The following is a 576,716-nucleotide window of genomic DNA, read 5'->3' on the forward strand; positions in this document are numbered from 1 at the left end:
AATCAAGTGCTGCTGTAGTACATAGTGCTATCAGTCTAGCAATGGCAGCTTGCTGACAGATGCTAAAATAACACCATGATGAACTTAATAAAGTCTCATTAACCAATGAATATGCATTTGATCTAAGCAGCCAATTATTGTAAGAGTCCAACAAAGAAAAAAGCATCTCTGGACCGAGCAGGCTTCCAGAAAAGAAAAACATGTACCAGCAGAAGGAGCACCAGACCAAACAATAAATGAGTCCTAATTGATTTATTGATTTGCATTAAAGACAGCCAACTCATTTTGGGGGCCAGAAAGCACTCGCCCTTCATCAGGGCTACAATAAAGCAAAATTTAATGTATATGTAGATGCAATTAGTATAATTATAACTCTGACACCATTAAAAATCATGTTTTTTATACACATGTACATACTGTAAATACAAATAAAGAAAATGACATCCACGCAGATACTTCTGGCTAGTATCTGTCCTGATCCAGCAATCAACTACCGTACATAGGTAAAAATTCTCTTTTTAATATAGCATATAATCAAATGGTTGGTTGTTGGGTAGACTATAGTCACATGGTGAGATATCAAATCATCTCTTTTTAACCACTTTACCACCGGAGGATTTTGCTGTCTTACGTCCAGGCCACTTTTTGCGATTCGGCACTGTGCGACTTTAACTGACAATTGCGCGGTCGTGCGACACTGTACCCAAACGAAATGTATGTCCTTTTTTCCCCACAAACAGAGCTTTCTTTTGGTGGTATTTGATCACCTGTGCGATTTTTACTTTTTGCGCTATAAACAAAAAAAGAGCATAAATTTTGAAAAAATAACAATATTTTTCAAGTTTTTTTATAAGAAAATCCCCCCAAAAAAATGTAAAAATCAAAATTTTTTTAAATTTTTGGCCAATTTGTTTTCTGCTACATATTTTGGTAAAAAAAAATGCAATAAGTGTATTTTGATTGGTTTGCGCAAAAGTTATTGCGTTTACTAACTAAGGGAAAGATTTCTGTCATTTTTGGTGTTTTTTTTTAACGAGTAATGGCGGCGATCTGCGATTTTTTTTGCGGGACTTGCGACATTGCGGCGGACAGATCGGACCCTTGACTGACATTTTTGACACTTTTGGGGGTACCAGTGACATTACTACAGTAATCAGTGCTATAAATATGCACTGTTACTGTAAAAATGACACTGGCAGGGAAGGGGTTAATTTTATTGGAGAGGGAGGGGTTAATGTATGCCTGGTGCTTACTGACATGTGTGGGGGGAGGTGACTGAGTGACACAGGGACAGATCGCATGTTCAGCTATGCTGAACCCTGCAATCTGTTACTGCCTGTCACTTAGGAGATCCGCCCGCTTTGTTTAAACAAGCGGGCGGATCTCCACACTCGATTCCCAGATGATTGGGGAAGAGCAGCGGCGATCGGCGCTGCTCCTCCCCTGGCCCGACTCCTGCTGTGACTGAACACAGCGGGAGCGGGCCTCCGGCGGCATGCGCGCGCCGCCCACAAGGGGAGGAGTCCAGCTGGTAGGTCTACGTAGGTCTACGTCGCTGGACGATAACGAGCCACATTGCTGCAGTAGCAGCAATGTGAGCAGACGTAAAGTGGTTAATATACTTAAGCTAGGTACACAGGGGCCGAAAAAATCAGTTCAGCAGAAACCAGCTAATTATTAGCCCATGTGTGCAGCTCCTCATCCAACAGAAGCTGGTTTCTTAACCAACTTCTTTTGATCAAGCATGCTGGAAAACCAGCATCCGATCAGCACTGTCAGCCAATGGCTGCGAGTGCTAATCACTGTGTTCTGGCATCGGATGTGTTAGTATGGCAATCTTTAAGTTTTTTCGTTCAGCCCACTGGGTTGAACAAAAAGTTGATTTTTACTGTGTGTACCCAGCTTTCGGGCTTGATGTTCTAAAACTGGAGAGTGCAAAATCTGGTGCAGCTCTGCATGGTAGCAAATCAGCTTCCAACTTCAGGTTGTTCAATTAAGCTTTGACAAAAAAAACCTGGAAGCTGATTGGTTTCTATGCAAAGCTACACCAGATTTGCACTCTCCAGTTTTAGTACACCTATCCCCTAATCTTGCACTCCTTTGGGTCTCGGCAGAGCTCCATGGAACATACATGCACACATTTCCTATGCATGCATGAAGACGAAGCTAGAAGGGAAGCTTTTTCTGTGCATGAGTGAAAACCCCTGGCGTATGTGAGAATGTTAAGGGAACTTTCTATTTTTGAGAAGCCTATTATCGGGACATATTTGCAATTTTTGTAAAATTATATCCAGGGACACTGTACTGGTAACTTCCATAGTTTATAAGTATATTTTTTTGTAATGCTGAAAAGTTGTGGCATAGTGTATTGCAGAAAAGGGGTGCTTAATGTGTTTAAAGAATAACAGAAACATCAAAAATATAAGTATAAATCTCCAGATTCCAGGATTAATCCTAGATATCAGGAGCAATGATCGGCTATGTCAGTATTCCCCCAGTACCCAATTTCATCCAGTGAGGACTCTGGTCTGTGTAGTTGGTATAGCTGGCACAGATTGATACAATAGCATCCTGTCCATTCAGAGCTGCACATCTGGACTGTAAATGGCTGGCTCAATATGTTGGCTGCTCGGCATTCTGTTTACTTGGAACTACATCCTGTGCTATTATCAGAGAGCTATTCCTTTCTGTGAAATTAGTGGGAGGCACAGAAGTGTGCACCACACGTGCTGAGCAGAGTAAATCCCTATTAAGATGTAAAGTGTGTGAGGACTAGTAATTGTGTCTGCATGTGCCTCAGGCTTTGTTCTTGGCCCTACGGCATCAGGACTGTGTGGGCTTCTAACAGCTACATAGGCCAGCCCATAAAAGGGGAATATGCTCTAAAAGCTTTTATTGGGGGTTGTAGTATAGTTAATCTCCTTTATTCAAAACCTCTCTGTATTTGGGATTGCGGTGTCTTTTTACATAGAGACAGCAGTTTATTTCGGCAATTGTGTTTGTTAAGCACAATGTAGTTGGCTTTAGTTCTCTACCTTTATAGGAAAACAATGGGACACAAAAGAAGTAAAACCAAATTCAACAATGAATACATGTGGCAATGTGTATGATATGAGCAATGCCATCAAACCTATGTTGGCCTCAAAGATCCAGCTTTGTATTTGATGGAAGTAGCAGATCACCATAAAGAGCATTTATGTTCAAAAGATAAGGTATATGGTATTCTGAAATTATATTGGAGTTATGTTAAATTATTCATTTAAATGGAAATAATAATTAGTAGGGTTCTTAGCAGGATATATGTAAGAAAATGTTAAAAATACAAAACATTGTTATGTCTTTAAAAAAAATTTAATAAATAAACTCTTCAGAACAACTTAATGTAGACAAAGTAATAAATGGACATATAGTTGCATCTCTGATAAAAACTAAGGGGAGGTCTGTGGGCAGGGGGCTTATTGTAATCTGGAATCCCCCTATAACAATGGGCCCGAAGATCCCGGTGGTTCAGGAGGGGGGTCTTACTCATCCCCTCTCTTTCCTGACCTGTCGGGCTGCATGCTTAGATAAGGGCCTGGTACAAATTTTCAGGGGGAACCCACGCCATTTAAAAAAAAAAATTTGGCCTGGGATTCCCCTCACAATCCATACCAGACCCGATTTTGGTCATTTTTTTTTTTTTTTTTTATTGCTGGCAATTCTTGTTTTTACATTCAAATGCCAGTGGGGAACAGCTCTCCTGTCTGCTCTCCTCTGTCCTCCTCCCCCCACCCCTCTCTACTTGTCAGCTAGAGACAGTGCCCACCCCTCCACTCCTGCTGCTGAAATAACATCTACATTTGTATACTATCCTCTCTGTCTCCTAATACTGTGTGCCCCTGTGTGAGTGATTTATAAAAAAAATACCATCTATACCTGCTTTCAGAGCGCCACTCGGCGCTCACTTGGCGCTCACGTGATTAGCTGCCTCTCTCCTCCTCTCCCCCCAGGTGACTTCAGTGGGGGATTCTCAGCCTGTGCTGCTTTTAGACGGAGAGAGGCAGCCGGTCACATGAGAGTGGCGCTCTGAAAGCAGCAGGTATAGACGGTATTTTGTTTTATAAATCACTCACACAGGGGCACACAGTATTAGGAGACAGAGAGGATAGTATACAAATGTAGATGTTACTTCAGCAGCAGGAGTGGAGCTGCGGGCACTGTCACTAGCTGATAGTATATAGAGGTCAGAGTGGCTTAACAATCACTTTAAATAGAAACTTCCCCTTGGGTGAAGCCTCACTTTAACCACTTAAGCCCCGGAAGATTTTACCCCCTTCCTGACCAGGGCCTATTTTGCGATTCGGCACTGCGTGACTTTAACGGACAATCGCACGGTCGTGCGACCCTGTACCCAAACGAAATTGACGTCCTTTTTTTCCCACAAATAGAGCTTTCTTTTGGCGGTATTTTATCACCTGTGCGATTTTTTGATCCTGCGCTATAAACAAAAAAAGAGCTTCAATTTTGCAAAAATAACAATATTTTTCACATTTTTTATATGAAATTCCCCCCAAAAAATGTAAAAATCAAAAATTTTTAACATTTTCGGCCAATTTGTTTTATGCTACATATGTTTGGTAAAAAAAAATCGCAAAAAGCGTATTTTGATTGGTTTGCGCAAAAGTTATCGCGTTTACTAACAAAGGGAAAGATTTTTGTCATTTTTGTTGTTTATTTAATTTAACAGAAATAAACACACATCAGTTAGAGAAAACAGCGAGTAAAGCCTCTGGCGAACAGAATTTGTTAGTAACCTGGAAGGTGCTGCTATTGGCCTGGTTTGATTGTAGTCATACAGGGAAGCTGTTGGATACTCCATCCTCCTTAAAGTGGAACTTTAGTCAGAAAATTAGGTCCTGCTAGATCATTGCAGGCTGGCCCCTTTTGCAGACATAGCTATGTAAAACATTAAACATAAGTATCTCTACTGTTTAAAATCCAGTGTACACTGTCTCGCCCTGCTCTACACATGCTAAGCTGCTCTCTTTTTTTAGGTATTTTTAGGCACTGCTGAGTTTGTAGAGGCCGATCTACTGACAGCCTTAAAGTGTAATTCAACCCTACTATACTTTAGAGCCAAAGAAGCTACTTCTGTTTGATCTGCAAATACCATGGTGCTGCACATGTGATCAATTATGACGGCTTGGTTGAGGACACAAGCAAATGTGACAGTAAGCAATCCCAGCATTCCAGGAATGTAATTGTTCTTTGAAACTGTTAAATTGATGGGTTTATTTCCACTTTGTGATTTTCTGCTTTTCAGGGGCTCTCGGCTTCAGCAAAATGGCAGCCTCCAGCAGGAAAAAACAGGAGTAAAGCTAGAAGCTATTTACAACAGGAACTAATTTTGGTAGCATAATTATTAATGTGGAATGTATGTTTCTTGCTAAAGAACATTTTTTTTTTTATCAAATTGTTATGAGTAAAGTCCCAAATCCTCGGATGTAGCTCAATCTCTTTTGGCTTTTTATGCTGTCTGTGTTCCTGTAGGTTACATTTTACCCTCACTTCTTGCCTGCAAGACACAGTTGTGAAAAATGCCCAAACGTAGGGGAAATTTGAGAGATACCGTACCTATTTCTGTTCCAGAAACAGTATGATTTTGGATTCTCACAAATATTGAGGTTGGTTCTCCCAAATGGTAACATAAACAGCGAGGGGTTCTATTCCTCCCTCACTTTTATCGACAGCTAGAAACAAAGAGTAGCTATGTCATTCATGGGGGGGGCAGCAACAGGGAAATTACTTTCCACTGATTTCCAAAGACTGATACATTCTTTAGCCTGCTGGAACTATTTGTTCCTGATCAGTTAAGCATCCATAAATGGTTTTACATGGCATGCAAGTCACCTGATAGTGTATATGGCCTTATTTCTGCTAGTTTTTTTTTCAGCTAAGTACACTTTAAGTATTTTTGAATTAGCTGACTTGGGCTTTGCTAAAGGCCTGTACACACTTGACGGAAATCGGACGAAATATCCTCCGATTTTTCTCTCTTTTGCTCAGCGTTCATATCCGTTTTTAGTTGACAGTGCATTATGTTCATGAAATTTCTCATACGATTTTTTGTTTTTTAGGACATTTGTTCCTAGACTTCCGGGTTGTCAGCAACTTCAGATCATGCGCTGTCTTTCGTATCTGATTTTTCACGGACGTACTGCATACACATTAAACGAAAATTGGTCGTCTGGGGACGGACGATAAAAATTTTGGTGTTACAAAACTGAAGAGAGAAAGGGGATTAAAAAAGGTGTGTGTGTGGAAACCAACCGGCCCTTAGTTTGCTATACTCACCCACCAGTCTGCTGACAAACCAAATAAACCCTGTCTAACATAATAGGTTAAAAACAGGGGTTTAGTTAACACACATTTGCAAACGCATGTATAAGCTGCAGGCCACTCCACGGCACCCTGTGTATCCTGCAGTCCTAACACTTCCTAATACTACTCAAACTGAGTGTCTCAAACATGGAAGTACATGAATGCTACTGGATGGATGGGAAACAGGTGAGCTTGGAGATGCAAATGACAGGTTTATTTGGTTTGTCAGCAGACTGGTGGGTAAGTATAGCAAACTAAAGGCCGGTTGGTTTCCACACACACACACCTTTTTTAATCCCCTTTTTCTCCTCAGTTTTGTTATACACAGGGATGGAGACGCTTAGCAGTGCTCGCCGGTGTCTCATCTAAAGTCCCAAAACTGCCCAAATTTTCTATGTTATCAGGGATGGAGACGCTTGCTTTACAGGCTGGTGTCACATATAAAGTCCCAATTTGCCTTTACCATCTACACTATTGGGATGGGGGTGTGTGTTTCCCAGCTGGTCATTTTTTAGTTTGCACCCTATGGCTATTACATAGCCATTAGTTTTTCAATACCAGTTATGGATGGGAGCAGGTTGGGGGAGGATTGGGCTATCTCCTAGCTCACCTGTTTCCCATCCATCCATTACCATTCATGTACTTCCATGTTTGAGACACTCAGGTTGAGTAGTGTTAGGAAGTGTTAGGACTGCAGGATACACAGGGTGCCGTGGAGTGGCCTGCATCTTATACATGCGTTTGCAAATGTGTGTTAACTAAACTCCTGTTTTTAACCTATTATGTTAGACAGGTTTATTTGGTTTGTCAGCAGACTGGTGGAATAGTATAGCAAACTAAGGGCCGGTTGGTTTCCACACATACACACCTTTTTAATCCCCTGTTTCTCTTCAGTTTTGTTATATACAGGGATGGAGACGCTGAGCAGTGCTCGCCGGTGTCTCATCTTAAGTCCCAAAACTGCCCAAATTTTCAAAATTTTGGTGTTTGTTCCTCCGTTTTCGTTGAAAATGTCGGCATCGGCTGCTGAAAGTTGTGTACACACTAGCCAAAAATCGTACGATTTTACCTCAGACGGGAATTTTCGGCAGATTTTCTACTAGTGTGTACCCCACTTTAGACTGGTGGCTGGGGGCATTAAAACTGTGCGTTTGAACAGTTTTTTTATGCCCCCTAACCACCCCCCTTAAGTTGAAGTAGCACCAAACGAGGTGCCATGGTCACAATGCTTCACACCCACAGCGTAAATTATCCAACATATCGCTATTCACTAGCTCCTACCAGGGCGACGCGCACCCTTCTCACTCTTTTATTATTTTACGCCAGAAAGTTGATCATATTATCCTGGAAAAAAACAGCTGCGCCCAAGGTAGATGCATCTAAGGTATTGGTAAATAGGGTTCCTCCTTTGTATAAAGCAACCTATCTAAATATAGGAATGCCCATGAAATTTGATAAGGTATGGGGAGGATGGGTTGATTCTATGTATACTGTTTTTGATTGATTGATGAAATTATATTGGGTGTATCTAAGAATAGTTAATATATCTGCTATATTGTTGGATATTTAGGCTGTAGGATGTCGGTAGGGGGTGGACTGGGTGCTCTGGGGGAAAGGGGGAGGAAATTGGGTTTTTTTTTTTCTTGCTTTGTTGTATTTGTTGTTGGTTTTGTGTCTTTATGTAATTGTTTAAAATCAATGAAGAGAAACTAAAAAAAAACAAAAATAAAAAACATATCGCTATTGGCATTCAGCAAGCACACTGAACATGATCCATTCAAGCTAATAAAGAAGTGCTACAAATGCTGTGCAACAGCAAGCAATGCACACATTTGCGGCACATTTGATTGGCAATAATGGGGCTAGACAGGCAGTGAGGAAAAATTACATTACCGCAGAGAAGCAGTGGTTTTAGTGCAAATCTTAACCTAGCTTCGAAACAAGTATGCAGCCAGGTAAGTCAGTACTGATCTGTATATATGAGTATTAAAACAATTGGGTAGCTAGCATTTTCAGATGAAAGCCGACATATATATATTACCACATTTCTTTTAGCAATTTAAAAAAAAAAAAGGTACAGAAAAAATATAAAATAAATATATTATATTAATGGAGACCAAACAAGATGGAGGGAGTGGACCAAACAAACCAGAGCATATGAGCACCAAAATGTTTGCTTTGCTGTTGGAGGAATGATTCTTGGCATACCGGACAGGCTTCAACACTGCAGCACCCGTTCTTGTCAATGACTCCCCCAAGGGAACAATGATGTCACAGCTGGCGCCCATAGTCTGCTAGGCACACGCAGCACTGGTCAGCTTCTCATGACTGCTCACTGTCCTTTCCATAGAAGCAAATTGCAATTTAATTACATCATTGTTGTAACACTCCTGAGTACACAAAGGTCATTAGCCCAATTTTCCTCATATATTACAACACTGATCACAGCAATCAACCAGCTAATAAGCCACCCTGGGCATTGTTTGTGTTTGAGTTATTTGTTGGTGTTTGATAAAATTAGACATGTGGCCCTTATCCTTGTGTTATTAAAGCAAGGTGTGACAAACATGTCAGTTACTCCTGCCAAAACTGGTCACCGACAGCTTTTAATAAGGGAACTTTCCCTTTGGTGGCTGCACATGGATATTTCCAACCACTTAAATTAGCACATACTGTAGTTGATGTGTCACAACACATTTTTCAAGAACTAGGTGAAACATATATCTATTACATCATTTCTCTGGGGTCTTCACAATGATTTCTCAGTAGAGGTTGCGCAAAAAGTTGAAATCTATGTATGTCATAATTGACTTGGAAGATGGCCCCCTATAAAATCTATTGGGATCGGGTGCCCATGAACGGCTAGTGGAAACAGGAATTTGATTCCTGCAAGGAAGGGGGTACTTTAGGTGTGGAGGTAGGCAGAAAGGTGCACATGTCCCATCCATGTGAAAAAAATACCCCTGAGCACACCCTTATTATTTTTAAATCAATGTTGACTATACGTTGTATCAAATGTGCTGCTGCGCTGCTCTGTAAGTGCGTCACACACTTCAACATCCAAACATATAAATAAAAGTGATTAAGCACAGCACTATAGCCAATTTATGTTCGTGAAAAAAGATTATATAGAAAATAAAAAATCACCAAAACCAATAAAAAATATATCTTTAAAGTCCACGTGTGTGTTAGATTACAGTCTCTATTCTTCCATATTTCATATCCTTTATGGAATACAAAAACACCTCATGCTGAATATAATGGTGAACAATTTCCACCCTATTCCTGTGTATTAACCACCTATTACTCAACTCTATATACTATAGGAAGCAGCTAGCACAACTATGCATCCAACCACCTGTACAAAATGCAATAAATATATATAGTCAGAAAAAAGTGCTGCGCTCTCCTTCAATAAAGTCCATTCAAATTATAGTTCATAAATAAATATCTGAAAACAGTGTAAAAATCATCTAGGTATAATAAATTAATAACGTGAGTCCATCTTTTCTTTTAAATATGCTGTATATGGCATCACCATCCCATTAGCACTAGCCGCTCACCTCACTTTTTGACCTGTGTACAGCAGGTCATACATACATGTCCCCTTGAGGCATATATTAAATATGCCAAAACGATTGGAAACAACTCCACTCCATATTATTCAATTAGGAGCACATTCCGTGAAATGTCTTAATACCCAGAAATCAAAGCATAAAGGGATCATAGTGCATTCTATAAAATGTGGTTTATTCATTAATTAGAAGGATGGGCAATACACTCATATTAAAAAGTGCATTATCACTAGTGTACTACAGATAAGTAGCATATATCAACCTTTAGACCACCACTGGGGGCAGCATACATGAAGGCTGCATCTTGTGGAGCAATTGCCACGTATCAATGTACAGTATTGGTTAACATTGTCCCCTTAAGTGCTGGGCTCGCTTACTCTGATCATCAGCATTCTCTTCTGCCTTAGTCTCTAGAGACGACGTCCGACGTCACCAGCTCAGCCCCTTATGCGTTACGCCACTGGGCATGGCTTCATCTAAGTTTTCACGAACATATATTAAATATAGTGCAGCACTGAATCACTTTTTTCTATAGCCATTTCTTTCTAAGAAGTGGTCTGGAATAAGGACATTCAAAGTCAGACAAAGATAAGCACCCATGTCTGTGGTTTGTATATGCTAATAATTGTTTAATTACACAAAGATTGATGAGTTGCTTTACCTGTTTATACTTGAAAATGTAATAAAATATTTGAAATTGAAAGTTGGAGAAAAGTCAGACATTCTTATACTAATTTTGGGTCAGTGGCTCTATGTTTCTAGGATTCTAGGTGGCGGATGGAACTAAGGTTTTGACATGCTCTAATAATTTGGTTAGGATCCTGAAGGGCCGTACACACTTGATGAAAATCAGACTAAATATCCTCCGATTTTTCTCATTCTTCTCAGCGTTCATTACCATTTTTAGTCGACAGTGCGTAAATGTTCACGAAATTTCTCGTCCGATTTTTCTTTTTTTTTGGCACATTTGTTCCTAGACTTCCGGGTTGTCAGCAACTTCAGATCATGCGCGGTCTTTCGTATCCGATTTTTCACGGACGTACTGCATACACATTAAACGAAAATCGTTCGTCTGGGGACGGACGAAAAAAATTTTGGTGTTTGTCCCTTTTGGTGTTTTTTTTCGTTGAAAATGTCGGCATTCGGCTGCTGAAAGTTGTGTACACACTAGGCGAAAATCGGACGATTTCACATCGGGTGGGAATTTTCGGCAGATTTTCTACTAGTCTGATTTTCATACCCTGCTTGAGTGATTCAGCGATGAGTATACAGGGTATATCTGGCAGGTACAAGGTGAATAAGTTGCTGGAGATAGCTCTATGATCTAATGAACACACAACAGTATAATCCATCTGCTAGTGTAAATTGAGCAGGGCCCAGAGAAAGAGCATTTCAGCACCTCACTTCTTTACATGGCATTTGTGGAGATTTCGTTTCATCCAACTGTCTCTTCCCGTCTGGATCCAGCACAGGTGGAAGAAATGGCAGATGTGCTTGTAACACAGCCTTTCCTTCGCTAACGCGTGCTTTGAGTTTAACCCATTTGTTGTCAGATCGGGTTAATCAAACCCACCCCCAGACAGAAAGGTCAGAAACGGCTTTGTCTTCTCTGCTTGTTGTTAGTAAAGAAAGGAAAAATAGTCCTTTGTGGAAACTCCTCTATTGTTATAAGGTCAACTCTTACTGCCGGGTTAAACCTTTTAAACAACTATCTACAGTTTTGCTCAATCCTCTCAACTGGCTTTCTTCATCTATAATAGGAGTTTGAGTGGGGCTCTCTGCAGAGATTTTAGGCAGTAAACTAATTCTTTAGGTACCATATCATTCCTCTGTTTCCCATAATGTTTTCCTTTGTCTCAAATAGATAAATATTCCTAAGAAATTGTGCAGATGAGCTTTCTAACATCAAACAGTCTTCATCCATGGACAACATGACTCACATAGTATGATATTTCTTGCATCCCGAAGGATTTACCTAATCCTAAAAAGGACCAGAGCTGGACCACAGAGGAAGACTCAGGAGGCAGTGCTGTGGAGTACGGAGGAGGGGTAAGTATTCTTTTTTTTTTTGATACTTGCAAAACAGGAATGCAGATTTAAAGTGAACTTTTTCTTTAGGAATGCAGACAAAAATTAAAGATTAAAGCCCAACCTTAGGAATAAAAAAAAAAAAAAAAAAGAAAAGAAAAGAAAACTCAACTCTGAATTAGGTCCCCGCTGTACTGCAATGGATAAAGTATATAAAAGTATATACCCTTACCTTGTAATAAAACCCATTCTGTTTAAAATGAAAATGAAAGACATTTGTGTGTATAAATATATATATATATATATACACACACATATATATATATATATATTCAGGTCCATAATTATTGGGACATCGACACAATTCTTATCTTTTTGGCTCTATATACCACCACAATGGAGTTGAAATGAAACAAACAAGATGTGCTTTAACTGCAGACTTTCAGCTAAATTCAGCTAAATACTTTGAGGGTATTTACATCCAAATCAGGTGAAATGTGTAGGAATTACAACAGTTTGTATATGTGCCTCCCACTTTTTAAGGGACCAAAAGTAATGGGACAATTGGCTGCTCAGCTGTTCCATGGCCAGGTGTGTGTGTTATTTGGGATCTGTTGCTGTCAACTCTCAATATGAGACCCAAAGAGCTGTCACTATCAGTGAAGCAAGCCATCATTAAACAAAACAAAACAAACCCATCAGAGAGATAGCAAAATCATTAGGTGTGGTCAAATCAACTGTTTGGAACATCCTTAAAAAGAAAGAACGCACCGGTGAGCTCAGCAACACCAAAAGACCCGGAAGACCACGGAAAACAACTGTGGTGGATGACCGAAGAATTCTTTCCCTGGTGAAGAAAACACCCTTCACAACAGTTGGCCAGATCAAGAACACTCTCCAGGAGGTAGGTGTATGTGTGTCAAAGTCAACAATCAAGAGAAGACTTCACTAGAGTGAATACAGAGGGTTCACCACAAGATGTAAACCATTGGTGAGCCTCAAAAACAGGAAGGCCAGATTAGAGTTTGCCAAACAGCATCTGAAAAAGCCTTCACAGTTCTGGAACAACATCCTATGGACAGATGAGACCAAGATAAACTTATACCAGAGTGATGGGAAGAGAAGAGTATGGAGAAGGAAAGGAACTGCTCATGATCCAAAGCATACCACCTCATCAGTGAAGCATGGTGGTGGTAGTGTCATGGCGTGGGCATGTATGGCTGCCAATGGAACTGGTTCTCTTGTATTTATTGATGATGTGACTGCTGGCAAAAGCAGCAGGATGAAATCTGAAGTGTTTCGGGCAATATTATCTGCTCATATTCAGCCATATGCTTCAGAACTCATTGGACGGCGCTTCACAGTGCAGATGGACAATGACCCGAAGCATACTGCAAAAGCAACAAAAGAGTTTTTTAAGGGAAAGAAGTGGAATGTTATGCAATGGCCAAGTCAATCACCTGACCTGAATCTGATTGAGCATGCATTTCACTTGCTGAAGACAAAACTGAAGGGAAAATGCCCCAAGAACAAGCAGGAACTGAAGACAGTTGTAGTAGAGGCCTGGCAGAGCATCACCAGGGATGAAACCCAGCGTCTGGTGATGTCTATGCATTCCAGACTTAAGGCTGTAATTGACTGCAAAGGATTTGCAACCAAGTATTAAAAAGTGAAAGTTTGATTTATGATTGTTAATCTGTCCCATTACTTTTGGTCCCTTAAAAAGTGGGAGGCACATATGCAAACTATTGTAATTCCTACACCATTCACCTGATTTGGATGTAAATACCCTCAAATTAAAGCTGAAAGTCTGCAGATAAATCACATCTTGTTTCATTTCAAATCCATTGTGGAGGTGTATAGAGCCAAAAAGATTAGAATTGTGTCGATGTCCCAATATTTATGGACCTGACTGTATATTTATTCTCACGGAGAAGTCTCTGCACTTCACTTTTGAAGCTTTTTGCGATGAAATGGTGTTCAGAAGAGGGGGATCACAGTCATGCTAGTCAGGGAAGGTCAGAATGTTAATAAGTAAAATTAGTCAGGGTCAGACAGGCCAGGTCACAACCAGTCAGGCACTTAAATGCAAACAAATAGGCACAGCCAGGGAGCAGGCAGTGAGAAGTGCTAGCCAGCTAATCAATCTCCTAGCGAGCACCAAAGCTCTGTTACCCTCTATTGGAGTCCTGCTATGATCTGGTGTACATAGGTGAAATATACACAAGTTAAAAAATCTTGGCATTTAGTTTAACATTCACTGGCTAGGTGAAAGAAGAATTTCTCGTAAGGGAAAATTAATTGGCATATTTTCTGGAATGAAACAAACCACAATCTATGTGCAATTTGTTGTCTGTATATAACCAATGCCACGCCATCAACTGCTTACCTGCAGCAGATAGAGGACATACACAAACACAGCAGGTCATAGAATGAATCATGTCACCTTTCATCAAATGAGTTTCCCAACTGCTTCATTGGGTGAGTTGTGGTCGCTTTAGTAGCAAAAAAAAGAAGCAGGAGATATTTAAAGCAAGCACATACAGGTTTGTTGAGTGCCAAAACACCCCTAAAACTGAGGTTCTATGTCATGCAGCAAAAGGCTGGTCATAACCTTGGAACTGTCTTCCATGCTTCATCATTGAATCTCCACTGGCCAACTGTGAGATATGGCATAGGCAAGGTCTTGACAGCTGGAGATTTCCATAATAGAACACTTTGAGGACTCCTGGGTTGTTCTATTACATATGTACCTATGTTTAATATCTTCTGCCTGTTTGGCCCTTGTACAGTGACTCCTGTTATGTACAAGGATGTGTCCAGAGATTCAGTAAATAAAAATAAAACATCTAATTTGTTTTAAAAAAGAAAAACAGTTAACATAAAGTCTTTACATTTTGTTTCTCTGGCAGTGTTATTTGGATCTCTATGGGTCCATTCTTACCACCTGCTTTGCTGTAATGAGAGCTTTAACCACTTAAGCCCCGGAAGATTTTACCCCCTTCCTGACCAGGGCCTATTTTGCGATTCGGCACTGCGTGACTTTAACTGACAATTGCGCGGTCATGCGACACTGTACCTAAACTAATTTGATGTCCTTTTTTTCCCACAAACAGAGCTTTCTTTTGGTGGTATTTGATCACCTGTGTGATTTTTTAATCATGCGCTATAAACAAAAAAAGCATAAATTTTGCAAAAATAACAATATTTTTCACATTTTTTTATATGAAATTCCCCAAAAAAAATTTAAAAATCTAATTTTTTTAACATTTAGGCCAATTTGTTTTATGCTACATATGTTTGGTAAAAAAAAATTGCAAAAAGCGTATTTTGATTGGTTTGCGCAAAAGTTATTGCGTTTACTAAGGGAAATATTTTTGTCATTTTTGTTGTTTTTTTTTTTTAACGAGTAATGGTGGCGATCTGCGATTTTTTTTGTGGGACTGCGACATTGCGGCGGACAGATCGGACCGTTGACTGACATTTTTGACACTTTTGGGGTTACCAGTGACATTACTGCAGTAATCAGTGCTATACATATGCACTGTTACTGTAAAAATGACACTGGCAGTGAAGGAGTTAACTGTATTGGAGAGGGAGGGGTTAAGTGTGTCCCTAGGGGCGTGCTTCTAACTGTGATGTGGCTTGAGGTGTAAGAACAGAGATCAACGGTCCTACATAGCAGAACCGTATGATCTCAAGTCTTACAAAGGGGAGAATGACAGGCGGCTGTGTTTACATTAGCCGCCTGCCTTTCTCCCGCTGTAACGGACAATCGCGAGTGCCCGGCGGACATTGGGTCCGCCGGGCACATGCGCGGGGGGGTCCATGAGCGAGCGGGAGTAGTACTACGTCGCTTTGCCTGTGAGGGGCTGACTGCCAACGTAGATAGACGTTAGGCAGTCGGCAAGTGGTTAAGTGTTAACACATTACATGCTCTGGTGTGCTGCAGTGTCATTCATTGTGAAGGATACCCCAACGCACTTTCAAAACTCCTGTGTGCTGCAACGCGTTGCAGAAGAGCAGAACACACACTTGTGCAGCCCAGCGTGTCAATGCATGACAACACCTACATTACAGCTCATGTTCTGATGTGACTGAGCCCTAAATATAATTTTTTGGAAATAAGGAATACTTATGTACAGTTTAGCTGTTCCTGCCTGTAGTAGTTCAAGTTTGTTGGAGTTGGTGAAGCTATGATTTGGATGTCCACCATCACTACATTTGACTGACACATAACGGACAGGGAAAAAATTTCCATTTGGCTTATGGCAGTAAGCAATTTTCTAGAGAAATGGCCACACCCAGATACAGGTTTCTTAAATTTTTACATGTTTATGACTGTTAGGGCCATGGGAAGTGTAAACAGTAAGGTATGCTATCAGAGAAAAGGTTACACATTTTTTGAAACTGCAGTGCAATGACGTTATGTGGTCATTTTGGATGCAATAGGGATTCATTTTAACATCTCAATGTAATTTCAAAAGTAATTTTCCATGCTTTAAAGCTGCAGCTTTGTTTAAAATAATACCAGTGTTCCGGCCATGAAGGCCTTTATTCTGGCACTTTCTGTTATTGGGTGACAACAGTCTATGCCTGTTTCAAAATTACAGAGTAAGATGCCATGCAGGCATCGCTGGTGTGCATGCACCCAACTAGCAAATGGCTACAGGAGATCAGAAGAACTGAGGTGCACAACTAATGAAGAAAAGATGAGAAAACATGAAATAGCAGTTGTTTGCGATATGCAATGCTTTAGCAAACTGAATCTCATTCAGTTATTGTTTACATCTACGTGTTGTACTCCAAAAGATTCACCCCTCTTTGTGACCAGGCCATTTTATGAGTTACGTTAACTAGTAATTGCGCGGTCATGGGATGCTGTACCCAAAATAATCTATATCTAATATTCGCAAAGTTATAGACAGCTACGACAGAACATGAAATACACAATAAATACATTGATCAACCAAGATTTGCATTACAAAATATGCATTTATGGGATACTAATTATGTCAACGCATACTGTAACTATGGGATTGTACACATCTTTTCTTAGTAATTCATGTTTCATGAGTTTGCAGTACTAATCTTTTGGTTCTTTAGTCTTCTTTCAGTCACAGTCATCCTAGTTTCATCCACCTGTTAAATGCATCTTTATTATTACATCTATACATTAAACATCCCCATCCCTTGGAAACCTCACATCCTTTCCCTCAGCCCTAACACTACAGAATGGAGCTACTTAGACTTATATATTCCATAAATGAGGAAAAAAGAGGAAAAAAAGGCAGCTTTCTAAAACCTAAATTGTTGTAATTCCCTCAAGTGATGTTCAACAATTAAGACCCCAGAGCTTCAATCTGTTCCCATGCTTCCATCAGAAACATACTTAAATGATAAGAGCCCTGTAATAACAATTGTTACAAAGCTGGGAAAAAAAGTTTTGTCCATTACCGGTATTTGCAAACCATGAAAACCAACACCCTTTCTGAGGCAATTAACTCATTTTCCCTTAGTTTTCCTCCCATAGGAATACATGTAATAGGAGCAGGCATTCCTTCAGATTTCGCTCTCTGGTCATACATTGAATCAGCATGAAAGCCAGCAATTTTATAAGCGAGATTGGCAGTAGCAGTCTACAGATTTCACTTGGTAAGGTTTATTATAAACACTTGTATGTGTTGAGTCATTCAGCTCCATGGGTTTTTTGGATCTAGCCTCTAGGAAGAAGCGGGACTTGGCTCAAAAAAGGGGGTGCCTCATCTGGAATTAATCTGTCCAACCTATAAAACTCTACAAAAAGCACCTGATACAGACATGTTGTTAACTTGTGTTTTATATCCTGAACCTTTGAGAAAGCCCATTGGGCGCTACGCTTGAGGTGGGTGGTGATGTAATTACACTGGGACTAGGTGCAGGTGTATATGCAAAGGATTGTATTGTGAAATGCCGTTTTTTTACTTCTGAAATGTGAGTGGATTTTTATATGAAATAAATACTTTTTATAAGCGATTTCCACTATGATTTTTTCCTCTTGCCTCCTTTATGATCGACACCACGCTGAGAGCTGCTGAGAGCCATAGATTTGGAGTGTACTGCCAGTGGGAGCAGTGCCACTTATAACACTGCATAAGACATATAGACCTCCTTTAATTAGTGAAGGCCATTCAAGCGGGTGAGAAGACACCCATAGGTGGGGTGAAGGGCACTGTGGTGGTAAGAGGCAATTACTGAAAAATTTCTGGTGTATGGGACTGCACTTTGTTTATAAGAACTTTGAATCATTTATTGATGGACTGTAGATACAAAAGAAAAGATGGACTCACGTAAATGTATTATATATAGATGATTTTTAAACTGTTTTCATTAAAGTAGAGCGCTGCACTTTTTTGTGACTATATTTATTTTTTGCATTTTGTACAGGTAGTTGGATGTATAGTGGTGCTAGCTGCTTTCTATATTATATAGAGTTGAGTAATAGGGGGTTTATACACAGGGATAGCACGGAAAGTTTTTTTGTTTTACATTTATATATCCTGTTGTATATCGTTTAAATTATTACAGTTATTTATATAGCACTTTCAGTTTAAAAGATAAGTTCACTTTTTGGTAAAAAATAATAAATGCACATTATTTTGCATGTAAAGCATTGCACTGGTGATCAGCAGATCACTAGTGCCATGCAAGTCTTCAGCAGATCTGCCACTGTATCTGCTTGCCCGTACAACCTGTACGGGTAAGCAGATACAATATGACAGAAAGCATAAATGAACTATCACAATGCTGGTAGTTCATTGAAAACTACAAGCCAACAGCCGCAAACACTGCCGAACCTTGTAATTTTCCATGACCTGTCAATCAGTGACGTAGCCGGGCGGGTGGCCACATTTTTAAAAAATGAGGGAGAAGAACCCCGCTCGCGGAGGTGCAGGGGCCGGAGCTTTCATAACATGTTACACATGTTACACCATGACTATGGGTGTAACTCTTTACAAAAAGTGAACTCCTTTAAGCAGTGCTTTTACATACCATTCATTCACATCAGTCCCCACATTCAAGGAGCTTGCAACCTACGATACTTAGCTCACATACATACACATGCACCAGAGCCAATTTAAAGAGGAGCCAGTTGACCTACTAGCAAAGCGAAAACATCTAAACTGCATGTGAACCCCAGTGATGCATGGCAGAAACTCTAAGAACTGAGAATGATATTATTTGAAGGACAGTGAGGTGCACATTTTAGGATAAGAGGACAACTGGTTTACAAGAGGCGACAGGTAGGCCATCTAAGTCAACCTGGAACAACCTTCAGAGCCTACTAACACTTTGATCTCAGTTTCTAAAACTAAAAGGGCTGCTAATCTGTAAATGATCTCACCTTAGCCTTAAAGCACACCTGTCTGTTTTATAATAATATCATAAAAAGGATTGCCACGCTGTGAAAAACAAAGCAGTGAAAAACATTTTACATATCAAATTAAATCATATGGAAAGACCCATAAATAATTACAGTCTAACAACAAAGCCGCTAGTGAAAGTTGAAAGTGGTGAAGAATCCCAAAGATTTCTGTGCCTAAATATAAATCCAACTTACGTTGTGAGTGTGGATATAAATCTCAGATCAACAAGTGAAATACCACTGGGCTCCTCCACCATGTACAAAAAAAGTCATAAGAGTGTCAATCCAAATCCTGCTGGAGATGCCAAGGGGCAAAGGGAGATATACTCCACATATTCTGGTCATGCTCTGTCAAGCACTCCTTCTGGACACAAATCTTCTGGATATTGGAAGACATCACTAAAAGCAGCATCCCCCAATCCCCCGCACTAGCCCTCTTAAATATCTCGATTGGTAGTATTCCTCCTCCATTTAGAAATGTTACAACACTTATCCTTCTAGCAGCCAAGCTAAACTTAACTAAATTGTGTAAATTACTTCAGGCCCCTAGCATCAAAGACACCTTAGAACTAGTGAACACGCACTTCACATACAAAACACTGTTGGCCTCCAGTAGAGGCAATCATGCCAAGATAATTCAAATCTGTAAAGAAAAGCGCACACAACCTCGGGCAATAACGCTTTAATAAAGGACAATAAAACAGTACATTGGAATTGCACTCACACTTTTCCTTTAAGACAATCGCTTTACAGCATTCCAACAGGAGCTACTCACTCCTCCCGTCCCTCCAGATGGTGACTCTGCGGTCTCCTCATCCGCGGCTGCCACCGCTGTATCCCCGCTCTCCTTCACTTCCTGTGTTGCCTGGTCACCGGATGCCGGTTCTAGTGCGCCTGCACACTATACCGACGTGATCTACGGCGCCTCAGGAGAGCCTCAGCCAAAGCCGGAGCCACAAGTTGTACGGAGCTGCGAGGTGGGGGATTCTGCGCTGGTATTGTACTGTTTTAAATTGTATTTTAAATTGTATCTTAAACTGTATTTTTAATATATGTTTTTTAATATATGTTTTTTAAAAGTGGATAGCCCCTTGCTTCTCCCGTCCCAGCCAAGGTGGATAAGGATTATCGGTAACTGGCCCCTTTAAGAATACACAACTAAATAATTAGGGCCGATGGTATCCCGGGTATATAGGGAGGGGCGTTAGCAGGAAGCAAGGTGGGACCTGAGGAAGGAGGCTCAGCCTCCGAAACGCGTTGTCCGTAGTAACAGCAGAGGCAGTGCACCCGTGCCTTGAATCCCCCACCTCGCAGCTCTGTACAACTTGTGGCTCCGGCTTTGGCTGAGGCTCTCCTGAGGTGCCGTAGATCACGTCGGTATAGTGTGCAGGCGCACTAGAACCGGCATCCGGTGACCAGGCAACACAGGAAGTGAAGGAGAGCGGGGATACAGCGGTGGCAGCCGCGGATGAGGAGACCGCAGAGTCACCATCTGGAGGGACGGGAGGAGTGAGTAGCTCCTGTTGGAATGCTGTAAAGCGATTGTCTTAAAGGAAAAGTGTGAGTGCAATTCCAATGTACTGTTTTATTGTCCTTTATTAAAGCGTTATTGCCCGAGGTTGCGTGCGCTTTTCTTTACAGATTTGAATTGTTTTGATCCGCCCCCCCCCCAGTGGAGTGAGAGAGGAGCAGCAGCAACCAGGACATTTCAGCTAAAAAACATACAAACAAAGGAGGTGAACACATGGACAGCGCCATGGGCTGGTGAAGTACTCCTCTTTGTACTTGTTGTATATCAGCATGTGCAGGATCTGTCCTTTTTGATTGTCATGCCAAGATAATAACTCTTTGGCAATCATGGTTGAATTGGACTAGGACAGCAAAGTTAAACCTTTCCCTATACATTTAGTGATGTAATGTATGCATTTGAAAGTCATGACGTACCCTTCATGTTAGGGTCTATAGCTAGCTGATATTAGGATCCTGGGTAACTACTTACACTACAACTCACCTATGTATAGCAAGTGTTCCACTTAATGGAAAGTGCACTGTTAACACTGCAATGATTACAAAAATGTTCATCTTCATACTGTTTTAGACTTCTTATCACAACCTACCAAAATGATGAGGTGGTGGATATGTCTCCCCCTAGGGCACAGTTTGTTCCCATGTGGGGTTTCCAGGGGAGAGAACAATATACACCACCTTGCTTACTGCACTTGGAAACTACTCCACTGTGTACTGTTTTTCTATGACTGTTCTATTTTCTTTTTTGTACGCGTTGTCATATTAACTTACTAGTTGATCTCTGTTAATATATTCTATTGTCCGTTACATAGTTACATAGTAGGTGAGATTGAATAAAGACAATAGTCCATCCAGTTCAACCTGTGTAGGTGTGTGTGGCTGTAATCATCTCACATAGCCCTGAATGTTCTGATCCTTGAGATGTACTCCTAAGAGTCTTTTGAAAGCCACCATACTACCCGCAGAAACCACCTCTTGTGGTAGAGAGTTCCACAATCTTGTAGCCCTAACAGTAAAGAACCCCCCACGTTGTCTGAGGTTAAAACGCTTCTCCTCTAATCGCATTGTATGCCCTCGAGTCCTCATGCAATCCCTTCGACTGAACAGCTTTTTTTCTAAGCTGAGATCCCCATTGAGATATTTAAAAATTGCTATCATGTCCCCCCTCAGGCATCTCTTCTCCAGGGAGAATAAATCAAGCGATTGCAAATGCTCTTCATAATTAAGGTCCTCCAATCCCCTAATCAGTTTAGTTGCCCTTCTCTGGACTCTCACCAAATCCAACACATCCCTCCTGAGGACTGGCGACCAGAACTGGACAGAATACTCCAGATGCGGTTGGACCAGAGTTTTATAAAGTGGAAGAATTATCTCTGGAATACATCCCTTTCTTTATGCAAGCTAATATTCTGCTGGCTTTGGCAGCAGCCGCTTGACATTGCATGCTATTGCCTAGTCTGTCATCAACCAAGACTCCCAGATCTTTCTTCATTTTTGATTCCCCCAGAGGTTCCCCCCCTAACGTGTATTGTGCTTTTATGTTTCTAGTTCAAAACCTTGCACTTCTCTACATTAAACCTCATTTGGCAAGTCGCTGCCCACTCCGTTATTTTGTCCAGGTCATTCTGTAGGATATCTGCTTCATGCTGTGCAGTTATTGCCCTGCCCAGTTTTGTGTCATCTGCAAAAACTGATATCGAACTACTGATCCCATCCTCAATGCTGTTTATGAATAAATTGAACAAGGTTGGTCCCAGGACTGAGCCCTGGGGGACCCCGCTTACTACTTCAGACCAGTCTGAGTGTGCGCTGTTTATTACCACCCTTTGGACACGTCCTTTTAGCCAGTTCTGTATCCAAGAGCAAACCCTGCTGTCGATACCTGCAGACCTTATTTTATAAATTAAGCGCTTGTGGGGAACTGTATCAAACGCCTTAGCGAAATCCAAGTACACCACATCCACTGGTCTGCCCCTATCTAGCTCACAGCTCACCTCCTCGTAGAATGTTAAGAGATTGGTTTGACAAGAACGCCCATTTGTAAACCCGTGCTGATTACAGCTGTTTGTTCTTCCTGATAAACTTCAATAAAATGTTATTGAGAGAAAAAAGAGTTACAAGCGCAATATGAAAAGACATCAAAGTGAAGTTTGTCTCCCTTTGGATGGAAAACCCTCTCATATGGAATGGTGGACAGTTAATCCAGCATAACATGGGTAAAGAATAGAAACATTCCCATAGCGTAATACTGTATATAAAATGTTATTTTTATTTCAGATAAAAGACTTAAACTACTCACAATAAGATAGTTAAAACAAGCATATATGAAGTAAGCATATATGCACTAAGTATCGATCCCGGCAATCGAGTCAACAGTCTTGTGGGGTCGGTGGGCATGTTGAAGTCACAAGCATAAACTCCACCCTATGCGTTTCATCAGAATTGACTTAATCGGGGGCATGAGACTGTCGGCTCAATTCCCTGATTGATACTTACTGCATATATGTTTGTTTCGACTATCTTAATGTGAGTATTTGGAGTCTTTTTTCTTCAATTAATGTTATTTACAGTATTACACTTTGGCAATGTTTCTATTTCTTTCCCATGTACCCATGAGTTCTTTACCCATGTTTAGTCCACTCTCTAGGGTAAGCAGCCATTTTTAGTACATGGTGGAGGAACACTGCGGTGATCCACTTGATGATCTGGGATTTATATCCACATTCACAATGCAAGTTAGGCTTTGTTATTGGACTGTGATTATTTATGGGTCTTTCCATATGTTTTAATTTGATAGGTAAAAATGTTTTCACTGTTTTTTTTTTTCCAGTGCAGCAATTCTTTTCATTATGTCTGTTATTTACAACTATACTTGATTGTTTTTTGCCAGCAACTATCTTTAGGTCTACCAGTGCGATAACATTTGGATTTGTATTGTGTTTTGTAATGATAATATACTAGCCTTAGGAAACAAATCTGACAAATTACAGGCTCTGCACATACTTCTAATGCTCTTCTTGTAGACCCCAAAATCCCAGAATGCCAGTATGGCAGTGTTTGCCTCCTGCACGTTCTATTAAACCAAGACCATAATAGGTGGTCGTAGTGGTCTACAGAATAGTGTGGACCAGCAATTCAACACTGTTAATAAATGATAAAATGTGCTTATTATTGCACTGTGATTAGAAGTATTTAACCCCTTGCAGACCACCGCATGACTGTTTACTGCGGCAGTCAGCCTCCTACAGGCAAAACGACATAGGGCCCCGCTCGTTCACTAACATCCCCGTGCGAGTGACCGGCGGCTCCGATGTCCGCCGGTCACTCGCGATCTCCCACTGGAGAGGGAGAAAGGCAGGCGGCTAATGTAAACAAAGCCACCTGTCATTCTCCCTGGTGTAACTGCAGAGATCACATGATCCTGCTATGTAGGATCGTATGTCTCTGTGGTTACATCACAAGCCACGCCCCCACAGTTAGAATCACGCCCCTAGGGATACATTTAACCCACTGATCACCAATAAAGTTAACCCCTTCCCTGCCAGTGTCATTTTTACAGCAACAGTGCATATTTATAGCACTGATTACTGTAGTAATGTCACTGGTACCCCCAAAAGTGTCAAAAATGTCAGTCAAGGGTCCAATCTGTCCGCAGTCCCGCAAAAAAAATCACAGATCGCCACCATTACTAGTAAAAAAAAAAAACAATAAAAATGAAATAAATCTTTCCCGTCCGTAGTTAGTAGACGCAATAACTTTTGCGCAAACCAATCAAAATACGCTTATTGTGATTTTTTTTACCAAACATATGTAGCAGAAAAAAATTGGCCTAAAATGTTAAAAAATTTTGATTCTTTTGATATTAAAAAAATTTGAAAAATTGTTTATAGCGCAAAAAGTGAAAATCGCACAGGTGATCAAATACTACCAAAAGAAAGCTCTGTTTGTGGGGAAAAAAAAGACATCAATTTCATTTGGGTACAGTGCGGCACGACTGCGCAATTGTCTGTTAAAATCACGCAGTGCCGAATCGCAAAATAGGCCCTGGTCTTTGAGCAGCCAAATCCTCCAGGGCTTAAGTGGTTAAGAATACTTCAACAGTACCTCTAGAAACCATTAACCTCTAGCCAGTTGCCAGTTTAGTACTATTTTAGTACTAATATAAAAAGAATAATACCGTGCTAATGAAAAAATGTGATGAAAACTGAAAAGCTGCTAGCACCACAATCTACTAAAAATTGTATACGCACATAAAATATAAAAAGTTAAGCGCTGAAAAAAAAAAAAAAAATAAAATATATATATATTTATATATAGTGATCATATCTAGAGAATGGAGAATCAAAAACAATACAGTTCATGTTAAAAAGTCCACATAATCACAACAAAAAAGTACAAATAAGATCCACATTCCAAAAGGGTGCTTAAGTGAAAGTTCTTTAAAACTTGTATGGAGACAGAGATGTCCAGATGCCAGTGGTCATCAATGTGACAAGCCCACCACCATGGATAAAGTTATTGCGCTTACCAGAAGCTGTGGACCCAGGTACCATACAGTAAATGGGTCATACATGCAGGGATAATTAGCAGCGGCTTTAAGACCCCATTCGTTCAGGAATCCTCAATATGGATATCCACAATGTATCCCCACAGTTCTGATGGGAATGGACCTTGCCTTAGATGAACCTCATCTTCAGGTTTAGGCTGATCGCTTTATCTGTATCCCATCTGTGCAGTGTTTGTGCACAGGAAGAAAAAGTCCTGGGCAAAGAACTTGTGTCTTTTCTTATCTCAAATAGACAAAACTCACAAAGCATTGTAGTACTGACAGATGTGCTTTGTTAGTCAACCTAAAGGAGCAAGTCACAATTAAATCTAACAATAACTGAAATACCAAGCAAGCCTGTATAAACTGTGTATTTTTTATTAATAGAAAAAGTCAATATACATAAACACTATACAATATACGAAACTAAATAGTTCTCTGCATTTTCTCAGCTCCCCTGCCTATCATAATATGAAATTTCACATTACATTACCCCCCCACAACCCCTCTCTCCGCCCTCATCTCCCACCCACACATTTTTTCCTTCATGCTTTTTTCCTAGCCTTCCTTTGCTCTCCTTACTTCCTTACTACTACCCCCAACCCACCTTAACCTTCCATCCTTCACATTATCTCTTCTCCCTCATCACACCTCTTTGCTTTTGGGGTCACTTCCTCACAGACTATGGTCTGGCCATTTATACCTCCAGTTAGGGGTTAAAATCCTGCAGCAGAGTGTCAATTTACTCACCATATGCAGATGTAGGCCCAGGCCCCTTTGACTCTATTTTCGACAACTCTCTGGGTTCCCAGACACACCCAGGGCTCCCCAAGTGATCTGCAGCCAGGTGAGAGGCCTTCCTCTGTCAAAACTAACATGTGGGCAGCTGGGCAGGAGACTAATATCAAGCAGCTTCTCTCGAAAACCCAGCTACTTTGGAGAGCCCCTCCCTAATTGCTGCCATAGCACTGCAGTTACGGGGGGGTCGTCCATTGTTCTTGAGCCTTGGATCCCTTCAGCTGTTGACCTGTGTTACCAGAGTCACCCTGAACTTCACTGTGAGGGACACTGTCTATGAGCATAGTCACTAGTACCTGTGTTCTGAACTGTTTTACTGAAGTAGTGATTCTCAACTTGACTTTCTGTTGTTATTGAGACTTATAGAGACTATGCAATTCAGCCACATTTTATCCTAACTGAGCCACAGAGATATTGCTGTGAAGAGTCCATGTTTGTGCAGCTTTTGTTTTCAGACTCTGCAAATATGCATGTTTTTGCCATCATCAACCTGTTTTTCATGTTTCTGCTTTTGCCAGCTAGTTTTGCATTTTTGCTTCTAATCTTGAACTAGTTTAGGCCCCTTTCACACAGGCGGACCGTTCAGATCCGCCTGTCCCTTTTTTTGGCGGATCTGAACGGTCCCCCCATGCATTCCTATGGGGCATCGGATGTCAGCGGAGACATGTCCGCTGACATCCGACCCGATCCGATCCGTCAAATCCTATTTTCCATCCGTCCAGCGGATCGGATCGGATGGGATCGGGTGAGAGCGGACTGACGGTCCGTTGACATCCGATTTCCCCCATAGAGATGCATGGGGAACTGTCAGCTGTGTCTCCGCACACAGCGCGGAGACACAGCTGTCCTCCTGCTGCTCAGCGGGGGATCGGCGGCTCGATCCCCCGCTGAGAAAAACGGACTCCATCCAACGGACGGAGTGTGTGAAAGAGCCCTTAGTAAACTGCAATGAATTTCTCCCTGCTAGATCATTCAGGGTTTACCTATCTTGTTAAACTCCCAATAAGAAAAATGGTCAAAAATCTTCCTCAAGTTGGACTCCTAAACTCTCCAATGTAAACATTGCACCTACAATTTTGTTATGGTGACCTTTAACGTACAGTTTACACCTTGCATTATACCTATAATGTAATCAGTTGAGTAATGTACACTTTTATATAAATATATTTATTGCTGTTCTCTGTTATACCTATAAACGAATAAAGATACATTTTGAAAATTAGTAAAGAAATATTACATGGTAACTAATGGGGAGGTTCTACAGCTATATAATGAGAGCATCATTAGTGAAGTATTACCTCCATTAATGGTTTCATATTTAAGATACAGTAAATGTTAGTGGGTTTCTCACTGAATCTTTTAAACCATTTCTTAGCTTTTTTACATGATTCTTAACAACATACATCATTACAACAGCCTGCTTTAAAAGGAGGAAATAATTAACCACACTTCCGTTTTTTACCATTTTCTCAAGAAATTAGATATAATGACCCTTAATGTGAAATTAGTTGAAGTACTGGTTTCCAGGAGTTTACAAAAGATAAAGATGCCTAGGTAAGTCAACATTTTTATTTTCTCCACTTAAATAAATACATTCACATTGCCTCGACAGTGCCTACATGAGGGATGATGCTAATGTCACCACTGTCACATTTTCCTGAGCACAGGGAGATAATTCTTTTAACAGATGTCAATTGGTTAAATAAACAACTAATTTTATACATTTTGAAGATACCAACAGCAAGATCTCATCATACATAGTTCTCAATTCTCCCACCTTCTACAGCCAGGTTAGGGAATTTGTCTTCAGTTTCATTATCAGCAATGCAAGATGATTTGGAAGCAAATAATGGCCGTATTTGGTGAGGTACCTTGGCTGTCATATTTTCCCAGATCAAGAAACAAATTTATCTTTTATAATTTACTGTAGGTCAAGAAATCAGCCTCCTGTCTCTTAATAGTTAGGTAAATCAGTGGTACAGTCACTTAGGAGACAGGAATATTCTTCTTGGCCTTTCTTTATATGTTGGGATCCATTTATTCTCGGTTACTGTCCATTCATCCTTCGCAAAAGAACTTGAAACAGAAAAAATATACATTTTAGAATAATATTTTTAATTTGTTGGTCCAAAGCGTAATATATAATAGAAGCTAATTCTTCCTAATTGGTAAGTTGCTATATATATGTAAGGACCAATGGGTCTCAAGTATCAAAACTAAATTCCACCTGTTTATTTTCCAAGGTTAGCAAAATGACAGAAGAATCTTATTATTAATCAAGACTAAAATACTTTCTTTGCAGATACTTATGATTATGGTGGTGTCTTTTTTATAGTAAGAGCATATTTTCTGCACACCAATATCAGATATTATTATTTCATTATGCACAAGAGCTACTACATGAAGAATATGATGAACATTAAGTCTGTGGCATACCTTTTTCAAATTATTATAATAGTCAGTGCCTGTTTTTTATTTTTCTGTGTAGCCAGTCCACACTGTTTAATAAATGAATAACTAATCATAGCAATGATGGTCTGCAAAACGCATTAACCCATAAGGACCAATTGGATTTCACCTTCTTGAAATAAATCAGTTAAGTTGATGCTATGGGTTACTATACTTTGTACATCTGGCTTGCTCTCTGCATTGTGTCAGTTATTAAGCCCTTTAGACTATAGCTCCTTAACCCACAATCCCCCACGCTGCTATCCTACAAGAACAGCACAAATAACAAGAAGGAGCGACCTTCTTCCTCTTCTTCTAACCACTGTTGCTGTATTCCATTCTCTCCCTTTAATTATCTTTTTCATGGCCAGAGAGTTCTGATGACTTGATTAAACTGTGCGCTGCAGTTCCAGTCCCTACTCTTCGGATTAATTAGTCCAAACCTTATTAACTTCCCAACTGAGATCAATGGTGCACTGATGCTGAAAACCATGCAAGGACAGTGCTGCTACATCATTTCTAACCAGCAAATGACTGCGCCGTTATCTCATTTTTTAAGGCACTGAAGGCCTTTCTCAAAAGTTTTTTCCTCTCAAGGTACAGTGAATTTTTCCTTAATTATATCATAACTAAATAACTAATGAAGTGTGTTCGTCATTGGAATGGTGATATATAGTGTCATTACATGTCATTACATATGATGAGGGATACTGCTGGTTGGTTGCCAGCAATGATAAAGAGAACTTAAGTTTGGTGAACTTTCATTGCCCTTTTACTTTTTTTCAGCAAGTTGTCTGACCTTCAGTCACATACCTGTGTAGGCAAGAATAAGAACATGTAGTCTATATGTGATACATTTTTTAGGGTATGCTTATTTAAAAAGGGTGACATTTTACAAGCTTGCTCTCGTTTATATTTGTCATTGTATGGAAGTGATTGTAAACTATCACTTTGTAAAAAAATCCATTAGGTTTCAAATAGAAATGAAAAGCAAAACAGTTCTATAGGTATAAAATATATATATATATATATATATATATATATATATATATATATATATATATATATATATATATATATATATACAGTATATATATATATATATATATATATATATATATACACCTTTTTTCCCCTTTTTTATAAGAAGTGATCCCATTCTCTCTGTTCTCAGCTGCATAAGACCTTGGGCAGGGAAGAAACAGCTTTACGCTGATCTTCCCAGTGAAAGACTATGCAGGGGGGGGGGGGTGTCAGGACAAGCCTGATCATTGGAGGAGAGCTGCCTGAATTCCCAACACAGCTATAGAACTGACCACACTGTGTTCTCCTGCTTAGTGTGGTCAATTTTTATTAGGAAAGCAGAGGGACTGGCGGAAACACCTGGGATTTCACACAAAGGAAGCAATACAAAGCAAATAGGATACTTTTTCATACAAGTACATGGTACAGCAGGCACATATCAGGAATAAGAAATGTTGGGGTAACAAACACTCTAAATTTATTTGTAGCTTAGCAACTAAAGAGAGATCTTAGCGGCTTATGCAACCATCAGGAAGTGCATTGCCAGCAAAGAGTCAGCAGACGCAGGGGTTGATTTACTAAAAGTAAATAGGCTACTTACTTAGCAAAGGGAAGTTGCACTTTGCAAGGGAACTTTTGCCAGAGTTTATTGAATGTAGTGAAGTTTCACTTTACAAAAAATAACTAATCAAGTGCAAGGAAAAAAAAAAAAAACAGAGCAGGTTTGTGTGCACATGATTGGATGATGGTAGTCAGCAGTGCTTCACCTCATTCACTAAGCTCTGGGGCAACTTCCCTTGCAAAGTAAACAGTCTATTTGCCTTTAGGAGATCAACTCCATCAACTTACTTTGTGAAAAGGAGCAGTAAAATAAAACCAATGTGTAGTACTCTAAACATAAAGCACAGGTGGTGTGCTGGAGCTCCCAACCCCCCCCCCCAATTACTTAAAGTTGGCACAACTTGCATGAAATGCATATAGCAAAGGAATGAGGCAGCAGACAGATGTCACACTATGTCCTCTCAGAGGCGGAGTGCATTTGATATCATGAGGATGGAGCCGACTTGGAACTATACAGGAAGCATCGGCTCCGTTCTGACAGCTGAGCTAATAGCCCAGAGCCGAGATATCCGCAGGACAGCCCGCATGCAGAAGGCTCCCGGACTGGTACTAAGGGCAAGGCTTTTATATTAACCACTTAAGCCCCGGAGGATTTGGCTGCTCAAAGGCCAGGGCCTATTTTGCAATTCGGCACTGCGGGAATTTAACGGACAATTGCGTGGTCAAGCGACGCTGTACCCAAATGAAATTGACGTCCTTTTTTTCCCACAAACAGGGCTTTCTTTTGGTGGTATTTGATTACCTGTACGATTTTTATTTTTTGCGCTATAAACAAAAAAATGCGTCAATTTTGAAAAAATAACAATATTTTTCAAATTTTTTATATGAAATTCCCCCAAAAAATGTAAAAATCTAAATTTTTTAACATTTTAGGCCAATTTGTTTTCTGCTACATAATTTTGGTAAAAAAAATCACTAAGCGTATTTTAATTGGTTTGCGCAAAAGTTTTTGCGTTTACTAACTAAGGCAAAGATTTATGTAATTTTTATTGTTTTTGTTTAACCAGTAATGGCGGCGATCTGCGTTTTTTTTTGCGGGGTTGCGACATTGGGGCGGACAGATCGGACCCCTGACTAACATTTTTTACCCTTTTGGGGTACCAGTGACATTACTACAGTAATCAGTGCTATACATATGCACTGTTACTGTAAAAATTACACTGGCAGGGAAGGGGTTAACTTTATTAGTGATCAAGGGGTTAAGTGTGTCCCTAGGGGCATGATTCTAACTGTCAAGGGGCGTGGCTTGTGATGTAACCACAGAGACATACGATCCTACATAGCAGGATCGTACAGTCTCTGCAGTTACACCAGGGAGAATGACAGGCGGCTTTGTTTACATTAGCCGCCTGCCTTTCTCCCTCTCTAGCGGGAGATCTCAAATGGCTGGCGGACATCGGAGCCACCGGTCACACGCGCGGGAACGAGCGGGGGCGCGCCTTCGGTGGCGCATGCTCGCCCCCTACAGGCTCCTGGACGAGCGACGTAGTACTACTTCGGTTTGCCCAGGAGAGGCTGACTGCCACAGTAAATGTACTGTGGTCGGTCGACAAGTGGTTAAATACAAAAAAAGGAGAGCAAATTTTGTAAAAGGGCACTTTGGGCATCAAGGGGCAAAGGGGCAGGTGCTTAAGCACCCTGTGCCCCCCCCCCCTTTGCACGTGCCTGGTGGGGCGGGATTAAAATGGCAAGCGAGAACTTTGCCTGAAGGAAGCCAACGCTGGACTTCATGAACTACTAAATTTGCTTTTTTATTTTTATACAGGGATAATAACTATGAATTTTAATTTTAGCTAGGTAGGGAAAAATTATTATTTTAGGACTATAATCAAAAGGGGTCCTATGTATAAAAGGAGAACTGTCTGTATTGCCAACAGCCAGTTCGCTTCTTTTTCCAGTGTTGTCATTGGTGGTTATAAAATTAAATAGTAAAACTTATAGCCTGTCGTGAACAACACAGACAGCACTTCTTACATACAGTTTCATGAATGTCACCCAATTATATTTGTCCCAGATTCTTCCACTAAGCAAGACAAGAGTTAAACAGAAAACAAAGCAACCTGTATATGTATTAAGAACCATTAGCTTGCAAAGTAGTGAAAGGGCCAACAGACATCTCCTCTTAGCTGTAGTTCTTTCTGGTAAAAGCTAAAGTAGAAACATGCTTATGTAGTGATAGATGTCAGCAATATATAAGAGCTTGGAATAAGCTACCATATAATATACAACATCATTAACTTCCTGCACTTAGGCATATGCACATGTTTCTCTGTCTTTATTGATTATATGCAGACATAGTTGTCCTGTTCATATTGGACCATCAATGCTGAAGGTATCACCTGGAAATGTAATCAAAATCATTACCAACATATCATTACTGAATGAAACTGACACATCTTCAGATGGTATGGATTTTTTATTTTATTTGCTTGCTCTGCAGTTATTAGCAATACAATAAAAGTAAAGCTAAACTCCAGCTTTGGTCTTGCACAATTGTGCAGGCACCCCTTCTGTACTGAAATTGCTTAAATTGATTTCATTGCACACTTTGAGCTTCTTCTGTAAATAAGTCATTAAAACAGCCTGCCCCTATTTCTAGCTGGAGAACATTCAACATCAGCTAGTCATTTTCGTCTGTTTGTGGTCCGGATTCATTTACTGGATTTCAGTTCTTTAAATCATGGAGAATTAACGCCGCTTGTGGACATGTTTGGAAGTGGCCTTGCAGGTCTGGTGGGCTTCCATGTGCACTAACAACCACTCTTTTTAACATCGGACATCTGTTGGTCCACATCGACTCACCAGATACTAACTACAATGGAGGGGGGCAAAGTGGGACTTTAACGGTGCAAAATGATGGAGAAAAATCTGAATTCTCAAAAATTGTACATTTTATTACACATAGGAGGTGAGGACAAGACAGTACATCAATATAAAATGATAAAATCAAGAAAATGCACTCGAAAATATCAACTCTACATGTTTCGCCATCTTCATAATAGCTTCTTCAGGAGTTTTCATAGACATTTCTCGAGAGTGAACATTTCTAGGTAACAAAAGGAAAGAACATAAAAGACATAGCATGTGTATATACATAGGGCTTATCTCAATGGTCCTAAAGTTGAGTGCCCAATTGATTTACATATTAGAAAGACAATGATACCAATAAAAGTACCTTAAGGTGACCTGAACCCTTTCTTATGCCGAAGGTGGAGGCAATAAAGGTGACGCCACACAAGCGAGCACAGAGGGGGAGGGGAACCGAGACATCCAACCTCTTAAAGTTGACCCATAGAGAGGGTGACAGCCAAGCTAGGAATGATGGGTAGAAATAATGAGACCAGAGCATGGAAATACACTTCAACCCAAGATTGCTATATCTCCAGTTGTATAGGACTAAATATCAGGTTGAAAATTGCTAAAATATTCACCTGATTATAATGAATGTGCAGTTGATTCACTAGGTACACCAATGTAAAAAAGCAGGGAGGGAAAACAAAGTTTCCTTAGTATCCCCAAATGGGAGGTATCCCTTAAAGAGAAAAATGAAGATCTTGATGACGCACTTCCTCTTCGGTCTCCATTGGACCACTGGGCGTACCTTGCTCTCACTCCCTCGGTGACGTCAGACGCCGAGGGAGTGGAGAGGGTGTATAAATGCCGGCGCAATACGGTCAGTATTACACTAGACCACTGGGGAACGACATATGAGCTTCGAGACCATTTGCGGTAAATTAAATCTTCTAAACCCTGCTTCTCTCCTTACATCTTTTGTATATTAGATGCTGACTATGTCCTTCCATGCCTCTCTCTTCTTTCTCCTCCCGTGCAGTCTCTTTCATTTTGAGCGTACTATTGGAAAATTTGTTCAATTACAATGGAGGTGAACTTTTGAATACTGCATGATAATCCATGTGCCCAATTTTGTCAATTTTGGGTAAGTATGCATACCCTCAAAACTTGACAGACCCGCATTGCGTTTGTCATTGTCATTAATAAACTCCATTTTTCTCTTTAAGGGATACCTCCCATTTGGGGATACTAAGGAAACTTTGTTTTCCCTCCCTGCTTTTTTACATTGGGGTACCTAGTGAATCAACTGCACATTCATTATAATCAGGTGAAAATTTTTTAGCAATTTTTCAACCTGATATTTAGTCCTATACAACTGGAGATATAGCAATCTTGGGTTGAAGTGTATTTCCATGCTCTGGTCTCATTATTTCTACCCATCATTCCTAGCTTGGCTGTCACCCTCTCTATGGGTCAACTTTAAGAGGTTGGATGTCTCGGTTCCCCTCCCCCTCTGTGCTCGCTTGTGTGGCGTCACCTTTATTGCCTCCACCTTCGGCATAAGAAAGGGTTCAGGTCACCTTAAGGTACTTTTATTGGTATCATTGTCTTTCTAATATGTAAATCAATTGGGCACTCAACTTTAGGACCATTGAGATAAGCCCTATGTATATACACATGCTATGTCTTTTATGTTCTTTCCTTTTGTTACCGAGAAATGTTCACTCTCGAGAAATGTCTATGAAAACTCCTGAAGAAGCTATTATGAAGATGGCGAAACATGTAGAGTTGATATTTTCGAGTGCATTTTCTTGATTTTATCATTTTATATTGATGTACTGTCTTGTCCTCACCTCCTGTAATAAAATGTACAATTTTTGAGAATTCAGATTTTTCTCCATCATTTTGCACCGTTAAAGTCCCACTTTGCCCCCCTCCATTGTAGCTACTTTAAACAAAGGGATGTGGTGCTTTCTACTTCATCTCTAGCAATATTTCTTTAAAATTCACCAGATACTAAGATCGCCGAATTCCTCCATGGGTTCACCCATAAGGTTGAACAATACAAACGTACACCTGGGAGGTCCCCAGCTTGCTCCAGTTAGTTTCCAGGAGACATCGTCATTATGAGTTTAGAAGAAGGTAGAGTACAAAAAAATGTAAGCCTTTTTCAAGAAGTGCTGAAATGTAGTTATTTGCATTTTTTCAACAAGTTGAAAGGTAATTACATATTCGCATCCTTACTGTCATCACTTTGTTGACACAATCCTGCATCTCATGCAAAGGGGATGTATGTAGTCCTGATAGTTCCCCATCTTTCCTTCCATGCTCCTCCTCAAGAAAAAGCTCCCAGAAATTAAAGCCCCAATAAATACAACTTTGCCACGGCTTGATCCTTCCCATGAATCCTATTTATACTAAGGCCTCCTTTCCTAGATGCCCCACACTGGCAGGGGCAAGTGTGACACTACCTCACTTTCTATGGTCACACCCGCTCACTACTCTAGGAGGGCCTTTAATGGCTACCTAGACAACTACGCTGCCTACTCTCTGGCCCTAACTATCTTGGCACCAAGTAGCTAATTTGGGGAATTACACCGGGAACCTATGTGTCCTAACTCTACAAGTGTTACCAGATTGCATGTAAATGCAGCCTGCTAGGGAATGCCCACTCCCCCAGGCTGACATCTACCTATCAAGCCATTTGATATTTTCATAACTTCTCTTAAGAGCTAGCCCAATGTTTGCATCAGGGATCCTGTTGGACTGGAGTATTAAGACAGGGTGCTGTGGTGTTTCTGGAAGCTATGGACAGCACCCTGTTGGCTCATCTCATCAGCCATGATCTGCCTACATTGCATAAAGAGAAGCACAAGAACCCTGTTATGATGTCACTGGGTCTAAAATAAGACAATCAATGAAAATGGAAAGGTTTTATTTCAAATGTATTTAGCATGTTGATGACGGAGTAAAAGTGATAGCAGGGAAGGCAGAATTTATGATAAGTAAATATCAGATCAAATTACCAAAAAAAGAAAAATGTTATACCAAGAATATGTATGCAATAGGAAAAGTGTATCAGTTCTGTGTGGAATATATTTTCTCTTGGAACACAATATTGCTACTGTGCATTACTATGTGACTATGGCAGACCAAATCTCCTGTCATTTTCACAGTGAGACCACCTGTCTGTATGTCAGAATCCACAAACTTTTACTGGATGAGCATATCCTATACCCACATCTGTTAGTCGAAATGTCCCACCACCTACTCATGTGCCATATGATTCTGTTCAAGAGGATTGCCAGACTAGATGGTGGGAGGTGATCCTGTGTGATTGGCAAATGTCTTCCATTCATCCATGAAGATTGCTGTACAGGCTCAAAAAAGTAGATTTTGGGAGGGGTGTGGATAATGAATGTCACCAATCTAAGGGGAATGGGACTTGGGAGGTCATGACATTAGAGGGTGAAGGGTTTTGCGCATGTCATGAGTCATTAGCATTGATGTGAGGTGTGGGTCATTGCCGTCAACTAAAGACACTATGGTGCTAAATGGATGTTCACAATAGTTGAAGATCAGTTCCACATTCTAAGGGACAATTATTGGCAGGTTGTGTAGAATGTTGTTGTAATTCCCAGTTATTACTCCAGAGAAACAGGCTTTGGCTCTGCTTGCTTATTAAAGTTTGGACTTGTGGGGGTGTCATATAGCCTCTACCAGGAAAAATGGAGGTGCAGGTCATAGGATATCAGCCTGAATCCTAATTTCTCAAGTGTTGAGACTAGTGAGCCATTGGAAATCCATACAAAAATGTCTGTGCCGTGTTTGTATAGAACAGCATGGTGCTGCTGGAGAAGTACCAGTGCTGAAACTGAGAGCACGTTGTTGAATTGCTGGTAGGTAGGTATACGGCTGTTATAATTTACATTATAACAATGACAGAGTCCTGAGATACAAAAAAGCTACAATAAGACATGTTAAAGATGCTGTGTGAGCACAGCCCAGGGAATTCAGGGGGGTTTGGGGGTATGATGGAGATTTTAAATGACAACTCAAGTGTTAAAGTCCAGAAATGGTTATTTTGTCCGAGTTACAGTTTGGCCTGAGTAGGTTTTTGGGTACTGACATCTAAAGCATGTATTAAGCAGGGCCAGATCTAGCCTTTCTGGTGTGGGGGTACAGTAAAAATGTCAGGGGAGCAAAGATTGGGAGGTCAGCAGGCAGTATACAGGGAGTCTGCAGAGAAGAGAATATGGTCAGAAGTTTGTAGGGCAGTGTACAGGGGCTATTAGTTTGTAGGACAGTGTACAGGAGGGCAGAGGACAGGAGTTGGCAGGACAAAGGATGGGAGGTCAGCAGGGGAGTGTAGAGAAATTCGTAAGGCAGTGTACTGGGGATCAAAAGGGCAGAGGACAGGGGTCAGCAGAGCCAAGGATAAGAGTCAGCAGTAGAGTGTACAGGAGTCAGCAGGGACAAAGATAGGGGGTCAACTGAGCCAAGGACAGGAGAAATTAAGGCAAAGCAGAGGACAGAGGTCACACAGGCAGCAATATCTCCTCCACCTCACAGCACACCCTGTAGCTGAAATCAGATTCCCTTACACACAGCCAGGATCTGCACAGTGTATAGCTCCATAGGAAGATATTTTGCTGCCAGTGCTCAGGCTGTGTACTGTGCAGGGATGGTAGACAGCCGGCACAGTGTCAAGTGCCTAGATCTGACCATGGCAATAGGTCCATGTAGAATTCTAATGCCTTCATTGTACACAACTACTTTGGATGGCTTTGGCTAATCAATTCAAATTTATGTGAAAGCATGAATGGGAAAAACTGCTTCTGAAAGTAAATGTTTGTTTGATTTGTGGCATTTTTCTATGGAGTGCACGATTATTTCAAAGTGGATGTAGATGAGAAAGAAAGTATACATAAGGGATAATGTAATAATATACTGTATCAAAACAGAACCCATCAATTTAAAGGTTTGAAAAAAAAAAAAACAGCTACATTTCTGGCATGCCGGGAATGGTAACTGTTACATTAGCTTGTGCTTTCAACCAAACTGTCAAATCATCAAATGGCTGAAGTCATAACTGATCACATGCGCAGCACTATGGCAGTTGCAGAGCAAACAGAGGCTGACATGGCAGCCTCCTTGGCTGAAAAGAATAGGAGGGTTTAGTTTCATTTTATTCCAGCCCCCCCCCCCCCCCCCCACCACTTCTTTTTAAATGTTTTTTTTTTTTTTTTGCTTCTAGTAGAAACTACTGGAAGTGCAATGCAACATTTACAACAATGTAAATGTATGTCTGACTGCTGTCACTGATAAGCATAGGACCAGTGTAACAGGTATAATATCCCATTATTTGATTTCTGTCCTAACCGCCTGCCTGGAAACTATTAAACTACATTTTAATCTGTCATTTTCAACCACTAAAGTTCATAATTATAATTACAGGTATACCTAAATGCTGCAGGCCCTTAGAGAGCAAATTCTGAACAGGGGGTGCCAATATCCTCAGTCCTCAGTCTTTGAGCTAATTTGTATATGGGAAACAGATTTAACTTCTTTAGAAAGCCTACTTGAACATCAGTCCTTTCTCCCCTTCTAGATATGCCCTGCGTATCATGAACTTTAGCCAGTATATCCAATATCATGACCCTTGGCTTGACACCTGTAATTATGCCAATTACACTACAAAGCAGTGCCACGAGAAGGACATGTATACCACCTACCTATGCTGTATACTTGCTAACGCTGTTGCTTCAATTCCAACTCTGGTTTCGATCCCTTCCATACAAGGCCACTGACCTAGTCCTCTAGTATCTAATCTAGATGCAGCTCTTTCCATATTGGTCACTGGAGCCCACTGACAGATATTACCAGTGCCATGTATGCAATAAAAACCTTTCAACAACTTAGATACCACATTTTGTGACAGCAATTGTCTCTTTCAAAGATAATGCACAGTCATGTGATTTTCCCAAAGGAGATGATGATATCATAAAGCTGCAGAAATCTTTGTGACCTACTTACCTATCATATTAATAATGCATCAGGTGGATGTTATCCTTAAAACAGAGTAGGATAATTAGTTGTATGCATAATACCTTTCCAAAAATAAAGCAAGTGACTTTAACAATCCATCACCTCTAGCTTGCAGGTTTTCCAACAAATGGATGCTGGTGCCTAGAGGATAGTAAAACCCCTTTATCTAGCGTCCCTCTGGGAGATGGACTGTACCGTAGCACATATCGTAGAACATTAATGGATGCTTCCTAATAGAGGCCTGGTTTATCAAACCAATGACAAGTCGAGGTCACACTCTTTAAAGTAAGACATATTCAATATAATGACTAAGAGTCATGTGTGCCATTCCCAGGCTTTGTTGATTGTCAGTCACTTAAGGTGCATTTTCACGTCATCAATACAGTGGGGGAACATTTATGCTAAAAGGCATTAAAAAAATCAAGAAATCAATTTGAAGTGGGAAGAAACAAACATGATAAGATAAACGATCACAAGACATATTTTGCTTACATATGATTTTGGAAATGGCAAAAAAAAAATAATTGTATATTGACAGGAAGAATCCATTGGCAGCAAAAAGAAATGTAAACACAGTAAGAAAAAGCTTTGTCCACTCTTGGGACCGTTCCAGAGCTCTGAGTCTGTGGAGAACAGCGTACTCACTGTATTTCAGGGAGAAATTAGTAGATTAAGAAGAAGATAAAACAGAATTGTAATCACTTGAAAAATGTATTAAAAACAGTATTGTGCTACAAAATGATGGGTAGAATACAGTGAACAGTTTTTTTTTCTCATTTACTAAAGTCACTAAACATTTACTGTGCAAACTGAAAAATCAATATTCCTATAGCAGACCAACACAGACGTCCTTCCATTTTTGGAGCCATCTCTTAAAAAAACATGTAGTGAGCACTGCATATATCTATATATATATATATATATATATATACACTGTAAATACACAGTATATATATATATATATATATATATATATATATATATATACATCTTATATACTGTATATATATATATATATATATATATATATATATATATATATATATCATTAAAATATATATATATATATATTATTTATTTATTATTTATTCTTTACTATATATATATATATATATATATATATATATATATATATATACAACATTTGTTTACTCATTTATTATATTTATTTTTACATGTATTTTACAGAGACCTTGTAAATCAGTAAGTTAAAGTAGATTCAATCTTCTTGTAATTTACAATGAAATTTGGAGCACAAGGTCACACACTGGTGTCTTAACCACACAGCCTCTATTGCTCCCTTTACTGGAGGACAAGTGCTTGAAATGTGCTATTTAAACTTAGATGCATCCCCTAGCACATTAGTCCAAACACAAGAGAGATTAGTGCACATTATACAGGAAATGAGAAATGAGATCCAATAAAATGTCATTAATGTTTAAACATTAATTTTGCCATTTCTTCCCTTTTGTCATCTTATCAGTGTCAATACATTGAACCGACTAAGGTATCAGCACATTTCAGACCAGTTTACTAAAATTTCTATATGCAATCTCTAATCGAAATATTGGATACTAATAAGAATACGTTTATTTTTATTTGTTCATTCACTTATTTACATTTTTTTAGTAGCTGGTCTGATTAAACTAATAATTTATATTTCTATTAAATTAAACATTTTATTTTCTGAATTTTATTCTAAACAATCCACATTTTAAAGCCCCACTCTAGACATAATTTTCCTGTGTCTGTTGTTCTTACTTCCTGTCTTACATCTTAAGGCTAGAGTTTCACTTTTAAGGATAACTTGAAAGAGCTTGGTGTATAAAAGTCCATATAAAATAGAAAAAAAACATGTGGGATGATCATGTGCTTTTTGTCATTTTTTTAACAGATACAAGATTCAAACAGCCTATCCATTGGCTTTCATGAATGTTTCCTATACAGTTTTTGATCATATGATGATTTTAAAGCTGTGATAAATTTGTGAAGAAGTGAAGCATTTTTCTGAATAACAATCCCCTCCCTTAATGATATCCATGACAGGTGCACAGGTGAATGAGGGAATTAGAGTATTTGACTGAGCTGGTAATTATTCCACTTGTGCTTATACAGGAAAATCCTTCAAAATGGTCATTAATTAATGGTCATTTGAGGATACCTGCGGGGATGATTGGGAAATTATGTTATAAAACAAAGTGCAAGAAGTACTTCGAGAGGCAGTAATGACTAGGATTGCAGGGCCCTGAAATAGTAACTGTTTACTGATTGCAGGCTAAATCTCTGTCACACTGTTCCCCTAGCTATTTGTATCTGTTTGCATAATATTAATTTGGCAGTATTTTTGGGAACATTGGTAATGGGTGATTGATAACTTGGAAACTGAAACTTGAAATCTGACTTAATATAGATGGCAAGTACAGATGGAAAATCCACTCTTAGATCTGCTGCTCACTGAAATGATGACGCAATGATTCTATATTGATGAAATGATTCTATAACTAATCGTAATAGTGTAAAACCCATTGGTTCTGGCTTCCAGCACTGATCACTTGTAAAATGTTCAGTAAGAAACTTCTGTTATGCAACAAAGCCTGAGAGAATAACCATCTACATTAAAAAGGGTGGCAGGGGTTTTCTATCTACGCCAAACTGCTAATAGTGGAGACACCAGGGGGGCACTTGGGTGTGCTATAACCCCCATAAAAAGTATACTAGCACCCATATAGCACCTTCATCAACAGTCACCATTGCAGAGTTTGAATTTGATATTTCTAAAAAAAAGTCTAGGACAGTTTTAGAAGAGAACCAGCCATCTCATTGGGGAGGAATTTCCTGCACAGAGATCTGGCAGCTCCCTGCAGCACTTTAGTGTAGAGTTCTGGCAATACCATGTAGGCAGGCATAAGTTAGGGTATTCCTATTTTTAGTGAACACTCCCCCAGAAGTGGGCTTTAGGGATTTGCCCTGCCCTCTCCCTTTACCTTGGGAGGAGGAGACTTGCTAGCTCTAGGGGAATAAAGATGTCCTCTTGAGCAAGGAGAGCTCCCACTGGAGCTCGGGATTGGAGGACGCCTAGGGCTGAGCAGATCGAGCAGCACAATGTAATATAAGTAAGTAGCACCACAGCACCACTCCTGAATAATAGTGGTACAGATATTAGGACAGGTACCACGATAGATTATGCTGGACTGTTCTATGTAACATCACACTGAATAATTATCAATGTATGGACTGCTATGTTCATCTTAATCTATTAAGTAAAGTTTAAATAGCAATTCATTGCCTCTTTAATGTCTCAGCTTGGGATAAGTAGGCTGGGAAGTGGTGATTAAACTTGCATTACCATACCTCCCAACTTTCTGAGATGAGAAAGAGGGACACCTATTAGCAAAAGTATGTAGGCATTGGACACACCCCCTGCCATGCCCCCCTTTAAAGGAGAATTGCACAAAACAAATGATTGATTACATCCACAAGTGCTTTTTTACCATTACTTTTCCTTTATATTGGTTTTTGGAATTTACAAATGCAGCAATTTAGAAATTGGATGAAAGGTTTAGCACTGGGAACCACTTTTTGAAAGATAAGTAGTGCATTTTATATATAACTAGATAAATGAGGGACAAATTAAGAAGAAAGAGGGACAGAGGGACTTTGTCCTTAATGAGGGACATTCCCTCAAAATCAGGGAAAGTTGGGAGCTATGCATTACTGCACAGGTGTCAAACACAAGGCACGCGGGCCAAATGAGGTCCCCCAGGCCATTTCATGTGGCCCTCGCACCTCTCCTGTAGCTGCGGCACCCCCCTTATCTCTGCCCCCACCTTGTCTCAGTAGTTGGCAGCAGAGAGGACAGAACTCCTTTGCCAGATCCTGCACTCCTCTGTGCAGCTGCAGAAAGGCTTGTCTTGCCCCCCCTCTTCTCAGCAGTCCGCAGCAGAGAGGAGGGCAGAACTCCTACAACAGATCTTGCACCTCTCTGTGCAGCCGCAACACCACCTTGCCTCTGCCTCCCCTGGTCTCAGCATTCAGCAGACTCTGGAAGCTGACTCCAGCCCTCCTCTGGTTCTCCTCCAGACCCTGCACTTCCCAGATCCATCTTCTTCCTGGCAGCAGCACAAGGTAAGGGGGTGCATTGTGACGCAAGGAACGGTGGATGACTCTTGACTTCTAATGGTGGGGGGAGGGGGTTATTGACATCTCATGTGTAAGGGGGCATGGGGTGCTCTGGACATCTAATCTTATAGATCTAACCGGCCCTTTGAGGGCAACCATAATGCTGATGCAGCCCACGATGAAATTGAGTTTGACACCCCTGCTACTGTGTGAAGAAGTATTTAAGTGTGGTGTAACTGCAAACCTGTTTGGCCACAGAGCAGGTGGTGGCTAAAGGAATGTAGTCACCTTCCTGGTTGTGAGAGAAGACCTCCTCAAGTAACACCAGCCAAGTGCACAGTGTTAAACATCAGGAGCTCTAACCTGAACATAAACATAGGCCTGTGAGAGACTGGGACCAGGAGGATGAGGCAATGTGGCTTCAGGCCTGCTTCTGTGCACGTGTACAAGAGGTGGGTATGGCACCTGAACCAGAGAGGTGATCACAAGACTCTGCATGCAGGAGAGACCCAGACATGCGCTGGTCATGCATATGGAAAAAGGGGTTCCCTGCCTACAATCAGGTTGCCGGGGCTCAGGGCTGTCCTAACCTCAGCAGATTGATATGCACCAGAAGAAGAGTGGTTGGTACTGGGTTCTGGCTCAGAGGGATGAGCTTGTGGCAAATAACAGCATAGCTCTGTGTGGAGTCAGATGGATCCACTGTAAGTGTGCAAGCTAGTGCCCATTAACACCTATGACTGTGCTGCTGATGATGACTAATGTTTGTATGTGAGTGACCAGTATTGAGGGCCCCCAATAATTTGAAAGGCTGGTGATTAAAGTTTTTCAGTGAGTGTCACAAATGTAAGATAGGGATTGTCTTCAATTTATGATGCCTTTCCCTTGCTTATTCCTACCTGGTTCATTTCCAGCCCAGCTATACTTCAGTGACACCAATGTAAGCTGCATACTACTTCCACTGAAACCAATGTACAATTTAGGTAATTATTACATTGTGAATACTTTAAGATTAAGAATCCCTCCCCTTCTTTACCCCCAGCACCAACAATAATTATTGCCTAGAGCCACCTTTATTGCTACACTACATTTCAGTTAAGTTTTCCAGCCAGCTGATATCGGAGACACTTTAATATACACATATACTGTAAATAGTAGAGTAGATCTTTATTTGTATTGGACAAAAGATTTTGTGTTTGATTATGATTAGTTGGCAAAATGAATAACAGAACATTAAAAGGTTTATAAAAATACCAAAGGATTTATATATCATGCTTCTTTCTGGATAAATACCAATGTCTCCTAATAAAGAGCTTATTCCATCTATGCCATATAGAGGTACATAATGTGACCCTGCCACAAAGTAGGAATTTGCATGTCATTACCAGATAACAGTAAAGCCATAGCTGCGTATTTTATTTTTATAGGACAGCTAGTTTAAAATAAAACAAGTAAAAAAAAACGATTGATCAATGCAGATTTTTCAGCAACGTAAGAAAACAATAACACAAAATAAAAATCTTCTAATATTTGGTTGAAGCGTTGTACCATGTAAGTCACCGATAATATTAGAAAAGTAAATATGTAGGCCTTTTGCGTGATTAACTGAACATATTTTTAGGTACAAGCTTTTGAAATTACTTTGGGATCCATTAATTAAGCAGGGGTATGGCCTACCGTGGATATACTGATGTTATAAAAAAAAACCCTACCACACATTTAGGCAGTGTTGTATTTAGGTTTTGTGCTGCCCTAGGCCTGACCAAACTCGTACACCCCCTAATTTAAATTTGACCCTCCCCTTCCTGTCAAGGTCATGCCCCTTCCCATTTAAGACCTGCCCTGCCATCTGTAAACCACACCCCTTCATCTTTAGGCTCCACCTTTTTGTAATATGCATGGTGAGCCTTAAGCTGACCATATTCTATACAATCTGTTTGTACAATCTCCTTTTGAGCTACCATCAAATGTGTAGTACAAGGGCCTGCCTGATTTGATACAGAGTGAATGTATGTTTAGCTATGTCCTTATATTACATGGTTTTGGTAAATATAAAGGAGAATGTCCAATCTGATTTTTTTTTTTAGTGTTGGGTCAGCTTTATGGAGATTGTTGGAGCAAGAGAACAAGGGATCGATGGATAGAGGGATTAATGGATGGATGGATGGAAGTAGGGGTGAATGAATGGAAGGATTGACAGATTTATGCATGGAGGAATGAATGGAAGGACGGATGGATGGATAAATTGAAGGAGGGAAGGGTGGATGGGGGGACAGATGTATGGAGGGATGTATGGAGTGTAAGTAGCTGTCCCGCACTGACCTGGTTTTCTCTGGACCGGCTTCTTCCCCCGAGTGCAGTAGTGGACTTTAGTGAACACCCTCAGACATGTCTCTCGCACAGGGATTGGTCGTTCTTGCTGGGGGCTGCTGCGTCTCTTGGAGGTACATGACCGGTCACTGTTGGACTCCCTTGCCTATCTCTTCTGGCGGATGAGAAAGCTGGCTATAGCTGCAGGTATAGTCGATGTGGGGAAGGCTGCAGGTGTGCTGAGTCCTCCCTATATTCTTCACCAGGATGATGGAGGGGAGAGGGATCAGGACTTTCCCATCACTCCCAGTCCTGGAAGATCCCAGCAGGTCACCACAGGCTAAAAGACATCCTGGAAGATCCAGGAGAAAGGGGTCGGTCACAGGGTATTATTCCTGGTAGGCAGAGGAGAGCCCATGTAAAGTGGCAGCACATCCTTGAGTCAGGCATCCTAAATTTCTCTCCTATGGGGGGACACATCCTGGCTCACCCAGATAGGAATCCCCTGAGATCCATGTCAGCGGTGTCAATGTCAGATGAGGAGGACTGATGGAACGGGTCCCAGGTAGGGAGCAGTGAGGATCGTCCACTGTGTACACAGCACAGCCCTCCCCTCCTCTGCCGTCCTTGGATCTCAGCATGACATTAAAGCGTAAGTTCACTGGACAGCTTCCCCTTTCGCCTAGTCCCCCTGTTCCAATGTCCTGCGATCCCCCACTGTCTGGAGGACACTTCACAAGTCCGCAACATTACCTACATCTGTAACTCTCAGCAGAAGAGGCAATCTGATTGTTCAGCAGCATCACACGGACGGCGCTGGTCAATCAGATTCTGTCTAGCCCATCCTGTTAACATGCGGATGGCCCCCTCAGCGCTGGTGGCACACACCACAACTAGTGGTTAGGACATGCAGCCCAGTGGACGGGTGTCACCCCTCTGGTCGGTGTCATCCGGGTGCAGTCTGCACCCCCCACACCCCCATAGTGACGCCACTGCTGGCGTTACACTAAAAGTGTAGAGCAAGCCGGCAGGGACTATTTTCGTTAGGGAGCAGGCTGGGGTTTTTTCGTGCGGGGAGCTTTTTTGCCGCCCCCCCTGCAAAGTGCCACCCTACGCCTAGGCCAAGATATAGCGTTTGCATTTAAGGCCCTTGCACACAGGCAGCTGAGCCCCTTCAAAATAAATGCCAGCATCTTTCCCCTGCCAGGCAGCCCAGGTGCAGCATACAGCCTCCCACACACTTGAATGGCTGTGCACCACTATACTCAGGTATATGACAGTGCTATCGTAATACAGCGTACCGGCGTATTCAAAAACAGGACCCTTTAAAACAAAGTGATAGGCTTTACAAATGAGCATTGTGCTCTGTTGGCTTCAAGACTCCTAAGCCTCGGAGCACAAAAAATGTATTAAGAGGAACAACAAGATTAAAATTCGAGTCATGTGACCTGTCAAAGTTATGTGACAACACTCCTCCAATCACTCAGTTCTCTCTGCTACATTAAACATAAAGAACCCTGTTGGACAATACATGTTCCTCATTGCAGATGGAATTTAATGAATGAGCCGCAAATTGCAATTTGCAGTATGGACTAACCTAGTGGTTATGGCCGGATTAACATCTCAGGCAGAGGATAGGCAGAGGATTCAGAAGTGCCCCACCCCCCATAAAATAGACAGTAACACAGGCTTTTTTTTTTTTTCTTGATAAAATATTTTTCCTCAGAATAAAAATAAAAAAAGTATTACAAGTTTCAAATAAATGAGGTATGAGAACCATCGAGAAAAGTGCAAATTTGTGCAGAATCCTAATATCCTCATCCTCATCCCTTTCCAGAATCATTCTCATCCCTCTCCACAATGTAATTCCATTGTCCTCATCCCTTTCCAGAATCACCTTTATCCATCTCTACAATGTAACTCCATCATCCTCGTCCCTCGCCAGAGTGATATCAGCCTCATCCCCCTCCAGAATCATCCTCATCCCTCTCCACAATGTAACTCCATCATCCTCATCTCTCTCCAGAATCATCCTCATCCTTCTCCACAATGTAACTCCATCATCCTCATCTCTCTCAAAAATGATATGCATCCCTCTCTACAATGTAACTCCATCATCCACATCTCTCTCCAGAATCATCCTCATCCCTCTCCACAATGTAACTCCATCATCCTCATCTCTCTCCAGAATCATCCTCATCCCTCTCCACAATGTAACTCCATCATCCTCATCTCTCTCCAGAATCATCCTCATCCTTCTCCACAATGTAACTCCATCATCCTCATCTCTCTCCAAAATGATATGCATCCCTCTCTACAATGTAACTCCATCATCCACATCTCTCTCCAGAATCATCCTCATCCCTCTCCACAATGTAACTCCATCATCCTCATCTCTCTCCAGAATCATCCTCATCCCTCTCCACAATGTAACTCCATCATCCTCATTTCTCTCCAGAATCGTCCGCATCCCTCTCCACAATGTAACTCCATCATCCTCATCTCTCTCCAGAATCATCCGCATCCCTCTCCACAATGTAACTCCATCATCCTCATCTCTCTCCAGAATTATATGCATCCCTCTCTACAATGTAACTTCATCATCTCTCTCCAGAATCATCCTCATCCCTCTCCACAATGTAACTCCATCATCCTCATGTCTCTCCAGAATCATCCTCATCCCTCTCCACAATGTAACTCCATCATCCTCATCCTTGGATTCTTATTACACATCTATCCTGATCTCCAATAACCTCACCATAATCATCCCCATCCTTTTTTAGAATCATCCTCATCCCTCTCTGTTTTGTAACATCATCCTTATCCTTGTATTCTCTATGTGCTCTATTATCACCACATCATCCATCTTTATCCCTCTCTCCATCATCATCATCATTCCTCCAGCAGCCTCTATCTCTAATCACTCATCATCCTTATCCCCACCATCCTTTTTACTATCATCTTCTTCATCCTTGACCCTGTATCTCCCCTCATTCCTTATGACAGTAGGGACTCTCCTGATGTCGGGGTGTATGACCTGTAGTGTAATGTGGTTTGACGTCCAGGAACTGGAGATAAGTACAGTCAGTTAGAGTCTACAGGCTACACAGCACACCTCCCTTGTGTTTCTCTCTGGGTGTCTTCAATTCTGAGGCGGGCCACAATGCCTCCCGGAGTGTTGGCCAATCAAAATGCAAGCCTAGCAGCAGGCTTCACCTCTGGGATGGCCTGAATAGGAGTGAGTGCCTGATCAGCTGCTGGGGGTGAAAGTAGGGGAGTAATCACTACCCCTGGCTTGTGTTCCTCTCTCACTGCCAGTCTGTTCTTTTTGGGTGGATGGCCCATCTTGGCATCCTAACAGCTGCCAAAGCTGCCTTAAGCCCCGTACACATGCGTCGAAAATCGGCAGGGAATTTTCGCCCGACGACCGATCTGCCTATTTTAAGCTTGTTAGTATGATGCTTCCGACAACCGACTCCGACTTTTCGGCCGAAAAAAATCTGGTGTGCAGGCTATAAAATTTTTGTCTGCCGTCAAAACACGTCAGATTTTCGTGCAGTCAGTACAGATTTCGACAGGGAAAAATCTAATGAGCAAGACTGGGCATGCTCAGAGAAGAAAGAACACAAAGAAAGCAAACCAACACATGACATCACTTCTGAAGTAGAATTTTGTCGGGCGAGAAAATTAGTGTGCAGCCTAGAGCACATTCCAACCAACAAAACACCACTCTGGACAAAAGACGGACGATCGGTCTGCCGATAATCGTTGCGTGTGTACTAGGCTTTATGCTGCTGGCGTCGGCCCTGGGCCCTGGACCCTGGGCAACGATTTAAGAAAAAATAAAACAAAAACAGACAGGCGCCCCTCTAGGAAGGGCACCTGTGGGCACATACCTAAAGTGCCTATCGGGATATCCGGCCCTGCTAGTGGTTTATATAGAAGAATGCTTTCCATTTTAAATGAGCCCTTTATTTTCCTTCTTCAAGCCTCAGAGCTTCCACCTCAAAATATATTCAGCTATCCATACGAAAGGTATTGGCTACAGTTTTAGCATGCATTCTATCAACCTAGTATATGGAGACCATCTTCTGTCAAACCGAAATGATCTTCAACAGAGTTTTAATCATGTCAGCTAAACTGGTTAAGGTCAAAGGTGGCTGACCTTCACAGCCACAAATGCATATAAAGCATTTTAACAAGGCAGCAGTAGGCTGGCACAAGAATACTGAGTGTCTCTTCCCCGGCATAAGCTGTATCTAAAGAGCTGCCTATTATCACAGTCATTGTCATGATTAACCTTAAATCTACTCCCTCACATTCCAGGCATCTATCAGAGAAAGACCTCAGGCCTGATTAGAGCCGGCAAGGTGCCAAGAAGAGGAGGAGGGAGAGCAGAGGAGGCCAGCCTCCGATAAATTAACCCTGCGTCTGGCAGAATTTCCATCAGCTTTGTTAATTCTGAATGACATTTATTGATAAGACAGGTTTTACCACCCTTTCTCATCAATCAGTGGGACAACATCTATTCACAGGTCTTTCTGTCTCTGGCAGTGGTTTGCGCTATACAAGCTCTTATCATATTATTGGTCATGAGGGATTTCATTATTAGCCCGGAGCCTCTGAAGAAGGCCAGTACTGCTAACCGGGCTAATGTCTCATTGTGTATCACCTAATCCTTGTAAATCCACTGAGCAGCTCTCGCTCATCAGCGGGCGGTGAAGTCCCTGGCCGGTGTCCCTCCATCCGCCGCTTGCTTTACATACAGTATTTACTAATAAAAACAATTATTTATATTTTTCTTAGTGTAAAAAAATAAAAAATTAAAAAAAAAATGAAATTACTGAACCCCACAATACTTTTTCATATTTAAAGGATAAAATACTTGGAAGTTGTCTCAGTTTAATTTGCTCATATGCAAAAATAAATTCCTGGTATTTTCAGCATTTTTTATATAAAACAGTTAAACATATGATTTAAATAAAAGAACCAGGGACTACTAGATATTATTCTTCACTGTTGTTTTTTTTTTTTTTTTTTTTATTGGACCTAATTTGTTTTATTACATTTAAAGGGATTGTCAACTTTTATTCTAAAAATTCTAACATTTTTATTCTTGTGGTCATAAACACGAACACTAAAAAATAATATTGTAGATGTTAACTTTTGCAGGCCGGCTCATCTGTCAATCAACTTCAATGGAAAAATCTCAAAGGTCTCAATGAGGCCAGCTGTGCTGCATAGAGTGGAGGCTGCTTTCCAGCTAATTCAAGAATTAAGCCCCGTACACACGATCAGATTATCAAGCGATCTGTCGTCCGTTTTTGTGGCATGCTAGTCTGATGTGGAAAGTGAAGAGGTTATTTTCATACGAATTTTCCCATACGACAGAATTCTACTTCAGAAGTGATGTCATGTGCTGGATTGCTTTGTATGTGTTCTTTCGTCTCTGAGCTTTCCTAGTCTTGCTCTTAAGATTTTTTTCCGTCTAAATCTGTACTAATGAGATGAAAATCGGATGTTGTTTTGACGGACGACAAAAATGATATAGCCTGCACATCAGGATTTTGTCGGCCGTCGGCTGTCGAAAGCACCATACTAACAATCCGAAAATCGGCAGATCGGACGAATTTTCCCTACAGATTTTCTTATCGTGTGTACGGGCCTTTAGAAAGGCCAAACACCAGTAGAATTTAATTTTAAAAATGTTTGTTTTCGGAACGTTTGTTTGGTATTTTAATAGTTAGTGGGCTCAAAAACATTTGTTTTCAACCGTAGTGACAAGGGAATCCGAAAGAGACAGAATAGAAAATTTTTAGAACTAGCTAATTTCTCACTGAGAATTTGGATTTCAGTTGGGAAAGATGTACATATTTCCAGAGGCGTAACTAGAACCTTCAGGGCCCCGGTGCAAGAAACCATGAAGGGCCCCTTGGACCCCTGGCGCCCTTTACTCTAGTTGCGGGGCCCTTTATTACGGTCCCACAGCGGGACCCTTTCACAAGTTCTGCAGTGGGCCCCCTTCCTGCCATCTTGGGGCCTACTCACGGTGGTGGAATGCCAGGGCCCTGTCGCAAGTGTGACCTTTGCGATCCTGGAAGTTCACCCACTGGTGTCAGTAGTTTTTTTTTTTTTTGGTATTTTAATTGTATTATTTTTATCATTTTATTAAATTTTTTTACAATGTCACTGACTATGACTCTGTCCATTCAGAAAAGGAAGGAGCTTGTAAATTACATATTTACCGACCCCTTCCTGGTTCTCTATTGTGAAGGGAGCATTCTGAAGGGGGGGGCAGCACAGAAGGGGGGGACCAGGGAGCACACAGGGGCCCAGAGACAGCAGAACAAAAGTGAACTGGATAGGAGAAGTGGCGGAGGGCAGCATACAGAGGAACCAATCTCCTCCATTTTCCTCCTGCAGCTACAGAAGGAAAAAAGGAGGACAGTGATTTCTCTACATGCTGCCCCTGCCGCCCCTCCTATTCAGGTGTACAGGGGAGCACATGGGCCCCCTTGAGCATGGGGCCCGGTTGCGATTGCAACCCCTGCAACCCCTGTAGTTACGCCCCTGCATATTTCAATGGAACCTGCATATGAGATTGCATTCAAATAGCTGGTCTGGACGAAGTTTCAGCCCTGGTTCACACTGATGTGATGCGGGAAATGTACAAGATTTGCTGCGTTTCCCCGCATCACACTGCATAGCAGCCACACGGTGTTCATGCGATCCACTGTGGGTGTCAATTTTAGATTAATGACACCCCAAAACAGATCACTGAACATGGTGCAATTGCCAGAATCGCATTGCATGGTTGTGAATACCCGTGCGATTAAGGTGCAAGGAAAAAAAGGGTCCTGCACCATTTTGGTGCAATTTGAGCCATACAAAATGTTTGCACAGGAATCGCACTGCATTCCTGGGCACATCACATGCAATGTCTGTGCAGTGCAATTCCTGTGCGAATCACACGCAATGTTCTGCACGCACTAGTGTGAACCCAGGCTTAAGGACTTTCAAGCTAAATTTGTTGACTTAATCATAGCAAAAAAGAATGTTCTGACAACTGATTTTTCTTCAAACTTTTGAAAAAAAAATCTAATCATGTAATCAATTACCAGCTCAACACCTAACTGCCTGTGATTAAAGTGGACTGTCTGACTCCTTTAGTTTCTGTGTTCGGCTGCAATTTTATTCACATTGAACGCAGCTTTGAAATCCGGCAAATTCATCTGAACTTGCATGATTTCAAAGCCGCAATTCAGTCAGATTTTGGGAGCTACTTGAAAGACATCTGTGTGGGTTCATGCACCTATGTCTATTGAAGTCACCCCCAAAAACGCCAAAAGTAGTGCAGGAACTAATTTTGGAAATCAGTGCGGCGTCACACCGATTGGGACGGTTCCATTGCCTGCAATAGGCTGCGATTTGAGATGCGATTTTACTTTCCAAATCTCATGTCAAATCGTGCCGATGGGAATGGGGGCTTTAAGTGGTAGTAAAGATAGAGGTTTTTTTAAACCTGATGCATTTTCTGCATTAGGGTAATAAACCTTCTCTAATCAGAATCCTCCCCAGCCCCTCTAAGTACTTACCTAAACCCAATCTTGATCCAACAATGTGCCCAAGAGCAGCAACTCTCTTCACTCCCTGTCTGCTCCCAGGTTATGGAGGCAGCAGCGGACTCTGGATCTAGCCCACACGAGTGCAGCTATAGCAAGTGGCTTACTATGGGGGTACTCAGCAGGGGAAAGGAGCCAGGAGGGGGGCATGAAGGAAAGGGACCCCAGAAGAGTAGATTTAGGGCTGCTCTGTTTAAAACCATTAGAGAGAGCAGGTAAGTATGACATCTTTGTTATTTCGAAAAAAAAAAAAATGACGCTTACAAATGCTTTAATATCCCAAACCTGGCTTTACAAGGCACAGATTTGGAACAAGCATGTAGGCAAAGAAGTCCAAAAAAATCTCTATTCCCTTCCCTTCCCTTCCCTTATTGAACCATTATTTATAAAAACAAGCAATGGTATCTCCCATATTTTTATTCATACGGGTTACCTTTACTAGTTTTCTTTGGGTGTCAACAGAAGCAGCATCATGGAGGGGACTAACACTGGGCTTCAATGTGAAAAAGCTGTAAAAAGCTATCATATAGCCAAAGCATGGGGGGTGGGAGGGGGGGGGGGGGCTGCACTCAATGAAACAGATATAATAAGGTCAAGACTTTATGAGTAATGGTACCAAAAACTATCGTTTATGCCGTCACAGCTAATATTCCGTATCTTTTAACCACTTGCCGGCCAGTCACGCTGACTGTACTGCGGCAAAGTGGCTCGTTCCCGTCCAGCGACGTAGACCTACGTCGCTGGACTCCTCCCCTTGTGGGCGGCGCACACGCGCCGCCGGAGGCTCGCTCCCACTGTATTCAGTCACAGCGGGAGTCGGGCCAGGGAAGGAGCGGAGACGATCGCCGCTGCTCTTCCCCGGTCGTCGGGGAATCGAGTCTGGAGATCCGCCCGCTTGTGTAAAGATTGCAGGGTTCAGCATAGCTGAGTTAGTAAACGCAATAACTTTTGCGCAAACCAATCAAAATACGCTTATTATGATTTTTTTACCAAACATAGGTAGCAGAAAACAAATTGGCCAAAAATTTTAAAAAATTTTGATTTTTACATTTTTTTGGGGGGGAATTTCATATAAAAAAATGTGAAAAATATTGTTATTTTTTTTAAATTTATTCTCTTTTTTTGTTTATAGCGCAAAAAGTAAAAATCGCACAGGTGATCAAAAAAAGGACATAAATTTAGTTTGTGTACGGCATCGCACGACCGCGCAATTGTCAGTTAAATTTGCACAGTGCCAAATCGCAAAAAGTGGCCTGGACGTAAGACAGCAAAATCCTCCGGTGGTAAAGTGGTTAAATTTAGATCTGAGACAAGACTCTCAGGTCATCTCATGGGCAAAGTACTACTATGTTTTGGAAGATCAGGATTACTTTCATATAACCAGAGGTATAAGCCTTCCAAAATCTGGATCTTAATGAATCAAGCCAAGTCCTTAAAACTGAACTCTATGCAGATATAAAGATCCACATAAAGATTGCTCTCCTTCAATTACATTTATTTGTAAAGGCAAGCTGTAAAATGCCTGGATTTGACTTGGTATCAGCTTCTTACAATCCCTGTACAGCAAAAGTCAGACTTAAATAAGAAGGGGCAGCACAAGGAGCCAGTTAGGGAAATGCTGGAGTACTCATACGCTAACAAGTGACATGCTTGTAGGCAGGTAGCCTACTGTATATTTAGTTATCACATCACTAGGACAGATGTTCTTTCAGCAAGACAAGGAGGAAGAAGTAGTTGCCATGAGTAATTGCAAGGAAGAACAGCAACCAGTCTTTGGTGTGGTACCTGGTTAGGTGACAGGTTCTCTGGTAGTGAGGGGGATTGGTGCTTTGACTTTTTCCCTAGTTCTCAGTCTCCATCAGTCACCAGGAGTGGGTTAGCATTATGGAGATCTATGGCCTGGTCACTAGGTACAGGAAGAGAAGAGTTCGGTGAGAGAACGAATGAGGTCTGCGCTATGTGCTTGGCGGGACCCTATTCTGTTTCTGGGAGTGAGGTAATAAAGGTACACTGACTGGTGGATTGGGTACAATAATGGACACAAAAGTGAAAGTGTTGCTCATTGTGGCCAATCATAATTTTTCTTTCCATATTAAAAAGTAAGGTCAAACATGACTGGTTGCTCTTGGCAAATTCTCCATATTTGTGCAAATTTACTTTTCTCCAGTATTACTAAATCATATCCTCATCTTATCAATACCATACTGCACTTATGTTGTCTTGTTTGGGTCCTGATTGTGTTCCTTTGCACTTTATTAGCACAAACCATCACAAAAAGGCAAAGCAATACCATTACAATTACATGTACTGCAGAATGCCATTATATGTTTGTACGGTGCAGGGTTATAATGTGCAGTGACAATGGGGTAGATTAGAATTCATAAAGGAAGCATTATCATACTTGTTAGAGCAGCTTTGGCCACAAATTCCAGATAACAATCATTGTTAAAGACAAAAACAACCAAAAACTTAGCTGCAGGGCATGATAAATGACCTATACAATAGTCTGATATTACAACTAGTAAGTCAGCCTACACACTTGTAGTTGTTTTGCTCCCATATATATGTTAAGTGACCCTAAGAAGTGTGTTTGCATAATGGCAGTGTTCATTTATTTTATATTTAAATGAAGCCATTGATAATGCTTAAGCAGTGCATTCTCTCTCCCGATAGGATGCTTGTGCAGAGCACACTTCCAGTTTTTTTCAGCTAGATGACCTTTGGCTCAGCTTTTGGCAGAAGTTAATAAGGCATTTCAAGAGATCAACTGATTGTCATTATTACAGTAAATAGTCAGAATAAGGTAAAATTACACTGTTAACAAAGTCTCTGGGAAAAGCACAGTCTATTGACATTACTCTACAAAATGACAAAGCTAATTACTGGGCTGAAGTACTGTCCAGCTCTTGCTTTTCTATGCTATACATGTTCCCACACACACTTCAGTACAATTAAAGATATGTCACATTGTTTCTTTATTATGTGTGCAGCTGAAAAGGGGGCTTTGGGGACAATTCACTAAGAGTTAAATAATGGCAAACAAATGCAGTAAAATAGCACATGCGGTAAATCAGCTGTGAACGTTCAATTCACTAAGAATTTAGCATTAAATAACTAATGCGATATTTTTTCGATTGTTCGGGAACTACCTCATTTTCTCATGTAGTAATTTATCGCACGTGTTGGTGGTGAGGGTTGTTTAACTTCATTTCCTTATAACATTATAACATGTTTGTTATTTTTCTTTTCCAAAAAGCAATTTTTTATTCTAATATTCACAGTAATCTATATTTGGAGGCATTCACATTTGAACTACATGCTCAAATTTATATCTCCTAATGCTTGGTAATCCAAGCTGTGTGCTTTCCATGTGGAACTTGCCTGAAAATAGCTGTTAAGCTGTGTTGCGCTCCTTTACTAAATCCATCATGCCATACATTCATAAAAATGTGTGCTTTTGTGAATGTATGGCCTACTGGAGCTGTTGAAAGTGATGGTTACTAGATTATTTTATTATTTTAGGCCCAGTTCTGTTCTGCTGCCTAAGTTTATATTGTGGAAACTAAAAAAAACTTGAATATATTTTTTTAAAAATGTTTTAACCTTTTCGATCCCCCGCTAAGATAAACAAAGTTCACCGACGGAAAGCCAGGTGTGAAAGGGGCCTTACAGTGGCCACTTCAAGAGGTCTCTTCTAACTGGAGCAATTGTCATGGTTGACATACTCCATTGTTGCACTTTTGTAAACAACGTTTACTTTAAAAATAATGTATCTATTTTTTTTTTTTTAAGTTCTTGATGTTAAATTTCAGCCGATGTTTGCATTCACGTCAATCCTTTTTGACTTAATAAAAAAAATATAAAATACTTGTGTACTCGTGATGTATAATGCTACATTTTTGTGTGTCCACTGCTGGTGGAATAGTGTCAACTTTCTGTGGGTCCTCTGCAGGTAGAATTAGACCCCTCTCTGGGGGAGGTATTGCACCCCTTTCTATGGGTGGAATAGTACCACTTCCTGTGGATGGAATTAGGCCCCTTTCTGTGGGTGGAATAGTACCACTTCCTGTGGGTGTTCTGTGGGTGGAATTAGGCCCCTTTCTGTGGGTCTTCTGTTGGTTGAATAAGGCTATCGGTGGGTGGAATGCCCCTTTCTGAGGGTTTAAATATGTCCCTCTTTCTGGTACCGCACTGGTTACCACCACCAAAAGGATGGTGTTAAATATTGCACCTTTTTTTAGTCCGTTTCCTTTGTGAATTGGATTTGACAGATTACTGTATGATTTTTTGCGATATTTATGACAATTTTTTTTTTTATGTTGTTGTTTATTGCAAAATCTTTTTTTTCATTAATTGGACTTTATATACAGCAGGTGATGATTTATGCAAATGAGTAACATGATACCCTTACCGTATGCAGGAAATCTTTCTAAATTGACCCCATTGTTTTCTGTTTTGGCCCCAAACTCTTTCAAGATTAGTGCAAGGCAATTGCACTCTAATATGAATGGGGTCACAGAACAGAACCTTTATCTCAGATATATACATTTTTATTATATCAGTAAATGTTCGCACAGATATCCCTCCCCAATATTATCAGTACAATTATGTAATTGAAAATGCTTTTCAGGTATACTAGTCCATTGAAGTTGAACTACAGGAAAATTTGACAATGTTGCCATTAAATCCATATATGTGTTAAAACCATTGTTTGTTTATTTTTAACCACTTCACATTTCTGGCCTAATTGGCTTCTACTGCTCTCAATCACAGCTAGTGAGCCAATGAGGAGATAAAGCAGGGGAGCCGAGGCCTCTGTGTGTCTTATGGACACATAGAGCAGGGCTCAGGAGTGAGCATGCACCAGTGCCCCCATAGTAAGCAGCTTGCTATTGAGGGCACTGGTCAAGGGGGAGGAGCCAGGAGTGCCAATGAGAGACCCAAGAAGAAGAGGTTCATACAAAACCACTGCACAGAGCAGGTAAGAATGACATACAGTTGTGCTCATAAGTTTACATACTCTGGCAGAATTTATGATTTCTTGGCCATTTTTCCAAGAATATGAATGATAACACAAAAACTTTTCATTCACCCATGGTTAGTGTTTGGCTGAAGCCATTTATTATCAATCAACTGTGTTTACTATTTTTAAATCATAATGACAACGGAAACTACCCAAATGACCCTGATCAAAAGTTTACATACCCCAGTTCTTAATACCGTGTATTGCCCCCTTTAACATCAATGACAGCTTAAAGTCTTTTGTGGCATTTGTGGATGAGGCTATTTATCTTCTCAGATGGTAAAACTGCCCATCGTTCCTAGCCTCCAGTTCCTGTAAATTCTTGTGCTGTCTTGCATGAACTGCACGTTTGAGATCTCCCCAGAGTGGCTCAATGATATTGAGGTCAGAAGACTCCACTCCAGAACCTTCACTTTATTCTGATGTAGCCAATGACAGGTCGACTTGGCCTTGTGTTTAGGATCATTGTCATGTTGGAATGTCCAAGTACGTCCCATGCGCAGCTTTCGGGCTGATGAATGCAAATTTTGCTTCAGTATTTTTTTGATAACATACTACATTCAACTTGCCATCAATTCTGACCAAATTTCCTTCATATTCATTCATATTCTTGGAAAAATGGCCAAAAAATTACAAATTCTGCCAGAGTATGTAAACTTATGAGCACAACTGTATTTGTTATGTTTTTTTTTTTAAAGCCAAACCTTTAATACCACTTTAAATTTTACTATAGGCCTGTTAAATTTGCCATTTCAGCCATTCCTTAGGAATGAATTTGGTTACAGCACTCATGCAGCCACTGCATCTATGGCCTTGTCAACTGCAATATATTATATTTTTGTGCTTTAAATAGTACTATCTGAACATAAAGATCTTGGAAAGTAAGCTAGCATTTTTATTGCTGATTAGAAAGTGCTGGGCATCAAAGACTGTTTGTAATAGACAAATTTTAAGATGAAACTGCTGAGTGTCAAGAAAGGGGTGTTTGTCGTATTTAACCTAATCTTCTAAGTGCTTCCCTATGTATGGTAAAAAAAGAAAACATTTGTGTAAGGATTGCATTTGTCATTGTACGTGAGGCATATGTTTTCATTCTTTCTAGCATGACCTGGAAATCAGGCTTGTTTGCTAAACTGCTTAATCCTTCATGTCAGCCAATAATTGTTTATGGCCAAACCAAATCTGCAGCCTGGTGCTTGTTACTATTTGTGAGCCATGCATATATAGCAAGGATTTCACATCAACATACTTATCCCCAAAAATATTCTGTTCTACTGTGCTGCTTTTAGTAACCTTATAAAGGGGCGCACTCATAAATAAAGAGCAGATACCGCTCATTGCTGGACACTGTAATGTTTACTCCACATGAGTCATTCATTTAATGTAGGAGTTTAGCCTCTCCATAGTTTAGATCCACCTAGGGGTGTGTCAAGGCGGTGGGTCTCCTTGTTGTCCATATAACGTCTTCTTGGGATGGAGCTTCAAAGACATGTGGGAAGTCTCAGTCAATGGCCATGTAGCATGAAGAAAAATTGAAGGGGGCCACTCCGGGGCAGGCCTGGAGAAACTTCTGTAAGAAGGGACCTGAAGTTGGAATCAAAGATAAAGAAATATGGTATTCGGGAAAGACTTTTTGTTAAGTTTTGGGGTTCTTGAAAAAATTTTTAACGCTCATTTGGCTGTACTTCTCCTGTGGATCCCAGGAATGCAGTTTGTTGTGCACTCCTGTGACCCATTTTCAGCAGACAGCGGGTGGAAGCCCACTGTTGGCTGACATCGCAGAGCCGGTCCAGGCTCGGGAAAGATTGCGACCATATGGTTGGGATCTGCCCACATGCCTGGACCTGCACCCAGCTTAGCCTCTCAGCGAGCTTCTGAGAGTGACTGCGCGACTTATTATTATAATATTCTACAGGGTGTGGTCACACTAGAAGTTGCTGCTGTTTCACTGTACTTTTCCTTTAGCGCGGTTAACATCTTTACATTACTATTCTGAGAGTCTGAGCCGGCCACTCCTGCCACCTCCACAACCCAACGCTCCAATGAGTGCGGGGGCGGTAGAGCAGAAAGCCTGTGACTGACAGTGATCAGCCCTAAGCTCGGTTCTCAGGGAGCTCTGAGAACCGAACGATCAGCATTGTTAGATCATAGGGTGAAGAAAAATTGAGGGGGGCCACTCCGGGGCAGGCCTGGGGAAACTTCTGTAAGAAGGGACCTGAAGTTGGAATCAAAGATAAAGAAATATGGTATTCGGGAAAGACTGTGTAAAGTTCTGGGGTTCTTGAAAATTGAGAAGGTTTGGCAATGTGCTGTGAGTTGGAACCTTTTGTTATAGCTCAAGAAAAATATTAGAAAAACAGCTGGTGTGGACAATCCTTTATTTCTAGCTTTCTTCAGGCATGTGGACAAGGGTGCCTTGGTTTTAAGAGTGGCCAAGATGGCAGAATGACTTCCTTAATTAAGTATGTGCCCGCCCTTCTCAGTTCCTTCAGTTGGAACTGATTCAGTAAATCCAGGTCCCCTACACAGGTTGTAGAGTGAAACCTGTGCTGTCATACAGTGTATTGTCTGCATACCAGTGCTGAATTCTATTTTCTTTAAACACAGCTAAATTGACTGCATATAAACAAAGGAAAATGCTCAGTGTTCATGGCACCATTAGAAAATCATTAAATGCATTTAAAAGTAATAACCTCTAAATGCATGAGACCTTAAATTAAAGAGGTCTTAAGGCGGCTTTAGATGGTTTGAATCTCGATGGGTTCAGCATGGACCGGCCAATATTCAATCCTTGTATGGACAGGATGATTGTATCCAAGTTGATCCATCGATCGGCTTGAGTACAACCAGCATGTTGGATTACTAGCATGCAATTATTGCCAGCAGCTATAGCAATACAGCTACAGTTGTATTTGTAAGGAGCCATCTCTGCCAGGAGAACACAATAACTCTGCGGGAGGGATTCCACTGACAACGCTGGCTGTGTTAATGGGGGAATTGAACAATTTTCTTTTCTGCATCCCTGGTTGGTACTATGGGTTTTCTTTATTTTATGATTCTACCATACTTTAGAATAACACATTTCATTAAAAGGGTTGTAAAACAATTGAATGCTGCTTTATAATATATCCTGTAGAGTTGTGGCATCACACAACCAGGTGACGTAAAAAATTTTACCAAATTCCTTTCTTCATAAACTTTTAAATCAATGCAGCACTCAGGATAAATGAACAGTAAAGCTGGCCAATCAACAATGGCATTAAAACCTTTATGAATTAAACAAGAGGCTTTCCCTGCAATATCAGGAGATTTTTTAACTGTATGGGTGGGTGATCCACTATTACATTAATCATATACACACAGTATAGACCTCTATAGATGCATTTCATGGTGGTCGACCAGGCTAATTACAAAGAAGCTTAGAAAATGTTTAGCTTTCTTATGGAGCAGAAGTGAATAAGAAGCCGGTGAGATTGACTCCACTGGGACAAGCATCAAGGCAGAATTTAATCAAGAGGAGGAGAAGAAGAAGAGAGCAACATCTGCCAGTACAAGGAAGTCATCTGCTCAGGATCCCCTCAACTGGCACGTGCAGAGACCAACACTAGACAGCACTGATTAAAACAAAGGCTCCTTTCTGTTTTACAAAAGAATAACTGCTTATACCGGAGACAATGATGCAAATTCCTCATCAGCACTGTTTTTACCAAAGAGAAAATTGGAATAAGCAGGCAATAAGCAGTGAAAAGATAACGGTGGCGTGCAAAGTGCAGTAACCCGTAGCAACAAGTTAGAAATCCACCCAAAAGTAAATATATTTGTATTAGGTCAGCCCCAAGTTTCTTATATGTCTTGAATATTCCTATACTGAGATCATCATGCTATGTAGTTCCTGTATTTCTGTCCACCTGAAAGCTTTTGGTGTTCCCATCCACCTTAACATTTTCCAGCACCTCCTATTATGCTCTCCATAATTTGACACAAATAAAAAATCCAACAGGGAGAGTGGGGCCCCTTCTAATGGCCACAGCCAATGTGTAAACCCAGGAACACAAGTACAGAGCTCTCAACAATAGAATCCCAGAGTGATATCACAAATTGCCAGGTGGTTAATTCTACTAACGCACTTAAACATAGAAACAAGGAGTAACAGCAGAAAAAAGACCAATTGATCCATCAGGTCTTCCCCATTTTTTTAAAGCTTGTTTGGCTGTACTTCTCCTGTGGATCCCAGGAATGCAGTTTGTTGTGCACTCCTGTGACCCATTTTCAGCAGACAGCGGTTGGAAACCCACTGTTGGCTGACATCACAGAGCCGGTCCAGGCTCAGGAACGATCGCGACCATATGGTTGGGATCTGCCCACATGCCTGGACAGGCACCCAGCTCAGCCTCTCAGCGAGCTGCTGAGAGGCTGAGCCAGCCACTCCTGCCACCTCCACAACCCAACGCTCCAATGAGTGCGGGGTTGGTAGAGCAGAAAGCCTGACAGTGGTCAGCCCTAAGCTCAATTCTCAGGGAGCTCTGAGAACTGAACGATCAGCGTTGTTAGATCGCTCGGTTCTTAGTCTTAGAGCCGGCGAGGGACTAATCCATTTAGGTAAGTATGATTTAAAAAAAAAAACATTCTCATACTTCTCTTTTAACTTTTGTTAACTAGTATATATCTTTTTTTCTCCCAAGCATTGAAATACTACCCTCCCGAACCTTCCTTACCCCCTTAATGTATTTTAATGTTTCAGTCACCTCTCCTCTTCCCTTCTTTCCTCCAGACTGTACATATTAGGCCCCTTTCACACAGGCGGACCGTTCAGATCCGCCTGTCCGTTTTTCAGGCGGATCTGAATGGATGCCCCATGCATCAAAAGGGGGCATCGGATGTCAGCGGAGACATGTCCGCTGACATCCGATATGATCTGATCCATTGAATCTGGACGGATGGAATCTTCCATTCGTCCAGCGGATCGGATGAGAATGGACAGACGGTCCGCTCTCATCCGATTCCCCCATAGAGAACAGCGGAGACCTGACAGCTGTGTCTCCGCACACAGCGCGGAGACAGAGCTGCCATCCGCCTTCTCAGCGGGGATCGGCGGATCAATCCCCCGCTGACAAAAAGGAGTCCGCCGGCGGAGTCCCTGTGTGAAAGGGGCCTTAGGTTTCCGAGGTCTCTTCTGATACTTTTTCGTTTCACAATTGATACTTTTTTTCCCTCAGACCCTTCACTATTTTTTATTACTAGTCTCTGGACTCATTCTATATCATCAATAAATTTTTGTAAGTTAGGTCTCCAGGACTGGACGCAGTGTTCTAAATGTGGTCTGACTAAAGATCTAATGCCCGGTACACACTATTTTTGTTTTTTTTTATTCAACCCAACGGGTTAAAATGGGAAAAAAGGGATTTAGAATGTTTTTTATTTCTATACACAAATGTTTTGCCTTCCATTTTAAACTGATTGGGTTGTTTTACAAGGCGATCATTTACAAGGCTTACAAGAATCACTCCATTTAAACCACATTCAACTACATTGTGCAAGCGCCTCTGCAATCAGCTATAAATTGAATCAATTGTTTCATTTTTCTCTTTTATTACATGGTTTTGGTAAATTTAGAAGACATTGCGGTTGATTTACTAAAACTGGGAAGTGCAAATTCTTGTGCAGCTCTGCACAGAAACCAATCAGTTGCCAGGTTTTTTTGTCAAAGCTTAATTAAACAAGCTTAAGTTAGAAGCTGATTGGCTACCATGTACAACTGCCCCAGATTTTGCAATCTCCGATTTTAGTACATCAACCCCTCTGTACAACTATACTGTAATGTGTATGGGGAAGTTTACACTTTTTAAGTTACAGCAACTGTTGAAAAACAAGGTTTAAAGCTGAAAAGGTATGGTCTTTATTGCATACTGTACTTACATTGGTCCAGCTTGGCACAATGTAAATATGCATATCTTACAGAGATGCTTCTGGGAAAGCTGCCAAACACTGTAGCAATTGTCAGCAGTACTACAGTGATTGCAGCGATATTCCAGGTCCCATGCCATTCACTTGGCATGGCTGCCATTCACAGAACACATTGTAATTTTTTCAATGAGTACGAGGTATTCACTGATTAGGCAACGTGGAGAGGAAGGGCAGTGATGTCACGATGATCAACAGATCATAGGGGTCCCTCCGTGGCTCCTCAGGTATAAGATATAAGTATGTACATTGGTTTCCTAGTAAGTGTTTCCTAAAAGTAGGTTTTCTATGTGCACCAACTTATCAAGAGCAATCTAAGCAAGCAGGATGCATGACTTTCTGTAGACCAGACACATCTGTATACACTGACATCATTTTCAAATGGCAAAAAGGTGAGGTTTTCTGCACTCATCAGATTAGCCAAGTTCATAAAGCAATTTACTCCTATGTACTGCTGAATATTAAATATACAGTCAGGTCCATAAATATTGGGACATCGACACAATTCTAATCTTTTTGGCTCTATACACCACCGCATTGGATTTTAAATGAAACAAACAAGGTGTGCGTTAACTGCAGACTTTCAGCTTTAATTTGAAGGTATTTACATCCAAATCAGGTGAACGGTGTAGGAATTACAACAGTTTGTATATGTGCCTCCTACTTTTTAATGGGACCAAAAGTAATGGGACAATTGGCTGTTCAGCTGTTCCATAGCCAGGTGTGTGTTATTCCTTCATTATCCCATTTACAAGGAGCAGATAAAAGGTCCAGAGTTCATTTCAAGTGTGCTATTTGCATATGGAATCTGTTGCTGTCAACTCTCAATATGAGATCCAAAGAGCTGTCACTATCAGTGAAGCAAGCCATCATTAGGCTGAAAAAAAAACAAAACAAACCCATCAGAGAGATAGCAAAAACATTAGGTGTGGCCAAATCAACTGTTTGGAACATCCTTAAAAAGAAAGAACGCACTGGTGAGCTCAGCAACACCAAAAGACCCGGAAGATCACGGAAAACAACTGTGGTGGATGACCGAAGAATTCTTTCCCTGGTGAAGAAAACACCCTTCACAACAGTTGGCCAGATCAAGAACACTCTCCAGGAGGTAGGTGTATGTGTGTCAAAGTCAACAATCAAGAGAAGACTTCACCAGAGTGAATACAGAGGGCTCACCACAAGACGTAAACCATTGGTGAGCCTCAAAAACAGGAAGGCCAGATTAGAGTTTGCCAAACAACATCTAAAAAAGCCTTCACAGTTCTGGGACAACATCCTATGGACAGATGAGACCAAGATAAACTTGTACCAGAGTGATGGGAAGAGAAGAGTATGGAGAAGGAAAGGAATTGCTCATGATCCAAAGCATACCACCTCATCAGTGAAGCATGGTGGTGGTAGTGTCATGGCGTGGGCATGTATGGCTGCCAATGGAACTGGTTCTCTTGTATTTATTGATGATGTTACTGCTGACAAAAGCAGCAGGATGAATTCTGAAGTGTTTCGGGCAATATTATCTGCTCATATTCAGCCAAATGCTTCAGAACTCATTGGACGGTGCTTCACAGTGCAGATGGACAATGACCAGAAGCATACTGCGAAAGCAACCAAAGAGTTTTTTAAGGGAAAGAAGTGGAATATTATGCAATTGCCAAGTCAATCACCTGACCTGAATCCGATTGAGCATGCATTTTACTTGCTGAAGACAAAACTGAAGGGAAAATGCCCCAAGAACAAGCAGGAACCGAAGACAGTTGCAGTAGAGGCCTGGCAGAGCATCACCAGGGATGAAACCAAGCGTCTGGTGATGTCTATGCATTCCAGACTTCAGGCTGTGATTGACTGCAAAGGATTTTCAACCAAGTATTAAAAAGTGAAAATTTGATTTATGATTGTTAATCTGTCCCATTACTTTTGGTCCCTTAAAAAGTGGGAGGCACATATACAAACTGTTGTAATTCCTACACCGTTCACCTGATTTAGATGTTAATACCCTCAAATTAAAGCTGAAAGTCTGCAGTTAAAGCATCTTGTTTGTTTCATTTCAAATCCATTGTGGTGGTGTATAGAGCCAAAAATATTAGAATTGTGTTGATGTCCCAATATTTATGGACCTGACTGTATATTTTCACTAATATAGAATAGTACTTTTGTTTTACAATTATATGGTCCTATTAGTTATGACTTGTGTTGACTAAATAAGCCAAATCAGCAATTTAAACTTTTTAAGTTATGAAGTATTTTTTTAGACTTTAATAGCTGTCTGACGGTGTGTCTATTACATTTATTAGCACTTGCCGACTGTATAACTTACATATATGGCAGCAAGGTGGCACTGATGTGCCAGGTCACATACCTAGTGCCTAGTTGCAGGTAGGGGGCTTGTGATTTTACACAGCGGGAGCTGATCTGCGGGTTCCACGGACTCAATGTCTGCCGGCACCGATTGTTAGGCAGAGAGCCAGAATGGCGAACTGCCTATGTAAACAAAGCACATCGCCATCTTGTCAGTTGGGAAGGCAGGGATCCTGTGTTCCTGCAAAGCAGGGAATGGATGCATGCCTTCCCTTAGTAAAAGCACCTCCTAAAGTATTCAAAAACACAGGCTAGGAACGCAGTTAACCCTTTGTTCGCTCCTGATGTAAACCCCTTCTCATCCAGTGTCATTAGTACAGTGACAGTGCAAATTTTTTGCACTAATCACTGTATAAGTGTCACTGGTCCCGAAAAAGTGTCAGTTAGCATCCAACTGTCCACCACAATAACACATTCTCGCAATTTATTTATTTAGATTTTTGATAGGGTGTAAAAGGATTAGAACACCTGTCATGTTTTTGTTGCTCTCTGCGTTCCTATTACAGAGATTCATTCCATTTGTCGTGTTTACTGTACTCATAAGTAGAAGTGAAATCTCAAACTTTGGGTTGTCACTAGAAGAGTAGTAGAGGGGAAATCTTCAAATGGGGACACTAGTTCTGGTGACATTAGGGGATTCCCTCACTTGGAGATTTCTTCTCACTTCCTGTTTTGGCTACGGGGCAGGAAGTGAAGGAAAATTCTACTCAATGGGACATAGATTGCAAAAAAAAACTCACAGGGGTTATTACTCTCCCTTACTCTATCCAAAATAAAAAAAAATAAAAAGATTTTCCTGTTTTCCTTTAACCACTTGCCGTCTGCTCACTCGAGCACTACTGCGGCAAAGTGGTTTGTTATCGTCTGGCGACGTAGACCTACGTCGCCAGACACTCCCCTTTCGCAGTGGCGCGCGCGCGCGCAGCCGGAGGCTCGCTCCCGCTGTATTCAGTCACAGCGGGAGTCGGGCCAGGGGAGGAGCAGTGGCGATCGCCGCTGCTCTTCCCCGATCGTCGGGGAATCGAGTGTGGAGGTCCGCCTGCTTGTGTAAACACAAGCGGGCGGATCTCCTAAGTGACAGGCAGTGTCAGATTGCAGGGTTCAGCATAGCTGAACCTGCGATCTGTCCTTGTGTCACTCAGTCACCTCCCCCCACACACGTCAGTAAGCACCAGGCATACATTAACCCCTCCCTCTCCAATAAAATTAACCCCTTCCCTGCCAGTGTCATTTTTACAGTAACAGTGCATATATATAGCACTGACTACTGTAGTAATGTCACTGGTACCCCCAAAAGTGTCAAAAATGTCAGTCAAGGGTCTGATCTGTTCGCCACAATGTCGCAGTCCCGCAAAAAAAATCGAAGATCGCCGCCATTACTCGTTAAAAAAAAAAACACCAAAAAATGACAGAAATCTTTCCCTTAGTTAGTAAACGCAATAACTTTTGCGCAAACCAATCAAAATACGCTTATTGTGATTTTTTTTACCAAACATAGGTAGCAGAAAACAAATTGGCCAAAAATTAAAAAAAATTTTGATTTTTACATTTTTTTGGGGGGGAATTTCATATAAAAAAATGTGAAAAATATTGTTATTTTTTCAAAATTTACGCTCTTTTTTTGTTTATAGCGCAAGAAGTAAAAATCGTACAGGTGATCAAATACCACCAAAAGAAAGCTCTGTTTGTGGGAAAAAAAGGAGGTAAATTTCGTTTAGGTATGGTGTCACACGACCACGCAATTGTCAGTTAAAGTCGCACAGTGCCGAATCGCAAAAAGTGGCCCAGACGTAAGACAGCAAAATCCTCTAGTGGTTAATGCCTTGTGTTTGGTGTTTCTCTTAGGCCAGCCATACATGGTGCAAATTTATTGTGTGCAACCACAGGAAGGGTTGTACCCAAGTTGATAGAACGATCAATTTAGTACATTCAGCCTGCCCACTAACGGTTTGAATCTCGGCCAGTCTGAGCCAGCCAAGATTCGAACCGTGTATGGCCGGCCTTACTTGAAGTCTGCGTTTAACACTATTTTTTCAACATAACTAATGGATCATTTAAAAGATGTGTGATATTTTTATGAAGCAGGTGAAATGGGAAAAAATAAGATCCATTAAGGATCTTAGTCATATTAATAGAAGAAAACCAATAGTCATTTTAAAACCAAAGGTGAAAAAAAACAAACAAAGCATTATTACTAAGATGCGCTTCACAGAGGCATAAAAATAATTGGATGCTACACTAAGGATTTTATGGCGACTACACAGATAAACACGTTTGCTAGAAGGGTTGAGGATGTTGGCCCACTTACTTTAGAGATGGATGCTATTGAACAGAGAGCTTTTTAATGGCGTGTTTATGATCCTAGTCAGCTAAGATGTTGGAGCTCGTATTAGTAGAGTCCTTTCCACCTTGGCAGCTGTTAGATAATCAATGCAGGTAAAAGGTCAGGGAATGCAGTGGTCAGCACTATGAAAAGCAATGCAAGGTAGGACTTCATGGCTGAAATACTGTCAGGTAAGCTCTGTCCAGGCCCCTCCAGAAGATTGAACATCCATGTTAATGCATTGGTGCCGATGGAAATGATAAAACAACAACCCCATATATATGCACCATAAAAAGCCGTGATCATAGATCATAGATCTTCTACTACTCACAACAACCATGAATGAAAATGAAAAGCCCCAGGGCTCTGCGGAACTGGCAGAATTTTTAAAGAAGGACTCCGCCATGTGCTTTTTCATGCAACACTGTACCCAAATGAAAATTTTCTAATTTTTTCACACAAATAGAGCTTTCTTTTGGTGGTATTTAATCACCACTGGGGATTTTTATTTTTTTGCTAAATAAACAATAAAAGACACAAAATTTTGAAAAATGTTACACATAAATAATCTTTCTTTATAAATTTAGGCCAAATAACCCAAATCAGTGTACAAAATTTAGTCTGTAGGAAGGTTATAGAGTTCACAAACTATGGTATACATCTGAAAATTGATTAATCCCGATGTACTGACTGCTTGTCTCATTTCTTAAACCTGAAAATGCCAGCACAGTACAGTTGTAATTTTTTGGAAAATGTATTTTTTATTATTTTTTTACATGTAGTACAGCATTATCTTGTAACTGGTGTGGTGGTGATCAGGGAGACTGACTGGTGATACTGGTGACAGTATGTAAAAAAAAAAAAAAAGGTCCATAAAGACATGGATGAGCGAGTTTGGGGTGGAGGAACTTGACTGTCCTACACAGAATCCTGACCTCAACCCGAAAGAACACCTTTAGGATGAATTAGAGCAGAGACTGTAAGCCAGGCCTTCTCTCCAACATCAGAACATCAGTGCCTGACCTCACAAATGTGCTTCTGGGGAAATGGTCAAACATTCCCATAGACACACACCTAAACCTTGTGGACAGCCTTCCCAGAAGAGTTGAATTTGCTATAGCTGCAAAGGGTGGGCCAACTCAATATTGGGATGCCATTAAAGTTCATGTGAGTGTAAAGGCAGGCATCCCAACACTTTTAATAATATATATGTGTATATATATATATATATATATATATATATATATATATATATACAGTATCTCACGAAAGTGAGTACACCCCTCACATTTTTGTAAATATTTTATTATATCTTTTCATGTGACAACACTAAAGAAATTACACTTTGCTACAATGTAAAGTAGTGAGTGTATAGCTTATGTAACAGTGTAAATTTGCTGTCCCCTCAAAATAACTCAACACACAGCCATTAATGTCTAAACCTCTGGCAACAAAAGTGAATACACCCCTAAGTGGAAATGTCCAAATTGGGCCCAAAATGTCAATATTTTGTGTGGCCACCACTATTTTCCAGCACTCTTAGGTATGGAGTTCACCAGAGCTTCACAGGTTGCCAATTGAGCCCTCTTCCACTCCTCCATGATGACATCATGCCGCTGGTGGATGTTAGAGACCTTGTGCAACTCCACCTTCCGTTTGAGGATGCCCCGCAGATGCTCAATAGGGTTTAGGCCTGAAGACATGCTTGGCCAGCCAATCACCTTCACCCTCAGCTTCTTTAGCAAGGCAGTGGTCGTCTTGGAGGTGTGTTTGGGGTCGTTATCATGTTGGAATATTGCCCTGCGGCCCAGTCTCTGAAGGGAGGGGATCATGTTCTGCTTCAGTATGTCACAGTACATGTTGGCATTTATGGTTCCCTCATTGAACTGTAGCTCCTCAGTGTCGGCAGCACTCATGCCACCCCAGACCATGACGCTCCCACCACCATGCTTGACTGTAGGCAAGATACACTTGTCTTTGTACTCCTCACCTGGTTGCTGCCACACATGCTTGACACCCTCTGAACCAATTAAGTTTATCTTGGTCTCATGAGACCACAGGACATGGTTCCGGGAATCCATGTCCTTAGTCTGCTTGTCTTCAGCAAACTGTTTGCGGGCTTTCTTGTGCATCATCTTTAGAAGAGGCTTCCTTCTGGGAGGACAGCCATGCAGACCAATTTGATGCAGTGTGTAGCGTATTGTCTGAGTACTGACAATCTGACCCCCCCCCACCCCTTCAACCTCTACAGCAATGCTGGCAGCACTCATATGTCTATTTTCCAAAGACAACCTCTGGATATGACGCTGAGTACGTGCACTCAACTTCTTTGGTCGACCCCAGCGAGGCCTGTTTTGAGTGGAACCTGTCCTGTTAAACCGCTGAATGGTCTTGGCCACTGTGCTGCAGCTCAGTTTCAGGGTCTTCACAATCTTTTTATAGCCTAGACAATCTTTATGTAGAGCAACAATTCTTTTTTTCAGATCCTCTGAGAGTTTTTTGCCATGAGGTGCCACGTTAAACTTCCAGTGACCAGTATTGATTTTTACAAAAATGTGAGGGTGTACTCACTTTTGTGAGACACTGTGTATATATATATATATATATATATATATATATATATATATATATATATATTTGCTTTTTTTTTTATTTATATTAAAGAAAATTTCTTTTTTTTATGATTTTGCTGGGGAGATCAGGATTTCTTTTTTACACACTATGATTGCTTATAACAGTGATGATCACTGTTATAAGCAATCATTTTTTATGAATGACATCCATTTGTCTAGTGTGTATTATTGTGATTAGCTGTAAATGATTGACCACAGCTAATCACATGGTACAAATGGGCTGTGATTGGCCCTGTCTGTACCATGTAATCATTTACCAATCACAGAAATCAACACAATAGTACACAATGAATGGCTATGAATGGCCATTAATTGTGTATAATTTCCATGGGATCTGTTGTGATAGATCGCAGCGATCACATGGTTCTGGCAGTGGCTCGGTACACTGTTTTGTTATCAGGTTGCAGCTCGTGCGGCACGAGGCACAATCCTGGGAGAGAATCATATGACGCCCATCCAGGATAACAGTGCTCCCGTTCAGCCGTTATTTGACTATAGGCTGGGTGGAAGGAGGTTAATCAATAATATATAATTAAATGTTTTTTTTTTTTTTTTAAATGAAAGCAGTGTAAATACCTAAACTTAACCTGTTTTTAGCCTCTTACAGCCCCTGTACAGCAGTGCTGAATTGTTAAAGAAAGAAACAGTACAAGAAGACAATCAGTTCATGTGCTGACAATAAGCATGCTGATAGGAGAAGACACCACTGTGCTGCCTCTCCATTCATTGTCTATCATATGCTGGAATGGATTTTGTGCAACCTGGGCTTAGAAATGGGTTGAAATATGCTGGCCATCAGACTAATGACATTTTGCGGCTTAAAAAAGTACTGTGGGGGGAAATCTTTGGATTAAAATTGATTATCGCTGCAAAAGTTGGTTTTGTTATTTTATCTTTTAACAGGCTATTTATTTTCTTCTTGTTGTTTTTCTTTGAATTTCTACTTTAAAGCTGATCTCCAGACAGAAAAAGGGCAACCAATTCAATGCAACTTGGTATTTATGAATCCTTTCTTAAGGTGTTCATAAACCCATAACAGTAAAATCAGTGTATATATGCAGTAAAGCATGCTTATTATACTTACTGTGGAACCTAAGCGGTTAATCCTTTGCATTGTATAAAAAAGGCTGTTTGATCCTGTCTTCTCTGATCCTCCCCTTCTTCCACTGCCCCATTCCATCTCCTGATAAGATACAGTTTTTGGAGTCGCCCTGCAAATGCTCAGTTTGGTGTGTACTGCTAGAGAGATTTTTTCAGGGGGAGGGTGCATGTGATCAGCACTGCCGAGACAGAGGGTCAGGGGTCATGCAGCCTCACAGGACAATCAAAGTAGAATAAAAACTCCTCCTACAAGCTTTAACCAGTGCTCAGCCGGACACTAATAGAAGTCACAAGACTGCTATATACTGCTGATGAGAAAAGGTATTTAGCAGTTTATATTTACTAGAATAATTGCATTTCCATGTTCTGTGTACTGTGGGAGACCAGATATAGTGAATGCAGGGTCCTGGGTTTAGTAACACTTATAGGATTTTTTTTAATTACCCATTTGTCGACTGCGCTATAGCTGAATGAGGGCTACAGCGTGGCTGGCTAGTTCTGAGAGGATGTCATATGATGGTCTCCCGTGCTCACACTTCTTGTGCCCCCCCCCGGCACACAGTCAGAATTGTCTGTGATGGCTGGGTCTTGGGGACCCAGTGCATCTCAGATGGGACCAATCACAGCATCCAATGACGGAGCAATCACTTGTCCTCTCCACACACGCTGTATTGGTGGAGAGGAGAGAGAAACACTGCAGCAACAGCTGGTAGGATTCTGTGTGCTCTACAGTGCTCCTGTAGTTCCACCATAGTGCTATCAATGCTCCTACAGTGCCGTCACAGTGCTATCAGTGCTCCTACAGTGCCACTACAGTTCCATCAGTGCCCCTACAGTGCCATCAGTGCCCCTACAGTGCCATCAGTGCCACTACAGTGCCAATCAGTGCCACTACAGTGCCATCAGTGCCATTACTATTATCCAAAAACTTGTGGAAAAAATGAAATTTTCAAAAGACTCATTATGCCTCATAGAATATTAGTTGGTGTGTTTGCTTTCCAAAATGTGGTCATTTTGTGGTTGATTCCTTTTTTCTGGTGCTCCAGGGCCTTCAAAAGTGGTTAGGCTGTTAAAAAGTCTCATACATGTGGTAATGCCATACTCAGGATAAGTTGCAGAATGTGTTTTGGGTGCAAGTTGCAAGTATGCATATGCCATGTGACAGAAAAAAACTGTTAATATGACAAAATTGTGAAAAGAAAATCTTACAACTTAAAAAACTCACAATGCCTCTTACTAAATACCTTGGACTGTCAGCTTTCCAAAAGGGGTAATTTTGGGGGGTATTTGTACTGTCCTGGCTTGTTAGTGTTTTAAGAAATGAGATAGGTCATCAGCACATCAGGTGTGATCACACTCTATAACCTTCGCAAAGACCAAATAATGTACACTGATTTTGTTCATTTTTACCAAAGAAATGTAGCAGTATAAATTTTGGTTACAATTTATGAAGAAATTTAACAATTTGCAAAATGCATTTTTTTAGAAAAAATATTGTTTTTTTTTATTTATAACTCAAAAAAATAAAAAATCCAGTGGTGATTATATACCACCAAAAGAAAGCTCTATTTGTGTGAAAAAAAAACAACAGAAATGTCATATGGGTACAGCATTGCATGGCTGAGTAATTGTCATTCAAAGTGTGAGAGCGCTGAAAGCTGAAATCTGGCCTGGTAAGTGCCCAGTGGGCAAGTTGTTAAAGCAGTGTAGGTACCTCAATTTATCTTTGTAAAGCAGATTTCAGACTGGGAGGGGGAGAATGCAAGAAACGTGTTGATAGCAGTAGAGATTAAAATGACAGAGTAATGAGCTAATCTGCCTGCTGCTTGTCTTTTCAATGTCTAGTCATAGGGTGGGGAAGGGAGGGAGAACTTTCATTGTTACTGAACTGTAGTAGAGTTAAAGTGTTACTAAACCCACAACAGTAAAATTAATCTGTATATGCTGTAAAACATGCTTGTTATACTCACTGTGGAACCTACGGGGTCAATCCTCTGCATTGTTTAAAATAGCTGTTTGATTCTGTCATTTCTGATCCTCCCCTTCTTCCACTGTCCCCATAACATGTCCGGATAAGACAGAGTTACTGGAGTCAGGTTGCACATTTTTTCCTGGGAAAGTGCATGTGATCAGCACAGGGCCAATCAGCACTGTCCGGACAGAGGGTCAGGGGCCCTGCATCCTAATAGGACAATCAGTGCAGTATGAGAGCTCCTCCTACAAGCTTTACCCACACACTGATAGAAGTCACAAGACTATTATTGTATATACTGCTGATGAGAAAAGGTATTTAGCAGTTTATATTTACTAAAATGATTGCATTTCTATGTTCTGTGTACTTTGGGAGACCAGATATAGTGAATGCAGGTTCTGGGTTTAGTAACATTTTAAGTTAGATCTCCTGATTTGTCAAACAGAGCAGACACAGCTCCCACACTGTATATGTACTCCATCCATATATTTAGCTGTTTGCCTGGTGTTGTCTGTTTTAGTCCCTCTTCTACTGGTGCGGCTTTAAAATCCCACTACTAATTCCAAAGTCACACAGCAGTGCGATTTGCACTGCCCATTTCAGAAGTCTATGCTAATCGCAGTGAAATCAGCAAAAAGTAGTGCAGGAACCTTTTTCAAAGTTGCTGCGACATGATTCACAGCTATTTGAACAGTTCTATTGCCAACAATGAGGTGCAACTTGTCATTCGATTTGGAACTGTCAAATCGCATGAAGAATAGCACCGGTTTGATCAGGGGCTTAAAGTCAAATCAAAACCATATCACAAAACCATGCTATGTAAAATGATGCTTGTGTGAAAATAAATGTATTTATGTGTCTCTGTCTCCTTGATCAGGGTCTCCAAATAACAGCTCGTGGACCGAATCTGGCCTGCTGCAAGATTTTATTTGGCCAACTGATGTAAGGGGGAACTCTGATGGGGAATCTGAGATAAGGGAGACTCTGATGGGGACGCTAATATAAGGAAGGAATCTGATGGGAGACTCTGAAGGCCACCCTGATGTAAGAGGGACTCTGATGTAAGGGCAAACTTAGATAAAGCTTCTGATGTGCGAGGGAACTCTGATGGCCGCCCTGATGTAAGAGGGACTCTGATGTAAGGGCAGACTTAGATGGAGACTCTGATGGTGACCCTGATGTGAGGGATGGCTCTGATGGGCTCAAGTTTTCTTTACATGATTTTATTACAAAACAATTTCTGTTGTTTTAAATCATATCATGCTGATTAAAATAAAATACATTAAAAGTAAAACAATAATTCATTTAAATTTGATTTGTTAACTTATAAAACTGATTTTTTTTTTTTTTCGATCTGTAAATATCTGTAAAATATTCAATGTGGCCCTCCCAATGAAAAGTTTAGAGACTCCTGTACTAGATACATGGTTGAACCTTTACTCGTTTGTAGAGAAGTGGGCACAAACACAATGATTTGGGGATTTCAAACTGAACTGCATATCAGCTTTGTTTCCAAGAATTATAAATCTGGTGAAAGTATTATTTTGCTTTATTTATTTATTTTTTTGTTATGTTGTAACATACTATTTGTTCCTTTAGCCTGAGTTTTTCACTAATGTAGTCATTGCTGTCAGGGGTGTGATATGAAAACACATTTGGCACTGTTCTGTAGACACCAAGAACTGAGTAAGAGAAGCCACATTACACAGTAATCAAATCCTTGCAGAGGATAAAAAACTTTGGAAGTGATGCCACAAATGAGAACATTTGGTAAGATGACAGAAATCAATCAAAGAGTAGCAGATGTCACTAAGACAGCCTTTGTTTTAGGACTTGTCAGTGTAGGACTTAGGTCCATCTCATTATTTCATCCCATTGTCATTAATGGTGTGTCTTTACAGGTTCTCCTCCCTAGATCTTGCAACCTGATCAGTCCCCAAACTGCTCCATCTAGGCACGGATGGAGGTCTAACCCACAGAATGTCTATGTAGATTTCTACTGTAAAACACACAGCTAGAGGTGGTTAAATATTATATAGTACACCAAGTCCCACAGATGGGACACTGACTGATGGGAGTATTGATGGCAAATGTCCTAAATGTTTAGAACTGTTGCCTTGTTGCACTGGAGCCCTGGTTGATTTGTTTCATCAAGGTGCTCTGGTTAACTTTCACAAAGCAAAAACATACTTGTGCATTCATTAACTTCTTGAAAAACTATTCTTCTTGGGCCTAGTGAATGTGAATGACTGCTATAAGGACTTTATATTTTATACTTCTTGTATATGGTGTTATGTTCTCTATAAATACTGGGAAAATGTATCAATGCTATCAGTGCTATAAGATCGATAGATAGATAGATAGATAGATAGATAGATAGATAGATAGATAGATAGATAGATAGATAGATAGATAGATAGATAGATAGATAGATAGATAGATAGATAGATAGATAGATAGATAGATAGATAGATAGATAGATAGATAGATAGATAGATAGATAGATAGATAGATAGATAGATAGATAGATAGATAGATAGATAGATTAGATAGATAGATAGATAGATAGATAGATAGATAGATAGATAGATAGATAGATAGATAGATAGATAGATAGATAGATAGATAGATAGATAGATAGATAGATAAATAGATAGATAGATAGATAGATAGATACTGCATGTTTAACGCAGTATACATCCCTGCATTACTGCACGTTTAACGCAGTATATTTAAGTGCATTGCAGTACATTTAACAGAGTATGTATCTGTGCGTTACTCCACGTTTAACACAGTATATATCAGTGTGTCTATGTACGTTTACCATTGTATACAACAGTGCAACACTGCACATTTAACGCAGTATAAATCCGTGCATTACTAGACGTTTAACGCAGTATATATCAGTGCGTTACTGCACATTTAACTCAGTATATATGTGTGCATTATTGGACATTTAACACAGTATATATCTGTGCGTTACTGCACGTTTAACACAATTTATATTTCTGTGCGTTACTGCACGTTTAACGCAGTATATATCCGTGCATTACTGCACATCTAAAGCAGTATATATCCTTGTGTCACTGTATGTTTAACGCTGTATATACAAACCCAAATCCAAAAAAGTTGGGACACTGTACAAATTGTGAGTAAAAAAAGGAATTAACTAATTTACAAATCTCATAATCTTGTAGTATAATATAGATAATATAATATAGATAACATATCAAATGTTGAAAGTGAGACATATTGAAATGTAATGCCAAATATTGGCTCATTTTGGATTTCATGAGAGCTACACATTCCAAAAAGTTGGGACAGGTAGTAATAAGGGGTCGAAAAAGTTAAATGTACATATAAGGAACAGCTGGAGGACCATTTTGAAACTTATTAGGTCAATTGGCAACATGATTGGGTATAAAAAGAGCCTCTCAGAGTGGCAGTGTCTCTCAGAAGTCAAGATGGGCAGAGGATCACCAATTCCCCCAATGCTGTGGCGAAAAATAGTGGAGCAATATCAGAAAGGAGTTTCTCAGAGAAAAATTTGAAAGAGTTTGGAGTTATCATCATCTACAGTACATAATATCATCCAAAGTTTCAGAGAATCTGGAACAATCTCTGTGCGTAAGGGTCAGGGCCGGAAAACCATACTGGATGCCCGTGATCTTCGGGCCCTTAGACGGCACTGCATCACAAACAGGAATGCTACTGTAATGGAAATCACAACATGGGCTCAGGAATACTTCCAGAAAACATTGTCGGTAAACACAATCCACCGTGCCATTCGCCGTTGCCGTCTAAAACTCGATAGGCCAAAAAAGAAGCCAAATCTAAACATGATCCAGAAGCGCAGGCGTTTTCTCTGGGCCAAGGCTCATTTAAAATGGACTGTGGCAAAGTGGAAAACTGTTCTGTGGGGCAGACGAATCAAAATTTGAAGTTCTTTGTGGAAAACTGGGACGCCATGTCATCCGGACTAAAGAGGACAAGGACAACCCAAGTTGTTCTCAGCGCTCAGTTCAGAAGATGGTATGGGGTTGCATGAGTGCGTGTGGCATGGGCAGCTTACACATCTGGAAAGGCACCATCAATGCTGAAAGGTATATCCAAGTTCTAGAACAACATATGCTCCCATCCAGATGTTGTCTCTTTCAGGGAACACCTTGCATTTTCCAACATGACAATGCCAGACCACATACTGCATCAATTACAACATCATGGCTGCATAGAAGAAGGATCCGGGTACTGAAATGGCCAGTCTGCAGTCCAGATCTTTCACCCATGGAAAACATTTGGCGCATCATAAAGAAGAAGATGCGACAAAGAAGACCTAAGACATTTGGGAATGCCTGTATTAGACAAGAATAGGACAAAATTCCTGTTCCTAAACTTCAGCAACTTGTCTCCTCAGTCCCCAGACGTTTGCAGACTGTTATAAAAAGAAGAGGGGATGCCACACAGTGATAAACATGGCCGTGTCCCAACTTTTTTGAGATGTGTTGATGCCGTGAAATTTAAAATCAATTTATTTTTCACTTAAAATTATACATTTTCTCAGTTTAAACATTTGATATGTCATCTATGTTGTATTCTGAATAAAATATTGAAATTTGAACCTTCCACATCATTGCATTCTGTTTTTATTCACAATTTGTACAGTGTCCCAACTTTTTTGGAATCGGGTTTGTATATCTGTGCGTCATTGCATGTTTAACGTAGTATGTTTGAATGTGTTACTGTATGTTTAAATCAGTATATATCTTTGAGTTACTGCACTTTAAGGCAGTATATATCAGTGCGTTACTGAACATTTACCACAGTATATATCAGTGCGTTACTTGATGTTTAACGCAGTAAATATCCGTTACTGCATGTTTAACGCAGTGTATATCAGCGCATTACTGTATTTTTACCGCAGTATATACCTGTACATTACTGGATGTTTAACGCAGTATATATCAGTGCGTTACTGCATGTTTAACGTAGTATAAAGCAGTGCGTTACTGTACGTTTAACACAGTATATATACGCACGTTACTGCACATTTACCGCAGTATATATAAGTGCATTACTGCATCTTTAACGTATTATATATCACTGCATTACTGTATGTTAAACGCAGTATATTTGAGTACATTACTGCATGTTTAACAAAGTATATTTGAGTGTGTGTTACTGTATGTTTAACGGTGTATGTATGAGTGCATTACTGCAAGTTTAACGCAGTATATTTCAGTGCGTTAGTGCAATTTTACTGCAGTATATTGCAGTGTGTCAGTGGAGTGTGTCTGTGTAGTGAGTACACATTTCCAGATCTTCATTACATTTAGGTAATAAGCACCCCCCCCCCCTCCATCATGTCTGGGAGGCCAACAAGGAGAGGCAGATGGCACTGTAAGGGGGCCAGCAGCGTATGTGTCCACAGGAAAAGGGGGCAGGGCATAAATTCCTCTGTTTAGTGATGTTACTGGTACCATCTAGCCACAGCATGCAGAGGAGGTGGTGGACTGGCTTGCTAAACCATCATCATCCTCCATCACCCAAGCAGAGATTCGTGCGCAGTCCACTGCAGCTGCCAGAGTAACTTATTCTGCCTCCTTGTACACAGATACTCCTGCCATAGCCCCAGCATCATGCATGAAGGAGTCAGCTGAGTTTGAACACAGCGTCAGCCACTTGCTCCTTGATGATGCACAACCATTACTTGATTCAGATCTTGGTTCTGAGGTTGAGGAAGGTAGGAACATGAGTCTACAGAGAGGGGAGAACACTGGTAAACAACAAATTGGCAGTCATGTTCCCCCAGCTGCAGCATACTGCCAAGTTTTCTACAGTGATAGTGTGGATGGAGGGGATAATGATGATGATGAGGTCACTGACGCAACGTGGGTGTGCGAGGAGCAGAGGAGGAAAGTGAGGATGAGGGACAACCCCAAAGAGGCAGCCATCATGGAAGAGTAGAGAGCAGCCACCCTATTCCACCAGTTTGTGGAGCTTTTATCTCCTGAGCCCACTTTCCACAGCTCAGCTGTTTGGGAATTTTTTAGCACATGTACAGCTGATCGCACTTTTGCAATTTGCAAACTTTGCCTTAAGCACATCAAGCATGGCAAAAACCCCAGACATTTGGTTACCACATGCTTGACAAGGCATTTAAACCTCCACTACTCAGCCTGTTGGCAAGAGTACCTGAAAGCCACACAAAAGGGATGGAATTCTCCTCCTCCTCACTCCTCACTTTTCCTGTCTACCCCCGCTATACCTCATGACCTCTCAGCAGCCTGCACTGACAGGGATGATGGTATAGTGCAGGGAGTGCCAGGTCCTTGCAGCACGTCTGCCAGTAGCACACCTCCAGCTGTAGGCTACAGCAGGCAAATATCTCTGCCCCATCTGCTGCAGTGAACAAATAAAAAAACAGTCACTGTCACCCACATGCCCAGTGTCTAAATTCAAGTTTGTCAAAGCTGCTGGCTTTCCAACTCCTGCCTTTCTGTCTGGTGGAAGCTGCTCCCTTCTGTGAATTTACAGAATGTGCTGTACCACAATGGCAGATTCCCAGTCACTATTTCTTTTTATGTAAGGCTTTTCCAGCTCTCTGCCATCACATGGAAGGCAATGTTGTGGCATTGTTGGGCAAGGAAGTCAGCCGCAAGGTCCACTTTACTGCTGACACGTGGTCCAGCAAGCATGGTCAGAGACAATATATTTAGTTCACAGCACACTGGGTAACTCTGCTTGCAACTCGGAAGGATGCAGGACAGGGCTCAGTGCTGCAGCTTGTTGGGCCACCACGTCTCCATGCAGCTAGTTGTGATGATGCAGGATTTGTCAGCTCCACCCCCTCCTCCTTCTCCTCCTTCTACATGCCCTCCTCTGCCGAATTGTCCCATGAACTACAAGTACCCCCTAAGCATTCAAGGGGCTATTTAATGAGTCAGGCTGAAGTGTGCCATGCAGTGCTTCAGCTGGTCTGTCTAGGAGACAGCAGCCATACCAGAGCAGAGATTCTGGCAGCTCTGCAGTGGCAGGCTCAGAGGTAGTTCACGCCAGCTGGAGCCAGGAATGGTAGTGTGCGATAATAGCACAAACCTCCGGTCCGCCTTTGACAGGGAAAGTTGGCACATGTGCCATGCCTGGCACATGTACTTTGAATTGGTGGTACAGAATTTTTAAAAAGGTACCCAGGGTTGGAAGATCTGCTGAAGCAGGCCAGAAGAGTCTGTAGCCATTTCAGGCGATCATACACAGCCAGTGCTCGTTCAGCATAAATTCAGTGGGAATTCCACCTGCCCATAAACCGAGAATACGTGGCATCAAGTACAAGGATCACTATTGGTTGGAACCCCCCTTGACCACCGTTACAAGGGGAAAGTCTCAGAACTCATCCTGTCCCCACAGAGGAGCAGAAGATGAAATATCTTGAGGACACCTTAAAGAGGAGTTTATGTAATGACTTTATGTAATGACTTTCCCAACTCTAGTAGGTTTCAGTCTAGTGGAAGACGTCACTTTAAGGCTTCTGTTGGTCAAGAGAGGAGCAGTTGAGAAGATAACCACTTCAGTGATGCCTTTCAAAATTTTTTAGTCCTTGGTGCCCAGGGCTGTCAGCTTTCACATCCCATCGGCAGCATTTTCATCATATAGTGGGAGATTACCTGGGGGCAAAAACAGATATGGAGAGATTTCCAGGTTACGATCCACTGGGTTACTGAGTTATGAGAACAGACCACTGGCCAGAACTTGCCCAGTATACAATAGAGCTGCTGGGCTGCCCTGCATCCAGCATGCTTTCCAAATGGGCATTTAGTGCTTCCAGAGGTTTTGTGACAAATATGAGAGCCCGTCCATCCACAGACTTCGTGGACCAGCTGACATATCAAAATCCTGGATTAGCAGAAACTATCAAGTGCCTGATGCCGATGTCGCTGATTAAGTGCTTTCTGGATCTGGAATCTCTGAAAGACTGTCCAGGCTGCTTAGCTTTGTGGGTGTTGTTTTCATCGTGGAAGAAATTCTTTTGGTGTAGGTTTCATAGACACAATTCTTTACAGGATGTCTCCAACTTACAAGCAGACCTCAATGCACTGTTTCATTGGGCAACTATGTGGCAAATGAGGTTTAATGTTGATAAATGTAAAGTTATGCACTTGGGGGCTAAGAATATGCATGCAGCATACATACTAGGGGGAGTAGAACTGGGGGAATCCATAGCGGAGAAAGGATCTGGGTGTTCTAATAGATCCTAAGCTTAATAATAGCATGCAATGCCAAGCTGTGGTTTCCAAAGCAAGCAAAGTCCTTTCTTGCATTAACAGAGACATGGACTCCAAAGAGAGAGATATAATTTTGCCCCTGTACAAATCATTAGTAAGACTTCATCTGGAATATGCAGTTCAGTTTTGGGCACCAATTCTTAAAAAGGATATCGGGGAACTGGAGAAAGTGCAGAGAAGGGCAACCAAACTGATAAGAGACATGGAGGAGCTCAGCTATGAGAAAAGATTACAGGAACTGAATGTATTCTCTCTTGAGAAGAGGAGATTAAGGGGGGATAGACTCCCTTCAGACGTGGTTCTGGCTAGCTCACTAGATTGTTTTTAAAAAAGTCCTGGATTCTTTTCTGGGTGTACATAATATAAATGGGTACTAATATTTATAGGTAAAGTTTATCTAGGGAATATCTGATTGCCTTTCGGGGGATCAGGAAATAATTTTTTTCCCCTGCTGTAGCAAATTGGATCATGCTTTGCTGGGGTTTTTGCCTTCATCTGGATCAACTGCGGGTTTAGGATTGTGTATATGGGATTGTATGTTTGGTTTTCTTTACTGTTTTTTTTTATTGGTTGATCCAGATGGACTTGTGTTTTTTTTCAACCGGACTAACTATGTAACTAGTATGTAATTAACACCCAAGAACCAATTTTTGCACACCTGTTTGACAGGTGCATATCATTGCAATTTTTGACAGCAAGGCCAAGTCTTACTTTCATCAAGAGTACCTGTATAGGGTTAAGGTGTGAAGGCACCACCGACACCAAAAGACCAATTTTTCCACAACTGTTTGACCGGCGCATATTATTGCAATTTTTTGAAGCAAGGCTAAATCTTGCTTTTATCAAGAATGCTTGTATAGGGTTATGGTGTGAAGGTACCACTGACACCCAAAGACCAATCTTTCCACATTCGTTTGACAGGTGCATATCATTGCAATTTTTGACAGCAAGGCCAATGCTTATTTTCATCAAGAGTACCTGTATAGGATTACTGTGTGAAGGCACCATCAATTTTTTTTCATCAATTTAGGCCAATATGTATTCTGCTACATATTTTTGGTAAAAAAAATCCCAACAGGTGTGTTTTGATTGGTTTGGGCAAAAGTTATAGCGTCTACAAATGATGCAATATTTTTATAGCATTCTTATTTATTTTATATTTTTACTAGTAATGGTGGCTCTCAGCGATTTTTAGCGGGACTCTGACATTGCGGCGGACTAATCAGACATCTAACTCACACTTTTGACACTTTTTGGGGACTAGTGACATTATTACAGTGATCAGGTCAGGAACACAAGATCTCTGTCTTCCTCCATGTCGAAAAGGCGATTTGCCTTGTTTACATGTTTTGCCTCTCCCGGGGATGATCGCGGGTGTCCAGCAGACATTGGGCCTGCCAAACCCGCTGATTGACATCGCCGCCACCCAATCACGGCAGGATCGTAGCCCCAGCAGCGCAATCGTGCCATCTAGTGGCTTTTGAACTGCGTATATACACGGTGGGCGATCGGTAAGTGGAATTTTTCATTTTTATTGTTTTTTTCTCATCTGGTGGTTTCTCTTTAACCACTTTACCACTAGAGCATTTTGCTGTCTTACGTCTGGGCCACTTTTTGCGATTCGGCACTGTGTGACTTTAACTGACAATTGCGCGGTCGTGCGACGCCGTACCCAAACGAAATTTACGTCCTTTTTTTCCCACAAACAGAGCTTTCTTTTGGTGGTATTTGATCACCTGTGAGATTTTTACTTTTTGCGCTATAAACAAAAAAATAGCCTTTATTTTGAGAAAATAACAATATTTTTCACATTTTTTTTATATGAAATTCCCCCCAGAAAAGATGTAAAAACCAATTTTTTTTTAAATTTTTGGCCAATTTGTTTTCTGCTACCTATGTTTGGTAAAAAAAATCGCAATAAGCGTATTTTGATTGGTTTGCGCAAAAGTTATTGCGTTTACTAACAAAGGGAAAGGTTTTTGTCATTTTTGGTGTTTTTTTTTTTAACGCGTAATGGTGGCGATCTGCGATTTTTTTTGCGGGACTGCGACATTGCGGCGGACAGATCGGACCCTTGACTGACATTTTTGACACTTTTGGGGGTACCAGTGACATTACTGCAGTAATCAGTGCTATACATATGCACTGTTACTGTAAAAATGACACTGGCAGGGAAGGGGTTAACTTTATTGGAGAGGGAGGGGTTAATGTATGCCTGGTGCTTACTGACGTGTGGGGGGGGAGGTGACTTTGTGAGACAGGGACAGATCGGATGTCCAGCTATGCTGAACAGTCCGATCTGTCACTCCCTGTCACTGAGGAGATCCGCCCGCTTGTGTTTACACAGGCGGGCGGATCTCCACACTAGATCCCCGACGATCGGGGCAGAGCAGCGGCGATCGCCGCTGCTCCTCCCCTGGCCCGACTCCCGCTGTGAATGAAAACAGCGGGAGCGCGCCTCCGGCGGCGCGCGAGCGCCGCCTACAGGGGAGGAGTCTGACGACGTAGGTCTACGTCGTCAGACGGGAACGAGCCACTTTGCCGCAGTACTATTACAGTACTTAGCGGTAAAGTGGTTAAGAATAAGTGAATCACTGCTCATTTAAAAATTATGTTTTTTTACAAACTTTTTTTACATTGGTATATGTCCCCTGGGGCAGTACCTGGACCCCCATACCGTTTGTATGCCCAATTACTTGTGTATAAGCCTTCACAATGGGCACTTTTGATTTTTCCAGTTCAGGTACCATAGATTTCAATGGGGTTTGTTATTCCGTTCCGAACTTTTGTGATGTTGTAAAGTTCTGCCGCAAACCGAATCGCCTGTACAGAACTTTATGGAACAAAGGTAGCAGCAATGAAATTCAGTACAGAGTTCGTTCAATAGCATTAGCAGGAAAACTGATGTGGCTGAAGGTAGACAGACTCTACAAAATGTATTTCAAATTGTCAGGTCAGCTTACTCAAGATCATAGGTAAAGGATACTCTGGTACAGCTCTTTGAGTACCATGACCTAACTTTGCAGATCCACTTATCTTATTGGAGCAAAGCTTATGGATGGCCAACACCATCACAATCTACCTGGAAGACTCCAAGGAATCAATTCCGTGTCAGCTGTACATCAAGTTTATGAAGCCTTAGAAAGATGTCTGCCAAAAAACGATGATTTTACAGATGGACAGTACATTACATAAACAATTCAACCCCCCAAACTGTTGCCGGGAGGCAGCTGAGCAAAGCTTGTTAGTTAAAGATGGACCAACAGCTGGGCAAAATCCCCTCAGGAGCAGAGCAATCAATATTTTACAGTAATGTACATGAATATTCCACCTCTATTGAGAAAAGCTAGCCTCTGCCTTAATGTAGGTGACCGTACAAATTTACAGGAAACCTTCTGGGAGTGTGCCAGATTAAAGTTCTAAGAATCCTCACTGCTGTCCAAAACAGACCAAATCCTATTGACTGACAACGCAAACAGGTTTGTTTCCTCTATTCAATAGCCCAGAAGGCTGTAAGATCAGATGAAGAGTGAAGAAAGAATATCTAACAATAGGTAACTGTGGAAAGGGCAGTGATATGCATACTGCACTCTATATCTGTAAATAAAAATGGCACTTGGATACTCAGAAAAATGCTACTAAGACTAATTTAAAGTATCTTAACCCAACCATAAACATGTTTTATATATTGCAGCTTACCAGTTCTCAGATGTGGTGGCTGTTTTCTTTTTTCAGTTTTTTTTCCATTGTTTGCACCGCTGATCCCAACAGTAACAGGGGGACAACACTCACTCATTAGACTATATCTATGGTGAAACAGCATTGTAACCCTTGGCTGTTCTCCTGATTTAGACCACAAATCCCTAACCCTCTCCTCATTTTCATTTTATAGAGGAGAGGTATTTTGTAGTCTACGAAATACGGCTGGGAAGGCAGACAAAATTCAGGGTGATTTAATAAAGCAGTTGCAGCACTTTCCTGGTGTTATGGCCGTATTAGAAAGTCCTGCACCAAAGAAATTAAAAGCTGTGGGGTTAATTTACTGAAACTGGAGAGTGCAAAATCTGATGCATCTGTGCATGGTTATCAATCCGCTTCTAACTTCAGCTTGTTCACTTAAGCTTTGATAATAAAACTTAGAAGCTGATTGGTTACTTTGCAGAGCTGCGCCAGATTTTGCAATCTCCAGTTTTAGTAAATAACATTTACTGTGACATTTACATCAGACACTGATACAGCCATATTAGTGACTGCAAAAATGGAGGTAAATAAGACCTCTTGTATGATGAAGTAAATTAAACCATTTGTGTGAGTATTATGTTGCACACAAAATTCTGTCTGGGCCAATTCTGTTACAGATTTATAGTTAAATACTTTTTTAAATTATTATAAAGAAGAAAGCATTTTCCAAATAAGGGGATGCTTATATTTTTTATATATTGGTGGATAGTGTATCTGGGGGTGTCTGTTTTTTAGTTCTTGTATTCATAGGATGTGGTATTCCCCTCTTTTCCCTCGGGTATTGGCAGTGAGTCCCGTATATTCCTAGAACAGTTACATAAATCTTTTCACCATTTGTTGGACAGATGAGAAACAGATTTCTATTGGGTGTCTACGATGCTCTTTTTTTAATTCCAAGGACTTTTAAAGCGGAGCTCCACCCAAAAGGGGAAGTCCGCTTGTTTGCCTCACATTTGGCTCCTTTTGGGGGGGAGTGGGGAGCAGGTACCTGGTTTTGAGAGGTACCCGATCTCACTTCTGGCTGACTTCCCTGCGGAAAACTTAGTCGGAAGTTTGTCCCCCCTCCTCCTTCCCCAGCTGCCGGGCTATTCACAAAGCGCAGCGCATGCACAGTAGGGAGCTGGCTGTGAAGCAGCAAGGCTTCACTGCCGATATACCCTTAGATGAGGCATCTTAGAGTCAATTGAAAAACCGTCTCGGGTGAAGACACCTTTGGATTCATGAACAGGTAAGTATCCTAATATTAACCACTTGCCTACTGTGCACTTAAACACCCTTCCCATCCAGGCAAATTTTCAGCTTTCAGCGCTGTCACACTTTGACTGACAATTGCGCGGTCATGCTACACTGTACCCGTATGAAATTTTTATCATTTTTTTCACACAAATAGAGCTTTCTTTTGGTGGTATGTAATCACCTCTGGGTTTTTTATTTTTTACAAAAAAAAAAAGAATAAACACAGAAAATTTTGAAAAAAAAAAAAGTTTTTCTTATTTTCTGCGAGTAAATTTTGAAAATAAATTTTTCTCCTTCACTGGTGTGCGCTGATGAGGCGGCACTGATGGGCACTGATAGGCTGCACTGATGGGCACTGATGAGGTGGCACTTATGGGCACTAATGAGGTGGCACTTATGGGCACTGATGAGGAGGTACTAATATGCCGCACTGATGAGCATTGATAGGCGGCATTGATAGGCGGTACTGATAGGCGGCACTGAGAGGCGGCACTGATGAGCACTGATAGGCGGCACTGATGAGCACTGATAGGCGGCACTGCTGGGCACTGAGAGGCGGCACTGAGAGGCGGCACTGACTGGCGGCACTGATGGGCACTGATAGGCGGCACTGATGGGCACTGGCGGATGGCACTGGACACTGATGGGTGGCACTGATGGGTGGCACTGATGGGCAGCACCATCAGTGCCCACACTCAGTGCCCATAGTGCTGCCAGTCAGTGCTCATCAGTGCCTAGATGAGCAGGCACTAAAGGGCACTGACTAGCAGCACTATGGGCACTGATTGTAGGCATTGATGGGGGGCACTGATGGCGGGCACTGATGGGGGGGCACTGTGTGTGTGTTTTTACCTTCAGTAATCAGGGCACTGGTGATCGGTGCCCTGATTACATTCTCCTGTGTGTCCCCGGCGCTGTGAGGCTCCCCCTCCTTCCTCACACTGCAGGCTCCGTGTGAGGAAGGAGCGCCGGCGATAAGAGATGATCTCATATGTTTACATATGACATCATTGGACGGCCCGATCACGTGGTGAATGGCCGCTGTGATTGGCCATTCACCACGATCTGTGATCGGCCGTGTCCAAGGGACACGGCCGACACAGATTTTCCCCGCAGCGCGCTCGCGGGAGCGCGCTGGGGGCGTGTCACTGGGAGGCCGTTTAAAAACGGCCTCCCGAAAATTCGAGTCCGCGCTGCAGCCGTATATAGGCTGTAGCGCGGATGGGAAGAAGTTAAAAGTCAGCAGCTACAGTATTTGTAGCTGCGGACTTTTAATTTTTCCTGAAGGAGCCTGGAGCTCCTCTTTAAGGTATCAGTTTAGTGCAGAGGAGGTTACTAGGGCACTGGATTTCAGGGCAGGATCAACAGGAATTTTTCTGTACTTAGAGAAAATGTAAAGATTGATAAGCTCATATATATTCCACTTTTGATCTTGGGTTTAGACATACTAGGGTAACTATTGGATCGATATTGGGCTACCTGTGATTTAAAATATAATAAATCAGGTATAATAGATCATATTTTTAAGTATGACGAATTAACACAGTTCCCTTTCACACTTAATTTAAAGCACAGTATCTAACGTTCTGAAAATGGAAGTCTCTATACCCACCCACTCCACTACACCACGCTATTCCTTTTAAAACAATAGGAAAAGCTCATTGGCATCATTGTACCTTAATTTTTTGCCTGGTTCAGGCCTGCTCAGCTATGGCTGAAGAAGATGAAGGACACAGGACCAGACACAGATTCTAACATTCTAATCCGTTCACATACACCTGACCGTTTATAACCTATGAGCTCATGAGTCCAAAGATGATGCAAGGTTTGGCCCACATTTGCTAGCAACAAAAAACACAGGCTAGGGCTTTCGTTTTTGAATTAAAATACTGCGGAGGATAAAGCAGTCTAAAATTGGTCAGAAGCAAAACCATTTAATCAAGGATAAAAGGCCTAACAGGTGTATACCTAATTTGTATTTTATCTATGGGGATACGGGGGGAAGAAGTGAATTGAGTGTTACAATGTGGTGTGGTTTAGGGGCAGCCAACAAAACGGATGGCTAGGAAACAAAGGAATGCTGTGCTTTGAGCACCCCAACCCCAAAAAGCCCTATCAACTTGAAAATAAAATCCAGTATATCCCAAAAATAAATGAAACCTCCAAAATACCAGCCCGGAAACTAAGGCCTATTCTTGTTTAAAACCTTGCCACGGAAAAAAATTGCTGTTGACTGGACATGTAGCTAAAAGGGACCACTGATCTCAAATCAACCACACAATAAAATTAAAGGCTTTAAAAGGGATTGATTGTCCAAAGAGTTAACAAGCAAAATTAATCTAAAGGAAAGCCAAAAAAAAAAATTGAGAAAGCACGATCCAATCTCCTCCAGTAGGGAAAAAATATTCTTCCTGATCCCCCAAGAGGCAATCAGATATTCCCTGGATCAACTACCCCTATCTTTTTTGCTTCTAAATATTGTTATCCAGTTATATTTTGTGCATTTAGGAATGCATCCAGCTGGACAGAGACAGTTTTTGAGGGAGTCTATTCCACGTTTTTTCAGCTCTTACTGTAAAGAAGCCTTTCCTTATGTGAAGGTTAAATCACTTTTCCTCAAGACATAAAGAGTGCCCATTTGTCCTCTGTAATTACCTGAAAGTGAATAACTCACCACCAAGTTCACTATATAGACCACTTATGTATTTATCATATTCCCCTTTAATCTCCTTTTCTCAAGAGATAATAAATTCAGTTCGGCTAATTTTTCCTCATAAATCTCCCACTAATACAATGCTCAAACCTTAAATGAAACAATGTTGCAAAACATAAAACAAAGTTGCAAAATAAAGTGCTAAAAAATAAACAATGTTGTCACTTGTGCTTCACCACAAATGTTCATAGATCAATTAACTTTAAAATTCCAATCTACAATATTGTGATTAAAACAGTCAAAATATGGTGAAAAAAAGCCCTGAAATTTCAATAAACTCCAAAAGTAGTTATAGTTAAATCTAAAGCCTAGTACACAAAATCAGAAAATGGGACAAAAAATACAGTTTTGGAATAGATAATATGATAATCTGATCGTTAGTGCACATTTATCGAGAGCCAATCATGACAGTTCATCTGAAATTATCCGGAAGACGAAAATTCTTCTCGTACAATACCAGAACATATGATTTTAGTTTAATTTCGGAAATTAAATTTACACCATTATGTTCACACAAAGAGAGATTTCTTTTGGTGGTAGTTGATCACCACTGGGTTTTTTTTTGTTTTCTTATATAAATTAAAAAAGACCAAAAATGTGGGAAAAGAACAACATTTTCTTCTTTCTGTTATAAAAGCATATCCAATGAAAAGATAAAAATAAATTTCATAAAATTAGGCCAAAATGAATTCTGCTACATGTCTTTGGTATACAAAAATCCCAATAAATATATATTAATTGGTTTGTGTGAAAACTATAGCCTCCACAATCTATGATATATATATATATATACTGGAATTGATGTAGCTTTAGACACTATACTGGTAATGGTGGTGATCAGCAACTTATAGTGGGACTGTGATAGTGCGGCGGGCAATGTGGCGCTATCAGACACTGGCTGGGAGGGACACTAAATGACTGACACTGGCATTGCTAATGTGTAACGCTCCTGCGTTTTACGTATGATGTGGATTTTCAGCTGCAGAAATATTCCACTTCAGTAGTCATGTAGAGAAACGCTGAGACACCATTCCCAACTCTCAATGACTCATCATGTGTGGATGATCTCAATTCAGCAAGTAAATACACACACTCAATAAGATGTTTCCTAGAGTGACTTATGTATATAGTAACACAGTGATGATAGGCTGAAGAGACAGGTTGGGTAGAGATGGTAGATGACAGACACTTGAAAGGAAATGTTCTTGAAAGTAAGATAGTAGCAGATGGGATGCAGATAGGTTTAGCAATCATGTATGGTAGTAGATGACAGAGTAGCAGGTGGACATACAAGAGAGATCAACCCAGTGCAAGAACAGGTGGTAGTAGGCTCAAGAGCTAGCAATCTTAGATAATGCAGATGTAGTAATAGTCCTTAGTATGCAGAGCTAGATAGTGTAAGCTTTAGTATAAAGGTTATAGAGGTTTCCCCTGTGGGGTACTTATCACTAATAGCAATGTAGCAGAGGAGAGGTTCAGCAAGAGCGGATGATCCGGTCTGTGGGATACAGGGATCAGCGCAGCGTGGTTCCGACAGCGAGGTATGCTTGCAAGCATGTGAGCTTCAAGACAGGTTAGCATCAAGGCACAAAGCAGTTTGAACGAACACATGTGAGTGAGAGCCGGCGATCTAAATAGCCATCCAGTCCGGCGCTCAGTGATGACAGCATCAGTCTTAAAGGTGTATGCGCACCTTACCAAAAGAGAAAGGTGGGGCGCATACACTTATGAAAGAGTAATTAGGGTACCCAAAGGTACCAGAACATTACATAATGACACTAATGCAGTGAACTATACAATTTTCTAATGGCACTGGCTGGGAAGGGGTGTCAGGAAGAGCATTCCAGTAGACAAGATGGCTCCCCTGTGTGGATTTCTGTGAATCATCGCTGGTTTTTCTATATTTCTTTTTGTGCGCATACCCATGGACATTGGCGTGCTCGTGTACACTCATGGCAGATGATGGAGCCAAATGGAGAATTTAAACAGAGTAAGTACTCAGTGCTGTTTTGTCTTCAGCATTCTGTGTGTCCTGAGACCCTGTGATCCTGCTTCCTGATTCCAGTTGCTGACCTGGCTTGTCCCGACTACTCCTTGAACTCTGCCTATACTGACCTCAGCTTGTCTTCTGACCACCACTTCTGCCTGATCCTCCTGCTACTGGTCCTCTGATTGGCTCCTGACCCACCTCGTACCTTGATCGCACTCTTACCTTCGCATCTGTACCTTATCGGTCTGCTGGAGTATGACCTGGCTAGTCCGACTCTGCTATTATTCCTGCTGTTGCTAACACCAGCCTACCATCCAGCTGAGCCTGCTTATCTACTGCCTGCTACCAGCATATACCTTGTCTGCCTGCTGTCTCCAATACCAGTCTGCTTCTGTCTGCTGCTCACCAGCTGCCATCCAGCCTGCCTGCTTCACTAAAGACCACTGATGACTACCCCTCCCTGGCCTAGACACCCACTCTGTTGCTAGCAAGACGTACAGGCATTAATGCCACTCTGTACTCCTGCGCCTTCGATTCATGCTACCATAGTCAGAGGTGTAAGAGAGGCCTTCCTCATCATATCAGGCTCTTCTACCAAGTACATGATAAGGGGTTACCATCAAGGGGAAATCAAGGGGTTAACTATGTGCCTAACAAGTGTAATGTGTGCTGCATTTCCTCACAAATCTGGCTGATTTTGAGCCCTGCTTTTCTTGGAGAAGAAATAGACAGAGACTGTTCTGTGTACCCAGAGTTCTGTGTGTTTGTTAACACAGGACTCTGTGCTGTGATTAGACACAGCCGATGCATAGGTTTCAGCCTAAATCATTGGCTGAAACCTGCTGACAAACTCATGCTGTGTCCAATCACAGCACGGGTTAGCAGGGGGCACGCGCATGCAGTATATTTACTGTGAGTGGGTTGGCAAGTGGTTAACCGTTGAACATTTGTGGTGAAGCACAAATGACAACACTGCCTTTAGCATTTAATTTTGAAACTTTGTTTGACATGTTTTACAACATTGTTTCATTGAAGGTGGAACACTGTATTTGTGTATTTGTATTTGTATGTGTATTTGCCTCTTATTAGTTTGGTTGCACTTTCTCCATTTCCCTGATATCCTTTTTGTAAATTGGTGCCCAAAATTAAACTGCATATTGCAGATGAGATCTTATCAATGATTTGTACAGGGTCAAAATGATGCCTTTTTCTCTCTCTCTCTCTCTGGAGACTATACCTCTTTTAATACAAGAAAGTGCCATTGCATGCTATTATTAAGTCTATGATCTACCGGAACACCCAGATCTTTCTCCACCATTGACTCCCCCATACCTAGTATGTATGATGCGTTGAATGTTTTTTTTAGCTCCCAAGTGCTTAACTTCACATTTATCAACATGTGCTGGGTGTTCAGTGTGAACCTGCGCCTTTAAGGAAGGGTGGGCTCCCTCCAGTCACCTGTCCTCCATCTATCTCATCAGAATGCTTGTGGAGACTCTTTAAAGGTAGAGTTAGGGACTGCAGATATCAGGGTGCCTTGCCGTGGCCTGCAGCTTTCGCATTTATTTGTAAATGTGTGCAACTAAACCCCTGCTTTTAACACATACTGTTAGACAGGTTAATTTGGTTGGTCGCTGGCTGGTTGGTAAGTAGTGACTGGAAATCCCCTTGCTTTTTTGATCTGCGTTTGCCCTTCCAGTGCTCCTTACTGTTAAAACCAGTTATAGGTGGAGGAGGTGACCACTTTTTGCAATTAACTTTACATTTATCAATATTAAACCTCATTTGCCACATAGGTAATTGCCCAATTAAATATTGCATTGAGGTTGGCTTGAAAATTGGAGATATCCTCTAAGGACGGAATTCCATTGCATAGCTTGGTGTCATCTGCAAAGACTGAAATGGTAATCCCAGACCCTATATCATTTATAAATATATTAAAAAGTAAGGGTCTCAACACTGAATCTTGGAGTACACCACTAATAACCCTACACCATCCAGAGGTATCAATATTCATTAGTCTCTGAATACAGTCTTTTAGCCAGTTTTCTATCCATTTTCAAACTGAGTTTTCCAAGCCTGTAGAGTGTAGACTTTACTTTACAAATTAGCCTTGTGTGGGGAACTGCGTCAAATGTTTTGGCAAAATCCAAATGCACTTCATCCACAGCCACTCCTTTGTCTAAGCTTTTGCTTACTTCCTCATAAAATGAAATCAGATCTGTCTGACAACTTCGGTCTTTCATGAATCCATGCTGACTATTGCTTATGTTTTCTAACCAAAACTCTTCTATATGGTAATTTATTAACCTTCTTAGCGGTATTCCCGAACGTGGCTCGGGGTTAAATTTCAGAGCCAAAAGCGGTAACCCCGAGCCACGCTCGGGGTACCGCCAGAAGCATCGCTGGATCCTGTAAAAGAGGTTACTTACTTTGTCACCGGGATCCAGCGATGTATGCGAGCGGTATGCGGCGGCGGATCTTCCTCCCGATCCTCTCCGTGCCCCGCCTTCCGTCTCCTGCGACGTGACATTTGCAGGGGGGCGGAACCGGCGGCAAATTCAAATGTAATATACTCCAAACACACTGATACCATTCAAAAAAAAATTAATTCACATTACATTGCCCCCCAGTGCCCTTTCCTGCAGTTTTACTGTACTTTTTATGTATATATATATATATATATATATATACACACATGTATATATACACACATGTATATATACATATATATACGTATATATATATATATATATATATATATATATATATATATATTTATATATATATATACGTATATATATATATATATATATATATATATATATATATATATATATATATATATATATATATATATATATATATATATATACATACTTTAACTCATTTATAGTTTTTTATTATATTATAATTTATAAATTTTGTGTTTCAAACTTTATCATACCCAAGATGTTATAAAGAAGAACGCACAGTAAAAAAAAAAAAAATATGTAAATAGTTGGTTTGGGCTGCTCATTCTCAAGAATTACATGCAAAATAATGGTACCGCTTTCAGCACCTAAAATCCGAAAGAATCATACCGCCAGGGAGGTTAAACTCTCAAGTGTCTTCCTAACTATAGAAATTAAACTAACAGGTCTATAGTTACTTGGTAAAAACGTTGATTCCTTTTTAAACATAGGCACCACATTGGCCTTACGTTAGTCCAGTGGTACTTTGAGTCACAAAAAATTTGAAACAATGGCTTAGATATAACAGAGCTCAGTTCCTTCATGACCCTTGGGTGTAAGCCATCTGGTCCAGGTGCTTTATTCACCTTTATTTTGTATAAATGTTTCTGGACCATGTCAATTTTGAGCCATGCTGGGCTATGTAACATTTTTGCTGCTTGCCAGCATCCTATCCTAGGTATATTACTTTTTTCTGTTCTCAGTGGTTCTGCCTGTGAATGCTTAAAGTAAAACATTTATTTTTCATTTTGAAAGGAATAAGGGAGGGTTATAACCCCTGAAAGATTGTTTTTCATCATTTGTGTCCCATTGTGGAGATTTCCCTTCACTTCCTGCTCCATAGCCAAACAAAAAGTGAGAGGAAATCCATGACAATTAACCACTTAAGCCCCGGAAGATTTTACCCCCTTCCTGACCAGGGGGTATTTTGCGATTCGGCACTGCGTGACTTTAACGGACAATTGCGCGGTCGTGCGACGCTGTACCTAAACGAATTTGACGTCCTTTTTTTCCCACAAACAGAGCTTTCTTTTGGTGGTATTTGATCACCTGTGCGATTTTTTGATCACGCGCTATAAACAAAAAAAGAGCATCAATTTTGCAAAAATAACAATATTTTTCACATTTTTTTATATGAAATTCCCCCCAAAAGTAAAAATCAAAATTTTTTAAAATTTTCGGCCAATTTGTTTTATGCTACATATGTTTGGTAAAAAAAATCGCAAAAAGCGTATTTTGATTGGTTTGCGCAAAAGTTATCGCGTTTACTAACAAAGGGAATTGGCTGTGGGTTGAGCTGTAAGGACACTGATCAACGGATCTACATACTAGATCCGTTTTATCAGTGTCTTTACAGCGAGGAGAATAACAACAATGAGGAGAATAACATTCTCCCTCTCCCCCGCCGATCGCCGAGTGACCGGCGGACATCGGGTCCGCTGGTCACACGCGCGGGGGGGTCCTTGACCACGCGGGAGCGGGAGCGCGCCTCCGGGGCGCGCGCTCGCTCCCTAGACCCTCACAAGCTAGTGACGTAGCCCTACGTCACTTTGCCTGTGAGGGGCTGACTGCCGACGTAGATCGGCGTTAGGCAGTCGGCAAGTGGTTAAGGGAATTCCAGGCTACCAGAATTTGTTTTCCCACTGAAAAATGTCTGTTCTGGGGACAACCCAAGATTTTCTTTACTTTCAGTTTCAATGATAATGGTAAACAGGACAAATAAGGTTAATCTCCTTAACGGGGGGGGGCACAAACAGCAATAAAAACCTGACAGGGGTTCTAATCCCTCTGCACTCTATCCAAAATTTAAAAAAATATTTTGCTTTTAGTTATACTTTAACTAGAGGTGAACTGAGACAACACAGGCTTCACCAGCTCACTAAGCACGCATACACACACATTAATGTAAACCCAGCTTGAAAACAAGTGCAGGCACTTCTACATGTTTGTTTTCATGTTTCCTGATGATTAAGGCTCGGTTCACATATATGCGATGCGGGAAGGCTGCGAATTCGCAGCCTTTTCCCGCATCGCACACGCACCCCCGGCAGTTCACACTGCCATATGCGATACGCTGGGGGTGTCAATGTAATCTTAACGACACCCCCAGTTTGATCGCATATCGCAGTGCGATCGTGCAGTTCGCACAGGATCGGATCGCACAAGTGTGAACCGCTGTGCGATCCGATCCTGATGCGGCAGCAAAAATGCCTCCTGTGCGTGTTTGCTGCGGGTGCGATGCGAATTTAGCCATACAAACTGTATGGCTAAACTCGCACCGCACAGCTGATCGCATGTAATGTCGGAGCAGTGCGCTCCGACATTACATGCGAACCCCGCACACGCAGAAGTGTGAACCGGGGCTTACATGTTTAACCCAAACTGCTTTCTTCAAATAGTCTGCTGCAGATAACCAAATCCTTTTATTGCACTGTTCTTATATTAAACCCTAAACCAAAAATATATTGCAGCAATGAAAATTGGGTAGAGAGTAATTATCAGCAAAGTAACAGCACAATCACCTAAAAATTAAATGCAAAAAATAAACCAAGTCTAACAGGGAAAACCCTATAGGTGAGGAAAGTGGGGATTTTAGTGTTCCCAAAAACATCAAGTGAAAGACAAATTATAAAAAATGATATAAATTTTATTAAAGGCGTGATAGTAAAAACCTCTCATGAAAGTACAACATCCAAAAGGTGTATCATATAATGCAACACATCCTAAAGTGCGATGGATCAACGCGTTTCACCCACAGTTTGGGTTCCCTCAGGATCCGGATAATATATTGCAGCACCAATCATTAGATGTGGTGGTTGCATCCATTTTCTTTTCCTATAGTTTTCCCCTGGTGATCAGACCATTAATACACTTCCTGTAATAGAGCCCCCCCCCCCCCACTCTGGATGAATGAGCATAGGGGGCACTTTTGAACAGCAGCATTATCAGTCTGGGGGGGAGGGAAGTTTTGGATAAACAAGCAGATTTAAATAAATTAAGTCCCTATTTACATCTACATTTAAATTTGGGATCGCAGGCAGAATTCTGCCTGCAATTCCAAATATCACTGCAATGCTGGCAAAATGCACCAAGCATGTTTGTGTGCCATTTATTTTTAATGGCGCCTAAAACGCAGTGCGGCTTTGCAACGATTGACATGAGATTTAACATGCGCCAATCACAACAAACCACATTGTGCAAAGCTTGTCACCCAAAAAGGAGCAGGAGCGTTTTAGGTGGTTAAAATTTAATGGCACACAAACACACATGCAGAATGTTGGCAGCATTGCAATGCGATTTAGAATCATGAGCAGAATTGCTGCAATTGGGGCCGCCATCCCGGATAGCTAGATATGAATAGGGCTTAACAAATTTAAAGCGTAACTCCACTTTTGTTGAGAAAAAAAACATTCCCCTCTGGATGATCTCTGTACATTGCAGGGATTATAACAAACTTTGTTGCAGATTCCTATCTTTTGTTATTCTGAAGAAATCAATGTTTGTTCCTCTGTGCCTCTGTGCTAAGTTTGTCTAATGGGAGTAGTTTCATAATTATCTATCAGCTGTGGCAGCTGCAGGGCACTCATGAGGAAAGCTGCTGGGCCTGCATCCCTTTAGACGTGTTCCTAATGGGAGTATCTCACTAAAAATGACATTTTTGTTGCAGGGGATGCCTGACTTGTATCTTGCAGACTTCTGGGAAAATTGGTGAGCCAATCACACAAGCAGGAAATGATGTTTCTGGGGTGTGGTCAGTACACATTCTGTGTACAGAACCCCCCAGGTAGCCATATTGCATTGCATTTTCAGAAAATAACAACAGCTCCAGATTGAAAAGGAAAGTTAATTTTTTAATAACATTCAATTACAATATGATTTGTGTCACACTTGTATATGCTATATTGTTTTTTCTTCATTTGCTGATTTTTTCCCCACTAAAGTGGAGTTACCCTTTAAGCCAAACTCCAACTAATAATAAGTAGTTACAGCAAACAGTTTTTGTTCCTTTTTGGACAAAAGGTTACATAAATAAATGAAAGCTGATTATTGTAAGCAACTCTACTAGTGTTAAATGGTTTGTCTCATCTCTGCTGGGAAGCTTGTTCTTTTGAGAAAAAACGGATTTATTGGCTGGATCACCAGATGAAAACAGAAAAAAAAAAAAAACCAGAAAGCCTAAAAAAGAAAACTAAACCGCAGCCATCACATCTAAGAAATGGTAAGCTGCAATATATAAAAATGTTTGCTTTTCAGTTTGATACCACTTCAATTCCTAAACCATACAACTCCGCATAAAGCATGCAAGTGGAACTCAAAATGTAAATAAGTACAGCTTTCAATTTTTATTGCAATGAAAAAAATAAGACGCAGTCCAGACGTTTGGTTAAACTTCAAAGCATTATATTTAATGACAAGTCATACTCTCTGCATCTTTGCATTTACAAACAATATCCAGGCTTTTTATTACATTAAAATAAAAGGCAGCGATATCCAATATTGCATCGCAAGACAGAAGATCAATGATCATCAAAGTGCTGAAGCTTATACAAAATGACAAGACATATACAGTAAGTACAATATCTCAGAACGTGGAAACAAGGTCTAGAAGGCATTTACAATGAATTTACATGTTACTGAAAGGTGCTAACAGGACACATGAGCCAAAAAAGGGAAAAACCCGAACCTCTCAGCAAATAATCTACGTGTGAGGCTCCACCATTGTTTAGGCCTCATGCACACTGGGCGTTTTTACAGAGCTGTTTTTGGCGTCAGACATTTTTTTCTGCAGCCAGTAAACTCCCCAGCATGTTATCCTATTTGTCCATGCACACATAGGCTGTTTTCAGCAGTTTTTGGCAGGGGCGTTTTCTGGATGGAAAAAACCCCAGAACTAGTGAGTTTTAAGAGGAGTTTTTCAGCTGTAAAATCGCTCTAACTCAGAAAAAAACGTTTATGAATGCTTTTGAGTCATAAGCTTTTGTGGAAGTTTACTTTTACTAAAAAAAAAAAGCTGAAAAATGCTAGTGCAAAAACGCTACAAAATGCTAAAAAAAAAAAAACTTGCATTTTTTTAGCAGCATTCTACAGATAATGTTACTGGCGTTTTTAGAATGTCCAGTGTGCATGAGGCCTTAAAGTCAGCAGGTACCTTCTCAGCTTTAGGAGATTCAGATTATAAGAGTTGCTTTAGGGAGTATTGGTGGCCCTCAAGTAGCTGCTTTATTGAATGATCTAGATCACAGATGTCAAACACAAGGCCCGCGGGCCGAATCCGGCCCTCCAGGCCATTTCATGTGGCCCTCACACCTCTCCTGCAGCTGCAGGAGAGTTCCAGCCCTCCTTTGGCCCTCCTCTAGACCCTGCACTCTCTGCTTCCCCCGCAATGCCCCAGCTTCTTCCCAGCAGCAGCACCAGGTAAGTGGGGGTGTACTGTGCTGTAAGGGAGGGTGGGGAACTCTTGACTTCTGATGGTGGGGGGCTCTTGACATCGAGGGGGTGGGGTGCTCTGGACAACTAGTCTTATGGATTTAACTGGCCCTTTGAAGGCAATCATAATGCTGATGCGGCCCAAGAAGAATTTCAGTTTGACACCCCTGATCTAGATATTCAGTATTAGTACCCACACTAAACATCCATATTTGTCAGGTTTTGTCATCACTATTAGTTCCTAACTGGTCTGCCTGCAGCCAAGAAGGAAGAGTATTTGGTGTCCCCGTTCTATCTGCACACTAGCTGGTCCTCCAAGTTTCCTCCAAGCAGAAACAGATAAATGGCCATCTTTGATTACAGAAAATGACTCCCTGTTCTTGAGTAGATTGATCATTGCTGTTAGATGTCACAAACTTCTTTTCCAGTGACTTTGAACATTCAAGCATGAATAATGAAAGCTTTAATACCTTTTTTCCACAAGTTACCATAACCAATGTTCCCCAGAAGTGCTTTTATTGGGCCATGTATGGTTAGTTTTAATAAACCAAGAGCTATCCAACTTCCACAGGTTTCTACTTTTGTGAGATGACTGTAAAGCCAATAGAAAGTCACTCTACAGTCACATTTAACAGAATGAAAAGGGGGCACAATTTAGGGCCCACACACATGGGATAGTGGATGCCAAGTGTTATAAAAGAGATTTAGAATAAAATTCATTCATTTAATTTGTTGGTTAATTTAAGGCTGTGGCCCCTTTAAGAGCGCAGCTCACATTTATGGCGGGAAGATTAGATGCGCGCGCATCTTTCCAGAAGCTTCCAGGCTACCTTATATAAAGGGCTGTCCAGTCAGAGTCTGCTCACACCTGACTGGAACATTGACGAGCTCCCCTCCCCCCCCAACCCGTCGCAGGCACTCTTATGTGGTTTGTCACCCTTGATGCAAGGGGGGACTTTTGTTCATAATTGCTTTGATTCGATTTGGCTTGAGTCCTTTGACTAAGCTGTGTTTTGGTATTAATTGATTTATTTATTTAATTATTTGATGTTTAATGGATTTAATAAACTTCTTTTCATTCTAAACCAATAAAGTGCCAATTTTCTTGGCCAATTAATAATTTGTCTGAGTCTTATTTATGTCGTAGTAAATATGTTTATTTTAATCTACTGAGAAATGCATCCTGCTATCCCATGCCCTAATAAGCTAACATTTTAGCAGAGTTAAAGCCTCGTACACACGCATCGATAATTGGCCGTGAATTTTCGGGCCAACGTCCGATCGGTCGATTTTCGGCTTGTTAGTATGATGCTTCCGACAACCGACTCCGACTTTTCGGCCAAAAAAAATCTGGTGTGCAGGCTATAAAATTTTTGTTGGCCGTCAACACAACGGCCGATTTTCCGTCAGTCAGTACAGATTTCGGCAGACAAAAATCTGATGAGCAAGACTGGGCATGCTCAGAGAAGAAAAAACACACGGAAAGTAAACCAGCACATGACATCACTTCTGAAGTTGATTTTTGTTGGCCGAGAAAATTCGTGTGCAGTCTAGGCACACTCCAACCAACAAAACACCACTCTGGACAAAAGTCGGACGATCGGTCGGCCGATAATCGTTGCGTGTGTACGAGGCATTATTTTGGCCTTGGTTGTTTCTGTGCCATAAATTCCAGATTACTGGACATCTCAATATTTGTGTGGCTTCTGTATATTATATAACCATCGTTATTCTCACCAGATCTGAGAAGACTAACCATATCACTGTAGATTGCCTGATAGCTATGGCCAGGGGAGGACTGGGCCAGGGGGCAGGGGACAATTGCCCCCTGGGCTGCTCTGATGCCCCATAATAAGGCTGCACTGCTTCTCCCAAAGACATACCTAAAGGATTCCTGGTGAAGAGAAGTAAAAAGTCTCTGCTGCTGACATACTGAGTGCGAGTTGAAGACAAGGACAGAGCGCAGGCAGAGGCCGGCCACAGGGAGAGTGGAGGGGGGGGGGTTGAGTTGCTGCACCATGGGCCTCTGGTTTATACTTGCGCCCTGGGTCGAAAGTTGCCAGTCAATCCCTGGCTATGGCCAAGCAAAGGTTGAATGTGTCTTTGGTATGAGGTATTCCTAAAGCTTTGCACAACTCGTGAACCGTTATTTTACAAAATCAACTGGGCAGCACAGTGGCTAAGCGGTTAGCGCTTCCGCCTAGCAGCTCTAGAATCATCGGTTTCAAATCCCAACCATGAGACCACCTGCCTGTTTGCATGTTCTGCCTGTGTGGGTTTCCTCCCACACTCCAAAGACATGCTGGTGGGTTAACTGGATTCTGTACAACTTGGCCCTACTATGTGTATGTATGTATGAATGTGAGTTAGGGACCTTAGATCGTAAGCTCCAGGGGGCAGGGACTGATGTGATTGTACAATGTATAGGTAAAGCGCTGCCTAAATTGAAGGTGCTATATAAGTACCTGTAATAAATAAATGTTAACTCCAAAGACTGTCAAGAAGGCCCAGGGCTTTTTTCAGGGGAATGCAGTTTCGGCATCTCCACCACAGAATGTATTTAATACCAAGGGGTGCTGGAGGATCTATTGATGTTGGCTGCTATGGGAATCTGTTGTTGCTCAGGCAGATTTTATGTTGCTGAGGTCGTCTGTTTTTGATGGGAGAGATCTACCCTTGAGGGAAGAGTCTATTGATGATGGTTGCTGGGAGATCTATTGTTGCTGGTGGGAGTATTTTCTGGTGGGGGTCTATTGTTGCTGGGAGGGGTCTTTAGTTTCCGGGAGGGATCTATTGTTGCTGGGGGAATCTATTGTTGCTGGGGAGGTCGTTTTTTGCCGGGGGGGGGGGATATTTTTGTTGGCATGGATCTACAGTATTGATGCTGAAGGTTCTTTCTTGTGAGGGGGGGCTATTGCTGCTGGGAGGGATCTATTATTTCTGAGAGGGATCTATTGTTGCTGGGTGAGATCTATTGTTGCTGAAAGAGATGTATTGTTGCTGGGAGGGGTCTATTGTTGCTGGGTAGGATCTATTGTTGCTGGGAGGGATCTATTGTTGCCATGGGGTCTATTTTTGTTGGCATGGATCTACAGTATTGTTACTGAAGGTTTTTTCTTGAGGGGGGTCTATTGCTGCTGGGAGGGATCTATTATTGCTGGGAGGGATCTACTGTTGCTGGAAGAGATCTATTGTTGCTGGGTGAGATCTGTGGTTGCTGGGAGGAATCTATTGTTGCCAGGGGGGTCTATTTTTGTTGGCATAGATCTACAGTGTTGTTGCTGAAGGTATTTTCTTGTGGGGGGGGGGTTCTATTATTGCTGGGGATGAGTCTATTGTTGATGGGAGGGGTCTATTGTTGCTGGGAGGATCTATTGTTCCTGGGTGATCTTTTATTGTTCGGAGGTCTATTGTTTCTGGCTGCAAGGGACCTATTTTACTGCTTTTCATTAGAAAATTCCATACAAACTACATAGAGAATACAGAGCCAATTGTTATTTTTTCTGTACTAAAAGGGGCGGAGACAAGGGGTGACTTGGTGGGGGAGAGTTCATGCACCTATTATCTGAGAAAAAAGCCCTGAGAAGGCCCATAGCCCAAGCTTCATCTTTTCATGTTCCATGAACAAAGGATTTCATTACCCCGAAGACCCAATATTTTGGAAAGCCCCTCCCACATGAAGTTCAGATACTGGTGTGATCAGATTCACAGAAGATGTCAACAAACATTTTATAGGTTCAGATCCAAAAATCTGGATTCAAAATTTTAAAGGGGTTGTAAAGGTTCTGATTTTTTTTAAATAAAAATAACAAACATTTTATACTTACCTGCTCTGTGCAAGGGCTCCTCTGCGCAGAGCAGCCCCGATTCTCCTCTTCTCGGGTGCCCCGGCGGCGCTCCTGACTCCCCCTTTTATTCAGGTGCCCCCACGGAAAGTCGCTTTCCTGGGGGCACCCGTGCGGGCGCACTCCCGAGTCCTGCTGCTGTGTCCATTCCACTGGGCTCATGCACAGCATTGGAACAAATGGGCTCAGGTAAGAAAAGGGAGGGGTCTGAGAGAGAGAGAGGGGGGGGGGGGAGGCGCTGCAGTAAAGAAGGTTTTTCACTTTAGGCATAGACTGTATTAAAGTGAAAAACTTTGAGGGTTTACAAATCCCTTTAGGTTAGCTGATTTTCACAATTGGTCAAGTTTTCCAGACATATACAAGTGCAAATGTACTATGTGACTTTTTATGGACAGTTCACCTAATTCAGATTTGCAACTAATGGCATCCATAGCTCAAATAGATAGATAGATAGATAGATAGATAGATAGATAGATAGATAGATAGATAGATAGATAGATAGATAGATAGATAGATAGATAGATAGATAGATAGATAGATAGATAGACAGACAGACAGACAGACAGACAGACAGACAGACAGACAGACAGACAGACAGGCAGACAGACAGACAGACAGACAGACAGATAGACAGATAGACAGATAGACAGATAGATAGATAGATAGATAGATAGATAGATAGATAGATAGATAGATAGATAGATAGATAGATAGATAGATAGATAGAATTACTAAAAGGACAATTCCTTTGACTGACATTCTTTAACAGCTTCCGGACCCCCCGACGCACATTTACTGCCGCAGGCTGGCCCTCCTGCGAGAGCGGACGTAGCCCTATGTTGGTCGCACTTGGTGCTGGTGGACTAGCGAGCTCCCTCCCCCACTAGGCAGCAGGGATGGTGATAAACAGAACCGGCAGCCGCAATAGCCGCTGGGCACCCACGATCGATGAGAGAGAAGAACGGTCAGCTGTTCATAGGGATGCATGGAGGATCCGATCAGGTCCGCCTAAAAGACTGACAGGCAGATCTGATCGGATTGTTCGTGTGAAAGGACCCATAGGGGGTCTGATCTGTCCGCCACAATGTCTCAGTCCCACTAAGAATTGCAGATCGCCGCCATTACTAGTAAAAAAATAAATAAATAAAAATGACATAAATCTTTCCCCTAGTTTGTAGACGCGATAACTGTAGCAGAATACAAATTGGCCTAAAAGGATCAAAAATGTAGATTTTTTTAATTTTTATTTTTTTTTGCGAATGTTATATAGAGCAGAATGTGAAAAATATTGTTTTTTTTTTTTTTTTTTTAGAACTGTCGCTCTTTTTTTGTTTATAGCGCAAAAAATAAAAAGAAATCGCACAGGTAATCAAATACCCCCAAAAGAAAGCTCGATTTGCGGGAAAAAAAAGGACATCAATTTTATTATGGTACAGTGTCGCACGACCGCGCAATTTTCCGTTAAAGTAACGCAGTGCCGAATCACAAAAAATGGCCTGGTCATTAAGAGGGCAAATCCTTCCGGTCCAGAAGTGGTTAAAGAAAGCCTGTCACAAGAGAAAGAGAAATATGTAGGACAGCACTGCAGACTTCTTTCCTCTGAATATGCTACTGGCCTGGCTGTGTGATGCAGCCAGGCCCCAAATATTCACAGTGACTGCTCCATGAACATGCAGGCTTCCACTGCCTGAGCATCAATGGATGAACCGTATAAATCCAAACCATTGCCTGAGCATCAATGGATGAACCGTATAAATCCAAACCACTGCCTGAGCATCAATGGATGAACCATATAAATCCAAACCACTGCCTGAGCATCAATGGATGAACCATATAAATCCAAACCATTGCCTGAGCATCAATGGATGAACAATATAAATCCAAACCACTGCCTGAGCATCAATGGATGAACCACATAAATCCAAACCACTGCCTGATCATCAATGGATGAACCATATAAATCCAAACCACTGCCTGAGCATCAATGGATGAACCACATAAATCCAAACCACTGCCTGATCATCAATGGATGAACCATATAAATCCAAACCACTACCTGATCATCAATGGATGAACCATATAAATCCAAACCACTGCCTGATCATCAATGGATGAACCATATAAATCCAAACCACTGCCTGAGCATCAATGGATGAACCATATAAATCCAAACCACTGCCTGATCATCAATGGATGAACCATATAAATCCAAACCACTGCCTGATCATCAATGGATGAACCATATAAATCCAAACCACTGCCTGATCATCAATGGATGAACCATATAAATCCAAACCACTGCCTGATCATCAATGGATGAACCATATAAATCCAAACCACTGCCTGATCATCAATGGATGAACCATATAAATCCAAACCACTGCCTGATCATCAATGGATGAACCACATAAATCCAAACCACTGCCTGATCATCAATGGATGAACCACATAAATCCAAACCAATAAGTCAATCACCTACCAATATTTATAGGCTTTCATACTCATGACATAGGAGGCAATAAACTTCTCACTGCTATAAGTACCTTTACAGTCATCACATTTTAGTCTCTAAAATAATTATCATTCCTACAAATGGAATAAACATTAAAAAAATCAGTATCTGTATATTTACAGCATCTTACACATAAAAGTTTTTCATTTCAATATTCAAATGACTGAGCTTACTAAAGGAATGTCATATTTTCTGCCCTCTTTCTACTTAAAGCATAGAGTTGGAAACTTTGTAAATTCTGCATATATTTATAACATATGTACAAGACATTGTCAATGAATAAATTAAATCATTAATAAAATAATGGTTTCAATAAATTAAATAAATTATTGGCAATGAAATAATATAAGCATAAATAATAATTAGAATAAATGAAATAGTTGGCACAGTGCTAAGAAGACAGACAGACAGACGGGTAGCAGCAATAGGCGGAAGGGTTGGTTAGAGAGCAGAGTGGATCTGCATGTGATATCGGAATTCCTCCAGTTCCAAGAAGTTCTGTCCACACAATGAGCAGCTGTATCCCTTATCTTTCACGTGAGTGCGGCGCACATGGCTGTCGTGGGCTGCGTGAGAGGCAAAGGCTTTGCCGCAATGTTTGCACTTAAAAGGCTTCTCGCCCGAATGTTGCCGGATATGAGTGCGAAGGATGCTGGATGCTGTAAATGCCTAAAAAGAAGAAGAAAACATGAACATTACAGCTAAATGGAAAAGGTGAATGGAAAGAAAAAGCTGATACAGAAATTGCTGACTTTTTATTTAAAGAATATCTCCTGATGGAATGATTAAAGCATATTTAAAGCCAAAACTTTTTCTTCTAATTTTGGATAAAGTAATTAAATACCAAGTTTTTTGTTTTTTTGCTGCCTATGTCTCACTGGGGAGATTCACCTTCACTTCCTGTCTTGGAGACACAACAGAAAGTAAGAGGAAATCTCTCCAAAATAAAGAAACCCCTGCTTAGATAGGAGTCCCAGAAGTCGTAGGATTCCCCTCTATTCCTGTACAGGTGGCAGATCAATATTTTGGATTTCCTATCACTTTCTGTCCCAGTGACAGTGGCCATCAGAACAAATAAAGGGGTGAACCTCCCCAGTGGTAACACAGGCAACAATAAAAATGGAAAGCCTACACACCACACAGGTAAGTTTTCATTTTTAAGTGCATAGATGTAAAGTGCAAACTAAAAGTGCCGAAAAATAGCAGAAAGTATAAAAAATATATTTATCCACTATTTCCGGGGCCTCACCTTGGGAAAGGAGACTGTCACCATGAAAAAGTTGTCCGCTGAGGCCCCAATATGTCAGTGGATAGATCTTTTTTTGCACTCTTTTTGCACTCTCTGGTATGTTTTTACACTTTTAGTTTGCACTTTACAATTACGCACTTTAAAACGAACCTTTGCGTTGTGCTGGATTTTCATGTGAAAAGGCCTAAGAGGCGAGTAGGGTATGGTGCTGAAAGGGTTAGACTGACTTAGCAATAAAAACCTGATACACTCCAAAACAAAAACCACAAGCGCGAGGGGATCCAGTTTAGATACACTAACAAACTGAAGCCAAACTCCAGATAATACTTTATAAGCAGTTACAGAAACAGTTATTTTTTCCTTCTGGGATAAAGATTTTACATAAATGAATAAAAGCTGATCATTGTAAGCACCCCTGTTGGTGTTAAATGATTTGTCTCGTCCCTCTAACAGCTTGTTCTGTTAAAAAACAACTGATTTACTGGCCAGGCCACCAGTGGAATGAAAGGAAAGCCTAAAAAAGAAAAAAACTTATGCAGCCTTGACACCTAAGAACTGATAAGCTGCCATATAATAAAAGGTTTGCTTGTGGGTTTAGGATATACTTTAAAATGTGTTTTAATTGGAGGGTAAGGCCTCTTTCACATGGGCGGTGCGCCCGACGAAGTCCGTTCTGCTCAACGGGGATCGATCCGCTGATCCCCACTGAGCAGGCGGGTGACAGCTGTGTGCGGAGACGGAGCTGTCAGATCCCCTCTGTCCTCTATGGGGAGATCGGATGAGAACGGACTGTCTGTCCATTCTCATCCGATTCGATCCTCCAGACGGATGGAAAATCGGGTTTCCATCTGTCCAGATTTCACGGACAGGATCGGATCGGAGAGCAGCGTGTGTCAGCGGACATGTCTCTGCTGACATCCGCTGCCCCATAGGGATGCATGGAGCATCCGATCCGGTCTTCTTGAAAAACTGACAGGCGGATCGGATTGGATCGGATTGCCCATGTGAAAGGGGCCTAATGTGGGTCAACTGCACTTAAAAACTATAAAACTATATCTAGGAACATAGGCGTGCGCACAGGGTGTGCCGGGTGTGCCTGGGCACACCCTAATCACCCTGTGTCTCTTAGTGTAGGGCGGCTGTCTCCCGAGATCTCCATCTTTGGCGCTGAGGGTAGTGAAATACTTGGTGGAGAGGCGGCTGTGCTGTTGGCTCCAGCAGACAGTGAGGCTTGCCAGAGCCGCTCAGTGTGTGTGACATTGTCAGTGTCAGGTAATGTTACTGCTTGCACGGGGAAAGACCAGCTGTCAAAACTCAGGGGTGATGTCGGGGGTGGGCGGGACCGAACAGCTATCAAACACCAGCCAATGGGATGGGGTCTGGGCGGCCACTTCATGTATGTGGCTCCGCCCCTTTCTTAAGCAGCCCAATCATTGGCTGGTATTTGACAGCTGCTCGATCCCGCCCACCCCCGACATCACCGTTGAGTTTTGACAGCTGTTTTTTCTCCCTGAAAGCAGCTACATACATGACAGTGTCACACACACAGTGGGGTACCAATGGGGGGGGGGCCAAGCACTGGGGGGTGTCAGCCGGCGTGCTCTGAGATCCCGCATCGGAGTGTGAAGGCAGCTGCAGTGGCAGCTCCTTCAGTCGTGCTGCTAGCGGGAGGTGGAGCCGCAGCGGGAAGAAGGGGCGGAGCATTGGCGGGAAGAAGGGGGCGGAGCCTCATCGGGAAGAATGGGTGGAGCCTCGGTGGGACGAAGGGGGCGGAGCTTCGGCAGGAAGAAGGTGAGTGCGTGCCCATTGCCCAAGTGTGTGTGCTGGATAGGAGGGGGATGGGGAAGCTGCATATAGAGGGATTCATCTTTCCCTATTTTTTCTGCAGCTGCTGAATAACTGATTCTCCTCCTCTCCCTCCTGCAGGAAGAATAAGGAAAGATCAATTCCTCTATATGCAGCTGCCCCATCCTCCTCCTACACAACTTCTTTTGCTGGCTCCCCAGTACTCCTAATCCCCCCCCCATGCTCTTCAACTCCCCACAGTGCTTTTCATCTCCATCCCCCCTATGCTCCCTGTCCCCCCCCCCAGTGCTCTCCACCCCCCTGGTTTTCCTTGCCCGCCCCCCAAGTGCTCCCTGTCCCCCCCAGTGCTCCCCACCCCCCTGGTTTTCCCTGATCGCCCCCCCCCCCAGTGCTCTCCACCCCCTGCGCCTTTCAACCCCCCTACAATGCTTTCCAAACCCCCTCTTAATTCTCTCCAGCCCCCCCCCCCCAACCGTGCCCTTCAGCTCCTCCAGTGCTCTCTGCTTCCCCTGTGCTCTCCGGCCCTCCTAATGCTCTTCTATCTCCTATCATGTCCTCAGTCTCTGACCATCTCCTGTATCATGTCTGCAGTCTCTACTGTATCATTTCTGCAGTCTCTGACCATCTCCTGTATCACGTCTGCAGTCTCTGAATATCTCCTTTAGCAAGTCACCAATCTCTTACTCAAACACATTGCTAATAATATTAGCTATCTATTTATGCTGAAGGTAGGACTGTGCAGGGGAGGCAGAGAGTGCAAAAAGGGGAACTGTGATTAGAGAGACGGAGGGCAGACTGCAAGGGGCACTGTGATGGGGGGCTGTGAATTTTGTGCAGTAAATATTCTTGAAAACATTATAAATTTTTGTGGGTGTTTTTACATTTTAAAGTTGGGGGGGGGGGGAGCCAGATATAGGATCCGCCCCGGGTGCCAAATGCTCTAGGTACGCCACTGCACACACACACTGAGCGACTCTTGCAAGTCTCACTGTCTGCTGAATGTGAAACTCCCCCTCTCCCCTGTTAGTGTCCATAAGTGGTGCCCAGTAGTGCCACCTATCAGTGCCCAGTAGTGCCACCTCATCAGTGCCACCTCATCAGTGACATCTAACAGTGCCTATCAGTGCTTCCTATCGGTGCCACCAATCAGTGCCCACCAATGCCGCCTATCAGTAGCCATCAGTGATGCCTATTAGTGCCCAGCAGTGCTGCCTATCAGTGCCACCTATCAGTACCCATCAGTGCTGCCAATAAGTGCCACCTCTCAGTGCTGCCAATCAGTGCCCATCAGTGCAGCCTCATCAGTGTCAGTCAGTGCTGAGAACAAGTGCCTATTAGTGCTGCCTATCAGTCCATATCAGTGCCTCACATGTAATTTCACCTGTAATACACAACAAAAGGAAAATAAGGCATACATCTTTTTCAAAACTAAGCAGTGATGGTGGAACCCTTCTACAGATATTTGCCATAGAATTTAACTTAAGTGCAAAAACTTTTTAGTTGGAAGGTTCACACCAGTGGAGCACTTTGGAATTTTTATTTTTTAGATTGTTACACTTAATTTTATATGTTTTAGTTACTATTATAATGTAAATTATTGCACTTGAAGTTAATTTTCCACCACCCATGCTAAGTCCATGTCTTTATGGACCTTGCTTTGTGCACTGGTGTGCAGTCATGTTGGAACAGGAAGGGGCCATCCCACAAATTTGGGAGCATGAAATTGTCCAAAATGTCTTAGTATGCTGACGCCCTAAGAGTCTAAGGGGCCAAGCCCAACCCCTGAAAAACACCCCACACTATAATCCCCCCTCAATCAAATGATTTGGACCAATGCACAAAGCAAGGACCATAAAGACATGGATGAGCGAGTTTGAGGTGGAGGAACCTGACTGGCCTGCACAGAGTCCTGACCTCAACCCGATAGAACCACTTTGGGATGAATTAGAGCAAAGACTATGAGCCAGGCCTTCTCGTCCAACATCTGTGCCTGACGTCACTAATTCATTTCTGGAAGAATGGTCAAACGTTCCCATAAACACACTCCTAAACCTTGTGGACAGACTTCCCAGAAGAGTTGATGCTGGCATAGCTGCAAAGGGTGGGCCAACTCAATATTGAACCCTATGGACTAAGACTGGGAAGCCATTAAAGTTTATGCGTGTGTAAAGGCAGGCATCCCAATACTTTTGACAAGTAAGTGTGTACATATATATATATATATATATATATATATATATATATAGTGTGTGTGTACGTGTACAAAGTGTATATATATATATATATATATACACATACACATACACGCATGCGTGTTTGAGCTTTGGGGTGCACACCCTAATGCAATAGGCTGCGCACGCCTATGTCTAGGAACAACTGCTGTTTAGATTTAGGCCTGAATTTTTCTTGCTCTAGCAATATATTTCTGCGATATGTAATGAAGGAAATAAAGGAAATTCTTTTAGTAGGCCATCAGATGAGGATCATGGATGTGTTGGGTAATTAGCATAGAAGAGTGTGGAAGCATGCTGCATTGTGTGCGGGCGGGGAATTGCTGATTAGCAGACACAGTTTGGTCAAAGCCATGGAGTGGTAAACAGTATGGTGTGCTAGGTGTATAATAGGTCATTTCAGGATCATTTAATGACAATAGCCTGGGGCTGGACAAACTCTGGATCCACCTTGGAGCGTATGCATTTTAATGGTATAGCTTCCAGCCATCATTAGCATTTTCTAGAAAAGACTTGTATAACTGAAGCTTGCCGTAGGTACAGGATCACCTGTTGTGCCATCTTTTTCCAAAGATTTCATAATGATTTAGAACTGGAACATGAGAACATTGTCCAGCATGCAGTGAGGTTGAAGGAAGAGACCATGTTCATTTTGTAGAGTGTTCACTTAGCTTAGTAAAAGAGGTAAGGATGTGTTCACTTCAATCATTCAATCACATTTAAGCAAAAATCCTGTTTCTTTTTTGTTTTTCTTGCACATGATTTGGGTATTTGAGTGCCGGTTCACATACGAATATACAGCGTGTTCCCGCATCGCATCCGCACCCCTGGCAGTTCACACTGCCATATGCGATACGCTGGGGGTGTCAATTAAAAGTTAACGACACCCCCAGATCAGATCGCATATCGCAGTGCAATCTGAAAGTTCGCACAGAATCGGATCACACTAGTGTGAACCACCATGCAATCCGATTCTGACCAAAAAAAGGGTCCTGTGTGTGTTAGGTGCGATTGCGGTGCGAATTCAGCCATACAAACTGTATGGCTGAATTTGCACCACACAGAGATCGCATGTCATTTTAGGAGCAGTGCGCTCCGAATTACATGCGATCTATGTGATCACACAAATGTGAACTGGCACTAAAGAAAACGTACCTGAACCTTATTTACAAAGCTATGTAAATAGAATCTACTCCTTTAGTAAATCAACCACATTTAGTGCAGGGTCTAACTGTATGCCATTGCTCATATTCCCATGTATTTTGGCAGATTTAGGTTTTCCTGGAAGATAAAACAGCTTGCTGGTAATAGTTGTTCTTGAACTCAAGACTGTAGTGGTATTTCTTACAACAGATCTTCTCAGATCTGTAGAGACCTCCCACTTCTGTATATGCAGTGACACACTGGGGTTAATTTAATAAAACTGGAGAGTGAAAAATCCGGTGCAGCTGTGCATGGTAGCCAATCAGCTTCTTAATTCAGGTTGCCCATTTAAAAACTTTGACGAAGAATCCTGGAAACCGATTGGTTTCTATGCAGAGCTGCAGGACTGGGACAAGGGGTGGGCAGGAGGGACAGCTGCCCTGGGCGCATTGGTTTATTGCAGGGATGGGGCACCCTGACTGTAACCTAATGGGAAGGCAGAGTGCAGCTTGGCATCTTTGCCCTGGGCGCTGTATGACTTTGTCCCGGCACTGCAGAGCTGCACCAGATTTTGTACTCTCCAGTTTCAGTAAATCAACCCCACATTTTGTACCTATCTAACGGTATTGCATTTATGCCCATTTATGTGTGTTTTATATACGTATGCACTTACTGGTACATTGAATAAACTTTTGTTCTTCATTATACAAAGTAAAGAAGACACATTCAGAATTTCAGTTTGAGCTTTTGCCATTAATATCAGTGGCCCTGCACATAAAACACACAAATATAGCATAATAATATTTAAAGCAGATCTAAACTGTATCTGTGTACCAAAAACTGAAACCACCATTAATTCATTCTTAATATTCAAAGAAAACTCACCCATCTATCCAGGTCTCCATGCTTTATTTTGTTGAGAAATCACTTTGAAAAACACCCAGTTTGTTGGCCGCAGCCGCAGCCATTTTGAGTAAGAGCAGATGATTCATGTAGCTTTTATTTTCTGGAATCAATCTGCCCTTAGCTCAGGCATGCGGGCAGGAGGACATGCTTAAACTGAGAAAGCCTCTCCTCCAGATGAAAGAAAAAATGCCTTCGAGGACTCCTGGGATGTATGACATCATTGTGGCCTAGGCCAGAAACCAGAGGCAAGAAATGTAAAAAATAAGTTTAAAAGAAGTTATTATATTATACCTACCTATCTATGTACTAATGCCAGCAGCATAAGGATTCAAACTAGTTCATGTACTGTAGATTGAGGCTGGGTTCACACTTGTGCAATCACAGACATCGCATGCGATTCACACCTCATTGCTGTGCAGAACACATGTGATGTCTGTGGATGCAAATTCAGCCATACAAACTGTATGGCTAAAATCGCATCGCATTCACACCAAAATGGTGCAGGACCCTTTTTTTTGGTCCACACTGGAATTGGATTATATGGGTAATAGCACCTATGCGATCCAATTCCTGCACCATTTGACAGATGGTATTGCGATCTGCAAACCGTTCTGGGGGTGTCATTACCTTTAAATTGACACCCACAGCGGTTGGCATAAGGCAGTGTGACCTGCCTGCAAGAGATATGCAATGTGGGAATCCGCACAGGCATCGTGCTGATTTTCGCATCGCATATGTGTGAACCCAGCCTGAAAGAGTTTAGTTACGCTTCAAGAATGCTCTAAGCTGCATCTCATATTGGAAAGAATGGAATTTCTACTTGAAGTCAGGGCAGCCATCAGAAATTTTGGGGCCCCTTACACAGCTTTAGGCCTGGGTCCCTCCTGGCCTCACAACCAATATTCCCCAGGGCCCGTCCTCTGGCTGTCCCACCGGGTCCTTCAGTGCACACACTTTTATTTTAACACTCTTACAACTTAGAATATGAAAATGAATACAAACCAGCAAAGATACAACCCCAAATATTCAGCAAAGAGACATCCCAATCCAGTAAAGAGACATCCCTTCGGCTGCATCGGCTTACTCTGTGGCCTCCATGCTTTAGCAATTGATAGTTACTACAACAGCAACAACTCAATCTTGTTGGTTGGGGCCTGGCCGGCCGGGCCCCTCAGAGTCCCCGGGCCCCCTACATGTGTATGGGCTGTCCCCCCCCCCCCCCCCCCCCTGATGGCAGCCCTGCTTGAAGTATATGCACTGAATGTACTGAACAAGTGTGAACACACCTTTTCTCTAAAAGCTCCAAATGTTGGAAAGGTTGGCCTCCAATTTCATTAAACAATCTCTGGCAATCTCTTCTGGATTTATCAATAAATCAATTACCATGTAGCAAGAACCTTCCTAAACAATCCATTACATTTTGATAGAATTAGGTAAGAGATACATAGTTGTTGATACATCTAACAAACTCTGTAAAATCAGAATGTAGAACATGTGGCCAGCTTTACCCTTGGCTCCAGAGCTCACAGACCTATGGCTCCCAACACCTCCTAATTGTGGTTGTCCAGAATGCAGACTTTTAAACCCTTCCTTAGCATGTTGTATAGAATTGTTATCCTCTATGGGCTTGATTTACTAAAACTCTGGTGCAGCTCTGCATAGAAACCAATCAGCTTCCATTTTTTTTTTTTGTCAAAGCTTTATTGAACAAGCGGAAGTTAGAAGCTGATTGGCTACCATGCAGAGCTGCACCAAATTTTGCACTCTCTAGTGTGAGTAAATCAACCCCAGTATGTACACGATAGGCATAGAAAGATCTAGAATAAACCATGTCTTATAGCATGGTTTCCATTGCTGAATATCTATAGTACACAATACTACCAATCCTTAATAAAAATAGTTTGTAGTTGTCCTCTGACAGATAGAAGGAATGGAGAACAATGGCAATGAGGGAGGTGGCCAGTAACTGTACCTTGTTGCAGTAGACACATTTATAAGGTCTCTCCCCGGAATGGACTCTCATGTGTTTGTTCAGGCTGGAGGACTGAGAGAAACTTTTCCCACACACTGTGCACTGAAATCAGATCAAACAGACAAGAAACTGACCAATATTGAACATGACCCAGATGTCATCATGATTACCACTTTAGGATCTTACAAGCATTATATACCAGGGCTGTGTTACCATATGGAGACGCTTGTGGCTACAGCAACATTGATTGAGGATGATTGTTTTTCAATAGCTGTGTTTATTGTCTCCATTTGAATTTGTTTTGACATTGCATATTATAGAGAATGAATGCTGGCTAGAAGAATTTCTAAGACTAAGGGCCGATTTACAGAAGGAGTAAAATAATGTGCAAACAAAATTATTTTTTAAAATTAAACTATACTTTATAATTGAACATTCTAAACTGCATGGTATGAACAATTTGTGATATTTTACAATCTATTAGAATAGGCCTGCTTAATGCAAGTAATATGCAACATGTTCTATCAATTAAATGAGCAAGTGGACGAGTTACATGGGAATAAACAGATTTCTACCTGAAAATGTGAATGGGCACTGACTCCAATGTTCAGTATCAATAGGTGGGGTAATATTTAAGTATAGAAATCTACCTGTTACAGATTTTAGAACATACACACCATCTACATACAGTACATGATAAAACTCACAGAAGTGGCATAGTGAAAATGGAGATGGTCACTAATATTACAGTAAACCCCCGCTCCATCGCGGTTCCGTTTTTGCGGTCCTGGTATATTGCGTTTTTTTTTTGTAATGTTATTTTACTATATAAATCATTAAAAATGAAATATTTTTGTGTTTTCCATAGCTCTTGCTATGTCTCTCAGTATCTTTTATGTGTTTAAATGAGTTTCTATTGTTTTAAAAGTGTGTTTAAAGACCTTAAAATGCTTTTACACGTACAGTGACAGTAAAAAATGCATGCCTACAATGCATTTTAATAAGGTTTTTCTATTTCGCAGATTTTGACTTTTCGCGGCTGGGTCCGGAACGTAACCCCCGCAATGGAGGGGGGTTTACTGTACACATAAGGATTTCAACATTGTCCAGCACAGGATACCAAATAAATGAAATGGAAAGAAGTCAGTGTTGGGGTTTGTGTTGCCTGCCTGGTGATGGAATGGGTTCCCAGGTACCAGTAGTATTCTCGATGGCTTAGTGCAGCCTTTCTCAACTTTTTCAATACAGAGGAACTCTTGAAATACATTTCTGGTCTCAGGGAACCCCTGCTAAAAATACTATATCTACAGCGCATGATACGTTAGTGTGATGACCAGTTCTAAGAATGTTCCTAAAGTGGGGTACACACTAGTAGAAAATCTGCCGAAAATTCCCGACCGAGGTAAAATCGTCCGATTTTCACCTAGTGTGTACACAACTTTCAGCAGCCGATGCCGACATTTTCAACGAAAAAAAACGGAGGGACAAACACAAATTTTTTTTCGTCTGTCCCCAGACGACTGATTTTCGTTTAATGTGTATGCAGTACGTCCGTGAAAAATCGGATACGAAAGACCGCGCATGATCTGAAGTTGCTGACAACCCGGAAGTCTAGGAACAAATGTGCCAAAAAAAAAAAAAAATCGGACGAGAAATTTCGTGAACATTTATGCACTGTCAATTAAAAACGGTAATGAACGCTGAGAAGACAGAGAAAAATCGTAGGATATTTCGTCCGATTTTCGTCAAGTGTGTACGGCCCTTTACACTTGTGGTCATTGGGAAGAATTACCCTCATACAGATAGCTAAAAAGATCAACGGTGTCAGTGGGAACTTATCTGACGGACAGAAATTGCTTATTATTTAAAGAACCTCTGAAGGAACCCTAGGGTTGCATGGAACCCTGGTTGAGAAACCTTGGCTTAGTGTATGACAATGAAGAGAAACGTGTATTGATCCTAGACACATCTCTAATATTACACACAATGCATTAGCCCCAAATATGTGTAGAACACTCAAGAAAATCTTCTCAGCCAACTGAACTGTTAAATAATGTAAGCTGGCCCGTGAAATGAAAGTGTGTCTCATTGAGCCAGACCTGGATCTATTTCAGTTTACAAGCCTTTCAGGTCTAAATATGGGGCCTGCAGCCAAACCCTGCTGAGATAATGGCAGCCACCCGTGACTTGGCTTAACTCTTTCACCACAGTCATCACAATACCCTGCACACCAAAGACAGGGGTCCAGGCAAATTACTTGCTAATAACTCATTTTTAAAGCTGAATCAAGAGTCATATACAACCTAATTACTAAAAATATATTCAAGAGTGGAAAATGTCCACAGAGGTAAGATGATGATTATCTCCAAGTGGTGAAGGACCATATTCTGAAATCTCATGTTCAGTAATATATCTTAATCTGCCCATAAACCAATATTTTTTTTCAGCTTAATTGCTGAAAGTAGCAAACCACCTAAACTAGATGCTGGATTGTGAAGGATCTGACCTGGTGGCAGAGGTTCTAAATTATGACCGTTTCCTGGAAAAGACAGAATGGAATGTAGAGTGTGTGGGTAACCTCATTCCAGCCAGCTCTCTTGCTTCTACTTTTGTCTATGTGTTATGACAGATCCTGTCATTTATGCCCTCATTGTTGCTTTTAAAACACTTGCTACATTAGTATCGTTGAGCAAATCACTCTCTGTGACATCACCAATGCCACTTACCACTCTAGTGTAGACCCTAATGTGTAATCTATGGAGGATATTCTTTTGAGTGCCATAGTCCATTGGACAACAATGGAGGGTTCGGACACAGACCCACCCGTAATCCACTGACATGAACACCTAGAGCCAGGTTGCCATCAGAGGAGCCCATAGGAACTCTAGCTTTGGCACCCAAAGAAACACCCTTCTGATAGGATCGCCTCTTTTACAAAGTGTTCTCTTATTTTATTGGTCCTAACCTGGTTTAGCATAGTGTAACAGTGTGTTAATAATCTTTAATGAGATACCGCCTTTATTATTTATGGAAGAAAAAAATTCAGCCAATGACTATTCAAGGTAAAGCCATCCCTTTTCCTTTGCTGTTTTATAGTTCAGGCCTACTGAGCCTAGTCATAAATCCAACCCTTTTACCACCCCTTGAGCCCTCTATATCAGAATAGGTTGTGCTAGGCAGCTTGTGGATTTATTAACTAAATATCAGCTGCATCTCTATGTGTATAGTAAATAGGCAATAATTAGTACATACAGACGAAAATATATTAGAAGATTGAACTTACCTTGTGAGGTCTGTGCTTCTCATGAACATGTAAAATGTGAATCCTCAGTCTGTCCCTCTTCTCAAATGACCTCTGACACAGATGGCAAGGAAACTTTCTATCCCCCTGGTCCACACAGCGGGTGTATTTCAGGTGCTTGTCACGGTAATACCTATAGGCAAACACTTTGCCGCACCGCTCACACTTGTATCCCTCTCCAGATTCTGCAAGACACAATCAGAATAAAGTTTATTCAGACTCAGAGCAACATTATAATGTAACCCCAACACCCTCCTCTGTGTCCAATGGGGTACTGCTGGGGAGATTATTACTAGCAATCATTTTGACAGCTGTGGCATATGTAAGAGTCCCCTATTCCTCTAGGGCCCCACTGACACATGCACGTTTTTATTTCACACTTTTTATGCAGGTTTGCCAAGTGACAGCATAGGGCATCTCATTCACTTGTTCCCTAGCATAAGTTTTCAGAGAAAGGGAATACAATAAGACACGTGGCCACTCACTAAAACTAGAGGAAAAAGGGTTTAACCTTAAAATACATAAGGGGTTCTTTACTGTCAGAGCAGTAAGGATGTGGAATTCTCTTCCACAAGCAGTGGTATCAGCAGGGAGCATTGATAGCTTCAAAAAACTATTCGATGGGCACCTAAAGACCACAACATAAAGGGGTATACAATGTACGGTTAACATCAAACACACACATCATAGGTTGAACTGGATGGACTGGTGTCTTTTTTCAACCTCACAAACTATGTAACTATGTAACTATGTTTAAGCTGCCCTATGTGCGCCAAAGTGGATCTTGCACTGTTTTTTTGCACATTTTTGTAATGTGAAGCTTTTTTCAGGCGTTTTGTTGTGCGACAAAATGCATATCTGGTAGCCATGTTTGATGTGTCATTAAGAAATAATCGCACTGCAAGCACAATGCACGCTTTGGCACATTTTCGGAAAGATGAGCAGAAACGCGTTTTCTGTGCATCACCAGAACGCAAAAGCCTAAAAGGCAGCTAAAAATTTTCTGTAAACTCAACACATTACAATAGAAAGCGTAGTGCAGTATAAAACTGAGAAAATAGTAATAACATTATGCATTTTATTACATCGCGCATAAAACACAGGACTGGGAAAGCATCAGATACTGGGAAAACATGTGCCAGTGAATCATTTATGCATTTATATATACAGGACCATTTGTAAATAGCAAATATATAGGCTAAACATTGTATCCAACTAGCATGCAATTGTTTCAAACTTATTAGCACTTATCAGTGCAAGGCATAGTTCCTGCAATGTATAAAACCTGAACTTGTACATTTAAAAAAAGAGAGAGAGAGAGTTGTACATGGTGGGAAAAGGTAATCACCATTGCAAAAAAAAGTGTTCTGTATATCTTAGATTTGTGATTATTATCCTTGCTCAAGGCTGGACATGCACTATACAATCAAAATTGTACAATCACTTTGGTTCCATTTGAAGCTAACAAAACAATTTTATATAAGGCACACTTAAGCAATCAATATTTTTAGTACCAAATCAGATAAGCTCCTGCCCTACAGAGATCTAAAGGGGATTGTACAATCAAATTGCCTAGTGTATGGTCAGCCTTAGGCAGTGAATGGCTTCATTTTTTCTCATGTTTTCTTTAGTGTGGCTAATTTATATAGGTATTTATTCTGGTAAGCGCTCAGAAAGGACAAAGCACGCCCCACAGGTAAATCCATAAATTGAAGGATAACAGTGGCTTGTATATTCCGATAACTATTAGCTTAAATCATTGCAAGATAATTACTTAGCAGATAATCCTGATCTGATTCTGCTCTTGTCAATAACAATTACACGGGCTTGTTTGGATGGACTTTACTGAGCAGCTAACCGTTATATTTTCCTTCTGCAGATTAAAGCTACAGAGGTTTAAATAAAGACTTCTGAACTCCTGATCAATAGCAGAACGCTGCAGCTTCTGCATGCGCCATTTCCCTGGAAGAGGGAGCTTACCTTCTGTGTGCTGGAAAGGGGCTCTGCCATCATCTGTGCCCTTCAGACTGACAGGGATGCCCAGGAATTGGAGGTAGCAATCGCCATACCAGACCAGCAGCTCCTGGTTGGGCAGGATCTCCTTACAGGTCTCATAGTAGATCTCCCCCTCACTCTGCACTGCGATCAGGTTCTGCTCCTCAGGGAAGCGGGCACAGTTCACCAGTGCCATCCAGTGCCCACATGCCCCCTTCCCGTCTATGAAGTGACTGAGTCTTCCGTCTTCAAAAATCTGACAAGTGAAACCAAACGTATTATTACGTCTTACTTGAGACTGAAAATATATGCATTAAAGCTAAATAACCTCAGAAATCAATGTTATACCATAATTTGTGTTATTTTAGATCATTACTTATGGCCTTTTCTATATATGCATCTAAGCAAGAAGTGATGGACTCTCAGCATTTCAGGACAATAAATTATCAACTAAAGAGCTAACAATTAATTTTCGGTTTCTGTATAATAATTTATTCCTATCAAAATAGTTAAATTATTTTTAGTAATAGTTATAATATAGGTTGCTACTAATACCACTACTAGAATTATTCATTACTAGAAATACTAGTTTTGTAGTATCATCATCACCCATCTTTTCCCAGATTTCGTAATGACTGCGTACTGGCACCAGATTCACCAATTCCATGAAAAGAATTGGACATGCAGCTCTATTCTATGCCAATCCTAATTTAGGAAATGTACCTAATTGTATTAATTTACTTAAATGTGCCAGTTTTTATTCCTTTTATTACCTAGATTAACATAATCTTATAACAATATAATCATCATATTACAAATAATCAAAAATAATACTAACAACTAAATTATTAAAAGCAGCAAAATTAAACTTTTTCTTTTTTTGCTCTTGTTTCTATTATTAGTTATTGTAGTATATATATATATATATATTACTATATTAACCCAATTTTAGGATCAATTCGTTTTTTGTTTTTTTGTTTTGTTTTTTTATTGAAGTAGGGAAATCTGGAAATCTTGGGTATTTTTTTTTTTTTATTCATGATCACCTGGCCAGGATGTAGCATCATAGGAACTATCAATCCAGACAACACAAAAGGCAACACAATATTTCACTGTCTGTGTTTTAGTATTTATATTCTAGTTATATTTGTTGCTGTTTAGATTAGATACAATGCTTTCTACTCACATCGAATCAACGTTATTATAGGTAATTTTAATGTATTTTCTGTATTCTATTTTTATTTTTTTAATAAATATTTTTTCCCTTGAATTATGAATTGGCTTTATTCTCACCTCCCACATCAGTGAGTTATCATCATAGGTTTTTATTTCACTTGTATTGACAACTTTCCCCTGAAACGGACCGAATTTCAGCCCTTTAGGGATGATGTTTGTGCTAAACACCCCTGATTTGGGAATATCTCCATACTTGGTCCTCATGATGGCCAAACCTGAGAAAAAAAAATACATATTTCATAAAGAAAAAATACAGGATCTCCAAATAGACAGATGGCCCTCAGTTATTATAAATAATATAATATGAACTTGTATCTACCTTCTGGGAGTTGTAGCGCCTCTCTGTCCAATATCTGTGAGTCCAACCCTGCACAATGAACAAATACATGACTTTATTTAGAAAAAAAAAAAAAAAAAAACATTGGATGCAAACACTTAAAAAAAAATCTTCATAGAAAGACTTTTAAATGCCCCAAAGTAAATCCGGAATATTTATATTATAGTCACTATAGGCTAATTGTTACCTGATACAATATCAATTAAAAATGTATTACAATAAATATATATATATATATATATATATATATATATATATATATATATAGACATACACACAAATTAGATATATATGACTAATTTTAGTAATTAGATAATATTTTTCCCCCAAGAGACGTGGTATAAATGGAACTGTCATGTTGAGGAAGAATGGGATAGATACTTGGTCATACACCTTACAATTTTATTGCACAATTTCTGTAAAATGTCCTTTATTTATGCCATGTAAAATCCTACCTAAAAAAATAATTCAATAAGTATCCGAACTTGCAGTCCTGGTACTTGATAGGTGGAGATTGTAGAGATTGTAAGGTGTATGGTCAGGTTTCATGCAGAAGGTATGGTTCACATTGGAGAATGGAATCTGTAGAACTGGGAGGGCGTTCACCTACGTTAGGTAGCGGTACTGACCTGCAGAGATGGCTGGTATCCTCAGTCCAGAGATGGCATGTGTGGCGCTATTCTGGGCACGTTTGGTCTCGGTGCCACAGGTGTACCCATAGAGCACGTTGTGCAGATCATCCTCTGTGAACTGATAGATCCTGCTTGGTGGTCCCTCAAAACTGGCCATACTCAGAGAGACCCCCTTACATTTCTTGTTGGCTCTGGGGCTCTCTGGGGGGGCGGAGGGAATTCGGGGTGCCCCTGCTTGTCCATTAGTTTGGGGATCCTCCTTATTGCACAGTCCAGGCTGCACTTTACTGAAGATGGGGTATGAAGTGGGCAGTGAGCTGAACATGTTCTGGCTGTGGGGAGAGCTTTGGGTGAAAACTGGGGGAAACTCTCTGAAATTGAGGGCTCCTAATGGTGAAGATTTGTTCACCAGTCTGCCCAGGGACTTCAGAGGATTAAACATGTCATGAGGGTTTGCCAGGATGCCCAGGTAGTGACCATGGGCCAACATTGAGGGGAAATAAGAGCCTATGGTGGGGGGGCTTATAGGAAGCCTGTCAATGGGAAAGCTTCTATCCACCGGGTTTGTCATGGTGCTGGGTATAGACAATGCCATTCTGCCAAGATCTGGTCCTCCCTGAAAGTGACAAATATGGGTGATCAGCAGTGAAAAACGACATTTTACCTACTACCTAAATTGCTTTCAACATTTGTATATGTGAATATACAGTACACTAAAAAATTAAAAATAGAAAAATGTAAAATAGCATATATCCACTATGGCGTTGGTACATTACATCCACCAGTATACAAAGCCCTGACAACTATAAGCCAAAAACAAAAAACATTTAGATTCGCAGTAAATTATATTTCAAATATTTATTTATATTTTTATATTGCAAAAGAAAACGCAAACGCACAGGCATAATATTGTATTATGGGGGTGGGGGGGGGTAACATTTATTTATTTATTTTCGTTTTGGCAGCCCATTTTTGTACAACCAAAATATATGAAATCTGAAAAAGTTGCGACATTCTTCGATTTATTACAAGTAGAAAATGTACATCATAGACAAAAAAATAAGGACTCTGAGGTCGCCCGATCATTGGCATTGCAGTGTGTGTATTGGGGTTCTGACAGCAGTAATAGGGAAACCTACACGGTCAGAACTTTTCCTCTGACATTCTTTAGGGTAATGATGTCATTTTAATTTTTTTTTTTTTTTTTAATTTCTGCTCAGAAATTCGCCTGGTCTCTCAGTGGATAATCCATTCTTATAGCAGAGTTAGTTTAGTTTGGGCACTGGTGATTACTTGTTTACATTACATTAAGTTTTAAAAAAAAAATGTTAAAAGAAAAAATGTTTAAATAAAATATGTTCCTTTAACAAGCAAACCTATTTTGCTCCTGTCCTGTCTTATAAGGACAGGTAAGTTTTGTTAAAGAATTTATGAATTATTTCTAAAAACTGCAAGTACTCTAATGATGGTGAGAAATTATTAGTCTACATTGGATGGAAGATTTCCAAGGACTTTACTTATATACATTTCGAAAATGAATAAGAAACATGGGAAGCATAAACAGACTATTATTATTATCGAACTGGGAGGACAATTGGACATTTACTTATGGAACTTAACATTTATATTGACTTCCTATTTTTTAGTTTTTTTAGTTAATTTTTAATTAATTTTATACGAATACAATTGATATAAACAAAATTGACATTAAACAGCAAGCAACATTCCACTGTCTGTATACTGTTTATATTCTAGACTAGTTATATTTGTGTCAGTTTAGATCAGATACAATGTTTTTTTTTCTGTTAGTTACAACGAATTACATTATTTCATTAGTGTATTTTCTTTTTTGTTGTTTGTTTTTTTCTTATCTTATTTTTTATGTATCTATAACAAACATAACTGTACAAGCCAGAAAGTTTACTGATTTTACTAATTAATTGCCAGGAATCAGTTATACCATGTAATATAGATTTCAACAAACACACATGATAGATGAACACTGCATTACTAAAAAGAAGTCTGACTAAATAGGAACTCTAATCATCTATTTACTTGATATAGAAAATATAAAACATAAACAGCATGTAAAGCACATTATAGAATTAGGATGCCGATTTCTTTTCTTTTTTTTTTTAGACATTAGATCACCACCATAAACCTGATTTTAGAAGATCTTTTGATCTAACCTACATCTGATTTTTTTTTTTTTTTTTTTTTCTACAATGTCAGGAGAATTTAAAGGGAAGTCAGACAATCCATACAGACAAATATTTGTAAACAGCCAGCTTAACCACTCTGTGTGTTTCCGCTTAAAATAACCTTTTTCTAATGATCAATAGAGAATGTGCAGCACAGGAGAGGAGGAAGCCTTCATGAATTTCATCTAATGGCCCTGATCAATGGCAGCTAATACAAGAAACAAAACGGGGTCGTGACACACACATGGCAGAACATGAGGTCAGAAGAAAGGTCACAAATAATGAACACATCTCTCCACATTAAAAAGAAAGCATTGACACCCCTGAGCTGAGGGGGCTCTGCTGGTCACTGGACACTCAGGATAAGCAGAAACTCGAAAACTTTATTAGATCAGCATGGATCTCTAGGTTAGATCTATAGGTATGTGCTACTTACTGTGTTAGAAATCCTCCAGATTTCCAGATAAGCTTTACAGGGAGTGCAGTCCTCAAATCCCACTTCAGTCCTAGCTTGAGTGAATTTAATCACATTTTACGGCTGATGTTGTCCCATCTTCAGGTCTGAGATAAGGAGGTGATGATGATGATGATGATGATGGTGGTGGGGAGTATAATAGTGGCTGTGTGGGTTCTGGCTTCTGTTTGAAGGCAAAACAAGGCAGATGGGTTAAAAGGGAAGTCAAAGTAGAAGAAGGGAGGAGGTGAGAGGGGACTACAGTGGACCAGAAGTCCATCCTCAATCCTAGCAGCATCTGTCCCCTCCCACCCACCTAGCTGCCAGCTACTGGCCAATCAGGTTTTATTTGAAGTGTGGCCCCTGGAGAGTCCACTGACCGATATACAATAAATTATCTGCCTCTAAGACATATCAATCATCGTTTTTCCATATACACAAATGTATTAAATGTTTAATATTACATTACAGTATATTTACACACACACACACACACATATATATATATATATATATATATATATATATATATATATATATATATATATATATATATATATATATATATCTTACGCGGTGTGCATGTATACTTCCATCTTTGCTGTCGCTGTTGGGGGTGCTGAATAGTGATCACATGGATACAGCACCTTTAAGCCTATTGCATCGAAAGATCCGCAATTAAAATCTATTGATTTTCGTGCTGATTAGTTAAATTAAGGACAAGATTCGATAATATTTACACCCAACGCTTGATTCACAGCTGTCATTGCATCTATAGAGCCATTGAATATTAATTCCAACTTTTTTTTCCTGCCATAATCTGTAGAAGTTCCTTGTTCTCCTATCAGATCCCTATATTTGTGCTCAGTTTCTTACCAATGAAATATTGTATGGAATCAATAAATAAGCATGGAAAATATATTATAATAACACTTTTACATATGGTACACATTCAAGAGGGATCCGATATGAAAGCACATCAAAATATATATGTCCCCAAAATTGTAGAATTTTGAATTATATATAGAGAGCACAACACAAATTCTTTAAAGTCGTATACATAGACAAATTACAGTTGTTATTGGACAACCGGTAGGTAGATTAGGTAGGTGCCTTTTATATAATTGTCTAGATATTTTTAACAGTACAAATACAATATAAAACAATGAAATCACTATTAGCTATATACAAAAATACAAAAATGAAGAACAAATTTTATATATATATATATATATATATATATATATATATATATATATATATATATATAGTGTGTATGTAAAATCATTAAGAGAACAGATAAAAAGATTTAAAAAGGTAAGGAAGGCATTAACAATGACCCAAAATTGAACGAATTTCGGTAATCTAGTAAACCCAAAGACTGCCAGATCTTGACATATATCAGACGATATTAATGTTCTATATATCATCCACAAGTTCCATGGTCAAATGAAAAGGGTGTATGTTATTATATCAATAATCACTACAAAATATATTTATTAAAATACCTTACTACTACATACATTTAACTCTTCAGGGTGAAAGTGAAATTATTAGTAAATTATACTTGTCTGTTATGATGTTTTTGTATGGTGTTATCTGGTTAAAGGTTCTGACTATACAGGTTTGTGTTGTATTACTGACATACTATAAGTTTATGTTGTATTATTAGGTGCCGGGTTCTCGCTATAATTATTACAAGTTTGTGCTGTATAATGCTAGGTTCTTATTTTACTTGTCTATGATGTATTATTAGGTGCAGGGTTCCCACTACACTTATTACACGTTTGTGCTGTATTGCTGGTGCAGTAAATGATTACATGTTTGTGTTATATTATTTGATGCAGGATTCTGTTGTATTATTGTTGTATGCTGTATTATTTGGTGCAGGGTTCTCACTTGTTACATGTTTTGTATTATTGTTGTATGCTGTATTATTTGGTGTATAGATCTCACTTGTTACATGTTTTGTATTATTGTTGTATGCTGTATTATTTGGGGTAGGGTTCTCACGTGTGTTTTGTATTATTGTTGTATGCTGTATTATTTGGTGCAGAGATCTCACTTGTTACATGTTTTATATTATTGTTGTATGCTGTATTATTTAGGGTAGGGTTCTCACTTGTTACATGTTGATATTGTATTATTGTTGTATGCTGTATTTTTGGTGCAGAGATCTCACTTGTTACATGTTTTGTATTATTGTTGTATGCTGTATTTTTGGTGCAGAGATCTCACTTGTTACATGTTTTGTATTATTGTTGTCTGCTGTATTATTTGGGGTAGGGTTCTCACTTGTTACATGTTGATATTGTATTATTGTTGTATGCTGTATTTTTGGTGCAGAGATCTCACTTGTTACATGTTGATGTTGTATTATTGTTGTATGCTGTATTATTTTTTGCAGAGATCTCACTTGTTACATGTTGATGTTGTATTATTGTTGTATGCTGTATTATTTGGTGCAGAGATCTCACTTGTTACATGTTGATGTTGTATTATTGTTGTATGCTGTAGTATTTGGTGCAGGGTTCTCATTGCATTTGCTACATGGTGTGTAGAGAGAGAGGGGTAGAACTCTGCAGGTCACTAATCATGAGAATGGACGTGAAGAGCCCCAGATTCCACAAATGACCATTGTATGTTTATAAACAGAGAGCTGCAGGTAGATCCCCACCCTGCTTTGAGTATCCCTGATCAGCAGGGTGCAGCGCTGACCCATAGCAAACACTGCAATGACAAGGCTGTCTGATTACTGTACACAGAGAACAGCTGATCAGGGCAGCACTCCAACAATCCAAGCATTAACATAATAAAGGAAGGAGGGAAGGACCATGCACACGTCATAAACCTTATATCACAGTGGTAAGTGCCCCATTACTATACACAAAGAACAGCTGATCAGAGCTCTGACCATTATAACTCTACTCATCAGAGTATTAACATACGCAGGACAGGGGAACAGGGCTGGAATTATACAAAGACCTAACACAGAACACTTATTTGGGGCAAGTCAGCTTCTCTGAATGGTAATATGAATGGTATTTGCCCAGTAGTGTATAAAAGGTACTTGAAGTTCTACAAAAACACAAGAGCTTTCAATATTTTTTATTTAAAATGTATATCCTGTGGATATAGCCATCTCGATATGAACACTGTAATCACTTGTTTCCTATAGTTTGTGATTTTATATATATATATATATATATATATATATATATATATATATATATATATATATATATATATATATATATATATATATAAGGACAGACATTTCCTCACTGTGTATACAAGCTATTCTTCCTGATTAGGGGTGCTGCTTAGTGATTGTGCTTTACTGTTCTTCCCTTACAATGAATGTAGATGGGCAAAATTTACTAATGTCTAATGTTTATCCATGCATGTTGACTTTAACAAAACCCATAGTGCCTGCTGTATTGAGGTATCACAGTGCACATTTTTACATCCAGCTGTTGTGGCCATGCCATGTGTGAGTACATGATTTCATAGGCTGCTTCCTCTGAGCAGGAATACAGTGATAAATACCCATACATATGCCACCTTTTTAGTGCTTACACTTTATTGCTTAGTGAGCTGTTCTTATTTATATCTCAGTGCACATTATTAGAACAGAAGACACAGAAGTAGCATTATTTGCATGTTCAGTGTGCCCAGCACAGAAGGACCCTACCATGTATAGTATTTTATTTAAACAATTGGCCAGAAATGTTCAGGGATTGCATTCTCTATGGGTACAAAGCCAACAGCATCAGTACAGTGATTTATCTCTGCCTTTCAGGTGCTATTGGACTACCCTTAACAAAAACAGACTGTTTCTGGGGTTTATCCTGTCCCAGTAATTATTCTGCAAGGACATTGAATACATTGTTGAAATCTATGTATGAAATACCATGAGGAAATTATGGAACAGAAGGAAAAATGTATAGGTTGCATCAAAATTGCATACTTGCCAATTGTCCCGGATTGGCCAGGATAGTCACAATTTTAAGTTGTTTGTCCCGTGAAGTCCACATCCCAAGCTGTGTCCCGGGAATCAGAGTGTTGACAATGTAAATGTGTTTGGGGCTAGGCCATGGGACACCAATTATTGTCTAATGTTGGGCTGCAGAGGTCAATGAACATGTAGGGAGCAGAAGTGAGTGGATATCAGAAAATGCTCTAGCAGAGGCTTTCCTGCTCTTTGGATCCATCAGGACATTGTGCACAGTTTGTGGACTGCTCTCAGTGATACCCCTGCTTTGTTATATATTAGGCGATAGTTGCAGGGGAATGGGAGCGGACAGCATTGTGTGTGTGTGTGTGAGTTTACATCAAAGTCATTAAAGTTGAGCGAACAATTCAAGCCTAGCAAGAGTTCGGGCCGAACACCACCTGTTTGCCTGTTCGGCAAAAAGCCAAATTTGCAGGCCACTCTGGGGGATGTTTGCCCACCGAGTGCCCCAGAATGCCCTGCACACTGCATTCTAAGACCTGATTGGGCAAATTTGAACTATACCAGGCCACATGGCTTCAACATAGGTGGGGGGGGGGTGGGTATGGGGTGGGCCACACCTTGTCCCCATGTTGATGGGGATAAGGGCTTCTTCCCCACAACCCTGGGCTGTGTTTGTGGGGGTCTGCAGGCAGGGGGCTTATCAGAATCTAATCGGAAACAGCCCTCCCCTATGTGATTATGGGGTACATTGCCCCCCTACTCATTCACCAAAAAAAAAAAAAATTGTCAAAAAGGAGACACTTCCTATATTAAAAATAAATAAAAAACAATGTTCCTAATGTAGATCCATCCTCAATCATGATGGCTGCTGCACCGCCGGACCCAAGAAAAAAAAAGAAGCTCTGCCTGCGACAAAGGTTAACCCACAAATACTTGTTCTGCCGTGTGACAGTTCCTACACAGGTAAGGGGCGGGGCCACCTGGCGACATCACCTAGTGGCACCACCCCCTTGTCACATCCTGACCCAGCATGCACCGGTGTCGTCGCCTGGTGGCCCTCCCCTTTACCTATATAAGAACTGTCAAACAGTGGTGCAGGTAGTCGGTGGTTAGCCTTCGGTTTTTTTTTTTCCTTTTTTTTGGGTCCAGGGGTGGTGGTAGGCTTTGTGATTGATGATGGATCTATATGGGGGGACACTGTTTTTTTTTATTTTTATTAAATGATTTGTCAAAAACTGTGTGGTTTTCTATTTCTTTTTGACACTTTTTTGGTGAATGGTAGGGTTATGGGGGTCTGCGAACGGAGGACTTATTCAGAATCTGGAAGCCCCCCTTTGACAAGGGAGCCCCCAGATCCTGCTCCCCCCATGTGAACGAGTATAGGGTACTACTACCTACTCATTCACCCCAAAAAAGGTGTAGTGTAAAAAATGACAGGCAGTTTTTGAAAAATCCTTTAAAAAACAGAAATAGAAAACATTGTTCCTCGATTTAGATCCATGGCCAATCACGCCGCCCATATGCCACCACTGACCCGAAAATTGAAAAACAACAAGGGTCCCGCACACCCCCCCCCCCCCCATATTGAGGGCATGTGGCCTGGAACAGTTCAGGAGGGGGCGCTCCTTTGGATAAGGGTCTGGTATGGATTTTGGGGGGGACCTCATTCTGTTTTTTTTTTAATTTTGGCGTGGGGTTCCCCTTAAAACCCATACCAGACCCAAAGGGCCTGGTATGGATTGGGGGGGGGGGACCTTCACACGTTTTTTTTTTTTACATTTTTGTATTGCTGGCAATTTTTAATTACTTTTTTTTTCTTTGCAGTTTTGCTGCAGCAAGTTCTACAGATGCGCCTCTTTACAAGCAGACTAAAGGAAACCCCCCCCCCCCCCCTCAGGCACTATAGTTAAATTCATTTTTCATTTTTATCATTTCAATTTAAGCATCATTAAGATCACTGCTCCTGTAAAAAAACAATAAAAAAAAAAAAAAAAAAGGTTTGCATTGATACATGCCCCCAGGGATGTTCCTGGGCCCCCATACCCTTTTAATGGCCAATAACTTGCTGTTAAGCCTTCAAAATGGGCATGTTTTATTTTTCAAGTTTGGGTCCCATAGACATTAATAGGGTTCGAGAGTTCTGGTGCAAACCGAACCTGGGGGTGTTCAGCCAACTCTAAAAGTCATCATGGGCCCTTAATGCGGGGGAAGAAGAGCAAGGGGAACTGCTCTTATATACATTATCCATATGGCCATATTAGGTCAATGCCATGAGCACCCCCACCCTTTTGTTACGTGCGCCAGTGGAGCAGGCAATGTCCTGGCTGGAGGTGATAGAGCTCTGCACCCTGAAGGAAGTTAGCCTAGTTGTCAAATCAGTGCCTAATCAACTGTTGCCTGTGCATTCCCTACCCTGCAGCTGCATGTAACCAAGGGGAAGGAATATTTATGACATTGAGTTATTATGGCTACATGGTCATATTTTAGCAAAGACATTGTCCAAATATGGAAATGAAAACTGAGACAAAATGGACTTCAGGCATAGGTAAGACATATAGTTAAAAGAAAAATGTATTAATGATCAACTATATCAAAAATCTGCAATAATATAGTACAATGCATACAACAACATTAATAACACTAGAATGTACAGTTATCCAAACCTAACCATAGGTGTCTAATTGTGTAAGGGATCCACTATGGTAACCACTGAAGGTATGGATAACCGAATATACAGGCTAGAGTGCAAGCTCTGCATGTTTTGCGATCATAATACTTCTTCTAGTTATTCTGTACATAATAAAATAAAAGATCATACAATAAACATATACATAATCCAATTTAAGTTAAATTACGTGGTATATAACCATCCCCAAAGTGTTTGACCTCGCTGCCCCAGAAACCCCAAGGTGCACCAACATGCCTGTGAGGGATATGAATGTGGGGGCACACGAATGTCCCCACAACGAATGTGGGCACACACTCTATTATTATCTATATCAAAAGGGGAAGAAACAGGTTTGTATCTGGATGCCCCACAAAAGTGTACAAAATATATCACACCAGGTAGGCCATATATAAATACAGATAGAGAGTCAAAGGTGAGGGTATATCTGAGGATAGAGAAAACACCTACGCTAAAAAATGTTCAACACAGATACCTGTATAAGGGAAGCCAAGTCCCCAATGGGTTATTTGGAAATGTATATAAATACAAAAAGAGCCAAATTCGGTTCAGAGAGAACCAATCTGCCGGCTGGCGGTGGCGCCCTGCTTGGTATGCATTTATAAGGGAGCCAGACACAGGCGCCCTTTGTACAGGAACCCCTACTTACACTATCATTACAATGCAGACTATCTACCATTTGTAGGGGCATCTGGACACAAACCTGTTTCTTCCCCTTTTGGTATAGAGATAATAATAGAGTGTGTCCCCACACTCGTATATCCCTCACAGGAATGTTGGTGCACCTTGGGGTTTCTGGGGCAGTGAAGACAAACACTTTGGGGATGGTTATATACCACGTACTTTAACTTAAATTGCATTATGTATATGTTTATTCTATGTTCTTTTATTTTATTATGTACAGAATAACTAGAAGAGCCCCTGAAGAAGCTTTGAGATCACGAAACATGTAGAGTTTGCACTCTAGCCTGTATATTCGGTTATCCATACCTTCAGTGATTACCGTAGTGGGTCCCTCACACAATTGGAAACCTATGCTTAGGTTTGGATAACTGTAAATTCTAGTGTTTTTAATGCTGTTGTATGTATTGTACTATATTATTGTAGATTTTTGATATAGATGATCATTAACAAATTTTTCTTTTAGCTTTATGTCTTACCTGTGCCTGTAAAGTCCATTTTGTCTCCGTTTTCATTTTCAATTCATTATATGGGATGTGGCACATAGTTTTTACAGATTTACCTATATATACTCATTGGTACCACCCCACGGTAGTATATATCCCCAATATTATTTGTTTCCTTCATTGTCCAAATATGGCCATCAGTCAAAGTTCAAACGAAACCTGTGCTCATGCTTATGCTGGCCATACATTATACAATTTTATTTTTCAATTTTCTTTAGATTTACCTTCAACTATGTAGTGCATAGGCCTGCCTGATTGCAAACAAATTGAATGTTTTTAGGTCTGAACTCATATTATATGGTTTTGGTAAATCTACAAGAAAATTGTATAATGTATGGGCAGCCTTATTTGCTAGGAGACAAGGATGTTAAGAGAGTAAGTGCAGTGCTGAGGAAAACTAAAAGAGGACTTGGAGGTGCAAAGCTTGAAAGATTCAAACTCTAGCAATATTATTCTGTTTCCTTGATCTAAAAATTGCAGTGTAGCAATGTAGCGCACTCCTGAATTCTGCATAAAGCACATTCCTGAACTCATCATTTTGTATGTAGCACATTCCTAGACCCTGCACCCTGTCTGTAGGACACCCCTTAACCCTGCACTCTGCACATAGCACACTCCTGAACCCTGCACATAGCGCACTCCTGAACCCTGCACTCTGTATGTAGCACACTCCTGAATTCTGCATAAAGACATTTTCCTGAACCCATCATTTTGTATGTAGCACACTCCTAGACCCTGCACCCTGTCTGTAGGACACCCCTTAACCCTGCATGTAGCACACCCCTGAACCCTGCACATAGCGCACTCCTGAACCCTGCACTCTGTATGTAGCGCACTCCTGAACCCTGCTCTCTGTACAAAACGCGTTCTTGCACTCTGTAAGTAGCACACTCCTGAACTCTGCATTCAGTATGTAGCATACTCCTGGTATTTAATGCCCCTTTAAGACTCTCCCACTCTTAGTTCATTTGGCCAAACCCACCAGTTGCTGCAGCACACTCTCCTGCTCCCCTGCCCTGTGTGTGGTTGCGTTCCTGCATCTATTCTATGAGTAAAAAAAAAGCTATATTTATATATATATTATATACATACACACACACACACACACACACACACACACACGTGGTTTGAGCTTTAAGGTGCACATTCTTATGCAATTAGATGCGCACACCTATGCTTCTTTTCTTAGGGTGTCTCTACTTTGGATGGGGGCACAATGTAGACACCCTTGGACAGCTGCATTGTCAATCTGGAGAGAGGGTAAGTAGGCCTTACTGATTGCATTCCAAAAACATGGAATAAATAAGTCCGAAAAATATGATGGAAATTTAAAAAAAAAGAAAATACATACATGTTGTACATTGTGCAGTATCATAGGAGGGATGCTACTGTGCTCATGATGTACTGTCAGGTTTTTTTCACTTCTTTCTCACACCTTGACCCTAAGGGCTATCTTCTTAATCCGAAGTGCATGCGTTTACTGGGGCATCTCTCTTACTAACCCCCTCCTTTTGTTCACCTTACACGCTATATAGAAAGTGTCCAGCCCCTCCCTAAAAAGGCAGGGGAGTCAACATCCAAAAAGGGTGGGACACACTAACAGAGCTGGAGCCCCCTTTTGTCTCCCCACCTTAAACATGGCACACCCTTGTACCATTTGTGAGCATAAATGTGTCCTACAGTTAAAGCATAACTCCACTTTTGTTTAGAAAAAAAAAAGATTGCCCTCTGCGTGATCTCTGTACATTACAATAATTTTAACTAACTTTGTTGCAGATTCCTACCTTTTGTTATTCTGAAAAAATCACTGTGTGTTTGTATCCATGTGGGAAAGTGAGTCTAATAGGAGTGGTTTCATAATTATCAACCAGCTGTGCACTTGCAGGGCTCAAATGGAAGTATCTCACCAAAAATGACATTTTGTTGCAGGGCATTCCTAATTTTTGACTTGAATCTTCAGCAGACTTCTGGAAAAATTGGTGAGCCAATCACACAAGCAGGAAATTATATTTTTGGGGTGTGGTCAGTACACATTCTGTGTACAGAACATTTCCAGGTAGCCATATTGCATTGCATTTAAGAAAATTCCAGAGGTGCAGATTGAAAAGGAAAGGTAATTTTTAATAACATTCAATTACAATATAACTTGTGCTGCAATTGTATACGCTATATTATTTTTTCTTTATTTGATATTTTTTTCCCCCCACGAAAGTGGAGTTACCCTTTAAAGTGCACTGCATACACTTTGGCAACACAGTGCAAGTAAAACCTAATAAGAACACAATAAAAAAAATAATAAATAACACTAACATAAAAATAGCAACCAGGTAAGGTTTTGACCTTGCCTTTGCACTAATGAGAGATAGGCAGCCCCGGCCCATGGGATAGGAAACACAGGAGCATAGTCCACCTTACATCGGGGAAAGTAGCAGCCAGTCTGTGGCTGGTTGTTTCTATTGAAGGGCATCCTAGCTTGTGGTCCAGAGACTAAAGCCCCGTACACACGTAGCGATTGTCGGCCGAACGAACGGCCGCCTTTTGTCCGGTGCTGTCCTGTCGGCTGAAAAGTGCAAAAGACTGCACACGAAATTTGTCAGCCAACAACAGCCGACTGCAGAAGTGATGTCATGTGATGGTTAACCTTCCGTGTATTTTTTCTTTTCTGAGCATGCCCAGTCTTGCTAATCTGCTGTTTGTCGGCCGAATTCTGAACTGACTGGCGAACAATTGGCCGTTCTGGTGACGGCCAACAAAAATTTTAAAGTCTGCACGCCAGATTCTGTTCGGCCGAAAATTCGCTGTCGGTTGTCGGAAGCATCATACTAACAAGCCGACAATCGGCCGATCGGACGAATATTTACGGACGACAATCGCTACGTGTGTACGGGGCTTAACTCAACATGGGTGCAGTACTCCCACACTGTTTTATTTACATCTACAGCAGGGGTGGGGAACCTTTTTTCTGCCAAGGGCCATTTGTATTTTTGTAACATCACTCGGGGGCCGTACAAAATGATCAACTTAAAATTTAGCCTGTTATATTTGACCACAGCGTGCCCCCTTTCAATGCAGAGGGACCACAGCGTGCCCCCTTTCAATGCAGATTGACCACAGTGTGCCCCCTTTCAATGCAGAGAGACCACAGCGTGCCCCCTTTCAATGCAGACTGACCACAGTGTGCCCCCTTACAATGCAGACTGACCACAGCGTGCCCCCTTACAATGCAGACTGACCACAGCGTGCCCCCTTACAATGCAGACTGACCACAGCGTGCCCCCTTACAATGCAGAGTGACCACAGCGTGCCCCCTTTCATTGCAGACTGACCACAGTGTGCCCCCTTTCAATGCAGACTGACCACAGCGTGCCCCCTTTCAATGCAGACTGACCACAGCGTGCCCCCTTAGAATGCAGACTGACCACAGCGTGCCCCCTTACAATGCAGACTGACCACAGCGTGCCCCCTTTCAATGCAGACTGACCACAGCGTGCCCCCTTTCAATGCAGACTGACCACAGCGTGCCCCCTTTCAATGCAGACAGACCACAGCATGCCCTCTTACAACGCAGACTGACCAAAGCATGCCCCCTTCAATGCAGACTGACCACAATGCAGAGATCATTGTACCTCCTTACAATGCAGAGTGAACAGCGTGCCAAGCCCCCCAGACCAGTGCACTTGACTTACCTGTTGTAGCGGCGGCTTCCTCTCTTCAGTCCCCACGTCTCTTCGAGGCCTCCCGCGTCCCGCCTCCTCCTCGGCCTATGGCATTGGCAAAGGAGGAGGAGGATCCGTGAGACAATAGCGAATTTTAATTCACTATTGTCACACAAATGGGCGGGCTCGAGGCGCACTGCTCTGCACCTCGGGTCCACCCTTTTCGGAGACTCACAGTGTCAGGACGGAGCCATCGGCTCCTTCTGACACAGCGGCACGGGGAGGACGTAACGATCGTGCGGGCCGGACGTAACGATCGTGCGGGCCGCATGCGGCCAGCAGGCCGCAGGTTCCCCACCCCTGATCTACAGTCTCTTCCAGTGCAAGGGCAAATACTGAATACTCTTTAGTTGTTCAGCATCTTCCTCTTGTATCACTTTCTTCAAACATGTGGCTACCACTCCAGACTAGGGATGGGGTCCGAGCATTAATTCAGGCCGGACATTGGCTGTTCGCCCGTTCGAACAAACACCCAAACTATCATGACGTTCGACCGTTTGCTTGGCCCGCCGAATGACCTCAATGCACTGCGCTGCTGCACAATGCATTGGAAGCCCTGATTGGCTGAAGCAATGAAAGGCACAGAGCATTGTCAGAGCCATGATTGGAGAAAGTAATGGTGACTCTATCCAATCATGGCTCATTGCTCTTTGTCTTGCCCCACACTATAAAAATATTCTTTCAATAGTAGCCATTTCTAGTGTGATATCGGCATAGAGAGAGCTAGAACAGGGCTCTGTTCAGTGCTACTAGACATAGTGTGCTATTCTGATTCTATTGTCAAGGTAGAATATCAGTTTAGTGAGAATCTAGTGATAGTACAGTTAGTGTGAGTGTAGTGACCATTCATTTTTACTTTAGTGCCAGTTTATTTTGTCAGGGCAGGTTTGTTGCATTATAGTTCAGAGCGTTAGTGCACATTCAACGCAGTATATTTCTGTGCGTTAGTGCAGTTTTACTGCAGTATATTGTAGTGTGTCGGTGTAGTGTGTCAGTGTAGCGAGTACTCGGGTAAAGTGCACCAAACACCACTTTCCATTGATTAAAGTGCACCCCCCTACACATTTAAACACCTTTATTACATTTTATTAATGAGCACCTTCCCATCATGTCTGGGAGGCCAACAAGGAGAGACAGACGTTTCCATGGCACTGTGAGGGGGCCAGCAGTGTTTGTGTCCACAGGCAAAGGTGGACATGTTCACTTCCCAGGCAGGGCATTATTTCCTCTGTTTAGTGATGCTGCCCGTGCTATCCAGCCACAGCAGGCAGAGGAGGTGGTGAACTGGCTTACTAAACCATCCTCCATCACCCAAACAGAGACTAGTGCCCAGTCCACTGAAGCTGCCAGATTGGCTAAATCTGCCTCCTTGTCCACAGCTATTCCTGCCATAGCCCCAGCATCATACATGGAAGAGTCAGCTGAGTTATTTGAACACAGCGTCACCCACTTGCTCCTTGACAAAGCACAGCCATTACTTGATTCAGATGTTGGTTCTGAAGTTTAGAAAGGTAGAGATATGAGCATACAGAGAGGGGAAAACACTGGTAAACAAATTGTCAGTCATGTTCTCCCAGCCGCAGGTCTCCAGTGGTAATTAGGATGGAGGAGATGATGATGATGATGAGGTCATTGACGTGACTTGGGTGCCGGATAGAGAAGAGGAGGAAAGTGAGGGTGAGGCACAACCCCAATGAGGCAGCCATCATGGAACATGAGAGAGCAGCCACCCTATTCCATCTCATTGTGGAGCTGTTATTCCCCAGCACCCTTCCCACAGCTCAGCTGTCTGGGCCTTTTTTAGCACATGTGCAGCCGATCGCACTGTTGCAATTTGCAAACTTTGTCCCAAGAACATCAAGCAAAAACAGCAGCCATTTGAGTACCTCATGCTTGACAAGACATTTAACTTCCTACCACTCAGCCTGTTGACAAGAGCACCTGAAAGCCACACAAAAGAGACGCAATTTTGTTCTTACTCACCTCAGTCTACCCCGCTATACCTCATGACCTCTCAGCAGTCTCCAATGACAGGGCTGATGGTATAGCGCAGGGTGTCCCAGGTCCTTGCAGCACATCTGCCAGTAGCACACCACCAGCTGTAGACTATAGCCAGCAAATTTCTGTACCCCATCTGCTGCAGCAAAAAAAATACAGTCACTGCCACCCCCATTCCCAGTGTCTAAATGCAAGCTTGTCAAAGCTGCTGGCTTTACAACTTCTGCCTTTCTGTCTGGTGGATTCTGCCCCTTCTGTGAATTTGCAGAATGTGCTGTAGCACAATGGCAAGTTCCCAGTCGCTATTTTCTTTTCACCTAAGGCCATTCCAGCTCTGTACTTTTATGTGTAAGGCAATGTTGTGGCATTGTTGGGCAAGGCAGTCAGCCGCAAAGTCCATGTTACTGCTGACACATGGTCCAGCAAGCATTGTCAGGGACGCTATGTTTCATTCACAGCACACTGGGTAACTCTGCTTGCTATTCGGAAGGATGCAGGACAGGGCTCAGTGCTGCAGCTTGTTGTTCTACCACATCTCCATACAGCTATGGATACCTGTGTGAGTATGGCACAAAGACAGCCTCAGGCTGGCTCAGCTTTTTTTCCCCACACCAATGACTGCTGATAAAGGATGCATGCACTGTACTGTCACCATTTGAGGAGGCCACAAGAATGGTGAGCCATGACAATGCATGCATTAGTGTCAGAATCCCTGTTGTGTTCCTGCTGGAGCAGACTCTGCATGGTATTATGGACAGGGCACTCGAGGCAGAGCAGCCGGAGGAAGAGGAGGATTTCCTTTCCTCTCAAGGCTCGCTTTATTCAGACACCATTCTTCCTATACCACAGAGCGCACAAGAGGAGAGGGAGAAGGAGGAAGATTCTGGCAGTTTTGGAGGCATTGAAGAAGAGGAAGACGTACGTCATACCTTAAGAGATGGTTTTCCATTCCCAGAACACTTGTGAGCAGTACGTGGCTGGGAGGAGGCAATTCCAGATACTGTAAACCTCAGTGACCCTGAGAAAGGACCCAAGAATGCATGGCATCAAGGAAAAGGATCACTGTTGGTTGGCAACCCTCATTGACCACTGTTACAAGGGGAAAGTCTCAGAACTCATCCCATCCCTACAGAGGGTGCAGAAGCTGAAATCTCTTGAGGACACTGTAAAGAGGAGTTTATCGAATGCTTTTCATGACTCTGGTAGAGTACAGTGTCGTGGAAAACATAGGTCAAGAGGAGAGTGGTGGAAAAGGGGGCCACCTAAGTGATGCATTTCACAATTTTTTTTAGTCCTCGCCGCCCAGGGCTCTTAGCTTCCACATCTCATTGGCAGCGTTTGTATCATATGGTGGATGATTATCTAGGGGCAAAAACAGAGATGAAGAGCTATGCAGTGACGATCCACCAGGTTACTAGGTCATGAGAATAGACTACTGGCCAGAACTTACCCAGTTTGCAATTGAGCTGCTGGGGTGCACTGCATCCAGTGTGCTTTCTGAATGGGCATTCAGTGCTGCTGGAAGTTTTGTTACTGAGAATAGAACGCATCTGTCCACAGACTCCGTGGACTGTCTGACATTTATCAAAGTGAATCAGTCCTGGATTAGCAGCATGAAGCCCCTGATGCCAAAGTCACTGATTAAGAGTTTTTGGGATGTGGAATCTCTGCAAGACTTCTAGGTTGCCTAGTGTCGGTGTTGATTTCATCTGGAAGAATTTTTTGGTGTAGGTTTCATGGGCACAATTAACGCCCAAAGACCAATTTTTTCTGCGCCTGTTTGACTGGTGCATATAATTAATATTTTTGACAGCAATGCAATTCTTGCTTTTATCAAGAGTACCTCTTTAGAGTTACGGTGTGAAGGCAGCTTCAACACTCAAAGACCAATTTTTCCGCACCTGTTACTTCTATCCAAAGTCTGCGGAAGAGACCCAAGAATTTATAAAAAAAAAATCACTAATATTGTTCCCAGTGCACTGCGTTGTGGCCTCATCATACAGACTGGCTCCCCAGGCTGTTGTTTACAAAAACAAAAAGAAAGGTTGCAGGGAAAATGTAATTTTGTTGGCTTTATAAATATAATTATTTCTGGAGCAGCTTCTTTACACATTACAGATGTGCCACTTTACAGGTAGACTAAGGGAACCCCCCAGGCACTAAAGTGAAAGGAGTTTTTAATTTTTATTTATTTTTTTCTATTTCGTTTTTTTCCATTTTGATGCTTTCACTTTAAGCATTAGTAAATCACGGCTCATTTTAAAATTATGTTTTTTACAAACTTCTTTTTCATTGATACATGACCCCCAGGGCAATACCCAGACCCTCAAAACCACTGTATGCACAATTACTTGCAAAAAAAAAGCCTTCCAAATGGGCACTTTTGATTTTTATTATTATTTAAGTCCCATAGACTTCAATGGGGTTCGTAATTCGGTTCCGAACTTTTGCGATGTTCGAAAATTCTGGTGCGAACCAAACAGGGGTCGTTCGGCTCATCTCTACTCCAGTCACGTCCTCTCTTGAACAGATTCCCTCCCAGGTAAAAAGAGTCTCTTTCAATTCTGACATTGTAGACATAGCCCCCTTGCAGCAATAGTCCCCCACAAGGTCCAGCTTGGCCAAGGATGCCTCGACCCCTAGCCTTCAGCGATTACAGACTTGCATCCTACCTATAGAGCTATTCCAGGGACTCCAGGCTTGCACTCTACCTCTACAGCTACCCCTTGCAATTTTCTCACCCTATATTCTTCTGAAGGAGGTAGGGTGGCGGTGGATGCAGAAGCTGTTGGATCACTGCACAGTGGATGGACTGACCCTCCCTAGAAAAGGCAGGGCCTTACACCCAAAAAAGCAGGGCATACTAAAGGGGCAATAACCCCATGCTACAGAGAGAACATGGATTGCCTGATGTGTTTTAGATGCAGACATGGGTAGCTGACAGTGCCATTTTAAGAGCATTAAAGGGCCCCAGGCAATGCACTACACTGGGGCCCTGCCTACACAATCACACACGAGAATAAAAATGCAAATTATCGATAAGGCTATATTTATTGGCACAGCAGTGCCAGGCTAATGACAGCTTCCAAGTTCGGCGGCTGGGTCTGGGGAACACACACACCAACGGAAATCAGACTCGACTGTCCTGTGTGTGTGCCTGTTCCTGTGGAGGCGGACAGACATTCCTGCAGTTGTGGGCTCTCCCTCCATGGCCCAAGTAGCCTGACAGCAGCGCAGGATCCACAGGCGCTTGCCACCTGCTATGTTCGGCGGCAGGATGCACATGGGAATCTAGACTAATGCTTGGCTGGGGCCGGGTCGCTGGGCAGGTGGGGCCCCCCGGGCAAGTGGGGCCCATGAGCAACTGCCCAGAATGCCCATTTGGTAAGATGGCCCTGGTAGCTGAGAAAAGTCAGGCAGTGACCATAAACTGGCAAATTTTTCCTCAAGAATGATCAGTGATATTTGCACATCTTCAGGCTGATTCACTAGACTGTCTGGACTTGCAGTATACAGTATATGGTAGGAAACTAATTGTCATGATATCCAGATGGTCAGACACTTCTATCACTCTCAAGAGATAAAAAGCATTTCCTACCAATTGTAATGTTATATCAATAACAGAGAATGTTCAAATTGATAAAAAATATCAATGTGACCTGACGAAAACTATTTTCTATAGTGAAAAAAGATATTAACTTTAACTGTGTGACGTTAGGCAGATGTCTTCATTCTTGGGGAGACAATTCTGAAGACATCTCCAGTCAGTGTAAAGGGAATCTGTGATAACAGAAATGTGGAAGCTGCCATTGCGGAATTGTTTGTAAGTACAGGTTTGGGGCCATCATCCTGATCCTGACTTCACCACCTAGCAAATCGCTGACCTGTACCAAGCATGTATTCTGTCCTATGGGGACAACACTCACTTACTGTACTGTATCTATTGATGCAGAAAACCTCTTCTACCCCATAATAATGTAGAGAAGATGGGCTCTCTAGGAACAATGTGACTGATAAAAGTGCAGCACAGGTAGGTATCAACTCACAAGGTTTCTGGCAGGATCAATGTTTTTTTTTTTTTTTTTTTTTTTAACTTATAGAACTTATTTTTGACCGGTCTGTTAAATATACTACTTTAACCGACCAAAAGTGAATAAATAAAACTTGTTACCATTTACAAAGTTATGGCATCCCATTTAAACTGTTTAAAGGCGATTGCCAGTAGTACCTGCGCACTGCTTCTTCTCTATACCATTATAGCATAGCAATGTGAGTGGTAAGAGAGTGTGTAGATGTCTATGGTGGCGAAATATGATTCTTAAAAAAAGACATACTTCTCTTTTAACCACTTCAGCTACGGAAGGTTTTACCCCCTTAATGAGCAGACAATTTTTGGGATACGGCACTGCGATGTTTTAACTGACAATTGCGCGGTCGTGCTACGCTGTACCAAAAAAAGTATATGTCTTTTTTCCCTACAAATAGAGCTTTCTTTTGGTCATATTTGATCACTTAAGTGGTTTTTATTTTTTGCACTATAAAACAAAAAAATGAACCACAATTTTGAAAAAAAAAATACTATTTTTTACTTTCTGCTATAAAACATTAACAATAAAAATTTAAAAAAATCAAAATTTTTCATGAATTTATTCCAATATGTATTCTGCTACATATTTTTGGTTAAAAAAAATCCTAATAAGTATATATTGGTTGGTTTGCTCAAAGATTATTGCGTTTACAAACTATGGGATACATTTATTTACTTTCTTTTTTTATTGTTTTTACTAGTAATGGCGGAGATCAGCAATTTTTTAGTGGGACTGTGATATTGCGGCGGACAAATCTGACACTAAGTGACACTTTTTGGGGACCAGTGACACATGTACGTACACACGTACATGTGCGTGATTTTGTACAACCCGGCCACCCTGCCGCAGTATATATGCAGTGGGAGGTCCGGAAGTGGTTAAAGCAAACTGTAAAATACACAAAATAATGTGCTCTGTATTCATTTATGCATCCTTATATTTATTTATTTATTTATTAAAATGCAAAGTAGTGTAACTACTGAATTTCACTTTTATTAGCTTTACAAGATCCCTGTACAACAGAGCTCAGACTGGGGGAGGGAGAAGCAGCACAAAGAGCCAATCAGTTGTACTATGGCGCAAAGAGCAGGCTGATAGGAAAAAAAAGCAGAGTGAAAGATGATTTTATTCTGCTTTTACTGTCAAGTCACAGTGTTGCAAAATTGCAAACCGCAAAAAAAAAAAAAATTTACCAAAGGAGTCACAATGGAGATAGTTTTACTGATAACATCAGTGATATGACGCATTTAATGACAGAATGTTACATCCTCCAGTAAATGGTGTGTAACACAAATTTCAAAACAGCTAAAATATGGCAAATAAAAGATAATAAAATTATCGATGAGTGATAGTAATCAATTCTCTCAAACTAGAAATAAATGGTAAATAAGCAGGAACGATTGTTAAAAGTTAATCAAGTATGGTAGTAGCCTAGATTAGCATCAGTTGATAATAGTAGTAATAATAAACAGTAATAGATCATAGTAAATAATGCTAGAAAAAGTAATGCCATTATATCAAACAAATCAAAGAAAAAAAAATAATCTAAGTAAAAAAAACGGCATTCTTTAAAATAAATACTCTGCTTTCATTTTTTATTATTCTACTGATTTTCTTTAACTTTATTTATTTATTTTGCATTAGTTGGTTTTATATAGTTCCATTGCTTTTTCTATTAGTATTTACTTTTATATAATGTATTTTTTCTAATACTTTTATTATGGTTACTCACATTATTAACTATTATTATTGCATTCCAAAAAAAAGTTTTGACTTTAGATCTACTTTTAGGATAACCGTTTTTTTGTAATGCACCCTTAGCTCTATTGTTGCACCTAAAAGTATATTTCCAGCATTGAGTGGAATTTTATATGATATTATTACCCACTTCCCTCACTTTTGTCCAATTGGAAGAATGGGATAAATATTGACAGGCCTAGCAGAAAACATATCTTTATCTTCACACAAAGTCTAGCCAGAGGCTGTATATGGAGATGTGTATGCTCTGTGCTGGTGACGGACTTCTCCACTTCCTATACTTATCTGAGAGGATTAGGATGGATCATGTAATCCTGAGGGAGGATTTAATAGCTGTGAAAATGACAAAAACATTCTGGAGCCATGCACCATGTCTAGGACTTCTCCATAGAGTTCCTATTACACTAAATAAAATCATGTCCTTCTGCTTGGGCAGTTTTCCCAAGTGGATCACTAACTTCAGTTCATAAGAGGTCTATTTAGAAATGATTTTGCACAAGATTCACACATTTTTTTGAAAGGATTAAATTAGAAAATGTGTAAATCCTGGGTTAACGTTGTATGAATCCTGTGTGAAAAAGTGTTTTCTTATTATTGGGTAACTCCAGGCAAAATAAAAAGATGAGTATTAAGAAAATTAAACGGCTATTTGACTATGTAGCTTTTTTTTTTAATTTTTTTTTTTAATTAAAAGGTGAACTCTAGGCAAAAAGCTAAACACACATATAATATTAGGGAGTTTTACCTGCCAAAGAATTTTTATTCCTGTCCATCCAGTCCTGTGATTTTCATAGCTCTGCCACCCATTACAGCCCTGTCTGGTCTGGAAGATCAGGAGACAAGATTTTTCTCTGCTGCAGGTAACACTAAAGCCTTGTACACACGCGTCGAAATTCGGCCGGGAATTTTCGTCCGACGAACCCGCCTTTTATTTTCGGCTTGTTAGTATGATGCTTCCGACAACCGACTCCGACTTTTCGGCCAAAAAAAATCTGGTGTGCAGGCTATAAAATTTTTGTCCTCCGTCAAAACACGGCCGATTTTCATGCAGTCAGTACAGATTTCGACAGGGAAAAATCTTATGAGCAAGACTGGGCATGCTCAGAGAAGAAAGCACACAAAGAAAGCAAACCAACACATGACATCACTTCTGAAGTAGAATTTTGTCGTGCGGGAAAATTCATGTGCAGTCTAGAGCACATTCCAACCAACAGACACCACTCTGGACAAAAGATGGACGAACGGTCGGCGGAAATTTCTTTGCTTGTGTACGAGGCTTTTCCCGGACGACAGAATTCTATTTTAGAAGTGATGTCATGTGTTGGATTGCTTTCTTTGTGTTCTTTCATCTCTGAGCATGCCTAGTCTTGCTCATAAGATTTTTCCCCATCGAAATCTGTACTAATGAGACAAAAATCAGCCGTGTTTTGATGGTCGACAAAAATCTTATAGCCTGCACACCAGGATTTTTTCGGCCGAAAAGTCGGAGTCGGTTGTCGGAAGCATCATACTAACAAGCCGAAAATCGGCAGATCGGTCGCCGGACGAAAATTCCCGGCCAAATTTCCACTCGTGTGTACGGGCCTTTATAGGTCTGCTCCAAACCCGGTGACTTGACAGTTTAAGCAGAATGAACTCCTCTTTCACTCTGGTCTTTTATCCACGGATGGCTCTGCGGCACTAGACAAACCTTTGGGCTTGTTCCATATGCACCTATTGCTGGGAAACGACACTTCCGCGAGTGTCAATCTCCTTGGCCCCATGCAGCTTGCTAGTTTCTTTCTGCCAGCCTAACATCACAACAGAACACAGGAAATTTTACTAATTTATGCATCTGACAAAGTGCAATATTTGCCTAGTACTCCTATTGTGGGCTTAGCACACATCGAATAAAACCTGGCAAGGGGCGCATTTTTTTGGTGTCTAGTTCCCCCGTGTATGAATTTAAGCTCATTTTGCTTTAAAAAATATATATATATACATATATATATATTACTCTGGTTTTAAATAGAATTCATTATTTCTTAAAACTTCAAAATGGGATTACTATCTAACTTCAACAGGCATATGTACCCTTTGATCTTGCAGATGTACCACTTGGACTACACACCCTATTGGTTCAAACACTACTACTAAACACTAGGGATTGACCGATTATCGGCAATGCTGATATATCGAGGGCCGATATGCACTTTCCCTGATATATCAGAATCGGCCCCTGAGGTTACCGATATTGTCGATATTCCAGGAAAGTGCTGTACCGGAGTGATGCCTGCAGCTAGAGGCATCATCCCGGTTCCAGCGTCCATAGCCGATGGTCGGCTGTATTGTAATGACAACCGATGCGGCTGAGAAGCCGCTCGGCTGTCATTACAAGGAGCGGGAGAGGAGGTCTCCCCCCTCCCGCCGCCTTCCGCTGCTTGCCCGGGTCTCCCCCGTCCCACCGGGAGACCCAGGCATCCTACCTCCACGGCCGCCGAAGAGAAGACCCGATCAAAGCCACATTCGGCTCTGATCCGGTCTCCATGTAAAAACCCGGAAGTGATGTCATGACATCACTGCTGGGTATTCGGTGCCAGATTCAAAAAGACTTGGCTGTTTTGAATGCTTTTAAGTGCAGAGGAGGGGTTTGGGGTCTTTTAGACCCCCAAATCCCTCCACATCTGTACCTGTGAAAAAAACAAAAAATACCAATATCCGATGACCAAAATATCGGTATCGGCACTAAAAAAAAAACCATAATGGTCGATCACTACTATATACTGTACTACAGGATATCAGGACACCTTTGCATAGTTTGTGCATGTGAATGCGATCATAGTAAAAATAGTAAGTGTTTGGTGGCAATGCCCGAAGGCCCGACGCTTTTGGATTAGAGTGTACAATTTCATCTACACCCTCACGCAAATAAACCTACTCAAGTCTCCTCAGCAGGCACTATTGGGCAAAAAGGTGGATACAGCCAATAGAGCGCAGAGGCGGCTCATAACGTTCATATTTACTGCAGCAAAAATAACAATAGCGAGATCCTGGAAGTCTCCTACGATACCATTTGAGCTGCTTAGGCACAAACTGAATTGGATTATGGTTAATGAGCGCCTGACGGCTCAACTGGAGGACAAATTGCGTGTGTTTGACAAGGTATGGGGATCGTGGATTAACTACCTCACTGGGGGTACCTGATGGACTCGGGAAGGTCTGGGGGTGGGGTGCGGGGGCGGGGTCGGGTCCAATCTTACAAATCTTTTCTCTTCTCTCTTTTCCCTTTTCTCTTCTTTTCTTGTGGCTCTATTGTCCTTTCTCTTTCTCTCTTTCTACGATTTGTCTCAGTTTACGATATGGGGTTAACAGTGGTACTGTATTCTAAGGGCTTGGTACCCCATGTCCCCAGCCCAGGCTGGGGCAAGGTTCTGTGGGATCACGATCTAGCCACTTATCCTGTGTAGTACGCACAGTGTGATTAAATGCTCGGGGTGGTTGGCCCTGTTTACCCTCGGTGAAGGTCCCTCTAGATACCTTGAGGCTCCTGTTTTTTGTGTTTTGAGGTGCTAGCCCTTGCCACGTTATAGTTTCGACCTTTTATAGAAGTATTATCTAATGTTTGCTATGGTTATACCACTGTTTACGTTTATTATGCACTGATTTTTTATTATGTGTGTATATCTTGCACTATTTTTGTGAAAACTTTCAATAAAAATCATTGAAACCAAAAATAGTAAGTGAGTTCTGTGGAATCGAAAAGTACAAGTAAACTGACAACTACAGTATATACAACTCAGCAGTGTCCAGATCTGCTGGAATAGTGTATGTTCAGGTGCCACCTTATATAAGGAGTAGTGTTGAGCGAACACGGACTGTATTATTCGTGTTCGTACCGAATAATTGGATTTTTTGTACCCGAACACGGACACGGACACTTTACTGTATGTTCGGGTAAAAATCCGTGTTCGGTCGTTTTATTTCCGGGTTTTGCATGCTTTGGCGCTCTTTTCATGGCGGGCTTTCAACAGCCAATCAACAATCGTTTAACTGGTGTGCCTTAAGCCATCCCAGCCATGCCTGCAAATGTCTCAGTAGCTGTGATTGGCCGTCTGAAGCATGTGACCAAGTCTTTATAAGTTCGAGGCAGCCGCAGCGGCGTCATTATGCTGCTTAGATTCAGGGACAGAGCACACATCAACGTGCTGGCTGCTGATTAGGGAAAGATAGGCAGGAAAAAACCATTTGTGTCCGGATAGAATTGAGGGACAGGTCGGAGTGTTTAGGCAGGGCGAGTTGTAGGCATTTTAGGGATAGAGTCTGCTGAATTATATAGGGTCAGTGTCTTCTACAAACTACAATCGATATTGCTGTGTGGGGGGTGGGGTCTGCACTCAATCCTGATCTACGATCTCTTCTCAATCCTGTTAGGGACAGAGTCTGCTGAATTTTAGGGAAACTGTGTTCTACAAACTACAATCGATATTGCTGTGTGGTGTGGGATTGGAGATAGGCAGGTGTCAGTGATCCACATCCATTTTTCTGTGTGTGAGCTGCAGTGAACACAATCTTTTTGGGCTGCAGTGAACACAATCTTTTTGGGCTGCAGTGAACACAATCTTTTTGGGCTGCAGTGAACACAATCTTTTTGGGGTGCAGTGAACAAAATCTTTTTGGGGTGCAGTGAACACAATCCTTTTTGGTGTGCAGTGAACACAATCTTTGTGGGGTGCAGTGAACAAAATCCTTTGTGGGGTGCAGTGAACACAATCTTTTTGGGGTGCAGTGAACAAAATCCTTTTTGGGGTGCAGTGAACAACATCCTTTTTGGGGTGCAGTGAACACAATCTTTTTGGGGTGCAGTGAACAAAATCCTTTGTGGGGTGCAGTGAACACAATCTTTTTGGGGTGCAGTGAACACAATCTTTTTGGGGTGGAGTGAACAACATCCTTTTTGGGGTGCAGTGAACAAAATCCTTTTTGGGGTGCAGTGAACAAAATCATTTTTGGGGTGCAGTGAACACAATCTTTTTGGGGTGCAGTGAACACAATCTTTGTGGGGTGCAGTGAACACAATCTTTTTGGGGTGGAGTGAACAACATCCTTTTTGGGGTGCAGTGAACAACATCCTTTTTGGGGTGCAGTGAACACAATCTTTTTGGGGTGCAGTGAACACAATCTTTGTGGGGTACAGTGAACAGAATCTTTGTGGGGTGCAGTGAACACAATCTTTGGGGGGTACAGTGAACACAATCTTTGTGAGGTGCAGTGAACACAATCTTTGTGGGGTGCAGTGAACACAATCATTGTGGGGTGCAGTGAACTCAATCTTTGTGGGGTACAGTGAACACAATCTCATACTGAAGGTTTGAGGGTGCTGCCTGTTCCATACTCCCCCTACTCCTCATCTAGCCTTTTAGGGGTACAAACAATAGTAATTGGGGCCTAGTGTGGTTGTGTACGTGTGATATACATACACTTTTTTGGGATCATATTTTCTATTCCGCTATTTAATCAAAAACCTTTGGGGATCAGTTAAATTGGGGGATAGTCTGTGTTGGTACGTGTGAGAGAGATCCACCTTTCCAAGTTGTTGGGGTTCATCTCATACTTCTGAAGGTTTGAGGGTGCTGCCTGTTCCATACTCCCCCTACTCCTAGCCTTTTAGGGGTACAAACAATAGTAATTGGGGCCTAGTGTGGTTGTGTACGTGTGATATACATACACTTTTTTGGGATCATATTTTCTATTCCGCTATTTAATCAAAAACCTTTGGGGATCAGTTAAATTGGGGGATAGTCTGTGTTGGTACGTGTGAGAGAGATCCACCTTTCCAAGTTGTTGGGGTTCATCTCATACTTCTGAAGGTTTGAGGGTGCTGCCTGTTCCATACTCCCCCTACTCCTAGCCTTTTAGGGGTACAAACAATAGTAATTGGGGCCTAGTGTGGTTGTGTACGTGTGATATACATACACTTTTTTGGGATCATATTTTCTATTCCGCTATTTAATCAAAAACCTTTGGGGATCAGTTAAATTGGGGGATAGTCTGTGTTGGTACGTGTGAGAGAGATCCACCTTTCCAAGTTGTTGGGGTTCATCTCATACTTCTGAAGGTTTGAGGGTGCTGCCTGTTCCATACTCCCCCTACTCCTAGCCTTTTAGGGGTACAAACAATAGTAATTGGGGCCTAGTGTGGTTGTGTACGTGTGATATACATACACTTTTTTGGGATCATATTTTCTATTCCGCTATTTAATCAAAAACCTTTGGGGATCAGTTAAATTGGGGGATAGTCTGTGTTGGTACGTGTGAGAGAGATCCACCTTTCCAAGTTGTTGAGGTTCATCTCATACTTCTGAAGGTTTGAGGGTGCTGCCTGTTCCATACTCCCCCTACTCCTAGCCTTTTAGGGGTACAAACAATAGTAATTGGGGCCTAGTGTGGTTGTGTACGTGTGATATACATACACTTTTTTGGGATCATATTTTCTATTCCGCTATTTAATCAAAAACCTTTGGGGATCAGTTAAATTGGGGGATAGTCTGTGTTGGTACGTGTGAGAGAGATCCACCTTTCCAAGTTGTTGGGGTTCATCTCATACTTCTGAAGGTTTGAGGGTGCTGCCTGTTCCATACTCCCCCTACTCCTAGCCTTTTAGGGGTACAAACAATAGTAATTGGGGCCTAGTGTGGTTGTGTACGTGTGATATACATACACTTTTTTGGGATCATATTTTCTATTCCGCTATTTAATCAAAAACCTTTGGGGATCAGTTAAATTGGGGGATAGTCTGTGTTGGTACGTGTGAGAGAGATCCACCTTTCCAAGTTGTTGGGGTTCATCTCATACTTCTGAAGGTTTGAGGGTGCTGCCTGTTCCATACTCCCCCTACTCCTAGCCTTTTAGGGGTACAAACAATAGTAATTGGGGCCTAGTGTGGTTGTGTACGTGTGATATACATACACTTTTTTGGGATCATATTTTCTATTCCGCTATTTAATCAAAAACCTTTGGGGATCAGTTAAATTGGGGAATAGTCTGTGTTGGTACGTGTGAGAGAGATCCACCTTTCCAAGTTGTTGGGGTTCATCTCATACTTCTGAAGGTTTGAGGGTGCTGCCTGTTCCATACTCCCCCTACTCCTAGCCTTTTAGGGGTACAAACAATAGTAATTGGGGCCTAGTGTGGTTGTGTACGTGTGATATACATACACTTTTTTGGGATCATATTTTCTATTCCGCTATTTAATCAAAAACCTTTGGGGATCAGTTAAATTGGGGGATAGTCTGTGTTGGTACGTGTGAGAGAGATCCACCTTTCCAAGTTGTTGAGGTTCATCTCATACTTCTGAAGGTTTGAGGGTGCTGCCTGTTCCATACTCCCCCTACTCCTAGCCTTTTAGGGGTACAAACAATAGTAATTGGGGCCTAGTGTGGTTGTGTACGTGTGATATACATACACTTTTTTGGGATCATATTTTCTATTCCGCTATTTAATCAAAAACCTTTGGGGATCAGTTAAATTGGGGGATAGTCTGTGTTGGTACGTGTGAGAGAGATCCACCTTTCCAAGTTGTTGGGGTTCATCTCATACTTCTGAAGGTTTGAGGGTGCTGCCTGTTCCATACTCCCCCTACTCCTAGCCTTTTAGGGGTACAAACAATAGTAATTGGGGCCTAGTGTGGTTGTGTACGTGTGATATACATACACTTTTTTGGGATCATATTTTCTATTCCGCTATTTAATCAAAAACCTTTGGGGATCAGTTAAATTGGGGGATAGTCTGTGTTGGTACGTGTGAGAGAGATCCACCTTTCCAAGTTGTTGAGGTTCATCTCATACTTCTGAAGGTTTGAGGGTGCTGCCTGTTCCATACTCCCCCTACTCCTAGCCTTTTAGGGGTACAAACAATAGTAATTGGGGCCTAGTGTGGTTGTGTACGTGTGATATACATACACTTTTTTGGGATCATATTTTCTATTCCGCTATTTAATCAAAAACCTTTGGGGATCAGTTAAATTGGGGGATAGTCTGTGTTGGTACGTGTGAGAGAGATCCACCTTTCCAAGTTGTTGGGGTTCATCTCATACTTCTGAAGGTTTGAGGGTGCTGCCTGTTCCATACTCCCCCTACTCCTAGCCTTTTAGGGGTACAAACAATAGTAATTGGGGCCTAGTGTGGTTGTGTACGTGTGATATACATACACTTTTTTGGGATCATATTTTCTATTCCGCTATTTAATCAAAAACCTTTGGGGATCAGTTAAATTGGGGGATAGTCTGTGTTGGTACGTGTGAGAGAGATCCACCTTTCCAAGTTGTTGGGGTTCATCTCATACTTCTGAAGGTTTGAGGGTGCTGCCTGTTCCATACCCCCCCTACTCCTCATCTAGCCTTTTAGGGGTACAAACAATAGTAATTGGGGCCTAGTGTGGTTGTGTACGTGCGAGATACATACACTTTTTTTGATCATATTTCCTATTCCGCTATTCAATAAAAACCTTTGAGGATCAATTGAATTGCGGGATAGTCTGTGTCGGTACGTGTGAGAGAGATCCACCTTTCCAAGTTGTTGGGGTTCATCTCATACTTCTGAAGGTTTGAGGGTGCTGCCTGTTCCATACCCCCCCTACTCCTCATCTAGCCTTTTAGGGGTACAAACAATAGTAATTGGGGCCTAGTGTGGTTGTGTACGTGCGAGATACATACACTTTTTTTGATCATATTTCCTATTCCGCTATTCAATAAAAACCTTTGAGGATCAATTGAATTGCGGGATAGTCTGTGTCGGTACGTGTGAGAGAGATCCACCTTTCCAAGTTGTTGGGGTTCATCTCATACTTCTGAAGGTTTGAGGGTGCTGCCTGTTCCATACCCCCCCTACTCCTCATCTAGCCTTTTAGGGGTACAAACAATAGTAATTGGGGCCTAGTGTGGTTGTGTACGTGCGAGATACATACACTTTTTTTGATCATATTTCCTATTCCGCTATTCAATAAAAACCTTTGAGGATCAATTGAATTGCGGGATAGTCTGTGTCGGTACGTGTGAGAGAGATCCACCTTTCCAAGTTGTTGGGGTTCATCTCATACTTCTGAAGGTTTGAGGGTGCTGCCTGTTCCATACCCCCCCTACTCCTCATCTAGCCTTTTAGGGGTACAAACAATAGTAATTGGGGCCTAGTGTGGTTGTGTACGTGCGAGATACATACACTTTTTTTGATCATATTTCCTATTCCGCTATTCAATAAAAACCTTTGAGGATCAATTGAATTGCGGGATAGTCTGTGTCGGTACGTGTGAGAGAGATCCACCTTTCCAAGTTGTTGGGGTTCATCTCATACTTCTGAAGGTTTGAGGGTGCTGCCTGTTCCATACTCCCCCTACTCCTCATCTAGCCTTTTAGGGGTACAAACAATAGTAATTGGGGCCCAGTGTGGTTGTGTACGTGTGATATACATACACTTTTTTTGGATCATATTTTCTATTCCGCTATTTAATTTAACTGGGCCTCCATGCGAGACCTGTGTGCCTTGTTGCGCTGTTTTGAGTACTCCACCAACATGGCCAGTGGCAATGACGCCGTTCTCAGCTTAACTATCCCACTTCTATGCCTCCTTGAAAAAACAATTCGGGCGATGATGGAAGAGGATGTGGCACAGGATGAGGAGGAGGAGGAGGATGAAGAGGTAACATTTCCAAGGCTTTCAGGGCAGTCATTCGCAAGGGGCTCCGAGGGTGGGTTCCTGCACACGCAAACGCCAGGGACGCAATTGTCCAGCAGGGGCACAGTTCTGGAGGATGAGGAGGATGAGGAGGAGGAGGAGCTGGAGGAGGAGATGGAACCATGTTCACAGCAGGGTGGCACCCAGGCCAGCTCATGGCCATCACTGGTGCGTGGCTGGGGGGATACAGAGGACACGGACCATACACCTCCCACAGAGGACAGCCTTTCGTTGCCTCTGGGCAGCCTGGCACACATGAGCGATTACATGCTGCAGTGTCTCCACAACGACCGCCGAGTTGCCCACATTCTAACTTGTGCTGATTACTGGGTGGCCACGCTGCTGGATCCCCGTTACAAGGACAACGTACCGTCCTTAATTCACTCACTGGAGCGCGATCGCAAGATGCGCGAGTACAAGCGCACGCTGGTAGACGCCATGCTGCTGGCATTCCCATCTGACAGCGGGGCCACAGTGGAAGCACAAGGCAGAGGAGGAGGAGGAGGAGGTCGCCAACGCAACCAGGGCACCGCCAGCACCTCAGAAGGCAGGGTTAGCATGGCCGAAATGTGGAAAAGCTTTGTCAGCACGCCACAACAAACAGCAGCACCAGCAGCTCAGATGGAACGTCTTAGCAGGAGGCAGCATTTTACCAACATGGTGGAGCAGTATGTGTGCACACGCCTACATGTAGTGAATGACGGGTCTGCCCCCTTCAACTTCTGGGTCTCCAAATTGGGCACATGGCCTGAGCTTGCCCTTTACGCCTTGGAGGTGCTGGCGTGCCCTGCAGCCAGTGTATTATCTGAACGGGTATTTAGCACGGCTGGGGGCGTTATAACAGACAAGCGCAGCCGCCTGTCCAGAGACAATGTGGACAAGCTCACGTTCATTAAAATGAACCAGGCATGGATCCCACGGGACTTTTCCGTACCTTATGCAGAATAGCAATGGATACCGACCTTACCCACCCATTGTTCCATTTTTGCTCTTTCTCACTCTTTTGGGGTGTACCCTCATTTAAAATTTGTGAAAAGAAGCAGTGTTGGCTACCTCGTCCTCCTCCTCAGGGCCAGATTAATGTAGGGGCTATTGGAGCTGCAGCTCCAGGCCCCTACCTTTTATATAGGCCCCGGGTTGGCCATATTCACTGTTACCGCTCTTCTGTCACTTGTAAACACAGAAGTCTGGCTTCTATGCTCGCTTCCCCAGGCAGCACCCTCAGAACCTCCCCACACAGCGTGAAGGCCGGACAAGGAGGGACAGTTGGCGATGCATGGATGTGTTTATGGGCTTCAGAGACAGCATCCCATGTTGAATTAGGCATGCATGGCTGCACCCTTCCTCCTCTGGGTGCATGGCAAGGCACGGCCCTAAGGCCCTTCAAAATCCTCAGCACCAAGCCCATGATGCTGTTAATCCGGCCCTGGTCCTCCTCCACCGCCGCTTCCACCTACACCGCCCATAGGTGTGCGCAGCCTATTGCATTAAGGTGTGCACCCCAAAGTTGAAATACACATGCATGTGTTTGCCAGCAGGGAGAGTAATGTATCGGGGCCATGTACCTGTAGGCAAGGAGAAATAGAGCAGAGCAGGTCCCAGGGAGATCTTTCCCATCTCCTCACTGGCAATGCTATGTGCCCTAGGTGATTAGGGTGTGCCCAGGCACACCCAGCACACCCTGTGCGCACGCCTATGTCACCGCCACATCCACCACCACCTCAACCTCCCTCCTACTCCATATGGGCCTCGTCCTTCAGAGATGAAGAAGAACATTGTTTTATTTTTCTGTTTTTTTTTGTTGTTTTAAGTTATTTCCCTATCCACATTTGTTTGCAGAGCACTTGCCATGCTCTTAATTACGTTTTGCTGCCATTTGCAGCACTCTAGCCCTTTCCTTTGGTGTTTTAGAGCCATTTTAGTGCCTTAAAGTTCGGGTCCCCATTGACTTCAATGGGGTTCGGTGTCCGGGAAAAGTTCGGTAAAAGTCCGGGACACGGACCCGGACTTTTTTTTAAAGTTCGGCCGAACCCGTCGAACACGGACATCTAGGTGTCCGCTCAACCCTAATAAGGAGTCATTTTTACACCGGTAACTTAAAGTGCATCTAAAACCAAAAGAGCAAATATTGCAGTTTACAGATCCTTAAATGTTCAATTTGTTAGGCTTTTTCTCCCCCTTTATATTCACCTGGTGATCCAGCCAGTAAAGGTAGGTACAGACTAATCAAAATTCAGCTGGTTCAAAATTCAGCAGGAACTGGATACATTTTGATCTTCCTCTTGGCCTTCCCTGTTTGACAGAAGTTGATTGTAAAGCCTCGTACACACGCACCGATTGTTGGCCGACCGATAGGCCGTCTTTTGTCCAGTGTTGTTGTGTTGGTTGAAATGTGCCTAGACTGCACACGAATTTTGTCAGCCAACAACAACCAACTGCAGAAGTGATGTCATGTTCTGGGCTACTTTCCGTGTGTTTTTTCTTCTCTGAGCATGCCCAGTCTTGATCATCACATTTTTGTCTGCCAAAATCTGTACTGACTGAGGAACAATCGGCCGTTCTGGTGACGGCCAACAAAAATTTTATAGCATGCACACCAGATTTTGTTCGGCCGAAAATTTGCAGTCGGTTGTCGGAAGCATCATACTAACAAGCCGACAATCGGCCGATCGGACGTTGGCGGAAAATTTACGGCCAACAATCGGTGCGTGTGTACGGGGCATTGGATAAACTTTTGTCAAACAGCCATGCTGGAAATTATCAGCAGCTGCAGCCACTGATCAGTGTATTCTGAAAACAGAAGGGCCCCACTGCCAAAATACAACGTTGCAGCGGGCAGGATTCCCCCATCCACCTCACTTGTCTGGATAGAGGATTCCTTGTATTTTTTCATTTGAAGGAAAAAAGACAACTAATTGTGTATACCCTGCCTAAATCTGTAATTTTTTAATCGTCTTTATGGTGTCCATACATGCTTCAATAAATGATTCATTCCTTTTCCTCCGATCAGAAAACTCAGTCTACAGTTGGCAACTCATGTGATCAATATGCCACACATGGGAAATGGATTTGATTGATAATTAAGATATGATCCTAACTTACGTTCTAAGTCGGTTGTATCTCTGTTACCACCATGCAATTGCACAACCTGGGCAAGTGAAATACAATCGTATTCATGAACAAAGTATCTCAGTGCTGCCATTCAATGCAAAATGATTGATATATTTGCACCCTGGCAGATCAACTCAGTTTGATTGAATTGAATCGAAACTGAGTCTACATTGATTGTAAGGCCTCGTACACACGCGTCAAAAATTGGCAGGGAATTTTCGTCCGACGACCGATCTGCCGATTTTCGGCTTGTTAGTATGATGCTTCCGACAACCAACTCCGACTTTTCGGCCGAAAAAAATCTGGTGTGCAGGCTGTAAAATTTTTGTCCGCCGGCCAATTTTCGTGCAGTCAGTACAGATTTCCACAGGGAAAAATCTGATGAGCAAGTCTGGGCATGCTCAGAGAAGAAAGAACACAAAGAAAGCAAACCAACACATGACATCACTTCTGAAGTAGAATTTTGTTGGGCGAGAAAATTTGTGTGCAGTCTAGGCACATTCCAACCAACAAAACACAACTCTGGACAAAAGTCGGACAATCGGTCGGCCGATAATCGTTGCGTGTGTACGGGGCTTAAGGGAAGTTAGGCTATTTGATGTTTTGTAGATTTGAATGTTTTTATTGAATTGCAGATCAATTGGATAAAAAAAATTGAAGCGTGTATGGCCACCATAATGGACCAAGTTGCTCAACAGGAACAGCAGTTAGAAAGTTGAGATAAATCATTTACTACTCCCAGGTGTGCTTACAATGATCGGCTTTGGGCTGGGTTCGCAGTCCAGAGCATTTATGTTAACCGATTCAGGTGCAAATTTTACCTAAATTTGCACCCGAACCAGACCCAAAAATGCACAGGACCCTTTTCAAAACCGCCCTGCACATGTGTGAAACAGCTTAATTAAAAATCTGGTCACATTCACATGTTATGCGAATTGGATGCAGTAAAAAACGCATCCAATTCGCATATATGTGAACCCAGTCTTAATTTATTTATATACGAGGGGTGCTAGAGACCTAAAGCTTGTTGTGCCACATCCCTAATAAAGATACAAAGAATTGGGGTTCCCCTGATTGGGACTTTTAAGGCACATAAAATTAGAAAAAATAGATAATGAAAAAATAGTAAATTTTATTGAATAACAACAATGGTAAGTTAAAAAAACAATGTGCAAGCAAGAAAAGGGCAGAAGGAAATAACTCATATCGCTAGAACTTTGGAACCCGACATGTTTCGAAGCCCAAATGCTTGCTCCTTCTTCAGGGGTGGTTCAAAGCGGTACTAGAGTTAAATCATAGCTGAGCTTAAATAGCCTGCACAGGGGTTAAAAACATCTGGTTGGTGTGGATCTGTTTGGCGACATATGTAGCAATGTCAATTATAGGTAGATACAGTAGATGACAGACCACAGCTGTTAGGCCAGGCAAGTGTCCCATAGTTAACTGGACATCTGAAGTCCTCAAAAGGGAGGAGCCAGGAGCAGTCTCTTAGAGTAGGAATGTATCCAGTATAAGTGCTGCCGATCTTGATGTTAAAACAGATCAGAATGTCGGCGTACTCTCCACACTGCAGCCAGCAGACAAATTTATTTATATAAAACCTTTTTCCCAAAAGGAAAAATAAACTGTTTGCTTTAACTACTTATAAAGTGTGAGCTGGAGCTTGGCTTTAATTTGTTAGTCAAGTCCATCTACATTTGTTATTTGCTCCTCCCTGTGAGAAAATGTGTTACTGACTGGAATACCAGGAGAAAGTAAAAAAGCCTAAAAAAAAGACTAATGCAGCCACCCCATTTAGGGTTTGGTAAACTGAACCAGTATACATTTTTGCTTTGAAGTTTATTACCACTTAAAGGTAAGCTGCAATATATTACATTTCTGTTTTTTAGGTTTAGATACGCTTGAACCTCTTTCAGGTAAACATCTGTTTTTTTTTTTTGGGGGGGGGGGGGGGGTTTGTTGCCAGATCAGGTGAAAGTCTAACAGCCAGACCCCCCGCTGTCCAGCAGCTTTTTCTGACATTGATGAGTCAGAAAATTCAGACATTTGGGGTTACCCTGCATTACCTTAGTCCTGACACTGGAGTAGAGTCCCTATGTATAAGCAGAATGATCCCCAATCCCCCATCCACACTCATCTCACACTCCCTGTGAAGGATCAGACATTCTGGGCGCTTGTCCATGGAGCAGGCCTGTAATTATAGACACATCACCGCACAAGTCATATATGATAATCTGCCAATTAAGAGACTGAAAGGAGAAAAAGGAAGGCGCTAATCTCTCATTACTTATCAGATGTAGATGTTATCTTTCCCTGGCACTCCTTAAAAAAAGCCAACTCGTATTGCTCCTGTTTCTGTTAATTTGGATTAAAATGTTCAAGAGCTAAACACTTTACTTAAAGAGAATCTGTCACAAGACAAAACACCTGTGTGATTAGGCTTTGACAGAAGAATCTATTCCTTGACGTGTGTCCTGCATGCTAGTTCTAGTGAAGGGAATACTGTTCGCTCAGTCAGTGCCCTAGATCTAGCACTGGCGTCAAGAGAATCATTGTAAATAAAAGCCTAAAGATGTGAGTGTTTTCTAAAAAAGAAAAAAAAAATCTGTTTAATTTATTATAGGTACTTAATTATATCAATTTACGCAGCACTTTACATTTATATTGTACATTCACTTCAATCCCTGCCCTCAGGGAGCTTACGATCTAAGGCACACATATCTATATATATATATATATATATATATATATATATATATATATACAGAGAGAGAGAGAGAGAATTGAGTACTATCCATTATATTTTTTTTATTTGCACTAACATACAATTTTTCAGGACAGGCAGTACTTATTTACAAAAGTTTTAGCAGAATGTTAAAAAAAAGGCAACCTCTGAGGAAAAGGACAATATATATATATATATACACACACACACACACACATACATACAAATTTTTAGAAAACTCAGGATTTTTGTGTCATGATGAAGTCCCTATAACAGGAAACCTGCTAGGACAGGAATGTGGTAGTTGCCCTCTTTGACCTCTCAAGCTCCACTCCAGACATCCAGACATGGCTGTATGTAGATATTATACTCACTTATACACATCTGAATGATGACATCCCTTCGTATCATGTAGGTATGCTACAATGTACTTTTGGAGGAGTCAACTCTCTTCTTTCTATTTACAGATGTTTAGTTGTGTAGACAAACAAATAAGTGAATGGAGACATGGGGGAATATTTACTAAAACTGGTGCACATAGAATCTGGTGCAGCTGTGCAATTAGTAACCAATCAGCTGCTAAGTTCAGCTTGTTCAATTAAGCTTTGGCAATGAAAGCTGAAAGCTGATTGGTTACTATGCACAGCTTCACCAGATTCTGTGTGCACCAGTTTTCGGAAATCAACCCCTTGGTTCTTAAACTATATTAATGCCTCTTACACACGTTCAGATAATCATACGAAAAAAAACGCTTTCAACTTGATCGCACGATAATCTGATCGTTAGTACACAGCTTTCGACAGCCGATCACGACAGTTCGTCCAACAAAATCCGAAGGGACAAACACTAAAACTTCTGTCGTACGATAGCCTAGCGAACGATAATCGTTTAATCAGTACAGTGTGCATCCACTAAAAATCGATCAACAAGGACAGCGCATGATCAGAAACACTAAAATAGCACGGGAAAAGCCTGGCTGCCATTGTTTTTGTTTTGCACCATCTGATACGTAGCTAAGCAACCAGGAAGCTTTTCCAGAATCGTACGAAAAAAATCCTACGTTTATATGCATTGTTGAATTCGATAATAGTATCATGCAACAAAATGCGAACGATAAGTTGTCCGATTATCTGAACGTGTGTACGAGGCATTAGTCTTGTGACTTCTCTCAACACCCTCTGCACCTCTATCACGTAATGGTTTTGTTGCTGAATTAAGCCACTATTGTCCAGCAGTAGAAAGAAAATAAGGGGAAAAAACTATCCCTGTTGAGGTTTGGTGTGGCGTTCATTGACTGGCTACTCTGGTTACTGGCTCATGATTACAGTTATAGTAAACACAATCCTGACTCATCCTCTATTCACTTATACATATCAGCCATCCTGAAAGATGTACTTTATCAATACTAATGCCCCATACACACGTGCAGATTATCTGCAGACTTACCTTTTCTATGTAGTGCAAGGGCCTGCCGGATTGCATACAAATTGAAAGTGTTTAGGTTTGACCTCATATTATATGGTTTTGGTAAGTCTGCAGACAAAAGTCTGCAGATAATCTGCACGTGTGTATGGGGCATAAAATACACTGGACTACAGCTTCAAAAGCAAGTAAAGCCCCGTACACACGTACGGATCGTCGTCATACAAACGTCGGCGGACAAAAGATCTGCCGATTGTACGCGTGTTAATATGGTGCCTCCGACAGCTGTCTGCGCACAATCCGCGGACAAGAGTCTTTCTTGCAAACATGAAAATTTTTGTCTGCGGACACCAGAACGGACGATTGTTCGCCTGTCAGTACAGAAATCAGCCGACAGACCGCAGATTTGCAAGACTGGGCATGCTCAGAAAATAAAAAACACAGGGAAAGTTAACCATTACATGACATCACTTCTGCAGTCAGCTGAAGTCTGCGGACAAAATTCTTGTGCTGTCCTTGTGCTGTCTTTGCACTTTTCAACAGACACCGACATCCCGGGGAGAAAAGACGAACGTTTGTATGACGACGATCCGTACGTGTGTACGGGGCTTTAGCAATGGCAACTGCATCTCCTCTCTAACACCTAACGTATACTTTCTTTAGAAAGGTGAATCTAGCCACAAGACTCTCTGCAGCTCAGCTAATATTTAGCTATTTCCTATTTTCCTGTGGATTCCTGCTTTGTGACTTATCAGATAAGAGCTCCATAGGTTAATTGGTTGACAGGTTTTCTACAATTATTTATTCACGCTTTTCCCTAATCTATTATTGCTTTTATAGGAGAAGGCATCAATACAACTATTAAAAAGAAAAAAACAAAACTCCCTATTAAATAAAGGCACCTCTCTGGAATCCTAAGACAGTGTGTACATTAAAACAAGAAATATCCAATGTATGCAGTAACTGTTTCATATCCTGCAAGCTGCAAAATATATTGAAAATTTAATGTTTCTACCTGAACTCTAGGAAAACAGATAAATACAAAAATGAATTACAAACCCCATTCCAAAAAAGTTGGGACATTGTACAAATTGTGAATAAAAACAGAATGCAATGATGTGGAAGTTTCAAATTTCAATATTTTATTCAGAATACAACATAGATGACATATCAAATGTTTAAACTGAGAAAATGTATAATTTTAACGGAAAAATAAGTTGATTTTAAATTTCATGGCATCAACACATCTCAAAAAAGTTGGGACAAGGCCATGTTTACCACTGTATTGCATCCCCTCTTCTTTTTTAACAGTCTGCAAACCTCTGGGGACTGAGGAGACAAGTTGCTCAAGTTTAGGAATAGGAATGTTGTCCCATTCTTGTCTAATACAGGCTTCTAGTTGTTCAACTGTCTTAGGTCTTCTTTGTCGCATCTTCCTCTTTATGTTTTCTATAGGTGAAAGATCTGGACTGCAGGCTGGCCATTTCAGTACCCGGATCCTTCTTCTACGCAGCCATGATGTTGTAATTGATGCAGTATGTGGTCTGGCATTGTCATGTTGGAAAATGCAAGGTCTTCCCTGAAAGAGACGACGTCTGGATGGGAGCATATGTTGTTCTAGAACTTGGATATACCTTTCAGCATTGATGGTGCCTTTCCAGATGTGTAAGCTGCCCATGCCACACGCACTCATGCAACCCCATACCATCAGAGATGCAGGCTTCTGAACTGAGCGCTGATAACAACTTGGGTTGTCCTTGTCCTCTTTAGTACGGATGACATGGCGTCCCAGTTTTCCAAAAAGAACTTCAAATTTTGATTCGTCTGACCACAGAACAGTTTTCCACTTTGCCACAGTCCATTTTAAATGGGCCTTGGCCCAGAGAAAATGCCTGCGCTACTGGATCATGTTTAGATATGGCTTCTTTTTTGGCCTATAGAGTTTTAGCCGGCAACGGCAAATGGCACGGTGGATTGTGTTCACCGACAATGTTTTGTGGAAGTATTCCTGAGCCCATGTTGTGATTTCCATTACAGTAGCATTCCTGTATGTGATGCAGTGCCATCTAAGGGCCCGAAGATCACGGGCATCCAGTATGGTTTTCCGGCCTTGACCCTTACGCACAGAGATTGTTCCAGATTCTCTGAATTAGGGATCAACCGATTATCACTTTCCCCTATATATCAGAATCGGCCCCTGAGGTTACCGATATTGCCGATATTTAGGGAAAGTGCATGTACCGGGGTGATGCCTGCATCTAGAGGCATCACCCCGGGTACCGATGTGCATAGCCGACGGTCGGCTGACTTGTAATGACAATCGATGCGGCTGTCCCCCCTCCCGCCGCCTTCCACAGCTCGCCCGTGTCTCCCGTCCTACCGGGAGACCCAGGCATCCTACCTCCATCGCCGCCGAAGAGAAGACCCGGGTCTCCATGTAAAAAACCCGGGTACTCGGCGCCAAATTAAAAAAACTGACAGCATTCAAAACAGCCAAACTTGCCGTTTTGAATGCTTTTCAGTGCCGAGGAGGGGTTTGGGGTTAGTATATCGGTATCGGCATTAAAAAAACGATATCGGTCGATCACTACTCTGAATCTTTGGATGATATTATGCACTGTAGATGAGGATATCTTCAAACTCTTTGCAATTTTTCTCTTAGAAACTCCTTTCTGATATTGCTCCACTATTTTTCGCTGCAGCATTGGGGGAATTGGTGATCCTCTGCCCATCTTGACTTCTGAGAGACACTGCCACTCTGAGAGGCTCTTTTTTACCCAATCATGTTGCCAATTGACCTAATAAGTTGAAAATTGGTCCTCCAGCTGTTCCTTATATGTACATTTAACTTTTCCAGCCTCTTAGGCTCCATTCACACTGCCGCGACTTGTCAGGCGACTTGTCAGCAAAATCCAAGTATACTACGTCCACAGCCACCCCTCTGTCCAAGGTTTTACTTACCTCATAAAAAGAAATCGGGTTTGTTTGACAACTTCTATCTTTCACAAATCCATAATGTCTGTTGTTTAAAATATTTTTTCCTGCAAGATCTCATCTATGTGGTCTTTTAATAAACCCTCCAGTATCTTCCTGACTTTAGAAGTTAAACTAACAAGTCTATAGTTACTTACATAGTTACATAGTTACATAGTTACATAGTAGGTGAGGTTGAATAAAGACAATAGTCCATCCAGTTCAACCTGTGTAGGTGTGTGTGGCTGTAATCATCTCTCATACCCCTGAATGTTCTGATCCTTGAGATGCACGTCCAATAGTCTTTTGAAAGCCACCATACTACCCGCAGAAACCACCTCTTGTGGTAGAGAATTCCACAATCTTGTAGCCCTAACAGTAAAGAACCCCCCACGTTGCCTGGGGTTAAAACGCTTCTCCTCTAATCGCATTGTATGCCCCCGAGTCCTCATGCAATCCCTTCGACTAAACAGCTTTTTTCTAAGCTGAGATCCCCAGTGAGATATTTAAAAATTGCTATCATGTCCCCCCTCAGGCGTCTCTTCTCCAGGGAGAATAAATCAAGCGATTGCAGACGCTCTTCATAATCAAGGTCCTCCAATCCCCTAATTAGTTTAGTTGCCCTTCTCTGGATTCTCTCCAGCTCCAACACATCCCTCCTGAGGACTGGCGACCAGAACTGGAGAGAATACTCCAGATGCGGTCGGACCAGAGTTTTATAAGTGGAAGGATTATAGTCTTATCTCTGGAATACATCCCTTTCTTTATGCATGCTAATATTCTGCTAGCTTTGGCAGCTGCCGCTTGACATTGCATGCTGTTGCCTAGTCTACCATCAACCAAGGCTCCCAGATCCTTCTCCATTTTTGATTCGCCCAAGGGTTCCCCTCCTAACGTGTATTGTGCTTTTATGTTTCTAGTCCCCAAGTGCAAAACCTTACACTTCTCTACGTTAAACCTCATTTGCCAAGTCGTTGCCCACTCCGTTATTTTGTCCAGGTCATTCTGTAGGATATCTGCTTCATGCTGTGCGGTTATTGCCCTGCCCAATTTTGTGTCATCTGCAAAAATTGCTATTGAACTACTGATCCCGTCCTCAATGCTGTTTATGAATAAATTGAACAAGGTTGGTCCCAGGACTGAGCCCTGGGGCACCCCGCTTACTACCTCAGACCAGTCTGAGTATGCGCTGTTTATTACCACCCTTTAGACACGCCCTTTTAGCCAGTTCCATATCCAAAAGCACACCCTGCTGTCGATACCTGCAGACCTTATTTTATAAATTAAGCGCTTATGGGGAACTGTATCAAACGCCTTAGCGAAATCTAGGTACACCACATCCACTGGTCTGCCCCTATCTAGCTCACAGCTCACCTCCTCGTAGAATGTTAATAGATTGGTTTGACAAGAACGCCCATTTGTAAACCCGTGCTGGTTATTACTGATGATGCTGTTGTCTTTAGCAAACTCTACGATATAGTCCCTTATCATCCCCTCCAGAAGTTTACGATGTCAAACTGACAGGCCTATAATTTCCCGGGACATGCCTCTGACCCTTTTTGAATATCGGAATCACGTTAGCTTTCCTCCAATCTCCTGGTACATCTCCTGTCCTAATACTGTCCGCAAAGATCAGGAACAGTGGTCTGGATATAACCTTACTGAGTTCCTTGAGTACTCTCGGATGCACGCCATCCGGGCCTGGTGATTTGTTTGTGTTAAGTTTATCCAGCCTTGGCAAAGAACTTGATCCCTTTTTAAATATAGGCACCACATTGGCCCTACGCCAATCCAGTGGTCCAGTGGTACTATTGAAAATGAAAAAAATCAGCGCTCAACTCTAAATGAGGGGGACCACTCTATCTACCTTCAATAACCAATGTTCAATGGTCTCAAAAAACTGTAGATCACAATGATCAGGTGATAAATAGATGTATGTAAGTGTGTTAGTGAATGACTAGTGAAAAAGGTGAGAATGAGGAAAATCAAAGTGATAGTGGAAAAAAAAATTCACAAATGGTCATCTAGTGATGAACGATCTGCTGAATCCAAATCTAGGTGCTCCAATACAATCACAAGTGACTATCAGTACATCACAAATAATATGTGGATCATTTCTACTCATACAGATGATAAACAACAATGATATAAAAATGTGCAAATAACAACATGAGGTGATAATGTTGATCTAAACAAATATGAAGTGTCACAAAACGGACTCAAAAAGTGCAGGAGTGTCAACCTAAAAGTGCATCAACTGTCCCAAAAAATAGCTCTTAAGCTAATAACAGTCCAATGCAGTGATTAAAGTGCAGGGTGCCACAAAATTGGGTGATATCTTCCAGTGCAATCTACAGGTGATGTTACACTTTCAAACACAGCAAAGTGAGTGTGTCCCGGTGAGCTCGCAATCCAACACTGAGTGCAGTGGCCGCTCACCTCCACAACACTTAAAAAGAGCGTTAGGTATAATTATCCAAGCTCCTCTCAATCTTCCGACATATGCTTAATGTCCTCCAGATGTTATGGGTTAGGTGGTAAGAGGCGGTCCACGCAGGTATCTCCTAATCCCTGTGTCTAGTGCTTAAGCAAGAGAGGCTCTCATGGTGCAGTACGTAGGGTATACTTTATTAAGGCAAAGTTGCAAACTACTTACATCAAAAAAGATCATAAAATGCAGACAGTCTCCAATACAACCGCCGATGCGGTGAGATCCGAAGCTTCCGGTCTCGGCCGAAGACCAGAAGTGACGTCAATACGGCTTGTCCCTGACGCGTTGCGCTACGAACACCCGTAGCCTTCTCAAAGGGGAAAACAGTGGTACTATTCCAGTCCTTAACGAGTCCCTAAAAATTAGAAACAAAGGCTTTGAAATTACAGAACTCAGATTATAAAGACATGGATGGGCAAGCTTGGGGTGGAGGAACTTGACTGGCTTGCACAGAGTGCTGACCTCAACCAGATGGAACACCTTTGGGACGAATTCCCAAAGCGCAGCTGCGAGCCAAGCCTTCTCGTCCAACATCAATGCCTGACCTCATAAATGCGCTCCTAGAAGAATGGTCCAACATTCCCATAGCCACACTCCTAAACCTTGTGGACAGCCTCCCCAGTAGCATTGAAGCCGTTATAGCTACAAAGTGTGGACCAACCAATATTGAACCCTACAGACTAAAGCCTCGTACACACGATCAGATTATCGGATGAATATTCGTCCGTTTTTTGTTGCATGCTAGTTTCATCTCAAAAATTAAGAAGTTACTCAACACACAAAATATTTTGTACTTCAGAAGTGATGTGTTGTATTGTATGTATTCTTTTGTTTCCGAGCATGCGTAGTCTTGCTCTTACAATTTTTCTCTGTTCTGAAAACTCTGTACTCTGAAAATTGTACTAATTAATCGAAAATAGGATGTTATGTTCACGTACGATAAAAATTGAATAGCCTGCACCTTCAGAATCGGCTGTTGAAAGCACTATACTAACGATCAGAAAATCGGCAAATTGTTATTTGTACAAAGTTTTACTTTCCAATTTTCTTCTTGTGTGTATGGACCTTAAGACTGGTATGTCATTAACCACTTGCCTATCGCCGCACGACTATTTACTGCGGTGGTCAGCCCCTCACAGGCAAAGCGACGTAGTACTACGTCGCTAGCCTGTGAGGCTCTAGGGAGCGAGCGCGCGCCACCGGAGGCACGCTCCCACTCCCGCTCGGTCACGGACCCACCCGCGCGTGTACCCGGCGGACCCGATGTCCGCCGGGCACTCGCGATTGTCCATTACACCGGGAGAAAGGCAGGCGGCTAATGTAAACAAAGCCGCCTGTCATTTTTCCCTGTGTAAGAATGGAGATCATACGGTTCTGCTATGTAGGACCGTTGATCTCTGTTCTTACACCAGTAGCCACATCCAATCACAGTTAGAATCACGCCCCTAGGGACACACTTAACCCCTCCCTCTCAAAAAAAGTTAACCCCTTCAGCCGCAATGTCGCAGTCCCGCAAAAAAAATCGCAGATCGCCGCCATTACTCGTTTAAAAAAAAAAAACAACAAAAATGACAAAAATCTTTCCCTTAGTTAGTAAACGCAATAACTTTTGCGCGAACCAATCAAAATACGCTTTTTGCGATTTTTTTTACCAAACATATGTAGCATAAAACAAATTGGCCTAAAATGTTAAAAAATTTTGATTTTTACATTTTTTTGGGAATTTCATATAAAAAAATGTGAAAAATATTGTTATTTTTGCAAAATTGCCGCTTTTTTTTGTTTATAGCGCATGATCAAAAAATCGCACAGGTGATCAAATACCACCAAAAGAAAGCTCTGTTTGTGGGGAAAAAAGGACGTCAAATTTGTTTAGGTACAGCGTTGCACGCCCGCGCAATTGTCCGTTAAAATCACGCAGTGCCGAATCGCAAAATAGGCCCTGGTCAGGAAGGGGGTAAAATCTTCCGGGGCTTAAGTGGTTAAAGTTTATGTGCATGTAAAGGCAGTTGTCCCAATACTTTTGACAATATAGTGTATTTTTAAAGGTGCGGTTGTCATGAACAACCCATGCAATTCATACAAGAAAAGAAACCAAAACAATAGTTCAGAAATAAAGTTATGTATAATAAAATGGAATGACAAAGGGAAAAAGAAAAAGTAATCGGCGGTGTTTGATCGCTCCGTTCTCAATGTTAGAGGCGCCGGGGGGACCGATGCTGCATCCATCCAAGTATGAATCTAAAAAAAAAGAAAAACCCATACATCTTTTAATTTCTGAACTTATTTGTTTTGGTTCTTTGTATGCATGGACTGCAAGGGTTATTACCAACATGTGACTAAAATGTCATGTTAATAGCACCTTTAGAAATATATTTACCTAGAAAAATGGTGACGTGTTTTAAAACTTATTTTAAATGGTGTATCTACTGCTACTACTACTACCACTAGAAAATAAGAATGAGATCTTACTGTTATAGAATGGCACAAGATGGAGGTTGTGCAAAGAACAATGATACAGATTTAAATGGTTAAAATGATAAACCTATCCATGGAGCACTTAGGGATCCATGGACCCCAGATTAACAACTCCTGTACTGGAGTATGACCCATATGTCATTTGAACAATGAGCATAAAATGCAGCAGAATAACAGAGTAGGGCCCATAGATAATACTGAACTATGGCCCATTTATCATATGAACAGTGTACATAAAATGCAGAAGAATACCAGAGTAGGGCCCATAGATAATACTAGAGTATGGCCCATTTATTATATGAACAGTGTACATAAAATGCAGCAGAATACCAGAGTAGGGCCCATAGATAATACTAGAGTATGGCCCATTTATTATATGAACAGTGTACATAAAATGCAGCAGAATACCAGAGTAGGGCCCATAGATAAGACTAGAATATGACCCCTATGTCATATGAACAGTGTACATAAAATGCAGCACAAGGATATAATAGAGTAGACATATGATGATTGTTTTCTCACTGATAGAAATATAGGAATAATAACCAAATAATGTATCTTACAACCTTTTTTTAAGCCCCATTCTCTATTTTAGCTTTTACATTAGAAATCCTTGTCCCAAATAATTTATTCTTGGACAGTGTGAAACAATAGTTAAAAAACAAAATGTTTGGAAAAAAAAAAAAAACGAAAAAAAAAAAAAAAAAACCGCCAAATCGGTAACCACATCTGCAGCTAGAAAAGGTTCCATTTCTACTATGAATCCTCCATGTTTTTTTTTGTGTAAAATCACACTGACCTCAGGGAAATCACTACTATACATTTCTTGTGACCTCTGTAATTTTACCTGACCAATTATTTTACTGGAGACACTGGAAACTTAAACTGGCTGTCAACAGCTGTCAGACTTTATTAGCCAGTATGTAAATGATCCCACTTGAAAGAACAAAAAAAAAAATAATTGAATTCTGAATTTACAGAACACAACTTCCATTTGGTTAATATGTGTTTAAAGCAATTCATCTTGGAATATTAACCAGCAGAATATCTAGTGCTACAGAACTCATTGCAATCACTTTGTGCATTTTGCAGTGTCCTGCGCTCAGCTATCATCAACATGAGAGACACATGCCGGACGCTCTTTACAAGCACTTAACTGTCTGCAGGGAGTGTGCCCTATATAAACAGATCCATAGCAGCCTGATGTCACTGGCCCGCCTTTCAATAAGGGGACTCAAGCTGCAGGACTGGGTTATTGTATACCAAGGCTAAACCATTGGAGGAGAAATATTGAGACTGGGAATTGGGTTACTATATGTTGTTACTGAAGGTTGGAATACAGTCATTGAGATTCAATAAAATGCTATTTTAGTTCATTTCAATCAGCAGAAGCAGGAAATGTATCCTTCACTATTCTTCACTAATGGTGATTTTGTAACAATTACTTAAATTAAAACACGCATTTTTGCACGCTGCCAAGCGGTCTGCATATCAGCCTGTCATTAAGTTTATGTAACATTACATTTTGGAAAAATTATCAACTAGTCACAAAATTGTTTATTTAGTGTACACTAAGATGAAAATATATACTGTATATATTTTTAAAGTCCACAGTGCGGTGCGCAAAAAACAAAACACCAAAGTGAACCCAAGAAATACCCATGAACACACAAACAAAGTGCAGTAGGTTGTGAAATATGGTCCATGCCTGAAAAGGAGGGACCCTTTCCTAATACCTTGGGGTGCAAGACTACTGATCAAGACAAAAGAGAGGGGGTCCCTGTGGCTGCACATCCATGTTGTTCCTGGGATCACTGTGAAAGTGGCAACCTCAGCCTCGGCTCTAACCAGGCCAGGCTCCCAACGCATTTCATTCCACCCCTTGGAGCTTAGTCTCCATTACTAAACTCCAAGGGGCGAAGCAAAATGTGTTGGGGCATGACCTGGTTGGTGTGCAGGCTGGGGTTGCCACTTTTACACTGATCCCATGGACAACACACATGTGCGGCTACAGGGACCCTCTTTTTTCCTGAGTTTACCAAGCACTGGAACAAGCTCCATCTCATGCCAGCATTTATTGTGGCAGATGCTTTAACCACTTGCCTACTGGGCACTTAAACCCCCCTCTTGCCCAGGCCAATTTTCAGCTTTCAGCGCTGTTGCACTTTGAATGACAATTGCACGGTCATACAACACTGTACCCAAATGACATTTTTAACATTTTTTTTTCAAACTAATATAGCTTTCTTTTGGTGGCATTTAATCACTACTGGGGTTTTTATTTTTTGCTGAACAAACAAAAAAAGACCGAAAATTTTGAAAAAAATGAAAAAACAGTTTTTATAGTTTGTTATAAAATTTTGCAAACAGGTAATTTTTCTCCTTTATTGATGTGCGCTGATGAGGCGGCACTGATGGGCCCTGATAGGCACTGGTAGGCTGCACTGTTGGGCACTGATAGGCTGCACTGTTGGGCACTGATGGGCACTGACAGGCTGCACTGATGGGCACTGATAAGGCAGCACTGATAGGTGGCACTGATGGGTGGCACTGATGGGCAATGATGGGCAGCACTGCAGGGCACTGGTAGGTGGTGCTGAAGGGCACTAATAGGCGGCACTCATAGGCACTGATTGGCAATAATAGGTGGCACTGATGGGCAATGATAGGCACTGGTAGGGGACACATAATGGGGCACTGATAGGTGGCACTGGTGAGCACTGATAGGTGACACTGGTAGGTGGCACTGGTGGGCACTGGTAGGTGGCACTAGTGGGCACTGGCAGATGGCACTGGTAGGTGACACTGGTGGGCACTGGTAGGGAACACTGGTGGGCACTAGTAGGTGGCACTGGTGGGCACAAATAATACCTCTCCTCTTCAGATCGATGTCCCTCTGACAACAGCCAGCAATCATTGTTTTTTTCTCCTCACACTGACAGTGTGAGGAGAAAAAAAACAGCTGATCGCGGCTGCTGTTTACTTTACAGCGAGCGAGCCAGGTGTGCTCCGCAGGGAGCGCGCAGGCCGCTCATTGTAGAGAGGACATCATTGTACGCCCTCCCATTAATTCAGGTCCATGCTGTAGCAGTCATTCGGCTATAGCGGGGACATCAAGTAGTTAAGGACCTATAGACACCCCATCCCAGAGAGCCTGAGCAGCACACTAGGTTGTATCAGCTTGCAGTGAGTACAAGACTACTTGGCAAGGTAAAAAGGAACCTAAGGGCCACATATTCTCCATTCTGTCAGGATATGAGATGCTCATTTTTTTTTGTTAGTCTAGTTAACCTAGGGGGGGAGTAACGCTAATAATTAGTGCATTTTATATAGAACTATAAAGATCAGACCAAAATGAGGGACAAATGAGGAGGAAAGAGGGACATTGTTCCAAATCAAAGACAGTCCATCAAAATGGGGGACAGTTATGTCTAAATACCCAGTCAAAACACTGGGAACTGAGAATTGGGCCATGGCTGTCAATGCACCTAACCATCTCACTGATCTTGTAGTGTGGCATCTCATTTAAATGTATGACATGTGGATAACATCTAAAGAAGAAGAACTAAAAACAATAGACAACAAAACAGCAACCCACACAGAGCGATGCCTCCTGCACTCCTCTATTCTCTGGCCGTTCTGTTTGGATTGTGAACCACAGAGACACGGCAAGAAGAAAGTTCTGCAGTCTGTAGACTATTGTGTCCTTTTCCTAACATCTGCCCAGGAAAGAAGTAGGAGGGGGAGGCACACAGCAGTCACTTAAAGCCAGCTTGAATGAATTGACATCCGTCATTGCTGTAGATGAGTACAAGTCACAAAAGATTTATAGCACCATGGCATGGCATGGCATAGCGCACACACTGGGATAAATGTCACCCTTATAGAGGACTACTATCACACCAAATACTGTATTCTACATGTATGTAGTTACAGTGACAATAAACAATATTCTTATTCTTGAAAAATAACCCATACACATCCACTACTAAAAGTGTTTGTTACTACCAACACTTCATATTCCCGATATGCGCCTGCTATACCATATACTTGTATGCCAAGGTATCCTGTTCTCTTTCTATTGCTTCCCTTATATGAAATCTCCGGTGTTCTTGCTAGTCCCCTTGCTTTCCTAATAAAAAAATGACCACACTAAGCAGGGGAGCACATTGTGGTCATTTCTTTAGCTATGCTGGGAACTCAGCCTGCTCTCCTCCAATGATCAGACTTGTGCTGACACGCCCCCTCTTTACAGCCATTTACTGGGAAGCTCAGTATGCTGCTGCTTCTCCTCCCCCAGCTCTTATGCAGCTGAGAACAGAGGGAATGTGATTGTTTATAAAAAACAGGAAATTGTTATTTATAATGTTTTTTTTATATATATACAAAAATGTTTTGCCTTTCATTTCTATTTAAAAAAACTGAATGGGTTGTTTAAGAAGGTGATTGTTTACAATCACTTTAATGGCCCTGTGATATAGCTTTCACAAAATCTTTTTTCACCTTGTAATGTCCTCTGTGAGCTACCAGGTTTGACGTTTGGGTATTCCATTGTACACCTGACCTAGTGCAAAACGTAAATAAGTATTATGAAGTCAAAACTTAGTTTTGGATACAGTGGAGAGGGGTTAGAATGTTTGTCAGGATTTTGAACAGAGACTAACCTACTCATGAGCCAAGTTGATTCTTTCTCTATATAGGTTATGGGGTATCCATTCACGCAAGATTTGATAGACAGGGGTTATACTTTGACTTAGTTGGTGGCTTCCTTATCCTCACCCACTGACCGGCAAATTCTGAAATCACTCCCATGCATTAATTTTGCACAAAAACACAGACAGCTATTTTTTCAGAACAACAAAAGGTAGAAATCTGCAACAAAGTTTGTTAAAACCCCTTCAATATACATTGGTCACCCAGAGGGGAATGTTATTTTCTCAGCAAAAAAAAAGGGGGGTACTCTTTAAAGGTAAATTTTTGGCAGAGGTACAAAGACCAATGAATAGAGATTTGATGAATACAGTCAAGGGGATTCAATTCAGCAATAGCAACAATTTTCTGGTGGTATATCCCCTTAAATAGAGCCCCTGCCTTATCCATTAAAGCCTTGCAACAGTTTCAATAAAAGTTCAATAAAAACTTTGCAACAAGATACTGCTGGTATGGCTGCAACACATTCCAAATGTTTTCATGTTTTCATGTTTATTGTTTCACTTTAAGCATAATTAAAATCACTGTTCAAATCAATGATCTTTTTTAAAAACTTTTTTGCATTAATACATGTCCCCCAGGGCAGTACAAGGACCCCCATACCCTATTTATGCCTAATAACTTGCATATAAGCCTATTGAATGGGCACTTTTGATTTTTCAAGTTCGGGTTCCATAGACTCTAATAGGGTTCTCGATTTGGGTCCAAACTTTTGCAATGTTCAAGAGTTCTGGCGCTAATTGAATTGGGGGGTGTTCGGCCCAACTCTATGAATGTGACAGATTCCCACTCAGTGCTCATGGGTTGCTAAGACACCTGTATTGCAATGCCCATATTTGGTCAATGACAGGAATCTACTGGGTGGAAGCTGAATGAAACCATGTTGTGTCATTGGTTGCTATAACAAGCAGCTCAGTCAGCAACCAATAACACTATGTGGCCTGGAGGCTGAATATACACTGAGGATGGGCCCAGGGTGGACATCCTGACCTCAGTGCTGGCCCCCACCATGCCTCTGTCAGATAAATATCAGTTTCCGGAAAGTAAATTAATTTGTTTTGCGGTAACTGCCATTTGTCATGTAGAGGCCAGGGAATGTACACACATGAAAAAAATGCAGCTCCAAAGCAAGATATTTTTCCTTGACACCTATGTACTATTCTTAAAGCTGAACTCCAGGCAGATATGAAAAACACAGTCAGGTACCTGGTAACTCTTTTTCTAAGAAGTCTCCCAGGGCAGCAACTGAGTGATAGGCTCCTCTCATCTGAAACAGGAAACACAATAGTCTACCATTACAAAAAATGTCAGTTATACCTCCTGCCTCAGTAATAATAAAGCACCGAAGGAACCCTCAGTAAACTCATGAGTCCACAAACCATATTTTGCCTTGTTCTTTAGGGCAGGAACGAGTGCTGCCCTGGAAGACTTCTTAGAAAAAGAGTTATCAGGTACCTAACTCTGTTTTCCCTAATCGTCTTCCAGGGAAGCATCTGAGAGGATGTGCCAAGCAATACTTACTAGGAAGGGGATTAAGTCTGGAGCACCTTGTGACCAAATGTCTTGTCCTGATTGGACAGCTGGTTGATGCGGTAATGCTTTGTGAAGGTGTTGAAGCTCGACCATGTCGCTGCCCTGTAGATCTGCTCCGGTGTTGCCCCGGCTTTCTGCGCTTGATGATGCCCCAACTCTGGTCGAGTGGGCCCGTGACTCCGCTCGGCGGGGAAAGGTTTAGTGCTTGGTCGGCTGTCTGAATAGCAAGCTTTATCCATCTTGCTTTCTTACTTTTTGGGACTGGCTTCCCCTTGTTCACTCCTGCATGGAGAATGAATGAATAGTGTGGTAGTTTGTAGTTTTTCGCCAATCTTTAGTTCTATCGAGGTAAGCTATCAGGATCTTTCTTACATCTAGCTTGTTGTAGGTGACTCTTTTCTTGCTATCCATTGAATTTGGAAGGGAGTGAATAACCACATTCTGAGTTCTGTGGAAAGTTGAGGAGACTTTTGGTAGGAAGGCTGGGTCTGGTGTGAGTATAATTTTTTCTGTCAGAATTAAACAATATGGTTTTCATGGATAGAGCCTGTATTTCGCTGACTTTTCTTGCTGATACAAGCACCACCAGGGGTACTGTTTTTAGTGTAAGGTATTTATCCAAACTTTCCTCCAATGGTTCAAAGGGTGCAGAGAGGACTCCTTTAAGTACCGGGGAGAGGTCCCATGTCGGAGTTCTGCTGAACTTCATGGGTCTGGATTTTTTCAATGGGAGAAGGAATCTTCTCATGAGCATGTCATCTACCAGCCTAATGTCTATGTAGAAAGATAGGGCTGCCACTTGAACCTTCAAAGTGTTATGGTAAATATAAAAATGGTATGCCCTTGTCTGCTTCTACCTGTAAAAAAGGTAAGATTGCTGGAATAGTCCCCTTATCGGGGTCTCCTTTGTTCCCAAACCAGAAAACAAACTTTTTCTTCACTTTTTCATAGATGGCTCCAGTCACAGGTTTTCTGCTGGCTAAGATGGTGTCAATAGGGGGGCGTGGCTAGTGGCCGAGATGTAAGCAGCGCGGCTTCGGAGCTCCGGCGGCACCTGTTGATCCTACGCTGATCCTGGCACAGATCCTGATTACTGAACCCCCAATTCTGCATACACTACCTGCCTACCACTTACTGCAGCGACCGTCATGGTCAAAATCGGCTCTCAGGGGACGAAATCGGCCGCGGCATTGCGGCCTAGTCCGGGCCACGAGGCCTCCCAAGATGGTGCCGGACCCTCTTCACAGCCCGCGCTTCCGCCCAGGGAGAAGCCGGGTTGCGCCGGACTGAGTTCCTCGCGGATCCCTGCACCATCAGGTAAGCCTGGTACTGCGCCCTCGAAATCCTGACCCCCCGCCACCATAAAAGCGCACTTTGCAGACTCACCAGTGTCATCCCGTGGGCTCTCTGCTCCCACTCAGGGGCTGCTTGAGGGGCTGGATCCCTGGGATGCGGAGGGGACGTGGGATGCGGGGGTCTCTCACACTATTGAGACTCAGGATGGGGCTGCGGAGATGGGGGACCCTGCTACAGAGGGTCTTACACTTCAACATATCATGGAAGCTATTCAGACTTGTCAGACTGCCCTGACTACTCAAATAGAGACTGTCCGGCTGGACTTATCTATAGTTAAACATGAGGTGCAGAAGATTTGTGCTAGGATCTCCACTGCTGAAAAGCGTATCAGTGATGTTGAGGATACAGTTAACCCTTTGCAAGCTGAGGTTAGCACACAACAGCAGCATCTGAAAGACCACTCTGACAAGTTGGGGGATCTGGGGGACAGAATGCCCAGAAATAATCTTCGCTTTGTTGGCTTCCCTGAAAAGTCTGAGGGGAGACATGGTGAGGATTTTTTGGAAAGTTGGATAAAGACTGCCATAGGTGTGGACCACCTCTCTCCCCTGTTTGCCATAGAAAGAGCGAATCGGGTTCCCATGTGCCCCCTCCCTCCAGAGGCCCCTCTAAGATCTATGCTGGCGAAATTTCTTCACTTCCGGGACAAATAAACTATTCTAAGTGCTGCACGCACTACCCCTGACCTCCAATATAATGGTGTGAAAATCTCTATCTATCCTTATTACTCGGCTTCTACCCAGAAGCTACGCATGGCCTTCACTGCAGTCAAGCGCAGGCTCCTGGACGGGCAATTTGGTTACAGCATGCTTTACCCTGCTAAACTCCGGGTGATTCACGATGGAAAAACTCATTTTTTTCTCTCGCCCCAGGAGGCCTCGGATTGGCTTGATGGGTTGGGGTGACACGCTTCTGCCTGCATTGCCTGTGACTCTACTTCATGGTTTCTGTTGGTTTCTGTTCCTAGCCTCATCTATGACCACATCTACATCTGCTCTGACTTTGTTACTATTGCTCCTCTTCCTTGGCTGTCAGTACTCTGATGGACTGAGTGCTACCTGATGGACATCCCCCCCTTTTTTTTTGCATCACTATCCTCTCTGTTGGTGCCGCCGTCTCTGATTTTTTATTTTTTTCTCCCCCTCTTTTTCTCCAAATTTTTTCTTGTTGGACTCGAACTTGACTACTACACTCTGGCATAGTTATGCCATTTTGGGCTGTTATTGTTTTTGGGCTAAAGCTCTCTGCCGATTTTTATGACAGAGAGCTGGGTGGGTGGGTGGGTGGGGGGAGGGTTGTTGTTTCTGGTGGTATATTATTGTCACTTTGTTTTGTTTTTCTTTTCTCAGCATAGTCTTATATTCAGCAATGGCGGTCGGATTTGCCTGTGGTTGGTTCTCAGCGGTGGTGTAGACCAGGTGGGCCCCCCCGGGGGTGTTCCTTCCCTGCACACTCTCTGAGTATTGGTATGTATATTCTGTTTTTTGTGGGTGGGACGGTCCTGGAGGGGGATCCCCTCTTGGGGCGCTCTACTCCCTCATGCCTTTTTATGTCTACACATGACACTAAAACTATTGACCTGGAATGTGCGGGATATGAACTCCAGGATTAAGAGGTCTCTGGTATTTGACTACTTTAAACGCACCAAGGCCAACGTCCTCCTTTTGCAGGAAACACACTTGATGGATCCCAAAACGACGGCATTAAAACAGCCGCGTATTGCTCATGCATTTCATGCTACCTGCTCCACCTACTCAAGGAGCGTCTCGACCATGATTTCTAGGGCCTGTCCCGTGCAGGTGCTGGACGTCAAGACCGATCGGGACGGGTGCTATGTTATAGTGGTATTGAACTATATGGATCAATTGTATACTGTGGTTAATTTATATCTCCCTCCGCCTGTGGAAGCTGGGTGCTTTGATGGCTGTATGCGGGATGTCCTCTCAATTGCCCAAGGCTCTCTAATTATAAGAGGGGACTTCAACGCAGTGTTGGATCCGCATCTTGCCTGACTTCATGGCTCATCGAGACCCTCATTGGCTTTGGCTGACTGGGCAGCCGCGTACGGTCTGACGGAAACTTGGCGTTGGAAGTATCCACGACGGAGGGAATATTCCTGTTACTCTAGCTCCCATGGCACCTTCTCCAGATTGGATATGTGGTTTGTCTCCTCTGAGGTTCTCCCCAAACTTACAGAGGTTGCATACTTGCCGAGGGCGATCTCGGATCATTCACCCCTGGCGATGGCACTGGTGGTGGCCAGACAGCCGTCTAGAACAGTATGGCGTATGAGCCCTTATTGGCTTGTACAGCCGCTGGTGTCGGCTGAATGTACTACTGCTATGTCCCATTACTGGGTGGAGAATGCGGAAGGGGTGGCTGATCTCACCTGTTGGGACGCTTCTAAGGCTGTTCTGTGTGGGGAATATATGCAGGGAGTTGCTAAATTTAAGAAGGCTGTAGCGGCCAAAATTGAGGAATTGGCAGATGCTTTGAGTGGGGCTGAACAGGCCTTTATTTTGGATCCCACCCCCGAGAATTGCAGTCTTTGAAAAGCTGTGCAGCGGGCTTATGAACTTGCATTGGTGGATTTAAAAGCGTCTTCTTTATCAGTCTCAGCAAATTTTTGAAACTGGGGACAGGAACGGTCGTTTGCTGGCCTTTTTGGCCAGTCCCGTTCCGGAACCAGTTGCTATTCCTGTCATTTTTGATCGTCTAGGGCAGTCGTTCTCATCCACGGATGATATTCTTAGCGCTTTTCACCGGTTTTACTCTGACCTCTATACTTCTTATGCCCATTATACCCCTCCTGAGCTTTATGATTATGTGGATGCAAATACATAGGGGAACGCGACAAGGCTGCCCTTTGTCCCCCCTAATTTTTGCGCTCGCCATAGAACCTCTTGCCCAGCTGCTGAGAGCCTCCACTGATATCCGCGGTATGTGTGTGGGGACTCTAGAGGAGAGAGTCTCTCTTTATGCAGATGACATGTTGCTATATTTGACTGATCCTCAAAACTCACTTATGACGGTACTTCAACTTATCCAAGACTTCGGTTTTTTTCTCCGGTTTTCGGGTCAACTGGTCTAAATCCAGTTTGTTTCCGGTGGACATGGACACCCCTCTTTCTCTGCCGGAGGGGTGCCCCCTACGGTTCATGTTTTCCTTCCAATACCTAGGAGTCCAGGTTCAGCAGCCCCTATCACTGTATCTGACCAATAATCTTCTCCCTTGTTTGGCTCTTTTTAAATCTAAGTTGGAGCACTGGAAGCATCTGCCACTAACTCTGCCACTAGGATAAATTTGTTCAAAATGGTTATGCTGCCCAAATTCCTATACATCCTGGCCAACTCCCCGATGTTTATACCGAATAAGTTTTTTAGGGAACTTGACTCTCTCATTTCAGGGTTCCTTTGGTACCCAAAGGCACCTAGGCTTTCCATTGCTATGCTGCAACAACTGGTGGGTATGGGGGGCCTTGCTCTCCCAAACCTGCGCCTATATTACTACGCAGCACAACTGGTACATATTCATGGATGTCTCTTCCCTCAGAGGGGCAATGCGGCTATGGCTCCCGAGGCTGCGGTAGTTTCTTCGTATGAGACACTTACTAATCTTATTTACCAACGCAGCGTTGCCGCCTTTGAGGGTACAGCACTTTTGGCATCTTCCCTAAAGATTTATATTAGGTGTAAAACTTTGTTATCAGTATCGCCGGAACTCTTTTCTCCGAATCAACCTCTGTGGTGTAACCCTAGTCTACCTCACTTTTCTGCATCTCAAGATGCTGTACAATGGGCGGGGAAGGGCTTAAAGTATGTTCACCAACTGTTTGAGGAAGGGCTTTTTAAGACGTTTCAGCAGTTTCGGATGGACTTTCGCATACCCTCAGTAGGGGTGAAACCTAAGGCGGAGGCCATCTTGCCCCTGACCTGCACTGCCCAAAGCTCACTGAGCTGGATGGGAGGCTGGACAGGGAGCCTCCTGCAAGTTAGCACAGAGACTGAAAAATAATAAACAGTTGCATCTTCTGTGGATCCGGAGGAAACACAATCAAACTGAGGCAGAGGGTATGACTGACATTTTTATAAGGGTGGACTATTGTGCTTCCTGTTTCAGGTGGGGGGAGCCTATCATTCAGATGCTGTCCTGAAGGAAGATTAGAGAAAAAAATGGGATTTTTGACTTACCGTAAAATCTATTTCTGTGATGTTCATTGACAGACACCAATCCTGATATTCATAACCACTGGGTTATACTGCCCTCTACATGAGTAGTTCATTAGGCAGAAAATAATTCTGGCTATACCAATGGGCAGTCCCAGGGGGTATACGCCCTCTCCCTGCTATAGCCACTCTGTTTTGTTACAAGCAGCTTTAGGAGAATTATTACTCCACAGAGGGGTGGGTGCTGTGTCCGTCAATGAACATCAGAGAAATACATTTTACAGTAAGTCAAAAATCCCATTTTCTCTTTCGTTCATTGACTGACACAGCTCCTGATATTCATAACCATTGGGACATCCCAAAGCAGTGTTTAAACATGAGGGGGGGGGGGGGGTAACCAAAAAAATTCCCAAGGCTAAAAAATAGCCAACCAGGCAACAGGAGCTGAACCAAACAACTGGAACCCACCTGAAAAAAAAAAAAAAAAAAACCTTCAAAGAGTATCAGGTCCTCCTAAACAGCAGCCTGCAAAACCTTGATACCAAAAGAAGCATACGCAGATGCCAACACATACACTTTATAAAAGTGTGCACCAACGATCAGGTGGCCACCTTGCAAACCTGCCTCACTGACGCTGTGGACAGAAAGTCCGGAAGGCACTAAGCTCCCTAGTAGAGTGAGCCTTGACAGGGAAAGGAGGAACCTGACCCCTGATTGAATGGGCCTGAACCACCATCTGTCTGATCCATCTGCAAATGGTCGCAGAGGAAGCGGACAACCCTTTTCGAGGTCCATTCATGAGCACAAAGAGAGAGTCTGACTTCCTGAAAGACTCCGTAGCTGCCAGGAACACCCTAATTGCCTGGACCACATTCAAGGCATGCACTTTTCTACGTATTGTCTAAAAAATAGAATTCAGAGAGTAGTGGTTAATGATTCTTACTCTGAATGGTCTAAAGTTATCAGTGGTGTACCCCAAGGTTCAGTGTTGGGACCCTTACTTTTTAATATCTTTATAAATGATATAGGGTCTGGGATTAAAAGTAGCATTTCAGTCTTTGCAGATGACACCAAGCTTTGCAGTGGAATAACTTACAAGCTGACCTCAATGCACTGTTTCATTGGGCAACTATGTGGCAAATGAGGGTTAATGTTGATAAATGTAAAGTTATGCACTTGGGGGCTAAGAATATGCATGCATCATACATACTAGGTGGAGTAGAACTGGGGGAATCCATAGCGGAGAAGGATCTGGGTGTTCTGGTAGATCATAAGCTTAATAATAGCATGCAATGCCAAGCTGCTGTTTCCAAAGCAAGCAAAGTCCTTTCTTGTATTAACAGAGGCATGGACTCCAGAGAGAGAGATATAATTTTGCCCCTGTACAAATCATTAGTAAGACCTCATCTGGAATATGCAGTTCAGTTTTGGGCACCAGTTCTTAAAAAGGATATCGGGGAACTGGAGAAAGTGCAGAGAAGGGCAACCAAACTGATAAGAGGCATGGAGGACCTCATTTATGAGAAAAGATTAGAGGAACTGAATTTATTCTCTCTTGAGAAGAGGATATTAAGGGGGATATGATCAACATGTATAAATACATAAGGGGTCCATATGTGAACTTGGTGTTGAGTTGTTCACTTTAAGGTCAACACAGAGGACAAGGGGGCACTCTTTATGTCTAGAGGAAAACAGATTTAGTCTCCAAATACGGAAAGTTTTTTTCACCGTAAGAGCTGTGAAAATGTGTAATAGACTCCCTCCAGAGGTGGTTGTGGCTAGCTCACTAGATTGCTTTAAAAAAGGTCTGGATTCTCTCCTAGGTGTACATAATATAAATGGGTATTAACATTTTTTTAAGGTAAAGTTGATCCAGGGAATATCCGATTGCCTCTCAGGGGATCAGGAAGCAATTATTTTCCCCTGCTGTAGCAAATTGGATCATGCTTTGCTGGGGTTTATTTTCGCCTTCCTCTGGATCAACAACGGGTATAGGATTGTGTATATGGGATTGTATGGTTGGGTTTTCAATACTGTTTTTTGTTTTTTTTTTTGGTTAAACCAGATGGACTTGTGTCCTTTTCAACCTGACTAACTATGTAACTATGTTTAGGCCTGGGAACCAGGGAAGGCAACACAATATCTTCATTCAAATGAAGACAACCTTTGAAAGGAATGACGGACAGGGGCAAAGAACCACCTTATCCCTGTAAATCCCTAGGTAAGGGGAACGACAGGATAACGCCACCAGTTCAGAAACCCTGCGCGCAGAGGTAATAGTCACTATAAAGGCCACCATCTGGGACAGCGTAAGCAGGGGAATCTCACAAATATTTTCAAAGGGAGGCTTCTGTAGAGCTGAAAGCACCAAATTAAGATCCCAGGGTGGCAATGGAGCCCCTACTCGAGGAACCAAATGTCGGACACTCTGAAGAAAGGTACGCAAAAAGGAGTGGGTGGCCAAAGGTCATTGGAAGAAGACCGCCAAAGCTGACACCTGCCCCTCAAGGCCAATTTCTGTTCAACCCCCCGTTGAAGGAAGGTCAAGATCTGAGCCACAGAGAAGGAGCGAGGAAGAACCCCAAGAGACTCACGCCACGCAATGTACGTCTTTCACGTACGATGGTAGATCTTCCTAGAGGTAAATTTCCTAGCTTTTAACAGTGCAGGAGTCACCAACTCAGATAAACCCCTATCCTTCAGCACCTGGCATTCAACAGCCAAGCCTTCAAAGCTAGCTGTAAAACAGAAAGGAAGTTCAGTCCTTGGGACAGCAGATCCTCCCTGAGAGGAAGCTGCCAAGGAACTTCGGTGACCAGCCGCACCAGATCGGCTTACCAAGCCTTGCTAGGCCAGTCTGGAGCCACTAAGATGACCAGAATCCCTTCTGCCTCGATCCTGTGTAGAAGTTTTGGCAGAAGCTTAAGAGGAGGGAAGACGTAAATCAGATGATACTGACCCCACGGGGCTATTGGCGCATCTGTGGTGTCCGGCAGAGGATCCCTTGACCAAGCCACAAACCTCTGCACCTTTCTGTTGAGCAGAGATGCCAACAGATCCACTTCGGGGGTGCCCCAACGGAGACACAGCTGATGAAACCCCTCCGGATGAAGGGAACACTCCCCATGGTCCAACGCCTGCCGACTGAGGTAAACCGCCTGCCAGTTTTCCACTCAGGGAAGATGTATGGCAGAGAGGGCTGGAAGGAACTGTTCTGACCACCTTAGAATGCCGGCTACCTCCAAAGCCGCCAGGACACTTCTTGTGCCCCCTTGGTGTTTGGATCAAGCAACGGCCGTGGCATTGTCCGAATTGAATGCGCACTGGACAACCCTGAAGATGATCCGTCCAATGACCGAGACACAGTCTGATAGCTCGGAGTTCAAAGACATTGATCGGGAGTCTGGACTCTTTCAGCATTCAGATCCTCTGAGCAGAATGCTTGCTGAGAACGCCTCCCAGCCGGACAGGCTGGCATCTGCGGTGACCAGTGTCCAATACAAAGGGAGGAAGGAATTTCTCAGCCAAAGTGCCGAACAAACGAAGCCACCATATCAGGGACTCCTTCGTGCCCGACTCAGCCGGATCTGATTGCCAGAGACTGTAGAGTCTTGTCCCACTTGGTAAGAATTTCCGTTTGCAGGGACCTCATATGGACCTGTGCAAACAGAACTGCCTCAAAGGTAGACACCATTAGGCCCAGCACCCACATGCAAGTTCAGAGGGATGACCATTTGTTGTACAGCAGGAAGTGAATTGCAGCCTGCAATTCCTGAAGTTTGTCCAGAGGAAGGAGCACTCTGGCTAAGGCTGAGTCCAGAGTCAGGACCAGATAGTCCAGCTTTGTGGATGGAACCAGAGCAGACTTCTAAAAATTCAGAATCCAGCCAAACTCTGCGGGATCTCCAGGTTCTTCACCAGAGCAGAGGGAGACTCCGCTCACAGCAGGAGATTGTCCAAGTAGCCCAGTACCATGTTCCCCAATTGGCGTAGCAAAGCTAGCACCGAGGCTAACACTTTTGTTAAGACTCCAGGAGCAGATGCTAGACCAAAGGGTAACTCCACAAACTGATAATGCTCCTCTCCCACAGCAAAGCGGAGAAAACCCTGTTGACTGGTACATAATGAAATGTGAAGGTAGGCATCCTTGATATCAATAGAGGCAAGGAAATCCCCCTCACGCAGGGATGCCACCACCATTTGAATAGACTCCATTGTAAACTTCTGTACCAACACAAAGCAGTTTAACGCCTTGAGGTCCAGGATTGGACGCACTTTGCCTTCCTTCCTGGGAACTGTGTGAACAGGTTTGAGTAAAAACCCTGAAAATGTTCAGAGGTCGGAACCAGGACAATCACCCCTTGAAGGAACAGGTCTTGTACCGCCCCAAACAGGCCCTGTAAGCAGTCTGGGGACAGGCACAAGTTAGAAGGAAAAAACTTTCCGGGGGACAAGTCCGAAACTCAAACTTGTAGCCAGACCCAATGACTTTGTGGACCCACTTGTCTTGCACCCAGGAAGTCCATGGTTCCGGAGACCAGTGAAGACGTCCCCCCACCCCCGATATGGGTAAGGGCGCACCTTCATGCAGAAGGAGCCTTGTCCCAGGTCTGGAGAAGCTTGGCTTCCCAGACCAGGTTCATTTGGATCCTCCAGAAGAAGCCCTGAAAGGCTTCGAGCCCTTGTCAGTCGACCCTGAGGGACAAAAAAACTTCTTATGAGCTGAGAAGTCTACGATGAGGTTCCTTGCCCTTAGTAGCCTGCGGAAGAAAAGTACTTTTTCCCTCTGTGAAACCTTTAATGATGTCATACAGGGTAGCTCCAAGCAGGCGATCTCCTTGAAAAGAAAGATCAGTCAAGCCCTTTTTTGAAGTCTGATCCGTAGACCAGCACTTGAGCCAAAAAACATGCTGAAGGACCACAGCATGCATGGTGTGGGAGCTTAGCCCACTCGGTCAGAGTTTGCAACACTAGGGTAATGGTAAATACCGGCCTCATTGCCGAACCAGCCAGTGTGTACATAGTGCGGGCCACAGCCTCTGCCTTCCGGTCAGCGGGATCCTTAAAGGCTGGGAACTCTTCAACTGGAATCATGGTTGCCTTGTCTAATCTGGAAACCGAAAGGGTCCACCACCGGTGGCACAATCCACTTCTTAAGAAGAGGCTCCACATAGGGGTAACGCTTAGTAAAGCGCTTAGCGACCCCACAGGGACGCTTTGGTCCTCCCCACTCTTTAGCGACAATTCTGTCAAAGTATACCCATGTCTACAATGCCCTGCCCCCATCCCAGGAAAGTGACCAAACCACCCAAATAGCCCCAGCGTGGAGGGGGGGGCAGGATGAGGGACTTGCCAAGGTTGGTCCCTGTGGGAAGGAGGGGAACCCGGGGGTTCGACTGTCCCAAAGAAGGGCCCACATCCACCCCAAAACCCTCCAGGGGGAGAGAGGGGACAGCTACCTACCATACCAGGAACCAAGCGGGCACCGCTCCAGACAGACCCCTCTCCATCGAAATTCGGGGCTGTCTGCCATGAGGAACACTTTGATTCGCAGGCCAGCCCCTGTCCAGTGGGGCTATGTGGCGCCAAACCTAGCGTGGAGCTTGAGGTCTGCGTGCGCTCCCTGGCCAGACCAGACTGGGCTGACCACTAGGTTTAGATTATCTAGCCCATCACCCAGTCGGGTAGTTGATTGTAGATCTCACAGGAAAAAATCCAGGAGAAAAAAAATGTTCTATTTAACCACTTAAGCCCCGGAAGATTTTACCCCCTTCCTGACCAGGGCCTATTTTGCGATTTGGCACTGCGTGACTTTAACGGACAATTGCGCGGTCGTGCGAAGCTGTACCTAAACGAATTTGACGTCCTTTTTTCCCCACAAACAGAGCTTTCTTTTGGTGGTATTTGATCACCTGTGCGATTTTTTGATCATGCGCTATAAACAAAAAAAGTGTCAATTTTGCAAAAATAACAATATTTTTCACTTTTTTTTTATATGAAATTCCCCCAAAAAAATGTAAAAATCAAAATTTTTTAACATTTTAGGCCAATTTGTTTTATGCTACATATTTTTGGTAAAAGAAAATTGCAAAAAGCGTATTTTGATTGGTTTGCGCAAAAGTTATTGCGTTTACTAACTAAGGGAAAGATTTTTGTAATTTTTGTTGTTTTTTTTTTTAACGCGTAATGGCTGCGATCTGCGATTTTTTTTGCGGTACTGCGACATTGCGGCGGACAGATCGGACCCTTCACTGACATTTTTGACACTTTTGGGGTTACCAGTGACATTACTACAGTAATCAGTGCTATAAATATGCCCTGTTACTGTAAAATTACACTGGCAGTGAAGGGGTTAACTTTTTTGGAGAGGGAGGGGTTGTGTGTCCCTAGGGGCGTGTTTCTAACTGTGATTGGCTGTGGCTTGAGGTGTAGGAACGAAGAGGAGCGCAAGGTCTCTAACATCCACCAGTTCTGTGGTGTCATCATGGAGGAGTGGAAGAGTGGAAGAGGACTCCAGTGGCAACCTGTGAAGCTCTGGTGAACTCCATGCCCAAGAGGGTTAAGGCAGTGCTGGAAAACAATGGAGGCCACACAAAATATTGACACTTACCTATATATATATTTTTTTTTATATTTTTTTTTATTTTTTTTTCCAGTACAATTCCTTATTTCTTTCATATGGTCTGCATGTGTTATTACTAATGATACCACTAGGTGGAGTTCTTTGCAAAACATAGACTACTGGAAAGCCAAATCTTTGGTTACATAACACTGAAATGATAGAATTTATGGCTCTTCATTTGATGGATGAGTTGATCTGCCCTCTCATGAAACTCAGTAAAAAGGGAAGGTTATAAATAAGTTCACAGATTCACCAAATTATAACAGGATCTTGTAACAAATTCTACTTTACAAAAAAACATCAGATGTACTGATCGTCCTATAGCAGTTTTCCTGCTACAGGACAGCATCTACTGTATGCGCTGGATCATTATATAAATGGGATCCCACACTTTTGCCTGCAGGGGGCGTGTCGCTTCTGTAGTGAATATTCAGAACAGAATCCAATTTGCGGGTGCCAGGCACTCGATGTCCACCAGCATTCGCTGATCGTCGGGCAGAGACTCAGAACAGAGCTCTCTCTATATAAACAAGGCAGAGTTCTGTTCTGACGCTGGGGGGAAGGGATGGATTCTGTGTTCCTGCAAAGCAGGGACTTAAATCCATCTCTTCCCCTAGTAAAAACAGCACATAGTAAACACAAACACTGGCTAGGCATACAGTTACCCTTTGATCGCTCTTGATGTTTAACCCCTGCCCAGCCACTGTCATTAGTACAGTGACAGTTCATATTTTTAGCACTGATCACTCTATTAGTATCACTGGTTCCCACAAAGCATTAAAAGTGTCAGTGTCCAGATGTCTGATGCAATATCGCAGTCCCGTTATAAGTCGCTGATCGCCGCCACTACTAGTATTAAAAAAATAAAGAAATAAAAATTCCAGTATATATTCTATAGTTTGTTGACGCTATAACATTTGCGTAAACCAATCAATATACGCTTATTGGGATTTTTTTTTACCAGAAACATGTAGCAAAATACATATTGGCCTACATTTCTGAAGAAATTAGATTTTTTTTTATTGGATATGTTTTATAGCAGAAATAAAAAAAAAAATGTTTTTTGTTTGTTTATAGTGCAAAAAATAAACCCAGTGGTGATTAAATACCACCAAAGGAAAGCTATATTCGTGGGGAAAAAAATGACAAATTTTATTTGGGTACAGTGTCACACAACCGCTGAATTGTCAGTTAAATTAATGCAGGTCATAAGGGGGGGGGGGTCAATTTTCCAGAGGTCAAGTGGTTAAAGAGGATCTTCAGCATGTTTGCAAAAAAATGTAAAGTAAGCAGCTACAAATACTGTAGCTGCTGCCTTTTAATGAAAGGACACTTACAGTACCTGTCTAAGGATCCAATGTCATTCTCAACAGGACTGGTTCTTTGCTGGTCTTCGGGTCCCCAGCACCAGCATTTTTAGTGCTGGAATCTGGCTGTGACTCCTTGCAGCTTCACACTGCACACTGCACCACAGCCTCATGGGAACTGTGATGTGTCCCAAGAGGTTGCAGATAGGAGCGAGTTGCTGCTGGAGTTGCTTAGGTGATCCCCTCTGGAAGTAGGAGCGGGTACCTACCAAACCCCCCCCCCCCCCAAAAAAAAAAAAAAAAAATCACCCAGAAGTGTTGGAGGGGGTGGGGACATAAAGCAGAAGTTCCCATTTAGGGAGAAGTTCCGCTTTAAGCCCTGAAATGAAGAAACAGGTAATAGATTTAATAGCTAATGGCCTCCCATCCACCTTGGTCACATTCATTGAGAAGATAGGAAGGAACAGAGTTTCTGCCCCTCTTCTCTGATATCAAAAACCAGAAGCAACAAGGATTTTGTCACTTCTGTTACTGGCTTGTACAAACATCTGATCATCATGATCTTGGATTGATCAGATGCTTTGAAAGTCACAGGAGCAGGGCAGCCATCATTCCCCAGGGTCCACCCACTGGCCCTCCCACCGAATCCGCTTTGAATGGAGAGGAATACAATTTACAGCTTGCCAATACTTCGATGTGGTAGCTGCATTTGTCTTTTTATTTTCTATTTTCCCCTGGTGATCTGGTCAGTAGCACACCTCCAGTTATTAGAGTGCCTCCACTGTGGATGAAAGAACAAGAGACACCTTTAGACAGCAGTCAACCAGACAACTTGCTCTTTTGAAAAACAACAGACTTACTAGCAAGATCAAGGTGAAAATAAAGACCTTAAAAAGACAACGAATGCAACCACCACATCTAAGAATTGGTAAGCTGCAATATAATAAATGTTTGCTTTGGGGTTTAATATCCCTTTAAGTGAATAAAGTTAAAGTCATTCTGTTATACATCACATCTGTAGGTAGATGATAGGAACGAAGGGGTTTAACCACTTCAGCCCCGGAAGATTTTACCCCCTTCCTGACCAGGCCCTATTTTGCGATTCGGCACTGCGTGACTTTAACGGACAATTGCGCTGTACCTAAATGAAATTGACATCCTTTTTTTCCCACAAACAGAGCTTTATTTTGGTGGTATCTGATCACCTGTGCGATTTTTACTTTTTTGCGCTATAAACAAAAAAAGCGACAATTTTGAAAAAAATAACATTTTTCACATTTTTTTATATGAAATTCCCCCCCAAAAAAATGTAAAAATCTAAATTTTTTAACATTTTAGGCCAATGTGTTTTCTGCTACATATGTTTGGTAAAAAAAATTGCAATAAGCGTATTTTGATTGGTTTGCGTAAAAGTTATTGCGTTTACTAACTACGGGAAAGATTTTTGTCATTTTTATTGTTTTTTTTTTAACGAGTAATGGCGGCAATCTGCGTTTTTTTGCGGGACTGCGACATTGCGGCGGACAGATCAGACCCTTGACTGACATTTTTGACACTTTTGGGGGTACCAGTGACATTACTACAGTAATCAGTGCTATACATATGCACTGTTACTGTAAAAATGACACTGGCAGGAAAGGGGTTAACTTTATAAGTGATCAAGGGGTTAAATGTGTCCCTAGGGGCGTGATTCTAACTGTAAAGGGGCGTGGCTAGTGATGTAACCACAGAGATATACGATCCTACATAGCAGGATCATATGATCACTGCAGTTACATCAGGGAGAATGACAGTCAGCTTTGTTTACATTAGCCGCCTGCCTTTCTCCCTCTGCACCGGGAGATCGCGGGTGACCGGCAGACATCGGAACCGGCGGTCACTTGCGCGCACATGTCAGCCCCCTAGATGCTCGTAGGCGAGCGATGTAGTACTACGTAACTTTGCCTGTACCGGGCTGACTGCCGCAGTAAATAGTCGTGCGGCGGGCGTCAAGTGGTTAATAAACAGACTGGGGTAAAACTATTTCCAGTGCTGGTAGAGGGAGAGAGGGGGGCAGGGGGAGAGAGAGGGGGGGACAGAGCGATAGGAGAGAGGGCAATATGAGAGAAGGGGGGGGGGTGAGGGACACATACAAAGGTGAGGGAGCAGGGAGAGAGAGAGAGGGTGGGTAGGGAGAGAGGGGGGGCATGGAGAGGGGGGCAAGGAGAGAGATAGGGGGCAGAGCAGGGTCTGATCACAGTGCTCACTCACTCGAATGGTCCCCAAGGGCTCTCAGTCAGTGTCTTCCCTCAATGTGGCTGTCGGCTCCTTAATCTTCTTGCCCCACATCCCCTTCACAGATGCAGCAGCACACAGGCAGGGAGAGAGGGGGGATCCCCTCCTCCCAGGATAGCCGCATCTCCTGAGGCACCTGTCACTGTACACAGAGCCCAGGGATGGTCAGGAGGACAGAGCGGCTCAGCAGCCATCAAAAGGCGGGGGACGAGAGGAGCAGGTAAATTGGAAAATGGGTGTTCTGGGTGGGGGGGGGGGGCGCAGGCAATCATGTCCACATCCCTTGAGTGCACCAGCTGACACCCCCACACTACACAACGCCACTAGCTGGGAGTCAAGAGCCAGTGCAGCGGGACTGGCAGCACCACCTGTAGTCGGGACTAGTGGGGGAGGAAAAGAACACAGGAGAGATGCCAACTTGGGGCCCGAGCATTCTGAGGAATCAGGCCCCTTGGGACGCCCGGGCCCCTTACACTTGTATGGGCTATATCCTCCTGATGGCACAGGAGTGATCTGCGGTGTAAAAGACCAAAATGCACCAGCACTTTATGTAAAGGCAATTGTATAATCAAAAACAACTTCTGAGTTAAAGGTGAGTACAGGGGAAAGGTGTTCTCATGATATAAGGTAAGACTCTTGTTTCAGGAATTCTCCAACAGGGGGCAGCGTTGTTCTGCTAGTTCCCACTTCCAGCATCCATGAGCATTGGTATGTTTTAGAAGATAATCTGAATCAAAGCTGATCTCTAGACAAAGAACACAGAAAAAATACATATATGGGGACTGCTTTATCTGCCAAAGATTTGTATTCCTTTCCATCCTGTCCTGAGATAAGCTGGTGACATTTTCTGCTGCCGTTAAGCAAAATAGATAGGTCACCAAAATTGCCCGCAGCCTTTGATTGGCCAGTGAAGTAACAGACCAATGAGGACATCTCCCTCAGTTTTTTTTTAGTTTTTTCTCTAATCGTCGTCCAGGGCAGCATCAGATAGGCTCCTCCCACCTCAAACACAATAGTCCACAATACCTTCTGCCTCCGTTTGCGTTTCCTCTGGATCCAAAGGAGCTGCAACTGTTTATTATTTTTCAGTCTCTGTGCCAACTTGCAGGAGGCTCCCTGGCCAGCCTCCCCATCTAGCTCAGCAAGCTTTGGGCAGTGCACGTCAGGGGAAGCTGGCCCCCGCCTGAGGTTTATCCCCTACTGAGGGGTATGCAACCATCCCCCCAGCTGTCAGGATGTCTGCGGCATCTCCCCCGAAACTGCACCTGGAAGAGCCAGCGATCCTGCCACTGATCTTCTGGGCTAGTTCCCGCTAGCCTCAGCTATCCTCCCGGCATACCTTACTCAGCATCCCACACTTTTGGAGGAGCAAGATGGCAGCAGGATCAGAGCCTCGCGACACTTCTGGTGATACGCTTCCGGTCTGCAGCCATCTTGGGGAAGGTGGAAGTTGGACGATAGAGCAGGGAATGTCTGCTGATGTTACTCTGGGCGGGGCGCGGTTTAAAAAAAAAAAAAAAGGAAAATACACAGAATTAAAACAAAAAGAAACAAGCAGAAGGATAGATGGACTCTCCTCCCCAAGGAAGAAGCAAGCCAAAGGATACCAGGAGAGCAGATGACAGCGCAGGTATGTCCACTAACCTTCATGGGGGTGGGGCGGTGCTGGGCTGGGTAGGAAGCAGTCAAAAGGCCCCTATGCTGAGGCTGACCATGTCGAATGCTTGCCCACCCTGCACTGCAGATCCTGCCAGTCAGGACAGCTCCAAGGTAAGCCAGAGCACTCTAGAGTTCCCTCTGTCTTTACCTCACTACAAACGATCATTAATGTTTGTGTATTGCAACTGCCTGCCTCACTGGGTCCTTTGTACTTGTTTACAAAGACCCCAGAAGAGAAAAAGGTGAAGACCAGTAGCAAGGCATGCACCTCTTGCGGTCCCAGGTTTCCTCCAGAATCGAAAAACCCCTATGCCAGAAATGCATTAACAAAATGGTGGTCAGAGTGACAGGGGTTCCTTAAGGACATGCTTGACTCCTTTAAAAAGGAAATTAACAGCACGATTGGGCCACTTCGTACGACCATAGAAAAACTGGAGACTCCATCTACCAGTAAAACACCCATCCCCTCATGCAGCGGGGATGAAGTGGAGCAGGGAACTGATTCAGATAGCCCAGAATCCAAAGATCCTCGGAATCCGATGATGAAGATCCAGCATCAGAGGGTACACTTTTTTACCTCGGAAGACACAGATAATTTACTGAGAGCCATAGCAGATACACTGGGTATCAAAGAGGAAAAAGTCGCAGAGCTTTCATTATATGATAAGATGTATACAGGCTTACAACCAAAAAAAAAAAAAAAATCAAAGAACATTGGGAGGAACTGGAAAAAAAAAAACTCTTCACCCCAGCTGCGATTAAATGCAGATATCCTTTCACAGGGGAGGATACTAAATCCCTGGTAAAATGCCCTAAAGTAGATGCCTCCCTCGCCAGAGTCATAAACAAGTCTGACTTAGCCTTCAAGGACTCCGGAACTCTCACTGATCCCAAGAGCTTGAGAAGCTGCAGCAGTAAATTTGAATCCAGCTATAGCTTGCACCTGCACAGTCAGAGAAGAGCTGGTGAAATCCATACCCACATGGCTGAATTCGAGGGGATATCAGCAAGGACCACTGGCCTAATTAGGCTAGGAGAACCCCGTGGCTGAAGTCATGGGAAGGGATATCGCTTTCAAAAATAGATTATGGGTGATTCACTGTACGGACCCAACTGAGAAACAGTTCTAGACAGAACCACAGCCAAAAATATAGGGGTTTCCTCAAACCAAAAAGAAGCAGGGGAAAACACCATTTCGTCAGTCCAGGAGATTTAATAAAGTGGGACCAAAGAAGCCCTGGACACAACAAAACAAAAAGACAAGGGGGATTTTATCCTCAAGCCTTCCGTTCAAAAAAAAACAAAACAAAAAGCAATGACGGTCTCTAGATGGGGGACAGATTAGCATTCTTTGCTCATCGGTGGAAGATCACGAAAAACTGATTTGTTCCTCACATGGTAACCGAAGGCTACTCAATAGAGTTTTCCACAGCCCCCCCCCCCCCAAGAATCTGGTAACGACACTCCCAAATTCCACAGATCAAGCAGATGCCTTTTTATCTGTGTTGGATAATCTAATAAAACAAAAAGTGATTTGTCATGTACCGCCGGAGGAAGAAAAGACAGCAGTCTATTCGCAGATTTGCGAGGAAAAACTCATCAAGCAAGCTAAGGCTCATACTGAACCTAAAACTGCTCAACAAAAAGAGAGGGTACAAAAGATTCAGGATGGAATTCATCTACTTGGTCAGAAATATCCTCCCCGCAGGAGTTATTTATGGCCACATAAATAACTCATGGTGGCGCTTGTGTCAGCAGGAAAAGTCAGCGAAATACAGGCTCTATCCATGATAGAACCATATTGTTTAATTCTGACATATAAAATTATCCTCACACCAGACCCAGCCTTCCTACCAAAAGTCTCCACAGAACTCAGGATGCGGTTATTCCTTCCCTTCCAAATCCGATGGATAGAAAGAAAGAAGTCACCTAAAACAAGCTAGATGTAAGAAAGATCCCGATAGCTTCCCTCGAGGGAACTATAGAGGTGAAAAACAACCACACTATTCATTCTCAATGCAGAAGTCAACAAGGGGAAGCCAGTTTAGAAAAGTACGATAGCCAGATGGATAAAGCTTGCTATTCAGACAACCTACCAAGAACTAAACCTTGCCCCGTCTAGCGAAGTCATGGCCCTCTAGACCAGAGCTTGAGCATTGTAAAGTACAGAAAGAGCCGGGGCAACACCAGAGCAGATCTGCAGGGCAGCAACATGGTCGAGCTTCAACACCTTTGCAAGGCTTTACCACATCGACCAGCTGTCCAGTCAGGATAAGACATTTGGTCGCAAGGTGCTTCAGACTTTATCCCTCCCTAGTAAGTATTGCTTGGTACATCCTCTCAGATGCTGCCCTGGTAGACGATTAGAGAAAACAGTTAGGTGCCTTGTAACTCTTTTTCTTAAGAAGTCTTCCAGGGCAGCACTCATTCCTGTCCTAAAGAACAAGGCAAAATAGGGTTTGCGGACTTATGAGCTTGCTGAGGGTTCCTGCGGTGTTTTTAATATTACTGAGGCAGAAGGTATGACTGACATTTTTAGAAGGGTGGACTATTGTTTCCTGTTTTGGTCGGGAGGAGCCTATCTTTCAGATGCTGCCCCGGAAGACGTTTTAGAAAGAGTTACTAAGTACCCAACTTTTTTTTTTTTTTACAACAAAAGATCAAAACAAATTTTTTGGGTTACTGTACTATGTGAACTACCATTTACTAAATAATGCTGGTAGTCAGAAATCAACAGTTATAATGCTTGAAGGCAGCAATTAGAAGCAGTGGCTAACAAATCGACTTGCTTTTTTGTAGCACCTGGCAGCCTTGATTGTATTGAGGAAGGTGTAGCATTCACAAAATGAAAGAGTAACTCCACTTTTATTTTAAAGATTTAAAATTGTAGACACATACAAAACCTTTGTATGCAATTTCCTGCTTGCACCATTGGCTCAGCAGTGTTTTTCCCATTACAATGACAAAGGAGCAAGTGGAAGGGCTTTTCATTCATTGACATATGTCATTTAAATACATTCTGGTGCTAACCTTAAAAACTTACATTGATACTCTCTTGGTTTATCTCCTTGCCTAATAAGTTCTAGATCATCTGTTGCACATAATTTCAATATGGCTTCTACAGTGTTAGTGGGCAGGGCTGCCATGTTATATGATTTTAAGCAACCTCTTTTATAACTACAGAATATGGGGCTCAGAACCTGGGAAAACCTGTCCTGAAAATTGTAGTGCTGTTAGGAAAATCTGTACAGCTGCAATCACAAGGATTTATGGTTTAATAAAGCATATCCATGCAGCACTTGGACTTCAAAAACATATTTATTCAAAGTAATGAAAACACGCTCATGTGGCTCCAGCTATGCTGCTCACAAAGATTTCCCCCAGTGGGTGTCAGGAAAGTGATTCAATGCAATAAATTACAACAGGAATGCCAAGCTAAATGGGTAAAGAGTCCGAAATACTTAATGGTTCATTTGTATTATTGGATAACAGTCAACGCGATTCAGGGGCCCCCTTCATCAGGGTTCAGTGAACTTATCCAGGCTTAGAAGGGCTGCAGGACTGTTCTTTCCATTTACTAGTTTTACCAAGCCCATCTAAGCCTGGTTTAAGCTAATTGAGCCCTGATAAAGGTGTGTGCTGTAGGCCCTGAAACACATTGGTGTTTTACGTGCGGTTACTAAAAAAAAACAAAACATTAAAGCATTAACTTTACTGTCTTAGTGCTCCGGTTGTATTTTTATGCTAAGATTTGTGGCACAGTGTGGTCAGCTGGGTAATGTGAATTGTGGACAAATTGGAGCCTCCAGGTCCTTTGAGTGTATTTGTAAAATATTCATACTCGACAGGCGTGTGCCACATATAACCTGCCATGTGTTCAGCATATTTCAAAAAGACAACACAAACTGCATAAAACCAAAAGGCATTAAAATTTATTAATTGATGCAATAACAATTCTTTATTTACATGAGCATTATTTGACATCAAATAAGCAAATAAGCATCAGCAAAGCAATATTAACTTGCATAAGTGTATTTAAAATCTTTCTAAATAGATCTACCTTTGCATAAACTGCTCGCACTATAGAAATACAGACATCAATGCAGGTGAGACAAGGAGCTTTTACCAGGAAACTATTATGGAGGGGGGGGGAATAAGTCAAGACCTGCAATACTGTACGCTTTCTCCTGAAGAACCATATTTTATATATTGCTTTATTTTTTTTACCCTTGTATAATTTTATTCAATGTAAATGCACGCACTCACACACGCTATTCTCTGTAGATGAGTTCAACTGTACAAATAAAATTCACAACCAATGGGAAAACAAGAGGGAGGGTTAAAATGGTTCTGGATAGAGGTCCACACTGTCCAATGAAACAATGGCGTGAGAGGGAGCCGCTTATCCAAAATGTACACAATACACTATACAAATATTATACAACAAACAGCTACGTAGGAATATACAAGACGTAAAAACAGATCTAAGGCATTATGCTAGTTTTATTAGCATTTTGAGGTTCTTGCACATAGCTTTAATTTTCACCTGTAAGAAACCTAGAAGATTTTAGTCTCCAAAGGAACTGGGGAGAGAAGAGAAAACACACACTGAAAAGGACTACTTGACACGTTGTCAGCACCGATCAAGCCCCACCAGAACAGTGACTTGTTTGGAATTTAGCAATGTGATCGGAGCGCCCCGGTGCCGACAGGGTGCTCATTATAGCCAGTTACACTAAATCTTCTGCAGACACTGCTATTTTTATTTATGCAGCAATCTGTTACAAACACTACAAAAATCTATTCACACAGTTAATGGCTTTTGATGAGTTTTAAAACTGATTGTATCTTTGGGATCTGTAGAGTGGAGCTTGCCACTATTTCAATATGTCATGTCACACTCAAATAAAATATGAACCCATGAGTATGGTGCAAATAGGAAAACCAGCAGGGGGTCGGCTGTTACAGGGACTGAAAAGAGGGAAAGCAATGTCATTAGACAAGCCAGTTATCCTGAATGTAGGGACTGTTTTTAGCCAGTAATCACTACCAGATTGTTGTTGGTGTTTAATGCCAAAATGTATTTATTTTATTTATTTCAGGTACTTTTATAGCACCGTCAATTTATGAAGCGCTTTACATATACATTGTACATTCACATCAGTCCCTACCCTCGAGGAGCTTACAATCTAAGGCCCCTAACTAACATTCATACATACACATACTGGGGCCAATTTAGACAGGCGCCAATTAACCTACCAGCATGTCTTTGGAGTGGGAAAGGAAACCGGAGTACCCAGAGAAAACCCAAGCAGGCACAGGGAGAACATGCAAACTCCAGGCAGGTAGTGTCGTGGTTGGAATTCGAATCAGCGACACCTTTGCTGCTAGGTGAAAGTGCTAACCACTACACCACTGTGCCGCCCTATTTTTTTTTAAACCTTTTTGTTTAAATTAGCTTTATACATTCCAGGTGCATCAAAACAGTGTTCAAAGTCTTACAGTTTTTATTCTAAAGCAGCCACAGCCTATGTTCAAAAGCCTGTCTCCTGCCTGCAGCTTCAGAAATGGATCCCTACTCTCTGTGGGGGGGAAAAAGTGGTTTCCCTGCAGGAATCAGACATGCCACCAGCTGAGTCAGAGCTCTCCAACCAACAGGGAGTATGTGCTTTGTTGACCGCAGAGTTATAGCTCTGACTAAGGCAGCCCATTCAATTCAATTTTTTTTTCATGAAAGGTTTGCCTACCGCAGCGCTACTGTGTTCTGCTGGTGGGGGAGGGGGAGAAGGGGGTTTACAATCAGCTGGCCTGTATATGGATCAAATTCTCGGGTGGTTCCTGCTGAACTTTGATTCATGAATGGCTGGCTGAACTAGGTGTGCTGGACCTCTCCACTGCTTCTCCACAGAGAGCATAGATCCCATTCTGCAGTTGCTGCCAGGGGACAGGCTTTTTTACTCAGACAGTGGCTGCTTAAAAAAAAAAAAAAAAAAAAACTAAGTATATTTTAAACTGTGCTTCCTTTGTGTTAATCAGAAGTAGGGTTCAAGGGGAAATGGGAAAAGCTATCACTAGATAAAGTCAATAAGATCAAAGCAACCTCAAACATTTACAAACATTTTTCAAAACAAGCACACATCACACATTTTAATGAGTATTAACAGCCTTTAGGTATAAATCTTATTCAGAGGCTGGGGAAAAGACATGATGTAAACATTTCTCTCAGATATGAACTGCCTCATATACAGATTCATTTAACCAAGTGCCATGCTGTGTAGGAGGCACCATAGCCTGCTGATCTTGGCTTGCCAGCGTTTCCCTGCCAACGCAGCCACAGTAAAATAAACACCTGTCAGGTATGGGGTAACAGGTTTCCCCTTCACAAAATTTGACACTTTGTGCCTGAGTGGCCAAATACAATGCACAATTGTTGTTGTCCAATTGGTCAAAAGTAGGCTGCTTTGAACTGCGGTTTGAATCTTGCCGGTTCACCAGGAATCGGCCGCGATTCGAACCGTTAATGGGCAGGCTGAATGTACCAAGTTGATCGTTAAATTTGGTTACAACTAGCCTGCCAGATTCTCCTTAGATTATCACAAGTGGCTGCCATAACCCCTAGTGTTAATCACTGCCTTCTCAGAAGACAATGGCTCATTCCCCTGCCAGCAGACTGTTAAAGGGGGAAATGTATCAGGTGCGCTAATCAATTGGTGGTGGGATACTGAACTTTATTCACGTGACTCTCACCCTTTCAGCACCATGGCTTCATCATAAAAAGTTTTTATTTGGAGTATATTTGTGCATATTTTGGGATTGCCTTTTATCACGATATACACATATTGGTGTTTTCACTGTGATTGCTGTGGCTTTATTTTGTATCCAGGAATTCTTTATATATGTTATAAGCACATTTTGTTGATATAATCCAATTTTTCTTATTAGCACATTTTGTTGGTTTATGCTAGACCCCTTGTTTATGTTTTCACATCACACCAGATCCTATTTTGAACCATCCCCAATTGATTAGCGCACCTGATACACACCCCTATTCACTTCACTATTTAAAGCTCTAAGGTAGCAGCTTTTCATTACTCAATCAGCGCACTTTCCAATTTTCATTCACAAAGGGGGAAATGTGCAAATTTCTTTCCTGTAAGCATGTGGTTGCAGGAAAGAAATTTGCACCGTGTATGGCTGGCTTTAGAAACACTTCTCATATAAGACTTGCAGGGCTCTTCAGAAGCAGATCGAGTGGTGGGAAAAGACCAGCAATGTAGAAGCAGGAAGCTGAGTATGCCTACTACAGTTTGGCAATTAAAGTGAATCCCACAGCAGGAAAAGTAACATTCACTTTATGGAACAGCCTCAGTAAGCATCCTGTAATGCCGTTGTGCAGCCCAGGTCTGCTGTATTCACTACAGCCAAGACATCTGACAGTGGGGTTGATTTACTAAAACTGGGGAGTGCAAAGTCTGATGCAGCTGTGCGTGGTAGCCAATCAGTGTCTAACTTCAGCTTGTTCAATTAAGCTATGGACAACAAAAAAAATGGAATCTGGTTTCTATGCACAGCTGCACCAGATTTTGCACTCTCCAGTTTTAGTAAATCAAAACCTGTATGCCCAGCTCTCACGGTTTTCAATCAAGGAAGTGATACTCCAATACACCTTACATCTTAAATAAATATTTCAGTATAGAAATTAGAGTTGCCCTTTGTTGAACAACATTTTAAAGTGCAAAATCCAGGGCTGTCATCCTCATCCTTCTCTTACTTTTTAAGTCTAAGTAGGAAGAAGCTTATACATGTCAGCCTTTCTGAGACTTCCTTTGCTTGTTCTGGTTGACTAAAAAACACTGATGAGGTTGATAGCCCTGAGCAATGACAGCCCCTGTACTTTAACCTGAGAGGTTCTTCCTTGTAAAGACCCAAGAAGATGTATGCCTAGAGCCCACTGGACAGATTTCCTCTATAAGCTTGCTGCAAACCAGAGACTCCATACCTGCCTCCCCCTCTGCACAGAAAATCAAAAATGGCAGCTGGCACAAAGTAAAAGAATGTGTTACATGAACCCTACAAGCTCAAATTGGGTTTGAAGATGGCAGCGTTCAGGCTTCATTTGTAGATGGGCAACAAAAAGACATAGTTGGGCTGTGTTTTTGCTGCTCGCTCCTTAAGTTGCAATAGGCAGAGCACAGGGGTGTTTACATGATGTGATGCTTTATGACAAAGTTTACCTGACATGTAGAGATCAGTAAGCCTTCTGAAGACTACCCATTCAAGTAACAGGGGAAGCGCAACTGTGTGCAATGAATTTGTTGACAAAAATGGGTTTAAAACAGTATGTAAGAATAGACTTCCAATAGCCACATCTTTATTTCTATATATTATAAAACAGTATGAGGTGGAAGAAACCACCCCTTTCCAAAAAAGGTCAGACTATATCGGCTTAGCATATCTGACACAACAATAGATGGATATAGTGGCTTTTTTACAAAAAAGTTAAAAAACACATTAATATGCATCAGATTTAAAATTACCAAAAATGCCCCTAAATTGATGCAAATGTCCCAAGTATGTACCTACAAATAACTGGAATTATATAATACACTGATACACTAATCGGCAGATATGAAGTATGGGTAGATGTTTCTGCTTTTCCAATCACCAAGGTCGAGGTTAACACATTTTGCCAACTATGGTTTTTTCAGGACCAAGTAAATTGAGAGAGCATGTGTTTTTTAAAACTTTTTTTGTAATAAAGCCATCTTGTATATATATATATATATATATATATATATATATATATATATATATATATATATATGTGTGTCTCATATGCTGAGCTGATAAAGTATAACTTTTTGGGTAGGGATGGTTTCTTCTCCCTCAGAGTTTTCTTCTATGGGGTTAAAACAGTAGGTGGTGCTTCCTCACCACCTGTCAATAACCTTTGAAGTCCGATCCAAACACACATAAGCCTTTCGAGGAAAAGGAGAATTAGACACATGTATAAATCTACTCTTATTCAGAACTAAAGGTCACTCTTGTATGACTGGCTGGCTTAAGTGGGTGCATAACCCTTTTCTCTACACATGAGGCATACTTTGACGTACATAATGTTATCTATTCATTTTTCATGATGCTGGACAACATTTGAATTCTATAAACCAATGCAAATAGCACCAAGAATTACAAAGTGCAGTAACCAGCTTACTGTAGTCAGACCAGTGAAAGATGAACGGTGATTGGCTGCTAGAAACTACTGCACTTTGCATATTGGCCCCTTGCCTTACTGAATAAATTCAACAACCACCATTTGAATGGGAACGGATAACCAATTTTACAAAAGGCTTTCCGCTATGACATTTATAACCAAATTCAGAAATACATTTTTTTTTAGCAGAAGAGATGATCTTACTTCTAATAAACCCAGAATCCTCTTCCCTTTTAAGGAGGTTAACATTAACAGCCTACAAACAAGGAGGGATTGATGAAAACCAATGAACAAAAAAGGAGGGGCATTGTCCCTTAACAGCCTATAAAAAGTGTATCTCCCCAAATGTTTTATGACTATAACAGAATGTGACTAGTTTCTCTGAAACAAAGCAGATTTTTCCAAACCCCAGTTTTGGTAGATGCATTACACGCCCCAGTAGAAGCAGCCCTAAAAAAACAGCTGTCTGTAAAGCCAAAAGGAGCAGGGTACTTGTAAAAAGGACAACGTTCATTCCAATGCTTTAGAATTAAGAAACAATACAAAAATTCTTGGTGTGTTCAACACTGGCACACTGCAGAAAACACAGTTCTAAGCAGGGCACAGGGGATATCTATGTACAGAGTAAAGCCTACAAACTAGATCTATCAAAGGCATTGTGACAACTAATGACACTTAGCGGCCACAGTCAAGAAATTACCTATTTAATACTGAAGTACCTTTTAAGTTAAATTGACAACGCTTTGTTTTTTTTTATGTTTTATACAAAACAAAAAAGATTACAGATAAAACCTCTTTCAACTTAAATTATTGCTTGTTTACACAGAAGCCATTTTAAAATGTACCATAAAAAATCCACCCTGTCAAAGCAAAATTAAACCTGAAGAGTTTGTAAAGTTGGATTTAATTAAGAATCTGTCCAAGTAAATCATTCATAATAATCACAGAGAATTTCAAACATAGAAAGGGAGAGCTTGCTCTATTTACCAGACCTTTTCCGGACCCCTCCATGGCTTCACACTTTTGCTTTCATAGTTTTTATTAGGGGGTGGCATTGTGGCCAGTGACTATATGTGAACTGCTTTTTCATTAAGAAAACCATAAAAAAAAAAAAAAAAAAAAAAAGTGGACTAGCAATAAGTGTAAAATGATACGCACCCAAGAATTTACATTTAAAAGGCTCATATTCAGCTATAATTAATAATACCGCAAGGCAAAGCCATTGAGGAGGAAGCAAAAGGCTGCTTCACAAATTATATATATATATATATTATATATATATATATAATTAGGTAAGGAACCTTAAAAAACTCCCTTCTATGGCTGACCAGCCTTGGTGTGGGGGTTGGGGTGGTTTAAATCTACTGCCTACTTAAAATGTATTCTATGTTGCACCCAATTTTTACAAATCTGCAGTAAGTTAATTCACAGTGCCATTAATTGTGACACGCTTTGCTGTGATGTGATTTAGTATTAAGCTGGCTTTCAGCCCTAAATTCATAACTTCCAGCTCTATAAAAAAATACATGTTTTGGAAAACGAGAAAACAAAAAAAAAAAGCCTTCATGTGGTAGCAAAAGTATCTTTGGGGCTAATCGCCCAAGAAAAATGAGGTTAGAGACCAGTGTCAAAAACTTGAGAAAACAAAGTGAAATCAGGGAGGAAAAAAAAAAAACAATAAGAAAGCGCATAGTTTTTCTTAAATACATACAATTAAATACATTCATTTGAGAAAGTCCAAAGTAATTCGCCTGTCCATAATGACTCCACAGAAGGTATCTAAGTTGCACTAAGGTGAATGCAGTGAACAGACCGGCCGCCTGTCTATATTCTGGTTCCGCACTGCCTGTGGGAGGGGCTGCACGACGGACAACACAGTTTCAGCTTTTCAACCTAGAGGCAGAGGAGGTCACCTTGACAGGGGGCTGCTAAGCTGGCTTCTGGCACCAGTCTATAAACACGACCACAGAGAGGTTCCAGCTGGTAAGTGGAAAACACAAAAACACCCTCAAAATCTTCTGGGTCAGCAGTATTTCTGAAAAACATAAAATATTTGAATGAATACAAATATGCTAAATAATGTGAAACTCCAGCAACAATTGTTTTGTCTTTGGCAGTGGGAACAGAGGTTCTGCATTCTTTTACCTCTGTCCCTTTTTGTTCTAAACAGATAACATGAAGGAAAGAGAGCAAGCCCCATAAAGTTATTTGTGACAGCTGTCTTCAGAAGAGGTGTCTACAATATGAGATTTTCCCTCGCCTCCTGTTCCACTGACCACTATTTTGGGTGATCTTCCAAAGCACTTTATAAAATACACCTGAACCCAGGCAGTCCAAAATTTCCACAAAGATCACAACATCTGACAGATATGGTTGGTCTGGGTATAGCAAAGTGCTCAGATAATGTAATAATTGAGAACATCCCTGGACCAATTTAATATCTTGGTCTAGAAAGATATTTGCAGTTGACACAGGAAATCGTTATCACCAGAAAAGTCTCAAAAAAATAATATGCATATGCACCGAAGAACAATTATGACAGATCATGTAATGGCTATGAAGTCCAGCAGCAGAGGGGACCCAGTACTGCCTAGGATGTTTTACCCCCTTCACAACCAGGGCATTTTTCAGCACTGTTCTGCCTTAACTGGCCATTACGCAGCCATGCAACACTGTAGGCAAATAAAATATAATTTTTTTCACCCATAGAGCTTTCTTTTTGGTGGCATTTGATCACCACTGGGTTTTTTTTTTTATTTTTTATCAAACGTAATTAAGACCGAAAAAAATCCAAAACAATATTTACTACTTTGTTATAAAACACAACCAATAAAAAAAAAAAAATTGAGGCCAATATGTATTCTGCTACATGTCTTTGGGGAAAAAAAGAATCCCAATAAGTGTATATTAATTGGTTCGTGCAAACACTATAGCATCTACAAACTATTATATTACACATATATATATATATATATATATATATATATATATATATATATATATATATACATACATACACACACACACACACACATACATATATATATATATATATATATATATACACACAGTGCCTTGCGAAAGTTTTCCCCCTCCCTTGAACTTTGCAACCTTTTGCCACATTTCAGGCTTCAAACAAAGATATAAAACTGTAATTTTTTGTGAAGAATCAACAACAAGTGGGACACAATCATGAAGTGGAACAAAATTTATTGGATATTTCAAACTTTGTTAACAAATAAAAAACTGAAAAATTGGGCGTGCAAAATTATTCAGCCCCTTTACTTTCAGTGCAGCAAACTCTCTCCAGAAGTTCAGTGAGGATCTCTGAATGATCCAACGTTGACCTAAATGACTAATGATGATAAATAGAATTCACCTGTGTGTAATCAAGTCTCTGTATAAATGCACCTGCACTGTGATAGTCTCAGAGGTCTGTTTAAAGCGCAGAGAGCATCATGAAGAACAAGGAACACACCAGGCAGGTCCGAGATACTGTTGTGGAGAAGTTTAAAGCCGGATTTGGATACAAAAAGATTTCCCAAGCTTTAAACATCCCAAGGAGCACTGTGCAAGCGATAATATTGAAATGGAAGGAGTATCAGACCACTGCAAATCTACGAAGACCTGGCCGTCCCTCTAAACTTTCAGCTCATACAAGGAGACGACTGATCAGAGATGCAGCCAAGAGGCCCATGATCACTCTGGATGAACTGCAGAGATCTAAAGCTGAGGTGGGAGACTCTGTCCATAGGACAACAATCAGTCGTATACTGCACAAATCTGGCCTTTATGGAAGAGTGGCAAGAAGAAAGCCATTTCTTAAAGATATCCATAAAAAGTGTCATTTAAAGTTTGCCACAAGCCACCTGGGAGACACACCAAACATGTGGAAGAAGGTGCTCTGGTCAGAGGAAACCAAAATCAAACTTTTTGGCAACAATGCAAAACGTTATGTTTGGCGTAAAAGCAACACAGCTCATAACCCTGAACACACCATCCCCGCTGTCAAACATGATGGTGGCAGCATCATGGTTTGGGCCTGCTTTTCTTCAGCAGGGACTGGGAAGATGGTTAAAATTGATGGGAAGATGGATGGAGCCAAATACAGGACCAGTCTGGAAGAAAACCTGATGGTGTCTACAAAAGACCTGAGACTGGGATGGAGATATGTCTCCCAACAAGACAATGATCCAAAACATAAAGCAAAATCTACAATGGAATGGTTCACAAATAAACATATCCAGGTGTTAGAATGGCCAAGTCAAAGTCCAGACCTGAATCCAATCGAGAATCTGTGGAAAGAACTGAAAACTGCTGTTCACAAACGCTCTCCATCCAACCTTACTGAGCTCGAGCTGTTTTGCAAGGAGGAATGGGCAAAAATTTCAGTCTCTCGATGTGCAAAACTGATAGAGACATACCCCAAGAGACTTACAGCTGTAATTGCAGCAAAAGGTGGCGCTACAAAGTATTAACTTAAGGGGGCTGAATAATTTTGCACGCCCAATTTTTCAGTTTTTTATTTGTTAAAAGAGTTTGAAATATCCAATAAATTTTGTTCTACTACATGATTGTGTCCCACTTGTTGTTTCTTCACAAAAAATTAGTTTTATATCTTTATGTTTGAAGCCTGAAATGTGGCAAAAGGTCGCAAAGTTCAAGGGGGCCGAATACTTTCGCAAGGCACTATATTATATATACACATATACATACACACGCACACACACACACACTAGAAATTATGCACCTATATGACGCTATACTGTAATGGCAGTACTTCGTAACTTACATTCGGACTATGATAGCTTCAGATCGCCTGCCACCCAAACAAGACACATCTGGAAGGATCACTGACACCGACGTCACTAGTGACACCAATACAGTGATAATACTGTTGGGACGCTGCCACTGTACTAATGACACTGGATGGGTAGGGGTTAACATCTAGCAGCAATTAAGGGGTTAACTGTGTGTGCAACATCTGTAACGTGTGATGCTTTTACTTTACTGGCTGTTTTTTCTCCCTGCTTTTCAAGAACAGCCAGATCACTGTTCCTATGTACACGTTGTTCTGTGTCTTTGTAAACACATAACTTCACTAAATCATTGGCTGAAATCTTCTGCCAAACTTGTGCTGTGTCCAATTACAGCACGGACCGGAGGGGGTATGCTTGTGCACCTTGAACACAGAAGAAAGGCAGGACATACAAATAGGTGATTGTGCCTGTACCTGCTGCCTGCTCGCCGCATATTTACTGTGAGCAGTCTGCAGGTGGTTAAAGGCTGAGTCCACCTTTTCCAAAAGGAATAAATTCAAGGACCATTGTGTTCTTATACCTATAGTATATGTTTGACATAATGTGAAAATTAGATTCAATAAAATTATCTCATAAATGTTTACTAATGTATTCAAAATTGTGCCTCAATTATTGCAAATTAAAGTGTTTTTTTTTTTTTTTAAGGATAACAATGGATCCCGTTCCTTTAAAGCATGTTATACAGACACAGTGCATGTGCGGTGTCATTTGGCCCCCTGTATCACCTGCAATACCTGGCTGATCATTCCCGGTTATACCATCCCCCTGTAAACTGACCACGGTTTATCAGGCCTGCTGAGCCCTGACACCGCAGTCAGTTTATGTGCCTCAGTCAACTGCTGCTATTTGCAGCTCTCCTCCGTCTCCCTCTGCCCTCCTCCCCTCCCTGCCCATCAGCTCTCACTAGCCCCGCTCTGCTCCCCTCCCCACTGTTACAAAACCATGTGATCTTTATACCATCCCCATTGTTAAAGAACATGTGTCATAGTCTCTGTGCTTTATAAAAAAAAAAAAGCAGATTTCACAGCACCTCCCATTAGAAGGAGCTGACAGACGAAGAGGGGAGAGAGCCGGGAGTCACGTGAGCACTGGGAGGCGCTGTAAGACCAGGTAGAAATCTGCTTTTTATTATATATATATAAAAAAAAGTACAGGCACTAGGACACATGTTCTTATCTAACAATGGGGATGGTATAAAGATCACAGTGGATTAACAACCACTTTAATGTACAACACAGGTAACAAAATCTGCACAATAAATATGTAGGCTGTTATTCCTGAATAGCAGTGCTGCACAGTGGTAGTGTCCATACAAAGTCTCCCATATCCAGTGATCGAATACCAGTGGGGTACCGTGAGACAGTATAGTACAAGAAGGAATATTAGCCATTCACTGAAAAACATTCCTCCAGTTCAGAAGGAACTGGCTGCATTCTGATCAGTGTGTGGCCGCCCCTGCTCAGCAGAGGTTGATCATTTGATCAGCTTCTATGGTAGAGACATGCTGTAGCCGCTGATCAATGTATTCTGATAGCAACAGGTGCATCTGCCAGAACACTATGTAACTGTTTGGGGGAGGAATGCTCCTTAAAACTCATTTACGTGGATGGAGTAAAAAAATAAATAAATAAATAAATAAAACTTACTAGCCAGCTTTATGTACTTGGAGAGTTTAGAAAATCTTGTCTATTCACCTTTTTCTCTCAAGATTATCTGCATATATACCTGGTCTGCCAAATGTAAACATAAATTTATGAAGGACAGTAGAACTATCCTGAGAAGGTTGTCTTTTAAACAGAGGGAACGGCAATGTTTTATCATCCAAAATTGAAGGTTTAACTAAGCAAGGGCTAATGGTGGTGCTGATAAATTATTAATTTTATTTTAGTTCTGGCACAGATGAGTATTCTAAATTTAAGTCAAAACCTCATGAAGTAACGATGGGTGGTGGAAAAAAAGAATTAAACAGTCCCTTTAAAAAAAAAAAATAAATAAAAAAAAGGCTTTGTCCTCATTAAATATTTAAATGAGGACAAATAAAAAGTTACGATTCTCATAAACCCCTTATGACTAGTAGCTTTAAGTACAATATTACACAATCAATACTGTGGTGACATGTTTAAGTTGCAATTAGAAAAAACATATCAAAACGACCCTGCAGCTGTTGTCAGTGATCCCTCATCTTCACTGAAGGCGGCTGCTGGGGAGATCATGTGACTGGATCAGATCGCTCTCAGAATATAAGTATACACATTTTTCTTTCATAGGGTTTAGAAGGGGGTGGAAGGAGGTTTATGTTTTTTTAGTAATAGGCTGGACTTTCACTTTTACGTACAAATGATCTTTTTTGAGTTAGCAGTCATATGGAAAAGTCTTAAAGAGAAAAAAAAAAAAAAAAACAAGCCACTGCCAGACCCCCCTACATGCACCAATTGTTTGCCAAGATTGGGTTGTGCTGCACTGCATTTGCGGACATGGTTGTGCATGTGTGAATTTCAGCTTAAGCTACTTGGCCCCATGTCAAGATTGTAACATCCACTACAACGGAAGTCAGAAAGAGGTCCAAAACAGTATTCTACGATGGCAAATACCAAAACTGCACAAGAACCGCACAAGCCCTGTGAAGGTCCCAGTGCTAAAAAAAAAAAAGCACTAACTGGCTGCACCACTCTCTAAAACAAATGTTGCCATGCTGCACAAGACATCACATACATTTTTAAATTCCCCCCCCCCCCCCCAAACAAAAAATTAAATAAAAAGGCTATCCTGACATAGACAGGAAGTTCTGAGAAAGGTTAAAGCTGTCGTATAGGATGGACAACGACAGAAGTACAGGGGCCCTATTAAAAATATGCAACTTTAGTCTAACTGGGACCCTCCCATTGTAAAGTATGAAAATACATCCAGAAAGTATCCACTGCACATGCATAATATCCGCGAAGGGGTGTAGACTATCAATAAAAACAACCACTTGTACTACTAGATGAGGGTCAGTGAACCTGTGGACAAAAATGGGATTTTGACTTCCCATAAAATCCATTTCTCTGATGTTCAGGGACGGACACAGCACCTGTTATTCTTAACCATTGGGTTATACTGTCCCCTACAGGAGTAGGACACCAGGCAAAAAAACTTCTTGCTACACCCATGCGCAGTCCCAGGGGGTATATATTCCCTGATACAGTCACTCAGTTTTGTTACAAGCAGTGTCAGGAGAATTTTAACTCCACAGAAGAAAGAACATCAGAGAAATGAAAAATCCAATTTTCTCTTTCGTTCATTGACAGACACAGCTCCTATCATTCTTGACCACTGGGACATCCCAAAGCAGTGTCAAACATGAAGGGTGGGAAACAGCAAAAAAAATTCCCAAGACTATTAGCCAACCAGACAACAGGGGCTCAACCAAAACAACTGGAGCCCACCTGAAAAAAACAATACAACCTCAAAGAGGATCAGGTCCTCTTAACAGCAACCTGCAAAACCTTGCAGCCAAAGGAAGCATCTGCAGATGCCAACACATCCAGTTTATAAAACTTTGTAAAAGTGTGCACCGACGACCAAGTGGCCGCCTTGCAAATCTGCGTCACTGACGATCGAAAATGGAAGGCCCAGGAGGGACTAACCCCTGATGGAATAGGCCTGAACCACCGTCTGTCTGATCCATCTGGAAATGGTCGCAGAGGAAGCGGACAACCTTTTGCGAGGTCCATCCTTGAGCACAAATAGGAAGTCTGACTTCCTGAAAGACTCCTTAGCTGCCAGGTACACCCGAATTGCCCAAACTACATCCAAGGCATGCAAGGCAATTTCATTCCGATGTTTAGGCCTGGGACACAGCGAAGGCAACACAATATCTTCATTCAAATGAAAATCAGACAGCACCTTAAGAATGAATGACAGACAGGGGCGAAGCACCACTGTACCCTTGTGAATCACCAGAGAAGGTGGAAGACAGGATAACGCTGCCAGTTCAGACACCCTGCGCGCAGAGTTGATAGCCACCAAAAGTAGAATCTCCCGAATGTTTTCAAAGGGAGACTTCTGTAGAGCTAAATGCACCAAATTAAGATTCCAACGCAGCAACGGAGGCCGCTCTGTAGGAACCAAATGTCGGACACCCTGAAGAAAAGTACACACCAGGCAGTGTGTTGGAAAAAGGCCACCAAGGCCGATACCTTGCCCTTGATGGTACTCCGAGCCACAGAGAAGGAGCGGAGATTAACCCAAAAGACTCACACCACGTAGGATGGAAGATTGGTTCTTGGGACAGCAGATCCTCCCTCAGAGGAAGCTTCCAAGGAACATTGGTGACCAGCCACACCAGTTTGGCGTACCAAGCCCGGCGAGGCAAGTCCTGGGCCACTAAGATGACCGGAATCCCTTCTGCCTCAATCCTGCATAGGAGTTTGGGCAGAAGCTTGAGATAAGGGAAGGTGTAGATCAGACAATAATGACCCCACGGGGCCACCAGCGTGTCTGTGGCATCCATCAGTGGATCCCTTGACCGAGCCACAAACCTCTGCACCTTTCAGTTAAGCTGAGACGCCAACAGATCCACCTCGGAGGTGCCCCACTGGAGACAAAGCTGATAAAACACCTCCAGATGAAGGGACCACTCCCCATGGTCTAACGCCTGCCGACTGAGGTAATCCGCCTGCCAATTTTCCACCCCGGGAATGTGTACGGTGGAGAGCGCTGGAATTAACCGCTCTGCCCCACATTAGATGCCGGCTACCTCCAGGGCCGACCAGGGCATGTCTTGTGTCCCCTTGGTGATTGACACAAGTCACAGCTGTGGCATTGTCCAATTGAATGCGCACTGGGCATCCCTTTAGACGATCCGTCCAATGATCCAGACACAGTCTGATCGCTCGGAGTTCCAGGACATTGATCGGTAGTCTGGACTCTTTCAGCATCCAGATCCCCTGAGCAGAATGCTTACCAAGGACGCCTCCCCAGCCGGACAGGCTGGCATCCGTAGTGACCACTGTCCAATACAAGGTAAGGAAGGATTTTACCAGCCAAATTGCCCGTCGAGTGAAGTCACCATATCAGAGACTCCATTGTTCCCCGACTCAGCTGGATGGGAATGGTCCAGAGACTGCGGAGTCTTGTACCACTTGGTCAGAATCTACCTTTGCAGGGACCTTGTATGGAACTGTGCAAAAAGAACCACCTCGAAGGTAAATACTATCAGGCCCAGCACCCAAATGCAAGCCCGGAGGGATGACCATTTGTTGAACAGCAGGAGGCGAATTGCAGTCTGCAATTTCTGGAGTTTGTCCAGAGGAAGGAGCACTCTGGCAACGGCCGAGTCAGGCCCAAATATTCCAGCTTTGTGGACGGAACTAGGGCAGACTTCTGAAAGTTCAAAATCCAGCCGAACTCCCGCAGAGTTAGTTTTGTGATCTCCAGGTTCTCCACCAGAGTAGAGGGAGACACTGCTAGCATAAGGAGACCGTCCACGTAGCCCAGTACCGCGATCCCCTGTTGGTGTAGCAAGGCTAGCACCGGAGCCAACACTTTTCTGAAGACCCGAGGAGCGGATGCAAGACCAAAGGGTAAATCCACAAGCGGATAATGCTCCTCTCCCACAGCAAAGCAGAGAAGCCGTTGGTGACTGGCACATATTGGCATGTGAAGATAGGCATCCTTGATATCTATAGAGGCGAGGAAATCCCCCTGACGCAGGGATGCCAGCACCGTTTGAATGGACTCCATTCTGAACTTCTGTACCCACACAAAGCAGTTTAGCGCCTTGAGGTCTAGGATTGGATGCGCTTTGCCTTGCTTCCTGGGAACTGAAAAGGTTTCAATAAAAACCCTGAAAATGTTCCAAATTCACTCCTTGAAGGAAGAGGTCTTGTACCACCCCAAACAGACCCTGTAAATGGTCTGGGGATAGGTGCAGGTTGGAAGGAAAAAACCTTCCCGGGGGACAAGAGCAAACAAGCAAACTTTATCTTGTAGCCGGACCGAATGACTTTGCGAACCCACTTGTCTTGTACCAGGGAAGTCCATGGGTCTGGAAACCAGCAAAGATGTTCCCCACCCCCAATACGGGTAAGGGCACACCTTCATGCAGAAGGAGCCTTTTCCCCAAGTCTGGAGAAGCCGGCTTTAGGCTTGCCAAACCAGGTTCGTTTTGATCCGCCAGAGGAGGCCTTGAAAGGCTTCGAGCCCTTGTCAGTCGACCCCGAGGGACAAAAAAACTTCTTATGAGCCGAGAAGGAAGGGCCAAGAAGGAAGGTCCACTTCTATGACTAGGTTCCTTACCCTTAGTAGGCTGCGGAAGAAAAGGTACTGACCTGCATTTGAGCCAAAAGACATGATAAAGGACCACCACCAAAACAGAGAGGTGAGCCATCAGAGGAGCTGCATCCAAAGAGGCATCACAGATAAACTGCAGCCCCTGGATCAGCTGGTCCATCCGCTCAGAAAAGGCAGGGGGGAGCGGTTCTCCCTCCAGGTCACGGCGTAGGAGCATAGCCCACTCAGTCAGAGTTAGCGACACTAGGGCAACTGTAAATACTGGTCTCATTGCTGAACCAGCTAAGGTGTACATAGTGTGGGTCACAGCCTCCACCTTCAGGTCAGACAGGTCCTTAAAGGCTGGGGACTCTTCAACCGGAATCATGGTTGCCTTGTTTAAGGGTCCACCACCGTTGGCAAAGTCCACTTCTTAAGAAGGGACTCCTCATAGGGGTAACGCCTAGTAAAGCGCTTAGGAACCCCATGGGGACGCTTTGGTCATCCCCATTATTTAGCGACAATTCTGTCAAAATGAGCAGGGAAAGGAAACACCTTTGCCGCTCTGGATGACTTACGAGTGCCGCAGGGTATCTTCATGGTCTCACGCACAGATACAATCAGTGCGTCCACCAGTGCCTTTTTATGCGCTGTCGCAGATGTGGCAAAATCATCCTCATTATCAGAAGTTTCCAGGCCCCTGGTCGCAGACCCAGAAGGGTGACCTACGTCTGTGCCGAACCAGCCAGAGTGTAAATACTGCGGGCCACAGCCTCCGCCTTCCTGTCAGCCGGATCTTTAAAGGCCGGGGACACTTCAACTTGAATCATGGTTGCCTTGTTCAATCCGGAAACCAGAGAGTCCACCACCGGTGGAACAGTCCACTTCTCAATAAAGGACTTCTCATAGGGGTATCACCTAGCAAATCACTTAGGGATCCCACGGGGACGCTTTGGTCGTCCCCACTCTTTAGCAACATTTCTGTCAAAATAGGCGGGGAAAGGAAACACCTTTGCCGCTCTGGCTGGCTTTAGAGTGCCAAAGGGAACCGTCGCAGCTGCGTCCTCCATCTTTAAGGTCTCACACACAGATACAATTAGTGCTTCCACCAGTGCCTTTTTGTGCACCATTGCAGATGTGGAGGAATCATCCTAACTATCAGAGGATTTTGGGCATGGGGTGGCAGACCCAGCAGGGAGACCCACATCCGATTCATGAAATGACAAGACAGATGAGGCGGGGGAGATCGCATTTTTCTAGCCTGTCATCCGAAAGCCATCTCCACCCGGGAAACGAAGGCCTGCAGGACCACTGTCAGTGCATCGATGGATGGTTGGCCACAGCCTCAGAGAGGGGATCAGGTGGGGAGATGTGCTCTAAAGACTCCATGAGTAACCAGGGGGACCCCACAAAAAAAAAAACACTGCAAAGGGACACCGCACTGGCAGCACCACCTAGTTGTCAGGCATAGGTTGGGCAGGGGTATCATATCTACCAAGAATACCTAAAGATTTGATGGCGGAGGTCAACTCACTGTAGTGGAGGCTGCTACAAGCACTTGTAGACACCTCCTTTACTTTTCAGGCACTATATGCCAAGCTTAACCAGTCAATAGAGGAAATCAGTCAGGACCCCCAAACTCCCTTTAAGTAGTCCTAGAAAGGGACAGCTGAAAACCACAGTAAGCCCAACACCAAGAGGTCACTGGTGACCGATTAGAGCAGGGGTCTTCAAACTATGGCCCTCCAGTTGTTCAGGAACTACAATTCCCATCATGCCTAGTCATGTCTATGAATGATAGAGTTTTACAATGCCTCATGGGATGTGTAGTTCCGCAACAGCTGGAGGGCCATAGTTTGAGGATCCCTGGATTAGAGGCTAGGTGAAATGCTAGGAACAAACACAAGTGAAAGTAGGTACAGCAATCCCCAGGTTACTCGTGTCCTGCTGGTGCGGCATCTGTATTCACCGGAGCTGCATTGAAGAATCCAAAATTCAGTATTACTTCCTCCACTCGTAGCATCCTGACAGCCATTAAGGCACCAGCTGGCCCTTCCGTTTCCCCTGTGCCAAGAACGAGGCTTGGAAATACAGCCTCCGGCACCTGGAAATTACTTTATCCCGACCAAGATAATGTCCTGCATCATATGGCTAAACAAGAACACAGCCAGGCCACACACCAAGGCACATACTATGCGAGTCCCCACCACAAAGTGCCCTGCACTGCATGCACCCAGACTGGGAACCTGCGCAGCCAGTGCTGGTCTATCTTAAAGTAGTGTGTTGATTTCAGAAATGGCCCTCACCATGGAGGGGTCCTGGAGGGCAGTATAGCAGAGAACCCCTACCAGCTGCTCCCAGGAGAGCCAGGTGGGTGGAAGTAAAGGAAAGCCAGAGAAACCAAGCCCCCCCCCCCCTTACTCAGGTGGGGTCCTGGAGGGCAGTCTAGCAGAGAACCCCTACCAGCTGCTCCCAGGTGAGCCAGGTAGGTAGAGGTGGGTGGAAGTAAAGGAAAGCCAGAGAAACCAAGCCCCCCCCCTTACTCAGGTTCCAAGTGACGTATCTCCTCTGGATGGAGGAAAACAAAAACTGACCTGACCAGGGAAGGACTTCCTTTTAAAAAGTGTATTTGGTAATGTGTTTCTGGTTCCTGTTGGAGGAGGTGCCTATATCTAATATGCTGTTAAGTATTGAGTGAAATCACTGGCTCACAATGAAAATAATAAATATTCTTAAGCAATATATTATATTTTGCTGGCAAAGTACTTTCATACTGAAGTCTTAAACCTCAGCCAAAGGAAAATTGAAAGTTATCACTCTCAAAATTAGGTTTAGGGGAATTGTTAAGTAGATTTACCTACCTGATCCTCTGCTCTGCAAGACCATTCCCTGCAGCTTCTTCTTCCCTACGCTCCAGCAATCTAAGGTCCTGACATCACCAAGACCAATGCACGGTCTATAGCCCTGAACTGGATGTGTTCAAAGGACCAATACAGGAGTGCAGGGGAGCGCTGTCTGCCAGGGAGCTGAGGATCAGGTAAGTAAAAGCTTTTTTTACACTAAACAGAAGAAGCAATCAATCTTGCAGTGCCGATGCAGCCCAAAAATAGGGGATCATTTTCTAGTTTCCTTGAGTTGGGCTTTAACTATATTATACAGTTATATGCAAAACCAGAGTAAGTTTCCTTTAAAAAGGAGTGTTCTATGCTCTATAATAAAAGGATTCCAAGAGTTAATCTCTAATAAGGACTCGTAGTGCCTGTAAAATGGACTCCTTCAATAATATGTGTGTTGTATATGATGCTGCAAAGCTATATTCAGAATGTTAAGTGCTATGAGCTCAAGATTAAAGTTTGTGTGAAGTCATCTTGGCACCATTATTCTTACCATAGACAGGCACATAACTACAACACATTTAATTATTCATGGAACTATTGCCGTAAGTAGAATGCAATTAAATGCGGGGAAAGAAAAGCAGAGCCAATTTTCTAGTTAATGTTATATGTAAACAAGCCAAGGAGACATGAATCAAACATTCATTGTCACCGGGAGAAACCTACATTACCAACCCTCAGTAAAACCATCCCTGAAAGTTACCCCATAAACAGGATTTATTGAGAGCAAACAGCTGCTTTCATAATGGAACCCAATTTCCAGCATAGGAAAACACTTTTGAAGGCTTTGACAGATCACTGCAATACAAGCAACACATAAGGCAGAGCATTAAAGAGGAAGTAAACCCTCCTCAGGAAGTTGTACCTATAGGTAAGCCTATATTAAGGCTTACCTATAGGTACTGTAAATATCTCCTAAACATGCACCGTTTAGGAGATATTTACCTTTAATGCAGCCAGTGACGTCACTGGCGCATGCGCTCTGAAGGAACGGCGGATCGTGCCGTTCCTTCAGAGCCCCGCGCCGTGACCGTCGGCTCCCGCGCGCGTGCGCGGGAGTGACGTCACCGCGGCTCCGGCCAATCAGATGGCCGGATGCCGCGATCCCGGAAGACGGGCGACTATACATGTCGCCCGTCATACAGGTAAGCGGACGGCACGGCGGGGGCTCGTTCTAAGGTAAGTATTTCATAATGAGCTACTATGCGATGCATACTAGCTCATTATGGGTTTCTCTTTCAGGATGTAAAGAAGAGAAAAAATTTTTTTCTCGGTGTACAACCTCTTTAAGGCTGGGGTCACATATATTATTATTATACAGGATTTATATAGCGCCAACAGTTTGCGCAGCGCTTTACAATGTGAAGGAAGACGATACAGTTACAATACAGTTCAAAACAGGAGGAACTAGAGGGCCCTGCTTGTTAGAGGTTACAATCTAGAAGATATATATGCAGTGGTGGACACTGCATGTGATTTGAGCAGGAATCGCAACGCATGCCTAGTCAAATCACATGCGATGTTTGTGTGGTGCAATTTGAGCCATTCCATGTGTATGGCTCAAATCGCACCGCATCTGCACAAAAAAAGGTACAGGACCCTTTTTTTCTGCACTGGAATCGAATCACATGAGTGTTCCCACATATGCAATCTGATTCTGTCAAACGCACTGCGTTTTGCAAACCGTTTTGTGGTGTCAAGAACTTAACATTGACACCTGCTGTGGTTCGCATGAACACTGTGCGATTTCAATCCAGTGCGTTTTCCAAACCACATATATGTGAACTGAGCCTAAAGGGTAATTCCACTTTTGTGGGAATAAAAATTGCAAAAAATATAAATATATATATATAACAATAGCGACAAGTCATATTATAATTTAAGAGTATTTAAAATTACCTTTCCTTTTCAAACTATAGAACTATAATTGTCTGTAAAATGCAATATGACAACCTGGAGGCATTCTGTACACAGATAGTGTACAGAACTCCCCCAAGAAATATAATTTCCTGCTTTGAGTGATTGGCTCACTGATTTTTCCCAAAGTTTGCACTAAGTCAGATTTTTTGCATCCCCTGCATCAAAAATTTAATTTTTGGTGAGATACTTCCAAAAGGGAAATCACATCTAAAGGGATGCAGATCCTGCCACATTCCTTGTTATAACCCTGCAAGTGCAGTTGATTGAGAAATATGAAAATCGCTGCTATGAGCATTGATTTTGCACATGGACACATATGGATAAAAAAAAGGTAGAGAAATGAGGAATGAAAAGAATGTATAAAGCTGAAAGTGCAGGTAATGGGAGTAAGGTGGTGAATTGAGGGTTCACGAGTATCATGTAAGGACAACAGGGAGAGGGCGGAAATTTACATACATGGCTGATTTAGGGCCCATTCCAACTAGGAACTTGATGTGAATCGCACAGGAATGCGCTACATGTTCCTGTGCAATTCACATGAAGTTCTGTGCAGTGCGATTTCAGCCAATTAATTTTCAATGGGCTGAAATTGCACCATACCAAAAGTAGTGCAAGCACTACTTTTAGAAACGTACTGCAACCAGATGGGATGATACTTTTGTACCATCTGATCTGGTGCGGGCAATCTTACTGTTTGCGACCTGTGTTTGGGGTGTCGTTCACTTTGTACACCTGCTGCAGATCGCAAGGGCAGGAAGATCTGAATGCGGTGCGGGAAGCCAGCATGGAACGTGGGTTTCCCACACTGCATTCTAGTGTGAATGGGCCCTTAGAAATAAAGAAGTGGTATGTGAAAGGGGTTGCTGAAAGCAAATCAAAACAGTGGTTGGTGACAAGCAGAGGTGCCTACAGAAATCCAGCATGACATATAGCTTTGACCAGCAAATTTCCCAGCAGGTGGTCTGTATATAACTTTCGAGATGCAGCCTGGCTTCACACTTTACTAGGAACAGTAGTATGCTAGAAAGACAATGGTCCTTACCCGTGATGCATCTCCTTCCTGTTTAATCATATCCATCCCAGGTAGTTGGTTTGGAAATAGACTGCCTCCACGCAGAGTCGGGTCGTTAACCTGGAAAGCCAAGGAACAGTTTTACTGCACCTGACTGACTTCCTATTGGTATGCCAAAGAAAAGTAGCAGAGCAGTGTCTGTGTTGGGCTAGTAAATATTGACTAGTGGCTTGGATCCTAGCCTCCTGCTACCCAATGCTGACTAACCTGTGCAAAAAGGTGTATACAGTAAACCCCCGCTCCATCGCGGTTCAGTTTTTGCGGTCCTGGTATATTGCGTTTTTTTCTGTAATGTTATTTTACTAAATAAATAATTCAAAATTAAATATTTTTGTGTTTTCCATAGCTCTTGCTATGTCTCTCAGTATTTTTTTGTGTGTAAATGAGTTTCTATTGTTTTAAAAGTGTGTTTAGAGAAATCAAAATGCTTTTACACGTACAGTGACCGTAAAAAAAATACATGCCTACAGTGTATTTAAATAGGGTTTTTCTATTTCGTGGATTTTCACTTTTCGCGGCTGGGTCCGGAACGTAACCCCTGCAATGGAGGGGGGTTTACTGTACTTTTATTTTCAGCCTGCTCCCCTGTTTCAGTCAGCAGCAGCTGCAAGGGACAGGACAGAGTGCTCGACAATGGCTGGGAATTCCAGAAGGGGTGATGCCAATCATAGCCTCTCATAACTTTATCAGCACTCCCTCTATTCCCCCGCTGACTGACACAGACGAGATCATGTGACTAGACTGGAGCATGCTAAAAATAAGCAAGTGTACACAGATTAGTTAGCACAGGAATCAAGAGGGGAAGAGGGCTTTTTTAAGGCTAGTTAGTGTAAAGGCAGCCATACAAGGATTAAAATTCAGCTGGTTCAGCAGGGACCGACCAAATTTTGATCCATGTATGGGACAGGCAGTTTGTACACAAGTTGATCTGCCGAGCGACTTGTGTACAATCAGTCTGTCTGGATTTTCCTGAATGATCAGTGTCATCAGCTATAGCCAGCAGCACTGATCAGAGTATTCGGAGGGTGGGGAAGGTTCCCCGCCATCAGAACATGAAACAGCAGAAGTGATTCCCCCCATCCACGTTGAGGTTTGTGTGAATGGGGGAATCAAGTCATTTTTTTTTTTCACCTGCTGGTTGAACAAAACAAAACAAAAAAAAAAAAAAGAATGATGTAAGGAAGCAGGAATTATACTTAAAATTTGTTTCCTGGTATTTAAAAAACTTTGTTAATTTACCTGGAGACTTATGTGACAGTCTTACTGTCATAATAGAGCTGTTTATCTTACACACAGGAAGGAAGAAAAACTCTCAGTCGAGAAAATCTGTTGTACTGGAGTAAAGCTCTGATATCAGGCCTAAAGGGATTGTAAAGGCAGAAGGTTATTTTTAACTTAATGCATTCTAAGCATTAAGATAAAAAAAAAAAAAAACCTTCTGTGTGCAGCAGCCACCCAAATACTTACCTGCGCCCATCATTATCCTAGCGATGTTTCAGGAGTGTCTAAGCTGCCTGGGACTCCCCTCCTCATCGGCAGAGACACAGTAGTTCGATTGCCTCCCGCTGCTGTCAATCAAAGTCATTCTGCCAATCAGGAGAGAAAGGGGTGGGGTTAGGCCACAGCTCCGTGTCTGAATGGACACAGGGAGCTGTGACTCAGCTCCAGAGATGTATAGTAACGAAGTAGAACTACTTAAGTACTGTACTTAAGTACCGAAATGCGGTATCTGTACTTTCCTAGAGTAGAATTTTTTTCTCCTACTTCTACTTTTACTTCACTACATTTTTTTGATGATTTCAATACTTCTACTCAAGTATTTTTTTTTTGTGCTGCATAGTTACTCGTTACTTTTAAAAAAATTATCACTGCCAGAACAGTAGATGGCAGGTTGCATAAAGCTCAAAAAAATGTGTATAATGTCATTTGTAAATCAGCGCATACGAAAATAAAGGCTGTGTATAATAAAAGCTGCTATACCAAATCTTTCCAATAAAAAGAAAATATGAAACAAACAAATAAATGGTGCTACAGCGCTTAAAGTGCATCAAGAAACTACTAACAAACACAGGTTAATCATTTGAATAAATCATTTGAAATAATAAAAAACAATATGATGTTCAAACTTTTGACTTCTTTCTTTAATAACTACATAACACAGTACTTCTACTTCTACTTTCAGTACTTGAGTAGAATTTTTTTTTCAAAACTACTGGTACTTTTTACTTTTAGTACTTAAGTAGCAAATTTTTTGAAAAAACTACTTGCAATACTTAAGTAAAAAAAATGTTGAATACTTTAGTACTTCTACTTAAGTAACTTTTTCTGCGAGCACTTCCACTTCTACTCAAGTCACTTTTTGATCGAGCACTTGTACTTTTACTCAAGTAGAAATTTCGAGTACTTTATACAAGTCTGCTCAGCTCGCATGCCCCCATAGCAAGCTGCTTGCTGTGGGGGCACTCAACAGGAGGGAGGGGCCATGAGCCTCAAAGAGGGACCCAAAAGAGGAGGATCCAGGCTGCTCTGGGCAAAACTAACTGCACAGAGCAGGTAAGTTAAGTAGAAGGTTTGTTATTTAAAAAAAAATATGAGACTTTGTAATATGTAATATTACAGATACATGTAACACAGATATAAGCCGTCAGTAAAGTATTATCAACCTCAACTATATAAAGTGAACTAAAGACTGAAAAATAAGTAGTTGGCAGACTCGTAAAGAGCAGACGAGGCATACAGAGCCTCTTGCAATAAAAATAACGTCTGCATGCCAGCAATTTTCTTTGGATTGTACACACTGAGCCTTGCACTTGCAGCTCAATGCAAAAATCTCAGCATGATATGGGTAGGCGCAGTAGTTAAGTCACCCTGGGCTAGCCAAACAAGACCAAGGACACCAAACTTGCAAGAAGATCCACAGAAAATGTAAGCAGCAGCAATGGAGTGACAAAGGAGATTGTGTACATCACACCACTCTAGAAGGTGCTGTGACCAGTAAATGTGGCATATTCTGCAAGATCCCATCCACCATGACAACACTTTAGTTCCGTTTTAAGTGCATTTCCACATTTTCAGCCAAACTAGAACACCTACTTTATATTTGTTACATGTCCTCATTCACATAGCATGACTTAAAAAATATAAAAAAATAGCTGGCTGTCTTTTACTTGCCTAAAAATCCTTACATGCTTCCCCTGCTTTGTTATGTTTGGGAGGGGGCAGTGCAGTAAAGTTTAATACAATTAACCCTGTCTGTACTGTGTGTGCAGTTCTTCATGATCAGCTGTGAACTAGATTTGAACAAAGTCTGTCCAAAGGGTTCAAATTTAGAAACTAATCTCCTGCATTGTATGTGAATGTGGGTATGATTTACTCTGTAAGAGGATAAAGACTGTCCAGAAATCTTAGAATCAGCCATAACACCACCTCCTTCGAAATAGCTAAAAAAAAAAAATGGGATTTTTGACTTACCGTAAAATCCATTTCTCTGATGTTCATTGACGGACACAGCTCGTGATCTTCTTAACCATTGGGTTATACTGCTCCCTACAGGAGTAGGACACTAGGCAGAAAAAAAGTCTGGCTACTCCTTATGTGCAGTCCCAGGGGGTATACTCCCTCTCTCTGCTATAGGTATTCAGTTTTGTTACATGTAGTGTCAGAAGAATTACAACTCCACAGAAAGGTGAGTGCTGTGTCCGTCAATGAACATCAGAGAAATGGATTTTACGGCAAGTCCAAAATCCTATTTTCTCTTTCGTTCACTGACAAGCACAGCTCCTGGTATTCATAACCATTGGGGCGTCACAAAGCAATGTTAAACATGAGGGGTGGGAACAACTAAAATATTCCCCAAGACTAAACATTAGCCAACCAGACAACAGGGGCTCAAACAACCAACCGGAGCCCACCTGAAAAAAAAAACAACAGAGCTGAAAGATCGAATTAAGATCCCAAGCCGGCAACGGAGCCTGCGCTGGAGAAACCAAATGTTGGACACCCTGAAGAAAGGTACGCACCAGGCAGTGTGTGGCCAAAGGTCGTTGAAAGAAGACCGACAAAGCGGACACCTGGCCCTTGGTGGTACTCAAGGCCAATTTCTGTTCAACCCCCCCACCCCCCCGAAGGTAGGTTAAGATCCGAGCCACCGAGAAGGAGCGAGGCGGAAACCCCAAGAGACTCACACCACGCAATGTAGGTTTTCCATGTGCGATGGTAGATCTTCCTGGAAGTAGATTTCCTAGCCTTTAACAGGGTAGGAATCACAGACTCAGATAGACCCCTATCCTTCAGTGCCTGGCGTTCAACAGCCAAACTGTCAAAGCCAGCGACTGTAAAGCAGGATGGAAGATCGGTCCTTGGAACAGAAGATCCTACCTGAGAGGAAGCTTCCAAGGAAGGTCGGCGACCAGTGGCACCAGATCGGCATACCAAGCCTGGCGAAGCCAGTCTGGAGTCACTAAGATGACAGGAAACTCTTCCGTCTCGATCCTGCAAAGAAGTCTGGGCAGACGGTTGAGAGGAGAGAAGGGGTAAACCAGCTGACCCCCACGGAGCCACCAGCGTGTCTGTGGCATCCACCAGAGGATCCCTTGACCGAGCCACAAACCTCTGCATCTTTCCGTTGAACTGGGATGCCAACAGATCTACCTCAGGGGTTCCCCACCAGAGACATAGCTGATAGAACCACCTCCAGATAAAAAGGGACCACTCCCCGTGGTCCAACTCCTGCCTACTGAGATAATCCGCCTGCCAATTCTCCAAAACGGGAATGTGTATGGCAGAGGGGGCTGGAATGAACCGTTCTGCCCACCTTAGAATGCCGGCTACCTCCAGAGCCCCCAGGACACTTCTTGTGCCCCCTTGATTGACATAAGCCATGGCTGTGGCATTGTTCAATTGAATGCGCACTGGACAACCCTGAAGAAGATCCATCCAATGATCCAGACACAGTCTGATCGCTCAGAGTTCAAAGACATTGATCGGTAGTCTGGATACTTCCAGCGTCCAAATCCCCTGAGCAGAATTCTTGCCGAGGACGCCTCCCAAGCCGGACAGGCTGGCATCCATGGTGACCACTGTCCAATACAAGGGGAAGAAGGATTTGCCCAGCCGGAGCACGAAGCCACCATATCAAGGACTCCCTTGTTCCCTGACTCAACTGGATCTAATTTTCCAGAGACTGGGAGTCTTGTCCAATTCAGTCAGAATCTACCTTTGCGGGGACCTCGTATGGAACTGTGCCAACAGAACCACCTAAAAAAGGTAGACACCATCAGGCCCAGCACCCGCATGCAAGTCCGGAGGGATGACCATCTGTTGGACAGCAGGAGGCGAATTGCGAATTTTTGGAGTTTGTCCAGAGGAAGGAGCACTCTAGCTAAGGCCAAGTCCAGAGTCAGGACCAGATAGTCCAGCTTTGTGGACGGAACCAGAGCAGACTTCAGAAAGTTCAGAATCCAGCAGAGCTCCCGCAGAGTTTTCTATTGTGATCTCCAGGTTCTGCACCAGAGCAGAGGGAAACTCTGCTCGCAGAAGGAGATCGTCCCCAAGAGCAGGGCAAGACCAAAAGGGATCCAGTGGGGAAATGTGACCCAAAGACTCCATGGGTCACCAGGGGGACCCCACAAAAAAGTGTAAAACACTGCTAAGGGACAACCCCCAACACGCTGGCAGCACCAGCCAGTCGCTAGTCACAAAGCACCAAGCGATCCATAGCAGAGAGGGAGAGGACCCAACCAGACTCACCACCCGCAGAGACAAGCACCTGCAGCCACCTGTATAATCTGCACTACACGTTCGGCGATCAGGAAGTACAATGATCCAGGAGTCCGCACCGGGGAATGGGCTCCCACCGCCGAAATCGCCGCCCACAGGGCTCCACTGTCATGTACCCCACTATTTCCAATGGCAAACCCCAGCAAATTGGCTGCCAGACTATACAAACATGACTGCAATGTATAGAACACACAGGCTACAACAAAATGGCAGCCACATGAGGCACCACTAGGTATACAGGGATCCAAGATTGGAAGATCAGGCCTCACTTGCAGGAGCCCCCACCAGTTATAGACCCCCCTTCCGCACAGTCGATCGTGTGGTTGATCCCCCCACCCCCAGTTAGCACCCTGCCCCCTTCCCTGGAAAGTGGCCAGACCACCCAAACAGCCCCAGCGTATGTGGAAGGGGGGGCAGGATGAAGGACTCAGCAAAGGGGGTTGCCTGGGGAAGGAGGAGAACCCGGGGGTCTGACCGTCCCAAGGAGCGGCCCACATCCACTGCAAAACCCTCCAGGGGGAGAGGTGGGACAACTACTCACCATACCAGGAACCAGGCGGGCACCGCTATAAACAGAACCCCTCTCCATCGAAACGGGGGGGGCTGTCGGCCAGGAGGAATGCTGTGACTCAGGCCAGGACCTGGTCATAGGCGATTTTGCAAGGCGTTTAACTCACAGGCCGACCTAGCGTGGAGCTGAAGTCTGCGCGCTCTCACTAACCAGACTGGGGTGACCACTAGGATCTAGTTATCCAGCCGGTCGCCCAGTCTGGCAGTTGATTGTAGATCTTACAGGAAAAATACAGAAGGAAAACATTTCCTATCCCAAAAATTTTGCCAGGACCAAAGATCCCAGCAGGGAATTCTTCCTTATTCTTGACTAGGCAGAAAAAAGTGGCTATAGCAGAGAGAGAGGGATTATACCCCCTGGGATTGCCCATGGGTATAGCCAGAATTTTTTCTGCCTAGTGTTCTACTCCTGTTGGGGGCAGTATAAACAATGGTTATGAATACCAGGAGTCCGTCAATGAATGAAAAAGAAATACATTTTTAGGTGTGTTGTGTGAATGGGAACACAAACCTATAGAGGGGCTTTCTCAAATTAACCTGCAAAAGTAGACATACCCTTTAGGAGAGAAATGATTCTGATGATTGAGAAGACAGGCAAGAACGTTTGGTTGTTCTAAAAGCACCCATTGAGTCTTACATCTTAAAAAACGTTATGTTTCTATTACACTACCAAAATTAGACCACACTGACCAAAGAAGAAATATCTATTTGATACAAGACAACATGGGAAAAGGGGTGGGGTGTTTACCTGCTCTGGACCCATAGAGGACAGTCCTGATGTAGGCACGGAGGTCACTGAGGTCATGTTGATCTGCCCAGTCATCTGGTTCATGCTGTTCATATTACTCGTATTGGGTGTCATAGACACATTGATGTTCATGTTGTTGTTGAACATGCCAGTGCCAGCTTGCTGCGCAAAGTGTGGAGGCGATGGTTGTGAAAACATGCTGAAAAACAAGATGGTTTTGTTAGATCAAGTATTTGAAAAACCCGTTATAACACAGTTATTATAATCTTGAATCCTGGTCATATGGTTAAAATAGAAGTTGTTTAGTGCCCATACATCTGTAGGTCTCACAGAGCAGCAACCGCTACCAAGACTCAGGGCTCACAGGGCCCGGTTCTAAGAGATTCCAAATGTATCCATCTGTTCACCAAGAGAAACACAGGTATGCCATTTTTATTGGCTAGAAGAGGTTTGATACTCACATGTTGAGTTTATGGAGGGCTTTTCTGCATATGGTACATTTTACTGATAATCAGATGGGCGATTGTGCACATTCTGCATCAAGGAACATAACAGCATAGCTACACCTCTGACTCACCAATATATTTGTAGTATAACCTGTGTCAGCTTTTATCGCTCCCTGGAACCACAACTGGGGAAAGTTACCCTCATTTCCTGCTCCAGACACAAGAAAAGTAAGTAAAACAGAAACCCCACCATTGGCAGCTATTGGGTGTCCCCAATAGAGGATTTCCACAGAATCCACACATCCTCTTTTTTTTTAGGTCAACAAATTTCCCTGCAAGCAGAACACAATGATCACTGCTGGCAGCTAACCATTAGCAGTCATCTGTTAAAAAAATCCAACAGGCTGGTTGTTCTGAAGTTGATCGACCAGGCTGCCCATCAAGACATCGAATCTTGGCCGGTTCCTGCTGAACCGGACTCAAGTCCATCCATCTGTGGGCAGCTTAAAGGCTAAGTTCACCTATGTACCAATATACCATTAATGTAGATTAGGGACCTGAGAGCCAGTAAGACACAGGAAGCAGTTTACCAGCTGTCCTCCTTAGCGCACACCCTGCACCCATCAACTAGGTTCGCATAGCATCCCCACCATCCTTCTACACGTGCATTTGCCTGGCTTGTCAATGTAACCTGCCACATAGGAGGGAGTGGACAGAGACACTCAGCTGCCCCCCATTCACATCTTTCTACAGGTTTTTTTTTTGGTGGGGGGGGGGGGGGTATTTTGTAGTTTTTCTGCTCATGGTGTATAGGGCAACTAATACACTCAAATAGGCTGCTCTAGGCATGACAAACACTCCAAAGAAGCCCCAGAACTTTGAGTGGAGCTTTTCTTTAGCTTGTTTTTTGATGAATTTGCAGATCGTTTGTCATGCGAAAAATGCACGATATGCAAGATATCAGCCATAACCCTGGTAAACCCTTTTTTCAGCCAGCGGCTGGCTTCCTCATGAAACCGGTCTGAAGCTTTCCCAGGCTTACCATTTCCTCCAGTTCACCAGAACAACGATCCGGCAGTGCGGCTGGCTGCTCCCATAGGCGATTAAAGAAATTAAACTTTTTGATTGCCTTTATGGCCTTGAAAGACCAGAGCGACTTCCAGTCCAGGCTAAAAGTAATTTATTTATTTTTTGATCTTGATCTTTTGCATTTAAAAAGGTAAAGAAGAGATTTGGGGTCTTTTCTATTAAAAGAGAGGTTTACATCCCTTGTAATAGGAGTAAAAGTGATAAAAAAATTAAAGGGACAGTGTAAAAATAAAATGTAAAATAAGGGAATAAAACAAAAAACAACATGTAAAGTGCTCCCCATCCCTCTGTGCTCACACGCAGAACCAAACCCATACTTAAAGTCGCGTGCATATGTAAGCAGTGTTCACACCACACGTGAGGTATCGGCGCAAACCTTACAGCAAAAGCAACAATTCTAGCACTAATCCTCCTCTGTTACTTTAAACCGGTAACCTGTAGAGGCATTTAAAGCATCATCTATAGAGATTTTAAGTACTGTAGTTTGACACCATTCCACGAGCGTGCATAATTTTAAAGCGTGATATGTAAGGTATCTATTTACTCAGCTTTTCATCTTTTAAATTTTACAAAAAATTAGGGTAAATATTGTAGTTTTTTAAAAATTCATTAAAGTGTATTTCTTCCAAAAAAATTGTGTTTGAAAACCGCTGCGCAAAATACCAAGTGACTTTTTTTAATTTTGTAGCAAAAAATATGGATTTAAGCTTGTAAACAAAAAAGTGGTTAATTGAATATTGGTGCATAGGGGAGCAGGATTTTAGGGGGGGGGGGGGGGGGAGGGAACTTCGCAAATTCACTTTTTAAACAAAATATAGGCGATCTAAAAATAACTTCCCCGGTATGTAAATCATTGAACTTGCCATCTGATTTTTGTTTTATAGAGGAAATCGTTTCACAAAAAAAAAATTCTAAATTTCACATGCAAAAGTTTGCATGCAATCCTGACAAAATAATAACTTTTACACATGTGGCAATGCATTACCTGTTCCCACCATTACTTGACTGTGTCCATCCATTTATGTCTGCTGACTGGTAGGCAGGGGTAGCCTGTGACTGCTGCATCATGGGACTTTGTGTATGAGCCATTCTGGGTGACATGATTGGACTTTGAGGGGTTGTTGCCCCAGTAAATCCAGGGTCGGACTGCTGACTCATTCCTAAAGGACACATTAGTTTAGACATGGAACACACTTCAATAACCATGCAATATATCACAAAGGAATTCATATTAAATATATTGTAAAAGCAACCACTAATAACAGCCACAAGAAAACAAAGCTAGTAGCACAGCAGAGCCTGCAGGTAGAGAGGTGTATCAATGCAATTCCAGAGTGAAACTGTCAGGGACTTTTTTTGTAGAGATCTAAAAGATTTTTGTATACTTGCACTACACTGTAGTTCATTTTGACACTGCTGGCTACAGAAGGAAAGTGGCTTAAATAGTTATAATCCAAGTGTACCAAAAGTAAAAATGGGATTTTTGACTTACCGTGAAATCCATTTCTCTGATATTCACTGATGGACATAGCTCCTGGTAATCATAAGCATTGGGTTATACTGCCCCCTACAGGAGTAGGACACTAGGTAGAAAAAAGTTTTGGCTACACCGATGGGCAGTCCCAGGGGGTATACTCCCACTCTCTGCTATAGCCACTCAGTTTTGTAACAACCAGTGTCAGGAGAATAAATAACTCCATAGAGGGGTGGGTGCTGTGTCCGTCAATGAACATCAGAGAAATGGATTTTACGGTAAGTCAAAAATCCCATTTTCTCTTTCAATCATTGACAGACATCCTGGTATTCATGACAACTGGAATGTCCCAAAGCAGTGTTAAACATGAGGGCTGGGAACAATCAAAAAATTCCCCAAGACTAAACATTAGCCAATGAGGCAACAGGGGCTCAACCTGAAAAAAACAATACACCCCCAAAGAGGATCAGGTCCTCTAAACAGCAGCCTGCAAAACCTTGCGGCCAAAAGAAGCATCCACAGATGCCAACACATGCACTTTAAAAAAATTTGTAAAAGTGTGCACCAGCAACCAAGTGACCGCCTGGCAAACCTGCTGACTGACGCCTGATGACCGAAGGACAGGGAGGCTCTAAGCGCCCTAGTAGAGTGCACCTTGACAGGGAAAGGATGGAATAGGCCTGAACCAACGTCTGTCTGCTCCATCTGGAAATGGTGGCAGAGGATGCGGACAACCCTTTTCGAGGTCCATCCATGAGCACAAAGAGTCTGATTTTCCAAAAGACTCTGAAGCTACCAGGTACACCCTAATAGCCCGGACCACATCCAAGGCATGCAAGGCAATTTCCTTTGAATGTTTAGGCCTGGGACACAGGGAAGGCAACACAATGTCTTCATTCAAATGAAAGTCAGAGACAACCTTTGGAAGGAACGACGGACAGGAGAGAAGAACCACCTTGTCCCTGTGAATCGCCTGGTATGGAGAACGACAGTATCACGCCACCAGTTCCGACACCTTGCGCGCAGAAGTGATAGCCACTAAAAAAGGTTATTTCCCGGGACAATGTAAGCAGGGGAGTCTCCCGAATATTTTCAAAAGGAGGCTTCTGCAGAGCTGAAAGCACCAAATTAAGATCCCAAGGCGGCAACGGAGCCTGGACTTGAGGAACCAAAATGTTGGACACCCTGAAGAAAGGTACGCAGCAGGGAGTGTGCGGCCAAAGGTCGTTGGAAGACCACCACCAAAGCCGACACCTGGCCCTTGATGGTACTCAAGATCAATTACTGTTCAACCCCCCGTTGAAGGTTAAGATCTGAGCCACCGAGAAGGAGCAAGGGGGAACCCCAGGAGACTCACACCACGCAATGTACGTCTTCCACGTACCGCAGATCTTCCTAGAAGTAGATTTCCTAGCCTTCAACAGGGTAGGAATCACTGATTTAGATAAACCCCTATCCTTCAGCACCTGGCATTCAACAGCCAAGCCGTTAAAGCCAGCAACTGTAAAGCAGGATGGAAGATTGGTCCTCGGGACAGAAGATCCTCCCTGAGAGGAAGCTTCCAAGGAATGTCGGCGACCAGCCGCACCAGATCGGCATACCAAACACGGCGAGGCCTGTCCGGAGCCACCAAGATGACCGGAATCCCTTCTACCTCGATCCTGCCAAGAAGTCTGGGCAGAAGCTTGAGAGGAGGGAAGGCGTAAAACAGCCGATACTGACCCCCACAGAGCCACCAGCTCATCTGTGGCGTCTGCCAGAGGATCCCCTTGACCAAGCCACAAACCTCTGCACCTTTCTATAGAGATGAGACGTCAACAGATGCACCTCGGGGGTGCTCCACCAGAGACATAGCTGATGAAACACCTCCAGATAAAAAGGGACCACTCCCCACAGTCCAACACCTGCCGACTGAGATAATCAGCCTACCAATTTTCCACCACGGGAATGTGTACGACAGAGGGCTCAAACTGTTCTGCCCACCTTAGAATGCCGGCTACCTCCAAAGCCGCCAGGACATTTCTTGTGTCCCCTTGATGATCGACATAAGCCATGGCATTGTCAAATTGAACGCGCACTGGACAACCCTCAAGATGATCCATCCAATGATGCAGTCTTATCGCTCGGAGTTCCAAGACATTGATTCCGTTTTCTGGATTCTTCCAGCGTCCAGATCCCCTGAGCAGAATGCTTGCTGAGGACGCCTTCCCAGCCAGATAGGCTGGCATCTGTGGTGACCACTGTCCAATACAAGGGGAGGGAGGATTTTCCCAGCCGAAGCACAAAGCCACCATATCAAGGACTCCCATGTTTCCCGACTCAGCCTGATCTGATTTTCCAGAGACTGGAGAGTAATGTCCCATTTGGTCAGAATCTCCCTTTGCAGGGACCTCATATGGAACCGTGCAAGCGGAACCGCCTCGAAGGTAGACACCATTAGGCCTAGCACCCACATGCAAGTCTGGAGGGACGACCATCTGTTGGACAGCAGGAAGCAAACTGCAACCTGCAATTTTTGGAGTTTGTCCAGAGGAAGGAGCACTCTGGCTAAGGCTGAGTCATGCCCAGATGGTCCAGCTTTGTGGACGGAACCAGAGCACCCTTCAGAAGATTAAGAATAGAGCCGAACATCCGCAGAGTTCGTATTGTGATCTCCAGGTTGTCAACCAGAGCAGAGGGAGACTAAACTTGCAGAAGGAAATCGTCCAAGTAGCCCAGTACCACGATCCCCCATTGGCGTAGCAAGCCTAGCACCAGGACTAACTTTTGTGAAGACACGAAGAGCAGATGCGAGACCAAAGGTTAAGGCTACAAACTGATAATGTTCCTCTCCTACAGCAAAGCAGAGAAAACACTGGTGACTGGCACATATTGGAATGTGAAGGTAGGCATCCTTGATATTGATAGAGGTGAGGAAATCCCCCTGACACACCACCGTTCCAATGGACTCCATTCTGCACTTGCACAAAGCAGTTTAGCGCCCTGAGGACTGATAACAGGTTTGAGTAAAAACCCTGAAAATGTTCCGAAGTCGGAAAAATCACCCCTTGAAGGAACAGGTCTTGTACCGCCCCAAATAAGCCCCGTAAGCGGTCTGGGGACAGGCGCAAGTTGGAAGGAAAAACCCTTGCCGGGAAACAAGACCAAAATTCGATCTTGTAGCTGGACCGAATGACTTTGCGGACCCACTTGTCTTGCACTAGGGAAGTCCATGGGTCCGTTAACCAGCGAAGACGTTCTCTCCACCCCCGATACTGGTTCATGCTGAAGGAGCCTTGTCCACGGGTCTGGAGAAGCCCGATCTTAGCTTTCCCGACCAGGTGAGTTTAGATCCCCCTGAAGAGGCCTGAAAAAGCTTTCAGTTCTTGTCAGTCGACCCTGAGGAACGAAAAAAAAAAAAACTCTTATGAGCTGAGGAGGGCCCACATCTACGATGAGGTTCCTTGCCCTTAGTAGCCTGTGGAAAAAAAAAAAAAGTACCCTTCCCCACCCTCAGACATTTAATGATGTCATCCAGGGTAGCTCCAAACAGGCGATCTCCTTGGAAAGGAAGATCAGTCAAGCAGACCAGCACTTGAGCCAAAAGACACGCCGAAGGACCACTGCCAAAACAGAGAAGCAAGCAATCAGGGGAGCCACATCCAAAGAGGTATCAGGGATAAACTGCAGCCCCTGGACCAGCTTGTCCGCCAGCTCAGCAAAAGGCAGAAGGGAGTTTTTCGTCTTCTAGGTCAGGGAGTAAGAGCTTAGCCCACTCGGTCAGAGTTTGCAACACTAGGGCAATGGTGAATATCGGCCTTATTGCCAAACCAGCCAGAGTGTACATATGGCAGGGCCACAGCCTCCGCCTTCCGGTCAGTCGCATCCTTATAGACCAGGCACTCTTCAACCGGAATCATGGTTGCCTTGTTTAATCTGGAAACAGGAGGGTCCACCACTGGCGGCACAGTCCACTTCTTAAGAAGAGATTTCTCATAGGGGTAACGCCTAGTAAAGAGCGTAGGGACCCCCACAGGGACGCTTTGATCGTCCCAACTCTTTAGCCAAAATTCTGTAAAAATTCCATGCGCGGGGTTGCAGACACAGCAGGGTGACCCACATCCGCGGTGGCCGAATCAGATTCAGGCTCTGATGAGACAGATGAGGCAGGGGGTTCCCTTTGCTAGCCCGTTGACCGCAAGCCACCTCCACCCAGGACACAAGGGACTCCAGGACTGCCATCAGTGCATGGATGGTTGATTGTGACCCAGAGGGCCCTGCAGCCTCGGAGAGGGGATCAGGTGGGAAAATGTGCTCCAAAGACCCCATGAGTCACCAGGGGGACCCCACAAAAAAGTGTGAAACACTGTTAAGGGACAACCCCCACTGCGCTGGCAGCACCACCTGGTCACCAGGCACAAAGCACCAAGCGATCCTCAGCAGAAAGGGAGAGGACCCCACCAGCTTCACCACCCAGAGAGACAAGCAGCCACCAGGGTAATCTGCACTACACGTGCAGCAATCAGGGAGTAAAATGATCCAGGAGTCAACACCAGGGGATGAGGAGGGGCTCCCACAACCTAAATCGCCGCCACAGGGCTTCACTGTCATGGCCGCCGCTATTTTCAATGGCAAACCACAGCAAAATGGCTGCTGGACTATACAAACACGGCTGCTGTGTATAAAACACACAGGCTACAACAAAATGGCAACACCCCAAAGTTGACAGGGACCCAGGATTGGGGGACCAGGCCTCAAGGACAGATCCAGGCATGTCGGGGAGCCCTAGTAGGAGCCTCGGCCAGGTACAACACCCCCCCCCTCCCCGCGCACAGTCTATAGTCCAGTCGCCGGCGGCACCCCCCCCCCCCATCACCAGTAAGCGCCCTGCCATTACCCCTTGAAAGTGACCAGACCACCCAAACAGCCCCAGCATATATGGAGGGGGGGTGGCAGGATGAGGGCAAGGAGGGTGCTACATCCACCCCAAAATCCTCCAGGGGGAGAGGGGGGACAGCAACTCACCATACCAGGAACCAGACGGGCACCGCTCCAGACAGAACCCTTTCGATCGAAATGGGGGGCTGTCGGCCAGGAGGAACGCTGCAATTCAGGCCGAGACCTGGTCGTATGCGACCTCGCAAGGCGTTTACCTCGCAGGCCAGCCCCCCGTCCAGTGGGGCTATGTCGCGGTTAATCTAGCGCAAAGCTGAGGTCTGCGCAAGCTCGCTGGCCAGACCAGGGTGACCACTGGACCAAGTTATCCAGCCTGTCGCCCAGTATAGCAGTTGATCTCACAGGAAAAATCCGATATCTAAAAAATTTTGCCTGGATCAAAGATCCCAGCAAGGACATAGGCCCTTACTCCTGACTAGGCAGAAAAAAAAACTGAGTGGCTATAGCAGAGAGAGGGAGTATACCTCCTGGGACTACCCATGATTGTAGACAGAATTTTTTTTCTGCCTAGTGTCCTACTCCTAAAGGGGGCAGTATAACCCAACGGTTATGACTATCAGGAGCTGTGTCGGTCAATGAACGAAAGAGAAACAATTTGAGGCAGCGGGATTTAATTTTAATAATAACTTTACAAATGTTCAGGGGCGGTGTGATGCATTCGTAAAACGCACTGCAGTTTACTTTTTTCACCTCAACTTTATTTAAATGTCTTATAATGATATTTCCATAATCTTTATGCACTGCCGTGCATTGCGATGCGGTGTAGTGAGTTAAAACATGTTGAGCTACAGAAAAATGCATCATGTCCTTTTTTACAGCGCATGGATGTGAACCAAACTAATAAGACAAAGCAAATTGCCTTCTCTTTGCATTTGGACTGGTTAGGCAAGGCTGGCAAGAAAATCCCAACACATATGGTGTGAATGGGCCAATCGGATGTGTTAAACCCCAGCACGGAAGGTGCAGCTATCTTGAATAAACATTTAACAAAATAGTTGCCTTTAGCAAAGCTCTTCTGATTCAGTGACATTTATATTAAGGTGGACCTGTCATGATGCAACAGATGTACCTCTACATGAACAAGTTAAAGGAGTTCTAAAGCCTAAACATTTTTACCTTAATGAATTGCCTGCATGAAGATAAAAAATGTTAAGGTAGTAATATTGCCCCCCTTTTATACTTACCCGAGCCCTCATTCAATCCAGCACAGTGCCCATTTATAGCGGCACTCCCTGCTCTCACAGGCTTTGCCATTGGCTCCTGCTGCAGTCTGTTTATCCTGTGATGGAGCGGTGGGGCTGAACCAAACTTTGTGTGTCTATGGATGCAGGCAGTGTGGCTCAGGATCGAGCCTGCAGGTGTGCCACAATAAGAAGCAGCTCTTGGTGGCACACCAAGAGGAGAAGGAGCTAGGAGAACCATTTGGGGACCTAGGAAGAGGAGGGTTGGGGGCCACTCTGTGTAATTCCACTGCACAGAGCAGGTTAGTATAACACGTTTGTCATTTTAAAAAAAGTAAACTTTATAACCACTAACATTACTGAGGTTACATTTTCTGTGTAAATTTAAGGCATTACAAAAGTGACAGGACCACATAAAATAGAACAGCTGCCTCTTCTACATGAAAATATAGTGTTAAGATTCAGTAGGAAAAGATAAACTTACTCAGGGACACAGTCTTGCATTGATACACCTTTCACTTTCATGAGGTTTTAAAGAGACAGTTAAAAAGCAGCAATAAGAAGTCATTGTTCAAAACTGGAATGCGTGCGTTTGAAATGAATGTATTGTACATGTATAGAAACATAATATGGCAAAATTTCCTACCCCAATGAACATGCCTCCCATTTGCTGGTAACACGCAGAATAAAACTTTATGGACTAATGGACATAGTGCAAGGACAATTCTTGCAAAGGTGTCAATATGGCCCACTATCAAGGACACTCAGCCTGAATCAGCTGTGCACAGAGTGGTTAAGTTTGGCATTTCCATATTGGACTCACAAATCTAAGGCTGGATATGGATGGCTCACATTTTGTCCTGCAAGCAACACCAAGTTTAACAAAAAAGTGGATTTAGAACTCATCTGAGCTGGGTAGAAAAATGATGGGCTGAATGGTGACCCCATCTTCTCTGAAGTATTCCCTGCAGCACTATTGTTGACTATAATAGTGACAGTGGAGAATCCTCCACACACATTGTTTAACATGGATGGGCAAATTAATAGATTTTTCTCTCATTCAGCCTGCTGGCAGAATAAGAGAAAATTGAGCCATGTTCATTACTTTTATCTCACCTACTCCAGCCGCTTTAACCTATCAGCGGAGAGAAAGGGAAAAATAATTCCAATCACTCAAGGCCACTATAGTAGTTCTATGTGATTGAATAAGTAGCTTCGTTTTAAAGTCAGCTAGCAAAGATAAGATTAACTTGTTATTGCACTGATAGTTTTATAACATTTTGGAAGAGGTACATTTACTGTCTAATGCAGGCTTTTGCATCTCCACAAAGCGTACTTGTAGAAACACAGCAAAGACAGGTTGTGATAGGGTTATGCTGGGTACACACTGATCATAAATTCAGCTGGTTCAGCAGGGGCCGGACAAATTTCGATCTGTCTGTAGCCCTCCCCGTTCTCCATGATTAAGCCCCAAGGGCAGGGCGAAACATGTTGGAGTTGTGGCCTGGATGAATCAAGCTGAAGCGGCTTTTACCTTCTAACCACTTAGGCTGGTTGAGGTGCGTGGCGGCCAGACTGTCTCTTCCTATTTTTACAAATACCAATCGTTAGATTGGCTTCTGTCAAACAGGACTGCTGGAAAACAATCAGCTGCAGCGCTGATCAGTGTATTCTGACAGCAGGGAGCCCCACACTGTCAGCATAAAATGTCCCGGCAGAGGGGACTCCTGCATCCACATCGCTTGTGTGGATGTAGAATCTGATATGTGCTTGTCAGCTTTTCTCTGACAAGTTCAGACATTTAGCATATGAGAACTTTACTGTAGGCGACACCAAACTCTCTTACAATCTAACTTCTTTACAAAAGGGCATATTTACACTGGAATGCATCGCGGGAGATGTTCCTGCATAGCATTCCAATCGCAATGCCCTTGCGATGTGCTGCGGGGGTCAGTTCAAGTTAACGACACCCCAAATGCAGGTCACAAAAGCATTGCGTTTGTCCGCACTGGATCACATAGTACAAAAGTACCATGCAATGTGGTTGCCAAACGTTTCAAAACATAGTGCATGCACCACTTTTGGTGCGGTACAGTGCGATTTCAGCCCATTCAAAATAAATGGGTATGAAATTCCACTGCACAGCAGGAACCGCACAGTGTTCCTGTGTGATTCACATATGGTTCTAGTGTGAATGGGCCCTAATGGGGAAAGAAAAAAAAAATTCCTTCAATACTACAAAATTCAAAGTCATGCTAAAAATGCCATTTGAATCGGATGGTTGCCATGAGTTACTTTTCCATTTAATTTCACTGGTTTGATAGATAGCCATTGTATAGCTGAGCTACAGATATATTAGGCATGTAATGAATGAAGAATAACTTGATAAGACTAAGGAAACCTGAAGATGTCAATGTGCGTTGCCTAATTATGTCTTACACACCACATTAAAAATGAGAACAAGAATACTCGGCTACCAATGCGTAGCACATTCACACCAGCAGAGAAAGCACACAAGAGCAGGCCAAGCGAGTACATGTATGTCACATGTAAGAGCATGGATATGAGGGAAAATGTGATCTAATGAAGGAACAGGTAGATTCTCCACACCAGAAACACGGCTATAGCAGAGTTAAGCACTTCAGCTAGTTTAGGGTTTATAGGCTTGGCAAATTCAGTGTACTGGCCCACTATTTACAGGTTAAAACAAGTCAAGGAGATGTATTAGGTCAGTCAATGGATGTTAATGACATGTTAGTAGTCACATGCAGTTTAATATTACATCTTGGATTTTTTTTTTTTTTTTTTTTTTAGCAACCACATTGTACTTCGGGATCAAGAGAACAATGAGATGTTTACATTTTTTTATATTGGTGTTTTCACTCTTGTAAATGCAAAAACTTAAGGTGCAAAAGCATCCACTGATAATGCAAAACGCAAACCAGCCGGTCATGTGAGAAAATTAAAAGATGCCATGGCAGGACTCGGTTTGAAGATCCTAGCTGTCTGGGCTGTTATGCTGATCTGCTGACTTCAATATTTTGAAACTTTATTTGGAACGAGGGTAGTCAGAAGTTCTGATCTGCAAACTTGTTTTGGAACAGTGATTCAAAGTACTAAAAGGCAGAAAGGCGGCAAAACTATTTCAGACGCTCACAAGATCAGAAATGGTAATCTCTATAGTCCTTCCATGTAGGTTTAAATCACTGAAAATTGGCTCAGTGTCTACAAAGTGTACTGGTAGCATTTTTGCCCAGCAAGCCAAACTTAAAACCAAGAAAATAGGGGCAATTACAGGGATTTCTAAGAAAAAATAGAATCCATCTACAGGTGGTCCCTGAGTAAAGGCCCGTACACACGTAGCGATTGTCGGCCGTAAATATTCGGCCAACGTCCGATCGGCCGATTGTCGGCTTGTTAGCCGACTGCGACTTTTTGGCCGAACAGAATCTGGTGTGCAGGCTTTAAAATTTTTGTTGGCCAACACCAGAGCGGCCAATTGTTCCTCAGTCAGTACAGAATTCGGCCGACAAACAGCAGATGAGCAAGACTGGGCATGCTCAGAGAAGAAAAAACACACGGAAAGTTAACCATCACATGACATCACTTCTGCAGTCGGCTGTTGTTGGCCGACAAAATTTGTGTGCAGTCTTTTGCAGTTTTCAACCGTCAGGACAGCACCGGACAAAAGACGGCTGATCGTTCGGCCGACAATCGGTGCGTGTGTACAGGGCTTTACAAACATCCGACTTACAACTGACTCCTACTTACAGAGGGAGACAACAGGAAGTGAGAGGAAATCCACCCCTAGAAAGGGAAATTCACTCCTGTAAGGAATATCATGGAAAAAAGGTGTCTCCACTTACACTTTATCACCAATCCTTGTTTCCACAACTACCCAAAATTTTCAAAATCCAATTGTCATAGGGACAGAAAGTGAGGGGAAATCTTCTTAAGGGCTCTTTCACACGGGCGGTCCGATCAAATCCGCCTGTCAGTTTTTTAGGCGGATCTGATCGGATGCCCCATTCAGCCCTATGGAGCAGCGAATGTCAGCTGTGACATGTCCGCTGCCATCCGCATCCGATCCTGTCCGTGAAATCCCGACGGATGGAAACCCTATCTTCCATCCGTCCTGGGGATCGGATGAGAGCGGACAGGCGGTCCCGCTCTCATCCGATTCCCCATAGAGAGCAGCGGGGGCTGTGACACCTCCCTCTCCGCACTGCAAGCAGAGACTGAGCTGTCATCCGCCGGCTCAGCGGGGATTGCGGATCGATCCCCGCTGAGCAGCACGGATCCGACTACGGAGGCGGACCGTGTGAAAGAGCCCTAACAGGGGAACAGATAGCAAAACAAATGTTACAGAACAAATGTTACAGAGATGTTAACCATTCCCTATGCTATCCAAAAAACTTAAGTTATTTTTTGGGCTGGAGCTACACTTAAAAAATGTACCTGTTCCATCTTACAAACAAACTCAACTTAAGAACAAACCTACAGACCCCATCTTGTTTGTAACCCGGGGACTGCTTGTATTTGGGACTACCCTTTTCAGTAACACATTGGATGCTCCTTTTTCCCACAGTTAGAGATAACCTATTATTACAACTATAGTGCCATCTGCTGATTAAATCTGGTATTGCAGTACAACCCTAAAATATACTTAAGCAAACCTGAGAATGCGTTTTTACATATTCCCTAGAAATATGAGGTGGCTGTACATTTTGGGCACCAGCTGTGATAGCAATGTGAAAAGAGGAGGGGCTACAAAATATGACAGCCTTTTATTGTTGTAATGGAGGAACACAGCGAGACTGACAAGAGTCATATGACATATCTGGCTGTCAGAGGGGACCCTCAAGTACTAACCTGCATAGACTGGTTTGTTATTTGCCACTTCCAAGAATGACAAACCTATGAAGACTGCTGACACCCCATTAGTAGAGTAGGGGTGGATTGCAATGTACTTCTTTGCAACATGTTGCAAACCTAGCAGAATTGAAAAGGTTAAAGCAAGGCCTACACTTAAAAGTGAAAGTTGGTACTTCTTTGACGCCAAAAAAGTAAAAAATTTGGGACGTTGGTACACTTTTTACATTGCTACTGTGAAGGTCAGTCAAAATACGACACAACCGTTTAATGCTGTAATAAAGGAACACAGTGGAGGTTATTTACTAAAACTAGAGTTCAAAATCTGGTGCAGCTCTGCACAGAAACCAATCAGCTTCCAGGTTTATTGCCAAAGCTTAATTGAACAAGCTGAAGTTAGAAGCGGATTGGCTACCATGCAAAGCTGCACCAGATCCTGAGTGTTCAAGTTTTGGTAAATTTGCCCGTGAGACTGATGAGTCATATGGCATTATCTAGTTGTCAGAAGGGACCTCTAAGCCCTGATGATCCTACACCAGCTCCACTCCAAAAAGCAGCCCCATGGAGGCCATGCCGTTTTAAAAAAAAAAAAAGTGCTTTTTAAAAGTCATTTCATCGAAGGGCCCAAACTTATAGGGCATTTTAACTTCTCTTGAAAATTAATTTTATTTTATGAAAAACTATTAGATGTGATATGATACACAAAAGACCTGATCTTGACAGAAACCTCGTACCGACAGCCATTTTGTTTAAAGTAATTTTATAGCAAGATTCTGGTGCTAGCCTTATTGTAGCCCTAAATGGCATTATAAGAGCTCAGCTGCACAAAAAGGTTGAAGTACAATGAGAAAGAACTGTGTGCTAAAGTGTACAACCACATCACTGGGTGTGAACATGTTTTTTAATTATACAAAAGAACAACTTATTCAGGATTCCTAAATCGTAGCAAAAATGTATACAACATGCTATGAATTTTAAAGAGACCATGTCACCAATTTCAAAATATGGAAATGTAAAGGGACATCTCTGAGTCTGCTGGGCATTATGCAGATTCATTTGACATTCAAAAAAAAAAACAACAACAGACTACTGAGCACTGTCATCTAGTATAGCAGTACCCGGCAGCAGTCACACCTGAGCGTATTGTTTTCAGGCGTTTTTTTTCAGGTGTTTGGAGGCAGGTATTAACTTATAACAAAAACGCTTGTAATCTGCCAAAGAAGAAGCTCATGTACTTTTTTGAGCTTCAGGCGTTCAGTGCTGGGTCACACTTGTGCGATGCGGGAAGGCTGCGAATTCGCATCGCAAACGCACATCTGGCAGTTCACACTGCCATATGCTATACGCAGGGGGTGTCAATGAAATGTTAACGACACCCCCAGTTTGATCGCATATCGCAGTGCGTTCTGACAGTTCGCACAGGATCGGATCGCACAAGTGTGAACCACTGTGCGATCCGATCCTGATGCGGCTGAAAAAAAGGGTCATGTGCGACTTTTGTGCGGGTACAGTGCGAATTTAGCCATACAAAGTGTATGGCTGAATTCTCACCGAACATCCGATCGCATGTAATGAAGGAGCAGTGCATTCCGATATTACATGCGATCGCCGCACACGCTATAGTGTGAACCGGCACTCAGGCAACAAAATGCTCATATGTGAACAGGGGCCATTGAAATTAATTGGATTTTGCTTGTTGGCATTTTGAGACTTCAGAGATGAGCATTTTACAAGCAGAAAAATGCTCAGGTGTGAACAGGGCCTTAGGGTTCTTTTGATCTCCACAGAAGGAAGGATTTTACAGGTAATTAAGCGGCATTAATTATAGGTTAAAAGTACATAAATCAATGAGAAGATTTGACAGGGATTTTTTTTTTTTTAGGAGCAGACCCAAAGTTAAGTATGTTTTCTATTTTATTTATCTTTTATCTACCCTTCTAGTGAAGCAACTACATCCACCTTCTCATATGTTGTGGGACAACACCGGTACATGGTTTAATTTATCAGACAGATAATTCTTGCACATACAAGAGTGAAAAAGTTTCAAGTACTAATCGGCATAGACTGGTTTGATGTTTGCCACCCAGTCACTTCCAAGAACTCGTCAAGCCTATGAAGACTGCTGACACCCCATTGGTAGAGTGGGGGTGGACTGCAATGTACTGCTTTGCAATAGGTTGCAGGCCTAGCGGCATTAAAGAGGTTAAAGCAAGACCTGCACTTAAAAGTGGAAGTTGGTACCTGAGCTGGCAAACTGGAAGGCATTGTGCTGAATTTGGGGATTCATGACAGGGCCATACTGTCCTCCCATACTCCCCATGATCCCTTGGTTAGCCAGATTCATCTGGGAGCCATGCAAAGAGCTGTGAGAGAGCGACTGTGACCCAGGGCTGGGGGGCACTGGGGAGAAAGGGCTGGTGAAAGGTGGTGGGGATGGAATTCCAGTACCGTAGTTTGAAGGGAAGGGGAACTGCTGTGCATTGGCTTGCGGAATCCTTGGGCTGCTTATAGATCCTGGCATGGCAGGAGAAGCCACCATATTGGGTGGCATGGGCAGTCCTCTCATCATCATGGCTCTGTGTTGCACTTGTTGTTGTTGTTGCTGCTGCTGCTGCAGTTGTCTTTGCCGTAAGTGCTGACTCAAGATTTCCCTCTGCCTTTGGGCCAACATCTGTGCATTGATGGGTCCCTGTGTACAAATACATTTAGCAAATACACCGTTAAGAAATGCAAGCCATTCATAAGAGACAAGCTACTGAGCAGTGCACAGTACAATATAGATAGAAGAAGCAATTCACCATTCTGAGTGGATATCTGGTATCACAACTTTTACATTTTGGAAAAATGATGAAACTCTTCCTCTACAAATGCTTTCTAGACAGATAATTTCACGTATTGTCGCAGCTCGGGAAAAACATTTGACTTTAAAAATGGATTTGTCAGTATCTCTTCAAGTGTGCGTGAATAAAGTATATGACAAAAACAGAAAGGAGTCTTTAAGAGTACTGGCAGTGTAAGCAGGTGATTTTAGCAGCGATTCAGAAAACTAGCTCACATGTAACTTATGCCAGCACCTTTCTGTTCTTTTTAATCATTTACCTGCATACAGCCTCATTGGAACAGGATTGGTTGAAGGTAGCATTGGAGGATCTTCACACATATTATACTGTATGTCGCTGTTTGTTGTAAAGGACAACTGCTACCCCTACTGAGGGGTACTAATTGGTCAACATCACATTGTACACCAATAGCACCTTAGCCCATGTACCTTCTATCACTATAAAGAAGCCCCTGAGCTTTACACAGAGCTGAGAACATAAAGGCTGTTATTCACACACACTGGGCTTTACATTATTGTCTTCTTTGAGCCAGCATCTTAGTACCGGTAAGAGACACTGACCAAAAAATGCTAGATTATTTTTATTGTCAAAAAGTTAACTTTTTTTTTTTGAAGTGATCAAAAGTTTACTTTATAGACAAAAGTTAATATATGGCGTTGTAACTGTAATTTCTAATGTGTACCTGTTCTCTCATCTGAGCTTGTACCCCAGGCCTCATCGCTATGTTCATACTAGAGACATTATTCATAGGGTTCATTATAGGTTGCCGGTTCTGAAAAGCAAAAACAAGGTGTTGGGTGTTTAGAACATGTGTTATAAAACAGCTTCTACCGTTTGATAAGTTAGTTGCCCCTTTAAACACATCATAACAGGATACCTTTTAGGAGAAGATGGGAAGGTATAAAGGGACATTTTTACATAAAGCAAATGTTTAGTGGTTACATACATGCTTTCTTTATCATGATCAATAGTAGAATATAGAAACTTAAAGTAGAACTATGTGCAAAGAGGAAATCCTGCAAATTAATGAAATCCTTGGGGACCTGAACTAGTGTCCCCACTGGAAGATTTCTTTCTCCTCTATTACTTTTCTGGGGACAACCCAAAAATTGGGATTTTCTTTATCTTTCATTTTCAATGATAAAGGTAAATATGACAAATCGAGGGGGCGATATCCCCCAATGGGGGCACAGACAGCAATAAAGACTGAAAGGTGTTCTAATTCCTCACCGCTCCATCCAAAACTAAAGAAAAAAAGTTTTGCCTTTAGCTATATTTTACCTTATTTTGTTCAGTTAAAATAAAGGATGTCAATATTATAGTCTTATCTAGCCAGCATGTGGAGCTCAAGTATCCCATGACCTGCTTGCTCAAGGCCTATTCATAGAGATCATATACAAAAGGTAAAATGCACACAAGTGCAAAAACTTCTATCCAATATCAGAGAGCTTTGTACAAAGTTTCAGACAGACAACCAAGTATAAAGGGAGTTGCTTCAACTATCTAACCCATATTGAGTAAAATAAAGATTACATACATACATACATACAGTAAAGAAAAAAAAAAAAGTTTAAAGACAAGATAAACAGTTCCCCCATTGGGCTGGGAGACTGCACCACTTGTTTTTGCTGTGTTTATCTTTTTATTTCTTTCTTGCCTGGTTGTGCTTTCCAGTGTGATAGTGCCTGTTTCAAAGGCTCCTCATTGACTGAAAGACCAACGTAAGGCACTAGTACATGCACTGGTATGCTTGTCTTGAACCTAGGGGGCCTCTTTAACCTCGATGTGATCCTTACTTCAGCCATACATCTATTATGTTTTTATGACTGTATTTAATCCAGTGTCATTTGCTGATGTGTACAGTTACTGCCCTGTTATGGTTCATTGTGTTGGATGTTTTTTCTCTTTTCCCTCTTTTCTGTTGTTTGGAACAAAAAGTTTCTTAATAAAAATTATCTGATTTAAAAAAAAAAAAAAGACCAGATAAACCAAGAAAAAAACAAAAAAAAAAAAAACAAACAACTCATAAAGCGGTTTGTAAATTCCCTTTAAATGAGTTCTATGGTCACAGCACACGCTAATATTCAAGAAAATCACCCAAAAAAAAAAAAAAATATATACATCCCCAGCATATGTGGAGGGGGGGGTGTAGGAGAGAGACAGAATTAGGGACTTGACAGGGGGGGGGGGGGGGGGGGGGTGCCTGTGGGAAGGAGGGGAACCCAGGGGTCTAATATTTTCACTTGCAATATAGCACATACACTTGTACATGCACAGAAGACCACTGCTATCCATATGTAAGTAGCAGACCAATAGGCCCCTGCCAAGTCACAGGTGGAGTTAGGCAATCAGTAGCTGTGACTCTGTGGGGGCGTATTAGACTGTTGCTCAAGCACCGGTAGCAGCAATCCTCACTTCAGCGCGCCTCTGGAGTGTGAAGCATATTTGCTGCTTTTGCAGTTGAAAATATCAAAGGACATAACACATAATATTTTTGCCCGCTCCATCTATTTATCTAAGGGATAGAACCACCTTAGACTTCAGTTGGGTTTTAAAAACAAGACAGAATTTTAGTTGTTCATTTAAATAAACAGATCATTAACTTTGCCAGGCTAGATTACTGAAATGGTTAGAATAAGATTGCCAGCAGCTTTAAGTCATAACTGAATGTGCTTGTCATAGTTTCTTACTGACCAGGGAAAGTATGTCATATAATAAAGATGTTATCGCAGAAGTGTACCTGCTGTGCCTGGAGCCGATGCTGTAGCTGTAACCTTAACTGGTTTGGCTGGTTCTGCACCATTCCAGTGGGCCTCATTGCAGGCCGTGTCTGCATGCGCAGCATACCATAGTTTGGACGCTGGCCCATAGGGTGGAAATTTGGATCAGGCATCTGAGCATAGCTGTTTTGCTGCATCTGCCCTTGAGCTGCATACGCATGGCTATAGAGAGGAGCTTTTTGTTCCATCATTAGGTTTGAATCTTGACTGAGAAATGAATCTGGATCAACGGCTTGACTCTGAGAAAAGAAAAGAGAAATAGGTGTTCATAAATTAAAGAGAACTGTGTATGGAAAAAAATAACATTGTCACCATACAATAAAGCATACCAACTTACCAATGTAAAGGGAAGAAAAAAAAAAAAAGGCTCAATATAACAATCTGTGTGATTCAGGTCTAATGACACACGATCCAAAAATCGGACAACAGATTGTCTGTTTTTTTTTTTTTTTTTGCATGCTAGTCTCATATCAAGAATGGAGAGATTACGAAATATACAAAAATTCTCGTACGACAGAATACAAATTTGGAAGTGATGTAATGTGTTGTAGTATATTTGTATTGTATTTTCGGACGACAACTGTGCTGATTAAACGAAAGTCGTAAGATCTGGTATCCTACGTGAAAAGTTTTTGTGCTTGTCCGATCGGATAATGTCGGGTGAACTGTTGTGATCAGCTTTTAAAAGCTCTGTACCAAGGATTTTTCGTCTGATTTTGGAATCAGATGTATGGGCCTTAAGGCTGCATTCACACAGACGATTTAGGCCGGTGCAAATTGTAGCAACAGCAATCAGATTCTAGGTGGGGCCGCCAGCCCTGTTCACTATAATGACAGGTCAATGGCAGCCACAGCTATTCGCTGTTGTCTGCACAGCCAGCGATCACCGCAAGAAATTGTCTGTGCAAAAAGCCACGGCTGCCAGCGACCTGTCATTATAATGAACAGGGCTGGCAGCCGCACCTAGCTGCTCAGAGCTGCAGCAGGAATCTGATCCCTGGCAAAACAATTTGCACCGGTCTAAATTGCTGGTATAAATGTAGCCTTACAATAGTTCTGAAACAGTGAGAACAAGAAAGGAACTACTCTTATTAAATGAGGTCTGAGAAAAATCAAATAGCGGAAGTTTCAGAATACACTGTACACATAAATGTGCACCACACCTCCCCCATACAGTGGCATAAGCTCCTTTGCTATGTATTTAATCATTTTTAAAGGGAATCGGGACAGAGATATAAAAGGTTCTATTTTTTTTCTAAAGGTTTGGGGCTGTCATGCTAATCCTTGTTCCACCACTTTGGAAGCCATAGACCCAGAACAGTAAGCACATACTTTTTTGTGTATGCACATTGTTACAGCTATATCTGTTAGTAGTGACTCACAGTGATATAGCTTTATTATTCCACCATCTCTGGTCACCTGTCTGCCCAGACTGACTAAAAAACAAATGTGTCACTTGTGTCTTCTGTATAATAATCCAGGCTACTGCCAATGAAGGAACATGAATGAAGGAATTTTTTGGCATTGTATTCATTGGACAGCTACTGTGCTAGCAAACACCTCAATCGTCAAGACTTGAGTGAAACTTTCCCAGGATTTTACCACAATCCTAGAGTCCTGTTGATCAGGGCTATGTTCCAGCACTATGCAGATTGTGGCAGCAAGATCTCCTGCTCAACAGAGTCTCTATAGCCCTGATAGCAGCAGAAGGAGAAAAGAAAGCAGCAGTACGGGACATAAATCCTATGGAAAGTTGTTCACTGACAGCAATGTTTCCCCCCACTGGACACTATTACTTCTTTGCATCCCACGCTGGCCATTACAGTTTTCCCCCTCTGCTGCTGGGCATTGTTTTCACTGAACTCCCCTGGGGCACGGTTTTCCCTCACCCCTTGCTGGTATCTTGTCATGCCTCCCTTTCTGGGCAATACTGTTCCTCCCTCACCTTAATTTTGTACTATTGCTCCTTACCACTCTGAACATTGTTTCCCCCCTTTCCTTTGCTAGTAACGGTTGTCTCCAACCGCTTCCTGGGCTCTATTGTTTCACCACTGGGAACTACCATCCCCTTCCTCACTACCATCAGCAAGCGCCATCTCTCAGCACCCTAGGTGCGTTTGGGACCCAAATGAATGTCACAATAAGAGCAACCGCTGTGTCCATGCAGCTGCAAGGGGATGCACAAACACCTGTCCAACCCTGAGTGGGTATAACTCAGACCTCACAATGGAGCACTGAATCAAAAACCCCATGTAAACAAAGCCTTACTGGTAACTGAAATTTGCAGCTGTATTTGTATTTTTGATTCATTAAAGCTTTTTATGCGTGTTGCTTTTTATATGTTTGACTAACTCAGAAAGCTTGGACGATAGTGGAGAATTTCAATGGAACACAAAATAAACATACCTGACTGACTAGCTCTGGGATTCCAAGCGCTCGGTCAAGCTCCTCCAAGCCATCAAAATTTCTCAGTGCCATGTACAGCTGATCCAGAAGATTTCCCTCTTCCGTTGGAGATTCAGATGAAGGAGGCTGACAAAGCAACTCTTCAGGTGAACCAAACTGTTGTCTGGAAAAGAACATTATCACAGTCTGTTAATATTAAAAAAAAAACACAACACACAGGTGCTGTGTATACAAAGGACTTATAAGCCTTGTTCAGTGCTGTCATGACTTAAGCTATACATGCATAGATTTTTTTTTCCATTCAACCGGCAGGTAGAACGATAAAAAAAAAAAAAAAAAAAAACCCTCAGAGACCCCCACATCCACACAAGGGATGTGGATGTAAGGATTTTCCGTTATGCTAATTAAAGCTCTGGACCCTCTCTGGAGATCCTTGGTGTGCTGGTGGCATTTGATTTCTGTGACTTAACAGGGTTTCAGCGGTTGGTCGGTACAGCACCCATTTAAATGCACAGCCATTTCTACAGGAAAGTGTGCATTGGGATTAGTATGTTGGCAGCTTCTGTTGAACACACGCAGTAAACACATACCGAACCAGTACATTTATACCCAGCTTAAGGGCAACATTCGAGCACTCTATGGCAGAAGCAAATGAAGATCCTTTACCTGCTCTGACTGTTGAAAGAGTTTTGATCAATAGGCAGAATACTGTCAGGCCAGGGCGCCGTTTGGTTGGGAGGTGCCTGTTGCTGGGTATATGGACCTCCAGTCATGTTCATATCCAGCTCAGAAGCTCCTAAAAGGTAAACCTGGATAGTTACAATACACAGCTTCCAAACCAGAAAAGAACAATACATGGTAATTTCTAACAAGACAACCCAAAATAATTACGATCAATAAGTTAAATAGACCAGAGCAGAAAGACAATGTATGTACTGCCAAAAGCAGCTGCAGCACCTACATGTCCCCATGCAGACAATATTTAAATGAACTATTCCATGTAAGGCCACAATAAATAGTGTCAATATAGTGGGTCACAAGCAGAATTAAGCATCAACTAAAAAAGGTGCCGATTTTTCAGCTTTGCTATAACTTGGAAACACCCATTTGATTTGTTTGGGCTGTTAAACGGAATATGTAGGGGGATAAAAAAAAAGCAAAAAAAACAAAAACATTGCCTAATAAATGTATATAAATCATTTTAAGTAAACCACAGAAGTCACAGAGCCTGATCAAGCTTACCCATATTCATAACATTCGATTGCATCATAGGCCTTGGACATGTCTGATTATTGGGTCTCATATTCATATTGGAGGTGGGGCTGCGAATCATGCCCTGCATGGGCCGGCTTATAGCATTGCTTGTGGCTGGACAGGTTGCCCTGACTCCTGAGGCCGGTGATCCCCACTCTGTTTGTAAAGATGGTCTAGGAGCATTACCACCCATCATTCCTAAAAAGACAGCAATTTTTAAAATGTCATTAAATTGGTTATCAACAGGAGCAAGTACAAGAAAAAGCAGAAATAACATACACTGAAGATTCCTTATCACTTTGTTCTAGCAGCCAACATTCTATGAATTGCACTTTAGCATATCTCAGTACGAATACTGGAGACCCAGTCATGTTCTTTTTCCAGAGCTGCAGGCCCCGCCCACATTTACCCAGTGACAGGCTGCGCCCACACATCCTCACCATGGCAGGCCCCGACCACATTTCCAATAGCATCAGGTCCCCATCCACATTTACCCAGTGACAGGCTGCACCCACACATCCTCACCATGGCAGGCCCCCACTCACATTTCCAATAGTGTCAGGTCCCCATCCACATTTCCAATAGTGGCAAGTCCTGCCCACATTTACCCAGTGACAGGCTGCACCCACACATCCTCACCATGGCAGGCCCCGACCACATTTCCAATAGCATCAGGTCCCCATCCACATTTACCCAGCGACAGGCTGCACCCACACATCCTCACCATGGCAGGCCCCCGCCCACATTTCCAATAGCGTCAGGTCCCCATCCACATTTACCCAGTGACAGGCTGCACCCACACATCCTCACCATGGCAGGCCCCCACTCATATTTCCAATAGCGTCAGGTCCCCATCCACATTTACCCAGTGACAGGCTGCACCCACACATCCTAACCATGGCAGGCCCCCGCCCACATTTCCAATAGTGTCAGGTCCCCATCCCCATTTCCAATAGTGGCAAGTTCTGCCACATTTACCCAGTGACAGGCTGCACCCACACATCCTCATCATGGCAGGCCCCCGCCCACATTTCCAATAGCATCAGGTCCCCATCCACATTTACCCAGTGACAGGCTGCACCCACACATCCTCACCATGGCAGGCCCCTGCCCACATTTCCAATAGTGTCAGGTCCCCATCCACATTTACCCAGCGACAGGCTGCACCCACACATCCTCACCATGGCAGGCCCCCACTCACATTTCCAATAGTGTCAGGTCCCCATCCACATTTCCAATAGTGGCAAGTCCTGCCCACATTTACCCAGTGACAGGCTGCACCCACACATCCTCACCATGGCAGGCCCCCACCCATATTTCCAATAGCATCAGGTCCCCATCCACATTTACCCAGCGACAGGCTGCACCCACACATCCTCACCATGGCAGGCCCCCGCCCACATTTCCAATAGTGTCAGGTCCCCATCCACATTTGCAATAGTGGCAAGTCCTGTCCACATTTACCCAGTGACAGGCTGCACCCACACATCGTCACCATGGCAGGCCCCTACCCATATTTCCAATAGCGTCGGGTCCCCATCCACATTTACCCAGTGACAGGCTGCACCCACACATCCTAACCATGGCAGGCCCCCGCCCACATTTCCAATAGTGTCAGGTCCCCATCCACATTTGCAATAGTGGCAAGTCCTGCCCACATTTACCCAGTGACAGGCTGCACCCACACATCGTCACCATGGCAGGCCCTTGCCCACATTTCCAATAGCGTCAGGTCCCCATCCACATTTCCAATAGTGGCAAGTCCTGCCCACATTTACCCAGGGACAGGCTGAAAAAACACATCCTCACCATGGTAAGCCCCGACCACATTTCCAATAGTGGCAGGCCCCTCCCATATCTACCCGGTGACAGGCCCCGCCCACATTTTTAATAGTGAGAGGCCCCTCTAAAGGGCATTTTGCTTAATGGTATTAATATCCGTTCCACTAAGACAACGTTAATTTTAACCATTCCCTTCTACAGTATAACGCCCTATCAGTGTTATTCCACAGACTAACAAGCCTCAAAGCCTAAAGCCCTGATTATCTGATGTATTAACATAAGAACATTTCAAAGTTTACCACCAATCAGGTGAATGAAAACCTACCAGGACTACTACTGCCCACACCTCCCTGCCCTCCCATCATGCCTTGGTTGTTCATCATTCCAGAGGGCTGCATGGTAGAGAATGGGCTGGTATTTCTCATTGGTTGGAAAGATCCTGCAGTGGTCTGGTTCTGTAAATTGATTTCTAGTGGTACATTCTGGTTTGGTAATATTCTCCCAAGTGGTAGCTGTGCTGCACGAGGGTTACTGAACACTGCAGAAACAAAAAAACAGGAAAAAGCTTAGAATATCATGGTCTGCACAGTAAGCAGTCTTGTTGTAACAAAGAACTAAACATGCAAAATGACTCCAGAGGTGTATGTTGTGCTGGGGCCTCAGTTTAGAAGAACACACAGATTTCAATAAATGAATGTCATATTTATGTAGTAATCTCTGGATCCAAAAAAATTAAAACCGAACTATATTCTCCTTTCCAGTGCTGTCCCAGAGTTCCCTGCCGGCTGCTGACATCTTTCAGGTATTGAGCCCTGGTCCCATCCACTCACAGGCCATGACGACGTCACTCCTGCAAATGTCCAATCATCTCAGCAGGTAAAAAACTTTAATGCTGAAGAGACATAATATGTCCCTTTTGCATTAAGAATCCTGCCTGTACGCAATCTTTTTTTCTTCGACTTTAAATACCAGGGTCACTAATCCTGGGTGTGTACATCCTTAATGGGCTTTATATCAGCTCTAGTGTTTCAGCCTTTCCTCTAGCTGTGGGATGGTGGCTAACGGCAGAGCATCCTAAATTTAGGCTTCTGTACATCAGGGGTCTTTCTGGGCATAGATCAGATCATCTAAAAAAAACAAAACATCTGCAGCGTGGTGCCTGCTCTTCATAGGTTACAAAGCTTTTCAGCTGTCATAAATAGATTCTCCTTTAGGCCCCTTTCACACAGGCGGACCGTTCAGATTCGCCTGTCCGTTTTTTTGACGGATCTGAACGGATGCCCCATGCACCTCTATGGGGCATCGGATGTCAGTGGAGACATGTCCGCTGACATCTGATCCGTCAAATCTGGAGGGATGGAAACCCTATTTTTCTATCCGTCCAGCGGATCGGATCGGATGAGAATGGACAGACGGTCCGTTCCCATCCGATTCCCCCATAGAGAACAGCGGGGGCCTGACAGCTCTGTCTCCGCACACAGCGCGGAGACACAGCTGCCATCCTCCTGCTCAGCGGGGGATCGGTGGATCGATCCCCCGCTGAGAAAAACGGAGTCTGCTTACGGACTTCTCTGTGTGAAAGGGGCCTTAGGGAGAAGTATGAAAGCCGGATCCCATAATCTTGCATTAGGATGCCACCATTCATATTAATGCTCTCTTTTCTCAATAAAATCGCCAAGTTGACACTCACTTCTCTCGTATGTCACAGCAGAATATCTCTGTCTGCAGCCCCAGTAGCAGAAAGCAGCTGACGTGCGTTTGGGAATTCTGTGAACCATCACCTGATGTCATTACATTGATACAGATCACAGCCAATAGCAATGGGGGGTTAAAGATGGTCAAACAGAGTCTTGTACTTGCACTGACCTGTGACCTAGGTAAAATATATTTTTCCACATCTGCTAAATGATCTATGGTGTATTGGACAGCACAACACTGGCAGCCCATGTGAAGAATTCCGGCCTCTGAATACAATGACCATAAAAAAGTTAACTGCAGAACAATAACTTATGAATTATGAGTCCTTGTGACCACACACAGGTTTTCTAAAGACTTTGGAAAAATCTTGGTAGTTCTTCAGGCAGTGCAATGCATGTATGCCATGTGCATATATTGGAGTACAGTAAAGGCTGCTGTAATTTCAAGACACACTAATAAAAGGAGGACAAAGACTTCTGCCTTGGTCACCGAACACATCAACAAATGAAGTGCAATTACACAGCTTGTGGAAAGCAAGCAGTTTCCCAGCTGCCATCAAGTTCTCTGGGTATGCAGCAGGGGGCGCTGTTTGTTTATAATGAAGAATTCCTTTAAAGCAAAACAGAAAACAAGCTTTTGATTGTTGCAGAGGTGATCAGGAAAAGGAAATCCTTCCATGAAGGTCTGTGACTTACTAGTCTGCTGCATCCGGAGGGCTCTCTGCCGCTGTACTCCAGGAGGTAGAGCTGTGCCATTATCACCAGCGATCTGCATCAGGTCATTGATGATAGCTTGTTTATCAGAGTTAGCATCAGGTCGAGTGTCTGGATAGCTCAGCTGGTTCATCTGGCTGTTCTGCAAGTCATCCAGAATCTCATCCAGGTTGTCCAAGTCAGAACCACCTGACAAAAGCTAAAAGGACAAAGAAAGTGTAATAAATGTTATTTGTAAAACTCAAAACTCCTACAGGTTTCTAGGGTAGAAATATGATGTCTTTACACTTCAGGCAGCTGAACAATCCTATATAATAATGTTTGAAAACTTTGTCTAATACTGGCTCATTAAAAAGGAACAGTTCCTCTATTTCAGGTGTAGCCCCCGTTCACACTAAATGCGGGTTTGAAATCGCACAATTTCAAACCTGCATATCACACCTGAAATCACCAAAAAGTAGTGCAGGAGCTACTTTTTCAAATCAGTGTTGGCACTGCAAAGTCGGCATTGCACCGATTTGCCGACAATAGGGTGCAACTTGGACCTGTGCATGACAAGTCCCACCGGTGTGATCTGGGGCTTAGGTGGAAACTGCCAAGTTGGATCACACTTTGTAAACTTCTTTCATCTGTGGGACGTTTAATGGTGAATGACATTTTAGCTTCTAACCCAGGACTGCCTGCTGGGAACAAATATACCAAAGGAATTTCACCTTCATTTTGGGATATTTCACTTGTATTAAGGATGCATTCACACCTGAGAAAAGCTCCCGTCCTGCGATTAGATGTGTGGGTCCCACAATAAGCTGAAGGCAGTCCCATTGAAAACAATGGGAGGCGTCTCCTGCAGATAACTGTGGGAACCCCTGCTACAGCTTCCACAGGTGTCAATGCACTCTGGAACTGTGAATCAGGGGTGTAAAGCAGGGCTAAGATTTGAAATGCTTCCTGATGAATTGGCTGAAATGTGAGCCATGGGTGGCCCTTTTGATACCACTTGGCTTGACAAACTGCCATTAAAAAAGCAAAGCAGCCGGATGGAAAATTGTTTGCTAAACAGTGACTGCATCCAATCAAAAGCAGTCCCTGTTCAGATATTTAAGCCCCTTTTACAACCTGAAAGTCATGAGACTTGAAGCAATGCCTGTGTAATATTCAGATCTTTGGACTTGATAAAACACAGTGGACCAACTCCAGTAGATGACATGACTCCCCAAATCATCACCTACTGTGGAAACTTCACACTGGACCTCATGTAACTTGGATTCTGTGCCTCTCCACTCTTCCTCCAGACTCTGGGACTGATTTCCAAATGAAATGCAACATTTTACACAGTCCATGATGATTTGGGGAGCCATGTCATCTGCTGGTGTTGGTCCACTGTGTTTTATCAAGTTTAAAGTCACTGCAGCTCTCAACAAAATTCCAGAGCACTTCATGCTTTCCTCTGCTGACCGGCTTTATGGAGATGCTGATTTCACTTTCCAGCAGGACTTGGCACCAACCACACTGCCAAAACTACCAATACCTGGTTTAATGATCACGGTATCACTTTGCTTGCCTAGGTACAATCATGCCAGCAAACTCGCCTGACCTAAACCCCATAGAGAATCTGTGGTGTATTGTCAAGAGGAAGATGAGAGACCCAAGACCCAACCATGCAGACCAGCTGAAAGCCACAATCAAAGCAACCTGGGCTTCCATAACACCTCAGCAGTGCCACAGGCTGATCGCCTCCATGCCACAGCACATTGATGCAGTAATTCATGAAAAAAGGAGCCCCAACCAAATATCGAGTGCACACTATACTGTACATGGACAGTTTTCAGTAAGCTTACATTTATTAAAAATCCTTTCTTATGTAATATTCTAATTTTCTGACATACTGAATTTTGGGTTTTCACTAGCTATAAGCCATAATCATCAAAATTAAAAGAAAGAAATGCTTGAAATATATCACTCTGTGTGTAACGCATCTATATAAAATAAATTAACTTTTTGATGATAGTTTAATTTTATGAGATACACACATTTGTGTTTGTGTATTAAAATATATATATATATATATATATATATATATATACATACATATACACACACACATACATACATATATATATATATATATATATATATATATATATATATATATATATATATATATATATATATATATATATATATATATATATATATACACACACACACACACACACACACACACACACACACACACCTACATATATATATATATATATATATATATATATATATATATATATATACACACACACACATTTATGTTTATATACAGTTGTGCTCATAAGTTTACATACCCTGGCAGAATTTATGATTTCTTGGCCATTTTTCAGACAATATAAATAACACAAAAACTTTTCTTTCACTCATGGCGTTTGGCTGAAGCCATTTATTATCAATCAACTGTGTTTACTCTTTTTAAATCCTAAACCATTCGTGAAAGAAAAGTTTTTGTGTTATTCATATTCTCTGAAAAATGGCCAAGAAATCATAAATTCTGCCAGGGTATGTAAACTTATGAGCACAACTGTATGCTGTGTGAATCCCGGAGCTTTAGTGACCCTGGTAGGTACAGTGCAGTGCCAGACCCACTTCCTGCAGCCTTTCAAACTCCACTGCAAGCCACGGCTGGACGGGACTGAACTGTGCCCTCCTGGGTGACCTACAATGCTGGGATGCACACTGTGCAGCTAGAAGCTCCGAGTGCAGGAGGCCTTTAGTAGGTGAAGCTGCAGTAACATGCATTTACAGCTTCCAAACAGATCCTGGAAGCACAGAATTCGAATTGGTCTAAACACAGCTAAATTACGATCAGCCGAATGCAGGTAAATGCTCAGTTTCAGGCCCCGTTCTCACCTGGGTGTTTTGGGATTGTGGCAGTTCTGCTTACGATCTCAAAATGCATTACAATCCCAAAAACATAGGTTCAGGTCCCATTATTTTCAATGGCAGCTAAAACGCGATGACGTTTTGCCACGATTGTCACAAGCTTTATCACCGGGCAAAACGGCACTGCATTTTAGGTGTCACTGAAAATAGTGACACCTGAACCTAAGTTTTGAGATTGTAATGCATTTTGAGATCATGGGCGATTCTGCTGCAATCCCAAAACGACCGGGTGTAAATGAGACCTAAATGACACTACTGAAAAATGATTACATACCGTTATATGCGTTTAGAAAGGTTGGACACCGCTAGTGTAAATAATAGTATTCAGTATATCCAGGGGTCTCTGCGGTGGCTCCTTCCCCATTACTGACTGGACAACTGAAGTGAATACTCGCAGCATTTATTGTGCAAACATAGTCAACATCTTTAGTAAATCAGATTCTATGTCTGTATGGAGGAGGACATCTTGGTATAGGCAGCGCTTTGTGTTTTTTACTTTTTTTATGTCAAAATCTCCAGCAAAGATAGCGGTGAGTTAATAGTGAAATCTCCACATTTCATTCCAAATCTGCTGACACCAGCAGTGCCTTGGATCTCACACCGCACATATACATTAGAATGAGGACGTAGAAACGTTGAGTCACACTCCATTTTAAAATCTATCTTCATACAGTTTTATTCCAAGCCAAAGTGAATGCATACATTCTATTTTCATCCAACATACCACACTCCCCAGACAGGTTTTACCCCTAAGGGCTTGCTCACAGGGATTACAGTAGGTAAGATGAGAATATCTAGGTACAATCATATCAGTAAGTGCTGAGTCAGTGCGAGGCCCCGCCACTGAAATGTAGGAGAAAATGGCACAGGATTCGCCTTAAGGCCTAATTCCAGGTTCTAGACTATTGTTTCTGAGCAGAGAAAGCTGTGTTTTTGGCTCTCTCTGAATTCAGTAACTCTTGGGATCCAAAGTGTCTTGGGTGGGACGGAACCATGAATCCTGTGTCTGGATTTTACTGGATGCTGACAGCCTGTCAGAGTACATAGGTATTCAGGGTTTTTATATACTCAAGCCTGAGGATAGCTCAGGGTTTCCGGTTTGGGACAGCTCCCATGTTGGAGAAAGGTCATCTCACCCAGGGGTCAAGAGACAGCAGTGCTCATATCAGGAATCAGGTCAGCTCCTATCAGGGTGTCAGCAGAACCCCAATCCAGAGGCCAGCTGTGGGCCACACAGCAGAACGCTGCGACTAAAGGCCAGGAAAGTTGGACAATACAGTCTGAGGAACTGGTAAGAGCAGCAGGGCTCCTGACAAGGGAGCCAGGCCCTGCATTTTTACTTTACTGTTGTTGTTTATGGTGGAAACCCCTCCATGGGCAACTGATATTTATGTGATCTGTTCCATTCTGTTTAATAAAAGTGGCCCACCATGCCCTAAAATGTAGCTTGGTCTGGCATAACTCATTGGAAAATGCATGCGACACATGAATATGATCACCCCAACGCCACAGTGCACTATTTTTTCAGGAGGAACTCCAGACTAAAGAAAAGGAAATGTTTTAGAACACTGCTTCAACACACTTATCACCTGAAAATTATCCCTACAATAAAATAAATATTCACTTTTTCAATTCAGTTCCACTTTGAAACCTGGCTGTGCATATTTAGATAAAGTGTTAGCTTTAATGGTCACTGCCGACCTCTAAAATGTTTTTTGTCCAAGCAGACAGTATGGGGGAGAGTAACTAAAGCCGGAAAGTGCAAAATCTGGTGCAGCTTTGCAAAGAAACCAATCAGCTTTCATGTTTTGTCAAAGTTTAAAAAGGGGAAGTAAACTAACTCCCCCCCCCCCATGCATACTAGCACATTATGTGACACTTACCTGCAAGGAAGCCCGCGTTGTCCCTGCTGCCGGCCGCACCATCTTCACCCATCTTCCTTCCAGGTCTGCAGACTCTGGCTGTATTACTGGCGGGAGCCGCCGGTCACGGCACAGGGCTCTGAAGAAACAGCACGGGCGGCCATTTCTTCAGAGTGCATGCGCCAATTACGTCATCGGCTGCATGCAATGTAAATATCTTCTAAACGGTGCAAGTTTAGGAGATATTTACAGCACCTATAGGCAAGCCTTAATATAGCCTTACCTATAGGTAAAAGTCATTAAAGTGGGTTTACAACCACTTTAATTGAACAAGCTGAAGTTAGAAGCTGATTGGTTGCTATGCCCAGCTGCAGTGTGTTCCAGTTTTAGAAAATCTCCCCCTATATGTCCCCTCTAGCTCCCTATTTCCATAATGGTGGATTTAGCGTTCACCTTACGTTCATAAGATACTGATCTATACACGTCAGCATGATTTCAAACTTTGGTTGATATGCAAGCAATAAAAGAAATATATTCAAAAAGGTTTAATAAAAAAACTTTAAAAAATCATTTTTAAAGCAATACAATAAGTGGGTTATTTACCTAGGGCTTTGCTTTATCACTTTATGGGCATCACACAGAATACAATAAATGTGGCACATTGTTAACCTTGGATGGTACAGAGGAAGCAGAGAGAGATGTGCCAGGGAGATGGCACCTATCTGAGGCACAGACGTCAGCAAGTCACACACACAGCTTCTCATGAGAACTCGGCATCTGATGAGGAGGAGAGAATATTGGGATGTGCAGCATCTAGGTCATCCAGGGACAGGTATTCAACCACAAGACACATGGAGGCGACAACGATTACAATTAATGTGCCCCAGATCCCATAATAAGAGAAGAGGGGACATGGCCAGCAAATCAAGAGGCGTATGATGAAGAGGCAGCATGAATAACTCCCAACTCACTTAAACACCTAGCATCACATTTCCATTCATAAATCTAATCCGGACACGGGCTTGGAGGCACGGCACACTACTGTGACGGTAGAGGAAGCGTTAACAGTGGCAATCTGCCGCCTCTGTGTAAGCTTTTCTTGGCTCTGCCCTTGGATAAACAGTGAACCTGCTAAACAGCAAGAAGTCTTTTTAAAACACAACCAGCTGTAATCTGGACCGCCCAGTCCAAGTAACGTCTCTCAATTAAACAGACGCACAAAGCCCAGAATGACTGCATGAAATGTAAAAGAAACAGCCAAGTGGTCCAGATGGCATTGCAGCCCCCATATCACCCAAACATTATTTTTGTCACATAAGGAGAAATCATCATTACAGCTTAATCATACAAAACAGCTTAAAATAACTGCAATGCTCACAGCTAGAGGAGAGAAAGCACACAGAACGACTGCTAGGAGAACGGTACCGCCGCATTATCTACGCCTAATCAGACAAGACGGCTATTTCATATACACAGATCACACAGAATTCCAATTCTCTAACATTTTACTCAAAATACATCTGTCACTTTGTCAGGTATGATCTATTGCTCTGCATAAATGAATATCAGCTGTACACCAGACTCCAAATAAACCCCGCTCTGTGGAAGCCTCTACTGCAAGGGTTATATACTTGTAAAAGACTAGGGGGTACAGAAGAAGGGAGCCTGGCTCCAGAAGGCTTCTTCCATCCATGCAACTAACTCCACTACTGCTGCCTGTAAGGTGCTCTTAGCCATGGTTGCACGCCCCTCCTCCATATATCATACAGAGTTAATAGCCCTGCATTGTACAATGTGATTCTGAGGAGCCGTCCACAGAATAAACTGGCCAGAGCGGGGAGTATGGCTAAGTAATACAACCTATTCAGATATCCCTAGAAATAATGATCATTTACCCCTGCACTGCTGGGGTTCCCCACTGCAAGGGTTTTCTCTTTCTTTTGTTAGGAATCCCAGAGTTTAGCTTAAGTGCCGATGCAAATATACAGCGTGTTCCCGCATGGCACTCCCGCACCCCTGGCAGTTCACACTGCCATATGCAATACGCTGGGGGTGTCAATTAAAAGTTAACGACACCCCCAGATCAGATCGCATATCACAGTGCGATCTGAAAGTTCGCAGAGAATCGGATCGCACTGGTGTAAACTACCATGCGATCCGATTCTGCTGCGGACCAAAAAAAGGGTCCTGTGTGTGTTAGGTGCGATTGCGGTGCAAATTCAGCCATACAAACTGAATTTGCACCGCACAGAGATTGCATGTAATTTTAGGAGCAGTGCGCTCCGAATTACATGCAATCTCTGTGATCGCACAAATGTGAGCCAGCACTTAGTACCGGCAGTTAGAACCTTGCACCTAACACCCACAGGACCCTTTTTTTGGTCCGCAGCAGAATCGGATCGCATGGTGGTTCACACTAGTGTGATCCGATTCGGTGCAAACTTTCAGATCGCATATCGCAGTGCAGAAATGTGAACCTGCACTAAAGGAGCATTATCTACCTGGCATTTGTCCAGCCCTGAATATATAGTGTGTGTATTTCAGGGCTGGACAGATCCCAGGGAGCCACCAAGTAGCTAAATGCAAAAAGAACAAAGAAAGGGCGCACCGACCTAGCGCATTATCCTCAATAAAAGGCTTTATTTAAGTGACATTAAAAAGGGCTACTCACAGACGCAGATAGAAATAAAGCGTGTCAAGCTGGATTGCTCAAATGTCCGTGTTTAGTCCATATAATCGTCCATGACCGATGAGATGACTTGACGATTATATGGACTAAACACGGACATTTGAGCAATCCAGCTTGACACGCTTTATTTCTATCTGCGTCTGTGAGTAGCCATTTTTAATGTCACTTAAATAAAGCCTTTTATTGAGGATAATGCGCTAGGTCGGTGCGCCCTTTCTTTGTTCTTTTTGCATTTAGTACCGGTGGACGACCCCAGTCCGATAAGGGCAGCAAGACCTTAGCCATTTGAGAAGCCAGTTGTCAGTCCCGTGTGGAGTGTGGTCGAGGGGCTTGGATACCAAACGCAGGAGAAGGGTGGTTTCACCTTATTGTTTTTTGGAGCCACCAAGTAGCTAGTTCTCCTTTCAACCACCACCTATAGTAGAACTAAAGGCAAAACTATTTAGGATAGTAAGGAGGGAGTAAGGGAGGGTTATAGCCAATGTTAAATTTTAGCCATTTGTGTCCAATTGAGATTTTCCTTTACTTCCTGTCCCATAGCCACACAGGAAGTAAGAGAAAATTCCTCCAAAGTGAGGTGAGTCCCTGGTTGTCACCAGAGTCACCAGAACTAGTGTCCCCATTGGAATATTTATGCACTAATTTTGTTCTGCTGACAACCCAAAATCTGGATTTTCTTTCACTTTCAGTTATAACATTAAACAGGACAACTAGAGAGAGGATGAATCGTCCCAACGAGGGCACAGACACCACTAAAAACCTAACTCTAATCCTTCTCCATTCTATCCAAAATGGAAAAAAAAAAAAAAGTTGGGCCTTTAGGTCTCGTTTTTTATCTTTTACCCATCCGTCGACAAATAAAAAACGGACATCAATGCACCTCTCTGGAAAAATGGATGTAAACGTATGATCATCCATTTACACCCGCTCCCGCTCACATCTGTTATTTGGAACAGATCAAAGGCCTATTTTTTTTTATCCATTAAAAAAAAAAACGCAACGGGCGAACCGTCTGTTTTGCCATTGGTAGTGGATGTAAAAAAAAAATAAAGCGGAGTTCCACCCTAATTTGCATCTAAATATGAATGTCCTGCTCATCACTCCGCTATTCCTTTTTTGATAGGGTTTTTTTTTTTTTTTTAAATATAAAGTACCCTTTTTTTTACCTTTTCTTCTAAAAAAGATGCACTTCCGTCCAAACCCGGCTGGGGCGCAGAACGTCATATCCTCTTCACAATGGATCCTGGGATACTAGTGTAAGCAATCCCAGGAGCCAATGGGCATCCTCCGCGACTAGCATTGCGTTACTTCTAAAGCAGAAATTATGCGACGCTAGGCTATGGCCGTGAAAAAGTGCCACTGCACATGCGCGAGATCGGGAGGTGCCTGCTGGGTAGCCAGCAGCACCTTATCCCGGAAGAGACTCCTAGTGGGCTTCAGATGCCCACGCTCAGGATGGACACTTGCTGGAACAGGAGGGTACAGTGAGTACCAATACTTCTAATAACACCAAAAACTTTGTCAGATGTGGCATATGCCGTTTTCTAATACATAATTGGCGACTATAACAGGGGTGATTTAAAAACAAAAAAAAGTGCTGGAACTCCGCTTAATGTAAACGGATTCATTTTTTCTTCGAAAAAAACGTGACTGAACTGGTGAAACAAACTGAACGCTCGTGTGAAAGGGTCCTTAGTTATGCTTATATGCACTTGCTATTGACGTACTCGGATACAAAACTTCAAGCTGAGCCTAAAGATCACATTACATGTAATAAGTCTGTAGAATGACATGTGGCATCCCCTGCATGTTCTTCTCATATGAACACGCTGTCTGAAGGACCCAGTGCTGTTTCCTAAAGATACCCCATTTGAAGGTGACAAGGTATTTTACTGAACATTCATTTTTTGCACCCTAAAATATTTTTTTACTTTCACTTTTGATAATGGTAAACAAGATAAATAGAGAGGGTAAATCTCCTTAGAGGTTGTAAACCCCCTCTTATAACTTGTACCTATAGGTAAGCCTTGAATAATCTTTCCGTAGTTCGTAGACGCGATAACTTGCTCACTAGATTGCTTTAAAAAAAGGTCTGGATTCTTTCCTGGGTGTACTTAATATACAGTAAGTGGGTACTAAATTTTTTTTTTTTAAGTAAAGTTGATCCAGGGAATATCCAATTGCCTCTCGGCAATCTGCTGTAGCAAATTGGATCATGCTTTGCTGGGTTTTTTCGCCTTCCTCTGGATGAACTGTGGGTATAGGATTGTGTATATGGGATTGTATGGTTGGATTTTCAATACTGGTGTTTTTTTTTGTTGGTTGAACCAGATGGACTTGTGTCTTTTTTCAACCTGACTAACTATGTATGTAACTTTTGTGCAAACCAATCAAAATACGTTTATAGCGATTTTTTTTTTTTTTAACCAAAAATATGTAGCAGAAAACAAATTGGCCTAAAATGTTAAAAAATTTTAGATTTAAATTAGTTTTTTGGGGGGAATGTTATATAGCAGAAAGAGAAAAATAAATTTTTTTTTCTCCAGAATTGTGGTTCTTTTTTTGTTTATAGCGCAAAAAATAAAAATCGCAGAGGTGATCAAATGCCACCAAAAGAAAGCTCTAGTTCTTGGAAAAAAAGGACATCAATTTTATTTGGGTACAGCCCCGCACAACCGCGCAATTATGTGTTAAATTAACGCAGTGCCGAATCGCAAAATGTGGCTTGGTCATTAAGGGGGAGAATCTTCCTGTCCAGAAGTGGTTAATGCGTTCTGCGCATTAAAGCACAACTTCACCTTTGAAGGAAGTTCCCTGATCCCTCGCTCTCCCACTTTCAGCATTTTTATTTTTTAAGGAGTGGGTACCTAAATCTACCAGGTACCCGTTTCCACTTCCGCTCGGACCCCTCTTCCCTCATCTCCTGGCACATGTCACAGGAGACTGCAGGACCATTAACAAACCACTAGCTTCCAACAGTAAACATGGTGGCACCAGGGACCAAAATTTGTAGCTGCTGACTTTTATGTTTTTTAAAAACTGACGGAAGATCCTCTTTAACCACTTCCCGCCCGCCCTATAGGCAAATGACGGCGGGAATGTGGTTGAGTTATCCTGACCGGACGTCATATGACGGCGGCAGGATAACTCCGCTCTGCAGTCTGACTCCCTGCATCTCCGATCTCGGTAAAGAGCCTCTGACGGAGGCTCTTTACCATGTGATCAGCCGTGTCCAATCACGGCTGGTCACATAGTAAATAGGAACAGCCTTTGATCGGCTTTCCTTAGTTTTCGTGCCTGACAGGCACGAGTAAAGGAGCGCCGATCGGCGGCTCCCCTGACAGGGGGGGGGGTCGGCACTGGTAATCAGATCATTGATTACCAGTGCAGACCCTCGGGGGGGGGGGGATGCCACTAGATCCACCAGGGATGCCCACTATGACCCCAGGGATGCCCACTATGACCCCAGGGATGCCCACTATGGCCACCAGGGATGGCAATCAGGGCTCAGGGAGCCCCCCATTGCCCACCCCATCAGTGCTGCCCACCAGTGCCCTCCCTATCAGTGCTGCCCACAAGTGCCCATCATTGCCATCCTTAAGTGTCGCCCACCAGTGCCCATTATTGCCCACCGGTGCCGCCTATCAGTGCCCATTAGTGCCCATCAGTGCCGCCCGTCAGTGCCGATCAGTGCCCATCAGTGCCGCCTATCAGTGCCCATTAGTGCCCGTCAGTGCCACCTATCAGTGCCCGTCAGTGCCACCTATCAGTGCCCATCAATGCCGCCTATCAGTGCCCAGCAGTGCCGCCTATCAGTGCCCACCAATGCTGCATATCAGTGCTACCTATCAGTGCCACATATCAGTGCCTATCAGTGCCGCATATCAGTGCCGCCTATCAGTGCCACCCCATCAGTGCCACCCCATCAGTGCCACCCCATCAGTGCCACCCCATCAGTGCCACCCCATCAGTGTCTCCTCATCAGTGCCTGTCAGTGCAGTCTCATCAGTGCTCATCAGTGCAGGAAAAAAATTATTTATTTACAAAATTGTATAACATAAACAAATTTTTTTTTTTTTTTTTTTTTAAACTTTTCGGTCTTTTTTTATTTGTTTAGCAAAAAGTAAAAATCGCACAGATGATCAAATACCACCGAAAGAAAGCTCTATTTGTGGGGGGAAAATGACATAAATTTGGTGTAGGTACAGTGTTGCATGACCGCGCAATTGTCATTCAAAATGCAACAGCGCTAAAAGGGGAAAATTGGCCTGGGCGGGAAGGGAGGGAAGTGCCCTGTATTAAAGTGGTTAAGGTAAAAATCCTTACAAGACCTGTCCTGACTGCAGCACTGCTACTCCCTCTTCCTGGTCTCACAGGAGACAATGAAAGCAGCAGGAGCCATTGGCTACTAAGACCTGTCCTGACTGCAGCACTGCTACTCCCTCTCCCTGGTCTCACAGGAGACATTGAAAGCAGCAGGAGCCATTGGCTACTAAGACCTGTCCTGACTGCAGCACTGCTACTAACTCTTCCTGGTCTCACAGGAGACATTGAAAGCAGCAGGAGCCATTGGCTACGAAGACCTGTCCTGACTGCAGCACTGCTACTCCCTCTTCCTGGTCTCACAGGAGACAATGAAAGCAGCAGGAGCCATTGGCTACTAAGACCTGTCCTGACTGCAGCACTGCTACTAACTCTTCCTGGTCTCACAGGAGACATTGAAAGCAGCAGGAGCCATTGGCTACTAAGACCTGTCCTGACTGCAGCACTGCTACTCCCTCTTCCTGGTCTCACAGGAGACAATGAAAGCAGCAGGAGCCATTGGCTACTAAGACCTGTCCTGACTGCAGCACTGCTACTCCCTCTTCCTGGTCTCACAGGAGACATTGAAAGCAGCAGGAGCCATTGGCTACTATTGTGGTCAGTCAAATCCTGTAAGGAGAGAGAGGGGGTGTGACCCAGTCTATGGATATAAACAGCCCAGCTAAGGAGTGCAACAGCAAGGATGCCCACTTAGCACATGGCTTGCTGAGGGGGTTCTCACAGCAAATCCTGACCAGTCAATAAGAACCTGTCAGGTATGAAATGAGCTGTAAAGGGATCCTTCTTCATATTACCCAGCAGAAGGAATGTAAAGGAAGGCTGCCATCTCTACAAACCAATTAGAAATCTGGAGTGGTTTTTGGGGCACTGGGCATGAAAACATTTACCTCTCATACCAGCACCCCAAAAGCTGCATGAGCTGAACTGTTCTACAATTGTCTCCTTAGCACATTCCTGGCTGAGATGTTACAACCTCACTGCCAGTTGTGGGTAAGATGGCTCAATACTAGAGGACATCAGCCATATGTACTCTGCAGGCTTCAATCTGCATTTTTTAATCAACTGTAAATTAAGCATGTTAACCAATAGTTTGGCAACTCTGGTTGAGTAAAAACACTTATTTAGAAGTCAATGCTTGCTACTGTAGAACAACAGAAAACTTATCAAGGTTACTATTGCCGCGTCCTTCTGGCAGTATTTTGCCAGTCACTCAGTTCTGCAGTTTTATGGTAGGTAAAGAATAACCTGTAGCTATGAATAACCTTGAAGAAAGAAAATCACGTTCTAAAACATATTTACTGCAAAGTACACAGAGCATGATAAAAGTGAAGTTGTGTCTCAGGCTTTGCTGTTGTGTCTTGCTGGAAAGGAAAGGTCCTCTGACCAGATTGACGCATTTCACTTTCATTTTTAACACTGAAATCCTGATTATAAACAGCTTGTTTAACGAATCAACCAGCACTCCTATAAAAAATGGTTTTCAACACAGCAGCTAAAGGATGAACTCCAGTAAACTAAAAAGTACTACCTTCCAGTGGGGCTGATCCTGCATTGCAAGGGTAAACTGCTTATTTATGCCTAAGGGACCGTGAGATGGGACTGAGTTTTACTAATCTGGTCCTCTGCTCCTGCAGGCTCCTCCATGCTGTGCTGCTAGACTGGTTCTCTTTTCCTCTGTGTTTCAGCAGCCTAATGCCCCGTACACACGTACAGATTATCTGAAGACTTTTGTCTGTAGATTTACCAAAACCATATAATATGAGGTCAAACCTAAACTAGGGATGCACCGAAATGAAATTCTTGGCCGAAGCCGAATAATAATGAAATGCTTGGCCGAAGGCCGAATACCGAACGCGGTGTTTCGCATTTTTTCCATTTATTTTGCCAATTTTTAGGGGGCACGCTGATGGGCACATTTTATGTTAGGGGGCACGCTGATGGGCACATTTTATGTTAGGGGGCACTCTGATGGGCAAAACAAAACATTTAAATCAGCGTTGCTCTTAACATAAAATATGCCCATTAGCGTGCCCCTTAAAATAAAATATGCCCATCAGAGTGCCCCTTAACATAAAATATGCTCATCAGCATGTCCCTTAGCATAAAATAAGGGGCACGCTGATGGCCACATTTTATGTCAAGGGAGCACTCTGTTGGGCACATTTTTTTTCTTTTTTTTTTTTTTTAAGGGGCACTTTATAGGGCACTCTAATGTAATGAGCATGACAAGTGGCAACAACATATGGCAGTCTGCACACTAATGCTTGTGCAGCTGCCAGCTACCGTATTCTCCCCCAAATGTGCTCAGCTCCACATCACATACCTGAACTGCAGCCAGAGCCAAAAGCCGCAAACAGGGGGGCGGGGCGTGGACCTAGTGTGAAGGAGCCGCAGTCAGGAGCAGGGGGCGGGACGCGCGCGTGACGTCACACCCCCTACTCGCGGCTGGACAGAACACCGGCGGCGTGTGAGAAGGGAGCCGCAATGAGGAAGGTGAGCGGTCAGGGCGGAAGCTGACATTGTTCGGCTCAAAATTATTCGGCCTTTTGACTTATTCGGCCGAACGCCGAAAGTGCCATTTTCTCTATTTTCAAATTCGGCCGCCGAATATTCGGTGCATCCCTAACCTAAACACTTTCAATTTGTATGCAATCCGGCAGGCCCTTGCACTACATAGAAAAGGTAAATCTGAAGACAAAAGTCTTCAGATAATCTGCCCGTGTGTACGGGGCATAAGGCCCTGTTCACACTGACATTGAAAGTAAGAATTTGAGGTGTGTTTTCACCGCTCCTCAAACTTCTATGCAATTGATAATATGGACAGCACACGGTGCTGTTCACATTAAAAAAACATGAAGCGTTAGCATTGTGTCGCTTCAAAATTGAAGCTGCATGTTGAGTTTGAAGTTGAAGCATTTCAATTCCTTCCACTCAAGTCTATGGTAACATGCCGCAAATGCGCTGGCGTATTTGCAGGACAGCTGCAGTGTGGTTGCGGAGCAACAGTAACATTACGGTTTATGAGAAATCAAAAAAAAAAAAAAATGATAGATATATATTAGAGCTGCACGATTAATCGTATGAAAATCGCGATCGTGGAAAACTCTCAGTAACTATAAACAAAATGATTACATTGTATCTTTCCTCCCGCAAACGCCTATCAGCATTTAAGTCTCCCAGTAACTATAAACAAAATGATTACATTGTATCTTTTCCTTCCCTCTGCCAGGGAGAAAGGAAGTTTAACCTCTTAAAGACTGGACCTTTTTCTGACACTTGTTGCTTGCAAGTTAAAATCATTTTTTTTTGCTAGAAAAGTACTTAGAACCCCCAAACATTTTATATATTTTTTTAGCAGAGACCCTACAGAATAAAATGGCGATTGTTGTAATATTTTATGTCACACTGTATTTGCGCAGCAGTCTTTCAAACGCAATTAATAAACTTTAATGAATAAAAAAAAAAAACGTAACAGTAAAGTTATCCCAATTTTTTTTTGTTACACAGAGAATCGTGAGAGAATCGTGATCTTTATTCCAAGCTAAAAAATCGTGATTCTCATTTTGGCCAGAATCGTGCAGCTCTAATATATATATATATATATATATATATATATATATATATATATATATATATATACATATATACATACACACACACACACATACGCGTTTGTGGTGTGGTTTTAACTTGCCTTTAGCGCACGTCAAATACAACATAAATGCACATAGGACATTTGGGGGAGCGTTTAGCATTACCGCTATATGTGCGTTTGTTAATAGCCAGCATTTTAAAATCAAGTGTGAAGTATTGATCCATTGGTCTCAATAGTGGTGCCAGCAGTGCCACTTTGCTCCAATAGATTTTACATGAAGGCCCTATATCACTCAATGATGAGGACTTCTTGAAATAGAACACTTAAGGCAGCATGGAGAGGAAACAATCTCTCCAAGAAGGACCCGCAGGGATACACCTGGAGCCCCCCATGTCCACAAACGTGTGATATATATAAAAAGAAGAGCCAGCGGGTAATTTAGAAGTGATTAGGTTACAAAATTACTAAATGCCCCCAACTACCTGCAGTATTTTCTCACAATGGTAGAGTAACATTTTTAAATGGCTACCAGATACCCTAAAAAAAGTGGGGTCGGTTCTACCCCTTCCACTATATCATGCTGACAGCACTTAAATCTCACATTGCATCATGGGAGCCAAGATTTTTTTATTTTTCTTGGTTCAGATCAGCTGTTGTATACAGGAGGGTGTGTGGCTACATAACCTCACTAATGTTATCCTTCAGCTTTCTGAACCGGACCAAGGGCAAGGTAGGGGCGTTCCTAAATGTGGCTATTTTAGATATAAATCAATCTTATAGGTAGAAAATTCTAAAACCAATAGTTGGACTTTAACCCCTGCAGTAGTGAACAGAACCATGCAGGACTTTGCACTCTCTCGGCACTAGTTCTCGTTTTCTCTGCAAGTTTCAGGAAACTGCTGAAATTAGTCATATCCAAAGTTTATGTTTACAAAGTATTTTCAGGCTTATTAGTTCAAACACTACTGAGCTGCATTACAGTTCTCTCTCATCTGCCTGGTTTTCAGAGAGTAGATAAAAATCAGAGATCAAAAACATTTTAGTAGCCAGCAAATACAAGAGAGAAGACATTTTACCATCAGTAGGTTCATAGTTTTTTTTTATGCTTGCTGGAGAGTTTGTTAAGGACGGTCATGCCTCTGTTAATATAAGTATAGCATAACTGTATGGCTTGGGTCCCTTCACATGGGGGCATCTAGCCCCCCCCCCCCCCAGTGTTTTAGTGCGCCCAGGAGGTACAGGGGCAGTGTCCAACCCCACTGTCTGCAGCAGGCTGTGGCTGATTGCTGTACTGAGTCGTATTCCTATTTAGTGCCATTGGGCAGGAAAACAAAATAAAATTAAACATGAAACAATCATGGGTAATCATGGTTACATCTGGGGGGTTCAGTCACACACATGCTCAGCCTTGTACAGCATGAAGAGCTGCTGGTTTATTTTTCTGTACTAACTCTGAGGCCATAGACGGTTCAAATATCAGCCAGTTCAGCAGGGACCGACTGAGATTCGAACCATGCATGGGCAGGCTGATTGTACCCAGGTCGATCAAACAACTTGGGTACAACCAGCATCTCAAATTTTCCATAGGCCAGCCCTCAAATTTTCCACTCGCCAGCTCGCATTTTGCGAGTGGAAAAGGATTGCGGGCGAGGACGAGAGAGGACGGTACGTGTACGCCTATCATAGGAGCCGAGCCAGGAGGCGGGACTACGTGTGAAGCTGAGCGCCCGGCAATTCAAATGAAAGATGTTACAGTGCAGCGATCCCCACTCTGATTATCCGGCCGCCTTTCCTCTTCCTCTCTCTTCTCCTGCACAGGTGAGGCTGCAATCCATATTTATGGTCACATGGTTGGGGGGGGGGTCTAATATAGGATTACAAGGCTCGGCATGTCTTATTTATGGTCACATGGTTGGGGGGGGGCATCCCCTATAGGACTACAAGGCTCAGCATTCCATATTTCTATTCACATGCCTAAGGGGGGGTCTCATATAGGAATACAAGGCACTGCATGTCTTATTTATGGTCACATGATGGGGGGGGTCTCATATAGGACTACAAGGCACAGCATGTCTTATTCATGGTCACATGATGGGGGGTGTCTCCTATAGGTGGGGTAACTAGTGGCAAGTAACCCTTAAGGCCTGGCTAGTAGCTCAGGACTTGAAATTTTTAACCCTGCCATAGGCTATAGACGTTAGCGATAATCTGTGTGTGTTCTCGCAGCTGGGACGGTTTGCCACACTGGGAGAACACGATAGCTCAGCAGGAGGCACCCCCCCATCAACACTAACTGAATTGAGCAATGTTTTTTCCTGCAAACAAAATCGCACTATGGCTGGCCTTAGCTTGCAGCCCATGTAAGTAAACAAACATGCATTGGCTATACGGACTCATTCACATAGCCAGGTTAGACAGGGACGCAGGAACGGCTTGCAGAGGCTCTAGATCACATGATAAAACCAATATTCTATTGTGCACAGAGAGAGTGGTAAAGTAATAGAAATGTGTAAAAAAAATTATACGTTTTTTCTATTTTTGCTTCATACACCCAAACTGCTAATTCCGCTAGGTAATAAAGGCCAACAGGTGAAGGGTATGGCATCATTTTTTATATTTACTATTATGTGTGTGTTTATCGCCCTGAGATGTCCAACACATCCCTTTACACTACTTCAGACAACGTTCACTGAGATTCTTTGATCTGCCTTTTAGTCAGTCAAGGAGCTGAATCGGATTTACTTTTACAATAACATTGGACATGTATAGGAATAAGAAGCAGATCGGACGCAACAAAAGCCCATGAATATAATTTCTTCAACCCTTTCAGCTCCGGAAGGTTTTTACATCTTTCCTAACTGGGCATTGCGATACGGCACTGCATTGATTTAACTGACAATTAGGCAATTGTGCAACGCTGTACCCAAATAAAATGTATGTATTTTTTCCCCCACAAATAGAGCTTTCTTTGGTATTTGATCACATGTGCGTTTATTTTTTTACCTATAAACAAAAAAAGAACCACAATTTTGAGGGAAGAAAAAAAAATTCCTTTTTGCTATAAAACATTCCCAATCAAATTTTTTAAAAAAATCTAATTTTATCATCAATTTAGGCCAATATGTATTCTGCTACATATCTTTGGTAAAAAAGAATCCTAATAAGTGTATATTGATTGCAAAAGTTATAGCGTCTACAAACTATGGGATACATTTATGGACCTTTAATTTTCTTTATGGTCTTCACTAGTAATGGCGGCACTCAGCGATTTTTATCAGGACTGCGACATTGCGGCAGATAAATCTGACACTGTCACTTTTTGGGACCAGTGAAAATAGTGATCAGTGCGCCCAAAAAAATGCGCTGCTACTGTATAAATGACACTGGCAGGGAAGGGGTTAACACCAGGGGCAATCAAGGGGTTAAGTGTGCTCCTAGGGAGTGCTTTCTAACTGTTGGGGGAGTGGATGCACTGCAGCAAAAGAGATATGTGTTTCAACTTAACTGAAACACAAGATCTCCCTTTTACTCCCTGACAGAACAGCGGTCTGCCTTGTTTACATAGGCAGACCGCCATTCTGTCATTCCTTCGAGCAGTCGGCGGGTTCCGGTGGCCACCGCAGCCGCCGGACCCACTGTTTGGCTCTCGCTGTGTCTAAGCTCCAGCAGTGCGCACGCCCCCTATATCACCTGCACAAAATCACGTACATGTACCTGATTTTGCGCAGCCGGGCCGCCCTGCCGCAGTATATATGCGATGGGGGGTTCGGAACTGGTTAAACAGCTCAACTCTCATCATTACTTACAGCAACACAGCTTTCCTCAGTGCAGCCTCAAACTCACTTTTCAATGGATGTGCTTATACATTTCACCCCCATACTAGAAAAGGCTGGCTTTCTGAAGGCCGTTGCCTAAAGATGGTCTAGAGCAGGGATATGCAAACTGTTGCCATCCAGCTGTTGCAAAACTACAAGTCCCATGAGACATAGCAAGACTTTGACAGCCACAAGCATGACAACCAGAGGCAGAGGCATGATGGGACTTGTAGTTTTGCAACAGCTGGAGGGCCACAGTTTGCATATCCTTGGTCTATAGTCACAGCATACACTTTCATTTTATATCATCAGCACTGCAATAGCTTGACAATCTAATATAAGCTTACATGAAAAAATCTCCTCTCTTGTTGCGAGTGCTGCCTGTCTGCTGACCACCTCTTTCCACAACTTCCTGCATTCCCTGCATGCTTGGTTTTCAATTTCCAAGGACTACATATCCCTTGGTACCATGCTGCCTGCAAGCAGTGATTATGTACTGACTCCGCCTCCAGAAACTTTTCCTCTCAGCACCTCTGTAGTTCAGAAGGCAGGCACTATGATATGTGTGACACCACAGTGCCTTCTCACAGGACATAGTGAATATGTGTCACAGAATTCAAGTAGTAAATGTGTTGGGATCTTCACAAAGTAAGCATATTGATTGTTAAAGAATAATAGGGGTGGGCTAGAAAGAACAACCTCAATGTGGAAATGAATGCGGTCTTCAATTCTGTCCATAGATACACTTAAAGCAAACCTGACGAGCTGGCAGCAGCCTTTCGATTTGCTTGGCAATGCTGTGAAACATCTGACTGGTGGGGATTTGGATCAGCAGCGGAGGTGGCCAGAATCGCTGTCAGACAGCTGTCCCTACCAGTCAGCATCCTGAAAGTAGGACGTTTCTGTAAATATCAGTGAATATTGCAGCCCACACATCATCTTTTCCAAAGGAGAGGTCTCATTTTAAGGGAAGAAATGTACTTTCCTCAAGAATATTTGTTTTTATTTTAATGGATATAAATGTGACAGAGATGCAGCCTGATGCCTCGTACATGCGATCAGATAATCGGATGACTTCTCGCTCACATTTTGTTGCATGATACGAATATCCAATTCAACAATGCGTACTAAACGTTTGATTTTTTTGTACTATTCTGGAAAAGCTCCCTGGTTGCGTAGCTACCCATCAGATAGAGTAAAACAAAAAACAATGGCGGCCAGGCTTTTTCAGGGTTATTTTCGTGTTTCTGATCATGCGTGGTCTTTGTCGATTGATTTTTAGTGGACGCACACTGTACTGGTTAAACGATTGTCGTTCGCTAGGCTATCATACAACATTTTTCGTGTTTGTCCCTTCGGATTTTGTTGGAAGAAATGTCGTGATCAGCTGTGGAAAACTGTGTACTAACGATCAGATTATCGTGCGATCAATTCCAAATCGATTTTTTTTGTAAGATTATCCGATTATGTGTACGAGGCATTAATGTAAATGTGTTTGCTTCACACATACACTGCGTTAGATTTTTGCACAGGGCTTGTGTTTACAGCTCATGTTAGCCTAATAATGCCCCCTGGGAAGTGTACAGCCAGCGCTGCAAGGACTCAAGCTACATCATCTTCCACCGCTCAATACATAAAATACAGACTCTCCAAAAGAATGACCTGATTTTATCCCAGGCAGGGGACTATGCAGTGCCGACTCCCACAGCAGGGTCTGGCAAGTGCAAGGGCAGGTAAGAATAAGGGCCAGTTAAAGTGTCACTAAACCCAGGACCCTGCATTCACTATATCTGGTCTCCCACAGTACACAGAACATGGAAATGCAATTATTTTAATAAATATGAACTGCTAAATACCTTTTTTCATCAGCAGTATATATAGCAGTCTTGTAACTTCTATCAGTGTCTGTTTAAAGCCTGTAGGAGGGGTTTTCATTCTACTCTGACAGTCGTATGAGGCTGCATGACCCCTGACCCTCTTGTCTGGACAGTCCTGACTGGCCCTGTGCTGATCACATGCACCCTCCCAAGAAAAAAATAAACAATCACACCAAACTGAGCATGTGCAGAGTACCCCCAAGGCTCTGTACTATCAGGAGATGGATTGAGGACTGTGGAAGAAGGGAAGGATCAGAAGTCAGTATTTTAAACTAATTCCACTCTCCTCAGCCTTCTTCTGAACAATGGCAGCCATATTGGTATGTGTACAGGTTTACTGTTAACTGGAAGCTCTAGGCTAGTGGCAAATAAAATTGATGTGAAAGACTTTCCTGAGGAGGCAATGCTCTGAAGACAAGTGGGGTAAACAAGAGGCACCCAATAGCCATCCTTTATCGGGGCATATTAGTAAGGCCTACCACACAAACTAGAAAACATTCTTCTGAAGTGAACACCACCGGCAAACAATCTATCCCAAAAAGCAGAAAATTAGGGTACTTCACTGTTCTACAACTTTACCAAGCAGCCACAATTCAAGCAGAGGGTGAAGTCAGGATAACCTGGCTTGAAAAAAATCCAAATTAAAAGCCAAATATCAGTCAAACAGTCACAGCATTCAGTGAAATTCAGTCACTGTTTTGGGTACTCAGGCAGCCACGGGTGATGTACTTGTCCAAATACTATAGCCAGCAGAGAAGAATTTCTCTAGCCATGGTGTTTAGCATGGAAGGGGGAAATTCACTGTGTCTAACCAGTTTTAGGCTAAAGGATGCTGAAGTGTAACCACACTTACTGGAAAAGACATTTGCTGTATGGAAATCATCACTCCTTGGGGTAATTTCAGAGGAGCGATTCTGCCACTAAAGACAAACTGCCAGCAGCATGTTCACCTAGGCACCATTCACACTGGCGATAAGAGTCAGCTGTGAACCGTAGTGGCAGGGATTAGAGCAGGGATTAGAGCAGGGGTCTTCAAACTATGGCCCTCCAGTTGTTCAGGAACTACAGTTCTCATCATGCCTTGTCATGTCTGTGAATGTCAGAGTTTTACAATGCCTCATGGGATGTGTAGATCCGCAACAGCTGGAGGGCCACAGTTTGAGGACCCCTGGATTAGAGATTCCTGCTGTGGCCCGCCACCACCCCCATGCACTATAGTGACAGGTCACAATCGGCCACAGCTTTTCGCAGCTCTCTGCACAACCAGCGATTGGCGATTTGTGTGCTTTCAGCAGCGATCACCGCATGTAACTGCTGGCTGTGCAGAGAGCAGAAAATAGCTGTGGCCGAGAGCGACCCGTCATAGTGAACGGGGCCAACACAGTGCAGTACCCAGGGGTACACGCTCATTAAAACGGCCTGCCAGCACCCACACCTAGTCGCTGAGAGCTGCAGATGGAACTGCAGCTAAAAATTCACAAAGGAATTCATCGCTGGTGTGACTGTAGATTAAAAATGCTGTCCCTATAGAATCACCCCCCTATAGGCAGGCAGAGAGAAGTCACTCTGTTACTGGCCCAAGCGCTGCTGACTCTTGCTTGCCAGTGATCGGAGCAATATATCTCCTTGTCTCAGCTGCAGAGCGGGCAATTCCCTAATGCTGAACTGTGGGATAAACATATACTGTCTAATTACATATGTATCCTCCCTTGAATACTGGTGCGCTTTGTGTATTACTTCAAGATCTGTGCAGTAATCCAGTGTCAAGCTTTGCCTTCACGTTCGTTATGTAATAAAGGTCGGTCATTGCTGCTCTCTCGGCCTGTGCAGGGTGACTGGTCTGGTCTCCACCCCTTCCTGTAGTTCTATGCAGGCAGCTCTATAGGGTGGGGCCTGCTGGGTCCCTCCCACCGCTCTGTTTTCTGCGCAGACCATAAACAGCACAGTGATGAGGTCACCCCTACTTTTACAAAGTAATATCTGGGGTGCAAAGACATTAAGTGCACACAAAGGGGGCTTATATTTTTTGTGTATTAAGGAATATATTTAGGTAAATTTTTTTTGTGGGGTCCAGAAATAACTTAAGGGACAAAAAGGAAGACTTTGTGATCCTGCCACAGGTGACGACAAATTTCCAGCGGCGGGATACCGAATGCCAGGAGTCTCCGGCTGACAACCCAACTATTCTACCTTCATTTGATACATGCCTGAATTATATTCACGTGTATTACCGTATTTTCCGGTGTATAAGACGACTGGGCGTATAAGACGACCCCCCTAATTTTCAAATTAAAACATAGGTTTTGGGCTATACTTGCCGTATAAGACTACCCCCCTTCCGAAGCAAGGCAACACCATTGAAAAACATCAGATTTCTCATAGATCTCCAAGGTACCCCAAGTACTGTAATACATGTAATCTCTCATAATATCTTCAAGGTACCCTAAGTATTACCAGTAGATGTAATCTCAAGACGCTGGCTGTGCGGGAATCCTGTACCGGTATACCGTATGTACCGTAGCTTCGGCTACATACAGTATACCGCGCTGAGCCAATCACAGTGAGCGATGTATTCTATTATTGAATGCAAAGCCTGCTCGGATTGGCTGAGTCAGAGAGACGGGCTGATGTTACTCCGCCAATCCGAGCAGGCTTTGCATTCAATAATAGAATACGTCGCTCTCCCTGATTGGCTCAGCGCGGTACACTGTATGTAGCTGAAGCTACGGTACATACAGTATTCCGGTACAGGTTTCTCACACAGCCAGCGTCTTGAGAGATTACATCTACCGGTAATACTTATTTATACTTGGGTTACCTTGGAGATATTATACTCGGCGTATAAGACGACCCCCCATTTTTGGGGGATTTTTTTGAGGTTCAAAAGTAGTCTTATACGCCAGAAAATACAGTAATGTCATGATTAGTCAGACTGAAAAAAGACACAAGTCTATCTAGCTCAAACAAAAGAATCACGGTTCAAAGAAAACAAGTAGAAGGTTTATTCACTTTTTCATATGTGAAATAGAACACTAGAATAGGGAGACAAACATCGCAATGTTCTGCTCAAGCAAGGAAATGTACAGGCGAAAAGTAGTATGCAAATTCCTAGCCTAGCAATGACTGTGTGGGTGAGAGCCTGAGCTGGGTGCAGGGCAAACCCGCACAGGGTGGAGCGAATGCAATCACGTGCTGACTTTAAAGGGAAACTGGTTCCAGCCAGATGAGTAATTCACATAACCCAGATGAAATGTCATGGTGCCAAACTGTCATAGCAAAACTCAAAACAAAAAAAAAAAAAAAACAGGCAGCTTTCCTTTTCATTTATGCATTCTGCTGCCTCAATGCAAATCTCTGTATAAGGTTCAGCGGCAGAAAGAAATTAACAGCCTCACTCTATCTTGACATTCCATTAACACCACAGATTTATGCAAAGGAAAATGATATTGTTTAAAGGAACACAGCCCTGCAATGAGCTATTTATGTAACAAAAATCAACATTAGATAGCTGCCTGAAAAAAGTCCAAATCCAGCCAAAACTTTGTTTAACTTTGCATAATGTGAAGTATTAGACCCCCGGTCAGGTTTTCACTGCTATTCGAGCCTCTGTTAGGGTTTATGTACACACAGACTAGGCTGACCGTCGGCCGTGGGAAAACACAAAGCGTTCCTATCCTGAACGCAATTCTTCCACGTTCAGGCGAGGGAGAATGAACCTCCCCCTAACCGCAGCAGCTTCTAAACTCTTGTAAAAGCCTATGTGTACATGGAAACAGGCTTTTTACAGAGTGAGTTTAGTAACTTTGCAAAAACCTCCTAAATTCAAGTTTAGAAACTGTAGTGTACATGAGCCCTAAGAGAGCGATCCCTCACTTCATTTCACAGCGGCAACAGTTACCCCAGACAAAGTGAGGGAAAACATGCAAAAGGGACAGACACAACAACAACAACTAGGACTTTAGCCTCCCAACACAACTTAAAAAAGAAAAATTATATATATATATATATATATATATATATATATATATATATATATATATATACATACACACACACACCATATTTTCCGGCATAGAAGACGACTGGGCGTATAAGACCACCCCCCCATTACATGATCTACCGGTAATACTTATACTTAGGTTACCTTGGAGATATTATACTCGGCGTATAAGACCACCTCCCATTTTTGGGGGATTTTTTTGAGGTTCAAAAGTAGTCTTATACGCCAGAAAATTATATTATATTATATATATATATATATATATATATATATATATATATATATATATATATATATATATATATATATATATATATAAAGATCGTACAAGAGAAATGGCCGCACACCAAGCGATGGCTCACAATGAAAGGCTTTATTGAACAAGGATGCAAGGTACAGAAAAATGGATGGTAGACATGTTTCACACGACTCACAGCGTGCTTGTTCCCTGGTAGTGAACAAGCACGATGCAAGTCGTGTGAAATATGTCTACCATCCATTTTGCTGTACCTTGCATCCTTGTTTAATAAAGCCTTTCATCGGGAGCCTTCGCTTGGTGTGCGGCCATTTCTTTTGTATTCTGTTTGTGGTGGCGATCCGAGGTCCTGCACCCATGGCTGGCTGTGAAGTTCCAACTGCCTGAGCGGTGTACCTTTCTTTCTCTGGTCACTAGAATATTAAGTGGGGGAAACTTCTGTAAACAGACCAGACATCAGACTAGTTGAGTGACCAACGCTTAGCAGGTCTGATTAAACGCCATATTCATTACTGCCTGAATTTTCATGACTGCATATATCATCCCACTATTTTATATAAAAGTGGATCTCTCGGCTTTAAAGCCCCCATATGTGTTTGTGATCATACGGACACAGGTAAAACAAAAGCACCAACACTGAGGCCTCATGGCATAATCACTTCTGTACATTTTATTTTAATTAACCATTGTGCTTACCTGATCAGCTGGACCATAGCCTGGCTCCTCTTTTTCGGTTTTCACAGCTGTTAATTTGTTGCAGCCTGAGGGATCCATCTTGTTATCCATTCGCTCTATCTTGGGTGTGATATCTCCCAGATTATCCTTACTATCATCCTTATCCAATAAGTAACGAAGTAGTGCATTTTCTTTCTTTTTAGGGCTCACTGGTTCCTGCTTTATAGTCACCTCGGAGCCAGGGCCTGTGCTATTGGACTCCTGATTCAGTTCTTTTCCAGTGGCCTCTGCTGTGAGCTTGGCCAGGTCAACAGGTGAGCTACTGTCCTGAAGAAGTCTGTGCAAAATTTTATGCTTCTCTTTCAGTGAGGTTCCGTGTGCTGAGGCAGACAAACTATTGGATGCAAAATGTCCCATGGAGTCTTTGTTGTTTGTATCTCCCATATTAGCAGATAGTGGAGAAGGTTCCATCTGATCTGATTTTGTGGTGAGCAGCTGCAATAGTTTTGTCTGACCTTTACTATCCAGCAGTCTGTTTTGACCTTCCATTTTGTCCCCAGCAGAAGCCATGTTTTCGTTACAATCCTTCTGCTCAGATGAACGATTCCCGGTCTCTGTTTGTCCAGTTGCACCCTCAGACTGCTCCCCATAAAGTCCAAAATTGTCTTTAGAGTCCACGCTGCCCATCTTTCTGAGCTGAGGAGGGTTCATGCTATTGGGTGAATTCTGTAAATTACCCCCTTTCATGTCAGGTGATGGCATAGGTGGGGCCAGAGGGACACCATGGCCCTCACTAAGAGCCTGAAGTGCATTTAAAGAGCTGTTGGTAAAACTATGGCTATTTCCTGTGCTACTACAAACTGGAGAATGCAAACCTCCTGCAGGGGAAAACTGACTGGGTGCAACACGTGGGCTCCCTGCCACTCCAGGGCTCATACGATGCCTTGGTGAAAGCATAGAGCTAGGCTGACCCTGACCCATGCCAGGACTTCCCTGCGATGGGCTATTCATTTTGAGTGCATAGTTATTACCCTGAGGAGTGGCAGCTTGCATGCTGGAGACATGGTTCATTCCCCCAGAACCACCATATCTGCCTGCTGGCAAGCCCATTTGTTCCTTTGGGCCATTCATGGCATAATTCATATTGCTACTTATGGTCATATCCTGACCAGGGTTTCCGCTGCACATTGTCTGATGAGCCGGGCTGCTGGAGACTGGATTCATCGGCTTTCCCATACTTTGTCCAGCCAAGTCCTGATTCATTCCACACAGATTCTGTTCTCTGGGAGAAAAAAAAACAAATGTTAAAATGCCATACTGCCACATGACAAATTGGGTATAACCCACTGATGTTATCTCAAATCACATGTAAAAACAGTGTCCAATAATAGTCTTTTGTAGGAAACACAGACCTGATTGCAACCATTGAAAACGAAATCCAAAACATGTCCAAAGAGGTACTCGTTGCCAGCGTACATAACAATGCTGATGGTTACCACACCAGTTTTCAGAGATTCTCAACAGACCTGCAGTAAAAGACATTTTCTACCTTTGGACCAAGTCTGTCAGTGTTGACAGTTACTTTTTGGAATCTAGAGTATGGAATTTTCTTTTTAAATACAACTAAAAGACATCAGGGGTATGTAAAGCTGGCTAAGATTATGGGATTTTATTTCCGGTTGCCATGATTTACAGGAAAGAAAATCGCACAGGGGGAATCAAGCCATCCCTGCCGGGAGAACACAATAATTATTGCAATCGGCTTTAGCCGCTGGCAATAATAGCATGCTGGAAATCCAACACGCTGGTTCCATCAATCCACGTGAGTACAATCAGTCTGCCCATAGATGGATCGAATCTCAGCAGGTCCCTGTTCAACCGGATGAGATTCAAACTGTCTATGGCTGGCTTAAGGGAACAGGACTTTTTTTTACTGACTGTAATGCACATCATCCAAACACTGAGAAGGAGCCATTCTACATATTTATACTTGACTAAGAGCTCTAAGCACTGATGCTATCCAACTCTTCCGAGAGTGTTGGATAGGGTTTCCCTGCTTTGGTTCCTCCCGTCAGACCCCTAAGTAACTGCAGTGCCTTACAGTGTTCCAGGGGCCAGAAGTAAGAACCACTATATGACAAACCCTGAAGTGTCAGATAGCAGCGGCACCCAGAGCTCTTCAAGAGAGTGGGGATCACTATTCCCCCTGCAGGAAAGCGGTATCAAACCCAAAACCAAAAAATGCAGTATATTACAGTTTACCAATCATTAGGTTAAGTGTCTGCATTCGTCTTTCTCCCCTCAGTTTTCATCTGGTGATCCTGCCAGTAACACACCTCCTGTAATAGAATGCCCATACTCTGGATAAAGGAGCAAAATCGGCATATTTGGACAACAGCATTGTCAGTCGGGTGAAGGGGGGGTATTAGATGTACTAGCAGATTTAAATACACTAACAAACTGAAGCTGAATTCCAGCTCATGAATTATAAAGCCGTTACAGCAAAATCAGTTTGGTTCCTTTTAGGATAAATGTTTTACATAAATAAAAGCTGACCATTGTAAGCACCCCGTCAGTGGTAAATGGTTTGTCTCATCCCCTTAATTGCTATAGCCGCAAGAAAGCTTGTTCTGTTTAAAAGCAGACTTACTGGCAGGATCCCACATGAAAATAAAGGAAAGAAATCCATCTAAGAATTGGTAAGCTGCAATATAAGAAAGGTTTGCTTTTGGGTTAAAAACCACTAAGCTGCTTCTTTTACAAACCGGGTCCTTCAAAGCTATTAACAGTGACAGGGTCAATCCAATAGACCTAAGAATTTTTATATTCTAGGAGAAATTCTTAAGGAATTGTATATTATAAAAGAGAAAAATAGAATTAGATATAGAGAAAGTAGATTCGGAGCTCTTGGGATTATCTGGGAGATCTACTTCTACTCTGTTGGAGTTCTTTTCGGTTTAATAACTTCTGGCCTGTAAACAAAAACATTGCTTTCATTATGCAAATACTTGAGCAGTGCCGATGTAGGAAAATTATGCATGTTGGCTTGTTTACCTTCAAAAGAAAACAATTGCTGTTCCTGGAAACAAAACGTGCATACAAACCAAAAGATTCCTTTAATATATACATGTATCGCTTTAAGAGATTTAAAGTGGAGTTCCACCCATTTTTAATAAATCGGATTACATAGATGTATGTAATCCCCTTTAAAACGACTTTTACCAATGGAAAGTTTTTTTTTTTTTTTGTTGCTAGTAAATACCTTATTTTCTGCTTTATTTATCCTCTTCTCACTTCCGGGTCCGGACAGCGATTACGTCATTCGGCGATTCGCAGTATGTGCTGGGATGTATTTCAGGGCATGAAATCTTGCATTATTACACAGGAGATGATCTGCACTGCGTGCTCTGCCCCGCCTCCTCTCAGTGAGCTGTAATGTATGTATTGTATTGAGGCCGTGTATACCATACATACAGTACAGCTCACTGAGAGGAGGCGGGCGGAGGCGGGGCAGAATACGCAGTACAGCTCATCTCCTGTGTAATTATGCGAGATTTCATGCCCTGAGATACATCCCAGCACACACTGCGAATCGCCGAATGACATAATCGCCGACCAGACCCGGAAGTGAGAAGAGGATAAATAAAGCAGAAAAGAAGGTATTTACTAGCAAAAAAAAAAAAAAAAAAAAAAAAAAACTTTCCATTGGTAAAAGTCATTTTAAGGGGATTACATACATCTATGTAATCCGATTTATTAAAAATGGGTGGAACTCCACTTTAAGCTCCATTCACATATTGACATCTCGGATCGCGGGCAGCACATTCCAGGACGCCCGTGTGATTCCCATGACTTGCAATTTCACCCCAAACGCATCGCGATTTCGCCGTGATTGTCGTCCGTTGAATCACGGTAAAGTCACGCAAACAGAATCGTGTACTTTTTTTTGGGCAACAGGTGCCCCACAATTCTGTTTGTGCGATTTTACCGCAATCCATCATGCGACAATCGCAGTAAAGTCGCGCCGCATTTGGGGATCCATTGAAAGTCACCGGAATCGCACAGGTGTCCCGCGATTTGCAAAGATTTGGGATCTTGGGTAGAAATCGGAATATGTGTACGGAGCCTTAGAAGGTCAACACAAACCACCCCCAACTGGTCACAAAGTATCAAAATTGAACCTTCTTCATAAAGTGCACAGAAAAAGATTTGGTGACAGAAAAAAAAAAAAAAAAAAAGGAATGGCAGATGCTTGCTCTTTGTCATGTAGGTTAAAAATGTTCAAATGGGTGACAGGCTCACTACAAAGGAGTGCAGATGCTTGCTTTGCCTTAAACACAATTATCCTCATGCAAATCCTTTTCTGGAACTCCATTGAGGGACACAGAAATTTTTAACCTTTGGGTTATATTCCCGCCTAACACAGAATTGGACACTGGCAAAAAAAAAAAAAAAAATTGTAGGCCAGCCCAGGATGACTCCTCTCCGTAGGCCAGCCCAGGATGACTCCTCTCTCTAGGCCAGCCCAGGATGACTCCTCTCTCTAGGCCAGCCCAGGATGACTCCTCTCTCTAGGCCAGCCCAGGATGACTCCTCTCTCTAGGCCAGCCCAGGATGACTCCTCTCTCTAGGCCAGCCCAGGATGACTCCTCTCTCTAGGCCAGCCCAGGATGACTCCTCTCTCTAGGCCAGCCCAGGATGACTCCTCTCTCTAGGCCAGCCCAGGATGACTCCTCTCTCTAGGCCAGCCCAGGATGACTCCTCTCTCTAGGCCAGCCCAGGATGACTCCTCTCTCTAGGCCAGCCCAGGATGACTCCTCTCTCTAGGCCAGCCCAGGATGACTCCTCTCTCTAGGCCAGCCCAGGATGACTCCTCTCTCTAGGCCAGCCCAGGATGACTCCTCTCTCTAGGCCAGCCCAGGATGACTCCTCTCTCTAGGCCAGCCCAGGATGACTCCTCTCTCTAGGCCAGCCCAGGATGACTCCTCTCTCTAGGCCAGCCCAGGATGACTCCTCCCACCATCAAGCCGCCTCAGTTCTATAGCAAAGAAACTCCAAGAGGGTACACATATAAAATGTAGAGAGATGATGCCTGTAGCCCTCCAAGAAAGGATTTTATGGGGAGGGGGGGGGGGGGGGGGGGGAGTACCAAAATTACATTCTCTTTCTTGTTCATTGAGGGATAGTAGATGTCTTTAACATCCCAAAGAAATGCAACTGAGTGGGTACCAAAGAAAAAATAATTACTATCAGGCTCAAGAAAAAACAGTGAACCTCCCGCAGCTCAAAGAACCACCTTAAAGTGGAACTTCACCCCGAAAGGGGAGGTTACGCTTGTTTGCATCCTCCACTGCCACATTTGGCACTTTTTGGGGTGGAGGGAGGAGCAGGTACATGATTTTGACAGGGACCTTCTCCCTCATCTGGTCAGATGCGCAGCGTTGATCTGAGCCCAAAGTGTGCCCCCTCTGCAGTCTTCTGGGACACCACAGGTCTCAGAAGACTATGGGACCATTCAAGCATGTGCAAGGCTTAACTGCCCATTTCCCTTACTTGAGATGCTGGAGGGCAAATATGCCCATCTTAAGACACTAACAAAAAACCGAGGCATACTTAGTAGTAAAAGGGGTTTTCCTGGGCTGGCCTAGATTTTTTTTTTGTTTGGCAGTATCCAACATGACCCTAAGATGGGAGAAAAAAACTTGAAGGTTAAAAAAATGCGTTTCCCTTAATGAACAAGGAAAAAGATTAGGGAAAAAATGGTTTATGGCAATATGGGTCTTGTGTATGAGAAGTGCTCCCAGTGCTTATAGCTAACTTATGCTTTTTTCATTTTTAAACTTGCACTGGAAAAAACCACAAGAGGAAGTGGCCTGAAGCTATTTCTTACACTTTAACAAAGCTGAAAAGTAACCAGTCCAGAGTTTGTGTCATATAAGATTTACTCTTTATTGCAATAGGAAACTATAATGGGTTTATTTTGAGAAGTTGAAGTCTCTCCTGATTTTGCAAGGTATGTTTCTTGAACCTTGCATACCACTGGTCAAAGAATTCCGCTTTTACATGATCAATAAAATATTTTGCAAACACAATCAATTTGTAAAAATCTGTGGTATATTCCCAATATGCACTAAAGTGATCATCCAAGGGCTGAAATCTTGTGCTTGAGCCAGGCTAACTATAGATTACATGTGGGTATACACAGCTACATTACAACACCTGTTTTGCAAATATGGTAACTTTAGATCTCCACATTGTAAATCCCCACTGACGGCTGCTAAAACTTTAACAGCCAACAATCATAATACTTGCCTATAAAAACTCCTTCTTGCCAATGAGTCTTTCTATTTTGGTTGAGGCCTAATCATTACATAAATCAGCTATCAGGGAAGACTGTTTGCATAGTGGATTTTATGACCCATACTGGAATGTATTACTCTTAATAAAGTAGGATGTTTGTGGACAAAAAGCTCCACCCCAGCCAAGAACACAGGCTTTATAAGTTATGAAGATAAAATTAAAATGCAATTTTCTGTTTGCGAGTGCTATATATTTATATATATATATATATATATATATATATATATATATATATATATATATATATATATATATATATATATATATATACACACACATCATCATAGTAACATGCTGAGACAAGTCTGCTTGCTATGAGTGTTTTAGAGTGACACTTGGTGGAATCTGTGTCTTGGGAAAACAGCTGGTTTGCTAAGCAGGTTGCAGAATTTATTTCGGCAAAACATGGTATCAATCTGAGACCCCCGACACTGATCTGTAGAGGCAAGCTACAAATAACTGACAATTCACTCTGGTATGTAAACACTTCAGGGCTAATAATATCACATTACTCTAGACTTGGGCTATAAATGCAAATCAGCAGGGGGAGCAAACTGGACAACTGCCCAGTGCCCCAAGTGGTCTCAGTTCATTCTATCAGGCTGTGGGGACCCCTCCCCACTGCTGCTATCATTTTCAAACTATTTAAAGTAAAACGGTTACAGACTGGTCAATGAAAACCTATATGTTGAAGGAAAAAGGAAAAGCAGAGATCGGTTGTGTGCCTTGTAACTGCTGTGATGGCGAATCTTGGCAGCCCAGATGTTTTGGAACTACATTTCCCATAATGCTCAACTACATTGCAGAGTGCATGAGCATCATGGGAAATGTAGTTCCAAAACATCTGGGGTGCCAAATTTCACCATCACTGGCCTATCACAACGATCCTAAATGTGAACACTCCTGTCCCTGTGTTTACATGCCAGAGTCCCCCACCCCCTTCCTCACACAATAGAGGAATGAGAAAAACGAGGATTGCAGCCTGATCCAGAACCCAACTGGAAAAGGAGATCACAGTGAAAGTTACTATTTATCCAAGGTGGAGGGTATGAAAGTGACACTGGCCTCTGATTGTAGGATTTTTTTTTTTGTTAATGGGTTTTAAACCACCAGTGACCACTAATGATGGAGGGGTGGGAGTGGACAGTTTTTAAGTGCCTATTGACCTTCAATGATTGTGGGAAAGTTTAAAGTTTATTCATATTAAACTATTGCACAAAATGCAAATTCAGTGCAATTTACTTTCATCCTTCAGAAAAGCATCCTTTAACAATTAACATAAAACTTGTACTTGGTTTTAGTGGGTGACACCTTAACCACATCAATTCCAGCACGTTTATTAACTTCCAAAAAGTCATGGGAAAAAAATAAGTTCACCTAAGAGGTGTCCATTTTGCAAAGAGTGACAATTTTGGGGGTGTTTGTACTGTCCTCACGATTTTATTAGATATTTTTTATTGAAGTGGTTAACATATTGCCCAAAATCTCTAAAGGAACCCCAACACTGTACCCCTTACCTTTGAAGCATATGTATGGATATCACAAGTTGAGGTTCATTTGTATTCTGGGAGCGGATGAGCTTGCTCTTTGTTTGGGCTGCAACAATCGTGCCGTCTGACAATGAAAACCGGTATATTGGACTCAATGCGAGCCCTTGCCTGAGAACTAAAAGGAACAAAGAAATACAAGGACTTTTAGAACATATACATTCACATACCTGGCATTCACCTTAACAACAAGTACAAATACTGTCAAACCTGTATACAGTGGTTTTGTACGTATATCTATCTATTGACCAGAACTTGGAGCAGTCACTCTTCCCTTATAACTGAAATAGTAGATTGATGGCACTAGAACCTTAGGTAGATGATGCTTTTGAATACATTTAACTAAGACATAATGATAGTATCCCAAAGGGGCATGTGGGTGATATGTGTGCTGCTTCTGTAAACTAAGGAAGGGCCACTAAAACCTTGGAATGTGAAAGTAATACTCGAATCTGCAGAGTGAAGCACCACACCAAAGTATTAAGTTACTTGGTAACATTCAGCAGCTGGTTTAATCCACTCTAGACTAAAACAGTGAAAACAAGGGGCGCTCGTTTGGCACAAGCACCAATCACAGAATGCCTTGTACCAATGTAACAATGCAATTAAATTCATGAAGGTTTTATCTACTTTGTTAGTCAAGCCCATCTAAAACTACCCTCTCCAGAGGTTGACAATGCTGGCTGTCCAAGGGTGCCTCTGCTGTACCTCCATTTGAGGAAAAACAAAATACAATGATGTTTGTATTTAGTATTGCTTCAAGTTACTAGTCTTCCAACGGTCTGCTAGGTATCCCAATTGCCTGGAAAGGCAACAGTGTCCTCAATCCACCCCACAGACACGGAGGCCATATCAGACTAGATTTTCCTTTCTGCCACAGGATCCAGGCCCTGCCCCATCTTGCTGCCATGGTTAGTCAATATGGGGCAGTACAGTGGCTAAGTGGTTAGTATTTATACCTGGCAGCAGAGTCATCCGTTCGAATCCCAACCACGGCACTACCTGCCTAGAGTTTGCATATTTTCTGTGCCTGGGTGGGTTTCCTCTGGGTACTCCGGGGTTTCCTTCCACACTCCAAAGACATGCTGGTAGGTTAACTGGCTCCTGTTATGAATAAGCTCTAGTATGTGTATAAATGAATGTGAGTAGGGACCTGACATTGTAAGCTTCTTGAGGGCAGGGACTGATATGAATGTACTATACATATGTAAAGGGCTACGTAAATTGCCAGCGCTATACAAAGTACCTGTAATAAATATCTACATGCCATTTACTTGTTTATGTTGAAGCACTAGCACTGTGCGTGCTATGCTTATATCACAGGATACCGTGCAGCTGCCAGGAGGCCAGCTATGATGGTAGCCATTAATCTTCAGTTCAGCATGTCTGTGATGCCGAGAGTGAGTGAAGCAGTGTACTGGGGTTATCTTTTTTTTTTATGGTGGTCTATCAATTGGTCAGCTGCTTTTCACATAAAGCTTGTAAGTTTCTGAACTAAAGCATGCTTTTTAAGATATTATACTGACAGGATAAACACAATGTTTGATTTGAGACACATCAGGTAGAAGTCTTTTATTAAAAAAATGGATACCTTCTTGATGATGCCTTTTGCTGAGAGAAAGTTCGCCATCAGGTTGAGCATGGAACCTCTGAATACATCGCCTCACCAAATCCTCCCAACCGGGTCTCATAAGTGCCCTCATAGTGCTAGTGTCCAGAGAGGTTATTTTACCTAGAAAAACAATAATATTATATACAGCCAATTCAAAAGGTGTAAAAAAAAAAAAAGTACCGGAATTCTGAAATAGTAGCAGGTAAGGGTGATGTAGCATTACCTTGCAAGTCCTGACGCGTTGAGAATGTTTCTGATGAGGGGATCGGAGGCCTCTCTTTCATAGGTACTCTTCTCGCCACACAAATCAAGCAGGACTGAAAATCTTCAAGAGAAAAAAGAATACCTAAAAAACTGACAAACTCAAAAGCTACAAGGATGAATATTCTTTAGGTCAAAGGCAAGCTAGAAAAAGGTAGGCAGAGGTTACATTATCCTGCAATAAAAATGTTTAAAAGGCTGCACAAAATTTGTTTTATTATAAACCCTTTTCTACACATTAGTGCCCATAATCTGAAACTTGCAATTCTGACAGGTTCAGATGTCAATGAAGCAGTCTCGTAGATAAAGCTAGCAGCAATCAGGCACAGGTGAGATGTTACAAATTGTGTATTTTTTAAATATATTTTACAAGAAAAGAAAGTTTGGAGTGCTTTAATGTTCAGGTTGCTGCCTCTGGAGAGGGAAAGCAGAAGTAAAGCCACATATAACCATCACTGGCCTTATTTCAGCAGGAAACAAATTTAAACTGCTCTGATTGCATCTTCCACCCCAGAGAAAGATTACCGCAGAGGTGTTTACCAATACCCACTGACATGAAATTAAAATCAGCTAGATCACACAGATCATCCTGTGACTATAGGTACTTAATAAGAGAATGTGGAAAAACAAAGGATCAGCTCGAGAAAAATCCCCAACTGTTCTCATCGATGCCAGATGAGCATAAGTGCTTTGAGCCACATAGAGCCAATACATACTTGGGACGGAGGAGTACACGTGTACTGTAGGTGTTTAATCACTTCTTTAACATTCAACCTTTTCCAACTGCATATGATCAGCTTTCAGTTAGTATGGACTCTACAGTTCAGCTAGTTTGCTTTTTTTTCCCAAAATTTAGAAAGATACCCACAATAACAATTTGGTTATTTGCGAAACAATCTGATCACTGAACATTAGACACAAAATGTTTGCCATATGTCACTCCACAGGAATGTAAGATGTGAGTGCGCAGGGTTTGCTTCTGCACTGACAACAGTGTTAACCAAACATGTTAACAAAACCATAGCATGTACGGTGTTATTCAAATTGTACCTACCTTTGGTTCACTTGAAAGAACCACTTTAATTGTCCTATAAGTGAATGTGTTTAAATCACTAGTTCTGGACAGCAAGCACCTTTGCGGCTGACGTTGACGTGCAGACCTTTCACAATGATACTATATCAGCCCCATGCAAATCTGGAGCCAGTCACCTTTTTCTGATTTGGGGATGTATGGGAGGAAGCTATTAAATGATCTCTTCTGTCACTTAAAATACTCATTATTGAGAGTTTAACCCTTAAGGATTAACATTACAAGTCATGGGAAAATTACTCCTTGCATACATGCACATGTGCTATGTATAAAACGCATAAGTAGCTAAACACAGCAGCAAGTGTGCATAGAATTACTACATGATCCATTCTATATGTATGTTACAGTTGTGTACAGTATTAACAGTTCCTGCTTTCCATGTATATCAAACATGGTTCACAAGTTCGTTATGTCAGGAAAACAAAACATGGAGAATGCGTCAAACAAAACGACTGTTAATTCCTTATCTTAGAAGAGTGAGATAATGCCTGTACCTTCTCCTTCATCTTTAATGGACTTTGGTTGTGATACAGCAAAGCACTGCATAGTTTCATATTTCTGGTGTGTTTCCTGTCCATCGTGGTTCTCCTCTTCACTCTCTGTGATTGGCTTTACCAGCATACGGCAATTAAAAGTATGGCTATTACGTCTAGGTCCCCCATTCACTGTAGAAAAAGTACATTATTGCAATTATTTAAACCCAAGAAAAAAAAAGGGAGGGGGGGGGGGGCTAGAGTGAAGAAAACATATAGTATAGTATATTAGTTGTGGTTAACATGGCACTACAACTAAAAGGCACAAAAAAAAGCATCAACACCCTCTGCACTGGTACTTGCAGATCCTTGTCCAGTTGTCCTGGATATGTAAACACACATGCTAAAACTTATATGCAATTTTCGTAGTATGATGTAGTAGGTGTAAGGTGAACTAACACTGTAAACCCTCCCCACCCCCCATTGTACTCACCTCCATGAGCGGTCAGTGCCCACACAGTCAGTGTAGCAGCCCAAGAATTGGAAATCCCAAGTCTTCTCCCTCTTCTTTCTGCAGGATTTCTGGGATGGATCCAGGATGGATTCTGACTGGTCAACCGGCACAGAGCAACACTATGATCTGTCCCGGAAGCACTGCAGATAGAATAGAGAGAGAACAGCGGGAATTTCAAATCCCTGGACCTCTACACAACCAGCTGTGAGGGCACTGACACCTCATTACCCATGAAGTACAGCAGGGTCTGGGGAAGGGATTATGGTGTTTGTTCACCACCTCATTTTTTCTGAAAATGTGAACTAACCCTTTAAGTTCTACCCCACTCTTTTAAAGAGAAACTCCACTTTAGAGAAAAATAAAATGAATATCCTTTGTGTGATCAATGCATATTGCTCAGATCTTAAACTTTTACCTGCCCTGAAGAAAAAAAAAAAAAAAAAAAAAAAAAGTTTCACTATATCATTTGGATACTGAATTGGAGGAATTGAATAGTTATAATTAGCAAATGAACTCACTGTTCTGATTAGAAAAGCTGAAGCGTCTGCATATCTTTGGAAGTATTTAAGCCTGGTAGAGTATAACAAAACAAAAATGGGATTTTTGTTTGACCGTAAAATCCACAGGAGCTGGACAGGAGTAGGACACTAGGCAGAAAAAAAGCTTCACTATGCCTATGGGCAGTCCCAGGTGGTATACACCAACTTCCGGCTCTAGGATTCAGTTTAGTAACAAGCAGTGTCAAAAGAATACATAACCTAACTCCACAGAGGGGTGGGTGCTGTTTCCATCAATTATCAGAGAAATGGATTTTAAGGTAAGACAAAAATCCCATTTTCTCCATCGTTTATTGATGGACACGCTCCTGATCTTCTTAACCATTGGGACGTCACAAAGAAGTGTTAAACATGAGGGGTGGGAACAGCCGAAAAAAAATATTCCCCAAGGCTAAACCACAGCCAACCAGGTAACACTAAGCTCAACCAAGAACAACAGGAGCTCACCTGAAAAAAAAAAAACAATACACCCTCAAAAAGGACCAGGTCCTCTAAACAGCAGCCTACAAAACCTTGCGGCCAAAGGAAGCATTCGCAGATGCCAACAAATGCACTTTTGTAAAGGTGTGCACAGACGACCAGGTACCCGCCTTGCAAACCTGCATCACCGACACCTTAAGACGGAAGACCCAGGAGGCATCAAGCGCCCTAGCAGAGTGTGCCCCGACAGTGAAAGGAGGAACCTGACCACTGATGGAATAGGCCTGACTGTCTGAATCTAATCTAATCTGAGTCTAATTGAATAGGCTTGAAACACCGTCTGTCTGATCCATCTGGAAATGGTCGCAGCAGAAGTGGAAAACCCCTTCCGAGGTCTGTCAGTGAGCACAAATAGAGAGTCTGACTTTCCAAAAGACTCCGTAGCTGCCAGGTACACCCTAATTTCCCAAACGACATCCAAGGAATGCAAGGCAATTTCCTTAGGGTGTTTTGGTCTGGGACACAGAAGGCAACACAGTGTCTTCCCGCAAATGAAAATCAGAGACAACCTTTTTGAAGGAACGTCGGACAGGGGCAAAGAACCATCTCATCTCTGTGAATCACCAAGTAAGGTGAACGACAAGACAACACCGCTAGCTCCGACACCCTGCACGCAAAAGGGATTGCCACCAAAAAGGCCACCTTCTGGGATAACTTAAGCAGGGGAACCTCCCAAAGAATTTCAAAAGGAGGTTTCTGGAGGATTGAAAGGACTAAATTGAGGTCCCAAGGCAGCAATGGAGACCTCACCAGAGGAGTCAAGTGTCGAAATCCCTGGGTAAAAGTATGCACCAAGGAAAGTGTGGCCAATGGTCTTTCAGCACCTGGATTTTAACAGCCAAGCCTTTAAAGCCAGCCACTGTAAAGCAGGATGGAAGATTGGCCCTTGGGACAGCAGATCTTCCCTGAGAGGGAGTCTCCAAGGAAAACTGGCATACCAGATAGGCATACCAAGACCGGCGAGGCCAGTCTGGAGCCACTAAGATGAGCAGAATACCTTCTGCCTTGATCCTGCGCAGAAATCTTGACAGAAGCAGAGGGGGAAAGGCGTAAATCAGACGATACTGACCTCACAGGGCCACCAGCGCGTCTGCGGCATCCGCCAGAGGGTCCGAAGTCCATGCCACAAACCCTTCCTGTTTAGAGGAGAGGCCAACAAGTCCACCTCGGGAGTACCCCACTGGAGGCACAACTGATGAAACACCTCTAGATGAACTGACCATTCCCCCTGGTCCAACGCCTGTCGAGGTAATTAGCCTGACAAATTTTCCATTCCCGGAATGTGTACAGCAGAGATGGCTGGAACTAAACGGTCTGCCAAAATTAGAATGTTGGCTACTTCCCGAGCCGCCAGGACACTTCTTGTGCCCCCTTGGTGATTGATAGACAGCCGTGGCATTGTCTGATTGAATTTGCATCGGAAACCACTAAAAACGATCCGTCCAATGATCCAAAGTATGATTGCTGGGAGCTCCATTACATTGATTGGCAGTCTGGACTCTGTGTCCAGACCCCTGAGCAGAATCTTTTTCGAGGACGCCTTCCCACCCAGACAGGCTGGCATCCGTGGTGACCACCGTCCAGTACAGGGGAGAAAGGATTTGCCCTGGCGAAGAGCCGGAGAATGAAGCCACCAGATCAGAGACCCTCTCGTACCCTGGCTCAGCCAGATCAGATTGTCTATAGACTGGATTCTTGTCCCATTTGAATCTCTCTTTGCAGAGATCTCGTGTGGAACTATGCAAACGGAACCGCCTCGAAGGTAGACACCATTAGGTTTGAAAAAAAACCCTGAAAATGTTCCAAAATAGGAACAGGGACAAATATCCCTTGGCTCAGCAAGTCTTGCACTGCCCCAAAGAGACCCCGTAAGTGGTCTGGGGACAGGCGCAAGTTGGAGGGAAAAAACCTTTGCAGAGGGTAGGAACGCAACTCGATCTTGTTCCTGGACCGTATGGTTTCGTGACCCACTTGTCCTGTACCAGAGAGGTCCACGGGTCCAAAAACCACAGAAGGCGTCGTCCCACCCCACATACGGGTGAGGACGCCTTGTCTGGAGAAGCCCGCTCTCGGCTTGCCAGACCAGGTTCATCTGGATTCTCTGGAGGAGGCCCTGAAGGGTTTTGATCCCTTGTTTTGAGACCCTGAGGGACAAAAAAAAAAAAAAAAAAACTTCTTATAAGCCGAGAAGGATTGACCACGTCTACGACAGAGCTCCTTGCCCTTACTAGCCTGCAGAAGAAAGGTACTCTTCCCCTCAGTGAGATCCTTAATGATGTCATCTAGGGAAGCTCCAAACAGGCGATCCCCTAGGAAGAGCAGATCAGATAAGGACGTCTTAGAAGTCTGGTCCGCAGACCAGCATTTAAGCCAAATAACACGCCTAAGAACCACTGTGGAGACAGACAGCATCACAATCAGAAAAACCACATCTAAAGAGGCATCACAGACAAACTGCAGCCCCTAGACCAACTGGTCTGCCAGCTCAGCAAAGGCAGGGGGAAGCTGCTCCCCCTCCAGGTCCTGGCGTAAAAACTTGGCCCACTCGATCAGAGTTTGTAACACCAGGGAAATAGTAAAAACCAGCCTAAAAGACGAACCAGCCACAGTATACATATGGCGGGCCACAGCCTTCGCTTTTCTGTCAGCCGGGTTCTTAAAGGCAGGGGACTCCTCAACCGGAATCATAGTTGCTTTGTTTAACCTAAAAACCCAGAGAGACCACCACAGGTGGGACAATCCACTTTTTAAGCAGGGAATCCTCATAAGGGTACCGCATAGCAAAACGCTTAGTGACCACATGGGGGCATTTTGGACAACCCCACTGTTTAGTGACAATTTTGTCAAAGTAAGCGAGAAAGGGGAACACCCTTGCCGCTCTGGAGGGCTTGTGGGTGCAAAAAGGAACCAACGCCTCAGATGCGGCATCAGCCGCATTCTTCATTTTTAAAGTCTCATGCACAGATACAATCAGTGCATCCACCAGCGCCTTTTCATGTGCGGCTATAGGAGCAGAGAAATCATCCCCACTATCTGAGAAAACAGGGTGTGTGGACACAGACCCAGCAGGGTGACTCGCGTACGAATCAGATTCAGGATCTGAGGAGACAGATGAGGCAGGTGAAGACGGGAGACGCTTTATGCTAGCCCGTTTCCCCAGGACCAAATCCACCTTGGGTACAAAGAGGGCCTGGAGGGCCCGGCAGCCCCAGAGGGAATCAGGTGGAGAAATGTGCTCCAGAAACCCCATAAGTGAAAAAGGGGAACCCACAAAAAAACACTGGTAGGGACAGCCCCACCACCCACCGATCAGGCACTGCAGCACCAGGCCATCTGCCCATACATGCAGCGATCAGGAAGAGAAAGATCCAGGAGTCAGCACCAGGTGATAAGGAGGGGCTTCCACCGCCGAAATCACTGCCCATATATGCTTCACAGTCATGGCCACCGCTAATAGCAATGAGAAACCACCAGAAAATGCCCGCTAAGGCTACATAAACATGGCCGCCAAATCTAAAATTTGAATTTGTATTTTAGTGCAAACTTCTGTGAAAATCAGTAAGCCAAAAATCAGTAAGCCAAAGACAAGCTGGAAATTACATTCCTGGGGGCATTCCATACACCAAATACAATATGGCTTGTGTAGCAAATTGCATAAGAATATAAAAAAATTATATATTATTTATATGCCGAGAACTGAGTGATCAGCGGTCATGTGATGGCTCAGTTCTTGGGCTTGGAGCCGGCAGGGAGGGGGTCGCTGCATCATCATACCAATGCTACAGCCCTATAGGTGAGTATGTATCCTTTCAGGTAGACCTGTATATATACATACATATACACACACACACACACACACACACACATATATATACATTATATTATATATACATTTTATTTTTATTTTTTTTCTTGAAGGCAGGCACATGATCACATGGCCAACACTGGAGGGAGCCTGGAGAAGCATTTTCTCCATTAGAAGTAAAAATGTAAGTCCTTTTATCACAACTTATTTATATAGGCATCGCATAATTATTTTTAACATAGTTTTAATTTACTTTAAAGACTGCTCAACAGTCCAATAAAGGCTAGTACTGTACTACAATAGAAGGGTTTTGCATATTTCAATGTGAACATGACTAGATCTAAGCCACACATACAAGATGAATATGAGGAAGCACACAGTACATAAAGTCACTGTGGAAGAAGAAAAACTCCAACTGCAATCAACACATTTAAAAACAGGAGAAAGATACAACAGAGAGTTACAAGTTCATTTTCCCAAGGTGACCACCTGATGCCTCCTATTTATCTTGTATTGTGCGATTTCCCTCAGCTTGTTCTAGAGGGAGGCCAGGAGATTGTGGCGTATGAAAGTGGCGGGAGGTAAGGAAAGAGGACAAGAGTACAAGAACTGAAAAAACATTTTGATGTTTATATCCGGTGGAATTTCATCTTATTATTGAGAAACCCAAACAGTTCCATGCATAACTTGTTAAACACAGAAAAATATCACAAACAACAGAGCAGAACACAAAGAAAACATGCATGCTACATTTATTCTGCTGGATATATCCATGGCGAAATCATCAGTCAACATGCCTAAAAGCATCAGACTACAGAGATTACATAATCTCTTGTAAGAGACATCTCTTCTGATTTTCAAATAAAGTTGATTCATTTTTAAAGACGAATTTCAGTCTAAACAACTTTTTTTAATATTTTTAAATTGCACAGCTGTTGACATCTCTAATTATAAATTATTAATTTTTGTTTCAGTATTTAAAGCTGGGAGGGCCACTAACATTCAAATGATCTGATCTCCTAAGACACCCAGAGTCCTTATCTGTGCCCAGGCTGCTTTAAAAACACTGGAGAGTAAGTGTCGGTTCACACTTGTGCGATGCGGGAAGGCTGCGAATTCGCAGCCTGTTCCCGCATCGCAAACGCACCCCTGGCAGTTCACACTGCCATATGCGATACGCAGGGGGTGTCAATGAAATGTTAACGACACCCCCAGTTTGATCGCATATCGCAGTGCAATCTGACAGTTAGCACAGGATCGGATCGCACAAGTGTGAACCACTGTGCGATCTGATCCTGATGCGGCTGGAAAAAAGGGTCATGTGGGTGTTTGGTGTGGATACAAAGTGTATGGCTGAATTGGCATCCGCACCTCCGATCGCATGTAATGAACGAGCAGTGCGCTCCGAATTACATGCGATCGGCGCACTCGCAGGAATGTGAACCGACCTTAAGCCTGGTACACACTATTCATTTTTTCCACTCAACCCAGGGGTTGAACGAAAAAAAAAAAAAATTGTCAGCTCCAGTCGAAGCCACTGCACTAACTATGCGAAGTACGTACAGAGATTACCTCCCCCGCTGTGATAATGTGTTCTAACAGGGGGTGGCTTCCCCCCTCCTCCCCCACCAGAACTCTTCGATCAGCGCTCTCTGCCACTGGCTGAGAGCACTGATTGGGAGTCGGTCGACTACTGGTTTTCCAGCCGGCTTCTGTCGGACAGACCAACGTATACACGGGTCAAATGTCTGCCATTTTTTTAACCGGACAAATGTCTCCCAACATTTGGCCCGTGTGTACGCGGCTTAAAAGATGTGAACACAGTAGGGCCTCCAGCACTGGCAGCTGTGATTTAACAGGGAGGAGAAACATGTTATATTCTGAATAATGAGATTCCCCCACACACTTTATTCAGGAAACTGTTTTCAGAAAAAATAGAAAGTAAGGAGAAATCACCACACAATTCTAAATACAGTAATGAACTACAGTTGAATAATTTAACTACAAGTCTTATCTGCCACAGTGGCAGACCTACTTGTAGTTCTCATTAGAGCACTCTAACGCAAGCCACTGGTTGGCCAAAGAGTTGTGCTGCAAGCTTGGTCAGACCAGACCATGTTTTTAGGTTTGTGTAATGTTCTGCTTTGATCTTGGCTCCTATTGTGATGGGCAGCTCAAGAATGGCCATAGAAGGCCTATTAAAGGTAAGCTATGTGACAAATTTGAACATTGTGTGTGATAATCTGGCTGTGTAGCATTTAACTACAGAGAGATAACAAACACTTCAGAGTGTCAGAAGTGCTCCTTCTAGAACAGAACGTGGAAAATTTCTAGAAACATAAAACAATTTTTTTCAAAATTAAGGAAACTAGCTTTTAATCCAAATATATACCCCACTGATAACAATAAATAAGGTAGAAAGAACACTGTGCATCCTAAGTCTTTGCAATAATAAAAAGGTATAGCAATAGAAAGACTGGCCTATAGAAACAGATTGCCTGCACATGGCCCACTGCTATTTGGAGCAAAATCTGTAACTACAAGAGCTGCAAGCCATGTTCATCACCACTGACACTTCAGCAGCTTTTTAAGGGAAACTAAAAAAAACCTCAGTTACCTAAAGACTTTGGCAGCAGGTTTTTGATGAACTCGTTGTGATCTCCAACATGAAGAATGTTATATACACTGGTATTCATTAGCTCTTCTTGGTTGTACCGGAGATACTGAGTCACATTCTCAGAGACAAATACCACGTTCCCTTCACGGTTCACCACAAAGAAGAACCCATCCAGGGCCTGGAAAAAGAGAAAATGTACAATACATTACAGAAAGCCCGCCATTTAACCCCATGCAAAACAAGATTGGATCATCAGCACAGCAAAAAAATATGTAAGCTATGTAGACTGTTCAGTTTTGAGCCTCACATCGCATTCTCTATGCGCTAAACTAAAAAAAAAAAGGCTTGGTATTTTGTCAGAGTACAACATACAATACATTACAGGCTGATCTGCAGCCCAGGGCAAAGAGGAGGGATCTTGCTGACATCACATGATCAACACACCAGGAAGTCAGTCTCAATTGGGCTGTACTATTAGTTCAGCATTGTCAATACCAAGCTAAAATGATCAGCATGAGTAGGCAGGCCAGACTATTTACACCAAAATACAGCAGGCAATGATCTGTGGGAGGTAGACTATACTGTTTGCATACTATTGTGTATCTTACCAACTGCATTACAAAATGTGCCTGAGGAGTTGGGATGTTATGTGTTCCATTCTTTAATAAACGTTATACTTAACTGCTCTGTGTAATCGTTTTGCACAGAGCAGCTCCAATTCGCCTCTTCTCGGGTCCCCTGCCGGCGCTCCTGGCCCCTCCACTTCTCCGAGTGACCCCTTAGAAAGCTGCTTGCTATGGGGGCACTCTTGCGCGCTTGCTACTGAGCCATGCTCTGTGTGTACACAAGACTCCCTCCTCACTGTGACTGAAAGCAGCGTGAGCCAAGGACTCCCACTGCTGTCTCCCAGCCAATCAGGAGGCAGAGACCCGCTCTCATGCACATCGCTGGATCTGGGCTCCTGTAAGTATTAAGGGGGGCTGCGGATGAAACTGCATACTGAAGTTTTTCCCTAAGGTAAAAAAAACCTTCAGCCTTTAGAACATGGGTCCTCAAATTACGGCCCTTCAGCTGTTGTGGAACTACACATCCCATGAGTCATTGCAAAATTCTGAGATTCAGACATGACGAGGCATGATGGGAATTGTAGTTCCTGAACAACTGGAGGGCCATAGTTTGAAGACCCCTGCTTTAGAACAATGTTAACACTTATGGTCTTGAAGTTTGCTATAAAAGGTAAATCTTAAAGTTTAAACTAAATAAATATAAACCAAGTTGCCAATGTAGCTGGGGCAGCCATACTTGCTTACCAAATACACATATTGTATTTTGTTTAGTAGTGTGCCACTGATTGTGCTTTGTTGCTGTTCTTGTCTCACTGCAAGTGCGTTTAAGCTCTGACTAAATAAGAATCATACACTGCTTATCTGCCTTGTTCTGCAATTTCAACTCAGCAGTTGTACGGCTACCATGCAGATTACACAATCATTTCAATTGTTGGAAAAGGAAAAAGACATCTAGTCATAAAATTCTGAAACAAGGTATGTCAAAATTTTGAACAGTTTGCACTCGAAATCACAGTACATTTTTCCTTCCTCAGTAAACTCTATGCAAAACTGCACATCCAAGAATCAATATGCATCTAACAATTAACCTTTGCCCATTTAGAGTGACACAAAGTTCTAGGCTTCTATCATTAAATGTAATCAGTCTGCAGTACAACAGTGTTTCAGTATTGAGTGTAAACAGGCTAGCCATTCCTTACAATGCAATGCCATCCCCAAACAAAACCTCATGTGAACTGGTGAGTAACATTCAGGCAAGGCATTTCTGCATAAATAAATCTAGGTGTAAATCCCCGGACATACATTTGTATTCTAACAGGGGTTCTCCTTTAAAATGAATATCTGCTATCCATCACCTCCATTTGTACTTTAAGCAATGGATAAAGGAATATTAATCAAGCATATTGTGGAGTGAGTCTACAAAAAAATAATTAGTTTCCAGACCAAACTTAATGCATGAATTATGTGCTGGGATGCACAAGTGGGTTTAATTTCATGATTCATCTGTTTATCTATCTACACTTGCTTCAAAACACATGGACTGAATACATTATACTCAGAACTTTACTCCGAGCCCACACAGAGAAAGCAGATGACAAAGAACTCCTGCTGGGACTGACGAGGAACCCAGGAAGAGATCATATTAGTTATTGCTCCAGAGCAGGAACTTCCAAGCTGCCAATATTTATAGATCTATCAGCTCTAAGAGAGCCAAGCTGGGTTTTTTTTTTTTTTTTCAAAATTGAACAGAAGCAACTGGTCAGCGTGGCAGGCTTTTGACAGTTTTGAAAGTGATCCTAGATTGTTTAGTATATTAAACGATTTGATCTTCTACTGTAAATAGAAACATTACCAGGGGTCTTCAGACTATGGCCCTCCAGTTGTTCAGGAACTACAATTCCCATCATGCTTAGTCATGTCTGTGAATGTCAGAGTTTTACAATGCCTCATGGGATGTGTAGTTTTGCAACAGCTGGAGGGCTGTAGTTTGAAGATCCCTGCATTAGACCAAACTCATTTTCTTGTAAACTAAATCTGAATCACAGCTGTAGTTTTGGTTAAAAAAATTCTGCTAGGCACATCAAAAAGCGACCAGAAATTCTGATATGACTTCCAAACGTTCCATCAAAAATTCAGATGGAACCTGAGATAACTGATGTACATACATGTGTGGGGCTAGATTTTGGTGCACTAAAGTGGGGTACACACTAGTAGAAAATCTGCCGAAAAATCCCGCCCGATGTGAAATCGTCCGATTTTCGCCTAGTGTGTACACAACTTTCAGCAGCCGATGCCGACATTTTCAACGAAAAAAAACGGAGGGACAAAAACGCCAAAATTTTTTTCGTCCGTCCCCAGACGACCGATTTTCGTTTAATGTGTATGCAGTACGTCCGTGAAAAATCAGATACGAAAGACCGTGCATGATCTGAAGTTGATGACAACCCGGAAGTCTAGGAACAAATGTGCCAAAAAAAAGAAAAATCGGACGAGAAATTTCGTGAACATTTATGCACTGTCGACTAAAAATGGTAATGAACGCTGAGAAGACAGAGAAAAATCGGAGGATATTTCGTCCGATTTTCGTAAAGTGTGTACGGCCCTTTAGGCATCAAAAAAGGTGAGATGTAGATTTTTTGTCAGTGCATTGTACAGCAATACACGTCCACCAAATAGGCGTGTTGAGGAGCCAAACACTGGTATACTATGCCATTCAGTTCAATACTCCGTGGCTAAGTGGTTAGCACCTCCGTCTGGCAGCACTTAGGTCACTGGTTCAAATCCCAACCACAAGTATGCATGTCCTCACTGTGCTTGCCTGGTTGTAACCTAGTTTCCTCCCACCCTTCAAAGACATGCTGGTAGGTTAAAGTGGTTGTAAAGACTTAAGGTTTTCACCTTAATGCTTTCAATGCATTAAGGTGAAAAACCTTCTGTGCTGCAATCCCCCCTTTTCCTTATCTGAGCCTGACCCGATCCAGCGATGTGCAAGAGCCCAGTAGCTTCAGCCACTGTCGTTCTACTCATTGAACAGATTGATAGCAGCGGGAGGAATTGGCTCCCACTGCTGTCAATCAAAAGCTGGGACATGGGAAGCGAGTCCCGCTGTCTGTGTCAACAGATGCAGTAGCAGGACTCTGGAGCGAGCCTACACGGGTGTCCCCATGTGAAGCGGGTTTCCGTGGGGGCACCCGATAAAGAGGAGGTGCCTGGAGCGCCAGTGGGGGACCTCAGAAGAAGAGGATCAGGGCTTCTCTGTGTAAAACTATTGCACAGAGCAGGTAAGTATAGGCATGTTTGTTATTAAATAATAAAAAAAAAAAAAAAATTAAACGTTAAACACTTTAATTAAATTCTTTCTAAATTAGCCCCAATACTGTATGTGTATGTAAGAATAGGAGTTAGGGACCTTAGAGAGTGTAAGATCCTTGAGGGAAGGGACTGATGTGAATGTACAAATATATCGGTAAAACGCTGCGTAAATTGACGGCGCTTTATAAATACTTGTAATAAAAATTAATAATAGTCCTCTTGACCCTGTACATACACATAATTAAGCTTTTAACTCCGTACACACAAGAGAACATTGATAATTTCTTTAATTGCATGTATGAGAGAAGTTGTATATCCATTACTGTGCCATTTTTTTATATTTTGGAAAGTAAGAAACAATTTGTAAATAAATGATGAACTGTACCCTTGTGAAAAGGTGGAATATTTTATTTTGTTCACATTCAGTGTATATTCAAAACATGGGGCACATGAGAAGATTTAGGGCTGGTTCACAACACATGCAGTACAGTGTGCATTTTTTCTGCATCAAAAAAGCATTGACCGTACGTTATATATATTCCAATGCCAAAGTTCACACCATTGCAGTGTATTCCAGTACAGTCAATAAAAGTACAACACCCTGCATTTTTTCTGCAGGGAACTGTACTGGATCGTGGCATAAAAAAAATTGCACCGGAAAGCATTTCACAACAGAAAAATAAAAAAATATAGGAGAGGAAGGACACACCTGAAATGCTTTAAAAAGCATCAAAAACGTGCACGCAGAAACGCATCTGGAACACATTCAACTGCGTTTCTGTGGTATGAACCAGCCCTTACCGCCTGCTTGAATATGAATATGTGAGGAAGGGGAGGCACCATAAATGGCTCCCAAAGTGAATTTACATATTGTGGCTAGTTTGCAAAACTGGAAAAAAAAAGGAAAATGCCAGTAGTGACCTTATTCTGTGGGAAAGTAAAAAGCAAAAGCAATTGACTGGTTCCTTTGCATTTTAGTGTAGAACAAGCTTTTGTAGCAACCAATCAAAAACATTTTAAGTCACCCTACTAGTCACTATGTCCCTCCTGCACTATTCACTACACTAAAAAGTAACCATGTTTTTATTGTTCCATAGAAATTTCATTTACACCAGCTTGATAGCTATAAGGCATGCCCACGGGTGCTGAGGTCTGCACACGCTTGATGGCCAGCCTGGGGTCACCACTGGATCTAGATTATCCAGCCCGACACCCAGTCCGGCAGTTGATAGTATATCTCACAGGAAAAATCCAGGTGGAAGAAATTGGCTACCCAAAAAATGTTGCCAGGACCAAAGATCCCAGCAAGGAACTAGGTCCTTACTCCTGACTAGGCAGAAAAAAATGAGTGACTATAGCAGGGAGAGGGAGTATACCCCCTGGGACTGCCCATGGGTGTAGCCAGAAGTTTTTTCTGCCTAGTGTCCTACTCCGGTAGGGGGGCAGTATAACCCAATGGTCAAGAATGACAGGAGCGGTGTCCAGCAACGAACGAAAGAGAAAAATGGTTATACATGTATTAAAGAAAGAAAAAATAATTTTACAAAGAATTAGCACAGGTATCAAAAATCTTACATATGAAAAGCAAGTTCTCTGAGTCAATCAAGGCTCTATTGCTTTTGAAAGGGCTAGCAGTCTAACACGCTAAAGGCTAGCAGTCTAAAAAGCTCATAGAAGGGGAGAGCAAAGGTGGCCGCTACTTGTCCATCTACAGAATAGGATGGGAACCAGACTGGCTGCCAGCAAGTGTCTCCAGGACCAGGCTGTGCTGTCTTGCAGGGATGTCAGAGTCAGAAGACTGACTGAAAAAAAAATGAGAAATCTCTAATATGTTATTTGTCTTTTTGCCTAGAGTTCAGATTGATCTAATAAATAATAGGAGAAAAAAAAAAAAAACAGCTGCCGAGGTTTCACTTTTGAAAACAGTAAAGCCTGAAAAAAGACTGGAGTTATTAACTCACTCCTGAGTTATTTTATTGGTTTTGCCAGAAACAAATGCACTGAAGGCATATATTTCCACTTTAACTTGGGCAGGTACAAGAGCATATAATGAATTGGTAAGAAATCCACACTAAGCACAGATAAGTGTTCTTCATCTCTGCTCAGTCATGTGATGTTTACTTCACCGCCAGAAATTGCTGTTCATGCCTGGTTGCCTGGCAACTGCTATATACTTGTGTTCTGACAAGCATAAGTGCAGACATTTCAAGGAACAATTAAATAGCAGATGCTTCCTTATTGAAGAGCTTCTGACATGCAGCATGATGATCCAGACAGCAGAAGTGGCACAATGGTTCAGGAGATAACCACGCTCAGCCATCATCTACAAAGTCAGGCCAAGCAGCCAATAAAAGAGGCTAATGTGAGATGCACAGGAAAAGGGGAGCACAGTGTAAATCAGCAGAGAACTTGGAAGGATTCATTACTATGATGTATGCTGGAGGGAATTTACAAGTTCTTTCTATAACTCGGTTTACTGCCATGTTGCAAAACAGCAGCACTAGCTTTTTTTTGCATGAAACATCCAAAGTGTGCATCTGACTTTACAAAATAATCAGAACCTGTTCCGTTTTTTCCAAATCATTGGGTCCCAAGCCCTACACTACAGGTCCCTCTCAAAAAATTAGCATATTGTGATAAAGTTCATTATTTTCTGTAATGTACTGATAAACATTAGACTTTCATATATTTTAGATTCATTACACACAACTGAAGTAGTGCAAGCCTTTTATTGTTTTAATATTGATGATTTTGGCATACAGCTCATGAAAACCCAAAATTCCTATCTCAAAAAATTAGCATATCATGAAAAGGTTCTCTAAACAAGCCATTAACCTAATCATCTGAATCAACTAATTAACTCTAAACACCTGCAAAAGATTCCTGAGGCTTTTAAAAACTCCCAGCCTGGTTCATTACTCAAAACCGCAATCATGTGTAAGAATGCCGACCTGACTGCTGTCCAGAAGGCCATCATTGACACCCTCAAGCAAGAGGGTAAGACAGAAAGAAATTTCTGAACGAATAGGCTGTTCCCAGAGTGCTGTATCAAGGCATCTCAGTGGGAAGTCTGTGGGAAGGAAAAAGCGTGGCAGAAAATGCTGCACAACGAGAAGAGGTGACCGGACCCTGAGGAAGACTGGGGAGAGGGAAATGCCAAAATGCCTGAAGTCCAGTGTCAAGTACCATCCACAGTCCGTGATGGTCTGGGGTGCCATGTCAGCTGCTGGTGTTGGTCCACTGTGTTTTATCAAGGGCAGGGTCAATGCAGCAAGCTATCAGGAGATTTTGGAGCACTTCATGCTTCCATCTGCTGAAAAGCTTTATGGAGATGAAGATTTCATTTTTCAGCATGACCTGGCACCTGCTCACAGTGCCAAAACCACTGGTAAATGGTTTACTGACCATGGTATTACTGTGCTCAATTGGCCTGCCAACTCTCCTGACCTGAACCCCATAGAGAATCTGTGGGATGTTGTGAAGAGAAAGTTGAGAGACGCAAGACCCAACACTCTGGATGAGCTCAAGGCCGCTATCGAAGCATCCTGGGCCTCCATAACACCTCAGCAGTGCCACAGGCTGATTGCCTCCATGCCACGACGCATTGAAGCAGTCATTTCTGCAAAAGGATTCCCGACCAAGTATTGAGTGCATAACTGAACATAATTATTTGAAGGTTGACTTTTTTTGTATTAAAAACACTTTTCTTTTATTGATCGGATGAAATGTGCTAATTTTTTGAGATAGGAATTTTGGGTTTTCATGAGCTGTATGCCAAAATCATCAATATTAAAAACAATAAAAGGCTTGCACTACTTCAGTTGTGTGTAATGAATCTAAAATATATGAAAGTCTAATGTTTATCAGTACATTACAGAAAATAATGAACTTTATCACAATATGCTAATTTTTTGAGAGGGACCTGTATAAATGGCATTGTTTCAATACACTGCACTAACGATGGCTAAAATGTCCGCAACAGCTACATGTAGTTTGGAACAAATGGCTCTCTAATATGAGGCCATGTTGCACTATACATCAGCGGTTCTAGATGTGCATCTAGCTGATGGTGTGTAAAATGGAATGATTTGCATGGCTCTGCCCACTGTCTTGAAATGAAAGAAGGAACAATCTTGCGATATGTGATGGAACGACACACATGAATACCATCTGATTTAGTGGTGTTACAGTGCTATGCATTGATTTAATTGGAAGGCTTGGATTCCTTTAGCCCCGTTTACCATACCCTGTATGTTTCTGCTGTCTTGCAAAAACAAAACAGTTTCCTCATTTATAGTACAAAGGTGGCATTGCTTTCTCCTATTCAATGAGTATCACAAACTTTGGGAACACCCAAAAAAGGGGCTGAAAGAGCTGGGAACTAGGGCAGTGAAACTGCCAAATTGAAGATTTAGGCCTTATTCACAAGGGACATACTAAGGCTCCATTCACATTTTTGCAACTACAAAGTCGTGCAATTACCATTGTGACTTTACATTACGCCTTTGATGCATTTTTGGATGGGTGCGACTTGGATACGATTTTGGCTGTTGACTTTTGCTTTGTCTATTGCACAACTGATGTCGATAACATTTAGATGCGACTTTCATGCAATGTAGGAGAGCTTTATATTGCTCCAAAACAATGCGGTGATATCACCCTTCTCCTGCGCTTAGAATCCAAGCTCCCCGGCCGCACTTCCCACAGGACTCACATATGGCATCTCAGATGGCTAGAGTCTTGCTGCCCAAAGAAGGACTGGGGTAGTCCAACAGTACTATAGGCAAAAAGAAACAAAAAAAGGGCGCACCGACCCAGCGCATTATCCTCAATAATAGGCTTTATTTGTACAACATGTAAAATGGCTACTCACAAAGGTAGAAAAATAGTCATATCAAGCTCAGTCGCTCCAATGTCAGGAATAGTCCATGTGTTAGTCCATATTTCCATTAAGATGACGGCTGACATGTTTCGAGGCTCAGGCTCTTCCTCAGAGTGGCTATTTTCTACCTTTGTTTGGGAGTAGCCATTTTACATGTTGTACAAATAAACCCTATTATTGAGGATAATGCGCTAGGTCAGTGCGCCCTTTTTATGTTTTTTTGCCCATAGCTTTATATTGCTGTCTGTGGTACTCAAGTCGCATCAAAGTAGTGGAGGACCCTTTTAAAGTCCCATATATTTCAACAGCTACAATTGAAATACATGGGCTGCAACTTGTCAAGAGACTGTGTCTAAGGCTCCCTTCACACCTGGGCGTTTTTGAGTGTTTTTCAGCTCCAAAAATGCTAAAAAAAAAACCCAAACATTCCAAAACGCCCAACAAGTGAAACCCCATTCATTTAAATGGCCCCTGTTCACATCTGAGCGTTTTGCAAAACGCCTGTAGTTGAAAAAAGTACATGAGCTTCTTTTTGGGCTGATTACCAGCGTTTGATAGATGTCAATGCCTGCCTCCAAAAACGCCTGAAAATCGCGGTAAAAATCGCTGTAAAATTGCGGTAAAAAAACACGGTAAAACGCTACGCTCAAGTGTGAATGCAGCCTTAAGTCACACGACAATTCGCACAAGTGTTAATGGAGCCTAATGAGGAGATGCACAGGTGTTCCCTGCAGTCAGACCCATTGATATCAATTGAGATGCAGCAGCTGCATGGACAGACACTGCTTACAATCTGATATCCATTCTTGCGCACCATCCAAAACTTGTACAGTGTGCATTTGGGGCTGTGAACCCAACACAGATGTTAGATTGGGAGAAGCGTCTTTATCTCTGCTGCACCACGTCCCAATTGAAATCAATAAGACTGCCTGTATAGGGGATGCAAGAATACTTGTGCATCCCCGCGCGGGTTACTGCCCTCCACAGGCGTGTGCTTTAGCCTGCCTTAGGTGAACGAGGCCTTAGGGGAAATATGGGGGGGGGGGGGGGGGGGGGGACTCATTTAACTCACAAATGATAACTACAGTTCATGTTAGTGAGTACAAAGATTTGAGGTATTACTGTTATTATGTACCTAGAGGTATTTATGTGACCTCCACACTTCTATATTTTCAACATGGTATTTCAAACAGCAGTAATAAGTATGTTTAAAAAAAAAAAAATAGTAGGTCGTAATATTACCAAAGGTTAACCAGAATTTTCCATACTCTACCCCTCCGAGGCACAGTTCAGATTTATTCAACCTTTCACCTTGTTTCTGTAGCAAGAAACAGCCTTTATTACCGATCATGACATCATCACCAGGCTTGTAAGATTCCTTCAGGGGCAGATCAGTCTCTGCTAATGTAGGCACACCCCCAGAGCTACATCTCCCAGGAGCCCTTTGCCTACACACAGAGTGTGGATAGGCTCTTGGGAGTGCAGACAGCATTATTTTGCTGAGAAAGAAATCCATGCATGTGAAGTGCAGAAAGCAGTTCAGCAAAGGCACTGTGTTGTCAGCCTACACAGGAAGGCCTCTGGATTTGTGTTAAACAGATATTTTCCTGTATTTGCAGCATTTTTAAAAGGGATAATACATAAAGGATTGTGTATGCATCACAGGCATTCATTTAATTTACTTTATTTTATCTTATCCTTACATAAACTAAAGCTGTCCTGGGAAGGGGGTTTAGGACTGCTATTTAGGTCTGTTTCTAGCACACCTGTTCCACCTCATTCAACAAACTCCCAAAGCTAGCTGGCTAAAAATGTTAAATAGTCATATGTAAATTTTCAGATTTATCTATGTGAAGATTCTTGAAGTGTATAAACCCCAACAATGACCTGAAACCCAAACAATGAACTTCTATTATTTGCTCCCTTTTGACCTGTTAAATCACAGGTGTCAAACACAAGGCCCGCGGGCCAAATGCGCCCCCCCCCCCCCCCCCCCAGGCCATTTAATGCGGCCCTCGCACCTCTCCTGTAGCTGCGGCACCCCTTGTCTCTGCCCCCACCTTGTCTCTGTAGTGGGCAGCAGAGAGGACAGAACTCCTTTGCCAGATCCTGCACTCCTCTGTGCAGCTGCAGAAAGGCTTGTCTTTGCCCCCCCCCCTTTCTCAGCAGTCTGCAGCAGAGAGGAGAGCAGAACTCCTCCTACAGATCCTGCACCTCTCTGTGCAGCTGCAACACTACCTTCCCTTTGTCTCCCCTGGTCTCCGCATTCAGCAGACTCTGGAAACTGACTCCAACCCTCCTTTGGTTCTCCTTCAGACCCTGTACTTCTTCCCAGATCCACCAGCATCTTATACCTGGCAGCAGCACAAGTTAAGGGGGTGCATTGTGATGGAAGGGAGGGTGACTCTTGACTTCTGATGGTGCGGGGGTTCTTGACATCTCATGTAAGGGGGCATAGGGTGCTCTGGACATCTAATCCTACAGATGTAACCGGCCCTTTGAGGGCAACCATAATGCTGATGCGGCCCGTGATGAAATGGAGCTTGACACCCCTGTGTTAAATATACCATTGAAAGGGTTTTATTATAATTGTTCAATATTCACCGAAGGAAAAAAAAAAAAAAAAAAAAAAAACGCGATCATGTCAAACGTAGAGCTTTTCTGTAAACATTTTCTGAATTGTCTCAAAAAGCCTATTTAGCCCTCCCATTTCTTATCTTGGGACAGCAGAATGATTAGCCTTTGTCTTGTAAAGACGGAAGGGTAGGACGGTGAGTAGGAACCTCTTACAGCACCCGCACATTGGAGTTGGAACTGTGCAGAGGCAAGTATCTGTGACAGGTCAGATCGCTTATTGCTGGAGGGCCCAAGTAGTGTACAAAAGAAAATTGGGCAGGGCTGTCATCAAATATTCTGTCTTTTTAGCCCACAGCACGAATAAGCTGGTGACAGATGCATTAAATTTAGATCCATCTATGGCTGTTCCCATTCGAGAGGATTTCGATCTAATAATTGACTTCTCTTAAACAGGACTGCTGGAAAATTTGTGTCTAATCAGGGCATGCAGTCAATTGGCTGTAGCACTGGTTAGTGTATTCTGTTCAGTAGATTTTAGTCCCCGCTGTCAGATAACAATAATGCAGCGGGGTGGATTCCCTCATCCACTGAATGTGTGTTGATGGGGAATCAGTTTGGTTTTTCTGAACAGCCGGCTGATCAAAAAAAAAAAAAAAGATTAATCTATGGCCAGCTTTAAGGAGCCTAGTTAAATTTCTGGCATTTTAACAAGAATTTTTCTGTAATTGGAGGGTCTTTAACCACCTGCCGACCGCCCCATGCAGATTTACTGCGGAAGGGCGGCTGCGCATAATCGCGTAGATCTCCATGGTTATGTGCATGTGGTCTCGGAGGCGTGTGCCAATCACAGCGGGAGGAGCGGGCGCAATCGCCGTCAGCCTCCCTTCAGAGAAACTGACAGGAGAGCCATCTGCCTATGTAAACAAGGCAGGCAGCTCCCCTGTCAGACAGGCACAATGAGATCCTATGTCTCAGCTAAGTTGAAACACCGATCTCTGTGTGCCTGTCACAGAGCCCCCCCCCCCCCTTGTGATGTAAGGAAGGGAGGGTGACCCCCCCAGTTAGTAAGCACAATTAACCCCTTTGATCACCCCCAGTATTAACCCCTTCCCTGCCAGTGTCATTTATACAGTGCCTATTTAGCACTGATCACTGTACTGGTATCACTGGTCCCCAAAAAGTGTCACTTCGTTTCAGATTTGTCTGCTGCAATGTCGCAGTCCTGCTAAAAATCACTGATCGCTACCATTAATAATAAAAACAACAACAAAAAAAAGTCCAAAAATCTATCCCATAGTTTGTGAACGCTATAAACTTTGCGCAAACCAATATACACTTTTTTTTTTTACCAAAAATATGTAGCAAAATAAAAATTGGCCTAAACTAATAAAAATATTTGATTTTTAAATTTTTTTTTATTGGGAAGGTTTTATAACAGAAAGATAAAAATATTGTTTTTGTTTTTTTTCAAAATTGTCGCTCGTTTTTTTGTTTATAGCGCAAAATCAGAAAACCGCAGAGGTGATCAAATTCCACCAAAAGAAAGCCCTATTTGTGGGAAAAAAGGACATATATTGTATTTGGGTACAGCGACGCACAACCGCGTAATTGTCAGTTAAAACAATGCAGTGCCGAATCGCAAAAAAATGGCCTGTCATTAAGGGAGTAAAACATTCTGGGACTGAAGTGGTTAAATAATAAAACATGGCATTAATGTGCATGTATTGCAAACGTATAGTGTGTGTGTGTGTTATATATATATTATATATATATATATATCTCTGGTCCTCCTATGACACCGAGGCTGCCATCTCTGCCCACTATAGCCAAGAGAAACCCGCCGCCAGTCAAAGCCACCACCGCTGCTGCCAGCAGGACCGAGGAGCTGGCTCTGCACCCCATGAACATATCCTACATAACAGCCCACATCCGTACTCACTGATGCAAGTATCGTGTATCCTCCTTGCGGAAAATGCAGACCAGCCTCCGTAAACTGCGCGGGCGGGGTCCTGAATCCATCGCGATTTGACTGCTCTGGCTCTTTGTAATTTGTGCGGGCTTGCACAGCACAATTTAAGCAGGGCCGCTCTCAGTGATTTCCGGCTCAGCACGACCCACTCAAACGCAGCTCGCGACCCACAGTTTGGGAACTCCTGCTTTAAGGTATTGGCAATAAAATGCAAGATAAACTATTCTAACGCTCCTTTAGTGAAATAATAATAGATATATGTTGCCAGTGGATGTGAATGCAATGTAAAAATTTTACAAAAAACAATGCACAAGCCTACTACAGGTATTTGACCTGGCTGTTGTACAGGTAATAATGAAATTAAATTGTAATGTAATGAAAAAGACATACCTCCAGCATCATGGGTCCAAGTGTATCCTTATCTATGACACTTTGGCCTGTAGAGGATATGTCCGCTTTCTGAACTTCATCCTCATTTGCAGCTGCTGCTTTTTCTGCAACAGAAAAAAAAATAAATTAATAAAACAATACACAGTATGTCAGTCATACTCAGGAGATGCTTGTATACATACTCTAGCATTATACTTAGCAATACCAGACCGAGGAAAATCACCAGAAACTAGTGCATTGCTCAATCACAGCACCTGACTCTACGGAGGATCTAGAAAGGCCACTGAAGCCTGACCAATAAACTCTTCAACTTTACATTCTCAGTATTTCATGACTTCTGTTACTATGTGTAGACGTTGGGGACATTTAAAAGATATGCTATAATTTCCAGGGTGTTTTCCATATTTGTGCTTAGTCACAGGATGGTTATGAAGAGTAATTTCAGGTTCATCCACACGAAAACCACGGCTTAGCTGCCAAACATTACCTTGGAGTGGACTTAGCATTTTTGCTCGCCAAAGCCAACGTTTACAATCAAGGGACATTCTTGAGATTCCCAAATAGCTGGGCACAGCATCCCAAAGAGGTTTCCGTATGATTAAAATAACTCAGCTTTTTATATACCTCTACTCGTGTCACTCGTTCTGGACTGATTTTTATCAGTTTAGTAAATAAGCAGAGGCTCTAGGCATTTACAAATATTAACTGCTAACCAGATGTGACACGGTCTTATTTTGTAACAAGCAGCCAGACTCTTGTTAAGCACAGCTTAGGTTTTATTTCCTATCAATAGAACTTAAATTAAAAAATAACTTGGCTTAATTATTTCCATACCAGGCCTATTCTGGCACTCCTCTACTACATGTAAAAATCACCAGTTTTTTGCTAGAAAATTACTCAGAACTCCCAAACGTTATATATTTTTTTTAGCAGAGACCCTAGGGAATCAAATGGCAATCGTTGCAACTATTTATGTCACATGGTATTTGCGCATCAAATTTTTAAAACGTGTCTTTTTTTTGGGGGGGGGGGGGGGGGGCGGTTTCATGAATTGGAAAAAAAAATAAATAAAAAAAAACACCAAAGTTAGCCTAATTGTTTTCTATAATGTGAAAAGGTGATGTTATGCTGAGTAAATAGATACCCAACAAGTCATGCTTTAAAATTACGCACACTTGTGGAATGGCGCCAAACTTCGTTATTTAAAAATCTCCATAGGCGACGCTTTAAAGATTTTTACAGGTTACCAGTTTAGAGTTACAGAGGAGGTCTTGGGCAAGAATTGTTGCTCACTCTAATGTTCGCAGGGATACCTTACGTGTGGCTTTAACACAGTTTACATATGTGAGTGCGATGTATGCATGCGTTCACCTTTGCATGCGAGCACGTGGTGACTGGAGGAGCGCTTTAAACAAAATTTTTTTTTTATTAACTTTATTTTTATATTTTTGCACTTTCCCTATAATTTATTTTTGATCACTTTTATTCTTATTACAAGGAATGTAAACATCCCTTGTAATAGGAATATGACATGACAGGTCCTCTTTATGGGGCGATATGGGGAAGTTCCTTCGAAACACCAGAGGGCGGCGGGAGGACGCCTGAAAGAACGATCAAACATCTGAACTGCCGCAATGATTGTTCTTACGGTGCAGGGAATTGCCGGCTGAAAAAGAGGATATCTGAATAATGCCTGTAGCTGCAGGCATCTCCACTCAAAGTCCAGGACATCATATGATGGCCTTGGCCTGGAAGTGGTCTTAAGAGACAAACCAAAGCAAAGCAGAGAGCTGAATTGTGCTGTAAAGTATAGTTACCCACAACATAAAATTATTACATTTGTGTAATGTGGTGGTCACATAAAATTAAGTCCTATTACGTGAACCCTGGTAAGGGCCAATAAGGGCATCCTAGGAAGGCAAAATGTAGTATCAAGGGAGAAAACTGGGCAGTTCCAGTATTTTGTGCATATTTCACATAAATAAAACTTTGTATTATTTAAAAAAAATAAACATTTTCAGCAGTAGGAGCACTGTGCACAAATATTCTTCCTTTAATAAAGCAGCCAGCAGGAACAGAGTTCTAACACATTTTGTCCTAGGCACAGAGCTTTGTCAAAAAGGTGGTTTATGTTGTTAAGTGCTGCGTAAACGGTTGGCGCTATATAAATCCTGTATAATAATGTTTGTTGAGCAAGTGATGTGGCAAGCACAAATCACGTTGCATATTCTTTGGAAAAGTGCAGTGCCCTAACTGCCTATGCCAGTAAGGTGCGCATATAGATTATAAAAAAAAATGTGCAGTTTTGACCAAGGGTAAATAATGCCCTTGTATGTGCAGACAATTTACATACTTCCCGAAGCCTGGCTAAATTCCCAGAGATGGCATCATCCTGTCCTGCCTTATTGCCAGGTTGTTACGAAGACCCATCTAGCCGATTCAAACTCCTCTGCATACGCTCTCTACCCCCTCGCAGTACTTCGGCGTTTATCGAGGCGGAGGCAGAGGAATCCGTGGACCACACGTGTGCATGGGTTTGAGAGCTCGCTCATGCAATGGTGGGGATAAGCATTAATGCCTGGCAATGTCTAGGCATCATCCTTGACCTTGCTACTATCACTAGGAAAGGGTTCGGGTGGTATGCAAACAGCCTAAACCTATAGCAAAGGCATTATCCAACTTTAGTAAAAGGTGCACGGTTTGCTTTTTTCTACAGGCGCCTCTTACCTGCTTAGGAAGTATTTTAGGTGAGGGTGAACTAACGCTTTAATAAAGATTATTATTTCTGGTGTACAGTGTTCCTGTTGCTGGTACAATGAATTGCTTTGGTGGAGCCAAGCCAGCTCCTGAAATAAAACTATGGAGCATGAGGCCTAATCAAATTTAGAGAGGATTGTGGTACATTTAGTCCCCATTCACACTAGCGCGACTTGTCAGGCGACTTGGTCGCCTGACAAGTCACGGTGGGTCGCCTGCCATTGATTAGCACAGGACCCGTTCTAATAGGAGCGACACAAGTCGCTCCGACTTAGAAAAAGGGTCCTGTACTACTTTGGGGCAACCTGGAGGCGAACTGCATTGACTTCAATGATGTGAAGTCCGTGCATGTCATGCCGGCAAGTAGCATCGCCCCTGTGTGAACTGGGTCTTAGCTTTTTTTTTTTTTTTTATTAAACATGTTTGAGAAGGGCATTTCTTGCCATTATGGTGCCGAATGGGTAGATTTCACTTCCTGTCCTGGTGGCAAGAACTCCACCTCCTTCTTAAAAGTTGAAGCCCCCCCTTTTTAAATCCAGGGATTGTAAAAAAATAAAAAAAATCAGGAACCGCTAACAGAACACTTGGAATTGGACTTCCCCAAAAGATATAAAATGCCGTCAAGGGATTCAATTTCTTCTTGTTTGGAGAATGCCTTTAAAGCGATTTCCACTTTACTGAGAGGTTGACCCTAGCTTTAGAGCTTATAGAGTAATAACAGGTCTACCACTACACAACAGGACCCTCTGTGCTGCTACAATAATCCATCTTAAGCTGGGACAGGGTGTTTTACGCTAAAAAGCGAGAAAGTCCTTAACTGGTTGCTATAGCTGTGTTGACCTATTATGTAATATTGTACTAACCCCATTACCCTAATTAATTATTGCTAGGCTGTGACTTATAAAGCCCACTTTTTTAGATTTTGAGAGGTCATGGCGTGCCAGCTTGCCACTGCTGAGCCTAAAACGATAAAAGGCACACTGTATAAATTGACATAGTCACCGCAGCTAAGAAGAGCTCTTCAAATTTAGAGGTAGAGGACGACAGCATTCCACAAATAGTTCAAAATCACCACATCAATATGAACTTTCTCTGCAAGGCAGGGGGAAGACTTCAATGTTCAGCTGCCTTACGGCTCACACACCAAATATGTGCTTTAATCTGGCAAATGTAAGAGCAAACAGACATTTCCTACTGCTCTCTAGTAAAATCAGCACCGGGGGATTTCTGGCCTTTCATTTGAATCTTATCCCAGATTTCAAACTCAATCCGACCTTTTGTAAGCAGATCTGTGCTACAGTAATGTAGGCATGGAGAGGCATGGAGAGGCCTGAACATACATTGGAGCTTTGTAGGGTCCATCAAAAGACTAAGCTAATTATGTTAAATCATTTCCAGTACGTGGCAAGAACATATTTTCCCCTGCCTTTCTCTACATATAGAGATGTGCCCCGACAATAACAGGCTTTACGTAAAGCGTGGATCATCCAAAAAACATCTTCTGGGTTCTACCCCATATGGTCCTGAGGATCCCACTGGATAAAAATGGTTTCGAGAAAGGTTGGGGAAAAAAAATGATCACGAAGCCAATACAAAAAAAGAAGGCAGAAAATGTACTCTTTCAAAAAAAAAAAAAAAAAAAAAAAAAAACTTAAAAGAACCAGCCCCTCCAAAAATATTTTTTCTTAAATGATTGCAAAAAGTAAAAAATCGCAGAGGTGATCAAATACCACCAAAAGAAAACTGTTTGTGGGAAAAAAAGGACGTAAATTTCGTTTGGGTACGGCGTCGCACGAACGCGCAATTGTCAGTTAAAGTCGCACATCGCCGAATCGCAAAAAGTGGCCCAGACGTAAGACAGCAAAATCCTCCAGTGGTAAAGTGGTTAAAGTGTATCCAAAACCAAAAATGTAAACTAAATAAGATGACACGGCGGATTTAAAAAGAAAATTAAAAAAAATTCAATAATTCAAGAAAAGTTCTACTTTTAAATAAATTAAACTAGTAAGATATATCCAAGCAGCTCTTCTTCTGCTAGGGTGACTACACTTGCTAGGTACAGCAGCAGCATTGTCACCCTTTCCTGTGCACTCCGAAGTTGGGCTCCAAGCAGCCTTGGCATTGCAGCAGTAAACGAATGTTCAACTGCTGCTAGAGTGTGCACACATCCATAGAAGCTCATCATTTTCCCTTTAAAATTAAAAAAGTAATCTGGATCTGAAATGTCTACAGGATGAGCATAACACAAGGGGAAAAAATAAGTAGTAAACAGGAATACTACACATTTTAAAAAATGCAATTCATTTTTACACTTCAATTTTTTTGTTTTTTTAATAAGATATGCACATTGGCTATTTGGCTCACAAGTTCTGCAAAGCCTCGAGACCATGCCAAAAAATGACTTTAGTCAAAACTACTGATATAGGTTTGCTAGGTAACCTAAATGCAAACCAGTCTCCTCCTGAGAAGAGAAGAATCAGGGCTGCTCTGTGTAAAACCTCTGCACATCACAGTTAGGTATGACGTTTATTTATTTTTAAAGCCAACCCTTTAATACCACTTTAAGCTTTGACAATAAAACCTGGAAGTGGATTTGTTTCCATGTAGAGCTGCACTATATTTTTCACGCTCTTTTTTTTTTTTTCTGTATTTTGCACAATACTTGAAATGGTAAAAAAATAAAAAAGGAAACAAGTGTCGGGAAAGGAGCGTAGACCAAAAGTAAAAGGAAACACTAGCTCAGTGGTAAAATGCAGGAAATACATAAATCGAATTGAGAGACAGCCTGCCCATGGAGATCTTGTACAGCTTATTGTGAGCGGCTGAACTGGTATGCATTAAATCTCAGGATTTAATGTAGGCAAAATGATTTTCACTGGGCAAGAGGGATTCCTTTGTACACTGACAGGTAATTACTACCACCAATTTGAGATGTCTTAAAGTAGGAGAGAGAAAAAAAAGGGGGGGGGATTAAGAGGGTTGGGGGGAAGACTTAGGGGCCACACCGACTGGGGGCCCCTTCCCCAGTCTACGAAATGACATTTGCTATAGAGAAATTGAAATCCCTAGAGCATATTAAACTCAAGATCTTAGGACAGGGGTGGGGAACCTACGGCCCTCAAAGTCATTTGGTCCGGCTCCCCGTGCAGCTGAGTCTGTCTCTCAGCTGATCTGTCAGAAAGGAGCCGATGCTTCCTGTATAATTACGGCTCTGTTCTGACAGTCTGAGTGAGGCACAGGCGGAGTGATATCAAGGGCACTCCGCCTGTGACCAATACAGGAAACATCGCCTCTTCCTCCAGCCAGCATTTCTCACCAGCAGCACACACAGCAGTACCAGCCAGAGCCAGCAGTACCAGCCAGAGCCAGCAGTACCAGCTAGAACCAGCAGTACTCAAAGCAGTACCAGCCAGAACCAGCAGTACCAGCAATACTCACAGCAGTACCAGCCAGAGCCAGCAGAAGCCACAACAGTACCTACAGTACCAGCCTGAGCCAGCAGTACCCACAGCAGTACTAGCCAGTAGTACCAGCCTGAGCCAGCAGTACCAGCCAGCAGTACCCACAGCACAGTACCAGCCAGTAGTACCAGCCTGAGCCAGCTGTACCCACAGCAGTACCAGCCAGCAGTACCTACAGCACAGTACAAGCCTGAGCCAGCAGTACCCACAGCAGTACCAGCCAGCTATACTCACCAGCAGTTCTTTTCAAAACTTACCACCACAAAGTCGACTGCGCTCCAGACTGACCGACGCAAACCATGAAAACGAGTTGCAAGTAGCAACATCATCAATACCAGCTAACATCACACACCTCACCAAAGAGAAGCAGTTGCAGCCATCACATTAGGGGTGAGTTAATTAAATGTTTGACCAAATATAACAGGCACATTTTTAAGTTAATAATTTTGTACGGCCCCCAAATGATTTTATAAATACCCAAATGGCCCTTGGCAAAAAAAAAAGGTTCCCCACCCCTGTCTTAGGATATCACTATATTCAGGAGAGCAGGTAAATTGGGACCAGTAACACCATGTTTTCCAAAAGCGTTCCTCCGTATGGTTGATTAAGGCTATCAATTCCTACATGAAGGGAGTCTGGTTAACCTTAGCGAACCAAAGACTTAAGGGTGGCAAACGCTTACAGCAGCTCAGTGATAGGGGACTTAGATGTAGGAGAAGTGCTGCCATGTTATCGGGCATACAGATGTCACTGAATTTGAAAATCCAATGCTTGACTTGAGACCAAAAGTCCTGGAGCTTAGGGCACAACCAGAAGATAAAAACAAATTAAATAGCTGCGCTCAGTCACAAACCTAGATGAACTACAATATAAAAGAGTGAAGAGGCTGCCAGCACCAAGGATATGCTTTAGATCCACAAGTTATAACAAAAAACAGGGGGGGTGCAGCGCCCAAAAACATGGGCTAGGAACGGGCAACCCTGAGAAAACATTGGCTACAAACAGGTAATCATGGCAATACATGGATTTCCAATGATTCCATCCACCCTTGGACAGCAGCATTCTCAGTCTGAGGAAGAAGTTATCTAAAGCCTCGTACACACGCAACGATTATCGGCCGACCGATTGTCCGTCTTTTGTCCAGAGTGGCGTTTTGTTGGTTGGAATGTGCCTAGACTGCACACGAGAGTCTTGCTCATCAGATTTTTGTTTGCCCGAAATCTGTACTGACTGACAGAAAATCGGCCGTTGTGTTGACGGCCAACAAAAATTTTATAGCCTGCAAAAAAGTCGGAGTCGGTTGTCGAAAGCATCATACTAACAAGCCGAAAATCGGCCGATCGGACGTTGGCCGAAAATTCACGGCCAATAATCGATGCGTGTGTACGAGGCATCAGCAGATTTAAATGGACTTGACTAACAAATTAAGCTAAACTTTAGCAAAAAAAAAAAAAAAGAAAACTAATGCAGCCACCACCATTTAGGAATTGGTCCATATTGTGTGATTGCTGGTGCATGAGGGGTTGGTTAATCGCCACATGCAGTGAGGATCCCTAGGCCAATTCCACTAGGTGCGGATCTGACCACTCTATAACTTGAGGGTCAGATCTTTCTGGTAAGCAGTTCATCTCTTCTGAGCACACTGGTGGAGTGATCCCTGGATTTCACATTCCTTCCTGGTGTGGGATTTCTCTCCTATCTCCTATTGCACCTACAGAGAGGACTTTTCATCAGAGTTATACGCTTTGTCTCATCTGCAAAGAGGACTTTTTTTGTGTGCACTCATTATTCATGTAATGATTGTTTATTACAGCCAGAAGATGTGAAGCATGATTCCCTCTTATTCCAAGCACCTCCAGCAAAGCAGAGAACACTGTGGGAATAATCATATACGTGGTGGTGATTGATTTTAAAAAGATAGAGAAAAACCGAAACAAAAGTAGGTGTTTGGTCTTGCCTGATTGGTCACTTTGGGCAACACTATTTTTTTCCATATTTTATTTAGTAGTTTTTTTTTTTGTTTAAACAGAAAAATCAGGAAATCTACCAACTGACATCTTCAGATAAAACAAACTAAAAGCGCAGTAATAAAAACCAATAAACTAGGAAGTGGAAAAATAGATAAGAGATGGCAACATGATTTCTCACGATTGTCAGTGAGCGGCCACTGACTGAGCATGATGGGTTATGTAGTTGGAACAGTTGTAATATCTGCCCCTCCTTGTAATGATTCACATTTTTCTCAATGTGTTTACGAACACAATGCATAAGCTGTCTCATACCTGTATTATATAGCTTTAACCCACAAATATAACCCATGAAAGACGCCATTTGTTTTGAAGAAAATATGTGTCACGGTTCTGATTCACTGTCACACTTTAAGTATGTAAGCAGGATCTTAAAATAAAAGAAAAATAATAGAATTAAAGTGTTCTGTGCTGAGGCATAAAAACTGAAAAAATGGGGAAAGATTAAAGCGGAGTTCCGGCCTCAAACGACTTTTTTTTAACTAAAAAGACCCCTATAATACTAGTCCATCACCCTTTACAGAACCGCTATTCTCATACTTACAAGGTGTATAGTATTGGATTTTAGTCAAAATCTTACTTTTAAAAACGCTGTGAGCGTGGCCATCTTGGATGTGGGCAACTGAAGCCGCCGTGTAATCTGCTGTGTCCTTCTTCCTGATTCCAGGGAGTGTTCTGGGAGTTCTTCCTGATTCCAGCCACCTGGGAGTGATGACAAACAGCTCCCAGGATGCAATGCAAAGGCGGAAGTGATGTCGGTGGCCGTGGCCACAGAGGAGGGGAGAAGGAGGAAGTACAATCAAAAATGCCCTGAAAATAAGGTAAGGGACCCCCGAAAAAAATTGAAAATGCCCAATTGTTGATCAGCATGGCGAGCACTCCAGGAATCACTAAAGTTGCAAAATAGGCCGGAACTCCACTTTAAGTGTATCGGAATGGAAACAAGGATTTGTAGAAAATCAGGATACAGAAAGGAGAGACCATATACGTACAAAATACACGCCTGTAAAGTCACCTCTACAATTATCCCCCCATACATACACACAACCTCTGAAATTTGGAGAGGTCAGGCACACGGAGAGTAAAATTATTGTTAACAGCCACATGAAGGGAGAAAAAAAAACCTGCCACAAAACAAGTCAGTAATCAGGAAAAAGACCCAGGAACCAATGCTCCCCTTTCAATCCAACCAGCTTCCAGTATGGAAATTGTAGTACCATATTCTATTAGCTATCAAATATGTAAATGCCATATAGCCAGGGTTTGTTTGTTTTTTATCCAGAACACGGTACGCCATACCACCATTGTGCCCACGGCGACTTTTCACTTGCAAACACAGAAGCCTGCAATACTCACTACATCTGCCGGCTTCTATGTTTACAGGTAACCGTGTGCCTCTTGAACGGCTCAGGATTAGAACCTTACTTGCACTATCTAGGTGAAACCGAAGAAGAGGTCGATGTACCAGCTTTATAGCAGCGAGTACCACTACGTTCCAGCCCAAAAACAGCCCTGGCTATATGGCATTTGCCAGTGTGGCAGCTAATAGAACAGCCGTGATGTTAGAATAAATCCACAGCCAGAAAGGTAATGCTTCACATCCCACACACATAACATTACCTGCTTACCAGACACAAATGACCACTGAATTACAGGTAGTCAAACAGAGTATTGGGGAAGTGGGTCTCCCTCCAACCATATATGGCTCTCACTGCCCCAGCAACTCTGGGAAACAAAAAAAAAAAAAAAAAAGAAGATAACGGTGCCTTCATAGTGCAGTACGATAAAACATTTATTTGCAAAGATAAAATGATGCACTTACAAAATTCCAGAGAGGAAACAGCATGGAAACAATCGTAGCATGTAAAAGTTAGGGGTGTTCCTACGGGGCTCCCTTCGGGCGCAAATCGTAAACCATCCAATCAGCGATAGGACCCACCCTACACGTTTCATCATAAACAACAGCGTCTGGGGGCGGACCGAAGATGACCCCAGATGTTATTTATGGCGAAACGTGTAGGCTGGGGCCTGTGGCGGTGACGTTGTCAAGTGTCCTATCTCTGATTGGATGGTTTGCGATTTGTGACGATTATATGATCAGCATTAGCGCAGCACTTATCTAATATTGTATTTTTGGATTGTGTATCCTTGGCTCTTATAGCTGGCAGCTTTTTTCTTCTAGCTCATTGTTTTCTTCTGTTTGTTGCAGCCAATATAATAACTGACTTAGTCACAGGGGGGCGACAACGTCTGAACTGATGAAACAGATCAGCGTGTCATTACGAGTCAACCAGAAGGGACGTTAGGACGGGAACCAGAATTGACGTGGTGGTTCATTCTGGATATTACGAAGGTGGTAAGGTTTTACAGCACCAGAGTGCACCTGATGCCATTTCATGGATGAGCACTTTTTATATTTTTAAACATGTAAGTGGCTTTTCCTAAATAGGAGGTTGTGAGAGTTAAATTACTATACCATTGGAGGTATTCTTCTCCCCCCCCCCCCCCAAATGTTTATGGATATTGATGGGTCAGACAGAGGAGCTGGAATTGTATAGAGTTTTCCAGGTGTAAATGTGATTCCATCAAACACAAAATGCCAGTCATGAGAGTGGGTGATGTCCTGAAGGGAGAGGGACTGTACAAGCACCTTGTGGTGAAAGATTTCTTTTATGACAAGGAAGTGGATCTTTTCTTCTATTTTGTACCTCTATATAGAAACTCATTTAATGTGCTTTTGTGGTATTTGCACTACTGTGAAACATTTTTAGTGTATATTTTGTTTGCACTAATTTATTCACTATTTACGGCAAACTTTGTTTTTTGCTTTAAGAGTTGGTCAGCCTGACAAGTCGCGCTCCCTCGCGGTCCATTAAAAAAAAGAGAAAGCAAGCGCTCTGGCTTAGGTTAGGTGGGATAGTGGCAGTACAATAAAAAATACATGTTAAAAAAGGACAACCAAAGGGGACATGAATGGACTATGGCTGGCAATAATAGGAATCGGGCTGAAATACAGTATATGGGTAAAGTCCATATAAGTCCAAATAAAATCCAAGTCCAATAAGAAAGATGATGTATGTCAATATTGGATGTTTGCTGTTCTAAGGGCTAGCTCCGAAACACAGATGAAGCCGGTACTGTGGATGCATATAAGGAAAGGGAGAACAGAGCGCCTCTAAGTGCAACAATTTATTGTAACAATTTCACAAATAATTATCAACTCACTAGATAGAGATGTAGTATAGGCTTGTTATTTCCAGTGGTACGTCAGGGATGGTATCAGTCACAGGGGTCTAGGAGGGTGAAGCTCCGAATCCTGATCAGATAGGTGGACGGATGCCGTGCTGGGGATCCTCCGTCTTCCGGTTCCGGGTGGAGATGAGCTCCGAAGGACCTTCGCTGGAACGCAGCGCACACTGTGTGACGTCACTGGGGACCGTGAATGACAACGCGTTTCAGAGCTCGCGCACGGCTCTTAGTGGGCATGCGCGCTCTTTTCTCAAGTGTAGGATCCATTGACCGCTACAGGACCCGTTCTAATAGGAGCGACACAAGTCGCTCCGACTTAGAAAAAGGGTCCTGTACTATTTCGGGGCAACTTGCATAGACTTCCATTATGTGAAGTCCCTGCAAGTCGCTCCAAAGTCGTGATGCACGGGACTGACAAGTCGCCTCCCGAAGTAGTAAGGAGTCGTGTCGCCCCAGTGTGAACCGACTCTTGGGGATAAAGAATTTACACAAATAAAAGTGGACCATTGTAAGCACCCTTGCTAGTGCTAAATAGTTTGTCTCATCTCTAACAGATCCCATTTTGAATAACAGCAGACTTACTAGCTGGATCACCAGATGAAAAGAGAAGAATAAAAGCCTAAAAAAGGAAAATAAATGCAGCCATCACAACCAAGAAATGGTAATCTGCAGTATAATGAATGCTTGCTTTTGGGCCACTTTTGGGCATCATAGCTACAAGGGAAACTCTGGGATGCCCCCCCCCCCCCTTTTGGTGCAAAAGCTTTTTTTCTTGGTAATCCAGCCCTGAGTATGGGCAAAATTGCCTAGGGACAAGAATATCAAAGTGATAACATTCATGGAAGACTTGAACTTGCAACCTTGTTTATCTCATGAACCCAAAAAAGCTGAAATAAATATTAAATTAAAAAAGGTATCATGCTGGAAGCCAGGAAAACCAAAGGACTAGGTCCCACGGGTGGCAGTTGGGGCCTCTGAGCCTGCGCTCTGATTGCACTCAGCAGGATAGTACTAGGTTATTACACTAGGGCTGGTACTGCAGCATTTTACCTTAGAAAGGCCTCTTGGGAATAAAAGGAGCTAAGGACATGTTGCTTCTCAGGAAAGCTTTAGGAGGTAAGCAAGTGAGACAATTATACATCTGCACAATCCTAAAATTAGAAAGGCTGCCATATGGCTTGGGTAAAGCCAATACCACATTCGTATTCATTAGGAATCATACTGCTAGCATAAAAACACAAGGCCCTTCCTCTGCTCTCTGAATCTGTTTATCTTTTCAACATTAATGCGCCATATATCATCTGGCTGCTGAAATCTCCCACAGTGCAGAATAAAAAAAGGCAGGCAAATCGGTGCAGCTGCCCTTCTTCTCACTGGGAGCAGCCCAGAGCGATTCGTACCGTCACTTCCTTCATTTCACATGCACACTTCATCCTCGTTAGCAAAATCACAGTTTCCCTACAACAGATATCACTGCTCCAGACACAATCCCGTTTATTTTTTCCCTCTCAGCTGAGAAAGTAAGACTTTGATGCACTACAGCTCTGCCAGGAATTGCTGTAGAGAGCCGCGTGACGAGATGACTAAGCAAAGAGTGGAGGGCTGCCATGCACAGAGCACTTTTGGTTGAAGTATTGCAAACTTAGCTCTGCATTTCCACATTCACACAGCAGAGTCACCTGTAACAGAAAACAAACTGTTTTGCTGTATAGTCAAAACTGGCACAGAGAATGCTGGTTTGCCACTAGAACACGGTGTACTCGTAAAGGCACAACTCTGTTATAGGCAGGAAGAACCCAACAAAGAGCAATGTACAAAGGCCAGCTGTCCCTAGCAACCAATCAGATGTTGGTTTTATGGTGTCAGATCAGTGAAAGAATTTACTCCGATTTGGTGATCCAGATTATTGCTCTGTGCCATACTAAATCACATTTTACAGTTGCATTGTGAAAAGTACAATATAAGTGCCAATGAATATTTCCCAGCTGTAATTGCTTTTAGACAGACCCAGCTCTTCCGATTTGTCCAGGTCTGAATATGAACCTTACCTTTCTAATAACTTACAGCTGTTCATTAAAGTAAAAGGCCCCTTTCACACTGACGGACCAATCAGGTCATTCTATCAGTTTTTCAGACGGACCCGATCAGACCATCCATTGCTCTGTCTGGAGTGGCAGATATCAACGGACATCTGATCTTTTCCATTAAAAACAGACGGATGGGGATCCGCTTCCTATCTGTCCGGTGGATCGAATAACAGTTGGATTCACACTAGGGCGATCCGACTTCCCGGGGCAACCTCACAGGTCGCGGTGCGCTGCTCGCACCGCGACCTCGGAGCGGCCGGCACGGACTTCATAACATTGAAGTCAATGCAGGTCGCTCCAGGTCGCCCCAAAGAAGCTCCGGACCCTATTTCTAAGTCGGAGCGACTTGTGTCGCTCCTATTAGAACGGGTCCACAGCTTCTCTATGCCGGGCGACCTACGGCGACCTGTCAGGCGACCAGTTTGCCTGACAGGTCGCCCCAGTGTGAACGGGGACTTAGGGGCTTCTCTTGGCACAGTTCATGTCTATTCCTCTCATTAAGGTTGGGCCATCTCTTGGAGCTGGATGTCCCATTTGTTTTAGCTACATTATGGAGTGTTATTTATCTGTGATCTTTATTTCAGTTACATAGTAGTTAAGGATGAATAAAGACAACAGTCCATCCAGTTCAACCTGTGTAGGCCTTTCAGCCTGTGTTTGCACTTGTGCGATGTAGACACTGCATGTGATTCTCACAGGAATCACACCACAATCCTGTGCACATCACATGTGATGTTTGTGCGGCGTGATTGCAACCATACATTATGTATGACTGAAAATCGCAAAGCATCCGAACCAAAATGGTGCAGGACCCTTCCCCCCCACACTTGAATCACAATGCATGGGTGTTAACACCCATGTGATGTGATTCTGGCAATCGCACTGCGTTTTGCAATCTGTTTTGGGGGTGTTAGGAGAACAGCAACACCCGCAGATCGCGTGGATGTCATGCGATTGCAATGTGATGCGAGAAACGCACAGGAGTCGCTGCATCTTCTAAGTGTGAACCAGGGCTAAAGAGAAGTTTGGCCAAAGCTTGTTTGGTTATACTTCTCATGTGGGTCGCAGGAGTGCACTTACTTTTGCACTCCTGTGACCCAGAATCAGCTGAGAGTGGGCTCAAGTCCGCTATCAGCTGAAATCACAGAGTCGCTTCAATAATATCCAGATCCACCCAGTTGCCTGGACTGACAGCTGGCCCAGCCTGTCAGCACACCACTGAGTCTGAGCCAGTCACTATTACCTGTACTCCAGAGAGTGCTGGAGGAGCAAAGCAGGAAACAATGATTGATGAGTGGACCAAGAACTGAGATCAGTGGTCATGTCATGGCTCAGTTTGCCAGCTTGGAGCTGGTGGGGAGCAGCCGCAGAATCACACCAATTCTGCAGCTATAGAGACCAGTATAGGTTTTTTTTTTTTTTAGTTTCCCACACACTTCTCTATTAAGACTAGAAATGTGGTATATATGCAAATAGAAAAGATAAAAGAAGCACCCTGCTCATATTGGGTACACGCTATGAGAAGATGTAACACACTAATGGATTTCTATGCTGATGTGTGGTTGGAGAGGTAGATTTGTCACATGTCTGCACTTGGTAGAGGGTATAACCTACTCCATAATAAGAACTGGAGTGGCCTACTTTACAGCTAATGAGGTTGTTAATCCTAAACTGTCTGCTGTAGGTTTACAAGAGACCAATATTTAAATAAACCAAAGGGAATAAAGACTCCTGGAAATTCTATCAAATGTGGAATAGAACTGCCTGTACTAGTTTGACATCCCATATAAAAAATCTGCAGTGTATTTCATATGTAATGAAAGCAATGGCATGCCAACTGCCTCTAATCTCAGACACACACACACACACAGACACATACATACACACACACACACACAGACAGACACATACATACACACACACACACACACAGACAGACACACACACACACACACACACACACACCCACACACACACACAGAGACACATACATACACACACACACACACACACACACACACACACACACAGAGACACACATACACAGACAGACACATACATACACACACACACACACACACACACACAGAGACACATACATACACACACACAGAGACACATACACACACACACACACACATACACACACACACACATACATACACACACACAGAGACACATACATACACACACACACACACACACACACACACACATACACATACATACACATACATACACATACACACACACACAGACACATACATACACACACACACAAAGACACACACACACAAAGACACACACACACAAAGACACAATTAGCCTTCATTTGCTTTTTATTATTCTGATGGCTGGAGACATCTTTGTTCGGCCATCATCAATGGTCAGCATCTACTTCCTGGACGAAGATATTGGCTTAGAGAAGACAATCACGTAAATTCTGGTGCCTGTGCAGTTCTCGGTTCTGTTCACACGTGTGGTTTAACACAGATCAGCCCCCTGCTGCAACCGCTCACCTTGCTGACTTGTACAAAGTTGTAGTGCAATAGTCTGAACATTGGAGACAATATGTTCTCCTGCCTGCATGATCGGAGCCTCGGCAAAAGCATTTTACTGGAGCTCAATGATTGCTTTTAAAGTGTATGTAAACCTAACACTGAACCTTCTATTAGCCCCATTTTTGGCTGTTCAATAAAACTTTAAAAGGGTTTTGTGATCTGTTTAAAAGTTCATAAAATACCTGTTGATTTCCCAGAAAATCTTGAGAGCTGTGCACAAGAAGGGGTTAAAAAGGGGGAGGGGTTGGATGGAGACTTCCCGTCCTTTTCCAAAAAGCACAATGGAGTCAGGCTGAGCAATGCTCAGCCATTCATGGAAAGCCTTGTATTTTTTTTGAATGAAGGCAGTCAAATGACATCACGTCTCCACCAATCAGAGGAAGTCTTGTAATAATTTAGAAAATACTAATATTCTTGTGAATGGCTCAGCAGCACTGAGCCCCACTCAATTTTGTTCCAGGAACAGAAAGGCCCCATACTGCTGTATAGTGTATACTGTATGCAGCAGATGATAAATTACACTGACATTACGCAGTATTTCTTGCTCAACTGTTATGTTTCTGTGTTTGCAATGCGTTTAAACCTTTTGCAGCCACACCGTTTCTTTGTTTCTATGATTTAAAAAATAATTTTGGGCCCCAAGAGTACATAAAACCCCCAAAATATTATATATGTTTTCTGAAAGCAGACACTTCAAAGAAAAAACACGGTGGTAGTTCCAATTATGTCCCACCACATTCATTTTTTTTTTTTTTTTTTTTTTTTAATTTAAACCAAATCATAAGTAGAGGTGCACCAAATGGAAATTCTGGTGCCGAAACAGAGAATGCAGGATGCATCTGCAAAAATGGGATTTCTGACTTAACGTAAAATCATTTGATCACCTGTGTGATTTTTATTTTTTGTGCGAACAACAAAAAAAGGAGACAATTGTGAAAAAAAAAAACAATATTTTTCACATTCTGCTATAGGACATGCCCAAAAAAAATGTAACATTTTAGGCCAATTTTTGGGCTACATATTTTTGGTAAAAAAAAAAAAGCAATAAGCATATTCTGATTGGGTTGCGCAAAAGTTATCGTGTCTACTAACTACGGGAAAGATTTAGGTCACTTTTATTGCTTTTTTTTTTTTTTCACTAGTAATGGCGGCGATCTGTGATTTTTAGCGGGACTGCGACATTGCGGCGGACAGATCGGACCCTGACATTTTTGACCCTTTCGGGGGTACCAGTGACATTACTACAGTAATCAGTGCTAAAAATATGCACTGTTACTGTAATAATTCCATTGGCAGGGAAGGGGTTAACCCTGTGGGTGATCAAAGGGATGTTAATGTATGCCTACATGCTTACTGTGTGTGTGTAAGGGGGGGGGGTCCTGTGACAGGCACAGACCGATTGCAGTTTCAGCTGATCTGTCCCTACCCGTCTCACAGAAGATCCGCCTGCTTTGTTTACATAAGCAGGCAGGTCTTCTCTCCGTTTCCCGGATGATCGTGGGAGGAAGGCGGCAAATCACCGCCTCGCCTCGCACGGCCCGCCTCCCGCTGTGTCTAAACACATGCCGCCAGAATCACATGCACTCCAGTCACGTAGTACTACGTGACTGGACGCAGGGGAGCCGCTCTGCCGCAGTAATATAACTGTGGGCGGTCGGCAAGCGGTTAATGAACATTTGAGAAATGCATTTTATGGCAAGTCATAAATCCCATTTTCTCTTTCGTTAATTGACGGACACAGCATGTATTCATAACCATTGGGACGTCCCAAAGCAGTGTTAAACATGAGGGGTAGGAACAACCAAAAAATTTCCCAAGGCTAAACATTAGCCAATCAGGCAACAGGGGCTCAACCAAACAACTGGAGCCCACCTGCAAAAAACAAACACACCCTCAAAGAGGATCAGGCCTTTTTTAAAAAGCAGCCTGAAAATCCTTGCGGCCAAAGGCAGCATCTGCAGATGCAAACACATCAACTTTATAAAACTTTGTAAAAGTGTGCACAGAGGACCAGGTGGCCGCCTTATAAACCTGATGCCTGATGATGGAAGGCTCAGGAGGCACTAAGCGCCCTAGTAGAGTGCGCCTTGACAGGGAAAGGAGGACCCTGACGGAATAGGCCTGAACCAGCATCTGTCTGATCCAGCTGGAAATGGTGGCAGAGAAAGCGGGTCCATCTGTGAGCAAAAATAGAGAGTCTGACTTCCTGAAAGACTCCGCAGCTGCCAGGTAAAGCCTAATTGCCCGGACCACATGCAAGGCAATTTCCTTCAGATGTTTAGGCCTGGGACACAGGGAAGTAGAGCTGCACGATTCTGGCCAAAATGAGAATCACGATTTTTTAGCTTGGAATAAAGATCACGATTCTCTCACGATTCTCTGTGTAACAAAAAAAAATTGGGATAACTTTACTGTTACGTTTTTTTTTTTTTTATTCATTAAAGTCTATTAATTGCGTTTGAAAGACTGCTGCGCAAATACAGTGTGACATAAAATATTACAACAATCGCCATTTTATTCTGTAGGGTCTCTGCTAAAAAAATATATAAAATGTTTGGGGGTTCTAAGTACTTTTCTAGCAAAAAAAAATGATTTTAACTTGCAAGCAACAAGTGTCAGAAAAAGTTCTAGTCTTTAAGAGGTTAAACTTCCTTTCTCCCTGGCAGAGGGAAGGAAAAGATACAATGTAATCATTTTGTTTATAGTTACTGGGAGACTTAAATGCTGATAGGAGTTTGCAGGAGGAACGATACAATGTAATCATTTTGTTTATAGTTACTGGGAGTTTTCCACAGCTGTTTTCTCTGCTCCCTCAGCTATGCAAAGAATCGTACGTCAGGTTTAGATCGTCAGGGGGGTGAATCGAGATCGCGATTTTCATACGATTAATCGTGCAGCTCTACAGGGAAGGCAACACAATGTCTTCATTCAAATGAAAATCAGAGACAACCTTTGGAAGAAACAAAAGACGGGCAAAGAACCACCTTATCCATGTGAATCACCAGGTAAGGTGAACGACAGGATACCGCCACCAGTTCCGACACCCTGCACGCAGAAGTGAGAGTCACTAAAAAAGCCACCTTCTGATACAACACAAGTAGGGGAATCTCCTGAATATTTCCAAAAGGAGGCTTCTGCAGAGCTGAAAGCAGCAAATTAAGATCCCAAGGCAGCAATGGAGCCCGCACTGTTGGAATCAAATGTCACCCAAAAGAAAGGTACGCACCAGGGAATGTGTGGCCAAAAGGTCATTGGAAGAAGACCGCCAAAGCAGACACCTGGCCCTTGATGGTACTCAAGGCCAATTTCTGTTCAACACCCTGTTGAAGGAAGATCAAGATCCTAGCCACCAAGAAGTAGCGAGGAAGAACCCCAAGAGACCATGCATTGTATGTTGTGTTCCACGTACAATGGTAGATCTTCCTCGAAGTAGATTTCCTAGCTATTAACAGTGAAGGTATCACCGATAAACCTCTATACTTCAGCACCCGGCATTTAACAGCCAAGTCGTTAAAGCCAGCGACTGTAAAGCAAGATGGAAGATCGGTCCTTGGGAGAGCAGATCCTCCCTGAGCTAAAGCTTCCAAGGAACGTTGATGACCAGCAGCACCAGATCGGCGTACAAAGTCCGCGAGGTCAGTCCGGAGCCACGAAAATGACCGGAATCCCTTCTGCCTCAATCCTGTGTAGAAGTCTGGGTAAAAGCTTGAGAAGGGAATGCGTAAATCAGCTGATACTGACCCCACAGGGCCACCATGTCTGTGGTGTCCACCAGAGGATCCCCTGAACGAGCCAAAAACCTTTGCACCTTTCTGTTGAGCTGAGATGCCAACAGATCCACCTCGGGGGTACCCCACCGCAGACACAGCTGAAGAAACACCTCTGGATGAAGGGACCACTACCCGTGGTCCAACGCCTGCCGACTGAGATAATCCGCCTGCCAATTTTCCACACCGGGAATGTGTACAGCGGAGAGGGCTGGAATGAACCATTCGGCCCACCTTAGAAAGCCTGCTACCTCGCTCAGAGTTCCAAGACATTGATCGGTGCATGGATGGATGATTGGGACCCTCAGAGAAGGAATCAGGTGGGGACATGTGCTCCAAAAGACTCCATGAGGGACTTGGGAAGGAGGAGGGGGGTTCCTGTGGGAAGAGCGGAAATCGGGGGTCTGATTGTACCGAAGTGGGGACCACGTCCACCCCAAAAACCTCCAGGGGAAGAGGGGGGAGGGCGACAGCTACTCACCATACCAGGGACCAGGCGGGCACCGCACCAGACAGAAACCTTCTCCATCAAAATGGAGAAACGCTGCAACTCGGGCCGAGACACGGTCGTAGGCGACCTCGCAAGGCGTTTAATTTGCAGGTCAGCCCCCGTTCAGTGGGGTTATGCCACGGCTGACCTAGCGCGAAGCTGTGGTCTGTGCGTGCTCGCTGGCCAGACTGGGGTGACCACTGGATCTAGATTATCCAGCCCATCGCCCAGTCCAGCAGTTGATTGTAAATCTCACAGGAAAAATCCAGGAGAGAAAACATTTTCTATGTAAAGAGAAAAAATTGCCAGGACCAAAGATTCCAGCAACGATTCTAAGTCCTTACTCCTGACTAGGCAGAAAAAAAACTGAGTGGCTACAGCAGAGAGAGGGCGTATACCCCCTGGGACTGCCCATGGGTGTAGCCAGAATTTCTGCCTAGTGTCCTACTCCTGTAGCGGGCAGTATAACCCAATTGTTATGAAAACCAGGAGCGGTGTCTGTCAATGAATGAAAGAAAAATGACAGTTTTTAAAATCTATATATTTTTATATATAAATTGTATTATATTCGACTTTTTAATTAATATTGTGAATTTAAATGAATACGAATTCATTATTGGCCATTATTGGCACCTTTAGCGCAAGAAAAATGTAACCCTTTAAACTCTATGTAGGTCTTCATACAATCCTGCTTGCTGCATTCTTGGTCAAAAAAAAAAAAAAAAAACACACACCAAAAACGCACCTCCCTGTTGAAATGCATTGAAAAATGCAAGAACCCATCAATAACGCACCCATGTTACATTTTTGATGCAGTTTTTAAATAACATGACCTATAAAAAACACAGCATAAGCACAGTAAAATCACGTGCGTTTTTGGCACCATTAGTGACAAAATGTCAATGCCACCATTTTTGGCCAATATGTTTCAGCTGTCAAAATTTCGCTGCATCTATAATCATAGGAACTATGGGAGAATAGATGGCTAACGTTTCTCTAATGTCTAACTGTGTGGATGTATTGCTGACTCACTGGCTTAAATAATTTCAGGAATGGACCTGGGGAAAGAACGGAAATTCAGAAGTTCAACGAATTTCCGTTCTTTCCCCAGGTGATTCTTTCCCAGATCAATGAATCAAAAGTACTGAAGCCAGTCTGCACAAAAGCCAAGCAAACAGAATTTTCAGAAGTAGGTGGTCAGAAATGCCAGTGTTTCTTCTATGAAATGTTTTTATTAAAATACTGCAAGTACCTAAATATATTTTGGGGAGGGCTTCCAATAATGTTCATACTGAGGGACAGCAGTGTGAGCCAGTCAGGCTCTTCTTTATTGCACAGATCTCTCAATCTAATTATTTTGTGCAATTTCTGTGCATTGGGGTGGCCATTTAAATAAATGGGCTGCCCTAACGTAAAGCATAGTAATGTGCATAAAAAAAGCATCACATAGATGTGAATCTAAGCACATTTGCAGTTTTTTCACTTTACAAAGCAGACCCTAAATCACAGAGTCACAAACTAAACAAGCAACTATGACGGGCATCAGCATGCTATTTATTTGAGTTTCAAAATAAGGAATCTATAAGATATCATAATGGAGAAGATATAAATAAATTAGAAAGAAGAGTACAATCCGCAATAACCAGTTCCCCAATCTAGGAGATATTAAAAAGTACATTTCATGATCACACCAAATTATGAAGACATTATTATGAAGTTTTTTCCCCTGTATTGTTTTACTCATATGAATACAGAAATGATGCTTTCTGGAAAGACTGAGAAAGTAAAAATAAAAATGAAACTTAAAATGCAGAAGTGAAAAGCATGAGAAAATGCCATCAAGAAATGGAACTTGAATTAATGCCAATTACAGAAGCGGACAATCAAACTTACAGCGAGGTAACCAGAAAAACTAAAGCAAATTGTGACCACAGGGTGCAAAGAGCAACTCTGTGCTAAATAAAAAGCTACAGGTTAGTCGAGCTCCAGGCAAATACGGTATATAAAAACAATAATGCATGCTGTGTATACCCCTTTATATTAGCAAAACGTAGTGTAACATACAACTGGCATAATTACAGTATGTAAGGGTCCATTCACACTAGTGCGACTTGTCAGGCGACTTGGTCGCCTGACAAGTCACACTAGTGCGACTTGTCAGGCGACTTGGTCGCCTGACAAGTCGCGGTCGGTCGCTCGCCATTGAGTAGTACAGGACCCGTTCTAATAGGAGCGACATAAGTCGCTCCGACTTAGAAAAAGGGTCCTGTACTACTTTGGGGCGACCTGGAGGCGACTTGCATTGACTTCAATTATATGAAGTCCCTGCAAGTCGCGCCGAGGTCGCCCCAGCAAGTCGTGTCGCGCCAGTCTGAATGGGCGCTTAGGCTGTGTCATCCTCTGTACAGTTTTACTTCTCTACATTTTTCTTGACAAATTCTCCACTTATTTTTCATCAAAATCTATATTGTAATTTGCGTTCAACAATTCATAAGACTTTCTGCAGCTCAAACTTTACGCTAAATTGGATGCAATCCGTTATTTTTCAAATAACGCAGATTTTTTTTTTACCTTCTTTCTACCGTTCACTTTGTCATTACAATGACCCACATCAAACTAATCAAAACAAAGAGCAATTAATTTACCATCCTTCTTAATGACCATTTTTCCCTCACACACCTGCAGTAAGGGAACTATTCCAAGGTTAAGGTGAAAATCAGAAGTACAGTGCACATTGTTGCGAAGTTAATTAAGCGAGTAGCAATTTAGGTAGTAATTTAGAAAATAAATACGGCATAGTATTTGATTGTTTTAGTAATTCTGCCAAGCAGAGAGACTGCAGAATTTCTGTTAGGCCTAAATTGAACCTGGGCTTTGCCTTGACAATTCACCCTTTTCCAGAAATCAGTTCCCTCGGCTGAATTAGTAAAGAAACCAAGTGCTGGGCCACCTGAATTTCCAGTTTACTGACAAAGTTTTTCACTGGGTTTCTGTTAACTTCAAACAGGTTTTGTATTCTCTTACAAGTCTTTAGGAATGCAAAACCTCCTTAAAGCAAGTCAATTACAGGTCAGAACTCAGGAGGTCAACTGCACTGGTCAAGGAATTCAGAATGATCTCTGAAGTCTCTACATTGCAAAGCCAGTATAGACAACCCAATGGTGGACCACAAGCATAACTTTGCGCAGAAAGGTGAAATTGTCCCTTAAGGCAGTGGTCCTCAACCCTGGTCCTCTGGGCCCACTAGCAGGCCAGGTTTGCAAGATAACTGAAATACATCCCAGGTGATATCATTTGCTGCTCAGTGATTGCAGTATTCTAGTCTGCATCTCCCCAAGGTAACACTCAAAATCTGGCCTGTTAGTGGGCCCTGAGGACCGGAGTTGAGGACCACTGCCTTAAGGTATCATGCACACACGATGTGGTTAAAGCTGTTCCTAGTCTGACAGTTTTTTTTCCTCCTCTAAACTCTCCTGGATGTTAGCCTATATATTCATGCAAAGGTAGCAGCATTTAGTGGCAGGAACAAAACCCACTGCCAGTGCATCCAGGAGCAGCCAGAAAAAACGCTTGACGCCACTAAATGCACCTGAACACACCTAAACACTAGGTGCTCTAAATGAAACCTGCAGTGCCACTCTAAGCTGGAGACAGATCTCCCTGCCAGTTGCAATGAAGGAAGCTGGCGCCAGTGCACCATTCAGAGATGTAAGAGCATTATCAAGGGGAAGAAAGGGTTCTGCTTGCCAACCTAGAGCAATAATATGTGGCCTCAGCTAGCACCTCTTCAGCCATGCCCCCCCAGACATGTTTCATCCCGCTCACCAGGGCTTAATCACAGCAAGCGGTGCAAAACACGTTAGGGGGCATGGCTGGAGCGGCACTGGCTAAGGGCCACATTAATCTACATATTAATGCACTGGGTTGGTGAGCGGCGCCCTTTACTCCCATTGATAAGCGCTAGGCACATTTAGCACTTCAACGTTTCATTTCAATTGCCAGAAAAAATTAAAGATCCTGTCCAATGAAATAAACACCCAAACACCAAACACTGCTAAACCAGTTTGAGAAAACGCAAATTAGGTGAGTTTTTAACGCCGATTTCCTCCTGTCAGGAGAAACGAGTTTACAATAAAAACCAGTGTGCATGAGCCCTAAATAATCTCACAAGTGTTCCTTCCTCAACTTGTCATTACACTGCACCTACAATCGCTGCTACATCTTTAAAGTCACTGAAGAACATGATTGGTGGGGCTCAACAGACTAATGAACAGGTTGGTTTTACAGATTTTTTCTACAATTCCTATGCAAAGCAGCTACAACAGTTTGCAGTGTAATATACAACCAGGAAAGCTGGTCTGACGGGTACAGTTCAGTCAACAGCAATTTTTTAATGGGTACTGCATCTAAAGCAGCAGGTCCTTCTACCTGAACAAATCTTCCTTCAATATTTTCTCACGCGTCTTACCTTGCTCTTTGATCTGTCGAATCTGCTTCACAGTTTCCTTCAAGATTGCACATTTGTCGGGTTTAAAGTTAAAGTTGTCAATATCGTTAAAATTAGCGAAAATCAGTTCAGCAAGCTCCTCAATGTATCGATTCTCCTGCTCGCGGTTCCGCTTTTCTGTACTCCGCTTAGGGCTGAAAAGGACAATAATAAACAAACAGTTAATAATGGTGACAAAACAATTATTAATTGTCAATGCTGGGATGACACGGGTTACACAAAATGTTTCACGTGAGGAATAACACTGAGTTAAGAGGCAGCATGACCATTATTTGCCTATGAGTGTGACAGTGCCAGTCTCCTCCTTAACTAGGTTTTTTACACTAAGAGCCGGTTCACATTAGCGTGACACGACTCCTTACTACTTCGGGGGCGACTTGTGCATTACAGTGCACCACGACTTCGGAGCGACTTGCAGGGACTTCACATAATGGAAGTCTATGCAAGTCGCTCCGAGGTCGCCCCGAAATAGTACAGGACCCTTTTTCTAAGTCGGAGCGACTTGTGTCGCTCCTATTAGAACGGGTCCTGTAGCGGTCAATGGACCGCGACTTGTCAGGCTGACAAGTCGCCTGACAAGTCGCGCTAGTGTGAATGGGCTCTTAAGAAACCAAATTTTCCAACAAATAATTTCCCCAAACAAAAACAATCACACAAAGGTAATTTTGCCCAACACACAATGGGGGACGATTTTTGTACACATTCAAGAGCAATTTCAGGAGCAACTGGAATCAGTCGGCTGTTAATGCTATACAGGAACAACATATCTGTGTCCAAGTCAGAAATCCGCGCAGTTTACCTTAATCTGAGTTCTACGTAGGCCTCATACGTTTTTACCGATTTAAAAATGAGATGCAATATGGTCTAAAGGAACAACGCACAGCTGACTAAAGATCAGTAATACAGTGATCGGTACAGAGCAGTGAGAGAGAAATAGAAAAATGTTACATTTGAATGCAGTATTTACACACATACGTGCATTTATGCATCTATAAGCAGATTTATGCAAGTATAAAAGGAGTATATTACAACATGGACAACAAAGAATTTTACTCATCTATACACTTACACACCTTTACACGCCTGTACTCAACTTTACATACAACAAGTTCCTGAGTAAACATCGGCAAATTATGACCCGTGTGCAAGGGGCCTTAAAGTGTAACAATGGCCAGACTATGAGTATTAAAATATATATATTCAAGCTGTACGACAAGCCCTCATGGGTCTCTATGGCCGCAGCCACTGTGGAACAGTTCATCCTCAAAAGTATAGGACGTGAGGACTGGTACCACACCAGGATACCATGTATGCAAATAAATATCAGTTTTGAATTTTGACTGGCATGTACACCTGAAGGCCTTAAAAAGGAAACCGAGAAAACAGTGTGGAGTCATACTAGATTCCTGCTGCTGCCGCCTCCCACAGGTTTCATTTTTTCCTTGGCAGAGAAAGAGAAAACGAAGAAGGGTTTGGCTGACTCCTGCCATCTGTCTATACAGAGACCCGCCAGAGAGTTGTAGCTGCACACACCACCAACAGGACAACAGCACCACTTACCCACAGGCAGAATAAGCTAGTACATCCCAAAATAATATTTTAATATTAAGGCTATGTTCACATGTTAGCGTAGCAACCACGGGCAGAATCACCGCGATTCTGCCCACGATCCGGAAATCATTGCAAATCGTGGGACGCCTGTGCGTTGCCGTTGATTTGCATTGGCACCCCAAGAGAAGCTCTTGTACCTTTTTTGGGCGTCATGCGACCCGCGATTTTTTTGCGCGGTTACCGCGATTCGGCAGGCGGGAATCGCTGCAACATCGCACAGAGTTTGGGGTTACCATTGCAAATCAACGGCAACGCACTGGCATCCCGCGATTTGCAATGATTTCCGGATCGCGGGCAGAATCGCGGGGATTCTGCCCGCGGTCGCTATGCTAACATGTCAACGTAGCCTAAAGCTGCATGTGCAAAAAACATGCAAAGTGCAGCAAGGATGCCCACAGACCATTACTGTCATCTGTAATGATGTAATATCCATGGGGAAGACTTTGCTGACCGAGGAACGTTTAGGGCATCAGTGATTGAACAGGATAGAACCCCTTGTCCCATCACGATTGTATTCCTGCTGGAGGTCCAAATATCTATAAAATCACTGGCTGGGTGGGAAATATCTAAGCACAATCAGCTCGTGCCTACCCTTGCCACACAAAACAATAAGAAATCTATTTTAACAAAATCTTACTATTGAAAGTTACTGAACAAGCATGGTTATTTTGTTTGTTCCAACAAATGGTCAAACTTCTTTATAATGCAGACAGAGGCTATGAGAGATGTATCAAGTTCTTAAGATATTTGCTGAATGATTAGCTTCAATGGCAAGCTACAGGTTTTCAGAATTCCCATTATGCTGTAGTCTGAAAGTCTGGTTCATAAAGAGAAAACCTGCTCAGCTATTTACGATGCTGCACAAGCACTTAAGCAGTCTTTTTGGCAGTGTAGTATGATTTATATGCTCTTATAGACACAGGTACTGAATTACAAAAGAGGTGTTAAGTGTCTCGGTCACCCATGGAAACTAGACTTCGCCTGCTTTTCCGATGCAGGTTAGAAACGGAAAGCAATCCGATTGGCCATCACGAGCAGCGTCTCCTCTGCTCCCTCAATCTAATCCAAATAAGAAATCTTTTTATCAGTAGACAAAGATGTAGTCATCAGTGCCACCAAACATAAAATCACAGGCTTGTTTCTACCTGAAATGAAAGTGAGGGTATAGTAATTGTAAGATCTAAAAGATCGGCTTATTGTAAAAAAAAATCTTAGAGGGGAAAATTTGGCCTAAAAGAAGCTCTCCCGGCACCAATGTGAGTGCACGGTCTCGGGGTGAACAATTATCAAGCACCAGTGCTGTCACATGGAAAGACAATAAGTAAGCCATATAGTCCTCCATACCCAGAAGCACCCAGTATTTTCTTTATTGTTAGCAGCCAAATTGAGGGCTGGGAGAACGAAGGTAAGGTACACTATATTACCAAAAGTATTGGACACCTGCCTTTTCACACACATGACCTTTAATGGCTTCCCAGTCTTCGTCCATAGGGTTCAATATGGAGTTGCCCCACCCTTTACAGCTATAACAGCTTCAACTCTCCTGGGAAGGCTGTCCACAAGGTTTAAGAGTGTGTCTATGGGAATGTTTGACCATTCTTCTAGAAGCAAATTTAGTCTCTGCTCTAATTCATTCCAAAGGTATTCTAGCAGGTTGTGCAAGCCAATCAAGTTCCTCCACCCCAAACTCACTCATCCGTTTCTTTACGGACCTTGCTTTGTGCACTGGTGCGCAGTCATGTTGGAATAGGAAGGGGCAACTCCCAAACTGTTCCCACAAAGTTGAGAGCATGAAATTGTCCAAAATGTCTTGGTATGCTGACGCCTTAAGAGCTCCCTTTACTGGAACTAAGGGGCGAAGCCCAACCCCAGAAAAACAACCCCATGCCATAATTACCCCTCCACCAAATGATTTGGACCAGTTTCACCAGCGCCCTCCCAGTTCATCTGCCGCCGCGGCCAACCGTACTTGTAGTTCATTCACAGCAAACTGTAAATATATGATGCAGTTGTTTGGGTGGAGCCGCAGACAGCTGTGAAGTTTTCAAAAAGACAATGGTAGCTGGGACAGGATCCCGTGCCTGCTGTCACAGACCTGGGAGCGATGGCGGTGGTGTAAAACAAACAGGTTACATCCTAATCATGGGTGTACTGTAACATACTCCTAAAAGTGAACTTATTCTTTAAGCAAAGATTCCACAGGGAGCTCCCTTTAGTTACTAATCCACAAATCCCAATTTTATAGCAACAAAAATATGGAAGAGTATATAAGATCAAAAATTACAGTAAATTAAATCCCAAAACAAACCAAAGCATGTGGCTACGGAAAGATCATACTACGATCCTTATTCCCACATCGGACCCAAACACCTGTACACAATTACATTTACGATGTGATGACAACAATGGCTACAACAAAGGCGGTTATCACATTAGATGATTAAAAATATATATATATTGCAACCAAGCCTGTGGACACTGCGAGAGCCTTATCTAATCCTCAACTGGAGGAAGACACATTTGTGGTGCAGTGATGTTTAATGTAGATCTTTCACTTGATGCCAGATTTTATTCTTCATCAAAGAAGAAATCACTGCTATTTTTTGCTGAACATAAAAAGGCCCTTGCTCTGTTTTGGCTCCAGATGTGGGATTTGTACAGACCATTGCCTTTAACACATTATGCTAGCAGAAGAACACAATTTCCATGGGGAACGAGACAGCGCGCCAAAAAATTAACAAAAAAAGCTTCTGGAAACCACACCATTTGTCAGACTTTGCCAGTACAATGGCTGATATATGGCTGCTAACCTTCTCCAGACATCTTCAAACTTTCTGTAACTTACAAAAGAGTTATTACATTTATCTCAAACCATCAGATTTTACAGGAGCATTTCCAAATCCACAGAGATCAACATCTGATCACAGGAGAAAAAGTCTGTCCTCTCCTTTCTGTGAACCATGGCAGAAAAGGCAGCCTGGAATCTCACCGACGCGCGTGGAGCCAAAGACTGATTCCAGGTTTGAATCGCTGTGTTTGGACTTGTGTCGGAAACCATTCTACAGCAACTTGGGACATACAGGAGAGCACGTTTTATGGATATAGTTAAAGCATCACCACATGTACACAGAGCTACTCTATTTTGGGGGATAGAATCTACTTGCATCCTCAAACCCGGTGCACATGGATTAGGTCTGCTTGGGTTTAACAAGATTAAAAGAAATGTATATATATATATATATATATATATATTTATTTAAATTTATTTTTTTTGATTCATACTTACCTAGCAGATGCAGCATCACTCTGATGCTGAATCTGTTCCCCAGTGTCTCCAACACTGAGAACTGAGCGATTAAACACCACTGATCGATCAGTTCTCACAGCTTCATAATCAGAGAGCTGCTCTGCCCCCTTCTGGCTCACTGGAGCACTGGGCTATGGAGGGGGTGGGAGTGGCCGGCTGAGAGGCTGAGCTGAGTGCGCGGATCCCGACTCCATGGTCGTGAGGACGCCAGAGCATGGACCGGTTCTGCGACATCAGCAGAGAGCGGACTTCGGCCCGTTGTCTGCTGAAAACATGTCACAGGAGTGCAGAACTTCTCCTTTAAAAGCTGCATTCACACCTGGGTGCTTTGATTCTGCCCGTGATTTCAAAACGCTCTGCTAAAATGACAGATCGCATAATGCAAATTTTAGATGCCATTCATTTTAATGGCACCTGCGGTTCTACCATGATAAATCGAGCTTCAATTGCAGCAAACTGCAGCGCATGAAGCTTGTCGCCTGAAAGAAGCTCCTGATCCATTTTTGGACGACAAGCTTCACTGCAATTGGAGCGCAAATTATAGTGCGGCAACCACAGCATTACCGCATTTTTAGGTGCCATTCACACCTGAGCACAGCGACTTTCAGGCGTGAAGTATATTACAAGCATTTTACAGCTTTTAGGCGTTTTTGTTTAGCTTATAGAAAGCACTAGGGGAGGTGGAGGAGAGCTGCTGTTCGACCATACAAAGAGCAAAAAGACGCTCCTCTCCTAAAGCCGTCACACTTTTTCCAGCATTTCCATTGAACTCTACAGGGCCCAATCTGCCAAAAAGAAGCTCAAGCACATTTTTGAGCGACAAGTGTTTTGCTTCAGGTGACAGAACACTCAGATTTGAACAGGAGCCATTGAAATTAATAGGATTTGTCTTGTTGAGCATTTTGGAGCTACAATCAAGCAGAAAATCGCTTGAGTGTGAACGAGGCTTACATACACAGTACATCCCAGTGGAATATTCGTCGTCCTCCTCACAAGGGTTGATGGCTCATTTTGCTCAGGGACTGACGGATCAGCTGTGAAGCCACTTCTCTTCACTGCCTGACCAGTCGCCGCTCTCAGGTGACACCCCATAAAATGCACAACCAGCAGTTCTACATGGAGATTATTACGTGAAATCGCCAAGGGCCCACCCACAACCCAGAATGTTGGACAGCACTGGCTGCCAGGGGAGCAAGGAAATAGGCAAAAATATCAGCTTATTCATTATCGCCTAGGCAAAACAGCTCACGCATTGAGGAGGACTCACTGCAAGTGTAAAGTTTTTTATTATTCCCTAGAGTTCAGCTTTTATTACTAAGCCCTTGTCCTGCTAGTGTACTTATTTTCCCAAGGTCTCAGAATGCAAGATTGTAAAAATGCAAATGCTGTTACGTTCCTGTTCTTTTAATAGTGTGTGTGGGAAGAACAAACCCTTCATTCAGCTTTTCATTATTGTTTATAACCCCAATGGAAAGTGCTCCTCACTTCCAGTTCAATGACAACACTCTACAAGTGTACAAAGCAATACAAACCTGTCACATTCAAGCCCCATTCTACACTGGCTCAGAAAAAATAAGTTAGAGATCTACTTTAAAGACAAACTGCTGCCGGGCCATTCACAGAGCGCAGCCTGGCTTGTGCATGCGCAGTGGGGAGCTGGCTGTGAAGCCACAGGGAGTCATAGCTGGTCTCCTCCTCCAATAAACATAGCAACACTGGGAACTCGAAAATATGCAAAGAACGGGCCCAGGTGAGGAGCGCGCTAGATCCATGGACAGCTAAGGGTCTCTTTATTACCAATCATCAACGACAGTATTTGTAGCTGCTGACTTTTACATTTTTTAAAAAGGGACTGAAGAATGGCTTTAACGTAGTTGGGTTTGCTTCGTTTTGCATAGGCATACAGTAGAACCATCTTTTGCATAGGCATAAAACTCTACCTCTTACTTAAATTCTAGGTAACTCAGGAATAAATAAGTCTGTCACCTTGTGAAACCGTAAAGAAAATGAGAAGTGCTGTTGTCAAAGGAACAGGAAGTCAGACAGTAAAAATATTCTGACAGAAGTTCTAACTCTTCAACATTTTACGGAGAAAAAAAGTTCTGGGTTGCAGTTTGTGTCACCACTAGAGAGACTTCCCATCATTTCCAGCTCCAGAAAATCTACACAACCGTGACGACTGCAACAGAAACTCAACTACAACGATGACATCTTTAAAGTAGATGTGATCAGTGCAGAGACACCTGAGTCTCAGTAAGGAGGACCCGTCATCTGTACTAACTGTCATCTGTGCTATCACATGGGGAGGGGGTCATACAACTTTTGGGACAGCAATAGTCAAGTAAAAAAAAAAAACACACAAGAATGGATTGGAATAAAATCTACCAAAATAAATCTATTTTTTAAAGAACCCCTGCCCTACTTAACTTGCACCCACATGTGCTGATTGGGCAACACATTAAGCATAATTGCGCACAACAGAAAGGAATAAATCTAGGATCACCATTTAAAGTGGTTGTAAACCCTTACATATATACTCAGTGAAGTGACTGCCCTTAGAGATACACAGGTGATACACAAACATGAAACAAATCCCCCTACATAATGTGGTACCTGTTTATCTGCAACCCTTTCTTCTGTTCAAAGTGCTGAATTTTAAAATTTCAGAAAGAAAAACAAAAAGGGGGCAGAGATCTGAGTTTACACTCTGCAGAGCTCAGTAAGGAAAGCTCTGAGAGCTGATTGGAGGGAAGAGAGACACACCTTCACACAGCTCACAGGAACAGAGCCAATTGATTATTTGCACCTTACTTTCACCCGTCTGGTAAGGGGGAACACCTGCACCTTTCAAAACAAGCACCTTTTGCTATAAGAGTTCACCTGTTGTGAATTGGGATCTTTCATTCAAGCACTGATGTGATTATTTGCACTTTAGGACTTTTATGAACTTTTAGGGTCCATTCACACCAGCGCGACTTGTCAGGCGACTTGGTCGCCTGACAAGTCGCGGTCGGTCGCTCGCCATTGAGTAGTACAGGACCCGTTCTAATAGGAGCGACACAAGTCGCCTTGACTTAGAAAAAGGGTCCTGTACTACTTTGGGGCGACCTGGGAGCGACTTGCATTGACTTCAATTATATGAAGTCCCTGCAAGTCGCGCCGAGGTCGCGGTGCACTTCACAGGTCGCACAAGCAAGTCGTGTCGCGCCAGTCTGAATGGGCGCTTAAGGACTTTGTTGTTCAAGATCCCAATCCTTAATTTAAAATATTTGGTTTTTCACTTTATGTGAATTAATGACACTTAGTGCTCTTAACTGAGACAAGAGCACACTATAGAGCAGGGTTCTTCAAACTATGGCCCTCCAGTTGTTCAGGAACTACAATTCCCATCATGCCTAGTCATGACTGTGAACGTCAGAGTTTTACAATGCCTCATGGGATGTGTAGTTCCTCAACAGCTGGAGGGCCGTAGTTGGAGGACCCCTGCTATAGAGGGATATGTTTTGTTTCTTATTTCACGTCTAAGGTTTACAGTCACTTTAAAAGTGGTTGTAAAGGCAGAAGTTTTTTTTTTTTTTATCTTAATGCATTCTATGCATTAACATAAAAAGCCTTCTGTGTGCCGCAACCCCCATAATACTTAACTGATGTCCCTCTAGCTCCCGCAATGTTGTAGGAATGTCTCGTCTGCTCCTTACTGGCTGATACAGGAGCGCAGCACCATTGACTCCTGCTGCTGTCAAAGTCAGTCAGCAAGCCAATGAGGAAGAAAAGGGGAGCTGTGACTCGGCTCGGGTGCCCCCATAGCAAGCTGCTTGCTGTGGGGGCTCCCAACATTAGGGAGGGGCCAGGAGAGCCGAAGAGGGACCCAAGAAGAGGAGGATCTGGGTTGCTCTATGCAAAACAGTTGTGCAAAGATCTTGGGAAGAAAAAAAAAATGCAACTACAATCTTTTTATTCTACAAGTTCTCTACTTTCAGAAAATACATAATGTTTTGGCGGTCATAAGTAATCTTCATGCCAAAACTGCATATTGTTTAGACGTGTGTAAATAAAGAAAAAACATGTTCCAGCGGCAAAAGGGTTAAAAAATAAAAATAAGAAGAGATGGCACCAACCAATAAATCCCTGTGTAACTATGGCAGGTGTGCCATTAAAAGAAGTTGTAAAGTCAGAAGGTTTTTTTATCTTAACGCATTAAGATAAAAAGTCTTCTGTGTGTAGAAGCCTCCCCAGCACCCGCCAATACTTACCCGAGCCCCATCTCTGTCCAGCGATGTCCACGAGTCCCTCCACCGTTTGGGACTCTCCCTCTTGATTAACTGAGACAGTCAGTTAGCCAATCAGGAGAGAGAGGGGGCGGAGCCGAATCACAGTTGTGTCTGAATGGATTCACCAAGCTGCAGCTCAGCTGCCCCATAGCAAGTGGTTTGCTGTGGGGGTACTCAACTGGAAGGAGGGACCCGAGAAGAGGAGAATTGGCTCTGCCCTGTGAAAAACCAACTGCAGAGGAGGTAAGTACTGTATACGTTTGTTTTAATTTGTATTATTTTTTATTTTAATTTTTTTAAATGACACTTTCCAGTCATTTTAAGTGTAAGTAAAACATTTCTAAGATGTCAAACTAGGTTTAGAAGGGCGCTCGCCCTATACACATTACTCTAAAAATAAAAAATAAATTGGGATAAATATAAACGGAGTGATAAAATCTCGCATGTGTAGAACCACACAACCTACTAAGCACAAATAAGTGAGCACATAATATTAAATTAAATATAAACCTATTGCCAATTAATTAAAAAATACTAACACACCTGTTTTGTAGTACATATATTAGTAATTCATTATTTGGCATTAGGATTATATTTCATTTCATCGTATATGATCATTTATTTGTGCGCAGGAGGTTGTGGTTTTACATGTGCGAGATTTTCTCAATCAAATATATTCATCGCAATATTTTTTATTGAGTGATGTGTATAGGGCGAGTGGCCTTCTGAACCTAGCTTAGCAAAAGGGTTAAGTTGCAAAAATCCAGTACGTTTACTTTTGACGTATTATTACAATACATTTACTCCCATACATATCAAGATCCCAGCAACTCTCTAGCTGCCAAATGAATGCGTCATGGACCTTGTAATCATTAGCTTAATGACTAAGAGGGCAAGGCCAACGTTTTATTAAAGGTACCTTACAGAGCCACAGAAATAAGCAGAGCAGCATCCCGGCCACAACACCCATAGAGAACAAACAAGCTTTTATAAAGATCTCTTCACAAAAAGAGAGGTCAAGCCAGCTATTATTTAAACCACTTAAGCCCCGGAAGATTTTACCCCCTTCCTGACCAGGGGGTATTTTGCGATTCGGCACTGCGTGACTTTAACGGACCATTGCACAGTCATGCGACGCTGTACCTAAATGAAATTTACGTCCTTTTTTTTCCCATAAACAGAGCTTTCTTTTGGTGGTATTTGATCACCTGTGCGATTTTTTGATCATGCGCTATAAACAAAAGAGCGACAATTTTGCAAAAATAACTATTTTTCACATTTTTTTATATGAAATTCCCCCCCCCAAAAAAATTAAAAAATCAAAATTTTTTAACATTTTCGGCCAATCTGTTTTATGCTACATATGTTTGGTAAAAAAAAAAAAAAAAAAAAAAAAAAAAAAAAAAAAAAAAAAAAAAAAAAAAAAAATCGCAAAAAGCGTATTTTGATTGGTTTGCGCAAAAGTTATCGCGTTTATTAACAAAGGGAAAGATTTCTGTAATTTTTGTTGTTTTTTTTTAACGCGTAATGGCGGCGATCTGCCATTTTTTTGCGGTACTGCGACATTACGGCGGAGAGATCAGACTCTTGACTGACATTTTTGACACTTTTGGGGTTACCAGTGACATTTCTACAGTAATCAGTGCTATACATATGCACTGTTACTGTAAAAATACACTTGCAGTGAAGGGGTTAACTTTATTTGAGAGGGAGGGGCTGTGTGTGTGTCCCTAGGGGCGGGATTCTAACTGTGATTGGCTGTGGCTTGAGGTGTAGGAACAATGATCAACTGTCCTACATAGTAGAACCGTGTGATCATCGTTTCTACACCGGGGAGAATGACAGGCGGCTTGTTTACATTAGCCGCCTGCCTTTCTCCCTCTCCCCCGACGATCGCCGAGTGACTGGCGGACATCGGGTACACCAGTCACACGCGCGGGGGTCCGTGACCGAGCGGGAGCGCGCCTCCGGCGGCGCACGCTGGCTCCCCAGAGCCTCACAGGCTAGCGACGTAGAGCTACGTCGCTCTGCCTGTGAGGGGCTGACTGCCGCAGTAAATATACTGTGAGCAGTCGGCAAGTGGTTAAGCACACAAACACACCGCCAATACCTGGTGATGCAGAATGAAGTTATAAACCACAGAATTTGATGGGCCTATAGTCCTGTAGCCAGTAGACTTTAAAATATGGTAAAATTTTACCTTAGAGCAATGGTCTCCAAACTGCGGCCCAGGGGCCAGATGTGGCCCTTCACCTGCCTTTATCTGGTCCACCAACTGACACCAATGATGGAGCACTATGCTTCTCATTCATAACAATGGGGCACTATTCCTCCCATTAGAACCAATGAACGAGGATTTTCTACTTCCGATGGCCACAGCCGGGTACCCTAAAGCTTGAAGGACAGTAAATTAGCCCTTTTGTTTAGAAAGTTTGAAGACCCATGCCCTAGAGCAGTGGTCCTCAACTCCGGTCCTCAGGGCCCACTAACAGGCCAGATTTTAAGTATTACCTTGGGGAGATGCAGACTAGAGTACTGCAATCACTGAGCAGCAAATGATATCACCTGGGATGTATTTCAGTTATCTTGCAAATCTGGCCTGTTAGTGGGCCCTGTAGGCCAGGGTTGAGGACCCCTGCCCTAGAGTACATCTGATATAACTTTTCTAGCTATGCTATCTTGGGATGCCATATTTTAAGAATTCCATTTTATAGACAAATTCCAGCTTTAGTGGATACCTGTATGGGCTAAACCTCTTCCAAAATAAAATCAGCCCACAGACTAAAACCGTTAACTGTTACACAAGGTAAAAAAATGTAAAGATCAAGGCAGGTGAGAAAAAGGGCAGGAACCACCAGGAACAATGGGCAGGGAGGCATATGCCTGTACTCATACAAGTGTATATTTTAATTCACCAACCGTGCATCAGTGTTAATTTTGGCAGCAAATTTCAATTTAGTTTTAGTCTTAGTCTTAGGACTAAAATGGCATTTTAGTTTTAGTCCCATTTTAGTCTTCTGCAAGTGTTTTAGTCGTATTTAGTCGACTAAAACGTCCTACATTTTAGTCATCTATAATCGAATGGGTGTAGTTCAATTGTAATTTGTAATGCATTATTTAAGCATTTCTCTACAATTTCCAAACTCATTATATACTACTGCTGGTCCTGGAGTGAAAAATCAAATGTTATTATTTATGGTATTAAGCTTTGAGCATGCACCAGTGTTAATTTTGGCAGCAAATTTCAATTTAGTTTTAGTTATAGTCTTTGGACTAAAATGCCATTTTAGTTTTAGTTGTATTTTAGTCATCTGAATTGTTTTAGTTTTAGTCGTATTTTAGTCGACTAAAATTGTGTTAATTTAGTCGACGAAATTAACACTGCCGTGCATCAGACCCATGCCTGCCATTCTTATGAGACGTTTGTCCATCCTAATAATCATGCATGTTTACATCACAATACTAGGATGAGAAAGATAAATTCCAATATAGGGATCGCTAAGAGATTCAGCATAAAAGAGGCAGCAACGCTAAACGAGCAGCATTTCCTTCAGTCATGTGAGCAATTCCTCTTTCCTTGCATGGGGCAGAATGGCAATGTGTAAAATAATGAGATACTGTGAGCAGATTACCACTCTGTAACGCCACATGCTGGATTTCAGCGCAAAAACAATGTTTCTAGTCTTCAACCCTAAACAAAATATGTATCTGAATCACACAAGACAGTCACAAGATTGTGTTAGTCAGAGGGCCTGGTCCCTTCCTCCAATACCCCTCCTGCAATGGAATCTACATATGGATTTCATGCCTTAAACAGGAACCAGCGCACATCACACTCCCGGCTGCCCTGTTTGCATCTCCCTGAAAGCAGCCATAGATGTTCTGACACTTCTACGGTTATAAATGGAACAAAACGGTGGCGAAGAATAATAGTCTAAGCTACAAGAACATTATAAATGCCATGATCTTAAAGGATTTAACCACTTGTCATCTGATTTGCGTCACAGTGATGCGTTTTAGACATGGTGGTGAAGAAAATCATCAATGCTGAGCAGCCAAAGCTTCTACAACAATTACAGCTTGAACTCCACTAAGATTTATTCATGCGCTATCCACTAAGACATATATATATATATATATATATATATATATATCCTCAGTGCAGTATCTAGTTTCTCTGAGCACCAAGCTCTGCCCCATGTCGAAAAAAAAGAATAGGGAGCTGTGTGCAGCTATTGCTTCTCCTTAGCCCCCGTTCACATAGGGGCGACGCGGAGGTCGCGGTGCGAGCAGCGTGCCGCTACCTCGGAGCGGCCGCCACGGACTTCATAACATTGAAGTCTATGGCGGTCGCCCCAAAGAAGCTCCGGACCCTTTTTCTAGGTCGGAGCGACTTGTGTCGCTCCTATTAGAACAGGTCCGCAGCTTCCCTATGGGAGGCGACCTGCCGCGACCTGTGAGGCGACCAGGTCGCCTCACAGGTCGCCGTAGTGTGGACCGGCACTTAAAGAGGTTGTAAACCAGAAAAAAAAAAAAAATGTTTTTTCTTTTTGCAACCTGAAAGAGAAACACATAATGAGCTAGTATGCACCGCATACTAGCTCATTATGAAATACTAACCTTAGAACGAGCCCCCGCCGTGCCGCCCGCTTACCTGTATGACGGGCAACATGTCCAGTCGCCCGTCTTCTGGGATTGCGGCATCCGGCCATCTGATTGGCCGGAGCCGCGGTGACGACGGTCACTGCACGGGGCTCTGAAGGAACGGCACCAGCGGCCGTTAATTCAGAGCGCATGCGCCAGTGATGTCACTGGCTGCATGCAAGTTAAATATCTCCTAAACGGTACAAGTTTAGGAGATATTTACAGTACCTATAGATAAGCCTTATCATAGGCTTACCTATAGGCACAAGTTAGAGGAGGGTTTACTTCCTCTTTAAGTGGGGTACACAAAATAAGAAAATGGCGAAGGATCGTCCGATTTTCCTTGTTTCACAGCAAATCAGAAGCAATGAAAGAAAATTTGTAGAAAAGTTCTCGTACAACAAAGGATTTTTTTTTTTTTGTTGTTTATGGTTTCTGATCATGTGTCTTTCATTTCTGATTTTTCTCCAACAAAAAATCATACGAAAAACAGTACACATTGAAGGCCTGTACACACAATAAGAAAAATTGGAAGTAAAATGTCATTAGACGAACAATCTATCGATTTTCGGATCGTTAGTATAGTGCATTCGACAGCCGATTCCGAATTTCCGGACAACAAAAACTGAAGGTGCACGCTATAACATTTTTAGCATATGTGAACACAACGTCCCATTTCTGTTTAATCAGTACAGTTTTCGTTCGAAAAAAATTGTAAGCACAAGACTACGCATGCTCGGAAACTAAAGAATATACAGAAGAATACAGAAGAATACAGAACAATTCAACACATTACATCACTTCTGAAGTTAAATCCTGTTGTACGAGAATTTTCGTATGTTGAGTTACCCTCTTTCACTTTCGATATGAGACTAGCATGCAACAAAAAATGGACGTAAATTAATCCGATAATATGATCGTGTATACGAGGCTTAAGCGAAAATCGTTCATTCTGTTCCCATACGAGAACAAGCCAGCCACCCACCCACAGGTCCTGTACCAACCAGTCACCCACCCCAGGGTGCCAGCCAGCCAGCCACCCCAGGGTGCCAGCCAGCCAACCACCACAGAGTGCCAGCCAGCCAACCACCACAGAGTGCCAGCCAGCCAACCACCCACCATTAAACAAAAATTAACATGTTCAGTACCAGATTTGTGTCAAAAATGGTCTTGTGACCAAAATATCGGTATCGGCCCTGAAAAATCATATCGGTCTATCCCTACTATGCATGATACACAGTCACATGATGCAGCAGTGTGAATGGAGCCTTGGTCTGCAAATAAACCCCTGTGTAAAGGCCATACCATAAATTTAAGCACCAGGCTCTGCATGGGCATATTAGGATTAAATCTGATCATTCATAAATTCACTTCATAACATTCATTTGACTTTCCAATGGTCAGTGGGGTCAAACTGATGATTTTTGGCCATTGTAATGAGAAAATTAGAAGGCGGAAGGATGGAGAACTCTTGTTGAAAATAAAATTCTAACTTATTGCACAGTGGCTTAGCACTTCCGCCTGACTGCACTAGAGTTGTTGGTTTGAATCCCAACCACAGCACTACCTGCATGTTCTCCCTGTGCCTGCATGGGTTTCCTCCAAAACTCCAAAGAAATGCTGGTAGGTTAAATGGCTCCTGTCTTCATTGGCCCTAGTATGTGTATGTGCGAATGGGAGTTTGGGGCCTTAGATTGTAAGCTCCTTCAGGGTAGGGACTGATGTGAATGTACAATATATATGTAAAGCGCTGCGTAAATTGATGGCACTTTATAAGTACCTATGATAAATTGTGGTTTACATTCAAGAAAAATCATACAAGGCACAAAAAAATAAATATATGTCTGGGACTTCTCCAGGTAGCAGGCTTAGAGGAAACTGAGTGCTTTCAAATGAAATTAGATGGAATGCTCTGCAGAACAATTTAAAAATTTTGGTATGAATGGTCAAAAAAAATTCTTCTGGTGTATGGCCAGCTTTAGCCAGACTTGTCATTTAACTGTGAAATTTAAAAGCTTCTACTGCCCTGTAATGTTCTGGGATTTGAATGCTGACCAAGGTAGGTGGGAATTGAAATTTGGAGAGACCAGGCTTACTCATGACTAAAGCCTCGTACACATGCACCGATTGTTGGCCGTGAATTTTCGGCCAACGTCCGATCGGCCGATTGTCGGCTTGTTAGTATGATGCTTCCGACAACCGACTGCGACTTTTCGGCCGAACAAAATCTGGTGTGCATGCTAGAAAATTTTTGTTGGCCGTCACCAGAACGGCCGATTGTTCCTCAGTCAATACAGATTTCAGCAGACAAAAATGTGATGAGCAAGACTGGGCATGCTCAGAGAAGAAAAAAATACACGAAAAGTAAACCATCACATGACATCACTTCTGCAGTCGGTTGTTGTTGGCCGACAAAATTTGTGTGCAGTCTAGAGCACATTTCAACCAACACAACAAAAGACAGCCGATCGGTCGGCCAACAATCGGTGCATGTGTACGAGGCTTTATACACAGATTGAGGAACCATGTACAGTTTGGGTCTAAAATGCAGTAAAAACAAGTTACTGGCATCTTTAAATGTCATACAGGTGCCTAATAGAACTGGTGTTGATGAAGGTTCGACCAGGAGGCTATAGGGATATACTGGGTAATCTGCTGAAAAAAAAAAAAAAAAAAAATCAAGAGCCCCTGAGATAAACATATAGTGGGGCTCAATAACTGGGGAACTAGAATCCACTAAAAGAACTAGAAGTGCAAGTATTGGTATCATGACAGGTTAGCCTTAAAAGTTTATGATGAATCCTGAGCTGTATTAAATTTGCCTGTGCCAAAGCTTGTGTTCCCCTAAAAAAAATAAAAAAAGAATTCAGCTGTTTGCTGTCAATGGATGTCCATGTTCCCTGCTGCATCCTAAACTGGAGCATTTTCCACAAGGCTTTGTCCCTGCCACTGATAATTATCCAGTATAATTTTCTCATGCTATCATTTTACATTTGTATATGAAGGTTAAAATTACACTCATGTGAAAACTAAATGAAGTCACAAAAAACTGTTCGAGTCGGATTATAGAGTAATTATATCCAAGGTTTATAAAAGGTAGTACCAAAAAACTAAAACTTAGCTTTGAACTGAACCTCCAGATAAACATGTACAAAACGGCAATGCAAATAAGGTTTGCTGTATTAAAAAGAGCAGAAGCATCTTTGCTTCCTACCTCACCTCCATACTGCAGCTGACCCACATTGGCCCTGGGACTGAAAACAGAGATCACACGACTACGAGAAATCCATTCTCTGTCTGCTCCGAGTAGAAAGCAGTTACCATCAGTCACCTTCCCCCTCCCCAGCCTGAGTGCTGGAGGAGCAGAGCAGTGACAGTCTCCTTGCTCCCACTAGAGGGCCAGACTGGGAGGGGGCAGATGCAGCTGTCTCCAGCTCTTAGCTGTGTGCCAAAAGGCTGTTAATCAGGCAACTGAGTTGATCCCAACAACATTGTCGGGATCCTTCCCAGGAGTTGCGCAGCTCTGCCCTGTCAGATAATAGAACAAAAGTACAGTGGGCATAGAAAAGAATCACCACCTTTAAAATAAACACATGTTGTTGCTTTGTAGCCTGAAATGAAGACAGACACAGTTTTTGTTTTATCCAAGTAAAGGATATAACAACACGTCAAAAAAAAAAAAAAAAAAAAAGAATAAAAAAAGAGTTGGAAATGGATCACCCCCTTGTATCGGTATTTCATTGAACTACCTTTTGCTTTAATTATAGGCCTAGTTGGATGGTTAGTTATATCTCTACTAACTTTGCACATTTAGACTTTAAAATATTTTCCCACTCTTCTGTGCAGAATTGCTCAAGTTCAGTTAAATTTGTTGGTGACTGTTTGTGAACTGCAGCCTTTAAAGTAATTCCACAGATTTTCAATGGGGTTTATGTCTAGGCTCCGACTAAGACATGCAAGCACATTCACCATTTTCTCTTTCAACCACTGTGTGATCATTTTTGCTGTGTGCTTTTGGGTCATTGTCATGTTGGAAGGGAAACCTTCTTTCCAATGACAACTTTCTGGCAGAGGGCAGCAGATTTTCCTCAAGAATTTGATGGTATTTTTCCACATCCACTTTTCATTTATCCTGACAAGTGCTCCAGTCCCTGCTCCAGAGAAACACCCCCAGAACAGGATATTACCACCTTCATGCTTTACTGTGTTATTTGGATGGTAAGCTGTATTGGATTTCCGCCAGACATGTTTGATGTCGAGGCCAAATAATGGGATTTTTGACTCATTGTAAAACCCATTTCTCTGATATTCAGTGATGGACATAGCTCCTGGTCTTCCTAACCATTGGGTTATACTGCCCCCTACAGGAGTAGGACACTAGGCAGAAAGAGTCTGGCAGTCCCAGGGGGTATACTCCTTTTTGCTATAGGTACTTAGTTTTGCTACAAAAAGTGTCAGAAGAATTACAACTCCACAGAGGGGCGGGTGCTGTGTCTGTTAATGAACATCAGAGAAATGAATTTTACGGTAAGTCAAAAATCCCATTTTCTCTTTCGTTCATTGACGGACATAGCTCCTGATCTTCTTAACCATTGGGACGTCCCATAGCAGTGTTAAACATATGGGGTGGGAACAGCGAAAAAGAAACTCCCAAGGAACCGCCTCGAAGGTAGACACCATGAGGCCCAGCACCCGCCTGCAAGTCCGGGATGACCATCTGCTGGACAGCAGGAGATGAATTGCAGCCTACAGTTTCTGGAGTTTGTCCAGAAGAAGGAGCACTCTGGCTAAGGCCGAGCCCTGAGTCGGATTCAGATAATCCAGCTTTGTGGATGGAACCAGAGCAGGCTTCAGAAAATTCAGAATCCAGCCAAACGCCCTCAGAATTCATATAGTGACTTACAAGTTTTTCCTTTAGAGCAGTAGGAGACTCCGCTTGCAGGAGGTCGTCCAAGCAGCCCAGTACCACGATCCCCCATTGGCGTAACAATGCTAGCACTGGAGCCAACACTTCTTGTGAAGACCCGAGAAACGGTGGAGAGACCAAAGGGTAGCGCCCAAAACTGATAATGCTCCTCTCCCACTCCTCTCCCACTGCAAAGCGCTGGTGACCGACACATATCGGAATGTGAGGGTAAGAGTCCTTGATGTCGATGGAGGCAAGAAAAATCCCCCTGATGAGGTAAGCCACCACCATGCCAACGGACTCCATTTTGAATTTCTGCACCCCCACAAAGCAGTCCAGCACCTTGAGGTCCAGAATTGGACGCACCTTACCTTCCTTCCTGGGGACTGTAAACAGGTTTGAGAAAAAACCCCTGAAAAGGACGGAACCAGGGACAGTCGCACGTTGGAAGGAAGGAAGAACCTTACCAGAGGGTAGGAACATAAAACTCGATCTTGTAGCTGCACTGTATGACCTTGTTGACCCACTTGTCTTGTACCAGGAAAGTCCACGAGTCTGGGAACCAGCGAAGATTTCCCCCACCCAATATACGGGTGAGGGCGCACCTTCCTGCTGAAGGGGCCTTGTACACGGGTCTGTAGAAGCCCACTCTTGACTTGCCAGATCAAGTTCGCTTTGATCTTCCAGAGGAGCCCCCGAAGGGCTTCGATCCCTTGTCACTCACCGAGGGAAGAAAAAAAAAATAAACTTCTCAGCCGAGGCTACTAAGGGCCCAAGTCTACAACGAGGGTCTTTGCCCTTAGTAGCCTGCGGAAGAAAGGTACTCTTCCCCCCCATGAGAACTTGAATGATGTTGTCCAGGGTAGCACCAAACAGGCGATGTCCTTGAAAGGGAAGATCAGTCAGGCCTTTTTAGAAGTCTGGTCCGCAGACCAGCATTTGAGCCAAAAGACACACCAAAGGACCACTGCCAAAACAGAGAGCCAAGCCACCAGAGGAGCCACATCTAAAGAGGCATCACAAAAACTGCAGCCCTGGACTAAAGGCAAGGGGGAGCTACTCCCCCTCCAGGTCATGGCGCAAAACCTTGACTCCAAGAGGGCGCTTTGGTCATCCCCAATCTTTCGTGACAATTCTGTCAAAATAAGAGGGGAAAGGGAACACCTTTGCTGCTCTGGATGGCTTGCGAGTGCCAAAAGGGAACCTGCGCCTCCGTCGCAGCCGCGGCTGTGCTCCCCAACTTTAGGCCTCAAGCACAGATACAATCAGAGCATCCACCAGCACCTTTTCGTGTGCGGTTGCAGAAGTGGAGGAATCGTCCTCACTATCTGAGGATTCAGGGAGCACGACCCAGCAGTCTGACCCACGTCTGCGGCAGCCAAATCAGATTAAGGATCTGATGAGACAGATGAGGCAGGGGAAGGAGGGAGGTGCTTTATGCCAGCCCATCCCCCAAAAGCCACCTCTACCCAGACAAAAAGGATTCCAGGACTGCGGTCAGTGCATCGATTGATGGATGGAACCCGGAGGGCTGGGAAGTTGTGCTCCAAAGACCCCATGAGTCACCAGGGGGACCCCACAAAAAAATGTAACACACTGCTAAGGGACAACCCCCAACGCTCTGGCAGCCCACTCGGTTGCCAGTCACAGAGCATCAATCGATCCTCAGTAGAGAGGGAGAGGACCCCACCAGACTTCCCCACCCCACATAAACCAGAGATGGGAGGTGGGGTAGGATGGGAAGACAGATGAAGGGGGGGTGCCCGACGGTAAGGAGGGGAACCCGGGGGCCTGACCGTCCCATGGAAGGGCCCACGTTCACCCCAAACCCTCCAAGGGGAGGGGGGGCAGCTACTCACCATATCAGGAACCAGGTAGGCACCGCATCAAACAGGTCCCCTCACCATCTAAATGGAGGAACACTGCAACTTGGGCTGAGACCTGGTTGTATGCGAACTCGCAGGCAAGCCCCCGTCTGGTGGGGCTAAGTTTCCTCCTGGCTCTTTCATCCAAATTGGAGCGACGTCCCGATCCAGGGAGAGTCAGTGTTGTACCAAATACCTTCCATTGCTTAATAGAATTCACTGTGCTTCTGGGCATTGATAAAGCATTTGATTTTTTATCCATCTCCTAACTTGTGCCTGTCCAAAACTTTATCCCAGAGATTTTTTCACAGTTCCTTGCCACACATAAGTGATTGTTTGCTACAGTTGCAGCAATGCTCCAGAAAATCTCTTTTCATGCTGAGCTAAGCAAAATGACCGCAGCTGATCAGAGTTGATAGTCAAATGGCTGTGTGTGTGCTTAGCTACATCTGATTGAGTTTACAAGTCCTTTTTAGGAGGGAGGGGGGGTTATTTTTTTCCTAGTTTGAGATTCTGTTTTAGAATTTTTTTTTGGTTTTTTTCTGATATGTGGTTATAGCTTTCATTTTGGCAATATAGGTTGCACGGAGTAAATACAGCTGGGTAAAACAAACTGTCTGTCTTCATTTCAGGCTGCAAAGCAACAATATGTGATTATTTTAGAGGGGGCAATTCTTTTTTATACCCACTGTAAATGTGCTCCTGTGATCCACAAGAGAATATCCAAAATAGCTTTGGCCACACTTCTCTTTTATACACTGAACATATGTCCAGTTTACCTTTCCATTTTGATCAACACAACTATGTCACCTCAACTAAATACACTATAAAACACAGACTTGGCAAATGCACAATGTGAAGATCTACTTTGAGTCAGTACAGCAGACATATCATTCCATAACTACATACAAATTCAAAGTGATGTATTCTTTGGCTAAACTGGTCACATTAACCACTTGATGACCGCCCACCGCAGATTTACTGCGGCAGCTCCTGGGCAAACCGACGTAGTACTACGTCGCTCGCTCAGTAGACTCTAGGGGGCACGCTCCCGCTCGTCAGCCGGGGAACCAGTACGCGTGACAGGCGGCTCCCATGGCCGCCGGCCACTCGCAATCTCACCCCCCCCCCCCCGCTGACAGAGAAGGACGGACGGCTGATGTTAACACAGCCATCCGTCATTCTCCCTGAAGTGATCACAGAGGCTATGTGATCCTGCTATATAGGATCACGTCTCTTATGATCTCACAAGCCCACACCCCCCCCCCCCCCCCCCAGTTAGAATCACTCCCCTAGGCTTACATTTAACCCCTTGATCACTAATATTATTAACCCCTTCCCTGCCAATGGCATTATTACAGTAAGTGCATATTTTTAGCACTGATTACTGTAGTAATGTCCCTGGTACCCCAAAAGTGTCAAAAATGTCAGTTAGGGGTCCGACCTGTCCGCCGCAATGTCGCAGTCCCGCGCACCACAATAAAAATGACATAAATCTTTCCCGTAGTTAGTAGTTGCAATAACTTTTGTGCAAACCAATCAAAATATGCTTATTGTGATTTTTTTTTACCAAAAATATGTAACAGAAAACAAATTGGCCTAAAATATTAAATTTTGATTTTTCCATTTTTTTTTTGGGAATATTATATAGCAGAATGTGATCAAATACCACAAAAAAAAAAAAAAAAAGAGCTCTATTTGTGGGGGGGGGGGGGGGGGAAAGTCGTCAATTTTATTTGGGTACAGCGTCACACGACCACGCAATGGTCCGTTAAAGTAACGCAGTGCCGAATCGCAAAATAGGGCCTGGTCATTAAGCAGCAAAATCCTCCGGGGCTAAGGTGGTTAAAATGTGGTCTGTAACAAAAGTAATAATTTACCTGGGACCAAGCTGATCTGGGCTCTCCTTCCTCTTCCGCTGCTCCACCCTGGAAGGGTCCGAGGGATTATCTCCAATTCCACTCATCTTGAACACATATCAGCAACTGAAGGGTAAAAGAAAATGAGAACAGTCAGCAAAATCCTGCAACACAAACCTACCATAAGCGATTACTTTTCTGCAATTTCTACAACTCATTTTCTAGTATGTAAACTGAAAGAACCAGTAAACATTATCAGCTGACTGACTGAAATGCATGTTCACCAGATAGTGTGTCTAGGGATGATGGACAATACCCTTACCTTAAAGATTAGCCTTGTCATGGCATTCATACAAGACCCATCGTTATAGGTTATCTGGTATACGCTATAGGTTATAATGTATAACAGAAAGCACCAATGTTTTCTTACCCCTTTATACTTTAATACTTCCCCGACTTTGAGCCGCCCCGTGCAGCACGACTTCATCGTGGCTTGGAAACGACTTCTATAATAGAAGTCAATGCAAGCCGTTCCGATGTCGCCCCGAAGTAGTGCAGGAACCTTTTTCTAAGTCGGAGTGACTTGAGTCGCTCTGATTAGAACGGTTCCATTGCACAGAATGGAGCACGACTTGTCAGGCGACTTGCCGTGGCAGTGTGAGCCGGGTCTTAGGGCTCTGTGCAGGGAAGATCAGCATCAAAAAACGCACAGAGGAACTGATAGACTGGAGGTAATATAAGGCATTAGAATTACAATTAAAGTAAACATTTACCAGTATTGTGCATTATAATTAAAATGATTAAATCCATGCAAAAAAGGCCTTTAGTACTACTTTAATATAAAAGATTTATATTCCCCGCCATACAAATTCAGGTCTAAATCTTAGGTAAAATATCCTGTATATCCTACTTCTGGGTATATTTATTATTATTATATACAGTATATGTTATATGTATATATTACTTTCACTGTTTTACTGTATAAAATTAACCCCTTATAGTGGTGATTAGCTCATTTTTTAATTCTTTAAAACCTATCATGATAGAGGATAAAAAAAAAAAAAATAGCAAAAAAGCATTCAGTTGCTACTAAAATGTCTTACGCTGGCCATACATGTATCGATTTTTGGACGAGAACATTTGTATTTAAATTCTTTGTACATTCAATGAATGGTCGAATGTCGTTCAAAAATTTCTAATTTTTTTTAAATTCAATTTTAAAATTAATGTCATTTGTGAATGAAAACAACATACACTGTTCGAAAAAAAATTTCAAATCGAGAAAAGTTTTCCATTTTCCAACTTTCCTGTCGCTGTGGTTGAAAACAAACGTTAAACTGACCCCACTAATGAAAAATGTGTTTGTGTATGGCCAGCATAAGTGACAGCAGGTGCGGGGAAGCTACCTGCCTATGACAAGGACGCCTGTTATGCATAATAGTATGATATAATCTGGTCTTAAAACCTGCAAAACAGCATTTTAGATCTTTTTACATTTTTCTCCTATTAAATAAAAATGTTGTTCTCAGAGTCTGATGATATGTGCCAGATTAAACCTCTAATAGTATATATATATATATATATTTTTTTTTTTATACACACACACAGATAGATAGGATTAATATACAAGTATATCTCTCTCTGAAATATAGAGAAGAGATGTGTGTATATAAATATATATGTAACGGATCAACTGGCACTCCCGACTGTGTACCTCCATTGACTGATGCTCCTAGTGCTTCCCGAGGGCTCCAAGCACTCCACCAGACACAACAAACCGCCGCAGATTGGTTAGGGTCTCACCGTCTCCTACCCACCCTGGACCTATGGACAAGGCTCCAGGTTCCAGTGGGTGAACCTCTCTTTCCCCAGAGGGAAAAGCAGGAACAGGAACAAGCTCTTACAAGAGCTTTGTGATTATTCAAGGGAGTATGAAGAGCATAGCAATCCCTTGTAGTAGATTCCCCCAATAAGAAACAGGACTCTAGATTGAGGGTGAAGTAGAACTCTAGGTTTAATACAGCTGATCTTTTATACAGTTTTCCCCCACAAGGTTACCGCCCAGGTGGACCTTGAGAGGAATAGGACATGAAATGCACAATCGAAATAAAACCAAATTTTACACTTCCATGCAGTGTACACAATCCCTCCCCTCTGCCTGATTACATTATCCTATGCAGATGAAATTATATACAGAAGCAGAATTAACCTGAATTATCTAGCCATCTGGACAGAACAATGTCAAGTCATTAACATTTAACAATGGGATAGGCAGACTTAACAATCCACATCCCACCCCAATAGAAAAACTGGCAATGACAATCTGTCCGTCTCCTACATTGAAGTACATGGAATACACATCTACGTATTGCTATGGTTATTTAGGGGGTCACAGATGTCATGGCAACAAGCTATATGTCTCACAGTATAAAGTGGGATTAAATCTTCATATTTCTTTAGAGATATTGTTGACAAATATTACTCTCCCATTTGAATTCATCCAAACCATAAAGTATCCGTCTTTCACTCCCAGTGTCGGTAAGTATTGTCACAAATTATATATATATATATATATATATATATATATATATATATATATATATATATATATATATATATATATATATATATATATATATATATATATACATACATACATACATATACATATACACACACCTTCTGTTCTATTCTCAGTGGAATAGTGGATTAACTATTTTGTGCCCCAATCATATAGCTTTTTTTTTTTTTTTATTTACCACTGCATACAGATATTGAAGAATTGTCTTTTTTTTTTTTTTAACTTTACATAACTTAAGTAACACTGAAAATTCTTAAAGGTTTTTATCCAAAACAATAAATAGACCAACTACATTAATTATAAAAAAAGAATAATCCATTAGTCGCATGGCTAAAAATTACCTACTTGCCTTCTCCTAGCTAGAGCCTTCAACTCCCAAGAATTTTTTTGTCAAGCATTTCCCTGCTGAAGGGATTCACCCCTCTATATGTCCTGATGTCCACAAGACAAAGTGAGGGCAATATTAAAATGTGACCAGAACAAGAGGTGAAGATAAATAAGCCAATATTTAGGGAGAGTTCCTTTCACTTCCTGGTGCATCCACTGCTCAGGAAGTGAAGGGAACACTCTCTCCAGCAGGATTTAAATCAGGGTTTCTCAACCAGGGTTCCTCCTGAGGTTGCTAGGGTTCCCAATAACACCATTATTCCTTTTAGCTATCTGTAAGGGGGTAATTCTTCCCAATGATGACAAGAGTAAGGAGCAATCTTCCCATTGACTGTCACGCTAATGTGTCATGAGTTGTAGATTTTTAATTTTTAGCAGGGGTTCCCCGAGACCAGAAATTTATTTCAAAGGTTCCTCTGTGTTCAGAAAGGCTGATTTAAAGTATAACTAAAAGGCAATTTTTTTTTTAAGTTTTGGATAGAGTGGAAAGATTAAAAAAACCTTTAGTTTTGATTGCTGTCTGTGTCCCTGTTAGGGAGATTCACCCTCTCCATTTGTCCTGTTTACCATTATCATTGAAAGTGAAAGTAAAAGAAAATCCCCCAAAAAAAGCAATAGAGGGAGATCTTCCAATGGGAACACTAATTCTGGTGACCTGAGGGTCCCCAAGGAATTCCCTTAAAGAGGTTGTACACCGAGAAAATTTTTTTTCTCTTCTTTACATCCTGAAAGAGAAACCCATAATGAGCTAGTATGCATCGCATACTAGCTCATTATGAAATACTTACCTTAGAACGAGCCCCCGCCGTGCCGTCCGCTTACCTGTATCTTCCGGGATCGCGGCATCCGGCCATCTGATTGGCCGGAGCCGCCGTGACGTCACTCCCGCGCACGCGCGCGGGAGCCGACGGTCACGGCACGGGGCTCTGAAGGAACGGCACGATCTGCCATTCCTTCAGAGCGCATGCGCCAGTGACGTCACTGGCTGCATTAAAGGTAAATATCTCCTAAACGGTACATGTTTAGGAGATATTTACAGTACCTATAGGTAAGCCTTAATATAGGCTTACCTATAGGTACAACTTCCTGAGGAGGGTTTACTTCCTCTTTAATTTTCAGGGATTTCCTCTCACTTCCTGTTTGGTTATGGTAAATCTATACAATGGGACATAGAGGGGGGGGGGGATAATTTTGACAGGGGTTATTATAACCCTCCCTTACTGAAAAAAATAAAAGTTTTGCCTATAGTTCTACTTAAAAGACAGCAAAAAAGTTAAACTGGGAGGAATTTTTCTATCCAAAAACAATTTTGGCTGCTTATACACTAATGCCCTGTACACACGTTCCGATAATCGTACGATAAAACTCGCTTTCGACTTGATCGCACAATAATCTGATCGTTAGTACACAGCTTTCGACAGCCGATCACGACAGTTAATCCAACAAAATCCAAAGGGACAAACAGGAAAACTTCTGTCGTACGATAGCCTAGCGAACGACAATCGTTTCATCAGTACAGTATGCGTCCGCTAAAAATCGATCGACAAAGACCACGCATGATCAGAAACACTAAAATAGCACGGAAAAAGCCTGGCTGCCATTGTTTTTGTTTTGCACCATCTGATACCTAGCTAAGCAACCAGGAAGCTTTTCTGGAATCGTACAACAAAAATCATACGGCTTGTACGCATTGTTGAATCTGATGTTAGTATCATGCAACAAAATGCGCACGATAAGTCGTCCGATTATCTGAACGTGTGTTCGGGGCTTAACTGCCACGGTTTGACCTGCACTTGCTGCCCATGTTAAAAGCAGAATACATGTCCCACGTGTTAAGAAATTTCTAAACTGTGCATGACCACAGCTGCAAGAATTAGGACAAAACTGAGGATATAGATATATTTATTATAAAAATTTATTATTTTTTTTTCTCACCTTCGTATACAATTTCACCCCCCAGGAGACCCTCCTAACTGAGATGGCAACACAGTGTGAACCAACAACTGCCAATACTGCTTTCATATATATATATATATATATATATATATATATATATATATATATTAAATTTACTCCACGCTGGTTTTAATAACAGAGCCTTGCAACTGTGAGCTAATAACAGAACAAGCAATGGAATCAGAGTATAATACGGGGTTATTTGGAGGTCACTGCATACTCAGCACAAAGTAACCGCTGCTAACAGAGTGCTGAAAACTAGAAAAGCAGCAGATAACACTGCGTCATGTGTGCTGCCTATAGAGGAGGACAAGTGTCACCAAATACAGGTCCTCTTCATGCTACCAGTGACTACTCACTATAGAGGAACCATATCCTGCCACAGCTTGTCCTGAATATTCAGCCAATCACTGCTTCATGTGCCAGTGACATCACTGAAACGTGATACACAGACTTCTAGTAAATAGGATGAACACATGATCAGCTGATAAATGGCCGCCCACAACATGACTGAGAAGAGGACACAAGATTTTTAGAAATTACTTAAAGCTGAACTCCAGGATAGACAACTAGGGGATGATTTACTAAACCGGAGAGTGCAGGGTAGCCAATCAGCTGCTAACTTCAGCTTTTTCAATTAAGCTTAAAAAAAAAAAAAAAAAACAAACCTAAAAGCTGATTGGATCCTATGCAGAGCTGCACCAGAAACTTAAAAAATGATTCAATATAGGCTGTGACTCCCATATGCTGTGCATACAAGCGTATTATTATTGCCTTAAAGCTCTAGGGGAGGCGCATCTACAGAAACGTTTTTGTTTAGTTTTGCATTGAGTAGGGTCCAGTTAGAACCCCTGATGGATTTGTATTGCTGTGTTCCCTTAAAGTGATTCACCCTCTTATTTGTCCTGGTGACCACAGTCACTGGCACATGTGATGATTAATCTAAAGTTTCAAAAAAACTGTTACATTCCGGCACATGCCAGGATAGCCAACTGTCACATTGGATGTGACCTCAACCAAACTGTCACACCATCCAATGGCTGGTGTCATTATTGATTACATGTGCACCCCCCATTACCACAAGACAGGTAAATAATACAGACCACCCCCCCCCATCACCACAAGACAGGTAAATAATACAGACCACCCCCCCCCCCATCACCACAAGACAGGTAAATAATACAGACCACCCCCCCCCCCATCACCACAAGACAGGTAAATAATACAGACCACCCCCCCCCCCCCATCACCACAAGACAGGTAAATAATACAGACCACCCCCCCCCCCATCACCACAAGACAGGTAAATAATACAGACCACCCCCCCCCCCCATCACCACAAGACAGGTAAATAATACAGACCACCCCCCCCCATCACCACAAGACAGGTAAATAATACAGACCACCCCCCCCCCCCCATCACCACAAGACAGGTAAATAATACAGACCACCCCCCCCCCCATCACCACAAGACAGGTAAATAATACAGACCACCCCCCCCATAAGACCGGAAAATGATACAGACCCCCTCCCCCCCAATAACAACAAGACAGGTAAACTATATAGACCCTCCGCCACTAATCACAACAAGACAGGTATAGTATACAGGCACCCCCCCCATTAATCACAGGAAAGTTAAATGATATAGGCATCCTCCCCCCAACCACAACAAGATCAGTATAGGACACAGATCCCCCTGAATAACCACAAGACAGGTATAATAAACAGAGTACCCCCCAAATCACAAGACAGATATGATACAGATCCCTCCACCAAATCCCCATAGGACAGGTATCTCATACAGACCTCCTGAAATGGACAGGTAACTAACACAAGACAACCCCCACTTCAACACATAAAGGACAGTTGTCTGGTAATTGACCACTGCCCCCTCCCCCATCACCACAGGACAGAGCTCTAGTATAGGACCCCCACTCATCACCAGAGGACAGGACAGGTGTCTGGTATAGGAATCAAACCCCCCCCCCCCCCCATGTACACAGGACAGGTACCGAATAAAGGACATCCTCCCCTGATCACCGGCACTGCTGAACATTGCACTGAACTGACATTCCATGAGCATAATTACTATGGGAAGGCCATGACCATCATCATTAAACTATGGCATCATTAATGGAGGGGGAGGGGACAAACTGGTTATTCCGGTTCCATAAAGAAAACCAGCTGAGCGTCTGCTTAAGTAAAAGCTCAACCTCGACAACTACCCCCTTAACCGAACGCTCCACCTCAACAACCATCCCCCTTAGCCAAATGCTTCACCTCAACAACTGTCCCCCTTAACCGAACGCTCCACCTCAACCAACGTCCCCCTTAACCGAACGCTCCACCTCAACCAACATCCCCCTTAACCGAACGCTCCACCTCAACCAACGTCCCCCTTAACCGAACGCTCCACCTCAACCAACGTCCCCCTTAACCGAACGCTCCACCTCAACCAACGTCCCCCTTAACCGAACGCTCCACCTCAACAACCGTCCCCTTAACCGAACGCTCCACCTCAATAACCGTCCCCCTTAACCGAACGCTCCACCTCAACAACCGTCCCCTTAACCGAACGCTCCACCTCAATAACCGTCCCCCTTAACCGAACGCTCCACCTCAACAACCATCCCCCTTAGCCAAATGCTTCACCTCAACAACTGTCCCCCTTAACCGAACGCTCCACCTCAACAACCATCCCCCTTAACCGAACGCTCCACCTCAATAACCGTCCCCCTTAACCGAACGCTCCACCTCAACCAACGTCCCCCTTAACCGAACGCTCCACCTCAACCAATGTCCCCCTTAACCGAACGCTCCACCTCAACCAACGTCCCCCTTAACCGAACGCTCCACCTCAATAACCGTCCCCTTAACCGAACGCTCCACCTCAATAACCGTCCCCCTTAACCGAACGCTCCACCTCAACAACCGTCCCCCTTAACCGAACACTCCACCTCAACAACCGTCCCCCTTAACCGAACACTCCACCTCAACCAACGTCCCCTTAACCGAATGCTCCACCTCAACAACTGTCCCCCTTAACCCAACGTTCCACCTAACTGAACGCTCCACATCAACAACCGTCCCCCCTTAACCCAACGCTCCACCTCAACAACCGTCCCCCCTTAACCCAACGCTCCACCTCAACAACCGTCCCCCCTTAACCCAACGCTCCACCTCAACCTCCGCCCCCTTAACCCAACGCTCCACCTCAACCTCCGCCCCCTTAACCCAACGCTCCACCTCAACCAACGTCCCCCTTAACCGAACGCTCCACCTCAACCCCTTAACCCAACGCTCCACCTCAACAACCGCCCCCTTAACCACCATCCACTTAACTGAACGCTCAACCACCGCCCCCCTTAACCGAACGCTCCACCTCAACCACCGCCCCCCTTAACCGAACGCTCCACCTCAACCACCGCCCCCCTTAACCGAACGCTCCACCTCAACCACTGTCAGCAGCATTAAAAGAGAAGCAGAGCAGTGGAAGTGACATTTCTAGATGTGTTTACACTGTACAGAGGAATACTTCACACAGTATAAATACTTCCCTGTTACCAGGGCAACAAGACACCCTACTATTGGCCAGTCCTCCAACACATTGGATCACATGCCCTCCTATTGGACAGGATGAGGCACTAACCTATTGGACCTTACACTAAGCCCCTGGACCGGACCCCCTCCTTCTATTGGCCAGGCGCAATGCTGGGCGGTGATGACACAGAGGGAGAAGTTGTGTTTCCTGTGTTGGGCTCGGAGGATGTTTTGTGTCCCCCCCCCCCCCCCCCCCGATCATGTCTCTATCCCTCCTCCGGGTGTAGAGGAGAGACCCCGGGATGTGTGATCCCCGGTCACCGCTCTCTCACCCCGGGGGGGGGAGGTCAAAGGGCAAACCCCGAGCAAGGTCAGTAACACCCCCGCCGAGGCTCCATGTTGGTGAAGCTGCACGGCACGATCTGCTTACTCAGCAGCAGAGCGGAAAAGTTTCCGGATTACCTCCGATCAGGTCCGGGCATCACACTCAGCCGAAATCCGTGCCGGGGATCATCTCCCTGGGAACAACATCCAGTTCTCCTCCTCCCCTCCTCCTTCTCTGGATCCAGCGATAGGAAGCGGCTCTGAAAACGTGATCAGCTGCTGGACTCCGTCTTCCTTCCCATGTCACCCGGACACGCCCCCTCCCTCCGTGTCAACCAGCCTAGAGCCCGCCCCCTCCCTGACAGCCGCCCTATTGGCTGGCGGCGCCCCCTGTGTTTACTATGCACACAGATCACTCTCCGGAGTCCGCTCCGAGCAGCTTCTCTTATTTACAGTCTCCTCTCCGGGGGGAGGAGCTCCCACAATGACGGCCTATTATGCAACTAATCCGCCCCCTCCTTCACCCAATGCACCCCATGGCTGCCACCACATCGCACATCCACAACAGGGGGGCTGATGTATAACCGCCCCCCCCCCCCCCAATAATAAGTCCTAACTACATGACATTCGGGGGGAGAGACAACCAGTCAGCTTCTACCTTCACCTTGATCCGTCAAGCTTCGAAAATGAAAGCTAGAAGCTGATTGGCTACCATGCCCACTGCCCCAGTCTCAGTGGGTCTGATATAGCACTGTGGATGAGGAGATCCAACACCCTGCCGTGCAGAAATCACTTTCATTGTGACACTAGATAAAGGATAGAACAATCAGAGATATTCTGCCTGTGTCCCCATTACTGATTTCCCCTCACTTCCTGTCTGGTAATAATGTCATCATCCTAAGGGAAATCCCCGGACGGACCACTGTCCAGTTTTCCTGATAATACTTCCTCACCCCATCTACAAGAAATCTATATTTAAAAAAAAAAAGTTCTGCTTTCAGTGAGTTAGGGCCCCATTCACAGCTGGCCATTCAGCAGGGACAAGCCAAGATTCCAACCATGTATGTGCAGGGTGACCTTACCCCAAGTAGATCCATCAGTTTGGGTACAACCAGCCTGCCCCTGCGCCTTTATGGAGGGATGGGCTACCTCCAGGTCTACCTGCCCCTTATTTATCCATTAGAATACATGTGCTTCCATTGTGGAGACTCATAAATTTAGAAGGATTATGACTGCAGGTAATACAGGGTACCATGAAGGGGCCTTGCAGCTTACGCATGCGTTTGCAAATGTGTGCTAACTAAACCCCTGTTTTTAATGTGTAGCACCCTACAAGGTAGTGGCTAGGTGAAGCATAGTGGTCCTTGTCTGCTTAACAGCAGGGCCATGATGTCTCCCAGGTGTGGCTGTTGACACTGTACTTAATGAGAGGGTTCTCATTGGGCAGTGGAGGAAACCCAGCCAATGGTTCACTCAGGCCTGTATCTACCCCATTCTGCCGCACAGTATTCTGGGAGTGGGTATAAGTTTGAGGGGAGCGCATGACGCAGCGTCTTGGGTGGGAAGCAGAGTCCCGGGAGGGAGAGTACGGCTGTCTCTCCTCCTGTCAGAGTAATTGGGTGTCCCAGCCGGCTTGTCTGAGGGGATAAAGGGCTGAGCTGAGCTGCAGAGAGGATCCGGTGTGTCCCGAGGACCAGCGGAGAGGGGTCCAGTTTCAGGAAAGCATTCCCAGTTCGTGAGTACTGCAAACTGCCCCTGGGGGTCTGCCTAGTGAGAGGGGACCATTCCCGGGAAGGTCAGAGGGATCCAGGAGCTAGCTAGACGGTGCAGGAAGCAAGTGTATAAGGGGGTGCCAGTGTTGACCCTGAAGTGTAATGGGGGTGCCAGAGTTTGGGCCCTGAAGTGTACCAGTGGGTGCCAGTGTGTGGACCCTGAAGAGTAAAGGGGTGCCAGTGTGTGGATGCGGTAGTGTAGAGGGGGTGCCAGTGTGTGGATGCGGAAGTGTAGAGGGGGTGCCAGTGTGTGGATGCGGAAGTGTAGAGGGGGTGCCAGTGTGTGGATGCAGAAGTGTAGAGGGGGTGCCAGTGTGTGGATGCGGTAGTGTAGAGGGGATGCCAGTGTGTGGATGCGGTAGTGTAGAGGGGGTGCCAGTGTGTGGATGCGGTAGTGTAGAGGGGGTGCCAGTGTGTGGATGCGGTAGTGTAGAGGGGGTGCCAGTGTGTGGATGCGGTAGTGTAGAGGGGGTGCCAGTGTGTGGATGCGGAAGTGTAGAGGGGGTGCCAGTGTGTGGATGCGGAAGTGTAGAGGGGGTGCCAGTGTGTGGATGCGGAAGTGTAGAGGGGGTGCCAGTGTGTGGATGCGGAAGTGTAGAGGGGATGCCAGTGTGTGGATGCGGTAGTGTAGAGGGGGTGCCAGTGTGTGGATGCGGTAGTGTAGAGGGGGTGCCAGTGTGTGGATGCGGTAGTGTAGAGGGGGTGCCAGTGTGTGGATGCGGAAGTGTAGAGGGGGTGCCAGTGTGTGGATGTGGAAGTGTAGAGGGGGTGCCAGTGTGTGGATGCGGAAGTGTAGAGGGGGTGCCAGTGTGTGGATGCGGTAGTGTAGAGAGGGTGCCAGTGTGTGGATGCGGAAGTGTAGAGGGGGTGCCAGTGTGTGGATGCGGAAGTGTAGAGGGGGTGCCAGTGTGTGGATGCGGAAGTGTAGAGGGGGTGCCAGTGTGTGGATGTGGAAGTGTAGAGGGGGTGCCAGTGTGTGGATGCGGAAGTGTAGAGGGGGAGCCAGCAGTTGGGCCCTGAAGTGTTCAGTGTGCAGTATTGAGAGTTGCAGAAGCAGTATACAGAGGCTACCTCAGTCAGGCAGGACTGGAGTTAGCAGTGTTCAGGACTTTTGCGCTAACCAGAGTGTCAGAAGTCAGTTTCAAGTATAGTTCAGCAAGTCAGCGTTTTTCAAGCGTCAGCAAGCATTGGTCAGCACCCAGCTGGCGTCAAGACAGCGCTGAAAGGCATTTTTCTTTAAGTGTCCCGTTTTGCACCTAGTTGAGCCAGAGGAGTATCCCACTCATTCCCTTCTCCCATCCCCAATATCAAATAAACAAAACAAAGATGCCAGACTGGTCTTTGACTCAAATCTCACACTTGGGTATTCAGCTTAAATGGGCTGAAGGTGTCACCGGTGACCGTGGCAGGCCCAATGCCTGGAAATGCTGCTACAAATGCATATTGTTAGACAGGTTAATTCGGTTGGTAAGCGGACTGGTTGGTGAGTTGAGCTGGGAACTTTCTCTGGTTTAGTCTTTCATGTGTTTGCCCTTCCATGTGCTCCTTGCTGTGAAGGCCAGTTATAGATGGGGGCAGGGGCCATTTCTTTGTTACAACCAGCCTGTCAGATTTGTAATGCGATTATTACTAGTCACTGTAGCTGCTCGCAATAATCATTGTGTTCTCCTGGCCAGGATGGCTCCCCCTGCAGGGATGTTGTGTCGGGTAAATAGATACCAAACATGTCAGGATTTAAAATTGCACGCACCTGTGAAATGGTGACAAACTACGGTGCCTAAAATTATCCAAAGGCAGCTGCAGCCACAATCCTGGTATAACCACTTGCTGCTGAGACCACATACACACACACACACACACGCGGCAGCAAGCAGTTCAAGCCAAACTCCAGCTAACACTTTATAAGCAGTTACACCAAACTTTTTTTCCTTTTGGGATAAAGGTTTTACATAAGTAAAAGCGAATCATTGTAAAGACACCTGCTAGTGTTAAAGGGTTTGTCTCAGCCCTCCAACTGCTACTTTGTCTGAACACCTTGGGATCTTAAAGAAAGTTGAAAAAACCAACAATCCCCCTGCTAGGGTGGATTATGTAAAGCGGTTGTAAACCTCAGACATGAAATATGAACAAAGCATATCCCTCTATAGTGTGTACTTGTCTCATTTAAAGTGTTATGAAACCCACAACAGTAAAATCAGTCTTTATATGGAGTAAAGCATGCTTGTTATACTCACTGTGGAACCTAACCTGCTGAAGGGGAAAGGTATTTAGCCATTTGTATTTACTAAAATATCTGCATTTCCACTTTTTGTACACTGTGGGAGACCAGATATAGTGAATGCAGGCTCCTGGTTTAGTAGCACTTTATGAGCACTAAAGGCCCGTACACACGTAGCGATTGTCGGCCGTCGAACGATCGGCCGATTGTCGGCTTGTTAGTATGATGCTTCCGACAATCGACTGCGACTTTTCGGCCGAACAGAATCGGGTGTGCAGGCTATAAAATTTTTGTTGGCCGTCACCAGAACGGCCGATGGTTTGCCAGTCAGTACAGAATTCAGCCGACTAACAGCAGATGAGCAAGACTGGGCATGCTCAGAGAAGAAAAAACACACGGAAAGTTAACCATCACATGGCATCACTTCTGCAGTCAGCTGTTGTTGGCCGACAAAATTCGTGTGCAGTCTTTATCACTTTTCAACCGACAGGACAGCACCGGACAAAAGACGGCCGATCGTTCGGCCGACATTCGGTACGTGTGTACGGGGCTTTAGTGTCATTTCTATCTGCTGCTTCATTCCTCTGCTATTACCATGAATCCCTTCTGACAAGTTTTACTGACACCAAGAGAAAAATGGTGACAGAGGAGGGACCTCCAGCTGATTGTTTCATCTCTGTTGCTGTGTGATGGGGGTCCCTGTCCTGTCCCATCCCTCCCCTCCAATCAGCGCTCTCCTCACTGAGCTCTGCAGAGTGTTATTTCAGCTCTCCACCCCCTTTTTGTCTCATAGTTTAAACAAGCTTTAAAGATTCTGGACTAAATAACCACTTCAGCTCCAGAAGGTTTTACCCCCCTCATGACCAGGACATTTTTTTTCTATGTGGCACTGCGCTACTTTAACTGATACTTACACTATCATGCAATGCTGTACTCAAACAAAAATAAGTGGGATTTTTGACTTGCTGTAAAATCCATTTCTCTGATGTTCATTGACAGACACAGCTCCTCATCTTCTTGACAATGTGGGTTATACTGCCCCCTACAGGAGTAGGACGCTAGGCAGAAAATAACTTGACTATGCCTATGGGCAGTCCCAGGGGGTATACTCCCACTCACTGCTATAGTTACTCAGTTTTGTTACAAGCATTGTCAGAAGAGAAAAACCCAACTACATACAGGGGTGGGTGCTGTGTCTGTTGATGAACATCAGAGAAATTGATTTTACGGTAAGTCAAAAATCCCATTTTCTCTTGTGTTCATTGACAGACACAGCTCCTCATCTTCTTGACTATGCGGGATGTCCCGAAGCAGTGTCAAACATCAGTGGGAACAGCAAGAAAAAAAGCCAACCAGGTAACTTGGAGCTCAACCATAAAACAATTGAAGCCCACCTGAAAAAAATTAAAACACCCTCAAGTCCTCTAAACAGCAGCCTGCAAAACCTTGCGGCCAAAAGGAAGCATCCACAGAACACATCCACCTTATAAAATTTTGTGAACGTGTGCACAGACTACAAGGTAGCCGCCTTGCAGACCTGCACCACTGAGGCCTGATGATGGAAGGCACAGGAGGCACTAAGCGCCCGAATAGAGTGTGCCTTAACAGGGAAAGGAGGAACCTGATCCTTAATGGAATAAGACTGAACGACAGTCTTCCTGAGCCATCTGGAAATGTTGGCAGCAGAAGAAGCCAACCCTTTGCGAGGTCCATCTGTGAAGACAAACAGTGAGTCCGACTTTCTAAAAGACTCAGTAGCTGCCAGGTACATCCTTATTGCCCAAACCACATCCAGGGAATGCAAGGCAATTTTCTTAAGTTGCTTAGGCCTGGGACACAGGGAGGGCAACACGATGTCTCCATTCAAATTAAAATCGGATGACCTTTGGAAAGAACGGACATGGACTAAGAACCACCTTATCCCTGTGAACCACCAAGTAAGGTGAACAAGACAGCGCTGCCAGCTCAGATACCCTGCGCGCAGAAGTAATAGCTACCAAAAAGGCCACCTTCTGGGACAATGTAAGCAGGGGAACCTCCTGAATGTTTTCAAAAGGGAGGCTTCTGGAGAACTGATAACACCAAATTAAGGTCCCATGGTGGCAATGGACAATGGGCAATGGCGGCCAAATGTCTCACTCCCTGGAGAAAGGCATGCACCAAGAAGTGTGTGGCCAACGGATGTTGAAAGAAAACTGCCAAAGCTGAAACCTGGCCCTTAATGGTGCTTAAGGCCAGGCGCTGCTCTACCCCTTGTTGGAGGAAAGCCAAGATCAGAGTTACCAAAAAGGAGCAAGTGTGAACCCTGAGGGATTCACACCATGCAATGTAGGTCTTCCAAGTACAATGGTAAATCTTCCTAGAAGTAGATTTTACCAGCGTAGGAATCACCGAGTCAGACAACCCTCTATCCTTCAGCACCTGGCTTTCAACAGCCAAGCAGGATGGAAGATTGGCCCTTGCGACAACAGATCTTCACTGAGAGGAAGTCTCCAAGGAGCATCGGCAACCAGCCGTACCAGATCGGCGTACCAAGACCGGCGAGGCCAGTCTGGAGCCACTAGGATGACAGAAATCCCTTCTGCCTTGATCATGCGCAGAAGCTTGAGGAGGAAAAACGTAAATCAGACGATACAGACTCCGAGGAGCCATCAATGTGTGTGTGGCGTTGGCTAGAGGATCCAGAGACTGTGCCACAAACCTCTGCACTTTTCTGGTGAGAGGCCAACAGATCCACCTTGGCAGTACCCCACCAGAGACACAACTGATGAAACCCCTCCGGATGAAATGACCATTTCCCGTGGGTCCAACGTCTGTCGACTGAGGTAATCCGCCTGCCAATTTTACACCCCTGGAATGTGCACAGCAGAGAGGGCTAGAACTAATCATTCTGCCCACCTTAGAACGCCGGCTACTTCCTGAGCCTCTAGGACACGTCTCGTGCCCCCCTGGTGATTGACCTAGGTCCCGGCAATGGCATTGTCCGCTTAAATCCATACCGGACACCCCTGGAGACAACATGTCCTGACAAAGTGCCAGAGAATGAAGTCACCAAACCAGGGACCCGCTCGTACTCCAGCTCAAAGATCACACAGGAACAAAATAATAACAAGGGAAAAAAAAAATCAATTTAAAGCGGAGTTCTGGCCACAAAATCATGCCTTTAGATTTTATGGCATCCGCTTCCTTATCCTTACCTGAGCAAGAATTGGATATTCCCGGCGTTTTTTTTTTTTTACTTACCTTATGACAGAGGATAATATACTCACCTTTCCATCCACTTCCTCCTTCCGCGGCACGCGCCGTCACTTCCTGTCCCGCAATGAGTCCTGGGAGCTTTTACTCGTCGCTCCCAGGATGCAATGGGCAGTGACGTAGGCAGCCGGCCGCTCCTCTCATCGCGTTATTTCCAAACAGGAAAAAACACGATGATAGGCATCCCTATACTATGCCGATCGCATAGTACTGGGCATGCGCGAGAATTCCTCTCCTTCTCGAACCAGGAAGCAGGGCATTCAGTAACACAGCGGCTTCAGGGGAACCCGGACAAAGATGGGAGACTTTTTATAAAGTAAGATTTTCTAATTGCCAATCGATTATTATACTGTAAAAAACAGGATTAGTTGATGTATGAAGGGGGGGGGGGCGGGGTGACAGTTTGGGAGGTATTGATAAAACAAAAAAAAACGATTCTGTGGCCGGAGCTCCGCTTTAAAAAGAAAAAAATTGCCAGGACCAGAGATCCCAGCAAGGAACTAGGTCCTTACCACTGACTATCTATAGGAGATATAGGAGAGAGTGGGAGTATACCCCCTGAGACTGCCCCATAGGCATAGTAAAGTTATTTTCTACCTAGTGTCCTACTTCTATAGGGGCCAGTATAACCCACGAAGTCAAGAAGATGAGGAGGTGTGTCCGTCAATGAATGAAAGAGAAACCTCAATTTTTTTTTTCACACAAATAAAGCTTTCTTTTAGTGTATTTGATCACCTCCGGGCTTTTATTTTTTATTCTATAAAAGAAGAAAGACCCAAAAAAAAAAAACAACTTATTTTTGACTTTCTGCTATAAAACATTCCCCAGAAAAAAAAAAAATCTCTTTACAAATTTAGGCAATATGTATTCCCCTACATGTTTTTGGTAAAAAAAAAAAATCCCAATAAGTGTATATTGATTGGTTTGCGTGAAGATTACAGCCTCTACAAACTATGGGATATATACTGGAATTTGTATTTATTTTTATACTAGTAATGGCCATGATCAGCGACTAATAGCGGGATCAACATTGGGCAACCTTACACTGACACTTTGGTGATGTTAGTGGCAGTTAGTTCCCGCAGTGACATTTATTTCAGTGATCAGAGCTAATAATATGCACGGTCACTGTACTAAAGACACTGGGCAGGAAGGGGTTAACATCGAGGGGTTAAATATGTGCCTATTAAGTATGTGTGTGTGTATTGTGTGCTGCTTTTACTGGGGATGTAGTTTCATTCCCTGCTTAGCATTCGGGTTTTTCATTTTTTGCTAAATCAGCAAAAAAGTTTTCTTTGTTTCGGTTAAAAAATTTGGTAAAGAAGTCATTTTTCTTCTTCACTAATGTGCGCTGATGGGTAGTACTGATAGGCGGCACTTATAATCAGGACAATGATGATCAGTGCCCTGTTTTGTCAGTGCAGATGTCCCGTGTGGATTTGTCAGTTTTTGGCTCTCCTCCCACCCTGTCAGCTTGAGGAGAGGATTGCCAATAACCTGCATATCCTGTATACATCTGTGATCAGCTGTGATTGGACACAGTTTATCACGCGGTAAAGAGTCGTCATGATTGGCTCTTTACCCCCTACTTGTGATCATCTGCATCCAAAGGACCCATCGATTGCCACAGATCGCTGCCGATGAGCACCCAGGGGGTGCGCAGGCAGTGCGAGCACGGGAGGACATCAGGACGGCCTCCTTCCAAGGTGGAGCCTGTGCTGTAGATGTCACTCGGCTAGAACGTGATCACAAAAGGGGTTAAAATGAACAAATTACACTCGGTAACAGAGATACTACTCACATTATGCAAAACTCAGTCAATTGGTTTGTTTCTTAGAGCCACCAAAAAACAAAATCCTTTGATGGGCCTCCAGATGTACTGTCCTGGATTATTCATTAGAGGTAAAGTCCAAACTAGTAGGCTCTGACCTGCAGGATGGAAGGAACACACAACTAACTTTTTTGCGCCAGTCAGCAGTTTGGAACTTCAACTTGTTCTAGAAATATGTACACAAATGCAGAATGAGTAGCATTTTGAAATACTTTTAGCTATTTTTATTCCTTATGCTGCTAGCATTAGTAAATAAAGAGGAGGGTATATTATAGTTAATTTAAACCTTGTGGTGTTTTTTTTTTTTTTTATTTCTTTTGTTGCTTCCTGGTTTCTGGCCTAGGCCACAATCATGTCATACATCCCAGAAGCCTATATGGCTAATTTTGTTTTCTTTAATCTTGAGGAGGGGAGGAAGGTCTTTTCCAGCTAAGCACACCCTCCTGCCTACATGCAGATGATCTACCGGCAGATGGATTTCAGGAGGTAAATGCTACAGGAATCATCAGCCCTTACTCAAGATGTGCACAGCTAGAAATGCTGGGGGAGGGGGGGGGGGGTGATTTAAAAGTGATTTCCCAACAAAATAAAGCATGGAGAAATGGATGGATGGGCGAGTTTGCTTTGAATATTAAAAAAGAATTAAATAGCGTTTTCAATTTGTGGTGCTCAGATATAGCCAAGTTCGGCTTTTATGTAATAAATTGAGAAGTGATTTTATTTGTGTAATGTTTTGCATGCTGCTGATATCTTTACATATACTTGGATTATTTTATATCAGAGGTTGAATCTACTTCTACCAAGGAATCCCAAATAAGTATTACCACATCTTAAAGTGGTTCTATGCATTGAGGTGAAAAACTTCTCTGATGCAGGATCCCCCCAGCCCCCTCTTATTCTTACCTGAGCCTAATTAGATCCAGCTATAAGCATGAGAACCGCATCTTTCGTCGCGGTCTCCCTCCGCAGATTGATAGCAGCGGGAGTGTGAGTGTCAATTAAAGTGGAGTTCCGGCCTCGGAAATGTTTTTTTTCAATAAAAATACCCCCGGGACAGTCAGGGCTAGTATATTCCATAATGGATAGCCTCTGAACTGTCCCAGCTGCAGGTACAGGAAAATGCTGCAGGTACAGAAAAATACCCTTTCATTCTGCAAGAAATTCCAGCTCCTAACTTCTTGTAATGAGCCGACAATGCTGCCTCTGCTGCGCTGAAATGCAAAGCTGTGTTACCAGCCCTGCTGGACCACAGAACATCTCCCCCTTATATTGTGGATATGAGAAAAGGGAGCTGTCAGGGGAGGGGAACAGTCTCATGATATGGCTTTCCTAAAAGTTTTTAGACATACTTCTTTTCTGGGTCGCAGCAGTGCACTTACATTTGCTCTCCTATGACTCCGAATCAGCTGACAGCAGGCTAAAACTCACTGTTGGCTGACATCACAGAGCCCCTCCAGGCTCTGGAAGGATCCTAACCATATTGTCAGGATCCACCCAGCTGTTAAATTGTTAACTGGCTTCGGCTCTTAACACATGGCTGAATGCCAAAGCCAGTTGTGCCCACCCCCTCTCCTGCTCGGTGCTCCAGTGAGTGTTGGAAAGGCAGAGGGGAGAGCTGTGACTGACAGTTACCGCTCTCTACTATGAGAAGTAATCAGCGGTCATAGGGTGAGTATAGATGTTTTTATTTATTTATTTGTACAAGTCTGCATTTTTAAGCTAAAATTCCACTTTAACTGGGGAAGAGGTGGGGGGTCAGAAGCAACCGGAAGATGTTTTCTAATCTCCCCAATCAACTTTTTTCCCAAACAGTTGGGTAATTGACATCTTGTGATATGGGTATCATAATACTTAAAGAACAGCGAGATTTGAATGTGTCAATTGAAAAGGATATATAAATAAAAAAAAGGGAAAAAATGTAATTTTTAAGTCTTCAGAATGAAACCACATCTATAGAACTACAGCTACTAAGAGTGTCTGCTTGTCAGCATCACATTTTCAATAAAATAATTCCCCCAAATACCAGAAAGAACATTGTACTGAGGGAGGCTATTTTACATATTACAGTAGACCTAAGAACAATGTGCCCTGATTATCACTGATGTCAAGGGTTACCCAATGAACCAATAAGTCACCCACATAGCAGCAGCCTTCATTGTGTGTAGGCAGATATATTGCATATTTAAATGGGTAAAGGTATTCATGGCTTGGTGGCTGCCACATACATTAACTGCTGAAATCTGCTTCAATTCCATCTAAAGCCAAAAAGTAAACCAAAAAGAGTCATACTAACCAGCTATAGTAGAGTGAAAAAAATATGAAGTATATGTACAATAAGAAAATGGTTTGAGAAGTCAGCCCACCTCAATCATAGCTCTGACAATTGTCACCTACTTATCCCTGAAGGTTTGGAGGTTCTGAAAGGTCATGGTCTCAGTGCAGAGCAGGGTTTGTGGCACCATGACATTCTCACCAGCCGATTAGCACTTCCTGCTTTCAACAACAGACGAAGTAAAGAAACACGATTTATAAATTGACCTAAAATGCTGTTAGCTGCAGAAGAAAAGGGAAGTGAACAGAGAATGGATTCTGTTCTACAACAATCAAGCTATTTGTGCTGTCAGATGCCCTGTAGCTTGGTGTAATCACAGTTTTAAAGGATGTACTTCTTCCTGTTAAAGTGTTATCATCTGTAAACATCATCGATTCCACACATAGACAATATTTCATTTAACACTATATTAATCAGAATAAATGTATTTTCACCTGTATTATAATCAACAACCAGATATGGTTAGATTAAACAAGCTAAGATCAGAGAAATACAGACAATAAAACTGCTGATCTCTCTGAAAATGCTAGCTGCCTGGTCATCATGCTGATCCTCGGACTTTAGCACTTCCTGAGCCCCTGACCCGACCAAGTGGCAGATAGGCATTCTGATTTCATTCGGCCTGCACCTCTTACACAAACACATCCAGCTCCTGTGTTACTTGGGCCAGTGGCCCAAATCCCCCCTGATGAGAGATCCCAATAAGGGAAGAATGGGTATAGTTAAATAGAAGTTTGAGCTAAAGCCATGAATACTGAAAGTGGAAGTGTCTTCTGAACCATTTGTTAGTTTAATTTTATGGGCCCCGCCTTTGTAACAAGCTCAGCTGGAAACAAAACACTCCAAGTGAACAAGCCCTGGAAGTAAATGATCGGCCAAGTCTACCTTTTACTCCATGGTACATCAATATTTAGTGTGTAAGGCCCCTTTCACACTGACAGACAGATCGGGTCCACATGTGAGTTTTCCAGGCGGACACGATCGGACCATCCATTTCGCTCTATGGAGCGGCGGGTGTCAGGGGACATGTGTGATTTGTTCCCCATCCATCTTGTGCATTAGATTGGATGACAGTTGGATGGAAACTGACAGGTAGTCAGTTTCCATCTGACCACCCCATAGTGGACAGTGGGCTGTGTCCATGTCCACAGACCTGTCACCTGCCTGCTCAGAGGGAATCAGCGGACAGATCCCCATATTAGCAGGCAGATACGCTTGACGGAGTCCACCCTGTCTGAAAGGGGCCCAACACGTGACATGGTGCCAAGCCCCACTGTGTAAATGCGGGTGCATTTATTAGGTTGAACTTGGCCTTTGCTTGATTTCCATCACTCAACGCCTTCCAGGACAATGCAACAGAGCCTGAAAAGTCTAGTGGAAGAAAATGAAAACCGCTGGGGAACGCCAAGAATAGTGAGAACAGAAAACTTCTTAATAGGCCCTAAAGGCCCCCCTCCCTATTAGATTGCAAGCTTCCAGGAGCAGCGTCCTCCTAACCCTCTTGTATTAAATGTTGTTGTTGTATTGTAAAATGCTGCGCAAACTGTTGGCACTATATAAATCCTGTATAAAAATAAAGAAATAGCTCGCCTTTAAAGTGGAATTTCATTTTCATCCTAACTAGTCTTATAACTGTCACCTCCCCCCTCCTAACTCTTAACTAAAGCCTAGTAAACACTATCTGTTTTTTTTTCGTACAACCCAGTGGGCTAAACGAAAAAAAAAAAAAACATGACAGCTCTGGTCCGAGCCACTGTACTAAGTACTACTAACTATCCAATGTTAGTACAGCGATCTACCCGCTGAGCTATTGTGTTCTGGCAGGGGGACAACCCCCCCCCCCCCCGCCAGAAAACACCGGTTAGCGCTCTTAGCCATTAGCTAAAAGCTCTGATCGGCAGACTTTTTTTCGATCATGCCCCATTCAACAGAAAACGGACGGTTTCTGTTGGACTGGCTGCTGTATACACAAGCCGAATGTCAGCCCATTTCTATTAAACTGGCTGATGCCTCCTGATATTTGGCACTTTACCTATGTAAAAAAAAAAAAAAATACATATATTTACCTTTTGTTCAAGCCCACTCTGGTTCTCCCGTGTCAGTTAGCACTGCTGCAGGAGAGAGCGCTCCAACAATGGCCAGTTATGACTGGAGCGGTGACGTCATCTCAGGCTACAATGGCTCCCTTCTCTCCCCTGCAGCAGCGCTGGCTAACATAGGAGAGCAGGATCATGTGACTGGACCATACTGGACTGATCTTTTAAAAACAGGTTAGTTAGCATGGGTGTTATGAGGGGGAGGGAACAGTTTTAAGAGTAGTTAGGATGAAGCTGGAATTCTACTTTAAGGACATTTTACACAAACGCCCCTTGCACTGCAGCATTCCAGGCGCATTACAATCCACTCTTCAGCCTCATCATTCTATACCTGTAGGCTGTAAATAGCCTGGCTGCAAAACCTCTGCATAGGCGAGCCACCCTCTACCTGCCTATAAGTGATTTTCTCTATAATTGTACACTGTGCTGTGCATGTGCAGCTCAGTCAGCCTGAGCACAATTGTTTCTCATTAAAAAGTAACTCATGTGCAGGAGTTGCATTACCTGACACTGGGCAGTCAAAAGGCCGAAGACTCCAGGAGAAGATGGAAGCACCAGCGACGGAGGGGAGCGCTGATATTGCAGCACTGAAGGGGATGACTTTTTGTACAAAAGTCTGCCGTGATGTGAAATGTATGTTATACTGCACTTCTGCATGGGGGGGAGGGGGTCAGAGTAATTAGTCACAGCAGATGCCAATCAATGGGTGCCAGCAATGGATGTCTGTTGGCACCCGTTGATCCACGAGGAGAGACACAGGACGGAGCTCTGCCTATGTAAACAAGGCAGAGCTCTGTCCTGTCTGCACGGATATGGTAGATTTTGTTTCCCAGCAAAGCAGGAAATAAAATCCAGCACATTTCTTACTAAAAACACCACACATTGTACACAAAAACACTGGTTAGGCACGCGTTTAACCCTTTGATCGCCCTAGATGTTTAACCCCTTCTCAGCCAGTGCCATTAGTACAGCGACAGTGCATATTTTCAGCACTGATCACTATATTAGTGTCACTGGTTCCCACAAAGTGTCAAAATGTCAGTGTCAGAATGTCCGCCGCAATATCACAGTCCTCGCTATAAGTCACTGAAAGCCGCCATTAATAGTAGAAATAGAAAAAAAATTTATGTTTATACACCATAGTTTGTAGACACTATGAAAGGATGATCCGTTTAACAGTATCTAGTCCATAATAGTTGAGGATAAAAAAGAAAAGCATGGAACCACCTGCGGCTCACCAGGCCTGTAGAAGGAGCCGATTGCTCCGAGTACGTAGCCTTGTGTTTCCTATTTCCAATTGGTTCCTCTGATCCTTCCGGTGAAGTCACTTTTGCCATGCGTTCCACGCTGGTCAGCATGGCTTCCAGGGTCTCCTCTAGGTTCCTGAAGCAGCTATCTCCCTGCCCTAGCAGTTGGAATGAATGAGAGCGGTCCTGCAAGAAGAGCTTTGGAGGATCTACATCTACAAATAACAGATAAGCAATTCTTGTGAGTGTTTTAAATCCTTTATTATTAAAACACTTTTGGGATACTACATAGTTACATAGTTACATAGTTACATAGTTAGTGAGGCTGAAAAAAGACACAAGTCCATCCAGTTCAACCTATGATGTGTGTGTGTGTTTGCTAACCGTACATTGTATACCCCTGTATGTTGTGGTCTTTAAGGTGTCCATCCAATAGTTTTTTGAAACTATCAAGGCTCCCCGCTGATACGACTGCTTGCGGAAGAGAATTCCACATCCTTACTACTCTTACAGTGAAGAACCCCTTACGCACTTTAAGGTTAAACCGCCTTTCCTCAAGTTTTAGTGAGTGGCCACGTGTCTTATTGTATTCCCTTACTCTGAATAGTTTGTTCCTTATGCTTGGGTCACCAGTACAGTATTTGTACATTGATATCATATCCCCCCTCAATCGTCTCTTCTCCAGAGAGAATAAGTTCAGTGCTTGTAGTCTTTCCTCATAGCTGATGTCCTCCATTCCCCTAATTATTTTTGTTGCCCTTCTCTGGACTTTCTCCAGTTCCAGCACATCCTTCCTGAGGACCGGTGCCCAGAACTGGACAGCATACTCCAGATGTGGCCGGACCAGAGTTTTGTAGAGTGGAAGAATAATCTCTTTATTTCTGGAGTGAATCCCCTTTTTTATACAACCCAGTATTCTGTTGGCTTTGCTTGCAGCGGCTTGGCATTGCATGCCACTTCCAAGCCTGTTGTCTACCAGTACCCCCAGGTCCCTTTCCATCCTAGACTCACCCAGAGGTTCCCCCCCTAGTGAGTAGCTTGCTTTCTGGTTACTGGCCCCCAAGTGCATTACTTTACATTTTTCTACATTAAACCTCATCTGCCATGTAGTTGCCCACCCCGTTATTTTGTTCAGGTCTGCTTGCAAGATTTCCACATCCTGCATAGAAGATATTGGCATGCCTAATTTAGTATCATCTGCAAATACTGAGATTGTACTAGATATCCCCTCCTCTAGCTCATTTATGAATAAATTAAACAGGATTGGTCCCAGGACAGAACCCTGGGGGACCCCACTTTCCACACCCGCCCACTCAGAGTACTCCCCATTAATCACCACCCTCTGGACTCTCCCCTGGAGCCAGTTCTCTATCCAGGTACTCACCTTATGGTCCATACCTACCTTCCTTAGTTTGTACAGTAAGCATTTGTGGGGAACGGTGTCAAAGGCCTTTGCAAAGTCCAGATACACCACATCCACAGGCTTACCTTTATCTAAGTGGCAGCTCACTTCATCGTAGAAGGTTAATAGATTGGTTTGGCATGAACGATTTTTCATGAATCCATGCTGATTACTACTTATAATACCGTTTTCATTACTAAAGTCTTGTATGTGGTCCCTTATCATCCCCTCCAAGATTTTGCAGACTACTGATGTTAGGCTGACCGGCCTATAGTTACCCGGGATATATCTCGGCCCCTTTTTAAATATTGGTACCACGTTGGCTTTTTTCCAATCAGCTGGCACCATACCCGTCTGTAAACTATCCTTAAAGATCAAGAATAATGGTCTGGCAATCACCTGGCTGAGCTCATTAAGAACCCTTGGGTGCAAGCCATCCGGTCCCGGGGATTTATTTATGTTAAGTTTCTCTAGTTTAGCTCTAAGTCTATCCTCTGTTAGCCATGGCGGCACTTCCTGAGGTGTATTATTTAGTTCGGCCTCACAAGCAAGGTTCGTGTAGCCCCCCGATTCCTTTGTGAAGACTGAAGAAAAGAAATTATTTAACACTTCCGCCTTTTCTCTGTCCTCTGTGGCCATTTTTCCTTTATCATCTTTTATGGGGCCAATGTGTTCTGGCCTCGCTTTCTTACTGTTTATATACTTAAAGAACTTCTTGGGGTTCTTTTTACTCTCCTCCGCTATATGTCTCTCGTGTTCTATTTTAGCCGCCCTGATTTCATCTTTACATTTCTTATTACACTCTTTGTAGTGCTTAAATGCTGCCAATGACCCCTCAGTCTTGTATTTTTTGAAGGCCTTTTCTTTAGCTCTAATATACATTTTTATGTTGGAGTTTAGCCACCCAGGGTTTAGTTTTGCTCTTTTAAATTTATTTCCCTGTGGAATGCACTGGCCCACCCCCTTGTTAAGTATGCTCTTGAAGCACTCCCATTTTTCCTCCGTGTTCTTTGTTCCCAGGGTTCTATCCCATTTGATATTTTCTAGCAGCGAGCGCAGTTTAGGGAAATTGGCTCTTTTGAAATTCAGTGTCCTTATATTACCCTTGTGTTTCCTATTACTGTAATTAATACTGAAACCAATTGACCTATGGTCACTGTTCCCTAAGTTGTCCCGTATTTCTATATCCGTGAGCAGGTCTGTATTGTTGGTAATCAGTAGGTCAAGTACCGCATTGTTTCTTGTCGGTGCATTCACCATCTGACCCATGAAATTGTCCTGCAAAACATTTAGGAACTGCCTAGCCTTGGCTGAATGCGCGGTTCCTTCTGCCCAGTCTATATCAGGATAATTAAAGTCCCCCATTATAATGACATTTCCCATCCTTGCTGCCAATCCTATCTGTAACATGAGGTCCACCTCCCCCTCCTCCCTCTGGTTGGGGGGCCTATAGCATACGCCCAATATTACCTTCCCCACCGTGCCTTCCCTTTGAAGCTCTACCCATAGGGATTCTGCTTCGTCCATAGCTCCATTATTAATATCATCCCTCATATTTACCTGTATACTGTTCTTAATATACAAACATACCCCTCCCCCTTTTTTACCCTCTCTATCTCTGCGATAAAGGGAATACCCCTGAATGGTCGCCATCCAGTCATGAGAGCTGTCAAACCAAGTCTCAGTTATCCCCACAAAATCTAAGTCCTCCTCAAACATCAGCAGCTCCAGCTCTCCCATCTTGTTGGCCAGGCTTCTGGCATTGGTATACAAGCCTCGTAATTTTGATGTTTTTAGGCTGCTCTCTTGATTTTTCCCCGTACCCACCCTGGGTATAGGAGCTCCGAACACCCTACCGCTAATGCCCCCATTTCTGCCCTCTGAAGCTTGCTTTCCACTGGCTAATTCTACATCTGTACCCTCCCCCCCATTCCCTAGTTTAAAAGCCCCTCTAACTTTTTGGCCATCCTCGCACCCAGTACGGCTGCACCCACCCCATTTAGGTGCAATCCGTCCCTACCAAAGAGCCGGTGACCGACTGAGAAGACGGCCCAGTTCTCCAGGAACCCGAAACCCTCCTTACTACACCAGCTCCTCAGCCACTCGTTAACTTCCCTAATCTCCCGCTGCCTCTCTGGTGTGGCTCGAGGTACAGGTAGTATTTCGGAAAATACTACCTTGGAGGTCCTAGTCCTCAACTTAGCGCCTAAGTCCCTGAAATCGTTTAGGACTCTCCGTCTTCCTCTGCCTATGTCATTGGTACCCACGTGTACCATGACAGCTGGGTCTTCCCCAGCCCCACCCCACTACACTTAGCTGGCACTTCCTTCCCTTTCTGCAAAACCCTGCCTCTACCTAGATTGCCACCTCCATATAGAAACAGTGCAAAACAAGGCACGGTAAGCCTGTAACGTGATAAGATGAGCTGCAGCAAGACCACGGGCATTGCCGGTAGCTATTTCTTTCTCTTCTGCATTTTTTTCCTGAAAACGTGTGTTGCACTAAAGCAGAGGCTGACTGACAACTTTCGGCCCAGGGGGCAAGTACAACCCAGAGGCCCATGGTGCAGCGACATGGACCCCCTCCCACTCTCCCTCTTCCCAGCCTCCTCCTGACCCCCATTCCAAGCTGAAGCTCCACTCCAGGTACTCTCTACTCACTGGCCAAATCCGGGTTCCCAACTTGGCCAGCAGGGAGCAGTTTGGGGGAGCTGGGACAACTCTGTCGGGCTGGCCAGGGGAGGAGAGTCTCCAGTGGGGCATGGAACCGGCCTCTGCTCAGACACAGTTTACACCATCCATGCTGGGGGGGATCTGCACTCTGTCCTTGTTTTCATCCCGCACTCAGTAAGTCAGCGGGGGGGGGGGGGGGGACTTTTTACTTCTCTTCACCTAGAATCCTTTAGGCATGTCTGTTGCAGAAGTGGTGCAACCTTTTTAAAGGACATCAGAGCGGCGCGGGGGGCAATTGCCCCCCTGGCCCAGTCCTCCCCTGCACTAAAGCAGTCCACTCAAATGAACAAAAAAAAAAAAGTACATCCACAATTTTATGTAATTTAGTGCATAACGCACCCTAGTGTATTAGCATGCATTGGGGTGCATTACTACAAATTTGCATTTCCATAGCACGTCAGGGTACCATTGACAATAAAAAGCATGGCACCGTGCTGCTGCATGTAACGTGCGTTAACGCGACGTAGCAGTGTAAATCTGGCCTTAATGAAAATAAATCATAACTGCATTAAATGGGGTTTTATATGTGCCTAAAGTTCAGCTTTGATATTTCCTCTCATTTTCAAAATTGCCAAACAGACAGCTGGAACATGACTGATATCTAAGGTAAGGTCTCCAGCAATTTTCATTAACCAGCCAGCCGTACTGTAATACAAGAAAGCACAAACAGGAAATATGCAGCTTGTGCTGAAAGCCAATCAGGTGTCTCTTAAATAGATTTCCTCTGCATACCTTTAATGGCTGATTACGTCTAAAATTTATGTATGCTGCTGACCTTATACATAAACCACATTGTACACCAGAGCAGTCTCTGAACTCCTACTTATCTCTCTCATAATGACTGAGACATTAAAAAATCAGCAGCATGCAAAGCTTTAGTGAAGGCGCTTAATCTGACAATAGCATATATTTCATGCCTTATCTCTGCAGGCCATCTTCCAGAAACGGCCTGTTACACCAGACCGTCCATTGTCAGTTTAACTAAAGCTCTTAAAGAACAAATTAGTCGGCATTATACTTAAATCTTAATCAGCCTCACTGGGCCAATAGGTCAAGTTTAAGAAAATGAACATCTCCTGCATGTCCATCATGACAGCCTGTTATATCATGCTTGATTTCTTCTGAATATTTAATAGATTCCAGACTTCAGGACTGGAAGAATCATTACCAGTGCCGACCTACCTTGCCATAAATGATCACTGTGGGTTACGAACCAGACCATCTCCAGGTTGTTAATTGATACCATGATTCCAGGACGATTGCTATGTATGCTACCATTTTTAGTTTTGGAAATGTAGCCATTGATAAAGTCAGCAAGTCTGTGCATTTTACCCAAATGCAGATTGTTAGTCAAATCAAGCAAAATTTTGACTGATCTTTTAGGTACTCTGTGCCATACAACCTCGTTCTCCCATTCTCCAGTATCTGTTTCTCGAGCATACAAATACAGAAAGCTCGGTCCACTCAATCTCTGTGACACCAGAGGTTTAGAATGAATGACTTCACAACTAGCAAAAAAAAAAAAGCAGTATAACTAGAATTTTTTAGTCAATTATTATCAGTGAACTATCTTTTTTATCCAAATTAGAGAATTTAAGACCCAAATTGTTTTTTTTTTAGAATTTTACTACGGTGCTCAGAAGGGCAGTGAATTGCTGGTCAGCGACATTACTGCCCCCTCACTGCCACTGAACTGACAGCAGCCCGCATGCTAATCTTAAAACATTTTAGAATGTGGTTCTGTGTGAACAAACCCTAAATCTGGTCAGACAAGTAGCTAAATTTACAGCTAAAATGTTCCTCATTTTAGGATGGCAGTTGGAGCCATCCAAGGAATTTCTTTATGCCCCTGTGGCCAACTGTACATCCAGAATAATGGAAGATTTGCACCTTGCTTGGCTTACAATACCATTTCTACACCTATGACACCCAAATCTCTCTCTCTCTCTACCTCTTAGCTCACTCCATCAGTGTCACACATCACTCATTTACTAATAGACATATCAGACTGGATGTCACACCACTTCATCAAACTCAATCTATTTAAAACTGACCTTATAATATTTCCTCCCCCATGAGCCCTTTCCCCTGACTTTTCTGTCAAGAGCGATGGCACAACCATCAACCTGTCCCACATGCCAAGGTTCTAGGTGTAATCTAGACTCTGAACTATCCTTTCGGCCCCACATCCAATCAATGTCCAAAGCTTGCCTTCTCCTCAATCTCTGCAACATCTACAAATCACGCCCCTTCTTAATCAATAACACCACAAAGCTCCTAATCTATTCCTTGGTCATCTTCTACCTTGACTACTGCAACTCCCTCCTCATTGGATTACCATTACATAGACTATCCCTCCTTCAGTCCATCATTAATGCTGCTGGCAGACTCATCCATCTTACCAACCATTCAGTGTCTGCTGTTCCTCTCGGACAATACCTCCATTGAATTCCGCTCACCCAACAAATTAAATTCCAAATACGAACAACAATTTACAAAGCCATCCACGGCTCTGCCCCCAGCTACATTAGCCTAGTCTCAAAATATCAACCAAATTGTTCTCTTTATTCCTTCTAAGACCTCCTGCTCTCTAGTTCCCTTGTCAGCTCCTCCCATGCTTTCCTCCAGAACTGCTCCAGAGTCTCCCCCATCTTATGGAACTTCCTACCCCTATTTGTCAGACTTTCTTCTACTCTGTTTGCTCATAGATGATCCCTGAAAACCCTCGTTTCAGAGAAGCCTACCCTGGCCTTACCGAACAACTGTACTTTTCTTTTCCCCATCAGCACATCCCCTACAGCGATTACCTTTTGTATCACTTGACCCTCCCTCTTAGATTGTAAACCCTAATGAGCAGGGCCCTCTGATTCCTCCTGTATTCAATTGTATTGTAACTGTACTGTCTGCCCTCATGTTGTAAAGTAGTGTGCAAACTGTTGGCGCTATATAAACCCTGTATAATTATTTTTGCCATTTGTGATGGAATGAGACATTTTACTGCTTGCCAACCATATACAGTATGTATATAGCAGCAAGGAGGCTCTCCTGCGCCGAATCATGTACCTAGTACATCATCCACAGCCGAGGAAGGAAGCGCGCCCACGCACCGCTGCCCCCTCGGCTGTGCTGCAATTGGCTGCAGCACAAACCAATCAGCGGGTACCGTCCACTGATTAGTTGCCGGCACCAGACGATCAGCTCCAGACATTACCAAAGAGAGCCCTGTGTAGGTAAACATGTTTTGGCCTGGGGCACAGGGAAGGCAACACAATGTCTTAATTTAAATGAAAATCAGAGACAACATGAGGAAGGAACAACAGACAGGGGTGAAGAACCACCTTATCACTGTGAACCACCAAGTAAGCTGAACGACAGGGTAACGCCACCAATTCCAACGCCCTGCACGCAGAGGTGAAAGCCACCAAAAAGACCACCTTCTGGGAGAGCATGAGCAGGGGAATCTCCCAAAGATTCTCAAAAGGAGGCTTCTGGAGGATTGAGAGCAAGGCGGCAGCAGAGTCCGCACTGGACGGGTCAAGTGCCTAACTCTCTGAAGAAATATATGCACCAAGGAGTATGTGGCCAAAGGCCATTAAAAGAAGACCGCTAAGGCCGACACCTGACCTTTGATTATTCTCAAGGCCAGTTTCTGCTCGACCCCCCCCCCCCGTTGAAGGAAGGTCAAGATCTGAGCCACGTAAAAAAGAGCAAGAATGAACCCCAAGAGACTCACACCATGCAATGTACGTCTTCCACATACGATGATAGATCTTCCTAGAAATAGATTTCCTAGCTTTTAAACAGCATTGGAATCACCGACTGAGACAAACCTCTATGCATCAGCACCTGGCGTTCAACAACCAAGCCATCAAAGCCAGCGACCATAAAGCAGCATGGAAGATTGGTCCTTGGGACAGCAGATCCTCCCTGAGAGGAAACTTCCAAGGAACGTCAGCGACCAGCAACACCAGATCGGCGTACCAAGCCCAGTGAGGCCAGTCTGGGGCCGCTTATATGACAGGAATCCCTTCAGCCTCGATCCTGCGTAGAAGTCTTGGCAGAAGCTTAAGAGGAGGGAAGATGTACAGTGGGTACGGAAAGTATTCAGACCCCCTTAAATTTTTTACTCTTTGTTATATTGCAGCCATTTGCTAAAATCATTTAAGTTCATTCTTCTTCCTCATGAATGTACACATAGCACCCCACACTGACAAAAAAACACAGAATTGTTGACATTGTTGCAGATTTATTAAAAAAGAAAAACTGAAATATCACATGGTCCTAAGTATTCAGACCCTTTGCTGTGACACTCATATATTTAACTCAGGTGCTTTCCATTTCTTCTGATCATCCTTGAGATGGTTCTACACCCTCATTTGAGTCCAGCTGTGTTTGATTATACTGATTGGACTTGATTAGAAAAGCCACACACCTGTCTATATAAGACCTTCCAGATCACAATGCATGTCAGAGCAAATGAGAATCATGAGGTCAAAGGAACTGCCTAAAAGCGTTCAGAGACAGAATTGTGGCAAGGCACAGATCTGGCCAAGGTTACAAAAAGATTTCTGCTGCACTTAAGGTTCCTAAGAGCACAGTGGCCTCCATAATCCTCAAATGGAGGATGTTTGGGACGACCAGAACCCTTCCTAGAGCTGGCCATCCGGCCAAACTGAGCTATCGGGGGAGAAGAGCCTTGGTGAGAGAGGTAAAGAAGAACCCAAAGATCACTGTGGCTGAGCTCCAGAGATGCAGTCAGGAGATGGGAGAAAGTTGTAGAAAGTCAACCATCACTGCAGCCCTCCACCAGTCGGGGCTTTATGGCAGAGTGGCCCGACGGAAGCCTCTCCTCAGTGTAAGACACGTGAAAGCCTGCATGGAGTTTGCTAAAAAACAACTGAAGGACTCCAAGATGGTGAGAAATAAGATTCTCTGGTCTGATGAGACCAAAATAGAACTTTTTGACCTTAATTCTAAGTGGTATGTGTGGAGAAAACCAGGCACTGCTCATCACCGGTCCAATACAGTCCCAACAGTGAAGCATGGTGGTGGCAGCATCATGCTGTGGGGGTGTTTTTCAGCTGCAGGGACAGGACGACTGGTTGCAATCGAGGGAAAGATGAATGCGGCCAAGTACAGGGATATCCTGGATAAAAACCTTCTCCAGAGTGCTCTGGACCTCAGACTGGGCCGAAGGTTTACCTTCCAACAAGACAATGACCCTAAGCACACAGCTAAAATAACGAAGGAGTGGCTTCACAACAACTCCGTGACTGTTCTTGAATGGCCCAGCCAGAGCCCTGACTTAAACCCAATTGAGCATCTCTGGAGAGACCTAAAAATGGCTGTCCACCAACGTTTACCATCCAACCTGACAGAACTGGAGAGGATCTGCAAGGAGGAATGGCAGAGGATCCCCAAATCCAGGTGTGAAAGACTTGTTGCATCTTTCCCAAAAAGACTCCTGGCTGTATTAGATCAAAAGGGGGCTTCTACTAAATACTGAGCAAAGGGTCTGAATACTTAGGACCATGTGATATTTCAGTTTTTCTTTTTTAATAAATCTGCAACAATGTCAACAATTCTGTGTTTTTCTGTCAGTATGGGGTGCTATGTGTACATTCATGAGGAAGAAGAATGAACTTAAATGATTTTAGCAAATGGCTGCAATATAACAAAGAGTGAAAAATTTAAGGGGGTCTGAATACTTTCCGTACCCACTGTAAATGACCCCATGGGGCCACCAGTGCATCCGTGGCGTCTGCCAGAGGATCCCATGACTGAGCCACAAACCTCTGCACCTTTCTGTTGAGCAGGGACGCCAACAGATCCACCTCGGGATGCCCCACCAGAGACACAACTGATGAAACCCCTCCAGATGAAGGGACCACTCCCCTTGGTCCAACTTCTGCCAGTTTTCCATCCCGGGAAGGTGTACGGCGGAGAGGGCTGGAACAAACTATTCTACCCACCGTAGAATGCCGGCTACATCCAGAGCTGCCAGGACACTTCTTGTGCCTCCCTGGTGATTGACATAAGCAAGGGCCTTAGCATTGTTTCAATTGAATACGCACTGGACATCCCTGAAGACGATCCGTTAAAATGTTCCAGGCACAGTCTGATCGCTCAGATTACCAAGAAATTGATAGGTGGTCTGGACTCTTCCAGCGTCCAGACCCCGAGCAGAAATTTAGCAGAGGAAGCCTGCCCAGCCGGACAGGCTGGCATCCGTGGTGACCACTGTCCAATACAAGAGGAGGAAGAATTTGCCCAGCCAAAGTGCCGAAGAACGAAGCCACCATATCAGGGACTCTTTCCTTGGCCGGCTCAGCTGGATCTGATTTTCCAGAGACTGGGGATTCTTGTCCCATTTGGCCAGAATCGCTCTTGCCGGGACCTCGTATGGAATTGTGCAAACTGAACTGCCTTGAAGGTAGATACTATCACGCCCAGCACCCGCATGCAAGTCCGGAGGGATTACCATCTGCTGGACAGCAGGAGATGAAATACAGCCTGCAGATTCTAGAGTTTGTCCAGAGGAAGGAGCACTCTGGCTAAGGCTGAGTCAGCCCCAGATAGTCCAGCTTTATGGACAGAATCAGAGCAGACTTCTGAAAATTCAGAATTCAGCCAAACACCCTCAAGCTTGTATGGTGATCTCCAGGTTTTCCACCAGTGCAGTAGGAGACTCCGCTCGCAGAAGGTCTTTGTCCAAGTAGCCCAGTACTGCGATCCCCATTGGCGTAACAATGCTAGCTCTGGGGCCAACACTTTCATGAAGACCCGAGCAGCAGAAGCGAGACCAAAGGGTAACGCCACAAACTGATAATGCTCCTCTCCCACGACAAAGCGGAGGAAGCGCTGGAGACCGACACATATTGGAATGTGAAGGTAAGCGTCCTTGATGTCGATGGAGGCAAGAAAAATCCCCTGATGCAGGGAAGCCACCACGGTACGTACAGACTATTCTGATTTTTTGCACAAGTCCAGTCCAGCTGCTTGAGGTCCAGAATTGAACGCACCTTGCCTTCCTTCCTGGGGACTGTAAACAGGTTTGAGTAAAAACCCCTGAAAACATTCCAAAGTCGGAACCGGGACCATCACTCTTTAAAGTAAAAGGTCTTGCCCTGCCCAAAAAAGTGCCTATAAGCGGACCAGGAACCGTTGCATGTTGGAAGGAAGAACCTTACCGAAGGGTAAGAATGAAACTATCTTGTAGCCAGAGCAAATGACCTTATGGACTCACTTGTTCTTGTACCAGGGGAGTCCATGGGTCCAGGAACCAGCAAAGACCTTCCCCTGTCCCCCACCCTCCAAGATATGGGTGAGGGTGCACTTTCATGCTGAAGGGGCCTTGTCCGCGGGTCTGGAGAATTCCACTCTTGAATTGCCAGACCAAGTTTGCTTGGATCCTTCAGAGGAACCCCTGAAGGGTTCCGATCCCTTGTCAGTCGACCCTGAGGGATGAAAAAAAATTCTTATGAGCAGGGGAGGGCTCATGTCTATGACGAAGGTCCTTGCCCTTAGTAGCCTGCAGAAGAAAAGGTACTCTTCCCCCCTGTGAGACCTTTGGTGCTACCCTGGATGACATATTTAAACAGTCGATCTCCTTGCAAGGGAAGATCAGTCAAGGCCTTTTTAGAAGTCAGCATTTGAGCCAAAAGATAAGCCGAAGGACCACTGCCAAAACAGAGCCAAGCCACATCCACAGAGAAATCACAGATAAACTGCAGCCCCTGGACCAGTTGGTCCACCAGCTCAGCAAAGGCCGGGGGGAGCTACCCCCCCCCCCCCTCCAGGTCACAGTGCAAAAGCCTAGCCCATTTGGTCAGAGTCTATGACACCAGGGCAATTAGGAACAATGGCCTCAGTGCCAAACCAGCCAGGGTGTACATATTGCGGGCTACAGCCTATGCCTTATGAAGGGACTCCTCATAGGGGTTTCACCTAGCAAAATCGCTTAGGGACCCCAAGGCGAAGCTTTCATAGAAACATAGAATGTGTCGGCAGATAAGAACCATTTGGCCCATCTAGTCTGCCCAATATATCTGAATCCTATGAATAGTCCCTGGCCCTATCTTATATGAAGGATAGCCTTATGCCTATCCCATGCATGCTTAAACTCCTTCACTGTATTTGCAGCTACCACTTCTGCAGGAAGGTTATTCCATGCATCCACTACTCTCTCAGTAAAGTAATACTTCCTCATATTACTTTTAAACCTTTGCCCATCTAATTTAAAACTGTGTCCTCTTGTGGTAGTTTTTCTTCTTTTAAATATGCTCTCCTCCTTTACCGAGTTGATTCCCTTTATGTATTTAAAAGTTTCTATCATATCCCCTCTGTCTCTTCTTTCTTCCAAGCTATACATGTTAAGGTCCTTTAACCTTTCCTGGTAAGTTTTTTCCTGCAATCCATGTACTAGTTTAGTAGCTCTTCTCTGAACTCTCTCTAGAGTATCTATATCCTTCTGGAGATATGGCCTCCAGTACTGCGCACAATACTCCAAGTGAGGTCTCACCAGTGTTCTGTACAGCGGCATAAGCACTTCTCTCTTTCTACTGCTTATACCTCTCCCTATACATCCAAGCATTCTGCTGGCATTTCGTGCTGGTCTATTACATTGTCTTCCCACCATTAAGTCTTCTGAAATAATTACTCCTAAATCCCTTTCCTCAGATACTGAGGTCAGGACTGTGTCAAATATTCTATATTCTGCCCTTGGGTTTTTACGCCCCAGGTGCATTATCTTGCACTTATCCACATTAAATTTCAGTTGCCAGAGTTCTGACCATTCTTCTAGTTTTCCTAAATCCTTTTCCATTTGGCGTTTCCCTCCAGGAACATCAACCCTGTTACATATCTTTGTGTCATCAGCAAAAAGACAAACCTTACCATCGAGGCCTTTTGCAATATCACTTATGAAGATATTAAACAAAATTGGTCCCAGTACAGATCCCTGAGGTACCCCACTGGTAACATGACCTTGTTCTGAATGTTCTCCATTGATTACAACCCTCTGTTGTCTGTCACTCAGCCACTGCCTAATCCACTCAACAATATGGGAGTCCATGCTCAATGACTGCAGTTTATTGATAAGTCTTCTATGTGGGACAGTGTCAAAAGCCTTACTAAAATCTAGATATGCAATGTCTACTGCACCTCCACCGTCTATTATTTTAGTCACCCAGTCAAAAAAATCTATAAGATTTGTTTGACATGATCTCCCTGAAGTAAACCCATGTTGTTTTTCATCTTGCAATCCATGGGATTTAAGATGTTCCACTCACTATTTAATGACAAATCCTCAAAATAGGAGGAGAAAGTGAACACCTTTTCCCGCTCTGGATGGCTTGTGAATATCAAAGGGAACATGCTCCTCCACCGCAGCTTCAGCTTCTTTCTCCATCTTTAAGGTCTCATGCACAGCTACAATCAGTGTGTCCACCAGCACCTTTTCGTACGTGGCTGCATACGAAAAGTGGAAGTGGAGGAATTCTCCTCACTATCTGAGGATTCAGGGCGCATGGTCGCAGACCCAGCAGGGTGACCCACGTCCGCGGCAGCCAAATCAGATTTCGGATCTGATGAGACAGATGAGGCAGGGGAAGGCGAGAGGCGCTTTTTGCCAGCCTGTCGCCCAAAAGTCACCTCCACCCGGGACACCAAGGACTCCCGTCAGTGCATCGATGGATGTGGCCTGGAGGGCCCCGCAGCCTCAGAGAGGGGATCAGGTGGGGAGATGTGCTCCAAAGACTCCATGAGTCACCAGGGGGACCCCCCAAAAAAGTGTAAAACACTGCTAAGGGACAACCCCTATCACTCTGGCAGCCCACCCCGTTACCAGGCACAGAGCACCAATCGATCCTCAGTAGAGAGGCAGAGGACCCCACAAGACTCACCACCCCGCAGAAACCAGGCACCGTAGCTATATGGAAAATCTGCACTGCACGATTGGTTATCAGGAAACAAAAAGATCCAGCAGTCAGCACCAGGGGATAAGACTGGTCTCCCACCACCATAATCGCCACCCCCAGAGGGCTCCACTGTCATGGCCGCCACTATTTTCAATGGAAAACCACCGAAAAATGGCTGCCGGACAAACATTGCTACCGTGCATTAAGCACACAGGCTACAAAAAAATGGCAGCACCACGAGGCTCCCAGGGGCCCAGGAGGGATACCTAGGCTTCAGAAAACTGCATTAGGCAGGAAGAGGAGAGTCCTGGCAGGAGCCCCCACCAGGTACTCCCCCCCCACAGCCAATCACCTGGTCGCTGGAAACGCACCCCCTCGCCAGCACAGCACCCTGCCCCCACCCTGGGCAGTGAACCAGGCCAACCCACAGACCCACTGTCAGTGGAGGGCGGATGGGGGGCTAGATGGACCACCAGACCGATGAGGGGGGTGCCTAACAGGGAGGGAGAACCAAGGGGTCCGACTGTCCCATGGAGGGGCCCACGTCCACCCCAAAACCCTCCAGGGGGAGAGGGGGACAGTTACTTATAATAAGAAACAGGCGGGCACTGCTCCAGACAGAACCTCCTCTCCATCGAAATGGGGGGCTGTCAGCCAAGAGGAATGCTGTGACTTGGGCCGAGCCCCGGTCGTATGCGACTTTGCAAGAAGTTTAACTTGCAGGCCAGTCCCCGTCCAGTGGGGCTATGTAGCGGCCGACCTAGCGTGGAGCTGAGGTCTGCACTTGCTCGCAGACCAGACTGGGGGGGACCACTAGGTCTAGATTATCCAACCCGTCCCCCAGTCCGGCAGTTGATTGTAGATCTTTCAGGAAAAAATCCAGGAAAAAAATTTCTATCTAAAAAGAAAAAATTGCCAGGACCAGAGATCCCAGCAAGGAACTAGGTCCTTACTCCTGGCTAGGCAGAAGAAAAAAAACCGAGTACCTATAGCAGAGAGTGGGAATATACCCCCTGGGACTGCCCATAGGCGTAGCCAAACTTTTTTCCTGCCTAGTGTCCTACTCCTGTAGGGAGCAGTATAATCCAATGGCTAAGAAGATCAGGATGGTTAGCGGTGTCCGTCAATGAACGTCTTTTTTTGTTCATGACGCAAAAAATTAAAAAAAAAAAAAAAGAGATTATCAAATACCACCAAAACAAAGCTCTATGTGTGGGGAAAAAATAACACACATTTTTTTTCAGTACTGCGTCGTACGACTGCGCAATCGTCAGCTAAACTAACAGTGCCATATCACAAGAAATGACCTGGTCATGAAGGGGGTAAAACCTTCTGGAGGTCAAGTGGCACGTGATGCAGAGGAGGGGCCTGGAGCACCAGCGGGGCACCCCAGAAGAAGAGAATCCTGGCTGCTCTGTGCAAAACGATTGCACAGAGCAGGTAAGTATAGGCATGTTTGTTATTTTAGTTTTAAAAATACATGGGCTTACAACCCCTTTAAATACTTCAGGTTCTAGAAGGCTCTTCTGTGCTTGGTACTGGTTCACTGGGGGTTTTTTAGCTCCTTTTGCCCCACCTCACTATATCCTGGCAAATTATGCTTTCCCAGTTAAAATACATACAACTAAAATGTTTCACCCACTAAAGCAGGCATGTCCAACCTGCGGCCCAGAACCCCAGGCAATGCGGCCCACTGCCCCCTGACTTCAAATCACTGAAGTGGTCATGGAGGTTAGAGTGTTCCTTTAATATCTCTCAGAAGAAGTAATCCTCTGTATACTGATTCCATTTCATTTCATCATCCTCTAGTTGTGTTAAATTAGTGCGGGGGGCGCGGCCTTAACTATAGTATATATTTTATATGCGGCCCGAGAAAATTTCTCTACACTCAATGTGGCCCAGAGAAGCCAAAAGGTTGGACACCCATGCACTAAAGGTTTTATAATTCTGTTCACCCAGGCCTTTTTGCTAGGCAGCACAGCCTAGCTGATGACCTTACTTTTGTTTTACTTCAGTCCATCAATGCAGCTTGGACACCAATATGAATGCAACCTACTTATTGAACAGATCTGCAGGGGCAGCAGCACACTGATGAGGTCATCACCTGGAAGAAGTTCAGCGTTTGTAACCTGCAACAGAGCCTGACTGGCTGCTAGTGCTGACTCTTCCCCGTCAGAGTCCTTATTACAGAAGGTCGAAGAGGACGTTGGCTTTCAACTAGAAAACAAATGTAACAGAAATACGTGATCTTAAATCCAATGTTAAAGCTGCCCCTCTGTGTGTTTTTAAAATCAAACCATGTGAAGCCTTTCTACTTCACCCTGTGACTTGTCTGAGAAAGTGCCAATCAAAGCATGTAAACATGGATAGAAATGGAAAGAATATTGGCACATAAATTATGCACGTATATTTTACTGAGCAGTAATCAGGGAGTAAGTATTGAGCTCCTTATAAAAAAGGTGTATTTACAGTGTGCAGTCTACAGAGAAAATTATAGGAGATACTATGCTAATTAAATGAGAACGATGACAAACGTAAAACTACTTAATTTACAAGCCATTATGTTAACAAACTTAGCAATGAATCACAGCATGACGACCGGCCTCAGGAGCCAATTACGATGTTACTAAAACCACATTTTTACCAATAAAAGCAATGCAGCATAAGAAGGCGAATTAGAGTGTGTGGAGTATATATTATGCAACTACTACAAAGAAAGTGAAACTTCTCATAGGCGGTAACACAGTACTATAGACAAAGTACTCAAATCCAAAACAAAGCAGGACTTTGTGTTACAATCAAGTGCTGTGGAAATTCCTAAATACAACCAATTATCACACTGGGGGAACAGCTAATAAGCAGCCTAGGACCTATAACACTGAATAAAATTGTGTGTGCCTGCCTTCTTCACTACATCATGGTGACATGACAAGCTTGCAAACAGGACAGTGGAGGAAGCTGACATGACAACTGACCATTTTCCATAGAGAACAGTAGAGGAAAGTGACCTGACAACAGACATTCTTGGTTTGAAGACAGTGGAGTAAGCTCTGTCGTGCCCCAGAACAACGTTATTTGTGACGAAACACGCCGGGTTAGCGACGTGCAGACGTCACCGCACTCCATTGATCCTAGAAGGATGGACGTATTTGCTGCAGCCGGCTGGCTAATTTTAATGATGATATTTACTACGTTGCTGTAAGTAATTTTATACACAATAGTAAAAACATGGTACGTTTTACACTATGACAGATTTATTATTATATTCCATGAGGAGTGTCAATCTTTCGAGATGCTGAGACGTGTGATCAGTAATTGGAGATCTTCTAGGAGATTAATCTGTCTGCCTATCCTTTCAATGAACAAAGCCCCAAAGTGCTGAGGACCTTTTGAGGTCTATTTATCTGGTAAGCAGGTTATCCTGCTTTTGGTGGAGGATTTCACTTTTGATGGTGGAGGAATATCAATTTATGAAGAGGAATTGAGTTTCACATTGTGTTGGACACTTTTTTGTAATATATGGACTGCCCTCATTATTAATATTTATAGTTAATGTTATTTCACATTATCAGTTTTCAAACAGTACCAATTTTTTTGGTTAATGATATGACAACTGACAATCTTGCTTAGGAGGACAGTGGAGGACACGGTCATGATAACTGCCAAGCTTGGAGAACAGTGGAGGACACTGGCATGACAACTGGCAAGCTTGCATATAGGACAGTGGAGGTAGCTGACATGACAACCTTGCACAGAGGTAAGTGGAGGAAGCTGACATGACAATTGATAATCTTGCATAGAGAACACTAGAGGAAGTCAACATGACAACTGATTACAGAGGAGGAAGTTCTAGCTGCATTATGGGTGCAAAGTATTTGTTCAGCCTCAATAACCCCATAGCAACAGCATCAGCTTTCACAATGCTAGTAATGCAGGAAAATATGAGCCATGTGGAAATTCACTTTGTGTGTGTGTATATATATATATATATATATATATATATATATATAGTCACGGCATTTAGCGCTGCTTGGTTAAAAAGGTCTGCTTTTTTGGTCTTGATCAGTCAGCCAGCCATAAACAAATGTATTTCACTAGAATAATTCTGTTTAGTATTTATACTGCTAGTATTGTACTGCTTAATGCAAACCTGTGCTTTGCATGCAGGGTAAAGTAACAGGTTTGCTTTAATCACCTGCGCCCAATATCATCTACTCACAACTTTCCTATACTCCCCTGTAGCAAACAAGAGATATGGAGTTTGAGACATGGAATACTCAAGTCATAGCTTATACAGGGATGAGGATTCGAATCAACCCCCATATGACAGCACTTGGCCAGTCACCAGCATGGTCAAATGGAAGACTGAGGAGTTAGTTCAATGCACCCAATCCTAGAAGTGCTATGTAGTTCATTAGAATTCTGTAGGCCAAGCAAAGTTATGACGGGGCTAAAAAAAAAAAAAAAAAAAAAAGATATATACTTCTGGGGATAATCTGTGAACTCTATTCCCTAAAAGTAGGCAAAGAACAGAGGCACTTTAGAGAAATAGAGACTACCATGTCTGACCTCGCTCTGTGAATATGCTAATCACCTACCTACCGTGCCTCTGTTTTGGCTTCACTGCTTTATGAATCGCAGGCCCAACACATGTGTAGATGAAAAGAATTTTGGGATTCTTCAAACACAAATGCACTGTAAACTTGTTCTGGGTCTAGATCTCAGAAGTTGTGAAGCCAGAGAAAGTCAGGAAACTAGCATTGTCAGAACAGGGCCAGCCTCTGCATTTGGCATGCTGGGCTGCCTCCCTGTATCCTCATTCTGAGAAAATACAGGACGGAGGAGGATGAAGAAAAGATGAGAATTGCTCCAGTGTGAAATGCTAATCTTTTTCGCTGCCTTTATCAGGAGTCTGTCAGATAGAAAGAGACAGAAGTCAATGTGGAATTCCTCCTGTGTTTCACAACGATCGAGGAAACAATTTCATTGACTTTTTATTCAACTTCCATGAAACTCCCATAAATAGTTGTAATTACATCAATAACGAGTGCACGCTCCGGGACTTTCAGACTGGCAACCCTCCAAGTAAACCACCGTCCCGCTTCGCTGAGATCCTCCGCACACTGTACTGTATGATATTTTCAGCAATTTAGTTTATGTTTTTTTTTTTTAACATGTTAGCACATAGCATGTTACTAATTAACAGCAGATATTACCTGCTACCTAACCTGCAAAAGCAAAGAAACATTCACTGCATGCTTATTTTGAATATTTCTGTAAGCGTGTCCAATATAAATACACTTATTAAAAGTCAAGGTTTTTTTTTTTTTTTTTTTTTTCCTTTTAAAGATTCATACTTACCTATCTGTCCCCTGGCATCTCCAACACTGAGCAGAGAGCTGGTGACCAGTCAGTCAGCAGCTCTCTGCTCTAACTGCCTAAACTCCTCCCCCCACGCTCTCACTGGTGCGTGGGGCTGTGGAGGGGGCGGGAGCAGCCGGTTTAGGGCTCCAGTGGTTTGCTGAGATGCTGAGCTGGGTGCCAGGCCAAGCATGTGGGCGGATCCCGACTCCATTGTAGCAATCTGGCTCTGTGACGTCAGTAGGCTTCAGCCCGCTGTCTACTGAAACCGGGTCACTGGACCGCAGAACAAACTGCACTCCTGTGGATCCACAGGAATACACAGCCAAACAAGCTTTGGCTGTACTTCTCCTTTAACTTCTTGCGGCCCGCGCAATAGCCGAAAGACGGCTACAGCACGGGCTCTAATTTCCGGGAGGCCGTCTTTATACGGCCTCCCAGTAACAGACTCCCCGCGCGCTCCCGCGAGCGCGCATCGGGGAAAATCAGATCACCAGTGCCCTGATTACAACAGAGGTAAATAAAATACAATGTGCCCACCATCAGTGCCCACAATCAGTGCCCACAATTAGTGCCCATAGTGCTGCCAGTCAGTGCCCGCTCATCTAGGCACTGATGAGCACTGACTGGCAGCACTATGGGCACTGAGTGTGGGCACTGATGGTGCTGCCCATCAGTGCCACCCGTCAGTGTCCATCAGTGCCACCCATCGGTGTCCAGCAGTGCTGCCTCTCAGTGCCCATCAGTGCCACCTGTCAGTGCCACCTCTCAGTGCCCAGCAGTGCCACCTCTCAGTGCTCATCAGTGCCACCTATCAGTGCGGCATATTAGTACCTCCTCATCAGTGCCACCTCATCAGTGCCCATAAGTGCCACCTCATCAGTGCCCATCAGTGCAGCCTATCAGTGCCCATCAGTGCCGCCTCATCAGCGCACATCAGTGAAGGTGAAAGATTTATTTATTTTCAAAATTTACTCGCAGAAAATAAGAAAAACTTTTTTTTTTCTTCAAAATTTTCTGTCTTCTTTCTTTTTTTTTTGTAAGAAATAAAAAACCCAGAGGTGATTGAATACCACCAAAAGAAAGCTCTATTTGTGTGAAAAAAATGATAAAATTTCATATGGGTACAGTGTAGCATGACCGCGCAATTGTCATTCAAAGCATGAGAGCACTGAAAGCTAAAAATAGGCCTGGGCAGGAAGGGGGTGAAAGTGCCCGGTAGGCAAGAGGTTAATGTGTTCTTTTTTTCAGACTTTCCTTTTTTCTAAAAGATAAAGGTACCCACGAGCATATAAAAATGGTCCTAAGGCTGATCAGAATATCCAAATCGGACTCTGCTTGGAGGGAAAAAAAACCCAGATCTAGCAGGGTTGTCAACTGTCATAAGAGAGCCGACAAGCAGGAAAATAGTAAACTAAAAGTATAACTAGTATAATAAAAAGCAAATTATTTATTTTTATTTTAGAAAGAGTGCAGATAGAAGGACACCGTTCAGTTTTTATTGCTGTCTGTGACCCCTCCTCCCCACGTTAGGGAGAGTCCCTATTTGTCCTGTTTACCATTATCAATGAAAGTAAAAGAAAAGCCCAAATTTTAGGTTGCCCACAGAAAAGTAATAAAGGGGGAATCTTCCAATAGGGACACTAGTTCTGGTGACCTTTGGGTCCCCAAGGAATTCCCGTAATTCTTTTCACTTCCTGTTTAGCAATAGGACAAGAAGTGAAAGTGGAAAAAAAAAAGTTTTGCCTATATTTCTACTTCCACAGCCACATCCTAGTGTTCTCTTCTAATAAACTGGGCATACACCAGCCTAACAGATATGTCTCTATGGAAAGCTTGTCTATTCTATGTTCTTTGGACTCAATCAGAGGTGTAGATTTCTATATAGCAAGGAAAAAAAAGAAAACGCTCTAAATCGGATTGTTCTAAAGCCTCTGTATAGTGATCTGTTCTTTAGAGCCCACCAAAGCCTGAAGATACATTGTTCCTTTTCTTCCTGTCCCCAACCAACTCTTTACCTCCAAATGCTTGCAGTTAGGCTTTATGAAGGTAGACCAAATCTGGTCCCTCAAAGTGAAGTCCAGTGGCCATATCTTTTATGTAGGTATGGGTGTTCAGGACAAATTTTTGGATAGCAAAGAGAATAAAAATAGATGATTCTCAAAGCAATACACCAAACCAATGCACCGATGGACTTCCATGTCAACTGCTCCATGACCAAATGAGGCCTTTAGAGGCAGCTTAGGGCCACACTGGATTTACTTGCTGTGAAAATGATTTTGTGTCTTGTACCGCCACCACATACAATGCCATGGAGTGACTATGGACAGAGAGCATGAGCTATGCCTACTTTGTCTGTCACCCTTGATCCATCCTGCTAACATAGATGCTGTTTCTCTAGCAGTTTAATCTGCTTGATTCTTATGCCTCGTACACACACATCGATTATTGGCCGTGAATTTTCGGCCAACGTCCGATCGGCCGATTTTCGACTTGTTAGTATGATGCTTTCGACAACCGACTCCGACTTTTCGGCCAAATAAAATCTGGTGTGCAGGCTATATAATTTTTGTTGGCCGTCAACACAACGGCCGATTTTCCGTCAGTCAGTACAGATTTCGGGAGATAAAAATCTGATGAGCAAGACTGGGCATGCTCAGAGAAGAAAAAACACACGGAAAGTAAACCAGCACATGACATCACTTCTGAAGTAGATTTTTGTTGGCCGAGAAAATTAGTGTGCAGTCTAGGCACATTCCAACCAACACAACACAACTCTGGACAAAAGTCGGACGATTGGTTGGCCGATAATCGTTGCGTGTGTACGAGGCATTAGTCCCTGTGGACTTGGTAACCCCATTACCCATTGAGGATCCCTCTCCACTTTAAACCATTTATCTAGGGGCAAAAGGACCAAGCATTCAGGGGATGGAAGATGACCTAGATGTGTTGCTTAAAGCGAGTTTAAACCCAAAAAATGTAAATATTGCAGCTTACCAATCATTAGATGTGGTGGCTGTATTGCTGTTCCTTTTTGTAGGCGTTTTTTCTTTCCGTTTTCACCTGGTGATCTAACCACTAACACACCTCCTGTATTAGGGTGCTTGCACTTTATGAGCAATTACAGGAACAGTTGTGTTCCTTTTGGGATAAAGGTTTCACATGAAAAAAAGCTGATCATTGTAAGCACCCCCTGTCAGTGGTAAATGGTTTGTCTCAACCATCTAACTGCTACATCTGCAGGGGAGCATGTTCAGTTGAAAAACAACTTACTGCCATATTTACCAGGTGGAAATAAAAGAAAGAAAGCCTAAAAAAAAAGAAAACGAATGCAGCCAACACATGACCACCAACGTTTATATTAAATACGAATGTTGTGGTAGCGTTGTCACTATTCAATTCTCACTCCTACCCTGCGACTGCACGCATGGCATGCTTGCAGAATTCCATAGCCAGCCAATGACCTCGCTATTCACGGGACATGTAGTCTCATTGTGGCCGAAGCCAAAAACAATGCAGCTTCACCAACTCCCACAGTCAAGGTGCCTACTTTTGATGCAAAAGATAGGACGGCTGATTACAACATTGAAAAAAAAAAAAAAAGTGTATTAATTGGCTTTTTTCATAATAAAACTGGTGGTTTGTGTATTGTTGGTGCAGCCTCTTTATCCTCTGTTTCAGAAACTCAAAATCTGGTGCAGCTCTGTATAGAAACTAATAGGCCTCTAGGTTTTATTGTCAAAGCTTAACTGAACAAGCTGAAATTAGAAGCCGATTGGTTATCATGTACAGCTGCACCAGATTTTGCACTCTCCAGTTTTAGTAAATTAAGGCTGGCCATACACTATACAATTTTCTTGTTCAACTTTCCTTTAGATTTACCAAAACCATGTAATATAGGGTCAAACCTAAACACTTTCAATTTGTATGCAATCAGGCAGGCCCTTGCACTACATAGTTTAAGGTAAATCTAAAGGAAATTGAATAAGAAAATTGTATAGTGTATGGCCAGCCTAACCGCCATGAGTTTCGCATATACTTCACATTTAGGCCCCTTTCACACATACGGTCCGTTAGTTCAGTCACGTCAAAATGTATCAGTTTTCCATCCGTTTTTCATCAGTCTTTCATCCTTTTTTCGTCAGTTGTCATCCTTTTTTCATCCGTTTTTCGTCAGCTGTTAGCCGTTTTTCATCCGTTGTCATCCGTTTTTCGTCCGATCCGCTTTTTTTGACGGGTGAAAAATAGGGCATTCATCCGTTCAAAAAAACGGACATTGACTGAAACGGATGAAAACGGATGTTAACGGATGATCATCCGTTGTCATCCATTTTTACATAGAGATACATTGATGTCCGTTTTTCATCCGTCAACGGATGGATGAAAAACGGACAAACGGACAGCATGTGTGAAAGGGCTCTTTCACACGGTCCGCCTCCGTAGGCGGATCCGTGCTGCTCAGCGGGGATCGATCCGCGATCCCCGCTGAGCCGGCGGATGACAGCTCCGTCTCCGCTTGCAGTGCGGAGAGGGAGGTGTCACAGCCCCCGCTGCTCTCTATGGGGGATCGGATGAGAGCGGACCGCCTGTCCGCTCATCCCATCCGATCCGATCCCTGAACGGATGGAAAAATAGGGTTTCCATCCGTCCAGATTTCACGGACAGGATCGGATACGGATGGCAGCGGGTGTCAGCGGAGGTGTCTCCGCTGACATCCGCTGCCCCATAGAGCTGCATGGAAGATCCGATCAGATCCGCCTATAAAACTGACAGGCGGATCTGATCGGACCGCCCATGTGAAAGAGCCCCAAGGGGCCTAATGCCAGATATTGCATGTGATTCGCACCACATTGCTGTGCAGATCACATGCAATGTCTGTGCGATACAAATTTGCATTGCACTCAGACCAAACTCGTGCAGGACCCCTTTTTTTTTTGTCCACACCAGAATCAGATCGCATGGGTATTCACATAAAGCAGTGAAGCCAAAACATATAAACATAATTTTTTTTTTTTTTTTTTTTTAATAAACATATTTTGTGATATGGCACTGCTTTGCTTTAACTGACAATTACGTGGTCATGCGACGCTGTAACCAAATAAAATCTTTTTTTCCCACAAATAGAGCTTTTTTTGGTGATATTTGATCGCCTCTGCGATTTTTTTTTTTTTTTTGCGCTATAAAACAATAAAGCAACAATTCTGAAAAAAAAAATATATATATTTTTTTTACTTTGTTTTACAACATTCCCAAAAGAAATTTAAAATTAAATTTTTTTCATCATTTTAGGCCAATATGTATTTCGCCACATATTTTTGGTAAAGAAAAAAATCCCATATGTATATTGATTGGTTTGCAAAAAAGTTAACGCGTCTACAAACTAGGGGAAAGATTTATGTCATTTTTATTTTTTTTCTTACTGGTAATGACAGTGATCAGCGATTTTTAGCGGGACTGCGACATTGGGGCGGACAGACACTTTTGGAGGTCCCCAAAAAATGTGCACTGTCACTATACAAATGACACTGGCAGGGAAGGGGTTAACAGAGGCAAAGGGTTAAATGTGTCCCTAAGGGGTGCTTTCCAACTGTGTGGGGGATGGGCTTGCTGCATGAACACAGAGACCTGTGGTATCTATAGGGGTTGAAGTTTGTTCAGAAAACCCAATCATTTCCCAATCCAACCCTTCTCACCCAGATGGCATGACTCTCATGACCAAAGAGGAGACTTCATCCAACTAAGGATAAAGCCAAGTGATATCACACTGACATTTACATTATAGGCAATAGTCTGCATTGTCTAGTATGAAAATGACATTCACTTGCTAGAAGTAGAAGGAAAACCTAGGCGCTGCAGAGAAATTCTATGAATGTACTTCACATAACTTCACACGAGGAAGCAGGTTTGTTTTCACAATGTCAAGAAGTCCATGCAGAGCCAAGCCGATTCACTGATCTGGGAACAGTTCAAACAAGGCTGCAGCAGCTCTCAGCCTCAATACAGACACTTCACAATGCAAATATTGAATCACCTTGTGGGCTACCAAGAAGGATGACTCCTAATGAGCCATTTACATCTCTACTCCAAAGAACCGGTAGAACGAAACGCAATTTCCATCTCTCAAAACACAGAAATTGTAGGAAATGGTGAGAATGACAAAATTAATGTTGATTGTTATACAACACCAATGGTACATTTACCTCATCCAACTGCTTTTAAAGTGGTATTAAACGCAAAGCATAAATATATTGCAGCTTACAAATCATTACAAGTGGTGGCTGTATTAGTTTGCTTTTTTCCCTCTGTTTTCACCTGGTGATCTGGCCAGTAACAAATCACCTGTATCAAAATGCCCCCACTCTGAATTAAAGGGGAACTACACTGTATCTGAGCACCACAAACTAAAAGCGCTATTTAATTTATTTTTAATATTCAAAGCAAACTCACCCATCCATCCATGTCTCCATGCTTTATTTTGCAGACATCACTTTATTGAGAGGATGAAGTTCCACTTTCTTTTGGGATAAAGGTTTTGCATAAATAAATAAAAGCTGATCATTGTAAGCACCCCTTCCAACGTTAAATGTTTCATCTCTGCAACTGATACATTCTGCTGGAGAGCTTAATAACAGACTGACTAGCTCAGGCATGTCCAACCTGCGGCCCAGAGCCGCAGGCAATGCGGCCCACTGCCCCCTGACAATTTTTTTTTTGCTGGGGAGGAAGGTAGTTGGGTCGGGGGCATGGCCACAGCAGCTTCCAACTAATGGTAGGCAGAGGCTGCCTCGGAGGGGAGGGAGGGGGGGGGAGGCGAGCATGTGCAGTGTTTGACTCCTACCACCATGACCACTTCAAATCACTGACATGGTCATGGTGGTTAGAGTGTTCCTTTATTATCTCTCAGAAGTAAACCTCTGTATACTGATTCTATTTCATTTGATCATCCTCTAGTTGTGTTAAATTAGTGCGGGGGGCGCGACGGCGCAGGAAGGGCACAGCCGCATTTTATTACATATCTTAACTATAGTATATATTTTATATGCGGCCCGAGAAAATTTCTCTGCACTCAATGTGGCCCCGAGAAGGCAAGAGGTTGGACACCCATGGACTAGCTGGATGAAAATAGAAAAAGGAAAGCCTAAAAAGGAAAATGAATGCAGCCACCAAACCTAAGACTTGGTAAATTATAATTTAATAAATGTTTGCCTTAGGGTTTAACCACTTAAGCCCCGGAAGATTTACCCCCTTCCTGACCAGGGGGTATTTTGCAATTCGGCACTGCGTGACTTTAACGCACAAGTGCGCAGTCGTGAGACGCTGTACCCAAACCAATTTGATGTCCTTTTTTTCCCACAAACAGAGCTTTCTTTTGGTGGTATTTGATCACCTGTGCGATTTTTTGATCATGCGCTATAAACAAAGAAAGAGCGACAATTTTGCAAAAATAACAATATTTTTCACTTTTTTTTATATTGGTTTGCGCAAAAGTTATTGCGTTTACTAACTAAGGGAAAGATTTTTGTCATTTTTTGTTGTTTTTTTTTTTTAACGCGTAATGGCGATCTGCGATTTTTTTTTGCGGTACTGCGACATTGCGGCGGACAGATCGGACCCTTGACTGACATTTTTGACACTTTTGGGGGTACCAGTGACATTACTACAGTAATCAGTGCTATACATATGCACTGTTACTGTAAAAATTACACTGGGAGGGAAGGGGTTAACTTTATTGAAGAGGGAGGGGTTAAGTATGTCCCTAGGGGCGTGTCTCTGTCATTGGATGTGGCTAGTGGTGTAATAGCACAGATCAACGGTCCTACATAGCAGGACCGAGTGATCTGTGTTTTTACACAGGGGAGAATGACAGGCGGCTTTGTTTACACTAGCCGCCTGCCTTTCTCCCTCTCTGCCCGACGATCGCGAGTGACCGGCGGACATCGGGTCCGCCGGTCACACGCGTCGGCTTCGTCGGGTACGAGCGGGGGCGGGAGCACGCCTCCGGCGGCGCGCACTCTCCCCCTATTCGCTCCCAGGCTAGTGACGTACCGGTACGTCACTTTGGGAGGGGCTGACCGCCGCCGTATATAGTCGGGCGGCGGTCGGCAAGTGGTTAATACCATTTTAGTGATTATTTTGTGGTTTAACTGACTGGTTTTGTTTGACATAAAATGAAAGTAGTAGCGCTAAAACCTCAATTCTATCATATTGGTCAATAAACATCAAACTAGTGATGCGAAACAACTGAAATTTGTCAAATTTTATTAAAATATTGAAACACTGATAAGATACTGAAACACTGATATGGTTTGCTGGCCATGAGAGCTTTCATTAAATACATAAACACTGATGATCGATCATAAGGCCCCTTTCACACATGTGAACCGTTCATTTCATCAGTTCATTCACGTTTAAAAAAAAAAAATGGATGAAGTTTACATCAGACTGTCATCCGATTTTCATCCATTTTTTACATCCTCCAGCTACAGTCCTTACTTAACCACTTAAGTTCCAAAGCCATTTTTTTCATGTAAAAAAGGACAGTTTATCCATTTACATTTGTTTTTTACCCGATCCTTTTCCAAAAACAGACGTTGATGGAAGCGGATGTAAATAGATAATCATCCATTTACATCTCAGTTTCTCCATAGAGATACATTGATGCCAGTTTTTCATTTATCGACGAAACGGTCCACTTTTTACATTCATTTATGGGCTGTAGCAGTGGGAAGTATAAACAATATTGATGGTTTTCTTTGTAGGAAGTCCAACATTCCTGAGTACACAGACATCACATGATAGAAAAATTAGGTACAACAAATTTCTTAAATACAAACCTATAAATCTGTTGGTTTCCGCAGAGGCTGCCATTAAACAGTAAGCTGTCCCTGGGCCATTCTACATACTTTTCTCAGTCCCAAAGTGGGATTTCCCAAGAGTCCCAGTACCCAGCTGCCAAACCACTTTCTATTCTCTCAGTTAACGGAGACAAAGTACTGATCTGTGTGAATGGATCTCTGATGGGGCGTCAGATCAGGTACTTTGCGAACAGAGGGCTAAGAAAGTATATCTATTGTTTTCAATTTTAGCCACAGAGAGATTAACAGACTAATTAACCACTTTACCACCGGAGGATTTTGCTCTTACGTCCAGGCCACTTTTTGCGATTCGGCACTGTGCGACTTTAACTGACAATTGCGCGGTCGTGCGACGCCATACCCAAACGAAATTCACGTCCTTTTTTTCCCACAAACAGAGCTTTCTTTTGGTGGTATTTGATCACCTGTGCGATTTTTACTTTTTGCGCTATAAACAAAAAAAGATCGTAAATTTTGAAAAAATAACAATATTTTTCACATTTTGTTTAATATGAAATTCCCCCCCCAAAAAAAATGTAAAAATCGAATTTTTTTTACATTTTTGACCAATTTGTTTTCTGCTACCTATGTTTGGTAAAAAAAATCACAATAAGCGTATTTTGATTGATTTGCGCAAAAGTTATTACGTTTACTAAGGGAAAGATTTCTGTCATTTTTGGTGTTTTTTTTTTAACGAGTAATGGCCGCGATCTGCAATTTTTTTTGCGGGACTGCGACATTGCGGCGGACAGATCGGACCCTTGACTGACATTTTTGGGGGTACCAGTGACATTACTACAGTAATCAGTGCTATATATATGCACTGTTACTGTAAAAATGACACTGGCAGGGAAGGGGTTAATTTTATTGGAGAGGGAGGGGTTAATGTATGCCTGGTGCTTACTGACATGTGTGAAGGGAGGTGACTGAGTGACACAGGGACAGATTGCAGATTCAGCTAGGCTGAATCCTGCAATCTGTCACTGTTTGTCACTTAGGAGATCCGCCCGCTCTGTTTACACAAGCGGGCGGATCTCCAGACTCGATTCCCCGACGATCGGGGAAGAGCGGCGGCGATCGCCGCTGCTCCTCCCCTGGCCCGACTCCCTCTGTGACTGAAAACAGCGGGAGCGAGCCTCCAGCGGCGCGCGAGCGCCGCCCACAAGGGGAGGAGTCCAGCGACGTAGGTCTACGTCGCTGGACGGGAACGAGCCATTTTGCCGCAGTACAGTCAACGTGACTGGTCGGCAAGTGGTTAAAATTTGGACTTTAGGTCCGTTTTAAAACGTATCCAAAAAGCGTGCCTGTTGATTGAACGGACTGAATACGGAAGGGTGTATCACTGCAGTGGTGGTGAAAGAAGTGCCCATTCATAGAGTGGCAGTGAGCACAGAGGCGGGCATTGAAATGTGTGCATGTGGGAGAAGGGGTGAAAGCAGAGAGGGAGGATGGGGGTCAAGAATAGTGAGAGTGGGGTCAGCATGCAGGTGTAGTGCGGGGAAAGAATGGGGGTAAGCAGGGGTGGTGAGAGTGGGAGGAGGTTGGCATGAAGACGCCAGTGAGAGTGAGGGGGCTGCAGGTGCAGTGGCCAGGGGTGCTTCCATGAGGAGTTGTCAGCTGTGGCTCCAGATTATATGGCAGTCGTGAATAGCGATACACTGTGCAGTAGTGCCTTTGGGTTAAGCCTAAATGGTACCAAAATTTGTAACATGGGTGGTAGCAACACAATGTTTAAAGCACTACACTATCCTTAGTGCAGACCTGGCATTTGCTGACAGTTCTGCTGATCACCTCCAACGATCTGCGCAGATAGTTGCAATCCGCTACAAGCACAAGAAGTCTCATCAGTAATACCTTTTTTGCAGCTTATACATGTCACATGACCTACTAAAGAGTACAGCAAATTAGTTATCAGCAGCACTGTCATTAAATGCCAGGTCCTGCTGTCTGGGCAGATTGGATGGATCAGTCTGCCTAATGCTGGTCATACACTATATGAAAAACCGTTCAAACTCATTTTCGAAAAATGAACACTCGGCCGTGAGAGCAGACGATCGTGCCATCATGTAATGACCGAATTTTGATTGATAAATCATTCAATGGACACAAGTGAATCTGTTTTTTGTTCATTTTGTCACATATGCCTAGTGCAAACACTTCGGGCGAGAAACACATTAACCTTTTAATTTATCGTTCGTTCGGCAGAATTTTCCAAACTGTTCCTTCGATTTTTCAGCTCTGAAAAGTTAAAACCGATTTTCAATTTGTGCCCATTAACTGGACGAAAAATGAAAGAACGGACCAAAATGACAGATTTTTCAATGATTTTTCGGCTAGTGTATGGCCAGCATTAGTCCTTATAGTCCACACAAAACATGGCCAGCAGGGAAGATCAAATTTTAAGACCTCCTTTACACATTGCTGTGTACTACTGCATACACAGTAATATACCTAAAGCAACCAGTTCATGTAGAATGGGCTGACAACGCACAGTAATTAAAGCAGAGTTCCAGCCATTTTTGTGTTTATTAAAAGTCAGCAGCTACAAAAAGTGTAGTTGCTGACTTTTAATAAACACACAGTCACCTGTCCCACCGATCCAGCAATGCGTCCACCCGAAGACTCAGTTCTCTCCCTTGGCTCTCCCCGGGATCACTAGTGTGGGGACCGGGCTGTGACAGCTTGCGGCTTCACAGCCGGGTGCGCACTGCACATGCCCGAGTTGCGCTGCGCACCTGAATGGCCGGCAATCGCTTGGGACCTGTGAAGTGTTCCAGAAGATTGAAGGGAGGGAGGGGGAGAGGAGAACTTCCGCTCGAGCTGCCTAGGTGGCCCGAGTGGAAGCGGGAGTGGGTACATGTCAAATCTAGGTACCCGCTCCTCTGCCCCCGTGGCACTCCTATGACTCATTCTAGCAGCTCTCAGATGCCTCCCCGTTTCATGAGACATTGGCGAACAATCTAGATCTAGTGGATGAAGGCTAGGAGGGGCTGCTATGTATATACATGGGACCTCAGCCAATCCCCAGGAATGGGCTGGCAGGGGGACTGAGAAATTCCTATAAAAAGACATGGGCCATGCCAGCAGGGGAGTCGGGTGAAAGATGGAGAAGCAGTGCTGAGGAGAGGATGTCCATGGCCCTGGCGTTATCTCTGCTGGGGAGAGGTTTTACTTAAGGCTGGAGCTCCGGAAAGCTGGCCTGGAAGGATCCCACCATAGGAGGCAACTGGAGGGTTTTATGCTGGAAGAGGCAGTGGGAGAAAGCAAGCATAGACAGTGAGTAATATCAGCACAGTCCAGGGACAACACAATGGGAGAGCTGCAACAGTGCTCTTTGAAGACAGTGGTGTGCTTAAAGCCCCGTACACACGTACCGATCGTCGGCCGACCGATCGGCCGTCTTTTGTCCCCGGGCTGTCGTGTCTGCTGAAAAGTGCAAAAGACTGCACACGAATTTTGTCTGCCGACTGCAGAAGTGATGTCATGTGATGGTTAACTTTCCCTGTGTTTTTTCTTTTCTGAGCATGCCCAGTCTTGCAAATCTGCTGTCTGTCGGCCGAATTCTGTACTGACTGGCGAACAATCGGCCGTTCTGGTGTCGGCATACAAACATTTTAATGCTTGCACGACAGATTCTGTTCGGCCGAAAGTGCGCTGTCGGCTGTCGGAAGCATCATACTAACAAGTCGAAGATCGGTCGTCGGCCGAATCTTTTCGGTCGACAATCTGCACGTGTGTACGGGCCTTTAGTCTTCTTCCTTGCCCTGGAAAATCTGCATGGAAGTGTGTGCCAGTCAGGAAGGAAAGGGGAAGCAAGCAGCCAGGTAGGCTGATGTCTTCTGCAGCAGTAGAACTGGGCTCAGGGTCTACAGGAAGGCAGAAGGAGTTGCTGTTCACTCCATATTGTGCTACTTTATCCACAAATGGACAGGATGTTCCTAGCCTGTAATAGGCAGTTGCTGACTGTTCATTCCCCTGGAGTGATCAGCAAGAGCTGTACAAGTGATCCAAGTTTGTGCAGGAGGAAGGAAGAGGAGGACTTTCCAGTGTACAATAGTGTATGGACATTTTTCCAAGTTGGGCATCCCATAATTTCCTACCCCATCCAAGATATCAACCCCTAATAAAACAACAAAAACAAGCCAAGGGCTGTTTTCTGTGTTGGGATGCATGAAGGAGATGCTGTGTGCCTGGCCGTGTAGCACTGGGGAAGCCTAAATCAGCACCTCCTACGTTAGGTGTGCTACACAGGCTGCATATTTTGATCATCCAGCAAAACTACCACTGCACCCCCAACTCTGAATCTCCCAGCTTCACAAAACTCCTGACACTACATTCCAAATGCTCAGACCATTTACCTTTTTAATAGCCACCACCCAGCAACTCTACCACTGCATACTCTTCCACTCCTTCCTCTGCCCCTGTCTTGCTTCCTTGGCAGGGACATGCAGAGGGGAGTTAAAGCTGACTGGTTATGCACCTTTAGTCCCCCCCCCCCTTCTGATGTTACCTTAATTCCAGTGCAGGCTGCTTTTGATGAGTCACTTATGACCAACTAATTCTCATTTGCCAAGTTTTTATATCATCTCACTAATAAATCAAATATATTGGTGATCCTGCCAGTATCTTAACATTTTAGCCCTTCCTTTGTCTAGGCGACAACACTAATAAAGGCTGGTTATGCATGCTATGCTGGTGTTGTCACCATCCCGTGCTCTCTCCCACCCTGGGGCTGCATGCACGTCATGCCTGCAGAGTCCCATTGACAGCCAAAGACATGGGTTACAGCAGTGGTCCTCAACCCTGGCCTACAGGGCACACTAACAGGCCAGGTTTGCAAGATAACTGAAATACATCCCAGGTGATATCATTTGCTGCTCAGTGATTGCAGTACTCTAGTCTGCATCTCCCCAAGGTAATACTTAAAATCTGGCCTGTTAGTGGGCCCTGAGGACCAGAGTTGAGGACCACTGGGTTACAGGACATGTAGTCCTAGAGTAAGCAGTGGTCAGTTGCTCAAAAAAATTGTGTAATACAGACATATGAAACTACACATATACATGTATCACCAGTAGCGCAAAAAAAAAAAAAAAAAAAAATTATAAAATTATTGATTCAAATATTAAACAACTCTTAGACTGGTGTCTGTATCTAGAAGAGTCAATTAAACAATAGGGAAATATGCAAAATAAAAAACAAACAAGTGATGGTATAATTGTCCCATAAATTGTCCATCTGGTGATAATAAAGTAAGGAATCCAAAGAAATCCAAAAGAATCCAATTGCCAGGGAGTCCAGTGAAAAACGGATTAAATTTAAATCACCACAAAACTCCACCACCATTGTGTGTCATCACTTCCCACTCCCATTGGATGGTAACTCACCAAATAACATTGCCCCCCATTCTTATGGTTAGGCAAATATGCTTAGGTTAAGAACGGTATTGCAAGGTCCTTTGATAAGCCTGTTCACTCCTCCACCCCTCTTGTGGTACTTATCACTCCATGAGGGTACATGAAAAAAGAAACGCTCTACTAGTGTAATATAGTTACACACTCAAGGATTTATTAAAATTTACAGCCCACTCACATGTTAAAACCTAATCATAGGCATTAAACATATGTCATGGACACGCGATATGGTCCCCATTGATCTCGCCACCTCTGCGCTGGCTACAGATCATCTGGGAAGCATAACTCGCTCTCACTATGTTAGTCCAGCTGCTGTACAGTCAAGCCCAAAATGGTCAAATGCTGACGTTTTAAATCCTCGCACAGCTCAGGTGTGCACCTTGGATGCAAGCGATATTGTGGGAAGGTGACCGCTGATTAAAAACACAAAGATACGTAATTATCCACTTTTTTTATATTTAAAAACAGATGGCTTGTGTATTGATGGTGCTGAATTCAGAAACTCATGGTTTCACATATACTTCACAAAGAAAGGGTCACAACTACATGCCAAAGATTCTGGGTGCAATCATTCCAATTACCTGACAATAGAAACACATATGTGCAAGACAAACACTTGTATGATGGAAAGTGGACATACAAATTCCTGTACCACTAATCAATTTTTCCACAGACCCTTTCACACATACGGTCCATTCAGTTCATCAGTTCAGTCACATCAAAATGTATCAGTTTTTCATCCGTTTTTGCATCAGTTTTTCATCCGTTTTTTCATCCGTTTTTCATCCGTTTTTGCATCAGTTTTTCATCCGTTTTTCATCCGTTTTTCATCAGTTGTCATCCGTTTTCCGTCAGTTGTCATCCGTTTTCCGTCAGTTGTCATCCGTTTTCCATCAGTTGTCATCCGTTTTTCATCCATTTTTCTTCAGTTGTTATCTGTTTTTCATCCGTTGTCGTCCGTTGTCATCCGTTGTCGTCCGTTTTTCGTCCGATCCGTTTTTTTGACAGATGAAAAATAGGGCATTCATCCGTTTGAAAAAACGGACATTGACGGAAGCGGATGAAAACGGATGTTAACTGATGATCATCCGTTGTCATCCGTTTTTACATCGAGATACATTGATGTCCGTTTTTCATCCGTCAACGGATGGATGAAAAACGGACAGCATGTGTAAAAGGGGCCTAACTAAAACTTTCTTAAAGCATTAAAAAGGTTGGTGGCTAACGAAAACCTTTCTTGGAAATAAAATATGTAGGCTGCCTTTGCTGATCTTATAAAAATGCTTGTTGCTTGGCTGCCATATTGATTTAGTAGCTCATCTGCTAATCTGAACAGGATGCAGTTCAGATGCGCTTCCTTCACTGGTTGCATACTTGTTCTGGTACACTGATTAAAAAGTACTGAATACAGGGGGTACACATAAAATCCAGACAACTAGTATGTGGAGGAGAAAGCGGACAATAATGGTCTAAGCGTTTCTCCAGTGCTATAATGCTTTTAAGGGACAACTGTTCACTTAGCACTATTGTCTTTTAAATAAATGTTTCCATACGCACAATGAGTGTATGTGTATTTCAAAGGGACTAAAGCCCCATTCACACTTGCAAATGGGACCATTGCTGATTACATGCAGGAGACCCAGTGGAGGGTCTTGGCAATTGGCTGAAAAGCACTGGTAGGCTGACTGCTCCTGCAGTTAATTGTGGATGCTTGCATGTATTCCCTCATGGAGCGTCTACCTGCTAATGATCAGCCCTGGACGCAGGCAGTCTGATTCCAGGGTCCATCTTTCGCAGGTAATCAGTGCTTTAGCGATTATCTGCAGGAACGGTGAGCCTCCCATTGCTTTTAAAGGAGTTTCCACCTAAAGCTAATCGCAGGAACCCTCGCTAGGTCTCCTGAATGTAATTGCTAACTACCCCATTTGCAGGTGTAAATAGGGCCTAAAACTGTAATACAGTTACATTCCTATGATGTCATTTTTTGCCCTAAATAATAGACCTTCTAGATGTACTGATCGTCTCCACTCTAGTAACCACTCTCAGATTGGCAATTATCTTTATCAGTCCCCTCCTGCCTATGGTCAGTATTTACTAGCCACAGATAACTAACATCAATTACCATCATCGGCTCTTAAATAACTGTACATTTACAACAGAGCCTACATCCCATGCCTCCCACCATACTCATAAAACTCACCTAGAGGAATATCTGACCTCAGGAGAAGACATCCTCGTGCACTGCAGCAGCCTGGCCAGGGTGGGATTGTGTTTACAGCCCGTAGAATCCCAGGTTTAGCACACATTTACATGCTCTGGGGCTGGCTGGCCAGAGTAATGGCAATCCCAACCTTTGGGGTGTAAACCCTAAAAATTAAATTTTCTTATTTCTTTCATTTTTACTCTTAAAAGGATAAGTTCACTTTTTAGGAAAAAAATAATAAAATGCAAATTTTTTTGCAGGCCTGTAAAAACATTGCACCAGAAATCAGCAGATCGTGCCATGCAGGTCTCCTCCAGATCTGTCAAGAGTATGTGTGCCCCCTTCATCCCGTACGAGCAAGCAGATACAATCTGACAGGAAGAATCAATGAAGTGCCGTGGTAGTTCATTGAGAACTACAAGTCAACATCCGCAAAGGATTTCGGGGCTTCCAATACATTCACACACACACGCAGCTGTATGAATAAATGACGCGGCCATGTGGGCGGTGCCCTGCACAGCTGCATTGATTTCAAAAAGTGACAGCTAGTACAGGGAACTTCTCCCCGTACTGATGTCACAGGGAGTGCAGGGATCGGGCAGTGGCTGCAGCACTAGGAACATGCTACATGTTCCACCCTAAAAAAAATGGGTGGAACGTGTAACATGTTCCCAAAGGTGAACATATCCTTTAAATAAATCATTTTGTTATATCGGTTTGATAAGGGCAAAAAACACCTAGTGATCCTGCCAGAAATCCTGTGAGCTGAAAGCTTCTGGTGCCCTCTGCTGTACTCCTATCAGTAAAATTGTTCCCAGGTATCTACATGGACTACAAAATATCTCCCCTCTATGCACACTGGGTGTTTAGCCCTAGTATATGGAGGTTCTGGTGTTTAGGTGTAGGTGGAAGGCACAGGTGCACTGTTCAGCAGCCTCTTCTAGGTCTCATAGTCATCATTCACAGAACATGGTACACGCCAACTCCACATCCCATTTTTAGGGTGCAACATTAAGCATGGTCAGAATTCAGCCCTCCCCCACCCTAACACCATTAATACTATTGATACAACCTCCAGCCCCATAACTGAAGAAGCATAAATCGCCATTGAACCATCAATTTGCACCCATGATCCACTGATAGCAAATACAGTACATTGCTTTTCAGGCACAAATGCAAAAAGAAAAACATATTTAATGCACATTTTGGCTTATTGCAATATCTTATTTAATATTGGTGAATTATTTTTTTGTAAAAAGGTGGAACTCTCCTTTAGCCTACTGAGGCTAGTTTAAAATCATGCAACTTCAGCTAAACTCGCACAATTTCAAACCGCCATTTTCAGCCCGACACAGATATCTATTAAAATCACCCCCCAAAGTCGCCAAAAATTGTGCAGAAACGACTTTTTGGAATCAGTGCAGCGAGGCATCGATTCGGACGGTGCTATTGCCGGCAATTGGCTCAGATTTGACATGTGATTTGACATGTCAAAACAGACCAATGTGAACGTGTGCTTAACTAAACTTGGGCTTTACTTTTATTTTCCTGTTTCATGTATGAGACTCGTTAGTGGCAGAGCCTGTAGAATACAACAATGTGTGTGAAGCATGATTTAGTCATTCATTGCTCTCCTGATTACATTTAGCTTCCTCGTCTGCTCATATAGATCCTCTTCCTGAACTGCTGCACTGCAACACACCACACGACTTCAAGACTTGCTTCAGCTTCATATATAAATGTCACTTTCCTCTCCTCCAGATTACGGGGAACATTCCACTTCTGGAGATGGGCTGAGTAGCCCTCATGAATGTTTTAGCACAAGCTCTTCAACGTGCAACTGAGAAGATGGTTTAATAAACACACATTAGTCTGCAATTAATGGCTGAATTACTACTTCCTGAGAGCATTAGAGACCTACTTCACGGTGCTGATGCAATGTCTAATTTGCACTCTAACATTAGACTTGAAAAAAAATAAAAATAAAAAAAAAGGACTTGGGATGCACAAAAGACAGCATGTAGACTCTTATATAGAGTCAATAATGCTTCATTTTATCCAGAACTACAGAGTCGTGTAACAAAAAAAATAAATAAAAAATGTAACTTATCAAAATATACACAAATATAAGAAGCAATATGATCCCACTTAGCCAAACAAACAAATGGCATAAAGCAGGGCTTGGAAAATGGGATATTTGACTTACCGTAAAATCTATTTCTCTGATGACCATTGACAAACACAGCTCCTGATCTTCTTAACCATTGGGATATACTGCCCCTACAGGAGTAGGACACTAGGCAAAAAAAAAAAAAGTCTGGCTACGCCTATGGGCAGTCCCAGGGGGTATACTCCCTCTCCCTGCTATAGGTACTCAGTTTTGCTATAAGCAGTGTCAGAAGAATCACAACTTCATGAGGGGTGGGTGCTGTGTCTGTCAATGATCATCAGAGAAATGGACTTTAACGCTTTTGCGACCTAAAAATTGTGTGATTTTGCTGTCATTTTTTTTTTTTTTTTACGCGATTTTGACTGGACTTGAAGCAATGCCTATATCTATGGACCTCAAAATGCAATACAAATCGGCCCAACGTAGTGCAGGGACTACTTTGAAGTTGTACAGATATGAACGGTACTCATTGGAAATCATGGAGTACGACTTGTCATGCGACTTTGCAGTCCCAAATCACAGGACAAGTCGCACAAGTGTGAAAGGGGCCTCAGTCAAAAATCCCATTTTCTCTTTCGTTTATTGACAGATACCGCTCTTGATTCTCTTAACCACTTCACGCAAAATCACGTAGACCTACGTCGGCTGATTTTGCGTGATTGTACTGGGATGATGCCTCTAGCTAGGGACCGTTGTTTAGAGTTCCACGACTCTGCCCGGGTCTCCCGTCCCACCGTCTTCCATGTACAATGGTAGATCTTTCTAGAAGTAGATTTCCTAGCTTTTAACAGCATTGGAATCACAGACTCAGACAAACCTCTATCCATCAGCACCTGGCATTCAACAGCCAAGCCGTCAAAACCAGGGACTGTAAAACAGGACAGAAGATTGGTCCGTGGGACAGAAGATCCTCCCTGAAAGGAAGCTTCCAAGGAACGTCAGCGACCAGTTGCACCAGATTGGCGTACCAAGACCAGCGAGGCCAGTCTGGGGCCACTAAGATGAATCCCTTCTGCCTCAATCCTGTGTAGAAGTCTTGGCAGAAGCTTGAGAGGAGGGAAGGTGTAAATCAGACGATACAGACCCCACAGGACCACCAGCGCGTTTGCGGCGTCCGCAGAGGATCCCGTGACCGAGCCACAAACCTCTGCACCTTTCGGTTGAGCAAGGGACCCCAACAGATCCACCTCAAGGATGCCCCACCGGAGACACAACTGATGAAACACCTCCGGATGAAAAGACCACTCCCCTTGGTCCAACACCTGCCGATTGAGGTAATCCGCCTGCCAGTTTTCCACCCCGGGAATGTGTACAGCAGAGAGGGCTGGAATTAAATGTTCTGCCCATCTTAGAATGCCGGCTACTTCCAGAGCCTCCAGGACACTTCTTGTGCCCCCTGGTAATAGACATAAGCCACGACCATGTCATTGTCCGATTGAATGTGCACTGGACATCCCTGAAGACGATCCTTTCAATGTTCCAGGCACAGTCTGATTGCTCGGAGTACCAAGACATTAAACGGTAGTCTGGACTCTTCCAGTGTCTAGACTCCCTGAGCAGAAATTTTGGCAAAGATGCCTCCCCAGCCGGACAGGCTGGCATCCGTGGTGACCACTGTCCAATACAAGGGGAGGAAGGATTTGCCCAGCCGATGCTCTGAAGAACGAAGACACCATATCAGGGACTCTTGCGTTCCCTGGCTCAGTCGGATCTGATTTCGAGAGACTGCAGTTTCTTTGGCCAGATTCAGTCCCATTTGGCCAAAATCTCCCTTGCAGGGACCTCGTATGGAACGGTGCAAAGGGAACCGCCTCGAAGGTAGACACCATCAGGCCCAGCACCCACATGCAAGTCCAGAGGGCTTACCATCTGCTGGACAGAATGAAGATGAAGATGAATTACAGCCTGCAGTTTCTAGAGTTTGTCCAGAGGAAGGAGCACTCTTGCTAAGGCTGAGTCCTGAGTCAGACCCAGATAGTCAAGCTTTGTCGACAGAACCAGAGGAGACTTCTGAAAATTCAGAACTCAGCCAAACACCCTCAAGCTTGTATGGTGATCTCCAGGTTTTCCAACAGAGTAGTAGGAGACTCCGCTTGCAGAAGGTCGTCGTCCAAGTAGCCCAGTACTGCAATCCCCCATTGACATAACAATGCTAGCTCCGGGGCCAACACATTCGTGACGATCCAAGGAGCAGAAGCGAGACCAAAAGGGTAACATCACAAACTGATAATGCTCCTCTCCCAAAGCGAAGCTGAGGAAGCGCTGGAGACCGACGCATATTGGAATGTTAACATACGCGTCATTGATGTTGATGGAGGCAAGAAAAATACCCCTGGTGCAGGGAAGCCACCACCGTGTTAACGGACTCCATTCTGAACTTCTGCACCCACAGCAGTTCAGCACCTTGGGGTCCAGAATTGGACGCACCTTGCCTTCCTTCCTTGGGACTGTAAACAGGTTTGAGTAAAACCCCCTAAAACGTTCTGAAGTAGAAACCAGGACCATCACCCTTTAAAGTAAAAGGCCTTGCACTGCCCCAAAGAGACACTGTAAGCTGGCCAGGGACAGTTGCATGCTTGAAGGAAGAACCTTACCGAAGAGGAAGAACGAAACTCGATCTTGTAACCGGACCGAATGACTTCGTGGACCCACCTGGCTTGTACCAGGGGAGTCCATGGGTCCGGGAACCAGCGAAGACATCCCCCCACTCCAGATACAGGTGGGGGCGCACCTTCATGCTTAAATGGCCTTGTCCGCGGGTCTGGAGAAGCCCGCTCTTGAGCTCTTAACTTGCCAGGCCAAGTTCACTTGGATTCTCCAGAGGAGGCTCGAAGGGCTCCGATCCCTTGTCAGTCAACCCCCGTGGGATGACAAAACTTCTTATGAGCCGAGAAGGAGGGCCCACGTCAATGACAAGGGTCCTTGCTCTTAGTAGCCTGTGGAAGAAAGGTACTCTTCCCCCCTTTGAGACCTTTAATGATGTCATCCAGGTTAGCACCAAACAGGTGATCCCCTTGAAGGGAAGATCAGTCAAGGCCTTTTTTAGAAGTCTGGTCCGCAGACCAGCATTTGACTAGGCAGAAAAAAAACCTATTGCAGAGAGAGGGAGTATACCCCGTGGGACTGCCCATAGGCATAGCCAGACTTTTTTTTTTGCTTAGTGTCCTACTCCTGTAGGGGGCAGTATAACCCAATGGTTAAGATGATCAGAAGCGGTGTCCACCTATGAATTAAAGAGTTATGAAAAGTTAGGAGACAGTTTTCTTAACTAACAAGTCTTATGGCTGAAACATGTAACATGTTCCTGAAGGCAAACTTCTCCTTTAACCACTTCTGGACCGGAAGGATTTGCCCCCTTAATGACCAGGCCATTTTTTGCGATTTGGCACTGCGTTATTTTAACGAATAATTGCGCAGTCGTGCGATGCTGTACCTAAATAAAATTGATGTCCTTTTTGTTCCCACAAATAGAGCTTTCTTTTGGTGGCATTTGATCACCTTTGCGATTTTTATTTTTTGCACTATAAACAGCGACAATTCTGAAAAAAAAAAAAAATTTTTCCACTTTCTGCTATATAACATTCCCCAAAAAAAAAGTAAAAATCAATATTTAACATTTTAGGCCAATTTGTTTTCTGCTACATATTTTTGGTAAAAAAAATATGCAATAAGCATATTTTAATTGGTTTGCGCAAAAGTTATCGCGTCTACAAACTAGGGGAAAGATTTGTGTAATTTTTATTGTTTATTTTTATTAACTCGTAATGGCGGCGATCTGCGATTTTTTATCGGGACTGCGACATTGCAGCGGACAAATCGGACCCTTAACTGACATTTGTGACACTTTTGGGGGGACCAGTGACATTACTACAGTAATCAGTGCTAAAAATATGCACAGTTACTGCAATAATGACACTGGCAGGGAAGGGGTTAACCTAGTGGGGTATCAAGGGGTTAAATGTAAGCCTAGGGTAGTGTTTCTAACTGTATAGGGGAGGGGCTTGCCTGCCGCAGTACAACTGTGGCGAGTGGTTCTTAAGTGGTTAATCCTTTCGTTGCCAGTGCCATTTTTGCGTTTCTTTGCATACGTTTTATAAAAAAAAAAAAAATCTTTAAAACCCCCAAACATCATATATTTTCTAAAAGCAGACACCCTAGAGAATAAAATAGTGGTAGTTCCAATTTTTTAGGTCTCACAATATTACCGCAAAGGTATAGGAAGCACAAAATTTCAGTTAAACACATTAAAAGTACATTTTAGGTGGCACAAAAACGCAATAAACTACCCTATTCCTTGGTAAAATATAAAAACCGAGTTGCACCCAGTAAATAGATACCCAACATGTCAAACCTTAAACATGTCAGTACCCTAAATTTTCTATAGGCAGCTCTTTAAAAGCCCCCTAGAAATCATCAGTTTAGCGTTATGGAGGAGGTCTGGTACTAGAATTATTGCTCTCATTCCAGCATGCGCTGTGATATGCAACATGTGTATCACAATCAATGTTTTCAGGCGTAGGCACCTCCCCCATGTGCGTTTACGTTTATACATGCGTATATGTGGGGGTCATCAATTTTTTTTTTTTTTGGAGGGGGGGGGGAGATTTGTGCACTTGGGTGTTCAACCTCTTCCACAGAGCTAAGAGCCCAGAGCTCTGAGGAAGAGGGTGAGCCTCGAAACTGAGCAGCCACGGCCTATCTCGGATGCCGGGTTATTTTGTGCTTTTATGACCATTATTTTATGGTTCATGCTATCTCCTAAGAAGCATATGCTAAGGGTTGGTTCTTGGTGGTGGATTTCAGCAATCAACGTTACTTATACACTTTTTTGCCCTTCATGGAAACTTTTGTTTAATATTGAAAATTACTTTTTCATTGAAAGGACTTTATGTTCACCTAACACTGGATTTTGCATCTATTTCATTATATCACTTTCATGTGATTTTTATCAATGATATATTTTGCTCTTAATTTATTCACTGCATGTTTAGTTGTTTTCATGCCACATTATTTACCATATGATTATTCATGATTGCACTATTAGAATTTAGCGCCGCTTATTTTTATTGAATCTCAAAACGCACCAGCACCTGGCCAATACCATCCCTACAATGAAGCATGGTGGTGGCAGCATCATTCTGTGGGGTGTTTTTCAGTGGCAGGAACTGGGAGAATAGTCAGGATTGAGGGAAAGATGAATGCAGCAATGTACAGAGACATCCTTGATGAAAACCTGCTCCAGAGCGCTCTGGACCTCAGACTGAGGCGAAGGTTCATCTTCCAACAGGACAACGACCCTAAGCATGCAGCCAAGGAAACAAAGGAGTGGCTATGGGACAACTTTGCGAATGTCCTTGAGTGGCCCAGACTCAAACCCAACTGACCATCACTAGACAGACAAATTTGAAAATGACTGTGCATTGAGCTCCCCATCCAACCTGTTGGAGCTTGAGAAGAACGAGGAGAAAATGCCCAAAAATAGTTACATAGTTAGTGAGGTTGAAAAAAGACAACAGTCCATCCAGTTCAACCTATGATGTGTGTGTGTGTGTTTGCTTTTAACCGTACATTGTATACCCCTGTATGTTGTGGTCTCTAAGGTGACCATCTAACAGTTTTTTGAAACTATCAATGCTCCCTGCTGACACGACTGCTTGTGGAAGAGAATTCCACATCCTTACCGCTCTTACAGTGAAGAACTCCTTACGCATTTTAAGGTTAAACCGCCTTTCCTCTAGTTTTAGTGAGTGGCCACGTGTCTTATTGTATTCCCTTACTCTGAATAGTTTATTCCTTATGCCAGGGTCACCAGTACAGTATTTGTACATTGATATCATATCCCCCCTCAATCTTCTCTTCTCCAGAGAGAATAGGTTCAGTGCTTGTAGCCTTTCCTCATAGCTGATGTCCTCCATTCCCCTAATTATTTTTGTTGCCCTTCTCTGGACTCTTTCCAATTCCAGCACATCCTTCCTGAGGACCGGTGCCCAGAACTGGACAGCATACTCCAGATGTGGCCGGACCAGAGTCTTGTAGAGTGGGAGCATAATCTCTTTATTTCTGGAGTGAATCCCCTTTTTTATACATCCCAGTATTCTGTTGGCTTTACTTGCAGCGGCTTGGCATTGCATGCCACTGCCAAGCCTGTTGTCTACCAGGACCCCAAAGTCTTTTTCCATCTTAGACTCACCCAGAGGTTCCCCCCCTAGTGAGTAGCTTGCTTTCTGGTTTCTGGCCCCCAAGTGCATTACTTTACATTTTTCAACATTAAACTTCATCTGCCATGTAGTTGCCCACCCCGTTATTTTGTTCAGGTCTGCTTGTAAGGTTTCCACATCCTGCATAGAAGATATTGGCATGCCTAGTTTAGTATCATCTGCAAATACCGAGATTGTACTAGATATCCCCTCCTCTAGATCATTTATGAATAAATTAAACAGGATTGGTCCCAGGACCAAACCCTGGGGGACCCCACTTTCCACACCCGCCCAATCCGAGTACTCCCCATTAATCATCACCCTCTGGACTCTCCCCTGGAGCCAGTTCTCTATCCAGGTACTCACCTTATGGTCCATACCTACCTTCCTTCGTTTGTACAGTAAGCGTTTGTGGGGAACGGTGTCAAAGGCCTTTGCAAAGTCCAGATACACCACATCCACCGGCTTACCTTTATCTAGGTGGCAGCTCACTTCATCGTAGAAGGTTAATAGATTGGTTTGGCAAGAAGGATTTTTCATAAATCCATGCTGATTGCTACTAATAATACAGTTTTCATTACTAAAGTCTTGTATATGGTCCCTTAATATCCCCTCCAAAATCTTGCAGACATCAGATGTTAGGCTGACAGGTCTATAGTTACCCGGGATATATCTCGGCCCCTTTTTAAATATTGGTACCACGTTGGCTTTTTTCCAATCAGCTGGCACCATACCCATCTGGTGTGCCAAGCTTGAAGCATCATACTTAAAGAGACTTGAGGCTGTAATTGGGGCCAAAGGTGCTTCAAAAAAGTATTGAGCAAAGGCTGTGAATACTTATGTACATGGGATTTTGTTCATTTTTTATTTTTAATACATTTGCAAATATTTCAAACAAACTTCTTTCACATTGTCACTATGTGTGTATTATTTGTAGAATTTTGAGGAAAATAATGAATTTATCCATTCTGGAATAAGGCTGTAATATAACAAGATATGAAAAAAGTGAATACTTTCGGGATGCACTGGCAGCTCCTTAACTTGAGTTTAGGAGCTTTTGGCATTTGTTTGCATCTATATAAATATATGCTTTCAGCAGAGAGTTTAGGAGCTGCCGCATTTAGGTGAGCTTTAACCTCAACCTCCATCTACTGAATGCATTCGAATCGCATTCAGGATAGGACCGTCACTGCACTGGAAACGCAAACTGTCACACTGTCGCAAACTGTCACACTGTCAAACTGCAGGTCACTGCAGGAAACGCAAACTGCAGTTTTCTGTTTTGCCACATTTTGCTATTTCCCATGGCCGCGGTCAGAGTAGGCTTGTGTACATGTAGCCTTAAAGTAGATGTTCACCCTAAAACTAAAATCTCTAAATCTACTGGCATCCACAATCGAAGACTAACCTATCTAGCCCCGTAAAGAAGAAATCACTTCTCCAGTGGCGGAAGCTCTGCAGAAGAGACAGCCGACAATGGCTTGGAAAAACCTGGGAAGTGATGTCACCCATAGAGTTACTATGAGGCTTCCGTTGTTGGCTGCCTTCTCTGAAACCACCTACAAAGAGAAGCCACCGCTGACAGCTCAGCGTGGGACTGGACCGGAGCGGCTTTAGAAAAGGTATTTATAATGATTTCTTCTTTACTGGGCTAGATAGGTTAGTCTTCGCTTAAGGATGCCTGTATATTTACAGATTTTAGTTTTAGGGTGAACTTCTACTTAAAACGGAGTTGTTGAGGAATAGCTCTGCATTCTATTCACAAAAAATCATAAGGAAATAAACCCACTGTAAGGAAGACAATATAGAAGTACAAGATGTATAAGAAAATAATTATCCAAAAACAACTCACGATCATTATATAGAAAAAAGTAAGAGCAGTAACAGAGAAATATCCAGCAATTTACAAGAGCAGGAAAAGGAATGTAAAATCAATCCTTTTATGTATCCATTTCATCTTAGCATTAGGCCTCAATCTCATAAGTAGTCAGGCAGTGGTACAGGCAGTTGAGCCTCAGTTTTATCCCCCCCACACACCGAAAAGATAACATGCAGCCAGGTTCGGGGTCTTACATAAGTTGTCGCTGTTGAACTTTGCTTCGCAGCTGCAGCAAAATTTATATCCTATGCCACAATTGGTGGGCAGTACTGCTTCCTAACCCAACCCATTCAAGTACATTTAGACCCCGTTCACACTGGGGCAACCTGTCAGGCGACCTGGTCGCCTGACAGGTCGCCTGCCATAGAGAAGCTGTGGACCCGTTCTAATAGGAGCGACACAAGTCGCTCCGACTTAGAAAAAGGGTCCGGAGCTTCTTTGGGGCGATCCGGAGCGACCTGCATAGACTTCAATGTTATGAAGTCCGTGCCGGCCGTTCCGAGGTCGCGGTGCGAGCAGCGCGCCGCAACCTATGAGGTCGCCCCGGCAAGTCGGATCGCCCCAGTGTGAACGAGGCCTTAGGCCCCCTGTTCTCTTTAATCTACAATAAATGTTAGTATACACAAAACATAAAATAAATAGCATGAATCTGAAGCAAGCACTGTACAAGCAAGCAGGAGCTGAACCCAAAGCAAATATGCAATGCATAACTAAGCACTTACCATGAATGGACGTGTTATGGCATGCTCTTAATACTCCATTTAATTATCAGACTTCTGCAGTGGATATGGCAATTCTGCTGACAGAATGAAAACTCACTGGGCTCTAATGACTGAACATGATCAGAACATATGGGGCCAAAAGTGCCATCAACACACCCAATCCTGGAGAGAATAGGCTCATGTAAATTGGGGAGCTTAAAATATCCCCCAATTCCTTGCATGAAAAAAGTTCTGAAACAAACACTATTGTTGCCCATGGCAACATTATTTTTCAAATTATATACCTGCCAGGGGCCTAAAGTAGAACTATGGTCTCCCACTAGAAAAAATATGTGCTGCAGCACTCAATCATAATTACAGTTTTTTTCTTAGTCCCACAGTGAAGTCCTACAAATACCTGTTGATCAAGTCAAGCCCATCTGATGCAGCGTCCTGCAATGGGGTGGTAATAATGCTGCGCTGCTCCTGAATTCAGAGGAGAGTTGTCACTCTCATGTAGGCTGTGTCTGCTTGCACTAGTGGGATGGAATGATGTTGCATTCAGTGTAGCCATCAGCATTGTCACTAATGATTCACCAGCCTGTAGCTTGTCAATCAGCCCGAGGCCACACCTAGCCCCGCCCACTGCTTTTGAAAGCCCTTTTCTTTGGTGTGTGCACAACCCTACAGCAAAGGTTTCCAGTTTCTGGTTCAGGTGTGTATGTACCACAAAGGTGAGTGAACAGTACTCTGCGATGATGCAGAAGTCAGCACTGGACTGCACTCACCATGATGCTTTGCTCTACCACTGTATTTTTTACACGGTCGTGACCTGAATGCGCAGGTGTAGTTCAGATGTGCAGATGTGGTGTGTGTGCTGTGTTGCATGCTTCAAAGGATGGAAACATAACTCCATTAGCAGAACCTTGGGACCAAGTGTTGTCACCCTATCACAGGAAGTCAAATCTTACAGGATCAACAGGTAGAATAAAAGGCATTAAAGTTGTTGTAAATCTCAGACATGAAATATGAACAAAGCATATCTAGTATGTACTTTTCTCAAGAGCACTAAGTGTCCTTTCCGTCTGCTATTATCATCATGAATTACTTCTGAAAAGTTTTCCTGACACCAGGACAAAAATGGTGATGGGGAGGGAACTCCAGCAGAGTGACAGCTTAAGCTCTGTTCCTGTGTGCTTTGTGAAGGGGGTCTGTCTCCTCCCTCCAATCAGCTCTCACAACTCTCCTCCCCTGAGCTCTGCAGAGTGTAACTTCAGCTCTTCACCCATTTTTCTGAACTCTCAGAAAAGCTTTAAATTAAGCACTTTGAACGGATGAGGAGAAGAGAAGACTGCAGATAGACAGGTACAACTTATGTAGGAGAATTTCTTTCATCTCTGTGTATCACCTGAGGCCAGTCACGTCACTGGGTATAGGTGAGGGTGTACAGCCACTTTAATGAAACCAATATCCCAAGGGCGAGCAAAAATTATAAAGGGAAAGCAAACCTTAACTTGAGTTTAGTTATGGTTCAAAGTAGGCCTTCATCCTCTCTAACTACTTTAGTTATATTTCTCTCTCCCCGCCCACCTTAGAAGAATCAGATATAAGAAAACAAAGTTAAAGAGGAAGTAAACCCTCCTCTGACACTTTTACCTATAGGTAAGCCTATGATAAGGCTTACCTATAGGTACTGTAAATATCTCCTACCGTTTAGGAGATATTTACCTTACATGCAGCCAGTGACGTCACTGGCGCATGCGCTCTGAAGGAACGGCCGCTCGTGCCGTTCCTTAAGGCCCCGTTCACACTGGGGCGATCCGACTTGCCGGGGCAACCTCATAAGTCTATGCAGGTCGCTCCGGGTCGCCCCAAAGAAGCTCCGGACCCTTTTTCTAAGTCGGAGCGACTTGTGTCGCTCCTATTAGAATGGGTCCACAGCTTCTCTATGGCAGGCGACCTACGGCGACCTGTCAGGCGACCAGGTCACCTGACAGGTCGCCCCAGTGTGAACGGGGTCTCAGAGTCCCGTGCCGTGACTGTCGGAAGACGGGCGACGGGCGACTGGACATGTCGCCCGTCATAGAGGTGAGTGAGCGGCACAGCGGGGGCTCGTTCTAAGGTAAGTATTGCATAATGAGCTAGTATGCGATGCATACTAGCTCATTATGTCTTTCTCTTGCAGGGTGGGAAAAAAAAAATGCGAGTTTACAACCTCTTTAACAAAAAATACCTCTGGGACCCAGCCCACTCTTCTGGCCTTTTTCACCTAGGCAACAATGATGCATCCCCCTTCCCAAAGCCTCCTGGGTTACGTACATTACACATCTCAGAAGACTTCGGGACAATGATGGAAACGCTGTGCATGTTTAGATTTGCGTCATCAGGGGCCAGGTGCAAGAACACGACCCTCTAAAGCAGAGGTCTTCAAACTATGGCCCTCCAGTTGTGCGGGAACTACAATTCCCATCATGCCTCGTCATATATGTGAATATCAGAGTTTTACAATGCCTCATGGGATGTGTAGTTCCGCAACAGCTGGAGGGCCGTAGTTTGAGGATCCCTGCTCTAAAGCCTTTAGTATCAAAAGGTGGTGGCAAGGAACCCAGCATGTAGCAGCAAAGCAGCAGGTTTCACCAGGAAATGCTGGATTCGCTGGGCATATGAGTATGCATTATGTGAGTGGGGAAAAGGTAGAAGGTAAAAAGCTCCCTAGGATAAGCAGCCTCTCAGGCACAGATACCAAATCCAAGAAGGTAGTGACAAAACAGTGTGGTGTTTATTTGTGCTATATACAAATCTATATACAGGTGCTGTACAGTGTCTCAGAAAACAAACAGGAAAAAAAGAATAGCAGGAAAAAAAGAATAGCAAAACAAAAACCTAGCCATGTCTCGGCACTAACCATACAAAATACAGGTCCCAACTACCAGGATGAGCAAGCCTACAGCTTGTCAAATTCCACATATACAACTTGATAGCTTTTACCAACCTTTTGCTCTCCCAGACAGGATCCGTCTGATTTCCCAAGCCGAGAGCACTGGCTATCTGTCTCAGGTGAATATAAAATTGGACCAAGATCTGAACTGGATCGTGGATCAGAGATCCCTTAACGTGTATTAGAGAAGCCTGGGAGATATATAAACCTCCAAACAGGACTTTTCCCGGCTCTCTCTGGGACACCCTGCCACAATAGGAAGAGGGGGGAGGGGCTAGAAGAGGGGAGTGAAGGTGCTCTCCAATGGTTGCTACAGACAACAGAAATGCTGTCCTTGAGCACAAGAGGCACCATGTAGTCTCTAAGAGGTCAGTTCTTCTCCTTTCAGTCTAGCTGTGAAAGCTGACACTCAGTCAGGCAATTGCCATGCATGTAGAAGACAGATAACAAAACCTCATTATTCTGGGACTTGTCACACCAAGCACATTTTCCAAGAGGGCGATAAAAGAAAAAAAGCTGCTGGCCTCATTGTTCTGGGAGCTGTAGAAAAAGAAGGTTTTATCATACCAAACATATACATCATAAGTGCAGTGCAAACCAACATACATGCTGGGCTAGGACATTCCTCCATACAGGCTTATCTCGTGTCCTCTACTCCTAGTGACAGCTGGCAAACCAGCAACACAAATCCTCTGGTTAAGTGCTGAGCTGAGAGATCCCTGACCCTCCCCCTTTACCAACAGGGAGGGGCACGCAGAAATTCCTCTCGCTTTCCTGCTGAGACTGCTGCAGGAGGCAAACCGAAAGCAACAAAGTCAATGATTTTTGCTGTGACAAAAGAATATTTTCTGTTGACTTTACAGAATGGAAACTCTTGTCAGGACATAAAATGTGTGAGCCTGGGGGAGGGGGGGGGTCTTGTCCACGCAAAACATCATAGAACACATAACCGGATGATAAAATAATGTCATCTTACTAGCCATGCTGGACACTGAGGGACCTACGTATATTTAAAGTACTAGTCCTAAATCTTGGCAAATAAATGTGTAAAGGGAGGAAAGCAGAAGAAATTGCTCTGGGTGCATGGAAACCTCCGACTTCCAAAGGTCCTAAAGAGGAACTCCGTGAAATGATCTGTAAGGAAAACATTACATTGTCTAGCATGGCTTTATAGAAGTGTTCATATCTGATAACCAGAGAGTCACTGGGGATGCTAAAAATCACTAATAGTTGTCACTACATAGAGTGAGACTTGGGACCTCCCAGGTGCTGCTCTATTGGTTTCCCTCTGCACACCGACCACAGGGAGTCACTCGCTCGGCTCTATTGCCATTCAGAGAGCGCTTTCTATTTTCTTCATTAAATTCAAGGTGTTCTCTCACTGGACTAGGTGGGGATCATGGTGTCATCTGCCCCTTCTCTCAATGAGTATCATAGTGGATCTGGATGCTCTCACAACTCATTTGAGTAAGAGCAAAGACCTCACCTGCTTTCCCTCAAAGAATACGTAAACCCAACATTTCATATTCCTGATATGTACCTGCTGTACCATGTAGTTGTATGAAAAAAATGGGATTTGCGACTTGCCGTAAAATCCATTTCTCTGATGTTCACTGACGGACACAGCTCCTGATATTCATAACCATTAAATTTTACTGCCCCCTACAGGAGTAGGACAAAAGGCAGAAAATAAATCTGTCTACTCCCAGGGGGTATACTCCCTTCTCTCTGCTAAAGCCACCCAGTTTTGTTACAAGCAGTGTCAGGAGATGTCGAACTCCACAGAGGGGTGGGTGCCGTGTCCATCAAACATCAGAGAAATGCATTTTACGTCAAGTCAAAAATCCCATTTTCTCTTTCATTCATTGACGGACACAGCTCCTGATCTTCTTAACCATAGGGATGTCCCAAAGCAGTATTAACCACTTTACCACCGGAGGATTTTGCTGTCTTACGTCTGAGCCACTTTTTGCGATTCGGCACTGTGCGACTTTAACTGACAATTGCGCGGTCGTGCGACACCATACCCAAACAAAATTTACGTCCTTTTTTTCCCACAAACAGAGCTTTCTTTTGGTGGTATTTGATCACCTGTGCGATTTTTACTTTTTGTGCTATAAACAAAAAAAGAGCGTAAATTTTGAAAAAATAACAATATTTTTCACAATTTTTATATGAAATTCCCCCCCAAAAAAATGTAAAAATCAAATTTTTTTAAAATTTTTGGCCAATTTGTTTTCTGCTACCTATGTTTGGTAAAAAAAATCACAATAAGCGTATTTTGATTGGTTTGCGCAAAAGTTATTGCGTTTAATAACTAAGGGAAAGATTTCTGTCATGTAATGGCGGCGATCTGTGATTTTTTTTGCGGGACTGCGACATTGTGGCGGACAGATCGGACCCCTGACTGACATTTTTGACACTTTTGGGGGTACCAGTGACATTACTAGAGTAATCAGTGCTATATATATGCACTGTTACTGTAAAAATGACACTGGCAGGGAAGGGGTTAATTTTATTGGAGAGGGAGGGGTTAATGTATGCCTGGTGCTTACTAAAGTGTGTGGGGGGGAGGTGACTGTGTGACACAAGGACAGATCCAGGGTTCAGCCACGCTGAACCCTGCAATCTGACCCTGCCTGTCACTTAGGAGATCCGCCCGCTTGTGTTTACACAAGCAGGCGGATCTCCACAATCGATTCCCCGACGATCGGGGAAGAGCAGCGGCGATCGCCGCTGCTCCTCCCCTGGCCCGACTCCCACTGTGACTGAACACAGCGGGAGCGAGCCTCCGGCGGCGCGCGAGCGCCGCCGAGAAAGGGGAGTGTCTGGCGACGTAGGTCTACGTCGCCAGACGATAACCAACCGTTTTGCCGCAGTAGTGCTCGAGTGAGCAGACGGCAAGTGGTTAAACATGAGGGATTGGAACAACAAAAAAATTCCCAAGGCTAAACATTAGCCAACCAGGCAACAGGAACTCAACTAAAACAACTGGAGCCCACCGGAAAAAAACAACAAACCCTCAAAGAGGATCAGGTCCTTTTTAACAGCAGCCTGCAAAACCTTGCGGCCAAAGGAAGCATCCATAGATGCCAACACATCCACTTTATAAAACTTTGTAAAACTGTGCACTGACGACCAGGTGGCTGCCTTGCAAACCTGCGCCATTGACGCCTGATGACGAAAAGCCCAGGAGGCACTAAGCGCCCTAGTAGAGTGTACCTTGACAGGGAAAGTAGGAACCTGACCCTTGATGGAATAGGCCTGAACCACCGTCTGTCTGATCCATCTTTAGAAGAAGCAGACAATCCTTTTCGAGGTCCATCTGTGAGCAAAAAGAGAGAGTCTGACTTCTTGAAAGACTCCGTAGCTGCCAGGTACACCCTAATTGCCCGCACCACATCCAAGGCATGCAAGGCAATTTCCTTCAGATGTTTAGGTCTGGGCCACAGGGAAGGCAACACAATGTCTTCATTCATTGGTCACCACGGCTGGCATCTATGGTGACCACTGTTCAATACAAGGGGAGGAAGGAACTTCTCAGTCGAAGCGCTGGAGAATGAAGCCACCAAATCAGGGACTCCTTCGTGCCAGATGGGATTGTCCAGAGACTGTGGAGTCTTGTCCCATTTAGTCAGAATTTCCCTTTGCAGGGACCTTGCATGGAACTGTGCAAACAGAACCGCCTGGAAGGTAGACGCCATCAGGCCCAGCACCCGCATGCAAGTCCGGAGGGGTGACCATTTGTTGGACAGCAGGAGGCAAATTGCAGCCTCCATCTTCTGGAGTTTGTCCAGAGCAAGGAGCACTCTGGCTATGGCCGAGTCCCAGAGTCATGCCCAGATGGTCCAGCTTTGTGGAGGGAACCAGAGCAGACATCTGAAAATTTAGAATCCAGCCGAACTCCCGCAGAGTTTGTATTGTGACCTCCAGGTTCTTCACCAGAGCAGAGGGAGACTCTGCTTGCAGAAGGAGATCATCCAAGTAGCCCAGTACAACGATCCCCGTTGGCATAGCAAAGCTAGCACCGGGTCTAACACTTTTATGAAAATCCGAGGAGCAGATGCAAGACCAAAGGGTAACGCCACAAACTGATAATGCTCCTCTCCCACAGCAAAGTGGAGGAAAATGCTGGTGACTGGCACATATTGGAATGTGAAGGTAGGCATCCTTGATTTCGATAGAGGCGAGGAAATCCCCCAGACTCAGGGATGCCACCACCGTGGGAATGGACTCCATTCTGAACTTCTGTACCCGCCCAAAGCAGTTTAGCGCCTTGAGGTCCAGGACTGAACATACTTTTCTTTCCTTCCTGGGAACTGCGAACAGGTTTGAGTAAAAACTAGGGGTGCACCGATCCGATATTAGGATCAGATAATCGGCCTCGATACTGACAAAATAGCTGGATCTGGAATCGGAAAAATTAACAGATCCACGGGCCGATCCAGGTTTTTTTTTTTTTTTTCCGTCGCAACAGAACCTATGTCGTTCGTCAGCTTCACATGTGTGTCGAATGCTAGAATCAACATGGAGCAAGCCAAAAAGTTCTACTGCTACATTTTATTTATTTAAAGAAGTTTGATTACATTCGATTTTCGCTTTGAATGCACAATTGTTTTTTAACCACTTAAGCCCCAAGCCTATTTTTGACACTTTTTGTTTACAAGTTAAAATCAGTATTTTTTGCTAGAAAACTACTTAGAAACCCCAAACCTTATCTATATATATATATATATATATATATATTTTTTTTTTTTTTTTTTTAGCAAAGACTCTGGAGAATAAAATAGTCATTGCAATATTTTTTGTCACGTGGTATTTGCGCAGCGGTCTTTCAAACGCCATTTTTTTTTAAAAAATTAAGAAAAATCTAATTTTACTGCATTTAAAAAAACTAAACAGTAAAGTTAGCCCATTTTTTTGCATATTGTGAAAGATGATGTCACGCTGAGTAAATAGATACCCAACATGTTACAGTTTAAAATTGCCCACACCCGTGGAATGGCGACAAACTGCGGTCAATAAAAATCTCCATGGGCGACGCTTTAAAATTTTTTAGCGGTTACCAGTTTAGAGTTAGAATGTAGCTCTTTTTTTTTTTTAATTATTGCTCACGCTCTGGCGATCACGGAGATACCTCACATGTGTTGGGTTGTCCCCACTCTTTAGTGACAAATTCTGTCAAAATGGGCAGGGAAAGGAAACACCTTTGCAACTTTGAATGGCTTGTGAGTGCCAAAGGGCACCTGTGCCTCCATTGCAGCTTCAGCTGCGTCCTCCATCTCCATCTATGCACAGATATCCACTAGCGTCTCTTCGTGCACGGTCGCAGACATGGAGAAATCATTCTCACTATCAGGAAATTCCAGGAGCTTTTTTGCAGACCCAGCCGGGTGACCCATGTCCACAGCAGCCAAATCAGATTCAGGATCTAATCAGACAGATGAGGCAGGGGAAGGCGGGGGGGGGCGCTTTTTGATAGCCCGTCCTCCACAACCCACCTCCACCCAGGACACAAGGGACTGCAGGACCGCTGTCAGTAAATGGATGGATGGTTGGGACCCGGCCACCCCACAGCCTCAGAGAGGGGATCAGGTGGGGAAATGTGCTCCAAAGACTTTATGAGTCACCAGGGGGACCTCACAAAAATTGTAACACACTAAGGGACAACCCCCACCGCGCTGGCTGCACCACCTGGTCGCTGGGCACAAAGCACCAAGCGATCCACAGCGGAGAGGGAGAGGACCCCACTAGACTCACCACCCACAGAAACAGGCACCTGCAGGCACCAGGAGAATCTGCACTACATATGCAGCGACCAGGAAGTAAATTGATCCATAAGTCAGCAGCAGGGGATGAGGAGGGGCTCCCACCCACAGGGCTCCGCTGTCATGGCTGCCGCTGTTTTCAATTGCAAACCATAAGAAAATTGCCGCCGGACTACAAAAATACAGCCGCCGTGTATAGAAACACACAGGCTACAACAAAATGGCGGCCCTGCGCAGCACCACGGGGGTTACAGGGACTCAGGAGGGGGACCAGGCCTCAAGGACAGATCCAGGCAGGATGGGGGGCCCTGGCAGGAGCCCCCACCAGGTACAACCCCCCCTGCGCACAATCGATCGTCCGGTCGCCAGTGGGGCACCCCTCTGGCCCCCATCGCCATTTAGCGCCCTGCCCCCCTCCCAGGAAAGTGGCCAGACCACCCAAATAGCCCCAGTGTGGAGGAGGGGGCAGGATAAGGCACTTGGCAAGAGGGGTGCCAGCAGCATTGATCCATCAGGAATAAACCGGACAGGGTAGTTGTACAGAAGTGGATCAGTAGATCGACTTTTGTACAACCACTGTCCCGATTTGTCCACTGCTGGCTTGGCAGAATCTCAATCCATGTATGGTCGGCTTTTGTTTTTTGGGGGTTTTTTATTCAACCAGTGGGATGTATGAAAAAAAAAACATTTCTCCATGCACACAAGTGAGGTGGGCAGAGGAATCCCCTCAGCTGAGACATTTTAATCTGACAGCGGGACTCTACAGAAGGCTGCACTCACTTATAGACAGAGGTTTTCCAATATTCCTGATCGACCTCTGTAGAGCAGGGGAGGGGGGTCACAAAATGCATCGAAATTCAGCCAATCCCTGCTGAACGGGCTGAATTTCGATCCATCGTTAGGAGGATATCTGTCCCAGGTCATTAGGTAGCCACATATGTTTTAGAGCAGGGGGTCACCAAACCTAAACAAAGGGCCAGTTTCCTGTCCTTCAGACTTTAGGGGGGTCAGACTGTAGTCATTGGAAGTAGAAAATGCCCTGGCATTAGTGGTAGTTAACAATGCCCCATCTTTGGTGTCAGTGAGAGGAATGGTGTCGCATCATTTATGTAATTTGGTGAGAAGAATCATGCCCCATCATTGGGGTCATCAGGAAGAATTGTTCCCCTTTGTTGGTATCATTGGGAGGAACTGCGCCCCATTGTTGGAGTCAGAAGGGGAAATTATGCCCAATGGGTCAGATAAAAAAAAAAAAGCAAAAAGGGCTTCATCTGTTCCCAGGGCTACAGTTTGGAGACCATGGTTTTAGAGGTTTAATGGTTAAAGAATGTCCATATATCCGATTTCCACTGATTGCATAATGCTTGCCACAAACACGACAATCAGTTAGCAGTCTTCATTAGATTTAAATGAAAACTCTCAAGTTTTGAACATTTACCCCCAGACATTTCCCTGCTTTTCAGTACTGATCAAATATGCCATAGGATCAACCAATGAACAACATCTAAAATGTGAACAGTATTCATAATCCAACAAACATATTTTGCAGTTGGATTTATAGTGATCCATCGTCCTCGGAGACCGCACTGAACACCCGTTAAGCAGTAAAGCATCCCCGGCAACTATGACACTAACTAGCAAATGTACATTTTTAATCCATCCACAAACAAAAAGAAGAGTGCTTTGGCTTGCGGCCGTGCACTAATGTTGCTGCCAAACCTGTCAGAGGCCAGATTCATTGTACAACACAGCAATGATATCGGTGTGTGAAGTTATTTGGAATCTGCCATGCCCAGAGCTCCTGGAAGCTGCTTATTGCAGAAAGTCTGAAACGTACATTATAAATTCTAAAAGTAACAGATTCCTCCGCAGTTTCCCAAAATTTTCTATAACAATTAGATGTTGCTTGGCATGCCACTTAACAAGGAGTCATTCTAAAAAATCCTTTGATCACCTCGGCATATTGTATACCTTCCACCCCAGTACTGCTGCAATAGAGAAAAAGAACAATCTGAATAACGAGGAAGGAACGTGTCAATTCACCACAACAAAAAGTACACTTTAGTGGTGGTTTACAATAGTAATTTTGGATGGACTTCTCTGCTGTAACTTCCTCTACTGACTTTATAACCAGAAAGACAAAACTGCTGAGAACAGACACTGACTGCTAAGAAATCTGCCTTGTCCGAGACGCTGGGAAACTCCTGCCCACCGGGTCTCAGGGCTCTATTTCTCACATATACTGGGAAAAAGAAGTATAGATTATTGGAAGATCATATGGTACAGGAACCGCCAATCTCTGTAAGACTAACCAAATGTGTCCGCACCACACGGTGACACATAATAAACCACAACTATCAAAAAATGCAGTGGCTGGAAACCAAGATAGATACAACCATCAAGTCACTTACACTGAACCCAAAGAGATAACTTAAAAACCACAGTGATTGGAGCAGAGTCAGAACTAAGAGGTCCTGGAAAGATTTCACAATGAGCTTTGTGCACTCTAGTGGCTAATCTACAAACCTTTATATATTTTAACACATTAAAAAGAAAAATATGGGGTTTCAAGCATGTAGAACAGGGGTAGCTAATTAAAATTCATGAAAGTCCAGTCAGTAAATTTTCTTCCCAGCCGGGGTCCGAATCATATGTTTGACTCTTAATAGCACCTCTGCACAATGGCAAATGTTGCGCGTTTTTGCGAGTGCCAAACCGCATGGTGCCGCAGTACCATGCAGCTCTGTACGACGCAATTTAAAAAAAAAAAAAAAGGTCAGGGACATCTTTCTGCTTATAAGGCAGCCCACTGAAATACATGGGCCGCCTACACATACAAAGCAGTGCGCAATGATGAGAACCTAGCCTCAGATCCTTCACATCACAATCTTTTTATTACATCACTGATCTCAGTCCACTTGAACATCATCCTCTCCTCCACATTACAGTCCTCTGCCCCCCTTCATATTCTTATCCTCGGCCTCCCTTTATGTCACCTTCCTACTTTAAATTGCAGTTTCCAGCTCCCTTCATATCACCCCCCTTCACATTCTTGTCCTCACCCCTTTATACCACCCCTATTACATAACTGTCCTCACCTCCTTTATAGCACCCCCCTTCACATAACTGTCCTCACCCCCTTTATAGCACCCCTCTTCATATAACTGTCCTCACTCCCTTTATAGCACCCCCTTCACATAACATCCTCACCCCCTTCACATTCCTGTAATCAAACATTTTTATAGCACCCACCTTCACATTCCTGTTCTCACTACCTTTATAGAACCCCACCCTTGACATTACTGTGCTCACCCCCTTTTTAGAACCCCCCTTCTCACCGCAGTCCCCAGCCTCCCTTCAGATTCCTGTCCTCGCCCTCTTTATAGAACCCCATCCCCCTTCATATCACTCCCCTCACATTCATGCTCTGCCTCCCTTTTATATCACCCCTCCTCCTTCATATTACAGTTTCTGAACCCCCCCTTTACATTGGAAGTGCAGCAAAGCGAAGGACAGAAGGTGGGACCAGCCCCAGTTATCTGATTGGTTGCTAGAATGCAGGGCAGTTCTAGCAACCAATCAGGAAAATGTGCTGCTCTTCTGATGTCAGATCTGCAAAGCCAACAGAGCTAGTGGTGGTTGAGGGAAAAAAAGCAGATCCTAAATGGCACGACCGCCGCAGGTCTGGACGGAACATTGACTCGGTCCAGACTCGGCCCGCGATCCGCCATTCAGTGATGCCTGATGTAGAAGTTTGAAAGTCACATCAAAAATTATTTGGTTTGCAGGTCCTTTCACACAAGTGTCATTGGTTTCATCACACAAAAAAAAAACAATACTAAATCATTTCACATCGATTTCTTCAGCCATCTGAAGTTTAGTTTACATCAGTATACATCTGTTTTTTACATGTTCGATTTTTTATTGTTGTATTGTTTTTATTGTTTATTGTTGCAAAAAATAGTCAAAGGTGGACAAAAGTACAAACCCCTAAAAATTGACATAAATACACATTGGTTTATATATGACTTTTCTATTATTTTTTTTCTGCAGACATAAATGGACTCTGATGAAATTTGATGTTGCTGGGGAGCACGTTGCAGGGCATCTTTCCTTAAGGCTTCTCTCTCCAAGTGATTCTTTCTACAAGTAATATGCACTTCAGCTCTGCACTTCAGCGATTGCACGAAACAAGCATACACAGTAAACTACACCAACAAGCACCAAACAGGCCACAGGTGACCCTGTCTTCTCTATTCAGCTCTTTTCCCGCTCTGTAACATGCACTCTCTACCACTCCTGCTGGCAACGGTGTCCTCTCTTCCTAAACTCACTTACCTTCCCCCCTCTTCTCTACCCCACAGCTTATATATATATATATATATATATATATATATATATATATATATATATATATATATATATATATATATATATATATATATCACTCTGCCTTCTGTCCTCTCCCTATTACTGCTCCTACCAACTCTTGCTAATTTTACATCCATATACTGAGAAAACCTCCAGGACTCTGGGGCATGTCCCTTCATATAAATCACACTCCCACATTACCTCCCTCCCCATCCTGCTTCTCCTTACCTCTGGTGACATATCCCATATCCCCAAACCTTGGGCCTCCATTTGGCTTTTCCCCACGCTCCCCTCCACCCTACAGCCTCAGGCAGCAGCCGCAACCCACAGAACCCAGTCTTCATTCCTCTTCTTCCCAATACCAGCCTCCCCTTCTCCTGTGTCCTCTGAAACGCCCGCTCTGTCTGTAACAAACTCACCTCCACCCACAACCTCTTTATCACAAATTCCTTTAACCTACCCGCCATTACCGAAACCTGGCTTCTTAATTCCGATACTACTTCTCCTGCTTCCCTCTCCCATAGTAGCCTCCCCATCAACTCTTCTCTACTCGGTCCTCCACAGACTCCACCCCCTAAGTCACTCACTGCTCAGGAGATCACCAATCACTTCAAAAATAAGATTGATACAATTTGCAAGGAGATCTCCAATGTGCAGAAACCTCCCCCACTTCCCCCCCATATGTCCACAGGTACAATCATTACTTCCCTCGTTCAACCCTGCTGGAGGTTGCTGGACTTTTTTCTAACACCCATCTAACCACCTGATCCCTGGATCCTGCTCCCTCACAAATGCTACGCTCACCCTCTATTCTACGCTCTCCAACTCACTTATTCAACCTCTCTCTCTCTCTCTCTTCTGGCATCTTCCCCAACTCGCTAAAACATGTCAGAGTCACTCCCATTCTTAAAAAGCCCTCACTGGACCCCACCAATCTTCACAATCTACGCCCCATCTCCTTACTCCCCTTCTCCCCCAAACTCCTTGAATGACTGGTCTATAACCTACTGAGTGACCATCTGACTAAAAAAACTTCTTGATCCCCTTCCATCCAGATTTCACCCTCAACATTCCACAGAAACTTCTCTCCTTAAACTCACAAACAAGCTACTAACCGCTAACACCAATTGACACTATTCTGTACTACTCCTCCTGGACCTCCCTGCTGCATTTGACACAGTGGATCACCCCCTCCTCCTCAAAAAACTCCACTCCTTTGGTCTCTGTGACTGTACTCTTCAATGGTTCTCATTCTACCTATCCCAAGGCACCTTCAACTCTACTACCTCCTCTCCTCTTTCTTTCTCCATCGGGGGTCCCCTAAGTTCTGTTCTTGGACCGCTCCCTTTCTCAGTCTACACCTCCTCCATGGGTCAGCCGATTGTCTCCCATGGCTTTCAATATCATCTCTATGCTGATGACACCCAAATCTATCTCTCCACCCCTCAGCTCATGCCGTCAGTCTCAACACGCATCAACTTACTAACAGACATATCAGCCTGGATGTCACATCACTTCCTCAAACTCAACCTATCCAAAACCGAGCTCATGATATTTCCTCCCCCACGTTTCTCTTCCCCTGATTTCTCTGTCAAAATCAATGGCTCAACTATCGACCCGTCCTCCCTGCTAAGGTCCTAGGTGTAATTCTGGACTCTGAACTATCCTTTCGGCCATATATCTAGTCGCTGTCCAAAGCTTTCCACCTCAACATCTCCAAGATAAACCCCTTCCTAACCAACGACACCTCAAAGCTTCTAATCCACTCCCTGATCATCTCTCATTTTGATTACAGCAACTCCATTCTTATTGGCTTACCTTTAAATAGGCTATCCCCCTTCAGTCCTTTATGAGCTCTGCTGCCAGACTTATTCTCCTTACTAAACGCTCAGTATCTGCTTCCCCTCTTTGCCAATCCCTCCATTGGCTGCCACTCAACCAGAGAAATTAAATTCAAGATACTAACCATAACTTACAAAGCCATCCATAACTTGGCACCAAGCTACATCACTAACCAGGTCTCAAAATACCATCAAATTGTTCTCTTAGTTCCTCCAAGGACCTCCAGCTCTCTAGCTCCCTTGTCACCTCTTCCCATGCTCGCCTCCAGGACTTCCCCTGAGCCTCTCCCATCCTCTGGAATGCTCTACCCCAATCTGTCCCACTATCTCCTACTTTGTCCACTTTCAAACAATCCCTGAAAACACATTTCTTCAGAGAAGCCTATCTGGAACCCACCTAGCAACTGTACATTTTCTTTTTCCATCAGTCCATCCCCCACAGTTATTACCTCTTGTATCTCTTGAGCCTCCCTCTTAGATTATAAGCTCTGACAAGCAGGACCCTTCCTGATTTTTTATTTCTCTGCATATTTGTCACACTTAAACGATTCAGATCATCGAACAAATTTTTATATTACACAAAGATAACTCCTGTAAATACAAAATGCAGTTTTTAAATGTTGATTTAATTTATTAAAGTGGTTGTAAACCCACTGTAAAGACTTTTACCTATATTAAGGCTTACCTATAGGTGCTATAAATATCTCCTAAACACGCACCGTTTAGGAGATATTTACAGTGCATGCAGTCGATTAAGTCATCAGCGCATGCGCTCTAAAGGAATGGCAACCCGTGCCGTTCCTTCAGTGCCGTGAACGGCAGCTCCCGCGCATGCGCGGGAGTGATCTAATGCGGCCAATCAGTTGGCTGGAGGACGCGATCCAGTAAGCAAAACATGTCGGCCGTCCTGTCGGCACTGCGGGGGCTTCGTTTTTAGGCAAGTACTTCATAATGAGCTAGTATGCGATGCATACTAGCTCATTATGCCTTTGTCTTTACAGGTTTTAGTTTTCACATTTTTTTTCAGCGTGTTTACTTCCTCTTTAAGGGACAAAAGCTGTCCAAACTTGCCCGACCTATGTGAAAAGGTAATTGCCCCCCAAAACCCCCTGCTGCAAAACCCAAGTGAGCTTGAGGTCACAAACTGATGGCCGGACATTCTCCTTCAGGATTATTTGGTAGAGCGCAGAATCCATGGCTCCATCAATTATGGCAAGTCATCCAGGTTCCTGAAGCTGCAAAGCACACAGTCCGTATTCCTATAGCACATGTTCCTGAAATGAGCTCTTACAGTACTGGGTGCTGTAGCTGGATACTGGCACATACACGATAATGTAGATATTCACCAGCACACCAGCAAGGATCTTCGGTTTCGTGCAAATGTTTTTTATTAAAGAAAGATTACAACACAAAACAGTGTATTGCAACATTTCGGAGCCACGCAGAACCCCTTCATTATGCATGTAATAAGTACAAGCAGTTGTGCAGACGTATAGAAATGAAAATCCACCAATCAGAACCAGAGAGCAAATGGTTCCTTCCATCCCATAATAGCATGTGACGTCATCAGTCCTGGGGGAAATTACTTTTTCACACAGGGCCAGGAAGGTTTGGACATTTATTTGCCTTGATAAACGAAATCATCATTTAAAAACTGCATTTTTTTTTTACTCAGATAAAGGTTATCTTTGTGTAATATTAAAATTTGTTTGACAATATGAATCATTTACGTTTGACAAATATGCAAAAAAATATAAAAAGTCAGGAAGGGGGCAAATACTGCACTGTACATTTGTTTACATCTACCTGCCCACACACATACATTATGGCTCAGTATGGATCCATCTGACAGGTGGTTCTAGATTGAACGCCCATGTGAAAGGGCCCAAATGCTGTAATCACAGCTTTGAATATACTATACTTTACCACTGTACTCCTGAACAGTGCTGTATCTTGGCTTAGGCCAACAAGGCCCAGGCCTAGGGCAGCACTTTGCAGGGGGGCAGCAAAAAGCTGATGGGGCTACACTGATATGCTGCCCTGATGGGCACTGATATGTTGCACTGATGGGCACTAATAGACTGCACTGATGGCCACTGATGAGCCAGGACTGATAAGCTGCACTGATAAGGCAGCACTGATGGGCACTGATGAAGCTGAACTTATGGGAACTCAGGAGGCTGCACTGATGGGCACCGATAGGCTGTGGTTGTGGTTTACAGATGACAGGGCGGGTCATAAACAGAAAAAGGGTGTGGCCTTTACAGGAAGGGGTGGGTCATATTTAAATTAGGGGTGCCCAAGTTAAGTCAGGGCTAGGGCAGCACAAAACCTAAATACACCACTGCTCCTGAAGGATACAACTGTGCAAATGCAAGCGACCACATTGCAACAATAGTATGACTAAAATTGTATTAAATAGGAAAAATAAAAAAAATATTTAATAAACTTACTTTTCCCTTAGACTTGAATTACCATTAGAAAGGTCCTAATATTGTCACAGAAAACATGTAATTCAGACATTTCATTACCTAAAATAGAAAACAGGAAAAAGTCTCATTAAAACGTTCCTCTGACATCTGTACTCAACGTAAACTTTGAACAAATATTTAAAGCAGGAGAAAAAAACTCATAGGTAAGGCACACACCTACCACTTACTATGCTGTCCTCCAGAGAGGATAGATCCCGGATCCTGTCACTGCTGCAGCCCACGCTGCCGCTGTTTTATTCCGGGTCCCGTGGTGTTGCACATAAGCACAGTAGTTACATTCCTACTTTGATCACATCGCTGTCTTTGAGTCCTGCCAAAAAAATTGTGTAGTGTGCAAGGTTTAACCAACCAAACCTGCAGTGAATGATAAGTAACGTCAAATATTTGTACAGTCCAAATTAATGTCCATATATAAAGGGATCCTCATGCTTCAACAAAAGTCCATCAATGTATAATAAAGTGCTATTAAAAAAACCTCTGATGGTGCTCCTTATTTAAAGTGTTCCAGTGCAGTTCATCTTTGCATATGCAAAAAAGTGATTAAGTGCTGTAAACTTTCCGTGCCTCCTCCACCACACTGTCTGTTACAACACTCAGCGGATCCTTTTGACTTTGTGCCCCTCAGCTACAAAGTCTCCAAAGGAGTGTGGATGTTACCCCCCCATGTCTCTGCAAGGGTCAGACAGCTCCTCCTCTCCTCCAGCTTGTACCACAGTCTATTCACTCCTCAATACCCATGCAGGAGGAACATAAGATGGATCCACATAGTAGAATACAGTTTATTAAAAGAATGCCTTAAAAACAAGTTTACACTCACTTGTACAGAGTAAAAAAAAAAAAAAAAAAATCGCTATAATGCTGGGAAGCACCGCTGTGGCATGCATTCCACTGGTCAGATATGACGTCATTGATTAGTCCCATCCAACGTGTTTCGCCAGCCAATCAGGCGTCCTCAGAAGTCTTTGGCTGGCACTATCCATTGAAGTCATAGCTAGCCAGTGGAACGTAAGCTGCGGCAGCGCTTCCTGGCACTATATACATTTCTTTACTCTGTACAAGTGAGTGTAAACTTGTTGTTTTATTGGCATTCTTTTATTAAATGGTATTATACTGGACCCATCCTTTGTTCCCCCTGCTTGACTAATGAAGAGTGAATAGACTGTGGTATATGCTGGAGGAGAGGGGGAGCTGTCTGACCCTTGCAGAGACCCGGGAGGGTAATATCCACAAGCCTGAGAGGCACAAAGTCAAAAGGATCTGGTGAGTGTTATGAGAGGCACAAAGTCAAAAGGATCTGGTGAGTGTTAGAACAGAAAGAGTGGTGGAGGAGGCACAGAAAGTTCACAGCACTGAAACATTTTAAATAATAAAGTGCTATAAAAATAAAAAAACTCTTATAGTGCTTCTTATACATTGATTGATGGACTTTTGTTGATAAATGAGGATCACTTTATTATTATTATTATTATTATACAGGATTTATATAGCGCCAACAGTTTGCGCAGCGCTTTACAATGTGAAGGAAGACAATACAGTTACAATACAATTCAAAACAGGAGGAACTAGAGGGCCCTGCTCGTTAGAGCTTACAATCTAGAAGGGAGGGTTTATATATGAACATTCGTTTGGACTGTAAAAGTATGAATATTTGAGGTTACTTATCATTCACTGCAGGTTATATTGGTTAAACTTGGACACTCCACAATTTTTTGAGTTTTTAACAGGACTCTAGGACAGCACTGTGATCAAAATAGAATTGTAATATAAGGAGCATTTCTTCAGGTACCAGCAGAACAGCAGCAGTCCAGACATATATATTTAAACAACTTTTAGTGACAGCGCTTTGGGATTAATATACATACAGGAGTTACATTATCCCGACATCTGGCTCTGTTCTCAGCCAGTATGGAGCCAGGGTGTACACTGCACAGCACTCGTGCCATGCCATGCCATGTACATAGAAAACAGTCACCAGGAGTGAGGTGGAGGGAAAGTTATTTGCCAAGAAATCTTGCACCCCTCTTCTCATACCTACCTCTCTACCTCCTGGTGATTTTTGTCTGAGGAACGTGCGTTCTAGTAAGCTATAATATGTATAACACAACATGCAGAGCCTTCCTTGACGTTCCTGGGACCCACAGCCACCCACTGAGGTGCACCGACATATGCTCAGAACACAGACAGGTGAGTTTGGAGCATATGTCATTGTGCACGTGGGTGCTTTACATAAACTCTGATGCATAACCAGGCACAGCAGCCTCTTCCAATGCATCTAAATGGACGTCTGTATGCGGTGACAGCAGGAATGTCATTATGCAGACTCATCTCCTGTACAGCCGTGTGAATTACCCAAATAAAGGAAGGATAGTGGAATAGTTAAATAGGCAGAAATTGTTTTGGGAGCTAGTGTTATCTACTTTCGTATAGGTGGAAGTACAGGTTATTTTCATTTCAGTGCCTGACCGTATCCCAAAGTCCGCCAAACAGTCTTTTTTTTTTTTTTTTTTGGATATGATGAGAAAAACGTAAGCAAGGGAGGTTTATAAGCTCTCTGATTTCTTTTACCCATCTGTGTCCCATTGCAGAAATTTCCCCTTCACTTCCTGTTCCATAGTAAAACAGGAAGTGAGGGGAAATCCCTGCAAATTAGGGGAATTCCTTGGGGACCCCCAGGTCACCAGAGCTATAGTCCCCATTGGAAGATTTCCCCTCTATTATTTTTCTGGGGACAACTAAAAATGTGGGATTTTTTTGTTCTTTCAATGATAATACAGGACAAATGGAGAGGTTGAATCCCCAAAACAGGAGCACAGACACAAAACAAAAACTGGCAGGTATTCTAATCCCTCTCAACTCTATCCAAAACTAGAAAAAAAAAAAAAAATTTAGTTCTACTTTAAGTTTCACTACCAGGAAGGATTAATATATAATTTTTCTGAAATGATTCTAGATGCACGCAATGCTTAGGGAAGCTGCTTATCATTTGATTTGTTTGTACAGTAAAAATCAAAGGTTGGTGGATGCAGCTTATTTAATAATGATGTGATTGGCTGCAGCGACGTTAGGCAGCAAGATTACCAAAGTCATGGAGTTTTGTTTCCAGAAGTGTGTCCGGCCGTGTAGATGAAGGCACATGCTGAAGCATAAACAAGCAAGCACTGTTCACCACATCAGCCTCACAATGCAGAGCTTGCAGCAAGTGCTGTGATCAGGGGCGCTGCCAAGTCCTCAAGTGGCATCTTATTTCACCCGCACAGCTCCACATGCACAAGTCCGGCTTACAAACCATTGATTGGCTCAGAGGTTCTCCTGGATAAACAAACAGCAGCATGACGCCATTCATTCTTCTCTTGCGCAGCACTGCAATAGCAGACTTCTTGTAGAGGTTACAATGGCTACATTATGATATTGCTCCAAGACCTTCATTTGCAGTGAAGGATGTCATGCTAGGCTCATAGTAAAGGGGAACTCTTTCTGGATAACAAAAAATATACCAGATTTTGTACATTTACCGTGGGTTATTAAATTATTGTGCAACAGCACCTGTGTTCAAGGTTGAGAACACTTTCTTCTATGAGGCTGGGTTCACACTTGCAATGTGGGAACCAGTGCGATTTCAGTGCGGGTTCCTGCATTGCATGTTTCTTGCAGGCAGTTCACACTACCCTATGCAAACCATTGCGGGTGTCAGTACAAAGTTAATGACACCCTCAGAATGGTTCGCGAATGGTCAAATGGTGCACGAGTCAGATCGCATGGGCGTGAACACTCATGCGATTTGATGCCAATGCGGACCAAACAAAGGGTCCTGCACCATTTTTGTCCTAATGCGATGCAAGTTAAGCCATACAGTTTGTATGGCTGAATTCACATCGTACAGTCATCTGCACAGCAATGCGATGTCTGACATCACAATAGTGGGAACCCAGCCTCAAAGTGGGTGGTAGCCTGTTGTATTAAAAGATAATATTTAATGGATGCATGCAATCCAGAACGGAAAGAAGCAAGCTAGTGTCTGAAACAAGATTTTTTTGATGTTTGAGCAGCACAGTGGCTTGTGGGTTAGCACTTATGCCTTGGAGCACTGGGGTCCGCTGGAATCTCAGCTAGGACACTACCTGCATGGAGTTTGCATGGGTTTCCTACCACACTCTGAAGACATTCTAGTAGGTTAATTGGCTCTTTCCTAAACTGGCTATAGTATATGTGTGTACAAAATGGCATAATCTGCATACCTGCCCCAAGCGGACCAATTGGGGAGGGTTTGGAAGCATCCTACTAAAAACAATATGGCAAAAAAATTCCATGGAAAAGGATTTAGAAGCATATCAGACATGGTGTCCAGAGAATCGCCAAGATCTAGATGTGACTGAATGGATCAATAAATACTACTTCTAATGAAACAGACAAAATGGTTTAAATCAGGCATCACTAAATGGCAGACCGCGGTCTGTATCCGGACCCAGTTAATGTCTCATCCGGACCCCTGTGGTCCCACCCTTTAGAGTCGTTCTGCCCACAGCCATCACCACTGTCAGTCTCACAGAGCCAACAGCTGGAGGCAGGACAGCTATAGACAGAGGGCAGGGGCTACCAAAGTTAACAAGCAGGTGATTGGTTGCGAGGATACAGGGCAATCATCGCTCAAATATGCAATATGGACCTCTGCTGAAAGAATATTTTACTGACAGGACCTTTGTAAATTTTAATTCAATACCCCTGGTTTAAATGGTAGAACTCAATAAGATACTGTATGTATCTTTTTTTGTTCTGCCTACATAACAAAGGAAACTTTTACGGAACTTTGTTTCCAGCAATAAATAAAAGAAAACATGAAGCAGGTGAGTCAATACTGTAGTCATTCACTTTACATAATGATGGCTCAGTTTTGCATTTGCCTGTAGTAGCACCTTTCTGCCTTGCAGCACTGGGAACCGGGTTCAATCTTTACCAAGTACAGTTCATAGACTGCATTGAGTTTGTAAGTTCTCCCTGCATTTGCAAGAACAACCTAAAACTATACTGGTAGACAATTGTATTTTACAGTCATTTTTGTATTGCTTGCTTTTTAACAATAAATGAACCCCAATGTCTACACTTAGAGGCGCTTCTGTCTTTTCCCTTTTTTTCTACAGGTCCCCTGACTGCAATATGGACATTTAGCTATAAGCCTCTATGAGGAATGCACTAATGTTGGTAGCTGTAGGTGGTCTGTAAGGCCCTACTACTACATATGTCACTGCTATAGCAAGCTCTCAGCTGTTCTTCCTTTGGAAGGAAAAGGGACCACATCCTAGTCTCTCTCCCACATCTATCCTCATTTGGGCATCTACAGATCTGTAAAAACAAAAGTCAATTTAATTACTAAAACTGTTTTGTTGCTCTTGATCAATGCTTCTAAACCTTTTTCCAGTCAAGGCAGACTTTAAAATTCCAACAAATCCCAAGGCACCCCATTCTAAAATGTAAAAAACGAAGCTAATAGTTTAGCATAATGTAGCAACATCCACATGCATTTGACAGCCATCATTCTTCCAAAGCAAATACACCTTTGCACACTGGTACTGATTAGTATGCCAATGTTTCTCTTCTCCCTTGGTTTTTTTCTCTCTCACTCAGCTAATGTGACCCTTGTGCTGAAGGGGAAGGGCAGGTGTCCAACATCCTCCTTAACCAAAGACATCATTGGTTGTTAGGACACTGGCCGCTAGAAGGTTGTAATGGTGCCCAATGAAAACCTGTGGCTTTGTATAACTAATGGCGCTTTTCCACTGCATGGAACCGAACGGTTTGGCTCTTTTGTGCTTTTCCACAGCTGGTACCGCATGGTACGGTTCGGTATGGTACGGCGGCGCTTTTCCACTACATGGAACCGAACGGTACAACTCATTTAAACAGTACCACCTCAGTTGTGGTTCCAACAGGGCCGTACCGGTACCGTATCCCACAATCCTTTGCATGCAGCCTTGACTGTTTGTCACTACTAGCCACTGATTGGTCAGAGAATCATTGTTATCCCACCCACTTACTTTAGTACTACTTTAATGGAAAAGCAAACCAAACCGTAGCGAACCGTTCCAACACCGTACCATGCGGTACCATGCAGTGGAAAACCAAACCGGGCCAAGCAGAGCCGAGCCAGTACTTGCAGTGGAAAAGTGCGATAATAGGCAGGTTTCATCCACCAGCTGGCTTGTATACAGTTTTTGGGCAATTTCAGGGTATTTTGCCAAGGCACCCCTGAAGGCACCCTGGATGAAAAAGGCTGCTCTAGACTAAGTTCAACCTCTACATTTTTGCAACCTCTATAAATTTTTTTTTTTCTTTTTCAAATTATGATACAGAATGCAGAAGGGAAATTGGTGGCATATCACACCATTGTATCTGCTTAAAACCAACTCTAGAAATTCATTTTTTTGAATTAGGAGGTCCCAGCCAGCGATTAAAATAAAAATAAAGCAGCCCTGGTTGCAATACTCACCTCCTTTTTGGCGCTGTCCCTTGCAATACTTCTTCATCATCACTAGATGACATGCCGAGCCATTCAACTGGGAAGACTGAGGACATATTGTAAGTGCAGGATGCCATGGATCCGGCCGTTGGAGAATAACGCAGCGCCCTGTACTCACAATGTAATGAATCACTAATGCCATCACTACTTTCTGAATTGCTTAGGATCACTCACCACCAGGAAAAGATCTGAAGAGGACCCTACCTGCCATGTGACTGGGAAAAAGTAAAGTATAAATACAGCATCCTGTTGGGTTTTCTATTATGGAGAACATAACAGAAATGCTTAAGAACACCCCAAGATGGGAGGGAACTCCCAAACTCGAAGGTAGCTGGAAAAAGAGCCAGTAACTAGGAGTAACTAGGAGTCCATTATGTTATTCAGCCCAACAGACCAAGCCTATAATAAAAGTAAGACTTTTGGATGTATCAACACTTTAAAAAAACCAAAGAGTTCTTGAAACCCAAAAGCAAACATTATATTGCAGCTTACCATTTCTTAGAAGAAAGAAAGCCTAAAAGAGGAATTGAATGCAGTCATCACATCTAAGTTCATCTGGTGAACCAGCAAGTCTGTTTTTCAAAAGCACAAGCTCTCCAGCAGAATGTATCAGTTTACATGAATAAGAAAAAACACTTAACACTGGCAGGGGTGAATAACATGATCAGTTTCTATTGTATTCATGCAAATCTTTTATCTCGAAAGGAAAAAACGGTTTGCTGTACCGGATTATAAAGTGTGAGCTGGACTTTGGCTTCAATTAAATAGTGTACAAAAAAATTTGCAATGCCCCCTGTGCTCATTCCTCCAGAGTGTCTCACTAATACAAGAAATGCATTACTGGCCAGATCACCAGGTGAATACAGAGGGAAAAAAGCGTAAGAAAAAAGAAAACCAATGCAGCCACCGCATCATCTAATGATTGATTGGTACATTTTTGCTTCTGGGTTTAATACTGCTTTAAATGCTGTCAGACGTCGGCTCTGACAGTTGTTTGTTTGAAAACTCAGCAGTTTTGCAGCTTTTTCCCACCGTACAGCATTTAGTGTGCTGCTCTGCTCTTGTCAAACATTTGACTATTGTGTAGAAATAACAGACAGATCTAATCTGAAGGAGGGAAAATTGACTTCCCCAGAGATGAAATGCTTACCCATCTTCTCTATTCAACAAACAGATGAAAATAAATATATTCAGCTGGCTAGTGCACAGAAATAGAACACAAACCGGTTGTCTGGAGCGTGACGGCTAATAAAATACAAGCTCAACATTCGCTATCTGCATATAATGGAAGTATGGCAAGGGGACGTTTTTTGTCTGGGGAACTCTGTATGGATACATTTAGGTTAGAAGGTGATGTATACAGACATGGGGCATCCAGTGAAGGAGCTGACCATACAAAAGGAGAGACTGCTCAACCGCATCGAGCAATTGTTTGCAGTCACGTGGTGCTCATTCACCCGCAGACTCTTTGTAATTTTCCAGAGTTTGGTGATAGGCCATGTATGGACCGCCAATAACACTTTCATTCATATTTGGCCAGAAAAGACTAGTTCACCTCTCTGCGGTTTCATTTTCTATGCGTTTTGGGTGCGCTACCTTACAACCTTATGTAACTTATGTTTTAACCGCTTCCCGACTGTAGACTGTAAAAATACGGCCTCAGTGCGGACGTCTAGTTCTGAGAGGCCGTTCCGGAACGTCCTCCCAGAATCGCGCTCCCGCTGCGCCCCCTGGGGCGCGCACACAGGAGTTACCGTGCTCGCCGGGTCGCGGGTCCCGACGCAACACGGATCAGGGTAAAGGACCAATGAGCGCGGTACTTTACCACGTGATCGCTCCGTCCAATGACGGAGCAATCACAATGTCAACAATGAAGGGTCAGGCAGGGGTTGAGCTCTCTCCTCACCCTGTTACAGCGTTTGTGGAGAGGAGAGAGAGAGACCTGTACAGCCTTATAAAGTAAGCCTTATAAAAAGTTTCAGTGCCCAGCAGTGCCACATCAGTGCCCAAAAAGTGCCACTACACTATCAGATCAGTGCCACCAGTGCCACTACAGTGCTCATCTGTGCCACCAGTGCCACATCAGTACTCATCAGAGGCCACATCAGTGCTCATCTGTACCACCAGTGCCACTACAGTCCTCATCTGTGCCACCAGTACTACTACAGTGCCACCAGTGCCACATCAGTACTCATCAGAGCCACATCAGTGCTCACCTGTACCACCAGTGCCACTACAGTGCTTACCTGTGTCACCAGTGGCACATCAGTGCTCATCTGTGCCACTACAGTGCCCATATATAGCAGTATAAATTTTGCCCAAATTTATGAAGAAAAATTATTAATTTGTAAAAAAAATTTCAACAGAAACTAAGAAAAATTCATTTTTTTTTTTAAAATTATCAGATGTTTACATTTATAGCACAAAAAAATAAAAAACCCAGTGATGATTAAATACCACCAAAAGAAAGCTTTATTTGTGTGAAAAAAAGGGCACAAGTTTCATATATGTACAGTTTTGCATGATTGAGTAATTGTCACTCAAAATGTGAGAGCACTGAAAGCTAAAAATTGGCCTGGTTCGGAAGGGGGTTTAAAGTGGAGTTCCACCCTAATTTTATACTTGCCTCCATCTTCTCGCTCCGGGTCACCTGAAAAAGAAATGGATAATCGCATTTTTTTTTTTTTTTTTTTTACTTACCTCGTAGCGAAGAAAATATACTTACCTTACTTCCTTCTTCCTCCTTCCTCGGCCGCGGCCCGTCGTCACTTCCTGGCTCTGCAATGATTCCTGGGAGCTGAACGTCATCGCTCCCAGGAATCATTGCGCCTGCACCGGCCCCGACGTCAGTTCCGGGGCGCGCGCGTCATCCCCTTCTAAACAGCTTCTGGGCATGCCCAGAAGCTGTAGAGGGATGGCGCGCGCGACCCGGAAGTGACGGCGGGGCCGGCGCAGGGCATCGTGGGACCGAAGAAGGCGGAAGAGGACGCCGAAGAGGATCTCGCTGGCTTCAAGCTGCCCACATCTGAGATGGCAGCGCTGGACAAGACGTTTTCAAGGTAAGTATTTGTCCTAACAGGTAAGTGCAACCCGGGACAGATCAGAGGCTAGCCATTGTGGAATGCACTAGCCCTGACTGTCCCGGGGGTATTTTTAAAAAAAAAAAAAAAATTCCAGGGTGGAACTCCGCTTTAAGTGCCCAGTGGGCAAGTGGTTAAGGAAGCTGCATCACAGATGCTCCAAGAAGGATTTTTGTTTGACCACAGCCAAAACACACAAGGTTGGGCACGTCCTTTATCTTCATTGAGATGGGTGAATGGAGGGCACATAGGCTGCTGTGGTCAGATATAGCTAAGCAGCAGTACTGTGATATAGCCACATACAAAGGTGTTATATGGCGCAGTGCCAGCTGTTGATCTGTACAGAATCTGGCTGCGGTCTGTGGTTGTTCACACACAAAGTTGGGCATGTGGCTGAAGTTTCCCCACCGCAGATTCTTCCAGTGGAGAAGCTAATCACCTGTCTGCCTCCATCACTTACATTATTCCATGGGTAACATGTGAGAGAAGATCCTGGACCAAAAAAAAAACAAAAATTGTGTGACAAACTTGGAAAATCAACCGAAACTGAAATCTTGGTTCACAAGGGCTTAAAGTGACCCTGTTACTACAAGGCCCGAAACTGCCAAAAGCAACCCAGGCCCTAGAACGTCACTGTGATGTGGCTCCTGGATCACTGCAAGTGTTCAACTGGTTGAATACATGTTTAGTGGATTCTCTCTCCTGCCCTTACATCACGTAGTGACATACGAGTCAGAGGGAACCATTGCGTGTGGCAGGGCTAGCAGGTTATCACACACAGGGCCTTGTATTGATTGGGACACTAAGGTCCTACAGATAAAAGAGAAAGTCCATGCATTACAAATTACGATCAAATTCGGCAACAACCTCCTTCTGTTTGTAGGCCCTTTTTGATCCAGGCAGACAATCCCAGGACACAAAATCACAGTGGATAATATAATCAGCCAAGCCTGGATATTTCCCAGCCAATTACCATTGTTTTCCTCCCAAATTAACTGGCTGCTCAGAGCTTAATCTCCTTCTTTCATGGGCCAGACCTGCACTCACAAAGAGACTCCATTTAATAACTCTAAATACATTTTTAAAGCAATTCCAGGTGACAAAGCGAAAGCAGTTAAGCCGGCCATCGATGGTTCGAAATTTAGACCGGTTTAGCAGGGACTGAGAGATTCGGCAGGGATAGCTGCCCCTGACCCCCCCCCCCCCCCCCCCCCGTCACAAGAACACAATTCTGGGGTTTGCAGGAAAGAAAATCGCATAATCTATGGCCTTCCTTAGTGAGCTACTAATGCATTCCAGTAAACTGTAGCTATGCCAAAATCAGAAAAAGAACTCTGTTTACTGAATCAGAGTTCTTTGTAACCCACCGCATCCACGGCACACGCAGATCACCTCATAGAGGTAATCCACTGCATCCACAGCACACACAGACCACCTCATAGGGGTAATCCACTGCATCCACAGCACACACAGACCACCTCATAGGGGTAATCCACTGCATCCACAGCACACACAGACCACCTCATAGGGGTAATCCACTGCATCCACAGCACACACAGACCACCTCATAGGGGTAATCCACTGCATCCACAGCACACACAGACCACCTCATAGGGGTAATCCACTGCATCCACAGCACACACAGACCACCTCATAAAGGTAATCCACTGCATCCACAGACCACCTCACAGGGGTAATCCACTGCATCCACAGCACACACAGACCACCTCATAGGGGTAATCCACTGCATCCACAGTGCACACAGACCACCTCATAGGGGTAATCCACTGCATCCACAGTGCACACAGGCCAGCTCACAGGGGTAATCCACTGCATCCACAGCACACAAACCACCTCACCGGGGTAATCCACTGCATGCAAAGCACACACAGATCACCTCACAGGGTAATCCACTGCATCCACAGCGCACACTGATCACCTCACAGGGTAATCCATTGCATCCACAGCACACACAGACCACCTCACAGGGTAATCCACTGCATCCACAGTGCATACAGATCATCTCACAGGGTAATCCACTGCATCAACAGTGCACACAGACCACCTCATAGGGTAATCCACTGCATCCACAGTGCACACAGATCACCTTACAGGGTAATTCACTGCATCCACAGACCACCTCACAGGGGTAATCCACTGCATCCACAGCACACACAGATCACCTCACAGGGGTAACCCACTGCATCCACAGCACACACAGACCACAACCTCACAGGGTAATCCACTGCATCCCCAGCACACACAGATCACCTCACAGGGGTAATCCACAGCATATACAGCACACACAGGCCACAACCTCACAGGGGTAATCCACTGCATCCACAGTGCACACCGACCAGCTCACAGGGGTAATCCACTGCATCCACAGCACACCTCACAGGGGGTAATCCACTGCATGCACAGCACACAGCACACCTCACAGGGGTAATCCACAGCATATACAGCACACACAGACCACCTCCCAGGGGTAATCCACTGCATATACAGAACACAGACCAGCTCACAGGGACAGAAGGAATGGACCTACAGGAGACAAGACTGCTGTGTAGAATTCTCTCTTTTGTAATTCCAGTATCACCAAATACATTTGAACTGCCAAGAGTTTGGATCTGATGAGTGGTTATACTGATCACTAGTACGGACTACTTCTTTTTCCCCATCAAGCTTGTTTTTGTATGTCAGGCAGCAAAGAGGGTTTCCAGTGTACATGACTGTGATTTGCCTTCATTAAAATGTTACTAAACCCAGGACCCTGCATTCACTATATCTGGTCTCCCACAGTACGCAGAACATGGAAATGCAATTATTAAATATAAACTGTCAAATACCTTTTCTCATCAGCAGGTAGAGCAGTCTTGTGACTTCTATCAGTGTCCAGCCAAGCACTGGTTAAAGCTTGTGGGAGGAGTTTTCATTCTCCTCTGTCCTATGAAGCTGCATGACCCCCTGAACTTCTGTCTGGACGGTGCGGATTGGTTCTGTGCCGAACACATGCTCCTCCCAAGAAAAAAAAAAAACCTCTCTATCAATACACACCAAACTGATAATATTATCAGTATTATTATTAAATCCCACATCAAAGTTATAAACAAGCAGAATGAAGATTCAACACAGGCCGCTGTCCTGCTACCAGAGACTTCTATGCTAAATGAATGAGGATTTTCAGCATCCAGTTGGATGAAGGATAACTGAAGGAGAACAATTCACCTCCTAGCACCCAGAACACCACACACAACTGCTATGTAACATTTACCTGGCATTAACACTGCTTTTACTTGGACTGCAAACCACTTACTAATGACCACGATCATTATACCTCAACTTGGTTTACAAACTACAACAAACACATTAAATAACTATTTCTCTGTTTCCTGGCAAAACGTTATTTTATTCAGAACAGCAAAGATCAATAGTGTGGAATATAATATATGGCTGATTTGTTCATACTAAGGTTGATGTCACACTGACAACCCTACCACTAGTGACACACTGCCAGCATCAAGATTCACACCGGAGAACCTTCCGGTGACCTCTGTGGAATCGCTCCAAAACACCTGAATCTGCCTCACTAGTGGCAGGGCAGCAAGAGAGCCACAAAAACAAAGGGACAAACTGTCACCTAAGTAGCTATTAAAAATATGAAAGAATCCACTGATACCTTCCAACTACAAGACACCTCTACAGCATGCTCATCAAGACAAAGATGTAAACAAATTGGGCTCATTTTTCTGTTTTTTTTTTAATTAATTGAAGTGTATTTTTTCCCAATAAATTGCGTTTGAAAGACCGCTGCGCAAATACATTGGGACATAAAATATTGCAACTACCACCATTTTATTCTCTAGCGTCTCTGCTAAAATATAAAATGTTTGGGGGTTCTAAGTAATTTTCTAGCAGAAAATAATGATTTTTAACTTGTAAGCAACAAGTGTCAGTCCAAGTTCATCCCTTTGATCTGTAAATGAACTGAAAAATACAATGTTTCTTTTTATCTCTATTTCAGCGCTTTTCCGGCTGCTTATTTATTTATTTTTTTGACAGCTGTGAGCAGGGAACTGCTCTGCACTTGTTACATGAATTGTAAAAATTCTGGATTAAGATCGTGTGGGGGGGGGGGGTTGAATTGAGATTGTGATTTTTTTTAAGGATTATTTGTGCAGCTCTAGTATGTCGGCATTACGCAGTCCCAATACAAGACAAGGCAGTAAGCACTGCTCGCTTTCATGCCAGAGCACACCACTACTGTGCTGGTGTGTACTGTAAAAAGGTGCAGCATGTGGTACTTTCCTTAGCTGCACTGCAGCCAACAGAACTTAAATGTGCTTTTGTGACATTTAAATAAAGTTTGGACAAAAAAAAAAGTAAAAACATTGCAATGTACCATAACTGGCTCATCAGCACTGTTTCTCCCAGCACACAAGCAGCCATGCTTTTTGGTTTTGGCGCCTGAAAGCTCATTTTGAACTCAGAAGAAATTAAATGGCAGATGCAACACAATGTGCATCAATCAACGCGTGAAAACCGTCTAGATGCACTGCAACCTGAGCAGAAAAGTATAAACAATCCCTGACAGAGGAAGTACACCCTAACAATGCCTGTAAAGTGTTCCCACTCCCCTCTTCCTACCTGTAAAAAAAAAAAGGTGTGTGCATTTACCTATTTTTTATCCGTTCTAGTCCAGTCCTGTGATCCCCCAGCTCCGGCCCCCCTATGTCAGTAAGCAGCTGCTGCAGGGGAGAGGAGGGAACTCCAACAATGACTAGGCCATTGGTGCCTTTAGGTGACTTCACGACCCCGGGAATTCATAGCCACTATCAAGTGCTTCCTTAAACAGAGCTGCAGATCACGTGACCAGACCAAAGACGATTGAAACCTGGTAAGTACACACATCTTTTTTAATACAGTATAGGCAGGATAAGTAGGAGGGAGGGAACATTTCTGGTAATAGTTATACTTAGGGTTTTCTTCCACTTTAAAGCTGCACCCCCCCCCCCACCCCACACTCCCCTGACACTGCCCTCTAAGGCCCCTTTTCACACGCCTCCGTCATCGACGGAGCCGTTCTGCTCAGCGGGGGATCGATCCACCGATCCCCGCTGAGCAGCCGGGTGACTGCTCCGTCTCTGCTCTGTGTGCGGAGATGGAGGTGTCAGATCCCCACTGTCCCCTATGGGGGAATCGGATGAGAACGGACCACTTGTCCGTTCTCATCCAATCCAATCCACCAGACGGATGGAAAATAGGGTTTCCATCCGTCCGGATTTGACGGACAGAATCGGATCGGATGTCAGTGGACATGTCTCCGCTGACACCCGCTGCCCCAAAGAGATGCATGGGGCATCCGTTCAGATCTGCGTGAAAAACTGACAGGCGGATCATAAAAGGCTTTTGTTTTAGTTAATTTGTTCTGACCTGTGAAGATATATACACCTACATTCCCTGACAAATCTCTCATAGCTCCCCTACTGTCCCCAAGCAATGACATCACCCTTAGACCTTGAGAGGACCCTGCTTCTGGACAGCCTCTAGTACGTGTCCTCATTACACGAAGAAGGACCCCATTGAAAGTAAACAGAAAAGGACAGAAGGCTCAGGACAGGTAAATAAAAAGTTTTTTTTTTTTGTCCAGTGATTAGTTTTTATCCCGGATATGGGTATTAATGTTTTACCTATTTATATTTTTTTGGTGCCCCACCATCATACCAGGAAATCTGGACTACTCAAAGTCTAGCATCTTTCAAGGCATGGATCACACTACAGGCCTCATATTCGAGCAGCGAGTACAGCAAGATCTTGTCATTTATACAGCTTTCAGCAAGCTTCACACATCTTTAGCAAAGCTTTTAAAGCACAATTCAGCGCCTATATTGGAGGGTTAGCACAGACCTTAGAGAGGAACTTTGCCTTATTTTAAAAATTACAACAAAGGCAACTTTAGAAATGTTTAGTAAATAGCAATCAACAAACAGATACTTCTAGATAACGGCAGGCCTTTTATTCTCTAAATATCTTATTTTTCTTTCTCCCTGCAGGAACAGTGGAGGGACGCACATTGCACCCGGGCAATAGATGGTGTAGCTGTGGCAGATCAACATCTTTTGAGGAGGGAAGGCTCTGTATACATACACTGTTGGGGGATTTGTGTACCTAGGGAGCTTTGGACGGCTTGATTCCAAATTATACAGCCATTGGATCACAATAGTAAATCCAACGTGGGAGACCTACCTTATATCTATTATTGCAATTAACCTGAATTTCAATGCAAGGCTTTATTATCGCCCAGATCATTTCCTCTATAGAGCAAATCCACCATCATCTTAAAGGGCAAGGAAATGGTTACTAATTTGTAACAGTAATGATATTAAGGATACATTCCCTCTTCCACATTTCCAGGATGAGTTCAGCAATGCGTCCGCTTGACCGATACTCTTAAGTACTTTACCTTTTTTAGCGGAACTTGTTTGCAAGTGTTGAAGATACTGTATTGCCCATTTGACATGTTCCTGAAGAAGCACTAGGGTACGAAACATGTAGAGCCCAGTGTCAAATCCTGATTCCACCTCGTCTATGTTGGTTACCCATAACTACCTTTAGCAATTCCCCAGTTGGTTGGGGTGCGCTCAATTAGGGTACATTGGAGTATGTTTCCCAACATCGGGAATTAAGAGGTTTCTTAGGGCAGTGAATATATCTTCAAGGATTTTGCCTATTTGTAAATATGTTGTTTTATATGCATCTTAATGTTGCTAATGTGACATTTTTTAATTACGCACAATAAAATTAATATTATAAACCAGTGTTTGTAAACTATGCTGTGCAATTAAAATCCATCTTGTCACTTCATACCATTTGAATTAAAATTTAGGATGTGGCACTGACTATATTTATACTGTCCATAGCGCCGCCCTATGGTGCCACTTAATATCTTAAACTCTAAGGGAGTGTACACAATTAGATTGTAAAGTGTATGGTACGGCTGAACGATAGTCGATGTGATATCGACTATCGTTCTGCGGGCGTGGGCGATATTCATATCGCCGAAGACACAATATTTACCATTAGGCAGGGAGAAGTCGGGACTCGGGGGGGAGGAGGAGGACTCACAGTGCTGGCAGCCGTCCCAAACGTTCAGCGGTGAGCAGCGCGCCTTGAGCAGCTGCACAGCCAACCAATCACGCGTGCCTGCACACCTGATTGGTTCCCTGTGCCGCTACTCACGTGATTGGTTCGCTGTGCCGCGCTCACCGCTCGGTCAAGAGAACTAGCTCCAGGGCGGCAGAGGGAACGTGTGGGACAGATGTCATGTCGGGCTGTGTTCTTCTACCTCCTACCACAACTGTGAGTCCCGACTCTGCCTAATCCGTCTTCTGCATTCCACCCAGAGAAATATCGCGATATATATGGTTGAAAACGAAATATCGCAATGTTCTTTTTTCCCCAATATCGTGCAGCCCTAGTGTATGGTCAGCTTTAGGCTGCCTAAAGACAGGCAGATATTGCCCTGAAATCAAGAGGGAAATAATTACCCATTCTCCCACAAGTCACTGAAGTGCCAGAACTCACTACAAGTCTCATGTAGGGAGACCTACAATACTTTAAGCCTCCCCTTTACCCCATAGCAAAAGAACCATCTAACCCTGACATCAATTGGAAAATAGTCCAGTGAACGGCCGAGTGCTGATCACCACCCCATAGGAGGTCAGAACCAGCCCAATATAAAATGGGGAGCAGGGCTGATTTCCAGGCTGTTAACTGACTACAAGAGATTTGTCATTTGAGATAACCAGACCATGCAAGACTTTCCTAAAAATCAATAAGTAAAGCCTTTATCTGATGAACATCAGTCACTAGCCACAGAGGATATACAGTGTGTGGCCACATCCCTGAGCTAGCGGCACCGGTCATTCCCTGTTCTACAGAGAAAACGTACCACATGTTTAAAGCAAATTGAGGATTGGTAGAGGTCTCCCTGCCCAAACTTCTTGGGTGTCAATGGATAAGATGATGGGATATAGGTGCGCTGCTTGAATGGCATTGGTTTTAGCACTTTAATGAGTGGTTTACCTAAAACCCGCCACTGGCAAACAGACACTACCTGCATGAAGTTTGCATGCTCTCTCTATGCTTGCATTGAGTTCCTCCAAGACATGCTGGATGTTTTAATGGCTCCTTTCCAAACTGGTCCCAATCAGGACACTACCTGCATGGAGTTTGCATGCTCTCCCTGAGCTTGTGTGGGTTTCCTCCAGGTACTCTGGTTTCCTCATACACTCCAAAACATGCTGGTAAGTTAACTGGCCACAGTCCAAACTGGCCCCAGCAAGGATACCACCTGCATGGAGTATGTATGCGTTTCCTGTGCTTGCGTAATTTCCTCTGGTATTTCAGCTCGTTCCAAAACTCTGAATACATGTTGCTAGGTAATTGGCTCCTACTCTGTATTCCTGAATGTTAGTTAGGGGACCATAGATTGTAAGCTCCTTGAGGGTAGGGACTGATGTGCATGTACAATGTATATGTAAAGTGCTGCATACATTGCTAATATAAATACTTGTAATAAATAACCACTCCGGTGGACATGACGCTACAACAACAAGCAGACTACTCTAACAACATACCTCTTCCAACTTTAACCTCTTAGAAGCCTGCATCTAAATCCCCCGGGAACACGGCTCCATCTTCAGCGGCAGGATAACTGCAGTGGTACAGACTGGGCTACAGAACAGATTGAGGGGAAGCAGATTAGAGGATTTGAAGAGAGCGCTGCTGATTGCAGCCACATGCACAGGTTACAGGTCCATCAGTACACATCCACTAACTGGACACAGAGTGGGGGGAAACATCCTTCTTTCATGACTCCCAGCAGCTCCCATAGCCTATTTCTGCTATCTCTTGTGCTTTCAGACACTGATTAATTAATTACACGCAAAATAAAAGATACGCTCCTTCCGCTGGGTGGCTTTAAGCTGTGAGCTAATGTGCCAGTGTCACTGAGCTGATTGGGAGAGATGAGCCCCACCTCCTGCATCTGCCTCTAGATTCACATTACAGGGTACAGAGCCTGGAGGAAGGGGTGGTGTACAGGGAGGGGGATGGGGAGTCACCAGCTCACTGCTGCCTTATGTAATCATCGCCTGCATGCCAGCCAGGAACAGGTTAATGGCAGCACCCAGTGCTATGACTTTACACTTCTGTGACATGTGGGCTGACTGTCTAATTTATGCTGATGATATGCACTTCAATTGTGCTGCACCTTCATAGAATGTGACACCGTTCTCCCACCATGCAGAGGCAGCAGAAAATCTACGAGGACCAGTCAGCTCTGAGGGCTGATAATGCCGGCTCCCATCCTCCAATGATTGAAGTGGGCATGTCACAAACAATATTACACCCATTAGGCCACATTCACACGGTTCTATTTGCTGCCTCCACACAATGGGGGGGATTTACTAAAACTGGAGAGTGCAAAATCTGGTGCAGCTCTGCATAGAAAGCAATCAGCTTCCAGGTTTTTATGTCAAAGCTTAATTGAACAAGCTGAAGTTAGAAGCCGATTGGCTACCATGCACAGCTGCACCAGAATTTGCACTCTCAAGTTTTATGCCTCGTACACACGCAACGCTTATGGGCCATACACACTATAAGATTTTCTGAAGACTTTTTCCTTTAGATTTAAGCCCCGTACACACGTAGCGATTGTCGGCCGTAAATATTCGGCCACCGAACGATCGGCTTGTTAGTATGATGCTTCCGACAACCGACAGCGACTTTTCGGCCGAACAGAATCTGTTGTGCAGGCATTAAAATTTTTGTTGGCCAACACCAGAAAGGCCGATTGTTCGCCAGTCAGTACAGAATTCGGCCGACAAACAGCCGATTAGCAAGACTGGGCACTAACACACTGAAAGTTAACCATCACATGACATCACTTCTGTAGTCGGCTGTTGTTGGCCGACAAAATTCATGTGCAGTCTTTTGCAGTTTTCAGCCGACAGGACAGCACCGGACAAAAGATGGCCGATCGTTCAGGCGACATTCGGTACATGTGTACGGGGCTTTACCTAAACCAGATAATATGAGGTCAAACCTAAACACTTTCAATTTGTATGCAATCTGGCAGGCCCTTGCACTACATAGAAAAGGTAAATCTGAAGGAAAAAGTCTTCAGAAAATCTTAAAGTGTGTATGGCCCTTTATCGGCCGACCGATCGGCCGACTTTTGTCCAGAGTGGTGTTTTGTTGGTTGGAATGTGCCTAGACTGCACACGAATTTTCTCGGCCAACAAAAATCAACTTCAGAAGTGATGTCATGTGCTGGTTTACTTTCCGTGTGTTTTTTCTTCTCTGAGCATGCCCAGTCTTGCTCATCAGATTTTTGTCTGACGAAATCTGTACTGACTGATGGAAAATTGGCCGTTGTGTTGACGGCCAACAAAAATTTATAGCCTGCACACCAGATTTTTTTTGGCCGAAAAGTCGGAGTCGGTTGTCGGAAGCATCATACTAACAAGCCGACAATCGGCCGATCAGACATTGGCCGAAAATTCCCGGCCAATAATCGATGCGTGTGTACGAGGCATTAGTAAGGCCCCTTTCACATGGGTGATCCGATCCGCCTGTCAGTTTTTCAGGCGGACCCAATCAGATGCTCCATGCATCCCTATGGGGCAACGGGTGTCAGAGGAGACCTCTCCGCTGACACCCGCTGCTATGCGATCCTGTCTGTGAAATCCAGACGCATGGAAACCCTATTTTCGATCCGTCTGGAGGATCGGATCAGATGGGATTAGATGAGAACGGACAGGTGGTCCGTTCTCATCCAATCTCCCCACTCACAGAGGAGAGCGGGGATCTGACAACTCCGTCTCTGCACACAGAGCATGGATGGAGCTGTCATCCTCCTGCTCAGCGGGGATCGGCGTATTGATCCCCCGCTGAGCAGAACGGACTCTGTCGGGCGGTGAGCCCGTGTGAAAGAGGCCTAAATCTACCTCACTGTGTGCGACCAGCAGTGGTTGTCAGAGTTGTACTCAATACTAATTAGGGTTTCAGTGATACTAAGCATTTGTACAAGTACTCATGCAAATGCTCAGATAACTGAAAGCGATACCTTTGCGGGTGCAGTTTGAGCCCATACAAAATGTATAGGCTCAAATCACACTGCAAAGAATTGTATAGGATTTAAACAGGAATACAATGCGATTCTTGTCCGAATCGCATGCGGTTTCCCCCACCAATCTTGTTTGAACCCAAGCTTGTCATAGTGACTTCAGCTTGGGTTCACACAGGAGCGATGGGGGAAACCGCATGTGAATCACATCCCATTCCTGTTCAAATCACATGCAAATTTATGCAATGCAATTTGAGCTTATTTATTTTGTATGGGCTCAAATCGCACAGCAAAGGTATTGGTACTTGGGGTCAGTGAGCAATTCACCAAAAGAACCAGTACGCATAATCACGTACATGTACGTGAAAGTGCCCACGGTGATTAGACACAGTGGGAGGCCAGACCGCGGGAGGAGCGGGCTCAATCGCAACCAGCCTCCCGCAATCTTCAGAGAAACTGACAGGAGAGCCGCCTGCCTACGTAAACAAAGCAGGCGGCTCTCCTGTCAGACAGGCACACAGAGATTGTGTGTCCGCAATGACGCAGTCCCGCTAAAAATCGCTGATCGCCACCATTACTAATAAAAACAAAAAATAAATAAATAAAAAGCCCAAAAAATCTATCCCGTAGTTTGTAAACGCTATAACTTTTGCGCAAACCTATAACTTTTGCGCAAACCAATTAAAATACGCTTTTTGGGATTTTTTTTACCAAAAATATGTAGCAGAATACAAATTGGCCTAAACTGATAAAAAAATTTGATTCTTTAATTTTTTTTATTGGGAATGTTTTATAGCATAAAGTTAGAAATATTGTGTTTTTTTCAAAATTGTCGCTCTTGTTTTGTTTATAGCGCAAAATCTAAACACTGCAGAGGTGATCAATTAACACCAAAAGAAAGCTCTATTTGTGGGGAAAAAGGACATCAATTGTATTTGGGTACAGCGTTGCAAGACAGCGCAATTGTTAAAGTAACGCAATGCTAAATCGCAAAAAATGGCCTGGTTCTTAAGGGGGTAAAACCTTCTGGAGCTGAAGTGGTTAAGGTAATATTTTATAGGTGAAAGGAAGCCAGGTTTTGTTTAACCGCTTGCCGACCACCGCAAGTACATATACTGCGGCGGTCAGCCCCTCACAGGCAGAGTGACGTATCGGTACGTCACTAGCCTGTGAGGCTCCGGGGAGCGAGCGCGCGCCACCGGCGGCGCGCTCCCGCGCGGTCACGGACGCCCCCGCGCGTGTGACCGGCGGACCCGATGTCCGCCGGTCACTCTGCGATCGTCGGGGGAGAGGGAGAAAGGCAGGCGGCTGATGTAAACAAGCCGCCTGTCATTCTCCCCTGTGTAGAAACACTGATCATACGGTTCTACCGCGCAATTGTCCGTTAAAGTCACGCAGTGCCGAATCGCAAAATACCCCCTGGTCTTTTAGCAGCCAAATCCTCCGGGGCTTAAGTGGTTAACCTCATGCCTTAAGCCCTTCCCACTGTTACGTTTGGCCACACCCACATTTTTACGTGTAGCGCTTTGTACTTTAGAGCACAAAACATACCATACATCGTAGTGCTCAGTTCTAAAAAAGTGTCGTACACATTTCTTTCATCAGCTGCGGTGCATTGGCAGGCTATTCATAATAAATAGGCCGCCTTAATGCAATGCACTTCATGTATGCCATAATGCATGTGAATGTGCATGTGTTAACTCACTGAAAAGGATTGTTTTATTGTGAATGGGCACTAAATGAATAGTAAAAGCTACATGTTTCTCAAAGCTCCCCACTCCGCAGTATTTACTTACCTTTCCTTCACTCCTCTTCTACCTCTTCCAGTACTGGGAGCTGAAGGAGGAACTCCGTACTTCCATGCATGTGACTTGCTGATCCAATCAGGGCTGTCACAATAAGTGTCCATAGCCCTGTGTAAAGTACAACTTTAAAGATGCAGCTGAATAAAGCATCAGTAGATTGCACCAGCAGTACCCCAACAGTGTACTTTAATTCACAACATACATGCCATACATTGTAGTGTGCTTTCCCACTAACAGCGCATTGTAAAAAAAAAAAAAAAAGGCAGACAATTAAAAATGAGAAAAAAAATGCAAAAGATTAAAAAAAAATAAAAAAATAAAAAAAAGCAGTGGGGTCCCCTCCGAAATCCATACCAGACACCTATCCGAGCATGCAGCCTGGCAGGTCAGGAAAGGGGAGGGGGTAACAAGCGAGCGCACCCCGCCCTCCTGAACCATACCAGGGAACATGCCCTCAACATGGGGGGTGGGTGCCTTGGGGTGGCTGCCCCAAAGCACCTTGTCTCCATGTGGATAGGACAAGGACCACTTTCCCACAACTGTGTCCAGTGGTTGTGGGGGGTCTGCAGGCAGGGGGGCTTACTGTAATCTGGTATCCACCTTTACTAGGGGCCCCCAGATCCTGCTCCCCCCAATGTGAATGGGTACCCCTACCCATTCACCAAAAAAGTGTCAAAAAGTAGAAAAACCAAGAGACCGTTTTTGACAAATACTTAATTAAAAATGAAAAAAAAAACAGTGTCCCCTGATGTAAATCCATCATCAATCAGGCTGCATGCTTGGATAAGGGTCTGGCATGGATTTTAGGGGGGGGGGGCACGCCGTTTTTTTTTTTTTTTCGTTTTAGATTTTTGCCACGGGTTCCCCTTAAAATCCATACCAGACCCGAAAGGTCTGTATGGGGGAGGTGCACATATACAGTACTACTTTGATTTAACCTTTGATGCGACTTTGATCCAGAGAGTGTAACGTTAATCAAAGCTGCACTCACAGTTGCATCAAAGTGTCACTCCAAAGCCGCACTCTAGCCTAGCAGCAACGTTCCCACCAGTGCGATTCTTAATTTGTGCAGTTTAGAGTGCGACTTTGAGTGCAGCTTTGATCCAACTTTACACTCTCTGAATCAAAGTCGCAACAAAGTAGTGCAGACACCTTTTCAAAGTGGCATAGATGGGAACGGGTGCCATTGAAATCAATGGGCTGTGACTTGTCACGCGGCTTTGTGTGTTCAAAGTCGCACTAATGGAAATTGAGCCTAAAATGTATTACTCACATTTATTGATCAATGGAAATCGATCTGTATCCTTCTAAACTTTCAAAAATGTTCCTTTGTACCTTATTTCTTTCATATATTGTGCGGGTCACCCCCCCCCCCCCCCTCTTTCTCAGGAGAAGCTGCAAGCCTAAACAAGGCTATGAAGACAGGAGAAGATCATGGGATAGGAGGGATGGGGGTGGGGCCGGGCAGGTCTAGGTATACCTGTCTAAAGCCCCGTACACACTATCAGATTATCGAACGATCTGACGTCCGTTTTTTGTGGCATGCTAGTCTGATGTGGAAAGTGAAGAGGTTATTTTCATACGAATTTTCCCGTACGACAGAATTCTACTTCAGAAGTGATGTCATGTGTTGGATTGCTTTGTATGTGTTCTTTCGTCTCTGAGCATGCCCAGTCTTGCTCTTAAGATTTTTTTCCGTCAAAATCTGTACTTTTCCCTACAGATTTTCTTATCGTGTGGCCTTAAGAAATACCTACAACCTTTTCAGAAAGAGAAAGACAGCTTATCAAATTCAGATAAAGAGAGGTAGCGTTGTCGGTGAAGAACAGGAAGAAGCGGTTTGTCTAGTTTAAATAAGACTTTCTAAGCTACACAAGCAGCTAGCCAGAAAAAGAATATCAAAAGATAAATATATTTAACATACTATTAATAGGAGAAATTTCATTTTTCACTGGAGTTCCTCTTTAACCACTTTACCGCTAAGTACTGTAATAGTACTGCGGCAAAGTGGCTCGTTCCCGTCTGACGACGTAGACCTACGTCGTCAGACTCCTCCCCTGTAGGCGGCGCTCGCGCGCCGCCGGAGGCACGCTCCCGCTGTTTTCATTCACAGTGGGAGTCGGGCCAGGGGAGGAGCAGCGGCGATGGCCGCTGCTCTGCCCCGATCGTCGGGGATCTAGTGTGGAGATCCGCCCGCCTGTGTAAACACAAGCGGGCGGATCTCCTCAGTGACAGGGAGTGACAGATCGGACTGTTCAGCATAGCTGGACATCCGATCTGTCCCTGTCTCACAAAGTCACCTCCCCCCCACACGTCAGTAAGCACCAGGCATACATTAACCCCTCCCTCTCCAATAAAGTTAACCCCTTCCCTGCCAGTGTCATTTTTACAGTAACAGTGCATATTTATAGCACTGATTACTGTAGTAATGTCACTGGTACCCCCAAAAGTGTCAAAAATGTCAGTCAAGGGTCCGATCTGTCCGCCGCAATGTCGCAGTCCAGCAAAAAAAATCGCAGATCGCCGCCATTACGCGTTAAATAAAAAAACACCAAAAATGACAAAAATCTTTCCCTTTGTTAGTAAACGCAATAACTTTTGCGCAAACCAATCAAAATACGCTTATTGTGATTTTTTTTACCAAACATAGGTAGCAGAAAACAAATTGGCCAAAAATTAAAAAAAAAATTGGTTTTTACATCTTTTTTGGGGGGAATTTCATATAAAAAAATGTGAAAAATATTGTTATTTTCTCAAAATAAACGCTCTTTTTTTGTTTATAGCGCAAAAAGTAAAAATCGCACAGGTGATCAAATACCACCAAAAAAAAGCTCTGTTTGTGGGAAAAAAAGGACGTCAATTTAGTTTGGGTACGGCGTCGCACGACCGCGCAATTGTCAGTTAAAGTCGCACAGCGCCGAATCACAAAAAGTGGCCCAGACGTAAGACAGCAAAATGCTCTAGTGGTAAAGTGGTTAAGGATGAAGCAGCCGGCTTCACAGTCCACTGCTTAGCAACCAGCATTGTAAAAAAACAGCCTGGGGGTTTTTTGACAATTCCCGGACGCTTCTTAGCAACCAGCTCAATGCAATACATTATCGCATTAAATAATGCGATAATAACTGCTAAATCAAACAAATACCGCATTCTGTATTTATCGGTTTATATCTTAGTGAATTGAACTTTCACAACTAATTTACTGCATTTTATTTGTCGTTATTAAAGTGAATCAACCCCATTGTCTTATCCAGACATGGTATGGGGACAATGCAATTAGAGGAGGATCTGTGCATACAGAATCAAACAGCAGATGATTAACCCCTTAGGTCCATAGTCAGTGGACCTAAGGGGTAAACTGCGGCAGGCTGGCCCTCCTGCGCGAACTGCCGTAGGTATACGTCGGTCGCACGCCTGCAGCTAGGGGGCGAGAGCGCACTGCCAGCGGCACGCTCCCGCCCCCATTTGACAGCTAGGGGGTGAGCGCGCTCCGCCGGCAGCGCGCTCCCGCCCCCACTCGGCAGCGGGGACTCCGATGCATGGGGCAGGCGGCTCCGATTGCCTCCTGATACCTGCGATCGCTCCCCGCTGAGAGAGAAGATTGGTCAGCTGTTGTAAACACAGCTGACTGTTCTTCTCTCTGAAATGATCACAGAGTGCCTGTGATCCTTCTATTTCGGATCACAGGTCACTATGATCATTTCACAAGCCCCGCCCCCATACAGTTAGAATCACTCCCCTAGGCTCACATTTAAGCCCTTGATCACCCACAGTGTTAACCCCTTCCCTGCCAGTGTCATTAGTACAGTAACAGTGCATATTATTAGCACTGATTACTGTAGTAATGTCACTGGTCCCCCCAAAAGTGTCAAAAATGTCAGTTAGGGGTTCGATCTGTCCACTAGGAAAAAAACCAAAAAAACACAATAACAATGACATAAATCTTTCCCGTAGTTCGTAGACGCGATAACTTTTGCGCAAACCAAACAAAATACGCTTATTGCTATTTTTTTACCAAAAATATGTAGCAGAAAACAAATTGGCCTAAAATGTTAACCACTTGCCAACCACCAACAGTATATTTACTGCGGCAGTCAGCCCCTCCTGGGCAAAGTGACGTAGTACTACGTCGCTAGCCCAGGAGCCTGTAGGGGGCGAGCGCGCGCCGCCGGAGGTGCACCCCCGCTCGTTCCCCTGCATCCCCGCGCGTGTTACTGGCGGGTCCGATGTCCATCGGTCACTCGCGATCTCCCGGTGGAGAGGGAGAAAGGCAGGCGGCTGATGTAAACAAAGCCGCCTGTCATTCTCCCTGGTGTAACAGCAGAGATCATACGATCCTGCTATGTAGGATCGTATGTCTCTGTGGTTACATGAAAAGCCACACCCCTTTACAGTTAGAAGCACGCCCCTAGGGACACAAACCCCTGCATCTCTAATATAGTTAACCCCTTCCCTGCCAGTGTAATTTTTACAGTAACAGTGCATGTGTATAGCACCGATTACTGTAGTAATGTCACTTGTACCACCAAAAGTGTCAAAAATGTCAGTCAAGGGTCTGATCTGTCCGCCGCAATGTCGCAGTCCCGCAAAAAAAAAAAAAAAAAAAAAAAAAAAAAAAAAAAAAAAAAAATCGCAGATCGCCGCCATTATTCGTTAAAAAAACAAAAAAAAAAACACCAAAAATGACAAATCTTTCCCTTAGTTAGTAAAACGCAATAACTTTTGCGCAAACCAATCAAAATAGGCTTATTGCGATTTTTTTTTACCAAACATGGGTAGCAGAAAACAAATTGGCCAAAATTTAAAAAAAAAATTGGTTTTTACATCTTTTTTGGGGGGAATTTCATATAAAAAATTTTTAAAAATATTGTTATTTTTTCAAAATAAATGCTCTTTTTTTGTTTATAGCGCAAAAAGTAAAAATCGCACAGGTGATCAAACACCACCAAAAGAAAGCTCTGTTTGTGGGAAAAAAAGGACGTAAATTTCGTTTGGGTACGGCGTTGCATGACCGCGCAATTGTCAGTTAAATTCGCACAGCGCCGAATCGCAAAAAGTGGCCCAGACGTAAGACAGCAAAATGCTCTAGTGGTAAAGTGGTTAAAATAACACAGAATCACAAAAGATGGCCTGGTCATTAAGGGGGCAAATCCTTCTGGTCCAGAAGTGGTAAATAGACTCACTTTTTCTATTATTGTCATCTCCAGACGTATCACATTTTACAGCTGTCACTAGAACAGGAATAGAGGGGGAATTTACCAATGCTAATAAGGATCAAAACAAAGTTCCCTCTTCTTTAGTGAGAGTGGGGGCTCACACAGGTGCAGGGGAGTGAACATTGTGAAAAATTAGTTTATGGTTGTGACAGGTGGGTGCATACAGCCGCCTGTACAAATCAATGATAGGCTGTAGCTGTATGCTGGTAACTGCACATCCAAGTGTAAAGAAATGGATGTATACCTATGGACCCCCGCAAGGACCACTCATCCGCTCCTGAAGACACTCATATGTGGTGTTGCCTACAGTCACAACCTATCAAAGGAATTGTACAGGCGGCTGTACGCAAACACCTGTCACTGGGCACAGAAACACGCTTGCTTTTCATGATATACAGCTTTCCGCGTTATGTGAATGAGCCCTTACACTCACTTCCTGGTATTTCCCTGGTTCAGGAGGTATAAATCAGACGTTCTAACCCTTCCCTACACTATTCAAGACTAGGAGGCGGGGGAAGGTTTTGGCTGGCGTTCCACTTTAATACCAGCAAGGAAATGATATAACAGAAGGAAATAAGCCCAAAGGATCTCTAATACCAACTGCGAGAAAACTTGACACACAAACACACAGGCCTACTTCCCACATAATAAACAGGAGACAACAACGGACTATTTTTGTGTAAACTACTAATCTGCTCTGCAGCAGAGATGAATAAGGAGTGGGTGTGGGTACATTGTTCACACCCAAGGGATGCTACATAAAAAGTCAGGCTTATTAAAAAGGGATCCAAATTCAAGGGTGTGCTCGGAACTGAGAATGCCTCACCCATCAGTAATACTACTATTGCTATGAGTTTTAGTCAACAACAGCCGGTCAGTCCTTCTGACCACAAATCAGAATGCCACTAGTTACAGCACAGAACCAGAAATGGTTTAATTTACTAAATATACAATACAAAGGCATCAGTTATGGCATCGGGGCAAGGGGAGGAATTGATGTGCACGGAAGATCTGGCTCCAGAACTATAAAATAAGCTGCAGGTCCATAGGTGTCTGGTCCAAAAAAAAAAAATATATATATATATATATATATATATATATATATATATATATATATATATATATATATATATACATATACATATACACACACAGTATTAGAATGGCCCAGTCAAAGCCCAGACCTAAATCCAATTCAGAATTTGTGGCAAGACTTGAAAATTGCTGTTCACAGACGCACTCCATCCAATCTGACAGAGCTTGAGCTATTTTCCAAAGAAGAATGGGCAAAAATGTATCTCTCTAGATTTGCAAAATTGGTAGAGACATCCCCAAAAAGATTTGCAGCTGTAATTGCAGTGAAAGGTGGTTCTACAAAGTATTGGCTCAGGGGGCTGAACACAAATGCACTCCACACTTATCAGAGATTTGTAAAAAAATTTGAAAACCATTTATCGTTTTCGTTCTACTTCACAGTTATACGAGCACTTTGGTCTATCGCATAAAATACATTTACGTTTTTGGTTGTAACATGACACAATTTGGAAAATTTTAAGAAGGGGTATGAATACTTTTTCAAGGCAAGGTATATCACTGTGTGTGTGTAACCCTCCTATATTAAATTTATGAGTTTCACTTTTTGAATTGAATTCCTAAAATAAATAAACAAATAAACTTTTGATATATATTCCAATTTGATGAGATGCCTGTGTGTGTGTGTGTATATATATATATATATATATATATATATATACACAGTGGGTACGGAAAGTATTCAGACCCCCTTAAATTTTTCACTCTTTGTTATATTGCAGCCATTTGCTAAAATCATTTAAGTTCATTCTTCTTCCTCATGAATGTACACATAGCACCCCATACTGACAGAAAAACACAGAATTGTTGACATTGTTGCAGATTTATTAAAAAAGAAAAACTGAAATATCACATGGTCCTAAGTATTCAGACCCTTTGCTGTGACACTCATATATTTAACTCAGGTGCTTTCCATTTCTTCTGATCATCCTTGAGATGGTTCTACACCTTCATTTGAGTCCAGCTGTGTTTGATTATACTGATTGGACTTGATTAGGAAAGCCACACACCTGTCTATATAAGACCTTCCAGATCACAATGCATGTCAGAGCAAATGAGAATCATGAGGTCAAAGGAACTGCCTGAAGAGCTCAGAGACAGAATTGTGGCAAGGCACAGATCTGGCCAAGGTTACAAAAAGATTTCTGCTGCACTTAAGGTTCCTAAGAGCACATTGGCCTCCATAATCCTCAAATGGAAGATGTTTGGGACGACCAGAACCCTTCCTAGAGCTGGCCGTCCGGCCAAACTGAGCTATCGGGGGAGAAGAACCTTGGTGAGAGAGGTAAAGAAGAACCCAAAGATCACTGTGGCTGAGCTCCAGAGATGCAGCCAGGAGATGGGAGAAAGTTGTAGAAAGTCAACCATCACTGCAGCCCTCCACCAGTCGGGGCTTTATGGCAGAGTGGCCCGACGGAATCCTCTCCTCAGTGTAAGACACATGAAAGCCTGCATGGAGTTTGCTAAAAAACACCTGAAGGACTCCAAGATGGTGAGAAAGAAGATTCTCTGGTCTGAGGAGACCAAAATAGAACTTTTTGGCCTTAATTCTAAGCGGTATGTGTGGAGAAAACCAGGCACTGCTCATCACCTGTCCAATACAGTCCCAACAGTGAAGCATGGTGGTGGCAGCATCATGCTGTGGGGGTGTTTTTCAGCTGCAGGGACAGGACGACTGGTTGCAATCGAGGGAAAGATGAATGCGGCCAAGTACAGGGATATCCTGGACAAAAACCTTCTCCAGAGTGCTCTGGACCCCAGACTGGGCCGAAGCTTTACCTTCCAACAAGACAATGACCCTAAGCACACAGCTAAAATAATGAAGGAGTGGCTTCACAACAACTCCGTGACTGTTCTTGAATGGCCCAGCCAGAGCCCTGACTTAAACCCAATTGAGCATCTCTGGAGAGACCTAAAAATGGCTGTCCACCAACGTTTACCATCCAACCTGACAGAACTGGAGAGGATCTGCCAGGAGGAATGGCAGAGGATCCCCAAATCCAGGTGTGAAAGACTTGTTGCATCTTTCCCAAAAAGACTCCTGGCTGTATTAGATCAAAAGGGGGCTTCTACTAAATACTGAGCAAAGGGTCTAAATACTTAGGACCATGTGATATTTCAGTTTTTCTTTTTTAATAAATCTGCAACAATGTCAACAATTCTGTGTTTTTCTGTCAGTATGGGGTGCTATGTGTACATTCATGAGGAAGAAGAATGAACTTAAATGATTTTAGCAAATGGCTGCAATATAACAAAGAGTGAAAAATTTAAGGGGGTTTGAATACTTTCCGTACCCACTGTATATATATATATATATCATCAGAGTACCTGATGGGCTGGTGACAGGTACTCGGGTACTCTGATGACAGGTACTCGGGTACTCTGATGACAGGTACTCGGGTACTCCGATGACAGGTACTCAAAGTACCCGAGTACCTGCCATCAGAGTACCCGAGTACCTGTCATCAGAGTACCTGATGGGCTGGTGACAGGTACTCGGGTACTCTGATGGGCTGGTGAGAGGTACTCGGGTACTTTGATGGGCTAGTGACAGCTTTGATGGGCTAGTGACAGGTGCTCTTTATTGGGGGGGGGGGGCAATCAGTGTGTTTTGGGGTGCACTGTAATTGGTAACTAGCTGTTACCACAACCTCCTCCTCACACAGGATCAGTGTGTGAGGAGCAGAACACGGTGACAGCTAGTTACCGTGTTCTCTGTTGACATTCTGCGACCGGCTGTGATTGACAGCCGGTCACATGGTAAAAAGCCAATTTCATTGGCTCTTTACCTAGATCAGGGATGGGCTCTGTCCGAGGGACGAGCCTCGTCCCCGATCGCCACGCTGCGCGCCCCCAGGGGGCGCGCATTGAAGAGAGAGCGAGCGGCTCGCGCTGGAGCCGCTCATGTGATCGGCTGTGATTGACACAGCCGATCACGTGGTAAACAGGCAATTTCATTGGCTGTTTACCTTGATCGGGGTTTGGCTCAGTCTGAGGGACGAGCCTCACCCCCGATCACCGCGCTGCGCGCCCCCGGGGGTGCGCAGTAGCAGCGAGAGCGGACGGACGTCATATGATGGCCGCCCGGATCTAGAAAGCCACCCTGCCGGCGTAATTTGTCTATACGCCGGTAGGGAAGTGGTTAAACAATTAAAAATACCAGTACACAGCCCCTTTCATTATACAGCCCCCCTTTACATTACACAGGTCCCCCCATGCACAGCACATACCCACTTTTATTATAATCTCCTTTACATTGCACAGCCCCCCCCTGCACTCCCAGGACCCCCAGTCTCCTGGGACAGCCCTGCCACTGTACTCTAACGTAAAAAAAAAATAAATAAATAAAAATCACTGCCAGCCCCTTTTCATAGATGCTTCCTACATTGTGTCAGTGTCATTGTAAACCGATGCCTCTAAATACCTTGTTAGCGCCATTCTTTCATGGCCCATCATCATGTGACCGCTCTCCTGTGACATTTAATGGGTGGTCATGTGATCGCTCTCCTCCACCAATCTGAAGCTACACTCAGAGGAGGAAGAGCGGGAGGAGGAGAGCGGCCAGATAGAAGGAAGCCAACAAGGTATTTATAGGCAGCGTTTTTAAAGGACAGTGATATAATGTAGGAAGGATCTATAAAAAGGGGCTGGCGGTGATTTTTTTCTTAACTGCAGAGTACGCTGGCAGGGCTGTCCCAGGGCCAAGAGAGGTGGGGTGGGCCAGCCTGACACCCCTCCTCCGGACTGCAGATCCCTGCCCCCCCCCCCCTAACATTGGTAAAAAAAAAATATCAGCGTATAACACCCATTGTTTGCACTATATTTTCAGGGGAATAAAGTGTGTGTTATACACGGATAAATATGGTAGATATATATTAGTGATCGACCGATATCAGTTTTTCGTTGCAGATAGCGATATTTTGGCAATTGCATATCGCCATTGGCCGATATTTTCGTACATTTAAAAAAAAAAAATGTATGACCCCAAACCCCTCCTCTGTACTTAAGAGTTTTGAATGCTGTCATTTCTTTAAATTTGGCGCCGAGTACCCGGAAGTGATGTCATGACATCACTTCCGAGTTTTTACATGGAGACCCCATCAGAGCTGAATGCGTCATTGATCGGGACTATGGCGGCCGTGCAGGCTGGTTGCCCGGGTCTTCCGGTGGCAAGCCGTGGAAGGCGGTCGAAGGGGGGACATCCCCTTCCACTCCTTGTAATGACAGCTGAGCGGCTTCTCAGCCGCGTCGATTGTCATTACAAGAAAGCCGACTGTCGGCTATGGACGCCGGTACCGGGGTGATGCCTCTAGCTGCAGGCATTACTCCGGTACAAGCACTTTCCAGAAATATCGGCAATATCCGGGAAAGTGCATATCGGCCCTCGATAGATCGGTCGATCACTTATATATACACACACACATAGATATAAATATATTGGCTTCTTATACCCATATCCTTCCTGAAAAATGTTCGCAGTAACCTCATCCTAACTAAGCCAAAGAGCAGCAAATCCATCCAGACCTAAAAGTAGTCAATTAATTCCCAATATACAGTGATACAGTGGGGAGAACAAGTATTTGATCACCTACCAACCAGTAAGACCGCATTCAAACTAGTCCGACTTGGACCGCGACTTGTCAGCCTGACAAGTCGCGGTCCTTCACTCTCCCATTGTGCGGTACAGGAGCCGTTCTAATAAGAGCGACACAAGTCGCTCCAACTTAGAAAAAGGGTCCTGTACTACTTCGGGGTGACCTGGAGGCGACTTGCATAGACATTCATTTTATGAAGTCCGTGCAAGTCGTGCCTCCTAAGTCGGAGCGAGCTAGTGTGGACCGAGTCTAAGAATTCCGGCTCTCACAGGCCTGTTATTTTTTCTTTAAGATGCACTCCTGTTCTCCACTCATTACCATTATTAACTGCACCTGTTTGAACTCGTTACATGGATAAAAGACACCTGTCCACACACTCAAACAGACACCAACCTCTCCACAATGGCCAAAACCAGAGTGTAAGGACATTAGGGATAAAATTGTAGACCTGCACAGGGCTGGGATGGGCTACAGGAAAATAGGCAAGCAGCTTGGTGAGAAGGCAGCAACTGTTGGCGTAAATATTAGAAAATGGAAGAAGTTCAAGATGGCGCTCAATCTCCCTCGGTGCTCCATGCAAGATCTCACCTTGTGGGTCATCAATGATCATGAGTAAGGTGAGGGATCAGCAAAGAGCTACACAGCAGGACCCGGTCAATGACCTGAAGAGAGCTGGGACCACAGTCTCAAAGAAAACCATTAGTAACACATTACACCATCATAGATTAAAATCCTGCAGTGCACGCAAGGTCCCCCTGCTCAAGCCAGCGCATGTCCAGGCCCGTTTGAAGTTTGCCAATGACCATCAGGATGATCCAGAGGAGGAATGGGAGACGGTCATGTGGTCTGATGAGACAAAAACAGAGCTTTTTGGTCTAAACTCCACTTGCCATGTTTGGAGAAAGGAGAAGTATGAATGTAACCCCAAGAACACCATCCAACCCATGAAGCATGTAGGTGGAAACATCATTCTTTGGGGATGCTTTTCTGCAAAGGGGACAGGACAACTGCGCTGTATTGAGGGGAGGATAGATGGGGCCATGTATCACAACTATCTTGGCCAACAACCTCTTTCCCTCAGTAAGAGCATTGAAGATGGGTCGTGGCTGGGTCTTCCAGCATGACAACGTCCCGAAATGCACAGCCAGGGCAACTAAAGAGTGGCTCCAGAAGAAGCATCTCGAGGTCCTGGAGTGCTCTAACCAGTCTCCAGACCTGAACCCAATAGAAAATCTTTGGAGGGAGCTGAAAGTCCGTATTGCTCAGCGACAGCCCCGAAACCTGAAGGATCTAGAGAAGCTCTGTATGGAGGAGTGGGCCAAAATCCCTGCTGCAGTGTGTGCAAACCTGGTCAAGAACTACAGGAAATGTATGATCTCTGTAATTGCAAACAAAGGTTTCTGTACCAGATATTAAGTTCTGCTTTTCTAATGTATCAAATACTTGTGTTATGCAATAAAATGCAAATTAATAACTTAAAAATCATACAATGTAATTTTCTGGATTTTTGTTTTACATTCCGTCTCTTACAGGTCAAGAGTACCTATGATACAAATTACAGACCTCTACATGCTTTGTAAGTAGGAAAACCTTCAAAATCGGCAGTGTATCAAATACTTGTTCACCCCACTGTATGGGGACACATTTTAGGGGTTATCCGCATAGGCAAATAAAGAACAAATTGTTTTTTTATGTCCACTGTTCCTACTATAATCCTGTTCCTACTAATAATTCTTTATTTAGATAAAGTCATTGTTTCATGGTTGTCAAAGCAGAAAGTGAGGCTGCATTTTTTCCAGCAGGGTCACAGATAAAAAAATAAAAAAACCATTTAACCCTTTCCCACTTGACATTAAATGGACCATAGGTGAGTGTGTGATCTAATGGGGCAATTGTTTTGTCATGAGATGTACAGACTATCACACCATTGTGTACGACTCTACATTAAATGAACATGCTGATGGCTGGTATAAGCATGGACAGGGTCACTTGAAGAAAGTGAATGCTTACATAAATTTAGAGGAGCGCCATCAGAAGATTAAGGTGGTGCTCTGCAGCTAAGAGCAGGAAACTTGTAACACCTGCTGCAAATAGTCACCATTACTTGGATTTCTTTAAGCTCCCTTTGGGATTGCTTTAAAGGGTTAATTCACCTTTACAAAAAAAAAAAAAAAAACCTGCTTACACAGGTAAGGGGTGTCTGTGGATAAAAAAAAAACTGTGCAGCTCTGGCTAAAGTTGGATATAGGTGCAGGCCACCTCTTGACCAAAAAAATACCCGAGAAGGCATCTTCCCCGTCCTGCCTTGTTGCCAGGACATTACTAAGGCACTCCCAGCCATTACTGCTCACCCCCACCATCACAGGAGTGAGCTCTCAAAGTCCTGCACATGCTGCCCACTTTCTCCGCTGTCCCAGCATCACTGAGCTCAGAGATCCTATGACAGGGGAAAGAGCGCACATGAAGAGGTCTGAATTGGCTAGGAGTCTTCACCACAAGGTAGGACCAGATGATGGAATCTCTGGACATTTTTTGGCCTGGCTTCATGAAGTATGTAACTGGCCTACAGCAAGGGCATTAATTAACCATGGTCAAAGCTGCACAGTTTGATTATATCTACAGACACCCCTTACCTGAAATTGAAGTTTTTTTTGTTAAAGTGAACTAATCCTTTAATTCATAATCATTTCATAATCATTAAATTCAGAGATTCCACTACTGCAGGGATTCCCAAACTACAGCCCTCCAGTTAAGGAACTACAATTCCCATCATGCCTAGTCATGTATGTGAATGTCAGAGTTTTACAATGCCTCATGGGATGTGTAGTTCTGCAACAGCTGCAGGGCTGTAGTTTGGGAATCCCTGCACTACTGCATATTTTGTGGTATAAATCCCACAAGAAACATGTCACACAAAACGATACGACAACACAATGCACATCTCAATGAAGTCACTAGACCTTAAGCTTCATAATATGAACATTTTCTTGTCCTAACAACGTCTGCCTCACTAGTGTATGGGGACATATATAACCCAACAGGCAAAGCATGTGTGCTGTGCAATACAAAATCAAAAACTGGATGCGATCAGATTGCTCTTTTACCCAGTGATTGATGACATGAAGTCTAGTCAGAGTTTATTTCACAATATTAACAAGAAAATGATGTCCACCAAAGGGTCCTAGGGCATTACACAACCCCACTGGCAATGACAGAGGATTTAAATAACAAACAAAAATTCAATGTTTATTCCAAAACTTGACAAAGACAATTAGCCCTTGTTTACATTGGAGAGATTTGTCATGAGATTTGACAGGTCAAATCACATGACAACTCGCAGCCTATTGCTGGCAATGGCACCGTTCCAAAACGGTGCGATACTGACTTTGCAGCACAGCACCAATATGCAAAAGTGGTTCCTGCACTACTTTTGCAAATTTTGGTTGCAACTTCAATAGACATCTGTGCAGGAAGCCGGACAGACGTCTTTCAAGTAGCACTTGAAATCATGCTGACCTGTTACTTTGAAATCGTGCTACTTCAAGTAGCATCAATGTGAACCAGTGCTTAAAGCGGAACTAAACCCATCGATTTAACAGTTAACAAAAACAAAAAACAGTTACATTTCCAGGACCTGTTCTTAACCTGTCAAACCATCAAATGGCTGGTGTCATAACGGATCACATGTGCAGCACTATGGAAGTTGACGATCAAACAAAGGCCAAGATGGCAGCTTCCTTTGCTGAAAAGGATAAAAGGGTTTAGTTCCGCTTTATGATGAGTGAGAACTTGAATTCAGAATTAGACATAAGTAGATGTTTTCATTGCAACAGCAACTACAAGCGACAAGGTTGAAAAGAGCGGAGCAGGAAGGGGGTGGATGGAACAAGGGGGTCACAGAGATGGGGCAGAGTGGAGGAGACTTTTAGGTATGGTAAGATTTTTCTTGTTGTCTGTGGCTTCAGGCTAGGTTCACACCTATGTGTGTGGCTGCAGGTGCGGGAATCACAGCGATTCCTGCACCCGCAACCACCCACAGTGAAAATGTGCGGGGCTGCCATTCAGTAGCAGCAGGCTGTTGTTGATTTGTAAAGGCTGCTGGCTGCAGTTGCACACCAAAATCTGTAACTCCTGGGTGCGGAAATACACTGCTATCGTTTGAAGTATGCCTGAAAGTGCATGTGTGCATGAGCCTTTATTAGGCAAACTGTTCCTTAATGCCATGATAGGGTCCATGGATAAAAATTTCACTGTCACAGAAAGTGAGGAGAATATTTCAATGGGCACACAATCAACCCTAAAAAGCTGCCATTGGTTCTAAATCTCCTTGACTGTAATTAAAGTGGTTATAAACCCACCTTTATAACTTGTACCTATAGGTAAGCCTTTAATAATATTTACCTATAGGTACTGTAAATATCTCCTAAATTTGTATCATTTAGGAGATATTTACATTGCATGCAGCCAATGACGTCATCGGCGCATGCACTCTGAAGAAACGGCCGCCCGTGCCATTTCTTCAGAGTCCTGTGCCGTGACCAACGGCTCCTGCGCGCATGTGCGGGAGTGACGTCACATGGCTCCGGCCAGTAATACAGCCCGAGTTCGCAGACTCGGAAGGACAAAGACGGGCGAAGATGGATGCGGCCGCCAGCGGTGACAACGTGGGCTTCATTTGCTGGTAAGTGTCACAAAGCATGCTAGCACATTATGCATTTATTTCGCAGGGAAGAAAAAAAAGAAAACACAAAACGGAAGACTTTAATTCCTCTTTAACCACTTGCCGACCGCCCGCTGTAGTTTTACGTCGGTCCTTTGACGCTAAATACCGGGGTTATGGCAACAAATAGCTGCTATACCCCCTGGTATTTTTGAAAAGGGCGGGTGATCAGCTTTCACGTAAGGGTGGTCCCAGCAAAGGATTTGCAGCGGAATCACCCTTACAGTGTGGCAGAAGAGGTGCCCCCCCCCCTCCACCGCGTCCCGGCCGTTTTCCCAGCTTACTGGACCCGCAGGCAGCAGGGAAAGCGATCCAGTCCCGAATCCTCTTAGACAGGAAGTCGAGTGATGGCAAGATGGCCCTCACTCGACTATGGTCTTGGAAGACCGGAGCAACGTCAAATGTGGCTGCCTAGCAACCGGTTTAAAGGGCTGATTTTTTTTTTTTCTTTTTTAGTGTAGTTGTGAGGTCTGAGGTCTTTTTGACCCCAGATCTCATAATAAAGAGGACCTGTCATGCCTATTTCTATTATAACGTTGTAAACGGTATTCAAATCACACATGTGAGGTATCGCCGCGATCGTTAAGAGCCAGAGCAATAATTTGAGCCCTAGAACTACTCTAACTCTAAGCTTGTAACCTGTAGAATTTTTTAAATTGTCGCCTATGGGAATTTTAAGTACCAAAGTTTGTCGCCATCACGCAAGCGTGCGCAATTTTAAAGCATGACATGTTGGGTATCTATTTACTTGGCGTAACATTATCTTTCAAATAATGGAAAACAATTGGGCTAACTTTACTGTATTCTTATTTTTTAATTTAAAAAAAGTGAATTTTTTCCCAAAAAAAAAATTGCGTTTGGAAGACCTCTGTGCAAATACGGTGTGATAAAAAATATTGCAATGATCTCCATTTTATTCTCTAGGGTCTCTGCTAAAAAAAATATATAATGTTTGGGGGTTCTAAGTAGTTTTCTAGCAAAAAAACTGATTTAAGCTTGTAAACACCAAGTGTCAAAAATAGGCCCAGAAGTGGTTAAAGAAAAATAAAATTCTTGCGTTTTAAATTGCTTGTGTATTATTATTTTTACACAGTTTTTATATAGTGCCAACAGTTTGGGCAGCACTTGGCAACGAGAGGGCAGACAGTACAGTTAAAATATGATTGAATACAGGAGGAATCAGAGGGTCCTGCTCATTAGGGCTTACAATTTAATAATATAAAATACATTGCAGTACTATTCAACATGATTTTCACAATGCATCTGGGCAGGACTAGGATTCTATGTTGTGAAATCTCACTATGAATGGCAAATGTAATGCTCAGCACCTCAAAACATTAGGCCCCTTCCCAAAGGAGTTCCTGCAGTCCATTGGTGACCAGACTACCTGCAGTCATATCCGCTGTCATTCTCCTTCATTCAGATTCGTCTGATCAAACACAATAAGTCTGCATCCAGGTCCACTTTTACCAGATTGGATGTGGGTAGGTATGGGCGGACGCAGTGCTGTATCTTGGCCTAGGCCAACAAGGCCCAGGCCTAGGGCAGCACTTTGCTGGGGGGCAGCAAAAAAGCTAAAGCCCGCACAAAAAAAAACAGGGAAAAAAAAAAACAGCCTCCTCCTGGCTCCCGCACAAAAAGGGCCCCCGCCGGCTTGCGCTACACTTTTAGTATAATGCCAGTCTTATGGGGTGAATTGTGTTGAAGGGCAAGGTCCAGGAGGCAAATAAGTCTGGCACTCCCATAAAGCGGTCACACTGCTACCTGTTGGTATGATAGTACCGGGGTGGGGGTGAGGACATTCGGACAGACCGCCAACCACACTTAATACAACTGGCCTGACGGCCCCCAGTGCTAATAGTTGTGGCACTGCAGCCTAATGCTCCGCCTACCCTCCTCCGTCCCCAGGTATGGCAGGCATTATGTCAATAATATAATTTCATTTATTTAAACATCCTTGTCCTTGAGCGAGCATACTGAATTGCATCATATACAATTAAGACTTTTAATTGTATATGATTGCAATAATATTTTGGACCCGCTCACCTCCATATGTGCTATCGCTATGTCACTGGGTTAGTAAGATTACTCCCATCTTATGTTAACTTGTGTTTGCTGCTGCTGATTATTTCACTTATTTGTATAATAACTATGGACGTCCTAGTCATTATACAAATAAGTGAAATATTCCTATAATTACAATCAGTGGCAGCAAACACAAGTCCAAATATCTTAGGCTGCACTAATGGGCACTGGTATGATGCACTGATAGGCTGCACTAATGGGCACTGATAGGCTGCACTGGTGGCCAATGATGGGGCTGTACTAATGGCCACTGATGAGGCTACACTAATATGCTGCACTGATGGGCAGTAATAGACTGTCACTAAAAAGGCTGCACTGATGGGCACTGATGAGGCTACGCTGATAGGCATTGATACACTGTGGTTGTAGTCTGTGGTTTACAGATGACAGAACGGGTCAGAACAGGAAGGGGTGTGGCCTTTACAGGAAGGGGTGGGTCATATTAAAATTAGGGGGTGCACAAGTTTAGTCAGGCCTAGGGCAGCACAAATCCTAAATACACCACTGGGCGGACGTACGTCTGGTTACATCTGGCCACCCATAGGGTTTCCATGGGTCTCTTTTCACTCCATCTGAAAAACTGGAACGGAAATAATGTCACCTATGTGACTTCCCTTCTCATCTCTAACAGCAGAAGAACAAATCAGGATCCTCTGCTGAGATGGAACGGAGGATGCCTCTGGAAAACGGGCCCTATGCCTGCATTATTATTTACAGGTACAGTACTCTTTAAAAATAAAACCTTTTGGAATAAGAATAATAATTGCTAACCATCATCTTAAACAGTGAGAAGAATCTCTCTCCAGCACCAATAATTTACATATTTCCATTTCTTCCAACCCATGACTCATACATGACAATTAACGATGCTGGTTGACAAGAAATTAATTTCCATATTGAGGGACGATTCCTCATGTGTAAAAAATGTTTTTTACAATAAAATGTTCTCATTTAAAAAAGGATGAAAAAAATTTATATAGCAACTTAGCGATTAAGAAACTGATTTTTCGTGCTGCCAGACGTGCAACTTTTAAAAAGTCTCCACAATACATAGCAAAGGTAATCTTCCTTTCACAGGCCTCTGACAACTGAAAGGGTGTGGTGAAAATACTGGTTGTGCAGATATGCTCTGTGCCTTGTGTAAATTGCAGAGCGTGCCACAGTAAATCCTGAACAATTAAACAACAAATACTTGAAAATGTGCCCCTAATGTTAACCATAGACATAGAGCTAGAAAAGTGTAGATAACACACCCAGGTTAAATAAATTGGAATAAACTATGAGCATGTCTTGTCTCTTGTGTGCTTGCGGTGAACATTTGATGATACACCGAGCATTGGAGATTTTGCCCAGGTTCACACTGGGGCCGTTTTGAAATCGGGCGAGTTCAGCTGAAGCCAGCATTTCAGTCCAACTTCAGGGGCGATTTCACAGATATCTGTGCACAGATGTCTATGGAAATCGCCCCCGAAGTAGCCAAAAGTAGTACAGAAACTACTTTGGGGAATCGGTGTGGCACCGCAAAGTCAGCATTGCACCGATTCGGACGGTGCAATTGCCAGGAATTGGCTCAGATTTGACATGTCAAATCGCATGTCAAACCGGACCAATGTGAACGAGGGCTCAAAAAGGAAGGGGCACTCTCACTATTACCTTGCAGATGTTATCTGGTGAAGATTATTAGGTGCATTTGACCTTTTTTAATCAAAGGCCCAACAGATCTGGTGAGTCTGTTTTTCAGAAGGTGGAAGACAGAGCACAGTGGGAGCACCAGAGAGTAATAGCGTCACCTAGATGGGAAGGTTTGTTCTGCAATTTGTGAAGGCGGTGGATACGAAATATTAATATCACATCAAAACTATCAAAACAATACTTTATATGCAAGCTTTTTTATTTTTTTTTAAGTAGCAGGATCTTCATACGCACACAATCTATATTCTATAGATAAAGAAAACAGCGCTATATATATATATATATATATATATATATATATATATATATATATATATATATATACACACTCACACACATCAGTCATTAAGGTTGATGACGCCCTGTGGAAAGGCGAAATGCGTTGACGTAATTTCCGGTATTGAGTTGCAGTGACGTCACTTCCGGTTGCAGCATTGGCGGAAGCTTATTGCTGTTTACATGCTGTTTTACTGCTACCATTTTGTAAGTATGTTTTTATTGCGCCAATAAACTGCAAACCTACGGTACTTCACTATTGGCTCCTTCCCTTTGTTCCGCATTTGAGGATTACAGGAACATCCTAGAGGCTACTGGGGTTCTTGATCCGTACCTTGTGGCCCATCACTCCTATTTAAATCAAGCCTGTTTGACTCCCAGACTGAAAAGCTGGGGGTCCATTGTTTCTGGTAAGGAGGAAAACAAAAGGGGGTGTGTGTCACATCACGGAATGAATTTATGTGGAGGACTTCAGCACTTTTAAGAAGATTGGAGCACAAGAGCACTTTACATTGATTATATCACTTTATTTGGACTGTTATAAATATGTTTATATGATGCTAGCGCTGTTTAATTCTTTCATGTTTACAAGTGACTTACGCTTTGTGCACAGCTGCTGCTAATTATTTTACTTTTTTCAGTTCATTTTTTACCATAGCGCGAGTATTTATTTTTATATCTATTCTATAGATATAAAAATTACTAGGCTATACAGTATATATACACACACACATATATACACATACAAACACACACACAGTGCCCAGCATAAAAGAGTACACTCCTTTTGAAAAGTAGGATTTTAATCAATATCTCAATGAACACAAGAATAATTTCCAAAATTGTGACAAAATTTAATTTTATAGAACATTTGTTTAGCCTATTACATGAAAGTAAGGTTAATAGTATAACTTAGATTAAAAAACCTCAGTTTTACTCAGATTAGTGGATGAAAAAAGAATGCACCCCACAACAAAAACTACTACATCTAGTATTGTGTATGACCACTATGATTTGTAAGGACAGCACCAAGTCTTCTAGGCTTGAAATGAACAAGTTGGCGACATATTGCAACATCTATCTTTTTCCATTCTTCAAGAACGACCTCTTTTAGAGCCTGGATGCTGGATTGAGAGTGATGCTCATTTTGTCTCTTCAGAATTCTCCATAGGTGTTCGATTGTGTCCAGATCAGGAGTCATACTTGGCCACTGAGTCACTTTCACCCTGTTCTTCTTCAGAAATGCAACAGTGGCCTTAGAGGTGTTTTTTTTGGATCATTGTCATGTTGCATGACGACCAAGGACAATAAAGAGCAACACATCTGTGAATTCATGATACCATCAATGAAATGCAGCTCCCTGACACCTGTAAGGCTCATGCAGCCCCACAGAATGAAACTGCCACCACCATGTTTCACTGTTGGCACCATGCATTTTTCTTTGTACTCCTCACCTTTGCAACGCCATACAGTTTTGAAGCCATCAGTTCCAAAAACTTTTGGTCTCATCACTCCATAGTACAGAGTCCCAGTAATCATCATCTTTTCTAGCATGGGCCCTGGCAAATTCTAGATGGGCTTTTTTGTGTATGGGCTTTAGGAGAGGCTTCCTTCATGGACGATACCCATGCATGCCATTCCTCCTCTGCAGTGTATGCCGTATTGTGTCACGGGAAACAATCACCACCGTTTGGCTTTCTACTTCTTTAGCTAACTGCAGTGAACTAGCATGGTGATTTTCTTTAATCCTTTATTCAGAAGACGCTCCTGTCGAGGTGTTAATTCAGTGGACGGCCTGGATGTCTCTCTCAGATGGTTGCAGTTCCATCTTTGTTAAATGTTTGTATCACTTTTGCCACAATATTCTGACTGATAGGTAAAGCTTTGCTGATCTTCTTGTAGCCTTCAACTTTCTTGTGTAAAGAAATTATTTTCCTTTCTCAGGCCTTGTGACATTTCTCTTCCATGTGGTGCCATTGCTGACAGCATGAAATGGAAAGGGGTTTTCTTTGTTAAATAAGGGCCCTTTCACATGGGCTTTCCGCCTGGCGGACTCCGTTTTGCTTAGCGAGGATCGATCCGCCAATCCCCGGATGACCGCTCTGTCTCCGCTTACTTTGCAGAGACAGACCTGTCAGATCCCCGCTCTCCTCTATGGGAGATTGTATGAAAACAGACCGCCTGTTTTTTCAGTCGAAATCAGTTTCACATCAGTTTTTCATTCATTGTCATCCGTTGTCATCCTTTTTCATCCGTTTTTCCACCGATCCAGATAAAAACTGATGTAAATGAATGATCATCCATTTACATCTGTTTTTCCAAAGGAATGCATTGATGTCCGTTTTTTCATCTGTCAATGGATGGTTAAAAAAACAGACGAACGGTCCGTATGTGTGAAAGGGGCCCAAGTCTTTTATTGGGGTGTATTCATTTTAGCAACATAGTCTATATATTATATATATATATATATATATATATATATACACACACACACAATTTACATACACACACATTTGCACACTGGTTTTGAAGAGCATTCTGGACTTTCTGAAGAAGCACTCCAGCATAGGTATTCTACCTTCTATGAATGTCTGTGCCTTAAGTCTCATACACACGATCAGATTATCGGATTCAATTTTGTCAGTTTTTGTTGCATGCTAGTCTCATATCGAAAGTGAAGCAACAAACAGAATTTCCCTCTGAATGGGATTTTTAGGAGCAAAAGTAACCAATGTGTAAATATCAAGGAAAATTATATTACAAAATAAATATCAAAATTTATTACAAAGTATTATTAAAAAAAATTACAAATACACAAACACATAAAATAGTGCATTAATAAAATACAAGCGGTTCAATCAATCTGTAAGGCCAGTGTTCATGAAACTGTCCACATAGGGACAGCAAGGGACCCATCAAAAGTGAAGAGGTTACTTTCATACGAAAATTCTCATACGACAGAATTCAACTTCAGAAGTGATGTAATGTGTTGAATTGTTTTGTGTGTATTCTTTTGTTTTAGAGCATGCATAGTCTTGCTCTTACGATTTTTTCCAGACAAAAACTGTACTAAATAAACGAAAATCGGACGTTGTGTTCACGTACAAAAAAAGTTATATAGCCGGCACCTTCAGATTTTTGTTGTCTGAAAATTTATAATCAGCTGTCGAAAGCACTATACTAATGATCTGAAAATTGGCAGATCATTCGGTCGAAATTTTACTTCCGACTTTCTTATCGTGTGTACGGGCCTTTAAGACTCTTCTCTCGTTAAGCTGCATATGCAATTTGAGCTTCAGTTACTCAGATCGTGAACAACAGGCTTTTTTTTCAGCAAAGTAATTAAGGTTAGCTTGCTAAAGGCAAAAACGTGCCTAAAACTCCACGTTCAAGCTGGAATCTGTAATTATGAAATATTCATCCTTTTCCTATATATTTTTACACTTCATTATCCCCTTTATGTGTGATATTGTATCTGCCAGCATTAGCACATGAGCTATTTTGCCTTGATCTAAAAAAAAGGCTGATGTTTCCTGTCACATGGGCTTTTCGATCAGGTAATTTTAACTTTTCAGGCAGACTTGATAAGCTCCATGTAAGTATGTAACTGGACGTGCATCAACTTATATCTGCTTACCTCCAAGTCCGTCTAGATCAAGAAAAAATGGAAAAGGTCTGCATCCTTTTCAATGGATCCGGAAAGGTTTATTTAAAATTGAAGCTAAACAAGAAACAGACCCATATTTCACCAAAGAGGCATTTGCCCCATTCTGATCCGATTCAGCAAGGGGTCTGTTCATGGATTCCTTGCTAAACAAACCGAATGGTGGCACTCGTGTGAAAGGGGCTCCAAACTGGTCCGGGGCAGCTAAAAATTGAAAACACAGACAGCAGATGTACATTGCTTTGGATGACATCTTAGCATTAGTATAGTATGCATAGTACTTCGTGCAGAAATGTCCTGGCATCTTAAAGTGGTAGTATACTCAATTTTTTTACTTTTACCTACAGGAAAGCCTATAAGGCTTACCTGTAGGTACAATTAATATCTCCTAAGCCTGCACGGTTTAGGAGATATTTGCCCTGCATACAGCCGCTGACGCTAGCGGCGCATGCGCTCTAAAGGTCCGGCGGACCTTCAGAGTTCCTTGCCGGCTACTTGCCAGAAAGTGACTCCCGTGGGAGTGACGTCATCGCGGCTCCGGCCACTCACAGCACAGGAGCCGTCGAACCCGGAAGAGACGCTGAGGGAGCATGACCGCTCCCACAGCAGTGTCCAGGCGTCCATGTCGGGGCTTCGTTTTAAGGTAAGTATTTCATAATGAGCTAGTATGCTATCATAGCTCATTATGCCTTTGTCTTGCAAGGCTAAGCAAATAGTCACCTTCCACTTTAGCATCAAAAACTTACATGCTGAAGTAATAAGAACAGAAAAAAAAGACACTAACCGATTTGTCATGTTTCTAAGCGAATTTTTAAATAATTGTACGGCGACAGCAGGAGGCAGGTGACAGTCATTAACCAAATAAACCTTTCATGGTGACACTGCCTATAATTAGGAACCTGCTGGACAGCATGTAATTTCACTGACACACTGACATGCTAAAGAGAAGCATTATACTGATTAGGGACCCAATAGATCAACAGCACAAACAAGCAATTCCAGAAGGTCAGGAAGATTTCTTCCTCTTCAGAAAACGTACGTGTGGGTTAATGTAAGCAAGAAAATACTTCAATTCCTAATCTTGAAGGTCGGTTTTTACACTGATCAGAAGAAACTGTAATTGAGCGGAGCTGGCTACAACTATCTACTTGTCATCACGGCTCAGAGCATCATTGAGCTCTTCTTAGTTTTTGTGATCCTAAGCCTGGAGCATGTTATGCTGGTAAGCGAATACCCTTCCATAAGTACTCCTATGGAGATAAGGAACACAAATCTTCTGACAGCAACAGAAAATGCTACACAAATGGGCTGTTTTTTTTTTTTTTTGCATTAAATGTCTCCTATTTAGTTCCATTTTGGGCTGTTAAAGTGGAAGTAAAGTCCACTTTTTATTTTGTACCTACAGGCAAGTTAAGCCTATAATAAGGATTACCTGTAGGTAAAGTGAATATCTCCTAAACTTTCACTGTTCAGAAGATATTCACACAGCATGGAGCCGGTAACGTCCGCAGCGCATGCACTCTGAAGGGACGGCATACCCATGTCATTGAGTCCCCGGGCATTCAATACAGCCCAAGTCCGCCAACCCGGAAGGAAGACCGGGTGAAGATGAAGTGCTGAGGAGCCATGACAGCAATGCACTGGGCGGCTGTGTAGGTAAGTCTGTAATAATGTGCTAGTATGCAGTGCATACTAGCACACTGCGGCATAATGCTGCAGGGGGCTCAATTTTCTATTTTTTTCAGGGGTAGTTTACTACTTCATTAAACACAGTCAGGTCCATAAATATTGGGACATTGACACAATTCTAATCTTTTTGGTTCTATACACCACCACAATGGATTTCAAATGAAACAAACAAGATGTACTTTAACTGCAGACTTTCAGCTTTAATTTGAGGGCATTGACATCCACATCAGGTGAGCGGTGTAGGAATTACAACAGTTTGTATATGTGCCTCCCACTTCTTAAGGGACCAAAAGTAATGGGACAGATTAACAATCATAAATCAAACTTTCATTTTTTAATACTTGGTTGCAAATCCTTTGCAGTCAATTATAGCCTGAAGTCTGGAACACATAGACATCACCAGACGCTGGGTTTCATCTCTGGTGATGCTCTGCCAGGCCTCTACTGCAACTGTCTTCAGTTCCTGCTTGTTCTTGGGGCATTTTCCCTTCAGTTTTTTCTTCAGCAAGTGAAATGCATGCTCAATCGGATTCAGGTCAGGTGATTAACTTGGCCATTGCATAACATTCCACTTCTTTCCCTTAAAAAACTCTTTGGTTGGTTTTGCAATATGCTTCGGGTCATTGTCCATCTGCACTGTGAAGCGCCGTCCAATGAGTTCTGAAGCATTTGGCTGAATATGAGCAGATAATATTGCCCGAAACACTTCAGAATTCATCCTGCTGCTTTTGTCAGCAGTCACATCATCAATAAATACAAGAGAACCAGTTCCATTGGCAGCCATACATGCCCACGCCATGACACTACCACCACCATGCTTCACTGATGAGGTGGTATGCTTTGGATCATGAGCAGTTCCTTTCCTTCTTCATACTCTTCTCTTTCCATCACTCTGGTACAAGTTGATCTTGGTCTCATCTGTCCATAGGATGTTGTTCCAGAACTGTGAAGGCTTTTTTAGATGTTGTTTGGCAAACTCTAATCTGGCCTTCCTGTTTTTGAGGCTCACCAATGGTTTACATCTTGTGGTGAACTCTCTGTATTCACTCTGGTGAAGTCTTCTCTTGATTGTTGACTTTGACACACATACACCTACCTCCTGGAGAGTGTTCTTGACCTGGCCAACTGTTGTGAAGGGTGTTTTCTTCACCAGAGAAATAGTTCTTTGGTCATCCACCACAGGTTGTTTTCCGTGATCTTCCGGGTCATTTTGGTGTTGCTGAGCTCACCGGTGCGTTCTTTCTTTTTAAGGATGTTCCAAACAGTTGACTTGGCCACACCTATAGTTTTTGCTATCTCTCTGATGGGTTTGTTTTGTTTTTTCAGCCTAATGATGGCTTGTTTCACTGATAGTGACAGCTCTTTGGATCTTATATTGAGAGTTGACAGCAACAGATTCCAAATGCAAATAGCACACTTGAAATGAACTCTGGACCTTTTATCTGCTCCTTGTAAATGGGATAATGAGGGAATAAAACATACCTGGCCATGGAACAGCTGAGCAGCCAATTGTCCCATAACTTTTGGTCCCTTAAAAAGTGGGAGGCACATATACAAACTGTTGTAATTCCTCCACCTTTCACCCGATTTGGATGTAAATACCCTGTTTGTTACATTTCAAATCCATTATAAAGCCAAAAAGATTAGAATTGTGTCAATGTGCCAATATTTATGGACTTGACTGTATCATTGAAATAATTTTGTATTCTTTGCTTAAAATTATTAAAAAAAACTGCTGATCTTGCCAGAAAGCTTGTGAGCCAATAACTTGTGTTCTCTGATGTGCTGACTATTTTCAGTTATATTGCCTCAACTATACTGAACAAAATTATAAGCACAACACTTGTTTTGTCCCCATTTTTTATGAGCTGAACTCAAAGATCTGAGAAAACCGGGGTTCATCCTTGAAGAGAAAACCTCTCCAAAGTGCCAGACGCCATTGAATGTGAGCATTTGCCCACTCAAGTAAGTTACAACGACGAACTGCAGTCAGGTCGAGACCCCGATGAGGACGATAAGCATGCAGATGAGCTTCCCTGAGACGGTTTCTGACAGTTTTTGCAGAAATTCTTTGGTTATGCAAACCAATTGTTGCAGCAGCTGTCCGGGTGGCTGGTCTCAGACGATCTTGGAGGTGAAGATGCTAGATGTGGAGGTCCTGGGCTGGTGTGGTTACACGTGGTCTGCAGTTGTGAGGCCCGTTGGATGTACTGCCAAATTCTCGGAAATGCTTTTGGAGACGGCTTATGGTAGAGAAATGAACATTCAATTCACGAGCAACAGCTCTGGTGGACATTCCTGCAGTCAGCATGCCACTTACACGCTCCCTCAAAACTTGCGACATCTGTGGAATTGTTCCATTTGATAAAAGTGCATATTTTAGAGTGGCCTTTTATTGTGGCCAGCCTAAGGCACACCTGTGCAATAATCATGCTGTCTAATGAGCATCTTGATATGCCACACCTATGAGGTGGATGGATTATCTTGGAAAAGAAGTGCTCACTAAGGCCCCTTTCACACAGGCAATACGATCTGATCCACATGTCAGTTTTTCAGGCGGACCTGATGGGATGCTCCATGCATCCCTATGGGGCAGCGGGTGTCAGCGTAGACCTCTCCGCTGACACCCGCTGCTATCCGATTCTGATCCTGTTCGTGAAATCCGGACGGATGGAAACCCTATTTTCCATCCGTCTGGAGGATCGGATCAGATGGGATCAGATGAGAATGGACAGGCGGTCCGTTCTCATCCGACCTCCCCATAGAGGACAGCGGGGACCTGACAGCTCCGCCTCTGCACACAGAGCGAAGACAGAGCTGTCATCCGCCTGCCCAGCGGGGATCATCAAATCGATCCCAGATATCAATTGTGCTGCAGGGACCAACTCTAGCAGGGTGGGAGCCTGCTGGAGTGGAGGATCGAGTAACTAAAGCTGGCCATACACTAGCCGAAAAATCGTTCGAAAATCTGTCATTTGGTCTGTTCGTTCGTTTTTCGGCCAGTTAATAGGCACAAATAGAAAATCGGTTTTTAACTTTTCAGAGCCGGAAAATTGAACAAACGATAAATTGAAGGGTTAAGGTGTTTCTCACCCGAACTGTTTGCACTAGGCATATATGACAACATGAACGAAAAACTGCTCTCATGGCCGAGTGTTCGTTTTTCGAAAATTAGTTTGAACTTATTTTTCGTATAGTGTATGGCCAGCATAAGTCTGCTTTTTCATGCCCTTTAGACAGAAATGAGGAGGTAAGAAATTTTAGGTTTTCTGGAGTTCACCTTTTAACCAAAGTAACTTAATCCCTAAAACACCCTTAATGTGGATATTATGTCAGCCCCAAAAGAGTTGTGCACAGAGATCAGGGCAATCACAACAAATGATTCAGAGGGCGTGATTATTAACAAGTGGGGAATTGGATATGGTGCAGCCTTTTTTTTTTCAACCAGAGAAAATAAAAATATGATGCCCTGAGTATTACTGTGTATGAGAGGTATATATACACTATATGGTATGTACAACATACATGGCAAGGCTCATACTTTAACCACATGGCCAGGTAAACCCAAAAGAAACAAACACACTCAGTCTGAAATGGAACCGAGTCGGCTCTCTGTCAAACAGCAGCTGCCACTACAGCAAGCCTAATCTCAGTGGGAAAAATATGCTTACTTTAGTGCAGACTATTAGGCACTAGAGGAAAAATACTGTGTTAACGATAAACACCAGGTAAGCAGCTATATACACAGTGGAATACATACAGTATACAGTATAACAGTTTTACCTGACAAAGGGTTAGTAATTATATGCAGCCAAATCTAGAATTTACACTCCCTTTTCACCCAGTACATAGCGCCTGACCTCTGATTAAAGTACATCTTTTCCCACTTAGGGTAAAGCAGGGAATGCTTCCTTTTAAATCCTATGGGACTCCTCCCACCACTACACTGGGGGTGCGGTGAGCTTTGAAAAGTCCTGCATGAAAACCACACTAAAAAGGCAGCTACCCATTGAAATGAATAGAAACGCTTCGAAATTGCACCGCATTTTGTGTTTTTGGCAAGTTCTTGAGTCACGTGTCCATTTTTCACAGGTGAAAGCAACCAAAAAATGCACCAGAAATACACTGGAAACGAGTCTAAAATGTGGCAAAATTACATGTGCGCTTTTATCGCAATTTTGCTACAGAGCAGTGTTAAAGTGGCCTAACTATTGTTTATACAACATGATGTGAGAACAAATCTCCCCAATGTAAGGAAGCAGACAACCCTTTCCGAGGCCCATCCGTGAGCACAAATAGTGAGTCTGACTTCCTAAAAGAGTCTGTAGCTGCCAGGTACACCCTAATTGTTCGGACCACATCCAAGGCATTCAAGGCAATTTCCTTCGAATGTTTAGGACTGGGACACAGGGAAGGCAACACAAATGTCTTCATTCAAATGAAAATCAATGACAACCTTTGGAAGGAACGACGGACAGGGGCAAAGGACCACCTTATCTCTATAAATCACCAGGTAAGGTGAACGACAGAATAACGCCGCCAGTTCTGCCCCCTTGCGCGCAGAGGTTTTAGCCATCAAAAAAGCCACCTTCTGAGACAACGTAAGCAAGGGAATCTCCCAAAGATTCTCAAAAGGGAGGCTTCTAGGGGGCAGAAAGCACCAAACTGAGGCCCCAAGGCGGCAACGGAGACCACACTGGAGGAACCAAATGTTGGACACCCTAAAAAAAAGAAAAAGAAAAAAAAAGAAAAAAAGTACGTACCAGGGGGTGTGTGGCCAAGGGTCATTGGAAGAAAACCACTAAAGCCAACACCTGGCCCTTGATGGTGCTCAAGGCCAATTTTTGTTCATCCCCCCATTTGAAGAAGGGTCAAGATCCGAGCCACCGAGAAGGAGCGAGGATGAACCTCAAGAGACTCACACCACGCAATGTATGTCTTCCATGTATGATGTTAGATCTTCCTAGAAGTAGATTTCCTAGCTTTTGACAGCATAGGAATCACTGACTCAAATAAACCTCTATCCTTCAGCACCTGGCGTTCAACAGCCAAGTCATCAAAGCCAGCAACTGTAAAGCACGATGGAGGATTGGTCCTTGGGACAGCAGATCCTCCCTGAGAGGAAGCTTTCAAGGAACATCGGCGACCAGCTGCACCAGATCGGCGTACCAAGCCTGGCGAGGCCAGTCCAGTGCCACTAAGATGATCGGAATCCCTGCTGGCTCAAGCCTGCATAGAAGCTTGAGAGAAGGGAAGGCGTAAATCAGACGATACTGACCCCACGGGGCTACCAGCGCATCTGTGGCTTCCGCCAGAGGATCCCCTGACTGTGCCACAAACCACTGCACCTTTCTGTTGAGCCAAGATGCCAAAAGATCCACCCTTGGGGATGCCCCACTGGAGATGCAACTGATGAAACACCTCTGGATGAAGGGACCACTCCCCTTGGTCCAACGCCACCATCAGGCCCAGCACATACATGTTAGTCCGAAGGGATGACCATCTGCTGGACAGCAGGAGACAAATTGCAGCCTGCAATTTCTGGAGTTTGTTCAAAGGAAGGAGCACCCTGCCTAAGTCCAGAGTCAGACGCAGATATTCCAGCTTTGTGGATGGAACCAGAGCAGACTTCTAAAAATTCAGACTCCAGCCGAACTCCCCAAAGAGTTCATATGGCGATTTCCAGGTTTTCCACCAGAGCAGTAGGAGACTCAGCTCGCAGAATGTTGTCCAAGTAGCCCAGTACCGAGATCCCCTGTTGTCGTAACAATGCTAACACCGGGGCTAACACTTTTGTGAAAACCCGAGAAGCAGAGGCGAGACCAAAGGGTAACGCCACAAACTGATAATGCTCTTCTCCCACGGCAAAGCGGAGGAAGCGCTGGTGACCAGCACATACTGGAATGTGAAGGTAAACATTCTTGATGTCGATAGAGGCAAGAAAATACCCCTGACGCAGGGATGCCACCGCCGTGCAAATAGACTCTATCCTGAACTTCTGTACCTGCACAAAACAGTTCAGCGCCTTGAGGTCCAGGACTGAACACACCTTGCCTTCCTTCCTGGGAACTGTAAACTGGTTTGAGTAAAAACCCTAAAAACGTTTCAAAGTCAACAATCACCTCTTGAAGCAACAGGTCTTGAACCGCCCCAAATAGACCCTGTAAACGGTCTGGGAACAGGCGCAACTTGGAAGGAAATAACCTTGCCAGGGGACAAGAGAAAAACTCGACCTTGTAGCCCCACTGAATGACTTCATGGACCCACTTGTCTTGTACCAGAAAAGTCCACAGATCCAGAAACTAACAAAGACGTCTCCCCAGCCACGATACAGGTGAGGGCGCACCTTAATGCTGAAGGAGCCTTGTCCGCATGTCTGGAGAAGCCCGCTCTCGGCTTGCCAATCTAGGTTTGTTTGGTTCTTCCAGAGGAGGCCCTGAAAGGCTTCAAGCCCTTGCTAGTCTACCCTGAGGGATGAAAAGGAAGGACCACGTCTATGACTAAGTTCCTTGCACTTAGCAGCCTGCGGAAGAAAGGTAATCTTTCCCCCTGTAAAACCCTTAATGATGTCATCCAGGATAGCCCCAAAGAGGCGATCTCCTTGAGAGGGGAGATTAGTCAAGGCCTTTTTAAAAGTCTGGTCTGAAGACCAGCATTTGAGCCAAAAGATACACAGAAGGACTACTGACGAAACAGAAAGCCGAGCCACTAGGGGAGCGCATCCAAAGAGGCATCACAGATAAACTGCATTCCCTGGACCAGCTGGTCTGCCAACTCAGCAAAGGCAGGAGGGAGCTATTCTCCCTCCAGGTCACGGCGTAAAAGCTTAGCCCACTCGGTCAGAGTTTGTGACATCAGGGCAATGGTGATTACCGAAGCAGCCAGAGTGTACATATTGTGGGGAACAGCCTCCACCTTCCTGTCAGCCCAGTCCTTAAAGGCTGGAGACTCTTTCACCGGAATCATGGTTGCCTTGTTCAATCTGGAAACCAGAGGGTCCACCACCGGTGGCACAGTCCACTTCATAGGGGTAACGCCTAGTAAATCGATTAGGGACCCCAATGGGGACGCTTTGGTCGTCCCCAATCTTTAGTGACAATTCTGTCAAAATAGGCAGGGAAAGGAAACACCTTTGCCGCTCTGGACGGCTTGTGAGTGCCAAAAGGTAACCTGCACCTCCATTGAAACTGTAGCTGCATCCTCCATCTTTAAGATTCAACGCACAGATACAATCAGTGCTTCTATCAACGCATTTTCCTGCACGGTTGCAGATGTGGAGGAATCATCCTCACTATCTGAGGATTTGGACGCGTGGTCACAGACCCAGCAGTGTGACCCATGTCCGCAGCGGCCGAATCAGATTCAGGATCTGATGAGGTAGGGGAAGGCGGGGGGCGATTTTTGCTAGCCTGTCGCATGAAAGCCACCTCCACCCAGGACACAAAGGACTCCGGGACAGACGTCAGTGCATCGATAGATGGTTGGGACGTGGAGTGCCCCACAGCCTCAGAGAGGGGATCAGGTGGGGAGATGTGCTCAAAAGACTCTATGAGTCACAAGGGGGACCTCCACAAAAAGTGTAAAACACTGCAAAGGGACAACGGCCACCACGCTGGCAGCACCACCTGGTCACCAGGCACAAAGAACCAAGCGATCTTCAGCAGAGAGTGAGAGCACCCGACCAGACTCACCACCCAGCAGAAATAGGCACCTTCAGAGACCAGGATAATCTGCACTCCACGTGCAACGATCAGGAAGCAAAAAGATCCAGGAGTCAGCACCAGGGGATGAGAATGGGCCCCCACTGCCGCCCACAGGGCTCCACTGTCATGGCCGCCTCTACTTTCAATGGCAAACCACCGCAAAATGTCCGCCAGACTACACAAACATGGCCGCCGTGCATAGAAAACACAGGTTACAGCAAAATGGCGGCACCAGGAGGGATCCCTAGGCCTCAAGGACAGGCCCAGGCAGTAAGGGGGGCCTGGCAGGAGCCCCCACCAAGTACAACTCCACCCCCCAGCCGATCCCCCGGGCCCCCATCGCCTGCATAGTGCCATGCCCCCACCCAAGACCACTCACACAGCCCCAGCATAAGTGGAGGGGGGTAAGGATGGGGAACAGATGAAAGGGGGGTGCCTGACGGGAAGGAGGGGAACCAGGGGGTCCGACCATCTCAGGGAGGGGCCCACGTCCACCCCAAAACCCTCCAGGGGGAGAGGAGGGGGGGGGACAGGTACTCACCATACCAAAAAAAAGGCAGGCACCGTTCCAGACAGAACGCCTCGCCATCGAAATTGGGGGGGAGGGGGCTGTCAGCCAGGAGGAACGCTGTGCTTTAAATGGAGACCCGATTTTATGTGACCTCACGAGGCATTTAACTCGCAGTGTTGTAAAGAGCCACAAGTAGAGGGGCTACCTATAGCACTTGCTGTGAATAAATGGGGCTAGATAAAGTGCTTAACCAGTGCAAAAATATTATACCAAAGGGATGGGTAACAATTCGAGCAAGGGGCCTACATTGCTGTATTGTAGATTATCCATAAAAATAGGTAGGTATCCATAAAAATAGCAATTACTATTTATTGCATATGTGCTGCATCTAATGTTATTCCTCAGGTGTACCCACCTCATGTGACAACTCTGTATCTATTTATTTATTTAATAATTTGCCTCACTGTTAGCACACCCAGCACCTTAGAACTATTTACTTCATTTATATGTATGCACTACTAGATCTTATAGATAATCTACAATACAGCAACGTAGGTCCCTGCTTGCTCCAATTGTTACCCATCCCTTTGGTATAATATTTTTGCACTAGTTAAGCACTTTATCTAGTCACATTTATTCACAGCAAGCGCTATAGATGGCCCTATTTTTTGTGGCTACACTGCCTTGCGAGAGTATTCGGCCCCCTTTAACTTTTTCGACCTTTTGCCACATTTCAGGCTTCAAACATAAAGATATAAAACTGTAATTTTTTGTGAAGAATCAACAACAAGTGGGACACAATCATGAAGTGGAACAAAATTTTTTGGATATTTCAAACTTTGTTAAATAAAAAACTGAAAAATTGGGCGTGCAAAATTATTCAGCCCCTTTACTTTCAGAGCAGCAAACTCTCTTCAAAAGTTCAGTGAGGATGTCTGAATGATCCAATGTTGACCTAAATGACTAATGATGATAAATAGAATCCACCTGTGTGTAATCAAGTCTCCGTATAAATGCACCTGCACTGTGATAGTCTCAGAGGTCCGTTTAAAGCGCAGAGAGCATCATGAAGAACAAGGAACACCCCAGGCAGGTCCGAGATACTGTTGTGGAGAAGTTTAACTGCTTGCCGACCGCCGCAAGTACATATACTGCGGCGGTCAGCCCCGTGCAGGCAAAGTGACGTATGGGTACGTCACTCGCCTGTGAGCCAATAGGGGGAGAGCGTGCGCCGCCGGAGGCGCGCTCCCACCCCCGCTCGTTCACGGACAACTCCGCGCGAGTGACCGGCGGACCCGATGTCCGCCGGTCACTCGCGATCGTCAGTTACAGAGGGAGAAAGGCAGGCGGCTAATGTAAACAAAGCCGCCTGTCATTCTCCCTTGTGTAACAGCAGAGATCATACGGTCCTGCTATGTAGGATCGTAGATCTCTGCTGTTACATGAAAAGCCACATCCCTGCACAGTAAGAAGCACGCCCCTAGGGACACACTTAGCCACTGCATCACTAATAACGTTAACCCCTTCCCTGCCAGTGTCATTTTTACAGTAACAGTGCATATGTATAGCACTGATTACTGTAGTAATGTCACTGGTACCCCCAAAAGTGTCAAAAATGTCAGTCAAGGGTCCGATCTGTCTGCCGCAATGTCGCAGTCCCGCATAAAAAAACATTCGCAGATCGCCGCCATTACTCGTTAAAAAAAAAAAAACAACAAAAATGACAAAATCTTTCCCTTAGTTAGTAAACGCAATAAATTTTGCGCAAACCAATCAAAATACACTTATTGCGATTTTTTTTTACCAAACCATTGTAGCAGAAAACAAATTGGCCAAAAATGTTAAAAAATTTTGATTTTTACATTTTTTTTGGGGAAAGTCATATAAAAAAATGTGAAAAATATTGATTTTTGCAAAATTGTCGCTCTTTTTTGGTTTATAGCGCATGATTAAAAAATGGCACAGGTGATCAAATACCACCAAAAGAAAGCTCTGTTTGTGGGGAAAAAAAGGACATCAAATTAGTTTAGGTACAGTGTAACATGACCGTGCAATTGTCTGTTAAAGTCAAGCAGTGCCTAATCGCAAAATATGGCCTTGTCAGGAAGGGGGTAAAATCTTCCGGGGCTGAAGTGGTTAAAGCCGGATTTGGACACAAAAAGATTTCCCAAGCCTTAAACATCCCAAGGAGCACTGTGCAAGCGATAATATTGAAATGGAAGGAGTATCAGACCACTGCAAATCTATGAAGACCTGGCTGTCCCTCTAAACTTTCAGCTCATACAAGGAGAAGACTGATCAGAGATGAAACCAAAAGAGGCCCATGATTACTCTGGATGAACTGCAGAGATCTACAGCTGAGGTAGGAGACTCTGTCCATAGGACAACAATCAGTCGTATACTGCACAAATCTGGCCTTTATGGAAGAGTGGCAAGAAGAAAGCCATTTCTTAAAGATATCCATAAAAAGTGTCGTTTAAAGTTTGCCACAAGCCACCTGGGAGACACACCAAACATGTGGAAGAAGGTGCTCTGGTCAGATGAAACCAAAATCAACGTTTTGCATTGTTAACAAAAAGTTTATGTTTGGTGTAAAAGCAACACAGCTCATCACCCTGAACACGCCATCCCCACTGTCAAACATGGTGGTGGCAGCATCATGGTTTGGGCCTGCTCTTCTTCAGCAGGGACAGGGAAGATGGTTAAAATTGATGGGAAGATGGATGGAGCCAAATACAGGACCATTCTGGAAGAAAACCTGATGGAGTCTGCAAAAGACCTGAGACTAGGACGGAGATTTGTCTTCCAACAAGACAATGATCCAAAACATAAAGCAAAATCTACAATGGAATGGTTCACAAATAAACATATCCAGGTGTTAGAATGGCCAAGTCAAAGTCCAGACCTGAATCCAGAATCTGTGGAAAGAACTGAAAATGTTCATGTGCTGTTCACAAATGCTCTTCATCCAACCTCACTGAGCTCGAGCTGTTTTGCAAGGAGGAATGGGCAGAAATTTCAGTCTCTCGATGTGCAAAACTGATAGAGACATACCCCAAGCGACTTACAGCTGTAATCGCAGCAAAAAGTGGCGCTACAAAGTATTAACTTAAGGGTGCTGAATAATTTTGCACACCCAATTTTTCAGTTTTTTATTTGTCAAAAAAGTTTGAAATATCCAATAAATTTCGTTCCACTTCATGATTGTGTCCCACTTGTTGATTCTTCACAAAAAATTACAGTTTTATATCTTTAGGTTTGAAGCCTGAAATGTGGCGAAAGGTTGCAAAGTTCAAGGGGGCCGAATACTTTCGCAAGGCACTGTATATACAACACATCTTTACTCTTTCCATAGCAGCTGCATTTGATAGATATTCAATATTAAACACGTTCTCTTAAATACTATTGAACCCACTGGCGCGGGGGATATACTTCCAAGTATATATACCCTTCACGTTTAACTCGCAGGCCAGCCCCCATCCGGCCGGCCTAGCACGGAGTTGGGGTCTGCGTGCGCTCACTGGCCAGACTGCTATGACCACTGGATCTAGATTATCCATCCCCTCGGCAGTTGATTGTAGATCTCACAGGAAAAAAAACAGGAGAAATATTTCTATCTAAAAAGAAAAAAATATAGTAGAGAGGGAGCATACCCCCTGGGACTGCCCATAGGTGTAGCCAGATTATTTTTCTACCTAGTGTCCTACTCCTGTATGGGGCAGTATAACCCAATGGGTATGAAGCTCAGGAGCTGTGTCCGCCAGTGAATGAAAGAGAAAAACTGAATTTTTGTAAAATCTTACTGTAAAATTCCTTTCTCTGAGTCCTCCGACAGTCGCCGCCCCTTCATAATCTTCACCAATGGGTATTGACCTTTGCTCCGTAGGAGTAGCTAGGCAACAAGATTTGTTAATATAAAAGCTTTTAGCATATCACACCCCTAGGGGGCGGTCCCCTCAGTCAATACCTCCCTGCTTCCAGCATCCTCAACTCAGTTTGGTAGCATAGCAGTAGAGTACATAAACAAAACCCCAAAAGAGGGGCGGGGGCGGTGACTGTCGGAGGACTCAGAGAAAGGAATTTTACGGTAAGATTTTACAAAAATTCCGTTTTCTCTTATGTCCTCTGACAGTCGCCGCCCCTTCATAATCTTGACCAATGGGACGTCCCAGAGCAGTGTAGACATGAGGGGTGGGAAACGCAGCCGCGCACAAAGCAACGCAGTACCCACATCAGAGACAGGAACCTTACCAAAGTAAGAGAACCAACTGGGCAACAGGATAACGTGCCCAACAGGAGCAACAACCCAGGAAAGAACAAGCAACCCAGGGGTAAGACACCCCAACAGCCAAGGGCCCAAAAACAAGGGTCCCTAAGGCACCGCTGCACTAAGAACCTTACGGCCAAAGGAAGCATCAGCCGATGCCAGAACACCCACTTTGTAAAAAGATGGAGAAGGTGTGAACGGACGACCAAGTCGCCGCCTTACACACCTGGGCCACAGAAGCCCGATGATGACAGGCCCAAGACGCACTCAAAGATCTGGTAGAATGCGCCTACACAGGGAAGGGAGGAGCCTTCCCCTTCAAAGCATAGGCATGCTCAATGGTCTGTCTGATCCATATGGCGATGGTCGCAGCCGACACCGCCATGTCCTTCCGAGGACCCTCAGGAAGGACGAATAGGGAATCCGACTTGCGAAAGGATTCAGTCGATGACAGGTAAACCCTGATCGCCCGAACAACATCCAAGGAATGCAAGGCAACTCCCTTCGGAAGCTTAGGCTTCGCGCAAAGCGAAGGCAAGACAATGGCCTCATTAGGATGAAACTCCGAGATCCTCCTCGGAAGAAAGGAAGGGTTAGGTCGAAGGACCACCTCATCCAAGTGAATCACCAAGTAGGGAGAGCTGCAGGACAAAGCCGCCAGCTCCGACACCCTGCGGGCCAAAGTGATCGCCACCAAAAAAGCAACCTTTTTGAACAACAGAGACAACGAGATCTCCCTGATCTTCTCAAAAGGAGCCTGTTGCAACATTGACAGAACAAGGTTCAAGTCCCCTAGAGGCAAAGGTTCCCTCCTAGGAGGGACCAAATGTCGCACCCCCTGAACAAAAGGTGCGAATCAACGAATTAGACGCCACCGGGCGTTGGAAAAGAATGGCCAGCTCAGAAATCTGACCCTTAATCGTGGCCAGCGCCAAACGCTGGTCCACACCAGATTGGAGGAAAGCCAACACTCTCGACACCGAGTATGAGCGGGGGGAATACCCCCTGGACTCACACCAGGCAAAGTACGCTTTCCAAGTATGGTAGTAAATTTTACCTGAAGAGGCTTTTCTAGCCTTAATCAAGGTGGGAATGACCTCAGGGGAGAGACCCCTAACCCTCAGGACCTGTCTTTTAACATCCAGGCTGTTAAGGCCAGCGACTGTAAGACAGGATGGAATACCGGCCCTGGAGACAGAAGGCCGTCTCAAAGCGGCAGACGCCACGGAGCGTCGACTGCCAGATTGACGAGGTCTGCGTACCAAGACCGGCGAGGCCAGTCCGGGGCCACAAGAAAAACACTGTGTGTGGTTCCGAGGCTAACCTGCGAAGGAACCTGGACAACAGCTGAATCGGGGGAAAGACATACATCAGACGATACTGATGCCAGGGCGCCACCAACGCGTCCGAGGCGTCTGCCCGCGGATCGCGCGTCCTTGCCATGAACCTTTCCACCTTGTCGTTTAGACGAGACGAGAACAGGTCCACATCTGGAAGACCCCACTTCGCGCACAACATCTGGAAGACATCCGGGTGGAGGGACCATTCTCCCTGGTCCAGGGTCTGGCGACTCAGATAGTCCGCCTGCCAGTTCTCCACTCCCGGAATGTGTACTGCCGATATCGCCGGGACGTGCGCCTCGGCCCATGACAGAATGTCGGTCACTTCCCGAGCCGCTTGGGCACTCCTGGTGCCCCCTTGATGGTTGATGTAGGCCACAGCTGTGGCATTGTCCGTCTGAACCCGAACTGGACGGCCCTGAAGCCGTTCCGACCATTGCAGAAGGCAAAGATTTATCGCCCTTAATGCCAGAATGTTGATCGGAAGAGACGACTCCTCCTCCGACCAAGTTCCCTGGGCGGACAGAACGCCCAGAACACCACCCCAGCCCGACAGGCTGGCATCCGTGATGACCACCGTCCACAAAAAAATAGACGAAAAGACTTGCCCCCCGACACCGCCGGGGACCGGAGCCACCACAGAAGATTCCTTCTGGCGCGATGGCTCAAAGAGATCCGCAGATCCAGCGATTGCGGTCGCAACGTCCCACTCGGCCAAAATCACCGTCGAAGACCCCGCGTGTGAAACTGGGCAAAGGGAATCGCCTCGAAAGCCGAGACCATTAATCCCAGACATCTCATGCATGACCAGAGAGACGAGTACTGAATGTCCCTGAGGAACCTGACCTCGTCCTGAAGCGTCCTGAGCTTGTCTTCTCGCAGGAAGACCTACGCTAGAACAGAGTCCAGAATCATTCCCAGGTAGGGAAGACGAACCGACGGACATAGAGCCGACTTAGGAATGTTCATTGTCCAACCAAACTCCTACAGAGTCCGCATCGTGGTGGACAGGTCGGTTACCAGGTCCTGACTGGCAGCAGACCGAAGTGGGATATCGTCCAGATACCCCAAGACAGAGCTGCCCTGAGCTCGCAATAGAGCCAGGACCGGCGCTAGCACTTTGGTGAAACCCAGCGGAGCCGAAGCGAGACCGAAAGGTAACGCCACGAATTGGTAATGATCCTCCGCAATGGCGAATCGAAGGTACTTCTGGTGACCCTCGAAATTGGGAACGTGAAGGTATCCATCCTTCAAAACGATGGAGGCCCCGAAATCCCCCGGAACCAGGGCAGCCACCACCGAGCACAGGGATTCCATGCGGAACTTGCGAACCCGCACCAGCTGGTCAGAGCTTTCAAGTCCCGAATCGGACGCACCTTGCCCTCCTTTCTGGGCACAGTGAACAGATTAGAGTAAAAACCCCCGAAATCTGTCCCGATGAGGCACCGGAACCACTACTCCTTGGGCCCACAGGACCCGTACCGCCAGGCGCAGATCCTGCAAACGCACCGGAGATAACCGAAGATTTGAGGGAAAAAATCTGCCCGCCGGCCGAAAGAGAAACTCGATCATGTAACCAGATCGATTACCTGAACCCATCTGCCCCGAATGCGGGCCAACCAGGGTTGTAGAAAACCGCGCAAACGTCCCCCCACCCCAGAAGCGGGTGAGGGCGCCTTTTCAGGCTGAATTGGCGTGGGAAGCAGAACCGGACGGGCCGAACTTCTGCCTACCCGCCCACGGCTTCTTCTGGGAGCCTTGGTCTTTGAAAGGCTAGCCTTTGGATTGCGACCGAAAGGCACGAAAGGACCCCTGAGCGGGTCTAAACGAGGATTATCTTTTACCGCGAAAAGACTTATTCTTGTGAGTGTGGGGGAAAAGAGCGCTCTTACCCCCGGAAACTCCCTGTATCAGAGTATCCAAAGCCTCGCCAAAAAGGCGAGATCCCGCGTAGGAAAAAATAGTCAGCGTCTTGCGAGAAGCTTGGTCAACCGACCAATTCTTCAGCCACATCAGACGATGGTTCAACATCGCGACACTGGATAGGCGCGCCGCCCAGGGGACCAAAACAAAGTCCGCATCACACAAGTACATGACACCTTGATGAATTTGATCCACCATAGCCAATGCGGTCGGTGGAGCTGAATCAGCCACCAGGGTGCACCTGACCCCCTGCGTCCAATCCGCAAATGGATGGGCCGCCATGATGGAAGCAAAACTAGGCTTCAGCATAGAACCAGCAACCGTATAAGCTCAGCAGGAATCACAGTAGGCTTATCCAAAAATACGGCCACCGCGTGATCCACCTGAGGCGGCACACACCAACGCTCGTCGGTGGAGGGCGCAAACGGATAACGCAGTTTGAACTTCTTTGGCACAGTAAAGGGCTACTTTAAATTGCGCCATTGCTCATCAACAGCGTGATGAAATCCCGCAGGGCAGGGAAAAAACCTGCGCTGATTTGCGTTTCCTCTGCGCCCCATTGATCAACTCATCCATGAGTGCAAGCTCTTCAGGCGAGCCGGGGGGAGAAGTATCAACCCCTTCTACCTCAGCCTCCCCCTCAGACCCCATAAGGTCCAGAGATGAGCGAGACCCTCAGAAGAGCACGCCAGTTCCAGCAGCCACATCGCCCTTTGAATCAAAGGAACTGGACACCCTGACCCTTTATGCGGATCGTGCAGCCATCAGCATTCACTCAAGGAAAAAAACACCACATTCAGTCAGATCGGCCCCATCGGGGAGTGCAGCAGCCCCCCGGACCCCCACCAGGGCGGGGGGAAAACCTGCTATCCTGAGCGTCCATGCCACAGCACAGAAAAAGCACTAAAGGTACTGGCCCTTTAAATCACGGCGAGCGCAGCTCACCGCACACCACTGCCTGCACCGATCCCACATGGACAGATCACACTGAGCAAAAATGACAGGACAAGGATGGAAAAACCTGGAGAGACACACCAGACTGCTGCCACCGATCGCTGTTCCCCGAGAGGAAAGTGATGCAATGCTGCCTGACAGATATCTCCTATGAAGGCTCTGGTAAAATGTCCGCTCGGCGGGAGGAGAAGGCTACAGTAAAATGGCGCCGACATGTGCTTGGCCGAACACCGCCTGCCAAAATGGCGGCGAATGGCGCTGCACAGAGGCAGGGCCGGTCACAGCATTTAGGCAAAGAAAATGGCGGATCGCCGCAGCGACCGCCGCACACACACGTCTGCACACAAAAACTGCACCCAGAGCATATTCACAGCAGAGCAGGATGGCCCCCCCTCGCAGCCCACAGGCAGTATAGCCACACAGGGATCAGACAGGGAGCCCGCAGTTACACAGACATGGGGGGTGATACACAGCCACAGACTGACACCCACACAGAAGGTCCCCACACAGAAAGGTGCTTACCGTACCGGATGGCGTGGGGAGCCGTCTCCAGCGACCAAACCGCTATACTGAGGACAGGGAGTGTCGCAGCCAGGACGCAGTGGACTGCGGTGCGAAACCGCAAATGGCGTCCGGTGAGGTAGCCACCTCACAGGCAGCATCCCTGCAGCGAACAGGGATGGGTCGTTCAATATGCCAGGGTAAAACCTAAGCTGAACGCTCGATGGCAGGCTGGGGAAACCCCTGGCACTCAGCCCTGGGATCCAGGGAGGCCAGTCCGAGACCCAGCTCCGCATAATCATCTTCATCTGAAGAAAACTAAACTAAGGCTGATAAAATAACAGCTAAGTAAAAGAAAGAGAAAAATACTTGAAATAAAATCAAAAAAGGAAAGAAGGCTGAGACTGAAAAGCCCCAGCACAGGAACAGCTAGCTAACTCCTAAGCTAGGCAAGATCAAACTGAGTTGAGGATGCTGGAAGCAGGGAGGTATTGACTGAGGGGACCGCCCCCTAGGGGTGTGATATGCTAAAAGCTTTTATATTAACAAATCTTGTTGCCTAGCTACTCCTACGGAGCAAAGGTCAATACCCATTGGTGAAGATTATGAAGGGGCGGCGACTGTCGGAGGACGTAAGAGAAAAGTTATTTTAAGAAACATAAAATATATATAACTGAATAAAAAAAATGTATGTATATATATATATATATATATATATATATATATATATATAAGAAGATCGGAGCGAGATTCTTACCTTGCTAATGACTCTTCAAGGCAGTGAACTTGCAAACAGAAAGTGTCCAAGTGGCATGATAAGTGGTATCCACAGTATAGGAATATCACAAGCAATACATCTTTGTTGAATTTAGTAAAAAATTTAGACTGACTATGGTCAGGAACACTTTTTGTGCATTACTTATCGGAAAAATTTTCATGTAACCATCTCCAGCTCCTGGAAGACTAAAGAGGCCCCACGTTGAGCATTTTCAGTTCGATACATACATGCGTATACAGTCAGTCCTCAGACACAGCAGGCAATCTGGTACAGGAAGCACACAACAATTTTTACACTTCTACAGCACAGCTCTTCAGATTGCAGGAAAATTGGATAATATGATCTCTTTGGGAATTTTTACTGTTGGGGATAATGTGTTCCTCCCAGGCAGCCCCATTCGAATAATACGTTAGTCGTGATGAAGACTGCACAGAGGCAATATTGTGGGGACTGCGTTTAATGTAAAGTGCATCCATTTATCTCCTCCTGCTGTCATAGTGATTACTTATGTCACAATGCAAAAATGTTCTTCTTTACCAGGACAGTGTTAAAGCAGAAAAACAAAGCTGGGAGGGGTGCAGACGAGGATACGGGGCTATTCTGCCTATGCAGTCTTCAAAAACGAGTTCACTTTTGTATGTATAGATTGTTCCAGTTCCTCCAGAACCTCCTGATAGTTACAATGGGGTTGATTTAATAAAACTGGAGAGTGCAAAATCTGGTGCAGCTCTGCATAGAAACCAATCAGCGTCCAGGTTTTATTGTTCAAGCTTAATTGAACAAGGTGAAGTTAGAAGCTTATTGGATGCCAGGCACAGCTACAGCAGATTCTGAGAGCTCTGGCTTTACTAAAGCTCCCCATTGCGCCAGTTTAGGCAGAATTCAATTTCCATCTCATCACCCAACCCAAATGAGTCCCGTCCCAAAATCAGCATGTCATACATAGGCCATTGTTGTTTAGAGCCGTATCTCCCAGCCCTTCTGGTTATTAAAAAAAATAAATAAATAAATCTTGGCTTTAGCAATAAGAGCCGGTTCACATACAGGCGACCCGACTTGCCGCACCCCGACCTCGGAGAGACATGCATGGACTTCATATCATTGAAGTCAATGCAGGTCGCTCCAGGTCGCCCCAAAGTAGTACAGGACCCTTTTTCTAAGTCTGAGCGATTTGTGTCGCTCCTATTAGAACGGGTCCTGTGCTAATCTATGGCAGGCAACCCACGGCAACTTGTCAGGCGACCTAGATCGCCTGACAAGTCGCCCCAGTGTGAACCGGCTCTAAATCAGTCACTGTCTTCCCAATAGCAGAAAATATAACTGACTTCTACATACATACTTGTGATTGTGGCTGACAAGCAACAACCAAAATGACAAGCATGAAAAGTGTAGAGCAGTGGTCTTCAAACTGTGGCCGGGGGGGCATATTGTGGCCCTTTGTTGGCTTTTATCCGACCCTTGGGGCATTTTTCTTCATGCTATCAGCAACAGTGGGGTATAGTTCCTGCTACTGACACCAATGACAGGCCAATATTCTTCCCACTGACACCAATAACGGGGCACTATCCCTCCCACTAACACAAATAATAGAGCACTATTCCTCCCACTGCCACCAAAAATAGGGCATTATTCCTCCCACTGACACCAATGACGGGGCACTATTCTTCCCACTGACGGTGCACTATTCTTCCCACTGACACCAATGACGGTGCACTATTCTTCCCACTGACACCAAGGACGGGGCAATATTCTTCCCACTGACACCAATGACGGGGCACTATTCTTCCCACTGACACCAATGACGGTGCACTATTCTTCCCACTGACAACGATGACGGGGCAATATTCTTCCCACTGACACCAATGATGGGGCAATATTCTTCCCACTGATACCAATGACGGGGCACTATCCCTCCCACTAACACAAATAGTAGAGCACTATTCCTCCCACTGCCGCCAAAAATAGGGCATGATTCCTTCCACTGACACCAATGACGGGGCACTATTCTTCCCACTGACACCAATGAGGGGGCACTATTCTTCCCACTGACACCAATGAGGGGGCACTATTTTTTCCCACTGACACCAATGAGGGGGCACTATTCTTCCCACTGACACCAATGACGGGGCACTATTCTTCCCACTGACACCAATGACGGGGCACTATTCTTCCCACTGACACCAATGACGGGGCACTATTCTTCCCACTGACACCAATGACGGGGCACTAAACACCAATGATGGGACACTATTCTTCCCACTGACACCAATGATGGGGCACTATTCCTCCCACTGATATCAATGACAGGGCACTATTACTTCCCCTAATACTAATCAGGGGCACTTTACTCCCACTGACACCAGAAAAAGTTCTTCTCCCACTGGCCACAGTCCGGGCCCCCTAAAGATTGTAGTAAACTGGCCCTTTGTGTAGAAAGTTGCGAGACCCTTTTTTTTTTTAAAGGTTCCAGTGATGAAGTGGAAGATTTTATGTAAAGAAATGGTTATTGACCCTGAGGTGCCAATTTGCACCTAGGTAAACTTTTTTTGACAAGAAGGTGAGACTTACAGTTCACTACAACCTTTATTTAAAAAATATAATATTTCAGAATCAATTATCACTATTGGCAAACCTATAGCAGCAGAGGGAGGTGCAGAAGAAACCATTAAAGCATTTTTAGATTGAAACAATCCAGATTAGAATTCGACTTTAATATAAATAGTATAGAATGGGTTAACTTTTTTAGATTAAAAAAAAAACTGAAGTAAAAAAATCTAGCACTTTTCACAAGTCCCCTGAGTAATGTGGCCTTTCAAGAGCAAATAGTTGCCTTCACAGGGGGGTGGGTAACCAATATTTCAAAAGGCCAAATGTATAGATTTAGATGGAAATGTACTGATTTAGATATTTCTGACAACAGATGGACAAAATGGCTAAACCGTTCTCCAAAAAATGCTAAAGAGTAAATGGTAAAGAGATTGTGAATAAAGAAAGAAAAAAGAAAGAAAAATAACTTTGGATTTGTAAAGGAGAAATAAAAAAAAATAACAGTGATTGTATTCATTATTATTATACAGGTTTTATATAACGTCAACAGTTTGTGCAGCGCTTTACAATATGAGGGAAGACAATACAGTTACAATACAATTCAATACAGGAGGAATTAGAGGGCCCTGCTCATTAGAGCTTACAATCTAGAAGGGAGTCAAAATAACAAAGATGTTCTACTTACCTCCTCTGTGCAGTTGGTTTTGCACAGAGTAGCCCGTCTCCTCCTCTTTTCAGGTTCCTCTTCACAACTCCTGGTCCCTCCCTCCTGTCGAGTGCCCCCACAGCAAGCGTCTTGCTATGGGGGCACTCAAGCCAAGCTGCAGCTTCGTGTGTCCATTCAGACACAGAGCTGCTGTTCGATCCCTGCACCTTCCCTCTCCTGATTGGCTAACTGGCTTTGATTGACAGCAGTGGGAGCCAGTGGCACTGCTGCTGTGTCTCTGCCAATCAGAAGGGAGAGTCCCGGATGTCTGAGGGACTCGTGGATATCGCTGGATACAGATGGGGCGCAGGCAAGTATTAGGGGGGGATGAGGGGGCCTGTTACACACAGGCTGCTTTTTATCTTAATGCATAGAATGATTTTGGAAAGGGAATCAAATGTGTTAAACATTTTATTGAAGAATTGGCATATTTTCCAGAGGGATCAGGCTTTAGGAAAAAAAATGTACTGAACTGTGGTTTGTTGGCAGAAGAAACTATGAGGAATATGATTGGTAAATGCTATATACGGGAAGAGAAAATACCAAATAGTTGGTTTGAAAGTTTGAAGGGTTTTTGTCATTGCTAGAGATGTCCAATGTGTAACAACAGCAGAAAAGAGGTAGACGCATGAAGACTTTTTGTTCACTGGTCACCAGAAAAAGTATGAGATGAAACCATGCATAACCTGTAATTCAGAAACGGCAGTGTATCTTTTAGAGCAGAGTTTCTCAACCAGGGTTCTATGGAACTCCAAGATTCCTCCAGAGGTTGCTAGTGGTTCCTTGAGCAAGGAGCAATTTCTACCTCTCAGATAAGTTCTTACGGACACCATTGATCTTTTTAGCTATCTGTAAAGGTGGTAATTCTTTCCAGTGACCGCATCTGTAAGGAGCATTCTTCCCACTGACCATCACACTACTGTATCACAAGTTGTAAATATAGTAGTTTTTAGCAGGGGTTCCCTGATAATGGAACGTTATTTCAAAGGTTCCTCTGTGTTGAAAAGGTTGAGAAAGGCTGTTCTAGCCTGTAACGGTCTCCTACTGCATATAGGGAGAACGAAGAGAAGGTCCACATTAGAGAACACAAGAATCATTCACACACAAATGAAAAGTCAGTGCATCCTGACTCATTTTTCCATAAAACATGCAATACAGTACATCTGAAATGTATGGGCATTGAACTGACAGTGAATTTTGAAGAGAGGCAAATACTGTGTGATGCGTCCTTCAGAGGGTCACTAGACACACAAAACAGATGCATTTCATTCTAGAGGCCTTAATATGGTGTCTGACTTGAACTTCTACTTATGATTGGGTGGGATCTGGAGGTGTATAAGAGGTAAGTAGAAGTGTCATCCCATGGACACGTGTTGCCGACCTCCCACAGCATTTTTTACGGACAGAACATGGAAAATTTACTGGCGGAGAACATTTTTTATGGACAACCTGAAAAATACATAACTCCTATTAAAAACTAAGAATTGATATTTAAACACAATATGGAAACACTGACAACACCCATATTAAGTAATTTGCCTGATTTACACTTAAATCACAACTAAAACTAAAAAATGGATTTTTGTAAAATCTTACCGTAAAATCCTTTTCTCTTAGCTCATCGACAGACGTAGTCCTCGGTGATACACCACCTTCGGGTTATGTTACCTCCGCAGGAGCAGGACTAGACAGGAAATTAAAAAGCTCTGGCCACACCCTAGGGGCAGTCCCAGAGGGTATATCCTCTCTCTCTCTGCCTCAGCAAATCAGTTATGTGAAAAAGCAGTGCTTAGAGAATTTAACCCAACCCAACTCCAAAACAGAGGGGCGGGGACTACGTCTGTCGATGAGCTAAGAGAAAAGGATTTTACGGTAAGATTTTACAAAAATCCATTTTTCTCTAGCGCTCATCGACAGACGTAGTCCTCGGTGATACACCACCTTCGGGACGTCCCAGAGCAGTATCACGACTGAGGGGTGGGAAAATGGAAATCAAATCCCAATCTAGAAGGCCCAACCGGTGCCAACTAGAAGTTTACAATGCTCATCCTTAATGATGAGACTCAACAAAAAAATTTTTCAAACAGAAAAAAACCCTCGAGGTAGACCACCGGTCTCCTCAAATTGCAGCCTGCAAAACCTTGCGGCCAAATGAGGCATCCGCCGATGCCGTCACATCAATTTTATAGAATTTAGTAAAGGTATGTACCGACGACCAAGTGGCCGCCTTACATACCTGGACCACTGACGCCTGATGGCGAAAGGCCCAGGAAGTACTGAGCGCTCGAGTGGAGTGCGCCCTAACAGGGAACGGAGGACTCTGACCCTTAATAGAATAAGCCTGTACCACCGTCTGTCTAATCCATTTGGCAATGGTCGCGGCAGATGCAGGCAAACCCTTTCTGGGGCCATCCGTGATCACAAAAAGTGAATCCGTCTTACGGAATGATTCCGTAGCTTTCAGGTATACCCTGATTGCCCGAACCACATCCAAGGAATGCAACGCATGTTCCCGATGATGCTTGGGCTGAGGACACAAGGAAGGTAGTACAATATCTTCATTCAGATGAAAATCTGAAACCACCTTAGGAAGAAAAGATGGCTTAGGATGAAGTACTACCTTATCCCTATGAATCACTAGGTATGGAGACTGGCATGATAATGCAGCCAGTTCTGACACCCTGCGAGCAGAAGTAATAGCCACCAAGAAGACCACCTTCTGGGATAAAGTAAGCAAGGGAATCTCCCTGATGTTTTCAAAGGGAGGTTTCTGTAGAACCGACAAAACCAAATTAAGATCCCAGGGCGGTAAGGGCGCGCGGACTGGAGGAGCCAGGTGCCGCACCCCCTGGATGAAATTCCGCACCAAGGATTTGGTAGCTAAAGGTTTCTGAAAGAAGATTGCTAATGCTGAAACTTGACCCTTGATGGTGCTCAAGGCTAGCTTCTGCTCAACCCCTTGTTGCAAAAAGGCCAATATTCGAGACACCGAATAGGTACGTGGAGGAAATCCTAAAGATTCGCACCACGCAATATAAGTCTTCCATGTGTGATAATAGACTTTGCTGGAAGTCGCTTTCCTTGCTTTAATAAGGGTAGGAATGACAGAAGTAGACAAACCTCTGTCCTTCAGTACTTGGGTCTCAATGGCCAGGCCATTAAAACCAGCGACTGTAAAGCACGAAGGTAAATAGGTCCTTGAGACTACAGACACTCCCTGAGACGAAGTTCCCACGGAACGTCTGCGACTAACCTGTCCAAGTCGGCCAGGCCGGCTTGAAGAGGCCAGCCTAGAATTTCTAGGACCACTGGCGCTGATTGGATCTGAACCAGGCGTCCCTAGAGGTATCTGGCCCCGACCATCCGAGAAAGTCTGGTCGTTTTCTGTTCCCACACATTTATCAGATACCTGATAGTTATCAGGCAAGGTGATCTTTTCTGGTTGAACCTCAGGGACCGAAGTCACCCGACTAGAGGCTACTTGGCCTATCTGGTCAATCAGATCCGATTCCTGTGAGGTATCGGGACTAATCTTAGGAAAAGGTAAAGGAAAAGATCTATACAGGGAACGGTAACTACCGCTTCCTGTACTTAAATGTTGGAAGGGAAGAATCGCACCGGTAGTAGTGGTTGATGCTCGATCTAATGTCCTGAATACCGGTGAAAACGTCCCCCCACCCTGAAATTGGGTGGGGGCGCACCTTCAGGCTGTGTACTCCTTTACTTCGGGTTTGGCTGGGTTGGTCCTCTGTTTGTCCGACCAGCCCTTCTTGAACCCTCCTGGAGGAGTCTTGCCTTTCCCGGAAGTACCAGCCGGGCGTCCTTTATGGGCGGTAAAGAAAGGTCCTCGCTTGTTGCGAGGTTCCTTAGCTTTTGCAGCCTGTGGCAAAAAAGTACTCTTGCCCCCGGTGGCATCCTTAATGATTTCATCTAGGTTGGCTCCAAATAGACGATTCCCCTGGAAAGGGAGATTGGTCAAGGTCTTTTTGGAACCTAGGTCAGCTGACCAGCATTTTAACCACAGCACACGTCTGAGGATCACTGCTAACTTAGATGCATGCCCTAACAAGGGAGTAGTGTCCAAGGCTGCGTCACAGATAAACCGTAGCCCTTGTATGATCTGTTCTATCAAATCAGATGTCTCCTGGGGAATATCTTTTCCCCTAAGATCTTGGCGTACCATCTTCGCCCATTCTGTAAGTGTCTGGGAAACTAGACCAATAACAATTACTGGTCTAAATGCTGACCCTATCAGAGAAAAGATAGTGCGGGACTCCGCTTCTATCTTTCGATCCACCGGATCCTTAAAGGTCGAAGTGTCCTCCACTGGAATAACCGTGGCTTTATTCAGCCTGGAAATAGGCGGATCCACGACTGGTGGTACCGTCCATTTCTTAATGATGGATTCCTCAAACGGATAGCGTCTAGCAATACGCTTGGAAATAGTAAAGGTACGTTTAGAATGTTCCCATTCTCCTTTAATCTGATTTCCAAAACATTTAGGTACAGGAAAAGCCTTCGCCGTCTTGATGGGCTTATTAGTCCCAAAAGGCCTCTCTGTTTCAGTTGCCTCTGCCGGTAAAGCCTCAAGTTTTAAGGTTTCTTGCACTGCCACAACTAGTGCGTCCACCAATGCTTCTTCCTGAATTATAGCAGGAGAAGAAGCGTCCTCTTCACTGTCTGAGGGGGCTTTACCTGGGATAGCAACCCTTGCAGAGGAACCTGCAACTGCAGTGACCATCTCTGAATCAGAGTCAGAGGTGTCAGATGGTATAGGGGTAGGCGGGGGTCGCTTCCTTGACCCCCGTCCCTGACAGGCCGCCTCCACCCGAGCCACCATAGACTCCAAAATTGCTGTAAATGACTCTATACTCTGTACACCGGCGGGTCCCGAGGCCCCCTCGAGGGAAACAGGTGGGGGAATCTGTGTGGCAGGGTCCATAATAACTCCAGTTACTTCCTGGATGATATAATTCAAAGTAAAGAAAAAACTTTTTTTTTTTTTTTTTTTTTTTTTGACCCTCAGCGCCACAAAAAACCCCTTAGTGTTACCTGCTAGGGATCCCTATCGATCGAGAGAGAGAGAGATAGACCCCCAGGCTCACCACTTGATGTTCAGAGTTGAACTGCAACAGCTTACAGCGCTGTCTTAGACAAACAGGAAGTCTTTTGGCTGGCTGCCCAGGAAGAAAGGAGGCGGCTCCGCCCCTCTGTACGCCTTCCGGCGCCTCCCCCAAGCTCCACGAGGTGTAGAATCACCTAAAACATGGCCGCCCCCATGCTGGAGACACGAGGCTACGCCAAAATGGCGGCTCGTGCGATCCAGCAAAAAAAATGGCGGCGGCCTGTGCTGACTAGCGGTGTGCTGCAGGCACACAACACTCTCTCTGCCTGGGGATCTGGCGTGTTTGGCGGTACCGGCCCTGGCGGACCGCATGGCCGTTCGGGAGGCCTGCTATTAGCTGGAGATCTGACTTGGAAGGCAGTCTACATGTCCATGGCTTCTGACTGGTAGGTAGCTTATACTTAACCCATAAGATTCCCAGAATGCCACAGATTACATCTTTAAAACATGTATACAATAGATTGTTAGCTCCCAAACCAAGCCTCCTGGCTTTTGCACACATAAAATCACACTCAAAGTAGGAGGATTTGTGACATGTTATAGGATAGAAAGAAACTCTTTCTTACCATACAGAGAGGGGCCCGCGTTCACCACAAAACCCGTCAGGGAAAACAGGGGGAACATACTACTCACCATACCGGAACCAGGCGGGCACCAACTCCTGACAGTACCCCTCTCCACCGGGGCGGGAGGGCTGTCGACCGATACAGACGCCGTGACTCATGGTCTTTGGCGTTTCAGCGAGACGTTTAACTCGCGGGTTCAGTCCTTTAATGGGACTTTGTCGCGGCCGACTCAGCGCGGAGCTATGGCCTGCCGTAGGCTGAACTGGGGTGACCACCGGATCTCAACATCCAGCCCGTCGCCCAGTTCAGCTTTCTTGCTTGAAGATCTCACAGGAACACTGGAGAAAAAAAGCTGTCCAAAAATCCTTTTAGAAAAAAATTTCTTGCCAGGACCTAAGATCCCAGCAAGGTATCTAGGTCCTTACTCCTAACTAGACAGAAAATAACTGATTTGCTGAGGCAGAGAGAGAGAGGATATACCCTCTGGGACTGCCCCTAGGGTGTGGCCAGAGCTTTTTAATTTCCTGTCTAGTCCTGCTCCTGCGGAGGTAACATAACCCGAAGGTGGTGTATCACCGAGGACTACGTCTGTCGATGAGCGCTAGAGAAATAGCATTTTAGTCAAAAGACTCACTAAAACTAGATCGAAATTTGACATCAAAATTAACACTGTTGGCAACCCTGCAATGGACCAGTTTTCTAAACAAGAATGAGGGTTGCACTCGAAACACATCAAGGTCTACAAGTTGTTTTTTAAATGAGCTTTACATGTTTATGGTTTTAACTCATCTGATTTGGATGTGGTTTCCTGTAACAGTGGGATGTGCTAGCCATGCTGAAAGGACAGGGGGAGACCAACTTGGGCATGATTGCTGATATTTTTATGTGATATACTCAGCCAAGAGATTATCTTGCAAGTGTGTTTCCATTAAATTTGTTTAATGTTTCAAACCATTTGAAGGAAGGTTGCTCCCTTTTTATTCCATTTGTGTACGTCCTTTGGAATGTACAGTTACCAAACCCATATTCAGAGTTGTATAAAGTACTCGAAACCCATACTTGAGTAAAAGTACAAGTGCTCAATCAAAAAGTGACTTGAGTAGAAGTACTAAAGTATTCAACATTTTTTGTACTTAAGTATTGCAAGTAGTTTTTTTAAAAATTTTGCTACTCAAGTACTGAAAGTAAAAGTACCAGTAGTTTAGAAAAAAAATTGCTACTCAAGTACTGAAAGTAAAAGTACAAGTACTGTGTTATGTAGTTAACCACTTTACCCCCAGCCCTATTTCGGACACTTTTTGTTTATTATATATATATATTTTTTTTTAGCAAAGACTCTGGAGAATAAAATGTCGGTCATTGCAAAAAATTTTGTCACGCGGTATTTGCGCAGCGGTCTTTAATACGCCATTTTTTGGGAAAAAATGTGAAAAATCAAATTTCACTGCATTTAAAAAATACTAAACAGTAAAGTTAGCCCATTTTTTTTTGTATATTGTGAAAGATGCTGTCACGCCGAGTAAATAGATACCCAACATGTTACGGTTTAAAATTGCGCCCCCGTGGGATGGCGACAAACTACGGTCAATAGAGATCTCAATCTGCGATGCTTTAAATTTATTTAACGGTTACCAGTTTAGAGTTAGAGTGTAGCTCTTTTTTTTAAATTATTGCCCACGCTCTGGCGATCGCGAGGGATACCTCACATGTGTGGTTTGAACAGCGATTTCATTCTCGGCTCGACTTGCGTATAAGTTTTTTTTGTGCGCGAGCTAACGGTGATGGGGGCGGCTAAATTTTTTATTTTTTTTCCTATTTATTTTTTCTTTTTTTTTTTTAACTTTATTACAGGTTTTTTTAAAAAAAAAAAATCTGATCACTTTTATTGCTGTCACAAGCAATGTAAACATCCCTTGTGACACCAATATGTAGTGACAGGTACACTTTATGGAGGGATCGAGGGTCTAAAAGACCCTAGACCCCTCCACTACACTTCCCTGTATGCAAAACGCCAAAAACTGCATTTTTGCATACAGCCGTTTTTCAAATCTGCCGCCTTTTGCAGCACAGTAACCCGGGAAGTGACGTCATGGACGCCGCCTCCGGGTTACGTCATCGGAGACCCGATCGATGCCGTTTCCGGCATTCATCGGGACTCCATCCAGCCGGCGGACGTGCCGGCTGGGTGCTCGGGGCTCCCGGTGGGACGGGAGCCCCGAGCAAAGCCACGGAAGGCGGCGGGAGGGGGGGGGATGTCCCCTCCCGCCCCCCCGGGTAACGATCGAGCGGCTCCCGCGCCGCATCGGACGTTACCGACGGAAAGCCAACCGTCGGCTCTAAACAACGGTACCGGGATGATGCCTCTAGCTAGAGGCATCATCCCGGTATAACCACACAAAGTCAGCCGACGTAGATCTACGTGGCTGGTCGTTAAGTGGTTAATAAAGAAAGAAGTCAAAAGTTTGAACATCATATTGTTTTTTATTATTTCAAATGCAGCTTTTATTTATACATACAGTAGCATTTATTTTCGTATGCTCTGATAATACACATTTTTTTAGCTTCATGAAACCTGCCATCTACTGTTCTGGCAGTGGTAATTTTTATAATAGTAACGAGTAACTATGCAGCGCAAAAAAAAAAAAAAAATCGGAGTAGAAGTATTGAAATCATTGAAAAAATGTAGTGAAGTAAAAGTGGAAGTAGGAGAAAAAAATTCTACTCTAGGAAAGTACAGATACCGCCTTTCCGTACTTAAGTACAGTAGTAAAGTAGTTCTACTTAGTTACTATACATCTCTGCCCATATTGTGGTAGCACCATGGTATGTTGGTTCTCTGGTCAACAGATGCAGCCTGGACAACGTAAGGAGTTTGTCCGAAACAGGACTGTATGGAGGTCGGGAATGAAAAGGGTTACATTTTCAGGAAAATGAAGCAAGACTGTACTTGAGAATGTTTTGCAGATAGATGTAGAAGTCAGGCGACTCTTCCGCTTGCAACAAAATCGCTATCATCGGAATGATCAAGACGCAAGGGTTGTTACTAAAACTGGAGAATGCAAAGGCTGGTGATGCTCTGCATAGAAACCAATCAGCTTTTCATGCTTTTTTTTTTTGGCAAAGCTTAATTGAACAAGCTGAAGCTAGAAGCTGATTGGCTACCATGCAGAGCTGCACCAGATTTTGCACTCTCCAGTTTTAGTAAATCAACCCCTATCTGTCTGTCTCTATAGAATCACTCCCTCACCAGCAAAGGTAACAATCACCTCCTGAACATTCCTGAATTACGATCGTGGCCTGTCACTGCCTCAGTTAATAAGAGAGTGATTCCACAGAGACAGACAGGCAGTCTTTTAGCAATCACCAGTGGCAGGATCGCTAATAGTGTCTCTCTGACAGCCTGAGAGACTAAGGGGGACAGTGCAGTGACTATCTTTTGGAACATTGTAACAAGAATGGTAAAAGGACAGGGTTGAGGATTGCTACAGAATTCTAGTGAAGGGGGCATGACAAGAGAAAATGCACAGTGATGCAGCTTAATTACCATTTTTTGTGGTTGTAGTGCCTTTCTAAAGTAAATAAAAGTAACTGTTCTAATATTAAAGCTTGGAAAGTAGCAAGATTAGAAAGATTTTACAAGGTTCAGAGATTGGCTGACCTCCAAGGCTGCAGATAATAATAAATGTGTTCCTATTGCACTTTTTTGTTATAAATACACTTTACCAAAAATGACTGATGGCATCACTACTCTGCTAATCTTTTTGCATGATAGTTATATAGTATAAAGACATTAAATTATTAAACAAGAACTGATCCTATGCTCAGGGCCATGCTATAGACAAATGCTACCATAAACGGGCATCTTTGCCACCCTTCTCCTTGGTAACGCTGGATGAGTGTGTGCACCCGTACACACACACAGGCAGCAAGCTCTGTGATGAAAAATCTGTTAAAAGTTCTGGCTGGTCACTGCCTGGCTACTGCACCTGTCAGCCAGGCACAGTAGTCAGCAGCACTGTGGTCGGTGATGCTGAGCCATTAAACTCCATATCACTAAAGACTGTTCCTGTCTGTGTGCCAGACACAGTGGCCCTGGCAGGGAGTTCATTGATGCTGAGCATATGGGTTTATCAGGAACAGCATTACTGAACTGCCCTGAGCATGAAGTGACTAGTATGGACACTACAGTCTCAGTGCCAACCCCCCCATGTCTGTATGCGACCACCGCAGTGGGGCTCACTGGCAGCATGTCAGTAACTGTCCACACCATCATTACTGTATGCATATCACCTACAACTGTGATTCGTGGCCAAGGGTTTAGTATGATCTATAAGGCATTTGTGTGTATTTTAAACATATTTACAGTATCTCACCCCTCACATTTTTGTAAATATTTTATTATATCTTTTCATGTGACAACACTGAAGAAATGACACTTTGTTACAATGTAAAGTAGTGAGTGTACAGCTTGTATAAGTCCCCGTTCACACTGGGGCGACCTGTCAGGCGACCTGGTCGCCGTAGGTCGCCCGCCATCCTGCCCGTAGGTCATCCTCAAAGCAGGAATAGAGGCGAAATCATCTAATGAGGACACTAATTCTGGTGACACACCGGGATTCTGTGACTTTGGAGGGATTTCTTCTTACTTTCTGTTTGGCTATGGGACAGGAAGTGAAGGGAAGTCCTCCAAATGGGGCGAAAGATGGCAAAAAAAAAAACTGATGGGCATTATAAGCATCCCTTAGTCCCCGTTCACACTAAGGCGACCTGTGAGGCGACCTGGTCGCCTCACAGGTCGCCGTAGGTCGCCTCCCATAGGGAAGCTGCGGACCCGTTCTAATAGGAGCGACACAAGTCGCTCCGACTTAGAAAAAGGGTCCGGAGCTTCTTTGGGGCGACCCGGAGCGACCTGCATAGACTTCAATGTTATGAAGTCCGTGCCGGCCGCTCCGAGGTCGCGGTGCGAGCAGCGCGCCGCGACCTATGAGTTCGCCCCGGCAAGTCGGATTGCCCCAGTGTGAACGGGGCCTTACAGTGTAAATTTGCTGTCCCCTCAAAATAACACACAGCTAATAATGTGTAAACCACTGGTAACAAAAGTGAGTACACCCCTAAGTGAAAATGTCCAAATTGGGCCCAATTAGCCATTTTCCCTCCCCGATATCACGTGACTCGTTAGTGTTACAAAGTCTCAGGTGTGAATAGGGAGCAGGTGTGTTAAATTTGGTGTTATCTCTCTCACTCTCTCATACTGGTCACTGAAAGTTCAACATCGCACCTCGTGGCAAAGAACTCTCTGAGGATCTGAAAAAAAGATTTGTTGCTCTACATAAAGATGGCCTAGGCTAGGAGAAGATTGCCAAGACCCTGAAACTGGGCTGCAGCACTGTGGCCATGACCACACAGAGGTTTAACAGGACAGGTTCCACTCAGAACAGGCCTTGCCACGGTTGAGAAAAGGAGTGGAGTGCACGTGTTCATTGTCATATCCAGAGGTTGTCTTTGGGAAATAGATGTACGAGTGCTGCCAGCATTAGTGCAGAGGTTGAAGGGGTGGGGGGTCAGCAAGTCAGTGCTTAGACCATACACTGCAAACTGCATCAAATTGGTCTTCATGGCTGTCATCCCAGAAGGAAGCCTCTTCTAAAGATAATGCACAAGCCCGCAACAGTTTGCTGAAGACAAGCAGACCAAGGACATGGATCACTAGAACAATATCCTGTGGTCTGATGAGACCAAGATAAACGTATTTGGTTCAGATGGTGTCAAGCGTGTGTGGCGGCAACCAGGTGAGCAGTAAAAAGACAAGTGTGTCTTGCCTACAGTCAAACATGGTGGTGGGAGTGTCATGGTCTGGGGCTGTATGAGTGCTGCTGGCACTGGGAAGCTACAGTTCATTGAGGGAACCATGAATGCCAACATGTACTGTGACATACTGGAGCAGAGCATGATCCCCTCTCTTCGGAGACTGGGCAGTAGTCCAACGTGATAATGACCCCAAACACACCTTCAAAACGACCACCGCCTGGCTAAAGAAGCTGAGGGTAAAGGTGGTAGACTGGCCAAGCGTGTCTCCAGACCTAAACCCTATTGAGCATCTGTGGGGCATCCTCAAACGGAAGGTGGAGGAGCGCAAGGTCTCTAACATCAACCAGCTCTGTGCTATCGTCATGGAGGAGTGGAAGAAGACTCCAGTGGCAACCTGTGAAGGTCTGGTGAACTCGATGCCCAAGAGGGTTAAGGCAGTGCTGGAAAATAATGGTGACCACACAAAATATTGACACTTTGGGCCCAATTTGGACATTTTAACTTAGGGGTGTACTCACTTTTGTTGCCAGCAGTTTACACATCATTGGCAGTGTGTTGAGTTATTTTGAGGGGACAGCAAATTTATACTGTTATGCAAGCTGTACACTCACTACTTTACATTGTAGCAAAGTGTCATTTCTTCAGGGTTGTCACATGGATAGATATAATAAAATATTTCCAAAAATGTGAGGGGTGTACTGAATTTTGTGAAATACTGTAGGTCTCTTGATAATATGCCAGTGGCATGAGTATGTGCAAATAGAAATTCCCTTTTTCTTTCATAGATGTAGCACTAATTCAATTTCATTTTTACGCTTACAGAATTGGAAGCAGAGGTTCCTTTAAATATACTGTATATGTACATGCCATGTTTTTAGGTCACACAGAGGCAATTTAGTAGCCACGGAATAGAGGAGACACACAAACCTTCATTTGTGCAATCCTGGAAGACAGATTAGAAGTCAGACCCACCTTTCAGGATCTAATAAATTTACAACATGTGGCCTCATAAATTTACACTGCAGCTGCTGGAGCTTGGTCATGAGATTTTTTTTTTTAGATATTCCAAATAGACACATTCCACTGTGGTGGCTGTCTGGCTTGCTTTGGTGTCACCCTGTTATGAGTGGCTGGCTTGCAGGAACACTGTATTGGGTGGCTGGCTTGATGGAACACTGTGGTGGGGGGCTGGCTTGGGGTCACACGGTTGTGTGGGTGGTTGGCTTGGTGTCACACACTCACTCACCCTGGCCTGTTGTGGCGGGTAGCTGGCTTGCTGGAACAATGGTCACGGTGGCGGCGGGTGGCTGGCTTGGTGTCATCTGGGTAGCTGGTTGCTTGCTCGCTGGGCTGGCATCCTGTTTCTGTGGGTGGATGGATGACTGGCAGCGTGACCAGACCGGACTGCAGCTGGCTGTAACACGAGGCTGTGTGAGGCTTGGGAGGCTGTCTTAAGTGCATCGCGCACGGTGAAATGGCGCGCACGGTGAATATGGTCCGCGCAGGCATGGGAGGCAGTGTTACAAGGCAGAACGTGTGCATGCAACATACGGAATGACGTCACAAAAATATCAGCAATATCGGTAAATCCAAAAGCCGATACAGATATATCGGGGAAAGTGCATATCGGCCCCCGATATATCGGTGTTGCCGATAATAGGTCGATCTCTACTATATATACATACACACACATTTACATACACACACACACACACAGAGGGTAAAATAAGTACACGTCACCATTGTTCTAGGCAATAGATTATTAAAGGTGTTATTGACATTAAATTTTCACCACATCGGTAACAATCCATGCAATCCAAAGAAACCAAAACAAATAAGTTCAGAAATTAAGTTATGTGTAATAAAAGGGAATGACACACAGAAAAGGTATTGAACACTTGAAGAAAGGGAGATTCAAAAAGGCATGGAAAGCCAAGATAACCACCTGAAACCTATCAGTAATTGATAAGCAATCCTGCCCCGTGACAGTGCAAATTAATATCAGCTGATTCAGTCTCAAATGATGGCCTATAAAGCGGTGCCTCATTACATTACATGGTGAGATAGATAGATAGATAGATAGATAGATAGATAGATAGATAGATAGATAGATAGATAGATAGATAGATAGATAGATAGATAGATAGATAGATAGATAGATAGATCTTAGATCTTAAAGTAGAGCTCCACCCAAAAAGTAAAGCTCCATTTGTCATGCCTCCCCCCCCCCCCCAATCTCAGGTGCCACATTTGGCACCTTAAGGGGAGGAGGGGGAGAGTGGGTACCTGGTTTTGACAGGTACCTGCTCCCACTTCCTGCTGAGTTCACCACGGAGAACTGAGCTTGAAGTTCACCCTCGTTGCACCTGGCCCATTGAGAAAGTGCAGGGCGATTTGTACAAGGCTTCACTGCCGATTTCCCTTACCCAAGATGGTGGCACCAGCATCCGAGAGCCGTTTTAAGAATCAGCTTGGATGAGGACACCGCGGGATCCCAGGATAGTTAAGTGTCCTGATAGTAAAAGTCAGCACCTACAGTATTTGTAGCTGCTGGGTTTCAATTTTTTTGGTGGGGGGGTTGGAGCTTCACTTTAACAAAAGGACAGTTATAAACAAACGCCTTAAATGCACCAACGTTTGGTAATGATTACAGTTTAGCAATATTGGCTTTTAAGGGCACAAGCCTCTATTGTAAAGGCTGTTCTTATAGAGCGCAAGACGTTTAATGTGTTTCTTTCCTTCTATTTTCATCTTACTTTAAGAGCCTATTAACAGCACAAGCTACCAAAAGTACGGTGTGTATTTACCCGCTACTTCTGTGCGTAAGGACATTGTGTCACGATTTGAACAGATAAAACCTATTTACTTTAAGAAGAGAAGGGACATTACATTACGTCTCAACAGCACCCTTTGCTTCTGTGTGTAACCTGAGTTTACCTCTCACTGATGTGCTGTGGTCACATTGCACAAGGCTGTAAAAAGTGATTCATTCGCAAGCTGAGAAATACAGCTCATGGACAATGGCAATCTTTACTAAAGAGGTTTGCGCATCTCTGTGTATGACAGGCTCATTCATTTTACTCAGTGCCGTACATCAAGACTGCAATTTAACAAGATCACCTATGGGCATCGTATGACCTGGCGGGGGCCTCTGTCTGTACTCTGGGCCCCATCATATGAGCTCCACGGCTATCTACAACAGTCCATCTACAGAATGATACAAAGTGTCTTATCACTCTGGAATGATCTGCATTAGAACAGGAAGTGTTTAAATAGACACATTATAGAGATGTGGCCATCAGCTGATTTCCAGGGACACGTTAAGATTCTCAACGACTCTAAACAATGGTATATAGACATTTTGTTGCAAGACTTGGGACAGAGCACAAGGTAAGGTGACCATTTAGAAACAATCACAAAATCAGACCATCCAGTCTTCAAGAGGCAAAGTACAATTCCAGCCCAGTAAACCATACACAAATCAAATTTTAATAGACACAAAAAATGACAGCATGCCTAAATCCCATTTTCTCCCTCCTGCAAAAAAAAAAAAAAACAAGTCACACCCACTTAGCGATTTGCACTGCGGCTTCATTTAATAGAAGTCCAGGGTTATTCAACCGGGGTGCCACGGTAAAATTACATACAGCCCTGTACTGTCCAATCATTATATATTTCCACTATAATGTCTGTGTACAGAGGAGGGGGAGAGATCACATCCAGCATCCTCCTGACTCTCTCCTCCCCCATGTTGTTTTCTGTACTTTTGCAGGCAAAACTGAAAGCTATGCATGCTTCCCGCCCACGTCCTACCAACCGATGACATCATTGGTTGCTAAGGGCAGGTCAGGCGGCTTGCATAGCTTTCAGTTTTGCCGGGCTGTGTGTATTTTAGCTGCGGCAAGGGCAAAGAGGCAGGCTTTGGGGGGGATTTTGGAGGGGGATTTGTGCTAAGAGGGGAGATTTGTACTAGGAGGGGGGGATTTGAGGGTTTTTTTTTTTTTTGTGCTGTGGGACTTACAACCTACTGACCACTTAAAACGGTTCTAAAGCCTAAACATTTTTTTTACCTTAATGCATTCCTTGATATAGGGTAAAAAATGTTTAGGTTTCTGCCTCTCCCCTCACCCCCACTTTTACTTACCTGAGCCTTCTTTCGATCCAGCGCCGTGAATGTCAGCAGTTCTTCTCTCCCCTCACTTTCGGGTCTCATTGGCTTTGCTGGGGCACCAGGAGCCATTGGCTCCCAGTGCTGTCAATTAAACCCAGTGACAAGGGAGCGGGGGGGGGCAGGTCCGAGTCCCTCTGCCTGCTCTATCAATGGACGCAACAGCAGGGCTCATGAGCAAGCTCGCATGAGTGCCCCCATTGGAAGCAGCATCCCATGGAGGCACTGAACAGAGGGGAGGGGTCAGGAGTGCCAGCAGGGGATCCGAGAAGAGGAGGATCGCGCCCACTCTGTGCAAATCCGTTGCACAGAGCAGGTTAATAAAGATATGCTTATTTTTTAGAAGATCACTTTAAATCTGCCTTGCCAACTACATTTTAGGGCTTTTCATCCCAGGTGCAGTACGGTAACGCATGTGAAATTACATAAAAATGCATTGCCTTTTGCAGTTGTGTGTGTGTGTGTGTGTGCACCATTACTTCTTAATGGCACCCCTATGCAGCCACCAATTGCATGTATGTTTGTGCCCACTAAAACACATGGTATCCAGGGACCATGCATTTTGGTGGGGCTCAATTTAAAAGTTATGCCAGCACCTTTTTGCATGTGTCACAAGCATTGAGCAGCCCAATCAAAAACGCAACACGAGGGAACATGCAAAAAAGCGCTTGCGCTCGGACACACCTCCTTGTGTGAACAAGCCCACACACTGGTGTGCCCCAGGATTGTGCGCAGTTCTAAAGGGTGCCATGGCTGAAAAAAGGTTAAAAAACACTGGTCTATGTAATGTAAGTCTCATTGAAAATCGACAGTACATATGAGTCACGGTGATATGAATGGTTACATTGCCGGTGTTCCGTGAGAATTACCTACCCGTGAGAAAAACCTACCCCTCGTCACTTCCGGTTCACGGCACTGTATGGAATGCAGCCGTTACATTAAAACAACTGGGCTGCAATACGAATCATCTCCGCTCCTGTGGCTGTCACTTCCCTGCTCTCGGCAAGTAAATATAAAAGCGGCGGCGGGTGTATGTAAACATAAATCACGGAGACGCCAGCCGCTTTTATATTTACTTGCCGAGAGCAGGGAAGTGACAGCCACAGGAGCGGAGATGATTCGTATTGCAACCCCGCTGTTTTATTTAACCGCCGCGTGGGTAGGTTTTTCCCACGGTACACCGTCCTATTTCCATACTAGTGCGCATGCGCACTAGTCAGCTCCTCTGTCGTCCCTTTAGGTATCCGGCCCTGTGAGCATGCGCACTGCTGCGCTGCTCAGCTGTTCCTGGCCGGAAGTGACGAGGGGTAGGTAATTCTCACGGGGTAGGTAATTCTCACGCTACACCGGCAATGGGGTACGACTTGTCATGTGATCTGGCACTGTCAAATCGCATGACAAGTTGCAGTGGTGTGAATGAGGGCCTAATCTTTAATTTACACAAATATTTTAAGTCTTAGGAGTTGAGAAATTTGTACACATGCAAGATTAAGTGGTTAGGAATTTAAGAGTGCTGTCTGTCATATTTGTGTATATTAATGTAAATTGTGCCCAGAAGGGGATGAGAGTTGGTCAGCAGCTCTAACAAGGATTTAGCGCGTTTTACATAGTATACTTTTGACCAATCAAATTTTGGCCAATTGCTGCTGAATCAGCTGAAATCTAAGCAGTGGATGGCCCTGGCGGCATCACCTGGTTCGACAAACTTTGACCTAAAAATCAAAGGAACTGGGTAAAAAAAACGGTCAGCCAAATAGTCCCAGCCAACCAGATGCAGTCACTGTTCAGATATTCTGTCAGCCACGAGTGTACGACTGTCAGAATACATAAGCCAGCAATGGAAATTCCTCCACCCACGCTGGGTGAAGACATCCATCAATTTCGAGGTATCTATATTGAAATTGAAGTGTGTATATCTAGCCTTGCATAAATCCACCACCTAAATACATTCACAAATGTTGAAAAGCTCACCCAAGCAACGGGACCGCACACAGAAGGATCACAGCATAGCATACAAACATGACAAAAAAAAGGATGTGGTAATGAGTGTGCAAGTGCTGGACATGGAGAGCAGAACTGGACCAATAGTAATAGATTGCAGTATATAGGACTGAAGGGAGTAAAAATAACACAGGAAGGGGAAATGAACAAATGAAAGCTCACCACAGCACCACCACATGGGGAAGGAACTTGGTAAGGTGGGGATGGTGGCATCACGGTGCTGGAAACATTACATTGGTAACGGTCAGGAGTGGTCCTAAGATACTAGAAGGGGAAGCAGAGGTCTAGTATTTACAGTAAGCATGACATATTAACATATTTATGTTTCTCTCAGTAGTGTAATATTCTTCCAGAATAAAGGCCTGACCATTGAGATAAAACTGATGCTTCCCTTTGCTGTTATGGTCAGACTGCGCCAAGGTGTTATTGTCAGGCTTTTGGACAGTGGTTTCAGTTTTAGTTATAGTGTAGTGTGGGTGAACAACGATGTGAAATGCCTGTCTGTCCACATGTTCCGTCAGGAGAATTCTAAGCCACACCCTGTTGTAATCAGTCTGCGTTGGTTTCTCCTCATGCAGAAGTACAGATTAGTGTGGTGCCGTCCTTCGGGGCAGTATAAATGGCCCTAGGATGACACAACCTCTGGTGTCCAGGCATTTCCAGTACACTGCATGATAAAGTGAGGCAGTTCTGGTAATTAGCCAAATGATTGGCAGGCGTCTCGGGCCAAGCCACACCCCTGACGACGTCACTCTATGACGAAACGCGTCGGGATTGGCTGGAGCCAAGGCGCATGCGCAGAAGAGGGACGCGGCGGCCATTTTGTCGGTTGGAAACCCACGCTACCGATATGCCAGTATATCTCTATGGACATGTAAGCTGCTTTCTTCTTTTTAAATACATTTTGTATCGAATTACTGCACCATGAGGGGATCTTGTTTTCTGTATTTTCGGAGTGCTTGAAGGAGGAGTCGGGGGAACCCAGATATACCCTTATTGAAAGAAGCATCTGGAAACTAATTGATCCCTTCCTGTCGGTGCCAACATCATTATTTGGGCTGGTTTTGACCCTTAGTGGTCTACATAGTCGGTAAGAGTACCCTATTATCCTGTTTTGGTGGTGGTCTTTCCTGCTTCACTGCTTCTCATCGCTATAGTGGATGTGGACCCTGCCGACACTTTTTGGGACTTACTCTTACATTTATATTATCTGTCTATCAATACTGGTGGATATGGACTAGCGCGACACCACTATACCATATTTCTGTTAAGATACATGTTTCTATCTTTTTGTGTCAGCTGCTTTCCGGAGATTAATTTTTAATATACTGATTTTATTATTAGTGCAGCGTTTTGATATGGTTTTAGCGCAGCAATTATAACATTTGTATTTGATGTGAAATGCCTGTCTGTCCACATGTTCCGTCAGGAGAATTCTAAGCCACACCCTGTTGTAATCAGTCTGCGTTGGTTTCTCCTCATGCAGAAGTACAGATTAGTGTGGTGCCGTCCTTCAGGGTAGTATAAATGGCCCTAGGATGACACGACCTCTGGTGTCCAGGCATTTCCAGTACACTGCATGATAAAGTGAGGCAGTTCTGGTAATTAGCCAAATGACTATGTTGGTATATACGTATACCTCACATGTATTCAGTACCAGCATTTCTACAACATAGATCAGATTTGTCCACAAGTATATGGCAACGAATCTACATAACGTGGCCAATTTGCACCATTTCAACCCAGCCTGGCATGCTTTTGGATTCCCAATGGCTTCTCAGAAACTGACAATCCCAATATCTGACAACCATACTGATGGGACTTCTGGGGACAATCCCAAGTATTGAAGATCTGCCCCTTGAACCTCGTCCCAGACGCCTGAAAAAAAGCCAGTAAACTGATACACTTAGAGCAGAGAGCGGTGACTGACAGTTACCAGCTTTCCCCTCACAGAGCTCTGAGAACCAAGCAATTGGCGGTGTTTGATCGCTCGATTCCCAGTCTTAGAGCTGGTGGGGAAAAGATGCTGCATCCACCTAGGCAAGTATGATTTAAAAAAAAAAAAAAAAAAGCCCAACTTCTTTTTTAAGGGAGATCATAGTACTATTTTAACATTGTGATTGGTTTTCTCTTGAATTGCTAAGAAAAAAAGAAGTAATACAATTTACCTTTCCACTTTTCCTGAGACTTTGTCAAGTATGCTGATATTACTGTAATATTCCTTATTCCAGTTAGCAGAAAACCTATGTAAAGGGGGAAAAAAAAAAGTACAAACCATGAGTAAATTAACATCATAATCTGGGATAAAAGCAGATAATAATACACAGCAATGACACTACTAAGCACAATACTGGGACAATATAAATGGCTGCCCTGAAGTGAGCAATAAATTAATTGCAGCTGCTGCAACATATCAGTCTTTACAACAATGGTGTGGAAAAAAGCCATCTTTAAGCCTTTAAAAGGATGGGCTGTAGTAACAAAAGGACATGACTGGTTCCAATTTTGTGAGAAACATGGCCACAGTGAATCTACAAAACAAGAGGAGAGAATACTGGAAAAACATCACCTCACAAAACCAACTTCTGCATATACCTGACCTCGCAAAACCAATTTCTGCATATTATTGTATATAGCAGACTCAGATTTTGGTGTACATTACATGAACTCACACACACTGATCAGCCATAACAGAAAATAACCACTGACAGGTAAGGGGAATACCATGGAATATATTGTTACAATGGCACCTGAAAGTGGGTGGGATATATTTGGCAGCAAGTGATCATGTTGTCCCTGAAAATGAAGTGTTGAAAGCAGAAGAAATGGGGTTTAGGAATTTGAGTGGCTTTGACGAGGGTAAAATTGTAATAGCTGGACGCCTGGGTCAGAGCAACTCCAAAACTGCAGCTCTTGTGGGATGTTCCTGGTCTGCAGTGGTCAAGACCTACCAAAAAATGCATTAAAGGTGAAAAACCTTGAGACTTTACAACTTCTTTAATGCTGGCTTTAATGCTGGCTCCCTTAAAAAGGGTGTCAAAACACACAGTGCATTGCAGTTTGTTGTGTGTGAAGCTGCATAGTCACAGACTGGTCGGGGTGTTCAAGTGGACTCGTGTCCACAGCCAAAAGTGCCTACAATGGGCATGTGAGCATCTATGCAGCCTTTTTCAACCACTGCTGTGCCTTGGCAAAATCCTTAAAAATTGCCCAAAAATTGTATACACGCCAGTGGGTGGATCAAGCCTGCCTTTTACTTACACAAAACCACACCATTGTGCACCATTACAACCTTCGAGCCGCTGGCATACAAACATTATAGGATGCCATTGGTTGAAAAGAAGGACATCAGGTGCCTGCACAGCATCCTTCTTTGCCCCTCCCCTGCTCCTCTCTGTCAGCACTGGAATCACAATAGCTAAGCGAGGGAGGCAAACTGAGCGAGAAGAAAAACATTGGAATATTAATCAGTACCAGTGAGCAAAGGTGAATTTACTTAGGAAGTATAAATCACTTTTAACGTTGGGTGTCCTACGTGTGTTGATGTTGCTGAATTTTTTTAAAACCATTAGCTTAGTTTTTTTACAGTTTAGAATGCAGTGCCCGAGATGGTGCAGAATTTTAAAGGGTGCCTTGACTGAAATAGGTTAAAAAACACTGATCTAAACTACCAGACAAAGCCATGGAAGAAGGTGGTCTGGTCTGATGAATTCAAGAATGGTTTAAAGAACACAACAGCAAGTTTGAAGAACCTTCAACTGCTCCACATATCAATCCAATTAAGAACCTGTGGATGTGATGGAAAAACAAGTCTGACAAATGGAGGCCCTACATCGAAACTGACAGGACTTAAAGTGTAACTGAAGGTAAAACTACCCCCCCCCCCATTTTGGATAGAGTAAAAGGAGGATTATAACCTCTGTCAGTTTGTTGCCATCTGTGTCCCATCAAGGATGTTCCCCTTTACTTCGGTAGGGTGTTCAGAGTTCCAAAACCCAAGGTGGTTATGGGGGGAAAAAAATAAATAAATAAATCGCAAGAGCAGCCTAAAAACAACATCAAACGAGGATATAGTATGCACCCGGTCAAAATTACAAGGTTTGTTGTCACGGAACCATGAACCAGACGTACAACCACAGATAAGTGAAAATAAGAAAGCTTTATTGAAAAACAAGCTATAAAGCAAAAGTCCAAACGGATGGCGAAACCGATGCAGAGTCTTTGCGAAGCCAGGGGTCAGGAACCAGCAGGGTAGTCAGACGAAGCCAGGATCAGGAACCAGCAGGGTAGTCAGACGAAGCCAGGATCAGGAACCAGCAGGGTAGTCAGACGAAGCCAGAAACAGGAACCAGAAGCAGCAGCAGTCTTAGAAGCATGTGAACACAGGAGGACCAAGCAGGGAACTGAAGCCACAGACCTCCTATATATATGAGCTAGGCATCCAGCTCCTCCCAGTGGGAAGGAGGAGCCGCAGGGTGGGAGGCTACAAGAGACCCAGAAACCAAGATGGCCGCCAGCACATGTCAAACGAAGGAGAACAGCAAGAAGGTAAGACCATGACATTTGTATACCAATGCTAGAAGCCTGGCCAACAAGATGGGAGAGCATGAGCTGCAGATGTATGAGGAGGATTTAGATTTTGTGGGGATTTCAGAGACTTTCTTTGACAGCTCTCATGATTGGCTGGTGACCATTCAGGGGTATTCCCTTTATCACAGAGATAGAGAAGGTAAAAAAAGGGGGAGGGGTATGTCTGTATATTAAGAACAGTGTACAGGTAAATATGAGGGATGATAATAATGGAGCTATGGATGAGGTAGAATCCCTATGGGTAGAACTTCAAATGGGAAGGCACTATGGGGAAAGTAATATTGGGCGTATGCTATAGGCCCCCCAACAAGAGGGAGGAGGACCTCCTTTCACAGATTGGATTGGCAGCAAGGATGGGAAATGTCATTATAATAGGGGAACTTTAATTATCCAGATATAGACTGGGCAGAAGGAACCGCGCATTCATCCAAGGCTCGGCAGATACCAAAATGTTTTGCAGGACAATTTCATGGGTCAGATGGTGAACGCACCGACAAGAAACAATGCGGTACTAGACTTACTGATTACCAACAATACAGACCTGATCACGGATATAGAAATACGGGGCAACTTAGGAAACAGTCACCATAGGTCAATTCGTTTCAGTATAAATCATAGTAATAGGAAACACAAGGGTAATGTAAGGACACTGAATTTCAAAAGAGCCAACTTCCCTAAACTGCGCTCTTTGCTAAAAAATATCAAATGGGATAGAACCCTGGGAACAAAGAACACGGAGGAAAAATGGGAGTGCTTCAAGAGCATACTAAACAAAGGGATTGGCCAGTGCATTCCAAAGGGAAATACATTTAAAAGAGCAAAACTAAACCCTGGGTGGCTAAACTCCAACATAAAAATGTATATTAATACTAAAGAAAAGGCCTTCAAAAAATACAAGGCTGTGGGGTCATTGGCAACATTCAAGCATTACAAAGAGTGAAATGTAAAGGCGGAATCAAGGCGGCTACAAAAGAACACGAGAGACATATAGCGGAAGAGAGTAAAAAAAAACCCAAGAAATTCTTGAAGTATATAAATAGTAAGAAGGCTAGGCCCCATAAAAGACGATGGAGGGAATCTGGCCACAGAGGACAGAGAGAAGGCGAAAGTGTTAAATAATTTTTTATCTTCAGTCTTCAAAAGAATTGGGGGGCTACACTAACCCAGTTTGTAATGATAAATTAAAATAATACACCTCAGGAAGCACCCCCATGGCTAACAGAAGATAGACTTAGAACTAAACTAGAGAAACTTAACATAAATAAATCACCAGGACCGGATGGCTTGCACCCAAGAGTCCTTGGGTTAAAGCGCTCAGCCAGGTGATAGCCAGACCATTATTCTTGATCTTTAAGGATAGTCTACAGAAGGGAATGGTGCCAGCTGATTGGAAAAAAGCCAACATGGTACCAATATTTAAAAAAGGGCCGAGATATATCCCGGGTGACAATGGGCCGGTCAGCCTAACATCAGTAGTCTGCAAGATTTTGGAGGGGATGTTAAGAGACTATATACAAGGCTTTAGTAATGAAAACGGTATTAGTAGTAATCAGCATGGATTCATGGAAAATCGATCTTGCCAGACCAATCTTTTAACCTTCTACGATGAAGTGAGTTGCCATCTAGATTAAGGAAGGCCTGTGGATGTGGTGTATCTGGACTTTGCAAAGGCATTTGACACAGTTCCCCACAAACGCTTACTGTACAAACTAAGGTACATAGGAATGGGCCATAGGGTGATTACCTGGATAGAGAACTGGCTCCAGGGGCGAGTCCAGAGGGTGGTGATAATTGGGGAGTACTCAGATTGGGTGGGTGTGGAAAGTGGGGTCCCCCAAGGATCTGTCCTGGGACCAATCCTGTTTAATCTATTCATAAACGATCTAGAGGAGGGGATATCCAGCACATTTGCGGATGATACTACACTAAGCAGGCCAATATCTTCTATGCAGGAAGTAGAAACCTTACAAGCAGACCTGAACAAAATAATGGGCAACTACATGGCAGATGAGGTTTAATGTTGAAAAATGTAAGGTAATGCACTTGGGCATCAGAAACATGAAGGCAAGCTACTCACGAGGGGGGGAACCTCTGGGTGAATTTAAGATAGAAAAGGACCTGGGGGTACTAGTGGACAACAGGCTTGGCAGTGGCATGCAAAGCCAACAGAATACTGGCATGTATAAAAAGGGGATTCACTCCAGAAATAAAGAGATTATTCTCCCACTCTACAAGACTCTGGTCCGGCCACATCTGGAGTATGCTGTCCAGTTCTGGGCACCGGTCCTCAGGAAGGATGCGCTTGGAACTGGAGAGAGTCCAGAGAAGGGCAACAAAAATAATTAGGGGAATGGGGAACATCAGCTATGAGGAAAGACTACAAGCATTGAACTTATTCTCTCTGGAGAAGAGACGCTTGAGAAGGGATATGATATCAATGTACAAATACTGTACTGGTGATGACCCTAGCATAAGGAACAAACTTTTCAGAGAAAGGGAATACAATAAGACACGTAGCCACTCACAAAAACTAGAGGAAAAACGGTTTAACCTTAAAATGCGTAAGAGGTTCTTTGCTGTCAGAGCAGTGGGGATGTGGAATTCTCTTCCACAAGCAGTGGTATCAGCAGGTAACATCAATAGTTTCAAAAAACTATTAGATGGGCACCTTAAAGACCACAACATAAAGGGGTATACAATGTACGGTTAACAGCAAAACACACACACACACATCATAGGTTGAACTAGATGGACCGATGTCTTTTTTCAGCCTCACAGACTATTTAACTATGTAACTTCCCTCCAAATCCCTCCAAAGTAAGGTCAAAATCTAAACAAAGGATACAAAGAAAATTTCCCCACACTTTCAACTCCCCTAAAGCACTTGTAGCCATGCTGGGACACCTATATTTCAAAGTGGACATAAAGGTTTTCACAAACATCACAGAGAGTTTGTCTGATCTGACCATTTATGGAGGGATCACAGAACATTCACATGTCTGTAAGGCCTATCTGACCATGAATTGGCAAGGCTTGAGTCTTCAAGCGAGGATATGGATGTCTGTAGCGTGATCCCCTCCCTCTCTATAGACAGAAGTATGCCATGTTTGTATCGCCATCTTTCGTTGGAATGATGTTAGAGGTGGAACAATCAATATTTTAAAAATGATAATGAAGGGACAAAGAAAAAGTGAGACCTTAATACTAATTTTCACAGAAGCATGGAGGTGATTTTCTCTTAGGCACAAACAGAATACCATGGTGACACAATGGATATAGAGGTGAAAGTTCAGCATTCCCCATGTTCTGATAAGAGCTGGGTGCAGAACAGCAGCACCGCTCACACACAGACTTGCATAGTCCAGTGAACACACTGCACGTATAGAAGACAACAGTTTCAGTTTTACAATGTTACAGTCATCTGTTCTGTAAACTTCCAGATTGTGAAAAGATGTTCATTTTATCCTTTTAATGCAATAAGAATGCATACTATAAAAAAAGGAAACTCTGAAAGATATTTTAAAAACGTTTTCACCTGTGTATCAAATACCATAACTGCCTGAAATCTACAGAGCAGGAGCAAGCAATATCTTGCATGTATTAATGCACTGGCAGCTGGATGGGGAGTTTATATATGTGAATCAGCAATGCAAAACTATTGTACACAGATGGATACAGATAAAATAGGGTGTTGTATGCAGCGTACAAGGGTAGAGCATTGATTGGCACCCCAGTGCCCAGCCTAATGCACTTGCTCTATTAGTGCACCACAATTCACAGATGTCTGGGTGTTGCGGTACACAGCACTGCAGAAAAAATTAAGTAAAACTAAAAAGCAAATCTTTTTTTTCCCCCCATTTTGGACAGAGTCAGGCCCCGTTCACATACAAGCGACGCTACTTTGCACCGCGACCTCCGAGGTCGCGGTGCGAGCAGCGTGCCGCGACCTTGGAGCGGCCGCCACGGACTTCATAACATTGAAGTCTATGGCGGTCGCCTCCTGGTCGCCCCAAAGAAGCTCCAAACCCTTTTTCTAAGTTGGAGCGACTTGTGTCACTCCTATTAGAACAGGTCCGCAGCTTCCCTATGGAAGGCGACCTACGGCGACCTGTGAGGCGACCAGGTCGCCTCACAGGTCGCCTTAGTGTGAACGGGGACTAAGGGATGCTTATAATGCCCATCAGTTTTTTTTTTGCCATCTTTCGCCCCATTTGGAGGACTTCCCTTCACTTCCTGTCCCATAGCCAAACAGAAAGTGAGAAGAAATCCCTCCAAAGTCACGGAATCCCGGTGTGTCACCAGAATTAGTGTCCTCATTAGATGATTTCGCCTCTATTCCTGCTTTGAGGACGACCCAAAATTTGGGATTATCCTTCACTTTTCAACTTTGGTAATGGTCACCAGTCCAGAGAAGGTGAATCTACCTAGCACGTACACTATAAAATGGGGTCAGCATTAAAACCCTGCCAGAGGTTCTAAAAAAAAAACAAAAAAAAACAAAACAAACACACACAACCTTGTACTTTGTAGCACCTGCATGTTTTGTGGTGCATTAAAGGCAAAATTAAACCGGTGGAAGAAAGGCCAGCTAGACCCAGTATGCACAGTGCACCTGCCCATTATGGCCGATTTACCTCTGGGTGTGCTCTCCTCTAGTGATGCCAGTTACAGAGCTACCCATCTGCATTCCACTACTGCCATGTCCTTCTCCTCTACCAGGTTCCTGCTTAGCCAGTTGGACAGTCTAATGAGTAACACCCACGCACGCGCATTGGAGTAATAATATATAAGCACCCAGCTCCATCCTATGTACAGGGATTGTACACTGTATTACACATATGCTGCAGTCAGTGAAAATATAGATATATTTTTTTTTAAATGCTAGTAGGTAAGCAGAGGAGTTTTTAGGCTTCCAAAGGTTCTTCTTCCAAAAGTCCCTGCCTGCTGGCAAATGTTTGCATTATAAGTTTAATTTTACTTGAAGGTACACTGCCAGCCCATAGGAAATGATAGTGCTGGATTCATAGAGGGGTGTTTGTTGAGCAATATAGGAACCTCCTCTGCAATGACAGCGCACTAACACACTCCAACCAACAGACAGATGTCAAAGTAAACTGCTGAATACGCACAATGACAGGAATGTATCACAAGAGCTGCTGAACCGAATTACAAACATTTTGGCAGGTCAGACAGCTTACACTGTTGTATTTCATCTGTGTATTTAACTGTTTGGCTGGCATTCCAATTTAATTTACAGTATATCATATTGAGAAAGTCACGCCAGAGATTCAGATTCAGTTACACAGACAGAAAACTGCAATAATGTTGACACGGCTATTAAGCTTCCATTTAAATCAATGCAGAGATTTCATTGAGCACAAAGCACTCTTCAGACAATAAACAGATCTCAACATCAAAGCATCCAAAAGTGTTCAACGGAGATCTCCTTTAAAAAGACAAGTGTCAAGTGTGGGAAATAATCTTGTAACATATGACTAGCTTTAATACAGGGAAGACTGGACTGGCATCTAGTTCTGGCATCTTTAAGAAAGGCCGATGTGTTGGAAAGGAGTCAGGTGTGATATGAGTGCCAGCCGACGCAATCAAATATCCTGGCTCTAGGAGTCTAACTTAACCCGTAACCACAAAGTTTGTACTTGACTCTCAATACTGGGCAGAGTTCCTTAGCGAGACAATTTCACATCTATGGCCAGACTACAAGTTAGTTTACATAAAAACATTTTTTTTTTTTTTTTGCTCCTGACCTGCATTTGAGAGTCTGTTTGGATGTGTATCACTTTTACCTTGAGGTCATAGATGGCATGAGAGGCCTCCTTAAAATGTCCTCGTCCACTTAATTCGTTGTCATGCCTACTTACATCCACATCAGGCCTCGCTCTTTCTCTAGGGTGTCAGCAGAAATAAAACTGGGTACCAATCGCTTTGTAAAACAACAAATCTTTAGAATTCATAGATGGGTAAGGAACAGAGCCCACTTTTACTGCTGCATTTGCTATGGGGTTACTGGCTAGGAGACGGGGGTACATGAGCCCCATAGACTTCTATAGGGCTCTACTGTAACAATGCAGTCAGGAAAAGAGAACTTACAAGGTTGGATCTCAACAAATAGAAGGTTGTGGGCATCAAATCTCACTACATATGCATCTGTGGGCGGAGAGGGTGGCATCTTTCGGGTAAGGGAGGGCAGAAAAAAATTGGATTTTTGTACTTACTGTAAAATCCATTTCTCTGATTTGACAGACAGCACTCCATAAATCATAACTACTGGGTTATATTGCCTCCTCCAGGAGTAGGACTAGGCAGAACAAAAAAAACACCTGGCTATACCCATGGGCCATCCTCAGCATGGTATATAACCACTCTGTTTGCTCTAGGTAATCAGTTTAGTAGCAAGCAGATCAGAACGCCATAGAGGGGTGGGTGCGGTGTCCATTGATGAACTCAGAGAAAAGGATATTACAGTAAGTACAAAAATCCCATGTTCTCTTCCGTTCATCGACAGACACAGTGCTCCATAAATCATAACTACTGGGACATCCAAAAGCAGTGCCAAAAGGAAAATGAGGGGTGGGGAAAATAACCCAAGGCTAAACCTAAGTGCCGTTAACCAGGACACAGAAGCCTTTACCGGGTCACAGGAGCCCCCTCTGAAATAATAAAAGTTTAAAGAAAAACACCCCTCAAGGAGGGAACAGCCCATCTTAAACAGCAGCCTGCAAAACTTTGCGGTCAAAAGAAGCATCCGCAGATGCCAAAGTATCTACCTTATAGAATTTTGTGAAGGTATGCACCGACAACCAAGTGGTCGCCTTACAAAGTTGTGATATTGATGCCTGATGACGGAAGGCCCAAGAAGCACTCAGTGCCTGAGTAGAATGCGCTGTGACAGGGAAAAGTGGAAACTGAGCTTTAATGGAATATGCCTTAGACACTGTCTGTCGGATCCATCTGGAGATGGTAGCCAAAGAAGCGGCCAGCCCTTTTCTTGGTCCATCCGTAACCACAAAAAGCAAATCTGACCTCCAAAAGGATTTAGTAGCTGCCAGATACACCCGAATCGCACGAACCACATCCAAGATATGCAAAGCAAATTCCTAAGGATGAGCCTGCTTGGGACACAAGGAAGGCAACACAACGTCCTCATTTAAATGAAAGTCAGAGATAACTTGAAACAGGAATGATAGACGAAGAACCACTTTAACCCTATGGACCACCAAATAGGGATTGCGACAGGGTAATGCGGCCAATTCCGATACCCTGCGGGCCGAGATAATAGCCCCCAAGAATGTCACCTTCTAAGATAACGCAGACAAGGGAATCTCCCGAATACTCTCAAATGGAGGTTTCTGAAGAAATGAAAACACTAAATTTAAATCCCATGGTGGCAAAAGAGACCGTACAGATGAGCGCCAATAGACTCACACCAAGAAATGTACGCTTTCCAAGTACGATGGTATATCTTGCTGAAAGACGACTTCCTCGCCTTCATCATAGTAGGGATCACTGATCCAGACAAACCTCTCTACCTCAGTACCTGGCTTTCAATAGCCCTTAAAACCAGCGACTGTAAAGCAGTATGGTAGATTAGCCCTTGGGACAACTTCTCTGAGAGGAAGCCCCCAAGGGACGTGTATGGCCATCAGGATGATTGGAAGATCCTCGCTCTTAATTCCTCACAGGAACTGCAGGAAGAGCCTGAGCTGAGAATGATTCTGGCCTTACCATGGCCCTTGAATGCCTGTTGCATCTGCCAGAGGAACCCATGATCACGAACTTCAGTATCCTCCTGTGGAGCCGAATCTGCTAAAAGAGCTGCATGTAGGATTGTTCAAACAGAACTGTCTTGAAGGTGGATACCACCAGACTCAGAACCTGTATGCAAATCGGGAGAGAGAACAGTTTGACAGCAGCCGGTGAATCATGGCCTGTGGTTCCTGAAATTTGTCCAGAGGAAGGACCACCCAGGTCAGAATTAAAATCAGACTGAGGTAAATCAATTCCCTGGACAGGGATAGGGGGGACCTTAGGTAGTTCGGACATTACCTGTCAAAATAAGGAACATAAGGGAAACACCTTTGGAGTACGAGGTGACCTATGCGTACCAAACAACACAGCCACGTCCGTGGCTTTATCAGCCACATCCTCCATTTTTAAAGTCTCTTTAAAGTGATATTAAGTCCCCCTGGACAGGCCGAGTCCACTGCGGCATCTGGCTCAGAATCAGATTAGACAGACTGAGCAGGGGAAGGCGGGGGACACTTCCTCCTGGGCCTTTGCCCACATGCCACTTCCACTTGGGATACTAAGGACTGCAGGACCACCGTCAGTGGAACAATGGGAAGCTGGAGTTTCGAGGGACCTGCCACCTTCATGAGGGGGTCAGTGGGGGAGATGTGCCCTTGACACTCCATAAGGAAAGGATGACCTTGCAGTACAAAAACGATCTTTTAGCACCGCTAAAGGATCCCCTGAAGACTCAGGGTACCTATCAGCAAAGAGAGAGATAACCGGGACCTCCAAGGACTCACCCTACCGACCAGAGGAGCGCCAAAAATTTGAACCCAGCATCATCATGGACGCCATTCCAGTTCATATGTCCTGGGCACAGGAAGAGGAAACAGAGGAGGAGCTTCGCAAACCCATGAGGCTTCGGTCATCTCCAGCGTTTCCCAGACTAAGAGAAAATGGACCCTGTGACATCATTGGACTACACAAACATGACCGCCAAACGAGACCAGCCAGACTAAGGGAAAATGGCCACCATCCGCAACAAACGCTGAAGCATGCAGTATCTTCCCTGTTGCTCTGCAACACTGCACCCTCTTTAGGGGAGACTCTGCTGCACACTCTTCACCAGTCTCTGCGCCGGGACCCCCCCCCCCCGCACTATACCCACACTGCAAACAGTAGGGCATGTACCTAGGGGTCTCCTACACTGGGAACCCTCCAGACTACCAGGGCAGGGCACACACTATCCCAGGACCCTTAAAGAGTGGGGATAGCGAGGGAAACCCCAATGGTCTCCGCTGCTTTCTCTTCCCTGGGACCCCCACCAGACTCCAGGTCCAGACAGAGGGGAAGGGAGTGGGGGAAGCCCAGCTCACTGAGGGATTAAATGATGGGAGGAGGGAACCTACAGGCAGGTCCGATGGTCCCTGGAAGTTACCCATGTCCACCCTAAAAAAATGCCAAAAGGGGAGAATGCAAAAGCAATTATTTACCATAATAAAGGAGTAGATACTAGGGATGCACCGAATATTCGGCGGCCGAACATTATTCGGCCGAAAATAGAAAAAATAGCACTTTCGGTGTTCGGCCGAATAATTTTGTGCCGAACAATAGGGCTGAACGATAGTCGATATGATATCGACTATCGTTCTGGGGCCTTAGGCGATATTCATATCGCCGAGGTCACGATATTTACAGGGGGAAGGGACTCGGAGGAGGACAGGAGGACTCACAGACTTCCGTGTTAGGCAGGGGAAGCCGGGACACTTCAGCGGTGAGCATACATACATTACTCACTCGTGCACTGCAGCCCGCCCCACACATTCAGTGAGTCTTACTCTCCTCCCTAGTTTTTTCAATGGCACATTCAGAAAGCCAATCACGATGTGATTAGCTGCACAGCGAACCAATAACGCGTGCCTGCACACCTGATTGGATCCGCTGTGCCGCTACTGTAGGCTGTGCTCCTTTCCAGGCTCCTACTAGTCCACCTCCAGCCTCCTACTACCACCACTATGAGAGACTGTCTGTCACGGTATAATCTAATCGAGTCCACACTGACACTGACTGACTGTCACTGAGTAATTGATGTTACCATATAAACCCTGACCTGCCCAGTGCCCTGTATCTGCAATTAAAATTTACAAGGCTGCCTGCATGCTTCCTGATTTCCATTCCCAGCATCCTTCCCAATCCCTACAGTGTCACTAACATTAACCCTATGGTACAAGGCTGCAGTGTGCAATGAATCCCATTCCCTACAGTAACATTTAGGGAGAGAGACATGAGAGGACAAGAGAGAGAGAGAGAGAGAGAGAGAGAGAGACATGAGAGGACAAGAGAGAGAGAGACATGAGAGGACAAGAGAGAGGACAAAAAATTGGCAAAATAAATGGAAAAAATGCGAAACACCGCGTTCGGTATTCGGCCTTCGGCCAAACATTTCATTATTATTCGGCTTCGGCCAAGAATTTCATTTCGGTGCATCCCTAGTAGATACATTCATATAGTCTTAGTGTCGGTTCACACTGATCCGACCAGACTTTGGGCGACTAATGCCGTCACCCGTGCACCGCAACTTCGGCGCGGCTTGCAATGACTTCACATAATGGAAGTCAATGCAAGTCAATCCGACTTTGCAAAAAAAAGGTGCAGAAACCTTTTTCTAAGTCGGAGCGACTTGAGACGCTCCTATTAGAACGGTTCCATTGCACAGCATGGACCGCTACTTTTCAGGCGACCAAGTCGCCTGACAAGTCGGAACAGTGTGAACCGGCACTTACAGAAACAACAGGCCCTTTGAGGGCAACCATAATGCCGATGTGGCCCACAATGAAATGGAGTTTGACACCCCTGGTCTAAAAGGGAAATAGCTGTGTGTATCTGTGTGTGTATGTCTCATCAATCTACTGTAAGCCAAATATTTAATAATGTAGCATAAACCTTGTTTCCACATACAGAAACTAATATAGTTTGTGATTACATTGGTATATGAAGATAGCCATTATTACGTATACAGGCAATGCTTCCTTCCTAATAGTGCTGCACACTGTTTATGCCTTGGCAATCCTCTTACCCAACTGCAAGTTGGTCTGACAGTTTCTGCCCGATTGACAATAACAGATTTTCTGTAGGCTCTAATTACATGAAACATCCACAATGCTGCTCGAGACCATGTGATCAAGGCTGCCTACTGTTTAAGTCACAAACAAGAGCTCAGCTGCAGAGTAGCAGGCACCATGGGAGTTCCCATGCCTAAAATATCTCTTTTTATGGGGATACATTAGCAAGAGGATAAAAAAAATAAGACGACTATAAGGTTAATTTACTAAAATTGTATAGTGCAAAATCTGTGCAGCTTTGCATTGAAACCAATCAGCTTCCAGGTTTTTCTATCAAAGCTTAACTAAACAAGCTCAAGTTAGAAGTTGATTGGGTGCCATGCACAGCATCACGAGATTTTGCACTCTCCAGCTTTAGTAAATCACCCCTATATCTAAATACAAAGTAACGTTTCAGACTAGCACTGGTACTTCCATGCTCCAGGCTTGAAGAAGGACCAAATTCTGGTGAAAACATTTCTTTATTATGAGATGGAGCAACTTTTCTTCAAAAAACATTATTTAGTAATGCTGCCATGTGCCCATAAGGATTCATGTGTAATTTTAATGACCGGTCCACTTCAAGTGAACAGTCATTCTAATTTTCCAACAATAACCTTTGAGCTTACTATGCGTATAGTTTTTAAAGCACAGTTATCCTGCGATACGACATCTCCACTCAACTGAACAAGGGTTAATATCATTTAGCTTGACAATCCATTCCTACAGTCCGCAATATTCCCGTAATATATTGACCTTGGAACTAGTTTCACTGCAACTCTGAAAAGTTGAATTATTTGCCTTGCTCTGATTAATGATTAATTAATGTCTTCAGCTCTTGCTAGCTAATGCAAGCTCGAAGGCTTTGGGAGAGATAAAACCTCTTTCGCTAATTAGCCCTGAAACCCAATTAAAAGATCCATTGTGGAGACGACTTGGAGCAAATTCAGAATTTGTTTAGTTTACTGTACGGCGTGTTTAAAGATTTTACTTCCAAGGCTGGGGCTTGGGTTTTCATGGGACATTTGTCCACTCGGCATCATTAAACTGAATGCGGGTCATATGGGCAGATTTACTTCAACAAAGCTGGACAACTGTGCATATTTTAACCCAAGACTCCAAAGCCACTACCTTCTCACAAATCCATTAAAGAGTCTCTACGCCAGCAGCGTTTGGCTCCGTGCCTCTACAATTAGTCACTAGCAATTACGAGTGCTCTCTTCTCTTGCAGAATCTTCATTTAATTTACATTAAAAGCGACTTCTCATCAACATATAAATAACCCTCATTTTATTCCCTTATTATCCTGAAATCTTTACCATATGTTTGCAGTGTTCAAAAATGTGTTCTCTTCATTTTCATGTGGGTTATTGCAGTTTTACTTTCACTGACCGCTGATTGCTTTTAACGCAATGAAAATATTTTAGGCTGGGCAGGTAAGGAGCATAATACCAGATGAAAAATTCTGACAGAATATCAATATACTGTTTGTTTCCCCAAAAGGGAAGCTAGCTTGCCAATGATCCATAGGTGATGGGAAAAAAAAGCAAAGTGTTGTTTGGCAGGAAGTAATGCCCTGTATGACTCATTAACCGAGAGTGCTGATGTCATCATTCACGTGAACTGTGGTTTTGGATCCTGAATCACATGACTCATTTTGATAGTTTTCCAAGAATTTCTACACGTTAATTAATATTTAGAAAAGCTTTCTTCATAATAAAAAAAAAAACAAGGTATTTAGAATCACCTGCTGATCTATAAACATGTCTGTGATCTCTAGTATATTTTCATTGCATACCAGGTGAATGAATAAGATGTAATATTTGCCATATAAATCATTCTGGCAGGCTTCAGTTCTCTCCTCTTCTCGAAGATGCTCCGAGTCAGTGGTCTCCAAACTGTGGCCCGGGGGCCGGATTTAGTCATTGGCTTGGTTTCATCTTGCCCTTAAACATTCCACTAAACTGTCCCTTTTTTTTTTTAGAAAGTTTAGAGACCCCTACTCTAGGATGTAGGCAGGCCTCACTGTCCTCATGTACAATTCAGCACTGTTGGTCCTGCATTGTATGGAACAATGTCAGAGTGCGACCGCGTAGCATAGTAAGGCTTCAAGGAACCAGTCGTACAGCTTGGAGAAAGTTTATTAGAACAAGGAATAATTATTACAGCTAATTCCTCTAACCCACGTTTCAAACACAAGGCCAGAGGGCCGCAACCAGGCCATTTCATGTGGCCCTCAACAATTCCTGCAGCTGTGGAACCCCCTCTTCTCCACCCCGTCTTAGCAGTCAGCAGCAGACAAAAATCCTCCTACAGATTCTGCGCCTCTTTGTGCAGTCGCAACACCCCCTCTTTGCCTCCCCTGGTCTCAGCAGTCCGCAGACTCCAGTTAACCTCTGGTCCTCCTCCAGACCTGCTCTGGTCCCAGCTCCATCCCCATCTTCTTCTCGGCGGAAGCATAAGGTAAGGGGGGCGCACTGTGATGTAAGCGAGGATAGGGGACTCTTGACTTCTGATGTAAGGAGGGGTGGGGTGCTCTGGACATCTAGTCTTACAGATACAACCAGCCCTCTAAGGGCAACTATGATGCCTATGCGACCCACAAAGAAATGGAATTTGACACCTCTGCTCTACCCCTAGACTTAATGAGAATCTAGCCCTTGCATTGCAGGAAGGCCGTACTGCAAAAGGTTTTTTTTTTTTTTTTTCCCCCTGTCCCCAGAGTGGTGCATTAACACTTTGCGAACTGTAAAGTGTTGCAATGGAAAAAAAGGTTCTGGTGTGTTATAACCTGCACTGCGGTGCATTGACAGCATTAAGGACCAGGCCAATTGTGGCACTTTTTGTTTACATGTAACAATCAGTATATATATATATATATATATATATATATATATATATTTTTTTTTTTTTTACACTGTTTCTTTAAACTTTTTAGGTTACCACTTTTATTGCTTTCACAAGGAATGTAAACATCGCTTTAAAATTGCACACGCCCGTGAAACAGCAACAAACAATGTAAATCCATAGGCGACGCTTTAAAAGCCTTTACAGGTTACCACTTTAGATTTACAGAGGAGGTCTAGTTCTAGAATTACTGCCCATAATCGAATGTTCGCAGCGATACCTCACGTGTGGGACCGATCACTGTGTGTGCATGACAGACGCACGCATTCACCTTTGCACACTTGAATGGGGGACAAAAAAATGGGGAAAAAAAAAAAATATATATATATATATAAATATATATAAATATATATTTTTTTTATACACCGTTTCTTTAAACTTTTTATGTTACCACTTTTATTGCTTTCACAAGGAATGTAAACATCGTTGTGACAGCAATAGGAATGTGACCGTTTTGAATGGTTTTGATTTTTTCAAAATGGCGCTGTTGACGTCCGGGTAACCCGGAAGTAAATATCAGGTCATCGCTTCCGGGTTACCAAAGCAGAGAACCGATCAAAGCCGATCCTGGCTTTGTTCGGTTGTCCAACAAGCTGGCAGACGCGCTGGCTGGTTGCTCAGGTCTCCCGATGGGAGGGGAGAGCCCAAACAAGCCACAGAAAACCGCGGGAGGGGACGTGGACGTCCCCACCTGCTGCTTTTAACCGCTTCCATACAGAGCAGTTACAACCCCTTCCTGCCCAGACCAATTTTCAGCTTTCGGCGCTCTCACACTTTGAATGATAATTACTCAGTCATACAACCCTGTACCCAATCAAATTTTTTATCATTTTTTTTCACACAAATAGAGCTTTCTTTTGGTAGTATTTAATCACCACTGGGTTTTTATTTTATTTTTTTTTATTTCTCACACACAGTATATGCATTCTTGCAATTACACCCCAAAATACATTCTGCTACTCCTCCTGAGTATGGTGATACCACATGTGTGAGACTTTTACATAGCTAGGCCACATACAGAGGCCCAACATGCAAGGAGCACCGTCAGGTGTTCTAGGAGCACAAATTACACATATAATTTCCTAACGACCTATCACACTTTTGAAGGCCCTGGAGCACCAGGACAATGGAATTACCCACAAAATGACCCCATTTTGGAAAGCAAACACCCCAATGTATATTCTATGAGGCATAATGAGTCTTTTGAACATGTCATTTTTTTCCACAAGTTTTTGGAAAATGTGGAAAGAAAATGAAAACGCATTTTTTTTTTTTACACAAAGTTGTCAATTCATAGGATATTTCTAACACATAGCATGTACATAGCAAAAATGACAACCCAAAATACATTCTACTACTCCTCCTGAGTATGGCGATACCACATATGTGGGACTTTGTCCCAGCATAGCCACATACAGAGGCCCAACATCCAAGAAGCACCGTCAGGTGTTCTAGGAGCATAAATTACACGTCTAATTTCATTACAACCTATCACACTTTTGAAGGCCCTGGAACCCCAAGACAATGGAAACCCCAACAAAATGACCCCTTTTTGGAAAGAAAACACCCCAACACATAATCTAGGAGGCATGGGCTGCAGATAGGTACTCAGGTACTCTGATGGGCTGCAGACAGGTACTCAGGTACACTCAGAAAGGTACTTGGGTACTCTGATGAGCTTCCGAGAAGTACTTGGGTATTCTGATGGGCTAGAGACAGGTACTCGGGTAATCTGATGGAATGCAGATAGGTACTCGGGCACTCTGGGTTGGAGACAGATACTCGGGTACTCTGGTGACAGGTACTCGGGTACTGGGATGACAGGTACTCGGGTATTCCAAGTACCTGAGTATCTGTCATCAGAGTACCCAAGTACCTGTCATCGGAGTACCCGAGTACCTGTCACCAGTCAGAGTACCCGAGTACCTGTCACCTGCCCATCAGAGTACCCGAGTACCTGTCATCAGAGTACCTGATGGGTTGGTGACAGGTACTCGGGTACTCCAATGACAGGTACTCGGGTACTCCGGTGACAGGTACTCAAAGTACATCAGAGTACCCAAGTACCTGTCATCAGAGTATCCGAATACCTGTCATCAGCGCATCAGAGTACCCGAGTACCTGTCATCAGAGTACGTGATGGGCTGGTAACAGGTACTCGGGTACTTTGATGGGCTAGTGACACGTACTTTGATGGGCTAGTGACAGGTGCTCTTTATTGGGGGGGGGGGAATCAGTGTGTTTTGGGGTGCACTGTAATTGGTAACTAGCTGTTACCACAATCTCCTCCTCACACAGGATCAGTGTGTGAGGAGAACACGGTGACAGCTAGTTTCCGTGTTCTCTGTTGACATTCTGTGACCGGCTGTGATTGACAGCCGGTCACGTGGTAAAAAGCCAATTTCATTGGCTCTTTACCTAGATCGGGGATGGGCTCTGTCCGATGGATGAGCCTCGTCCCCGATCGCCGCGCTCATTGAAGAGAGAATGAGCGGCTCGCGCTGGAGCCGCTCATGTGATCGGCTGTGATTGACACAGCCAATCATGTGGTAAACAGCCAATTTCAGTCCGAGGGACGAGCCTCACCCGATCGCTGCCTTGCACGCCCCCGGGGCGCGCAGTAGTGGCAAGAGCGGGCAGACGTCATATGACGCCCACATCTAGACAGCCTTCCTGCCGACGTCATTTTATAATGGCGCGTTATGGAAGTGGAGTGGCTAGTTAGACCGCTCGGATTGCTTTTACAAGAGAGCTGTCAACTAAAAATGGTACAGTGGTGATGCTCGCGGCTGCAGGCATTATCCCTGTATAACCATGTATGGGTACATCGAAGGTCTGGAAGTGGTTAAAGAGCAACTGAACCATTAAGGCTGTGCCAGCCATTTCTGTGTTTATTAAAAGTCAGCAGCTACAAAAAGTGTAGCTGCTGACTCTTAACACACACACACACCTGTCCCACGATCCAGCAATGCAGCCGCCCGAACCCTCGGTTCTCTCTCACGGCTCTCCCAGCATTACTAGTGCGGGCAACCGGCTGCGGCAGCTTGCGGCCTCACAGCCGGGTGCACACTGCGCATGTGTGATTCATCCTGCGCATCCTGACTGGCCAGGAAATCTCCTGGGACCTGTGTTTCAGAAGATTGCAGGGAGAGAGGTGGAGGGGAGAACTTCCTCTCGAGCCGTGGGAGCAGGTACCTGTCAAAGCCAGCTGTGTCTCAGCCAATCAGGAGGGAGAGTCCCGGAGAGCCAAGGGACTCATGGACATTGCTGGATAGAGATGGGCTCAGGTAAGTATTAGGGGGTGCTGGGTAGGCTGCTACACACAGAAGGTTTTTCAATCTTAATGCATAGAATGCATTAAGATAAAAAACCTGATTTTACAACTCCTTAAAGCACCATTCAACTATTTTGTAAATGTTGAACACAGATCCTAGTGGGAGTGCTGATTGCCACTTTAAGCAAGCCGCTAGCAGGCTTCAGAACTTATTGAAGCTTGTTGAAGCCTGCTAACAGCTTGCTTCAAGTGGCAAACAACACTCCTATTTGGTTCTGTGTTCAACATTTACAAACTGGAGGTAAATGGTACTTTAAATAAGTTTGCTGAAAGCTCAGCAAATGCGTTGTCAAAGCTTGCTGTGCACACTGTTCTTATACAAGCTAAATGCCCATGTGAAACAGGCCTAAGGAGAACAGTGAGCAGCACAATAATGACATCTCCAAATCTACTGAGATCAGAGGGCAGTAGTGCCTTTAGACAGGAAATGTTTTGTACTCACACTGCAGATATACAGTTAAGATGATAAAGGCACAGGAGGGTCTAAGCACCCTCACATACAGTATTAGAAGGAGGAAATCCAGACAAAAAGGCAGATTTTTCAGGGTATAGCTTAGGCACAATTACCATGGATGACATTTACCTTGCTAATCCACAAACAAATGTCACTTTTTGTTAAAGAAAACTGTCTTTTTTTTTTCCTCTTCACTTCTGGTGTACAGGACCGGTATGTGCTCTAGCAGCGGCTGTTAGTCACTGCTCAGGGTAAGGCTCCTGATGGTTGCAATGGTGAAGCATGCCTGTGGAATTTGCATTGGCATAGCCTCTTATTGTCTATACTAGAAGCCCATGTAAAAAGCAAGATAGAGCAGAGGAGCAATTGGGAGACAGAGTCACCCCATAACAAGAAGCACCTGAACAGGAATCAAAAATGCTAGATATTCTTTGAAAGCTGAAAATTTAATAGCACTGGAAATGACAAGTTACATTCAGATGTTAAAGAGTAAGTGAGATTTTAGTGATCGGGTTTACATATCGGGTGATTGTACAAGACTTTCCAGTTTTTAGACTAAACCAGTCCCACATAGATCCCTTAATCTTTATGTGCATTGCAATCGGAATTAGGGTTCCGTGTCCTGTGGGGGGAGCTGTAACCTATGGAGTAAAAGAAAAAAATTCCAATAAGACGACTGTAGCCAATTTCGATTCAGATAAGCTTTGTTTGTACAGCGCCAGCATAAGCATACAGGGCATTTATAAAAATAAATCAAGAATGGACATATTCACAAAACCTGCCAGGTTTGATGAATATAAAAACTTTTCTTTGACTAACGCTTTAACACATGCCTGTTCACATCATTCCCATGGAACACAAATTGCTTGGGTCATGGCAATTTCTAACAATTTACCCATGAGGCAATAACAAGTCCTTCTGAATAAAAAAGAAAAAAAAAAGTAAAATACGCAGTGCTTTCATATGGTTACCATTTAACAATTTAAGCTGAACTTGTAACCTTGCCTCCACTTCCTAGTAGTCTACCCAATGAAACAATGCACTTCCTATCCAACCCAGAGTGACATCACTCACTAAGTAGTAATTAATGGCAAAACCTCATGCCCAGCTGGCAGGAAACATACCCAGCCACAACAAATATGAGGCAGGCCGGCACATACAACCTGTAGCACTTTATATGCCAGACAGTACTTTGTAGCAACTTTGTCAATCTTACCAGAACAAATGTGCCAATACAAGCTTCCAATCCAAATCAGAAGTTTTACACCACCATCAACTGCACCCTGTGGGGTAAAGAACTTTACTGATTTACATTAAAAATCTAAAAGCCTAGAAATACGAACCTATAGTGGGGGATTGTGGGTCTCCTGACTAAGAGCCGGTTCACACTGAGGCGACATGACTCCTTACTACTTCGGGGGCGACTTGTGCATTACCATGCACCACCACTTCGGAGCGACTTGCAGGGACTTCACATAATGGAAGTCTATGCAAGTCGCTCCGAGGTCGCCCCGAAGTAGTACAGGACCCTTTTTCTAAGACGGAGCGACTTGTGTCCCTCCTATTAGAACGGGTCCTGTAGCGGTCAATGGACCGCGACTTGTCAGGCTGACAAGTCGCCTGACAAGTCGAGCTAGTGTGAACCGACTAACTGTGCTGCGATTAAAGGATATTATGTTGTAAACAACAAGAAAAAAAGAATGGTCACAACAGATGATCATATCAATCAGCAACCTATAAAAGTCCATTTAACAATAAGTGGAATGTGGGGACCTGACATCCAACACACCTGGAAGTGTCATATTCTGAAGGCTATGGTGCAGCAGTAGCTCTTCAATAAAGTAAATATTAGTGGCTGGAAAAGCGAGTAATAAAGTCATACTAAACACACACTGTGTCATTTTCATAGTGCCTTCTATTTCTGTATATGGATGATGGCAAGGTTTGTGTTTTTTTTAATTATTCTGATTCCTAATCAACATATCCATCACATGACCCAGCTCTTTTCCAACCGGTCTATAGAAAAACATAAGCAGGAGGAGCTTTTAGTTCTCTACAGCTGGTCACATGTTCAAAAAATAAAACAAACAGCCTTTGAGATTCAGAGTAAAAACTGGATTTTTGCAAGAACTTACCATAAAATCCTTTTCTCTGAAGTTCATAGACAGACGCAGCTCTGCTTAATCTTAGGACTATAGGGTTATGCTCCTCCCACTAGGGATAGACACTAGGCAGAAAAAATCTTGTCCACGCCTATAGGGGCTGTCTCAGCAGGCATGACCCCTCAGGCTCTGCTATACTCAAACAGTTGTGTTGCAAGCTGTGACAGAAAAAGACCTTATAACTCAAAAAGTAGAGGGGCAGGTGCTGCGTCTGTCAATGAACTTCAGAGAAAATTATTTTACAATAAGCTCTTCCAAAAATCCATTTTTCTCTATCGTTCATCAACAGACGCAGCTCTGCTTAATCATAGACTATAGGGATGTCCCAAAGCAGTAAAAACATGAGGGGTGGGAACAAGACAGGAAACAAAAAACCTGAATGCCCCAATGGCCAACATAGCCAACCAGGTAAAAGAGCTCAAGCAGAAACAACTGGAGCTCCCCCGAAAAAGCGAACCCTCAAAGAGGAACCAAAAAAGGGGGTTCTCTCTTAAACTGTAGCCTGCAAAACCTTGCGGCCAAAAGAAGCATCCGCTGATGCCAACAAGTCTACCTTGTAGAATTTAGTGAATGTATGCACAGACGACCAATTTGACGCCTTGCAAACTTGTAGCACCGACGCCTGATGGCTAAAAGCCCAGGAGGCACTCAGCGCTGAAGTAGAATGCGCCTTAACTGGAAAAGGAGGAACCTGACCCTTCAGTGAATAGGCCTGCACCACTGTCTGTCTGATCCATCTGGAAATGGTTGCAGCAGACGCAGCCAGTCCCTTACGAGGTCCATCTGTAAGGACAAAAAGAGTGCCTGATTTTCTGAAGGATGCAGTGGTCTCTAAGTAAACCCTGATAGCCCGGGCCACACCCAAAGAATGTAAGGCATACTCCTAAGGATGTTGAGGTTTAGGACAAAGGGAAGGCAGTACAATGTCTTCATTTAAATAAAAATCAGAAACCACCTTAGGAAGGAACGATTGATTAGGTTGAAGTACCACCTTATCTCTGTGAACCACCAGATAAGGTGAGCGACAAGACAACGCCGCCAATTCAGATACTTTGCAGGCAGAAGTGATCGCCACCAAGAAGGCAACCTTCTGCGACAAAGGAAGCAGCAGAATCTCCCGAATCTTCTCAAAAGGAGGCTTTTGAAGAATAGACAGGACCAACTGAGATCCCATTTCGGTAACAGGGATTGCCGCGGAGGTGCTAAATGCCGCGCACCTTGAATGAACGTCTTGATAAGGGCGTGCGTGGCTAATGGGCGTTGAAAATAGATAGCCAAAACTTGGCCATTGATAGTACCCAAGGCCAACCTCTGTTCAACCCCTTTCTGCAGAAAAGCCAAAACCCTGACGATAGAAAACAATGCAGGGTGCACTTTCAGTGGTTCGCACCAAGAAATGTATGATTTCCACATACAATGAACTAGACAGAACAAACTGTTGAGTATAGCAGAGCCTAAGGGGTTATGCCTGCTGGGACAGCCCCTATAGGCGTGGACACGTTTTTTTCCACCTAGTGCTTATCCCTAGTGGGAGGAGCATATAGTCTTTGATTAAGCAGAGCTGCATCTGTCGATGAACGATAGAGAAATTAAGGTTTTAAAATCATACAAATATACTGTATATATTTGAAATTAAATCTATAAAATTGTTTGGCAATAACTTGATGTGGGTGGATTACTGCCGGTCACAGACTGTGTCAGGCCCATAGGTGTGCACAGGCTGTAGCATCAGGGTGTGCACCTCAAAGCTCAAAAACATTTGTGTGTGTGTGCATGTGTATACTGACGGTGTTAGTAAGGCAGAGATCGGTGTCAGTTTTTATTTATATTTTATTTTTTATAATTCATTTTTTTTTCTTTTTACAATTTTTTTAGGAGCCCCGTTAGGGGGCTCTGGTGAAATAGCAGGGGTTTAAACAGGGAATCTGCACCACACAGGGTGGATTAGGGTGTGCCCAGGCACACCCTGTGCACACGCTCCTCCAGCCTGTGTCTTAGAATTAGAGGTAGGTGAAGCCTCCATCAATCTACCTGTCATTTTCTGCCCCCATTGTGTTTATCTGGTTAGTGGGCATGGAGGAGGAGGGGGGGGGAGTGGGCTGTCATTTACCACTGTGTATACGCCCATGTGTGACTCTAGAGTCACATGGGCTGCTCTGATGTGATAGGGAGAAAATGCTCAGCATAGAAACACACTGAATACGGAGCATATGCAGAGGGCAGTACACAGGAATGTCTCCAGTCTTGGAGAAGAGCCACATTCAAGTCCACCAAAGAAGTTTTCTGCTCCAGGAATGTAAGCAGTGAAAGAGGCCATGGCTGAGGTAAAAAAGCATTTTGGTGAGAGGATCCTGCTTTCTGGCCACCCCCCTTTTTTCTGGTATAGAAGTATTTAAAGTGGTTGTAAAGGCAGAATTTTTTTTTTTTTATCTTAATGCATTCTATGAATTAAGATAAAAAGCATTCTGTGTGCAGCAGCCCCCCTCGGAGCCCCTAAATTAACTGAGGTCCCTCTCTGTCCAAAAATGTCAAGTGAGAGTCAATAAGTAACTCAACCAAGATTTTCCCTCCCGATTGGCTGAGACACAGCAGCGGTGCCATTGGCTGCCGCTGCTTTCAATCAAAGTCAGCTAGCAAATCAGGAGAGAGAGGGGGCAGGGCTGGGCTTCGTGTCTGAATAGACACAGGGAGCTGTGACTCGGCTCGGGTGCCCCTATAGGAAGCTCCTTGCTGTGGGGGCACTCAACAGGAGGGAGGGACCAGGATCCCCATAGAGGGAACAAGGAAAAAGAGGATCAGGCTGCTCTGTGCAAATCCACTGCAACAGGTAAGTATAAAACAAGTTTGTTATTTATATAGGAAAAAAAATTAAACTTTACAATCGCTTTATTGTAGCTCTTGCAACTGAACAGAAACTATCTGAAATATGATATTTAGAGGCATCATTTTATACAAAACATTTACACTGTGTAGTCTGGCTTGTTAAAACAGAGAGGCTGGCAGTAATCCTTATTTGACTTTACAAACACTTTAAGTGAATCTATCGACCGACTTCAGTACAACCAGGCCGTTGGGTTTTTTCGTACAACAGTAATCATTGTATTATCATAGCAGGGAAACTCCCCACTGTGAGATTACAATAGCGCAGAGACAGAGATTCCCCCATCAACACTAACTGTGTTCATGGAAGAATTGAGCGATTTTACTTCCTTAAAACGGAGTTCCACCCTGAAAAACATTTTTTAGATAAAAATACCCCCATGACAGTCAGGGCTAGTGCATTTCAGCAAAGATAGCCTCTGAACTGTCCCCTGTTTCACTTACTTTTTAGAAGAAATACTTACCTTGAAAATGTCTTGTCCAGCGCTGCCATCTCAGGTGTGGGCAGCGGAAGCTGGAGCGTCCTCTTCGGTGACGTCGGAGTCCCAAAATGCCCTGCACCGGCCCTGCTCGTCACTTCCGGTGCAGGCGTGTCATCCCTGCACAGCTTCTGGGCATGCCCAGAAGCTGTTTAGCAGGGAATGATGCGCCTACACCGCAAGTGACGAGCAGGGCCGGTGCAGGTGCATTGACTCCTGGGAGCGATAACGCTCATCTCCCAGGAATCAATGCAAGCAGGAAGAAACGGCGCGGGCCGGGCCGCAGAGGGAGGAAGAGGAGAGAAGGTAAGTATATTTCCTTTAAAAACAAGGTAAGTAAATAAAAAAAAAAAAACGGAATTTTTGTAAAATCTTACCTGTAAAATTCCTTTCTCTGAGTCCTCCGACAGTCGCCGCCTCTTCATATTCGTCACATATGGGGTATTAGACTTTGCTCCGAAGGAGTAGCTAGGCAACAGAATATGTTAACAATAAAGCTTTAACATATCCCACCCTCAAGGGGTGGTCCCCTCAGTCAATACCCTCCTACTTCCTGCAACCATATCTCAGTTTTAGTGGAATAGCAGTAGAGTATACATTCAAACCCCAAAAGAGGGGCGGGGGCGGCGACTGTCGGAGGACTCAGAGAAAGGAATTTTACAGGTAAGATTTTACAAAAATTCCGTTTTCTCTTACGTCCTCCGACAGTCGCCGCCTCTTCATATTCGTCACATATGGGGACGTCCCAAAGCAGTGCAAACATGAGGGGTGGGAAACGCATCCGCGCCGAAAGGCAACGCAGTCTCCACATCAAAGAAAGGAACCTTACCAAAGGAAGGAAACTAGCTGGGCAACAGCAAAAATAAGTGCTCAACAGGAACAACAACCCAGGAAAAGACAAAAAACCAGGGGATACAAAACTTATCCCAACAGCCAGGAGTCCCCAACAAGGGACCCTAGGGAACAGCCGCACTAAGAACCTTGCGGCCAAAGGAAGCATCCGCCGATGCCTGAACATCTACTTTGTAGAATTTTGTGAAAGTGTGCACGGTCGACCAAGTCGCCGCCTTACACACCTGGGCTACAGAAGCCCCATGACGACAGGCCCAAGACGTACTCAGAGATCTAGTAGAGTGCGCCTTCACAGGCACAGGGGGAACCTTCCCCTGCAAGGCATAAGCCTGTTCAATGGTCTGCCTGATCCATTTGGCAATGGTAGAGGCGGAAGCCGCCATGCCCTTCCGAGGACCCTCTGGAAGAACAAACAAGGAGTCCGTCTGTCGAAAAGACTCAGTCGATTTAAGGTAAACCCTAATCGCTCGAACAACATCCAGAGAATGCAATCTCACCTCCTTAGGATGTTTAGGCTTCGTGCACAACGAAGGCAAAACAATATCCTCGTTAAGATGGAATTCCGAAACTCGTTTCGGCAGAAAAGAAGGATTAGGTCGCAAGACCACCTTATCCAAATGAACAACCAGGTACGGAGACTTGCAGGACAAAGCCGCCAGTTCCGACACTCTGCGAGCCGAAGTGATCGCCACCAAAAAGGCGACCATTTTGGACAACATAGACAACGAGATCTCCCTGATCTGTTCAAAAGGAGCACGTTGTAACACAGACAGGACTAGATTCAAGTCCCAAGGGGGCAAGGGATCCCTCCTAGGAGGAACCAGATGCCGCACACCCTGAATAAAAGTGCCAACCAAGGAGTTGGAAGCTACGGGACGTTGAAACAGAACGGCCAGCGCAGACACCTGACCCTTTATCGTAGCCAGCGCCAAACGCTGATCGACACCCGTCTGAAGGAAAGACAGCACACGGGAAACCGAGTACGTGCGGGGTGAAAACCCCCTGGACTCACACCAGGCAAAATAGGCCTTCCAAGTACGGTAATAAACCTTTCCCGAGGAAGACTTCCTCGCGTTGATCAAGGTATGAACAACCTCTGGAGAGAGACCCTTCTCCTTCAGGACCTCGGTCTCAACAGCCAGGCCGTCAAAGCCAGCGACTGTAAAGCAGGATGGTAAATCGGTCCTTGAGACAGTAGATCGTCCCGAAGAGGCAGACGCCAGGGGGCGTCGACCGCCAGATTCACGAGGTCTGCGTACCAGGACCGGCGAGGCCAGTCCGGTGCCACAAGAATCACCGTGCTGCGTTCCGAGTGTAACCTGCGAAGGAACCGGGACAGCAACTGAATCGGTGGAAACGCGTACATCAGCCTGTACTGATGCCACGGGGCCACTAACGCGTCCGACGCGTCCGCCCGAGGGTCGCGCGTCCTTGCCACGAACCTCTTCACCTTGTAGTTGAGGCGAGACGCGAACAGGTCCACATCTGGAAGACCCCACTTCGCGCACAACATCTGGAAGACAGCCGGGTGGAGAGACCATTCCCCCTGATCCAGGGTCTGGCGACTCAGATAGTCTGCCTGCCAGTTCTCCACTCCCGGAATGTGAACCGCCGTTATCGCCGGGACATGAGTCTCGGCCCAAGACAGAATGTCGGCCACTTCTCGAGCCGCTCGGGCACTCCTGGTGCCCCCTTGGTGGTTGATGTAGGCCACCGCCGTGGCATTGTCCGTCTGCACCCGAACCGGGCAGCCCTGCAGCCGGTCCGTCCAGCGATGAAGACAGAGCCTTATCGCACGCAATTCCAGAATGTTGATCGGGAGGGAAGACTCCCCCTCCGACCAGGTCCCCTGGGCGGACAGAACGCCCAGAACACCACCCCAGCCCGACAGGCTGGCATCCGTGGTGATTATCGTCCACGAGATCGGACGAAACGACTTGCCCCCGGACACCAACGGGGACTGGAGCCACCACAGAAGGTTTTCCCTGGTGCGATGACTCAACGAGATCTGAAGATCCAGAGATTGAGGTCGCCCGTCCCACTTGGACAAGATCTCCGCTTGGAGACCCCGCGTGTGAAACTGCGCGAAAGGAATCGCCTCGAAAGCCGAGACCATCAATCCCAGACATCTCATACACGTCCGCAGAGACGAGTTCGGAACGTCCCTGAGGGACCTGACTTCCTCCTGAAGAGTCCTGAGTTTGTCTTCCGGCAGGAAGACCTTCGCCTGCACCGAGTCCAGTATCATTCCCAGATAGGGAAGACGAACCGACGGACTCAGAGTCGACTTTGGAACATTTATCGTCCAACCGAACTCCTGCAGAGTTTGCATCGTGACAGACAGGTCCTTCTCCAGACCCTGACTGGTCGCAGACCGAATCAGAATGTCGTCCAGATACCCCAGGACAGAAATGCCCTGGGCTCTCAATAATGCCAGAACCGGTGCAAGCACCTTGGTGAAGACCCGCGGAGCCGAGGCGAGCCCAAAGGGCAACGCCACGAACTGGTAGTGATCCTCCGCAATGGCAAATCGAAGGTATCTCTGATGACCCTCGAATATGGGGATGTGAAGATACGCATCCTTCAAATCGATGGAGGCCATGAATTCCCCCGGAACCAGGGCAGCCACCACCGAGCGCAGGGATTCCATGCGGAACTTGCGAACCCGCACAGAGCGGTTCAGAGCTTTCAAGTCCAGAATCGGACGAACCTTGCCCTCCTTTCTGGGCACAGTGAACAGATTGGAATAAAACCCCCGAAATCTGTCCCGATGAGGCACCGGAACCACCACTCCCTGAGCCCTCAGGTCCCGCACCGCCAGGCGCAGATCCCGCAGGCGCTCTGGAGACAGTTGTAGATTTGAGGGAAAAAATCTGCTCTCTGGCCGAGAGAGAAACTCGATCTTGTAACCAGATCGAACGATTTCCAGAACCCATCTGTCCCGCACACGGGCCAACCAGGGCTGAAGAAAACCGAGCAAGCGTCCCCCCACCCCAAAACTGGGTGAGGGCGCCCCTTCAGGCCGAACTGTTATGGGCCGCAGGTCCGGATTGGCCGGACTTCTGTTTTCCAGACCAGGGCTTCTTCTGAGAGCCCTGGCCCTTGAACGGTTTGCCCTTGTAGTGCGGCCGAAAGGCACGAAAGGACCCCTGAGGGGGCCGAAAATTAGCATGCTTCTTCCCAGAAGCCCCCTTAGCCTTGGGGAAATGGGGCAAGAGAGTGCTCTTACCCCCAGTAATCCCCTTAATCAACACATCCAGGGACTCCCCAAAAAGGCGAGACCCATCATAAGGCAGATTGGCTAAGGTTTTACGTGAAGATTGGTCCACCGACCAACATTTCAACCAAACCAGGCGGCGAGACAACACCGCCACGCTGTGCACACGCGCGGCCAACGGAATCAGGTCCAGGTCCGCATCACACAGATACATGACACCCTGGTGGATCTGATCCACCATATCCAGGGTCGCCGCTGAGGCCGAATCGGCCACTAGGACGCGCCTAAGCATCTGCGTCCAACTTGCGATCGCCTGGGCCGCCATGAGAGAAGCAAACAGAGCCTTAAGCATAGAACCCGTAACAGAATAAGTGTGACGGGCAAGAGACTCCAGTCTCCTATCCGTGGCATCACGGAAAATAGGGGATCCCTCTGCCGGGATCGCAGTGGCTTTGTTCAAAACCGCAATAGCATGATCTACTGGCGGAGGCACACACCACCGTTCATCAGTGGCAGGTGAGAAAGGATAACGCAGCTTAAATTTACTTGGTACCGCAAAAGGCTTGCGCAAATCGCGCCATTGGTCCTTAACAGCGCGCTGAAAATCAGCATTGCAGGGAAAGACCTGCGGCGTCCTGCGTTTTCTCTGCGTCCCATAAGCCGCCAAGGCAGCTGGGGGACACACCTCGTCCTGCAAACGTAGCGTCTGCTTAATGGAAGCAATCAACTCATCCATGATTGCAAGCTCTTCAGGCGAGCCAGGGGGAGAATTATCAACCCCCTCAACTTCAGCCTCTACCTCAGACCCCACTAGATCCAGAGAGGAGCGGGACCCCGATAGGGGGGTCCCCGCCAGAACAGCCCCATCACCTTCACCCTCAGAATCAGAGGACAGAGCAACTCTGGGCCGTTTAGTAGATTGAGCAGCCACCAGCATTTGCACCTGTGCAGCAAGGCCAGCCACAATAGTGGCCAAATCCCCCCCTGGGGGGGAAACAGCGGTCCCCTGGCTTTCCACCAAGACTGTGGGAAATTTGCCCTCCTGAGAATCCATTGCCCCTGTATGCCAGACAACCAAGGGTTAACTGCCCCCTTACAGCAAGCGCGGCAAGCGCAGCCCACCGCACCACACTCAGGCACAATGAGACCCCCACAGGGAATATACAGACTGAATACAGGCAATGGAACACAGGAATAGAAGGATAAAACCTGAGGAGACTCCGCTGCTGCTGCTGCCTCGATCGGTGCTTCCAGGAGAGAGGAAGTGATGCTGCCAGGGCGCTCTATGTAAGCCTATGGAGGCTACAAGAAAATGGCCGCCGTGCATGTAAACCATGCGGCCGGAGCGGGCGCCGGTAAAATGGCGCCGTTTGGCGCCGAAATCGCCGCTCCACAGTGCATAAAATCACACACAATATCATCCCATAATATGGATACATGTTAGATCGCCGCAGCGATCGCTGTATATGCCCCAACATGCCATAAAAAACATGCCCCACAGCACACAGCTCCTCACACTGCCCAGCCTGACATACTCAGTGTCATACAGCTCCCCCCCCCCCCTTGCAGCCCACAGCATGCAGCCGAGAGATAGGGAGACAAGCAGTGTGATTAAAGGCAGGTTACACAGTCCCAGACTGAGACCCCCCCAGACAGACAGGTCCCCACATAGATACACTTACCTCACATGGCGTGGGGAACCCGCACAGGCGAACAAGCCGCTGCACATGAGGCAGGGAGAGTCGCTACTCAAGACGCACACAATGGCGGTTCAGAAACCGCACAGCGTCCGGTGAGGTAGCCACCTCACCAATCATCCCTGCACCGAACAGGGATGGGTCGTTCACCGTGCCAGGAGCGTTACCTGGCTGAACGCTCGATGGCAGACTGGGAAGCCACTGACCCACGACCTGCGACCAGGGGGATCAGCCCGAGACCCAGTCCGCATGATCCTCTTCGTCCGAAGAACTAACTAATGCTGACAAAAATAACAGCTAAGTAAAGGTAGAGAGAAAACTCAAACAAAATATCAAAAAGAAGAAAGAGTCTGGGACAAAAAGTCCCAGCACAGAGAGAGCCAGCCACTCCTGACAAGCTAGACATTAAAACTGGGATATGGTTGCAGGAAGTAGGAGGGTATTGACTGAGGGGACCACCCCTTGAGGGTGGGATATGTTAAAGCTTTATTGTTAACATATTCTGTTGCCTAGCTACTCCTTCGGAGCAAAGTCTAATACCCCATATGTGACGAATATGAAGAGGCGGCGACTGTCGGAGGACGTAAGAGAAAAGTAAATTATCCAATTCTTTTTCAGGTAAAAAAAAGCAAGCGGATGGTGCAAAGATGTTTTTGAGGCCGGAACTCTGCTTTAAAAGAAAATTGCCTAATGTACATTGTGACCAAATGCAGTCACCAATGAGCCTAAAGTAAGGTACTTTCACACAATTATTTTGGTTGCCTGGATTAGCATATCAGCTAATTTGCATGTTAGTAGTTCTCTCTGCGACAAAGTTTGATAGAAAATAGTTTAAAGATCTTAACAACTGTGTCAGTAGAAACTAAGGAAGAGTCGTGTTTCCTGAACTTCTAGACTCTTCACGTGTGCCCTAATGCAAACAACGATGATTCACTTTTGGAAGAGATGCAGTCTTTGCTAGTGACGTAGGACAATTACACACGGAAAAGGTGTACATGACTCTTGTCTCAGCTACTCAAAAACAATTAATCACACATCATTTTATACAAAATGTATAATGTTTCAGTTGAGCCATGCTTGATAGTAAGAATGAGAGGGAAACTTTTAGACTCGCTCTCATGTCATTTCATCTGCAGCCGGAAATAAGTCCGCGTGCTGAATAACTGTGAAAGTACAGTTTCCTTTCATAGAACTACAAGGACAATGTACTTTCTAAGCAGCACTTAGAGACATTCTTCACAGGAAGCCTTTGTAACACAGAAGAGCTCAGAGTCATCATATTGGCCCCTTCTCTAATCCCTCTCCTAATATTATCTCTGACACACTGCTACCTGAACAGCAGCCTGTAATGATGCTAAATGTCACCAGGCATTTCAGATTGGAGAGCTGTAAGCTGCATACTATATGATAAAAGCCGATTTACAGAATAATGCTTCTAAACAAAGCTTTATGAGGCTCCTTATGTGACCTAGTGTCTATACTCTGTGTTCTTTACAGTAATGGGAATAGCTTTTCATCTACTGATGGAGCCTTCTTTAACACTAATATTCTCACTTTTCTAACTTAGAAGCATACTCCAAGTGTACGTCCAGCCCAAAAAATTTTTTATTTAGACACTGGAATTACATTGTACAACCATTTCAGTCTGATGTGGTGCGTTAACTAGAACTATGGCAATCCATTAAACAAATGATGTGCTGCAAGACTTCACTATTAGGCCCATTTGACATGAGAAGGACTTCACTGAGATCAGCAGGGGATCTGTATAGGGGGTGTGTGGTTTTACCAGCGCTATGGGTTTCAACACATAGAATCTTCTTAAACTATTCTTAAATAGTGGAAAGGTGCAAGTGTTGTTGGTGCTGGCGCTACCACAATATTAAAATAGTAAAAAAGTGGTAAAAAATGTATGTGCTGTGCGTTTTAAAGTATAAAATACCAGGTGCAGGTAACATAAAACAAGTATCATAAAATCATAGAGCCATATAATCATGAAAGTGCACAGTGTGTTTTATTGTGGACCTATGAGGACAAAAGTACCACAGTATAAAACCATAGAAAGTGCTAGTGCTTCAGAGATGCAAATCAAACTGTGCCAGTGCACTGAGTGCTCAATAATTAGTACCGTGCAGTTGTATGCGAGTTGCTATGCCCGTGGTCCCCCACGAGGCAAGAATGCTTACCGCACACTAGATCGGCATGGGTGCATCCGGATGTCCGTGGTGCCGGCATCTCTAGTGTGGGCACCTGGCTGTGACAACTTGCTGCCGGCACCACGGGGAGAAGACGGAGAGAACCGAGGCTCCCCCCAGCCGCATCGCTGGACCGTGGGACAGGCGAGTATGTGTTTATTAAAAGTGTAGCTGCTGACTTTTAATAAACACAAAAGCCAGTGGAACTCCGCTTTAAAATCTTCCCAAAAGGCATCATGCTCTGTGAATAGGGGAGAGAGCAGAAGGGAGCGAGAGAGTGGCACAACCTTCCTCAGTAGCAGTGGCTACTGTTAACCTTCACAAAGCCAAAAGACAGCCGCTCAAGGCAGTATACAGCTGCTATGAAGGAGGCACTAAATGGAAGATTCTTAGTAGAAGAAGTCATCTGAAGGTAAGAGGATACACAATACATTCAAAGTGTTAGTTCAGCTTCCCAGAAAAAAAGGTGAACACGTACAGTCCCCCCACAGTCCCAATGTTACTTACCTATGAGGATGCTGAGCTGTTAGTGCCCACGCAACCAATGCAGTGGGTCCAGGGATTTTAAATCTCCACTCTTCTCCCTTTTCTCTGTGCAGCATTTCCAGGACAGATAGGAGTGATTCTGATTGGTCAAAGGATGGAAAGGCTGAATAAAGAAGAGGGAGAAGAGTGGGGACTTCATATCCCTGAACCACTGCACCAGATGTATGGGCACAGACAGCTCAGCACCCCAGAGGTAAGTACAACAGAGACTGGTGGAAGGGGGGTTGGGACAGAATATGGCAAGTTTATGGTGTTCACCTTTTCTGGAAAAGGTGAATATTTTGGTGCTGTGTACTCCAAAAAATACAAACTACATTTTAGCATTAGACAGAAAAAAACATGCTTAAAAGGCAAAAAAAACACTTACATTGTAGACCCAGCTGATACTGGAGTTCTGTACAAGGCGATAGTCTGTCTATAGAGAAACTTCCTGTCAAGCCTGCAAGCAATTACTTCTAATAGGATAATCCCTCACCTGTCACAAAAGCACAGAACCTTCACAGAGATAACATATGCCAATTATATACCGAACACTAATGAACAAAATAAAAATTATGGAAAGCTTGTGGTAACGTGCAGCTTTTCCATTACTATAACACACAGCAATGGAAGGTGAAAGGTTGAATCCAATACACTTCTTTTTACATTCAAATATTGGTGTGCAATTCTGGGCTAAACCAAAACATTTCTATAGTTCGAATAGAACTGAACTCTCATCAAAATTTTTTGAAAGAGCATAGTTCTAAAGCAGTGAACCTGACATTTTCCTGGACCTGAACATGAGGTTCAGTACTGTTAGCTCAGCATCCTCATAGGCATTGTAGAAGCAGCGGATTGTGCCAGCCCAACATGTGTTGGCATAGCTGCCTTTAGTCCAATTGCAATGCATGCAGGAGAGGGAGACCGCAGCTGAATGGAGTAAACTTGGTCCCCCTAAAGGAAGTACCTTAGAATACACATTGCTAGGGGATAGGGAGAGCACACTAGAGAGGTGTTGGGAAGACTTGTGTTCAAAATACCCCTCACTGCTGCTAGTAGTTCATAAATGATAGCTAGGAAAGCTGATAACTAGGGTTGCCCTGATACCAGTGCCGATACAAGGCATTTTCGCAAGTATCAGTACTCGTGAAAATGCGCCGATACCCGAAACCGATACCAGTAACTTCTGGGCCCTGCGTTCCATGCTGGTCCTGGAAGCACAACTGTCCTCTGGGTGCCTACATCTGTGGCTTCCCTCTACTGGCCAGACTGGGATCTACACTGTGGACATATCTCTGGCTAGTGTTGTTACTCAGAGCGCCCTACATCCAGAAACCCAGCCCTCCAACACAGCAGTGGAAAGAATATGTCCCGATCTAGCCCTCCACCATCCCTGACGCTTACCGGCAATCTCCCATCTTGAGTACAGCACTAAGAGCTCCTCCTCCCCATCCCATTCCCTTTCATCCACCATGTGCACAGTATATAGTTAGCTACTGCCACTAATTGCCGTTCCTACCATGGAACTTTACAGGTTGGAATTGCAACCAGTAGCTAGCTATACACTGTGCACATTGTAGCTCTAAGGCAGAGATCCTCAAACTACGGCCCTCCAGCTGTTGCGGAACTACACATCCCATAAGGCATTGTAAAACTCTGACATTCACAGACATGACTAGGCATGATGGGAATTGTAGTTCCTGAACAACTGGAGGGCCATTGTTTGAAGACCCCTGCTCTAAGGGAATAGGATTTCAGCTCCAGTGTGTGCTGTGTGGGGAGTGTTCAGGCTGTGTACAATCCAGGGATGGGAGACAGAGCTCTGCCCAGTAACACCTGTACTGTGCCCTCCTAACCCCCTGTACTGTGCCCTCCCTGTGTTGTGTCCTCCTCCCTCCACCAGCTCTCACTTCTGCCCCTATGTCTCCCAATGACCGTCCACCCCCATGCTCTTCCCCCCCCAGCAATCACAGCCTTTTCCATCCCAACTCTCCCACCCTACAAGCCCTATTTCACCCCACCCTCAGCTACCCTGCCCTCACTTACCCCTCTACTCCCCCCCTCCCACCCCGCCCGCACGCAACTCCCAAACAACCACCCCCCACCTACTCTTTCTAGGCAAAAGCTATATTGGTAATTGGTATTAGCGAGTACTTGCAAAAAAGGATCGGTACTCGTACTTTGTGTTAAAAAAGTGGTATAGGTGCATCCCTACTGATAACATAGTTTGATTTCAGTTCACTACAAGGAAATCACAGGAACAATGGGTTTCTGGCAGGTTTACAAGGTAATTCATTGTACACACAGAAAATGTTCTTATATGTTAAAAGTAATCTAATACAGCCACTACATTAAAGAACTTGCAAGCTGCAAAATATTACACTTCTGTTCTTGGGTTTAATTTATTTTAAAGACAGTCATGGAACAGTGGCTAGGCCTTTTGTAGAGATGTGTACACAGGAACATCAGTTACAGCTGTGCTGACCCGGGTTCCCTTCTCTGGGGAAAGTTTACAGTTTTTTTTCCCTGACATATGATTGACAACTTTAATACTCGCATTGAGCAGGGGGGGAAGGAAGATCATAAATACTTTAATGACATTGGATTCCTGCTGATAGTCTTCCTATTTCCATTGATGATTGCTTCCAGACACGAATGAAGTGCAGGTGTAGAGAATTCTTAAAAATACATTTTAAAGCACTTACATTTGTTACATGCAAACCAAGAAAAATCTCCATACAAACTTCTATCATCATCAATATCTGCATGGGTGCTCTAATATGAACATACAGTTCTTTCAAAGCTTATTACATCTGATCAAATGAAAAGACCTATATAGTTACAGCATACACTTTCTATAAACATCAGCATTTTAATAGTGGGGTCCTCTTCTTTGACCACCATGACATGCTAAGGAGGACGGTCAAAAAGACGTTTATTTAAAGGAAATCTATAGTCACAGCATACACTTTGTTTTTATAGCATAAGCATTGTAGAAGCAGTATAAAGAATAGTAATATTTGACAAGCCACTTAACACTTGAAAAATCTCCTTTTGGTATGGGAGTTCTGCCTGTCTGCACCCTTTCACTGGATTCCTTGTACAAAGAAATTACAAATACCCCAACCTATAACTAGTCTTGCAGCAAGGAGCGCATGGAAGGGTGATGCATGTCAAAAATTTAAAATTCCCAGCTCATTTACCAGCCAGCAACAGACTGAATTGTCCTGTCTAACAGTTCACGTTAAAAACAAGCAATTTTTCTCCCAAAAATTGCGTTTGAAATACTGTTGCGCAAATAACATGCGAGATAAAAAAAATTGCAAACACCCACCAATTTATTCTCTAGAGCCTCTTCTTTAAAAAAAAAAATAAATAAACAAATATAAATATATATATATATATATATATATATATATATATATATATATATATATATATATATATATATATACACATACACACACACACACACACACACACACACACACACACAATGCATTGCGAAAGTATTCGGCCCCCTTGAACTTTTCGACCTTTTGCCACATTTCAGGCTTCAAACATAAAGATATAAAAACTTTTTTTTTTTTTTTTTGAAGAATCAACAACAAGTGGGACACAATCATGAAGTGGAACGAAATTTATTGGATATTTCAAACTTTAACTAATAAAAAAACTGAAAAATTGGGCGTGCAAAATTATTCAGCCCCTTTACTTTCAGTGCAGCAAACTCTGTCCAGAAGTTCAGTGAGGACCTCTGAATGATCCAATGTTGACCTAAATGACTAATGATGATAAATAGAATCCACCTGTGTGTAATCAAGTCTCCGTATAAATGCACCTGCACTGTGATAGTCTCAGAGGTCGGTTTAAAGCGCAGAGAGCATCATGAAGAACAAGGAACACACCAGGCAGGTCCGAGATACTGTTGAGGAGAAGTTTAAAGCCGGATTTGGATACAAAAAGATTTCCCGAGCTTTAAACATCCCAAGGAGCACTGTGCAAGCGATAATATTGAAATGGAAGGAGTATCAGACCACTGCAAATCTATGAAGACCTGGCCGTCCCTCTAAACTGTCAGCTCATACAAGGAGAAGAAGACTGATCAGAGATGCAGCCAAGAGGCCCATGATCACTCTGGATGAACTGCAGAGATCTAAAGCTGAGGTGGGAGACTCTGTCCATAGGACAACAATCAGTCGTATACTGCACAAATCTGGCCTTTATGGAAGAGTGGCAAGAAGAAAGCCATTTCTTAAAGATATCCATAAAAAGTGTCGTTTAAAGTTTGCCACAAGCCACCTGGGAGACACACCAAACACGTGGAAGAAGGTGCTCTGGTCAGATAAAACCAAAATCAAACTTTTTGGCAACAATGCAAAACGTTATGTTTGGCGTAAAAGCAACACAGCTCATCACCCTGAACACACCATCCCCACTGTCAAACATGGTGGTGGCAGCATCATGGTTTGGGCCTGCTTTTCTTCAGCAGGGACAGGGAAGATGGTTAAAATTGATGGGAAGATGGATGGAGCCAAATACAGGACCATTCTGGAAGAAAACCTGATGGAGTCTGCAAAAGACCTGAGACTGGGATGGAGATTTGTCTTCCAACAAGACAATGATCCAAAACATAAATCAAAATCTACAATGGAATGGTTCACAAATTAACATATCCAGGTGTTAGAATGGCCAAGTCAAAGTCCAGACCTGAATTCAATCGAGAATCTGTGGAAAGAACTGAAAACTGCTGTTCACA

General features: G+C 43.6%; 2 protein-coding genes across 5 annotated transcripts; both read right to left on the reverse strand.

Annotated features, from left to right (window-relative positions):
* Nucleotides 1–107,507: 107,507 nt before the first annotated feature.
* PRDM14 (PR/SET domain 14) lies at nt 107,508–124,469 on the reverse strand (the record flags this gene model as incomplete). The annotated part of the gene is made up of 7 exons (XM_082257494.1): nt 107,508–107,735; nt 116,374–116,475; nt 119,657–119,859; nt 121,655–121,925; nt 122,963–123,120; nt 123,225–123,272; nt 123,872–124,469. The coding sequence occupies 7 exons, from the start codon at nt 124,467–124,469 to the stop codon at nt 107,508–107,510; spliced, it is 1,608 nt and encodes a 535-aa protein (XP_082113620.1).
* Nucleotides 124,470–204,967: 80,498 nt separating this feature from the next.
* Nucleotides 204,968–449,397, reverse strand: NCOA2 (nuclear receptor coactivator 2). 4 transcript variants are annotated; one of them, XM_082259561.1, is made up of 22 exons: nt 449,329–449,397; nt 361,612–361,716; nt 339,089–339,261; nt 314,222–314,325; nt 300,526–300,703; nt 292,574–292,744; nt 290,952–291,053; nt 290,708–290,848; nt 289,087–289,234; nt 281,231–282,491; nt 255,172–255,388; nt 253,104–253,316; nt 250,985–251,194; nt 250,409–250,538; nt 249,743–249,905; nt 247,297–247,575; nt 245,239–245,328; nt 243,958–244,405; nt 230,240–230,414; nt 227,720–227,918; nt 220,594–220,683; nt 204,968–205,700 (listed from the first exon to the last, which is right to left on the reverse strand). In XM_082259561.1, exons 2-22 carry the CDS (start codon nt 361,695–361,697, stop codon nt 205,689–205,691), a joined length of 4,590 nt encoding a protein of 1,529 aa, XP_082115687.1. In that variant the 5' UTR covers nt 361,698–361,716; nt 449,329–449,397; the 3' UTR covers nt 204,968–205,688. The 4 variants fall into 4 exon arrangements, with proteins under 4 accessions (XP_082115687.1, XP_082115688.1, XP_082115689.1 ...); XM_082259562.1 differs by lacking the exon at nt 449,329–449,397 and adding an exon at nt 435,502–435,575; XM_082259563.1 differs by lacking the exon at nt 449,329–449,397 and adding an exon at nt 370,517–370,665 and having other exon boundaries at nt 244,165–244,405.
* Between the last annotated feature and the right edge of the window lie 127,319 nt (nt 449,398–576,716).

Source organism: Pelophylax lessonae (assembly GCF_965119305.1).
Source record: "Pelophylax lessonae genome assembly, chromosome: 5".
In the NCBI taxonomy this organism is placed as follows: Eukaryota; Metazoa; Chordata; class Amphibia; order Anura; family Ranidae; genus Pelophylax; species Pelophylax lessonae.

Excerpts from the sequence above, each read along its gene's own strand:
- NCOA2 (XM_082259561.1), bottom strand. The coding sequence starts at position 361,697 with ATGAGTGGAATTGGAGATAATCCCTCGGACCCTTCCAGGGTGGAGCAG. Across the intron at positions 250,539-250,984 it reads ATCGAATGTTATGAATATGG|GAGCTTCTGAGCTGGATATG; the intron begins GTAAGCTTGATC and ends TTTACCTTTTAG. Across the intron at positions 247,576-249,742 it reads TCCCAGAGCTAGTCAGTCAG|AGTCAAGCCGTTGATCCAGA; the intron begins GTATGTTTATTT and ends TTCTTTTCTCAG.